The 576716-nt window shown below is 46.2% G+C and overlaps 2 protein-coding genes across 3 annotated transcripts; one reads left to right on the top strand and one right to left on the bottom strand.

Moving 5' to 3' along the window:
• The first annotated feature begins 223978 nt into the window (after window positions 1-223978).
• On the top strand, window positions 223979-499193 carry SEMA3C (semaphorin 3C). Of its 2 annotated transcripts, none has more exons than XM_069627800.1 (18): window positions 223979-224247; window positions 226168-226294; window positions 347710-347870; window positions 358548-358610; window positions 361585-361704; window positions 369493-369583; window positions 373401-373520; window positions 374032-374174; window positions 376205-376319; window positions 377950-378019; window positions 407062-407206; window positions 409516-409738; window positions 415639-415727; window positions 419436-419477; window positions 421675-421832; window positions 427988-428055; window positions 439323-439453; window positions 493818-499193. In XM_069627800.1, exons 2-18 carry the CDS (start codon window positions 226192-226194, stop codon window positions 494226-494228), a joined length of 2253 nt encoding a protein of 750 aa, XP_069483901.1. In that variant the 5' UTR covers window positions 223979-224247; window positions 226168-226191; the 3' UTR covers window positions 494229-499193. The 2 variants fall into 2 exon arrangements, with proteins under 2 accessions (XP_069483901.1, XP_069483900.1); XM_069627799.1 differs by lacking the exon at window positions 223979-224247 and adding an exon at window positions 225708-225819.
• Window positions 499194-523252: 24059 nt separating this feature from the next.
• On the bottom strand, window positions 523253-576412 carry CD36 (CD36 molecule (CD36 blood group)). Its single transcript, XM_069627683.1, has 12 exons — window positions 576343-576412; window positions 570252-570396; window positions 566954-567133; window positions 556863-556954; window positions 554210-554259; window positions 552244-552313; window positions 534770-534957; window positions 532824-532942; window positions 530759-530832; window positions 527467-527521; window positions 524871-525032; window positions 523253-524120 (listed from the first exon to the last, which is right to left on the bottom strand). The coding sequence occupies exons 2-12, from the start codon at window positions 570321-570323 to the stop codon at window positions 524112-524114; spliced, it is 1071 nt and encodes a 356-aa protein (XP_069483784.1). The 5' UTR covers window positions 570324-570396; window positions 576343-576412; the 3' UTR covers window positions 523253-524111.
• Window positions 576413-576716: the final 304 nt, after the last annotated feature.

Genomic DNA, 576716 nt, shown 5'->3' with positions numbered 1-576716 from the left:
ACTGTACTGGAACAGAAAAACATCATTTGCCTTTGCACTCCACCTCTATCCATGTTGGCTTCTATCCATACCTGTGTGGCCCCACATCCTGATCATTTGTCTGAATGGGACCCTATGTATCAGGACGGTCTACCCTTTGTGCAGAACAGACTAGTTTTACCCACCACTGACACCCGTAACCTTGCATTAGAATGGTCCCATGATACCACCATCAATGGACATCCCAGTTAGAGACGGACACTGGCTCTGTTGAAGCGCTGGTGCTGGTGGCCATCTATGAATCAGGACGTCGACTGTTATGCAAACACTTGTTAAGTGTGTGCCCAATGCAAAAACCGTAGTGGACGACCTGCAGGCCTACTGCAACCCCTACCCGTACCCCCAAGACCATGACACACTCTTACCATGGACTTTGTGACTGACCTACCCCCAGTACAAGGATTTCAGACAATATGGGTAGTGGTAGACTCATTCACAAAAATGCCACGTTTCATTCCATGCTCAGTTATTCCTTTCGCTCCTGTATTAGCTGGGTTGTTTTTCAAGTCAATTTTTTGTTTGTTTGGGTTACCCACCGTGTTAGTTTCTGATAGAGGATGCCAGTTAATTTCCCGTTTCTGGCAGGCTTTGACTAAACTGCTAGGTGTAGACGCACGTTGCTCCTCAGCCTACCATCCAGAAACAGATGGACAAACTGAGCGAGTGAACCGGACTATGGAGCAATACCTGTGTTGTTTAACGTTGCAACATCTGCATTCCTGGGTCTGCATATTACACCTCGCTTAATTCACCTAGAATAACGCCTTGCACTCCTCCACAGGTTTTTCTCCATTCTATGCCCTTCACGGTCAGCACCCACGCACCTTGCCTTTCCCTGATCTCTCCCTTTCTGGCAATCCTGCTGCTGCTGCTGCCTGTGTCTGTGAGCTATCCATTGTTCATTCCCAGACCATCTCCCACCTGTGGCCTCAAGGATCAAATAGGGAGAGATAATGACTCTGTGGTACTTGGGGACGGAGGCCCCTCTAATCTTGTTGAGACTTGATTTTCGTAATCTGCCAACAGCAATCCTCTGTTCAGATGCCCCAATAAATTCTTTATGGCAGGGGTCAATGTAAATGAGTTTCCCATACCGGTGGGGACAAGAGCCATGTCTCCTGAAGGGCAATAATATCATAACCAACTAGTTCACCAGTTGATTAATTTGTAAAATGCCTATGGACTCTTGAAACACAAGAGACAAAACTGATGTTTTTGCTACCTATCGGTTGTTATGAATTCATCACCTGTCTTTGATGATGTATTTCACAAATTGTTTGAGGTAGTGATTCTTTACTCTTAGGAATGAAGGGATATACATCAAGAAATATCAGCTGGTCACTTGAAGCTGAATCTTGTCATAATATAAAACCCATATCAAATAGTGCCATCCTAGCTTGACCGAATGTATTTGTTACTAGGGCAGAAAGAATGTACATTTGCACTTCTGAAAGATCGTTGTAGCTAATGATTTCAACTCAATCAATGTCCACTATAGTGATTTTTGCAAAGTCAGCGATCTCTGTACATATATTCATGATGCTTTTTCTATTCAAGTCTTAAATCAGTATTGAATGATTTTGAAATGTAGAGAGCTCCCATATCACAGTTATGTTTTTATCTTCTTTGATGTGAGATTATTTTTACGCGACTTGATGCCACGTCCTTCTTGTTGGATCCCATTGTGCCTCTTTACTATTCACGTGAACGGGGTCATTTTTATTGGTGTCTAGAAAGGGAGGTTTAGTTTGCAATAAAGCAGATGGGCCCTTTAATAGAACATTGAGTGACGAATATCGGCAGCGATTGGTGAGAATGTTTCCTGCAACCAGGCTTTTAGGAATGTTCTGTGCCAAATTAAGTCATCAATTGATAATTTCATTTCTTCACACAACTCCTGCATAGAAGGCCCCACTGTTGTAATAGATTCACTTGGGTTGTGTACTGCTGATGGAATCAACGGAATCTCATGATTGTCTTTAGGTGGAAATTTCGGATCTTGAGTCTCCCCTAATTGGTTCAATGGTAATGACAAGTTGATTGTACAAATTAACATACATATTGTCAAGTGGAGTTTGTAAATATGTACTGTTTTCTTCGTTCAGACATAAGTTTGACAGCATGGCTTGATTTTGTTTAAAGTCCAAGTCTATATCGAAGCCTATCTTAATTTCTTCCCGTATGTAATGCATTGTGGGGACCACACTCGTTTGGGGCTCAGGTTCACCTTTTGTAGCCGGCCTAATACTACTATTGGTATTATCTGGTTTCCCTTCAATGAAGCCATAATTCATTAGCTTTGGCACAGTTATTTCTATTATCAATGATGGGCCATCACTCACAACCAGTTTGTGTGTCAAGGTTACCAGGTCATCCAATGGTTTATATATTGGATGACCAGAATGGCTTGGTTTTGATGGATTTACTTCTTGACAACCTTGGGAGTTAATACCATGTAGCAAAAAATGGTAAGTATTTTCATAAATGTCCTTGATTTATTTTTGTTAATCTAGTTTTTTGTTTCATCCCATTTAGAATTACTTTTGATACTATTTTCGCAAATTTGTGTTTGCATTATTGAATAGTCCCAAAAATAGAAGGCACTGATTTTTTTACACCAGAGACTTGGTTGTAATAGTGCATTTTAGTTTTTTCTTCAGCCAAGGAGGAGGATTTGTCTCTTTCAGGGGAGTCGTGCATTTAACTGAGAAGAGTAGGCTGAAGGGAAGGGGTGAGGGGTGAAGCATCAATACAGAGAGCAGGGGAAAGCACCCTGACAATGTGACATCTGGAGGAGGTGTAGCCAATGATACTTGCAGAGGATGCAACTATTGGAAGAGTCCTAAGCAGCAGAGAGAAGTGCTGGATGCCTGGTGTTTCCCAGTGGAAGGGACCCAAAGAGAAAGGGATCCTTATTCCGGTGGTGGCATGACCACAAGCACTTTTTGTTGGTTTGTGGTGCGCCATGCGCCTGCAAATCACCCAGCTGGTAAGGTCATGAGACACCCTATAACTTGCATCCAGACCCAGTGGCAACGAGAGAGAGAGAGAGAGCGCTATTGGCAAGTCACCCCCAACAAGGGAAATCACAAAATCCAGAGCAGAGTGAGAGAACTCAAGGTAACTGGGAGGAAGGGAGGCCGCCAGCACAGCGTCATGTGCACAAACACCCTGGAAAAATTGTGAAGTTTATAAATATGAATGGGAAGTGAAGTCAACTGAACTGAGAGTAATTTCCTCCTCTCTTGGGGTTCTTGCATTAGTGTCAGTTGTAAGAATTTAAGCAGTTGTCCACTTCATATCACTGACCCCACACAGATTGTGTTTTTATCAGTATTTGACATTTTATTAACAACAGGGTTTCTTTGCATTTTCTAACTGCAAAGTAGACTACTCTACCAGGGAGTTCCCTACCTAGGCTGAATGTGTATACTAGGGGATTTTACAATCTGGCCATCACACTAAACAACAAAACATCCCGAGTAAATCATCATAATCCATGTTGTTTATCTTCCCTTGTGGTCTACCTAGGACAGGTGAACTTTTAACAGTTCTTTATCCGTCTGTTGAAAGGTTTGTTTCAAATTTTAATTTCTGCTAACAAAACAGCCCCAATGGTAATCCTCGATATTCTCCTTCCAGGATGGACTTCAAGGACAAAAGTACCACTTCTGCTTCAACTGTGTGAACAACTTTCAATATGTCTGTAACTTCTGTAGCGTCTTTAGTATGACTTGTCAGGATGCTTCTTCTTAGCATGTTGAATTCCTTTCAATAATCCCTTTCTGCTACTGTCACTGTGGGGGCAGGCTCCTTTGCTCCGCAGTGTACTACTGCTTCAACTACCTTCAATCCAACATTCTCTTGCAATATGATGGTAATTAAAACCAAGAATTGTTAAGTTGAGGCAGACCTAAATTGCTTAACAAGTCATGTTTTTAAATACCAAGTCTCTTCTGCCACCACAGGTAGGCAAGCCACTCTTCTTTCCTATGTTATCAGTAAAAAGCAGCCTCTTTGCTTCTTCAGTCTATATCTTAATGCTACCAATAATCTACCTTTGCTTCCAGACTATTGAAGGGTAGAGAGAAGCAGTCTCAGCATTACACATTGTTGATTGGATCTTGTTACAAGCACCCAGCTCCCTCCCTCAGCTTGTTGCATGCCTCTGTGGTTCCAGCAGCTATCCCAAAGCTGTGCTGCCACTCTTCCAGGCCTGAATAACATTGTCACCCTTGTTCCAGTGCCCGCTTATACTTTAACATCTAATCAAATACATCTTGACGTTGTTAAATCCTTTCTACAGTGAAACCAGCCCCATTGTCTATGGGCTTGGGCAATGCTTGCTCTTATAGGTTACACAAGAGAATCAGCAACTTCTGCATCTTGTAAATAAAAATAATTACAGAAACGGATTTCGGTGCCCCAACCACTGTTTGTATGAATGAAAGTGAAAGCAAGACCTTATAGTTCTTTGATGGATTTGTTTGACTTCAAAGTGATACATCAAAGAGCTGTCACATATGGGACATTGGTCTTCCCGACAAAAATACAAGTAATTGTTCATGTAGCAATTTGTGAATTCAACTACAACCTTCTATAAGGGAGGCATGGTATCACAAATATGACATTGAAGTTTCACTAAGTCATGCTCCTGGGTGATCTCAATCTTAATGGCCTCAATGATGCCAACACCACCGCCTTGCAAAAAGCTTTATCCACCCAATGATTTACCCTAGCCATCTCTAATGCCTTGTTCACCCGGGAGCTCCTGGAGTTTCATTCCAAAAAAAGGCCAGCACTCTCTACCTGCAAAAACAACCTTAATGACGCCTCTAAAGCAGCCTTCAAAGCTGTCTCAAAAGATTATTAAAGTGCCATCATTTGTGGTGAAGCCGATTCCTTCATCCCAGATGTGGCATTTTCAATCCTGGTGTTGAATGAAACCTTTGCCATCTTTAGAGAGTTGGAGACTCCTTCCCCCTCCCCCCCCACTGCCTACTGTCTTGAAGGACGAGACCTGGTGCAATATAATATCAAACATGGCAGATTGAATGTTGGACACCCTGCACACTAAACTCTTAGGCCACCAAAAGGCTCTCTTCAACCTATTTGCCAACAGTCACGCTACCACGTCCCCAGTAACCTACTCCAGCCAATCCCCTGTGTTTGAGTTTAAGGATATGAGTAAACCTGAATTCATTGCCCTCCTCATAGCCATCAAACCATCTAATTGTAAAGGGGGTGGCTGCCCAACTCAGGTCATCAAAGACTGTGTCACATCCTTGCCCCGTTTATCACTGCCTTCATTAATTCCTCCTTCCAATCTGGCCATGTCCCAACTGGACCGAAGGAAGTGTGGATCCAACCGCTTCTAAAAAAAAACCTCTCTTGACCCATCCGTCCCAAGGAGCTACAGGCCTATTACCACTGTCCCCTTTCTGCTAAAAATCCTGGGTAAAAGAGCCTGCCTGCAAGTCCAAAAATTCCTTGAACATAGCCATCTTCTTGGTCTACGGCAGTCTGGGTTCCCGCCACGACATGGCACTAAAACAGACATGCTTGACCTAAAAAATCAATGGACCACCTCAGAGATGCATACAAATCTGTGCCCCTTCTCCTGGACCTTTCTGCTGTCTTTGATCTGGTGGATCACAAGACCCTTTGCCATCACCTCTCCACCGCAGCTAACTTCTCCCCGAGGATCTGTGTCTGGATAACTTTGTTCCTATATGAAAAAGCAGTGACGGTTTTCTCTGAATCATCATGTGCCAACCCTAGTCTCATCAAATGTGGGGTCCCACACGGTTCATGCATAGCTCCCACCCTCTACAATATTTTCACGAGGCCTCTGCTCAGAATCCTGTACTCCCTGGGCATCTCATAAACGCACTGTGCAGATGACACCCAGGTGCTCATCCCTCTCTCAGGAGATTATTTGTTTGACCTGAACACCCTGAACTCCATTTACTCAACAATCCAATCGTGGATGGCAGACAACTGGTTATGCCTCAACAGTGAGACGACGATACTTGTGTTAATTGTATCCCAGTCCACCCTGGGTGAATTGGACAAGCAATACAGCTCCTTAACCATTGATAACTGCTTGGGAGACAGCGATGGGGATGTTAAGACCTTAGGTTAGGTTCCAGATATACACCTGACTATGCATAGGCAGGTTAATACCATAGCATCTTCCTCTGCTTACCACTCCAAACTGCTTAATGTGGCTAGATCTTTCCTATCCCAACAGAACTGCCTCACCATTGCTAGGGCAATAATTGGGTCAAGGCTGGACTACTGTAATGCCCTCTTTGTGGGGACATCACGTAAGAATCTTGCCAAACTGCAACTAGCACAAAACAACACTCTCCAGGCTGCGACAGGGATTTCACGAAGAGACCACATTTCTCAGGTCAGGAGACAGGTCCACTGGCTTCCCGTCAAGGAAAGGATTTTTTTCAAAACCCTTGCCCTGACACACAAGTGTCTCCATGACTTGGCTCCCCATACCTAGCTCAAAGGATTTCCAGACACACTCCATCCACACCATCCAGAGCGGTACGTGCGGCCGGTACCAGCTTCCCAACTATGGCCCCCACTTTTTGGAACACCCTCTCTTCTTTGAGAGTCAATCAACCTGATCTTTCAGCCTTCCGGAGAGCCATAAAAACCAGGCTCTTTGTATGCTACTGCAGCTGTAGTACCTGTAAGTATCTTGGCACAGGTTGCTTAGTTACATATACGTAATGATTCCTGTTGGGCCGCATTCTTATAACCCTGAACCAAGCCTTCTTGCGCTCCTTCACAGCACCTTGATGCTTGTGGACTGTAGTGCACTCTTTACAAATTATAAATCCTAAAATAACAAGGTACAACCTTTTTTTAGTAATTTGTTTGTGTCCGTGTAGTTGGGGAAACTCCTTCTTTGCCCTACAGCTAAGATGGGAGTGTTCTTGACCATCGAGTAAAATAGTAATGGCCATTTGGATTTAACGGACTCAACTTGAACAGTTTTATAACAAATCCTAATGGCTTCCCTACATCTTGTACTACAAATGTGACTTTATATTTGTACTCCATATAAAGGAATGCATAAATGTGGCTGAGTCGGCTCTCCTCCTCCTCACCACTGCGATTCTGACCATACGCGCAGCTGGGAAATGGCTCATTGTCCAGATGGGAACTAAATCTCTTTGGGGTCTTTATTTACCCGGTCCATCTCCTGCATGGTTGACGAAAAGGATGGGGAAAACTGCTGTAACTTGTGTTTAGTAGCTCCTTCATTGGGCAAACCACTTTTTACAAAATGAATCTCCAGCGTGTGACTGTGTAAGCAGTGTCTCTCCAGATGTTTAGAACTACCACTTCCATAATCCCTCACTTTCATGTATGCTGGACAGAGGTAGTGCAAATCACATGGAGAACTCTGTTTGCCGAGCATTGATGTGCCGTTACTACATGTATTTAATGGTACTGCGGATGTGTCCTTAACAAGAATACACACACACACACACACAAACACACAAGTTATCTGCAGTGTTGGGGAGTCTCAAAGCGAATAGTGCGTGAGTTGTGTTTCTGATTCTTCGCTGTGAAGCCCGACCAGGAGAATTCTGCTCAGACCACTGGCGTTGGTGTAATCCCACTGCACGTGTCATGCACGAGCAGCGTCATTGATGATGTTGGGCGACAGTAATTGGGGTACCTTAGAAAAGATGGACATATTGGGACTGCACATGTCGTCTCTTCTCCCTCTCCGAGGAAATGGATCCACACACAGTGCAGATGCTGAGTGGCGCAGAATCACAGTCTAGCGCCTGCATCTCTTAGTCTGGCCTTCTAGCATAAGCCCCTGGCAAAGAAGTTACAAGAAGTCATGCCTCAAAAGGGGGCTTGGGGTCCACTCTCATGTGCAGTTTATCACTATCACAGTGATTTAAGGTTGAATCTAGGAGACTTTCAAGCATGCATGTATGTATTTTCTTCTGTTTATATGTATGTATTAATGGTAGGTCTGTAGAATGTGGAACGTAGATTTTACACAGGTATAAATACTCCTATGTTGAAAACATGGTTATACATGAGGCCTGGACCCCCTTAAGTATTTTATCCTATAACATATATAATACTTATTTCCGACAGATGACTGCAGTACAGTGACGCGCGCCCCTCCATGGCAGCTCGTGTTCCATCCCGTAGCCACCTACCACTACTGGCCTCCTTTGCGGGAAGTCTGACGCCCCCCATGGTGCCTGTGAACGGAGACCTTGCTGTCGAGCTGGAGACCTAGAGACCTTGCTGTCGAGCTGGACACATCCGAGCCTGTGGTCCATGCGTTGAGAGTCAGGGGTCGCCCACTTGTTCTGCAGAGCAATGTTTAGAGGTATGTCCGGGTGCCACATACATGTTCTAATCCTTAGCAGCCTGAGACCCCCAGCGGAGGCTTCTGGGAAGCCCGTGTTTATTGCCTTTCCCCGCCTGCAGTCCCAGGACCCGCTGCCAGGCGCCCGTTGCAGGTAATTGTAGATTCATTAAACAGGAGCAGGAAACCGCGCTTCCCTCCCCGTTCCTCGTGGGATAAATGGGCCTTTTGTGCAGGGAGGTGGAATTGAATTAATGTCCAGATCCTGCCCGTGTCATGCCGAGTGACACGCTAATTGGATTGGCGCGGAGTGTGACTGATTGCCGCTTCCGCGCCGCGCAAGCCCGCCCGCCCATTGGGTCAGGGTTACGATTACCAATGATCATCCTTTCAACGTCCATCTCCATCAGACATGTTGAAATGAGCAAAGATCGGGGCGTAATTGAGACCGGAACTGGGGTGAGGTAGCACTCACAAGGGCCGCCATGCAAAGCTCGGGCAATGAGCTGTGACACGATCACCTGCTCCAAGACACCTGGCAGCACTGGAGCAGACGCAACAAATGCATAGTGCATTTGGGAAATCATGCCACGTCCACTGAAAAGCACATGTTTGTTTGTTTGCATAAAGGTTTCAATTTGTTAATACCATGTTTATTTATTTATTGAGTGTCGAACGAGCAAAGCGCCCACGGGGCATAGAGGGTGGGGAATATTATTGTGTAGTAAGGGAAGAGGGGGAGGGACGAACCTACTAGACCGTGTGGGTTTTCAGAATGTGCAAGTGCAGAAAGGAATAGGGAGGTGGGGGTCAGTGCTGGGGAGTCCGGGCTCGTGGGTGAGCCACTGATGAAGTGCTAGGAGTGCTGAGTGCTACACGGCCTGGGCCGCGGGACGTGTAGGTGCGAGTGTCCAGGTCGGAGGGTGTGCAGATGCAAAGTGCTGTGGATAGACAGGAGCGGGGGAGAATTGGGTATGTGAGGTCAGGGCCCCGAGGATGCATAAGGGCCCAGGACACCAATCACAGCAACTGTGGGATTACAGGGCAGAGAAGAAGGGAAGATGGAGGTAAAGAGGAAAGTCTTGAGGAGCTTCCGGAATTAGAGAAGATCCCGCTCAAGGCACATGGGTAGGGCGAGGCTATTCCAGAAGAGGGGGCCCACAGAGGAATCAGGGCTACCCCTGGCCTCTTGTGTGTAGAGGCAGGGCCGCTCTTTGCACCTAAACCTGCCTGGGATGCCGTAGGTGCAAACGTATACGGGGACGCCAACAACAGGGTGACAAAGTTAATCAAGTCCAGTGTTCTCTGTAAAATGGACAACTGGGCGCCCTCACACTTTGTTTTCTAAGGCTGCGCAAGAAGTGTAAATTACAGCAACCAGTAGGTTTCTTCCCGGCCTGTTACTCGTGTAGCCATTCGCAAGCTGTACAATTTAAAATCATGCTTTCACTCAGATTGGCTGCAGCAGGGCGTAGCTGCACGTGCTGCGTTGATGTAACCGATGACACACAGCCCCTTCAGTGCTACATGCGGGGTATTATTGACTTTGGTGTGAAAGGATTTGCGACTGCTGCAGCTTTGCTCTTCTCCCTCTGACTGTGCCAGCCTGTCATTTTTAGGCCCATACATTTGCCAGATTACCAGTGTTCCAGGAACTATTTCTGAGATCAAACATTGCATTTTGTACCGATCATGGCCGCCTCTTCACAACGTGAGTTGACACCTTCTATTATGCAGTGGTCGAAGTGTACGGAAAAAAGTAGTGGAGCTATGTCCCCTGCCGGACTGCCCCACTCTCCGCAAACCCCATCGCTTTGCCCCTCCCACACACAGTCCAAACCCCCAAACAAACATACCTATCATTTAAGGGAATGTTCAGTGCACTGCACTGAAGGGCAAGCTTCAACTTCTTCCTACACTTTTTTATTTTAAAAAGAAAGTATAGGAACAGTGAAACATTTAAAAATAAAAGTGTAGGAGCAGCGCTCCCGCCACTTCCATCTCTGCTATTAAGTTGAACACACATCAGACAGCAACAGAATTGCAGCGTGTGCAGATTTGGAAAGACAAATGGTTAATCACCGGATTGAATGGTGATTCTTACACATTTCAGCCTATGTGGCACCAATGGGGTTTCCTGCTAACCAGCATTTACCTCTGACTAATGAACCCAACACATGGTAAGTTTTGCTTTCATTTTAGATGCAAAAAAGATACATCAAGCAATGTAAGGTGGTTGCTGAACTTTTGCCATGGAGCGACATTGTGATCTTGGAGGCCTGATCTGGTAGATTTGAAATGTGGGCCCCGAGTACATTTTTTGTTTTTAGTGACGGATTGCGTTTGACATGAGCCTTCTTTTTGTGCCCTGCACATGTGCACTGGCCCCTTTCTTAGCTTTGTGGGCACAGGTAATGTGGAGCAGTGCTCATGAAGGTCTATGGTAGTATATGGCTGCACACACTGTGCATGGCATTAGACCTCTGACTCCATAGTGGAGGACAGGCCACTGGAGCACTGGAGCTCACCAGCTGTCCTGCTCCATTCACATCAGATTGTCCCCCTTTCTCACCCGATGTGGTAGGACCTGGAATTTGCTACAATTCTTAACATCTAGTGGGTCAGCAGTTGCTGTGCTTGTTAACAAAATATTTGCACGAGGAATGTAACATTTCACATGTACGGGCTAAGCAAGAAAGTCTTAGTGCACAAGCAAAAAAGTCTGGTAGTGTCCAACATCCCATAGTCACAGGCACAGAACACAGTATCTACTACGGTCATGCCAGGATGCTACATCCGACGTATTACTTGTAGGCAGACATGTGAGATTATTTCAGTAAATATGAGCTTTAGTAAAGTATGGTGTCTGGTAAATAGTAGGCCCACCTCTGTAATGCAGAAAGGTCATGATACAAAATTCCTTAAGTGCTAATAAACTGTTCCTAACAAACAATTTAAGGTCATGACCTATGCTTCCATTTAAAGGGGCCTGATACACAAGATTTTGCTAATGGAAGGCGGCGGCCTTTTTCATACTCCAGACAGCACTAGATGATACCAGATTCCTGTCATGATGCCTACCTGCAAGGTGCCAGACAAGACCCAGCTACCCCAGAGGCAGGCATCATGTCTTCAAGGGAAGTCACAACAGCCTCAAGTAGGGGCTTTTTGGACTCAGTCCTGGTGCCTTTGGCGCCAGGCTCATATCGGGCCACAGTCCTGGCGCCATAGGCGCCAGGCTCATAAAAGGGGACTTTGTGTTAAAGGTGCTTAGTGTTAACTTACCTGAGGCCTGAATGGGACTACTTTATCTTTGCAACTACTTAACCACACGGGTGTGGTCAGGGGAGGAATACATACCTGAGAGGAAGGATACATACCTGGAACTACTTTGAAGGCTATTTAAGCCACGCCCAAGCAGCAACTCACGCTTCGCGTTGTTCTGCATCTAGCAGCTGGACGCTCACCGTGTTTGCTCCTGCATTCTGTCTTCTGCCACTCCTGCAAGCATCCTGGAACACCTGCAAAGAGAGAAGAGAAGAGAGAATGGTAAAGAAGAGTCCTTACCTGTCAAATCCGCATTCCGGAGACATATCGCCGACGGTCCTGAAAAGGAAGACATCCATTTAAAAGCACATCGCATCAATCGCTGCAGCGCCGCATCTCACTCAGCTGTACAAGGTACCACCACGTTCTACGGCGACATCTGGACTCACAGCCACATCACCGCGCCTAGGTAGAAAAAGACAAGAATAAAGGTGAGAGGGGAAAGAAACCAAGGAAACCTTAATTTCCATTACAAAGCTTACCTGTTGGGTTATTCCAACTTCATTTCGGGTCGGTGCCGCATCCTGGAATTTCTGGACCCCGGCCCCTAAGGGGAAAAAGAGACATCAGCGTTAGTGGGCGCATGAAAAGACGTTACCCAAACGCCCATTAAAGACTTACCTGATTTCTTCTGGATTGATCTTTGTTTCGGGTCGGTGCCGCATCCAGGCATTTCCGGACCCCGGCCCCTATGGGGAAAAAAGACATCAGCGTTAGTGAGCGCATTGATACAAGGACACTGAGAGAACTCTCATCAAGCTCACCAGAGTCTCATTCTTCGGTTCCACAGCTCTTCTCAGAATAGTTTCCGCACCTGAAAAAGAGACAACGAACAATTATTATTGCGGAATCATACTCATTAACAGAATCCTTACGGTACTATACCGGGAAAACAAAACTTGAACCCTCTACAATCAAAATCCCAGTGAAGTAACTGGATACTACGCGCCCCTGCATGAGAAGCAGGATGGAGAGCTCAACCTTTCAAACCTAAGGTGAGACTTCACGTGGGGGGTCGCAGGAGGGTTTCATAGAGGGGTGAGAAGGGAGCAGGAGGCTTATACTTTCTCCCGCAGATTGTTAATACTCCCTTTTCACATACAGAAAGATATTCCTGCAAGCCAGACAAGCCAGATTCGAAGGTCCGGTCCAGTCCATCTTCTGGGTCCTGCGCTTCACCATAGAAGAAGCAACAACACTCCAAACCAGACCTGCGCCTCTGTAGGAGTCAGGTGAGCGTAACAATTCCCTCTCATTTGGACTTGGCAGTACTCTGTCATCCCCTCCCTGTTAACAGCGATCTGGCGATCCAGCTGTCAGAGGCAGGTTTTACAGAACAGCCATTGTGACCTTGCCACTTAGATGAAGTTGTTTTGATAGAAAGTAATCAGTAAAGTATTTGCAATTAATGGATGGTGGATGGCTCTGGGCTGGTGTCCCCTTTGCAGTAAAGGACTAACACATCCAGGATCAGAAGAGGTACTGTACATTGAATTTCTGAAAAGAATTTTAACACCTTTCCCATTTCCAAACTGTATATCATTGCATTTTATGAAAGGAAGCCAGTGCACTTGTAAGATCCACTGCAGTTCTCACCTTTTGAGAGTGGATTGGATAATTGGATAGCACAGGGGCAACGCGCGAGTGTTGGAAGCAGGCCCACGGAGAGCAACAGGGGTTTGAATCCCGGATCTGGACTTGGAAACCAAACTCAGGTACGGTATTAGGTGCATTATAAAAAAGCAATTAAATTCAAATAATGTGTCAGTGTTAAGAGAGTAGAGCTTAGAAATGCAATGCAGGATGCTTTGGAATGACACTTGGTGAAACACTGAAGTGAAAATATGTCCTGTAAAGTATTCATTGCACATTATTCTAAGGAGCAGGGGAGTTGCTAGGTCTGGAAAAGACCCGGGGCTACGCTGATGTCAGAACTGTTGGGACTGGGGGCTAGCGAGTCTTTTGGCTGTAGCTCCTGAGATTCTATCCGGGGCTACAACCAAAAGATCAGTGGCTATAGCCCCCCACCCCACCCCCGGCAACGCCACTGCTGAGGGTAATGAAGTATTGCGTGAGCACCACAGACGTGGGCCTGCTCTGGCCTTTGTGACGCCATAACACAATACATAGCCATGTGACGCCATAACACAATACATAGCCATGTGACGCCATAACACAATACATAGCCATGTGACGCCATAACACAATACATAGCCATGTGACGCCATAACACAATACATAGCCATATCATGGATCTTAATGTTTCATGACCATACACACTGGCCCCTCAGATCCTACTGCCCAGACCTGCCATAAACGTGTCCCTTTCTCTAGCTTTTTGAAAAATACAGATCTATATTAGTGTCTTTCTATGTTGGTTGCAGCACCATACAGCCAAACTGTGGCTATGCTTAGAGGTGTGGTATCCCAGTAGGGTAATGCACATGCTGCAGCCTACATTACTTTGTGCGGCCAGCTGGTCACACATGCAGGTCCTTACAGGAATAGTGGGGCCAGAGGTCACACATGCAGGTCCTTACAGGAATAGTGGATCTTCCATGTTTTTCTATTTTTAAACAGTGTACCAACAAGTTGTATAACTCTTCCATTCTGCTAGGATCATTAATATAAGTAGATTAATTATCCAACACAGATTGACTTGCATTTATCCACATTTCGAACTGAGAAGTGAGATTCTACTTGCATGATGCTTGGGGTAAATCTTCCAAGCTTCCTCCAAAGGTCCGCGGAATTACCATTCAGGAATTCAGCCAAAAAGGAACAACTCCATAAATAGGGCCTAACAGTGCCCTACCACCACTTGGTCCCGTGGGTTCACCACAGGGATAACAAGTGGTGGTTATGGTAACACATTTTGGCGGTATTTTGGTAGATTTACTGGTGGTGAAATACCACTAACCTCTGAATGAGGCCCACTGTGTGGCAAGAGGTATTATATTTACCCATATACCAACTGTGTAGTACAGCTATCTGGCCGCCCTGACCCATTATCTATTCCCATTCCAGACTAAAACTAGGAAGACAGGTTTAAACAGACTTGCAGCCTGGACAGACTGATGACATCACATACCAGTACCTTGTGGAGATGCTTTACTGATGACTTGCAGCCTGGACAGACTGATGACATCACATGCCAGTACCTTGTGGAGATGCTTTACTGATGACTTGCAGCCTGGACAGACTGATGACATCACATGCCAGTACCTTGTGGAGATGCTTTACTGATGACTTGCAGCCTGGACAGACTGATGACATCACATGCCAGTACCTTGTGGAGATGCTTTACTGATGACTTGCAGCCTGGACAGACTGATGACATCACATGCCAGTACCTTGTGGAGATGCTTTACTGATGACTTGCAGCCTGGACAGACTGATGACATCACATGCCAGTACCTTGTGGAGATGCTTTACTGATGACTTGCAGCCTGGACAGACTGATGACATCACATGCCAGTACCTTGTGGAGATGCTTTACTGATGACTTGCAGCCTGGACAGACTGATGACATCACATGCCAGTACCTTGTGGAGATGCTTTACTGATTTATTTATGTTGTGTGCACAGATGAAATGTCTTATTTGATACATTCTGCTTTATGTGCCTTATGACTGTATATAATAAACCAGTTGGAGACAAATGAGACTCCTACTATATACATGTAATAACCGAGAATCCACAAAAGTAACAGAGAAAAAGAAGCGAAACGACATTTCCCTTCTTTGAATAAAAACAATGGTAAACAATAACCCACTCCTGGACATTACGTTTGGTAAAAGCTGAAGTGAGTATGCTTTTTGTTCTGCTAAGTTGTAAATGAACAGCCACTACCCGGCTTCCTTAAAAACTAATGCACATCCCGTGCACAAGTAATTAGTCTATTAGAATGCACCCCTTTCATTGTAGAGCATTTTGGAGACCTGTCAGCAGGGGGGGCGCCAAGGATGCTTCCTGCCTGGGGTGCAGTCTGATCTCACTAAATACTCTCCCTCTAAACAGGGCCGGTCTTAAAACAAAGTCTTCATTGGCTCTCCATTGCTGCACGGATTACATTCAAATCCCTCTGCATCATCCACCAGGCAGTGTGGATCCCTGGCCCAGACAATCTTCAACTTTAAGTGCAGGAGAGATGAGGCCAAGGATACGTCTTGCTGTCCTATTCTGGATTAGCTGACGGGGTCGCAGAGTGGAAGAAGGGAGATTCAGGAGGAGGCTATTGCAATCGTCAAGTCTAGAGAAAACCAGGGCTAGGGCAACACTGAGCTTCTGGGAGCAGGTGAAGAAACGTATCATTCCTTTGAGAAAGAAGAGTTCATAGTTTGACTTCTTGGCAATGTCCTGAGTGTGAAGGAAGAGGGAGAGAAAGAGGAGGGAGGGAGGGAGGGAGGAAGGGAGGAAGAGAGGAGTCGAAGATGACTGCAAGGTTTCTGGCTTCAGGTCAAGGTGTAGGGTGAGAGCCGAATGAGTAAGGCCAGAGTGAAGGGAATGAGGAGGGAGCAGGGGTCCCAATGGGAAGGATCTCTATTTTACAGGCGTTGAGGCAGAGATCATTAGAGGGGCCCCAGGACTGGATGGCAGACAGGCAGTCAGGGATGATGGAGGGTGCAAGAGGATCAGCATGGAGTCTGAAGAAGAGCTGTGTGTCGTCTGCGACACGCTGGAAGTGGAGGATAAAGAAGATGAGGCGTACAAGGTAGATGTTAAAGAGCCAGAGGGAGAGTATAGAGCCCCGAGGGACACCACAGGTGGAGAAGGAAGTAGGAGAGGAGAAGGGGCCAAGGATCACTTGTGTAGAACGGTTAGTGAGGAAAGACTACAGCCAAGCCAGTGCCCGTTCAGAGATACCAAGTGTATCATGAACAAATAAATAAAATCCTCATAGAAAAGCTTATATTTATGAAGCACACAACAGCCCTCAGGCATCGCAGCGCTGTTACTGAACGCTTACTTATGTATGTTTACATGTTGCCTGTTTTTTCAAGCACTTATAACTGTTTGTCTAAACCCAGTTTGCCGGGCGGCAGTGGCATGCAAATGCAAATGCATAAAGTGAGTATAGGTGGTCTATCGGGCTATGTCTCAGCTTGCTCTATTAGCCGTGTTGGACCAGGCATAGTGTGGTAAGACAGATTGGTAGTGCGTCTCTCCTTTCAATATGTCTGTTCAATCATTGCCAGTGCGCCATTGCAATTGGCGTACTTTGATGCAGTATGACCTGGTGCTGCATGTGCCCCATATCCGTTTGCAACAGTTGTGGATTGGTCACTTGTTAGCCATACAACCACTTCCAACATTAGGAAGTTGTCTTTGTGACCCCCTCGCCTCACAACCTCCACCACTATTACAAACAATGAATAATGACATTTTGCTTGGCATTGGAGGGGCTCCATGATATATAGCCGTTCAGTTGTGCGTCGTCATGTGGTCATTGCTGGTTTGGGTCGTTTGCAGGCCCCTGTGTAGCAAAGAGAGCTTGTCTACATTAGGTTCAGCCTGAGCTTGATTATGTAGGCAGTGAGCAGGTTCAACTTGTTGCATGCAGGATCTTGTTTCAGCGTACCCATATGTGCTGGGAGGTCCAGTGGTGCTTTTGCAGTTCCACCTAGGCCTGGCCGCAAAGTGTTAACTACTGGACTATTGCAGGGTGAAGGAGAACAATGTCCTGCGGCTTCAGTGCTTGCCGCTATGCTTCTAGCGTGAACCGCTCTCAGAATGTAACTACTACGTTACTGCGCCTAGCACGGTCTTGGCAAGGCACAGAGTCTCTGTTGATAAGCTCCTTCCTCGTTTCACGTATCATGAGTCCATGATGTTTATTCCTTCTGCCACCCTTTCCAGAGTTCTTGCTTTGTTTTCTTATATTGGGCCAGTAATTATGGCCCGCTAGGTTACCTGCAGAGAGGTAAGGGAGAATGGTTGGATATAATGGCTGTTTGCATTTGATACATTCAGAGGAGAGATCGAGAAGGGTAAGGACAGCTCGGGAATTGGAATACAGAAATGCAAGCAATTCTTCACAGGTGTTCAGAAGAGCAGTTTCCCTGCCTCTGGATGCTCAGAATCCAGATTGATGGTTGTGGAGACCATTAACAAGTCCAGTGTACTTTTTAGAAGTTGTCCAAAAGGACACATTTCTCAGACTTCACTTTAGCGAGATGAACGTAACATCTCTCTAAGGATTTGTTAGCGCATCTGTTGGCTTGTCCATATTTGGATTTGTTGCAATCAAAAACCTTTGTGGTAGTTGCTTCATTTTTCCTCAGACTGCTTGAAGATCAAAAGTAACCCATTGGTTTCTCAATGAACAGAAATCCTGCAAAAGGCAAGAGGGGTCCGAGCCCGACCAAGAGGGACCCAGGGCTGAACCCATCACCCAGCAAACATTAACACATGAAAGGGACTTTGTTTTGTTGAAAGTTATTTTACAATCATGTTCAAAGTCTCATGCCTTCGAGAACCTGACATGTAAAATGAGACTTGGCCATCAACGGCCCTAATAACTGAAAGCTTGAGAGTTAAAAGGTGAACTATCATCTCGTGCAGGAAAAGCTCAAGAGTGTGTCCTGATGTTAGAACTGATATAATATTGTTTCGTCCTCATTGTATGTTGGCCTATGACCAGTCGCTTTGCGAGGAAATCCGTATTGCAAGGTCGTGACCTTAAGTGAATCAAGCCTCCATTTTAGGTTAAAGCCGCCATTTTAGTTTATCGTACAAAGTCACCCTGTGGCCTAAAATGGCCATCTTGTGTTCTCTTGTTCTTGCTTTAACCTCTTCAACCTCTGTAGGAGAGTTAATGTCCAACCTGCTTTCAGGCTACATGTTAGGGTCATGTAGACCTTGTCCTTTGTTGACCTTGGGATCAGGGGATTACTTGAATCGGCGATGTTAACCTACAAGTATACAAGAACAATAACGCTATCTAAACACGATATGTGAAACATCTGTATGATCTGTATTAAAGCAAAGTGTAAAGAGTGTAAAGTTAAACCTAGAGAATAATAGTGTTTTTAATACATTCACTAACAAAGTAAACCACATGCACAAGAGATGTAAATTAGGAATGAACCTGGTGCGACCCTAGCCCAGTACATGATTAACTTGTAAGAGGCTGGACATCATTATAAGGAAACTGTATAAATACACTGATGTCAGCTAGTAAATTCTGTTTCACTGCCCACATTGAACCCTACTGGTGGTCTCTGTGATGTATTGACGGCCAAATAGCTATTTGAAAACTGTACAGAATTGCAATAAAGTACACAAACAAAGATTCTGGGAATCTCTACAAGCCTGTGTCGGTGTATTTCTCTTTGCATGGTGTAAAAGCCTTAATATTGTATTCTCTGATTCCACACTGAGAGCTGCCATTATGACTGTCGTCTCATGCTGGAGAAGCCTGAGACTGTGTGCCGTGAGCATTTAACGGACCCAAATGTGAGTCCCTTTAAAATCTTGCTATTTATGTGAAACACTGAAACCAAAACGGCCTGGCCTTTGTTTTTGTTTTTTTAAGTACAATTGAAGAGGCATGTGGTAAGGGGCCTACTTGTCATTACCAATGTAAAAGCAGCATTTTAATTTACAAAAGAACGACGAATCAAAGATCCCTGTCACATGGAAAACAGGATTTTTAAACACTGAAAACAAAAACGGCCTGCACATGATGTGCAAATAAAAACTGTTTTACCTTTTCAAAAAGTGAACAATATATCACTGCTCACAGAAAAATGTTAGCAAGGTATATTGTTTTCCTTTGTGTCAACCCACACATCATGTTTTATGTTTCACCCACAAAGCTACAGTGACATTTGGGGAGCCACTTTATCTTCATGAAAACATGTCAGCCCAATGCAGGCCCTTTTGCTGCCTGTGGACAAAACTTCACAAGGGAAAATTCCCACTTCCAGCCTGGATGTTACATCTCACCAACTAATGACCAACCGCAATAGAAATGTCCTGCTAAAGATGTCGAAATTCAGTGTTATCCAGACCTGCTGGCTCTGAAAGCATGCACTTCAAGAAAAGTCACTCTTGGCTGGAGCATGACTAACATGTGTGAAAATGGTGGCACCCACTTCAAAGAGCAAGCTTCCAGCACAAAGGTGACTGATAAAGGCAGAGGCGGATCCAAGGAAAACAAATGGCTGGAAGGCAGGAGGAAGGACCATTTGTGCCACATGAAGATTCACAATTATCGTTTAGGCAATTTCCTTAGCCATTATAAGGCAGATGGATGTCATCTATGTACCATTTTGGTATGTAATGTGCAGGCGATTTTGGGGATATGCAATTCATCTTCCTGTGACTCTGGGTACTTTAATGGTTAGTTAAACTAGGTTTTTAGTTGATCTGAACCTAGTCTGAATCTGAACCTAGAAATGTGAGAGTTGGTGAGCGGGTGGGCAATGAAATTAGGGAAATGCTTCATAACGTACATATTCACAACTGTTGGGCTTTTAATGGAAAAGGCAGAAAGGTGCCACCTGGCCATACTACATGATACAGATTTGGTGGGCAACTTATCTAATTCTTCAAGAGAACATATTTCTGTTTCAGCTTTAGTATGGAAGGTGCTATTAAAATTATTAAGTTGTGAGACATAATCAGTAGTGGGCAAAAAGTCAAAAGGAGAACAAAGGGGTGATTAGAGGACTGGAGTAACATCCCTTTAGTAAACTAATCTGGACTTGGCGGCTCTGTCTGGGAGGAGAGAGAAGGGTAGCTGTCCAATCCTAGTGGCAGGTATTATTGCAGTGTATGTCCCCAAGTTTGTGTCTTTTGTGTGTCTCCCTGTATTTCTCCTTTTTTCTCTCTGTAAAATTGGTGATGTTATCACTGCTACATAAAGAACAGACAGACAAGAGACAGACCACCAGCAAGGCTGTAAGGAGACACCAGAGGAGATGGCTTTGAGGCTTTCCTAGTAATAAACGGCTGCACCCAGATGTCCTCTCAGGAAACTGGCTCCTACGATGGAGGGTGGGAGGCCATCTTTTAAGAGTGGAAAGATAGGGCAGGGGTCTGGGCACCCCAGAGTGTCCTGAGATGCAGCTGGCTTTCCTGAATCTTAAACAGGGCCTTTCTATGTCAGTAGAACTGAGCCCCGGGAAACCAACAGGTGGGGGAGTCTGCTTGCATTGGTCCCCTTCCCTTTATAGTGGGCAGGGGTGCAAAACGGTGTAGATCCTTAGCCTATATAACCATAAAGCCAAATGTAATTAATTCCCCATTTGCCAGAACGCTACAGGGTGAATTTTGATAACATTGGGAAGTGAGATTTGTTAATGTCCAATGTGTGCTGAAAACTGTAGCCTATAAATTAACTGGGTAATCTTTGTTGTCCAGCTGACCCTGACTTCTTAATGAAGAGGGGTGTCTTTGTCCTTTAATCCGGTCAAACCTTTTCATCCAGTTTCCCCAACACAGGACTTTCAGTAAGGGTGGTCTGAATTCCAAAATTTTCCAAAGCATGTCAATGTTTCTGTCTGACTTCCCAACATAGACCAAAATGTAGTGCAAAAAGACCCCCCTTCCTTTTTTCTACAAAAATTTAAACCAAAGTGAAAAATCACCCTGTCTTAATCATCATTACCAATCTTGAAATGCTACTGCTAGCTTTTTAAACCACCTGGAAAATCAAAATCACACAACATTACATAAGAGCCTTAGTTATTCTCTTTCTGTATATTTCACTTCACCAAAAAATGACATTTTAACTCACTTTTGTGATCAATAAAACAGTTGCAATTATTGATTTGTTTCTCTTTTTTCAATTTAAATAAATTGCAATATGTCAAAAACACCACTTTATGATAATAGTGAGCCCATAACCAGGCTGATGTACAGGAAATACTTTATTGTGCTAATTTCTGTTAGCTCAGGAGAGAGAGATGCAAGGGGCATGATATGCATTTTAGCCCTATCTCAAAGAAAATCTGTTAAACTGGTTGTTGCATAACCAAAATGAGTGGGGAGGGAAGGAACTCCCTGTGTTGAAGGTGCTTTATCAATGTAGCACAGTACATGTAAACGTTTAAGTTCCCATCTCACCCGTACATGTAAACGTTTAAGTTCCCATCTCACCCTGTGTCCAAAATGTGGGAAAGGGAGACCCAGGTTACTGCATCGTGACATAGTATTTGAGAACACGCCTTTCGTTTCTTGAGAACTATCCCACACCCCCTTTTGTATTTGTTGTGAGGTTTGGCAATAGTTTTCTTAGTATAGGCCCTTTTTGTTTTGGCACAACACCACTAGGAGTACCTTATATTCATTTGATGGTTGGCACTTGCTGCCATCTTGTATGCAGGTTTGTTTTTCAAACGCCTGATCTAGACCTGAATCTACCGTTTTGTTCTTCAAGGTTGAAGGGTGTTTATTGATCACGTTTATCTATCGTAATGGCGTGATAAACTCCTGGTGACAAGTCATGTGTGGTGGGAAAGCAGAGCTGATTCCAGCGAGTCACATGCAAATGACAATATGTGTTACAATGTAAATAGAGCATATTCAAGAATGGTTTAATAGAGATATAAAGCTCGCCTTCCCTCTTTAATAAGCAGGAGTGCAGAAAGCAGAACCACAACACGTGCCTCTGCATAGCCGATTGGTTAAATAAAAGTGCAAGTTTCAAAAAACTGTACTGGACAGAAGGGTGAACATCTGGGTTGGGGGGTCAGCAAAACATGTGTGTCATCTTTCCATTTTCTATTCCTAATCCTATTTAGTGGTTTTCCATGATAGCCCTTTCCTTTATCGTGTGTGTGATACACAAATTCCCGGGTATTGTTATAACTTCCATGCGGGGATCCCTTTTCCATGAGGTCCGGTCCATCACTATGTGGTATGGTTTAGTAGAAGACATTCCTAAAAGGACTGAAACAAGGAAGAGGGATTGTGGGATGTATTTACCCATGCATCCGAGCCGTACCTCAAAACTGTGCAGTACTGACATGGAAAACATCATGATGGCCAGAGCTTCCCAGAAAATGCACAGGGAAATGCATGAAGAATAGGCTGCCACCCATTTTTGCCGATGTTATGGGCACAGAAGGACACTGCCTAAAACCACCATTGGACTACCCACACAGTAGTCTGAAACCATTGGGAATGGCAATGCTAATGGCCAAAAGCAAACCCATAACTGTTGGGAATTCATTTTCTTAAATCCCAAAAAGGGGTGCAGTACCAGTACTCACCACTATCCAAAAGCCGGCAATTTAAAACAACACCAGATTTTACTTTTTGCAAAACTGAATAAATGAACCCAAAACAGGCCAAAGAAAGACTTACTGAGAGGTGGATCCAATGTAAAGTTATATTCTGAAGTGACTTGAAGGTTTATAACAAGACTGGCTGCGCTGTGGATTTCAGCAGTTTAAGTAAATTTGGACTGAAAGACACTAAAAAAAATCTAAATGTTTAAATTGACTGAGTGACCTACTTTTGAGTGTCACATAGGTTGCAATTGTTTAATTGTCATAGTTTTAAACTTAGAATCAGCCTTCTAGCTGCATATGTGAAAATGTTTAGTTTTATTTGAATGCAGAAACTGGGGAACAGAAATGACAGCTTAAAGAGATTCCAATTTGCCTGGCAACTACCCCCATCAGGAGTGAAACTTGAGTCACAGCTGTGTTCCCAGGCCTAGCTGCCCTTTTGCTGCTCACACTAAGGATATGCCATCTATCTGATAATTGAATTACCTGTGCTCTGCAGGAAAGTGAACAAAGCCCTGTCCTGGCTCAGGCAAAGGTTTTATTGGCAGGAGTCGTAAATGGTCGTAAAATGTAGCTTCCTCCTGAGGAAAGGGGAGGAGCACTGCCTGTGAGAGCAAGCTGGCTTGGCAGAACTGGAAAAACCAGAAATTCAACCTTGTGCTGAGGGTAAACCACACCCCTTTGGAGCCAGAACATAACTTTAAAAAGATGAATAACTCATAGAGCGGACATGTGAAAATTTTATAAATGACACCATAATTCTTGTGATTTTTCTGCCCACATTTTAAGAGGTTTTTTCGACCCGGTGGCGTGTTCAGGGGGGTTTTAGCGGAAAAGTGGGGATAACTCTAAATGTATGCATGTTAAAAATCTGAAACTTCATCAGTGAATGTCCGTACTCCCTGCGCACATGTATGTAAAGTTGGGTCAATGTCAGAAATTGCAAAATCAGTTAAAAAGTGAAATATGTGCCATTTCTGAATGCAAGCTCCCAGGAAGAGCAGAGTTTGAACATGGGATACCTCCTGTAATGCATGATGGGTGCATATGATTTTAAAACAATATGTACCTCTGCAAACATGTATTTGTTTCAAATCTAGATTTGTGTGTAAGTTGACAGGAGGAGTGGACTTTCTGCAGGCTGTAAAATGACATCCCTCTGACTCACAGTTCATTCCCCAATCAAATGATAAATGGAAGTTTGACCAATTAGAAGCTGAGAGAGAGGTAGGGTCAGTGATGCTAGAACACACCCACATTCTAAACACATAAAAGCAGACAGACAGGACAGATAGGGACCTTCAATTCCATTTGCTGCAACGCGCTCTGCCGGACCATACAACATCCAGAGATCCAGACTTTACCTCCATCAAACCTCCAGAGAGCCAAACTAGAGACTTCAATCTATCCAGAACTAGAGACCAGACCAGAGAGAGAAAGCAGTGCTGTACCCAGAGAGAAAGCAGTGCTGTGCCCAGAGAGAGACCCGAGCCCAGTCCAAAACCCTGACCAGATCCATGGCGAGGCCCATTTCACTCAAGAATATAGTGTGAGTACCTAGAAAACTGTGCAGAACCAATCTCTTAGTTAAAATAATATAATTCAATCTATTTAATCTAAGTAGAACTGCCTCCTAACTGTCACCTGTCATTTGTAAAGCTGTCACTTGTCATTTTCTAGTCGCAAGCTGCACTTGTCTTTTTGAACTTTAAAATTTCAAATCTGAAAAACGACCTTCACAAAATCGCTCATATCTCCGCAACCGTTTGTGCTAGAGACTTGCAGTAACTTTTATTTGGAAGCTGAGATCCTAGGCTTGCCTAGGACCCCAAAACGATAGAGATAGTCCTTGTGGTTCCTCTGTAATAGCGCTCGGCGCATCCGCGAATTTTACCGCGATTTGCAAATTTCTTCACATGTAAAAACTGCTGCTGCTTGCCTTCCATTTGCCAGAAATTCGTTTAACCTGCTAACTATCCCTGAATCATTGCTGAATCATTGCTAGTGTGAGCCTGGACTAATATTAACTAGATACCACTCACCCTGAACCTCTGAAAGGGAATTAAAAGCTTTCCAGCATAATTCTCATCCATTGCTAGCACATATCAAAGCATTTGGGCCTGTGTTTTAAACTGTGTTCATCATATCAGATTAAGTGTGATATTCAATTATTAATTTATTATAAAGTGTCGTATATATATCTATTGTTTAAATTATCAAATAAACCCTTTTAACTTGCAAAACAGAACTACTTCTTGGCTCAGTGGGGTCAGGGGGATTCCCAGAGAGGGGTGTTATATAGGGGTAGTCATCCAGAACGCATGAACTGGACCTAAAGATATATCAATAAGGGTTTTCATTCAGTATTCTAGACTAGGCGTTAACTTAGCTGTAGTGCTGAATTGAATCCTCTTACAGGATACTCACCCAAACCTGAATAAAAATATCACTGCAACAAGGAAGATGAAGCAAGAAAGCAAAAGCACACTGTGCAACCAACACATGCAGTACAACTGCCTCAAGGCAGGATGAATGATAAAAAGAGAAGAAGGACTAACTAGGTGGTCATCATCATGGTTGAACAGCGTGCTCTGAAGGAGATGGGAAGGAGACGTTGATTCCGTAAAAAAAGAGCTTGAGAAGTGAATACAAGGATGCAGACTGCCACTGATCAGGTCTGCCTCGTCTACACCTCTCAGGCACCTGTGGCCAGACGAGCGGAGCATGACCAGGAACAGGGATGCAGACGGCTGAAGGAGAGAGAGAGAGAGAGAGAGAGAGAGAGAGAGAGAGAGAGAGAGAGAGAGAGAGAGAGAGAGACTGACTGCAGCTTTGGAGCTGTAGTGGGAAGAACGTTGAGCACACCAGGAGGAAAGATGGTTGGAGACAGGTTCTTGGGGCATTAGCGTGAGAGTTGAAAAAAGTAGCGAAAGGGTCTGACTGGTCAGGGGGGGAATGAAATCCCAAAGTTCACAAGGGAGTGAGAAAGAGAACTTGCAATGTAGATCAAGCTGTGTGAAGCAGAGAAAGACGTCCCAAAGGACTCAAGAGAATGGAAATACGCCTATCGTTTTGTTTTACGTTTGCTTGGTTTCTAAAGTCGAAGTGGGACAGTAGGTGGCAGGGGAGTACACAATGTTCAGGTGGACACCAGATAAGGAAAGGACAAGGATCCCACTAAGGCAAAAGAACAGGGTTTGGAACCCAGATGGAAGTGGTCAAAGCCCAACAGAAGAGTACATAAGGGTCAAGGACGCACACCCACAATTTTCACTTTCCTTGATATAACCAGTGGGCTGGAGCCCAAAACACACATCGTTTTTGTGCTGTTCAAGTCTGGTTCATGTGTCTGCCAGACTTGACTTCAAGTGAGGACACCCTCGGGTTCCACACAGGTATCCTTTGCCCCTGCATCCTCTGCTCAGATGGCTAGTGAAAGGACACTGCATCTCCACCCTCAGGATCAGGATACAAAAGCAAAGAAGTACCCTCTTGTGGGAGTGACCTTGTGGAGTGGGGAGAGATCCTGAACCAGAGTGTCGGAGAAACACTGGGGCCAATGCTGGCGTTGAGAGGCTCGAGAAGCCTGCTGTCCTCCCTGCCCAGTGTCCCCAACAGCAGCCGGGGGACACAGAAGCCTCCCTTTAACCGCAGGCTGCTAGTAGCTTCAGTTGAGAGAGCGAATATATGCACTGGAGGACAGGATGGCGAGCGCAGATCACTGGAGCTCTTGCGAGGGAAAGGCGGCGCAAGATGAAGCTGCAAAGCAGAGCCGAGATGGGTGGAGGAGGGGCAGCCAACCGTAGAGTGTAAAGAAGGGAACACACCTACCGCAGTGCTCCGGGGGCTGCAACTGGGCAGGCTAAAATGCTGAACAAATTGCAACTTGTTTATCATTTAAAAACCCTTGCTTTGATCTTCCATAGCAATTGTGATCATTTTCAAAGAGTTGCACTGTTATTCATAAGTGCGTTTGATAGCGCACATCTTTCAATTAGTTTGGTATTCAGTATATTGTTATTGTGCTCATCATGGTATGTCACTGGCTTGTAAGTGCACGCAGGGGGCATAAAAGGGTGAACACCACGGACTGAAGAGTTGTGTGAGATACACATTGTGGCAAAGCCAAGAGACTGCCAAGAAGGATCTGAAATAAGTGCTGGACAAGAACACAGGTTCAGAGCAAGAGAAAAACTATTATGCTTCTGTATTCTTCTGGCTTTTGTCAAAACAAATGGCCTAGGGTTATCGGACTCCACAATCCACCCATTACACGTCACGTAGCCAACAACTGTGCCTAGACTCCTTGGCTCCCTCCAAGCAAGGGTCAAGTAAAGCAAATGGAAAAGTTACAAGCTGCTTTACATGGTTCCCTGAGTGAATGATGAATGCAGATAGTTGACAGAGGTTACTTTCTATTGAAATACTGAATGGTGAAGGAGTTGCACTGGAAATGTTTGGGAGCCAGGAGATTTGAGTTGATTGTGAGCTCAGAAATTATAGAGAAGAATCTTTCAGGAAGGGAATCGTGCTGGCTTTTTTCAGCTTCTACTTCCCAAGTTCTGAACAGTTCAAAATAGGTTCCGAGCTCCTGGCCTTGTTTCTTTTGCTGCTATTATGAGCACTAACAGCTGCACACCGTGTCTATATATATTTAGTTGTGAGGGCAAGCAGACCTTTGAGCTTCAAACTAGGGATAGTCTTTGTCAGTAAGTTCTTAAGGTAGGGAAACCCCACCTTAGCATGGCACAAGTTAGAATATCAGGATGGAGTGTTTACTGTTGAAAAGGTTGAATTTGTGGTCTAAAAATGTAAGGGCTGCGTCGCACTGCATGATGCCTTCAAATACACAATTGGAAAAGTCTACGATGAGGTCTTGCAGGTCAGTGAAGCAGGCATGACAAGAGACTGGGGAATTCCTCTCACCTCAGTTTTTAGCACAAAAAATGATCCTTCCTAGAGGATCTTTCCACAACCTTTGTTTGCAAAAACAACTTTCTTGAATCCGAAAAAATACAATATTACCGCTGTTACACCAAGCAAAGGAAAATACACAGACACGGGTTTGTGAAGATTCCCAGAATCTTTGTGTGCTTTATTACAAAACTGAACAGTATTGCACAAATAGCTATTTGGCTGTCAATACATCACAGAGACCACCAGCAGGGTTCAATGTGAGCAGTGAACAGGATTTGCTAGCTGGACATCGACGCATTTATACAATTTGTAAAATTGATGTCCAGCCTCTTACAGGTTAATCATCCACTGGGCTAGGGTCGCGCCAGGTTCACTTTCCTAATTTACATATCTCGTGCATGCAGTTTACTTTTGAATACATTTACTAACACACTCTTGTATCGTTTTAATACAGATTAATTTAACGTTAAACTACAAGACCAGTAATGCTATCCAAATACGATACGCGAAACAAGAGTGTAACATTTGCTAATTCAAGTAATCCCCTGATCCCGAGGTCAACAAAGGAAAAGGTCTACATGACCCGAACATGTTGCCTGAAGGCAGGTTGGACATTAACCCTCCTACAGAGGTTGAAGAGGTTAAGGCGAGAACAAGAGCATACGAGACGGCCATCTTAGACTACAGGGTGACTTTTACGCAGCAAGAGAATCTAAAATGGCGGTTTGATTCAAGATGGCGGCTTTCATCAATTTCTAAGGTCAAGACCTTGCCGTAGAGAGTTATTCGCGTACAGTTTTAAGCAACTTGGCGTAGGCCAATATACTTACAATCGTTAAATTATACCTCCTATTGTAATATCCAGTTTGACAAGGAAACCCCGATCCCCCTGTTTCCTGGGGGAATGTCTCCCTGGGGTATTAAGTTAGGTCCTTTGTACTAATAGTGAACATTGACATTACTTTGGACATTTACAAACAGGACAGTGGCGATTTCTATCTTATTTCCGTCACTTTCTCTTTAAGGACATCCTGACCTGGTCCACAGTCTTTTGTAGAGGAAGGGCAACCCCTCTTAAAGGTTAGGGAAAGTCTGTCGTTTCCCAAACCCCCTTTTAGTGTTGAGAAAAATCTTCTGAAGTAAAGAAATTCCACCTGTGTTGGGTTGCTTCTTCTGTGCCCTTACATCAAACTAACCCTCCCTTCCTGTCTTTTAGTCGCCTTTTTTCATGTCTCACAGAACTCTCTCCATATGTCTGCGTAATTCTGTGAAATTGTGTGTGCGCAGTGCTCGGTGCTCTGTCAAGTCTGTTTCTTTTTGTCTAGTGCGAGGCCTTCCTCAGCTGAAGGGTGTGTTCATTGCCAGGCGATGGTCTGCCAAGAGAAGGGTGTGCCGTGCCTGATGTTAGGGTTGGTACCGGATGATCAGAGAGCAAACAGGAGTTACTGGAGGTGAGTAGGGTGGGGGATGCGGCGGGGGGAGTCATTGTGGAAACGTCGTTCAATCCTGCTTGTTCTGCTGCAACGGCTGGTTTGCCACTGCCAGAAAAAGATGGATGTGGCAGAATGGTTGAAAGGGTGAGCTTTAGGGAGTCCTTGCACCAGCGATGGTGGTGGTAGTGGCGGCCGAGTCATCTGGAGACACCCTAGCAAAGGGTGGCATTGTGGGTGGGGATGGGCTGCAGCACTTTCTGGGCCAGGCCTTCAGTGACCTGTGAAGCTGGAGCAGAGGTCATGAAGAGGTCTTGCTCATGTGGCTCGGAACTGGGGGGGAAGTGCCAGTGACTGCCCCTGGATGGCGCAGTGCCACGTGCCACTTTGCACAGGGCTTGTTTTCACCACCTGAGTGGACCCAATGAAAGTGTGCACCAGGGCACGAGAAGATGCTAAAGTCCCGCCTCTAATCAGAGGGCTAGACAGTCACACAGCGCACCAATCAGAAGAGCGTGTTGCTGCTTACTTCTTCCGGTTCACAGCAGAGCGCTTTATTGGAGACAGTTAGGTTTAAAGAGAGGTTCACGGTGCAATGAACATTGGGTGTCAATGTCCGTGTTTCGGATGCACGTGTCTCCTCCTCCAGGGAAAGGCAAAGCGTGACCTGTGAGCGCACGCTGCTTTCATGTTAAAGCGCCCCGGCAGACTTTCCCGCCCTCCCGCTCCACACTCGGATCTCAGCACATCAGTGACACCCCCAGAAACCGATGACCGTATGCGGCGAGTGCTCCGGCGGCCCTTTGATTGCAGTGCGCACATGCCTGACCTGCTATGTTATGTGCAGCTGTGCACGGGGCGTTAGCTGCAGTCCGCCCTTTCTTGGCACCGGCTGCGCCGCAGCTGCACGTGCCTCTGAGCCCGCACTCTCACCCCCATTTATCAGACCAGTCAAAAGACCTTGCACGTCCTCCTGCGCCCCGTCTGAATAAAATGTAATTTCCTGGTCCCCATTCGCACATTTAGCACAGGTGGCAGGCAGTCTGTCGGAGGTAGCGCCAAGACTCGTAATCACGCTATCGGTAGTGGGTCTGCAAGCTGTGGAATCACACGTGTGTGTGTCGGGCCTTTTGATGTTTCGGAAATTGCACAGCCTGTGCAAAGAGTAAAGAGAATATTGTGAAAGTCAATGGGTGCACATAATAAGGCATTTTTCAATGGGATTGCACCATTGTGAAACCCTTCTGTAAACGGGGCTCGGGAAGGCTAGTCACCCGTGAACTCTCGCCCTTTCCTTCACTGTTCCGCTGTATGAAACACTTTTGAATGGGTGCGTTATAAATGTCATGTCATGTGTGCATGTCATCACACTGGCGCATAGTGAGTGTGCAGTGGAGGCAGGCAGGGATGTTCCCTAATGTCATGAGCACGTGAGTGGGCGGAGCCTTCTCCCCACTGTATAGAATAGAAATCAGATGTGATGGGAGGCAGGGAGCTTCTTGCAATGGGGTGACTGTGAGTGACATCTGAGCAGGGCGTGGAGGGGAGTAAATGGAACAGTCAACAGGGACTCATCCTAAATGGACCTACATGGATCTTGGTTGGCCTTCATCTCTCCTCTTCAAGTGTGGTACGGCCAGCTGTGCTCGGGTCATGACGGGTGAAGTGCTAGAGTGGAGGCAGAGGAAGTGAGGCACAGAGGCAGGTGGAAAACCAGGGTAAATGTTAGCCAGCGGGCAGATGGGAGGTAGGAGAAGAGTGGAAGACGGAAGTGCCAGCTCTTCAGATGGCATAAACGTGCCTGTGGCCGAATGCATCTAGCTGCAGAACTCCTTCAATGATGCCTCTGTGCAAATTTACATGTGCATTCTTCATGCAATCTAATCTATTTTATTAATATGATCAAGAATGGCTGCACAGGTCCTGGGTAGCACAGCTTTGCCCCAAAAGCTAATCTCTTATATCAGCGTTATATACATGTCTCAGCATTTCAATCTTTCGCGGTTACACATTGTGTGATTGGTGTAACCTTAGGGATCACAATGTCTTCACGCTCCACAGAGGCACTCTGCCTTTTTTCTCCATCTTCGCTGCATGCATGTCATCAGATCAGAGCAAATGTTCAGACAGAAACATTCTATAAAGATAGAGCATGGACTTTGGCCAGTAAGGCCAGTCAAATAAACACCCACAATGAGCACCGTCTGCAGGCAAACCTGAGAGCTTGCGGCTGGTGGTTGGCTGAGACGCTGCAGGAATCGGTGTCTGTCGCCTTACAGTCACAGAGGGAGTGATCCCCAAACATGGTGTTGGGGTACTGGGCATGCTTCAAGTCTCGGCCCCACGTAAATAGGAGTGCATGCGTTATTGGCAAGAGACTGCTGCCAAAAGGCCTTTCAGACTGTTTTTTCACCTGTGCAACAGAAGGCGGTGTCATAGACTGCCATTAGGTGTCTGAGGCATAATGAGTCAGACTTGACACAGGCGTAAACCGACGCACAGTAACCATGAAACATAATAGCATAACGCAAGATTAGAATGTTTTATGCAATTCCTTTTATAACGTGTTAACACGACTAAAGCCAGGCAAGGAGTCCAGCAAGAATGCAGCCTAGCCAAAAATAATAACGCAGAATTATAAAGAGCAAAGCTGAGGTGAAAAGGAATTTCTTGAATGCCTTCTTAAAGGGTGCAAGAGGGGACTCAGACTGTACGTGGGAAGGCAAACTATTCCAGAGGTCTGGAGCAATGAATGTAAATGCACTTGAATGTCCCTGCTCTCTCTAGTTCAAATCATCGGCTCAGAGAGCTGATGGCTGTGCCTTCATGTGAAAAGCCTGGTGTGGTGGGTGTTTGACGCGCACTCTCTGCTTCAGGGTTCAGAGTAACCTAAACATTAGCCTCTCCCTCACAGGCAGCCAATGCAGGGTTCTTCTGGCCATGGTAAGGGGATCTCGGTGCTATAAGCAAGCCACCGTCCTCACTGCGTTGTTCTGCACCAATTCTAGCTTTGTGAGACTCTTCTAGGAGTTTGTTACGAGCACAATAGTCCAATCTTGCACTCACAATTGCATCAGCAACAATGGCTGTGTTACATATCAGAAACTAAGGTCAAATCCGGCCCTACAACCTCAAATAATATGTCGAGGAAAGTCGCTTGATCTTAGGTGGACAATGTAGAGTCGCTATAGACTCCCACTTTTTCAACCTTAGGGAGCACATCTATTGGACAAGTAGCTATAGGAAAGCCCGTCTAAGGCGTGGCGAGTTTGTCCTTTCTTTGCCATGTACCGAGCAGAGGTAGCTCAGTCTTAGTCAGTTTCGGATGACGAATAATGGGCTGGCACTCATTCAGACTGAGATGAAAGGCAATGTTGCAGAAACACATCTGAAATGTAATCGCTAGACTATTCTGACAGCACCTGTGCATCGCCAGCATAAGTTGTGTAGAGGGCATCTGCCTCATGGACCCTCACAAACAGCAGATTCCTACAAAGTGTGGGAGGGACGGGCACAAACCCTGCAGACCACCACACAGGCCACCAGCTGCCCTTGCTGCCACTTCAGCATCAGGACCATCAGGAACTCTTGCTCTTGGAAGGTCCCTGCGATCAGGAGGAGGATAGGCCCACCCCATGGGACTGAAGGAGAACCCTACAACAAGATGGGCACTACAGACCTCGGACAGGGAAAGAAACGGTACAAGTTGGCACTGTGGCCGTCACCAAGAACACATATGTCCAGGGGAGTTGCTGGGCCTGGAAAAGACCCGGGGCTAAGCTGATGTCGGAACTGTTGGGACTGGGGGCTAGCTAGTCTTTTGGCTGTAGCTCCTGAGATTCTATCCGGGGCTACAACCAAAAGATCAGGGGCTATAGCCCTCTTAGCCCCCCCCTAGCAACGCCCCTGCATATGTCCTGTACCCAGCAGGAAGGCTGAATTCTATTCTGGAGAATAGCAGGTTTGCCAGATGGATGGATGCTGGTCTGAGGGAGCTTAGGGACCTGAGATGCTTTGTATCACACAAGACGTTTGAAGAATCTGCAATGGAATTTGGGCTCGTCGAGGGAGGTCTATTTACTTAATCATTGAGCAAGTGCTCCTGCTTTAAGCTTCTGATTAAGGAAGGGGCAAATAGGGTACTAACGGGGTGAGAGTGGCCAATCACAGACAGAGTGCGCAAATAAGCCCTTTGTTGTTCACACTCTTGACTCTTAAGCAGGGCGGTAGAACAGGGCCCACTGCAAATAAGGGGCAAATGCAAAGTGGATGCTGGCAGACAATTCTCTCATGGGTACTAAAGGAGTATTTTGGCTGTTCACATTGGCACTAAATCAGGAAGTGCACTATATACCATGCACAGATGGCACTATACACCGCAGAAGCGGAACAGAATGAGGGGCTCCAACCCCCAGTTATGCTGGAGAGATTGTGGAGAGGAGGACAGGGAAACCTGTTTGGTGGGGTTGCCCACAGCTGAAGATCATTTGGCAGGAGTTAAAATTGAGGGTTGGAGTCGTTGTCGGGGTAGGATTCACCTTTGACCTAGCCTCAGTACTCCAGAACATACATGGGATGCTGTGATTAGGGGGAGGAGCTCTGTGCTAAGATGATGCTAGGATCTAAGAGACGTGTCGCAAGGATGTGGCGACAGAAGGAGTCGGCCTCCACTGGTCAATGGTACTATGTCATCTCGAGTTGGGCGGTACCGCCGGCGCTAATAGCTCAGAGACGGGGAGAAATCCGCTAAAACACTGATTTGGCAGACCCTTAAATCCAGCGGAAACAGCGCTACTGCCAGATTTAAGGGTTACCGCCAAACTCGTGATGAGGCCCTTAGTATGGAGAGCATGGCGGACCATATACCTGATGACATCGCACGGTTTGGGAAATCTTGGGCTCGCTTTATAGAATATACTTTGAAAGATGCAAACGGACGGTATATCCTTGCGAGAATGCCTATATCGGACATGTTACAGCAAAAAGAAGAAGAGTTCTGTAGTGACCGAGGGCCGATGGGAAATGTAAATGACTGTACTATACCTTGACCTGAAAGGGGGGGTGGTTAGGGGAAGGGGGGGATTATATCAACTTAAAGAGGGGAAGACGAACATCCATATTTTTTTAAGGATAAAGCTGAGATGCACAATTAATGTGCATTGTTGTTACTGTTCTATCCAGTTGCAGTGCTCACAGTAACATATCAGTAGTTCTTTATTGGCAAGCGTTCATTAGAGTTAAAGATCTGCTTGAAAAGGAAGACAAAAAACTTTTGGTTTTGCAGCAACAGATCTTGAACAAAATGCCGCACACTTTATTTGCTTGAATAAAATGTTAGCTATTTCTGCGGCTTTTGATTGGGTGGATTCTCATAATAAGGGCATAGAAACCTGTCCCTGATCCACGTCAAGGGAAGGGCTGGATTTCAGATCCAAGAGAGCCAATTCTGTACTGTGATTGGCCAAGAAGTCCTTGCTCCTCCAGGTGACCCAGGATGTGTAAATACCCATCACAAATGAGCAGTTGCTTTTATATATTCTAGACAGAGCCGTGTCTCTTATTTGGTCCCATATTCGGACCCAATGGGTGATCCAGGTTTGCTTAGTGACAGTCTGAACATAATTAATGCTTCTTTTCAATTAAGTCTGAAAGTGCCTGAGCAAGATATAATACACACTTTGATATGTATGGTCACGGTAGCAGGTTTCACATTGAATACAGGATAATTATGCATTATGCAATTGGACGTGGAAGTATCTTAATTATGTTGCTGTTTTTAATATGGAAGTAGGGCAACCATTCCAGCTGTCTGCTGATGCCAAGAGTTCTTTTGTAAAGTCATCTCCAGCCTCGTGACTTTGTCAAACAGGAATGGTGTATTGTGACTCAACTGGCTCTGATTGTTAGGCCAAGTATCGTATCGGCAATACAAGTGCTTATCTAAATATTTAAATATTTGGAGCAAATCTTTGTTCATCAATGCAATGTGTGCTCCAAGACTACATGTTTACTCTTTTCTTTCTTAATGAAAAAGGAAAAAATGATGAAAAAGGAAAAAATGATGAAAAAGGAAAAAATGAATGATATTTTGATGGGTTTTGTTTAAATAGATTTCACAAATACACTAAGCAACCAATGTATCCAAACCAGGTGCATGACGCCACCAGGCTCTGGGTTCATATGATTGTAGCATCAAGGGCTTGCACTGCTAAACGTAACGTCTCCTGCGAGCTGTAGGTTGCAGCAGCAGAATGTCTGGCCATTGAACCTGCCCTATTGCCGCTGAAGGACAGATGCTGCGAGACCCGGGAGACAGAGACCTTGGTAATGAGAGGGCACTTGTGTGACTTACTGAGATTTCCATTAATGGTGCATTTCTTAAGCATGCACCAGGCCGTCCCAACCACACAGATGGTCGGTTGCTAGACTCTTGAATGTCAGTGTGAAATGAAGGCCATCTGAACCCTTCCCGTACACATGGGGCACTGTACACTCCAGGGGTGTGGGGTAGGGCCACATCACTGTTAATGTGTACATACTCCATGTGGGCTTAGCTAATATTGAGTAAAGACCAAATCAATAAATGATTGGGATGCAACCTTTTGAACGTGTTGTGCTGCATAGCAGCAGTAGACATGCTGGAAACTGCAACAGAATCAATGAATCTACATTGTAGAGATATGTGGTTCTCCTATGCCTCAATGAACCTCAGTGTTGAATCAAGTGACTGGGTACGGTGCCCCAGCTGGCCCTTACTCGTCCATATGTGCCCCTTTCACTTGAACCCAGAGGATCGCCTATGTGGTAACACTTCACATGAAGTTCCCAATATGAGAGCCAGTCCAAAAAAAGGGTACACTTTCATCAAAACGGGGGATGAAAGACAACACGTTCTTACACTATAGCCTTAGTAGCGAGAGTATGGAGTAGACATTTGTTACTCAGATGGAAGTACTTACAATCGCTGTTTAGTGGCTTTCCACCCATGTGCTGACAAAAAAACAGAAACATGTTTCTGTCTGTCTTTTCGCTAAGCTTTAGCAGTGGGTAGCAATTGTGAAATTCACTCTTTTAAATACACATTGAAGGGAAAGCACGGAAGGTGTCAGTTTAACGCGTGCAAATAGCAGCATGAACTACGCTCTTTCATCCATGAGTATATGTTGGCTTCATATAAAAGTCAAGGGCTGACATTCCAGTTTGGCACCTGTCTTGTACTCTTTTGAGTTACTCCTTTTGAATTTCCAAAGAATCTTTTCCAAAATACTTTTGAGCTGTTACTCTCAAATACACCCACACAGAACAACAATGCGCAATTATTCACTCTGCTAGAAATCTACTAAATCAATGGTCATTGCTTTAGTAGAAGACATTGGACCTTATAATTGACATTTATGAAGAGTGTTCTGTGGCTGAAATGGATATGGCTGAGAAGGAGCTTCTACAAATGTGTCCATTTATGACATTGCCAAGCAAAGTAGGAGGTAAGAGGTAAGAACGGAAGCTTCAATTGTAATGATGCAATCAATGTCTCATTAAAGGATGTGGGACACATTATTAGTGTATTTTTGTGGAGCTTGGATTTATACTAGCAAGAATATTGCAAAATGTTGTAAATGAAAAATCCAAAAATGATGTCCTGATTACTTTGGCCATTTGAAAGTACAGTCAATGTTGTAATCAGTAAGACCATCTGGTGCACAGAACTAGCAAAGTAAAAAACAACACAAAAATTCACAAACTGTAAACAGTGTCAAAGAACTGTGTCCATTCTTTGGAGGAGAATAGAGGACATCTACTTCTTATGAAGAGTCCCTCTCACAAGGCCAAGCAACACGTGTTACTGAGGAACGTGTACTGCCTGTGGGCATTCCACATGTTGAGGCATCATTACTCAAGAACCCAAGCACTACAGGGCAATGATGACAAACAGGAACACAACTGGACCATAACACGTAATAAATGCAGATATGCGTTCCATTAAATGTGCACACACATTTAATAGGGTTGTGGGGAATGGGCTGAGCTCCTAAGGAGAGACAAACATGAACACATTGACTCTGGACATTCGAACATAAGCTGAAAAGAAATATAACAATATGTCGATTTCTTAAATGATACAATGAAATAGTTATCATCATGAGTTGCAGACTCCATGGATTATTAAAAGACATTTAATTATTTATTCATGAATAATTAAATGAATTTAACACCATGCTATAATACAACAGTTGAATTGTTCAATATGGGTTTTTTGCTTTGTTGAAATTGTTGATTAAGAAATCATCTATGTGCATGACCACACACTCAGGTAGACATAAGAGTAATTTGAGTAACACAAATGAATGGTTGTAGGTGTGGACCCTTGGTCTCAGGTCAGCTTCTTTGCATGTATGAAAAAGTATGTGAACTAGAATAAAAAAGGCCAACTAGATGCCCCTCAGGTGCACAAGCTCCACTTATTCTTAATGGCCTCCAGTTCTTGATGGTCCAACAGGCGACAATTCCATGCACAAGTTGCTTGTTTTGACTAACAGTCTTCTTCGGGGCTGTTTCACAATGCAATTAAGGTACAATTCTCAGACACATAGATTTCTAATTTGAGGAACTTCTAATGTTAGATGTTCATCCCAACAATGTGGAACACTAATCATGATGCTGTTGGTGCCTTGGAAGTTTCCAAGTAAGATAATCTCCCATATGATGAGAGTTGAAGGAAGGTTGCAAATAACTATCTGTTCACTGCTTCAAAACGCTGAGGCAGCCCCATGCAACTCCCAGAGGTACTGTCAACCGGACAAAGAAAGGTTGGAAGAGTGTTGAATGCCATCAAGTTTGTACAACTCTCTCAGTCCTTGGCAGTGTTGGCTTCAGTGCTTTGAGGCAGACACTGGCCTCCTCCACTGTGTGTGTGTAATTTTAGTTTAAATTCACATACATGGCACTGGCTTTTCCATTTGGCCTCCACTAAAGGATTTAGTAAAAGAAGAAAAATGAGAAATCTTTGTATGCTTTTGTAATCTTATGGCCTAGTTATTTCAGCTATCTACTGCTGTAACATTGCAAATGTTTTAATTATCATGCTAGTATGATTTTGGGAGGATGCGATTGTGAGCAAACAGGAACAAGCCACTTAAAGAAATATGTATGAAAATATGTGTTTATGCCACCTTATAATTATTAATGATGCAGTTGGAATGGTCATATCTGGGCATTGAATTAGGCCATAGTCTGTGTCACTCCCAAAGGATAATCAAAAAGACAATTTCCTTCATGTAGGTTCAAGGTATTACAAACAGTAGACTATTACAGCCATAGCCAGGACACATTTTTTTTGTTTGGTACGTTCAAAGTATTCTGTTTTGACTAATTTTATTTCTCAACGGTATAAGCTTAATTATATGAAGCCACATAGGCAGATGGTTTGTTCAAATTGGTATTTTCCCTGTGTCTTAAGATGATGATGGATCAGATAGTCTGCTTTTCCTCCCAAGTTGCAGGATTAACCTCTCAGACTCAATTATCTCACAGAGAGATGCTGCTAAAGACCATTTCATGTGTCATTCCCTGTTGCTTATCAGTGTGAGTCAAGGTTTCCACACATGGTTTTAGAAGTGTACACCATTTTGTGCTTGAGGTATCCATTTTGAAATATCTCTGTGTGCCTACTGTATTTAATCCATCCTTCAGGGAGCCATTATTTATTTAGTCAAGCATTGCTCAGCTTGTATCCTATATTCTTAATATCTCTTAATCCTTATGACATGTGTGTGATTTTTAAAGCACACTTCACGTCCTGGGTCATTTTAATCCAGGTATGCACAGGCCATGTGCACTTGGTTCCATTATTACGGAAATCAGGATTATAAAAAAAGGTACAATTGATCTGCCTATCATATTATCTGTGCTCAGTTGAGGGGGCTAAGGGTTCGACACCCCTATGCATTTAAAAAATTGCAAATCCACTAAATATTTCTGTTAATTGTTTAGTTTGCCTGATATTTTGGATAGTACTACAAATGTCTGCCACAATTCTGATATTTTTGCCTGTTATGAACACTATGGGCCTCATTACGACCCTGGCACTGACGGAATGAAGAGGGACGGTACAGGACCGGCCCCCTTCATTCCATCAGGGCTGATTGATCCGGGTTACACAAAGGGAACCTTGTAGACATCTGGTAAAACCAGATGTCTTTTCCGGGTCCCGCGAGGGGAAGAGGGAGGTAACAACGGGACACTTGTAATATGCCCATTGTTACCTCCCACCACATTCCCATTGAGCCCTATGGGGGCTCAAATGGGAATGGGGAATGGTTCCTGCAAGGAGGATTTACCGGTCCTCCTATGTCGGAATGACCTAGTAAGTCCCCATTGCAGGAACCCAGTAATGGAGCCCAGCTTGGAGGCAGCCATGGTGGTAATAGCACCATGGCTACCTCCATACTTGTAATGAGGCCCTATGGATGAAATGTTCACTCACATTGTGCATGGCCCGACATATGACACATTTATTGAAGAACCGGCAAACCTTCTTTATTCTGAAGTGTTAGGTTGTGGTCTCCATAAGGACAACTGGCAAGATCAGGAGTATGATAATAGTGCAAACATGAACACAGGAGTCCAAAAGCAAGTTCATGAGGTATTGCTCAAGAATTATTGAACCCATGCGGTTGCCACAGTTTACATTTGATAATTTGGTCATGCTTCCAATTAGTAAAATCTGTTCCATATTTTGATGTACCTAATAGTTCAGAGACTTTAGTTCATGCTCTAAACTCTTCATTGGAAAATGTTTGCAGCAATGTTTTGCACATGTGCACAGAGAATGTCAATTCCAAATCTGTTTCACAGACAAGCTTGTATTTGATATCTGTGTGAATTTGTTGAGAGGCACACAGCTTTATTACATGCTCATATGTCAATGATCCTGCATTATCTTCGGAAGCAAAAATCCCTGCTTAAAACTGACATTTTGCAAGTTTAATTTGTATTATAGTTGTGTGGTTGGACCTTCTGTTTTAGGTAGGCCTTGCCGAGATTTGATTGCAGGCTGGCAAATTACTGCATAAAACAAATCAAAATCTTCTTCAGAACTGCTTTACCACTGTCAAGCATTGAGGTTTTCTCTTTCACTGTTATCAAAGTGGTGATTGTGGGACTGCTGCTGCTTAATGAAAGTTAATGTGTGTGTAATACTTCCTGTACATTTGGAGTCTACATGAAGACCACACTCATTGTGTACTCATGTTCATGTTCACATTTAATTGTGATTTAAGGATGGTGCAGTAATTCCTTTACAAAGGAATGTAATAAACCCAGCTTGTTAAAGTAGTGATTTAATGTCATGGGACCCTCCCCCCACCAATGCAATTAAGGAAGTAGTTTGGGAGTTACTTGCCATGTGCATGCATGGGAGTGGCATGGGGGGTGGGGGGCATTCTAATGATTCACCCTGGGCACCAAACGATTAGATATATATATGCTATCAGAGTACTTTCTAAAGATCAGATACCAGAATACCTACATTCACAAGAGAATAAATGTGTACAAATTATATGTATGACAAGGTGTTCATACTAAATGCAAATGGGTTTACGTTCTTACACATGATTTGGGTCCTTCTATGATATGATGTATTCCTTGTGCAAACCAATAATTGAACGTTTGGTTGATAGGTCAACTGGACATCAATGGACGATGATCAAAGGAAAACGTCCTCACACCAAACTATTTCAAATCGAATGTATTTTCAAACACTTGTTCACGTACTGCATCAAACATTTTTATTTCTATATAGACATGTTGAAGTTTAACAAAAACTTTCAAGTTTAAACTACGTATTTGCATCAATTTCCATTGAACCATGCAGCATGGCAGACTCCATAGCAACCTCATTCCAGGTGAGATGAGGTGTTGTATTGATGCATAAAATCAAATTTGGTGGTATTTGCAACATCACATTTTCTATGTTTGCCCAAGTCTCCGCCGTCTGTGTCTTGATTCGTCAGATGGATGCCAATTGGCTGCATTAGCTTGCCTTTCCTTTTGAATGCAGGTACAAGGTGAAATGGAGAATGGTGAAAATAGTCACTAGCTTTCCATTAGTAATCCATTGCATTGGATGACGATGTTGGGAAGCAGTGCTACTTGCTACAGGAGCAGGCACAGAGCAAGCATCCAATAAAAATGGCTGCTCTGACGGTGAACAGCAGTGCGTATTTGCCCTATAGCACATACATCAACAGGAATCATCAACACCTAATTGGATTAATGTATTTTAACTACAAACACTGTGTAGTTCTGAGGACCTATTCACTGACTCCCAGCTGGGCGCTAATAGCAGCAGGTAGATCCTTACTAGCCACAGGCACCACAGTGTGTTGTTATACGTGTATGGATGAGGTTGGTGGTCATTGGAATTATACTTTTTGACTTCACCTACAGACCTCAGATTTTACTGATCTCTTGCAAGAGAAGCACTGCTTGGATCCAATGCTACACTGGCAGCACCCAGACCCTCTAAAACTGTATTGTGCTTCACGTTTGAAATGCTCCCACCATCCTCCGGTTACCCAACACCAAACACATTGCTTTTCTATCAATATCTCCTGCGTGACTCATTGCACGTGTTACACATCGCTGCAAGTGGTCTTTATGGGCACGGACCTGCTTGTGCGGCGCTCTGATTCCTAACATTTCTAAGATGGAAGCTGGTGATTCTCCCCGTCCGGCTGGCAGCGGTCTAGTAGTTGCACGCTCCCTTGACGTGCGGACAACCGATCACGTGATCCTTTATCCGGAAACGAAGCGGCCAGTGCTTCGCGTCGCTTCTGCCTTTGACGCTCCGTGCGTTCGCTTCTGAATCCTCTCTCTCCATGCTCTCATTTCCCTCTGTGTTTGCGGTTCCTACTTACCCTGTGTTACTTTCTCTCTTCAGATCCTTCCCTCAGCTTTCGCTGGTTTCGTTCTCGGTCGGCTTCACAAATCAATCTTATTTGTCTCCCATTCCGGCCAGTTCCCCATCTGAGTAAGTTACCTTTCTCTAGGATTCCCTTGAGTATTGTTGCCTGGTCCTCATCTCCTGTTATCCTTCCAGACACTCCCGACTCTCCCGAAGCTTTCCTACTCAGCCAGGTTCCAGATCCGAACTTTCGTCTCTTTCCCTCAGTCCTTTTCGGGTGAGAGGATTTCCATTGATCTCTCCTTTCCTTTCCCTTCTTTGGGCCCTCCTCTAACCTGCTCCCTATTTCTTCCCTTCTCATTCCTGCAGACAAAGTGTCTTGTGTGATTCCCGGGGGTTCCTGTCGGAGACGTCCAACCTTCCACCATTAGCCTGATCTGCACGAGCTGGGATTTCGTCCAGGGTTTTCTTCCCATTGAGGGTTTCCCTGGGAGTCCTGCCCGCTCTCCTGGGTCACATTACCCTGGGCTGAGTGGCCAGGGCTGTCACTGGGAAATCTTCACAGCTGCCTTAATTCTGCCAGTTGGACTCATCGATTGCCAAGGTGAGCTGTTTGTAAGTTATTACTTAAATTAGTACTACAACAGCTTATATTACTCATAATTATACAGTGCATTAACAACACGTGTGTCTTCTCTTCCACTAACAGTACTGCACTCCTGTCCAAATCTAACATGCTCCCGGCTGGACTTCCACACATTTTGAAGTGATCTACCACTGTCAAACTTGATTCTGTTCATACATGTTAAATGGAACGAATCATCAATGGATAAAGAATGATATTGTTTATTTAAAGAAGTGTGTGTACCTTTAAGTCTTCTTTATGTTGGTGTTTGGCTTGTTATAAATGATTTAATGCTTATCGTGAGGTATGTGAGGAGTGAAAGGTTTGTAATTATACAACGATAAAGTAAATGTGGATGAATTTGAACTTATTATATTCAAATACAATTATACTTGAAAGGGATCATTTATAAATATATACATTATTTAATAGGTAGTATAACTGATATAAATTTGAATAGGACACAAATGGTCAGTCGAGTGAGAACGTTGTACATTTCAATATCACGTGATAGATCTTAATTAAATTCAGCTTCAAGACATGCATTACAGACCTTCTACAAATTGGACCTGTGGTATATATCTATAACCAACAGCATTCTTTTACCGCACAGAAAAATACTGCACTACTCTTAAGCTGTTAAACTATTGGATTCAGGAAGAAAACATCCCTAAATATCGTGTTCTGAACTCCTTTCTCATTTGCACAGGTTGGACAACGTACTGTAGTGTCCAATTTTTTCAGAATTTTGGCCAAAATAATCATGCCAAGTACTTTATATCCTACTAAGGAAATGTTATTTATTCATCCCACCATGTTTCCTGGAAGATAAGTTTATTCAGGAGCCTTGAAATGTCCACTTTAATTAAAAAAATGTTTTCTATTGGACAGTACGATGCCCTGACAAAATATTAATGTAGTTCCTACAGTCAAAATAAGCATGATAACTTCGACTGTTGCATTTGTTCCTGTGTTTCACTGCAATCTTTCCAGAATAATTATACTTTGACTGCCTCTGGGTTTGTTAATAATGTCTCATTGGTCTTGTCCAAGTTTGCAAAAATTCTCCAACAAACACATTTCCATGTGTCCAGGATCCCCTCGTTATGATTATTTAGTGAACCCTTTATTGGCCAAAATGGGGCACCTTTAGCTATACTTTTACAGTAGAGTGGCTAGCTGTCCACATTTCCATATGCACTCTGGTGGTAAGTCCAAGTTTCTGTGGAATCATCTGAACTGGGACTCCTTTACTGCAAGAGAGTTCTTTCATTGCCTAGACACTCCAAACCCCCCACGCCCCAGCAACAGCCATAGTTTGAATGACAGGAGAAAAGGCTTCATCACGGTATGTGAATACAGACACAAGTGTCAGTTGACAATAATTCACAACTGAAAGTAGTGTATAGCCGCCATATCCCCTCAGTAATGCACAGCCTTCAGGTGGCAAATCCTTTTGCTTTTGCTCTCAGCCTCTTTTCTCTTGGTGATTCACTCAGAACAATTTTCAAGCACACGCCCAAGTACATGAAGCTTGCTACCTTCTCCAGGGTCTTTTCATTGTGTTCAGCTACGAACAGGCAAAGGAAGGTCACAGAATGGTGTTTCAATGTCAGGACTCGCAACTTTGCCACATTTATCTTGAGTCCATTCCATTTAACACACAACTGCAATGGGTGGAGTTGGTACTGCAAGCCGATCAGAGTCCGCTTACAAAAGGATCAGATTGTGCGTGCACGGCAACCGACCCAACACCCTGCCGTTGAGTCTAGGTTCTACTAGAGTCTTGTACATTTTAGAGATTAATAGATTGAACAAGGCTGGAGTCAAGGAGCACCCCTGTGCCAGGCCCTAGGCTATTTGTATTAATATATATAAGCAACCAGCTGAGTCCAATCTCACCCTGGATGAAGTGTCAGAGTCTAAAACCCTGATTAATAATGGAAAATGATAATATTTTCCTGCCTGCAATAAATTGGCAGGACATCCCCAATCCGCTAGTTGTGTGCAGAAAAGATGTCTATACATGTTGTCGGATGCTTAGGCTCAAAAACAACTGAAGGCGTTTGTTGATTTACCCTAAGGGCCTCATTCCGAGTATGGCGGTAAGGGATACCGGTCACCGTTAACGAGACCGGTGCGGTAATCCCTTACCGCCACATTCCGAGTTCCCTTTGTGCCCTCGTCCTTAACTCCTGCTTTTAGCAGGCATTAGGGACGAGGGCGCAAAGGGGCTTTTTAGCCAATAACGGTGACCGTAAAGTACGGTCACCGTTATTTGCAATTTCCCCATTCCCATTGAGTCCTATGGGGGCTCATTTGGTAATGGGGAAGGGCCCTGGGGAATGGGAAATTACCGCCCAGGTCATCTCAGAATAGGGTAGTAATTTCCCATTCCACCAGGGCGGTGCCGGTACGGGTCCGGTGCCGACCAAGGCGCTACTACCGCCATTGGTTAGCGCCAGACTCGGAATGAGGCCCTATGACTTTTAATATCTTTTACTGTGTTTGATAGGAATATCTTGTACTCTTTGAATGCCTTTGTAAAAGGGGTAGGATCTAAGTGGGTGGTGTCATCTGGCCACTATGATAATTCCTCCAAGATTAGCATGGCCAACATTTGACCTGCCATGTCCCGAGGCGCAATAGTGCTTATCCAATGACCTAAGTTAAAGGCTAAGTTAGTCTCTTAACTTGCCCAAACAGCAGCATCCAGAAGTCAGCCTAAGGTCTGGTTCCTGTTTAAACATGGCGTTCATAAGCCCATCTAGGCCCGATGCTTGCCATTTCGTGGCTTCCTTTATGAGGGCCGCAATAGCTTTCAATTCAAAATGAATTCACCATTTAAACCGTGTGGCTACAATCCCCCAAAAAAATGCTACACCGGACACAAATTGAAAGTGATCCACCCACATTTCTGGGTGTCCTCATGCACATAATGGGATTATAATAATAAATGAACTAAGACTCAAACAACTGTACAGGCTCAATTACAAATATGGCAAAATACTACTTTGTCAGCTTTTATTAACAGTGTGTGGGCTACAATTAGTTGTTTAAACCTGCCAAACAAAATGTAACCATTTGCCAAGTCGGGTGATGCCATAGATATGTTCCCCTAACCAGTCACTCTGCCAGGAGATAAGTAGATGTTATGTTAAAGGGGGGGTTCAATGCATGCCTGCCAATCAGAATTTGTGTTGGTGTTGAGTACTTATAATACAGATTATAGCAGAATCACAACAGCAGATAGGCTCCTGTAGCAATGTATGCTCGGCATTGCACGGCAGGCCCTCTAGATCGGTTGGCATTCTCTGCCAACCTTGGACATTGGGCAAGTGGGCAGAAGTGCTTGCACCTGGGTTTAGTTTTGCTTATCCAATGCTAACAAGCCCAATTAGTCTAGCATCTCTCATGGTCACAGCCTTCAGCCAAGCCCTCTCCGTTGTTATCCTCATATGAAGGTTAAGTCACTTTGACCTTGCGTGATGTTCTCTTTTCTGAAACATTAAGTACAATGTACCCTATGAAAAGGCCTTGTCTTATGGACTTGCACCACAAGTGAAGAGGCCATGATTTTGTTCATTTTGCCTTTCTATATAGTGCGGTTTGATTTAATTATGTCTGGTATAATTACCCTCTTTGGCCTCTGGATACTTGGTTGCTCCGTCTTACACATACTTCCTGCACCTTTCATTGAGTAAACATTTCAGAATGCCTAGTATTGAACAATAACTTATTTCTCTTAAATTATGTCCTGGGTACATGGCTTATACTCGCTCACTCCCTTTGTGCCCGGCTATTGCTTCTTGCTGTGGCATCATTGATCTCTAGGTAACAACGATACTGAAATATGGATTTGCACACCAACAAAGTATCTGTCAGCTCTGCAGCACTGGTTTGTCTCCTTCCAACTTCTCACTTTTATTCTGAGCCAACGTCCATCTTTTCAGCATGGCCGCTTCACCTGTGTTATGTTTTGTACTGCAGCAAACGTCTTTGCCATTCAACTACCTTGTGTTTCTGCATCATCTGGTTACTCATGTACAAGTGAGAATATGTTTACTTTGTTTCTCCAGTTGCACCTTCACCCCATGAGCATTCTTACATTGTTGTTTCTATGTGTCATTGTGTCTTCACCTTCTAACATCACTTTGCACCTGTCAGATTCCCTTTACAGCTCTTTGATGTTCAGTGGTGGCTGCAAATCTCCTGCTGCCATTTCAGTTTGAGGGTACATTCCATACGATTGTATGACACGTCTGTCACATGCCCGATGCGGCATTGGAATGATACTGGTTGAAGAACAAGTAAGCAATGTGCATGACACCATGTATGTCTGAGCTGAGAGGGTGGGTTCTATTAATAATGAGCACTCTATTGATCAAGAACATGTAGAGAAGCAGATGTGTACATGTCAGAAGGTTCGTTTACCTCCCTTGCATCAATTATTTTCAAAAATTAGTTGAAGAGAGATTTTCTGACCACATAGTAGATTGGAGAGTACTCTTGCTAACACTGCAAAAGGTAATACATAACTATAAATATAAGGGACTAAAGTAGTTTTCCTGCTCAAATGATTTCTACCCTGTAGGAGTTCTGTTTGTCCGGCATAATATACATAATCGGATATCCTCAGTACTCCCCGGGTCATTTTCTAAATATTGCTGTCACTACAGGAAGATGTAAGAATCTCAAATGTGGAGACCCTGGGGAGTGAACTGCCTGGCAGAAACATGCAGTCCTGGATGCCCACCTGGGTGTCTCTCTTCCATGTTTGTCATCCTGGGATATCTCCTTGGACCTACCCAATAAGAAGACAGTATTAAGCCTTTATTTACTTGCGTATGACAAATCAAGTGAATTCCAATATGGGTTTCACCTTCTGTTCTCATGGCTACACATGACGGGAGTCAATCTGGAATTGTTCAAATGATTTCTAAAGTTGTGAATGGAAACACCAAGATTAAAAGTGCCTTTAGTTTCTCCCATGCATTTAAACATTGTCAAGGCCTTATTCTCTCTTCTCCTGGTTGTCAATTTTATGTATGACTTGGAAAATCAATTGCAGACAGTTCTTTGTATTCTGGAGTTTCTCTTTTGTCTCAATGTGCTCACTGTGACGAGGGTGGTTACTCGTGAGGAACTCTTGTACTTTGTGACTTTTTATCTTCCTTGGAGGTGATCTCCCTGAGCGTTGTGTGGAGACTTGACTCTTGGGATTCTGGGTATCACTGTTGCGATGAGCTATTTCACTTCTGAAGAATACGAATATTGATTTTTTTGAGGACCCCAAAGAATCAAGCATTCCTTTTGGAGTGATCTCCCACATAACACTATTGATACACAGACTCCACCCGGCTTTCCTGCAACTTCAATCACCTGTAGTTTCATGGGAGAGTGCTTCCAGTTTTTCCCAAGGCCTAAGAGGCATCAGACTTCCCCCACGTGCGATGCGTACACTGAGTTCTCGGAAGGAGAAGAATGTTTCTCACAGAGTCCAACTGTGCTGATGAGGTGGATTCCGGGGTGTATTGCAGTAACTAATCTGTGCAATGACAGGAGTCCACAAGATTATCACAGACTAGTTACTGATGCCCACAGTGTAGTGAATTCCTTGACAGAATAGGAATACTTGCCCCCAAGAGGGCAGTCTCTCCCTGTGAGGTCCTGCTTACCTACACCCCTAGGGCGAATGTTGTGTAGCAGGCTCATTCCCCTAGCCTCACAGGGAAGGGCTCTCCCTTGGAGAGAAGTGACGAGATACCGTGAATTGTATACATCTTAGGATAGTGCATAAAGATTCACGAGGACAGTATCTGTGGATGCAAACTTACTTGAGCCAATGCAAACAAGTTTTGCACGTAAATGACATAAAGACATGTGTTAAAGCAAGTGGGATCTGCATAGGTAAGGCTAGCTAACATTGTGAATGTGTTAAAGCAAGTGGGATCTGCATAGGTAAGGCTAGCTAACATTGTGAATGTGTTAAAGCAAGTGGGATCTGCATAGGTAAGGCCTAGCTAACATTGTGAATGTGTTAAAGCAAGTGGGATCTGCATAGGTTGGGAATGTACATGTTATGCCTGCCTTCCATGAATTCTGGTGAGTTGCTGCGGTAATATTATTTATACTCAAATATGTCAATTTCTCCAGCACCTACTTGCCCTGATATCAGGTGAAATGAAACACTCTGAAAAGTCTGTCATGTTCATAGAGAAGGCTACGCTATGATCTAATTGTTTCAGAGTAGCATGTCAGTATGTTTAGCCTTTCTGGGTATATAGTACATATCTGTGGAGATTGTTGTGATTGAAAGTGGATGCCTTTGTGGACTTATCACACTAGTGAGGTATTTCACATGGGCAGGTACAATTTAATGTGCGTTTAAACTTTCGGGATTCAATAATTGTTTTATATACCTGCCATTTTGTAGTGTGTTCCAGTGCAAAGCTGGAGGACCAGTTGTCTAAAAAGATTATTTGCTCTGAATTGTGCGGCGGGATACTACTGATTTGGACTTCACTCTTACGTAACACGACAATCTAACACCCACATGCTTCCAGAACACACTACAAAATAGAAGTAGAAATAGTAATTTGCAACGCAACTTTGGTGAAAAGAGTACATGGATTGATGTATGTACACAAGAGCGTGCGCTTGTTTTTGAGAAGTGGCTGTGAAATGTTGACCCAGAAATCTATGCAACAGGAGCCGCGAGGAGAACTGTCTGCAGAATAATGAGCAGAACAATGAGCAGAACCCCAAAACAAGTAGATTGCGTCTGCTGTGTGGATTAGAAACCCCAAACCTCACAATAATATAGAAAGTCTGAAGTGTGAAAGAATTCAGATGAGATCACCGTGTTGGAGCAGATTCAAGTAAGCGGCCCGTTCTGCGGGATCAGTCTTAGGTTTCTGCAAGTACCATCCGCTTAGCACGCGGCAGGCATGGAGTGGAGCGATATCACATCTGTTATGTCCAGCTTCTTTCGTTGTATATGAGTGTGTGAATCAAATCAACATACTGATTTAGGAAATTAAACACAGGAAAGATACGAGTTACTTTTTACTGATTATGTAACTTAACTTTCACAGCCAAGCAATAGTACAATATTCCCGAGAGTCTGCATTTCAGATGTGGCTCATGAATTTGGAACTTGTGTGGCACACCTAGTGGCGCGCCGCCTGTGGAGACGGTGGACGGCCCTCCTGGATGGCACGTGCATGTGTAGTCGAGTTACATTGCTCTACATTCATGTGAGCTGTTGGAGAAGTTTAGGTGAACTATAGATTTTGGGCCGCAGAGGTGTTGCTATTGGTTGGAGTGGAAGAGCACGTCATCAAATGACACTCAACGTAGAACGGAAATTACATCCACACAAAGAACCCGATACATAAACATAACAGAGCGTGTGCAAATTCACGTCCCACTGACACAAGAAAGGAAATGAGCTTGGAATTAAGGAAGGGTGCGTCAGTTCTGCTTTCTGAAAAACATAACAATCCTTGAAAAAAGGTTCTACTCACCCCCTCCCCCAACACTCCATGTTAAGGGCAAGTTGTGTCCATATCCAAAGAGGGCAAAATGGCGACTCCTTTAAGTGTGAACCAGGACACCAGGAGGAAATGTGTACACCTGAAGGAGGTTGTTGCACACCAGGAGGAAATGTGTACACCTGAAGGCGGTTGTTGCACACCAGGAGGAAATGTGTACACCTGAAGGTGGTTGTTGCACACCAGGAGGAAATGTGTACACCTGAAGGAGGTTGTTGCACACCAGGAGGAAATGTGTACACCTGAAGGAGGTTGTTGCACACCAGGGGGAAATGTGTACACCTGAAGGAGGTTGTTGCACACCAGGAGGAAATGTGTACACCTGAAGGAGGTGTTGCACACCAGGAGGAAATGTGTACACCTGAAGGAGGTTGTTGCACACCAGGGGGAAATGTGTACACCTGAAGGAGGTTGTTGCACACCAGGGGGAAATGTGTACACCTGAAGGAGGTTGTTGCACACCAGGAGGAAATGTGTACACCTGAAGGAGGTTGTTGCACACCAGGAGGAAATGTGTACACCTGAAGGAGGTTGTTGCACACCAGGGGGAAATGTGTACACCTGAAGGAGGTGTTGCACACATGATTTTGATTTGGCAACTTCCTATCTCCTCTCATTGGCACCTTTACAAAGCTTTGTTCCAGCAGGGTGTCACCCCGCCAGGTCACACACTTACTTTTATTCATCATAAGAAGGGGGCCATTATTTCTGAGAACATCACATGGGTTGGTCATGTAATCATGTGAGCAGGACACTCCCAGGGAATTTTGCAGGGCTGCCGCTGACATGTTTCACTTGAGACATGCAAGGCACACGTGTCGGAATGTGAAATGCAACAATGCAGCCGTCTTCCGAAAGAACACTTAGAAATCCAAACATGGAGACACCTCAGCATTCCTAGATATCTAGTTGGCTTGCATCCGTTGCAGGAACCCCCAGTGCTCCACAGTCAGGTGGTCAAGTGTGAGACTTGCATCCTTTCTTATGAACTTCAGCTCATGCCACTTTTGAAAAAGTGAATGTAGAGGAGCAGTTAGACGCTATCTTGCCAGTTTCTAGCCCCTCACTGCTGTTATATTGGACCAGTCAGAGAAGAGCAATGTCTCGGATTCACATATTGCATCGAGTGTATGGGAGATGCTGTGCACTCAGACAGCCATACAGAATGTACCCTTGCACTGAAAGTGTGGAAGGATGCCGCCTGCCAAGATGTCAGAATGCATCAATGAATATTCTGGACGGCTCTTAAATTGAAATGTCACGAAAACAAAATGAAGTTAGGAAAATACTTTGCTTTAGATTCATATCGTTTCACCATTGGTCCATATCTCTTCACTACTTGGTGCTTCAGTGACATCATGTTCTTTAAGAACCATAATTACTTGCAAGAATAAAACAAAGCAGTAACTCACTGACCAATGACTGAAATACACATTAACATGAAAGTAGGAAGAGAATGTATAGAAGCTTTCCATAGAGGAATGTATAACGTAGCAAGGATGGCTATAGTGGAAAAATGGACACTGCCTCACGTTGAACTGAACCAAGCTACCTCACAGACAGTCCAAGGCTGTAAGAAACAGGAGACGCAGAAGACCAGCTTTGAGCCAACCTTGATTTATCGTCGTCTCTGTACACAGAGTAACTATGCTATTTTTAAAGGATAACACAGAGCAGAAAGGGAGTACATGGATAAACTCAAATGTGGGACATTCTTCATAGATGGATGTAGACAAAAACATTTTTGAGAGTTTATGTGTTGGTTAATCAAAAGTATGCAAAATGCATGTGAGATACAGTGAGTAAGCCTCTAGAAATGTAATTATGCAGGCTTGCGCTGCTCATGTTCATCAAACACCAGTAAAGAAGAGACTGAAATGGACACATTTGTGGTTTCTTCACATGTGACTCAAAACTCGAAAATAAGCCACGATAGTGGTGTGCTCGCACTCCCTTGAGTGCTCCAGGACAGTGAGCAGGTACAGGGTCAACTACAACCAGAAAAATGTGGCTTCCAGCCTACCTTTGAGATATGATGGAATACAGGCTACTCCCCATTTTCCTGATCAGTTCATCAGACAGATACAAGTAAAACAAAATGTGTCTCTTTATGAGCACATAAGTCCAAGGTTGGGATAGTATGCCAACCCATCAGTGGGGTTGCCTGACACCCTAATGAGCAATGTAGCAAACACCATTACCCTGTTATGTCTGCTATAATAAGTATTGTACGTATTTAGAGGTAGTTCAAAGCATACCCTACAGATAAGTGATTCATAATCTACCCTTTATGAGTAAAATGTAACCTTCACCAAACCATCATACCTTGCCACTTAGAATGACATCATAGATGATGCATACTGGGCTATAAGACCTCCGTGCAATCAAACTTGGGTGTGAGTTGTGTGAACATCAGTCCCAAGTCTGCCATATTTTTTATCAGTTGAATAAAGCCGGGTCTACTGGCAAAGTAAGACTTTATCGAATCTGTCCGATTGTTTACTCTGAGATCATGATTGTAATTCCAGCACAAAAGGCACTTAAGGGTGCAAGGGCACATTCTTTAGCTCGTGGTTACACCGAGGAGTCAGTCAGCTTTACTCTGGGCAACATCTCCGTACACCAGCCCTGACTAACACCTTGCCCCCTGACTTAGCAACTCACACACAGTGTTACATTTGGTTTCTTCTCATCCCATCTCGATAACCTGTATTTTGTAATCGTACTCCCGCAAATAGCGCCTGCTATTCATTCAGCGCAGCCCTAGGCTGTCCAAGTGGGGGGTGCAAGCGGCAAGAAAGAAAGGAGCTTGCAAGCTATGAGACCAGTGCCCCCTTCTCCCTTTACTCACTGGAAGCAGGTGCGTGTAAGGCACACGAGACGGTTACATGACTCCCGCATGTGGGGCCGGGTCTGGCTATTCCAGGTCAAACAATGTGTCCTTTTTCCAGCTCAGTGTTTCCAAACATTCCTCCTGTGCCCCCCACAGTTTTACAATAGTTCACCTCTTCCTGCAGATGAAAGCTCTCAAGTCCCCGGTGTTGAAAAGAATTCACAAAGACACCGAGGGAAGGCGATCTGCAGTTAATAGGATGACGACCCGGACAGGTCTGTTACCCCCGGGCGAGGCTGAAGGGATCGGGTTCTGTTCGTTTAAATAACATAATTGTGGCGGGCTTCCTGGGTTTCTACGAAAGTGCTTTCAATTGCATTAGTTACAAGTTTCTGTTCAGAGACATGAGGAGAGGTAGAAGGAGAAAGAGAGAGAGAGAGAGGGTCGGGACCTTACACACATTCTGCTGGAATAATAATCATCAGTGGCCACAGAGTTGCTAATCCAAACGATACACCTTTGCGTAGTGACGTACAAGACCCGTTGTGATCATGGCAGGAAAGTTCAAGTGAACCAGGTGTGCAGTAATTTGTCTCGTGGCTAGGTTTGTGCTATGACTCCATTGGTGTAATCACAATGATGAAATGATGAGTCGCCCTGCTGGCTGCTAGACATGAGCACTTGGCCTGTCCGCTATCCACCTAGCTGGGAATATAGACCAGCGGGCCCCTGTGTGGACACAGGGTGGGAAGCGGGTCCAGAGAGCTCCAAGTGTTTTGGGGTCTGCCCTTGTTCCCTGAAGTGAAGGAGGACGGGAGCCACTGGTTTTACTGTTGAATGAACACCAAATAGAATAGGAAAATGCCGTGTATACACCATTAACATGACAAGAGCAGTCGCGTGTACAGCACGGGTGCAACACATTACGCTTGCCTGAAATATTCACCTACAACTCCCATCAGACGAAGCCGGCATCCTCAATGGTGGGGGACGGTGGTAGTTGTAGTCCCTGTGTGAATTAATGTACGCATGCAAGGTGCAGAGCTGGCTAGGAAGCAAACGGGCACTGTGCGAAGAATTCAGACAAACCAAGAAAAGTGGAAATATGTCCAAAAGGCAGGAATTGGCTGCATGATCTGTGCTAACTTTATTTCCTGGGGAAAAAGCGGGGTGCAAGAATCAGGAAAAGAAAACTGTGCTGTGAAAACAAACCGACCAGATGCAGGGTGGGCCAATGGGCGAGGACCCGAAACCTGAGCTGCAACTGTGTCTTCACCAAACTCATTCCAGTGAGTACTTTCCCAGCCCTGCCCGAGGATTGGGAGCGCGTCTCATTACACGGAGTCGGATCAATTTCCTCCACCATCTGCCCTCATTGATTCAAATTGGCCTCAGGCGCTCAAGTGGGGCAGGGACCTCAGGGTTCCCTTGTGGGACTCAATGGGAAAGCCCTCGCATTAAACCAGGGAGGGGAGGGGCTATTCCTGCTCGCAAAATCTACACCACAACCACCTCCATGTGCCCGCTACGTAGGTACGTCACGCTGGCCCGCTATGTATTGTTTTTACGGAACTTCTTCTTTTTAATATAAATGCCTTATATTGTGCTATATTCAATATGAGCACTGAGGTTTGGTGCTATTGTCTCATGTATTTTACCTCAGTGAAGCAGAGCCTGTGGCTGGCTTCTGAGGGAGGGAACTCCTGAGGCTACGGAGAGCGCGAGGGGAGGGCTCCTATTAGCAGAGAAGGCTTTCATGTAACGGTTGTGTGATTTAATGTGGGAGGGTCCATGAGTTCCTGGAGAAACTGGCCATCTCCCAGCTTAACCTCCATGCTGAATCTGTTGGTAATCTTCATGACCATCAATCCGGCTTCAGAGCGGCCAGAAGCACGGAAACTGCTCTCCTGAACATCCGTGAGGACCTGCTCCTGAACCTCGATTCCAACACTCCCTGTGTTCTCATTCTGCTCGATCTCTCCTCTGCCTTTGACACTGTCAACCATGCCATCCTGCTCAACCGTCTCCGTGATAACCTGGGTATCACTGGTCAGGCTCTGGCATGGCTGACCTCTTTCCTCTCCGGTCGACCCTCCCAGGTCCAAATGGGCTCCTTCCTCTCTGACATCTTTTTCTCCACCTGTGGTGTCCCCCAGGGATCCAACCTCTCTCCCTGGCTTTTCAACCAGTATCTGGCACTCCTTGCCCACCGCATCGCCGCCCTCTGCCCCCACTTCCAGTGCTATGCGGACGATACCCAGCTCATTTTCAGGCTACCCTCAGCCTCCTCCTCTTCTTCCCTCATCTCCGACTGTCTGTCTGCTATCCAGGAATGGTGTGCCGCCAATGACCTCTGCCTTAACGCCAGTAAGACTGAGATTCTACTCATCGGCGCACCCACTCCCTCCTTCCCTGCAGCTCTCTGGCCGGCCTCCCTTGGCCCCCTTCCTGCCCCTACCTGCAAGGCTAAAAACCTCGGGGTCATCTTCGACTCCACACTCTCCTTCTCTCCTCATATATCTGACGTCTCTAAGAAATCACACTACCAGCTGCACCTCCTCAGAGGTATTCTTCCCTTCCTCTCCTTCCCCCAGAAGCTCACTGTCTCCCGAGCCCTGGTTCTCTCTAGGCTGGACTACTGTAACAGCCTCTATCTTAATCTGCCTGCCTCCACTCTCCGCCCTCTGCAACTTATCCAGAACAGAACTGCGAGACTTGTCCTTGGCCTCAAGCCCAGGGACCGTATCTCTCCAGGACTGAAATCTCTTCACTGGCTCCCATTAAGTTCAAAACCCTCTGCATTGTCCACAAGGCCTTCTGGGGCCTGGGGCCTAAATACCTTCAACTCTCTCTTCCTAAATATCTTCCTTCACAAGCCCTTCGCTCATCCATCTCTAACTCCCTCATGGTCAGCCGCTTCTCGAAGCAACGTGCTGGGGGTAGATCTCTCTCCGCAGCAGGGGCCTCCCTCTGGAACAGCCTGCCTGCCTCCCTGAAACTTGAGGAGAACCATCTCCGGTTCCGGAAGCACCTCAAAACCTTCCTCTTCGCTTCTGCCTTCTCTCTCCCTCTCCCCTGCTAAACCTGCTTACTCCCCACTAAATTCTACACTTAACCTGCATCTGGGCCACTCTCAGCAACCTCGGTCCAGGGCCCAGCCACTCTCCACTTGCACTGCCCCCCTGGCTCCCCCTGCACTGTGGGACTGTCACTGTATCCCTACAGCCCCCTACCCAGCACTTGCTCTGCACTTACCTCGCACTTGCCACCAGCTGGCCCTTTTTATTTATTATCATTTATTATTTTATTACGCCACTTACCTTGTACTGCACTTTTCCCCCCACCTCCTCCCCCTGCACTTTCTCCTTTTCCCCTTACCTCTGCACTTGCACGATCTGAATGACACCTGGCCTAGTAGGATCGTTTGTCCGTCTTCCCCTTGTTTCCCTCCCTCCCTGCCTCGTCGCGCCTTGAAACACTTGTGTATAGGCGCGTTACAAATACCATATCATATCATATCATATCAAATATTCCATTGATACATGGACAGTCACATGACCTGTGCAAGTCTGTGGTGCATTGCTGTCCTGAACCTAGGATATCTGCCTGCACACTCCGCAAGCACCCATTAACATCCGTTGACATTATGGAAATTATCAAAGAATACACCGATTTGGACAGTTTTGGGATTTAGATGTGAGCTTCCTGGGTCCCAGGTAAGATTTCTTCCCGCAGGCAGAATTTTAACCGGGTTTCAGAGTGCATGTGGATGGCACTGATTTAATTTTTCCTAAAGCATACATACCCTATTATCCTGTATATAATTCAATTATCCTCACATTTTCAACTCATTGATATGCATGCCTTAGAATAACAGCTCTTTGTAAAGGTCCAGAAGGGTATTGCCATCTGCTGAAGTAAGGTTCTAGGGCAAAGGCTACGCGTGGCAGCCAGGGTGATGAATCGTGTAAGCATCCCATGGGCATGGCTGAGATGGCACCATGGCACGTGGAGTGACACATGCAGAGTGTGCCTCTGAGAAAGCACCTGAGCAGGAGTGTTCCTTGCACCCCAAAGGTTGATGGGAAAGCAAAGACCCAGCCATGTTTCGGAGGCTGGCCCCTGGCAGGGCAGACTTAGCAACTGGGATCCATTGAGCCTCACTTGGAGTGTATAATATGATGTGATATGCATAGGCGCGTTAAGTGTTTCGAGGCGTGACGAAGCAAGGGAGAGGGAACAGGGGAAGGACAGACAACGATCCTACTAGGTCAAATGACATTCAGATCGCACAAGTGCATGGGAAGGGGAAGGAGGAGAAGTGTGAGCGAGAAAGGGGAGAGGTAGTGCAGTACATGGGGTAGAAAAAAACAAAATTAAACAATAAGTAAAAATACAGCCAGCAGGTGGCAAGTGCAAGGATTAGTGCTGACACCAGGTGTCAAGTGCTGGTAGTGGGATTGTAGGGATACAGAAACAGTCCCCAAGTGCAGGAGTTGTCAGGAGGGCAGTGCAGGAGTGCAACTGACAGTGGAGGGGACCTAGCCCCAAGATCAGAGGATGACCAGGTAACCAATGCAGTCTCAGTATCAGCCAGGAGTTCAGGAGAGGAAACAGAAGCAAAGAGGAAGGTTTTGAGATAATTCCATAACCAGAGATGATTTTCCTCAAGTTTCAGGGAGGCAGGGAGGCTGTTCGAGAGGCAGGTCCCAGCTGAAGAAAGAGATCTACCACCAACTCACTGCTTGGAGAAGCGACTGACCCTGTGGGAGTTGGAGGTGGATGAGCAAAGAGCTCGAGAAGGCAGGTATTTAGGAAGAGAGAGTTGAAGGTATTGAGGTCCCAGGCCCCTGAAGGCCTTCTGAATGATGCAGAGGGTTTTGAAATTAATCCTCGCAGCCACTGGGAGCCAGTGAAGAGATTTCAGTCCTGGAGAGATACGATCCTTGGGCTTCAGGCCAACGACAAGTCTTGCAGTCCTGTTCTGGATGAGTTGCAGAGGACGGAGAGTAGAAGCAGGCAGATTTAGAAAGAGCCTATTGCAATACTCCAGCCTATAGAGAACCAGGGCTCTAGGGACAGTGAGCTTCTGGGGGAAGGAGAGGAAAGGAAGAATACCTCTGATGTTGCTAAGAAGTCACACTACCAGCTGCACCTCTTCAGAGATCTGTGCTACCAAGGTCTGGTGGACAATATGAAAGCCTGACCATTCTGGATAAATAGCCACAACCTGTGATGACGTTGCACTCATTGTGAATTGGCAGCGTGAAGCAGTGCACACTTAGTGACCACAGAACTTGAGAGCTACGTGCCAATCACCTTGACCATGCAGGTCTACTCTGCTCAGAATTGTCTGAAGAATGAAAAACCAAACACGCCCACCCCGAGGAGGCACTTTGTGGTGCTGTTGAAGGCTGCACACTATGTGCACTGACATCACTGTGCTGGCAAGGGTGCATCGGCCAACATCTTTGGCATGTACTGGGAGTCTTGTGAATCCACCAATTGTTCACATGGAGTCTGCCATCAACATAGAGCTCCCAGCAGGTGCTGCCGAGCCTTACACCATTGGGACGTTTCACACCCTTCAGCACTTTTTCAAGGCCAACAACAAACTGCATTCAATTTTGTAGTGTGATCATTGGAATCGTCTGTCGTTTAAGTTTTGTGGTGGCTGATTTTGCCTTTGTACATATTATACTAAGCCACTTTATAATAGCCAAGATGAATTGTTTTGATCTTTATTCCAACTCCAGAAACTGGTGGTAACTGGTTGTAAGCACATTATTTTCTCCTTCTACTGTATAGTAGCTTGAGAGGAGGGTGTAAATATTTGCACCTGCCCTTAATATCAATTGCTTTAAGAGCAATTGGCTATCAATTATAATGTCCACTTCTTTTGCGTGCTTCCCCAAGGATGCCCCCGAGCTCTTGATATCTTCTTCCTGCTGTCTATTTGCACAGCAAATATTCCATACCATAGGTAAGGATTAAAGTGTTTACAATGTTCAGTCACTGTTGACTCGACATTTTCTATACATGCTAGCTATCAAACATCAGAATGACCAAAGGTGGGGAGATTCTGCAGAGTGACACATGGAATGATTTCTTGCAAAATGTAATTTCCAGAAAGTGTCTTATCCACGACGGGGCTGTGGAGAAGAAGAGGGCCGAAAGGATGTAGCTTTCCAGGTTAGCTGAGCAGGCCTAATGGCTCTTGGGTAGGTCAGGCAATTAATCACAAGGGGGGAGCAGAAGAAAGAGCTGGAAGGTCCACAGTAGCAGAAGCAGAAGCAGAAGCAGTAGAGCACTTCACAAGAGCAAAAGGTGTCTCCCTGACTAGTCCCCATGGATCTGTCATCCAGGTGGCCGGGACACAGCCATTGCTATTGGACCCAGTCCCTGGATGGGGAAAGATCCCCTGGGTGAGGGATCTTTGTCTGACCCAAACTTTCCAGTCAATGGTCAGATGTAGCATTTCCCCCTTTTTTGCTCATCTACCCCATCCTATTTTGTAGGATTTTCCAAGGTACATTCTTGCCCCCCCTTTTTTTTACACAAACACTGGGCCAAAGAATAGGGTGACTGAAAGTAGCCAGACTAACTTTCCCACATCATACTGCACATGTCCCATTAATCGGGTCAGGCAAAGTCAGGCACTTTGTGTGAGAAGAGAACTGGTAACACCTAAATTGAAGTTATCAGGTGTATGCACTCAGTGTGAAGGAATACTCTGAGCAAAGCAGAACATGAGTAGCGGTCAAACTTCTGGGACGAAGGCACACCTACTGGAGTAGAGGAACCGACCAAGGGACAAGAACAGCAGGCTAAAAACCCTAAGGGTTCCCTACTGGAAGTGGTTGCATCCAACAGACCTCAAAAGGTACATGGAGAAGGCCAGATCCCACAAGTGAAGATTGCATTGTGTTTCAAGTACGCTAGCCTTTATGATCACTTAATCTACTTGCGTTACAGCATCTGTACAGTTATAGGATGGCTTGCATTTTCTGAGGTGCTCTTCACACCTGCAATCTTCATTCCACATTTAAGAGTGTTTTTGGTTTTTCATTTTATTTTTTATAAGGTCTAAGCATCTTTTTCTTTGACCGTTCTTCTCAGTGTGTGAAGCTCACTTCCTGTGACGTCACCAGCCTACTTTCTACTCATCTTAATCTCCTTGAGGAGGTCCCCAAAGGAATATGGTCATCTCTGCAAGGGTCCATCCCATAGGGTATTCTCAACAGATACCTTATCTCAAAGGGTCATGGTGCCTATTCCACAATCACTGGCATTGGGCATGTCGTAATATCCGGCTTCCAACATGTAGGCTCCTCTACAGATCCTTTGTTCCTTGGAAGAAATTAACTTTGGGATATTCATGAGGGGGTAGGATGTGCCCGGGATCACTGGAAGTTATCCAAGACACTGCGTGTTTGCTAACCTTTTATTTCTGTTCTTATTAGAATCGGTAGCGAGTCCCCTGGTAGAGTAGGTCCTGTCAGGGTATATTTACTTACATCTTGCAGAATTTTGGAAATAATACATTTGATATTTGGAGATGTTGCAAGGCCTCAGTAGAGTACGACCGATGGGGTATTTTAAAAGTAAGTGTCTGCTCATCATTGGGCCACTCATGCTGTAGATCTTTTTCAGACGAACCCCCTGACTGGTAGCAGTGAGACATGATGGAGGCATGTACTAGACGTCTGTTTCTAGATGTGTGAGCCATTGTTCGTCTTTAGATGCCTGCATCTAGTCTGTGACAACTCGTATAAACAGATTGTAAGCATACTGCTGTAATGGGGTGACAAAAGACTCGAGTGTAAGTGGAAAAGAGAGGGCCAGGAATCTGCACCCAAAAACGAAAATAAAGCAGCCAATGTCAATGAGAAAGTCTATTAAGAACCCATGCTTTCCATGGAATGCAATGAGCACTCATTTCTCAGTTAAAAGATGGTGTTTTATATTGGATAGACGGAGCACCGCTTGGACATAGGTTTTTGCAACTAAGATTGTAATCAGATATGAGGTTGAGGGATTTGTTAGGGGAATTGTCTAACCCATATACAAGCAATGAAAAGACAACATATATTCAGAAGTATCTGACGACCCCACCTTTGGCTATCCCAAAATAGATTATAACTCAGAATGATGCATTAGCCAATTACCTGTTGCTAAAATGCTGTCTTTATTAGAATTCTGATTGGGTTGTCATTGCTGTTACCAACTTTGGACACTTGACCCGTCATCAACACATGAGCAAAAAGTGTAGTGTGAGGATGAACGGCAATGAACTACTTCTTCCAATTAAATTAGAGATCCTCCCTTCTTTCCTGGGCTGTAAGTAAGTGTCTTGTATCTTTGTTGCAAAGGGAACAGGAATGAAGGTATCTGCCTGCCCATGTCTGCCTCTTCTGCAGGTGGCACCAAATGCCTAATCATGTCACGTGTGTGGAGACTGCATTTTCCAATCATTCTGCTCAGTATTTATGAGGATTTTATCTCTTTTAATGTAAATGTCATTTGCTCCCTTGCCCTCTAGAGACTCTTTCAAGCTCATTTCCCCTCAATGTCTGGTCTAAGTTGGTGGGAGGTCAGATTCCCACCAACATTTGCTTCTTTGCTTCCTCTGAGAGGACTATGTCACATGGCTGGAAGCTGTTTACCCTCTACAAATGAGTAAACAAACCAATACAATACATAGCACACCTGGCCCGTGGGTATCTGGGCGCATTACAGGTTTCGTAGTTACAAAAAACAAATGCAGGTTATGTGATTTGAACTTGATTCTGTCATTTATAGATGGCCAGTTGGTAGAGCGCCTCACATGGGAGATATGGCAAGATTTAGAGATGCCTAGGCATTGTTTCGGAGTGTCTGGAGTTTATTGGCATTGTGTTTACTGGTGCACGAGTATAGGGCATTGCAGTAATCCAACTAGGAGAGGATTAGTGCCCTCGCAATCATAATGCAGCTATCCACCGCCAGGAAAGGCTTGCAAGCATGAATTAGTTTGCACGTGTAACCAGTAGCAGAGGCTGTGGCGTTCATTTCTTTATGGAGGTTGTGTGCAGTATCCAGGTAGAAGCCTAAGGTCTTTACTTCCTTAGAGATTTTGCCAAAACTCTCTCCACAATATAACTCCATCATCAGTGATGGAATTAAGATCAATCTGTTAGGGTACCCAATGTTGAAGAGCTCTGTCTTTTTGTCATTGAGGCATAAGCCATGGGTGGTAACACATTTATATGTTATTAATCATGGATACATCTATGCCATAATTATACACTCAGTCTCCTTGGATGGGGATGAGATTCTGGGTGTCGTAGGCTTAGTTGGTATATTTGACACCCAGATTGTCATGTATGTCGAATACAATACTTGTAATACACTCGTACCTTTTCAGGTGCTAATCCAAACCTTTCCTTCCATGATAGCAAGTGCACATATTTTGACAAGGTTGTCAGAGTTGTTCAGGGTTGGCTTTCCTGCCGGCTCAGCGAGACCAGTTCCCTCTGCAGTCTTGAGCCTTCTCAATATATATCATTCACCTAAATGTGGCTGCATCCTCCATCTTGAGGCCACCACTCATAGGTTTGATAAATGCAGACGGCAACTAAAATGTGTATTCTCGTGTGTCTTGCATATCAACATAGAAAAGGGAGCATGTGTTTTGTGACCTAGTGGACGCAAGCATGTTCTTCGTATAGAAATGTAATTGAACCTATTAATTGTGTATCTTTGTGCTGGATGTATGTGCGCTTTGTGTCTAATGCAGCTACAGGTGTTTGCTTCAGCCACAACGTAATTTGACTTCTTCATGAGTACAGCTCATTCCGTTGTTCCATCTTCTTCAGGTGTGTCGACTCTGTGACATCATCAGGGCAGGGTCTATAGGGTTGCCACAGGGAGTAGCGTCTTTGACATTGGCGGTATGATAGTGGCGAGGAGGTAGATTCCAGTGTTTGATCTTCATGAATCTGTCGACCTGCTCAATTAGCTGAAATAATTTCCCTACAGCATCGAGCCTTCCCATTCATTCTAACATGAAAGGTGAAGCCATGTTATTCAAGATGGCCACTCATAGTTCTCGAAACATCGGAAAACAATAGCAATATCTGTTTATCGTTGGCACTGGGTTGCAGCATATACATTGATTAAACTACGTTCTTCATATCTGTATGGTGCCAGTGACCTCATGCATGCATGCCTGAATGCACGTTTGACCTAGTGTTCATGTTTCTTCTTGGTGCATGCCTCTCTGCTTCATGTCTATTGTACTCCTGTTTGGCAGTGATGTCACTTGCTCTCGTCCTATTCAGTTACAGCATATTCATTTCTTCTTCTTGTTTGCAGGTCACTTGCGTCTTCTGTTGTTGCAGGATGAGGTCGTCATGGCGGCCTCAGTGCATAGTGTCTCTCATACTTGCAGTATAAAGGTGGGGAGGGGTCAACGCCATGAATGACGTACTCATCTGCCTCTCAACACTGAACTTTTCCAAGCAGCAGACTATTTTGGGTTCTGGCGTGGTATTGCTTATGATCCCAGCTCTCTTGGGAGCTAATTAACATCAGATGAAAACTTGGCCCTTTACAGGTTATTGAAGCTGGCACTCTATGGTATTGTGGGATGTGTTGTAGTGATTTACTATGAATCATTTAATAAGCAGATTTTCAATTATGCCACCATTGGTGACTTTGTGAACTCATGAAAAGAGACTGAGAAATAGATATCTAGTTAATACAAGTCACTTCTGCAATCGGGTGGGTGGAGGTTCAGATGGTTGCTATCATCTTAAACTCCAGCACATGGCTCTTTTCCTGCCCATCCCCTCTGCATTCCAGAAGGATTGGGTGTTGATTCCAACATGCCAATGCAGGGCATGTGTTGGCGCAAACTGCACCAGTTAAACACAGTTCTGGTGCCCAGAGACCAGGAGCTCTGCTAGTGTCCTTGCTAATTGGCTAACAAGAGGAACACTATCCGTACGGCATTCAGGCTGAGGGTGCTATTGAAAGGTCAACCCACATGGAGCACATTGCACCGGTTGGTTTGGTCTGGCCTCTGTAAAATGAGGTGTCTGTGGTGATGCTTTGGATTAGTGCTTTTTGGAAGACATTGGGCTCCCGTTCTTATATCTGCTCATGAACGGGGCAGCGATGCTGTGTTGAAGACACATTGGGACATGTTTTCTCAGGGAATCCTGCCAGCCTGCATGCGTGCGTGTGCTCATTCCTAAAGATTGTGACACCCTTGGCAGGCTCGGTGTACATACTTCGTAGATTATTGAGGAGGCCCTCATTGATGCTATAACCCGTGCTCTTCATTTCATGAAGTAAATCAGGTTTATAAACACAAGTTAGTATGTAGTGCTACCTGCTAACATCTTAGCTCATAGAAACCAAGGTTCCTGTGCTCCCCTCAATTCTATGTCATTATTCCTATTTTTGATGGCTGCCTAAAATTGCGCCAAATAATCAGGCTTTTGGTGAGGCGAAGTACAAAAATCAAAATAATGAAATATCGTTACCTCTCTCTGCCTCCCCCCACCTCTCTTCCCAGTCTAACTGAGAATCGGGAGGGGAGGGAGGCGATGGGGGATTTCCCTCATTCCCCAAGACCCCCCCTCCTAAAACGCATACAAACACACACATGAATGTACCTGTTCTGCCTCATGACTGCTTCCGGGTCCTGGAATGCCTGTCAGCTCCTGTGCACACTCGTGTACGTTGCATGGGCTGATGGTCTGATTTAGAAAGAGCGCTGCGTGCGGTCACACAAAAACATTGAACAAAGACCGTTTATTTTTCGTTTGTTTGAAAAAGGTCTATTGACCTAATACCAAAGAACATGCTATAATGACAGGTGTTGGCATTACCGAATGGTAAATTGTATACAATCAACTTTGGGGAACGAATGGGGTGTGCAGGTTCACATCCTGCAGCTAGCCCAGCAAATGTCACGGATCACTCATGAGCTCTGTCATGGGCCAGCTGCAAAGCTTAAATGGTTTAGGGTGATTGCTTTTGCACGCGATTTAAATATGCCCAATTTAGTGACATCAAAAAGCTTTCAGCTCATGTCCCTTGCAACGTGCAACACCAGAATAATTGTGTGTACAAATAACCAGACAAACTGAAGAAGATTACAAGTTTGTTTTTACCTCCAAAATACTAATATGGCTCACTGAGTTTTATTAGCAATTGATGTAGCCATACCATTTTTAGCAGCATGGCTACCTGAAAACCAGATACTGGGTCCAGGTTCCAGAAATAAGGAATTACTGGGCCATTCCGACTTTGGCAGGCCCGATAATTCACATTCTTGGGACCCGGATCCCGTACATCCCCATTCCATTGAGCCCCCACAGGGCTCAGTGGGAATGGGGAGGACGCTAACAATAGGCCTGTTAATGATGGGCCTGTTGTTAGCATCCTGGTCTGCTAGCAGGTCCCACTAAAGACGTCTTGTCTGGCCAGACATCCTTAGTGGCACTCGTGAGCAGACCACATAATGGCACAGGTAGAGCTGCTGGTGCTGTTATCACTCTACCGCCTCATTATCACTCTAAAACAATGGGCCGCATTACAACGAGTGCAGTACACAAACACGGACAGACGCTCATCCTCAGCGATTTCCACCTGAAATCCAATTCTATACTTTGCATGTCAAAATGACGTCATGCTACGTGGCAATAGTGAAAAACCGATCAAGGGTTGGGATTGGTTAAGGTACACATCTAGATATGAAATCATAAAGCAGCTAGGTTTAATATTGGTTGTCAAATATCAGGTGGACAATTTACAGATCACTATCTATTCATGTCATTTACGAAGAATCAGTAACACAGTGTTTTATTGGTTCCTCAAGCTATAATGTCCTTTGTCCCAGACATGGCACAAGCGTGTCAACCAACTGTATCAGTTCATCTAACATTCATTCCAATTAGCAGCACGTAAGCTAGGACCCAGGTGCATGTAGATTGGCTAATTGGGTGGTAGGACATGAAGCTACCCTAACAGCTCTCATCACCCATGCCTTCTACCATGAAACTCTCTTTGTACTTGGCCTTGCAGAGTATTCTTGAACTTGGAGCTCCAGACACGATAGTGAGTGCCCTCACTCACTTTGAAAATAGGGCTTGTCCTAAGAATTTAATCTTGACTCAGGATGCCAAGTCTTAATTGAATTAACATGTGAAATGTGACCATGATTCTATGTGTTTTGTCTTGCACCTTAATTCAGCAAGCCTTGTAATGTTTTAACATGAGAGGATCCATCCTCCACACACATGTTCTTCTTCAGCTTAGAGAGCTGACCTCGACTTCTCAGTTCTTGACTTGTGGCCAGATAGCCTCCCGACACAGCTCCAAAAACCTCCGATTCTACTGTGACACAGCCTTTAAGAAAGAATGGTTGCTTTTCTGCTTTATTATTTCATGATACCAATGTCTAGTTTCTGTACAATGGCGGCTCTTCCTGCATTCTTTTCACTACTTGTAGCTAGGCTATACGATGACTTGATCTATTTTGCGTTTCAGCGTATGTACATCCATTATACTTCTGATTTCTGGAGTACTTTTGTGGGATGTCTCAACATACTAGTCCAAGCCCTGCAACATTACTGTACATTGCTTACAGGAGAAACATCATAATGGCCGCCGGAAAGCATGCTGCTCGCTAAAAATCACCAGAAAGTGTGCAGTAAAAATCTGAAAAATGGCAAAAGTGGATGGCGGCCTATGTCAGTGGGAACACAGGAGACCAGTGCCAAAACTCATTATTTGGTTGCCCACAGAGCAAAATCATTTTTACAACAGCTCTGTATTTCAATTTTGACAGCCAGGGGAAAAAAACAGATTCTACTCCAAGAATCCACATGAATACAATGTCCACAGAAGTACACTTATCAGAGTAAAATCCACATTGAAGATTTCTTTCAGCAAGCAATCTGTCGAAAATAGGTTTTAAATCGCTGGCTTCTGACAGAGGTGAGTAACGGTACTACACCCACCATGTGTAAAGTTGAACATGGAAATGTCTTCTTTGGCATAGTTTGAGTTCAATCAAAATGCCATATAAGAGTGCCACACATTGATTTTCATGTTGAAAAAGGACTGGAAGTAAAGATGGGCTTGCTTATTTTAAATTTATAAATGTAACATTGGTTATCTTCTGGTCAATTGTATTTTTTTTTCACAAGAAACTGATTCAGTTAAAACTTCCAAGCGGCCTTCTTCCCCTGAGAAACTCACACCTTATCCTCCTTTTGGTGGGAATGAACATCACATTGGCATGATAATCAGGAGGGGATGAGATTTCCTCTCCTGCCCAGAGAAAGAAACAATGGTTTCCTTCAGCTGAATGGAAAATGCTAAATCGGGTGTAACTGACAAACAACTGCTCTGGCAGGAAGGCAAGCCATGTGACCCTCTGACTCAGACTGAAAATGTGGATTGAAGTTGGAGTAAATGTATGTTTTAGAAAAATGCTTATAGCAAAGTGTACTGAACTGACAGAAATTGTTAAACTGTAAAAATGAAAAATTCACTCAGTTTCATATTTTTAAGACTAAGCTGGAACCTGTGTGATTTTCTGAGACTGAACCCCAGAAATTATTCATATTGTAGCCATTGTGTTTATGTTAGGAACATGAAAAATTACAGAAATGTGCCCAGATGGGATGTGCATGCATGTATAAAAATTGTGCCGAACTAACATTGAGAAACCCACCAAAAGCGTGAAAAAGTTGTCATTTCTGAACCAAAGCATGTAGGAACATGGGACTTGAACAGAGACGTGTCTTAATTAATCTGTGATGTGTATATGTAATATCAACAAGTTGTGCATCTTGTAAATATGTTTTGTGGGTAAAATAGATTTCCTAAGTAAAAGCAAAGGGGAGGGATTTCCTTTGGGCCATAAACACGGTGTCACTCTGACACATAGGTCAGCAAATCTCCCCTCTCCTGATTTGAGACAGGAGCAGTGTGTCTTATCAGATCCTTAGAGGGTTGGGCATAGTTAATCAGCCTCTCCACCCACTTCGGAAATGGATAAATAGGGACTGCTGAGGACAGACAGGACACACACACACTTTCCACTCATCAACTGATTCCTTGGCAAAGCACCCTGCATGAAGATCCAGGCTCCAGACTTTGGATTCTGGGTCTGGTTCTAGACTCTAGAACTTTGAAGCAGGAAGGCCCAATCCAAAAAGCTGAACTCTTCTCAGCTGGCCTTCAGAATCTTAAGCAACCTGATTCTAACCCCTAAACTTCCAAGGGACACCACAAAATCTAACAGCCTGGCTGAGCTGTTTTTCTTCTAGCTAAGAACCCTGTACTAGAACCAAGATCCAGATCCATAGATCAGAGCTCTAACCAACCTGTCAGATCCAGTCCAAGAGGCCGCTCAGACCAGAGTGCCATTCTGAGAGCAGAACCCAATGCCTGAGACCTGTCCGGTGGCAAGCAAATCCCAGCCAAACCCTTGACCAGATCTGTGACGGGCTCATTCCATTCCAAAGCCATAGTTCTTAGGATTACTTTATAGACAGTTCTACACTACTCACCTCTTGGATTGAATAGTATTTAAACTATTTCAACCTATCCAGAACTGCATTATAGAATCTTGTGTCCATCCTGAATTCTTCTCATCATATAGTCTGTAATAATTGTAGCGATAATCATCTGTGCACTGATTTTTTCTGAAGAAAGTCAAGTGTCCTGGTGCACAACAATCAGAGTGGAAGGCGCCCTGTTCTGGCGGCTGTCCTGTTGGGTATCTTATACTAAGGAGCTATGAAAGTACAAGTCCATATTGGTTCCTAAATCCTTAGAGTCAAGATTTCAAAATGAAAGATGCGCTTTGTTTCTGAAAAATCAACCTTCACAAACACCTCTAACTTTTGAACCGCACGTCCTAGAAACGAAATGTCATTTTGAAGCTAACATCTTCAGCTTTCCAACGAAACCAAAACTTCTGAATTTCGTTTTCCATTTGCTAATGATTCTACAATCATTGCTAGTGTTGACCTGAACCAATCCAAAGCCACTCTCACTAGTTCTGAATCTCCTTTAGCGAATTACAATAATTTTAGCATTTTCCCATTTATTGCAAATCACATTCAAAAGCATTTTGACCTGTTTTTAAAGCATTCCTATTCTCTCTAAGCTTGCTGGGGGGGAGTGGGATTGAAACTGCAATTGTGGATTGCTATTCCCGATACCTGTGTGCCCTCATTCTATATCTCCATATTGCATAGTGGGGGGGGGAGTGAGTAATAGCAAGAGGAAAGAGTGATCTCATTTGATATGACTTCAATCAAAGACAGTTTTATTTCTGTGTTGCATTCCTTCCTATCATTGGCATTTCTTGACCTCATACAAAGTATTCTCTGATATATTATTTTTCCTATTCCTACTCCTAACTGATTAAAGAGATTGTTGATATTACAATAAGTGTGATATGAATATGAACAATGATAAGCAATGGGTAATATGAATAATATTTATATATATTGCTCATTTCTTCAAATACTTTTTTTAATTTGCAAAACAAACCTACTTCTTGGCTCAGTGAGGTCGGGGGATTCAAAGAGAGGGGTGTTATATAAGGGTACATCATCCAGAATTAAATGAACTTTTGACATTAAAATATATAAGGGTTTCCATTGGGCAACCTATACTAGGCATTGACTTAGAAAGTGTAAGTCATTTGAATCCAGCACTACAACTAATGTGTAAATTCTTTTAGACTTTTAAGGTTCACTTGATTCTTTACTTTGACATTTCTCCTGTAGGATTCATACATCGGACTGATGACATCATAAGAAAGTCCTAATATACTGAATGAAGAGAAAGAGCTAAGAAAATGTGCACTCCATCTCATATTCCTTCAGGGAGCTCCTCCTGTCGGCTGTCCTCAATTCGAGGGTACATTCGATATGGCTGGCTTAATGGATACTGTCTTCAAAATACTTGTTGTGGTATTGGTACAATAGCTGTTGTTAGACAAGGCACGGTCTTGTGTCTCCAATAGAAAGGAGGTAGGGATGTATGTGAGAAACCTAAAGGTGTCTCCCTGACTAGTCCCCAGGGATCTGTCATCCAGGTGGCAAGGACACTGCCATTGCTTTTGGATTCAGTTCCTGGGGGTGGACCAGTGAGGCAGTATACTCGGGCAGTGGGACACCGGCGGCTGAGACACAGTGCCCCCCTTGCCTTAACACCTTTTACCCATCCTTTCCTGTAGGACATTCCAAACCACCCCCCCCCCACCCCTGTTTTGCAACACAAACATCTTAGTTTGTTGTCCTTTGTGTTGTGCTAACACCAGAGCCATTTGCCTGACCCTTGTATTGGGTGGGACATGTCAGGTAAAGTCAGGCATTTGATCAGAATCACAAACAACTGATGACCTGTTCCCTTACCCACAGAGATAAAAGGTGGAGCAGAAGAGCACAGTACGAGCAAAATGAGCATGGTAGACAGCAGGACGACACAGCTACGCAAATGCTGCAGTTCAAGAGAAGGAGAAAGGTGGCAGGAATTGAGAGGGTGGCGAGGAGACAAGTGACCTTGCTGTTTGTGTCTGAGACGCAACCTTCATGGAAGAGGGCCTAAGACTTTGAACAACAGCATGATTGTCCTGCAGCAGATGTCAACGGTACACAGAGCAAGCCTACACCAATAAGCAGGCACAAGGGAAGTTCACACACCTGTGGTACCAGCCTTAATTCCAGGAAAACCAAAAGACAAGTGGTTCATCACAGCCCGGTCCCTATCGGTTTTCCCCTGGACTCACTGGCTGTGTTGAGTTAGAGAGTAGCAAAGTGGCAAGTTTGAATGAACTGTAACTGTTTCTTGAACTTGGTTCAAAGTGTAATGGGGAGAGCAGATGCAAAGGGAAACTTACACCACGTGGGTGCTAATTCAAGAGACTCTGGTCAATCCCCATCTGAGTGAAATTACAATTACCAGAAGGCCGTAGAAAGGACAGTGAAAAAGGTGGAAGTAGTCATACAGAGGGTCGAGCAAAACCCCTGTACAATCGAAAGGCTTTGATGTATGAGCACTGTGAAAGCAAGGGAAGTGAATCCCAGAACACTTGGTGAAGTCAAGAAGTGTTTTCACCCCTAGGGTCCCACTCTTCTGGGAGTTCTCATTACCCAGGGAATACTGGACCCACTACACAGTCTACATCAGCACCCCCCCCCACCTCTTCCCTCCCAGGCTCCTACCAGCACTGATACTTTGTCCTGCCGTCCCCATCCCTTGCACTTCTGCTCCCTGCACTTGCATGTTCGAATGTCACAAGAACCCGGAATTCTATATTTACTGTTTCTGCCTTTGTTATTCACCCCCTTGCAAGATTGATGTGATCGGTTTCCTGGTTCCAGTGAGCCTTGTGTGTGCACACATGGAGTTTGGAATGCATGTAACATTATTTCATCTTGGCGTTCAGGGGGCGAATGTTGTTTACTATTCTACCCAGAGGGTTCTAAAGTTTGACAATAGAAATGGCTCAGAGTAAAATGGGCCTGAGTCTGGCTAAGTGAATGATTTACCAAAATGTGCACCAGCACCACTGTGAACATGCAGCACCACTGTGAACATGCAGCAGCACTGTGAACATGCAGCAGCACTGTGAACATGTCGCAATTTGCTGAGTCCCATTGAATGGTTCCAATGTACACTCCAAGCACCATTTCTAATTCCACCTGATGGGTGATTGTCAAACCCTGCATATGATACAGCAAACATGGCTATCCTTTGTGAACAATATATGTACGTACCTTTGTCAATGGAACACAGATGACATGACCTTCAATGTCATGTATGTACATGGCTTCTTAAATTCTTCAGAAAGAAGAGACAGAAGCAACACACATGCTAGCGCAGCGCCCTCGCAATGTATGTACCATTCTGTCTACAATACGCCTATTCCAGCCGCCAGATGTGATGATGCGCTCTCAATGTTACCTGGAACCGGTGCAGAGGGCAAAAGGTGCCACGTTCTCAGAGAGAGGGGGAGAGAGACACGCGCGCGCCAACCTGTTCTGCATTGGACACATGAGCTGGGGGTTAGGAGGAGGGAGGAGCGGGGGGGGGGGGGAGGGCACCCCTGCACATGAACTGCCCATATTTCTACTGACCCGCGACCGATGCAAGGCCCTCAGGGCTGTTATTTATCCAGGTCCTCGTGCAGCCGGACAAGGCTGTTGAGTTTCCACATGGAGCCTGGAACTGCTTCCTTATTTCAATGGGTGGCAACTCACACGTAGTGCTGGCATTGCCCTGCCTCCAGTCCCTACACGCCTTGCTGCTCTGTGTGTTATTTGAATGCAATAAAGTTTGCGTTTCAATTTGCACTAGTACATTGTTTGCCCTATCGAGACAGTAGAGTGACATCAAAGAAAGTGTATCATTGCACTAGTGCAACATGCTTTGCCCTGAGCAGGGGGGGAAGTCCCATGTACAAACAATATGGTTTACAGCAACATTTGTGCAAGAGTCCTTTATTTCATGAAGGTTAGAAGGAGAACTCCCACTAAGCACCCGCTTCATAGAATTTCTTTGATGGGACTGTGCAAAGTCCCTTTGAACCGTGCAATCTGGGTTTGTGACGGCTGTGCAAAGAAATTCCATTAAGTGGTCCCTGAGCAAATTGACAAAGTGCAGTCAGTTAACATATGAATATGCAGGAGAGGAAACCGCCACTATATTTGATTACTTGCCCCACCACTGTGCGCGCACTCTCTCTCTCTCTCTCTCTCTCTCCCCCTCTCTCCCTCTCTTTCTCCCCTCTCTCTCTCTCTCTCTCTCTCTCTCCCCCTCTCCCTCTCTCTTTCTCCCCCTCTCTCTCCCCTCTCTCTTTCTCTCTCTCTCTCTCTCTCCCCCTCTCTCTTCCCCCTCTCTCTCTCTCTCTCTCTCTCCCCATCTCCCTCTCTCTCTCTCCCCCTCTCCCTCTCTCTCTCTCCCCCTCTCCATCTCCCCTCTCTCTCTCTCTCTCTCTCTCTCTCTCTCTCTCTCTCTCTCTCCCTCTCTCTCTCTCTCTCTCTCTCTTCAGCCTTAATCTTCCATGGCTCATTTTATTCGGTAAACCCAATCTGCTGAAGTGGTAAATGAATTGCCTTTCGTTAGTCATAACAGCTAGTATTTGCCTAACTGGAAATGGATTGTGTTTGTCTAAGTATGAAGGGAAAGTTTAAATAAGGATTGATGGCACTTCCCAATATATACCTACCGAAGATGTAAACAAGATTTACACCTCATTCACTTGGCTTGAATATTGGTTTGTATTGCGAAAAAGTGTGGGCTAGCCTTCCCAGTGGGGTAGGGCTGAGAATTGAAACGCTACCCTCATAGCATCGGCTCACCTCTTTCATGGATTCAAAGACAAACCTGCAAGGATTTTGACAGAGGATCTGGTTGATGTATGGAGGAGTTGGTGTAGAAGAGCCTGGGTGCTCCTAGGAGCGGCAGCACACGTTATCCAGCGTTGCTCCTCGGACCCGTGACCACTCCAATGGGAGCCAAAAATGCTGCAACGACACGTGCACAGAAGTGTGGGGGACTGTGCCTGGAAATACACCCACTGAAAACCAAAACACAGATCTTCAGAGGCAGGTCGTCCAGGAGATGTACCATCAACATTGAAGTCAACGGGCACGAGGTGGAGCCGGTCTCTGCCTGCGGATAACTGGGCCTCTGGTTGGTTGAGAATGCTCTTTGGATGGTGCACGTGCAACAGGGGGACCTGAAACTGGAAAAATACAAATGGGGTAGAAGCAAGTTCTCATAGTTACATGTGGGGGGGTGCATTGTCCACAGCTCTGCATCTATACAAGTGGCAACATACGCAGCAGAAATTGAACCTCCTTAAGAGTTTTGGAAAAGAACATTTATAAACCTATCCAAAGGGTGCTCCTGATATAAGGCGTTGGGGTCAATGACTGTGTAGTTTTATTAAGTTATCAAGAATGAGTTTGAGGAGTCTTGTCACTTGCCAAGCCATAAACTCACCATGATGCCATGAATTGCGCCTGTAACTACTTGTCAGTTATGGGCCAGTAACCATTCCTATATGGGACCATAGAGACTGTGTGTCATGGTAGTGGATGCTTATATCTGGCATACAACACATAATAAAATGTGTGTTGGGTGTGAGCTCTGTATTGCAGGGTCTTGTTGAATAATGACCTGTGGGGTAAGTATAGTTCGTATTCATGTATTGACTTTGCAAATCAAGTTGCCACTGGTGTGGGAGGTATAGGCATGGATTCCAGTGGAGAGCCATGTTGCCACATGTAAATTTGGAATGATCCGTGGGATCGGGTGGGGTGATCACGTCCTCATTACAAAGCGTTCCAGGTTGTGCAAGAAACATCACAACGAAGCCTGTTTATTCGAGAAAAAAAAAGCATGGGGCGAAAGCTATACATGAGAGAGTATGTGTCGGTGCCAGTTTGCAGTGTAGTGGCACTTGGATGTGGTAAATCTCGTGTGCCAAAGCGGGTGATGGGGGAACCCAGGTGCTGCTACAGCCCCTGCTATAGGTATAATTGCAAGAACTCAGTAATATGGGGTGTGCGCTTGACCCGTGTTTGCCTGGAGTTACCTTTTATGGAGTATATAGGGAATCGCTGTTTACATTATTGTCTGTAGCAAAGCCCCAAGAAGTTACACTATGCAGAGCCTATATACCTGCCACAGCCTTGATAAAGACCCATGTGGGTTGAAACACCCATCGGCTGGATGGTGTAATAAGCTCACCACGATGCGAAGTGACAAGACTCCTAAAAAATTACATTTCATGAGAACTTGCGCAGAGTGAATAAGGATTTTAACTGTATAGTCTTCTCTTGTATGATTTTGGTTATTATACAGACCTACTCTAACCTTTCCGAGATGCTGCCCTTCAATCTACCAAGAACCCCTGACCGGCAGCGGGCTCCACTATATCTACCCATGACCTGCATATTCTAGTGCTTCAGCAAACTTCCTGCCTACGCATAATCCTGCGTCTAGAACGGGCCCTTTGTCCAATTGCAGACGCAGGATTATATCTCTTAAGCCATTATTGTTCTGATATGCACATGGACGTCTCCAGCTTTACCAGAGCACAGAGAAATGTTCACATATTTCATATCCTTGGAAGGCAGTGGGCCCATCCCGTGGCTGAAATTCTGGCTCCATAAATGTAATCTGCTTAATCTATGGAACGGCCGGCCATCTGTCATGGGGAAGGAATGCTTGGACCTGGTCAAGAAAGCAAGTGTACAAGAGTGTAGAGAAGCCGAGCCAGGAAGCTAACACCAACTCTCCTGCAGTCGTCAGTATCTCATTCGTAAGGAGGATTTTGGATTTGAAATTGATCTTGATTCCATTGGACCACCCAATGCACTGTCACTTTTCTGAAATGTGATTGATGGCAGCGTTCTTTGGGGACCACTTAATTGAAAGTAGTGGCTGTTTATAAGTGCCAACTGCTTCATCTGTTGGGCCCCAAATGATAAATCAAAAAGTGGGAGACTGTGTCACACCCAGGGCACCGGAGCACAGTGCAGCTATTTACTACCCATGTTCAGACAAAACAATGTTTGCTGGGTAGCAGACGCTTCATGTCTGTTGTTATCCAAAAATGAGCCATCTATAGAGTAGGAGCCAAAAGACTCTGCCGGAAGTCATGCCCCTAAATTGCCTATATGGTGAGAACCGGAAATAGTGATGAGCACGACACCTGTAACGATGCCAATAACACAAGCAGCCTTTGAGGCAAAGTAGCCACTGAAAATAACTTTCTTTATGGACCCACGAAGAACTGACAGCCTCTTGGGTAAGATCCCTGGAGAGCACGTGAAGAGGGATGTAAAGAAAGTCTTCATGTGACGTCACCAAAGTGGCACACCTCAGAAGAGATGACCAGAGAAAAGAAGAAGAATTTGTCATCAGATTCTTTACAGTTTAATAACCAAGTACACGTGAACGTGTACAATGAAGATCACACATGGAAAGAAGCACGGAAGAAAATGACAATGTACAGATGCAGTAATGCAAGTACATGAAGAAATCATGAGGCTGTCAATATGTATTGAATAGATTGCGGCGATGCACCCAGGTGTATATATGAATAGGAATCTGGACGTTTCACATTGTATTTGAGCAAACTGGACCCCATGAATAGAAGTCCTGGAAAGGTGTAGCGCAGCAAGATATACTCACCAAGCAGGCATCGTGACGTTCCTTCTATTCTCAGCTAAGTGTCAAGGGGTGAAGCAGCAAAGAAACTAGTCAAATATAATGGAATGATACAATTTATGAGAAGCCGAGAAGCCAAGTTCCTGTTAAGGTGCAGAGGAAGGATGGCAAGAAGGCTCAAACATTTTCTGAAGTCACATGATCAGATGCCACCACTTCCTTTTATTCCCAGGAGCAGTGCTGTTTTACAAGGCAGACAGACCATCATGCATCTTCACTCAAGTTAATTGGAAATACACAATGACATGCACTAGGGGTGGGCAGAGTTGTCCACCTGACAGTAGATATCCAATCACAACACCAGCCTTCATAGAAAATATACATAGATGTTTCCTGTTACCCAACCACAACCCTCCATAGGTTTTTTAGTTTGCCACGTAGGATGTCTTCATTGATGAGCATATAATAAATATTTGATTTTCACAAAAAACATGACAAACAAAACCTTACTGCCGGACATTGGATGATGTCTGTTGTACTCCCTATTTTAGATACTTATTTTGTCTGTGCTAATATCAAGTGCTTGCCAACTTCCTCAGTTGGCAAGTACTTGATATTCATTTAGTTGTATATATTTTCTGTGGTCTGTGGTATTGACTGGTTGATTTTGAATGATATGCAGAACGGGGGCTTGGCGTTCCAGGTGCTTGCTTGTATTATGGTTATATTTCTATAAACATTTTTCAATACCTTTCAAATGTCAATAGCATGATCAGTATGTATGGCTGTTCAAATCGCTAAACTAACATTAAGCCTAGACTGTTATACAACTTGTGTCCCTTTGTATAATGTCGGGAGAATGTCTGGTTATTTGGTTACAAGATCATTATTGGTAATTCAATCTAGTGCATGAGACGCTTGAAGCTGCTAGATCACAAGCCTGTGATCGGGAGAAAAGTGACTCAAATGAGAATTGCAAAGTACTACTTTATTACATGCTCATAATAAAGTATGGCAACCTGCAAAATAACAGGTTGTATAATCACAGTGGTGTGTGTGTGTGTGAATTACTAAGTGTTCATACCTCAATATGTGCCATCAATGACGTCATCCTATGTGGAAAACTAAAACGTATTGAAGGGAAGGATTGGTTAAGGGAACACATGTACCTATGATGTAGTTGTTAATTTCATTGGTTGTCCATTTTCTGGTGGATAAGCCTTGAACCACCTCTAAATCCATATAATACTGATTATACGGGGAACATAGCAGCGGCCTGGTCTTTGCAAAACTGTATTGCATGTTTCTACATCGACCCTCTGATTGGTTGGCCTGCTTTCCCAACCTTGCACCTTCGACTTCTTGCTTGCAGCACCTGAATGTTGTTTTTGCTTACATGCTGCTAATATCGCACTAATTGTGAAAGTGCGGAGTAGTCCATCATCTCACATCGGTCAGGCCCCAACCCAAGGCATCTCCTTTAAAGTTGACCTTGAAGCCTGCTCTCTGCTCTGGGACATTTCTCAACTTCTGAATCACGTGTGAAGATACCACAAATGTGTCCATCTCGAGCTTCTATTTAGTGCTATTAGAGTCAATCATTCTAGGTGTCATTACACTTCTCTGCCACTGGGGACTTGCTCACTGCAGCTTCCATGGGTTTTCTGTATCATTACATGTCCAATACTTGTTTTCCCCTTTACTTAATCTAAGAGATAAATCTGCAAGAACCATGTTTTACGTACATGGCATATCCTTCTAACTCCCCTTGTGCCTTGCAAATATTCCCTGAAGTGATTTCTTTGAAGAGGAGTCTATTGGTGTAAAATCATTCCTCACACAAAGGTGTTTTTCCAGCGTCTCATGACTCTGCAGCCCAGGTCTGTGGCTGAGGTGGCTTGATTGGTTTCAATATGAGTCAAATGTCCATCTTTCCATCATGGCCAATGAAGCCACGTTATGTTTTCCTGTGCAGCAAGCTTCTTTATGTGTCGTCTACATTCCATTTTTGCATATATGCATTTAATAATCAGCAGGTTACTTGATCCTCTTAACAGATACAGTTTATTTGTATTTGATTACATATATGCACAGTTACTTCAGTTGAATCCCTTCTCTTTGAATGTATGGTAGATGGAATGCATATATGCACAGTTACTTCAGTTGAATCCCTTTTCTTTGAATGTATGGTAGATGGAATGCATATATGCACAGTTACTTCAGTTGAATCCCTTCTCTTTGAATGTATGGTAGATGGAATGCATATATGCACAGTTACTTCAGTTGAATCCCTTCTCTTTGAATGTATGGTAGATGGAATGCATATATGCACAGTTACTTCAGTTGAATCCCTTTTCTTTGAATGTATGGTAGATGGAATGCATATATGCACAGTTACTTCAGTTGAATCCCTTCTCTTTGAATGTATGGTAGATGGAATGCATATATGCACAGTTACTTCAGTTGAATCCCTTCTCTTTGAATGTATGGTAGATGGAATGCATATATGCACAGTTACTTCAGTTGAATCCCTTCTCTTTGAATGTATGGTAGATGGAATGCATATATGCACAGTTACTTCAGTTGAATCCCTTCTCTTTGAATGTATGGTAGATGGAATGCATATATGCACAGTTACTTCAGTTGAATCCCTTTTCTTTGAATGTATGGTAGATGGAATGCATATATGCACAGTTACTTCAGTTGAATCCCTTCTCTTTGAATGTATGGTCGATGGAATGCATATATGCACAGTTACTTCAGTTGAATCCCTTCTCTTTGAATGTATGGTAGATGGAATGCATATATGCACAGTTACTTCAGTTGAATCCCTTCTCTTTGAATGTATGGTAGATGGAATGCATATATGCACAGTTACTTCAGTTGAATCCCTTTTCTTTGAATGTATGGTAGATGGAATGCATATAGTAAATGTGGTATTGGGACACAAGCCGTGCAGCTTTAGCATTGCAGGTGCCACTGTGGATGCGCGCATCCAACCACAGAGCGATGATTCCCAGCGCAGAACCCGTTGATGTAGAGGATACTGGCCCATGGCAGCACTCTTGGCTCCCTAAGAATCAAAGAGACATTCAGTCTACACCTTGTAGAGTCACCCATGTCCTTAAAGTGTGGAGGGGTCAAGTGTGACTCTAGTGCCCCCTGCATGATTCTCGACACACAAACAGTGAAACCATAGATGTGCCTCGCTCTTAGACCCATCACCGCAATCATCGATCTATTGCAGGTGTGAAAAGCAGCATTGCCTTAGACATCAGCTCCATGTCATTCAGACGGTACTCAATGGGTGATTTGGATGATAGTTGACCTGATCGCTAGACAGACTCGGGAACCAGAAACCAATGACATCATCACTGTCATCAGGACGTAGCTGCCCTTATACATGCAGCACATAATCATCCATTCATGAAGCTACACAGACGTGCACTAGTTTATTGCATACAGGCACGAAGCACATGTGTATGACCCGCTTAGGAAGAGGACGATCACGCATATGAATATGGAGATATGTATCTTTCGTTAAAGTAGAAACCACCAGAGGGAGATCCTGACTGGTGAGATGAGCTGACACGATTGCTGCAGCTCGAGGCGAGCAGAAACAGGACAGTCAGCCATGGGCAGAGTGGAAGCAGGGAAATGTCAGCTATTGAGACAGTGAGTCACCTGCGGGAATTGAGGCTAAAATCTTCATGTCAAGACCACGAAATTAAGCCCTCTTGTCTGGTTCTCTACACACAGGGCCTCATTACGACCCAGGCGGTAAGTTACCGCCTGGGTCAAACCCTTACCACTATGGTGTAAACTACGTTTACACCATGGTGGATGGCGGATTTACCGCCCCATTCCAAGGTGAGTGGGGCGGTAAATCCCCATTTCCCATTTTACCCTTCCCCATTCCCATTTTTGCCCCATAGGGCATAATGGGAGTGGGGAAGGCACTAATTACGCCACCATAAATTACAGTGGCGTAATTAGCACCATGGTCCCTTAGCACCATGGATTTTAACGCCTGCAGAAAGCGCCATGGTGATTTTAATGCCTGCTAACGGACCTTATAATCAGGCGTTAAGGGTCGGCGCCATTTACGGCGCCGTTAACCCCTTAACGCCTGATTTGTAATGAGGCCCACAGTCTTCTTCGTCTGGGTCACTTTGTAATTACAGAGTGAAGGCAATATAGGTGTTGCCCATGTTTCATTAACTGACTGAACTGTCGCAGGCTTAGGTGATCAGAGAATAGCAACATTAGGGGACGCTGCACACCTCCATCTTTATTCTCATTACCTTGAAGAGGTACAATCAGTCTGAGTACTGTCTAGGGTCCCTGGGCTGGGGGGACAAGTTCGAGCCAATCTAAATTCACCTTTCACATGGGGGGGTGTAATTTCTTGCAAGGGCCAATGGTCTTTGGCAACCCAGCAACATTGTAGATGGGTGATATCAGAGCTGGCCTGAGGAACCCCTGGATATGGCTGGCCAATTATAAAACTAACCTATACATTCTTAGGTAAGTTTAACGTAGGTCACTATAAGTCTCATGGGTGACCGGAGGGGGACCTGGATATGGCTGGCCAATTATAAAACTAACCTATACATTCTTAGGTAAGTTGAACGTAGGTCACTATAAGCCTCATGGGTGACCGGGGGGGGACCTGGATATGGCTGGCCAATTATAAAAGTAACCTATACATTCTTAGGTAAGTTGAACGTAGGTCACTATAAGTCTCATGGGTAACCGGAGGGGGACCTGGATATGGCTGGCCAATTATAAAACTAACCTATCCATTCTTAGGTAAGTTGAACGTAGGTCACTATAAGTCTCATGGGTGACCGGAAGGGGACCTGGATATGGCTGGCCAATTATAAAACTAACCTATCCATTCTTAGGTAAGTTGAACGTAGGTCACTATAAGTCTCATGGGTGACCGGAGGGGGACCTGGATATGGCTGGCCAATTATAAAACTAACCTATACATTCTTAGGTAAATTGAACGTAGGTCACTATAAGTCTCATTGGTGACCGGAGGGGGACCTGGATATGGCTGGCCAATTATAAAACTAACCTATCCATTCTTAGGTAAGTTGAACGTAGGTCACTATAAGTCTCATGGGTGACTGGAGGGGGACCTGGATATGGCTGGCCAATTATAAAACTAACCTATACATTCTTAGGTAAGTTGAACGTAGGTCACTATAAGTCTCATGGGTGACCGGAGGGGGACCTGGATATGGCTGGCCAATTATAAAACTAACCTATACATTCTTAGGTAAGTTGAACGTAGGTCACTATAAGTCTCATTGGTGACCGGAGGGGGACCTGGATATGGCTGGCCAATTATAAAACTAACCTATCCATTCTTAGGTAAGTTGAACGTAGGTCACTATAAGTCTCATGGGTGACCGGAGGGGGACCTGGATATGGCTGGCCAATTATAAAACTAACCTTTACATTCTTAGGTAAGTTGAACGTAGGTCACTATAAGCCTCATGGGTGACCGGAGGGGGACCTGGATATGGCTGGCCAATTATAAAACTAACCTATACATTCTTAGGTAAGTTGAACGTAGGTCACTATAAGTCTCATGGGTGACCGCAGGGGGACCTGGATATGGCTGGCCAATTATAAAACTAACCTATACATTCTTAGGTAAGTTGAACGTAGGTCACTATAAGTCTCATGGTTGACCGGAGGGGGACCTGGATATGGCTGGCCAATTATAAAACTAACCTATACATTCTTAGGTAAGTTTAACGTAGGTAACTATAAGTCTCATGGGTTACCGGAGGGGGAGCTGGATCTATGGCAGCACAGTGGCAAAGAGCGAGCCAAGTACCCCCACCTCAAGCATGGCACCCATGTTGCCTATATGCGGGGAACCAGAATGTGAAACACGTGCAGTGCCAGTGCAGATACCAATACCCATTGAAAAAAACATACCTGCATACATGACAGTATGATGGCCATTTCATTGAAATACCAGAAGAAGTGTGAAAAGTGAGCAAAAGATAGATTTGCTTCATGTGACGTCACCAGACTGACGCACCCAGAAGAGATGCAGAGACAAGAGAACATATCTTCCATACTTTCTTGATGCCTCTGGAATATATGAGTAATATCTCGGGAACAAGATGAAGATGTTTATGTTACAAAAATAATGTAGATATCAAGTCATTTTACATGTGTACAGATGCAAAGAAACACATGCAGCCAAAGTATTCCTGGCTAACCATGAGTAATGGATATATATGTGGTGCATGCCACAATCGAAGGGAGTGAACTATGGACAAATCCAATACGATTTTTAGCAGAGCTGGTCTAGGAAAAGGAAGGCTTTACCAGTGTGTCACTGATTGCTTCTATACTAATTACAGAAGTGAATTAAAGAAGGGCGAGGCTGGATCAGTGCCAAGAAGCCAAGGCCGCTCTGGGCCAGAATGATCAGACAGTAGCTATAAACATGTGTAAGAACAAACTCCACTGCAGAAGATAGGCACGAAAACAATGAAGACATCAAAGGTTCATTAAATAATGGTTTTCAACTCTGGTGTATTTAAAGTGCCAGGGTTTTCAGTCACATGCTCTGTCTCCTTGCGTAGATGTAGTTTATCATGATTGTTAGACTCCCTTGTATTCTCCCAAGCAAGGAACATTTCCAAGGCCAACTTCAAAGCCTTGATTGACATGCAGACCGCAAGAGATGACCATAGATGAGAGGCTATTTGGTGGTAAGCTATCATCAAGACCAACCCACCAGCACCTGGAAGCCAGCCTGCATGCTGCTGGCATAGGTGGAAAGGTACTGGCGGATGTAAGGGTGCCAACTAAAGAGGAAAAATGGGACGGTCCCTTCCCCCGACCCAGATACAAACTATGGCCGACGACGGCACAACCCAAGTAGCCTCTGCAGCATGAGTTAGCACCTCTGTCCGCCACCTTGGATGTCAATATACATTGTGGCCATGCCCCACCTCGATAACCTGGCTGTATCCCATCCAGAGCACAAGGTGGGAAACAAGATGGAGCTGAGACCGGAAACATGGACCAGCTTGACCAAACGTCACAAACCTATGCTGCTATTGTTATCTCATTTCTAACGACATAGTTAGTGGATATGCATGCAGGCGCTTCATGCTACTAACCCCTGAAGTTAAGACCCTATAGATGGACCGATATACAAAGAACCAGACTGCACCCTCACACCCCTTGCTTTATGGACCTTATGCCACCACATATAACCAGGCTGAAGTAGGCCGCAAACCCAAATTCACAGACTTGGAGCACTTCATACAGAGCTACAAGATACTGATCATGCAGCCCAGCCCTGACTAGAGCCCCACAGCCAAGGTCGCGGCGTTGCAATTAACATGCTGCGCTCTCCAAGGCCAGGGTATACCTGCCACTGCTACGACTCCCCAGAGCAGACATACAAATCAAATCCCCATCATTTTGTCTCAGCCACGGTCCCTCAACACGTGACCAGGCCGAACTGATATGATGCCAAGCTCCAAGGACTGAACGGCACTGGGGTCCCACATCTGGGACCCAGCCTGCAACAAAGAAGTACCAACTTAGAACACTGGCAGCGATGGGAAAGGAACACTCTAACGGCAAGTAGCAGGACCTGTCCATTGTCCTCCACTGACACCTAGTGACATTGTTGCCAACACCAGGTACATCGCAAGCTGCGAAGAACGATGGTTCCAGGCTTCGGGGCTCACAGATGGAGTAAAGAGCTCTTATTTGAACCTTGTTCTTCTGTTGTGAGTCCTGTTATATTTATTAAGCACTGCAACTTTGCCCCATGGCTTAGTCCTCCATCATTGCATCTGGGAGGTCTGGGAGGTTTGGAGACACCCAAGTGTCCTCTGCTAATGATCAGGTTGACTCGGAGTGGACCGTGTCTTGACACCGCCCACTTTCACAGCACCACAGACATCACGATGCCCGATGCCATCGAGAGAGTCTTTGGTCATCATGGCCCCTTGGGGATCACATGTGGATGTCTGAGCATGTTAATGAAAGTGCACCCTGTGCAGATGCAAACAGAACCCGCAGACGTGTGCTGGGCACACGCAGTGCAGCAGCGTCAAGTGTTTTGGACTCCAAATGTCACAGACATTGGCGGGGTTCATGGGGGTCACGTCTGAAAACCACAGATTCTTGACCCCTCTCACGGTGACTAGTAAGACCCCTGGGCCCGTGGATGTATCTGAATGTGTGGGAAGGGTGCCTCGCTAGCCGTGCTTGGCATGAGCAAAGCCCCCGCGAGCGGGGCCGCATCAGGCACCAGCTGGTGCAATGTGGGAACTCGGCCTCCAGCAAAGCTGTGCCCTGCTGCAGCGGCAGGGAGGCACTGAGCAGGTGTGTGGTTTAATTACAATGATGCCATTCGGGAAACATTTGCTTTGCCTCCTTCGCTGCCCTCTGAGCTTCTGCCAGGGCAGTAATCCACAGTAGAATGCAAGGACCAGGGAGGCGTGTGACAGGTGGCCAAAGGCACGAACGCGCAGATACGCAGTGTGTGGGTGCCTTTGCCTGCACGGCCGCTGAGAAAGGCGTGCCAGCTTCGACCGGAGGTACCTGTAAAATGCAGGCACAAGTTGCTCTAAGCAGCAATAGTGCAATTATTGCCTGGAGCATACTGCAGTGCAGTGACCGCGCCGTGTACACACACCCCGCCCTGTAGTACACATCTCTTCCAGCAAAGATTAGCTGATTACCTGACAGGTGTGACATGTATGCTGGCGCTTGTTCTTCTTCTTGCTGATGGACAAAAATGTATCCGCTGTGATTTTTGGATACCGAGGCTTGAGCCTCGTTACTCCATCTTCTCGGGTTGAGTGTGTAGTCGTGGGTTTGGACTCTTCTTGGTCTGTGTGGTCTTGTCACAGTAGGGCTGGTTTCACAGGGTCTTCGCAGGGATGGGATGTATGCCTCAGGAGTCTTCTCTATTCATTGTGCAAATACTCACCGATGGAGGTGATCACGTGATGTCTGACATTGGAGTCATTTCAGGGGCCTGGCTGGTGGGGGGGCACTAGTGCAATGAATGCTGCGCCGTGCCCTGTGACCCAGGCCCCGGCCGTATGAAATGCGGGACGATGGAGGGTCTGGGAGTTTAGGCGCAGGGTGGGGGAAAACAGTGCGAAAGTGTAGAGAGGGGTGTCCGAACGGCGCCACAAGAAACAAAAGCCCAGAAACGGCAGGAAACAGCACCTGGGAAGGTGCGAAATGTAACAGCAAGGGGTCGGGGGGGTAACCCGGCCGCCCCCAGGAAGGAACAAAGGGCCAGGGGGGTATAAGTAAGCCTGGAAAAGGAGAGGCGGCACAAACCAGGTAAAAGCTCACCTCTCTTGGGTAGGCTCTTAGTGCCTGGAGAAGGGGAAGGAAAAACGTTTGCCACCCAACCCACCCTACAATAATAACGGAAGAAGAGGGGTGCAGGCAGGAGCCGAAACGCTGAGTACTCTTTTGGTACACGGTCCAAGACACGTCGTAGGCGGCATGTGCCCAGGAACGAAGGCCCAGGGGTGACAAGGACTCAGGAGGAGCCCTGGCCAACTTCAGGACTGGACACAAGGTGCCCAAAAGCATATGGCAGTGTATTGATTTTGTTGTGTTGTATTTTCTGTAAGAAAATAAAATGCATACGGCCTACAACTTTTCCATACACATAAGTTGTCTGTGATGTATTACTGAGGCTGAGTAGTGTGGGCTCGCTTTGCTCCTCTTACCAGATCTCTACCTATGCCCCACGTGCAGCGCATGGGCTGACATTTGCGGTCGTCCCTACTGTGGCGGCCTCTCGCACACACGGCCTGGCCTTACCTGGACACCAGTGCACCCAGTGTAACAGGCTGCGTCCAGGCCTGGAGAGTGGGGGACGCTCTGAGCCCACCCCCGAGGCCCCGCATCTCATCTGGCGGGCCAGGAGCTCAGAGCATGGCATGTGTGCCTGGCCAGGCGCTCTCCGGCCAAGCGCTCCCCGCTGAGGCCCAGCTGCTGGCAGCCTTAATGAAGATGAGGAGCGCCGGGCCCCTCCCTCTCCCGGGAAGATTCACTGCACCCCCCTGCATTGGGGCTCTCGCCATCCGTCACGCCGATGTTCCTGGAATAAAAACGGCTGGCAACTCTGACCCGGGTAACAAGGAGCCAGCCGGGAGCCCTGGCGCCAAAGTCACCTGCAAAGCAAAGGCCAAGGCCTCGTGCGCACTCCTCCGCGCTGGGGCGGCCTCGCACTCAGCAGAGGCAGGGACACTGCACGGAGACCACCACCTGCCTGTGCACTGCACCGACCACTGCGTGCACGACTGATCGCCACATCTGCACCCCCGCAATGCAGCACCAGAAACCACCTTGCAGTGGCAAATGGGGGCACCCCTTTCACCCGGCGTTCATTTGCCCATCCCAAGCTGCGCTCCTGCAGATGCCTGGGCAGGTACTGTCGGATTCCTGCCTGGTGCAGTGGTGCCAGCATCGGCCAAATGATTGCAGGGTACCACCAAGGGCTGCCACGGCAGAGAGCTGCTGGGGCAAATGGGGACGTGGCTTGTGTCAGTGGTGTATGGAAGAGGAGTGGCGTGGGGCAATGCAGAGAGCAATCGGCCAAGGCAAAGTGCAGTTCTGAGGGGCACGCTAGATGGCACCTTGAGAATGGGTTTCATGGGGCAACACTGGCAAGAGGATGGCAGCTGCCACCCCATCTTCGGTGTATGTGTATTGACGTAACCAACTAGGGATGTCAATTTCAGACCTCACCAGGAACAGGCGTGCACATGGCACTCATGCCACCCGTGGCACGGTCTGTGTAACGTGATAGTACGATGGGGGTGGCGGGGGGAGAGGTACCCCCAGCCTGGACTGGGTGAGAGAAGGAAGCTGAGTGTGCAGGCCCCTAACTGGGACTGCAGTCCTGGCAGTGCAACAGAGAACCCATTCTGTGTTTTGCGGGCAGGACTCGGTGTCCCAGGTTCCTTATAAGACCTTTCATTTGTTAGTGTTTGTGTCCCAACTAACATGCACAAACACGGGTTGCGTTTATTCTCTGATGCTGGTGTGTGTTTTGACCACCCACTCACAAATGTCCTCAAGACTGTGGACCCCAGTCCTGAGGAGGCTTCTCTGCCACGCTCACACGCGGGATCTCGGGCATAGTAAATTGGGCGCAGACAAGTATCGGGGCACGTTTTACTTTAGCCGCGTGCACACAAGAACGGACCCCCTTTGCACGCCGTCTCACTAACCCCAACGCCACTTCCCCTGGGGGTGGCCGCAATGGCAGCTATCCCACCTAACGATGTGCAGTGGCTGCCTGCGGTGTTTTACGGCACACCCTGGCAAAGGCCAGGGTCGGCCTGTGGCATACATTATTCTGGGGCCCCAATGAAAGAGTTGCCCACAACTTACATAATGGTCAAAACTACTAGTGGCCTGTTGAAGAAACTAAACAAACTGGGCCACGTTGGCCCAAAAGGTGGCCCACTTCTACCTGCAAAACTAGCCCCCATTGGCATTTGCCGTTTTTGGTTCGGCCGTTGCTCTAATACCCGGAAGCCCAGACCGAGCCTCCTCGCAATGCCACATGTGCCCGATGTGGCGTGGCAGTGTGTATTCACCCTGCATTCCAAGCCTGCACTCCCACATTCCTGCAGGAGGAACAGCTTTCCTACACGTGCAGCGCATCTGGCAATTTGGGTCACATTTTTCATTTTGCCAATTTGTCACACTTTGTGCTTTGAACTCTTGTTGAATGTGCAGGAGAACACGTGCATGTTGGCAATTGATTCCAAGCAATCCCAGTAGAATTGTGGTACTTCTTTCTATATCATGTTTATTTAACTTTTGATCTTCAATGGCACAATATGGCAATAAGTCAGTTGGAATGTCACGCATGATAGTGACCTGTGGCGTTTCTAAAAATGTAGCCATTGTGAGGTGACTGTTGGCAGAGGAAATGTATTACTAAGAGGTTAAGCCACACGAGGCGAATGTTGTTTTGGTGCTCCACACACATACATCACTTCTAAACATAGGTATCCTTCAGTGGCATTTGCAGTTTAGGACATTGGTGCGACAATCAACGTGACCAAATATGGAACGCCACACAGCACACCCCGCCTTGTTAGGGCACAGAATACGTGTCCTATGTCGCTTAAGGATTCTCCAGCACTCATATGTGTACTCAGTTCACATTTTCTTTCTATCTTTAAAGGTCACCTGTACCTTACAAACTGAGAGTAATCTGGAAGGCTGGTGTGTAAAACGGCTGTATACGTTAAATGTAAAAAATGCACTTTTCTGTGTTCGAAAGTGCTGTTTTATGGAATGCCTTTTAGATTTATATCCAATAAAGCAGTCTTATAGCAGTTGCACACACACAAAGAATATTAAAAATCTCCTTGGCAGCCAAATCCAACAGCAGCAGCCAATGAGACCTGATGGAGATGAGGAATTTCTCTTGGCAATTTGGATTCCTCGTCAAACCAGCTTTTAGATGTCAACACCGTTGCGTCCCTAGGGTGAATGGGGTGCTGAAAGAATAAAGGGCGTACAGCGTGTACTCGTTATTCAAATTCTTGCATTTCATCAAACATCAGGTCCCCCGCCCTGTGAATCTCGACCCTCAATTGTTTTTCAGCTGCAATGAGTGATGTCTGCACATGGCCTGATTTATGGCACACACTGTTTCATGACTGCACACTAACTTCCAGTGTGTTATAGTCACTTCCAGGGTGCTCTGTGACATTGGACCTTAATGAAAAGCATCAATGAGGGTTGCTGGCCAGACAAGAGTCAATGGAGGTGGCTGCACGTGTTGCCCTGGATGGAGGTTTATCTGGATTATGGCCTGCAATGGGCACATTTCGGACACTATGGTCTCTCTCTGCATAGCGGTGTCAGCCCCCATTGCCTCCCCCAAAACCTGAGCAGTCAGTGAAAGATAATCCGACAACAGTTTACATTTTTGGAAACACAGATCACAGTTTATGGGAGCATACATACAAAGGGGGCTGTCCCAGCCCTAAAGCACCATGGTTCCTGACCATCTATACCACAAAAACGGCTAGCCCCCAAAAAAGTGGGGCAAAACTTCTGACTGTTCCGGTGTCCTCTTGCCGCCTCCATGCATGTCGCAAGGCACCGTACATACGCTCCTGATTGCACAAAGTGCTTCTCCCTCGGGCCACTGCACATGAAGTTGAGGAGTCTCCAGTGCCCATAGGGATCCAATGCCCGTCGCCCAATTTTGGCTCGAGTACGGCCATCGGGAAACCGGCCACAGTTCAAGCCGTGGCGAACTCCTCCCCAGCTTGGACTGCCCCTAACTCCACCACGCTTTGGGGGTGGGCCCCCCGCTACCTCTAATGCCCCCATGCTCCAACCACTTACCATCACGCTCATATACACCCGGCCTTCATGAGGGTCACTAAGATGGCCATAAGGAACACGTTGTAACCCTTCTCCAATAGATGCATGCCGTCAGCAGTATAGTGGGAAGGTAGTGAGTTTGGCTTTGTGAGGCACACATTGCTAAAGCCATTTGCTAGCGTAAACCTTTCAATGCCTTCATTGAGCCTGCGCCTAGATTTTTCCATGGCCCTGTGTGATTCACCTCGTGCCATTGCAGCCTTGGCACCAACTCAGACCATATCACTTCTGTCCCTGGTAACTCCTGAGTGAGTGCACGTAAACCCACTTGGATCTGTGCCCATAATCATCCCCTTCCCACGGTTGGGTGGTCATTGCCACCCAAATGGACCACTAGCACCCTAGGAGCGGGCCTCGATTATAAATGCCTTTGGATGGCCGGCAAAAGCGAGTGCCATCGCATCCCCAATATCCCTAACCACACTATTTTATTCTGATCCATTCCTAGGTTGGAACCCAAGTGCCAGTGCCGGGCTGCAACCTCAGCCCGTGTTACAAAGGAATGTCCCACAATCCATTGTGGGATGTTTTATCCATACAACCGAGCCCTACCACAAAAACTGTGCATTACTGGCATTGAAAACATCATGATGGCCAGAACTCCCCAGAAAATGCACAGGGAAAACATGAAGAATAGGCTGCCACCCATTTTTGCCTGTGTTGTGAGCACAGGAGGGCACTGCCTAAAACCACCATTGGGCTTCACACACAGTAGCCTGAAACCATTGGTAATGACAAGGCTGATTGCCAAAAGCAACCCAGAGCTGTTGGGAATTCATTTTCTTGATGTCAAAAAGTTGCTAAAATCATGGGGGTGCAGTACCAGCTTTGTCCACAAACCGGCGCTAGCGGTCTAAACTCGGACAGTAGAACTTTATTTCAGGAGTTGCCAACCTCCTGAGACAGCTGGAAACTTTAAATTCTTAATTAACCAAAAAGGCTTTGAACACCTGCTGTTCCCTGAGGACAGGCTGATTCAATTAACATTGCAAGAGGCTGGCAAACCTTCTCACCTCAGAACTACAAACAAGAAGCCAGGAGATCACATGGACATGCTAACCAAATGCAGAGTGCCCCCCTGGCCTGCTGACCTCAGCCGACACAATAGACTCTTGCAATTGAATGGGGTATGTTAATTTGGGCATGGACTGTAAACAGAGCCCTGCCTGGAAAGAGAGACATGTGTTTCCTGACATACCCAGTTTCTGGGGGTGGGCTCAGACACTTTTGTGAAATCATATTGCAGCAAATATATGTTTAAGTTAAATGCTTCTAAAATATTAGATTAAGGATCTCCAAATTGCATATTTTTGTAAGCTTAATACAAGAAATGTACCCACAATTCAAGACTTGATTCAACTTTGTACCATGTTCTGAGGCAAAACCCCGCTATTTATTGATATTACAGACACAGGGTTTATGCTAGAGACCTAGTAAATTAATGGAATATGGTTAGAAAGGCGGTGTACATGTGTGCCATTTTTGGTAAACGTCCGATATTGGTAAATCAACTAAAAATGTAAATAAGTTGTCATTTTTGAATGCAAGCCCCCAGGAAGATCAGAGTTGGGCCAGAATGTACCTTAAGTAATCTGTAATATGTACATGTAATGTCAAACAACTGTGTATCTGGGAAATATGTGTAGTTATGAAAAATGATTTCTAAGATAAAAGCAAAGGGGCGTTTCTTCAATAGATAGTAAATGGCTGACCTCACTCTGCCACACTATCCTTTCTCAAATCAGGGACCAAAGAATCCTTTGGCCTATCAAATCTTGAGAGGGTTGGGCATGCAGAATTAGCCGACCCACCCACTTTCTAAACACATAAAAAGAGCCACTGGAAGCCAGGTAGGACTTTGTCAAAATGCGCCGCAGAAAGTGAAAAAGCAGACAACTCCACATCCAGACTTCAAATCCATCAATTTCCAGAGACCAGAAATTAACTCCAGAATTTGTAGCAGAGAGGCCTGAATCCACAAGCTGAATCCGTTTTCAGCAGGCCTCCAAATCATTTGCAAACTATTCAACAGCCGGGCGAGCTGTTTGAATTTTTGCCAAGAACTTTTGCCAGAACCAGAAACACCCAGAAAGCAGAGCTGTACCCGGAACCAGAGACCAGACCGCTGTGCAGTGCCGCTAGCAGAGCTGACCCAGAGCGCTGTAACCAGAGACCGTCCGTGGCGAGGGAACCGGAGTCCAATTCTGACCCGATCTGTGGCAAAGTCGCATTCCTGTCCAAAATATAGTGTGAGTACCGCCAGAACTGTTCAAAACCAATCTCTTAGTTTAAAATAATCTAATCTAAACTATTTTAACCTATTAGAACTGCCTCCTAGAATCGTGTCATTCTGTCATCTTTAAACCTGAAAACTGTCATCTGTCATTCTGAGCTTGACTTTTCTTTTGGGAATCTAGCTTCACGAAATCGTCCGTATCTCCGGAACCGTTTGTCCTAGGAACGAAATTTCTATTCATTATACTTTTTCCATAATCGCGCTCGACGCACTCGGAAAATTTGCCGCAATTTGACATTTTGCCTCACTTTAGCCACGTGTAAAAATATTTGTCTTTTCTTGCATCCCTGAAATCCGTTTCCAACCTAATAATCCCTCATTAATCATTGTAGCGCGGTCCTGAACTCATTCCAAGTATCTATCACCTACCCTGAACCTCCTATAGGGAATTAATAGCAATTTTAGCACATTTCTCACTTCATTGTCATCACATTCAAAGCATTTTGGGCCTGTGTTTAAAACTTCTACCTATTTTCCTCTAAGCTAGCTAGGGGGGTACTGAATTATATTTGATTGCATTCCTGAGAACTGTGTGCTTTCCTCCCATCTCTTTACATTGCATAAAGGGGGGGGAATTGCTACCAGGGGGAAAAGTGATTACATTGAAATGCAGTACAGAAAATAAACTTGATATGGCTTCAAAGACAATGCAATGATGAATGTTTTGGTTGAAATCATATTAGCATTCTCAGCTACTTTATCCATTGTTGATCATGTTATAGTGGTACACTCTTTTTAATGGCTTAGAAGTTGATATAGAGAGGATAAACATCATATTCTCAAGTGTGATATCAAATATTAATTTATTATAAAAGTGTGATATACATATATTGTTTAATTTTCAAATAAACCTTTTAATTTGCAAAACAAACCTACTTCTTGGCTCAGTGGGGTCAGGGGGATTCTAAGAGAGGGGTGTTATATAAAGGTTGTCATCCAGAGTAAACGAACTGGACATAAAAATATATCGATAAGGGTTTCCCTCAGCATCCCAGACTAGGCATTGACTTAGCTGTAGTGTTGAATTGAATCTGCTTACACCATACTGTGTCATCTGTGGGTAAAAAGTTTCAATGAGTTAAGAAAAAGGTTTTTGAAGCAAAACATAAATCAGTGTATCATGCAGGAATCAGGCCCTCTCTTGGCTGCGGCAAACCTTACATCCCCGCTGCTGGGTGTCCCGCAGCCCCCTGAGGTCTTAAACAGGTTTCAGCTTTACATGACTGGCCAATCCTCATGATATCGGGTGCTGGAATGCCCTGTCAAAAAGCCATTGTGGCCGCCCCTATGCGAAAGCTGTGGGATGACCAGCCCTGCTCCCTCATACCTAGAGGCCCCAAAGTTGCTGACAGGATCATTCTAAACTGGTGGTTAGGCAGTGGTGAACTGCTTTGGTGCACCAGTAGCGTACCCGGCTGTTGGGGCCTCATGGTCAGGTACCGCTTTAACAAACGCACTGGACAACTGCTGTTAAGGTTGCATTGGTGGAGTACCACTGTCTTCCCCTTCCCCGCCTGGTCCGTCTTACTTTTGCATATTCCAATCCTTAGCTTAACCCCGTCCGCCTCTGGACTGAATTGCACATCCCCCACTGCTATTGCCCTGCCCGAAAAATCAGCTTTACCTGCTGCCACCAGCTCACTGATCCTAAAGGCCCCAAAAAATGCCAGTGAAAATGTGGCCCTGAAGAGTGCTGCCTTAAATCCATCAAAGCATATTCCCGCCAATGCCTCAATAAGTTTATTCAACAAATTGAATTCGATTGGCTTCTTGCTGTCACGCTTAGGCCCCTCAGCCCGGCCCATCCATTCAAAGCCATGCAAACCCTACACCCCACCATTGGGTTTCCCAATCCTTTCAGTTTGCAGTGGAATGCAATGGCAGCCAATTGGGCAGCTGCCCAGCTCCTGCTTTTACCGTTACCATGTGCCCGTACCACAAATGCCTGTACCTGTTCCTCCAGAGAACCGCCCCTGATGTCCTTGTTCTCAGTCATGTGGATGACTTACCATAGCTCTGCAAGTACCGGGATCTGACGCCTGGTGTGAGCAATCGCTCCCCCAATTTCCAGAGCATCTGGTCCACGTCACCAGCTGCCACCACTCGACCCTGAAAGCCATCCCCTCCGTATTTGCCTTTGGATGTGCCGCCCAGAACTTCTGCCACTGGAAACGAGAAAGAGAGTCAGCTGCAATATTTACCACACCCTGTACATTTCTGGCCATGAATTCAATGTTTCTTCTCAAGCACACCTCCACCAGCCTTGTGTGTAAGCTCAAAACCGCCAGACAAGAGGCTGACTGCAAGTTGATTGCTTGAACCACTGCTTTGTTGTCACACCAGAATCGCACCCTTTTGTTGTCCCACTCGCCAGGCCAAAGCATGAGTGCCAGCACAATAGGGACTAGCTCTAAAGCCACAATGTTCTTAGTCTTCCCGTGCTTATGCCACTGGCCTGGCTATTTCTGGGCACACCACTCCCATCCCAGAATCACCCCAAAGCCCTCACTCCCTGAAGCATCGGAGTATAACTGCAGTTCCTCAATGGACTGCCAAGGACCCCTCCATAAAGTGACCCCTTTGAAATCTTTGAGAAATGCCCGCCACATGCCCAGATCTTCTTTCAGCCCTGCCCCTAAGTGAATGTGATGGTGTGCCATCGTCACCCCCGCTGTTGCCCAGGCTAGCCTGTGTGCAAATACCCTCCAAGCCGGGATGACCTTTGCTGCAAAATTAAGTTTCCCCAGTTGTTGCTGGACCCTCTCCAAAGTTGTCCTGTCTTTTTTCAAAGTGGCCCAAATTTCCTCAATCAATTCTTTCACTTTTTCTCAGGGACGTCTGCAGGTGCCCTCAATTGTGTCTATGTCAATGCCCAAGAAAGTCAACACCTCGGTGGGCCCCTGTGTCTTTTCCGGCGCCAACGGAACACCCATTCTAGCCATAAACACTTGAAATGAGGAAAAAGCCTGCATACAATCCCCAGAACCCTCCTGCCCTACAAACAGGAAATCATCTAGATAATGGATCATGTCGCCACTCCCCTCCACCCTGCGGGCAATCCATCTGAGAAATGTACCAAAAGCCTCGAAGTCAGAACAAGATACTGAACAACCCATTGCCATTCACTTATCCACGTAAAACAGGCCCTCCCAATGAAAACCCAGTAGATGAGACTTCTCTGGGTGTACAGGGAGGAGTCTAAATGCGGATTTGATGTCTACTTTTGCCAAGAGAGCCCTCCAGCCTGTGGTGGCAACCATCAACATGGCCTGATCAAATGATGCATAGTGCACTGAGCATTTGCCCTGGCCCAACCAGTCGTTCACTGAATCCCCCTTGGGATAGGACAGGTGGTGCATTAGTCTGAACATGCCCTTCTCTTTTTTAGGCACAATACCTAGTGGGGAGATAATGCAGTTTGGAAGTGGGTTTTGGGGGGTGGAAAAAGGGCCTGCCACCCTACCCAGTTGCACCTCTTTTGCAATTTTTTTGGTGACCACCTGTGGATGTACTAGTGCCTAGGGGAGATTTTTTGCAATGCGCCCCGTGAAGGGACCTTCATAAGGAATGCTGAATCCCTCAGAGAACCCCTTCCACAGCAAATCCCTATCCACGGCTCTTGGGTACTCCTGCAGGAATTCGAGGAGCACCCCTCTGTCCACCAGGGATGGGCCCATTGCCCAAACCTCTTCATTGACCCCCCTTTTGTCCTCCCCCCGACCTGGGTCCCCCCTCTATTTTGAAGCATGAAATGGCTGGGTGGATACCTCTGCACTTTGTAGGTCATTCAATAAAGGTCTTGCACATGGTGAAGCAAGTGCCATTTATCTCATCAATGTTCATTCTTTCCCATCCCTGAATCCTCTGTTTCTTTGGTCCCTCCTGTCCTGTCTCTGTTTTCCTTCCATGGCTTCTCCGTTGGCCTGTTCCCCCCTCCCTGCTTTGGAGGGGGTGCTTGAAATGGCTGCCACTCCTTCTTCGATTCCCACGTATTCACTCATGGCCACCCCGCTCCCTTGATCCCCCCATCATTGGGTAAACTGGTCCTTTCCTTGCCTCCCATAAACTGCATCCATGCGTCCACATCCTTGTGATCCCACCTCATTTCCAGTTCCTGGGCCATCCTTCTTGTAAAGGCCCTATCATAGTCTGTCCATCGCGTGGTCCCATATGTTCTAGTCTCAGTCTCAGGGAATACCCTTTCTATATGTCATCAAAGCCTGACCATCGTTTGATCTGTTGGCAGCAGAGTCTGGTTGGAGAAATACAGAATTGGGAGTTGGCATTTGGGTATGTTCTCCTCTGGTCTAAACCTCTTCAGCCTTTTCCTGTCCTCTTCTCCAGAATGCACAGTATGTCACATTGCCCCTTTGCCCATGTTCTTTCTTTAAAATCCTTAGGCACGTGCCAAGCCACTCCAAGAGTGGAAGTTAGTCAGTGGGTTGCAAACACACCCTTAATGACCGGCCCTACAGCCTCAATGGCCGGTGTGACGGTTGTGGCCACACTGTCTGTTACCCCTGGTTGCTGGGCTGTCACCTGTGTGGGTGTGGTAGTTGTGGGTGCTGGGACCATTGCTGCTAACACTGGTGTCGTGATACTTGCCATGCTACCCTCCGTACCTACCTGCAATTGTCCGCAACCTCAGACCCTGGTGAGAGATTGCTTTTTCCCGCCAGGACTTGAAGGCCAGTACCCCCAAATACTGCCTTGCTCTGTAGAGGCTGAGGTCCTGGTTGCGTGCTTCCCCCCCCCCACAATACCCACAGTTGCTAACTGTGGTGGGGCTCCCACGCTTCCCTTAACCCATTAATAGGTGTAACGGCCGGTGCAAAAATGGGTCCCCGCAATAATTTGCACATTTCCCCCAGTGTTTCATTCCATTTAGCGCTCATCCCTGCCATCGCTCCTGGTAATGAACTCAATATATCATTAACTGGGGCAGGTGGGATAGGCTCACCCAGACGTAAAGCACTAGTTGGCGACTGCCCTCCCATGGAGGCCAGCTGCTCCTCTGGTGTTTGTGGAGGGCAGATCAATGGCTGTGTTGCCCTGCTTTTCCTAGCCAGCCGTTTATTTGGGGTCCGTGTAACCGGAACCCCCAAACCTGCTCCCGCCAGCTCTATTACAGGTACCGCCAATTGCCCCTTAACTTGCCTGGTGCTTAGTGCCCTCTTAGGAGCCTGGACACTTGCCAGCCCTGGTTCCATGAGCGGGGGGGGGGGGAGAGGTGTGACTTCTGCTTGCTCCGTGCCCTCATGAGGAAGTGGCCCTTGTCCTTTGCTCAGCATTTTCTCTGCTCAGTTCATTCCTCTCGCCCGCATTTGTTCCTGGAATCGTGCAAATAACCTGGCTTCCTCCTCAAAATCATTGGCCAATGTGTCCAAAACCATCTCTACCTCCGAGAACGGGTCCGGTGGCCCTATCTGAGACATGTCTACACAAACCTGGAGCTCGGTGGAAAATTAAGAACAAATTAAGATGCTTGAAGTGGGGAAGGAAATGTATGGTAATTAAAGCAATAAGGGGCAGTAAACAATCAGGTTAATTAGATGCTTGCAGTAGCAACCAACCAGGTATTAAGATATTATTTGCAACTTAAACCTCCCAACATCCTGGTTCTGAACCCCCACTTCCCCTTTTGATACTCCCCTATCCTCTCCTTGATGCAAACCTTTCTTGACGCTGATTTCAACAGGAGTGTATTTCAATCTCAAAAACACTTTACTGATGTGTACGCGTTGGCCACTGTACTTCCTGCACAGTAACAAATGGTCCTTTCCAGCTGGCCTATAAACCTTTTTTTGGTACAAAATTAAAAATCATTATTCCCATATGTTGGAAAAATCACTTTGTCCAGGTATAGCCCCGGTGACGGCCCATAGTTAAACCATTAAATGGCATTGACCTGTACTTGCTGGCTTGCTTCTTGCCAGGCCACTGAAACACTTGTGCATAGGCTTGTTATTAATACTGCTGGCTTGAGCTTTGCCCCGAACCCATGAAACAATGGCGCGTGTGTAACATGCCCTGTCACCTCAAACACACCCTAATCCCTTGAAGGAACCTACCCGATGCATTCACCTTTCCGTCCCGTGGCAAAGGGTTTCTACCCCTTCACAAAGCACACGCTGCATTCAACTTCCGAAATTGCACTGCGGTTCCCAACTAAAGGCTTCACCCTGCACATGCTAAAAGAAATCTGTCCACCCTCTGCTAAACCATGCAACCCAGGCCCGCGCTAAGCAAGCCCCCTTGCTGCACGAGAGAGTGCACGCTTGCCCCCTTAACCCCACATATGTGAAAGGGCCGGAGGTGTGAGTGTCATGTGCGGGTGCAACCGACACCACAATCAAGACCCCACATAATCTGTTTCCCAGAGGGTACACATGCTGCATTCGATTTTTACTTCGAACACATTCACTGGCCCCAACCGTGGTTTGCCCCCATTCCAAAAGCCTCAACTGATGCATTGAACTGTGGACTAGAAACCTTAGCCCCCACTTTGGCTTCCAACCATTGAGAGCACTTTGCTTGGTCTTGTGCCAGTTGCAATCAATCCTAACGTCTTGCCAGTCCCCTTCTAGATACGTGGCGCTCTATCGCGCGCCGCGGAACACAGTAACGCGTGTAGACAGTGTATGTAGAACAGGTTCTGCCCCTGTACATGCCTTCACTGACCCCCAGGCGCGTATGCTTTCTGTAAACCCACAACATCACGTGAAAAGGCCCCCGACCTGTATAATCGCTTTGTAATAGCAAAGCCTTCCATACGTACCATATTACCCCCTTACCAATAAATTCATTTGGCCTCCCAACATTGCACCGGTCAAAAGAAACACGAGTTCATGTGTATCACATACACGAAGCATTCAACAATTCCGCACCACCCAGTTTTTGAAACCTTACAACACCACATACTGCATTTAGATTATGAAATAGAAAGCCCACACATGCTACGCCTCAGAGTATCAGATTAGGGTGGAAATACCGACACAGTACTCCCTAATACCGACACAGTGCTCCCTAATACCGACACAGTACTCCCTAATACCGACACAGTACTCCTAATACCGACACAGTACTCCTAATACCGACACAGTACTCCCTAATACCGACACAGTACTCCTTAATACCGACACAGTACTCCCTAATACCGACACAGTACTCCCTAATACCGACACAGTACTCCTAATACCGACACAGTACTCCTAATACCGAAACAGTACTCCTAATACCGACACAGTACTCCCTAATACCGACACAGTACTCCTTAATACCGACACAGTACTCCCTAATACCGACACAGTACTCCCTAATACCGACACAGTACTCCCTAATACCGGCACAGTACTCCCTAATACCGACACAGTACTCCTAATACCGACACAGTACTCCCTAATACCGACACAGTACTCCCTAATACCGACACAGTACTCCTAATACCGACACAGTACTCCTAATACCGACACAGTACTCCCTAATACCGACACAGTACTCCCTAATACCGACACAGTACTCCAAATACCGACAGAGTACTCCTAATACCGACACAGTACTCCTAATACCGACACAGTACTCCCTAATACCAACACAGTACTCCTAATACCGACACAGTACTCCTAATACCGACACAGTACTCCTAATACCGACACAGTACTCCCTAATACCGACACAGTACTCCCTAATACCGACACAGTACTCCTAATACCAACACAGTACTCCCTAATACCGACACAGTACTCCTAATACCGACACAGTACTCCTAATACCGACACAGTACTCTCTAATACCGGCACAGTACTCCCTAATACCGACACAGTACTCCCTAATACCGACACAGTACTCTCTAATACCGACACAGTACTCCCTAATACCGACACAGTACTCCCTAATACCGACACAGAACTCCTAATACCGACACAGTACTCCTAATACCGACACAGTACTCCCTAATACCGACACAGTACTCCCTAATACCGACAGAGTACTCCAAATACCGACAGAGTACTCCTAATACCGACACAGTACTCCTAATACCGACACAGTACTCCCTAATACCGACACAGTACTCCTAATACCGACACAGTACTCCTAATACCGACACAGTACTCCCTAATACCGACACAGTACTCCCTAATACCGACACAGTACTCCAAATACCGACAGAGTACTCCTAATACCGACACAGTACTCCTAATACCGACACAGTACTCCCTAATACCGACACAGTACTCCTAATACCGACACAGTACTCCTAATACCGACACAGTACTCCTAATACCGACACAGTACTCCTAATACCGACACAGTACTCCCTAATACCGACACAGTACTCCTAATACCGACACAGTACTCCCTAATACCGACACAGTACTCCCTAATACCGACACAGTACTCCTAATACCAACACAGTACTCCTAATACCAACACAGTACTCCTAATACCGACACAGTACTCCTAATACCGACACAGTACTCCTAATACCGACACAGTACTCTCTAATACCGGCACAGTACTCCCTAATACCGACACAGTACTCCCTAATACCGACACAGTACTCCTAATACCGACACAGTACTCCCTAATACCGACACAGTACTCCCTAATACCGACACAGTACTCCCTAATACCGACACAGTACTCCTAATACCGACACAGTACTCCCTAATACCGACACAGTACTCCCTAATACCGACACAGTACTCCCTAATACCGACACAGTACTCCAAATACCGACAGAGTACTCCTAATACCGACAGAGTACTCCTAATACCAACACAGTACTCCCTAATACCGACACAGTACTCCCTAATACCGACACAGTACTCTCTAATACCGACACAGTACTCCCTAATACCGACACAGTACTCCCTAATACCGACAGAGTACTCCTAATACCAACACAGTACTCCTAATACCGACACAGTACTCCCTAATACCGACACAGTACTCCTAATACCGACACAGTACTCCTAATACCGACACAGTACTCCCTAATACCGACACAGTACTCCCTAATACATCATAATCCATTGAGAAGAACGCATTCATTGGACAATCAGCCGTACCAAACGCACCGCGGTTACCCATGCCACGTAATGAGCAAAATGGCCTCCCGTGGTGCTCTAGCAGGACCTCTTTGGTGCCCCACCATGTTGCCCTTCCTTACGAGTTCCCACCCGATGGGTTTCTATTACTAATCCAATGGTTGAAATACAAGGCAGAAAAGTGGGAACAATAAACAATGCCAACTACCATGAAACGTGCCGAGTTCATGCCACCACAACCGCACTGTAGAAAGTAGCCCCCCAATGTAAGAATTGTGCGCACTTCGTATCTGCACCGGACGTGTGATTAAAAAGAACCGCGTGGTAATACAATCCTTCACAGCAAATCTGCGCCTTGGAACACGTGTGTATCGGCGCGTTATCAATTCCATATGTCAGACTGTGTCCTAATCCCGCCCTTCTATGAAAATCCCAAGGTGGAGGACTCGTTTCCCTTCTTGCACAACAGCACGCTGGACAAAGGGTACAATATTTCATTGCAATACAGCAACCCCTCCCGTGGCCTGCATTGTGAGCCAAAGCGCACCGCGGTGTAAATATTCAAGAAAAAGGTACATGATAAACACAATGTGGTGACGTCACATCACCAATAGAAACCCACCCCCCACACTGTGTTTTTACCTTTCAACGATACCAACCCGATGCATTCGCAGAACAATATGGAAACGGCGGCCTGTACCATAGACACGCACCGGCATCACGATCAGTACAGCTCGCCGCATCGCCACGCGCTTCAGTACATTTAAAGGCCACCCGTGCCTTTGATTTGCAAATTGTAATACAATAAAATAGGGCATTGTGCGCTCCCAACAAGGCACTTTAAATTAAATAAGCAAGCAGGGGAGTTGCTAGGTCTGGAAAAGACCCGGGGCTATGCTGATGTCGGAACTGTTGGGACTGGGGGCTAGCTGGCCTTTTGGCTGTAGCTCCTGAGATTCTATCCAGGGCTACAACCAAAAGATCAGGGGCTATAGCCCCCTTATCCCCCCCCTAGCAACGCCCGTGTAAGCAAGCAACCCAATACCACCCCCCTCTCCGTAATGCACCGTGGTATTAGACCCTGCCCCTAGCACACATGATGCCATAAGAAAGCTGGGGCGACCGTGTGCTCAAAACACACCGTTTATATCCAAACTGCCAAGAAGCCCCAACCCCAGGGCTTTTTCACCCAACGAAAGACACAAAGCAGCCCGATCCAGCCTGTAAATCAACCTCCTTCATGAACCTCGCAAAGCATTAGTAGTTAGTGCTTCGAAGAGAGATGCTGTGCAACGAATCACTAGATGAACCTCCGACACTTGTGTGCCGAGACACAGCAGCATTTCCCTTTGCTGTGCACCTCCCTCCACAGGCTCCAAAACGCTCACCTTCAAACCACAAACGGCATCTGCTGGCCCAGCCAATCCTTGCGCAATGTTGCATGGATGGACATGGCTTGCATGCTTGAAACAACGGCACCCACCCACATTTTTCAAACCACAACTCACTCGCGTGAGGTAATCCCAATGAGTGTCTTCACCTTGTAAAATACTGTAGTGCAGCTCACCGAAGCTATACATAAAGTGAGGCCCACGCTAGTAGTGCCTACAAAATGCCCCCTGTTAGGAGGCAAATGTTTCCCTGATTGTTCACAGGAGGGTCCTGGGCAGTCAGCAAACCCTGCTGGGATGGTGGGGGAAGGGGATCACCCATTGCAGAATCGGAAGGTCTTTCTAATGCAACTCTGCTGTTTTCCTGTGATATTGCATTGCTGTCGCCCCAAGGGTATGCCCGGTACCATACGGTTAACGCTTCTGATCTCTGTAGAAGAGCAGGTGGGTGCCATTTCGTTTTTTACGTACTTCTCCTTGTGGTGGCTCAGGGAACTGAGGCCTTCTGGGCTTGTCTTTCAATCACGGTGGTGCATGCGGGTTCCTGTGGTGTGGCAGACAATGTGGGCTCACTGCTGTGAAAGAGACGACTGGCCCTCCTCCCCCGACTCTGCACCAAGGTGCTCTTAAGGTCACTAAGCTTTGCTCCCTTCTCTCCCTGGAGAACCACTAGGAATGATTCTGCTCTCCCCGCAGACACTCAGCAGATGTATGTCCTCCATTAGCCATTGTCCTACTCTTCCCATCTGTGCAAGTAGAAGCCTGTCTGAAAGAAAGGCAACCCCCTCTACCATAACCCTAAACTTCCTTTGGAATTTTCTGTTGTAATGACTTAGCTATAAGAATTCTTTAAAACGTGTTCTACAACACAATAATCGATCAGAATTGAATTCGACTTTAACAAACACAGATAACTTGTATATTGTTTCAACATTTTCACCAACATATTTGACTTAAAGCATATGGTTGTTTCAAAAATGTCGAGTTTCGTTATATATATCATTGTTAGGATGTCCAACATAAGATCACAAATAAAATTTATATCATGTTACATAATTATGACTTAAACACTGTTGTAGACAAACAGTTATAGGTGGTAGGGGTCGAGATTTTCTGCAGAAGCATGTATGTTGGAAACTGAGATTGTACCATGCATGACACCAGCTGTTATAAAAATCCCACCGCAAATATATTCAAAAGAAGGTACCCACTGAGAAAACCTTATCAAATGTATTCCTGAAGAGACGATAATTAGAGGGAGGAACTCCCTAAAGGATTATAAGAAAGAGTTGGAGGAGCCAGTGACCTCACAAGACATGAGCGTGACACCCTGAAAATGCTGACCAAAGGGAATGCATGGATCTTATGCAATCTTCTCTTTAATATACAAAGTTCATTTGATTCTTCGTTTCCTCATCAGTTTGTATGTGTGTGACGGACAGCAGAAAAAGCAAGACGTTTATACACTATATATAGCCAGCTTCTACATCTACAGCATCAGTACAAGAAGACTGTTATTAGACTGCAGGTGAAGTCACCATTGTAGAGAAATTGGACATCAGTGTCATTCATGATTTCGGCCTTTACTTTCCATGCCCCTGGCCTCACTGAAAACTGTGCAGCGGCAAGAATTAGCCTCGGCATTCATTTCCAGAATGTCAGCTGTCTGGTCTGGTGTCAAAGCTGAAGCAAACCAAGGTCTGTTATCTATTCTTGAAGTTAGTGAACATGAGAAGCTGAATTATCCCATGTAACAGTGCAAAGAAAGAAATGAATACAACTTGATGTGAAGACATGTAAATGCTGCAAAATTGACCAAATTGTGGTCTCCCGTCACATAAGCCAAGGATGGAAATAGAGTTGAGCGTGGAGTCCTAGAACAACGATAGTGAGTGCCCGCACTCCCATATGTTCCCACGGACAAGGATACTCTGCAAGGCCAAGTTCAAAGACAATCTGCATGGCAGAAGGCATGGGCGATGAGAGATAATAGGTTAATTGGGTGGGGAGGTAAAATGAAGTCCACCCTCTGGCACCTGTATCTGAGCTTATGTGCTGCTACGTGAACCGAATGTTCCAGACATGTCACACGCGTGAAAACCAATATTAGTGGTTCATATAACAAAGGACATTATAGTTACAGTTTCTTATTGTTTTTCAAAAGATTCTGAAGATGACATGTTTTAGAGGTAGGCACCTGTTGTCCACCTGACAGTGGGCAGCTAATTACAATCCCAGTTCCTTTATAATGTTCCCCTTAAGTACTCATCTAAGCCTATAATGTTTCTTTTCTATTATTTGCCATGTAGTGTGACGTCACCTCAGATGTATTTTAGGTATACAATTGTTTTTGTGAAATGATCGTTGAGAGAAATCGAGCATCTGTCTGTTAATGCTCGTTGTAACTCCCTGTTTGAGTCCAAATAACCAATTATTATCTAAAAGTACCGTTTTTAGAAAGCAACTCAGAAAGATGGCAGTTATTGTGTGAACCCATCCATTGCATGCATGTTACTAAAGGGCCCTCATAGGTCCATCACATTGATTGTCAGTAACCTCAATTCCGGTGGCATGTCTTATTTTATGCCTTACAGCTTAACTTCTTTTACATTTTTTTGAAGTGCACTTAGCAAGATCCATATGGAGTCTTATATATCCATTTTATTTACAGGAGGATACAATTAATCCTCATGGTAAACATTTTCTTTTACATTTTGAGTCTGAACGTGTCTATTCACACTCTCTTGTCTCCGTTAGTCCAGTAAGAATGATTAGAACCACGCTTATGATTAGTCGTAAAGCGCACCGTAGTTCTTCCAATCATAAGCGTGGTTCTAAACACATTTGCCACTGTTTTTTATCAAACCTTCCTCTGCATGGTTTCATGTTGATTGAAACTTATGGGACCGCTCAACTGCTGTTAGAACAGCTTTCAATGCAGTTACTCTAAAATGGACCCAAAACGGATTGCATGCTTATGGCTTGAATACAAACACTAAAGCTTTATTTTCATGTCTTCCTTTACCCAGCAGTACAATGTCTCCTCTGCTCCTCTTTCAAAAGTCTCACGGCGTCTAGTGAGTCTGCTCAACAGAGCCGACGTCACTTGTATATTTCACCGTATACAGTCTGAGCAATGTGTACACGAGGTTAGACTGACTCATGTCTATTTTTGGGCGCCATTTTGAATGAGGAACCAGCATCCTGCCATGGACCATCACTTAGCCATACACCATCTCGTAATATTGGTGGTATACATTGATATACTGCAACCATTGCACACTAGAGTACTAACAGCTATTATCGATAACAATGGCTACTTTGAAGACAGTGCCAGGGTCCTAAACTAAGTGTTTAACGGCGCCGCAACCTTTTACAGCGTTGTTAAACACTTAGCGCCTAATTAAGAGGTCCCTTTGCAGGACCCGACCTTAACGGCTGGTCTACACCAGCCGTTAAAGTAGGGACCCGCAAAGGGACCTCGCAGGCAATTACGGTACTGCAATTTGCGGTACCATAATTGCCGCCTTCCCCATTCCCATTGAGCCCTATGGGGCAAAATGGGAATGGGGAAGGGCCATGGGGAAATGGGGAACTACTGCCCCGCCAACCTTGGAATGGGGTGGTATTTCCCCATTTCACCATGGCGGACTCGTTACAACACCGGCGCTAAACCATGGTGGTAATAGCGCCATGTATTAGCGCCGGTGGTGTAATGAGGGTCCGTGTTATTTTGGCGATATCATTTTTAAAGATGTCACACATAATATTTCAGTAGTCAGCAATGCGCTGGAGTAATAAATAGCACTACTGATTAATAAATCAACTATTGTTAAATGCTGTGTGCCAGATAATTAGTTCTCTCACAACAGCAAGAGAATGAGGAAGGAGGGCGTTGCTATGTTATTTGCGCGAGCAATTGATTTTGTGCCCATTACTATTTTAGTCCTGTCTAGGAAGGGGCCCTTTTGTTTATTTCGTTTCTTCATACGTGCGTACCAACGAATCTTCTAGATTACGCCGTCTTTTGTAGGTGAATCAGGCCTTTCCTGGTTGAAAGTCCAGCGTCTGGCCAAATTGCCAATGTTTTAAATTGAGTTGTGTGACCATTTTCAGCCCAATAAATAGTGGCCTCATACAAATGATTTTGTCAAGTTGCGTTTTAGCTTGTGGCGTGAGACATACCCCTTGTGCAGTCACACCTGGAGTGTTCCAAATGCCAGATAGAATTTACCAATAAAAAATCTGAGAGCCAAATAAGTGGACAGATTCAATATAGTAGTATTTTGCAATAAGATTTTATCAGCTCAAATGAAGTAGAGGAACTTGGTGAACAGATTATACCCCAACCTACAGAATCTAAAGGCTTTCTGTAATCTTTACAGCAAACTCGCTCTCATCATTGTATGTGAGCTATGACGTCATCCTACATGGCAAACAGTAAAACCACAGTGAAATGAGGGATTGGTTGAGGGAACGTCTATATCTATACCTTATTTAGGTGTTGGTAACATAATTGGCTGCTCCCTGTCTGATAGAGGTAGTTGAAGGTGTGCCTAACTACGTATAATACAGATTAATAGCAGAATAACAGCAGCGGGTTGGCTTCTGCTATTAATGTATGGTACACTGCTGCATAGGCCCTCATGATTAAGGTGGGTCGAGAATCCCAACCAAACATTGGACTCATTTGCTTGTTAACTGCTAAACAAAACCCAGGTGCAGGGAACCATGTCAGACCACTGCCCACTTGGTCAAGTAGCCCACCATCTCTCACCAGCTAAGCCCCAAGCCGAGAGTTCTTCTAAGTAGGTGAACTTGCTGCCAGTTCTCTTCTCTGGAACATTTAAGGCAGCGTAGGTAAGTCTCTATCTTCAGTAAATAAATAGGCCTTGTGGTGCAGGACTTCAAGCTTGAAAACGTGTGAGGAGACCACGATTGTGTCTGAATCAAATGACGCTAATTTAAGGTTGAAATAATGAAATTGGGTGATATCACTCTCCTCAGCCTCTGGAAACTTAGATGCAGAAAACATTTTTCAAGAAGAAGCAACATTGATTGAGAGCATATTTGCAAGTGCCAAGTATTGAACATGTGCTTGTTTTTCCTAGTTGATGTGCATATGTAGCTTATCCCCTTCGACTCCACCACAACATAAAGAAGTAACTGCAACGTACGAGGGAAGAGGCAGTCAGAGTCCCGAGAGCACCCCTCTGCACACTCAAGTCCATGACCTGGCAAAAAGCCAGAAATGCCAGCAGCCACCCATCGTATTTCGGACGAATCCCAAGTGTACAAATGATAGAGAGGCATTCTCTCAGCCAGTCAGACACATGTAAAGATTTGCATTGCATTTTATATCTATGTGTGAGGGCGAGGAGCCTATGATCTAAGACACAGACTCCTATAGTCTCAGCTGTTCATAAACACAGCAAAGCCACGGCGCTGACATCATTAGTGACACCACAACATAGCAACGTTGTACATGAAGCACACGCAGTCCTGTAATGCATCACACAAACACTCGTATACATGTAGAACATGCGTGTATCGTTACGTAAAAGCATTGACAGAGGACCGATATATATTTAGCATGTATATTATTTTAAACTTGTGCATTGTCATTCTGCATTACTGGATTTTGCTCTGGAACTCTGGCCAGCTGGCAGGTGTTACTGTTGAAAACCCTATGCAACTATAGGGATAAATATGGAACCTGATTGGACCAAGTGTGACTCTACATTAAAATATAACATGGACAAACAGCATTATGCTACGTTTCTCTATAATTTTTAGGGAATTTACAGCAGGCTTCAAACTACTAAGCGTGAGAGGAGAAAAGCCGATTCAAATGTCTGGACCATGAAGCAGACCCACAGCCAAGGACAGAGAAACGCAGACAAATTCCATTCTCAGACAACAAGGGGAACAGCTGCAATGTAACGTAATAAATCCTCATAAATGTGACTTGCAGAGCTCAAATGTGTGGTCTCTACACACATGATGCAGCCAATGGAGAATGGCTAGTCATCTATGGTGGGAAAGAGGACCCGATCCAGCAAGCCAGATGCAGACTGCAACAAGTGTTGCAACGTGAGTAGCGCATTTTCATAGGAAAAGGTGGTATACACAGGTTACAATAGGGACACATCACCCTGATGTGTAACTATTAAGAGTTGCACAGTGAGCTGGAAATTTAACTGAGTCCCTGGCCTGGGGGGATCTGCTCTAACCAATCACAGAATAGAAACCCAGCGGTGGATGGCAAGGGGCAAAAACCAATGGTAAAGCCACTACTCTGCATCAAGGTAATAGCTAGGTGGCTGGCCTGTCCCATCCCTAGGATAATAACATAAGAGGACCAGTAGAATACTTCTATAGGAGACACTATCGGTAATACCTCTCTCAATACCCAATCCCTCATACTCATTTGTTTTTTGGGGAAGGGCCCAAGTGATGATGCAAGAGGGACACAAAACTGGCCTCTGCACCATAGAACTCTGAGATGTACCCATAATCTTTCTGTGTTCATCCCTGGTGGTTTTAATTTGTAGTTGTCATTGACAAACTGTGGTTTATTGCAGAGTCCTCCATTAGTTTTGGGGTCAGTGTTGGGCTTTCCAAGTCTGTGGATCCCAGCATCACTCTGGCATACCTGGGAGTCCCACCCAACAGTGACCTCCTTGATCCAAACCAAACAGTTTTGTGCAAGGAACAAAGACTATCCGTTTGCCTGTGTCAGTCAGCTCTACAGTTCTGGTCTCTCTCCTTAATTGTACAAGACTGACGTCAATATTTCCATCAATATTTGCTGCTTTATTTGCGTTTGAAGCTGCTGCAGGATAATATATGTGTCTCATCTATCTTGCGTTTCTGCGTATGTACATTTGCAGATTCTCTTCTCGTTTCTTCTCTTAGTGTGTCTGATTTCTTTGTCTTTGAATACATGCTTTTCTTGTTTCTTCAGTGAAATATCCATTCTTTACGTATGTGTACATTGTTGAAGTGAATCCTAGTGTCTTCTCCTCATGATATCGCTATACTTTGGTCTATCAGTGAAATCAGACCAGAGTATCTATCGAGTGTGCCATTGCACTGATGAGCAGGAAGAATATCTGCACATCCCATTGAAAATGGAAGAGCTGAGTGAAGAATGTCTTACATATTTTCCATGCAGTTTTGCGATAATACCTGGTGTGACACACACTGCCTCCTCACCCCTGTCACACTGGAAGGTCAAGAAAGCAATCAGTAGAGATAACGGGCCCATCTGCCTCTCTACAGAACAATGACCAAGGTAAATCATCAGCTGATGTCCATATGAACTGACTGAAAATACAAAAATGTCAGAAAAGGGTTGTGAGTGTACAATACTCTTCTATTAATGGTTGAACCGGTTGGTTTGGTCCAACAATGGAGCCCGAGGGTCCTTGCCCCTTCTGTCTTCCCAAACAGCCTCAATATAGTTGTCCTTGTCTTCTGACTTCACTTTCTTTAAGACAAAGTACTTGGGGGGCTTTGGAGTGGAGGGGGAGACAAAAGAGAGACACAAGATGGCAAAACCTTCCTCCAAATGTAGTGATTTCCATCCAGATCCACTTACTCTACCTCCTTCTCTTCACAATAACTTCAAGGTCCCTTGCGGAAGGTGGTGGCTTGTCTCGCCGGCTTGTGAGAGGTCTTACCAGAGTACACAAAACAGAGGTCATTCAGTGTCCTGTGCTGCGAGGAGCAAGGCCAGGCTGTCTCGCCTGGATACACACACTCCTTCCCCAGCTGTGCTGCACTCACAGTGATGTCTTGTATGTCATCTCATCTTCCAAACTGCCACCGGGGGATAATGACTCTCAGAGTTCTATGTTTTGGGTTCAGGGGTGCATGTCTGAAATGCAGCACCTGTGCATGAGTGACTTGGCTGTCAGAGAGTCACCTGGGTCCCCTAAGCCTACGCTGTGCCGCTGGAGAGCAGGAGCCGCACACCGGATGTGCCCGGCTGCAAGTACACATTATGCTTTTGCAATGGAGCTCATGCAGGTGTGACCTGCTTAGCCCATCTCCCTTTCTGCGATGCAATGACCTGCATCATATTAATTCACATATAATTATTTTATTTATCTGGCACGGGGGTGGAAGTCCTTCCTCTTAATTCCTCCCAGCTGGGGAAGGGGTGTGAGGAGGTTCACAAAGCTTGCGTGTGCTGTTTGGATTTGTGTCCATTCTTTAACTACCCATGTCCCTGCTAATCACGTTGGCCCTTCCCACCCCACTTCCTGCCGTTTTACCAGGGAAAACATATCCTCATTGGATGTCTTTGATTGTAGTGCTAGATAGGGCGAGCTCAATGTTTAAGAAAAGTTAATCAACTATCAACATGTATTCATAATAGACTTGCAGGCCCGATACAAAATAAAATTGAAAGGCACGCATAAATGTACTCTCGGTGTACTCAAATGTTTCTTCGGCAACTTTCTGTTTAAGCAACATGTGTGGCCTTCCATGTGTTCTTTACACTGAGTTCCCTCTGGGAATGAGCTTTAGCTTTGGCAACACGTTCATAAAATATGCCCATGTATTTATATGCATTTCATCAATATAAGATTTCAGTGCTTCTTGTAACATGCTTCATACCAGAGATGTGTTCCTAAGCATGGGATCATGATTAGAACCTGTGTTGTCGTGGAAGCAAGACACGCGTGTTGCCCCTAAACATTAGTCCTCCCACATGGGAGGCCCAAGGGCATATGCTGGAAGGTGAGTCTGTTGTGGGTCTGGTCGGGGCAGCACCTTTTAGATGCTTGCCCCACTTTGCATGTGGGTGCAAGGGCGGTTGGCCAGGTCCTCAAAACAATGGCAACCCAGACTTCTGGGCGCCCACCAGGGAAGAGAGGTGGCAGGGACAAGTGACATCAGGTACTCCCTGCCCCTGACACCTCACATCAAAGGCCCCCCTGCCATCCTGACAGACGTGGAGACAAGGGGCCTTTGAAGTTGAAAGAGGGGCTACCTGGCCCTCAAGCCAAAATAGGCCTATAACCATGGAGGGCAGGGTAGCCCCTCTCATTCCATGGCTCTCTTCTGCCAGGCACCTTGCAGGATTCCTGATCCTGCCACCATTGGTCTTGCAGCCATCATTTTTTCCGCAGCGGAGCATCTCGAACAAAGCCGGCCAGAAGGGGGGAGAAAAATCACGAAGATATCACAGCCTGTCTTCGAGTTACCACACCTGGCTGGCAACCCGATTGGCTGACTTTCGCTGCAGTGGGACTGACAGCTCCCCAGCCCCTCCGGTACCTACAAGTATGCTGCAAGGTGTACTGCTTAACGCAGCAGTGGCAGAGCGACAATGCAGCAGACTGCGTGCTCCGTGCAGAGGAAAAATTGAGCATGTCATTATTGGAAGCAAGACAACTCAGAGCAACAACACGTGAAGTAGAAAAAGCGGCGAAGGACAATTGTGATTTAAAAGCGATCACTGCAAAGACATACCATTGTTTCGTGCATCAGCCGCCCACCAGTAAGCGAGCACACGGATCTCTGAGGCAGTTGTACCTCGCGGCGCATGCAGGGGCAAGCGAGATAATCACTGAAGTACTTGTTTTGGAAGTAGGAAAACACAGAGCAACAACAAAGGGAGAATATTGAGCAGCTACAAATGCTTAGACTGTAAAACCAGCCATTGCACGTATGTTTGGCTTCTACTACGTTTTGACGCTGCAGACAGCGAGCACGCTGCATCCTGACACTCTGAGTTCTGCAAACAAGGTCTGCTTACTGCAAGCCTGCACATGGGCTTTGGGCAAAGAAAGCAATTTACGGACAAGAAGTCCAGAGGCAAGAACCACTCAGTATCTTCAACCACGCCTCAACCCCCATTTTCACCAAGCCTACTAGCAGGAGGACACAAGGGGTGCATTAATCAGCCCCAGCTACAACCAAGGAACAAGGATGGCCGACTCACTCACACTTAAGGAGAAGCTGCTGTTGGAATGGGGCAAGGAAGCAGAAGCAGTCCAGAAGAAGATGGCGGAACTAGCAGCAGCCAGCATCAATGCAGAAGCAGATGAAGCATCCAAGGAAGTGCATGAAAACGAGGTTGAACCAACAGAGCAGGAGCAGCCGGACAGGAAGAAGTGGTGCATGGAAGTGCCCAGCATGCCAGCCACCCCGACAGCAATAGAAAAGGCAAATCAGGTAGGGTGGACGATTATTTGGGGCCAATGTTAGAACAATTTCTAAAATAGCACAGAGATGGGTGTGCTTTGGGGAAAAGGAAGAGAAGAGACAAGGAAGACTGGAGAGTGTCAGCTCTGACGCAGAGTCTGAATCAGGAAGCGAGGAAGACCAAGGCCACCTCAGGGCTGTGCTTGGACCTAGTAACAGTAGTGAGCCACCAGGCCCGCAGATGAGCAAATATGGGAGGCAAACAGAGGGCAACAATGGGAATAGGAGTGTAAAAAAGACTATTTTGCGCACAATATGACAAGCAATCAAGAAAAAGATTTGGCAAAAACGATTTATAGACATGTTCTTTCTTCTGGAATATGAGGCATTAGACTTTGTGATTCCTAAAGAAGACAAGAGAGAAAAAGAGAGAGCAAAGAGGCCTATTTTGGAAAAAAATATACAGAACTGGGAGCCAGATGGGTTTATTGGCAGAAGAACTAAGATAGTCTGAAGCACAACTTTTGTAATAACATTGTCATAATTGGAAGGCACATTGCAGGCAAACGTTGGTTTTCAACAAGGGTGCTGCATCTTGTTCTGTTGTAATTTCTCTTAACACTTTCAACACGTGTACCACTGCCATATTGTCTGACCATGTGACCACCTTTGTATTACTCAGCAGGTCCCCCCAAATGTAGAGTGCCATCCATATGGGGAATTTCTGTAAGTCCGCTGAGGCACTGTCCTGTTTTCAGTTCTCCACTTTCAGGGCGCTAAACCCACAGGCATAAGTAAAGATGACAGCTGTTCCAGAGGAGGTTTGGGCCATCTTGGAACAAATCAAGGCACACCTCACCACTCGCCCAACCAAGCCTCCCAATGAGAACCCCTGCTCCCACCCACACCCAAGGCAAAAGTAAGGGGTTGACCAAATCCCGGCACCACACATCAACAGGTGAGCCCAGAGGGATCGTAGGGGTCTTGCTCAAAAAATGGCTAAAATGTACAAGTGCCTTTTTGGCCAACAAGTGCCTGACCGATTTAGGCAACATTACAAAAATCACCAACATCAGAGACATCCAGGAGAGCCATGTCAATGACTTCATGGAATGGGCCTTGAAGCAGAACGAAAAGGAGGCATGGGCTTTCTCCAATTTGGCAGCAGTATTGTACTATATTAGATTGGCGGGGCCTACCAATCCCACTCACGGTGCATTAACTGGGCATGTGCTCAAATGGTGGTCCAAATCGGTGGGGGGGCGTATAACAGGGTGTTAAATTTAGCAACATTAAGAGGGTACCTGTTGCCTCTTTTTACCCCTTCCAAAGTGTGCAACAATGCATATGAGAGCACTTTATGTAGAGCAGCCGCCTTCATGCTCAAATACTCTGAAGCTTTCAGGATTGGCAAGATCGATCCTGTGTTTTTGGAGGCTGATGAAGGGCTGGATGTAGTAGACATCCACCTGGGGAAGGAGTCAATGGCAGTAAAACTCAACAGGTCCAAAACTGACCAACTAGGAAAAGGCAGGATTATCAACCTTTGTTTCTTCTATGCAGTAGAGTACTGCCCCATCTGCAACACTATGGCCTTTCTTGGCAAACGCCCCAGGCTTGGGGGCTAACTGCTCACAAAGAATGGGTCCATACTCAGTAGATTTCAATTGAGTACTGTGTTCAAAAAGAGTAGAATTGCAAGGATCAAACTCCACTGAATTTGGGTCCCACTCGCTGTTCCTATCCTAAACCAGCTTGGATGGGGGGTTGCAAGAAAAAGCTATCAATTGGATAGGAGGCTGGAAATCTGGAGCTTATAAGAGATAGATTAGGTCTTTCCTGATCTAACAGTGTCCTCCCTCCTCCCCTGCCCTCTTTTGTCCTTCTTTTGCTCACAGATAAAAGAATGACCCCCAATCCGTGCAGTTTTGGAATGTATGTCATCACCAGGCCCAGCAGGTGGCTGGAGGAGGCCCAGGATGGGCTGCGTTCTCTCCACCCCATGACTTACTGGTACGGCAAAGCAGGCATGCGCTGGGGGGGACTGACACTAAAACTGGCCGGCCTACTGTGGGCCTCCTACCCTCCCCCAATTTCCTCATCATCCACCTCAGGGGCAATGATTTGCACCCCACCTGGGCAGGAAGCTCCTCCTGGGGGAAATCTGCACCTCCCTCGGATCCCTGGTTCACATGCTGAGACTACGCACAGAAGTCATGATGTCCAAAATCATCCTGTGCCAGCATTAGCAGGGCGCAGCGTCGAATAAGGCCACGGAAATGTCAAGGTGCAAATCAAATAAAGCAATGGACGACTCTTGCCTATCCCCCGGTCTGAAATTCATAAAGCACAGGATCACAGCGCACAATCAGGCCCTGTTTTGCAGCGATGGGGTCCACATGTCCACAAAGGGCATGGACATCTTCACCAGAGATATCTTCTGGTCCCAGGCAGCCAGGGGCTGTTCTTAGCTTTGTCACTAATTTTGAGGGGACCAGAGGGGTCACTGGGCACCCCCTCAAGGCCAGCAGATGACGGTGCACTGGTGTGCATAACAAGCCGCAGCAGGGCACTGAAGCAATGAGTGCTTGCGGGCAGTGGCAGGCACTGATGACGCGTAGATGCCGTGTTCACTGGGTGGTCCGATCTCATCCTCGCGCTGTAGGATAGGATGTCAATGGGTTCACCCATCATTATGCAAACTGCGAGCGGCAAAGGGAGGAAAGGCCGGGCTTGGGCGTCGCAACTGTTTATTCAGACGAAAGTAAGGGGGTGTGGGGAAGGAGTTCAGCAATTATAATGTGGCACGAGTTTACCTCATTCTTTTGTTAAAGTCATGCTTTTCTGGGGTAAGTCGGAGGGCGAAATGGAGGGTTGCCAACTTTGCAATTTAATGTAGTACTTCATGACTCTGACCTGCAGTGCAAGGCTGAAGTCTCACACATTGCATTCATTACTGCACTGTCTCTTCTCGCCATCTGGATGGCCTTGAAACACTTAAACTGGCGACTGCAAGCACTTTACAGGTTGGTTTTCATTGCCACTTCATTGCTCTGCAGGACTCACCTGTGCTTTCACCCCCATTCTCTGCTGTAATGCAGAATTTCAGCCGCAAAGGGGCCGCAAAGCGACTTGCTATTACTACATACAACACGTCCAGAATCCTGAACAGGGAAAATGGTAAGGTCCCTTCCCCCGACCCATGTACAATCTATGGCCGACGACGTCAGGACCAAAGTACCCTCAGAGAGATGAGTTTGCACCTCTGTCCACGGCCTCAGCTGTGAAGATCCACCGTGACCTCACTCCACCTGTGAAACCAGGCCGCACCCCGCACAAAGCACGAGGTGGGAACCAAGACAGAGCTCAGACCTACCGCATGGACCAGTTTGACTAAAACAGTCCACAACCTAAGCCACCATCGTTAGAAACACATGTGCTATGTGGTTGTGACATCTCTGTGTGTTGCGGCTGTTACACACCTGGACCAGACACACACCAACTTACACAAAGAACACGCTCAGTGCTATGACATAGCGGACCGTGTACCCTCACAGACGTGCATCATTATCATTTTTCACATAGGGCAAAAACTGCATCGCAGAAATGCAAGACACCGGAAGAGTTCATGTATATGCTTCCCGAAGCTTCATGCTATTAACCCCGATGACAAGGCCCTATACCTGGGCAGGTGTACAATGAACCATACTGCACACCCACATATCCTGCTCTTATGGACATGGACACCACCTCATTACGACCCTGGCGCTAATGGATTAACGGCGCCGTAAAAGGCTGCACCGCTTTTAACCCATTAGCGCCTGATTACACCAGCCATTAAGGTTGGGTCCCGCAAAGGGACCTCGTAATCAGGCGCTAAAGTAGGGACCCGCAAAGGGACCTCGTAATCAGGCGGTTAAAGTAGGGACCCGGAAAGGGACCTTTATGCTAAGTACGGTACCGCAATTTGCGGTACCGTACTTGGCCCTTCCCCATTCCCATTTTTGCCCCATAGGGCTCAATGGGAATGGGGAAGGCGTTATGGAGGAAGGGGGAATTACCGCCCCGCCAACCTTGTAATAGGGTGGTAATTCCCCCTTTCTCCATGGCGGACTCGGTAATTTACCGGCATGGACCATGGTACTATTAGCACCATGGTTTTCCGCTTGGGTCGTAATGAGGCCCATGTCACGTTATACAACAAAACCAAAGTAGGGCTCAAACCAGAGTGGATAGAACCAGAGTAACTCGTATGGAGCCCAAGGTGCAGAGCATGTGCAACAGCCCCTTGCTGAAGCCCTCGCAGCCAAGGTCGTGATGTTGCACTTCGCATTCTGTGCTCTCCAAGCCATGGTGACACCTGACACTGCTGTGGCTACCTGGAGCAAAATGCCAATCAAATCCCCATAATTCTACCTCAGCCACGGTCTCGCAACACGTGACCAGGCCGACCTGATACGATACCAACTCCCAAAGACTGTTGCAAGCTGTGTCCCAGATGTGGGACACTGAGTTGTTACAAGTTCGAAGAAGCACTAGACACAGGCAGCGATGGGAAAGGACCACTCTAACAGCAAGTAGCAGGACCTGTCCATTGCCATCCACTGACACTAGCAACAATGTGTGACTAACACCAGGTACATCGCGTGCTGGGTACGACGATGGTCCCAGGCTTGGGGGCTCACAGATGGACCAATCAGGGTACGGAGGGGGCTAACCACTGACGATATTACCATACAAGCAATCACTAACTCTTTCCATGTGACCTTTTAGAAGTAACAACTTTAGGGACAAATCAAGCGTATCACCTTACTTCTACTCTACCAATAAACCCTTTCACTATATGGTACCTCCTGGCCCAGAGGTACCTCTTTCTCTACGATTGACTACCTCTTTGCCTCAACTCTCAAAGATATTTCTTGAGGCAGTTTGGTTGTGGAGGATGGTAACAATGATGATCATGCTATCCTGAAGGTGGCAATGAGCTGTGATTGTGATGTAGTGGCTCCGCACTATGGTCAAGAGCTCTCTACTAATATTACAGGTAATGCTATTAGAAACCTTTCCCCCATTGGCAAACTATTAAAGAAGACGTCTGGACAGATAGATAACTCACCCTGTCTATCAGTTATCTGAGTCCTGTACTCCTGGGGTCTTCTTGCACTTTTTGTCTGACTTGGTGCCGTTGGAGCACTTCTCACAGAAATCCCACAAGATTCACAAAGATCATTCTTTTGGGCTATAAACATTTGAATTGAGGCGCCAGAGTTCTAAACTAAAGAGATCTGGCTTAGGCGCTAAATCCTCTGGGGATGGAATAATAAAACTAAAAAACAACTATAGGAATTGGCTTCCTGCCCAGAGGCATTTGGTGCTCCAGCAGGATGCTGAGAGAATGCTCTATGCTCTATCTCTTAGGAATTCTCAAAACCTCTGATCATTGGTGGGAATGAACGAGATAACTCATCACCAGAAACAGGATTCTGTTATCCTGGAGTAGGTGTTGATCGACCACTTTGCTAAGGCCTATGACTCTGAGGTTTCATTGTGCCCGGTTGTGGAAATAATGTCCAGCTGGTCTCTTGAATTCAGTGTTTTAGACCTTGAACTGTTAATTAAGAAATCTTCAGCATCAAGAGCGTCTGGCCCAAACGGTTTGAGCAATTCAATTCTGAAATAGGATCCATTGACCAGGGCAAAGGTCTTATAACTATGGATTGTTTCCAAGAGTCTGACATACTATTTTTTGACAACATCATTACCAAGAAGGTTTTACCCATCTACAAGAAAGGTGACAGTTTGGAGCCAATAACCTATTGCCCAATTTCCCTGCTAGATGCCGATAGTAAGATTTTTTCGGGCACAATTTTAGGTGAATTGGAAGCCTGGATAAAAACCACGGGAATAATCCCATAGCAGCAATCAGGCTTTAGAAAGGGCCTATCTCTTTCATTGAATGGCCCTGTTCTGAGCTGTCTTGCTCCAAAGTCATTTACTAAGGGAGGCCCTGTCCTTTTTGGAGTCTGGATTGACCAATCCCAGGCGTTTGACACGGTTGATAGGAACTTACTGTGGGAAAAACTTGATGCCTGGGGAATCCCCCCTGGTTTACTTTCCATTCAGAGAGAATTGCACTCCAGTGCGGGTTAGACTTGGTAGCTCGGGCTTGCTCTCAAACCCAATAAGGATAGCTAGAGGGGTACGACAAGGCTGTTTATTAGCCCCTCTGCTGTTCATTTCATGGCGGATCTGGGTAATTTGCTGCTGGATATTTGTTTACATTTGCATTGCCAATAGATGGAGATATTAAATCGGTTAGCCTATGCAGATGACGTATTAGTCCTGGATTACTCGCAAGTGGGGCTGCAACGTCTGTTGTCCACATTAGAATGTTATGCTAGGATCAATAACTTCACGTTTTTATTTTGTCTCTTGAATAATAGGATCTTGGATTTTGTGGGGTTAATGGTTAAGAACTTTACTAATGAATGATCCAAGTTCGAAGCAGAGGTTGCCTCAGAATTAACTTAATGTGGAGCCCAGATAGGAACCTATTCTTTGTTGGAAATAATCTTGGCATCTATTGATCTAAAGCTAGTGAAATTAGGTGCACAGATGAAAAAGATGATTTTCAGGTTTGGCAAAATTTCTATCCTTCCCCTCCTAAGATTCTACATAGGAAAGGTAGTTCCCATAATCTTATATAGTTTGGACTACAACCGTGTAGCTATGGAGACATAATGAGACATAATAGAGGCAAGGATATGGAAACGTACCCTGGCACTGCCAGACTGAGTTCATATCGCAGGCAAGCAATAGGAGCAGAGTCTTTCATCACTTAGATCATGGCTGGAATGGAAGTGGTTGGCTCTTTACAGATTAATTTTAGATCCTCCAATGAAGTCCCTCCTTGAGGAACCAGCTACAGAGCTGCAATTGGGGAACAATGGTTTTCTGTATACATTTTTGCAAAAATGTTTGGAAATATTGTCTGGCTGTGACTGTGATGTTTATTGGGCTCTGAAGAAGCAATTCAAGGTGAAAGAAAAACTGAAATTGAGTGACTGTCATGCCACGTTGGAGACCGGGGTCCGCCGCGCCCGCTCTCCCCGTCACCTCCTGGCGAGTCTACCCGTGCTTCCGCGCTTGGGGGCTCGCCAGAGGGAGAGCGTTGGGTGTCGGGGCCGGAGGGCCACGGCGCCTGTGCGGGAGACCTCTGTCTCGGTTCCGCGCATGCGCCGTGGACTGGGCTCAAGTCCTAGGAAGGGCTTGCCTTCCAGGACTCGCTTTGAGTACGCCGGCGCCCGGAGGTGAAGCGGCTTGTGTTTCAAGCCTCACGGGCGCCGGCGACCCATTAAAAGGGAGCCGCAGATCAAGGCAAGCTGCGTCTCAACGCGGTTTGCTTCGTTCTGTGAGCATTCCTACCTGGGCTGCCTGCTACTTACCTGAGCCCACCCTGGGCTGCCTGCAACTTACCTGAGTCCACTCTGGGCTGCCTGCTACTCATCTGAGTTCCTCCCTGGGCCTGCCAGCATACCTTACCTGGGATCTCTCTGGGCCTGCCAGCATCCCTTACCTGGGATCTCCCTAAGCCTGCCAGCATACCTTACCTGGGATCTCCCTGGGCCTGCCAGCATACCTTACCTGGGTTCTCCCTGGGCCTGCCAGCATACCTTACCTGGGTTCTCCCTGGGCCTGCCAGCATACCTTACCTGGGTTCTCCCTGGGCCTGCCAGCATACTCTACCTGGGTTCCCCTGGCTCTGCCAGCAACTTACCAGACTCAACTCAGGGCCTGCCGACACACTTTTACCTGGACCTCCCTGGGTCTGCCAGCATACACTGACCAAGGTACCCAGCAATTGCTGCCCTAGAGTACCTTTCGGGCTCCTTCAGTTTGGTCACCTGCTCAGCTTGGTTCCTTCCATTCCTGTCCGGCCTTACCCTCTACATCCGTTCCTGTGGACTAAGAATATATCTGCCACACCGGAATCATTGACCTCCGCTTCAGTTCACGTGCTTTTGGACTTGATTCCATCGGACTCCATCCTTGCCCGTGATCGGCAACAAGACTGTAGCCTTTCCTGCCTGTGCTTGCACAGTCCCTTCGTCACGTTAATCAGGAGAGTGCCTTCCGTGACATTGGGAATCGGCCCATCCTCCACCCAGTATCAGTTTTGGGTGGCGGAGAGGCTGGTCTCTCGTGCCACAAGCTCGTCTTTCGACTGGATACAGACTGGCGACCCCGGCAAGATCAAAGACCAAGAAACCAGGTACGCAGCCCTCTCGTGCTTCCCAACTTGACAGTGACTGGATAGGCACGACTGATAATATGCAAAAGCTCAAAGACCAGCCTCTCTGACAGTGGTGGATAAACGACTATCATTTGTACGTAAAGAGGTCTCCTGACACTTGGTTCGGATCTTCTTTTTTGAGATTTTGCTGAAACGTACTTCCTAGCCTAGAAATACCAGCTACTAGAGAGAAGGAACAGGGGACTCTAATAGTCTGGACTTCTTTGCTAAGGCACCGGTTGCAGATTGGTAGACATCTATTATCTGCTAGTCTTAAAGTGTCTGGCCCTGATACTCCAAGTCCCAAGACAATTAGATATGTTCACGGTGAGTCTAATGCCGATGATGTTTACCAGAGGGTAATCTCGGCCAATGAGATGGCTCTTTCAATTGAGGTGGGAAGAGTTCTAAAGGAATTCGAGTTAACCCTAACAATTTAGTCTGTTATTGATTTGAATTTCTCTTTTTTTTCTTCTTCCTCTTTTTTTTTTCTTCTTCCTTTTTTGATTTCCAATGATGTATGTTTTGTTTATAGTGATATTCAGAGTATGGATAGTTTTTGATGAATTTTATCCGTTTTATTTTTGTGTACTGTTTTAGCACATTTAAACAAAAGTCCATTTTTGGCTACCACACAATAAATAAAATTGAAAAAATGTGGTCCTATAATGGACCCACTACTCCGGTTGGTTCCCTGAGTGGCGGTGGGCTTGGGGATGGCTTTTGCAGATGACGCATATTATTACATCACTCAGGTAGAAAATGGGCCTGCGAGCCAGATTGCGCTGAGAAGTTGTTTGGAACTGTACCTGTCCCTGTCTGTTTTCTTGCAATAAACAGCAGTAACTATTGCTCTTGTGTGGGCCTTCTATTTCTTTGGGGCACAGAAGGAGTTTGGGTACGGTTTGCTGACCACCAGAAATTACCCTGTGTCCGCGGACCACCAGCTCTCGGAAGGCCCTAACTATCCCTTTATCAACAAAGAAGATTTAATTTGAAGTGTAGGCCTCGGGGAGGTTTCTTAAATCAGCTAATAATCAATGGGCGCAATCAATTGTACTTTGCATAGCCTTCCACCATGCATTTCAGTTGCCCTGTGAATACCCATTGGGATCTAAATGCAATTTCCATAATAAGCTAGTGTTGTAACAATTTAGAGATGAGTCAGGATGTGCTGATAGAAGCCTCTCAGATTCTCATGAACTGGATCATTTCACAAATGCAGGAGATAATGCCTTTTCTAACTTCTTCTACAATCTGTATTGAAAACATTGTTTCTTCAGTGGGAATCAATCCCCCCGCCCAGGGAGTTTACCTTAAAAATCACCCCCAGACTACCATTCAGAGAAACTAGGTCCCAGTGTTTGTAAGGTTGACTAACTTGGCGCCACTCTAGCCAGTGTTCATGAAGGGATTCAGGAAGGCATGGTCAGTGTGAGGGGTCAGAAATATGAGGCGGACAACTTGTGAAAATAAAATGGCTACTCGGATAATGCTTAAGTCAAAAAAGTGTGATAAATGTCTCAAAACCCCTAACCTAAAGGGGATTACCCTACCTATCAAATCAGAACTAAAAGACAAGACTCTAAGCGTGAGGGACAGATTCATTTTGGTTATACCTAAAATGAAAAGTTTGTAAAAGGAATTTACAAATCTTCTCATACTCAATATGAACCAGATACCAATGTACCTTTGTAGATTAGAGATCATGCTTTGAACCTGGGAAAGGGGATCTGACTCAAAGAAAAGAATGAAGATCCTTTTTATGTAGCCACGTTCTATTTATAAAGATCTTCTTACTCCAGAAAGTCTTTCCCAAGTGCTGAGTGATCGTTTTGTTTCATTATGTGGGAACTGTTGTACGTACGTCATGATTATCTTCCCAACCTATACAAATTTCTTGCTTGTTCACTGACCTGCTGGGACTGCTACTAACAATCCATTTCCTGGAATACTCACCTGCCTGGCCAAAACTCCTAACACTATAGCATGTACTCTAGGGTAAGACTTTCTTCATACTTTGGGAATGTTGATGTTGTTGAAAGTCAAGAATTATTCTAAATGTCTTCTTTGAGGATATAGTACACATTGGTGCTGTTTATTCAACTGCACAGGGAAAATAAGGCAAAGTAGGTTATATTCCTCTCCTCCTTGACACTCCTTAAATCTTCCTTTTTATGTCCTGCCACTCTTCATTTGTCAACTCTACAGCAACCAATTGTGAGAGAGATATTGTCCACAATGGCCTTTTCTTGTCTTAAGCCTCGTACCAGCAAGCGTTGCTTAACTTTAGCCTCCTCCTCCAAGAAAAATGGTTACAATTTGTCTGCAATATTGTTCTCAGGATATTAACAGCTCTTTACTTTGGGAATGCTAGTTATTGACTTTCATTGAAATTGTCTCCTCTTTGCTTTCTCCTGTTTCAATATTAACCCCTCGTAAACTTAGCAATAGCAACATTTTTTACGTTCTTCCTTTCTTTCAAAGTGATTACATTGCCCATCTAACTTGCTTGCATTAGTTCAGTATTCCAAACATTATTCAGCACTACAGAGCATCCCGGGTTTCCTGTCAGAGGCAAACTTCCTGTCTGCTTCACACACGCCCACACAAACCGCTGCCACTGCTTCTTCTGTGTTCTCCTGAAGTGCCTAATGTTGTGATTGAATTGAATGAAGTTGAAGGTTACAATAATTGGTTTTGCTTTATTTTCAGCAGACAGTGTGTTAAGGATGAATTACATTTAATATTCTCGTTTCTGTGGGGGGAGGGGGAAACAGACGACAAAAACAAATGATCCAGAAGAGATAGGCGTCCAACAGGTTTCTATCACAATCGATTCCTTTTTCATCCTAGCAGTAAGATATGACGGGACATCTCCCCACAGGCATTTGTACACAATGGACAAACCGTTATGCTGCAACCAATGTTGAACAGGCAGCCAGTGCAGGCTGCGCCTGGCCTCACAAACACGTGCAATATGCATGAGACCAAGCACAGAATGCACATGCACTATTCTGGGCCACCTGCAACGTTTTAAAATTAGCCTAGGATGTACCACGTAAGAGGCTGTTACAATAATCCAGTTTGCAGTCCACAAATGTACATTCAGCTTCTTTGGCAGATACTGGCTTATCTGTCAAAAGAAAATCTTGCTTTGATTGCAGCTACAAGTGGCAGGTAGATTTGAGGTAGTTGGTCTGCCGGTTAAAGAACATTTGAGGGTCAGAAGAAAACCCCAAGGGTTCTTCCAGTTTTTGAGATTTGGATGTAAGAAATTAGAACTTCAATAACATGTTGGCCAATCACAACAATGCAAAGGCGCTGCTGAGTGCCTCAAACAACCAACTCGTTTTTGGCATCATTAAGAGCCAGAGAACTCCTAGCCATCCAGTTCTGGATGTCTGAAAAAATGTGGTTGATATGTCTTTGTCATCAAAATCACTGGCGAGAATCATAATCTGCATATCGTTATATTTTGGCAATTATTCTATGCCCATAGCCAACAGAAAAGCACAGAGAAGACATGAATAAATGTTACAAAGGAAGGTCGAAAGGCATTGTCCTTAGTTGCACTCATATTCTGTGGGCCCGGAAATGATTTAAACCAGGCCATTGTCTCTTTGGTGCATTTACCAACCGAGATTAATCTCTCTGCAAGAAGTTGATGATCAACGGGGTCAAATGCGGCAGACAGTTCCAAAAGCAATAACAATGCTGTGTTACCCTCATCAACAATGCCTGCAATATATGATTTTAAATCTAACAGTGCGGTCTCAGTCTCAAGATGATTAGTTTAGTGAAGGAGAGCCCCACTCTGACAACAAGCCATCTTATTTTCTGGTATCATGGAAATCTCTTCCTCTGAGGACGATAGAATAAATACCACATCTAACAGAGCCTCCCGATTCCTTTGGGGTCCTTCTCCTCCCAGATGATCCTCCCACTGTACACCACCTCTAGGTTTAGGAACAGGTGGTGGCTGCCTTCCCTTGGCCACCAGGGAAGAGACTCGACCTAGGGTTTCTGTGAGGACTCTGAATGAATCCTGCAGAGTTGTGTCTCAGTGCTACTGGCTGGCACTCCAATTTCTTCACTAAATCTCTGAACTCTGAAACTCTACTGCAAACCATTATTCAAAGTACATCATTTGGTACTCTTTGCTGTTACTGCAGCTGTACAGGCTATAAAGTGAGAAAAACATATGAACATTAGATGGCTGAAGAAAAGGGGCCTGCAGGATTAGACTGGCCTCATTTTAATTTCAAAAGAAGGAACACAGTTCTCAACCCTCTTGTTCAATATGAATACTGTCAGGCTATTGAGAGCTGAGGATAAATGCTGCAGTCCATACTACGAAAATCATGTATAGATTAATTTCCTAAAGCACTTGAGCTTGAAAATGAGAAATCACAATTGCAGGAATATTCCATCATCTTTGACAATTTGGCAATTTATTTTGCACAGTTACAATCCCAACACATATACGGGCCTCATTACACGGTAGGCGGTAAGGGTTTACCGGTACCGGTAAATCCTTACCGCCTTACTATGAGGTCCCTTTGCGGGTTGGGGAATTTAACACCTGCTTTTTGCAGGCGTTAAAATCCAACCCGCAAAGGGACCAGTGGAGCTAATTACGGTACCGCAATTTGCGGTACGGTAATTAGCGCCTTCCCCATTCCCATAGAGCCCTATGGGCCAAAAATGGGAATGGCGAAGGGCAATGGTGGAAGGGGGAATTACCACCCCGCCAACCTTGGATTGGGGCGTTAATTCCCCTTTCCACCAAGGCGGTGCCGGTATTTTACCGGCATGAACCATGGCGCTAATAGCACCATGGTTCACCGCCTTCCGTGTAATGAGGCCTTCTAGGGAATATGTACCCCTGTGAAGGTAGTGTGTAACTTTGATTGTATGGACATTGATCAGATATTTCATAGGTCAAGGTAGTCAAAGGCCACTGGCCCCAATGGGCTTTGGATTTTAGATTCCCATTAGAATATTAGTTTTTGAGCCTCAATTCTATTCAGAATATTGAAATACTTGCCTTTCCGAGCCCTCTGCAGCCTTGCTCCAACTGTACCTGGAGCTGATATCGGGTACCATTGATTATTTGTCTACTGACCTTTCACTAACTATCGACAGGATTGCTCAGAACAGCCTGTGGGGAAAGCTTAGACGGGTTACCCCATGGCACCATCTGTTGGCTATTCAGAAAGATTTGATATTAAACTCTTAAGTTATTGTTGGAATGCAGTCAGCAAGCTAATACTATTCAACCCTTTCGGATATCAAAGTTGCCAGGACACAACCGTGCCACAACCCGTTTGGCTCAGAGGCAAACCTGCTATTTGTCAGCCAAGTTATTTACATCCATACATAGAAGGAGAAATACAGGGGGATTTCCCTCTCTGCAGGGGTCCATAATCAAGGTGTGGTGCGTTAGAGATGCTTTTGGTCTTAAGGGTCAGTCCATTCTTAACAGGATAAAGTATTTAGACCTTGCCAGGAAAAGGCTGGATGAAACTGTGTTTTAAAGCTCTTTTTCTTTAATCATCAAATCATATAAGTTGAGTATTTAGCTCCAAATATTTAAATATTTGATGATTAAATATTTCTGAGTGGAATTGTATGGGGGTTGGTATAAATGTCCATAAAAATCACTGAATCAAGAATCCTTTTGTTCAGTTTTGTGGGACACCACTGGAAAAACATTGTATCAGTGAGAAGGATGCGGAGAGCAACAACTTACTAGTTAAGAAACGCCTGTCATGAAATGGCTGGCCTGAAACCAGTGAGGAAATCCAGTCTTATTAAAGTATGGAAGGGCCTTCCCAGAAGCGATTGTAACCCTGGCTGCAGCACTTCATTTTTATGTATGTCCCCTCCTTCACTAGAACTATTCTCTGGTTCCATCTCAATCTTCTTCCAATCATGGAAGACAGTTTCTCATGGAAGAAGGATTGATTTGGGACATTGGGGTCCACCTTTGGCTACTGTTCTCAATCACTGACACATCTAGTAGTTGAATGCCCCGACTATGAGCACATGATCCATGGACCAAGACAGTGGTTTGTAAGTCAACCAAGATTTAATCCTTGGGAATTGTTATGGGAGGGATTGCATGCGGATAACTGTTCTAGATTTCTGTTAGGACCAAATTTATTCTATAGTATTTAGGCAACATAGAGGATTTTCAGTACAGCTTAGTATATATGTGGTGCTAAAAATAAGACATCTTAATTTACAACTCTCTAGAAGGAAGGGTTGTCCTTCCATATTCATTTACCCAGCAGTGCCTCTTCCCTTAATTGGTCATTTCTCAGGAGACCCGACAGACTGGTCATAAAGACTCAACAGAGCAGTGAAGCCATAGTATTGATTGCAATGTTTACTACCTGTCCTGCCCTGTGTCCAGGAAGCTGGATTGAGAACCTAACTGACAATATTGAGCGTTTAGTTCCTGTTAGTCAATAGCTATTGATGTGCAGAAGATTTATCACTTATCCGTTAAAGTGCCAGGAACGCGTGGAATAATGGCTGCAAGAGGAATCGCTTCTCTTTCAGACCACCCTTAGGGATTCTCCTGGCTGTTGTCTTCAATAAAGTGTGGGGATGCCCTGGGGAGACCCTTCCCTGGCGTTGAATCATCTTGTATGAATTTGAGCATTCAAAAATAGAGCATTAGAGGCAATGGTGATCCTGCCAGTTCCACACCCTACGCTAAACTCCCATTTCATAGTATATCCCCTTTAAACAGCAGGAAGGGAAAGTTGGACATATCAACTCATTTATGCATCAGCACAGCTATTGTGCTGCGCGTTACACACCCATCTATGGAGAAGCCATTCTCTTACTAATGACAAGATAGCGGCAAATATCACATGCCTCTCCAAACACGTACATTCTATTATGTTCGTGATATGGATTGGTTGAAATACTCTTCCATAGGGATTATTTCGTAACTGAATGAAGCAAACATTGTGTTTTGTAGGTTGGCCAAACTGATCTTTGTTCAACTAATGTAGGATTGCATATGTTCCTCTATTTGGCAAAACATTGCCAGGTGGATGGCTTGTTTTTCTATTTCTCTTGCCCAAACTCTGGTCTTTGTTACAAATTGTCTTAAGAGGCTTACATAGGCTTAAAAAGTTCATAACTGGCACCTTCATTACACGATTAAGTGCCAGACAGGGCGCACCCACCAATTGAGGCAATGTTATGGATGGTTTGGGACACCCCCAATGGGGGAAAAAAGAGGACTGTAGAGCTGTTGTCATTCCCTTTCAGGTCTAATTTGAAGACTAAGGGAACAGGGACAGCTTGTATACAATATCGGCACAGGGAATGTATGTGGACAAGTGACAGAAAGGGCAAACCATAGGTAACCCACTGAATGAGGAAGCCACATGTTGTGTTTCGCCTTGAAGGGCCATTTCAAACATATGCCATGTGCACCACAATCGAGGGAGGGGGGGAAGCTGAACTCAAGCTGGTTCAGTATACCAGAGGACCGGGATTCACACTACACAATCACTGTTCAGCACAACCAGGGCCTAATGCTATGTTATGTTACATAAAATGCCATGTAAATGCCAAGTAACATTGGCATGATCTCAAAGCGCTGGTAGGTTGAACGCCCTCGGGAACCATAGTTCAATTCCGTAGAGAGAGAAAGAGTCATAAGGTGCACACACGCACCTTATACGTGTGCAGCCAGTGTGGTAGTTGCATGATAGCTGCTTCTTAGCGATAGGTGTAGCGGGTGGGAGGTCAGCTGTATGTGTTCATTCTGGCGGCATGACACCCAGATTGGTTTATGGCTGCATTAGACCTGAGGAGGCGCTTAAGCTAGCGCTGTGCTTATCTGATGTTTAATTAGGATGATGAGGCGTATGTGGCGGGTGTTACTATGACACATTCGGTATCGCTCTTCTCATACTATCGCTGTGTTCTAGTTGCGTGCTGGTGTATAGGAGAGAGTAAGCGTGGTGTGTAATATGGTGGTTATCAGTCCCCTCCACTCCATCCACTGCATCCGTTCCAGTTGTTCCATCCAGTTCATCCATTCTACTAGGTTTATCTATTGGAAAAGTAAATTGGCCAATGTAATTGAGTTTGTTAGATTGGTCTCTATGCTGGATTGTTATTTTTGATTCAACAACCTTGGTTTCTGCTTATTGTGGTTCTTTGTTCTGTTTGTGTAAAGAGTCAATTTTAAGGGAAGAGTCACGTTTTCAGTAATTTACAGAAAGACATGAGATCTTCGGTGAGTCGAATGTGGGGTGGAAGTGAGTTCCACATAGTGGGTGCCAAGGGTAAGAATGATGATCCACCTAGCTTGACTGAGTTGGTGTTTGCCCGCCTCCTGGTCATACCAGAGCTTGATTATAGTGTGCGTGATGGATGGTAGGGTTTTAGGTTGTCCTGAAGGTATTGATGTCTGGTTTTGTGCATTGCTCGGTGCGAGATGCATAGGGTTTTGAAGGTCACCTTTCGTCCTACCGGGAGCCAGTGGAGAGTTTTGAGAGCTGGGGAGGTGTGATTTCTTGGGCCAAGTGGTAGTAGGAATTTGGCTGCAGCATTTTGTGTTCTTTGTAGTTTAGTCTGGTGGTATGCTTGGACTCCGAGGTAGAGGGAGTTACCGCTGTCCAATCAATTGTAATGTCAAGAATGGACTATGCTAAGTCTCTTGGGAAAGAAGAGGTATGGAAAAATGTACCTAAGAATTTTGAGGTGGTAGTGGCAGGACTCAGAGATGTTGTTGACTTGGTGCGAGAGGGTTAGGTCTGAGTCGAGAGTGCATCCAAGGTTTTTTACTGAAGTTGAGGTTGTCGGGGGATTGCCCATGACAGATGTCCAGGGTATCGGATGCAGAAGAAGTTGTGTTGCCACACACCATGATTTCAGTTTTGGACGGGTTTAGCAAGAGGTGGTTTGTGGTCATCCAGTGATCTATGTCGAGGAGGCAGGAAGCGAGGCTGGGCTGGCAGTTTGGTTTTGAGTTAATGAGTTTTAGGATTATTTGGGTGTCGTCGTTGTAGTTGTAGCACAGGATATTGTGCGAGCAGATTATTCATGGGAGGGTGGACATGTAGAGGTTGAAAAGGAGGGCTGATAGTGGTGTTCCACAAGGAGCGTGCCTATTGACTGGTCAGGCGTGGGACGCATAGGTGGGGAGTAGGGATATGTGGTTCCTATTCTTAAGGAAGGATGCTATCCACTTGAGAGGGTTTCCACAGATTCCTAGGGAGTGAAGGCAGTCGAAGAGGATTGAGTGGTTGATTGTGTCAAAGGCGGCGGATAGGTCAAGAAGGATTAGTGCAGCGCATCCCGCAGAGTCTGCAGTGTTTTTAAGGTCATCCCAGATTGAGGTCAGGGTGGTTTTGGTTCTGTGTCGGGGTCTGAACCCTGATTGAGCTGGGTCTAGGAGATTGTTGGCTTCAACAAAGGCATTTAGTTGGGAGTAAGCGGTTCGATCGATAAGTTTAGAAAGGAACCTGGTGTTTGAGATGGGGCTGTAGTTTTTGGGGTCGAGGCATGTTTTTTTTAGGAGGGGTTTGACGTGAGCAGTTTTGAAAGCGTCGGGAACAATTCCAGAGGAGAGAGAGACTCATTTATGATGGTTTTTGCGTATTCTCCTGCGCAGGTCGATGAAAATATTTATTTGAGGGTTGAGGCTGGGCAGGGGTCTAGTGGGGAGCCGGATGGTGTGAACGAGTTGAAAGTCGGGTGGGTTGTAGTTGCAGGCAGAGGGTTGGCAGGCAAGGTGGGTGGATTGTGGAGGGCCAGTTATTGATAAGGGAGTTTGTTCTTTTGAGAGCAGTGGTGTAGAAGTGGAGAGAGAGTGAGTCGAAGAGTGATTGAGAGGGGATTGAACATGTTGTTTTGGTGAATCCAGAGATGATTTTGTGGAGTTCTTTGCTGGGGTTCCACAGATGAGGATTCGAGAGTTGTAATGGGCTTTTTTAGCTTTCCAGATTTCAGCTTTGTAGTGCCGGTGGTGCCGGGCCAGGGTGGATCTGCTCAGGGTGGTTTGACTTTCCACCATTTGCAAAATAACTATATAAATCCCTTGAACGCAGTCTTCAGTTCTGGTATAAACCATTTTGGAAACGGTCCATGGTGAGCGGATGATTGGCAAGTGAGCTTGAGTAGGATTAGTGAGGTATTGAGCCATGTGTCAAAGGCGTCAGGGGTTAAGCACACATTGCCTGCCTGCGGAGGTGTGGGGGGGGGAGACTGAAAGAGCGCATCGGCTCGGTCGGGAAGGATTTTTAGTTTCTTCCAGCATTTGCGTAGTTTTGGAGGTTCTTGTTTGGGTACGGGGAGGGGGGTGGGTGAGCGAATGCTGAAAGGGACGATGAAGTGATCAGCCCAGATGATAGGGGTGGGGGGGGTTTAGATGAATCTGGTCGTGGGAGCTGAAGATGGCATCAAGGGTGTGTAGTTTACAGTGACTTGGCCCGTTTATGTGGGTACGGATGTTAATCGTGTCTAGGCAGTCGACCAGAGAGTGGGTCATAGGGTTGGTCAGGATGTCGAGCCAGATTAATGAAATCTCCTAGAAGAGTGAGGGTGGGATGGTTTAATTGGATGGTGGCTATCGAATCACAGAGTTTGCTTGAGAATTGTCTGTCATAGCCAGGAGGTCTGTAGATGATTAGGAAGCTGTGGGAGAATGTTGGGGGGAGGGATAGTTTGACGAGAAGCAATTCACAGGAAGGGATGGTTGGCTGGCTGTTGGTGATTGAGGCGGGGGATTGTGACTTGAAGGCGATTGCTACTCCTCCTCCTCTACAGGGTCAGTTAAGTGGGATGAGGGAGAAGTCTGCCCCTATCGCCAATGAAGCCTTCCTCCAAAGTTGTTTATCACAGAAACCTGATTCTCAAAGACTAGGTCTGGTTTGTCTGAGGTGAGAAGGTCAAAGATGCTGTGTTTGTTTCTTGTTATAGATCGGGCATTAAAAAGGATGCATCTTACTTCGGTACAGGAGGATGATGTGGAGGTTGCAGAGGTGGAGCTTAGGAGGGGTGGTGTACTGGGCTAGAGGGGTGGTGGGGGGGTGAGTGGAGGAGGGTGAGGGGAGCGAGTTGAAACTGGGGGTTGAAAGAGGGGGATGGTCGGTGGTCGATGGAAAGAGTAGGCGGACAGTCGAGGTGGTGGTTGTGGGGGGGTTGGGTTGGACAGGTGTGTGAGGTTGGTTGGAAGTGGGTCAAGGGATTCGAAAGTGGGGTGTATGGGGTTGGGAGTTCCAGTTGTGTTTGGTGAGAATTCAAGGGAGAGGGGTTTAAGGCAGGGTGAGGAAGGGGGGGTGGTGATCGAGAATGGGAGATTGAGGATGTGGGTCGAGACAGGAGTGGCAAGGAGTAATGAGATATTGAGGGAGACCAGGTGTGTTTCCTTTTCTGGGTTTTTGTTGCAGTTGGAGTGTGAGAGAGGGTAGGGGGGTCCGAGGGTGAAAGGGATGCAGCTACTGTTCTTCCCCTCTCTAAAAACCACACGTCTCACCCTACCAAGGAGTGGGGTCGGGGGAGGATGTTTAGGGGAGTTGATGAGAGGAAGCGGGAGGGGGTGGTGGCGGGAATGAGAGGAGCAGGGATCTTAGGATGGTCGGTTCGCCATCGGGCTCCTCTGGCTTGGTGTTTGGATAGGGGTTGGGTTGGGAGTACGGTCGACAGCGAGTGGGCTGAGAATGTGGTGGCAGGTTGGCTGGTTTGGGATGGCTTGGTTCTTCTGTCTTGGGAGTTTGATTGGGAGTGGGCTGGGGATGTGGTGGAGGGTGGTGTGGTTTGGGGAGGGGGAAGGGAGGCAGGCGTGAATGTCTTTGTTTCAGCAGTCCATGGTGTCCCGGGTGGACTCATGGTGTGGCTAGGATTGCACTATGCTATGGTTGGCGTAGGATGCTTTGTTCACTGTTTCAAGTTCAACTGTAGGACAGGGTCAGATTGTTCACACTTTCCACAGTCATGCTATTCGGCACATTTTCTATATTGAACTGAACCACAGAAATGAACCCTCCCCCCGGTATACAGACGGAGGGCTCAGGCAAGGGAAAGTTAGAACTGTCCTTTATTTTCCATAGCACAGAGGGATCACACAGGAAAAAGGAAAATCTCCAGCAATCACATCTCCTTAGCCTGTGTAGAGCCTTTTGCTGGTGTGTGGTGTCACAAATTGTGACTCTTTGCCAAACACCTAAGAGTGTGCACTTTTGGTTGGCTAGGGTGGTAGTCCCTATAGATGGCACCTGTAGAGGTTAGCTGACTGGCCATTGCATGTCATTTTGTGGGGAAGTCTCAGGCAAAGCCACCTATCTGTTACATTGTTGCAGGGTCCCAGGATTGCCATTAGCCTTTGCCCTTTTTCATCCACCCCAGTATTTGTGTTCCCTGATTGGTTGGAGCTGATCTCCTCAGGCCTGGGACACAGCTTTGTTCTCAGCTCTCAGTCTTTCTCATCACCTTGAGAAGGTGCCCTTGTGTACCCACTGTACCCATCAGTGCTACCCCTTTTGCCTGTGAGAGTTCCAAATAATAGTATCACTGAGGGCACTGTGTCACCTATGCAAGAAGACGTGCCAAAGCACGGTGGCTGGGATTACCATTGGTGCTATTTGGTGGCAGTGGAAAGTGGATATTGCACCAAGGAGAAAAGATTGGTTAACAAGGAAGCAATGAGAGCGAAACTGCTACTGTCAATTTCAAATCAGTTCTTGATGTTTCAGACCATTCTTTCTTTGGTTGAATATTGGCAGAGCTGGCCTGGAAACCTGGCCAAAGGAATGCACCCAGGACATTGGCAGGTTCTCCAGAAGTTGCGCATGTTGTACATGTCGTGTTTGAGTGCCATATATTTTCTTTGTCTGTTTGTTGTTTAGTGTGAGGGACATTTGCACTATTTTATAGTGTTTCCCTTGAGCTTTGGTTCTGCAGAGACATGCTAAGCAGAGAAGGGATGGTGAGGGCTTGATGCTTTAACAAAAGGAACATTGCTCATTGCATTTTTCATAAGAAATATGAGCAGTTGTCCACCTCACATTTCTGACCCCTGAGACAAGCCATTACAGGACGGGAAAGACCATATGCAAATCAGGTTTGCTCCCACTCCCGAAGAGGCAGTCCAGCCTGAACTGCTAGATCACATCTCTTCTGTACGAGACCACAAGCATCCCCAGACATGTTTCAGCCTTGTTGGGCCTCTTCAGTGAGGAGTAGCTTGGGTCTCTAGGTCCAGTAGACTCGGAACCCACGTCTGGGCATATCCGCCCCACTCAGGGTGACTTTATGCCTAACCTTCCAGCAATCGCCTTCTAGTTTTGCTAGATCACGCTTGTGGTCTCGTGCAGACGGGATGCAACACAGCAGTTCGGGCTGGACTGCTCCTTTTGGGGTGGGACCAAGCCTGATTTGCATTTGATCTTTCCCTCTTCTAATGGCTCGGCAGGGGAAGGGGATGGTCTGGAGGGTTGCCCAGAGCAATGCCAGAGGTTAAGATTCATTCTAAACCTTCCAGCCATGACACATTTTGTTTTGCCATAACATACATGTCCATTTCACATGTATCACTGCAGTAGATCTGTACATCTTTGTGAAGCCTTTCTCTGTCTGGGTACTTTACACTGCAAGTGTCGCGTGATTATCTGCAGTGTGGGGGAGTACTCTCAGGTCTGGCAGAAGTGAGGTAAGGGATACTGTGGGTCTAATGGCATCTTAAAGATACTACCCTGGAAATTCTACCCATGTGAGGGCAGAAACCTGTGAAGCTACAGACCCAGTCCAGGTGAAACGCAAGCAGAGCCAGGAGCCACCCAGATGGCAGAAGGTTCACAATATTGCTAAGCCTGTGCCACCTTATCCCTGCACCGATTGCAACGTTGCAGTCACTTTCAATGGAATATTTTAACCCTGTATTGTGGACCGTGGATAGTTTCATGGGAATTAAAGTGTTCTGACCCCACTAAACGAAACCCCGTAGACACACACACTGGTTAGGCATCTCCCCATATGAGCCCCCCTGTCATGTGCCCTCGCGTTCAGGAAGCAATCTCGGGCAAGTGAAAGGCGCTGGATATCGACTGGCTAATAAACATTGAGTGCTTCCCTTGCCGGTCTCCTAAATGTGTCAAGCCACGACCCTCATGATTGACGGCAAAGGTCCTTGCGAGGTCGGGCTAGCAGAGGTCCTGCTGGGTGGAGCCTTCACTGTGCTGGACTGGCTTCCGGCAGTGACCCCTGCCTCTTCCATGAGAGAGAAAAGCACTCCCACGTGCATTACACTGAGGAGCCGCACTCTCCCCATGTCAGAGCAAGTGCTTGTGTAAAACCAATCTCCCTCTTAGGCCTTGCACCCTGCACTGCCTTTGCATGTTTAGTTGTACTCCGACCACCCTTTCTCATGAAGGATTCTTACATCCGTCCATGTAGGAGCGATGGTTTAAGGCAAGTGCAGATGTGTGAGTTGCAATGTTTTGATATTGACTGACACCTCCTCTCGATCTGCCAACTGCGAGATCCACGCGGGAAGCAAAAAGACTCACACTCCACCCAATCTACATGTGTGTCATTCTCCAGAGTTCAATGCCAACTAGCAATATGTGGACTACACCTCCCATGATGCATCACCCTGGTCTATACTGGCTGGTGCTTCTGTGGGAGATGAGATTGAATTCTCCTCCAGAACAGCTGGAGAGCCAAATGTCGCAGGCTTCAGATATTGGACTCACTCATATTTTCCACTTTATCTGTAACTTTGAGGTCATCAATATTGAAGTAGTAATTGAACTTGAACGGCACAGCGTTTCCTTCAACCTTGAGTCAAAACACACGCATTCACAGTAATTAATCATGAGGGCGATTCCAGAGCCGACAGCACCTCGAGACTCCTGCCCCTCTTCCTCTATTTTCCACTGTGATTTGACGCAGTCGCTGTCCAGGACACCTTTGTTTGTGTATTTCTAACTACACAAACCTTGGATGGGCGTGTGGTTTATTTGAGTGTGGCCGGATCAGCAACTTGCTCGATATCAACTTGTGTGCAATTCATTTGCTGCACAGCACTCCACCAAAGTGTGATTGAAGAATGTCATTGGGTGTTCCCAAGTTGGGTATAGCCATTAGCCCACCCTCATCATAGGTACGTGTTCCAGAATCTTCCTGTAAGAGCCGGTATTGTGACATTGGAAATATGGAGAACTGGTGTGCAATGGAAAGAGCCAGCAATGTATTTATCCAGGGCTGGGATAACCCAATCATTGACAATGATTGGTGGAATTGATGGATGGTGGAAACTTGCCCTTGGTTCACTGGCTGCATGTTCTTTGAGTTGAACATTTTAGAGGGCTGTACACCAACCCCCGCACCGAGATCTCTCGCCGCATCTGGAGACGGAGCCATGGCCATGAGCACTGGTGTGGGGTCTGCTGTCCATTCTCCTGGCATGCAGTAGTGCCGGTCAGTGCAGCCGGCACCTTGGCATTGCCTTCACCTCTGGCTTGGGTGGCCATAGATGAGGCGCTATCATTGCAGCCGACCAAGTGCTTTTCAGAATCTATCTCCCAATCTGTGCGTGTGCATCTTTGCAGAATAAGGAGGTGTGCTGTCCTGAGTGTATGAGTCGTGGCTTTCTGCGGTTAGCAGCAACTTCATATTTGAGAAGAATCTCTAGAAACTGCATTGAGTGGCAGCACTTTATGGACAGACCAGAATAATGTTTACTATTGGCGAAGTAGCTGGTGGCACGGCCTTTTTTACTATCTCGTTATATACATTGCTCATGTACTATGCAGAGCTGATGACAAACTCCTTACAGTCTGTCAGCACCGGGTGACTTGCCTTTAAGCACACCTGTGATTTAGTACGCTTCGGCGGGGTGAAACCACCAACACACCCATTGTGTCTATGGAGAGACTATGTTGGTTGAAGTCTGTTCTTCATTTCACTTGCGCGCGCGCACACACACACACACACTTAATTAGAGTAGATTGCCAAACAAGGCACCTATACCAGCGTGCCCCGGTTCCAGTCTATACCAGGTTATATTTGGGGTCCAGCCAACCCCTGCAGAAACAATTCACGTGTGAAAGGCACATTTGTGTTCCTCTTACACTTGTCAATGTAACATTCACACACACAAAAAAGGTATATGTGCAGAGTGCAACACTCAGAAAGTGCACTTTGCAAATGTACACTTGTGCTGTGTTTGGACTTGTACTTCCCTAATGCGTGTGGCTCTTGTGCATCTTGGGGTGCCACACTTAGTGAAGTCGCACTTGTGTTTCCCCGATGAACGCCATGCACAGGCTTGCCAGCACTTGGCTTCTATTCACAAAATAAATATTTGTAAGCATAAATGAAAAGTAGCTTGAGCCATCACACCACTGTTTAGTCATAGACAGAGTTTGAGAGAAGAAGGTGTGCAGGTGGATTGGTGGACTTGTGCAGAGTTGCAGGCCTACTCGCCACTATTGGAATGCGGGTACATATAATGTATTCTAGTGGTAAAAGAGGAACCGCAACCTGCAGGCATCTGCTTTGGTGAACCCGCCTGGTATTGGGTTCCACATTGTCCCTGCTCATGCCAGCACCCAGGGCAGGCCACCATACACAGAGCTTTCATTTCGTGTTTCTCACACGGGACTGATTTCTGTAAAGTTGTAATGTCGCTTACCACAAAACGACCCATCACAATGGTCCCCTTCCTCTTGGATAGAGCAGCCTATATCCAAATCCAGAAATACTTGCAGTCCAATCACATCCTAGGAAGTAACACGGTGCAGACTCAGCCCGACCTGACGTCAAGAATCAGTTAGAGATGTTTCCCCTACATCCCTATTTTTGTCTCTTATTACTCCTCGATCTCTTGGCAGCGTGCGCACAGGTGTTGACAGTGGAGCACTATGAACTCTGACCTCTGCTACCAACTTCTCACCAGAGGCATTTAGTTTCATCAGTTGCCTCATTGCTGAAATACAGGCCAAGGGGGGAGGGGTGCTTGCTTTATCAGCAAAAACTCTGTTCCCTCTCCTGTGGCGCCCCCAAAGCTTGTGCATCTCTCCAACAATCTATAACATTTTTGCAAAACCACTCTTTTCGACCTCTTAGACTCTACAGGTATCTCCTACACCAACTCCCCTAACGATACCCTGATTCACCTTCCCCTCCCTGGCAGACTCAGTTATTATGTATCCAAATTTGGATTGCATGATTGATGCCTCCCTCTCCCTTACACACAAACTGTATCCCACACCCTCAAACTCATGAATGCCTGCAGACCTTTCCTGTCTGCCAACAGCTGCCTTGCCCTTGCCCATGCTGCCGTAGGCACAGTACTCTAGTATTGTAACACTTATTCTTGGTAGTGCCAGTAAGCAAATAATCTGGATCCCTTTCAGATTGTGGATAATTCTCTGCGATAGGCGCTGAACTTTCCCAAACAAGATCATATCACTATTGCTAGAAGGCTCGCGGACTCCCTATAGAAGAAGGAACCAAGCACCCGCAGGTGCCTCTAAGAGTGAGCTTCCTCAACAAGACTGGGAAGCTCACTCCACCTGCTCTGGCCAGTCTGTAATTAGGCAGGATGGGTGCAGGCCCTTCTGGTCAATCATCACAGTCAAACAGGAGGAGTGAATTCCACAAACACTGAGAGCCGAACAATGACACTGGATCCACTGCACATTACTGAAGACTTGGCTGGTCATGTAGAGCACTTGAAACCTTCACTTCCACCATTGAACTGTGTCCTTCCCTGCAACACTGTCTTGTTACTTTTATCAGATTATAAATCACACAATACACACACTAAACCCATGGTCATCAAGGTGCAAACCGGAAATGTCTTCTTATTTTCCGTTGGAATTAATCATTGGCTTTTTCCTCACAAATGCCACCCAAACTCCTCGATTGTGCTGCATGCAATCCACCCAAACATTAAGAATCCGTGTCACCTTTGAACTCTATTTTTACATATGGCTTTCCATATGACCTGCAAGTATTGGTCGAAGTCTTTGGGTAAGAGAACCCAGGTCGGTTTTCAAGCGACTCTGGAAAATCCTGCTTTTCTCCATTGATAATGAATTGCCTGATATTCTGGAGTTTTTTTTTTTAGGGAACGACAGTTTTTGGCTTCTTTTCTCTGCCTGCCACAAACTAAGTACAAAAACCTGTACACGTCAGCATTCCTCCACAGTCCATGGGATTGGCAATATCGCTTGCTTCTGTCAACGTAGTTCAAGGACAACAAGGAAGAGGTTATTTGGAAAGTCACATCCAGTGAGAATAAGGTATGGAATGTGTCACCTATTTTACATGTATTCTGGTAATGAGACGGCACAAAGACCACTATCTAAATGGAAATCACGTTTTGGATAACTTTCATGATATAAGTAGATTCTAGGCCTTTTGAAGTTAAGTCTTTTGATCTTGGGAAGTCCAATAACATCGACTCTCAGAGCTTGTTTACCAAGATTTCTTCTGCTGATTCTGCTGATGGCATAATCAGTGTGACCACACTCACATGGTTAAAACTTTCCACTATTTGTATTATTAATGTCATGCACACGCACACCTTATATTCAGCAAAATGGAGGCTGATTTGCTCCTGTTTACTGCACGCGGGAAAGTTTTTTAATGTAAGCTGAGCTTATGACCCTTTGGGTGGCGTGTTGTGCAATTGATGCGATGCAGAGAAACTCTTGCACCAAATAATCAAAGCATTCAGGAGGATGGCAAAGTGTGTTTACTGTTTTGTGATCATTTGTCTAACACAGGGAGTTGTAACAGATATCACATGGCATTATCGCTCTAAGCATTTCATAATAAAATGAACTTTTATGGCAAAGTCTAATCATTTGTGATGTCAAATAAGCCAACCACATTCCTGTTGCTCTTACACAATAATCTATTAGGGTTCGGGTTGTGGTTGGATGTCTACTGTTAGGTGGATAACTCATGCCCACCCCTAGTGCAAGTCATCTTCAACAGTTATTTGGAACACAGCTCATTATTGGCTGTCAAATTATAAGGGCCTTCGTTACATGGCCTTCGACAGTTGGTTGTCAGCTTGTGCCGTCCTGGAACATTTGGTACACTAGCAGTACATCAGCTCATACACTAGGTGTCAGGAGGTGTACTTGAACATGTCTCGACATCTCTTATCACCCTTTCCTTCTGCCATGCAAATTGAACTTGGCCTTCAAAGACAAAGTATCCTTGTTCCTGAGAATATATGGCAGTGTGAGTACGCACTCCCTTGGTTCTGGATTGCATGCCAGACTTTTAATTCCATCTTTGTGTCACGTGATGGGAGACCGCAATTTGTCCCCTTTTCTAGCATTTTATCACATGAAATAAATGCACTTTGGGGTTCTTTCTTTGAGCGTGAGTTACTGACTCATCCTTTGTTAAGGCGCACTGGTCTTCAAGGATAGATAACCAGTTCTTGGCTGCTTCAGTCTCGACACCAGGCCAGGCAGTTCCTCCTGGCCTTTCTACGATCTCAGCTACTTGTTTGCTGCGACACAGCTTCTGCCTGCCTGCCTGCCTGCCATGGGTTTGGATTTACTAAATAGTTACACCGATGTCCAGCTTCTATATAATGGCAGATTCGCCTGCAGTCTATTGGCTACGTATAGGCAGCTTCTATGATCACTTTGTGCAAATGCAGTAGACCGTTATTGAATGTTTTGCATTTTCTGTAGTGTTCTTCAAACATTCATGTACAAGATAAGTATTGTAAATTGAGTTGGTTCTTTATCTGAAGAAGAGGACGTATGGACCATATAGAAACTGATGACAAAGTAGTCTTATCTCTGCCTCACCAATTTCTCTTTCTTGCTTTTTCATACTGCTTCGGGGATCTACTCCAAGAAGTTGTCATCTGTACAGGGATACATTCAATATGGTTTTCTCAATGGATACCTTTTCTCAAAGACTCTCTGTGGACTAGTCCTAACCACTGGTGTTGTGCATGGCAATATTTCTGGCTTCCAGCATTTAGTTAGGAGGGGGGTGGGGTCTTACTGCTGAGGCCTTCGGCTGCTCCTCTACAAAACTGTGTACGATTCACTTGTATAGGCACTGCAAATGAAAAGCTTTGCACATTGGCTGTTTCCTTTCCCCTCATCTGTTGTGTATTCTATATTTATCACTCCCTTGTGCCCTACCTTTGCTCTGTGGGTGCTTTGAAACAGTATGTACTTGCTGTATAATTTATTTATTTAAAGTCTGTGTGGGATGTCTTCAAAACATGCACATTCTCTGAAGGTGGAATTTAGGTAAAGGCCCTGCCTACACATCCAATGCTTCAGATGGGATGTCATTTGACTACTAATAATTGCTGTTTATTGACCAGTCTATGTTGGCAAATACTTCTTAGCACTTTGCTCCCCTATCCCTATGACTTGTTAAGCACCCCTTTCTTTTCTTTAAGCATCTCCTTTTATTGGTCCTTATTATTTGAGATGAAAAGGGGAGGGGAGAGGCTGAGGAGTGATTTGGCAGCAGAGTGTCTATAAATAACCAGGGGAGAGAACAACGGATAGCAGAGAACCCATTCTTACATTCTATGAGGTGTGGGGCAGTCTGCGGTCCTAGAGGGTAGCGAGAAGGCACTCCTTTAAGAGAAGAGCCTGGAGCTCCTTCCTTTCATGTGAAGCGAGCGCGTAAATCTGTGGTTAGTTGGGCAGTGGTTCCAGAGTCTTGGAGCGTACATAGAGAAGGCCTGTATTCTGGTTCTTTCTTTCCGACACTGGCGGAGTTCAAGGCTGCAGATGTCCTTACTCCTGATGGGTCCTAGGACTCTGAGAGACTCAGCATCTTCAATGTGGTGATTGGCGGCTTGTAGATGGTGCTGCAGGATTTGAAGATAAGTACTTGCAGCGCGAGCCAGCCCAGTTCAATGATTGCTGGGGTAGTACAGTTCAATTTGCAGGGTCCTTATATGTCCTGTATGCTGCAGCATGACTCAGTTAGGGGTGAGGAGGGTGTTCAAAGGAAGGCCTTCCAGCTCAGCATAGCCACTGCTCAGGTGGGAGAGGATGGAGGCTTGGACAGACAATCCGAGGTTATTCCCCACAGGAGGGAAAGTTGCACCAGGCAGTTTGTTAGCTGAAGGAACAGTGTTTGTCAAATAGCCTATGAAACTCAATGTAGAACTCGGGGGACCCGGTGCAGGCGGTGAGCTGGGGCTGTGAATCCTTTTAGGTTCATAGAGAACCACGTCTGGATGCCCCGCAGTTTGGAGACTGGAACTCTGGTATTTTTTTTCCTGTCCAGAGGAGGATTCAGTCTGCGCACCTTCTCTTTGAGGCTCCCGACTTCTCTGAGTACCCATGAGTGCGTAGATGGCATACCTGATCAGCTGTTTTAAGCAAAGTATCCAACATGTGCATAAGGCACTATTAACTTGACACGCAGTTCATTGAAGGTGGCATGACAGCGCCCAGTGCACGAGTTGCTTTGTAGGAGCAGAGTCAGGTCGTTTTGATATGGAACTCATATAGATGGGACCTCATGCTTGACTCTGATTCACTCACTCTTCAGGGACTGGGAGATGGTGTAGATGTCATTACATGTAGGTCTGTTAATTACAGCCTGCGGTGCGGTGCCAACACAGCTGATTAATCAATGCCTCGTCCTGTCGATGACATGTATGGTGATGTTCCAGCTGTGGGCACGTCCGCAAGTTCCCCGATCACCTTCTCCCGCCCCTCCCCCGCCCCCCACGACCCCCTACCCCGTGTGCAAATGCGACCATTTGCATCTTCAGAAATATATAGTGCTTGGATATTCTCTCCCTCGCCCTAGGGGTCCTGAAAGAGTGAATTTCTTTCAAATGCGAACCCTTAGCTGCAGGCCTCCTCCACGTGATATGTGATCCAAAGCCAACATAAAGGTCCATTATTACTGTTGATATGCACACTTAGACATCGTCTAGTGGTCGCCCCCATTGTATGGTGTGGAGGGAAAGATGCGGGGTGCAGTTTCTAGCCTGGGTACATTTGAAAACGCCTTACTTTGTTCACATTTGAATGCAGTTTTAAACAAGGGAGTAGATTTGGGAAATGTTCCTATTCAGCGATATTATATGTAAGGGTAAATAAAGGCGACCGTAAGAAAGGGAAGTTTCTGCTGCTCTGAACGCGCAACGCACCCAGAGCAGCCCTGCGCCTGGAAGTGGACTGCTCCAGGCGCTGCAGGCAGTGGAATTGGGCCAACCCTCCAAATGAGCCTGGCTTAACGCAAGGCAGAGCCTCGGAGTCTGTTATGTCTGAAGTCATCCCACCCTGTTTGTGTGTTTCGCTTCTTGTCTTCGGCAGGGCCTGGGATGGCTTATTTTATTGGTGTTTATTTATTGTAGCTTAATTGCAATATAACCCAGAGCTCGCAGCTGTCAGCAGTTTCCTAAACAGGGCGCGAAAAGGGCACGAGGCCTGCGCTGGGCGCTCACGGTGGCATAACCTCCTAAACGGGGCGCGAAAAGGGCACGAGGCCTGCGCTGGGCGCTCACGGTGGCATAACCTGCGTGGAGGAGGGGTGGGGGGCGAGGGGAGGGGTGTAGTATAATGCTTTCAATAAAGACAGGAGCCTCTGATCTTGTGACGTTGTATTTATTCACTCACAAGATGTATGCAGTATGCACACAACGTGCGTGCCTTCAAGATAAGGGCCAACGGGCCTAAGGTGGCTGGGAGGATGTGGCACTGGAGTCTCTGTCCAAGATATGTAAGGAGCGGCCCCCGTCGTAGAAGGGCTAAGCAGGACGCACCTTATCTCGTCCTCCGCTCGTCCCGTAATCCGCGCGGAGCGCGCGGGGGCGGAGCTTGCTCCTGCAGCGAGATCTCGCGAGAGCGCGGGCTCTCGCGATGTCTCTACACATCTCCCTTTTTCAACGCACACCGAAATCATTGTAAAACATAGTCATTGTATCTCACCGGTCTTCTGTGTTTCCTTCTGGGACGATCATCAGTTCGGGTGCAATTCTCTTGTTGCTCCTGATCGGGATCTGCACCCAGTGCTTCCGGTTCAACCTCGGTTTCAACCCTCTCTCTGTCGTCTCTTTCTGGTTCTCTTTCTTCGCCTGCTCCATAGTCTCTTTCGGTTTCCGTTTGTGATCTCTCCGGGGACTTCGCTCTTCCTCGATTCTTCTGGTATAGTGCCACTCTTTCAAGATTCCACGCTCGCCCGTCTTCCGTGCGAACATGATTTGCTCCTTTGTGAATCACTTTGATGGGTCGGCTAAACCGAGACCCTGTGCTTTGATCTTTCTTCGGTAACTGGATTTTAACCAAGTCTCCTTCTCCTATGTCATACGTCTGCTTGGTTCTTCTTCTCCGATCACTCCATGATTTCATGCGTGCCTTATCGCTTTCGATTCTCCAGACTACTTCTGCCATGTCCACCGCTTCATCTTCTCGTATTTTCGACACTGAGTTCCAGGTAATCTGGCGCTCTCAAGTCCATGATGGATGCAACTATGCATTCTCCATGGAGGAACGTGGTGGCTTTATCCTTACCCTCCGGCAGTCTCGACATGCAGTCAGCTTGTGAATTTTTCCAGCCTGAGATATGCTGGATCTCAAACGTGTACTCTTGCAGCTTGGCTGCGATGCGTGCCAATCTGGGCATGGATACTTTTGTGCCTCCCGGGCTGAGCATATGGATCAGGGGCTTATGATCAGTCACCAACTTGAATTTGGTGCCCCATACATAGGTCCTGAAGTGTTCCACCGCCCATGCGCAGGCCAACATTTCTTTTTCAATGGTGGAATAGTTCTGTTCCGCCTCCGATAATGCTTTCGATGCAAAGGCCACAACGTGTTCAGTGTCACCTTTCTTTTGTGTTAGCACTGCTCTCAGTCCATAGGCACTGGCGTCAGTGGTGACAACCGTTTCCCACGCGGGATTAAACGGTTGAAGGCATGGTGCATCTATGATATGCTGTTTTATCTTCACCATAGCTGTCTTTTGGGGTTCTTGCCATACAAATTCCGAGCCCTTTTTGAGTACATCGCGAAGGGGTGCCGTGGTCTCGGAAAACTTCGGTATGAACTTCGCATAGTACTCAGCCAACCCCAGAAATGACCTTACTTCCTCTTTGCTGATTGGTTCCGGTGCTTTAATGATTGCTTGCATGAGAATCTGTTTGGGACTGATCCCTTTTTCTGAAATCTTATATCCTAAGTATTCAACTTCTTTCACTCTTAACTGGCATTTCCCATAGCGTAACAGCACCCCTGCTTCTTGTAGCTTGTTTAGGACAATTCTTAACGTGGCGTCATGCGTTTGTTCATCCTCCGCATACACGAGGATGTCATCCTGGAAGTATACTACGTTTTTAACTTTCTTTAGCAAGACATCCATCATGCGTTGGAACACCGACGCTGCTGATGACAACCCGAATGGCATTTTGGTGAATTGGTATGTGCCAAATGGAGTGATGAATGCCGTGAGGGGTTTCGACTCGTCATGTAGCTGTATTTGGTGATATGCATTCCTCATGTCCAGTTTTGAAAATATCCTGGCTTCTTTCATTAACAGAATGAGTTAATTTATGCTTGGAAGAGGGTGATTATCTGTGATGACTTCCAAGTTTAAGCTGCGTAGGTCTATGCATACCCTGAGTTCCTGTGATTGGGGTTTCTTTATGAGCACGACAGGGCTCAGCCATTCAGATGCTTCGATTTCTTCTATGACGCCCTCCATTTTCATCTTTTCCAACTGACTTCTAAGGATGTCCCTTGCCGTGGCTGGTACCGGTCTCACTCGGTGCTTTACAGGGACCGCATTCCTTTTGAGTATTATTTTGTGCAGAAAACCCTTGATGTGCCCCGGCTCCTCGGAGAAAAGTGTTGGGTAGTCGCTTTTGACAACAGGTCCGCTCGTCACCCTGACCGACAGGACTTGTTCTTCGGTGCTGGGATCCAGTCTGATTTTCAGCTTGTCTTGGTCGTCCCACCCTAGCACTGCTGGGCCTTCGTGACTGAAATAGACCCTTGAAGTGGGAGAATGGAAGACCAGGCTCCCGTTCTTCACCTCTCGCGCTTGGCCTAAAGGGTCACGACCCAGACACCCGCCACGAGAAGAGTTTGCCCATCTACCAGACGACCAAATACCCTGGTACAGGAACATACGGATGTGTCCATCTGCCTGCCCAGCAGCCCGCACTGGCCATGCCGACACCTGCGGCACGGACCAACTAGACTAAAACCTACACGTCGTTAGAGATGCCATGACGACCTAGCCAACGGTCAGCACACCTGTACAAATATACACACTGGACACTCCCGCACCAATCTACACGAAGAATATACTCAGTGCTATGACGTAGGCGACAGACATACTCACGGACGTGCATCTTTATTATTTTCCACATAGGCTTTCAAAATGCAGAAACGCAAGACGCATCATGAACTCATCTAAAAGAGCTTGCTCACGCTTCTCCTAAAACCAGTTGCCACAATGACAAAATTTAATGAAGACACGATACTGGTCATAAGACAATATGGTACTGTAACCTAAAGCGCCTGTGCACCAAACGGTTCCAGCTATACACCAGGCCTAAGTAGGCCGCAAGCAAGAGCTTCCATGGACGCTAAAAGAACAAGAGTCAGGTTGCTGATCCTGCAGAATGAGCCCGGCGAAGCAACCAGCCAAGGTCGCAATGTTGCCAACCCACATTCCGAGAGCAAACCATCAAAGGCACGATGTTACAACCTCGCACGCCGCACACCAACGTTAAAGTCACACCTGCAAATTAAACCAGGCACACAGTGGAAAAACAATATTAATTGTGCAGAATTATGCCTCAAACGCGGTCCCACCTCACGTGACCAAGCCGAACCTGACAGGATGCCAAGCCCAGGAGGAAGAAAGCGTCTGGATCCCTCGTTACAAGACATAGGCAGATACAATTAAAAGGCTCAATGGACATCTGCGACAGTGGGAGTAGTCGGCCTTCCAGCTATGAATAAGTCCTCACATTGTCTGCACGTACCCATAGTGAAACATTGTTGCAAATGACAGGTACACCGAGAGCTGGGAACAGCGATGGTCCCAGGCTGGGAAGCTCGCGGGCGCACCAATCAGAACATGGGGCTCCTATCACTGACGCCATTAACTTTAACCAATCATCAGGGGTCTTCATGTCACAATTCTCATGTATCTAATTGTAGGGACAACCCAGATATATCACCTGACTAACCCTTGTCCACTAATATTGTTCTCTATACGTGTGCTATACTAACCCTACCACTCGAGCAACCAATTAAGAGTGGCGATAGGTTTTTTGCTAACTTTCCAAGGTGACGCAAGTAGCGCGTCATAATAAGGTAAAAAGGGCCTGCGAGCCCTACGATGGTGTGTGTGTCAGGACGGACGCGTACGCTCCTTGACCCATCCCTGCCGTTTTGTCTAATAAACAGCAGAGTCACCTTGCTTCTTGCGTGTGTCTCATACTCTGTCTCATCTGGGATATACGGGAGGAGTTGGGGCCTCCCTGCCCAGAGGTCTGCGGACGGCCCGGCCGACCCCGGCAGAATTTCCCCCCGACAAGTTGGAGGCACTGCTGAGATCTGTTTAAGATCCGCCTTTTTATTTTTACTTTTTCCAGGCACTCCCGCTGCGAGTAGGCCCGGCAGCGCGGCCCCCTCTGCCGTTGCCCCCTTCTGAGGACTACAGGACCATCGCGGAGCTGCGAGAAGACCGGACAGCGCAATCCGGATATAGGCCCTCGGGAGCCGGTTGAGAAGTATCCAGCCCGCGGTTGGCGAGTGTCCAGACGTGGTCCAGACGAGGGGAGGTGACGAGCCGCTTGGAGGGGTGCATGCAGTCGAGCGGCCCCGCATCAAGAGAACTTGGTGAGCATGACACGCACAACAAGCAATGCGAAATTGTGAGGGAGGGGGGAGGAATTAAATAAGGGAGGAGGGAGGTGTTGCACAGGTGCGCGGCGAAGGTTTGACAATATAGTGTTGGCAATGGAATGAATGGGAGTGAAACGAGTGCGAGAGCAGTCGGCTACGTCACGCGAAAGAGGGGGGCGGAGCACGAAAACATCATGTGCGGCCGCTCGTAGACACTGATTGGCCTAGGTCGCGACTACGTGTAAGGGTGGGTGTGTGTGGTTTCCTACGATTTGGCATTTATTGATCAATGAGTAGATGAGGATCCCTATTGATCGAGCAAGAAACTCGATAGGTAGATGACGTTTCCCTGTAGGCGGTAGCTAGTTAGTTGCCCAATACGGAGGATAATTGGCTGGTTAAGCCCTCCTGTTGAGGGGCGTATCACACGCGAGGCGACGCAGCGTGCGCAGTCCGATTATATTATTGATTTGATTACCTTGTTCCAGGAGTGACAGGAAGACAGCTGTAGGGTTAACGGGGGTAGATTGCAAGTGTATTTTGAACTTAAATAACATATGAAGAACTTACCAGTAGCTCGAAGAGATCAGTGACGTCACCAGTAGGGCTTTCATAGGATATCGCGAGCACAAGGCATCTTCGTTTTAAGAGTGGTGGGGAAGAGAAATATGGTAAGGGAGTGGAAACGGAGATAAAAGGTAAATGAGTTGATCGGGGAAAGGAGAAAGGGGGGGCGTGGCTGCGCACGGAGAACGCCGGCCACGGCAAGTGTAAAAGGGGGAGGAGCACGTGAAAATATGACGACTGTATAAGAGCGTCATAAGGGGTACGCAGTCGCAGGGGGCTACGTGCGCCTCGGCCGCAGGGGGCCGTAAGGGTGTTGTATAAAGAAAGAAAGACAGAAGGAAATATAAAAATGTAAAATACCATATTTTTTATAATTTTCATTAGCGGATTGTCGTAAGTCCCCAAACTTACAGGGCCAGGTAAACAATATAAGGTTGTATATTGTAAACTGCTAGTGAGATAAACTGCTACCAGATAGGGGAAGGGTAATAAGTGGAGTGCTACTATGTCATACGGGACAGGGTTGGGAGGGTGGGGGAACACCCTCACTACCCCACTACAACACATATGCACAACACTGCCACCCCATAGGGAGAAACTAATTAAGTACAGCATAGAATGGACCCAGGGGATGGATAACAAAATGCTAACACCGTGGCCGCCTAATGGTAGCTTCGATCCATATGCCCAACATTCACTGCTAAACCATCTGCACAATACATACAAGGGGAAGAAGTTGGCAAACCATGTGGAGGTGTTTAACTTATGGAGGATGTTCCAGGGGTCCCGACCAGGACCAAATGGAATGTTCACTATGGGAGAAAAACCGTAAGAAAAAGAGATTAAGGAGGAAGGAGAGGATGGGAAAAAGGGGAGTGAAAGCAGAAAGAACACGGGGAACGGAGGAGGAGGAGGAGAAAAGAATAATAAATTAGATGACATAAAAAAGGAACCGAGCAACGACATACCCATAACACAGGAAGTGAAAACAGAGGGAGGGGGGCTGTACCCTTTAAGAGAATTAAGAGAAATAGAAAGAGGACAGTTAAGGGCGGCTGAGGGATACTCGAACCCGGCATACAGCCCTCCACCATATGTGGCTCATAGGAAGATGCCAGTGGGGGAGGGGAGGACTGGAGAAGAGCAGACTGTGGAGATAGGAGATGATGAGTGGGTAGCTGCACAGATACTATTAAAATTACGAGGTTCACTAACTGGAGAAGAGAAGGAGGTAGTAAAGAAAACAGACGAGGATAGTGCCAGGGAGAGTGAAGTGAGGGGGGAAGAGCTATTACGGCAAAAGGAAGAGATTTTGGAGGAACGACTAGCGAAGCTAAGGGATGAGCAGAATGAATTGACCAAACAGCTCGAGAGGGAGGAGAGAGAGAGAGCGAGGAAAAGGAAAGAAGGTAAGAACGAATTGGAAAAAATAAGGGAACGGAATGAGGAGCAAAGGAGAGAAGCTGAAAGGGTAAAAGAAGCAGCAGAAAGGGTATCAAGAGTAGTGCTGTGAGAGAAGAAGAGGGAAGAAGAAGAAAAAGAAAAAGAAATGTCAATGTGGAAGAGGAGGTTACTATCAGAAACAACTAAGAAATATGAAGAAGGGAAGGTAATAGAGAGTATAGTAGAAAGAGAAAGGGTGAAATGGGAAAGGAAGAAAGAGGATGAAAGAATATTGGAACAGATGAGCAGTGAAGTGATGGAGGAATTAAAAAGGAAAAGGGAGGAAAATAGTAGGGAGATGGAGGAGAGAAGTGAAGGAGAAAGAGAAGATAGGAGTAGGGAGAGTGAAAGATGGGGGGATGTATATAGAAGCACAGAAGTAGCGACAACATCAGCACAAGGGGGAGCAGTTGGTAAAGGAGAAAAAGGAGAATTGGACCTAATAGACTTACAAACAGTAACAATAAAAGGGAAAAAGACCGAGTGGGGGGTGCCGTTTATGACTGACTTTTGTAGTGAGGAAGAAGAAGGAGTGGAGAGGGAAGGAAGAAAAAGTGAAAGGGAAAGCTTAGACAAACTATACCTCACCCGAACCAACATAGACTCGCCATGGATCAGTAGGAGAAAGGATGAGCTGGAGAGAAGTGAGGAGGGAGAGCAAGGACTAGCGGAAAGACAGACACATGAAGCCACACCATCCCCATCCCCATCACGCCCTCCCCCATCGCACCCTACATGCTCAACCACCTCACGCTTGTTGCGCAAAATAAAACTCGCGCCCTTCACAGACGAACTGACACCCTATGCATGTCGGCTTAGAGACCTCCCTAGTCGCAGGCAGGACAGACGAATACACATACCCACATTAAATACAGGAAATGATGGAAGGAGGGGAAAAGATGGAGAAGAAAGAGTTACGAGCAGGGGTAATAAGGACGAAATTGAAGATGTAGAAGAAAGGGAAGAGGAGGAAGGGTGTGAGGACTCGATATTATGGAACATAAAGGGTGAAATGAGACACAACTTAATGCCACTTTTGGAGAGAGGGGAAGTTAGACCACAGTATGTCCCTTGGAAGCATACAGATAAAGAAAATATAAAGTGCAGGCTTCCATCATTAAGTGGAGGTGCGGGTAAGTGGATATATGAAATGGAAAAACACACCGCAGGACAGAAACTGGCAGTAGGAGATGTAAAGGGCCTTTTAATATCAATATTAGGGGATAGAGCGGATGACATTTGGAAGAGAGCAGGATTCCATGGGGTAACAATAACAAACACATCGCATGATGGGGCACCATTCGCAAACTGCAGACATGCACTATGGCAGGCACTGAGGGTACAGTACCCAGACACATCAGACATAGGAGCAATTACCTCCCGTAAGATGCGTGAGAATGAAGATCCTGTTGATTATATCCAGGAGATCCAAGAGAAGTGGCGCATGGAAACTAGAGAGCAATGGGATAAAACACCAGCAATATTCTATCATTTACTAGTACAAGGGCTCCCAGAAGGAGTTCAGAAACAACTAAAGAAAGTAGTGGGAATGGAAGCAAAACCATGGCCAGAAATACAACTGACGATAGTGCATCACTGCAGGACATGGCAAGGAAAAATGAAACAAAAGGAAGAGGACAGGAAAACGGAAGAGGCTAAACTAGTACAGAAAAAACTTACTAAATACACAATGGAAGGGGCACTAATAACTACGCCCACAACAATGGCCCAAAGCCCCACACAAGTAGTGGCTGCACAAGATTCCGCCCAAATACCACCTTCACAGAATATAACACAACAGGCGCCGCCACTGCAACCATACACAACCAACATGGGAGGAGGGTACCCAATGCAAGGAGCTAGGTATTATAATTATAACAGGGGGAGAGGAGGATTAATGAGAGGGAGAGGATACGGATATAACACCCAACAGCAGGTGGGAGGACTTAGAAATCCCTACCCCACAGGGCAACCAGTATACCAGGACAACACAGGGAGCTTCCCATGGCAGAGTAGGGAACCACCAGTGTGTTGGAGTTGTGGATTATTAGGACACATGTCACGCACGTGTAGAGTTAGGCCAGGAACACGATCATGGAGTGAACAGGGACAACCAAGGCCCTCACAAGAACAGCAGGGCCTACAACAACAGCAGACGTTGCAACAGGGAAATGAACAACAACAACAAATAACACAACAACAGCCACAGACATATCCACTGCCACAACAACAGGTAGCGACGACACAACAACCCCAAACACAACAAACACAATTGGGTAGGGTGACGGTCTTGGGACACAACCCTTACACAGGAAATGGCCAATCATTGTACCCTCAATAGGACAGCCCACAGACGGCCTTGGTGTGTCCCATCCTGTCAGTAACACCTAATAGTGCGGAGGAGCCACGCATAGAGGTAACGATAGGTGACAAAAAATTATCATTCCTTGTTGACACCGGGGCGACCCGGTCTTGCATAAGGGAAGGTAAATTTAAGATGTCAGGCGAAGCCATGAACACCCAAGGATTCTCTGGGGCTAGAGGGTTGGTTCCCTTTACTGATAACATTCCCTTATCTATTGGAGATTATGATCTGTCAGTTCCACTTTTATATTATAGTGCCTCACCAGTAAATATACTGGGGAGAGACATAATGAACAGGTTGAATATTACGATCTCCTTTACAGAGGACGGCATAATTTGCTCTACTCCAGGGATTAACATGCTCACAGCACGACAGATTATGCAAGCATACTGCGGACAGACCGCGATTAGGGCGGAGCCAGTAGATGGCGAACTATTCCAGTATGGAACAGATATGGCATTTGCATGGATGCCAGGGATAGAAGGGAAAATATGGAGGAGGCCAGCAGCCTATCTGTTCAGACCAGAAACACCTGTTAATGAACCAGAAGGAAAGGTGGTTCTAATGGACATTGAGAGCATTATTGCAACAGCTGGTTATATTGCTGTGCATGCCCAAGACAAAGAAGGAAGAGCATGGAGGGCAGTGATAGCACTAGCAGAAGGATGTAGGCTAACCCAGGTGTCAGATGAGGAGCTCTTCTCAGAAGAAAAGGAGGAAGGTGAAATGGTGTTCATGATGAGTGTAGAAATATGGCTAAGAGTGGCTCACAAACAAGTAGCACAGAAAATTGCGATGGCACTTGAGGCACCCGCATGCACCCCAGTCCCCTTCTTTAAGGAGGATATGTCAAAGGTACCCAAATCATTGTGGACTACTAGCCCTTATGACGTGGGGTGCATAAAAAGCATAGGGGGAGTAAGGATAAAATTGAAAAAAGGTGCAATACTCCCCAGAGTGAAACAGTACCCACTATCAAAAGAGGCAGATGAGGGCATATATGAAACCATAACGGCCCTTATAAACAATGGCATATTGGTCCCCTCAGAATCACCATGCAACACGGCTGTGTACCCAGTGCGCAAGGCTAAAGGGGGGTCTTGGCGCTTCATACAGGATCTCAGGCCCTTGAACAACATAGTAGAAGCAGAATATCCCGTAGCAGCAAACCCGGCCACAATATTGTGTGGCATTCCAGCAGAAGCATCACGATTTACAGTGATCGACCTTAAAAATGCTTTTTTCTCAATACCATTGCACCCAGACTCACAAGATCTGACAAGCTTCACTTACCGAAATACAAAGTGGAAACATACCAGATTGCCACAGGGGTATTGCGAATCACCCTCAATTTTCAATAGAGTAATACAGATGGATTTGGGTAACATTGAAGTGGAAAGCACAGTGTTGCAGTATGTGGATGACATAATAATTTGCAGTACAAACGAAAGTAAATGCAGAGAGGACTCCTTAAAGATGTTGACAATATTGGCTGAAAAAGGGTACAAGGTAGACATGGAAAAGATACAATACTGTCAAGAACAGGTACTTTACACTGGTCAACTTATATCCCAACATGGAAGAAAGATTGCACCACAAAGAGCACAGGCCATTTCAAGCACTCCAATGCCACAAACAGTGAGGGAACTGCAGCAATTCCTGGGGCTGTGCAACTACTGTAGAGCATGGGTATTTGATTACAGCTCGTACATAGGACCCCTGCTTGAGGCTTTAAGGGAAGCTAATAAAGGGGAGAAAAAGTTGGGGTGGACTATGGAAATGAAAGAGGCTTTTGATGAATTGAAAGATGTGATATCAACTGCTCCAGTACTGGCATCCCCAGACTATGAGCGACAATTTTTTATATTTTCACATTGCGACTCAGCAGTAATGAAAGCAGTGTTGGCTCAAAAAACAAGCATGGGCTACAAACCAGTAGCATTTTACAGCGGTCACTTGGATCCTGTGATGTTAGGTCACTTCCCTTGCGAACAAAGTCTCGCTGCAGCTGCTTTTGCAGTGGAAAAAGCATCAGCAATAACCATGGGGTGCCCAACTACACTGTTTGTGGAACATGCACTATTTGCAATATTGAATAAACCTAAGTCCACCCTAACCACGCAGAGGGCATCAGGTTATGAGATCATTCTATCTAGAGCTGAACTATCAATTGTTAGATGTAGCACGGTTAACCCTGCAAGGTTCCTAGCAGAAGTAATTGAGGAGGGAGATTATGCCCATGACTGTACGCAAATAACTGAAATGTACTCATGTACTAGAAAGGTTGAAGAAAACGCACTAGAGGGAGGTGAGCTTTTGTTTATTGATGGGTCATCAACTATTGATCAAAGAGATGGGATAAGGAGAACTGGGGCAGCAGTGGTAAAAATGATGGAGGTACCGGTGTGTGTGGCTATGAAATGTGTACAATTACCACAACATTACTCCGCTCAAGCAGCGGAACTGGTTGCACTAATATTGGCGTTGAAGGAGAGCTTTGACAAACGAGTAACCATATACTCCGACAGTGCATATGTTACATCCACTGTCCACTCAGAGCTGTCGAAATGGAGAAGAAGAGGGTTTAGGAGAGCTGATGGCACTCCAGTGCAACATGCCCTCTTTTTGGCTGAACTAATTGAAGTAATAAATGACCCCCAAGAATTAGCCCTAGTAAAATGCACTGCACACACCAATGGTGAAGACCACATCTCAAAGGGGAATGCAGCAGCAGACGCACATGCGAAGTATGCTGCATACTTTGTTGAGATATGGAACCCCCCAGAGTCACAGAGAGGGAGTGGGAGGGGAATGGCTAAGGAGATGTTGATAAGAGAAGGGTACACCCATCTCCCAGCCACGCAGATTATGGAGCTACAAGCGGCTGCACCAATGGCCGAAAAAGAAATATGGGTAAAACGAGGATGCACAATGTCACCAACCGACGCACTATGGCGCCAGGGTGGCACTGGAAAGGTTGTAATACCATTGGCACTTTTGAACACCGCCCTGAGCCAATTACATCATCCAGCCCACACAGGCAAGGAAGTAATTGCAGCATGAATTAGAGAATATTGGTTCTGCCCCGAGTTAAATTCTCATGTGTCCAATTTTATCAGCAATTGTCTCACATGTCAACAGTTTACGGCCGGCCATACCCTAAAAGTAATAAGAGGTACTATACCCCGGCCAGAGGGACCTTTTCGGCATCTCCATATTGACTATGTTGATATGATCAACATATGTCAAGGTAATAGGTATATGATTGTAGTAGTATGCCCATTCTCTAGGTGGATTGAAGCAGGGCCCTGTTCACACCCAGATGCATTTAGAGCAGCTAAATTCCTAGTGAGGGAGGTCTTCCCCAGGTGGGGAGTGTGCGAGGTGTTAAGGTCAGACAATGGCCCACATTTCGCAAACGAAATGTTCCAGCATATCACATCATTGCTGAACATAAAACATAAATTTGCATGTGCCTACCACCCACAGGCCAACGGTGTATGTGAACGCCTGAATGGCCTATTAAAAGAGGCAATTGCAAAGATACAGCAAACAACAAAGAAAAGCTGGTTATATTGCCTTCCATTAGCCCCATTTGAACTAAGGAATAGACCAGGGTCCGACCACCACCTCAGCCCACACGAGGTGGTTACCGGACGTCAAATGCGCCTTCCCCTAACGCCAACATCAAGAGCATTTACCGACCACGAAAGCACAGCGAGTGTTCTTGGTGATGAAATGTACCAATATGTGTCTTCTTTGATTACTAGTGTAGTGTTTGTGTCTCAACAGCTCGAGCGCACACGGGCGGGTCTAACAGCAATCAACAAGAAGACGCGGATAAAGAATCGGAAAAGGAAAACCTGTGTAAAATTGCTAAAGGTGACCACGTGCTACTTCGCAATTTCAACAGGAAGTGGAATAATGCACGATTTACTGGCCCCCATCTGGTAGAGGAAGTATCAGCAAGGGCAGTAAAGCTACAAGACAAGCGTGCCTGGAACCACCTACATGATGTAAAGATCTACAAACTGCAGACCCGCCACAGCGCCACCGACAGGTCCATTGGGAGAACAACAACAACATCACCAACGGAGGAAGAGAGTTCTACCACAGCCAACGACCCAATTGTTCCCATACCCTGTCACTCCCCAGATTCCCCGGAGACAATAACTGAAGAAGAAAGGGGTGATCCCCATACTGCCCACCCCATGGTCACACGCTCAAAGAGTAAAAATACTTCCGCCAGCTGAGCCCAAACCCCCTGCCCATTGACCCCTACCCCCAATACAGTAATAACCGAACTGAAGGACATTGCCTTGCACACGTACACATGTAAACACGTGAATGCTCTCTTTTCTCTTCTCTCGCACATGCAGGAACTGCGTATTATTGTATTGCTAAGAAAATAGATAACTAACAAATTCACTGCCCAGGAGTAGATGGTACCCCCAGACGATAACTACCCGGAAGAATTGTCACACCAATTTGTATATGAAATAAAAAGGCCAACGTACCTGAAAAGGAGAAGGGTACGTGTCTACTACACAGCATTCCTCTTGGCCATAGAATATTCAATGCCCCACCTCCACCCATACTTGCCTGTCCTAAGAGATAGATCACTTAGAGTAGCGTGGGAACAGCTCTTCGCCTGGGCACTGAATGACTATTTGATAGGGAGAGCTTGAAGAAAAACAACAACTAACATCTAATAACCAGCATTTTGAGAATTTTCAGGCGGGCAACTTTAAGGTCGCAAGAATACGCTGCCAGGACTGCAGCAAGGTAAGAGCAAAATGCCGGTGAAATTAGCATATGTAATAAAACTAATAGGGATTTTGATGATCACCGGGTTCTTGGCTGCCTCTGTATGGCAGTACAGCTATGCTATTCATCTTATTGCTGCACCCAAACCTAATACACCCCCATCCCCTGCTGCAACAGGTGTTACGTCAGGTGATACTAGTAAAATTGCACACAAGCAAAATAGAGTTAAACGCAGCACATACTCAGATAATAAAGGTATTGATAATTATATACAAGATTCAGCACACGTCTCAAACAACATATGGTACCAACACATGACCCGCATTGGTAAGCAGACAACAGAGGACAGCTGCTACGTTTGCTCATTAATACCATACGCCATGAGCGCTTCTCGAACATTTGTTGCCACAGAAATAGATGAAAAGACAGCACGATGCATAATATACTTGGCACTGTTCCAAACGAAGGGAAGATTCCAAGGGACAGTGGTGCATATGGTGTGGAAAATACGAGACTCATACCCATATGAAAACAACTTCCTCAAGACTTATTTGAGTTACCACAAGAGCAGTCTACATGCTGAAGCATTCAAATACATAACAAGTGGTCCTGCAAAAGGGGAAACAAAGAAAGTAACACTGCAGTATCTACCATGTGATTGGTACGCCACTGAAGTTCCTGGTAAACCAGGATGTTGGGAAAGGCCACTGGTGACGATAACAGGGAAGGTGTACCTGGACAACAATTGGGAGATAGGAGTGGTTGGCAGCAACATGGTAACAAAAGAAACTATCTCAACTATCGAGGCACACAACCACAGATGTTGGACGACGTGGATCAAGTACGTACCCATGCTCACGTGGGTGGAGTCGGATGAAGACCCAATAACAATACTGCCGCTGACTGCGCCCAAGGTATGCTACCAACATAAAGGTGAGGTGGACATAGGATACAACACCAACTGTGCAAGCGTGATGGAGTTACCTGAGGGGGGAGCAGGAACAGCAGTAATAATGGACCATTATTGGGCTTGTGGAGAAAAGGCATACCATACACTGCCTCCCCTGTGGAATGGTGTGTGCACAATGGTGCACGTCAATGTACCATCACTAGTGGTACCCCAGAAGCATGTGAATGTGGCGAACTTTCCCAAAATGGATGAAGGGGACAAAAGAAGGAAGAGATCTGCACCACCTCAGGAGGAGCAAGGGAATAGGACCAACAGCAATGATACTGTCCTAAACAGAAGGAAAAGACAAGGAGAACCTCTGACAGGAAATTACCTGTGGGGAAGGTCGGAAACGGCACTCACTTCAATCCCGCCAGAACACAGACTATTCAGCAGAGCAGCAATGTTTTTCTCCTCAATCATACATCCGGGACTGCAGGCCTACGCAAACGCAAAATGGCTCCAAATAACTAGATGGGAACTAATGATGACCATCAATTCTACACTAAATGGATTCAACGCAATAAAAGAGGAGCTGCGAGCTATAAGGATGGTAGCACTCCAGAACAGATATGTATTGGACCTCCTCACAGCCATGGAAGGAGGAGTTTGTGCAAAGATAGGACAATCATGCTGCACGTTCATTCCTGCCAACGATGCTGACAATGGTACACTGACAGAAGCAGTTTCACAATTGGCCCAGATGCACTCCAAAATGATGGATGAAAGTAACGGTGTAAACAAGGATAAGAGCTGGTTTTCACTAATATGGTCATGGATGCCATCTTGGTTGTCAGATGGATTGAAAATTATAGTTGGTTGTACTAGTTTGGCTGGAGCTACACTGATCATAATAAGATTTTGGAAGGCCCGGAAGGCACGCACCACTGACGAGTTGCTTGAAATGGTCGGTATGCACCCCTTGATGCCAGCAGATGACGTCCAACACACAGGCATAATAATACAAGAGAGGGAGAAGTTGCGCAACCAGATCATCACCAACCATCTGGACCCACCATCGGTGAAGATCGAGAACCCAAGAAACCCCAGGAGCTACATAGGGAAATGGGTATACTGTACTCCTGGAGGAACCTGTGAATATATGTATTGGTCATTTGAAGATCATGTGAACCACTATGGACATTTAGGAGGAATAACTAAGATATGGAGAGTAAGAGGAGACAACGAAAAGGATATGTTTGTGGTCGACAAGTCGACCAGAGGGGGGACTGAAGTGGGAGAATGGAAGACCAGGCTCCCGTCCTTCACCTCTCGCGCTTGGCCTAAAGGGTCATGACCCAGACACCCGCCACAAGAAGAGTTTGCCCATCTACCAGACGACCAAATACCCTGGTACAGGAACACACGGATGTGTCCATCTGCCTGCCCAGCAGCCCGCACTGGCCATGCCGACACCTGCGGCACGGACCAACTAGACTAAAACCTACACGTCGTTAGAGATGCCATGACGACCTAGCCAATGGTCAGCACACCTGTACAAATATACACACTGGACACTCCCGCACCAATCTACACGAAGAATATACTCAGTGCTATGACGTAAGCGACAGACATACTCACGGACGTGCATCTTTATTATTTTCCACATAGGCTTTCAAAATGCAGAAACGCAAGACGCATCATGAACTCATCTAAAAGAGCTTGCTCACGCTTCTCCTAAAACCAGTTGCCACAATGAGAAATATAATGAAGACACGATACTGGTCAAAAGACAATATGGTACTGTAACCTAAAGCGCCTGTGCACCAAACGGCTCCACTTATACACCAGGCCTAAGTAGGTGACAAGCAAGAGCTTCCATGGACGCTAAAAGAACAAGAGTCAGGTTGCTGATCCTGCAGAATGAGCCCGGCGAAGCAACCAGCCAAGGTCGCAATGTTGCCAACCCACATTCCGAGAGCAAACCATCAAAGGCACGATGTTACAACCTCGCACGCCGCACACCAACGTTAAAGTCACACCTGCAAATTAAACCAGGCACACAGTGGAAAAACAATATTAATTGTGCAGAATTATGCCTCAAACACGGTCCCACCTCACGTGACCAAGCCGAACCTGACAGGATGCCAAGCCCAGGAGGAAGAAAGCGTCTGGATCCCTCATTACAAGACATAGGCAGATACAATTAAAAGGCTCAATGGACATCTGCGACAGTGGGAGTAGTCGGCCTTCCAGCTATAAATAAGTCCTCACATTGTCTGCACGTACCCATAGTGAAACATTGTTGCAAATGACAGGTACACCGAGAGCTGGGAACAGCGATGGTCCCAGGCTGGGAAGCTCGCGGGCGTACCAATCAGAACATGGGGCTCCTATCACTGACGCCATTAACTTTAACCAATCATCAGGGGTCTTCATGTCACAATTCTCATGTATCTAATTGTAGGGACAACCCAGATATATCACCTGACTAACCCTTGTCCACTAATATTGTTCTCTATACGTGTGCTATACTAACCCTACCACTCGAGCAACCAATTAAGAGTGGCGATAGGTTTTTTGCTAACTTTCCAAGGTGACGCAAGTAGCGCGTCATAATAAGGTAAAAAGGGCCTGCGAGCCCTACGATGGTGTGTGTGTCAGGACGGACGCGTACGCTCCTTGACCCATCCCTGCCGTTTTGTCTAATAAACAGCAGAGTCACCTTGCTTCTTGCGTGTGTCTCATACTCTGTCTCATCTGGGATATACGGGAGGAGTTGGGGCCTCCCTGCCCGGAGGTCTGCGGACGGCCCGGCCGACCCCGGCAGAATTTCCCCCCGACACCCTGGTCGTGGTTTCTCTTCCTTTGAATTCAACTTTGGCTTTGATATATCCTAACAGTTCGACTGACGCCCCTCCAAACACCGTGGGTTTGTGCTCCGTTATTAGCACTTGCACCTTTTCCTTCCCCACCATGTCCTTATACGTGCGAAGGGGAATGATCGTTAGATCGGACCCTGAATCTGCCATGACCCTAGTTTCCATGCCATCAATCTTGATCATGCAGTGAGGCTTCTCTCTCCTCGCTCTTGTGCTGTTAACCATGATGACAGTGGGTCTACCTTCATCTTCTGAGGATGACTCTTTCTCCGTATTGCGATCTGCATTGAGGCTGGAGACTTTTTTGTTCCTCCACCGACACACAATGGAGAAATGGCCAATACGTTTGCAAATGGAGCACTCCTTGTCTCTGGCTGGGCACTCCCTGTCAAACGCCAGGTGTTTCGTGCTGGTGCACCTGTGACCCTTTAGGGGTTCTTTTCTGTTCCCTCTCCCTTCTTTCGTGTCAGCTGCCGGCCTCTCTTTTCTTGCATGGAAACCCACTGCTTGTATTTCTGCAGAACTCTGGGGCCCAGTAAGCTCCTTTCGTCTTCCCGCCGTTTCCTCGACTGCCCTGGTGATTTCAATCGCTTTCTCCAACTGCAGTTCCTTTTCGACAATAAACTTATCTTGGACTTTCCGGCTGTTAGTGTGGACGACCAACATGTCACATATGAGACTCTCCGCATTGTTGCCAAAATTACAGAGCGCCGCTAATTCCCTCAGCTTGGAGACGTAATCGTCAACTGGTTCAGATATTTCTTGTCTTCGCGTGTAAAACCGTATCCGGTGGAGCACGGTGTTCTCTTTACTGGCAAACCTTTTTATGATTCTCCTGACAGCCTCCTTGAAAACATCGTCATTGTCGCCATCCACCGGTATCGGGGTGAGACTCTCGAATATACTCTGTCCTTCCACTCCCAGGGCATTTAGTAGCATGGCCCTGCGCCTCGCCGCTGAAAACCCCGCCCCACCTAGGGCCTCCACATATGTCGTGAATAGGGGTTGCCATTGTGGCCATGGAATGGCAGGCCTACCTGGAGTTTGGAGAAATGGTGGCGGTGGCGTTGCTCCTTGCATGTTCCTCTGTGGGTTCTGGTGGTGATCCTCGTCGCCAATTTATGTAGTATAATGCTTTCAATAAAGACAGGAGCCTCTGATCTTGTGACGTTGTATTTATTCACTCACAAGATTTATGCAGTATGCACACAACGTGCGTGCCTTCAAGATAAGGGCCAACGGGCCTAAGGTGGCTGGGAGGATGTCGCACTGGAGTCTCTGTCCAAGATATGTAAGGAGCGGGCCCCGTCGTAGAAGGGCTAAGCAGGACGCACCTTATCTCGTCCTCCGCTCGTCCCGTAATCCGCGCGGAGCGCGCGGGGGCGGAGCTTGCTCCTGCAGCGAGATCTCGCGAGAGCGCGGGCTCTCGCGATGTCTCTACAGGGGGACAGACTGAATCGTCATCATATGTTACACATTACACCAATAATGGTGGTATGGTAGACTGGTTCACCTTTAGGGTCATGGATCTACCGTGCACGTGCTGGGATGGGAAAGGCACACGTTCTGTATGGTGGCCGAGACGGCTGGATGCCGCTTGCTGGTTATCTTTCAGAAATGGAACCAGCTGGGAGGAATTGATGGCGATGTCCCTGCGGTGTGTAATAGTGGCGCAGTCAAGCACCAGACCCCGTGGAGGAGACAGTCCCGCCCGCGTCCTCCAATCACTGCCTGTGGTGGCCCGTGGAGGACACGCCCAGGCACGAAAGCCAATTTGTTATACTCGAAGACCCTGTGTATACTGAGTGCCATCCGTGGAACAGTGTGGGTGGTCTGTTCCCCATCATCACTGCCACTACCCACAGCTGCACCCCACAGTGTGGACACATTAGGGTTCGACTCCAGCTCAGAGCTGCTTGTTGCGATTGATTAAGACTCATTACTTCATAATCAATCGATGATAGCCCAAACATCCATCAAAGTGCTGGGTCTCAGAAATGAGTGCCGCGGCTCAGCCCCACCAAACACTCCTACGAATTGAGCACTGCTAAAACCTAAGCTGTGTTCTGAAGTGTATCTAGTTATCTACTGTGAACATAAGGGGGGTTTGTGTAGGCTTAAAGACCACCCGTTTAATCACCAGCATGTGCACATGAGGATTTCCACTGACCAACTCTCCACAGACAACAGTAGCCTCTTGCCAGGATGCCATCTCAGTCTACGATGACCTCAGAGCGGTCAGATTCTCAATGGGCCATTAATAGCGCACAGCTGCAGCTGTGAAGTGTGAGACGGGCATGCTCCCAAGAGGTAGACACCAACAACCCGACTGCAGGGTTTAAAAACCCTTCATTTAGTCATTGGGATGGTCGAACTCCTAACTAGCCCTAACTCTAGGGTGGAAATCCCGACCTCAATAATAAGGGCCCTCCAGGCGGTGTCGGTATAAACAAAATGTCGCCTGCGTATAAACCTAGCCTTGCCCTCACATCTCTAGAATAAAGGGACGCAGGGAATATGCGGAAAAAAAAAGAAAGACTGATATTAGTTTGTTAAACCTGTCACGGGAGCTTCTCCATGGCTGCCTTCCCCAAGATTCACAATACTTTGCTGCTTCAGAAAAGTTGCATAGATTGCCAGCCTGGGTGACAGAAGGCTGGCAAAGACAGCAGATTCATCAAACTTTTGATTGGGAACTTTTCGAAGTTCCTCAGGGTTCCAAGAGTTTTCAAGGTACTCAAACAATCCAGCTCACAATAAGTTCACTACAAACCTTAGGGTTCCCTCGCCAAGGCTCACAACTTCCCTGAAATTCCTCCATAGTGTTCTACGGCCTAGGTTCCATATGACAAATACAGGGAAGGGAACACTGAGAAGATTCTTTTGAAGTTGTTTCCTCTTCTTCTTGTCCACTTAAAGAAAACTTTGGACTAAAAGACAGGCTGTTAAGCTTGCTCCACTTGAACACACCTCCTTGAGGCTTATAACACGTACAGGCTGTATGAAGGAGAGAATGTGTGTATGTTTCGATTGTTAACTGTAAAAAGCATTGCCATGGCAGGTGAGCTGAGGGAAAACAAAGTAGGAGCAACAAAGACTCTTGAATGCATCTACTTCTATATGACACCAGTCTGTGACATTGTGGCGGGATCCAATAGCGATGGCCCTTCCCTGGATCTGAGGTGGGAACATGTGCAGACACCCTCAGGATTCCCACAGAGGCAAGCCAGTGCTCTATAGAAAGTACTGAACCTGGGTGTTTGCGGGCCTGTTTGAGGCTAGCACGGGAGGGAGGGAGTTCCGGAGTAGGAGAAGTAGGCTTGAGGAGAGCAATTGACGAGGTGTTTCTTCCAATCATTTTTGAAGCATAGGATGTGGCGCTGCCGTCTGATCCACGGTGCTAATTTGATCCTGAGTCTCAGTGTGTGGGGTCCATCCTTATGGGGAAGGCTGAGGAGGAAACATGGAGGAATGACCAGTAGGAATAGGGTTGAACTCAACTCCATGTGTTAGGTGGAATGGTCTTCCCAAACACGATGATATTGTGCAGACGGGCCTGATAAGCAACGAGGCAAAGGGCGGAGACCATGGCAAGGGTCTTAGGACAAGATCAATGAATTATGAAAAGGGCAATGTATAAATGATGCAGCAGCAGGTCCTGGAGGCGCGTCAAAGCGCACACCACAGTAAATGTAGATAGTGCAAAGTTGTGGGCCTGCTAGCCCTGGCACGCCTCTGACAATTGCAATGAAACCTTCAAGTTGACCACAATCTCTTAACGGGACATGGATCATAATACTGCACTTTCACTCCAAAACTGTAGCCTTTAGGGGGTGCTGCCCTATGCACCCTATACAAGAAGTCCTGAATTAACTGTAAGTGGTTCACACTGTATTCCAGCTCAATACAGTGTAACCATATGAGCCTCCACTTTAGGGTTAGTTCCAGGCTTGGGGATTGATTTGACTTGAGTTTGCACACAAGTTTTGTTTTACTAAGTCCATCGTGTAATTGGCGGAGACACTGTCCGTAATGACTATATGTCTGAGTCATGGGTAGGAGGGTATCACACCTCCCGCCTCATCTAACGTGTAACTACGAAGAGTTTGTCGTGTCCGTGATACTCTTTGCGACCTGACACTTGGATTTTATTGGAAGTGACCTATGCATACAATGAGTAGCTATGAACCAATGAGACAATCATCACTTGAAGGTCGATTTGGTATTTCACTAAATGCAAGATATGCTCGTTGGTGCACCCCCAACCTGCACACATTCATTAAAATTCCCCAGTAATTACCTTGATGGTCGTACACTAGTTTGCACAACTTTTCTTCATGATCCGTTAGGTACCTGTATTTTCAATCACCAGACAGTTATCTGATGCGAAGACACAAAGATCACTACGCCGCCACATTGCAGGATGGGCCAGATGTCTCTGCAAGAACACATACCTACCACCTTGGTGATATCTGGTATGAATACTAAAGATTGAGTCTAAAACATATGGCTTGTCCACAATGTTTACCGTGTGAGGAATTCGACCATCCAGATGGTAGTTGTGTGCTTGACTGGGCTTTTTGGAATTATTTTAAAAAATGGCATGGTGGTACTTACCTTAGGCCATTTCTATGCGGCTACCAGGGTGGACAAAGCCTACAGGATCAGTCTGAATGTGACAGAGGCAAACTATGACGGACGAGGAGGCCAGAATGTCATTATAAGGAATGGGGAGGCCAAACCTCCCCCCTGCCATGGTCATCCAGATTATCATAAGAAAAGAGTGGGAGAGTTCCATGGAGGCTTTGTCTGTTAACCTCTACTGGTAGACCCCACAGCTGGTGGCAGCAATTATTCCCAACATGTAACTAACCTGCCTGTACACATGGCACTTGGGGGCCTAAGTGCTTCTAGGCGGAACAAGACAAGGGAGGAAGACCGAGGAAGGACAAGACAAACGATCTTACACGATCTGAATGACACAAGGCCTAGTAAGAGCAAGAAAAAGAAGTTCAAGGGTGACTAATTAAGAAATAGCCTGGTACCCTGTGAGACTCTGCTGTACCGACTGGTTGCTTGGCTACCCTCAGACAGGTTGGTCAGCAGGGGAGGGGCAGAGAGAGCAGAGGAGAAGAGTAGAGTCTTGAGCTGCTTCCGGAACTTCAGGTAGTCTGTCTCAAGTTAGTGAGGGGAAGGGAGGACATTCCAGAAGGACGCACCTGTAGAGGAGAGAGATCTACCCCCACTCTCTGCTCAGCCACCTCAAACTCTCTAAGGGTGAGACGCTTCTCCAGGCAAAGGGCTGCAGAAAGAAGGTGTTTTGGAAGAGGGATTTGGATGTAGTGAGGGTCCCAGCCCCAGAATGCCTTGTGGGCATTGCAAAGGATCTTGAACTTGATCCTTGCAGCCTGGGAACCAGTGGAGAAATGTCAGGGCTGGTGAAAAGTTGTTTGGTTCCTTGTGTCAATCTGAAGCCAGCACCTGCCTCTAAGTCCACTGTCATTGGGTCTATTGTAGCTTTAGTCCACCCCACTAGGGGGACCCTATTCATGAGGTCTGACAAATGTGGTTTGCATAAGCCGGAGCGTCTGGTCTTGCCAAATCTTCAATGGAGAGCAGCCACTTCAAACAGTCTCTCTAATGAGGAACCACAGTGAGATCCATTTACTAATCACAGTAGACAAGTGAATAGGTCCCACCCATCTTCAACAGAAAGTGCTCTGGGCTGACTCCCTTATGATGGGTGATTTCAGCCATCTGAGTTCTGGACACCCCTGGTTCCTGCTTCACCCCTTTGCTTTTTCATGTTGCAAAGCACTCGGTTGGTAAGGACCCCAGGCTTTGATGTTGGCTAAACCTACCTTATTGAACAATCTTCAGTAGGCCTGAGGTCATAACCAATCACGGTGGCCCACTTAGCTTTAAAAGAGGTCTGGAGCCCCTCTCTTAGTTCTTGTGAAGCATAAAAGAAAAACTACTCCTTGGAACCGGGCTGAAGGTACAGTCTGCCTTACATCATTTGCCATTGAAGAAAGGCCTGGAAATCTAAAGAGGGAAGCAAGAACCCCCCACCCCCCTGAACATCTACCAAACAGAGGGAGAATCGGAATCCAGAGGACCCTCCGAGCAGCTCCAGAGCCGGTACCCAGTCAGCACAGAGCATGCCCTGCTAGGCTCTGCAGCAAGCTTCCCGAATAAGGAGTGGCTGGAGTCTGTGAACCCAAAACGAGGACAGAGCAATTGCCTCCAACAAGCCATCCACCTTCAATGGGCTTGCAGCAGACTTTCAGGTGCTGTGAGAAGTACAATGACAAGCATCTACCACCATCTGCCTTAAAAGACATGTTCAAGCCAGTACACAGCTGACTGCAATGCTTTCCACTGTCCAGCCACAGCTGCTGAAAAACACGAGACATCTTGACCAGTGTTTGAGCACCAATCAGCCCTGAGTTAACAATTCCTAACCCTGAGTCGCCATGCAGGTCAGCCTGTAGCTGTTCATCCAGCCTTGCTTGCCGAATCATCTTGCTGTCTGATACCCGCCGCTGACTCCCATCTGGAACTCTGTGACAGAAGCCTGGAAAGCACACTGAAGGAAACTCGATGCTGTTGAGCTCAAAGAACCTCTACAGCAAACGATGCAATGTGTTTCTGTCCCTCTGTCCCTTGTGGGAAGGCTCCATAAGACATTGTAAGATACCTTTCTCCCTTCTGCTGAAGCCAAGAAGTCTTAGGAGGGCAGTCGGTGTGGTTAACCACAACAGTTTCTTATTGTCAGTTTCAAAGAATGAAAAGGGATGCACTCTGGATACCGTCCTATGTATTCCTTTATAGGGTGTGTTGTATTTCGTAGTGTTGTTTGACTAAATATTGACTTGATTAATCACAACGAAGAGTCTAAGTTGTATTATAGACACTCCTTTTATCACTGGGTAATAATGGTTAAATGTGACACGGTGAAAATATGAACGGTCCACAACTTATAGAGGAGATAAACCTGGTGTTGCATCTACATTGGACAAGGAGGTTGGGAATGAACAAGCATGCAAATAAATGCATAGCTATTGCAATCTGTTAGGATCCCTCCTGCTGTACTAGATGTGTGAGGTGATTGATGGTTTACCAACCGATGTAGATGTTGGACAAATCAATTCTGGGGTAACAGTGGTCCAAGGGTGAACATGTCTTGAGAGCTGGAAACGAGCATCTGTCTTCTCCACACTGCTTCCTAAGGAACGGAATTCCATAGTACAGGGCCCAAAGACTTGGCTATTTTCTGGCTATTTAGGAAGGCGCTAGTAAGGAGGAGGGCGCTGAGATTACCTACCTGGTTCTTCTGTGTCAGCGCCATGAGGTCTCAGGTGGAAGTGTCTGCTATGATAGCTAATAAATCAAAACTGCAGCTACAACAAAGGCTGCTTTTCCTTTTTGGGGATGGAATAGACACCCTTATATGGGTCAGTGCCCCAGGCTGCTCACTGATACCGGATAGCTGTATTTTTATAAGAGGCTTTCTAGCAAAAGTGCTACTTAAGCTCCTAAATCATGGTTTGCTTTGCTTTGCTTTGCCTGGGACAGTGATACTTTTTATGAAACTCTGGATGTCAACTTCAGGACCCATATTTCTTCAGTAAGTGCTTTTATAGGTTTCGTCAGATTAGTAACAGATTGTAGCGGCTGCGACCAGCCAACGCGCCCTTCCTCTTTTGTAGACGGATTTTCCGGTAGGCGCTACTAACCGCAGAGGCACTGATGTTCCTTAAAGCCCTTCTGGCTGCTGTTACGCAGAAGTCGGGAGTAAAAGTCCAACTACCATGTGTGCCGTCATATGGTCTACATTATTTGCTTATTCCAGATGTTTGCTCTGGGTCCGTTCAGGCAGTTATTGAAAGGGGAAACGCCTCAAATGGAACATTGTTTAACGCCATCTTGCATTTCCTGACCTAACCCCCCCCCCACACTGTCTTTCATTTTCCTATTAATGAGGCCTGGTTAATACTGAACCATCAATGGGAACCCGTGGGCATGCCCTCTTGTTGTATGTCTTGATAGATGCTATTATATGTGTGCCCGTACGCGTGATTTGCAATCAGACGAGTTGTACATTTCTTTGCAAACAGGAAGTCATTTTTTACCATGAGTCCATGAAATTGTACGCCAGGAGAGCTGCCAGCACCTGACTTGCAGAGCGACAAACTCATTTTAAACAATGAAATGGCAGATTTGCATTTTACAAACCTTGCCCAGCCCCCCTCCCTCCCTCTGCCCAATCCCTTGGCACAACATCATGGCTATGTCAATTGCGCGTTCTGGCAGGTGGGAACCAAGTAACTTTCCAACGCGAAAGGTCGGAAATGTGAGGCAGAGACCTTGCTCCAAGTTTTTCAAAAGTAGCCATTTTATTAATTCCAAAGGTTTGTATAAATGCCTCAGTATCCCCAACCTTCAGGGATTCCCTACCTATCAAGACTAAATAAAGGAAACACTCTAGCAAAAGGAATCTGTCCATCACACTTATTGTTGGATATATGAGAATTCATATACAAATTCCAAATTCCCTGCATGCGTTATGTGTTGGACTAATGATATGGATATAACTGTTTCTGAATTAAAATCAAAGATTCAACTGGAGAAGTCGTTGGTTATATCTCCACTTGTAAAGAATTCAACACAACTTTTTGGTAATCAAAAACAAAAAGAATAGCACTTCCACAATGCACAAGGATGATTCCTCACTGTGTCTACAATACTAGCTTTGTTAGGCTGATTTCACAGCCGTTACTTGTCACTACTTCATCTTCTTCACAGTCTCTAAGTACTGTTGTGTTGTTAAACAACTTCTTCCTGGTTCACTCACCTGCCAGGACTACAGCGCTCCTAACATCAGTAAGCTGGTGGAACTACAACTGCTTCTGTGGTACAGCTTACTTCAGTCTTTTGACTTTCATTAATATCAGTATTGATGATTTCTTCTACAGAGAGAGGATAGCTGACCATAGCTCTCAAGCACACGTGCGCTTCTTTGTTCTAGGCAATGCTTGTTTGACTCTTTTCCAACTATGGCCTCTTTCTCAATTTAGTTCGCTTCGAAGGTTATAAAGGGCATTAATCGTGCCCTTTCCTGGTTTTGGTAATAACATTGGCTTTCAGGATAGCAATCGCGCTTTCCTTCCTTGTCTCTTCAAAATGTTCTTAGGGCAGCACTTCAACTTCTTTGCTATTCAAAATAAGCACTATTGGACAGAAGGCAAACTAATGTAATTACAGAGCATACCAGGGTTATTTAATAGTGATAAACTCACTGGTTGCTGCACACGCAACCACTCGCTCTGCAGCCACAGTGCCTTCTGCTTCCTCTGCCAACTCCTGCATGGCAAACTCCTCTGGTCACTTTACATGACTCGTGCTGACTGGGGAAGGAGTGTTCCGTGCTCTAAGAGCAGTGCAGTGCTTGTCTGCCACCGGAGCACACTTCTTTAGGAGGGAAAGCTTCTCAATACAACACTTCCCACCACACAACCTCTGTATACAAGGTCATCAAAGGTAGAGACCCTCTCAGGATCGACATCCGCTCTGTATCCAGCGTCAGATCCAGCGTCTCTGCAGCGGCAACAGAAGAAGGTAAGCAAAGTGGAGTCGCAACCAACACTCCCCCTCCTGCTTATCCTTCTACTACTAATCGGCTCCACCTGAGGCCGCTGTATATACTCATAAGGATCACTCGGGTGTGGGTCATTCAGAGGTACTAGACTGCAATGTGCAGTCTACTGATTTGAATCCCTCTTCCTGGTCCCAGTGCTTTTAAATAATTGATTTGAGCATTGTAGGACTAGAATTTCCAAATGTTTACTCAATTCAGTCTTATCGGGCAAAGAGGGACATTTCAGGGACCCTTCCTTCATAATAAGCATGACAGCCCCAAGACCCAGAAATGCAAGATGCCAGTCGCTGTTTGGCCAGCCCCCAGGAGCGCAGTGACTTTGTAGAGGAGAAGTTACATGTCTCTGCATGAAATCCCGTCCCCTACCTCTGATAGGTATGTCAGAATCTCAGGCTTCCTACATAACACCAGCAGTTATGACTATACCACGGTGAGTATCCGAAAGGGGTGTTCTCAGTAGTTTCCTTCTATCAAATGTATCTCCCAAGAGTCGATAATCTGAGGTGGGAACTCCCTGAAGGAGTATGAAAAGGAGCGAAAAGAGGAGCTGGTGACGTCACAAGAGGCGAGCGCGACGCCCTGAGGATACGGGCTGAAGAGAATGCATGGATCCTATAGAAACTGATGATGAAGTTAAGATTGCATTTGAAAGTTTACTTGATTCTTCTTTTCGCATGTGTGTGAAGTGCTGCAGAAAATGCAAGATATTCAATAACTGTACAGATGCTGTAACGCAAGTAGATTAAGAGATCATAGAAGCTGGCTATATGTAGTGAATAAACTGCAGGCAAAGCCGCCATTATAGAGAAGCTGGACATCGGTGTCAAGATTTGAATAAGCCCATGGAGAGAAATAGCGAGAACTGTGTTGCAGCAACACAGAAGAAAAGAGAATTTAATAACTCATGGCAAAGCTGTCTGGGCCAGTATCGATGCTGAGGCAGCCAAGGTCGGTTATCTATTCTTGAAGTCAGTGAATGTGAGAAGCTGATTCATCCCTTGTTTTGGTGCAAAGAAAGAACACCAAGCGTGTCAAGTGTTATTCATTTAAATGTTTTAAATGCTGCAAAATGGCCCAAATCGTGGTCTCATGTTACGTGAGTCAATGATGGAAATCGAATTGAGCTTGTAGTCCTAGAACAACGATATATGGGAATGAGTGCTCGCACTCCCATATATCAACAGAAACAAGAAAACTTTGTCTTTGCACAACCATGGTCAATCTTCATGGCAGAAGGCATTGGTGTTGAGAGATGTTGGGCTAATTGGGTAGTGAGTTGAAGTCAAGTTAATCTCTTGGCACCTGGGTCTGAGCTTACGTGCTACTAATTAAACCATATGTTCCAGACATGGCACGAGCGTACCAACCAATTGTATAAGGCCATTTAAGGAAGGGTCTTATCTTCAACACTATTATCATTGATCTTCAAAATATTTTTCAGTACACAGTTTTAGAGCAAAGCATGTCATAAGTTGTCATCCTGATAGTGGGCAGCCAATCACAAGCGCAGCCCTTATCGAAAGTCTACCTAGATGTTCCACAAACACAGCACTCTTTGCCTTCTGCTCTCAGACACATTTCTGATGCATTATATCAAACCGAAGTTTGTATTTTATGTTTCAGTTTCATGAACCCTTCTTGAAGGACTACCAAATCAGGGTGATCTGTGAATGTGTGATTATTCGACCTGGCTTACAATACGTGCAGCGTTTTCCACACTGTCTCTCCAAACGTTTGCCGCTGCTCTGCTGCATGGCCTCCATCATGCAGTTCTTTTTAGGCTCTATATCTTTATGGAGGCCTTGTGAGCAGTGCATGCATAAGGCATGCATTGTCTTTTGGGGCTGCTTCTGCCTAGCCTGAAGGACCCACCTTTCTGTTGAGAAATCGGCAGATGCTTTGGCTTGCCTGCACACGGGACACTCAAGGTGACCTGAAGCTTGGGGAAAACATTCATCTGCAGCTTTAGAATGCCACCTCTGCTGCACACTCCAGTGATCAGGGATTATAACAGGTTGTTCTGATGCCGGCTGCGGTGCCGTGTACTGGGGGTGTACTGGAGCTACTGGGCTACTTAGAGCAAACATCCAGGCATATCTGTCCTGCCTCACTTCCCAGATTGCTGGGAACCTCATCTGCAAATCTGAGCAGGGATGAGAAAGCTGGCCCAGTCAAAGATGAAAACCTGTTTTACACTTTACACGCTGCACCATTCCAATTGTCTACTCTCCCTGTTTCCTAAGTGCAGTACCTCGGCTATTCTTGCAATACTTCCAAGATGTCATGCATAGGCTAACCCTCACCGTGCTGTCCCATGTATTGGCTACCATGAAAGGTAGGTTATCCTAAAAGTAATATATGGGATAACATTTCTTTACACGTTGGCTAGCTACACAAACTGGCTAAGTGCAACCCAGTGACTGGGACTGCATAATGGGTTTTGCTGCAGGAAGCAAAGCGATGGAAAGGAAGCCCTGGTGCGGGGCTTTCACACTTGCAGTTGTTCTCACTGGCTGCTTCCTCCGTCGTCTTATCTGCCGCCGCTTTCTCACAGGCCTTGCCAACAACAGCCTGGCATTGCCTTTGATAACACCGCCCCCAGTCAAGGACAGAAGGGAGTGCTAACCACAAGGTATTCAATGGGGCAAGCGGTGCCAAGAATCCCAGAGCCCCTGTTACGCACAGCTACAGTCTATTGATCTCATGTAGCTTAGAAAGATAGGGATGCCTACCAGTGGCACGTAAGGGCAAGGCTCTCCAGAACAACAAGGGAACATCTCTACACACGCCATTAACAGCTGACCTGTCGCATCCTTCAAAGGTGAGACTGTATATGGGGTGTGTGTGTCTCATGGATACCCCCAACACATAACTGAAACATTCCAGTAAGCGTGCTCGCTTCGTCCCCAGGGAACGACTTCTTGAGCCAAAAGAAACGGTTCCTAAGACTCAATTTGCCATTTCAGATAGTAATTTCCACAGTCCAATGGTTCCAAATGGGCCTCTTACAGGTGGCAGGCCCTGGCGCAGGCGCACTGCATGCAGCAAGGCAGACAATACAAGCACACACTGGCATGCGTAATATGTTGGCACGGCCCTGTATTAAGGGCCACTTCAGGTGTGGGGCGTGTTCTGTTTCTCAACGTGCTCAACAAAGCTGCACATTTGCGCTGCAAGTAACAGAACGTACACGCAACTACATAGAAAATATTTAGCAATTGTTAAACAGTCAACATAGTTTCTGTTATATATATATAACTATGCGCCCTGCACATCTGCATACGTGACTTGTGTTCATTACTGCACAGAACACTGGTGACAGCTCCAATGGTGACAGCTCCAATGGTGACACACTTTACTGATGAATCGCATTGTAGTCCATTTTCATTGGCTACTTTTGGATAACGCTGTGGCAGAGAGAACCGGTGCGTTTGGCGAGATTGGAACAGAAATTGGCCAATCTTCCTCATGTACATATTGATGGACTCAACGAGTGGCTGGATTGGTGGCTTTAGCATGCAGTATATGTAACAGAGCGCCTGGGGACCACTTCCATTGGTGACGGTGCGCGGTACAAATACCTTTAAACAAAAACGGTGACTGCGGTGTTATGTTATGTTATGTTAGTCTGCAGGTTTACTCGTGTCCCTGGATTTGTGATGGTGTGGCTATAATGTCTGCATAAAAGCAGCACTGCCGCTGAGTTCCCCTTGCTTTCACTTTTCCGTTTAGTTGAGGATGGGAAAGGGTCGTTTTTCAGACATGTCCATTTCAGCCGGATAATGTAATGGAAAAAAAGGCATTTCATACCTGATGTTGTTTTGTGTTTGATTTACCGTACATAGGAGACATGACATTATTTCAGTATTCCAACAGTACACATTTGTGTGGATGGTAATCTTTGGTTTGTGCAAGAAGTCTAGTTTGGTTTACAAGAAGGGTTGTCCTTTGTCTATGTTCATGCTGCCAACGTTGCACTTCACCCGTGAAGGGCAGCGTTGGTGCCACCATTGCAGCTCTGGTGAAGCCATCTGACGACAGAGCAAGCCCAGCGCTGACTGGCACACCGACCCGGGTAGGTTGGGTTGTGCTTATTGTGAGGGCTCAGAAATGAAAGCTGGACAAATGTTATGTCCAATCTTTTATATTTATCATGATGACGAATGCACATATATGTAACATGCATGTGGAGGGGGGGGTAAAGGGTTACATCTTATGGGGCAACAGTCGGGGTGGGCTTTTAGGGGTGTGGAACAGGGGCTGGTGGTGGACTCCCCAAATTTTGAAGATAAGTTTCGTTATAACAAAATGCATTCTTCTGGAAATGTTTTGTTCCTTGACCCTAGTGCAGTCTTTCTTCTACACACAGAGCATGTTTTTTCGGTGCTTGTCTACACTGCAGCCCGGGTCTGTCTCTGGGGAACTGTGGTCCTTCTCGTTACACTATTGAAGGCGCCATGTTGGGAATCGCAATGGCGGACTCGTATTATTTCTTCTGCCATAAGCTTCTGTATATCTCAAGTGCGTTGGGTTTCTGCATATGTACATGCATTGGGTCTTTTCTCACTTGTCTCTTTGTTGAACATGATCTGACATGCAATCAAATACAGAATAAAGAGAAACACGTTATTACTTCATACACAGTATTAAGACATTGTTTCAGTGCACCTTTGTGTCTTCTCTTTATGACGTCAATCTACCCTGGTTTGATTTCAATTACAGCTATTTGATGCCCAATGGTGCCAAGGGGTGGCCAAGGGTGGTCGTGGCCCCCCTTATAAAAACGCTACCCGCCCTACCAGCCATTTAGTTATGGGGTGGCACACCAAAACAAACACACATGATTTCCAGTGTGGCCTCCCTCGTGGAAAATGTCTAGGGGCGCCACTGATGTGTGTATGCAAACATCCTTCCACCACGTCAGTATTGGAATAATACGTAGTGTCATGCATAGTGCTCTGTTGCTGCTATTACAGTATGACGCAGGTGAGGGGGTGTGTACTTGACTTGATGAAGAGGTGCAAATGTCTCAGATACCAGAGTCTCTGATTGGCCCATTCAAGACATGCAACAGCTTTCCCTCCATTTGCATGGGATGCCAGCAAACAAGTCATGGCACCCCTTGGTGTCCAGATCAACACTGTGCCCTGTTTGGGACAGCAAAGTACAGCTGCAATGTTGTATCAATCTCCCTCCCAACCCAGTTACACACTGTTTTGCATGTGGCGGCCAGACCGACACGTGTGTGGGGTTGCTTGTGCAGAAGGTGTCTGACCCAGCAGTTTGGTCAGGCTGTCACGTTTGATAGGAGCAAGCGGATTATCTTCTATGTCTGACTGTCACGTTTGATAGGAGCAAGCGGATTATCTTCTATGTCTGACTGTCACGTTTGATAGGAGCAAGCGGATTATCTTCTATGTCTGACTGTCACGTTTGATAGGAGCAAGTGGATTATCTTCTATGTCTGATATATCAATGTCCACCTCCCCTTTCTCCTCACCTGTCTCTTCCGGGACGAGTTCTCGTCTGGAGGTCTTGTTCTTGGGTCTTTTCTTATTTGTGAAGAGATACGGCCGTCCGCGGGAAGAAGCCACCCTGATTCCCTGATAACAGGGAAGCAGCCGGCTCCCGTCCCGCAGGAACCAATATGAGAGGAAAAAAGCAGCCGCTTAAAAAAACCTCCCTACGGATGTAGCTGGTACTGATGCTGTTCAGGAAGCGATGACCAATGTCGTCCGGAATTGCAGGTGAGAGCAGGATCAGCAGATATGAAGGTAAGTTTCTCGATGCCGCAGAGAACCGGAGAGTCCGGATTGCGGAGATGCTGGTACTGAGCAAGGAGCAGTGCAAAGGACTGGAAAGGAAGCAACGGCAGGAACCAGGGACGCGGTCCGAGAGAAAAGAAGGAGTGGAGAGACCCAATACGGTACGGGAACCGTAAGGATGGGAAAACAGGGAAGGGGAAGGGGGGAGGAGAAGGCTAGGAGGGAAGAATCCGCGAGAGATACAGCGGAAAAACAACAGGTACGGAGCAATGTAAGAAGTAGCACGGCAACAAGGCAAAAGGAAACAAAGTTGCAATGCACAGAGCCCAGAGAAGGGCGTGGCTAAATACGGAAACAAGAGAAAAGACTAGACCGTCAAACCAGGAAGTGAAAGGAAAAAACACGGGACAGTCTAATGGCGCCGCCAATGCCAAGCCTTCTATACCTGCCAGCGACCACCAAAAGACGGCGGCATGACACAGGCCCACTCCTGTCGGTTGAGCAAGCAGTTTGATTAGTGTTTTTTTGTTTTCATAGCTTGGTGTGGGAAGTTAATTGCACTGGTGAGGAAATGGACAATTCCATATCGTGCCTCCATGGGGCAGTGTGGATCTCAGGGGTACGTGGAAAGGTTATCTATTGGGCTGTGTGCCCATATGTGAAATGCGTATCTTTTGGACTTCCCATACTTCTACAACCTGGCCATTGGCCTGCCCTCCATCAGTAAAGATGGGTCAGTCAGTCAGTGAACAAAGTCAAGCATAGAATTATTCAAGATGTAGGACTTATTTGTCCGCTATAGCAGCCTACCTGTCACAGCTGTTGTTCTTCATTGGCTAATCCAGTCATCAAGAAATGTCATAACCCCTATGAACCTATGGCTACTACTGAACTTAAGTACCTATCCTGGAAGGTGGCTTTTTTGATTGCGGTAACATCTGCAAGACGCTTGGTGAGCTTCAGGCTCTCTGTGGAACATCCGTTCCTAACTTTCCGTAAGGATACAGTGGTGCCTCACACCCACCCTTTGTTCCTTCCGAAAGTGGTTTTGGAATTCCATTTAAACCAGTCTATATCTCTGCCGGTCTTCTTCTTCCGGAATCCGGTTTCTGATGCTGAAAGGGCTCTGCACAACTTAGATGTCAGACGGGCTCTGAAGTTCTACCTCAATAGGACTAGCAAACTCGGACGCTCTTAACTTTTCGTCACATTTGGTGATCCAAATGGGAAAACCTGCCTCAAAGGCATCCATCTCCCGCTGGGTTGCTTCATGTGTTTCCAAGGCCTACAAGGTTCAAGGCCTTAAAACACCTAAAGGCATTCATGCACATCTCATTGATGCACAAACTCATTGACCGATCCGCCTACTCCCAACTAAATGCCTTTGTCGAAGCCAACAATCTCCTAGACCCCGCACAATCAGGTTTCAGAGCCCGTCACAGAACCAAAGCCACCCTAACCTCAATCTGGGATGACCTTAAAATGACGGCAGACTCCGCGGGATGCGCTATACTAATCCTTCTTGACCTATCTGCCGCCTTTGACACAATCAATCACTCAATCCTCCTAGACTGCCTCACTCCCTAGGAATTTGAGGAATGAAGCTATCCATTTAAGAGCGGTTCCACAAAGATAGGTACCAAATAACGATACTCTCCACCTATTCCTCTCAATCCCGAACAGTCGACACAGGAGTTCCACAAGGAGCATGCCTATCTGCCCTCCTCTTCAATCTCTACCTGAACACCCTCCCCCCAAAAATTCGTTCACACAACATCCTGTGTTACAACTATGCCGACGACACTCAACTATTTCTAAAACTAATGAACTCAAATCCCAAATCCCGACCTGACCTGGCCTCCTGCCTCCTCGACATAGAATTCTGGATGACCCAAAGCCACCTCTTGCTAAACCCTCCAAAATGGAAATCAGGGCATGTGGCAACTCTGAGCTTCTTCCGCACCCACGACCCTGGCCACCCGCCATGGGCAGCTCACCGACCCCCTGCGACTCAATGAAAAATCTAGGATGCAGCCTTGACTATGACCTAACACTCTCGCGCCAAGTCAACGTCTCAAAATCCTGCCACTACCACCTTAAAACCCTTAGGAAAGGAGAGATATGGAAAGATACGCCTAACAGACTCTCCCTCCGTGGTCCAATCAATCATAGATTATATCAAGACTGGACTATACAAACCCCCTATACCTCGGAGTCCATGCGTACCAACTGAATAAACTTCAAAGGGCACAAAATGCAGCAGCCAAAATGCTACTTGCGCTTGGCCCAAGAGACCACATCTCCCCAGCCCTTAAGATGCTGCACTGGCTTCTAGTAGCCCGAAGGGTGACTTTCAAACCATATGCATCTCCCATCGAGCACTGCATAAAACAGGACCTCAATATCTTCAAGACAAACTAAAACCCTACCACCCCCCCTTGCACCCTAATATCAAGCTCAGCCGGCCTCCTAGTCATACCTAAGACAAACTCAGTCAGACTAGGCGGATCACCATTCTCAGGCTTGGCCCCCACCCTGTGGAACGCACTCCGACCCCACATCCGCCTAACTAAGGATTTAACATCTTTCCGCAAACTGCTGAAAACCTGGCTCTTCCCCTAAAACCAACCGGTACCAAACTAACAGCAACACAATGACACCGACCCAACAAACTACCTGATGTGAGAAATTGACAGCCAATAACCCCAAATATACACTAGAAAGATTAGTCCTTTAAATCTCTTTACTGCTTCCCTATGGTTTATTCTTATTATCCACTTCACTATTTTGATCTACTTAAATAGAATTAAACTGCTGAAATGCACATAATGCATGAGGAGTGAACGAAGTGAATGGCGTCAGTGAAATAGTTAGAATGGATGAAGCGTGTTGAACAGATGAATGCACTGAGTGAAAGAATGCATGAGTGAAAGAACAGATGACTATATAGATTGAATGAGTGTGTAAATCGTGAATGAGTGTGTAAATCGTGAATGATTGTGTAAATCGTGAATGAGTGTGTAAATCGTGAATGAGTGTGTAAATCGAATGAGTATGTAGATCGGATGAGGGTATAGAATGGATGAACATGTTATGCAGATGAGCTTATAGAGTGGTTGAGTGTGTAGAGCGGACGTGTGTGTATGGCGGATGAGTGCATAAATACAGAGAAGTGAATAGAACGCAGGAGCGTGTAGAACTGATGAATGCACAGAACGTATGAGCATGTAGAGCGTATGAGTATGGAAGTGCGGATGAGTGTATAGAGCAGACGAGTGTAGAGAGCAAATGAAATTATAGTACAGGATTACTGGGTATTAGCGAATGACTCTAAGGGCCTGATGAGTGCATATTTATGTTGAATGTGGGGTAAGCGCGAATGCATAGAGCGGGTGAGTGCAGGGAGCGGGTGAGTGCGGGGAACTGGTGACAGTGTAAGGTGGGTGCATGCGAAATACAGGGGCAGACGTGGAGTGCATGAGTGCGCCGAGCAGACCGGAGTGTGTAGCAGACGGGGACGTATGGAATAAATAAAAGTCCATAGAACGGACTGGAGCGCATAGAACTGCGCGACGTAAATAGTATGGTCTGGAATGCAGGGAACGTTTCAAAGAGCATTTAACCCATCATTTCACACCCCACGCTTACTCTCTTCTTTACACCACCACTCAACTAGACCACAGATATACTATGACACCATTCGGTATAACTGTTCTCATACAAACATCTCCCGCTCACTCCCCATCATTCTAAGTAAACACTGCTGGTTATACACCCCCCAGCCAGGCGTTCTCCTCAGGCACTAACGCAGCCACAGTCGGTCTGGATAAATCCTGCCAGAACGAACACATACCCCTGATCTCAACCAACACACCTGCCGCTAAGAAGCAGCTATTACACGAATACCACACCAGCTGCACACATAACTGGTGCGCACACGCGCTGTTGAATCTCCCTACTCTCTCTACTGACCTGAACTTCGGTTCCCAAGGGCTTAAACCTACCAGCGCCTTCAGACTATAGCAATGGTATGTAAGGCTCTATATAAGTGCAAAATAACATGTTATGTTATGTTATGTTATAAGTTCCACCGTGCTGACACAGCATGTGTGTATTTCCATTTATGGTGCAATGCGTCAGCAAGGGTGATATTGGAAACTCACATGCTGTCATCTTCCAAACCTCTTAATGTGTGTTTCCAATCAGTGCACGCCTTGATGTGTGGTGTGCAAAGGATTCTGGGTAACTGCTCATGGATCACTGGACACCTGTGTGCCTCCGCTCTGTCATAATGTCCAGGAGTGGGTCTGTAAGTAAGGTCATTAGGTCCACATGTTGCAGGTTCTGGTGCGGCCTTAATGTTCGGATGGGTGGCATGGACCCGGGGCGTGAACTCACGGGTAAGACTGCCCTTCCCCAGCCATGTGTTTTGTAATTTCTGGAATCTTCTCTCGTCACACACTTCAAAGAATACTGATGCATATCACATTTTCACATTTGGTGAGAAAAACAGACCTGGTGGACACTATTGACCAAGATGAATAGATGCACAGGGGTCATGAGGCAATCATTTCCTGTGCAAACTGCCCGTTCCTTGTGTACATTGATTTTCGCCTTATTTGTGCTCCCCAGGGGCGTTGCTAGGGGGGGGCTAAGGGGGCTATAGCCCCTGGTCTTTTGGTTGTAGCCCCGGATATAATCTCAGGAGCTACAGCCAAAAGACTAGCTAGCCCCCAGTCCCAACATTTCCGACATCAGCGTAGCCCCGGGTCTTTTCCAGACCTAGCAACTCCCCTGGTGCTCCCAAAATGTCAGGATGGTATTGAGAGCAAAGTATGACCTTTTCCTGTGAAGCAGACATGCAATGTACATGGACATTTCTCACCTTAAGATACAGCCAATGTATACGTATGTCAAACACAGTGGTCTATGTCAGAGCCCTCAACTGTAGACAGTTGCCCTTGTGTTCAACAGATTTTTATCAACCTTGGTTTGACACTTACAGAATAACGTCGAGTCCCAACAGACATTGCTGTCAAGTGATAGCATCGACAACTTGGCAACTCTTTGCGTGCAAATACATGAACAGACACAAACAGTATTTCCTTATTGTAATTAATGCACCTTTTATTTCATGGCTGTTTACACATTTTGCTTAAGGACCATTCCCCACCCACAGCGTTGTACCCCCAGCAATGTCAATAGGGTACGTAGTTTTATGTTACTGCAAATGGACCATATCGTCTATAGAACAAGGAAACACATGTTCATTCTAATCATGACATCATAATGTTTTCCACGTAATAATATTGAGATGGAAAGAGAGTCTGATGCTTCGCCCTGTGTGTGCTCCCGCTTTCCTATTTGGCCTCCAGAATCTCCTGGGCTCCCGCGCCTCGGGGCAGCTGAACTGGTGCTGAAGCTTTTGGGACTTGTTAAGGACGGGGCTCAGAGTTTCAGCAGCAATGCTGAATATCTTCTGGGATACACACTCTACCTCCAATCAGTGACTGTTGCAATCTCCCGCGACCTCACCTTGTAGGACAATGTCCCAGAAAGGACTTATAGGGTTGAACATTAAAGTCCTGTGTCTTTACCAAGTGGATCTGTAAATGCAGCCAGAATTGACCATGAAAGTTGGCCCGCTTGGTCAGTAGCATCACTTTCACGGGTCGGAAAAGGAATCGGGGCGCACGTACGCGGGCACACATGGGTTTCAATGTTGCCGATCAGATCAGTATAGACTTTTCAGTAGCTTTTGGATCAATCAATGTCAATGTTTTGAACATGTTACTGTGAGTATGCTAGCATGAAGCAAGAACCCTTCACACTAGTGTGTGGTACTCGCTGCTGAGCACTGTGTGGGGCCTGCAGGCTGCAGGCCGCAATTCTGACAGCTTCCATCTCCATCACTGACTTCAGAAGGAGAAAAGGCTGAACCCCTCCCTCCCCATACCCCCTTATATCGTACCTTGGCCAAAGCACTACCCTAACACTGCTGTACATACAATACTGGGACTGTAGATCTGCCATATTCAACACACAAACAGTACACAATCCAAGACACTGGCAAAGGTCCTGCATCTTTTCACACCGAGAGACGCCACAAAGATATTCTCGATGCGAGCAGAACTCGCCAGTGGTGTTTATGCTGCTAGCGCTCAAGGGCGTGGTTCTGCCTGGCGTTCAGCCAATGGGGAGAGATCGCGGAAGTTGTAGTCCACAACATCTGTGTATTGGCAGATTACTGCTATCTCCCTCGAGCCTATAATTTCAGACAGGACACACCAATTTACACACCATTTGAGAAAAGCACTTCTAAATGCAACCATGTACATCGCTCCTTCGTCTCCCTGCCACGATACAAGTCTACTCGTTTCTGTAGGTGGTGTTTGAACGGCCACATCAAAAATCCTAAGAAATACGAACATCTAACAGTAAGTGGCAGTTGAAAGAAGATACCTTTAAAGATTTGTTTCCAGCTATTTCCTGGTCCAAGCTTGCAGCCACGATGTATAGCAGCCACTTCTAATGAGTCCGGGGGCCCCCAGTAAAGTGAATCACGGGTAAGGATCGGGGCAACTGTATGGCCACAATAGATTCTGTGCAAAGACTGGTGCTGTGTAGTGTGGTACCACTGCCTTCCCTCATTAGCCTCATTTCACCAATGCATGGGATTTAGTTTCCATGCAGAGGACCTCCTTGCTGTGGAATTAGACGCAACCATTGCCTTCGGTACCTTTTCAATCACACCGTATGGTTTGCTTTCTGGCAACACAATCTGTGTGCCAATGCTCTTTCGTACAATTCCTCTTGACATGTCCTTCCCAGACAAATGGCCATCCATGGTTGTTTGCTGAACAGACAATATTGTACAAGTAACAATCGTCGTCCTCGATTCTTTCGAGAAGTTAGCATGAAGGAACCAAATGGAATTACCAGTGGCAGGGTAGTCCTTGCTCTTTATAGAAATGTAGATAACATCTTAACCATTCCTCCTCCACTGGCGTATCTTTAGGAGTTCCAAACTCCGTGGCGACCAGTGTTCAGAAAGGCTTCTTTTCTGTTTGCTCACTCTGCACAAAGTATAAAACATAATTGCGTAGATTGAAAGGAAAAGCTGTGTAAATCGTGTTTTTTTACAATGCTTAAAACCTTTGAGGTACACTGCTGTTCAACTCTGGTAATGGTTGAAATCATTTTGCACATTCTTTGTAAACATCAATTCTGTTTGCTAAAGCACTAACATGTTTTGTAATGTTTTGCATGTTTGAACTGTTGCACGTTACCACATTCAAAAACGCAATCAGGTGTGCAAAACTCTTAAATGTACTCTTTGTACAAACTGATGTAACCAGATAAAGACCCTGGGCCACATAAGTATTCTGGCACGAAATCCACCACAATAACAGCAATCAAACATACCATAACTGGCAACATAGATATGTTTGCCTTTGCGATGCAGGGAAACCATTGGAAATCTGGTTTTCATGCAGGGCGTTGGTTGGAATCCATACTTATAGGATATGCTCGTCTCGTGAGGACAAGCGTTGCAAGGGGTGCTACTGTGCGACTTGTGAGAGCCTCTGCAAGGTTCACATGGGTGCTATGGTCTAGGCAGCGCGTGCTATTGATGACTCGGTACTGCACTTAGTGCTGCAGGGCTGCTGGTCTTCACGCCTCACGGGCTCCTGCTCGTCCCCTTTCTTCTCTTGTGTCTCCAGGATGGTACTTTGCACATCTCAGGCCTGCTTCACCCTTTGGGTCCCTTCACCCAGCGAGACTCTGTGCTTGGGCTTCAGGGCGCTGCAGCACACAGTTTCGTCCTCCTTTCCTCTCATTGTTCTCGTGTGGTGCCGCTGTGCCTTCTGATTGGTCATGTCGATCCCAAGGGTTTAAAGGTAGTCACTGTCATCTCCATGTCAGGGCCACCTGGCTTAAAAATATGTACTGGCCGACTTCCATTCCACAGAGTTTCTCTATTCATGCTGCTTCCAGCCAGCAGTCCTCCTCCTTACTCGGCTGCAGTGACTCTTCAAGTTGCCTTCTTGCTCCCTGTGCTTCTCTTGATGGGAGCTTGCTCGCTGTGCTTCCCTTGATGGGAGCTTGCTCGCTGTGCTTCCCTCCCTTGATGGGAGCTTGCTCGCTGTTCTTCCCTCCTTTGATGGGAGCTTGCTCGCTGTGCTTCCCTCCCTTGATGGGAGCTTGCTCGCTGTGCTTCCCTTGATGGGAGCTTGCTCGCTGTGCTTCCCTCCCTTGATGGGAGCTTGCTCGCTGTGCTTCCCTTGATGGGAGCTTGCTCGCTGTGCTTCCCTTGATGGGAGCTTGCTCGCTGTTCTTCCCTCCTTTGATGGGAGCTTGCTCGCTGTGCTTCCCTCCCTTGATGGGAGCTTGCTCGCTGTGCTTCCCTTGATGGGAGCTTGCTCGCTGTGCTTCTCTCCCTTGATGGAAGCTTGCTCACTGTTCTTCCCTCCCTTGATGGAAGCTTGCTCACTGTTCTTCCCTCCCTTGATGGAAGCTTGCTCACTGTTCTTCCCTCCCTTGATGGGAGCTTGCTCGCTGTTCTTCCCTCCCTTGATGGGAGCTTGCTCGCTGTTCTTCCCTCCCTTGATGGGAGCTTGCTCGCTGTTCTTCCCTCCCTTGATGGGAGCTTGCTCGCTGTTCTTCCCTCTCTTGATGGGAGTTTGCTCGCTGTGCTTCCCTCCCTTGATGGGAGCTTGCTCACTGTTCTTCCCTCCTTTGATGGGAGCTTGCTCGCTGTGCTTCCCTCCCTTGGTGGGAGCTTGCTCGCTGTGCTTCCCTCCCTTGATGGGAGCTTGCTCACTGTTCTTCCCTCCCTTGATGGGAGCTTGCTTACTGACTTCTCCTTTGCTTCCTTCAGGGGGCAATGAGCGGCTGTCTTTCTGGACCGCAGTATTTGCCATGCTGTTAGATGTTCTACCCAGTGTGCATTTTATACTTTCCTAATTTAGAGCACAGGGAATTGCAGCTGAGTTCCCCCAGTCATCTAACATGCCCAATAAACTAATGCGATTGGCCAGGGTGTTTCTACCAAACTGCAGGTCTGCACTCAGCGAGACGTCACGAATAATGAGTGCGTTTGCCTGGAGGAGTCCAGGAGCGAGTTGAGGGGACAACGTGATGTGATGTGGCTTTTGCATCGTGATGTGTACAGGTGCGTTATGAGAGTTTATTTTGGCTGGTGATTTTCGCGCCTATAATCAAGGGGCGGGACCACAGCTAAGCAAGCACCTGCGAGCCTGTTCTAAAGGGTGACACTGGCAGTTTGCAATGAGGGGGGCGGCGATAGTTTAGTTACTTTAACACCTGGCGAAACGGTGTCAGAAAGCGAATTAGTGGGAAGGACTTTAATTACCATCAACCACATGGCCTGGGACCAATGTTGGGTGGACGTCTCAGGGGCAGTGCAGTGACTGCAAAGGGCTGCGTGTCTTGTGTAAACTCACCCGGAAGTAGAAGAGTTCGCTTCCGGGAGCATGCTGATTATGACCCTTTGATTGGCTTGCTTAGGGCCACTGTTGGTTGAATGGGTCAGATTGTGTGGTCATTACATTTGTTGTGGACTAATTGTACAGTTCACTGCTAGGAACGAACGGAACCAGCCGAAGAGGGTGGCAAAGGCCCGTGGCAGTTTGAAGGCAGGCAGCCAGGACAGATAGTGGAGCTAAATGCACAGAACTATTGCTCACGTTTATTTTCTGGTGCACCTACGTTTTACTTCAAGCAGACGCCCCATTGCAAAGTAAGTGGGGTGGGTACGCTTCCTCCTCCTCTGTGTTACCGGCTCAGCCCCTTTAAGGCAGACCCTTTGTGAATGAACGTAACAAGGGAAGTGACGTTCCGTTATGAGGGAAGCTGGGAGGGGGAGCCACTCTCCAGTGTGTAGCTGAATAAAGCAGACGCACGTTACCCGCTGGCTCCGTGTATTTATTTACAACCGCATCCGCGGTTAACAACTGGCGACAAGGTTCGTCCCAGCCAGCGGTCCTCCGCCAAGGCACACGGGTGATCCCACCATGTGGCCGCTGCACACGGAAGGCGATCCCGTCATGCTGCGGTCCTCCTTGTGCGCGCGGGTGATCCCACCACACAGCGCTTCCAGGCCCAGCGATCCCGCTCCCCAAGGCCTTCCTCTGCCATCCAGCAGCTCTACACACAGACAGCGCGCAACAACGTTGCAGTGATCCCACTGGCCAGCACATTCTCCGCCTCTCCGGCACCCCTGCACGTGATCTGCACTACACAATGCAGTGATCCGACTGCCCAGAGGCCCCACTTCCCGGCCTCCATACTCCCGGCACCAGAGACTGCGCAACCCGCGGCGGACCCCCACATCCTGCAAAAGGGGGCTGCCACTCCAAATCAGGAAAGGGAAAAACAAATATTCTTTTTTCTCTTTCCTGAATTGAAGAAACACACGTACTGCAAGGCCAGAGCGACACCACCCACGACTCAACTGCCAGCACCTTCAGGAGATAAAGCTACCCACAGGTGGGTCACCCAAAAAGCTACCAAAGACCACATAACCACGCGCAATCGGCGCAAAACTCACGGAAATCCAAGACGCAACCTCCTCAGAGCGCCAGGCGCACACGCAAGCCCACCATGAGCATGTCAGCCGACCAAGCAGGCCAAAGTGCGCCACCAGCAGCGCCAGTCACAAGATCAACAGCCACAGCATGGCGCATGCCGCCCCCTTTCTCAGTGACCCCCCAGGTAGACAAGGGCCAAGGTGGGTTGAGTGGCTAGAGGACTTTAATAACTTTATTGATGCAGCCGGAGAAGAAACCTCCCCGTGCAGCATGTTCATTAACACGGCAGGAAATCAGCGTTTTTACCTCATCAAAACCATTCCCCCGTCAGAGCTCATTGACTTGACAAGCCGTTTATTCAGGGCTATAATTAGACTTGCAATCGCCCCCAACAGGGATTAGGAAAGGTACATCTTTAACCAGTGTATGCAACGGATCGAAGAAACACTTGACGAATTCATCACAAGACTCAGGATAAAGTGTGCCCATTGCCAATTTGATGCGTTTTCATTGGACGAATCCATCAGGTTGAGGGTTATTGAAGGTTGTGTTTCACCAGCATTGAAGAAACAGCTACTAAAAAAACCCATCACCATTGAGGAGGTGAGTGAGATGGCAAGGATAGTCGAGAGAGTAGACAAACGGACATGTGCGTTGCCTAACACAGCGGCCACCAAACAAGACAAGAGTGACCTCATCGCAGCAATCCATGCAGCCAAAGGCAAAAGCTGAGATAGGAACAGTGGGACAAGCACCACCGCAACCCCGAGAATGCAGAGACAATGCTACAGATGCAGAATGTCATTCCCACATGCGGGCTCATGCCCTGCCCTCACACAAAAATGCAGAAATTGTGGCAGAGAAGGACATTTCCAAATCGTGTGCAGAGAGGGCAAACCGTTTCCAACACCCTGAATGTCCACAGCGTCCCACGACAAACCAACCATACCAAACTGTCATGATGCCTACCTCCAAGGAGCCAGGTCCGACCCAGCAACCCCAGAGGCATGCATCATTTCCCCCAGGGAAGCGCCAGCGGGCCCAAGCTGGGGCCCTTTGGACACAGTCCTGGCGCCTTGGGCGCCAGGCTCATGATGGACCCCTGTCCTGGCGCCTTAGGCGCCAGGCTCATAAAGCTAGACATGTGTTCAAGTGTTTTATGGTGCACTTACCTGATGCAGACCATGCTGCCACATCCAGGCCCTCTTGAGGCCTGAATGGAACTACTTTACCTGTGGGACTACTTTCCACCCGGGTGTGGTCGGGGAAGGATACATACCTGATCGGAGGAAGGATACATACTTGGGACTTCTTCCAGAGCTATTTAAACCACACCCGATCAGCAACTCACGCTTCGCGTTGTTCTGCTCCTCGCAGCTGGACGCTCACCGTGTCAGCTCCTGCATCTGGACTTCAGCCACGCCTGTCAGCATCCTGGGTCACCTGCTAAGAGAGAATTGGAGAGAAAGAAGACCTTACCTGCTAAAGCTGCATCACGGAGACATCACACAGACGATCCTGAAAGGGAAGACATCATTTTAAAAGCATTTCGCTTCGATCGCTGCAGCGCTGCATTTCACTCATGGGCACCTCCATCTTCAGCAGCGATCATCCAGATCCGCAGCCACTTCCCAGAGCCTAGAGAGAAAGACAAGAATAAGAGGTGAGAGATGGAAGGGAATAGGAAAAGCTCAGTTTCCTTCTAAGACTTACCTGTTGGGTCATTCCCATTTCATTTCGGGTCCTGCCGCTTCCTGGTATTCCGGACCCCGGCTCCTATGGGGAAAAAAGACAGAGACATTGAATGAGCGAATGCAAAGACATTACCCGAACGCTCATCCAGAACTTACCTGTCATTTACTGGAACTGCACGTTTCACTTCGGGTCGGCGCCATATCTCCGGCATTCCGAACCCCGGCCCCTAAGGGGAAAAAGACATAAGCATTAGCGCTTGCTGCAAAAAGACAATGAACATTATTATAAGGCTTGAACTTTTGAACTTGCAACAGAACTCTTACAGCGCCTTACCTGAATAGTCAAGCTTAAATTGAACTCCCATCAAACCTCAGTCCAGTGAAGTAACTGGGTTTCAACGCGCCCCTGCATCAGAAGCAAGATGGAGAGCTCATCCTTCCAAACCCTAAGGTGAGACTTCACGGGGAATCGTGGAAGGGTATCGTGGAGGGTTGGAAGGGAGTGGGAGGCTTGAGCATTATTCCGTCAGTAGGTAATACTCCCTTTTCACGCACAGGGGAATATTCCTGCAAGCCAGTGAGTCCATCTTCAGAGTCCTGCGCTTCACCACAGAAGAAGCATCCGCACTCGAAGCCAGACCTGCGCCTCCGTGGGAATCAGGTGAGCGTGACACAAACCCGCCCATATCAGCAGGGACCAAGAAGATACGTGAGAGTGGTGGAGGAAGTGTATCCGGAAAAAGACTATCTGCAGTATGAAACCCTGGAATCTGACCCACAGTTGCACGATGAATACGATGGTCCACCAACGCCCAGGCAAGTCTCATACACAGTCTCGCAAGGATACCCAGAATATGATGAAAGCCATTATGACCCGCACACCCACGATGATTTTGTATATCTATGTGTCCCAGTGTTGTGATAAAGTACAGCCTGGCTGGGAAGTTTGTCCTCTACAGAATGTGGAAACTTTGTCTCCACAGAGCACGGTGGTCCACACCTTGCACAGATGTGTCTGGGCCTGGACACAGGAAGCAAAGAATACTCCCTCCCCCTAGCTGCTGTCTCTCCTCCCTCGTCTTATTTGTAGGCCTCTCTTACAAGCCTTGCCAACAGCCTGGCTTTGCCTTTGGTAACACAGTCCTCAGTCAAGGACAAAAGGGAGTGCTGACCGGGGCCCATGTAATCTATATATATATATATATATATATGGATGTAGGTTGCTCATCTTATCTGGTCCACTCTCAATTTTTTTGTAAAGTTTGGTGAGGTTTGGCAAGGGGGGCAAAGTTATAGGGGGGGTTCCAAAACATATTTTCTCCATTCCATCTATAGGAAAAAATATTTTTGTCGCGCCTACAGCCCAAACCGCCAGACAGATTTTCAGCAGATGTGCGGTAGGAGTGGCAGTTTGGTCCTGAAAGCGTGCTTTTGTAAATTGTGGTTCCGTTAGGTTTTCTTTTTTTTTTAAACAATCAAAAAGTAGTTATCAAAAAATTGATGTCCTGTTTGCGGAGCAGACATAGACATCACTAATTGGCTAATCTGCTTGCGCCATGTCCGTGGACATGCAACGTATTCTCTGATTGGCTGGGATGAAGTATGAGGTGCGTCACATTTTTCCCAACGCCCACCATCTTGGATTTGCAGACAGAAGCCGGTGTCCGCAGACATCCTGGTTAAAAGATATCAAGTGCAATGTTGTCTTTTTTGTACAACTTATCAAATAATCTCTGAGGAGGTGAGGGGTAATGAGGATGGGATGGAAGATGGCTGCTGAGGAGGTGAGGGGTAATGAGGATGGGATGGAAGATGGCTGCTGAGGAGGTGAGGGGTAATGAGGATGGGATGGAAGATGGCTGCAAGTAGCAAAAAAGTGTGTGTTTTTCACCACGAAAGTCTGTGAACAAATTGCCAACTTCACTGGACTGTTTGGATGTTCGCAGACACCTCTGCATTACAGGGTTGGTGAAAAGCAGTTCTTGGATGACTTTTACCTTTGGCGCCACTTCATGAAACTGCATGATATTCTGCAATTATATTCCTGACCGTATCCCGAATGTGTTTGCTAAGTTTGGTGGGATTTTGTGAAGAGGGGGCAATATTAGAGGGGAGCGTGGGGGGGCATTTGAGAAATCTATAATCTTTTTGCAAACCTTTGTGTAGATCTAGATACAAATGTTTTTGTAAAGTTTGAATGGATTTTCTCAAGTGGGGGCTAGGTTATACGATGATTGTCAAATGTAAGCACATACACAAGTTTGCTGGAAATTCCCAAATATTTTGAAATAATGAAGTTGCAAGGCGCATTGAGAAGGACCTGAAAGCATGGTTTTGCAAATGGGCCTGTGTTTTATTTTTTGACACGTGTCATATCACTAATTTTTGTACCTACATTATATCTTTGGTGACTGAGGAGTATCGTGTGGCCATGGGCAGTGGCCAAATTGTGCAGGTCATGGAATAAGGTGATGATCCAGACAATGTGTCTACTGGCCTTGACTACGAGGGACAAAACATGGGGTTAAATTGGCCATGTGCACCTGGGCCTGGGTTTGTGGTAAAGTTAATCTATCCCGATTTCGAATAAGGAAGAAAAATGTGATTATAACCATATTAACACAGACTTTTCCATGGCAGCCTGCAGAAGGCAAAAAGAGGAGGGTCCTTGTATGGAACCCTCCCATCCCTTTCCATGCTGGCCATCTTGGAAAAGGATTTTTCTTCCTACATTGGGACGCCAGAGGCATCTTGGTGTAGGTGGAGAAATCCTTTTTTTATTTTTAACACCCTAGATTCCCGCTTTGGCAACCTAGGATGCTAAAGGCCTTCATCGCCCATTACAGGGACTGACATCGGGGGGAATAATGGTCCGGACACTTCATTATCCACCCTCGCTTCGCTTGGGCTGATAATGTGGCCGGCGAGCCGGTATCCACTATTCCAGTCCCTGGAATAAAGGAAGAATGCCACAATATTCTCATTAGCATAACACAAAATGCATATGGACATGTTGTAAAATCTTTAAAAAAATAACAGACTCATAAAATAGATGGAGTATATGGTTTTCAGTAAAGTAGATATATTTTTTTAGTTTTAGTTTTAGTTTCCTTTAGGAACCACCTCACGGTTAATGTTTTGATTGTATCTTTTTTTTTGGGCAGGAGAGCTAAGAACGAAAGTCGGGGAGGGAACTGAGGGAAGAGGCACCAAACACTAATATGGAGGGGCAGGTGGACAGGGGAAAATGTTGCGCGTGTGTTATTTCTAAGTTAGGGGGCACTGTGTCTCATGCTCCTTGATTACAGCAGTGGTGGTGGCTCTTGCAGAGGAAGGATGGTATTAGCAGATGCCATTTCAAGATAAATAGCAGTTTTGCCGAAAGTATGTACTGTGTACTAAATTGTTAATGGATAATGAGTAGGAATGGGTGTTGGAGCTGTGCAATGGAAATTCTTAAGTTGAAAATTCCTAGATCAGTACAAAATGCAGTTCGGAACTGCCCGCGAAGCACGGATCTTATTGTTTGTTTGTTTGTTTTATTATTTATAATGCGCTAATGAACCCGGGGGTATCAGGGCGCAGCATTTAAGAAATTTCAAAGCGTGGTTCCAATACACCGAGAATATACATGATACAAAAGTAGGTACATAAAGTTATATACAAATCAAATCAAATCAGCAGTCATATTATAGGACCGTAATGTACAAGTGAGCAGGAAGGCACACGTGGTTACAGTGTGTGCAGGTAGCGCTGGGCATTTCATACCCTAGTGGGACCCTAATTTCAGCCAGGAAACAACCTTGGATCGGAGGTTCTAATAGGGTAGGTCTGCTCTAAGGTTTGGGGGCAACGAGTTCCAGAGCTTGGCAGCTCTTACCGGGAAACTGTTACCCCCTGTGGTGGCCTGTTTGTAGTGGGGAACAGATAAACAATCCTCCTTAAGACCTGTTAGAACTATCTATAAAGATTGTCTGTGGAATCTATTGATCAGGTAGATAGGGGCAGCATTATTGAGGGACTTGTGGGTGAGAGATGCCGTTGTTTTTAAGAGAATTTTCTCTCTAGTGGAGAGCCAGTTGTTCTGTTGGCTGAATCCTGTGATGTGCTCTCTTCTGGAGATGCCCATTGCTGCTCTGAGAGCGTTGTTCTGGAGGGTTTGCAATTTACTGGTGGTGGCCTTGGTGGACCCCAAATACATGGCATTGCAATAGTCGAGGCGAGACAGTATGAGGGCTCTGCCAAGTGTCAGGCAGCTGGAGTTAGATAGGAAAGGTCTGGTTGTGCGGAATAATTTACACGTATAAGCTGTGGCGGATGCAAGAGAACTCACTTGTCTTTTGAGGGAAAGAGAAGAGTCTAGGTAGAACCCCAGAGTTTTGACCTCCTGTCCGACTTTGATGTTGTTCCCATCAACAATGAAGGAATTATAGTCAGGTACCACATTCAGTATTAAAAAACTTGGCCCTAAGATGATGAGCTCAGTTTTATCATCGTTCAGGCATAGTCCATGAGTGGCCATCCATGCCTGGATGATGATGTACACCCTATTTAGCAAGGCCAAATCCGTTCCATAATCTCCTGAAAGCAGAAGGAGGATATGGGTATCATCTGCATAGTTAGTGTAGGTGATACCAAGATGATCCAAATTTTCGAAAAGGGGCTTGGTAAATCTGTTGTACAATGTGGGAGAGACACAGGAGCCCTGAGGAACACCGCAGTTGATGGGTATAGGGTCAGCTGCTGCTGTGGGAGAAAAGACCCTCATGGTTCTACCATTAAGGAAGGATGTAATCCAGGTGATGGCTTCAGTGGAAAAGTGAGATGAGGTGTGGAGGTGTGAGCATAGGATAGAGTGATCGACCAAATCAAAAGCTGCAGATAGGTCAAGGAGGAGGAGTAGAGCCGCTTGTCCATTGTCTCTGAGCAGATCGATCTGTGCTTTCAGGTCAATGAGGGCCGTTTCGGTCCCATGTTGGGGACGGAATCCAGATTGTCTAGATCCTAGGAGGTTGTGTTCTTCCAAGTGCTTCTGTATTTGAACGTAGGCAATCTTGTCCAGAATTTTTAGTAAGAAGGGAACAGTTGTTATAGGACGGTAGTTTGTGGATATGGCTGGGTCAAGTGTAGGTTTTTTCAGTAGTGGGAGTACCCAGGATTGTATTAGGTTAGTAGGGATGGAGCCAGTAGCGAAGGAGGCATTTATTAATTTAGTGATGAAAGGGGAGAGATCACGGGCAGCATCTTTAATGAGCTGTGCGGGGCACAGATCTCCCTGGCAGTTGTCCTTGAAACTGTTTAAAGTCAAAATACTGGAAGTCGAAAAAATTATCTTAGAGAATTGGAAGCAGGTGGAGTCTCTGGGCATGGGCTTATCTGGAAATTTTGAGTTGAGGGTGTCATTTAGGGTAGCTCTTTTGCTGGCGATTTTACTTTGAAGAGTCACGATCTTATTCGCTAGGGCATTTTGTATTTCTGAGCACCAGTTTTTGTCTTTGATGCACGTGTCAAGGGGTGCTATGGGGTTTTCTATTTCTTTAAGGATGGAAAAAAGTTCTTTTGTGTTGGATTTAGCTTGAGATATGAGAGAGTCAAAGGACGCTCGTTTGGCCAGGTACATTTCTTTTTTGTAGAGTGCAGCTAGTTTTGAGAATTTGGTTTTGTTAGAGATTGACAGGCAGCAAAAAAGAAACTGCGAGGCCATTTGGAAAAAATCCCTAAGATTTTTAAGGAACGGTGTGAACCATTTGTTGAGGTGCGTTTTTGGTTTGCTAGATTTAAGTTTAAGGGGGGCGATGCGATCCAGCGAGGTGGCCATGATCTTGTTTTATGCTTTGACCAGGGACTCGGGATCCAGGTTGTCCGGAAGTGTGTTAAGTGAGGGAAGTAAGTTAGGGATAAGTCTTTCTACTGTCATGTTCTTCTTGTTTCTGGTGAAAGTGGGTGGGGCCTTGGTGATGGTTGTGGGTGGAGGTCTGTCAGTGGAGAGCATGAATGATACCAGGTGGTGGTCTGTCCAGGCTAAGGGTGAAGTATTTATGAGATTCACTAGACAGTTGTAGTCAGCCACCCAGTCGAGGGTTCTGCCTTTTACATGCATAGGTGTTAGGCATCTTTGCACAAAGCCTAGTTCAGTAAGCGTGTTGGTTGTGGCGCTGAGATGGTTTATTTGGGTCGTTGTAGCCCAGGTTGAAGTCCCCTAATGTGAGAACTTGAGTAAAGCTTTTGAGGTTATTCGATAGTATAGCGTTAAGATCTTACTCAAAGGTGCCAATATGGCCTGGTGGGCGGTCGGTAAGGTAGATGTTGAGAGTTTGGGTGTTAGTGAGTTGTAGTTTAACTGCTAGTGTTTCACACGAGAGTGCATCAGTAAAGGTAGCTAGTCTCATTGCGAGACTGCACTTATGGATGATGGCGACACCACCTCCTCTGGAATTGGGGCGGTCCTGTCTTAGGATAGAGTAATTGTCTGGGACTGCCAGCATGAGCATAGGACCTGCTGCTTGGTGTAACCAGGTCTCAGTGATGGCCAGGAAGTCAAGGTCTTCAGTAAGGATTAAGTCTGCAATTTTTATAGCATGAGCTACTAGCAATCTTGCATTGATTAAGGCTCCCTTAATTTTAGGGCAGGCTGAGTTTTTCAGAGTAGTGACTGAATATTTTGAAATGGTGGAATGGCGTTTGTCCTGTGTAGGTTCAGGAGTGCTCTGGGTGGAGGAGTTATGGATAGGTGAGGAGTGGAGGTTTTGTAATGGGTTACTAATTTGTGTGGGGGGATTGAGTTTGAGAGATGAAGTTCTAGAATTTTGTGTGAAGGGCAATGAGTGGGCAAGCGGCTCATGGATTTTTGCTAGTCTGGCTCTGAGTCCTAGGTTCCTTTCTAAGGTGGTGCGTGGGTGATTGGATAGAAACAGTGGCTGAGGGTCGTTTTGGTCTAGGTATGGTACTTGGGTGATAGGCCTGGTAGAGGCTGGCAAGATGGGTAAGTATGGAGCCATCTTGGTTGGTAATGCAAGATTGAGGCTAATCAGGCGGTAGACAACCACATTAGTGATGAATAGACACATGCTAGATGGTGAGGTCAGTATACATTGAGTTAGTGCTTAAATGAGGCCGGGGGGATTGGGCGCAGTACCTGGGAAAACAACTAACTTTGCTTCTGGGTGAACTGCCACACTTCAAAGGTAGAATAGCTATGTTCAGAATTCCGTGATTTGGCTAAAATACATGAGCAAGGCGCTAAGTTCAATATGGGGCAGTAAGGCAGAAAGTGAACAGCTACGGGTGCGGACGGGTTCTCGGACACGTCATCATGCCGCGCGCAAGCATATGGTTATGCGACACTGTCTGGAAGGTCTGCAATGAAGTCAGGTGTTTGTAGACATCTACGGATGCAAAACTAGTTGAAATAGTTGCAAAAAGTGTATAAAAGTCTTAAAATTCTGCCATTTCTCACCTTCTACAATCATCTTTAAGGCGACACTTACTAACACCATACCTTGTAAAGTGGAGACAAACATTGCTATATTGGGTAAATCGTAGGAAAATAGCATGCTCTGCTAAAAACCCATGAAATTCACTGAAAAAAACATTGCTAGTTATGGTTGCTTGGCTTACCAGAACGTCCCTGTAACAAATTGCTTGGGGTTTTCGGTTTTACTTGTAACTATAACTCGTGCCACCACCATGCACTGCTAAGACTAACACCCAGAACATCACATGTGAAATACATTTTGATGAAATCTTTGATGTCAAGTCCCTACAAGGAGTTGTGTTTAAGTAGTTCATGATTGGGAGACCTATCACCCTGACATCTTTTTATCAACAATGTGATCTATTAACAGACTTTCTCTCTGCTATACCAAATGAAATCATTATTACAACTGATACTCGTAGATTGTTTAAGAATGTTGTAATTGGACTAACCCGGTCAGACAGCGCAGTGACTTTAGATTGCAGATGTAGGAGATTTCCCTGTTAATCCTAACTCCCCCCGTCCAGTTGGAACCTTACAGACTGAGGGAAAGCAGTGTTCCCAGGGAAACTCTCTGGGGAAGAAAACCCTGGGTTGACGGAGGATCTTGAGGACTTTGGAACCTGGATTACGTGAAATGCTGATGCTGTCCTTCAAGATCTGGATGATGAGCTGCGATGTCACCGGGATCGTTCCAGCGAATGTGCTTCACTGAGAAGATAAGGCAACAGGTAAGTGAGTGATAGGTAACAGGTTGGCTGAAGAATGAGGTGCAACCGGAAGTGAAACCTACCAAGAACTATAATAGGTAAGCTCTATGATAAGTTGATAAGAACAGGGAGGCTCCTAGTAAACAAAGGGATACGTTAATGTAGAGCAAGAAAGAAGAAATGGGAATGTGGAAAACTGATCTCCTGTTTCCAAGTGGGGCTTGTAAGTATTTTAGAAGAATGAGATATATGGCCTTGGACCAACTGAATGATACAAGGTATTGAGATTTGTGGATTGGCAGTCAAATGAAAGGTACTGGTAGATGGTGGGGAGGTCTGTCCTTACGTACGAGAGGAAGGAAGTCGTCAGATGTGGGCCCGTCGCGAGGGAATCAGGATAGACACCGAAGATAGATATGTGCAACCCTGTCTCCAGCATTTAGCCAATTGGCCATAACACAGAGAGAGAGGATTAGAAATGAAAAAATATATAGAGAAATTATATTCTACACCTAGAATTAGTAACTTACGAAGTGTCTTTGCTAAGAGTAGCGACGCACTGACTTGCGGAAATGCAATCGTTGTGTGCTGATCATGTGACGGGATATGACGTCAGAAACATACGTGGAGAAACTGCACAATCCATCAAAGAGAGCCTGGGCAAATCGTCGGCCATCTTGGGAGGAGACACCAACAACGAAGGACAAAGTCGGCCACGATGCCACAGGGACCAGCGCCGATAAGAAGATGTAACCAATACAATGATTGTAGATGAGTACATTTGAGTGTTGTTGTTATTATTGAAACCTAATCATGTATAAACATAGGCAATGGCTGCAGCATGCACCATAGGAGTACACTATTTACAAGATTACAATTTTGGATAGTACAATTGTAGAGGAGGTCTCAAACATGCCTGCACTCCAGCCACCCATTCTGAAGTACCTGAAACGTTCACACCGAGATATGTGTCGTACAATTAGCATATAAACCAGCAGAGAGACGCAGTGGGGCTCTGTCCAGTGCCAATCACAAGAGCAATACCTATTGAAGTGCCAGTAACCAGACAACCATGGGCAGTAAGGTATCCATAGAGACAACCATACCAGAAAACAATCTTCATTTTGTGTTGTTTAAACATTGTCCCAGAAGAAACTCAAAAGGCCTTAATGGAAGGGGAATGATGACGTAACAAGGGCCCGGACAGACATACAGATGAAGAACGACAACCAAAAGATGACACACAAAGACGAAACACCATGGATAAGGATATCACAGACACACACATAGAAGAAAAGACGATGTTGAAATATAAAGAAACTTAGCTGGTTAAATACTTTCATCGTGCTTTGCAGTTAGGCTTGTAAAGCAAGAAGCTATGTGCAGGCATTAAGAAAACAGTGCAAGGCTTGCTATGCTTATTCGAAGAATAGAACAGCAAGCGCAAACTATACATATATATGTATATATATATACATATACCACAACAAAGCACATTATATATCTACCACATGTGCAGTCCACTTTAGTAACCTGGGTTAGTTCTGCTTTTGTATAAAGGTCATAACAGGCCAGGATTCTTATTCCAGCTAAAACAAGTGGAGAAACAGCTGAGTCAAAACTCGGCAAGGAGCAGGCCGTGCCTGGGAAGTCAAGTTTTGATTCTCCAAAGTTACTGTCCGCCTCCCTATCTTGGTTTCACCTTAAGAGCAGAGCAGCCGGCCCCGTGAAGGACGAAATACGGGTGCCCAGGCAGGTGGCAGCTGAAAGTAAGAATTAAATGCACAAATTGAAGGGAAACAAAGCAGAATCACGGTGTCCTAGCACGTGACTAGCCAAGCGAGAAGAGGTACCAACGTCTGATGTCACCCAAAGCAGGAGATACCATAACCTTTCCTGACAAGAAGCTACCGTTTCGAGGCCAACCGCAGCCAACTAATTGACACATAGCCCTAAAGTACTGATTGATGGCAGGGAGGCAGGGTGAATCTTGGGGCATCCACATCTGGGTGACCATTCTGCATGCTGCTAATTAAAGTGGAGATTTATGCTTTGGGTAGTAGGAAGCCCAATCACAGTGGGCCAATTAATCTAAGGTCCTATAGATAGTAGAACCAATGAGACGTCGTACTTCCCTCTACTCTTGTAGACATCACTAATGTTAAAGGGCGTAGACGTCCCCCTGATGAGAGTTAACCAATCCTCACACTCCATTACCGTATACAGATATAGCACCTATACATAGGTTACCTTTTCCATAAAAATAAATTTGTCATGCAATTCTAGAGTGTTAGACGTCAATGATGATGAATTTTGACTATAACTATTGCTGTTGAATGAAGATTGTTGGGAGTTCAAGCGAGATGGACCATCGTATCATTGCTGATTTCCATGTTTCCCCGTTTCTTGTACTTGCCATTAAACTGACTCCCTTTGCCAAACCATTGAGTTGTCCTTATTGATTGGTGTTGGAGTAATAAACCTGCACCCCCATCCATCTCAAGGGTGCAGCTATCTTGTTAAAGTACTCGAGAGCGAGCTCTGACTCTATGGGCCGGTGAGGGGTCATTCACCCTCGTTTACACAATAATAACTTCTACCTTATGAGAGTTTTGAGGAATTGTTAGCTACTTAGTACAAACACAACACTTGTGGTTATACATATTTAATGTAAGACCTGTGAATTAGTACAATGGATACAAATCAGAGGCACATACAGGGAAACTAATGTCATTATCATTTTCTAATGTTGTTTCTTTCTTCCTTACTTTGAAGTTTATCTTCATGTATACAAATGCATTTTGTGTTTGAGGCCTGTTCATTTGCCCACGTATGTACACCATGAGCTGAGACCAAACCCTAAGGAAAGTACTTAAGTGCTATGTATCCAGACGTTAACCTTGTTGTATGTTCTTTATTTCAGTTTTAATATTCAGACTGTCATTGAACAAAACCACCTGTCCGATATGTCAGTAAACAAAAGCAACAAAAGCAAGTGGGCCAGATATGTGATGTCATTGATGACACTTGTGGCGTCATCTTTGATGTCCTGGGTGTTAGTCTTAGCAGTGCACGGTGGTGGCACAAGTTATGCTTGTTTAGCTCAGCATAACTAGCAAATTTCTGGTGTGTTTTGGTTTTACTTGAAAACATAATAGTTCAATGTCATTTCACCATGGGATTTATTTAGCGGGGTTTTTGACTGCGATTTGTTTTACAAAAAAACCCATAGAATTTTTTGTAAATTATTTTGGGGGGGTTCCCGCTTCAACACACTCTAATTTGGGAATTTATAAAAATGGGGTTTGGGTGTTTTTTTCTTTGTATTATTTACTACCCCCCCCCTGAAAAATGTAATGTGTTTATTTGGAAAAAAAATTGCTTTTAAAATCCCAGCGAAAAAACATCCTGCAATGAAAGGGCGTTGTACCACCATAACGTCCCTTTATATATATATATATATATATATATATATATATATATATATATATAATATATATATATATATATAAAGTCACTGAAAAAGCTTTGTTTGTTTGTGGTTACTCCATATACATATATATAACAGCCTTCTGGGCTGACAGGGTTGAATACAAGTGAAAATACTCTTGTACTGGGGTATCAAGTTTTGGGTATCAAGTTTTGCTCCTCAAAACACTTATAATGGCCATTGACCTATATTTTCAGCAAAGGTTTGTGTAATCCTGGTCTTAGGTTAGCACTGTGTTCTCGAGCAGTGATGTGCTTTGGCACACAAGACACTGGGGGCCATTACTAGGTTGGAGGTAACCATGCTGCAATTTGCAGCATGGTTACCACCTTACCGGGTCTGGGTTCCTTAAATGAGGAATTACCGGGCCAATCCAATCTTAGAGGACACAGTAATTCTTCATTCGAGGAACCCGGACCCGGTACATCCCCATTCCCATTAGGCTCAATGGAAATGGGGTGGGAGCTAACAGGCCCGTTAATAACGGGCCTGTTGTTAGCTCCCTAGTCTGCTCGCAGGACCCACAAAGGGCGCCTGTAAAACCAGGTTCCCTTAGCGGGTCCCGCTAGCAGACTCATAATGGGGCGGTAAGGGGTTGAAGGCTCTGGCATCATTAGCAGCGCCGTTAACCTCTCACTGTCCACCTCAGAACGAGGCCCACTGTGAACACGAATTATACCCTTGCTAACAGCTGGCCTGACACACTCTGATAACCTGACACGTCCCTTCTAATGTTTTTGCATTTGCTTCAAAACCTGAGTGTAGTTACTTCCAGGATTGCTTTTCAATGTGTTCATACATGGTTGTGCCATTCTCACGGTAACACATGTATAGTGACCTAGCACTCTTCTGAGCCCTCACCATTAACTTGCACCACAACGTCCATCCACTGCAGGCGGCATAAACATCTGGACAGGTGAAGGTTGCGGACCCCTCTGCTAATCTGCTAATCTGCTTGCTGGTTACTTGGGTCAAACGCCCATTAAGGTATATCGGTCCAAAGTTGGGGGACCTGAAACAAACCGGTGTTTTTACTGTTCACAAAAGTGAATCATCAGGAAAAGAAGGCATTTTGGGCAAGGAGTGAGGGAGGGAGTGTGTCATTTGATTTTGTTTTACATACTTAAGTCATCTGATCATTCTGCACAGCGGCCTGCTGCTGGACTTACCACGTCGATCCCTCTCCTTTAGCAGGAGGTATGACATTGTTCATAGACAGGCCCGCATTGCTGTTTTGTGAATTGATATATTGGTGTGTCCTGGGTGATTTGTGGGGTGGGGTGGGGGCGGGGGGGGGCTAGGGAAGGAATTCCTTGCATTCATTGTTGGCCCCAGTATATCTCACACTTTCTAGTGTTGCCAAAGCACCGGATTCTGCTGGAATGAGCGATATCCCAAATCACTCCCTGTGCAGTCAACAATGTTCCCAAATAAAGATGGCTGCATTGGTATTTCGGAATGTGCTCGAAATTAATTATTGATTTCATGAAATTCCTGGAGGTCCCTCCACTTCAGGTAATGAATGTCATGAATTCCATAGTCCCCATCAAGTGCCAGAAGATCCATTGGGCGGACGCAGATCCGATATCTTTAGATAAAGGGTTCAGCTGTGACTAATAGCCCGGGCAACACGCCATCAATCGTGGCCGCGGATTCATTGCCCCGTTGCGGGCGATTGTTCCTGACAGCATAAGAGGCTTGACTGTAATTACTGCACACTGTTATTTAGTTATGTATGCCTGTGCTTGGCTGATGGCCAAAGTCAGGTCATTAAATTATGTGTTCAGCCACTCTGCTTGGAAGCATTGCACTATAATGGTGCAAGTAGGCTAAGGCCTGCACTCAACAGAAAGACAAGGGTAATGTCACTCAGATGGTCCTCTGCTGCTGGCATGTACCACAGTCTTGCAGGGCAAAGGGGGTAGTTAAGGAATGGAAATATTCCTGACACTGCGTCAGATTTCAACATTCTTTTTAGGCAATGGAGGTGGATGGGCCCAGGAACCTCAACATCCGGAAGAGGAGAGATGTAGGGAAGTGATGCATTCAGTACCAGAAAGTGTTGGGCCCTCATTACGACCCTTGCGGAATACGAAAAACGATGGCGGAAATGTAATACCGCCATCGAATACCGCCCGTTGCGATCATGACCCGTCACCGTAAAGTACGATGCCATTAGCGACACCGTAGTGAACGCCAACGCTAACTGCACCAAGTACGCGCACGCGCGCCGTGCAAAACCGCAAAATCCGCCATGGCGCAACTGTACGCGAATGCTGACCCCAGCGGACATTCACTTAACGCCATCAAGCATGGCGGAAAGTACCATTCCGCCATGGCGAGAACTACGGCATCGCGAACCAACCGTAAATGGCCCTACTGAGTGCCTGTACTCCACTCCCTGGCCACATTGCACAACTCCTCGTAGGCGCAATGTAGTCACACCATGCAACCAGTGAAATGTACAAGTCACCCATGCATGCCAACGAACAAATGCATGCAGGGGCCCCAAGTGCCCTGTGAGTGGCCATCCACATTTGGCAACACACCATTGCCGTACTGATGCAGCACAGGCATCTGAAGGTGCAAGTACACCAAAATGAACTGAAAATCCCATGAGACAAAACAACAACAGTCCCCCATCGCTTGCCACCAGTGTAAATCAACATTCAAAGCAGTAACCTGAGGGAGACTGCACCAGCCCTGTACACTTGCCAGTAGTCAAACCAACCATCAGCACAAGCACGTACCACACAACTGTACCCAGAAGCCGGAACCCAATGCAGATCACCTCACAATACATCGCGCCACAAATCGGAATATGCCACATTACTAGCAAAGAATAACGCTACACAGTTAAAATCTGAAGATATATTTTATGCACATCAAAATCACCAAGCCCATACAGCCATTTGAACATAAACTCCCAAATGATCATCATTACTGTGGGCTGCATCCGCAATAAATGACCAGCTTCCCCTTGTGTGACGCCCTGTACCTTCATGGTACACAGGGGCTACATCAACGTCCAAAAAGGCAACATGGAAGCGCCTAGGACCGCAGGGCCGTCCCATGAAGTAGGCACTAGTCCAGCTGGAAGCTGGGTATGCTGCACCTAGCCACTAGTACTGCGTAAGGGCATGTGGGCCATTGGCGATCGTCCCATAAGATCGTAATGGTGCTCCACTGATTAACTCGAAGCTGCAGGTGTCGACTGTAGAAGCCATCTGCAGGAGTGGCGTACAGATGGCAGCGGCAGAAGGGGAGGAGATACCTGTCACCCAAATGAAAAAAATAACAGCATGGGCATCCGAACTTCATATGTATTACTCACTTCATTCAACACACCAAACCTACAACCACATGCATGTTAGGCCACTCATAAGGATCAATTGCACCCAAAAATCACTTGCGAATCATAACGACACAAATCGAGGTGAATACACTATCACAAACGAGTGTCTGTGTGCATGCGCCTGTCAGAACAGGATCCATCAGATGGGATCATCAACGTGCATAGACACAAGTGATTGAAGGCGCGTCGAGACAGGGTGGGTTCAACAAGAGCAGACAGATGATGGTCCCACTATGGCAGCCTTGCATCACATAGCGCAGGGGAAGGGGATAGATTCCAAATAGCCATGTACATGGCAGACTCCCAATTAAATCATCTTCCCATGCATCCATTCATCATTCCCTCATCCCGTAATGAAAACGCCTGAATATTCACTCACATAACATTCGAAATTTCCATTGAGTCTGTGCGTAATGCAGCCTTCAAAATCCACTGTGCTCCTGCCCGGATTCCTTGTGTAGTGAAGTCACATGTATTTGGGAATGTTCTGCCTCATCGTCCACTACGCTATGGCGCATCCCATTCAAATCATATCAATCATTGCATTCCCGTCATGGGCCCTGTCCCAAGGACATTCAACAATAGAACGTTACATTTCCAGTCAGACCTGTGGGCGTCTCCACGCCGCTAGTTGGAAACCGAAAGCGCTGTCCTTCGAATTCCTCATTTGCAACATCACGTCGAAAAGGCATCTGTGAACGCTTGTATTCACAAATACATCTATGTAGTGCGGCTGTGTGTGAAAATGGTAACTGGCCTCAATCACTGATGGGACTCCCCGCCCGTCGGTGAACGTCGGTACAGTGCTGCATGAGGGTCCACCGTTGATCGAGCACTACAGTCCACTGACCCTTCACAAGTCTGCTCGCGAATGCAAATATATATGTGCAACAATGGGACCATAGCAGAATTAACATATAAACCAATATTTCACTGCCATCGGGATCAAGAACATGAATGCAAATGCAAGATGCCATGCGTCGAATTGCAGCGCCGTGTGCGGGACGTGTTCGCACGAAAGGCATTGCAGCTGACACAGGTGGAATGAATCACCACAGGTGAAGGCTATACAGCCTGGAAACACATAAATTGCACACCCAACCCCCTCCCCCAACCACACCCACTCCAGAATGCTACCGGCAGGACTAGCGATGTTGGGCCTGGGGGACCTGATTGCACTGCAAGTACTCCAACTTCAAGAAGAAGACGAACGCCAACTACTACAACAACCGGCCGCACAGAGGAGACGCAGGAGGAGGAGGAGGAGGGCAAGGCATGGCCAGCAAGCCCCACCAGCACAGCCACTACCACCACGCAGGCAGCCCGCAATCCCACGCCTCCGAGCTAATCCGTTCAACCTCACTGCTGAGCAGATCCACACCCTCTACCGTTTGGACCGGGACACCATAACCGCCATTGTCGACATGACACACGCTGACCTTGTCAGCATGATAGATAGCCCAACCGCCATCCCACCCCTACTGAAGGTGGTGTGTGTACTCCACTTCCTGGCCACAGGCACCTACCAGCACACAGTCGGACAGTTGCATGGCATTTCACAGCCACTATTTTCACGGACACTTTTCCAAGTGCTTGATGCCCTCCTGAAGCACTCAGACGACTACATCACTCTACCACGCTCGGAGCAGGAGATTACAAACACAAAAGTGGGATTCCATGCACTTGGCGGCATACCGGGTTGCATTGGTGCCATCGACTGCACCCATGTGGAATTGGTTGTCCCACATGCCATGGAGGTCCAGTACCGCAACCGGAAACAATATCATTCTATCAATGTACAAATGGTGTGTGACTCCAACAGGATCTTTACACATTGTTGTGCCCGATTTCCAGGATCAACCCATGATTCTATGGTCTTGCGGAACTCTAGAATACCACGCTACATGGAGCGACACGCAGGGCACCGATCCTGGCTACTCGGTGAGTCTCATTCAATGCATGAGTATGTGGGGTAGGTGATGCGTGAATGACCTGGCAGGAAGGGGGGGGATGCGTACGTAGCAATGACATTCCACAAACATCCTTTGTTGTCCACATACAGGTGATGCCAGGTATCCACTGAAGAGATGGCTCCTTACACCAATCCGGAACCCACAGGACCAGCATGAGGAGGACTACAACCATGCCCACTCACGTACCTGTGTGGTCATAGAACAGGCATTCGGCCTACTGAAGGCTCGTTTCCGCTGCCTCAGCAGGTCTGGCGGGGCACTCCTGTACCGCCATGAGAAGGTGGCAAAGATGGTCATGGCTTGTGTCATGCTACACAACATGTGCGTACGTAGGAATGTGGCCATGCCCCCCGACGCAGAACTGCAAGCACCAGAAGATGGTCATGATGAGGGTGGGGATGTGGCAGCACCTCAAGGGGTCCGCGAGGCACAGGAGGCCCGTGAATTACGTCAGAATATCATAGATGCATGCTTCTAGCACTCACGCCTGGTGGCTGTTACATGGACACGGGACTTGTAGCACTGTGTGTGTCTGGAACATGCACAATGTGGACTGTACGCCAAGTGTGGCCTCGTACACAGAGATCAATGTCCACACATCTCATTGGATGAATATGAAGAATTGTATTGCATATGTGAAATGACATTACACACCCAATCGACCCGCCACCCAATGAAGCCCAACACACCCCCTACACCCTCCTACCTCCCCCCCGAACACCAGTGTCCAAAGATGCTCATTGTCAGTGGGCAGTCGCTATTGCAAGCCCCCTCTCCGGGTATCAGGGGCACCCCTGCCTGTGGAGCGCAGGTTCCTACCAGATCTACGTTGTGGGCTGCCCTGGACGGAACTTGCAACGGATGATGTCTCTGCCTGCTCACGTCCATGCATGTCCCTAAGGGTTTGTGAGAGCTCAGTGAGCACACGGCGCACAGCGGCAAGTTCACCACATACGTCTTTGGACGTCGCATGCAGTTCCCCCCTCAGGCTCTCGGTGCTTCGCTCCATTTGTCCCCTCAGGCTCTCGGTACTTCGCTCCATTTGTCCCCTCAGGCTCTCGGTACTTCTCTCCATCTGTCCCCTCAGGCTCTCGGTACTTCGCTCCATTTCTGCCCTAAGTGTCTCAGTAGGTGTTTCAATGGCTGCCTTAGAACCCCCACATTCGGCAGCATGCTCCTTGAGGAGCGTGGCCAGTTGCTGCTGTTGCACAATCATCTGCTCGAGGGACTGTTGCCTCTGCTGGGCCATGCCCATTTGCGGTGGTGTCACAGAGGGGCTGGACGCCTCATGTTGCCTTGCCACAGGCCTTGTGGGGGTTGGCCAGTCGTCGTCTTGTGGGTGCCCCTGCGTGGTTTCCTCATGGTGTACGGGATGATACAAACAGGGGGATTGAGACAGGTCATGGATGTGTCCTACTTCGACAACACCGTTTTCTGTGTCGGAGCATGCTGGCATGAATGCAGTGTCACCTAGGGTGCTGCTGCCACCAGAAGCAGTGCCTTCTGTGGCATCCATTGGGGGGACCTGTGGTGCTGCTGTTGTGGACATGCTGGCTGCTGGGGTGCCTGTTGGAGTCCCCTCCAGTGTGCTGCCACTCGATTCGTGCTGCTGCCGTGTCTTGATCCGTGCAGCTGAGGTGGAGGGTCTTTGGCCATTGGTCGTGGCCCTCTTTGCAGGTGTGCTGGTAGGGGTGTCCTGAAGCTCGTCGTTGGAATCGGACCCTGTGGTGGAGTAAAGGAGGGCGAGCGTTATTTATGGGTCTGTGTTAATTGTAATGGCAATTGTATCGCATGCATTGGGGTTGTACCTGGGGGTGATTTGGGTCAGGGCCTTGGAGGTGGTCTCATTTTTGTGTGGATTGGGGATGCAGTTATTTTGCAGCCTGCAGTTAGGGTGTGCATGCTGCACATGTAGAGTGTGTTTTTGGGATTTTCAAATATTAATTTATTTAATCTGACTTTTAAGGGGCGCTGTCATGGCAATGTATGTGGTCGTTCTCCTGGACATGTTTCTATTGCACTATGGGGACACATGGTACTTCACATGGTTGGTAATTGTGGATTTGGCATAGTTTTATTTGGGCCACCTACCTGATTCTTCGGATGTCTGCACTCCTTTCTCCATCCCTCCGACTCCCTCTATGCTCTCCATTCCAATGGTGGAGGCACAGATTTCTTCCCAGGGGGTCAACTTGATGGGTGATTCCGATCCTCCCCCGGTAGCTGTGGCAATGTTCCGGTTGGCAGAGAGTATGCTCCGGACGCGTATCCGTAGGTCGTCCCATCGCTTTCTGCATTGCTGTGGGTTGCGGGGTGCGGTCCCCACCGCACTTACCCGCTGTGCCACCAGGGCCCATATGGCCTTCTTGTTCGCAAGTGCCGTCCTCGTCATTTGCGTCGAGAAGACGACGGCAGCATTCTCCTGGAGGGTGTCTGTGAGCACGGTGAGTTTTTCATGGGAGAAGTGGACCTGCCGCTTGCGATCGCACGCTTTTTTAGCGACTTTTCCCATATTTATTTTTTTAATTGGGGTGGCTGACGGGGTGGGATGTGTCTCAGGGTCGGATTTGTAATGGTTGTGTTGGGATTCTGATTTTATAGGTGTACGGCGTGCTGTTTCCCGTTCCGGCCCCATGTTATTACTTCCGTTTCCGTATATTTACGGTGGCCGTAATTTGCGCTGACCGCTCATTACGGTGACCGCTAAGATGGGTGGCGGAATTGCACCTAGGGCGACGTACGACGGCGGTAAGGGGCGTTTTGGGGTCATTTCAGCCATCGCGGACTTTGCACTTCCGCCATGGCGTAATGCTCGTGCCCGATGGGTCGGAATTAGCCGCACTTTACTCCATCGTGCAGTGGCGGAAACGCTATTTACGCTATGGCGGTCATGTCAGTTACTTTCCGCAAGGGTCGTAATGAGGGCCTTGGAGTTTTGGGGGACCATGCGGACTGCATGCCCCATCCTTTGCCATCAGCGTCTTCCTAACCCCTACCCCCCTAGCATGTGTCTGGTGGTCGGAGGGAGGGAAGAGCCGGAACTGGCAGGAGGAACGGCTTTCATGGGAAGTGCTGTGGTGAGAGGATCTGGAGCGGCACAGAGAACGAGGGCTGGAACGGTCTCTGAATCCAGGGATTGGCTCACATTGGCAGGGCAAACGTGTCTTACTGGGCACCACCAAACTAAACACGAAATGCAAGAGAGTTCAACAAGCGGCCAGCACCTTCTTTATTGGGTTAACCTGAGACGAGAAGATCCGGGCCACTCCGTCACTAAAACTGTGGTGGTCAAAGATCCTAGTGTGCTTAGGGGAGGCATTAACCTACACACTCCTTTCCAACCATCCCGCATGCTGAACTCACTCCCATCCTATGTGGTAACTGTGGCACAGGATGGGCTGGAAGCACAGTTACACCACAAAGCATGACTTCATTTCTGAATAATGTAACCACTCACCAACCCGGGAGTCCAAATGAACTCATACTGCACAGCCTGAGGGAATAGAAATACAATGATAGGGTGGCAACAGACATTGTATAGAGTGATGGATGTTTATAGGGACTGCAAACAACACTCCCCGTCGGCTGACACCCAACTCATTCCCTGTAGAGGATCCTGAGTACCATGGCGGGAGTCGATAGTTGGCGTTGAGCCACTGCTTCCAGTCAATTCCTGTGAGATTTCTGACTCTGAAAGGTTAGAAATGTGAGCCCCGGTATGTTCTCGAACTGCGCGTACCTTCACTCCTTCTTATGCCTTCAGCTTTAAGGTAAACTAAAGATTTGGACTCACTCAAGCAAGCAGGGGAGTGAATTTGATTATTACACTTAACCATTGTGTGGACAGACACATACTTCAACCCAGGATTTGGAAACTACATTGGAAACAGCACATTCTGTGTATGATTTTCCTCCGCCTGAAAACAATGGCATTAAGGTGTGCTCCATCCAAAGCAAAGCCGGCTGCGTGAGATCGTTCGAGTACTCACCTCCACAAAAAGGATTCTGTGCTTGCAGAGAGTTCCAGAGAGCTGGACTACGTTGACAATAAGACGTGCATTAAAAATGGCCTCCTCCCAGGATCCCTGCATGCACACTCTGCTAACAACCATAGGTCCCTTTCACAAGAACAGCAGGATCTCAAACACGGGGGGAAAAAACTAAGGCCATGCTGTTTTTGTTTCAAAGTATAATTGGACAGCCATGTGGAAAAGGGGCAAAACTGTCGAAGACATAGGAAAAGTAGTATTGTCATTCATAAAAGAAAGATCCCTTCCACCTGGAAATACGGATGTTTAAGCAGTGACACAAAAACGCCCTGCAGATGTGTGTGCAAATAAAAGCAGTTTCACCTTTAAATTGTATCACTACCCACAGAAAAATGTCAGGGAAAACACATGATGTGCGGGTTGACAAAAAACAAGGTGTATTATGTTTCATATACAAAACATCAGTGACATTTTAAAAGCTACTTATTTTTCCACGAAAACAGTCTGCCAAGACATCCCCTTGTTTGCTGGCTGTGGGAAACTTCACAAGGAAATTTCACACTCCCAGTCACGATGTTACATCCCCCATCCAATTTCCAAATGCAATAAAGTGTCCTGCTAAAGGCATCGAAAGCCAGTGTTCCCCAGACTGGTTAGCTCTGAAGGCAAGGACTGCAGGAGAAGTTCCCCTGGGCTGAAGAAGGACCGATGTGTGGAAATGGGGGCACCCACTTCAAGGAGCAAGCTTCCAACACAAGGAGACTGGTAAAAGAAACTCTGGGTGCAAGCAGACCCAGTGCAAACAAATGTCTGGAATGTAGGAGGAGGCCATTAGTACCACATGAAGTTTCACAAATAATAGTCTTTGTCTATTATCATTTAGGGCGTTTTCTCTGCCTTAACAATTGTCCATAGATGAAGAACATCCACCCTATGTATGCAATGTCCATGTGATTTTGGAAATATATAATTGATCCACCTGTGACACCGGGGACTGTAATGGCCAGTTAAACTAGGTTTCTGGATAATCTGAAAATGTTCCAAATGTGAGAGTTTGTGAGCAGGTGGAGAATACAGTTAGGGTAATGTATTACCCATAACTGTTAGGCTCCTTATGTAAATGGCAGGAAGGTGCCACATGGCCGCGCAAAATGGTACGGACCTCGTGGTCGGCTTATCAAATTTCCCATGATTAGCTGAATCAGACAATATGTATCACAACTTCATAATTATGGTAGCGACTGCCATAATATACATAGGCTTTTGGTAAAAACTAGTAAACAAATGGCAATTACAAATGGGAATTGTTACAAATGATGACCCAATTAAATTATAGGCTATCCTTTTTAGCCAAAGACCACTGCTTTTTTAAGCAGGAGGGGTGGCTTTGTCCTTAAATCAGTCCAACCTTTTTATGCATCCTCCACAACAAAGGCCTTTCAGTAAAGGGGGGTCTAAATTCCCACATTTACCAAATCATTTAATTTGTTCTGTCCAAATTACCCAACACAGACCAAAGTAGGGTGGTGTGAAAAACCACTAAATCACCCTGTGTTTGATACAAACACATAACAATCATAATTGATAAGTGTGGGTGCAATCTTGATATCCTACTGCTAGCCTTTTTAAGCCCGCAGGAAATCCAAATGGCTCAACAATATCACAAATCTGTTCAAGAAATAATCATGTAATTGCTTTCGTTACTAATCTCAAATTTTTGTTTATGCTGCGAGAAGTTGATGTGCCACGGAGAAAGTGGTGTTGGACATTTTCATGCTAAATACCATTACTTTAAATTTAACTAATTTCTAATATCATTCTCATACCCTGGCCCGGTTCTTGGCTCATTGCTAGGCCAGGGAGAGGGATCCAAGGGGCATGATATGCGTCTGAAGTAGGACTGAAGAAATGTTGTGTCTGATTAATGGTTTATTGAGAAGACTGTTTCAGTCACCCTCAACACAGGGATTGCCTATCTTACACACAAGACCCGACAGGATTTTAAGTGGGGGTTTGTCAGTCAGTGCAGTGTTGGGCCAGCCCTGGCTTTTGTGCCTGAGATCCAAGGGAGTCTTATAATTCAATACATGATGGGCTGTTCTGGACGGAAAGACCCGACCACAGAAGGTTCCACTCTGTCTATTCGTGACAGACTCTCCCAGGCTCATTTTCCAAGAGTCATAGTCAGAAAGATCTTTTTGCCGGGAATATAACTAACCTTCGCACACAAGATTAGGGAATCTCTGTAATTTATGTTGCTCAAAGTAGAGTTGAGAGCGAGCAGCTAAGAGGTCTATGGGGCATTGGGACCTAAGCAGTGTAGTGAAAAGGGAAGTATTAGTGTCACATAATTATTGATATTAATATCAGGCAATAATTCTAAAATATGCAACATTTCTGGAATCCATAATACCAAACCAATGGCCTATTGCAAAGTCTGCCCAAGTCACCCAAGGCTCACTCCTATTATCAAGCTAAGATTAGGACCCTGACAAACCTCAACACTCTTGTCCACATTTTATATAGCCTTCTGTTTGGTTTACTAACACATTCATGTGGACAATGATACGTTGAAATACATTTTCAGCATCCTCAAGTAAGGGTGAGTACTTAATATAATATAGCTTTCATAATGCGCCTATACACAAGTGTTTCAAGGCGCAACAAGGCAAGGTAGGGGGAACAGAGGGAAGACAGACAAATGATCCTACTAGGCCAGGTGTCATTCAGATCACGCAAGTGCGTGGGAAAGGGAAGGGGGAGAGTGCGGGGGGAAAGGGGTAATAGTGCGGTACATGTTATTTTATTCTTTTATCACAATAGTAGAAGTGCAGCCAGCAAGTAGCAAGGGTAAGTGCAGCCAGCAAGTAGCAAGGGTAAGTGCAGCCAGCAAGTAGCAAGGGTAAGTGCAGCCAGCAAGTAGCAAGGGTAAGTGCAGCCAGCAAGTAGCAAGGGTAAGTGCAGACAACATGTATCAAGTGCTGGAAGTGGGACTGAGGGGATACATAAACAGTCAACAAGTTGCCAGGAAGGCAGTGCAGGTGTGCGACTGGCTGCCAAGGGTACCTGGGCCCAAGATCAGAGGGTGGCCAGGTGACCAGTGCTGGCTAGGTTTCAACCAGTAAGTTAGCAGGGGAGAGGAGTAGAGAAAGCAGAAGCAAAGAGAAAGGTTTTCAGGTCCTTCCGGAACCGGAGATGGTTCTCCTCAAGTTTCAGGGAGGCCATTCCAGAGGGAGGACCCAGCCAAAGAGAGAGATCTACCAGCAACTACTTGCTCATCCACTTCCAACACTTTCAGGGTCAGTTATTTCTTCAAGCAAAGAGCTTGAGAAGGAAGATATTTAGGAAGAGAGAGTTGAAGGTATTGTGGCTCCAGGCCCAAGAAGCCCTTGTGGAAAACGCAGAGGGTTTTCTACTTAATCCTTGCAGCCACAGGGAGTCAGTGCAGAGAGTTCAGTTCAGGAGAGATGGTGTTGACAAGGAGAGGAAATTACTGCTGGGCCCATTGGTCAGTACTCACCCTCGAAAACTAGTAATACAAGGTAGCTGCACCATGCAAGGACAGAGTGTGGAATTCACATACTCCAGCAAAGTGCCAATTTACTGAGTCCTGATTAATGAAAAGGGAAGTGTGTTTAATGATACATACATCAGCATATGGAGATCAGCAGCATCACAAACACCTGCCTCACCCGACTTCCCCTAACTTCGGTACAACAGCCTCTTTTATGGGCAAACTTCGTCATCATTGATGTCTACTTCCATAAAAAATCATCATGCAGCATAATTGGTTAGGAAAGGTAACTTATCTGTATAAGTATAGGTGTTATATGGAAATGATGCAATTGAATTGCTTTAACTCTTATCGGGTGGGCGTCTACGCCCTTCCCTCTACACCACACGTGATTGACGTCACTACAAGTATGACATCTCATTGGTTACAGTGTCTATAGGACCCTAGATTACATGGTCCCTTGTGATTGGGCAAGTTACACCCCTAGACATAAATCTCCATTTTAATTAGCAACATGCAGAATAGACACCCAGGTGCCTAGTGTCCCAAGATTCACCCTGCCTCCCTTCCATCAATCAGTGTTTTAGGGCTGTGTGTCAATTAGTTGGCTGGGTATGGCCTCGGATCTGTAGTCTCTTATCAGGAAAAGTTATGGCATCCTCGGGTTCTGGATGACATCAGGAGGTGGTACATCTTCGCGCCTAGCTGGTCACGTGTTAGTTCACCGTGAATCTGCTTTAGTTTTCCATCTTTTCGTGTATTTAATTCTGTGTTCATTTGGCCACCTGCATGGGCCTCTCTTATCTTGACTTTCACAGGCGTGCTGGCGTGCTCTGAAGCTGGAGTCTCGTGAGCTCATGCTGACCTCCCTTCTCTGGTTGACCTGCATTTCCCCAGCGTGAGCCTCTCTTTGCTAAGTTTCGATCCTGTTTCTTCCCTGGCCTCTGTTAGGTTTCGAAACTTGGCCTGTTAGGACTCTAGCTGCCTGGGTACACTTCTGCTTTCACAAAATGGAGTCGCACGTGTACTTTGTGCTTTATTGAGGTAGGCACATGGTTGGCGCTTGCCGCTCTATTCTTCTACTAAGCATTGCAGGCAGAATCGATTACTTAGCATCTTGCGTTTCAAGCTTATTTACACACATTCAATAGGGCCGTTGCTTCCATCTTGTCTCATGGCAACGTTTAACTTTATCTCTCCTCTCTGACTGCTAGAATAAATGTAATGGACACTGGTACGGGCATGCTAACTTTCAGAAGCCACTTCTGGTTGTTCTCGGGGCTGCCTAGGCCCTTAGTCTATTTCCATTGGCCTTCCATTAAGGCCTTCAGGGTTTCCTCGTGGACAGTCTGTAAATACTCATCGTTTCGTAACAATGGCAGGTACAGTTGTCTGATTAGGTACCGTGCAGCCCAGGGCTGTCTGGTTATGGGCACTTCAACAGGTACTGATCTTCTAATGTACACAGGACAGAGGACCTCTACAGCTCTCTGTTGGTTCAGCTGCTCCTCGTACGTCACATATCTTTGCGAGTACTTTGCTGGCATCTCGAAATGTGGAGCAGGGGTGCAGGCCATGTCTGGGACCTCCTCTACAATATGATCCCTGGCCTTGATGCCAAGGACAAGTCTTGATCTCCTGTTTTGGATGAGTTGCAGAGAGCGGAGAGTAGAAGCAGGAAGATTTGCAACAGCCTTTTTCTAATAGTCCAGCCAAGAGAGAACCAGAGCTCTGGAGACAGTGAGCTTCTGGGGGAAGGAGAGGAAAGGAAGAATACCTCTGAGGAGGTGCAGCTGATAGTGTGACTTCTTAGAGATGTCAGAGATGTGAGGAGAGAAGAAGAGTGTGGAGTCAAAGATGACCCCGAGGTTTTTACACTCACAGGTGTGAGCAGTGGGAGGGCCAAGAGAGGCCGGCCAGGGAGTGACAGGAAAGTAGGGAGTCGGAGTGGCGATGAGGAGAATCTCAATCTTGCTGGCATTAAAGCAGAGGTCATTGGCAGCACACCACTCCTGGATGGCGGACAGGCAGTCAGAAATGAGAGAGGGAGAAGACGTGGCTGCGGGTAGCCGGAAAATGAGCTGAGTGTCATCCACATAGCACTGGAAGTTGTGGCAGAGCACGGCAATGCCGTGGGCAAGAAGTGCCAGGTATTGTTTGAAAAGCCAGGGAGAGAGGTTATACCCCTTGGGAACACCACAGGTAAAGATAGAGGAGATTTGGGACCGAAGATGAACCTGGGAGGGTCAATCAAAGAGGAAAGAGGTCAGCCATGCCAGGGCCTGGCCGGTGATAACGAGGTTATCACGGAGACGGTTGAGCAGGATGGTGTGGTTAACGTGTCGAAGGCCGAGGAGAGATCAAGTAAGAGGAGGACAAAGGGGGTGTTGGAATCAAGTTTAGAGAGCAGGTCTTCACGGATTTTCAAGAGAGCAGTTTCCGTGCTTCTTGCGGCTCTGAAGCCAGACTGATGATCATGGAGACAACCAACAGATTCAGTGTGAGGATTAAGCTGGGTGATGGCCAGCTTTTCCAAGAGTTCACCCAGGAAAGGTGTGATAGAGATTGGGCGATAGTTAGCAGGGCAGGAAGGGTCGGCAGGGTTTTTTTTTAAAAAGAGGGTGCACAAGGGAGTGCTTAAGGGGTGAGGGGAAAACTCCAGTGGTGAAGGAGTGGCTGCAGAAGTCTGCCAGGGCAGGTGCCAGGGAGTGAATGTGGTCTGTGATGGTTTTGGAGGAACAGGGATGAGCCTGTTGTGACAAGACTTTCATAGATCTCCCCAGACGAGGTTTCTGGACAAGTCCGAACAGGAGAAAGGAAGAGGAAGAGGAAGGGGAGGAATGCTTACATGTAACACAGTTTATTCCTGCCCAGGTCAGGCAATACTTTGGGAGCCTGGATTTCTAGGGGCACAGAAGCCTTCAGAATGCAGAGCACCTTTCTTACTCTTCTCTGACTGAAATCTTTACACCGTGGGTAACGCACTAAACACCTTTTTTGCTGGAGGTGTCACCATCCCACAGAGGGTAAACCATTCCTGAAAGTACTGTGGGCAGTGCCCCCTCTCAACCCACAGATGTGAATCTCATAGACCCACGCTAGGGATATTTGTCAACCCTTTGAGAGGGGGCACAGCTGAAAAAACTGCTCTTTGTAGAGCCCCCAGTATGGGTCTCATCCTCTGTCCAGTTTAGTTCAGAAATACACATATACATTTCATTTTGAACCCACCACTAAAGCCGTCCAACACCAAAGTCCAGTCATTCTCAATGAGGTGTGGCTGTGGTGCTGTGTCCCTCTGGGCACAGGGAGCAAGGAATCCATATCTAGATTGCGAAGACTGGTGTGCTGTCGCACCTTGAAGTGCTTCATGTGCTGGATGAAATTACCGATAATGATCTCAGAACAAAATAACAGGACAGACTGAAAGAGAAAGGCATTAAATCATACCCTGATACCCACTGTGATTATGTCATAGATGACGTGTATAATCAGGCCATAATAGGCAAAGTACTACTTTGCCTAAAGTATTTGCCTTATTTTGAACCCTATTTATTTTTCTGCTAATGACAGTTTGCCATGCAAGAGAGGGATTGGGTAAGGGAGCATCCTATTCAATGCCCGATCCGTAGCAAAAAACAGACACTGCATCTTTGACCTCCTCGCCTCTGACAAACCAGACCTGGTTTTCATCACCGAAATCTGGTTCTCTGATGACTTCGCCCCATTTGCCAATGAAGCCTTCCCCCCTGACTACTCCCTCATCCCACTGAACCGACCCTCTAGAGGAGGGGGAGTAGCATTCGTCTTCAAGTCTCATTTCCACGCCTCAGTCATCGACAAACAACCTTCCATTCCTTCCTGCAAATCACTCCTCGTCAAACTATCCCTCTCCCTGTTGTTATCACACAATTTCCTAATAATCTACAGACCCCCAGGCTCCGATAGACAATTCTCAAACAACCTCTGCGACTCTATTGCCACCATTCAACTAAACCATCCCAACCTCACCCTTCTTGGAGACTTCAACATATGGCTCGACATCGCCACCAACCCTATGACTCACTCTCTGGGTGACAGTCTAGAGGCGATTAACCTCCAACTACACATAAACCGCCCAAATCACTATAAAGGACACACTCTTGATGCCATCTTTAGCTCTCACAACCAGATAAATCCAAACCCCCCCAACCCCCATCATCTGGTAGGATCACTTCGTTGTCTCTTTCACCATTTGCTCACCCAAACCGCTCCCCTTACCCGAACCTGAACCTACAAAGCTACGCAAATGCATGAAAAGACTAATAATCATCCCTGACCTAGCCGACGCACTCCTCCAGTCCCCACCACCTACCTGCCAACCCAATAAACAACTAACCCCCGACGCCTTTGACTCATGGCTCAACTCCGTGCTAATGCGGCTCACACCCTATTGCAAACCATCGGACCACCGTGGCCTGTTCCCTAGATGGTTCACACCTGAGCTAAAGACCTCTAAACAACTATATAAATACCTAGAACGCAAATGGCAGAAAGACAAAACCCAGGAGAGCAGAGCCCCCCTGACCCAACACCTTCACCAGTACAAGGCTGAAATCTGAAAAGCAAAAAAAGCCCACTACAACTCCCGAATCCTAAACTGCAAAAACCCCAGCAAAGAACTCCACAAAATCGTCACAGAATTCACCAAACCGGCATGCACTACCACCGTCCCAACCCCCTCACAATCACTGTGCGACTCGCTCTCTCTCCACTTTTACGCCACAGCTCTCGAAAGAACAAATGCGCTAACCACCAAACTGGCTCTCTTACATTCACCAGGCAACCCTCTCCTCATACCGGCAAATCCACCGCCTGCAAACACTACCCAACCAACGTTCAACTCCTTTAGTCCAATATCACCCGACCAATTTCTCAAGCTTCTCTCTGCCCGCAAACCATCCGGCTCTCCACTAGACCCTTGCCCAGCCACAACCCTCAAAGAAATGTTCACTTCTACCCACGCAGGAGAACACACAAGATCCATCATAAATGACTCCCTTTCCTCTGGTATTTTTCCCGATGCATTCAAAATGGTTAATGTCAAACCTCTAATAAAAAAACCTTCCCTCGACCTTCTAGAGCCCAAAAACTATCGCCCCATCTCAAACACCAGGTTCCTTGACAAACTCATTGACCGAACTGTCTACACCCAACTAAATACCTTTGTCGAAGCCAACAATCTCCTTGACCCCGCACAATCAGGTTTCAGGGTCCGGCACAGAACTGAAACCACCCTAACCTCAATCTGGGATGACCTTAAAATCACGGCAGACTCTGTGGGATGCACCGCATTAATCCTTCTCGACCTATCCGCCGCCTTCGATACAATGAATCACTCAATCCTCCTTGACCGCCTCCACTCCCTAGGAATTCATGGAACCACTCTCAAATGGATAGCCTCATTCCTCAAAGATGGGTCCCAAATAACGATACTCTCCACCTATTCCTCTCAATCCCGAACAGTCGACACAGGAGTTCCACAAGGAGCATGCCTATCTGCCCTCCTGTCCAATCTCTACTTGATCACCCTCCCACCAATAATTCGCTCACACAACATCCTGTGTTACAACTACGCTGATGACACTCAACTGATTCTAAAATTCCTGAACTCAAAACCCAACCACCGACCGGACCTCCCCTCCTGCCTCCTCGACATTGGCTTTGGGTCATCCAGAGCTCCAAAACCGAAATCATGGTATGTGGCAACTCCGAACTTCTTCCACACCCGCTACCCTGGCCATCTGTCCTGGGCAACTCACGACTCCCTCTAACTCAGTAAAAAAACCTTGGATGCACCCTTGACTCCGACCTAACACTCTCGCGTCAAGTCAACCACGTCTCAGAGTCCTGCCGCTACCACCTTAAAACTCTTAGGCGCATCTTTCCATATCTATCCTTTCCCAACAGACTCTCCATAGTCCAATCAATTGTTATATCAAGACAGGACTACACAAACCCGCTCTACCTCTGAAGGTTATTCAGTTGGTAAGCTTGAACTCAAAGAGCACAAAATGCTGCAGCCAAAACTGCTACTTGCGCTTGGCCCGAGAGACTACATCTCCCCATCCCTTAAAACTCTGCACTGGCTTCCAGTGGCCCGAAGGGTGACTTTCAAAACCTTATGCATTTCCCATCGAGCAGTGCATAAAACCGGACCTCAATATCTTCAAGACAAAATTAAACCCTATCACCCTGCACATACTCTTAGATCAAGCTCAGCCGGCCTCCTAGTCATACCTAAAACAAACTCGGTCAGACTAGGCGGATCATCATTCTCAGCCTTCGCCCCCACGCTGTGGAACGCACTCCCACCCACATCCGCCTAACTAAAGATCTAATGTCTTTCCGCAAACTACTGAAAACTTGGCTCTTCCCCTAAAACTAACCCGTACGCAATCTAACCCAAACTGAACAACGGCATGCGAGAAAGTGACAACTAATAACCGCTAATGTAAACTAAAAGCACAAACAGAATAGAACAAGTGAAGTTGATCAAAGCCGTGAAGTGAATAAAAAAAGAATAAACCTCATTACTGTTTTTGTACGATTTAAATTATTGAAATGGGTGTAACAAGTACAAAATGAACAAAATGGCTGAAATGAATAAAGAGAAGAGGATGGAAGAATGACTACAAGAGACTAATGAGTACTCAGACTTATGACTCGTCTATTCTGTATTTTCCATTTATGCCATGCATTTATACAGTCTGTGTCAAGTACATGAGACAAGTGTGGTGCATGAAAAGGATATACGCACTGGATCTGTACCGTACGCTCTGACGAGTGACATGGCCTAAAATCGATAATGCACGGACGAATTAATCAAAGTGAATGGAGCGGATGAAATCATTAGAATAAATGAAGCGCGTGGAAGAGATGAGTGTGCTGTGCAGATGAATCTGTTGAGCAGATGAGTGTGTTGACCAGATGAGAGTGTAGAATGCATGAGTATGTTGAGTGTGCTGATCGCGTAGGGTGTAGAACACATGAATGCGTAGAGCGGGTGAGTATGCAGAGTGGGTGAATACGTGGAGCGGATGACTACTTAGGGCCGTTGAATGACGGACGGAACGGATGAAGTTTGTGGAAGAAATGGTGACATATGTAGACAGAACAAGTGATGTAAGTTGATGGAACGAGTAATGTATGCGGGTGTAACGGGTGAAATATGTGGATGAAGGGTGAAATATGTGTATCGAAGGGTGAAATATGTGTATCGAAGGGTGAAATATGTGTATAGAACAAATTAAGTTTGTGGAAGATACTGGTGTAAAATGTGAAAGGTACCGGGTGTATGTGGATGGTACAGGTAGAATATGCACTCGATCCTTATATAACAATTGGAGTGCAGCAGACGGGAGTGCATGGAGTGGACTTGATGGCATGGAGCGAACCAGAGTGCATAGAATTGTGCTACTTACATGTGATATAGTGGGTTACATGCTCATCAGACATTCCATGCATTCCAAACCATTCCATCTCCATGCTTACTCTCCTCTTTACACCACCACTCAACTAGAACACAAAGATACTATGACACCATTCGGTATAACTGTTCTCATACCAGCATCTGCCGCATACTCCCCATCACTCTAACTAAACACTGCTGGTTACGCCCCCCCCCAGCCAGGCGTTCTCCTCAGGCCTAACACAGCCACAATCGGTCTGGATAAATCCTGCCAGAACGAGCACATACTCTTGACCTCTCAACCACCACACCTACCGCTTAGAAGCAGCTATTACACGAATACCGCACCAGCTGCACACATCTCCAGTGCTCACAAGCACCTTTGACTCTCTCTACTCTCTCCACTGACTTGAACTTCGGTTCCTAAGCGCGTTCAACCTACCAGCGACTTCAGAACATAGCAATGGTATATAAGGCGCTATGGAAATGCAAAGTAACATGTTACTTGTTATAACATATGCATACTAAAGGTACAGCCAATGAAGTTTCTATACGTGTGACTGTTTAAGGCGTTCCCACCGGATTCAAGAGGTGAGTTGATACATATTATTGTTGAAAAAATCAGTATTGACAACGGGTTGGTGTTTCCAACATTGTATAGCAGGTTGCTACATGACCCTCTGGGAAAGTGGGAAGTATGACAACCAATCAATTAGTCCATCGTTTCTCATTGGTCCAGCGCTAAGCCAAGGTTTCTCCTTTGTAGTTGAACTCCAAGTCTGTCCTGGGACATTATGCACCTACACTCCCTTCAATTATGTTTGTTTGGGCTCAATGAATAGCCCTTGTTTTTGACTCCTGAATCACGTCTAAGGACACCACAAATGTATCCATCTGAAGCTTCTATTTACTGCTATTTGTTTCAATTGAGCTGGGTGTCATTAAACTTCTCAGCCTGTGGAGACCTGCTCAGTCCACCTGGCATAGGTTTTCTGCATCTTTAACTGTCCAATACTTGGCTCTTGAAAATGTTTTCCTCTTGGCTTATTTCTCTTCCAAGGATATGTTTTACGTACGTTGCTTATTCTGACTCCCCTTGTGCCTTGCGATTATTCCTAATTAATTTGGAGGCAGATCCATGGTGCCTTCGATATTTTGTGTACTTCGGCTTGTGGCAGCAAATACTGTTGAGAGTGACAGGCTTGGTCACAGGACAGACAACAGGAAGACGGGGCTAACACATCTTTGATATGTAATGTATCAACTTGAAGCTACTTTCCACCCGCTGTATGTAGAACAATGAATAGTGTGTCTGAGTCCACTAGTAGCGTCGACAACCGCTGCAGAGCAGACCCCGTTCAGGAAGGGCGAAGTATGTGATTTAAGGGAGGCAGGAGTCTGCTCTTGTCACAAACTCTAAGGGAGACCTGCAATTTCATCAAGAGCCACAGGGGGCTCAGTTAAGTCCCACCCATCTTCATGTCTGTCATTGATGGAAGTGTCTCTCTGGTTAAGCAGTGACAGGAGTACATGTTATCTTTCCTGTTGCAAAGCACTCATGCATGAGGTCAGGACAAAACAGAAGATTGTGGGTGGGGACACTGGTTTGGTTCTTTGGTGTTGGCTAAGCCTACCTTAATCAGTGGGGCCCATTTGACTGAAAGTGAGGGGCACAGTACTCTTTTGAAAAGACATCGACTGATCTGCATCATTTGGACTGGGGCTGACGGTACACGCTACCTTAAGTCTTCCGCCAGTGAAGAAAGGCCAGGAATTCCACGAGGGAAGCAAAATCCCTCCCCTAAAATCTCGCAGAGAACAGAGGGAGATTGTGCTGGCTGGGTACCGGTTCGAGGGCTGCTGGATGGGTCCTCCAAGTGCACTGTGTGTCCTGCTAGATTCTGCCAGCAAGCTTCCTAGGTGGGAAGTGCCAGAGAGTCTCTGATTGCAGGCAATGGACTTGTCCTTTCTGCACTCTCCTGAGCTTTGGCCCATCCACCTTGAAAGGACACGAGTCCTACAAAGAAGCAGGAGGAGTGCCACACAATCATCATCCAGCATCCATCTTTTAAGGACATTTTCAAGGCAGGCGAGCCCTCAAACCATGACCAGCTGCACCACTGATTGCTGGACGGCTTGCGTGACTGCAGCGTAACAAGACGCCTCGACCAGCATTCCAGATCTGCCAACTAGCACAGAGACCACGATTATTGACCCAAAGCCACCGTGTAGGCCAGCCTGCAGCCGCCTGTCCAGCCACATTGCCAAACTGCCTGCCGCCTGATACCCGCAGCTGTCTCCTGTCTTGAACTCTGTTGCTGGAGCTGCAAAGTGTCCTGGAACCGACTGATCCTGTCCAGCATCCAGATCATCTCAAGCACCAGGGACATTGGAAAAGGACTAGGGAGACAGAACCACAAAGCCCACTAGTGGTATTGAGAACCCATTGCTGCCTTGGTGCTGAAACCAAATAACCTTGAAGAGTTTGGATACTGACAGGAGGGTAGTTGGTAAAGCAATCGATCCTGAGTGCATCCCTTTGCTTTGGGAAACTGTCTGCCCTCTGTGTCCCTTTACAGTGTGGGTCGTATTTTGTAGTGTGCTAGAACTGTCTATTTTTGTATACAACAAATTGGGTAATATTACCACAAGCTTGACAATGTTACCCAATGATAAAAGGGACTGTTCAATTTTCTCTGCTTTGCAACTAACCACCAATCCACGACCCTGCAGAGAAGCCTGCCATTCCGTCCACGTTACCAAAATTGGTCAAGAAAGTTTCTATTTTACTTTTGTTTCCAATCTGTTCGGATCCCTGCTGGTGCACTAGAGGTGTGGGCCTCATTGATGGTTTACAAAACGATATTCATTCCTGGACCACTGGTGCCCCGGAGGCTGAACCGTCACATAGCTAGCAGATGAGAGGTAAGAGGGGAACTTAAAGATGAAGCTTGCCTTGGCAAATACTTAGCAAGCGGAACTGCAAATGTTGCTCCAGAATGCCATTTATTTTACCTCTGCAAGTACGTTTAGGTGAAGTCAGGAATCCATTGAGGGTGGCAGGGTGTCTTTCCACTGGCGCGTATGCCCGTGCGCGCTCTCCTGCGCCAGCGCAAGTGCCTGCGGGGTGGGGAAAGTGCGCATCCCATGTGGTGAGCAGGGTAATAATCGGGCGCTGCTTTTCACTGGAGAACAGGCGCCGGTTTCGCTTCCATAAAAGGCTGAGCTCATATTTTCCGTCCTGGTTGAGGGGTGGGAGTGCGTTTCTAGGCGGCGCATCGTGCAAGCCCTTGGCCATGGTGCCCTGTAAGGCGCCCAGTCCCCGGGCGAGGTGGCACTCTGGCCGGTGCGTGCACTGTGGCGCCTGCCTGCCTGCATGCACGGGCGGCGGTGGTGGGCGGGGCTCGTGCACATGCTGCACCCCCACCGCCCCTGGAAGGCGGTGCTGCGGCGGTGGGTGGGTGGGTGGGGGGCGGGCGGTGTCTGTAACCCGAGACCCGGGCTCCGCTGTCAAGCCTCGGCCACTTTCCCTGCGCGCTCCCTGGCACTTGATACCGAACCCGGGAAGAGGGGGGCAGAGCTGCCGGCGCCCAAGGAACCCAGGAATAAAGGGGGTTCTAGGAGTTCCCGGCTGGACACAGAGGGGGGAGTTCATGGCCGTCCGCGGACCCGGGATTTAGGCGATGGGATTCTGGCTGATGTGACTTGGTACCGACTGGAGCCTCCGGGGGAATACTCGCTTCTGCCTAAATTGGGTAAGTGAGCTCTGGCTAAAGCTAAAGGTGGGGTTCGTTTAGACACCCCCGGTTCAAGTATTGGGGTGGGTTGGGGCGGGGTGGAGAGGCACCGACTTTGAGAGAGTAAAACGCGTGCCTGGTAACGTTAGGAGGGAGGGCACGCCGTGACCTGGCAGCAGGTGCCATGTCTGAGGCAGGGGCACCTGGGGGCAGCAGGGGACACTGCAAAGTGGGGGTGTGGCTCCGGTGCTACAGCCCCCCAAACAGTGTCTTCCACGTGGTGTGGCGGGAAGTCGTAGCATAGTTTCTGTGCTAGAGTTTATGCAGGAGCTGTCCCGCTTCTAACCGTTGTAAAGTGACCTCTTAAAATGACCCTAGTGGGATGTGGCCAAGCTAGTGCTTCCAGTTTCATACAGCACTCCTGGGGGCTTCTGGGGGCTGCCTCTAGTTTCATACAGCACTCCTGGGGTCTCTCCTAGTTTCATACAGCACTCCTGGGGGCTCTCCTAGTTTCATACAGCACTCCTGGGGGCTGCTTTTAGTTTCATACAGCACTCCTGGGGGCTGCTTCTAGTTTCATACAGCACCCCTGGGGGCTGCTCCTAGTTTCATACAGCACCCCTGGGGGCTGCTTCTAGTTTCATACAGCACTCCTGGGGGCTTCTGGGGGCTGCCTCTAGTTTCATACAGCACTCCTGGGGGCTCTCCTAGTTTCATACAGAACTCCTGGGGGCTGCTTCTAGTTTCATACAGCACCCCTGGGGGCTGCTTCTAGTTTCATACAGCACTCCTGGGGGCTGCTTCTAGTTTCATACAGCACTCCTGGGGGCTTCTGGGGGCTGCTCGCCTTGGGAATGTGAAAGGCATGTCTGCAAACTCTTGCGCTTTCTAGGGTGACTAAGTAGCCGATGAAACGGGTACAACAGAGTGGGGGCTCCAATCGGACACATGCATAATTCACAGACTAATGCCCCCCGGCTCGGGCTATAGATTCTTCTGAGCGCTGTGTTAGTCACGCAGCACTAGAATAAGGAAAAGGTTAAGAAGCAACGGGGTTATTGAATGTCTGGAAAAAGCACGCACTCGTATGATTATTTCACGAGTGTACACCCTGCGCATGGTGGCACGGGTGAAAGGCGCCCCCCTTCCCCGGGGGGGGCACCTGTGCCCCGCAGTTGCCAGTGCCGCGGCAATCTGTTGGCATCACATGTCGCCTCGCTCGGCCCATGTGTTGTCGCTGCAGAAAGCAATCTGTTCTCTGCGCGCCTCCACTTTCTGCTTCGGGAGCGGATTATGCGGGGTGGGGGGGGGGTTTAAGGGGGGCACCCCATGTGCTAGTAGCAGCAGCTTCCACCCTAAGTCTCGGATCTGCATAATCGGTGCCAGGGCTGGCCAAGAGTGCCAAGCGAAGCAGAGCGAGATGCCCCCCACCCCCCTCCCCAGACCCCAATATATGCATGCATGCTGCCCGCCCTTCCTTTCATCCAGTGATCCTGGCCGGGTACTCTGTGCTGCACACTGTCACGCGACATCGGGCCATCACGTTGTGGCATGTTGAAAGGCGGAGGCATGCATACCAAAACAGAACAGGTGCGCCGGTGGATCCCCCCCCCCTCCCTGCGCTGCCCCCGCTCATCTCTAAGCCATTGTCATGTCTGCAAACACAAGTCTACACCCAAGTGTGCTGTGCCGCACGCACCTCTCTCGTGCATCCAGCTGTGAGGAGTGTCACGCATCATGCGTGACCTTAGGAGTGAATTTAACCCCGGCTTTTTTAGCTTTCTTCTAGAGCACACAGGATACACCAAGTCCCGAGCTAAGGCACGTGTTAGCCCCCCCCCCCCCCCTGTATATGATTGATAGTCGTGTGGGGACCGCCTATCAGTGCAGTCAGTGGCTGGAGTTAACCCGAGTCCCCTTTCCTTCGTATTGTTTTAGGCCTGGCCTCTGGATCCCGAAGCGATGGCGGCTTCATGGATGCGCCCCCTGCTCTGGGCCCTCATGTGCACACCCTGTGTGCATGGAAGAACGCACTCGCAGCCACGGGTGTATCTGACGTTTGCGGGTAAGGACATGTTTCCTCCTTTCTACATGTTACATTCCAATGTTATCGGTGTGTTTGATGCGAACTCCACATGTTGCTATGATTTCAGCGCAACGTTTCCAGTGTGCACTGATCATGCGTAGCCTGGGGGGGGGGGGGGCTGGGGGGCCGTGTGTAGTGCTGAGGTGTGTCAGAGGGCGCTGGTTTCTAACGCAGGTTCAGATTGAAGGCAAAGGGCCCTGTTGGCAGCAGCTGACAAGGGGCACAAGGTGGGTGGGTCATGGAGGCGGAGTACATTGCGGTCATGAGTGCACAATGGCCAACTTTAGGGGCAAAAGCAATGGATGAAGTTGTCTTTACAGTTACTCACTCCCCTAGTCCCCTAGGCACAGGTAACTGGAATAAACAGCGGGGGTCCTCGCCATTGATAGCACAGCCTGCTGTGCTAATATTGCAGAATGAAGCTGGTAGGTATCAGTACTTTAGCAATATTGTCTGCTTCCCACAGGAGGGGGAGGGGGGTGCACTTTGCTAAAGAGCTGCCTTGCCAAGCACAACTCACAAAGAGGAGTTGATGTGCAGGACTTTGGTGGCGATTTTGACCCGTAATAATGTGATTCTAACAGGGAACCCACACATTAGATCCCCTTCGGGGATGGGGTGAATAGGCCCAAGGGAAGTCACCATTGCACTCCGAGGACCTAGGCTTACCCCCCACCCTCTTTGGCCTGTGATTCAGCAGCGGGCAGCAAGCGTGTCCACGTTAGCTCTGCTGGAATATAGACTTTACAGTGCGATTTAAGGATTACATTAATACATTGAATTCAGGAGCATCCAGGAGCGGGTTGAGTGCGGACATATGATGCAGTCCATACCATACACATATGTTTATGCTATGGATTGCAAGATCTTGCAATGCACATCATGTATCTTTTCTGACACACACCAATACCACTGAAAGAAGCAGAAGTATATTTTATGGAGACTGTGATGCATTTTTTTTTAAAGTGACTTATTTTCAGGTTATTTTGCCTGTTTTGCCATCACAAAATGCGTAGCAGTGTGCATTATTGACAGTGTTTAGAGTGCTCTGAGTCTTTTATCTGGCGCTGTGGTGTGTTAACTTAACACACCCGCATAGCAAATAGAAGCTGCAATGTCCATTGCAGCTCCTGACCTAGCAACGTCAAAGCCCCAGTCAGAATTTGTAGGGCGGTGGCGCGGCGCGTGCACAGATTTATCTGGAAATAAGAAGCAGTGTGAGCAAAGGTTTCTAAGATCAAAGGTTTTCCGTTCCACGTGCGCTGCCTCAGGTTTCCTGGTTATTAAACCCCAGGGGTAAACCTATTACCTACCTGCTGGAGTCATTCTAACGGGACTCATGTGTTGGCCCCTGAATGTTGGAAAACCGACGTTTACTAAAGAATCGTATGGGAAATGAAATACATACAACTCCGGCACCGTCTGTGGCACACACGTTGCTGCGCGAGTGCAGTGCCTCCGCCCACCGCTCCTGTCCTCCAGGCACTAAATGAAAGGCCAGTCACGCCACCATCTTCACACTACATACAGACAAGTGCTTCTTGGAGTGCAACTGTCTGGACTGGAAGGAACATTCTGGAAATGGCGCTGGGAGGCGTGCCGTGAAATAATATTTGCCTGTGCCACCTGCTGCTCTATCACCCATGGACCGCCAGCTGCCCCCCCTATCCATGCTGAGTAAAGTTTCAGCTTGCTAAATGTGACGTGCGTGCACCGGTGCAACTGCACAAAGTGTTGCTGCCTGCAGGCAGCCAGGTAAAATAGGCCTGAGGCCTGCCGTCGGCCACCAATTGAGCAACGGTTGCCATTCAGTATTTCTACTCCGGCCACATGCCACCTGAATCAGTGAGTACTCCTGCAGTGCAATGCCACCTGCACTGCCAGTGCCACTTTCGACTCGAAGTTGAACACTGGCATGGCCCATGCTGGGGCCCCTTGAGCACCGCAGTGGGGGCCGGGCTAAGACAGTGCAGTCACAGCACAGCACATGCTGGCTGCTGTGCACATCAAGTGACAGGAAGGGGGCGGGGCCAGGACCAGGCACATGGGGCCCACTCGCCATTTGTCTCACTGACGACCGTTAAATCCGCCCCTATTTCCAAGCACTATTGCAATGGCTGTGATTGTTTCCAAATGTAATGATATGGAATGCAGCGCTGAGACGCTCTGCCATTAGATGTATACTTGCAAACTAGCTGCATATCAGAGGTGAGCACTTCATACCCACGCTATCAAGATGAAGGCGAAAGTACCCCCCTACACCCCCCCGCCTTCCGCTCCCCCATTAGTTTGCTGCAACCATGTGCAACCCCGTTGGTTGTGCAGGGAAGCTGTCCTGGCTGGACCTTGAATGCAGTGTTACAGGGCTGCCTGTTGTCCGTGTTGCGTGATTACACGTGAGTGATCCGCATCAGATCACGGTTAATAGTGCAGGCGGCCGCACTTGGCTGCTGCTCCTCGGTGCCCAGGACTGTGCAGGCAGCCCGGGGTGCTTCCTGGCACAGTGGCAGCTATGCTGGGAAATTCAGACCTGCCGGCCACACTGGACTCACGCGATGCCATGTTCAGCAATTTAGCTACACGTGAATGTTTTTATTGCTGATCTAGGCATGTGTTCTTAAATAAGGACGGCACCATGTTCTGTGCAGGTGGATAACTGCAGGTGCTGCCGATGGGGTCTCCGGTCCTTGTGAACAGGCACGTGTGTGGTGTGGTGTGTGGGGGGGGGGGGTGTAAACACAGATGGAAAGGGTGAAGAAGGCCATACTGCTTTGGGGACCTGCTCCCTTCCTCAGTGCCACGCCGTGCTTTGAGACATCTGGCCGTGCAGGGGGGCCTACGCTGGGGCCGGGTGTTTGCAAGATGTGCACCGGCCAGCTACTGCACGCTGGCCGGTGCACATCTTGCAATCTCTCCCGCCCTAGCCTTGGCCATGCTGTGCCATGCGGTGGTGTGTGGTGTCACCGAGGCCCTGCAGGACTGATCCCCACTGGCTGCCCGCAAGAGTACGCGGAAAGGTCACCGGGCCATGCAGCTCAGTTGCTGATCCTCTGATCTTGGGCTTTCTGTGGCCCGCAGCTGGACTCCTCGGCACGTGTAAATTCTGCGGCCACGCAGGCCACGGATGCCCTGCCCGGATCCTGCACCACCCGCTTTGCACGCCAGAGAAAGGGTGTGAGGGGCTCCAGCAAACGGGGGCTCCTGGGAGTGCAGTGCTGCGGGGGTTCAAGGTGTGTGCAAGCATTTCAAGTCTCAAAGTCATGAAATCATGGCCGGCAATCTACGGGTCGCTTAATTGTTCCCAACGTGGTTCCCCACCAAAAGTCAACCTGTTCGGGTCCTTCTGGGATTATCTGTTCCTCAGACAGAAAGACCTCACGAGGGTCTCAAAGGAGGATACCCCTTCTTAGTAAATGAAGCTGTAATGTAGAGATGGGCGCTGGCACGTCCCGGCAGTAACTGGGACTAATACTGGAAGAGCGGTGTCCGGTCAAATGTTCGAATGCATTTGATCGAATGACAAAATGCTCGGGTCAATTTGACTGAAAACAAAAACATATAGTAGAGCAGAAAAAAATATATACTTTTAACACCCAAAATACCTTTTTGACATTTAAAAAAAAAAATTATAACAGGGTTTGGGCTCCCCCGCCCCAAAAAAAAATAAATGCGACCCTTTTTTTTGCTCAAATTGACTCGAGCATATTGTCATTTGATGAAATGCATTCTAGCATTTGCCCTATAACCATTCAGAACAGGGGCCAGACAGCGCGTTCACTTGTAGAATTCCATAATCCCACATGTAACAGTGTGAGAGCCCCCCCTCGAAGCAGACATTTTCTTCCCTGCCCAAGCGAAGAGTCCCACAAGAGTTCCTGGCTCTGCGGTTTCTCTGATTCGCAGCTATTGGCTCTGTTATAAGATGTCTTCCCCAGTAAATGTGCTGTAGGAAAAATGGTAACTAAATGTCGAGGCACTTCCAAAATTCTGACCTGGGAGCAACAAATACGATGGCGTAAGCGTATTGGAATTCCTATAGGAATTTCAGTATTGATGCTAATGTAGCTGCTTGTAGTGATCGTATGGGAAGTAAGTCTCCTGCTACACCAGCTGGGAATTCATTAAAATGGGCACTATCGAACAGCCAGTCATTGGTGTGGCACGCAGCTGAAATGGCAAACTTTGCCAAAACATCAAGATTGTACTCCAAGATGATTACCGAGACCTGGCTCCATGGAGCTGCTTCTCGTGCCGTGCAATTGGAGACTCCTGATGCATACTGGCTGCTTCACACGGACCGTGTAGGGATTAGACGGGGCGGCGGTGCGAGTAGCTGTGATTGAAGATCTTGCTTTTAAATTTCCCTAATCTTGATCAGTATTTATTAACATGAATTCTATATTTCAGCTTCAGCCTGAAGTTACTACAAAAGTAATACTTCCGTTTTAATAACACTATAGACTCCCTACAACAGCTCCACTGTTGCTGGATTTTGGATCCAAACATCAAAGGCCAATAATTGTTCTTCAATTGGCTCTTTTGGTGTTGGGTGACTACCCCGTGGCCTAATCATTTGGTGGGTTACAATGCTGATCAGACTGAAGGGTCTGCAATCGTGATGCTGCATGTCGAAGCCAACACACCTTTAATCCAGGGTCCTAGAACCCTTATGGATTGGAGTTTAATTAATCAAAGAATCAGAAGGTGTCTTTAAGTGGAGGATTGTATTTGGTCTGACCATGAGTCTCTTCTTTTTGAGGTACCTCTCCCTCCCTTTTCACATTGAAATGTTCACTTGGGTAAGCTAGCGGCTCCTACTAGGAACTAACCGTCAGGAGGTTACACATGACAATTTGTGATCGTTATTGCATTCCTTGGATGATGACTAAGGAGTCCAGTCCGCAAGAGGGATATCATTGCATCATTTTAGATCAGCAACTGATCAGACTGTTGACACACTTGTAGCTTTGCTTCTGGAGCACAGGTCTCAATCGCTTACATCGAATCATTGGTTCACTCCAGATGTCTTATGTGCTAGGGTAGTGAAAGGCGAGGCAGAGTGCAAGTGCTGAAAACACCAATACAATATTACTCTTGAAGCTGAAAAAGTCCAGGTACATGATTACTTAGCTTTGAATACTGCTAACTTCTGGCATAGAAATGTTTGCATAATAGTAATGACGAAATAAAGACCAAAAGAATTGCTTGCACTTGTAAAGGAGCTAAAGGGGACTGCGATAGAATCTTCCATTGGTATTATCAATCATTGCTACCAATGCATCCATAATGGTTTCATTCAGGAAACATCACAACGCTAGCAATGTATTTTAGATCAAATAAAGTCGGCTCAGAGTACAGATGAGATAGGATAAATTAAACCACTGGAGGGACCCCCTGTGTGCCCACTATTTGATTCTAAAGAGGCATCGGAAAGGGAAATCACAGATAGTGCCTGTCAGATGAAACCCACATCATATAAGGAGGACATTTTTCCCGCTTCTTTCTTTCACGATTTTCTCAGGATCCTCGTTCCATGGGTCACCAGATTTATTAACTGCTCCTTTCAGGAAGCTTTTGTCCCAGATAAGCTTCAAGGGAGGCGTGGTCCAAGCTTCTTTAGTGATGTGCCTGACATAACACAAATCAGCTGCATCACGTTTCTTCTTATTAATGTACCCTTTGTGCCTAAAAGAGCAAACATGTGTCCTGGATTTCTTATTGCTCTACAGTCTGGGTCATTGGAGTAAGGCCGTACTCCTGTATTTATAATCCAACAGTGCTGGAATAATGGATGGAGGTAGCATGAACTAATTCTGTGCCTGGTCCTTTCTGCTGCTTTTGATCTGGTTGATCACGCTGTCTTTGCAGACATGGCCACCTTGATCAGTCTGTGTGCTGCCAGTGCAGCTCATTGGTTCAAATCATTTCTTGGACCTCGAACTACAAAGGTGGTGAAAGGTAGGGCTCCCTCTGCAAGGACTTCATTACCTCTGGCGTCACGCAGGGCTTTCGTCTGTTGCTGGTTTTTCTCAATATGCACTCGAAGGCTTTGTGTGACCGTCTTGATGCTTTAGGGGGTACAGTTCACAAAAGATGCAGGTGATACCCAGATTGTGATCAAGCTGCCAGGGCTCCGTAATAATGAAGTTTAAGTCACTAACTCTTTCTTTCAAGCCATATAATGATGGATGGTTGCAAGTTCTCTGTCCCTGAACAACATCAAAACAGAGTTTCTCATTCTTGGTTGAGTTTTTGCTGCTGTGGTTGGGTGCCTACAGTACAACAGCTTCTTAATTGTTGGATGACATTACCAAGTTTCTCAATCTGTTAAAACATTTTGAGTTTTTTTTAATCCATATTTATCCGTCAGGAGGCATGTGCCTTACCTTAAGTGCTCCCACTCTTATTGCGTACACCTTCTATCATAGATCGGCCCATATTTCTCACAGCATTACTTGCCTCTACTTGCCGCAGGTATTGTTCACACAAAACTAGATTATTGTAATAGTAGGTACTTCTCAAACTAATGGGCTCATATAAGAAAATTGCAGCTGACACAAAATGGAGCAGTACAAGCTGTCTTTGGACTGGGCCACCAATCTCCTGTGTCTGAAGCACTCAGGAAATTGCATTGACTGCCGGTCAATCAGAAAATTCAGTTTAAGGACTCTTACACCATCACAAAGTGCCTCTTTGGTGAAGCACCGGTATATATTTTTCCAATAGTCAAGAACACTATGTTCGAATCACAGAGATTTTGCCTACACGATGTTAGACTTCTTCATCCTCAAGTCCTTCTGCGGGGATTAAAGCTTGTGGCACCAATTGTTTTGTCACCTGGTGCTTGGAATTGCCTTCCGTCGAGAAGTCAAGTACCCCCAACAAAGGTTCGGCCCCCATGTTGCATATATGTTGGGAACCGGAAATTGCGACACGTGCAGTACCAGTGAGGATGCCTGTAGTAACACAGAGAATCGTTCAAACAAGGTATCCACTGAGAAAACCCTATATACATTTACAAAGATATTACAGTACTTTCTCCATAAACCCATCATAAGTGTGAGAGTGAGTGAAAAAGAAGACTGGTGAGGCCTTGCGGAGTAAAACGGATGCTCCTCTTCGACGCCTCCTCTTCCAATGTTATAGAATCTTTATATTCTTCTGCCTCATGTGCCCGTCTGGGGGCAACATTTTGCCCTCGAGGTGAAGATGCTTATGTTACGGAAATGCTGAAGAAAATGCACTTTGTATAGAACCTAGATCAGTTTACGCTTGAATCTCTGTATCTGTACAAGTAGACAGTCTTATGTATTATACATTGCGGCTATGCACCAAACTATTCACTATGTAGCCGGCCTCAAGATCAAGATCTTCTACAGTGCCTTTGAAGCAAGGCTTGAAACCCTGTGGTTGGAAAGGGTTTTCAGTGTGGCGCAGTTGGAAAACAGCTAATGGCAAAGGAGAAATTCAAGAAAGGCTTAGCTGGCCCAGCACCAAGAATCGAGGCCACCGTGAGCCTGGTTGTCCATCCATTAGTTACATGAACGTGGGAAAGAAACAAAGTTTTGCTTGAGGTGGGATGGAAAAACATTGAAGGTGTCAAGGTCATCATTTCATACTATTAAATGCAGCAAAGAGCTGAAACACGGTCTCCCATCACATGGTCAGATCAAAATAGACATTGAGAATAAAACGGAGTATCTTCTTGATTTCGGTGTAGCTCGACCCAGACACAGAGAACTTCTGCAAGACCAATTTCAAAGCCTTACTTGACTGGCAGACTGCAAGAGTGATCATATATGTTGGGCTAATTGGGAGGCGAAGCATTGAATACGCCAACCCTCCCTGCACCTGGAGTGGTAGCCTTTATACTGCTAGGCTATGGAATATTCCAGAAGGGTACAAGGGTGCCAAACCAATTGTACAGGGCCACATATCAAAGAGCCCTATAGTTTGGGTAAACAGTGGATTGTGTTATATTTTGTGACGATGAAGTTGACTTGCACTGGAAGGGGTCTTATTTGTCCACCTGATGATGGAGACCCAATCACTTCCCCCATCAGTATGGAACATATACTTACATGTTCCCTTTACGCCTATCACATCCCCAAGTATGTTTTAGTAGTTTTTTCTTATGTGACATCACACTACATGCCAGTATTATGTCAACGCACTCTATAACCAACACAACTTTCATAGTCAAATCGAGCAAACATCTGTTGATGTCCGTTGTAACTCCCTGTTTTAGAGTACTGTTTTATTGACACTAATGTGTTATGCCAACTTCCTGAGTCAGTTTACATATTGATGATTGAGTAAATTCTGGATCGCCATCCATCTCTAAGTATTGCTACCTCATCTTAAAGGGCCCTAGGTCTGTGGGTTCACTTCCTCTGGATTCTCGAGGTGGAGTATCAACATGTTTATTAAGCAGGACATCCTTCTTTGGGTAACTCACTGCTGATTCCTTGTTACTTTCTTCAATTAAACAGTGAAGACTTTCCAAATTGTTCAGTTCAGGAGAAGCGTATCATCCTCTGGAAACTGAGTTTCTGTTGACAAACTATCTATGGTTTATTAGTTATTTGATAATGCGCTCCAAACCCTGGGGTAGCCGGGCGCAGCAGTAACAAGAATACTTAGGCTTGGTTACATACAGTAAATGCATACATGTTAGTCTAAGTTTCAGGAGAGTACAACAGCTTGTATATTTGCACTGTAAATACTGTAATATCTCTTTCCCCCCATGTGATGTGATGTTCCATGTTACAAGTTTCAGGGTATTTACAAGCATAGATCCAGGGTCTAGAGCCGGGGACCAATTTAGTGGGTGTCATTGGTCCAAAGTCAACTTTTCACTTTAGGGCTGATCATCTCTTAGTACACTCTAAATTCAGATGTAGATGGAAGTGCATTCCAGGCATGGGCAGCTCTAACAGGGAAGCTCGCACCGCCCGATTTCGTAAGTCTAAATCTAGGTGTTTCAAGTAGAAGATGGTTGGAAGCTCTGGTGTGGTGTCCGGGGGTTTTTCTGGTCAGTCTAGCCGAGATATATAGTGGCGCGGTTTTGTTGAGACCTTTGTAGGTGATGGATAGCGTCTTGAGGAGAATTCTGTCGCTAATTTTTAACCACTGGTGGTCTTTCCTAATATTGGAAATATGCTCTCTGCGGGGTATGTCCAAGGCTGCTCTGTTAGCGTTGTTCTGCAGTATTTGCATTTTATTTGATAGTTTTATTGGCACCTGTATATAGGGTGCTGCAGTAGTCTAGTTTGGACATTATTAAGGCATTGCCTAGTGTGATGCAGTTGGTTTTGGGGAGGTAGGGTCTGCAGGCCTTGATTAATTTGCAGGTGTAGGCTGTAGATGAGGCCAGGGAGTTCACTTGTTTCTTGAGAGATAATGTGGAATCGAGGTAGAAACCTAGTGTTTTTACCTCTGTTGCCACTTTGATTCTATTGCCCTCTATATTGAAGGCACTGTAGTTAGGGCTGAATTTTTTGAGGTTAGAGTCGGAACCCAGGATCAGTATCTCTGTTTTGTTGTCATTCAGGCAGAGGCCGATTTGCAAATGTGTACATTTGCTGGATTTACATATTTGTCTGCTTAGTAGAATGTTTCTGGTTTAGTTGTGGTGTTCATCTTTAGTGGCGGGTCAGATACCTAGTTTTGATTTCAGAGTTGGATGACAAGACACTGTATCTAAAAGGTATGAGTTTGCTTGAGACACTTTCATTAGAACAGGTACAGGAAGGGCTTTGCATTAAAGTTTTAATAAAAAGGCATTTGGATAATGTTGAAGTGTACCTCATTTCAGACTCCTCACACAATGTATGAAAAGACACAAACGGGAGGGATCTTGCTTTGCGCTTTGGATATTGCGGCCCTTTCTTCAATGGTGGAAGCTGTAAGGGAGACTGTACCTTCAACTAGGTTACAAGGATGAGTTCTTCTTCTTCCTACTCCTTGCACAGTCTTCAGATTATCTGCCAAAAGTGGGGCTCAACCCTCTTTTGAAGCCAAATGGAACCCATTTATTGTTGGTGAGGCCCCACGATTGATTAATTAAGGTAAGGTAGGCTTAGGCCACACCAAGCCCCTGTATGCTTGGTGTGGCCTAAGCCTACCTTACCTTAAGTCACACTACCAGCTGCACCTCCTCAGAGGTATTCTTCCCTTTCTCTCCTTCCCCCAGAAGCTCACTGTCTCCCGAGCCCTGGTTCTCTCAAGGCTGGACTACTGTAACAGCCTCTATCTTAATCTGCCTGCCTCCACTCTCCGCCCTCTGCAACTTATCCAGAACAGAACTGCGAGACTTGTCCTTGGCCTCAAGCCCAGGGACCGTATCTCTCCAGGACTGAAATCCCTTCACTGGCTCCCAGTGGCTGCGAGGATTAAGTTCAAAACCCTCTGCATTGTCCACAAGGCCTTCTGGGGCCAGGGACCTAAATACCTTCAACTCTCTCTTCCTAAATATCTTCCTTCACGAGCCCTTCGCTCATCCGTCTCCAACTCCCTCATGGTCAGCCGCTTCTCGAAGCAACGAGCTGGGGGTAGATCTCTCTCCGCAGCAGGGGCCTCCCTCTGGAACAGCCTTCCTGCCTCCCTGAAACTTGAGGAGAACCATCTCCGGTTCCGGAAGCACCTCAAAACCTTCCTCTTCGCTTCTGCCTTCTCTCTCCCTCTCCCCTGCTAAACCTGCTTAACCCCCCACTGAATTCAGCACTAAACCTGCATCTGGGCCACTCTCAGCAACCTCGGTCCAGGGCCCAGCCACTCTCCACTTGCACTGCCTCCCTGGCTCCCCGTGCACTGTGGGACTGTCACTGTACCCTACAGCCCCCTTCCCAGCACTTGCTCTGCACTTACCTCGCACTTGCCACCAGCTGGCCCTTTTTATTTATTATTTATTAATTATTATTTCTTACGCTACTTACCTTGTACTGCACTTTCCCCCCCACCTCCTCCCCCTGCACTTCCTCCTTTTCCCCTTACCTCTGCACTTGCGCGATCTGAATGACACCTGGCCTAGTAGGATCGTTTGTCTGTCTTCCCCTTGTTTCCCTCCCTCCCTGTCTCGTCGCGCCTTGAAACACTTGTGTATAGGTGCGTTACAAATACCATATCATATCATATCATATGCGTGAGGTCATAACTAGAGGGCTTTACATTTCCTGTTGCAATGGGGGTGAATACATGTGATAATAAGTCCCACTCGTCTTCCTGTTTGTTGTGGATCAAACGGTCTCTCTGGTCAATGGAGCTCTCTGTGGTTCCTGATTAAAGGGGCAGGTCTCCCTTGAAGCTGCAGCGAGACCAGACTTTTGGTTGCTGCAAAACCATATACTCTTACATTCTGAATGAAGTCCCCCTGTGGGGTTGACCACTCTAGACGGGTGTCCCAGACATGACATTTTACTGCCTTTGATAGGAAGAGGTGGGAACTGGCTTCAGGTTGACACAGATGAATGTGAAAGGTGCTGTGGTCTTCAGTCTTTTGTTAGCCTTGCTACCAGGCCTCTTGTGGGGCTGCTTGAATGAACTGTCATCAGTATGCATAGCTCCCACCATCCGGGTCAATGAACGACAAGGCGGATACATGGCGCCTTTGTCATTTAATAAGACTGGCCATGGTGTGAGGAAGGTTTTGCCCTCCTCCTTTTGAGATGCCTTGATGTACTCCTAGCTGTCACATTCCAACTGAATGGGACTGGGTGGACACAGCCTACAGGTATCACCTTCCCACTCTTGAGTGCACAGGTCTATGTGTTTGGGGCTAATCCGTTCACATTTTTATATGCCAAATGCACAACAAACATTTTCTGAGTTTGAGTTATCATCATTCAATTTCAAAATGTACCCTCATTTCCTTTATATTATATTTGGAGATTGGCAGAGGGTGCGTCTTTAAGATCGTGCCCAGCCTCTGCTGGAGAGACTGGGGGCTAGCAGCACCTCCCAGTGGGCAATGTTTCAGGGTGTGCTCTAAGAAGGTGCCTCGGCATCAGTGAGGAGCCGTAGGGAAAGAGGCCAGGTGTGAAGGTGTGCAGGTGTGCCTCGCAAGCCGGCATATTACCTGGAGCTGTGCATGGTATAGGTTGCTTTCGGGCACCAGTACCCTGAGATGGCAGCCGGTGACAATCTTTGAAGTTTGCTCTAGTGCAATAAACCTTCTGCTTGCCCTGTAAGGATACAGTGTAACCCCTTATGCTAATGTCGACCACCTCGTGTCAAGTTTTGTAATGCCACCTTTACAGTGTTGTGTCTTGTGCTGGCAAAGAAGCAAGAAAGAGGCCGAAGTCTCCCTCCTTGGCAGGGCTATAGTGTGTGCCAGACAGGGAGGGATGTGTCCCTCACCCCTAAACAGCTTGTATGAGAGCATCGCACAGACTCTTCTGCTGCAGCAAAGCCCACCGCCGGCATCGCATACATCGCTGGCAGCCCTGGCGCGCGCAGCTTTGGATTTGGGTTGGGTGATGGGCAGTATTACAAATGAGTAGAGGGAGCTGAGCCCCTGTTCTTCTTATTCCATCTGATGCGCCACCAGGGGAGCGCCGAACCGCAGAACTCCTGCTCACACCTCCAGAAGGAGAGAAGGGCAAGCGCCTGAAGGTCGGGTCCTCACGGCAGATCTGAGGGAGAGGGTTCCCGGGGAGTGCAGCTGTGTGCGCGCCGCTGCTCGGCTCTGCTGGGCCTGGACTTTGCATCACAGAGGGATTAGAGCCGGTGTTTGGTCCACGGGCTTCAGAAGGGCCACTCATGAATAAATGCATGGACTCAGGGCGTGTGAGGAATACTCAAGGAGGCCGGCGAGTGTGTGTGTGTGCGCATGGGGAGGAGGCCGGCCAACCCTAGCACTCATGCACAGCGGTCAACGTGCACGAAACGTGCATGGCATTCCGGATGAGGCCTGAATAGGCAGCTGCGAGACGTGCAAACGGTCGCAAACTTTCATCGTCTTCAGCCCCCACCACGTGATAGGTAAATCATCTGTTATAACTTTACACATGTATATAAGCTAAATGAATTGACACCATGTGATGTCTCTAACTTGCTCTCGCACAGTAGGTACAAGTGTGTGCGCGGTGAGCCATGGCTCGGACTGACAGTCAGGGAAGGACTTAGGATCGTGCAGTGATTTTGGGGAGCTGGGTGAAGCCAGGTGAAGGGCCTGGACTGCACCTGGGAACGTTGTAAGGCCATGGCCCTCCCTCTCTGTGATGGAAAAGATGATTCCTGTCCCATTTACCGACTGAAACCAAAGGGACCCAAGGACTTCCCAGTTTGCATGGAAGGGGCTACGTTGGGGGAAAGGCTCCCTGAGAGGTGGACAGGGTGAGTCCTCCGCTGGCCGTCTAGAATGTAGTCCATGCACAACATGGGGGTGAGCAATCTCTGGATCGCCAGCTGTCTTGCACTAAAATCCCCAAGCTTGCAGAGTAGACCACTGTGAGTTGTGTAAAGAACAGTTCTGAATCCAAGCTATTGTTGAAAATATTTTGTCAGGATTTTGATAGACCAAGAAGAAAAAGCATTGATCTGAATTGGTGCGTTCCATCATAGAAATGTTGGGTTATCCAGCCAGGTGAGTGGCCTTCATAGCACAGCTCCCTGCCCAGGTGAGTGGCGACAGCAGGTGCAGTGCAATGCCCTACAAAGACTATCTGAGCGGAAGCCGAGGCTTCCTTTGAGCTGTGGACGCCTCGGCCAGCTGCGCCTGTTTGAACCACCAAGTGCAGCCTGGACAGGCTCCCCCCCTGGAAGACCCCCTACCTCAGGAACAGGTCTAGGCACGCAGTGGGAGCTGCTTGCTCGCCACGCCGCATGAGCATGTGGTCCGCGCTATCCCAAAATGGGAAGGGGGCAACTCTAGCAAGGGGATGGTGCTTGCACCAAAGCCTGGCCGGCCACAGCATGGACAGTCAGAGACCACAAGGCCAAGCCCTGACATTCTGGAACGTTCATCAGGTTGCTGCAATCCAGCTCTTTAGTAGGCCCCTCTCGTCAAATGATGCTGGAGGAATAAAGCTACTTTTACACCCGACATTCTGAATGCACGCAGCTGGATTCATTAGGGCGTCCACATTCCAGCGCCGCTCCATGAGATTAAATGCCTTTTTATAGTTTGTTGCTTGGCCTATAGCGGTGGAACACATAAATCAAGCCACAATATGTTCAGTTAAATGGAGTACTAATGATGTGCCTTAGCAGACATGATGGGCGGTGAAGTATGTCGTTTTAGAGCCTATGAATGTCATATAAGGCGCACTATTGCCATGTACCCAATCTCATACCAAGGTAATGTATACAGGCAGAAGGTTCCAGAACATCTACTCAAAATCCCCAACAAAACTACACATTCAAAATATGAACTCTGTGGGCCCGATTCTAGAAATTATTTGCGTGAAAAGTTGGGGACTTACACCTGCATTCGACAATTCAGGGAACCGACTGTGCGGCACTTTCTTGGGACTTGTGTGGAGTTCGTGCAGGCCTGGAATGTCTGGGCAAGCCGACAAGCGCCTTTCACGAGATACCACAGTGGGCGTGGCTTGCGTAGAGGGCTGGCAAAGGGGCAGGATTCATGTTCTTCAACATTTTATGTCAAAAAGTAGCCATTTTGAGGGACGGCCCACATTTTCACCAAACACGTATTAACGGAATCATCCGTGCAGCCTCTCGGCATCGGAATGGTCATGCAAACACCTCGATCACTAAGCCACCTGAAGGCAGGCGTAAGTACACTTGCGCATAGTATTCGCAGCACACAGGTGAGTTTGCATGTTGGATTTAGGGGTGCATGTACAGAACCAGGTTTAGATCTAAGTTAAGGTTGCATCTAAGCAGTATATAAGGGTGCAGGCACTGTTTACAGGGGTTCGCATGCAGGTTTTCTGAATTAAGACTGACTTACGATTTTTGATAGGCATGTTGTACAGATGCAGGCATGTAAGAGGATTCAATTCAACACTACAGCTAAGTCAATGCCTAGTCTGGGATACTGAATGGAAACCCTTATTGATATATCTTTACGTCCAGTTCATGCGTTCTGGATGACTACCCCTATATAACACCCCTCTCTTGGAATCCCCCTGACCCCACTGAGCCACGAAGTAGTTCTGTTTTGCAAGTTTAAACGGTTTATTTGATAATTTAAACAATATGTATATATATCACACTTTATAATAAATTAATAATTGAATATCACACTTAATCTGAGCAGTAATCAATAAAGGATAGTCCGGCACTAGCACACTTCTTTATAATCAATGATGAGTGGTTATAGGATGGATAAGATAGCAACAATACTTTTATGGTTTCAATGGATGCAATGTGGAATGAAATGCAGTACAGAAAATAACTTGATAGGATTTCAGCAAAAGACAATGTAATCACTTTCTTGGACAATTCACCCCCCCTCTTATGCACTGTAAGGAGATGAAGATAACACAGTTCTTAGGAATGCAATCAAATAGAATTCAGTTCAATTCCCCCCCAGCAGCTTATACAACAGATAGGAGTTTTGAAACACAGGCAAAATGCTGACAATGCAGTGAGAAATATGCTGAAAATGGTTTTAATTCCCTTTAGGAGGTTCAGGGTGAGTGAAATATACTTGGGATGAGTTCAGGCTCACTTTAGCAAGGATCTAGGAGTAACTAGCAGGTTAAACAAATTTTTGGCAAAGGAAAGCAATGAAGCTGCTGTTTTCACACGTGGCTGGATTTTTAACCAAATTGCAAATTGCGGTAAAATTCGCGAGTGCGAGAATCGTGATTACGGCAAAAGTATGAGGAGTAGGAAGTTGGTTCTAGGCTTACTGAAAAGCTGAGATTCTAAGCTTTCAGAGGAAAGTTAAACCAAGTTCCTAGCCCAAACGTTTCCAGAGATACGGACGATTAAATAAAGGTAGTTTTTCGGATTTGAAATTTTAAAAGTTCAAAGTGACAGGTTACAGCTTGCAGCTAGAAAATGACAAGTGACAGCTTTGCAAATGACAGGTGACAGTTAGGAGGCAGTTCTGGTTAGATTAAAATAGATTGAATTATATTATTTTAACTAAGAGATTGGTTCTGCACAGTTCTGCTAGGTACTCACAATATATTTTTAAAAGGAATGGGCCTCGCCACGGATCTGGTCAACAGGTTTTCTTCACTCGCCACGGACGGTTTCTGCGCACAGCGTCTGGGTCAGCTCTACTCTGCTGGTCTGGTCTGGGTCTCTGGTTCTGATCAGGTCTGTGGGTCCGGATACAGCGGTCTCCGGTTCAGCTGGTCTCTCTCTGGATACAACACTGCTCTCTGGCAAATGGCAAGAGTTCTTGCAAAGAATTCAAACAGCTCGCCTGGCTGTGAATAGTGGCAATGATTTGAGGCCTGCTAAAGAGGGATTTAGCTTGTAGTTGACCTCTCTGCTACAAATTCTGAAGTAAAGTCTTGGTCTCTGAAGGTGGATAGATTGAAGTCTCTATGTTGGCTCTCTGGAGGTGGATGGAGGTAAAGTATGGATTTCCCGGCAGAGCGTCCCGCAGCAGGTGGAATAGAATCCCCTCTCTAGCTTCCAGTGGCTCTTTTTATGTCTTTTGAAAGTGGGTGTGTGTGCAGCATCACTAGCCAGCCCCTCTCTCAACTGCCCATTGGTCAAGCTTTCCTTTCTCTCTTGATTGGGGAAAAGAAGTGGAGTGTCAGAGCGATGTCATTTAATGGCTTGCAGAAAGGACACTCCCCTGTCAAATTACACACAATCTATATTTGACCTAAAGACATATTTCATAGATACAGTGGTTTGAAATTACATGCACCCATCACATATCACATGAGGTATACCCTGTTCAAACTCTGCTCTTCCTGGGGGCTTGGGTTAAAAAATGGCAACATATTTCACTTTTTGGTCGGGTTACCAATATTGGATTTGTCCCCGCATTTACACAAATGTTCGCAAAGCATGTGGGCATTAGGTGGTAGAGTGTCAGATTTTAACATACATACATTTAGAGTAATATTCTCTTTTCCGCTAAAAACCCCCCTGAACATACCACCGGGTCCTAACACGTCTTCAAATGTGCACAGAAAAATCACCAGAATAATGATATCACTTATAAAATTTTCACAAGTCCGCTCTATGAATGATCCATCTTTTTAGATTTATGTTCTGGCCCCAAAGGGGTGTGGTTTCCCATGTCACATGGTGTAGAAACCAGTTTATCCAGTTTCTGCCAAGCTCAGAGACCCTGCCCCTCCCAGCTTCTGCCCAGAGGAAGCTATTTTACGGTCCCCCTAATAAACCATCTGCCTGGGCCCAGGACAGGCCTTTGTTCAACTCCCTTTAGCTGCTCCACCCCTAATCTAATCAGAGAGGTGACAACTCCTTTTGGCAAGGGGAAGAGTGGCTGAGCAGGTTTTAACTCCTGTGGGGGTAGATGTCAGGCAGAATTCAGTTCCTTAAGCCAGGCCCCAGCTAATGTCACTTCTAGTTACCCAGTTTTCTGCATTCAAATAAACTAACAATTTTTACACATGCAGCTAGAATGCTGATTCTAAGTTTAAAACTATGACATTTAAACAATTGAAACCTATGTGACACTCAAAAGTAGGTCACTCATTTCTTTTAAACATTTAGATTTTTAGTGTCTTTCAGTCCAAATTTACTTAAACTGCTGAAATCCACAGCTCAGCCAGTTTTGCTATGAACATTATTTTAGGCTCATCCTCTTTCCAGATTTTGTATGCCCACAAGACTTTATTCTGTCAAATGTCTGCTGGTGTTCAGTGATTGTTGGATATTCTGCAATGTATGAAATGGGCATTCTGAGCTTGCCTTCAGAGAAACAAAGGGTGATTTTTAAAGTGCTTTCTAGCGAACAGGCACTGCTGTTTTTCTCTTTGGCACCCCATTTCACTCATGGCTCTTCTGACCCAGCACACCCGCACCGGGGGGTGGCAAGTCAGGGGACCATTTTGGTGTGCGCACAAACTGCGCGGTTTTCATAGATTCTGGCGCACATGTGGGCTTTTTCGGCCATCTTGGATTTCCTAAGCCCACAGCACCAAATGTTGTAGCATAATAGTCCAAACGTGGGTCAGAACACCCAACAGGCATGTGTTGGCATGTTGGGGCATTCCAGGCGTGACTTGGGAGGGTTAAACTCTCCTCCTCCCACTTTGGCATAGCAACCATCACTCTGTTTTCTCACCTCGGAGAGCAGTATATTAAAAGTACTCAGCTTACTCACTGAAGTGAGTAGAGGCAGAGGACAAAAGCCTGCCCTGGGCATATTAGTGTACCCCCACCCCTTTTGCAGCTAAAGGCTTAACTGCTTCTTCGATGTTACATGGATCATGCTCTAGAAAATGATTACACTTATTTTTAGGCCGTCTTTGTGTGTATGCAGGGATTGTATGCATGCATGAATGCATGCAGTGTGTATGGTGTACATGGGAGGGACTGCGTGTGTTAATGAGAGTGCCGTGTAAGTGTTGTGGGGGCTCGTCTGAATGACAAAGCAGCTGTGTGGGTGCGTAACTGGTGGGTGAATGTGTCTATGTGTGTGTGTGTGTGTGCAAGCAAGCAAGCTGGGCCCAGGAAGGGGCATTGGAGCATGGCATGTTTTTCTGCCGTTTTGTGGGCAAAGGAAAGCCAACTTCAGCGTGTTTATGTGATGGTGGGGTTGCAGTGGGGGATGGGTGTAATATAGTGGGGCTGGCCCTTCTGGGTCTTGCTTTGCCCTTCACAAGAGTACAACATTCCATGCCACAGTAATATGCCAAGAGTTCTTATCTTGTAACTGGCTTCACAAATCTCCCACTGCCCAGATGTTTTCTTACTGTGGCATTGCTTTTCTTGACGTTGCCTATGCATGGCAGTACCCTCATGTGATAACATACTCCTGTTGGCTGGCATTAAGGCAGAGCCACATGATTTGATATATATGCCAGTATTCCCACATTGCCCAAATCAAACATAGGTGCACCAGAATGGATATGGCAAGTGTAAAAAAGCATGTTGATATCGAATGCAGAGTAATGGCATATAGTGCCCAAAGGCATCATGAAAGTGCATTTTTAAATGCAGCTGTGCATTGTTGGTCGCTTGGAGGCTAATGGGCTTTTAATGTCTTACCCTACAAAACCGATTGTAAACCGTGTACTTTTTAACCTAATTTATCACAGAATGTGTACTGTAAAATGCACCATTTTAACCAATTATTTAAAACCTTTTCTCGAGGGGACAACCCCCCCTTGATTGGTTCACCCTCCCTCACTACTCCCTGTCGCTCCTGTGCATTCGGCTGGGGGGCAGAAGCAGTGCCCTTCCTTCTGCGGGCTCTGCTTGGTCTGGGCTCTGCTGCATAAGCCCCCAGGACCCACTTGTTACAGAATGGTTACTGCAGCACCGAGGAACGGCTCAGGATCCGTCGGAACGAGTGCGGGCAGATCCCAGACAGGACCACAACCTCGGGGACATGCCTTATAAACAAGGAACGGCTCCACAACAACTATTAATAGCTGCCAAGGAACCGCGTCACCATGTCCAAGCCCTTCCACTGGAGATTATTCTTGCTTCATTGCTGGGGCTGAAATCAAGCAGATCCTGTGTGAGAAGGAAAGAGTTGAAGACGAAAAACCTGCTTTCCATCAGCAGCCTGAGCAGAATCCCACGCGGGGAATGTTAACCCATTAGCGGCCGCGAGGGGGAGTAACAGCCATTCATGTCTGGCCGAGCCGCTAGGGCGCAGAGGTCAAAGGTCCTTTGCAATCCATGGGTGTAGGTGATGAACACCATCGACTGTTCCTGTGCACATGTAGAAGTGGCCATCTGTGAATGACGCTTATTGGGCCTCCTCTGCAGCTGGGGTCATGGAGAGCACAAAACTCCATAGGATTAGGATTAATTGATCCTGTTGGAGGGTGGTGAGGGGGCTCAGGCGGTCTCTTGCCTCAATATTTCATAACCAGTTCGTACACCAATGGCGCTAATCTTCTGTGAGGGTTCACTTGCCCAACACAACGTCAGGATTGTGTTATTGTGCTGTTTCAAAGAACGTAATCGAGTGTGAAGCCCCCGCAGTCCCAGCTGTGGGGGATTCTCTTCATTTAGACCACGGACGCACGAGTAAGAAAGACTGCATTACTGCTCAGCCAGATGGAGATCCATACCCATGGGCACACTGTGCCCTCAAACTCACATGCACACTTGAGGCAGCCTACCACCTGGCTAAGGTTCCATAATGTGTCATTCAGCAAAGCATTGTCATGTCATTCCCAGACCCCTCTCACTGCCCTGGTGAGTTCATTGACACACGCGTGTGCACCGTGATTGGTGCCTTTTGCGGGTCTGAGCAAAGCCTAAGGTGATGTGACCAAGTGTGCACAGCCGCACTTCCAGGAAGAAGCAAGCACGCACCCCATCTGGATGTTCTCCTTAAATTCCCACCCTCCGAGTTCCCAGTTCCTCCAGGCATAGGCTGAGTACACACTGCCAGAAAACACTGGCACCAGGAGACCATTCCGGAGGTAACTGGTGCACTGTTCATAATTCTCTGTTCATTTATGTCCACGCACGTGATATGTAGTGTGTCACTCTGGTGGTGAAGGCGTATGCTGTCATCACCACTAATCGGAGACATTGTCTGATGGAACTAAGAGAGAAGCTCTCATTTTGGGCACGAAACTACGACCCAGAAATATGGATCAGTGGTGGGCATCGTTCCATGACCACCTGGAAAATGTGCTAAAGCCCTTCCTCGTCTTTACATCTCAACAGGACAGAGGGTGTGGCTGAGTAATACAAGCAAAGCAGGTGTGGACATTAAACCAAAATGTGTACAATGACAGTATGAGGGATTACAAGGAACACTAATGGGACCACCACACCTTTGTAAATATGTAACCAAAGACTGGACAGGGTCAGATAATGGTCCTGAATCCAGAAACTCTAGGAAGACATATCTTTAGCTCACCTGAGCATGTCCATAACATTTCGGTTCTCGATTGCAGTTGGTGGTGGAAGTCTTGTTGGTAGATTCAGATTAATATGCAATTCGTCTCTAAACAACACGTGTCTGCATTGTTGGACATCATTGATTTGCAGCCAAAACTAAACTGTGTCTCTGAATGACAGTAAGTGTAGTCCGGGATTGTGGCCTCCCCTGTAGAGAAGCAGTCGTGCTTATCTGTCCTGTCATTTAATAAGATCATGTCACAGGACTCGAGTACATGAGGACACATCCAGCGGCCACCCTCTCCCTAAGCCAGACTCTCACCACCTGTCACCTAGAGATCACTCGGCCTTCACTGCTGCAGTGTTCTCTGCTCACAAGTGATTGCCAAGACAATATGCAGGTTTTAAAAACTCCTAAACACCCTTGAATTGTAATCTGTTTGGTTTAGTATAGGCCCATTTACTGTGATTGGTTGTAAGGAATTGTCAAAGAGTGTGGTATTTCTATTAAGAAGGAAATGTTCACAAATAAGTCAGGATTCGATTGTTAGGGGCCTCTCTTCCCCACGATTTAAGCACAGGAGAAGGTGGCTCTCCTGAGCGCAGCGCACACTCGAGCTTTCCCAGCACGATCCAATCATTCAAACCATTCATTTCCAGCTATAAGGGTCTTCGTTTGTAATAACTCCTTTGTTGAAGTTACTAGGCCCCTAAAAAAATCTGTTTCACATATGGCTTTGGGTGACAGCCTCACCTCTGGCTCCCACTTTTCCGTGTTCAAACCCCTCTCAAGTTGTGCTCAACAAATCAATTAAACAGTTCCTTTCTCCATAAACCTTGGGTGGGAATTTTCCACCACCAAATCTCTTTCCTTTGGGCTTGGACCCCTTCTGATTCGTCAGCCTCCCTCTTTTGTGTTCACAATGGCATTTCTTGTATTCACAAATCACAATCTCCTTTTACACATACCACTGTGGACATCCTTCAGGCGTGAACCTGGCGGTCAATCTTTACAACGCACTGTTTGTGTACTACTTTCACCATGCAGGATTTGTTGTAGGTAAAACAAATTCTACTGTACGGAGGATTTGTCATGGCTCCCGTATGACCACTTTGACCCTCACTCTTGCCTTTTCCTAAGGCCTTCTGAGTACGGTTGTCTCTACAGACCTAAAGTTCCTACTTGAGCACCCTCGTGGTGATAGTTTGTTGAATGAAAGTCTTTTATGTCTATTGCTGGTTTTCCCCCTTTTCATCAACTGAGAAGTCTAATTTGATTGGTAAACACTGTTGGGTGTCTTTATCGGTTCTCCCCTCGACTCCCTGGCTGTGATGAATTCCTTAGTTTTTTTGTCTATAGAGTCCAGGCTGGTACCATTGGGACACGCTTTTTTCCCCAGCTTTGCTGTTGGAGGAAGCGGCGCCTGGGTACCGTCGACATCTGCTGCAACACACGCGGACCACTGTTCACTGTCTTTTGATTCCTTCTCTGGAGGCTTCACGGGTCTCTGTCAATAGGATACCAAGGGGAGACGCGACCTTGCTCTTCTCGACTCGGCCCATCCTTCCCCTTCTTTTGAACTGCTGGGCTGAGTTAGCAGACTGTGAGCACAGCAGACCGCACAATGTGAAAGCTTGTTCCACCTTTTATCCATGAGGGGAGAAGAATGGGCCATCAGGTGTGTGTGATATGGGTTGATTGCCTGACCCTCGGGTTGCTTTATGTCAGGCAGAGTCAGGCAAACAGGTTTGACAATGGTCTGGTTTTTATCACAGTGTAAAAAAGTGTTCGTACTGGAAAAAGAGGGGGTTACAGTTTCTGAGTATCCTACGGAGTAGGATGGAGAAAAAGTGTCATAAGACGTAAGGCAACTCAGAAAGGTAGGATTTGTAAGGTTATGAAACAAACTAGAATGACAGGGATTGTTATGGAAAAATAAACAGGTGGCATTTTGGGAATGGTAGTTTTTGGTCAAAGAGGATTGAGAGTTCAGAAAATGATGATTAAATGGAAGAGAAGAAGAGTGACCAGGAACATTCAGATGGTAATCAGGAACACATGGTTTCTAGGAGTTGTGGCTCTTGGCAAGTTTACCAGATGTGAATGGGTTGAGGGAGACCCAATGGGTGGAACAGATGATGACCATGAATAGCTTATAGAAGGTTCCGGGACGTCGTTTCCCTCACCACCATGTCTGTGATGGTACAGCATGCCACCTGGGGTATTTCACCCAGCATAACCCCGGGCTCCCCTATCCAGGTGATCCTCAGCCACTGGTCCACCCCAGGAACTGGATCCAACAGCGATGGCCATGCCCTGGCCAACTGAATAAAGGATTCCTGGCCTCTACCTGGGGAAGTACTCTTAGGTGTCTGACAACGCTCACACTGCATTCTACTCCCAGGCCCTCATGGTCTCACAGCCATACTTAGCAGAGTGGATAGGAATAAGGTAAGGTATGACAGCCCCTTTGCTTAGCTGTTGAACATTTGCAATGCCAGGCATTTCACGATGTAGGAGAGACTCTACGGAGCTCGGCGAAGGCTACTGAGCCTGGTCTCGTAGAATGCATGCATTCTGCAGTTGACCAGTACAGCGAATATAGAAGACACTCCACTCCTAGGGGGATGAATCGGGTTATCTCACGTACAAGAAACCACCCATTATGCAAATCAGATGAAAGCTGAAGTGACCCCGGGTATGCACCATTTTTGGGGGGGTTGGTGCTCACCACATGAACTGGGAGCTTTGCAAATCTGAATTCTCTGCTTTGATCTTGGCTCACATGTGAGACTTAACTGAACATGCGACTTCTATGCGCAAATTGTTGTAACAGGCTCTGACATCCACTGTTGTGATGTGCAGACATGTAAGGAACTGCTGAGCGGGCTCCTCTTGTGCCAGTGTTTTCACTTTTCATGCCTTGCATTTGTATAGACCTTAACGATCACGTATCGGAATATATCCTCGTGGACATATATGCTCTCATTACAGCTGCATGACAGGATCCAGGGGCCAATTCTTATGCCTGGTTGTGACGTCATTCTCTGCTGTGTGGCAAGGGCAGAATCTGAAAAGCTAGCCACCTGGAATGAGGCCGCCAGCGGCTCCAATGTCTGTCAATTTGCCGCCATTCATTGCTCTGCTATGACCCTTCTTCATAGTGGTACCCCTGTGCATTATGGTTTTCATTATAATCCCAAGACACTCCGCATTTCATGCAGGGCTGTACTGCACTCCCACTTCTGTATCTTCGTCCTCCTGAAGGGGATTGCAAGGCGCTTACCAGTTCCGTGATCTTAAGGAACGTAGCAGAGGCTTAGTTCTTACGTAACATAAGCAAGCCTAGTTTGTAAGGTACAGTGTGCCTAAACCCATATGCAGCTTATGCAGAGAACCCCTCCTGAAGGCAGACAAGCGGGGTGCTGAAGCATAAGTCATAGGTGGTCATTACGAGTATGCCGGTCCGGTAATAAGGTGCCAGTGGCAACGTGTACTGGCACCTTATCCCTACTGTGGTAGGGACAGTGAAGTACTGGCAGCCCGGTCCTGCCGGTGGTTCCAGCCCCTACTGGCAGATAGCGGTGCCGGTGCATCAATGGTTTCCTTTCCCGGGGAGTCCCATGACACTCCACGGGAAGGGGATGTACCCGTTACTCTGACGCATGCAATATCCCAGTAATACTGGGATATCGGGCGGCAGACGTGGTAAACTGAGGTTGCCTGTAAGCACCGGTACTACTGGCGGCTTACCAGCAACCTTGGGATAATGGGGTTATGTTGAGTGCAAGATGGATGGAAGGCTCCTGAAAGCACAGTGATACATTTATGACTGGGTGAGTGCTTCTTTCCTGAGTAGCACACTTTTCATAGAGGCAGTGCTCTCCATTGTCTGTCTGGCCGGTATTTCGTGAGTAGTGCAGGGGGGAGTCCCTCTGAATGCTTGCTGTAGTCCATGTCATCGTAACACAGCCGGGGGGGGGGGGGTGGTTCTCTTTCCTTATGACCCCTCATTCTTGGCCCTTGTGAGTGTCTAGCCGGATGTGGAGACATGTCGGGCAAGACATGCAATGGTTGCCTGCAGCCTCTTGTATGTGCTTGCAGCGAGGCCCGCGCCAGTGTCCTCTACACAACCAGCTAATAATGACTTGAAGAGTTTTTACGCCGTCTCACGCCCCCCCCCCCCCCGGCCCCAACCCCTCCCCTGTAAAGTCCTCTTCATGCTCCAGGGGCGCCTCGTGACCTCAGGTCAAGGGCTTCCTGCTTTTTATGTCGAGTTATCCCCACACCAGGATGCTTTGTGTCCCCCTCAATGGACTCAGTAGTGAGTGCTGAGTGGGCGTTCGCCTCATAAATCCTGCCATTGTCCCCAGTGCCATCTGCAGAGGGTCTGGAGACACTCCAGCCGAGGCCCATGAAGTGGGCATTTACACATAAGAAAACCCCCTCCAGTAAATGTTTCCCAGGGTTGCCATGGTGATAGCAAAGTTTCATAGATGTGAAGGTTCGTAAGAGAAAGGCGCGCGTGTTTGCACGGAAGAAGCGGAATATGGCAAGTGTTGTGATGGACAACTGAAACCTTTGAAATAGCAAAATATTATGTCTAATGGGCGCGGGGTGTACACACAGGCCAACCACGCATTGAGGAAGGCGTGACCTGTGTTTCTACACACAGCCACTAGTCCTCATGAAGAGCTGGTGTGGACAGGGCTTCTTGAGGAAGGAACTTGGAGGTGCCCGCAATGGACCCCTCCAGGTTCCCCAAAACCAGCAGCTTCTATCACCATTGCACAGTGCACCCTCTGAGAGTACACTGCCGGACTCTGGGACTGCGGTATTTACAGATAAAATCCGGAGCAGTGAGTGGAACTTTCCAATATGGCAAGTTATCCTAAAGAGAGCGTCCTAGTGCCATCACATGTACAATGACGTTACTTAGGAAATATGTAACATTGTTTAGCACTGAACCGAAGGTGTCCACAGCACCACGCTGCACCAATGCCAGGGTCGGATTGGCCCCTCGGCCGCTCGGGCTTTCGGCCCGTGGCCGGCCTGAAATTATTCCTGGGGGGTTGGGGCCGGCCATGCCTGGGCCAGTTTGGAAGAAAAAAAATAAACATATTTTTCACACAATTTTTTCTTTGTTTTTCCTTTTTTTCAAAAAGCCTTTCATCCGTTTTAGGTCGATAAATGAGTACCAACACAGGTTGGGTGATTTTTATAGAACAAAAATTCATACAATAAGAGCATAAGCGCAAGTGCTATATAATACCATATTATCATTTGGCCTTGGACGTCTGCTTGGATTCACAGTAATTTAGTGGACTTGGGAACAATGCTATTTGATGCCACTTCCTGTTTTGTCATAGGGTGAAAGGTCGTGTTTCATCGCTTCCCGGGATGTTACTTTGGGGTGGGGTCAAATGACATCACTTCCGGTGATGTCATCAGAGGTCAAGGGTCGTGAGGCGAGGGGTGGGGCCTATTTCTTGTCCTAGTCCGACCCTGACCGAGAGTGGGTAGAGCCCATCATTAATTGCATTAGTACAATGCCCCGAGGCCTACACGCATACAGCGCTGCATGAGCAATAAATAAATAAATAACTAACCCTGACTCCTCGATGTGCACCCTGGGTAATCTTTCCACACCTTCGATGCCGTGGACCATAGCTTCGCACACTAGTGGATCTCCAGGCGGGGTGCGCCGCAGCCTTTTCCTACTCTCATAGACCCTCCTCAGTGTTCAGCAAGCTCGACCCTATCCCTCCTCCACCTTTCCGAATGTCCCCGGCCACCTCGTTTCTCTCCTTTTACGCCCCTCGCCCTCTTCTCCTGACTGCTGAGAGGCACCTACCTCACCATCGCTGTAGCTATCCTTCCCCCCTCAACATTGTCTGACATTTGAACCATGGACACTGCCTTGGAATGAACCTGGGAACGGAGAAAAGTTCCAGAAGCTGACCCTTTCTTAGATCCACCAAATCCTGTGAAGTCTAAGGATTAATGTGGCCAGACCCCACTTGCTCCTAGAGTATTCCCTGCCACTCTGGTAATCTCCTCCAAGGCATCCTTCCTGCTGGTACCTGCCCAGTGGCTGGAAGTATATTGCATGGGACCTCAACTGAAGTGGGAGTAGGAGGAGAAGAGACTTCCCATCACCTTGAAGGGAGGCCAGCATCTCCCTAAAGTTCTTCAGGCCTTCCATGAAAAACACAGTCTCTATTAATTCCACAGACATCCCCCTGCTCAGTAGCAAGACAAAGCACTGGGCTTTCTTAAGTGGGCCAGGGCCTGCCGGGGTTGGGCCTGGGCAGTCTCCAAATAGGGGGGCTAAACCGAGGCCCTGCCGGGGCCCCCGGTCCCACCGCAACATTGGCGGGATGCATTATCCTGCTGCGGCCGCAGCCGCGACGGGAGATGTGGCTGCCATGAAGTCAGGCGAGCTGACAGAAGTGACAGCCAACCACAGCGATGCTGTGCCTGGCTGCCACGTCTGTCAGTCATAGTTACTGCCTGTGGTGACCCCTCACGTCACCACAGGCAGTTACTGTCCCTTTGTTTCCCAGGTCGCCGAGGTGTCTTTAACCCTCAGAGAACCTGGGGATTCCTCGACATTTTTCGAGGTTTATAAAAGATGGCTTTGAAAGTACACAATACAAGCCATCTTTTATAAACCTGAAATGTTTAAAAAGATGGCCTGAAAAGTGTGTGCATACCTTACGGTTTGCCTAAATACACAGATAGTAAGGTACTCATACTTTGTATATGGTTTGTGTACTTTCTATGTTTGCAAGCATCTTTTCTAAACATGTAAGGTATGGATACAAATATGTGTGCATATTTATAACATTTATATATACCATACGATTTGCGTACTTTTTAGGCCACGCCCCCCACAAGCCACGCCCCCAAATGAGGGCCCCCCTCGATTTCTTACCCCACTTAAAGCCCTGAGAAAGCCCTCCACAGTTTCTCACTGCCACAGTCAATAAAAGGCACAGCAATGCATTGAGGCCCAGTATTGTTCATTTACCATCTTGTGAGCTAACAGAAAACTCCTGGTTGTAAATGGGTTTGGAAGGTGGACGCAATGACGTGCAAGGGCTTGTGTACTGTTTAGAGTAAAGGCGGTTTCTTTACTGGCGCATCTTGAAGAAGCTTGCTGCGTTCCTTGGAGGGGGAGGAGTGCAGCTCTGCTAAACGGGTTCAGTTCAGACTAAATGAAATTTCATTTAAAATATAACTTGTGAATGCCCTCTTCTGACCCATGTGCACATACCTGACCTCCTATGTGTTTTCTGACCCATGTGCACATACCTGAACTCCTATGTGTTTATACATGTCCTACCATAGGGAGAACAAAGAGACAGATCAAGAGACAGATATTTTTCCTTTTGTATAGCAAATTTTGAAATGTAACAGCAATATAACCTTGTTTTTTGTATCTATCAATGTTGTCATCTGGAACACACCATCTAACAGGGGCTGAAATGATTGTCAATGCTCAATTTTTTGTGTATGAAATCGTTCAGCCAACAACAAATTACAGTTTTTCAGTAGGATGTGTTTGTGTCATTCTTTTGTTAAGTTACTCCATAATGTATGTTAAGTCTTTGAAATGTGCAAATTATGAGCTGCATTCAATGTCTAGGGATGTCTGAACACTGATCATTTTTGATGCTAAGTAGAGTTCAGAGCCCCTTCTAGCTCCATGGCTTGTATGCAGCGCCCCTTCACCAAGTTCAAAGTAGTTCATGAAATACAGTTTTCAAAGCTGTAAGATTGTAATTGTAGGGGAAGGTAACCTTATAAGACTTGAAATCCTTGGCGAACAGAACTTACACAACCATTTCCCTCCTGCCAGCCCCCATCTCATGGCCTGCCACTGGCCACCAGTTTTTCTTTGTGGCCTTGCTTCCTGCTGCATACGCTCTGCACTTCCATACATGTCTTAGACCTCTCCAGTACGGCAGGAGAAGCGCGTGTCTGCTCCCAGCAGTTCATGGACATTCTCCCACAGCTGACTTCAAGAGCGAAGGTGGTTAAAAATCGAGATGGGAGCTTCTTTATGACCTCCTCCTTGTCACAGTACTTATTTTGTGAAATGGGACAATTTTCAACCGTAGATGAGGATGTGGCGTTCTGGATAGACTCTTATTTGTCCTAGTAGCATATTAGGGTATTTTGGGGAATGTTTGCGGAGGGAGCACAAGGAAAGTGCTGCCAGAAGCCCCTAAAGGCTTCAGGGATGGAGGGTTTGTGGTGAAAGGTGAGACATGGCATCCCCCATTTCCCTAAGAATGTCCTCTCCCGCCTCCCCAAGTCTCCACTACACAGGCGATCCTCCCTTGCAACTCCACCCCAAGGGCTGGGATGGAAAAGCGATGTTCTTTGCCTGGGCATCTGGGAAGAGGATCCTGGGGGGAAAAAAGTGAGGAGACCCTCAGTGCCTTTTTTCCAGTGCGTTTGGTTTATTTGCCTTGAGTCACCTATCACCACATTTCATACACAGTTACTATGTTCTATGCCACTGGGCGCACTGCAGTGTCCTAGCCTCATGCCAGGCCAATCCTCATCATCCTGTCTATTGCACACATGCATCAGAACATCCTACTTTTCTGAGTGTCCGCACACTTCCAGATCGGCGTGAGTCAATATTAGGTTGATGTTGTTTGTGGCGACTTGGTTTACGTGCACGTGAGTGTAACTGGTGCTCTTCAAAGTCACCATTGGATGTGCTTTGAGGCCCAAACAATGAAAACCTGAACCCGAGCACAATCAGGAAGTATTTAGTTAAGAGTTTTACCCAATTCACCTTTTTCTGATATTGAATGCATTCAATACAGATCCAGAGATCAGCCAAAATCATTCGTCCTAGAAAGGACGGATTCTTCTAAGGGGGAATGTTGTGTGCATTATACGTGATGGCTGTCCAGGATGATACATAATTGTAACTTGTTGTATGGGGTCAACATCCTGGTCACAGCAGGTGCCACGCGGGTATAACGCAGACACTCAGTATGTGTAATGTGAGGCTTTCCAGTTACACATGGCCTCTATGGGAACACACACACACATAACATGTCAAATCATAGCAAGAGGGGTTCTAAGGGATGACATGGAGCTCTAGCAGCATGAAACATATGTGGAATTACCAATAAAATATGTCAGACCAAATAACCGGACAGACTCAAACAAGATGTAAAGCAGGGTGAATAAACACCCATCACGTGGGTTCATGCAGGATCACAGCGTCTTCTTGATTATATAATGCTAGATGTGTCATCTATGATGTCATCCTATGTGGCAAGCTGCATAGACCTAATTATAAACTATTGAGGAGTAGGATTGGATTAGGGGATCATGTCTACCTATAGAAAATGAGCATGGTAGTCCTGCATTGGTGGTCTCTTTTCTGTGTGACACGCCCTGAGCCACGTCTATACATGTGGTGTAAGGCACTCGAGTTGTTTGGCAATCCAAATCCAACCTTGGACATTCAGCTTGCAAGCAGCACATATGTAGAAAGGAGACCCCGGTGCTTGGAGATCTGTCACCTTTCCCCTTCTTTCCTTATTAGGCCACACCCTCTCATTGGTAGGCCTCATGCCAACGTATTCTCTTTGGAGGCTGACCTTGCCAGTTTGCACTGTCACAGGACTTTTGAGGAAGTGCAGGCACATCACCATTTTAGCATCGCAATCCTTGTTTGCAAGCTCTTCGTCACATGTTACAAGACCATGGACAATATCGACGGTGCATTGAACAACATTTGATTCAATTATGCCGGGTGCAGTTGCTCCTCTTGGCCTTTACAGATATCTCCTTCAGAACATACCACAATGAATTATAAATAGGGAAGCCACCAATGCGTTACACCAAATTTTGTGGCATTTTGTTATCAGTGTAACGCTCCGCTCAGCATATACTAAGACCTGTTCTTCATCCCTGGATCCTTCAAAATAGTAGCTACTATTTTGATTACACGTATTTTTCTTTTCAGCAACATGAGTACTGTCACATATATTTACGATACTGAGCTATGCTATAGCAGCCAAATCACAGAACCTCTTCCATTAGGAGCAATGTATTGGAGACACATAAGTCACATGCGTCTAAACTTACTATGAAAACCAAAAGTTCACTTCAGATTTTACCACCTGTGGTAAAATAGGGCTATTCACTGTAAGCTCCCAACCTCGGTGTCAGTGAGTGCATTCATGTACAGGAAAGTCAACTCAATTGGTTTTCGATTTGTGATATTGGATATAAAAGTGACACTTGTATCTGAATAGCAGACCATTTCATGCGGTGTAACACTAGTCATATGATTTAGATGTTTTCTTTTGTATACATTTGATGAGGGCAAGCTGTGAAAATGCTATTTCAGTATTATTTTACCACTGTCCTTGATGATGAAGGAAGTTGGCAGCATATGCAACTTGAGAGAAAGGAAGAAAAATAACAGCTAATCAAACCCTTTGTTATGAAGTTGCAAAGTTGTGTTTATTTCACCTTAATGAACATTATGCATGAAAGAAACCTGCTGGCCCTGGCTAGCTATAAAATAAAATGCATCCAAACCTCACTTATTACCCATATTCACCTCAGGAGTTGGCGAGGTTCCTACACTGCTAGCTCTGGAAAACCACCCTTCCTGAGCTTGCTACTGATATCACGACCTCAGCACACCCGGGCAGCCCACAAGCAAAGTTCTGCTGTATTTTACAAGGGAAAAACACCTGCTCCATCTTGTTTTTATTTTGAGATCCCGGGCTATTATTTTGAGGTAGTTGGGTTGATTGACAGAAGCCGTTCTCCATCAACTTCTAATGGTCGCCTTAAACGTTGAATACACACCACCCATAAGAAAGCTTCTACGTATTTACAATAAAAAAGAAACCCAAGGGAGAAACATCTGTTGACCAGTGAGTCACTTCATTTATTTCCCTTAGTGCTCCAGTTACATCGTCATTCTTAAGTTCAAGCAATATAAGTCTTCTCATATAAGCCTATCTTCTTTGGGACGTTATTTTGCTGCCATTAGACTTTGTTTAACGTACATCCATGCCGCGCATCATTTTATCCATGGCTGCTTTTTTGCAACTCAGCCAGTGACATCTTTCTTGGTAGCATTCTGTCACAGTTTCAACGTGAGGGTGCGTTCTGTATGGTTGTCTAAGTGCACATTGTATTTCATATACTCTGCGAGGCATAGGGATATTGCAGGGGTTCTTAGACAAAGAGCCACAATTGTACATTTGTGTGTCATTCAACTAGGACGGAGGTTACGAGTGGTGCTTGGGGAGAATGCATCCACCTGCTCCTCTACAAAACTATAGTTAAGGATCCTGAAGCCTTACAAGTGAACGCAGCCGCCTTCTTCACACACACACATCCCTCTACAACAACAGGTTCCAATCGATTTTTCTCTGGCACTTTCACCTCACTTTACAGTAAATGATAGTTTTCTTGAGGAGGAGGCCTTGCCTCGCATAACGCTGGGCGACCCTCTTCAATGGGTGCTGTTCGTTCTACGGTTAGACGGTCATGCACAAGGTTGTATATCGATGTTGCAATGTTTCCATGGGCGAAGCTTGAAATGGGTGTGTCCCTGATTATAGGGTACCTGCCAGTGCTTCCGATTCTACTCTAATAATGTGAATTCTCTAATGAATGTTGACACCTGGAGTTCATAGCGTCCAATCACCACGAGGGCCATGCTTGTGGATGATCTCTGATCCACCGTGATCTTCTCACAAGCTTTCCTACAATTACATCTGATAACCTCTGCTGGCGTGGGAATGCCACTTACACGAGTGGCGAGCAACTGGCCTTGCAGCTGCTGATCTCTGAGTTCACAGGCTGTGCCCAGGAACAGCAGGGCACCCTGCCATGGAAAGGTCCCTTTGAAGCGCTCCTGCGTTCTCTGCACTTTTCGGATGAGACTGATGTGACACAGGCATAGGCTGCATTCATGGGCATATATGTCTTCCAAAACATAGATTGTCTTTCTGTAAGATACCACATCAAATTCGGAGGTAAACGGGGTGGAGTTTATTTTGTGTAATTCATTCTCCCAAATCCAGGCGGGGACCCCACGTGACCTTCACATGAGGCATAATCGGTTACCATGACCTTGACCCAAGCAGCCCTGTGGACACGCCACCTGACACTTTGTCCTAGTAGTTCTCTAAGCTGTGCCCGGGTAACTTGTAGAAAACATTCGCCAGCTAGACAGTCCAACGTCCAAGCCTGGACTACTTTTTCACCCAATGTGCAAACCGAGGGGCACCCCTACTGTCCTCGCTGGCTGTGCCTATCGGACACAAGTGAACACCTCAACCCACAACCCGGTAGCAAAATCCTATTTAATGTGAGCTCATCATTTTGGTCATGGTTTGGATTATAAAAAATATCTTTGTGTAAGTCCCGGTCAAAAGCACTAACCAAATGCAACAGTTGAATAAACTCACAGTATAATCACACACTCTGAGCTCCATTTGTATTTGTATATTTGTATTTGTATTTTGTTTATTTATAGTGCGCACCTTGCCCCGGGGCATCTGGGCGCATGTTTAAAGAGGCGGTTACGAGTTACAGCAAATAGATACACGATACATTTTTACACATATTTACATAGAGTTCAGAGCATCACAAAGAGGAGAGGAGCGAATCTAAGAATACAGTATAAAACAGTCTGTACAATGAGCAGTCGGCAATGAGATTGACAGATGTAAGGCTTATAAAGAGGAAGCTAGGGCATCCCGTTCATGTAACCACTGTTTAGTTTTCGCTTTGAAGGCATAGATGTGAGGAACGTTTCTGAGAGCATTGGGAAGAGTGTTCCAGAGCTTAGCCGCGAGGATAGGGAAGCTCGAGCCTCCGGCTGTCTGTAGCTTGAAGCTGGGAATAGTCAGCGTATGAGCCTGAGATGATCTTAGTGGTCTAGTTGCTCTGTGTTGTATGAAGCGCGAGGAAAGGTAAGCCGGGGCTGCGCTGTTCTGGGCCTTGTGTGTTAGAACAAGTGCTTTGAGGGATATGCGGTGAGTAATGGGTAGCCAGTGCAAGTTGCGTCTCGTGTTAGATATGTGGGAACGCCTAGGAACGTTGAGAGCTGCCCTTATGGCGTTGTTCTGCATGACCTGGAGTTTATCAATGTTTCTTTGACTAGTCCCTAGGTAGAGGGCGTTGCAGTAATCGATTTTGGACATGATGAGGGTTCTGGCGAGAATCAGACAGTTCTCCGTAGTCAAGAAGGGGCGACATGCTGTAATCAATTTGCAAGTATAGGATGATGCTGAGACAACTGCGTTGGTTTGTCGATTGAGGGATAGAGTCGAGTTGAGATATATTCCAAGTGTTTTAGTGATGTTGGAGACTTTAATATCGTTCCCGTCAATAATGAAGGAATTGAACTTGGATCAAGTTTAGTGAGTTTGTATTGAGATCCAAGAATGATTAATTCCGTCTTTCCATCATTAAGGCAAAGCCCATGATGAGCCATCCAGGCTTGAATGACAGTGTAGACTGTATTGAGAGCTTTGGCATCTGTTACATAATCGCCAGTGATAGGGATGAGTATCTGGGTGTCATCCACATAATTAGTGTAGGAGACGCCCAGATAGTCAAGTATATCAAAGAGCGGTTTAGTAAACACGTTGTAAAGTGTGGGAGATACACAAGATCCTTGTGGAACTCCGCACGGGACGTGGGCTGGATCAGCTGCGGCTATGGGAGAGAAAACCCTCATGGTTCTGTTTGCCAGAAAAGAGCTAATCCAAGATGTGGCTGCGTCGGAGAAGTGGGCCGCAATTTTGAGGTGGTGGCTGAGGATTTGGTGATCGACCAAATCAAAGGCAGCTGAAAGATCAAGGAGGAGCAGGAGTGCCAGTTTGCCCTCGTCTTTCAGCTCCTCAATTTGGGTTTTCAAGTCGATTAAGGCTGTCTCAGTACCGTGTCTGGGACGGAAGCCAGATTGACTAAGCCCTAGAAGATTGTTGGTTTCAAGATAGTCTTGGATTTGGAGATAGGCTGCACGGTCCAGAATTTTGAGAAGGTAAGGCACCGTGGTGATGGGCCTGTAGTTAGAGGGAATACTGGGATCAAGATTAGGTTTTTTGATTAATGGGATGACCCAAGCATCCTTAAGGTTGTCAGGTACAATGCCCGATTTGAAGGAGGCATTAATGAAAGAGGTAATGAAAGGGGCGAGATCATGTGCAGCTTCCTTTATGGCCGGTGCAGGGCAGGCGTCACCTTGGCAATTGGACGGCTTAAGCTTTGTTATTATATTTTCGACTTCCTTAATGGTGAGGGGTGAGAAGCTGAAAGGTTGGACGGAGTGTTTGGGAGAAAGAGCTTTGTATGATGGAGGGTTACCCGTTGAGTCGGCGAGGTGGCTTTTTTTAGTGTTAATCTTGTCTTGGAGCAAGGCAATTTTATCAAGCAGTGCCTTTTGAATATTGGAGCACCATTCAGTGTCTGGGGTGCATGTATCAAGCGGGGCAACAGGGGACTCCAATTCCTTAAGGATCTTGAAGAGTTCCTTGGTATTTGATTGGGCTTGAGTGATCCTTTTGTTATACTTCCTTTTTAGCAGCTAGGATGGCTTCTTTGTAGGTAAGGGAGGCGGCTGTAAGGGTGTTTTTATTGACTAGAGAAGGTGAGCTTTTCCAATGGGCCTCAGCTTTTCTTTTTTCTTTGCGCAGGTCGCGTAAGTGCGGGGTAAACCAGGAATTGAGGTGGAGCCGCGGTTTTTGTTTGCGCAGTTTGAGGGGGTCAATGGTATTGAGGGCTTTTAGCATGACGCGGTTGTAGGTGTCTACTAGCACTGTGGGGTCCGAGCACGTGGTGGACGCTGAGTTCAAAAGAGGAAGGATAAGTGGGAGTAATTTCTCAACCGTAATATCCGTTTTGTTGCGTGTGGAAGTGGGAGGGGCAAGGTTGGGTTTATCTGTGGGTGGAGTGGAATTAATGGAGAATGATGTTTTGTGGTGATCAGACCAAGCACATGGCGAAACAGAGGTGACGTTAAGCGCACAGTTCAAGTCAGAGACCCAGTCAAGAGTGCCACCGTTGATGTGGGTGGGCTCATTGACATGATGGGTGAGACCGAAGTCGGCCAGGACTCTTTCTAGGTCAAAGGCTTTGGTGTCATTCGTATCTTGGTAGCCTATATTGAAGTCTCCCAATATAATGATTTGCGAGTTGGGCTTAGTACTGGTAGCTAGGATAGATGAAATGTCCTCTGCGAATGAAGAGGTCGGGCCAGGGGGCCCTTATTAAACTGCTGATCTCTCCTAATCACACGGCCACTATACATCTCATTTAGACAGTAATTCTGCTGATGGCAGCTGCAGGGTGTTGACAGCTCTAAGGGGGGTGGACTAGCCTTCATATTTAAGAGTTCGCTTAACCTCAGTTTGATTGGTGTCCCTGTCACACCTGATAATGGAATAGTTGTCTGGGATGGCCAGGGTCAGAGAAGGACCGGATGCTGCACACAGCCAAGTTTCCGTGATTGCGAGAAAGTCGAGGTTATCTGTGACTATGAAATCTGCAATATCTAGGGCGTGTGCAGGGATGGAGCGTGCGTTAATGAGCGCGCCTTTGAGTTTAGGGGCAGTGATGGCAATGTGAACAGGAGGAGGTGAGTCAATTTTAGGAGCCAAGTGGGCCGTGGTTTTGTTATCGCTGGAGTTTGAGATATTGACAAGCGTGGGATTGTTCAGGTGGTAGGACCAGTGGAGACATCTGGAAGCTAATCTTTGGTTTCTAACTGATGAGGCACATGGTTGACTGGAATGGTTGGGTGAGGTTGATGTGGCATGATGAGGCAATGGTGGACAGTTGGCAACAGTGTGTTCCTTTTGATAGAGAGGAACTCGCCACCGGATTGACTGTGCCTATGTCAGGCCGAGTGTGGTGTCTGGCGGATGTAACCAGGTTGTTGATGGTGGTGAGGTAGGTGGCGCAGGTGCGAGCCGAGCCTGGAATTTCTAATGATAGTGGGACATGGTTGATTAGGGGTAGGTTTGGTGGCGAAATGTAGTAGCTAGAGGGCGCGTTTAAATAGGGATTAGGACCTGTCATGATGAGAGTGAGAGGTAGTTCAGGAGATGATGTTATACTGATTGTGGAAGTGGGCGAGGCGTAGAGCTGTGTGGTGCAGGTGAGAAGGGGTGCCCAGATTAGGATCTGAAAGGTGAACAATAAGTACGTGAACAGATGTCGAGTGGAATGGGGTGCATGCTTTGGTGCATTAGCAAGCGAGGGTAAGTGGTAGTGGTGAGAGTCAAAGGTGCAATGCATTTTAAGGGCTAGATCAGGTGAAGTGAGGTAGGGGAGCAACCGAAGTTATCTACCTAGACTGGGGTCACTACCAGTTGGGCAGGAGAGCAATAAGAGGTAAGGTAGGCTGGCAGGTAGGTACAAGTGCCAGCATAAAGAGGCGGCCAGTAGATGTGCAGTTAGTAGGCTATGCAATGTGCGAATCAGATGATTCGTAGGTCACAGTGTATACAGATCAGTTTGGTTGGGCGGGCACATCTGCAACAGGCCTAGAATATTGACCGAACAGGAGTCTTGGAGACCAGGCAAAACAAGAGGCAATTCAGATATGCTAATTGACTAGCATAGGCAATATGCAGCAGGCAAGGGGATGGCAGGCGACCAATAGTGGCACAGTCAATACAGTTCAATATGGCTGGCAGGGCACAAATGTGGCATGCATAGAGTGGCATCCGGCCAAAGTAGCGCAGTGACCATGCTATTCAGTAGGCAGTTCAGGTTAACTAGCATGGGCAGCACCGTCATAGCGTAAGCATGCTATATACAAAATACAAAATGAACTGGTTATCGGTGCACATAAACACAGATAGTGCTTGCAGTTTGCATAAGCTAGTAACAAATGTGAGTTATTGTGCTTCGAGCAGTGTGATCAAGCAAATGTCAGGGCGCTGGGACCAGTGAAGCTGCGCAATGCGGTAATCTACAAAATGTCTGTCACCAGTGTGGCGAATAGGTCAGATGAAATAGTACCTGTGGTGTGCTGCAAGGCGGCGCTAGCGCTGCATAGGAGACGGGCAGGGGTCTGGGCAGACGGCTTTGCAGGTCTGGATCACAGTACAGGCAGTGCCAGTTGTATCTGCGTTAGTGTTTGAGGATGTAGGTGTCGGGCATCATGGCGCCGCCTAGCCGCAGCGTCCCGCGGCGAACATGGGAGGAACAGGGCCTTTTCCCTTGGGCCTTCTCCCGAATGGCGGCTCCCACCTACCGGTGCTGGGGATAGGGCAAAAGGAAATCAGGTTGCTTAGTGACGGTATGCAGCCTCGTTTTCAGGCCGCGCTGCGCCCGCCATTTTGGGGTCAGGCCGCGTGGTCGAGACAAGATCGTGGATCGCCACCGCAGATCAGTGCAACTGCACTGGTGGGGCTATGGTGGCCAGCAGGGCCCGGATGGTGGGCCAAGTGGAGGTGAAAGTGGGCTGTTTGGGCAGATGAACAGCTCACAACTGCTGAGGAATCCGTTGTTGCTGCATCTGGAAGGTCAGGCAGCACGAGTGAATTCAGCGGCTTGGTGCTTCTGGAATGGGCTGCTCGTGGGGACAGGGGGGAGGCTCCAGCCCTCTCACCCCTTCAGTGAGCAGATACCGCAGAATGACACAATTGTCCATGACACAATTGTACATGATCAATAACCCAGATCATAGTTATGCCTGCTGTGTTATGAGTAAGAGTTTGAGAGGGTGGGCTGTCTTCATCTGAGATGCAGGTGGCAGCGGGAAAGACGATGGTGGAGAGTTGCTCCCACTGATATATACCACGGTCCCACCGGATGCAGGTAGGAAGGTCCTCACCTGCCGCTGCTGCACTCCACCCCATTGGCCAGCCCCCAGAAGCCACAGCAGAGCAGTACAGACCTCAAAGGCCCCCGACATGGACCCTGAGGCAGACCTTAATGGCACTGTTATTGTAGGGCCATAGCGGGACATGTATTTCAGAGAGTTTACAAGACCGGGCTCTTGATGCAATGGTGTAAGCACTAGGGCAAATGTTCTCAAAATGGGGGCAAAGTAAAGAGGATGTTTTAGTCCTGGTATCCATGGTAGGGCTTTATTACCTGACTGCAAAATCCTGGCTGCGATTGCCCCCACCCCAGACTTTGCCTGGTTTACTTGGTTGCCAGGGACGTCATGTTACATGTGGAACCCCTGGCATTTGGGTGAAATCACGTGACCCTTGACCTCTGTTGACATCACAGGAAGTGATATCACTTCGGGATGGGATCAAATGACATCACAGGATGCGATGAAACAGTACGTTTCAGCCCTTGCTAAAACATGAACAATGCTTTGTGATGCCATTTCCTAAGTACAATATAGTGATATTGTAACCATATTTTCTGTAATGTGACATACATATGGTGATCTATTCTTTTATGCAATGTATAGTTATGGGCCTATACAAACTGATCTTATTACCAAATTACTGTGAATGAAAGCAGACGTCCAAGGCCAAACGATAATGATGTCTTACTGTATGGATATTTATCCTATAGAAAGCCCTATGCATGAGTGCTATATAATATCACCCAGCCTGTGTTGGTACTCATTAATTGACCTCAGAAGGACGAAAGGAAGAGTTGAGGAGTTTTAATCTGTTCATAATCAGTGACTCACTCCCTGTAGTGTGCCTGAAATAAACCTTTAAGTAGTGCTGCAATTATTGTACAGAATTCCAGGAAGACGCATTTTACGATATTCCTATTAATTTATATTTCGGGTCACTGCTGAAAGTGTCAGACCCCTGAAACCTCCGAAGCGTCCAGAACAAGGAAGACAACTACTCCAGAAGCAAAGAGCTGCACGGTGCTGGCCACAACCCAGGAGTTTGGATTAGAAAAAATCAGGTCTTCCTTGCTACCCTTAGGGTGCCCCCAACATGATGTAACCTGTTGCTTGGCCGGAAAGCGAACTGTGACCCCCGAGCCCTGGCCCCTGGGATTCCATCCCCTGCACCCCACACGCAAGCATCCAGTTCAGGGCTTCTTCCCAAGTGCTCTTGCGCAAGGGCGGCCCTCCTGCCAGCAGGGTGCGGCGCAGCCTGTATGCGAGCAATGCTGGCGTCACTGCTCGGCCGGCCAGAGACATGCTGCCCTGATGAAGAACAGCTGCTTCTCCCGCCCAAGACACCACGTGCGCGATTCCACTCCAGGGTTGCACTTTCCCGTTCTCTATGGGTGGCTGAGGAGGGACGCGGGTGAGTTCTGCACACAGGAGAGGAAGGAGGCCTTTCAGGACCAGGCCAGACTGTTCAAGCAGCCCCCAGCTCCTGCACAGGACTCGGCCCTTTGCTCCGTCTGTTGCCTTCTCTCAAGCAACCAGTTATCCATCCTTAAACCAATGCCACTGGCACTGGGTTCTTTATTGATTACTTAGGCATGTGTAAGCGCAGTACACCCACAGGCATCAATGTGACAGCATTAGAAGGCAGACGGAAAAGCAACGTCAATCTGCGACATATTGTAGTTATGTGAGTCCATGCAAACAGATCTGCAAGACAGTCAGGCCGGGAGGTGGGCTCAGAGAAGAGGAAGTCTTTCGTCATTCCCGGAAGGGCCGCAAGGGTTCTTCTGTTCTCAAGGAGAGTGGCCGAGCGTCCCAGTTTTAGCTTCTAAGACTGGGAAGCTGGTACCCCCTCCTCTAGTGCGCTTGAAGCGGGGTATGGAGAGTTGGTGAGTGTAGGTAGAGCGGGTAGGGCTTGAGGAATGAACCTGAGTGAATGTTTGAGTCCCGTATTCTGGGCCACTATTGGAGAGAGATCTGTGCGTGATGGTTAGTGGTTTCAACTTGATGCGCTCTTAGAAGAAACACCCACTGGTTACTTTTTCAGACAACCCTTAAGGCATTGTTCTGGATGATTCCAAAACACAACCGCATCTCTGCTGAAGGATGAGTTGGAGTGTGTTCAGATTGTGAGAAGCAGCGTCTCTGAAGAGGGCATTACAATAGTCTACTTTAAATCCGATGAGAGCCCTGGCGATGGTGAGGCAACTTTTGGTGTTCAATGCATGCAAACTATTCTTGATTAGTTTGCAGGTGTAGGCTGCCAATGAGGCAATCGCATTCACCTGTCACGAGAGGGATAATGTGGGATCCAGGTGGATGGCCAGAGTTTTAACGTTCTTAGAAACTTGAATGGTGATTCCGTCTATGATGAAGGACTTGTATGAGAAATCGAGCTTGTTGAGGGTGTGTTGAGAGCAGAGATTGTTGAGGGTGTGTTGAGAGCTGATCAGAGGAATCTCTCTCTTATTGTCATTAAGACAGAGGTGATGGGGGGCCATTGAAGACTGAACAGTGTGTTAGATTATTCTAAACCTCACAGGCAACTACACTTGTGACACACAAATCCTACACACAATCTGAGTATGGTCTGTGTAGTTGGTATATAGGTGATAATTTATGTGTCAAACTAGTTGAAGATGGGTTTGTGAAATATGAGACACAGGAGCCGTGCAGGACTCCACAGGTGACCGGTGGCGGGGGGGGGGGGGTGCATCGGTTGAGGGCAATACTCTCATAGGTCTTTCTGAGAGGAAGGACTTGATCAATGGGATGGCGTCGGGTGGCATGCCTTTAGATTTCTGTGTGTAATGTTAGGATGAAGCACCCCAATGTTTCCTTGTAGTCTATTCTGAACTGTTAATCCCTTGTGTGATGAAGGACTGGACATATATTGGGCCAGTTATTGTTTGGGATATTGCGTGATGGGACACTGGTTTCTTATTTGTGGCGTGGCCATGGCTTTCATGCAATAGTATCTACACCCCCCCTGAAGAAGCACATTTGACATACCATATTTACCCATATTCTTATGTAAGCTTTGTCTTTTCATTTGACCAGGACGTTGGCCGTAACTTAACATAGACCAACCCCAAAGCCTGTACCATTTTTAAGTTTTGGATAGCCATTTCAATGTGTTTCCTCCCTCTCAATGTTGGGGTAAAAGTTGCCCCTAAATAGACACATTAATTATAAGCTAGCATTGGTGGGGACGCAGTTTTCAACATTGTGACTTTTCGGCCCTTCTCCAGTGGGTGATATTAGTTCGGTTTAAGCAGTTATCAGTAGCTGCAGGAATTGAGGGGCGTGGCCAGCAGAGATTGCATCATCTGCAGATGCAATAGGGGGAGAAGCTTTTCCCCCCTTAAGGTGGGTACGGCTAGCTTCAGTTCCAGTAGCTGTCTGTAACGTTGCTTGTAAATAATGAAAATGACAGTGCAAGGACACATCCTTGTTGCACAGCAGACCTAATAGGAATAATAAGAGCGTGTATCCATTGTGGCTCTGAGGGGCTGTGCAGGAATTATTTACCTGTGTAATTGAGTTAGTAAAAGAACCGGGTCTTCTAGGCTCCTCATCTTCTCAGCTCTGCTACCCAACGTAAGGACCTCTTTCTCTGATGTTTCATGGCTACTCCTCTCCCTACTGAGGTGCAGGTCAACTGGGGCTCTTTGTGCGACACAGTGTCAGCTACACACTGGGGGTGGCAGGCAGGATATGTCGCTGCAGGACAAGTGTGGCACCACCAGATGTCTTTGCCAGTTCTGCCAGTACTTTGTACGGATCTATGTGTGAATATTGGAAATCCCAACTGTTGTATTGTCTTTTCTTTGTTGGCTTTTATGTTAGGCTTTTTCTGTGGAATGCGTTTCACACTTACTTTTGGGGTTTGCAGTAAAGGGCTTCTATTTTTTTGTTTCATCTCCTGGGCACCCATGAAAGGACATTTTTGTGTTTGTCTGTGGTAGAGAGAGGAGGACTCTCACATATTTGACTAGTAGCTTTCATAGGACCCATCTGGGAAGCCGAATGATTATCGGGCCGATGTGATGTATCAGGACGATCGTTTGGTGGCCATCATCCACGTGGTGACAACAAAAAAATATTCTGCTGTTTGTTATTGACCGAGAGGAGAAGAGACTCGTCATTGCGCAGTGTGGGTTTAAGGGATGGATATTGGGGCAAAGACCAGCAAACTGCCCGCATCATTTTTGGACAAGTTTCCAAAAGGACACTCTTAGTATTGTCCATGAGTGGATGGGATCCTGGAGTGGAATTTGTAATTGAAATGGAATGGAAGAGTGACAAGAGGTGGTTGAGTGATGGAGGACAGACCTGGGAGATCGTTACTCCTGAAAAGAGAATTACTCATTATGGCTTCTTTTAGCAACGGTACATGGGCCAGTTGGGTATACATCGGCAAGCAGACTTTCGGATAATTTTTCTGTAGGAAAAGGGCTGGCTACTCCAGTCCAAGTGAAAACCCTTCTCTAGACTAGATTTGAATTCCAGAGCGTTGGCAGAGGATATACTGAAGGTCCAATCCTTCCTTTTGCTGCAATTTATGTGGAGTGTAAGGAGAGTCTTCCGTCCACTAGCCCTATGTCTGGCCTTAATTCTCCCGATAGGAGAAGACTGATCAAGGCCAGTCTTAATTGGTTGCTGTTGGCTAATAAAAAAGACATGGCCAAACGCCTCGCCTAAAAGTCAATGTGATATGGGGCTGCATGAAGACTGGTTTTAACCCCCTTGCCCTCTTTGGTTTAAAAGTGTCGGTGTATTCTTATTCTGATTAGCCCCCTCTCTACTATCATGAGTCTGTAAGGAAGCGATGGCTTTCATTGTAACTGCATTGACAATCAGGTCAAAACGACATTTCGTAAGTATTCTACCCTTTACACAGGGTTTACTTACAGTATCTTATTACAGTGTAATTACTTTAAACATGGCTATAGAAGTAAGGTGAAATGTCAAGTCGTATGTCATTAACAAACTTCCCTAAAATAAGGAGGGTTATATTTTCTATCACAGACCCAAACACAATTAGCATTACCAAATGAGTGCCAATGTAATTGCACATGAAACACAAAGCACATTTGTTAAACGAGACATTACCAGTAGATTTAGAAACGTGCACTCAATCAAAATAGTGAACTACGTTTAATTTCACCCAGGCGGGGTTGCCAGCAAAGAGTCCTGTTTCTATCTCGCTCAACAGGGCAGAAGCCCCCTCGAAAAGGTCTTTGTAGCAAAATACATCGAGCAGATCGAGCAGGAGAGAAGTTTTAATTAAATGGCTCTTTTATGTCTCAAGAAGGTCAAGGGTCCAAGTGGATGACAGATGGCGTCCATTTTGTTTGGCTATCCGGTCTTCTGCCCGCGCAGCGGTGCACGACTCTCAAGGAGTCTCGGGTGTGTGGGTTCATTGTCCCGTCCTGGGCTCTAATATTACTTCTGAGTGGATTTTCTTTCAGCTCTCCAGCACTTCGCCCTGCTAGGACTGGCTTTTATGTTTGTAGTTTACTTGTTTTGATGATATGCAAGTATTTTTTTCCACTCCATCAGTACTGTTTTGGAACTTTCTACATTAGGCAGCGTCATCCACTAACAGGCAACTGTAATGCACTCTTCATGTTTGGGCCACAGCATGAACCCTCCTGCAGCAGGAGATTTGCAGAAACGGTTTAATTACTCTTGTAAATTCTGCCTAGAAACTGCATGACTCCTTGCTGGTAATCTCACGAGAAATGTTCAATGCAAATCTCACAGTATATCCCGCAAATAGTCCTGGGTGGATCTTCATAATGTAGAGGTTCCTTTGATTGTAGACACAGCGGCCAGAACACTTGGTCCAGGGTTCAGCTGGATGTTTCCAGCCACTGAATTCTAGATGCAGAATTAATGATATCCCAGTGCCAGTGTAGCCGCATGGCACTCCTTGTATCTGCTATATATGCCGATGTCACGGGTAGGGAGCCTTTAACTATGTACCATGGAAAGTCGCGCAATACGTACAGAAGGCTGCTTCCTTCATGATGCTTAACACACAGGTCCCTTTTTCTATAGTTGGATAATCGCGCTACCTGGGAGAAGAGCTGACATGTGCCTTCTTCAGTCTCCACCACAGGCATGCATCCCGCTTCACCTTCGCTGACATGTTTCATGACATTGAGCGCGTCACCAGACTGCACCATAATAGCCACCACAGCAATGGAGCTAAATTGCTCTGAGGGTATTTCTGGACACACAAGTCCTCGGCACAATGGGACGGAAGTGCTTTTCATTGCCTCTCTTCTCAGATGACCATGAAAATGTGTTGAGACACTCGTGAGCTATTCCCACGGCGTGCAGTGGTGCAATTAATACCAGGCTGATAATCCCCTTGGATAGCATTAAGGCGCAGAAGTGACGACGCATTGCAACAATGACTCCAAGTTATGCAACACAGGGCCTGTTTGTGCATACTCCAGTGAGCTCAAACCATTTTTAGACCACCACCCTCGCCATCCCATCTTCCTGCCGGGATGTCGGATAGCCTCTTGGCATTTGCGCATCATTTCTTACATGTGCCATCCTTTTTATAGAAAGTGGCTCCTCTCTCTAGCATTTGTTGAAGTTCTAGAAATACCCCCACTATCTCTTGCGCTCGCACGTTGCTGCACAGTCAAGGGCAACCACAAACCTAACCAGCCATTATTATGGAATTTGAAATATTCAGCACGCATGTGTTCTTAAACGGTTCACCATGCCGCAGAAAGGCACGGCCACATTGTTTGTTTAGGATGGATCAGAACTGGTAGTATGTTCTCTCTGTCCATGATGTTTTGGGAATGAGTAAACAAAAGAATATGGAAAGGGAGGACAACCTGTGACATTACCTTTGTCTCGGAGGCTCTCTGACAAGGTAATGTGCTGTGCTTCAGCCCAGTTATTCCAGAGGAGGCAAAGTGTCTGATTCGCACACACCGCGCGCAGCTTTCAACAAATTCCTCATTGAAATGTCCAGGGCAGAGTTGCGAGTTCTGTTAAAGTTGAATCCTTATTCCATCTTCGTAAACTCAAAGAACAACTATAATGCGAACATTCGTTTCTTAAATGTTTGACTGACGGTATTTCCCAATTAGAGGAACAAACAAACAGTTATGGGTGATATCATGAATTTTTCCTCTCCCTTTTTTCACACAAAATGTCTTGGGGTCGGCAATGAAAGGAGGTGGATGTTGTCGGTCAATATGAATGCTGGGGTACTGGGTATACTTCTTGATATAAGGCGCTAGGGGGCTCAATGTAGGGGGCCATGGCAGCAAAAGTGTTCTAGGGGTCTACAAGATTAAGTAGGGCACTGCAGAATAGGTGGAGCGTTGTGGGGGCGGTGCTGTTAGGTGATTGGGGGGGGGTTAGATCATGAAATTGGCAGGAGGACATGAGTGCATGAGGTGGTCCAGACTTTGTAATTTTGTTGAGGGAGAAGTGGGAGGCTGAGGAGAAGGCTTGATCTGTGGCCCAGTTCATGAAGTTCGAGGGTGTGAATGGTGGTTTTACTGGAGTGGCGGGTAGGAGAGAGCAGGGCTGTCGTTGGCAATGCCCTGGTCAGTGTTCCTCTAGCAGCGCCCTTCACTTCCTGAGCACATGCCCACATCTGCTGGTCGCTTTCTGGTGACCTCGCCAGGGTTCTGGCCGATGGTATAGACTGTTGCCCAGAGAAGCGTTGGATAACGGGACGGCTCCAGATGTGCGCGTAGGTCTGCTGGTGATGAGAAGGAAGAGAAACTGAGGAACAGCACATTTCCTAGACATTTTGTGGGCTAAATTGCAAGATGACAACTTCACATATACAGGGGTTTGTGTACTGAGGAATTAAGAATCTTGCTTCATCTGAATGAGGCTGAAGAAACCCTTCAAAGGTTTCATTTGTTTATGCAATGTCATTAGAAGCGCCGTCATGCAGTGCATCAAACCATTAATCCAATGAGTATTTATCTATACAAAGATGCAACACTTCATAGCATCTCCTTTTTCAATGAAGTATGTTTTAGTGTCGACATTTAACTGCCTTTCCTGGAAGCCTAAATCATGTTGAAATGTTGTTAAGCCTTGGACTAGTTACATTATGCAATTCCAATGTTAGTGTTGTGGTATATGTTTATTGAGGTCAGTGATCCGCCTTGCACGCCGACACCGTGCAGCATTTGGCCGGGTCTGCACTGCAGTAAACAGTGGGACGTCTCGCGCAGACACATGGGAACCAAGAGGTGTGCAAGACTTGCAGAACTGCCCTAAATACATGGAACCTCCAGTGTTGACACGTGGGGGTGCTTCCAAGAAATAGTACTTACTCATACCATTTCACTAGGATTGGATTTCCTAGATACGCGCCTGATGTTACTTGAAATCCATTGTCCCCTCTCATTTAGAGTCTAGAATGATGTCTTCTGTACTCAATGAGACAAGCCTTAATTCAGGGCTGCTGCAGTCTGTGGGGTGCTGCAGGGCACAGGCAGTGTGAGGCAGCGCCTTATCCTGTGTTCTCCCCTTCTCAATGGGCACCTTTGTGCACAGTGCCTCTATCTGTGCATTTTCACTGCTATGCTACAATACACCAACTATTTCTTGACTGCGGTGCTTCACCGATTGGTTTTTTTCTCATCTTACTAAATTAGTTCTACTTCTGCCCTTCTAAAGCCGTTCTCCATAACGTGCGGGTTGGGCGCAGATATGACTGTGTGAACTCTCTACAAAGTTACATTTCCTTCCCAGGCAGTAGCTGGTGTTGGAAGTAGAACCAAGAGGGGGTTACTTTTCACTGGATACCAGCTGCCATTTCTGGATCCCTTTTGGGGACGAAGAAAGCTCTAGAAGCCTTTGACTGCTCTCTGCCTTCTTTGAGAAACCTGAGGGCGTTATCACATCTGCTCCCCTGGATCCTCTTCTCAGGTGCTCAGGGAATGGCCATCGCTTTTGGATGCTGACCCTGGGGGAGAAAAGTGAGGAAGGATCACCTGAGTGGAAGGTCCTTGGGGATTGAAGACGAGATGTCTTCAGGTAAAACGCGGTACTCTGCATTTACCTTTCATGAAGTATCCTTTGTCCACGAAGCCATTATGTGGTTTTATTTACTGACATCCCTTTTGAATTGGTAATATTTTATTGTTCAGTGCAAAAGGCCATAAAAAGATTGATGTAGAGAGATGTTTAAGGGTTAGGTAGGTGAGACGTGGTACCCCCCCTTTCCCTATTTAAGATCAACCTAACGCTCCCGGCTTTTATAGGCTCCCGTAAATCAGCTTCCCTCATTCTTCTACATTTTACCTCTGTCTGTACTGCGTCGAGAAAGATGTCTGCAAAATACTGTGTGGGTCAAACATGTTCATTTTAATTATGGCCAGCTAAACCCAATTAATAATTCACACATGGAACCTGTTAAGTGGTTGCAGGTGTACAAAGGGAGACCAGTGAAGCAACAGGGAGGCCTGTGTGGGAGAAGCCAGTAGGGGACCCCTTCCAGAAGGACAGAGCTGTGGTGGCACCTGAGTACGAGCCAGTAGGCAGCCCAACATCCCAGAGAACCTGTGGAGCCCAAGGTGGGTTGGGACAATACGCTGACACACCTATGGCAGCCTTCATGTTGAAGAACAAGCAGCTGGGGCTGGTAGTAAGCAGGAAGAAGAGAGGACGCTGCCAGCGTCCCTGCCTGCAGTAGCAGTGGAGTTGCCGGTGTGCGCAAGTCACCATCCAGTGTGTGAGCATTTGTCACAGAGCCCGGCCCACTGGCCTGAAAAGCAGAAGGGAGGCACCATGAGGTGCAAGAGCAGAACGCCAAGGGTTTGGGAGTGTCTGGGAAAGTAGCAGTCTGCGCCTAGGTCACAAAATGCTATATGTTTGTTTTCAAGTCAAGTATATTAAATACCAAACAGATTTTTCAAACAGCCTCACAGGTGTGAGCAGGACGATATTCATTCTAAGAACCTCGGTCATCTTAAACTCCCCACTTTCCTTCTCTCCTCACATCTCGGACGTCTCTAAGAAGTGAAACTACCAGCTGCACCTCCTCAGATGTATTCTTCTTTTCCTCACTTTTCCCCAGAAGCTCACTGTCCACAGAGCTGTGGTTCTCTCCAGGGTGGAGTAATGCAACAGCCTCTTTCTAAATCTACCTGCCTCTACTGTCTGTTCTCTATAACTAATCCAGAACAGGGCTGCAAGACATGTCCTTGGCCTCAAACCCAGGGATCATATCTCTCCAGCCCTGACATCTCTGAAATGGCTCCCAGTGTCAGCGAGAATCAAGTTGAAGACACTTTTCATTGTCCACAAGACCCTCTGCTGCCTGGGACCCCAATACTTCTAACTATCTATTTGTAAATGTCTTCCTACTCTCTTTGCTCCTCCACATCCAACTCCCTCAGGGTCAGTCGCTTCTACTAGCAATGGGTTTGGGGCAGATCTTTCTTTGGCTGGGGCGTTCCTCTGGAACAGCCTCCCTGCTTCTCTGAAACTTGAGCTGATTGCAGAGCTGGAGATGGTTCTGCTCAAGTCCTTCTTCTTTGCTTCTGCCTTCTGTCTTCCTCTACAGTGTCTGATTCCCCTGTCTGATATTGCAGTTGTCACCTGGCCACCCTCTGAACTTGAGCCCAGGTCCCTTCCCATCAAGTTGCACACCTGCACTGCCTCCTAGCTTCCACTACACTGTGGTCTGTATCTGTAACCCTACCGTCCCTTTCCTGCACTTATTGACACCCGTTGGTTGCAATGCTTGTTGTATTGATTCTATGACCTGTACTTGCCCATCCTTCCTTCGTCCAGCACTTCTCCCCTCCCCACTGCACATGTGCAATCTTGCATCTTACTGGGCCTAGTGATAGATTCTTTTTTTGTCCTCCCTAAGTTGCCCCTCCCTTTGCTTGTTGCGCCTTGAAATACTTATGTTGCTTTGCAGATAACATGATGTGTATAGGTGCATTAAAATTGATTATGGCCAACATGAGGAGCTGATGAGTTTCATTCAGTTCAATAAAGTCAAAAGAGAAAATGTCCAGGTGAAAGCAACTGATGGAAAAAGTGCAAGTGTGAAAGAGGGCAATAGGAAGGCAGAGCACGAATACGATCACCATTGTTATTTGAAAAGTGCAGTTAATAAATATATAGATAACACAGCCCTCCTCTAGCTCTCCCCTCTCCCCTCATCATGTAACTACCTATGTCTAGCTGTAACCAAGAACGCTGTTTCATAACCATGCCTTCGTACATTTTTACCATGTAGCCAGAATGTATTTTATAACTAAGTTTGCGGTCTTGTAGCAGCGCCACGATGACTTTGTGCTGGTCCACGCTTTACTGTTCATTTTATCAAATAATCAATTTATTGACATGAATGCAGTGCAGCAAGGGAAAGACTATCGAGAGGTGTGCGACATGGTATGGAGAAACTCAGAGGCTCACTAGGAGAAGCCAGGAGAGGGTAAATAACCCACAAGGCCAAGAGGCTGGCAAGGAGAAGCTAAGTGAACGTGATGCAGTAACCAGTGCAGATGAACCGGTATGGACTGAAGAGCCTAGGGTTCTTGGTTGTGCAACCTGTGATGGGTGGACCATGGGGTTTGACAACTGCAGCTACACCAGGGAGTTCTAAATTGTGAAAGCCATAGACATTTTGACCTGCCCAATAATATGTTGGTGAAAAGGACTCCAAACAGATGGTGCTCTTTGCGGGAGTTCACTACACTTTGCTTCTTCTTGGTTTGTATATCATGAAACAGTTTCCTGAGGGTTCACAGTTAACTGTGAAGAACTGTAAGTGAACTGGCAATGTCCTCCAGGAGGAGGGTCAGGTTGACGTAGCGTTGTGTTGAGCTGAGGAAGACCTCAACATAGCATCTCACATTTGTTTCAGTCTTGGGGAAGGGAACTCTGAGACCTGATGAAATGCTATTGGTGTCTTGAGGGCGGAACCACAAGTCCCTTTTCTTTTGAACTGTGGTACATTGACCTTCGGGAAGGGAACCCCGAGGATTGAGTGGAGTTGCGTTGCCTTGAACCCGAGAAAGGCCCTCTTGAGACAGTTCTGAGCAAGTTCAGGAAAGTGCCATGAACAATGTGTAGGGATGTCAGTAATGATGTCAGTAATAAAAAGAATGAGTCAAACAACATACAATATGTTGATCATCAGAGAGTTCAACTTGTCTAAGTCTGTGTCAAAAACCTATCCTTGCCCTCACAAGTAAGACTTCATGTAGCTTTGTCTGGGTAGTGAAATCCCAGCTTAAGGCTTCTACCACCCGAACTTGCCGAATGCTAACATTTGCTTTTATAACAGATTCAAAGTTTAAAAGCAATGCGTTGGTCTGTGTCTTGCTTCCTGATGCATCGACACTTCACCTCCTCCTGAAAATACCAACAAACACTTCACCTTCTTATAAATAAATGACATACCTCTGGATGTAGCCACTTTCCCCACATTTCTGCGAGGGGCTTTTAGACAATGCACAGCCTGCACATTTACAAAAGGTGTGGGGACACAAAAGCTGCCATGGGTGGGAATTCACCGTAACCCAGTGGACAGGAGCAAAGTATCTCATGCTGTCAGTTGATCAATTCCATGAATCTTCCAGAGAAAGGGGAGGATGGACTGATTCTGGACAATCTGAGGATTAACCCTATGTACTTTAAATATGGAGCCCAATTGCGCGAGTAGGGCCGGCTACATTCCAGATGCTTGGGTGTTTGGTCTATGAAGTTGCTGTCCACGTGATTCATAAGAATACTTGTTTGAAGGTGTCCAGCACTTAATTGTTGGCTCCTCGTATGCTCATGTTTAAGTTATAAACTTACGGAGGGGTCAATACTACATAAGGTTTTGAACATCAGCTTGAAATCATAGACCGGTGTGCAATGTATAGAGTTTCTAATCTTTATTCGTTAACGTAGGTGTATATTCAAGACTGCAACGTAAGCATTTGGATTGGATGAGGCGAGAGCTATCATGGAACCCATGCCCTATGGCATGCTTAGATAACAGTGTATACTATTTCCTGGCAGTATGGAAATGAATCGTATGCCGTTATAAGAAGTTAGACTAACGAGAATGACTCAAAACAAACAAACTTCACTTTTTTTATACCATTGCAGGTAGGCAGAACAGGACACACTTTTGATATATGTCAACACTGATATTAATACACTGCCCCCCCCTTTTGTTGGACATCCTCCAAGTGGGGTGACTTTAACACCTGGAATATGGGTCCCCTCCTGCATGGCCCTAAAACAGCATATTGATGGGCCCTGACAGAACATGTTTCATGCAACGTCTGATTTTTCTGCTCGGCTCTCCTGGGGAAACCTCTTTAGTCTAATGCCTTGAAGATTAGTTCCAATCTTGTGAATAAAGGGATGAATTGGATACTAATGGGGGACAACAGCAGGTGACCCTCGCATCGAATCTTGCTATCTTGGACACTCTCATTTTTAAACCCACCTTGGCATGTATAGTGTTGCCCTCTTCTGTCCCGAATCCTTCATTTGTACAAAACCACTTTGTGACCTATCAGATCATGATGTCCCTCCTTCTCTAAGGATAGTTCAAGGGATTGTGACATCACTTTGACTCAACAGCCCATGACGGCTGAGGGCTAATGCCCAGGCTCTCGGTGGCGCTTGCAGAGAATCGATCACTCCCAATAATCACCTAAGGGATGTGCTGCCTCTCTGCAGATTTGGGTTCTCGAGGCGGGGGTTGGGGGGGCAGAATCAGGAAATCTGTTCAGAGTCTTCAATATCTTAGGAATTCTGCCGCTGGCATTGCTACACCCCTTGCAAAGCTCGTGCGTATCGCTCCTATCCTTAAAGAGTAACTGTCAGGGGTGTTGGCATCTCTGTGAAAGATCTGGGGCCTAAGCTAAGGTCGGGACTGGCGGGACTCGGGGCTTGGTAGCATTTTGCTTGTAGCTCCTAAGCTTCTATCCGGGGCTACAACCAAAAGACCTGGGGCTATAGCCCCCGCAGCCCACCCCCAGCAACGCCTCTGGTAACTGTCGCTGATAACCAGTACCAACTTTAGGGTTAAGACACTGATCCTGGACTGAGACTCGGAACTATATTGGTCCGAGCTGCGACCCACCTGTGTAATCTGATCACATGGTATATACCACAGCTTGGAATCTTTGGACCTACTTCTTGGTCTCCAGACCTCTGTGAATTCCACAATCATTATTTCTGAGTTTGTGTTTCTTGTTTTGAAATATACTTTGACTGGATATGGGGTGTATTTGAGGGACCCTCTCTTCAAAGTATGACAGCCTGAAGAGTAAGAAATGAGAGATGCCAGTCACTGTTTGGCCAGCCCCCAGGAAGGCCGGTCATTTCCAGATCTTCAGCTAAGCTTTGATGGATTGCCCGACGTCTCCGTGGATACAGGCGCCTCAACACTGGACCTGGTTGACTAATGATAAAGCCTTTCTTATTTTCTTTCATAAGCCAATTGCAGAAGCGCAAGACATCAACAAATGCAGAGCAAGCTTGCACCCGCTTATACGACCCTGTAGGTCCATGTGGATAGTTGCAATATGAAACCTGGAAGACCCAAGTACCACTAACCCACATGGAAAATATGCTAGGATTTCTATATAATTAGTATGAGGCCTGCCTATACTGTACTGTACTGTACTGTCATTTCATTTCACTCCACTGAAAAGGATGAAGGGTGATGAGATCCGCTCCAGCTAATCGGGGATCACAAATACAGGGGCGGAGGGCAACGGGCAAGGGCCAATGGTAGTCCTATGACCCTGCAACAATGTAATAGATTGTTTTCAAAGACGTCTGAAGCGAGACCACCTGACATAGAAGTTAGCTAATCGGTCCTTGCATAAGTGCTGCCTGTAGGCTCTACCACACCAGCTACCCAACAGTGTGAGCTCTGAGAGCTTTTCTCCAAAAACCGTAGTCATGGTGACCTTTTCTTACAAAAACTCCTGAGACGGGCTCAGGAGCTGTGATTGATGTAGATTTTCTGTGTTTCCTGTATGATCCCTGTCTGTTACGGAAAATAAGGACAGTTGTAGCTTGGTCTTGACAAGGGACTCAGCCATTTACCGGGGGAGGGTTTGTTGAGCCCTGTGTGCTCTGCGGAACAGTGATTGTGTTGTATGAATATTCAGCCCCTGGCACCATAGTGTACACCTTCCTCCTGAAACCCAAATTACTCGTCCCATTTCCCTGTCGGTGATCTTTAGCTGCCTATGTTTGCTCCGTCGACTAAACTTGTGTTTAATGTTGTATGTGGGACATAACTAGAGCCACTTCCCAGCGAGTGGCCAAGAGAACGTCTGTACTATGAAATGGTGTTTACATTAACATGAGAATGCATGGCCCAAGTTCTGAGTGGCTATTAGCCCAGGAAGTATAGAAGGCTAACCAGTCTGCTATACTGGCATACGCACTTACGCATCCATCATTTATGCCCATTTGACTTTTCTTTTCAATCTCATGAAAGAGTGGGGGGGAGAGGGTTATATTACCTTTAAAGATCCGTCCCCCAACCCCTGCCAGCTGTATTTGGCCTAGAATCCTAATGTAATACCCTGGCTGTTCTCTGACTTCCTGACTCATAACTACTGGCAGGGCCGTAGGACTGAGTCTATGAAGCTTAAATGAAAAGATGGAATGTTGGGGGGCAATTATCACCAATGGGATAGCAGTGGGCCTTAACCATTATTACAAAGCCTAATGTTTCTCACCAACATTTCGCCTCAATAAACATTTAGACATTCACAATCAGAACCTTTTTTTTAAATGTTGGTTAAGGTAAACAATCTGGTGGTTGTAGTGCTTAGGATTGCACTAAGTTTGTCCTGTTTGAAAGTGCTTGTTAAGCACTTGACTTTGCGTCTGTTTCACTGAAGTCCTGTTAAAAACTGCATGTTAAAAACAAAAATATGAAATTTGCCAGGCACTGCTATTAGGTGCCCAGGTACTCAGACCATTGTGTGCCTTCTTCTATCCATGGGCATTAATAGGTCCATGGCAGTGCCTGGCAAGTACATGTTGTGTACCTGCACAACCTCCTAACTTGTCATCAGCAATGCTTGCTCTAGTGTCACCTGGACATCCATTAGCTGCTGACACACACAGGTTCGGAGCAATGCTATATGTTACCCATGTTCATATCGCTATCATGCCGACACTTTGTCTGCATTACCATGAGTTTGCAGTCATGTTGCATGTCTTCTGTGATTGGACCTTATGAAGTGCTCTGGAGATACTTCCCACTGTTCAGATAACATTGCAGGTGTCTGGTTGGCGCCTCAGCCAGCCACTCTCTGTGCCGCTCCGCTGCAAGCGGTTCATTGTGCCTCCTCCTCGTCAGGGCCACAGGAGTGCCTCCCTGCAAGCAGCAAAGAAGGACCCAGTCTCCCCTAAAATGGCTGCCTGTGTTATTCCAGTATCCACGACAACAAGTAATCGCAGGCGCGGATTGGCCGCGTTGTGAGAAACCAATGAAATCACTCCACAGTAGCCGGCAGTTACCCCCTAACTAGAGCCCCCCCACCCCCTCGATTTTCAATTCCACTTAGGCTCAAACATCAATGGAGACTGGCCGCCCCTTTCTATAAAACCCTCACAGAAATATTTGCAATCGTTCTTGCAGGACTTGTGTCTGGGGTAGGCTATCGGGGGTGTTCACTATAGCGCTTCCGGTTGATTCGGAGGCACATGCGCAGGGGAGCACCTATCCGTGCGGTTCCACTCATCAGATGGGGCCGGACTCTCCATGCACAAGAGGCACCGATTCCAGTGCTCCTCGCGGCGTGCATGCGGCTGCTTTTGGGGGTTTTCCCCGGTGTCGCCATGAACTCCCAAGAACTTGATGTGCTCTCTGGGTCATGGAAATGTCTGGACATGGACATGGATCTGGCAGGACAGACCATTCCGGGGGGCGGGGGGAGGGGGGAGGGGGAGAGGGGCACAGGTCATGGTGTTGCGTTGGCATGCGCGCCACAGGCAACAATGGCGGGGCTTGTGTTCGTCTCCCTCACACCCACCCCTCGCTGCTGCTCAGAGTTCAGAAGCCGCGCTTGCCTTGGACACATCGTTCCCATTAAGCACCGCACCTTGAAGATCTACAAAACAGGCCTTCCCTCTCTCTCATGAGTGACTTTCCCTTCGTCCCACCGCCTCCTCATGCCACGTGTTACTCACAACGTATTCATTTGAGTGGATGAAATCAGTGGTGCACGAGAATGTGGACATGTCACGACACATGTCACTAGACTTTAGAATGAGTGACATGGACGCAATAGGCTTAATTCGCTTCCATCATGGCCTGCATCACTGGAGTAGAGCAGAGTGGCTTTCGGTTTAATTGCAGTGTTTCACTAGGTGGGTGCCAACCTTGCACGTTCATGGTTGCGACTTTTACTGAATAAGGCCGCTTTGTGCCTGTCTACTGCTGTCTGAAGTGTCGATCTTGCTGGAACCACAAAAGCACATCGTGCTCCCAATGTGCAAGTGCGCGACCACAAAGTATGCATGTGTGCTTGCTATGGTAGTGCAATCATGCAAAGGGCTAATGGCTATTCTCAAACTGTGACAGAACTACTTCCGGGCAAGCAATGGTCCAGCGATGATTATCGGTTTCTAAACCATCTATCAGTCCTACACCTCTAGTACAACAGAAGGGATCCGAAAAGATGATAATTAACTTGCCTTTCCAAACTCCTTGTCCAGTTTTGGTAACGTGGATGGAACAGCAGGCTCATCTCCTCAAGGTTGTGGATCGTTGTATTTTGCTCTGTTGCAAATAACCAATTATTACCCAATGGGAAAAGCGACTGTCCAGTCAAGGTTATAGACACATGTCACCACAACAAAGTTGATAATAGTTCCACAGTCTGACAGTTCTAGCACACTGCAAAATACAATCCACCCTGGAAAAAAACGAACTCGGAGGACAAAGGACAGGGATGCACTCTGTATACTCACAGGAGGGTATTGAGTAAAGCAATCAGTCTTAACTGTTCAAGGTTATTTCGTTTCAGCACCAAGTGAGCTAGGGGCCTTCGGAGAAGGGCCAGGGGGACTGAATCACAATGTACCGGGTGCTTGACATGATCTTGATGCTCGACAGCGTTGAGTCGGCTCCAGGACACTTTGCAGCTCCTGCAACAGACTTCAAGATGGAAGACAGCTGTAGGCATCGGTTGGCAGGCAGTTCGGCAAGCGAGGCTGGACAGACGGCTGCAGGCTTTGGGTCAAGAATTGCTGTCTCTGGGATGGTTGGCAAATTTGGAACGCTGGAACAGGTGTCTCAGACAGCTTGAGTAATTGCAGTGTGACAACAGTTAGTGGTGCAGCCAGGCGCAGTTCAAGATCTTGACTCTCCTTAAAAGATGGACGCTGGTTGATGTTTGTTGTGGCGCTCCGTCTAGCTACTTTGCAGGGCTTGTGTCATCCTTTAAGGTGGATGGAGAGTGTTTGCAAGCAACAGCCTTGTTCTTTCTTCAGAGACTCTCTGGCATTTCCCACCTAGGAAACTTGCTGGTAGAACCTAGCAGGGCCCGCTGTGTGCTGTCTGGTTACTGGGTTTTGAGCTGCTGGACAGGTCGTAAGAAACCAGTATCTCCCTTTGTTGATGTTTAGGGGAGGGGTCTTGCTTCCCTCTTGGAAATGCTGGCCTTCGTTTACTGGTGGAAGCTGTAAGGCAGACTGAAAGGAGTAAGAAGAACGACTGTACCTTCAGGCAGAGTCCAAACTAAAGTCATCGGATGATCTGCTAAGTGGGGATCTGCCGTCTTTTAAAGCCAAATGGGCTCATGTGATTGTTGGTAGGGATTGGTTCATTGGTGTAGGCTAAGCCTACCTTAATCATCTGTCATGCGTAAGGCAAAGCACTGTGGTTACCCCTTACTTTTCCTGTAGTCATAGAAGTACATTTGGTTAAGTCCTACCCATCTTCAGGTCTGTTGCGGGTCAAAGTGTCTCTCTGATTGGTTAATTGAGTTATCTGTGACTCCTAAAATGCAGGCATCTCTTGAAGTTTGTAGGGAAAACAGACTTTCAGAGTGAAAAAGTATATGATATGATGAAGACAGAAAGGGGGTTCGCTGCAGGGGCCCACTATAAACAGTTGTCCCAGATATGCCATTCACTGCCCGTTATACAGAGGGGTGGGAGCTAGCTTCAAGCTGACACATTGCTTATCAAAGGGGTGTTGGTGTTTCCCGTCCCTTTGTGTTAAATGAAAACAGGCCTGCCCAGAGGCCAGGTCACACAATTATCTCATCAGTATGGGGCTGCCACCACACAGAACATTGACAATAGAATAGGGTGGATCCATGGAGCCTTCGATATTTGAATTAGTCTGGCAATGGCCAGAGGAAGGTGTTGCCTTCCCACTTCCAAGATGTTCTGATGTACCCGTGGCTGTCACATTTCAGCTATATGTGACAGGGAGGAATGTGCCTGTAAACTGTGTCCCCCCCACAGTACAGTTGCTATGTATTTGTTGTGTGGCAAGCATAGGAAAATGTAAGGGATTAATCTGCACACATTTACTGAGGTTGATCTCTCATCATTCTTCTTAATAACAAACAAAACTTCAAAAACGCCCAGATGAGTGCACGCCCCTTGTGTGGATGGTCAAATTCTTCACACAAACGCTGTGAAGAGTGCAGTCATGGAAATGACGCAGTGCAAATGAAATGCATTTGCATTGGTGACACAGCGTGGGGTCTTGTACTTGATCTATGTCTGTGTTGTTGGTGACTGCAGAATAAAGTGATATGCAAATTGTGGCCCTTTAGTTATTTGATAACCTCCTGCACGAGGAGCCAATTGGCCCAAACTGTAGCTGGGAGAATTTGGGTGCCACTGGAGCTTGGAAGTTTCTCATTGGCCGAGTGCAGTCAACACTGCACGGGTTAGAATGTCTCCGTTGCACAATCCAGTGGTGCCGAAGCAATGCATAATTATCACAACAAAGGTCCGCACATTTATGTTGGATGCATAAAATCGAGCCTGGTGCCGGGATGTTGCATAATTGAACATCACACAAACAAGCTGTTTTAATCCTCACACCGTAAAAATGCATAGGGCACAGGTTTCAAAGCAATGAGTAAGCGCGACCACTAATGTTCATTTGCTTGGCGGTCAGTGACTCACTTTGCCTTTGCACATATATATATATATGCACACAAGGACCATGTGCATATATATTACATAATCAGGGTTTGAAATTCAGGGCAGCTGAGGGGTAAATAGTTCATGTTTGTAGTCTGAAAGAGCCTGGTGAGCGTGACAGCAACAGCTCCCAGGAGCTACTTTTGGCACCCCAGGCACTCTGATGCTGAACACACACATCTACGTGAATTGAAGTCATTGAATGCATAAGAGGATGTAAATCATTTACATTTGCAGAACTCTAACTTCCACTAGGTTTGCATCTTATTAATTCTGTGTACCAGTTCCTAGTTGCCTAGTGGCAGCTCCTGGTCACTGGGTAATGCTGGACACCCAGCAGCTGCTTTTAGCTCCTGCTTACCCAGTCTTAATGACAGGGTCTGCATAGGGATGAGCCGGGGTCACTCCTATCAGGGGCGCTCTCGATAGTGTTGACTGGATTTCCCGTCGGTGAGAGGCTTGCTCAGATCTCAAGGGTGAGGGGTCACATGGCAGGGACACAGTTCTCCCACCTCTGTGCCACTGCATATATCTAGACGTGGCCGTGCAGCGTTTAACCCCTGCAGAGTTTTCTCTGGGCAGATGCACACAATATTTGAACCAAACAAATCTGCATTTGTTAGTCACTAGTGGTTTATTGCAATGATTTAGCCTGTACTGAAAGTGCTGTTGGCACTTTGCAAATGGAGTGAGCTTTTTTGTACACTCCTGGTGTGAGGTTGCAGAGGTGTGTGGGTCTCGGCGCATGCGTCTGCCTCTGTCCTTATCATTCCAGTGTTTTGTGAACAGTTAGTTTTTGCAACTGAATATTTGTCCCAAACTCCGCCCATACGGCAATCCATGCACACACGGCCTACACTTGGCATGTGCATGCATGTTTAGGACGTGCTTGTGATTCATTGCACGCGGCTTCTTTTCCATGGCTTCCGTGGCACCCCATCTCCCCTCTCCCCTTTTTTACCCCCTGGCTTTCCTTTGGGGCTCTGCTTCTCATCTTATGTTAGCTTTCATCCGCCCCTCACCCTCTTCATCGCCCACTCTCACTTCCACTCATTCTCGCTCTTGGTCCCCAAAGACTGCAATGCTCTCCGTCCTGACGCTCCTGTCCCCCTCCCCCTTGCAAGGATGCTTTCTCTAATTGGCTCCTTTTTTTCCTCTCCTGCCTACCCTAATCAAGGATGGTGTCCTTATCACTCCTCTTCATTACGTGGAATGGAAACACCCCAACAGCATGTGTGTGATACATGTTGATTAACCGCTCAGACACGGTGCAGACTTGTGATATGTGAGATGTGTAAATTGGCTTCGATCACAAAGCAATTCTAGCTCCTGCCCATTGATTGGCTGTGTGCCCTATTACCAACATGTATGTCCTCACATGTGAAATTGAGAATAAATGTCTCAAAGGCATCAGTTGTTTCAGAGATTGTGTCCATAGCGACCGTGGTATCCGAGGAGCAAGAACCACTAGCACGCTGTCCCGAGACTGACTGGCCTTGGTGAAGATTAAATGTTCAGGCACCGCGCCTTTCTCTAGGAGCACTGAGGAGCAAAGGAGACCTTGCTTGGCCGGCACTGTTTACTGAGGTTGGTCTATGGAATCTGCCTCAGACTAGCTGCTGCGTGCAGGCAGGTGGACTCTGTAGGAATCCATTGGCTTTCCACCTCTATGAGAAGCTGCTTCCTGCCTGTCTGTTTTTGGCATTGAGTGGGCATGTCTCATTTGCATCCAGCTCTGCCTTTGAGTGCCAGCCTGATTGCTTCCTGCCCTAAGGGGGTTGCAGCCGGGGCTGCTGCATGAATGGGGGGCCTAAGGTGAGCCTGCAGTTCTTTCCCCTAAACCTGATCCACACTTTTGGGGAGCTGATCTGGTGATGCCTATACATCGGTGCAGGTAGTGCCCTGAGAATTCACTTCTGGTGGCACGTTCACTGATTGTTTTCCTGACAGGTGTGGCCCCGTACATTTCACCACTGTGGTCTGCGGTAAATCGTCATACCTTAGGTTGACTGATGTACTGTAAAAAGGCAAAGGTATCTTGACACTGTGGAAAGGTGAGTTATTGATAAAGATATTGTGGCTTAATACAGTTAAATGCCATTCTTTAAGGGATCCAAGAGGAACATTTACAGGTGTTAGGCTGTTGAAGGGAGTCAATGACAAATCTTGGCTGCTTGGACCAAAAAAAGGAACATTTGATGTGGGATTTGGAACTAAAATATGGAAGCAGTCATAGCCTTTGGGGATGTAACGTTTTAATTTACATGATGTAAGTGATAATCAATTGATGTGACCGGGGACAGGCATTTGGCAAGTTTCACCCTTTGATGAGCAGCTTATCTTTTCATGTATTTCTAACCCTTTCATGCCCTGCAAACAGTGCTTACTGTGTTTGGCACAGGAAGAGGGCCTGGTTCCAAAAGTGCTATGCCATGAGGTTCCTTGTCCTGTTCTTTGGCCATCTTGCCCTTTCACCTTCCCTAGGTTCAGCCGACCTGGGTCTGTCCTTATATGGACATGCATTCTCCCGCAAAACGCCAAGCTTTCACAGGCATCTGCATGCTTTGTGTGTGTGCCTCCGGGATATGGGCTGGAGTGCCAAGTTCCAAGTGAAAAATTATTCAGTTTCTATGGAGAGCAAAGAAGAGAATAGATATTCTTAAAAACCCACAGGTTCTTGGTAGATGCCACAATGTTCATACCATAGACCGATGGTGTACATGAGTGGGCAGAGTTAGAAAGATGAATGGACTGGAGTAATTTGTTAAATTCCCCTATATCCTAGTACGTGGAACAGTTAGCACCTTTCTAAACTCCAGTTGCACGTTGATCAAATATCATAGTCCTGTCTTTCTTGGTTTTTGAGAGGATGAGTCTTTAATTCCTTAGTCCATCTTTGCCAAGGCACAGGGTAAAAGCAAGCCAACCTGTTTCAGTGGTATTGGGAAAATAGTAGCCCTGAAAAGACAGCTGATCATTCAATGCTAGTCTTAGACCACTTTCATCAAACTTTAATTCAGCATAATGTAGCTCTTTTCAGGAGGATCTGCCCTCATAAAATGGTGTTCCCCCTTGTCTGGTGGTCCTTCATCCAAGAAGCATGACTTCAGTCTTCCTAGAGAGGCTATTCTTGATAAGCCGTATGCCGAGCAATCGGCTTGGGGTGTGTGCAGGATGCTGCTGTGGTTAGGCAAAGTGTCGGTCTTGAACAAGTACCGAGATCGTCGCAATGTGCAGACAGCAGTCTTCATATGGTATAAAGTCAACAGAAACATAAACCAAATATTGGCCTTCAAAAAAACGACTAATAATCATAATATTCGCACATTCTGATTCAGGTGATTTAAGGGAAGATTCGATTGTTAGATTACCCTTTAGGTCCAACACGTGGACACCGTGCCTAGTTCCAATACACATGCTGGGTGCCAGAGAGTTTGGTGTGCTGTAAATGATTGGATCCACCGTGCTCTGTAATTGGTCGACATCTGGTGTACCTGTATGTGAGCAGATCTCTTTGCCAGAATCTCTTTCACACCAAAACGAAGAAGACCTAATGGGAGAAGGTTCCAAACACCCATACCAGATTGATCCTTTCCTTCGTTCAGTGAACTACAGCGATCAAAGTTTCCTCAAACCAAGAAGCGGACTCGAGGAACTGCTGGTGACCCGCTGGAAGGTTTGGCACTCTGAGCCCACTATTGTCCCGCTGGACCCCTCTGCATCTGATTGAACTAGAAGGTCTGCAAAGATGCTTCGACCCTTTAGAATGGTGGGACCAACTTTTCTCGGCGTCTTTATCAAACCCTGGAAGTAAGCCTTCTCGGAAGTGTCCCTGGGACAACCAGTGGTCTGACCACCTTAAGCAGGACCTTTCTGCTGACACCGCCACCGTTTTGAGGAGGCCCTTGAAACTTGGTACATCACAAGCTCTGTGTTCCTGGCACTCACACCGAATTTTGTAAGCTTGGCATTCCCAGGTCTGAAGTAAAGAGAGAGCGCCCGAACCAGAGTACAAATGGTTACTGTGTCACCCAGCCGTGGAAAGGAACTTTGTAGGTGCCTTTCTGCTGTGCCCCTCTGTGCCCAGAAGTCTGTTACAGTGAAATTGGCCTCATCCATCCACCACGAGTGGCAAACTTAGTACTGTTCTGTTTGGGAATAAACACTAACGTCGTTGTTGAAAGCCACAGATCCGCACAACTGCTGCATTTGAATCTGCAACCAAAGTGGTGTCGACTACTGAAGTCGAAGTTTGGTCTGGAGTGCGCTGGGGGTCAATGAGTACTTGCATCCCTTACCAGTGGGCCCCTAGTGCATGCACTCATTTTTACACATGAGTGTCCCCTGAGGGCCTCTCTCCTTTACACATATATCCTGAGCTATCAAACCATTCTCAATTCCTGGAGACTTTTCCGCCCTGTTGGGGGAAACCCTCCACGAATAGTGGGAACTTATTCTGCATCAACTCACCCACCTTCCTGAGCTGCTACAGAACAAACAAGAGAGCCCGGCTTCGCCCTTCTGCACTATTGTGCGCACCAGCACCTGAAAGTACATTTGAGCTCTAGGCCCCTTCTCCTTGGGTGTTTTGCAGCTTATACTCCTTGGCTGTGATATGCTTTCTTGATAGTCAAACAAAAGTCCAAAAGGAAGTAGATTAGGGATTGTTTCCCAGAAACCCCTTTTGTCTCTGACTCTTTTCCTCAATAAATATAAGAAAGAGGGGAGAAACCCCACAGAGTATTCAATAGAGTAAGTTCTTGTTTACCTACTGAGGTTGACAGGAGTCTAATTTCAAATACACAAAGAAGTAAGTTGAAACCAAGAACAAAATCCGGAGAGAAAACACAATCCGGCAAAGGGAGACATTTTCTTGACCTAATTTGTTTGGAATCTTCTTAGTGTCAGGTAGGATTAGTGTTTGGAAAATGGACCTTTTTTGTGTTTTATGCCTTACTGATGACAGCCGAACACCGGAGTTATTTTTACAGGCAGGGAATACCCACTTAGCTTGTCAATTAAATGAAAACAGAAATGCCAAGAAAGGGCGTAACTTTCCCTATTGATAACACTAATTCTGTGTCCTTCCTCGGACCCTCATCCACAGTAGCCAATGAAATATACATAGGAATTTCATAAAGATCAGACTTCTGATATCTCCCAGGGCCTGTGTTGTGTGGGCTCTCTGCAGGCTTTATCTCAGGTTTCCAGTGATGCTGTTCTCATAGTGCAGACGTAGATGATGGTAATGACCTACTTCATATGACCTGATGGGGAAAAGGTAAATGATGCTGAATTCTTCAACCATCTCTTGAGATGCTTTCTTTACATTAGTAAAAGAAATGATATGATATTTGATTTTTCAGGGATAGAAGTTGGTGAAATGGGATACCGACATATCCTAGTTCTCCTTGTAGTTTGGACCAGATGGCACTGGGCACTCAACAAAAGAAGGACTTCCCCAGTAAAAGGTTCATGTTTACTATTCAGACCTCAGGTTGCCTGGGTTGATTTTGAAAGAGATACCGTCTGTCTAGAATTTCCAATAAAACCCACTTTTACTGAATTAGTCCAAGAATCATTGGTTTGTTCCTGATCAGGAAAGATCTGTGTATCACCTGTACAGTGTGGGGTGTAAAATCAGCCCCGCAGTGACAGAGATCGAGGCCCTATTGTGAGGAGTGAAACTGTGAGGATTTTCAGACATGTGAAACAGATGCGTCTAGATTAATGTTATTTGAATTGCAAGACATTAAAGTGGCCCATAATAGGAGAGCTGTGCATCGCAATGAGCTCATCCAGGACTTGTGGAGGGGTTTGGGGCAGAAAGAGAGTTGTCCAATCCATAATATGGGAATATTCATAATAGTGTATGGGGCTGATGACACTTGCATATCAGTTTTCAATCTAAAGGGTGACAGACGGCCAAAAAGAGGAGAGTAGACTGACAACACCAGAGAGCTGACAAAAAGGAAGGCTGACACCCAGGAGAGCAGATAGGGCTCCGGACTTCCAGACACAAATCCCCAGCTAGTGTTCCAGGTTATATTGCAGCAAGCTTCTATATGTCTCCTCTACCTTGCAATCCCGCATATATACATTTACTTCGCCTCTTCTCACTTGTTTCTTTGATACTCATTACTTATTCAGAATTGTTGCTTCAATTCCATCTTGTAATCAAGAGAAACATGTATTCTTTTGAATAGTCATAGATCATTTCAGTGCGTTCTTGTGTGTTTAGTTCTTCAATATTCATTGCGGTATGTCAACATCCAACAGCTGCAGAGTGACGTTTTGAACTAAGACAACCATATCGAATGTACCCGTGTACTGGGACAAAAAGAATCTATCTTCTGAGTGCCCAATGTCTCTCATACACTTGATGCAGCACCTGGACAATGCTTGGTGGCATACATAGGACACTTTCAATGTCATTCCAACATGACGTAGCTGAGGGAGCGGACCTTAACCGTGACACATGTGTGTGCTCCATCTCTGCATCTTGTGCTAAGTGACTGCATTTGGAAATGAGTTCCCTTTTATGGCCTGAGTGTCTCACTCCTACTAATGTGTGCGTGTGTGTCGTGTTTATCTTTGCCACTGGGGATACTCTTGGGGTATTCTTCATGGAGTGACTTGACTCACAGCTTTTGACAGTCAGGGGCAGTAAAGCAGGATGTGCATTTATGAAACCTGAACTCATGTGGGAAAATGCTGCTCGCGTCTTAGGAACCATTATCTTGTGCCTTCGTTCCATTGTCCCAATTCCCCCCCCCCCATGAGCATATAACATTGGAATGTGTTACCGGCTGCAGCCGGTGCTCTGCACACATAAGTGTATCAGTTGAATCCGTCTTAGGAGTCTCCTGATGACTTGAGGACTGGACTCAACCTGGGACATACTGCAGCTTCCATCTTTGGCAAGATGGCTGTGTACACTGGTGCTTACACGTTAGCGACCTATATCCATGTGTTCTTCATGTCTAATATGCATTTAAAGTGAGCGCAACATGAAGAACATTATACATGGTCATGTTAGGTGACCTGGATGCTATTTTGGTATTCTCCATGTCTAATTGGACTTGTAGTTCATGTGGAGTGCATGTTTTCTTCATGTATAAGTGCATTCAATCAATAAGAAGTACATGTTGCAGGTGTGTAGCCATCTAGTTATTCTCAATCTGTAAGTAGAAGCGTGTATATATGAACGTCTACCTGACACTCTGCTGGTCACACTATCTATTCTATTCAAAGCGAGAACGTCCTGATCTTTCACCCCAGGATGCGTCAGCTGGTATTGTTTCTCACCTGGACAATACCGGCGAGCAGTAGCTCTATGAGGTGGGGCTTGCATTCCTATCAGAGATGGGGCAGTGGGTATTACCCAAGCATTCACCTGCCCCATTGCTTATTGGTGATGGAGTTCATCCCTGTGTGACCCGACAGCTCAAGCAGCATCTTCTGGATGGAAATGACTTGAGGCAAGTTTGGTGTGTCTGCTGCAAGGGACTCGCATGTTTACACAGCCATTGTCCTATTTTCTGTAGATCAGCCCTGTCGTGGCTCTTCCCACCTGCAAAACCTGTCAGCAAGTGTCATCATGTGACTGGGTCTTACCACAATCATGCCCCTGCCCATCGGGCTTCTGGACGCACAGTGCCGGTTCTCTATGTCCAGCTGCCTACTGCCCACGGCCCACGGCCATGTTCTATATTCGCTGAAAGACACTCATTTAGAAGATACTAATAGATTGTGATTTGATTTGTTGACTCGGCCATTAGTGTCTCCTGCCATATAAGGTTGTAGACAGTAGTAATGGCAAAGATTGTAACACAGTGAACGAATGAAACATAAGGTTTGGGAATTGGCAGTTCAGGTCATAAGGTTTCAATCAGATGTTGTTTGGAATATCTCAAGCATTGTGTCGTGATTGGAGGATTTGCAATAGTTCCGCTGATTGGGACGGGTTTAAACCCAGGCATCACCCATGGACTCAAATGGGGTGCTGTACAGACAAAACTAGAGAAGGCAGATGTCTCCAGAATGATACACACGCGTCAGTACTCTGATCATATCCACGCCCTTTGCAGCACCGTGCATACATTGATGGCCACATGACACATGCATGTATGATCCCACTGCTAACAGTTTTTGTAAAGATTAAGGTCTATATACAATTAAAGTGGTGGGGTTTTCAAATATGTATATCTTGCTCCCTGTCCCCCTGTTGAGCTCCCTTCCCCTCCCCACTCTCTAGGGGTCATACTCAGCTTCCAGGTCCTACCCCCCCTATTTTCCTGCTTACACCCTGGGCATTGGGGGCGCGGGGGGACTTGGGAGTGGCAGCATTTCCAGTCTTTTGACCGTACCCAGCGCTTGCAACCAGCAAGAGGCGTCCATTGCGTAATGTGTGACGTCCACCACGTTGAATGTCTAGTGTGTGGCCGCAGCCTCTTCACGTGTGGGCAAACAGGCCAACAAGGACGTGTTTCTTCTCTGCAGTGAAATGGAGCCATTTCTGATGATTGACAGATGCAACAGTGTCGCTTTCTCTTGCACGCCTTGTGTCCAATTTATGGAAGGCGCTATAGGCGGATGAGATGGTGACTTTACACATGCTTATAGATAGAGCAGAAAAAGTACCCTTTTAATTTGACATTTATGGTATAGTGGCAGACATGTAACAACACTCCAAGAGAGTGGCGAACAGCAACTGCTTGTCAGGTGGAGATGCCAGAAGCATTGCAAGTGGGCGCCTTCTGCCGCCCCCTGACAGCCCGGGCAATGCTTACGCAATGGCTATAGAAAGAACCGGACCTGCTGGCTTGGACAGTGCTTGTTTCTCTCGTGCCCCGCGGTGTCTTCTCAGTTTGTGTTCCCTTCACGGCCCATCGCCTATCAGCGCATGTCGTCTTCTTCTCCTGACGACTTCCGCCGTGGGGCTCCCGCGAGACCCCAGCACATCACAACACGCGTCATCTCAGCAATGAGAGCTTGACCCCGGATGGCAGGTGCAGGTCTCTTTTCTGACAGATGGCAGCCGGCCTCGCCTCTGCAGCTGCCCGGACATGGCAGGCAGGGTGGCAGCGCTGCCGGGCTCCGATCCTGGCCTGCCCGGGAAATGCCCGAGGGTGGCTCTCTGCTGCTGGTGGCACGCTGTGCAGGCAGGGAGGACAGCACTCGGGCGTGTGTGCGTGCGTGCGTGCGTGTGTGTGCTCTTCTTTTCAATGACTGTCCTGCTGAGCGAGGATGGGGTTTCCCAGCACAGCTCCACTCGGTGTTTTCATCTGATTCTGGAGGCCTGCAGGAGACTGTACCATATGAGTGGGTGTTATGATCTGCTTAACATATTAGAAACAACCTGAGGTTTCTAAGTGCGGACGGGGACGGACCTGTGTTACTCCGTGTTGTCTTACTTCCAAAGCGAGCACATTGCCCGTGAGCTATCCTCAAGAGACCCGATTGCGTTTACCTCTGCAGGCGTTGGTCTGCTTTACTGTGAATAAAGAGTCACACCACAGTACTAATCGAATCCCACATGTAAAGTAATCCTAAACGGATGGCACTTTATGAAGAGAACGTGCATATATGTTTGGAGGAGAGTGTGCTCGACCACCATGTGCTAGATGGAATGACTAATGGAGACGCTTCAAGAGATCGCAGACCGAATAACCAGATAGACAATAAGTACTTTGAGAATGAAGATTATGGCAAAGTACTTATTGTCTGTGTGTTCGTCAATTTAATAAAGCAGGGCAAACAAACTTGATCACATAGAGGTCTTGTACCTCACTATGCGTAATCTATGACAACATCCTATGTTGTAAACTGTTCCACCAATAGGTTTAAGGGATTGATTAGGGGAACATCTCTACATTGAGTATTATATGTGTTTAGAAGTATTGCAAGTAGATAACAAGATGGCAGCGGATTGGTCCATGGACCATTCCAAAGGACTTACTGATTGGTTGGCATTCCCACCCAACTTTGGAGTTTCGGCTCGGCTAGCAGCACGTAAAGAAACTGAAAGCCAGGTGCTTGAGTGGCACCAGATTACTCCCCACTTTCCCAATTAGTCCATCATGTCTCATCAGTCCAGATATGAGCCAAGGTTTTTCGTCTGTAGTTGACCTTGCAGTCTTACCTCTGTTCTGGGACATTCATGGACGTGAAAGCACATCACTATCTTAAGCCCCTTGTTTTCGACTTCTGCATCGCGTGTGAGGAAATGGCAATTTTGTCCGTTTGAACCTTGTGATTCCTGATATTTGATTCTGTTGTACCAGGTGTTATTGCTCTTTTCTCCTCTAGAGACTTGCTTGCTCCATCTTGCATGAGCCCTATTCACTGTTAAGCGTCGGCCAGTACTCAGTACTCCCTTCTTTTCCAAGTATTGGACAATTATCACAGTTCTGGCATGCATGACCAACTCCTATTTTCATGCTTAGTCCATGTGATGGGCCTAATAGGAGAATGCTATTTTCCAGCAGATAATTGTCTTGAATTAATAAACTTGGCACTCATGGGGACCTTTCTTTTGCTCATAACAAGGAGCGATTCAGGGTCTCACGGTTTCTGTTCTTCAAGGATATATAACCGGCATTGTCTTGCTCCCTCGTTGGCGTGGTATCAAACAGCTTCACCCTTCAAGTCCGCAATCTCCAGCTGTTTCTTTGCTGCGACATACTGCTCTTGATCCTTCTTTCTATGTGGGTTTGAACTTACTAAAATGTGAGACACCGATGTCCAGACACTATATAATGGCAGCTTTGCCTGCAGTCTATTCACTACGTATAGCCAGCTTCTATGATCACTTAATCTACTTGCATTGCTGCATCTGTACAGTCATAGAACGGCTTCTATTTCCTGCTATGTGTTACACACATATGCAATCTTCTTTTCCACATGGGAACATTCACTCGATTCCTTGTTTCGTCATTGGTTTCTATAAGGTCCATACTTCTTATTCTTCCTCTCATCTTGTTAGTGTGTGACTCTCACTTTTTGTGATGTGACCAGCTACTCTTTCGCTTGTTGTCTCCCATATAGACCCAGAGAATCCTTTATTGTGGTGACCAGGGGAGGGCCATCGCTTTTGGATCCCAACTCTAGGAGTGATGAAGCGAGGGAGGATCATCTTGGTAGGGGAGACCAGGGCTAGCCGCAGGAGAATACCTTTGGAATACTGTGTCTTGCCTAAGGAACAATAGGGAGAGAAATCCCAGAAGCCTTTTAGGGATAATGCATAACCCACACTGAAAGACGTTGGAACGGAGGTTCTGGTTTTGTCACTTTCTTGTCTTTTCCCCATTGAGATCATGGGAGGGGCTATACAGGCGCGTATTTGCACATCCGGCCATGTAAAATGGGTGAATCCTTTTGGTAAACATCAGGGAACACGGTAATACAAATCAGGGCAAAAGGGTATTTCCTTATTATTTACTCATCAAGCCTGTCAATGTCAAAATCCATCGCACGCCAACTCCACATTTCCATTTCCAGGAAATACTGAGATGAGGAAGAGGCAAATCAGCAAAGATCTTAATTACCCATAGGAAAAACAATGGGGAATGTAAGGGCAACCTACTGTAGAAAGAACCCATGCTGTCACACTAATAGAGTCAGGCAGGGTCAGGCATTAACTAGTTACTAGTTAGACAACACCTTTTTATAGCAAACTGACCAGTCAAGTGGGGCCAGGTATTTCACAAATGGAAGGGCAAGTATGAGAGCAATCAGAAGAGCAAATTGTAGGAGATCTGAGATGCCAGAGCTGCCCAGGACCAGAGGCCGGGATGCTGAGACGCTGTGAAGCTGCAGTTCACAAGAGCAGAAGCCTGACTATGTAGCTATGCCTCTAGGGAGCCCAGAAGAGTCCACGTATGGAAGCCGTGGGGCATGCGGGTCTCCTGCAGAAACTGGGGATGCAAGTGCTTGCTCCCCTGGGGAGTGTTAGACAGCTCAGGAGTGTCCGAGGGGCAGGCAGTGAGATACTGACCTCAGGATTAAGAACCTTTGGGAAACCGAAGCACAGAAGTCGGCTCAGTGAGTCAGAATGTTGTGAAGAGTGCAATAGAAAGTGGCATTTCAAACACATATGGAAGAAGACCACATTTTTTTAAAGCATTTCAGTGAAGTTAAACGGAAAACTAACCCTTTGCACTGTTACTTTCACAAGTGCACAATGAGGGCGACGCGTGTGTGTGAAGTAATAAACAAAATAAAGACAGACATTGAGAGGGAAAAGGGGCAAGAAACCCATGGAAAAGGTGCAAGAAGCGACAAAGAGGAGGATTAGAGGACAGTGCAAGTGTGCACATCAAGAAGGAAATGGTGCAGGAAGCACTGGGAGATGTTTTGCTGTTTAATGAACTGGTCAGGATATACCTTTGAAACTAAAAAAAACCCACATATAAAGTTGAGGATCTTAAGCTTGAGGAGAGTAGCCCTGTGAAACCCAATGAAAGTGCAATATATGCTGTTGTGTTTTGAAAACTGGAAGAGGCCTGATCTTGGAGAACGGAACCTTGAGAGCCCTATTGAGAAAAGTAGTGAAGAAGCAGACATTTGGGGAAGGAACCCAAGAACATTACAGTAATTGAAGGTATTTGAAAAGGCTTTGTGGGGAATGTCTTACAAACAGCCCTGTTGAGTGAAAGCAGTTTGTGACATTGACCAAATTAAACCTGGTCAGAAGCCCACATGAAACCAAGTATGAATTTTGGCTTTTTAAAAGGAAAAATGATGGTACACAAATGGGATAGGAACTCTCTTTTTTTTATCGTGTGGGAGCAAGCATAGGTTTACCTTAGAGTCAAATACTTTACGTGTCTAAAGCCTGCGGGTCCATGGTATGCACAATACAAAAAGAAACGAAACGGATAAGAAGAAAAGTTACTGGAATGGTGACCTGTCCTAGCTAGTACATGAACATTCAGGCAAACAGTAGAGGTTTTAATTGTTTCTTAAAAAGATTTGTGAGTTTAAGGGATCAAATGAATTACCATTGGTAGTTTGGTGCCTAAGGAGCTGCATTATGAAAGTCTCCCTTTAAGGCCTTCATAGTCCTAGACCTGGGAATCGTCAACTGCTACTGATTGTTGGATCTAAGCGTTGTCCTGTGATTTTGTTCTTATAGACGATCCTGGATGTAGGCCGGCATTTTGCCCTGTTTGCACTTATGTGCGATAGTCAGAAGGCAAAACCGTGTTCTTGACTCAACAAGGGGCCAGTGCAGAGGCCGTCTAGCCATAGAAACATGTCCTCTCCGGGCGAGTCCCATAACCACACGCACTGCCTCATTGTGGATGACCTGAGGCCGATTGCAATCAGATTATTGCTCTAGCCTGTTTGCGGGTATTAACAAATCTAACTTGGCCCCCTAAATAATTCTTGCAATGGTCTCTGCATTCGTTTTCATGTTGAAAGGTCAGAGGTGAGAGGGGAGTTTAATAAGAAGGCTCATGTTGGGAGCCTGGTATTGGCCTCTGCTTATTATATCAAGATCTTGCTCAAGTATGACGCCTAACATTTTGACCTTCTTTTGGGTAACTGTTTTAGAGTCCCCATTATGAAATCTTTCATAGGTGGGACCAAGTTTCTGAATCATATTTGGAGATCCCACGATCAACAGCTCTGTTTTATCTCAAGACCAAATTCTTTTGCACCATTCAATTCTCTGTAAGGGCATCAATCCCATTGAGCTGTGCTTCAGCACAAACAGACTTTTACTTTGGACTATTAGACAACGACAGTCATTAGAAACATCAGTTAAGGGAAGAAACCATTTTGAGTTAGGGACAGTCAGGAATTCCACCAACCCAGATACCTTAGTTAATAATATTGTGAGGCTCTTAAAATGAATGCATTTGTCTTTAAGTCGGTGTCTCATGCATGGTATTAAAACCTTTAATTTACTACTTGAAATGGGTTTACAAGGTGTTACAAGCAGTGCAAGCAATTCCAGTGAGATTCAATCAAAAATCAAAATAGCTACCAACCCTACATAGGGTGAGGCTGCAAGGGACGGAGTAAAGCTGACTCAAGTGATGTTGGCAAAAATAGCCAATCAGATCCTGCTCAGCTCCAAATCACACAGGTGCAGATCTTTTAATGACCAGAGGACATAGTCAAGCAAGCTCATCCTACGGTGCTTGGGTTCTTTACCCAAATCTCTTTTGCATGCTATGACATACTTTTTTAGTACATACGGGGTGGAACGGGGAAGGAGAGGATATTGAATTTCCCCATCGTGGCTTGTTGCATCCAAGTGCACCGTTAATACGTCCATTTCTGCAAATAATGGCCACTGCAGCATCTATGGAACAATGTGTTCATGATTTGCAAAGCATTTCATCGCTTCCATTCATGAAATGATGTCTTTATAAATTAAGCAACAAAAGCCAGCGCGCAACAGGGCGCTGATAACGTTTCCTGATGGGATGGGACGGTTAGGTCCATAGAGTCTGTTGAATTTAAACACATTTCTTTTGGTTTCGTTGCACAAATCCTTCCCCTCACCTATGCAATTATTAGTACTCTTACTGTACACTTTGAATGCAAATTGTTTGATCTTTGGTGTAGGATTGAAGACTATGCAGGTCAGGCATCGCACGTTCTTTCACTTTTGGTGTAGGATTGAAGACTATGCAGGTCAGGCATCGCACATTCTTTCACTTTTGGTGTAGGATTGAAGACTATGCAGGTCAGGCATCGCACATTCTTTCACTTTTGGTGTAGGATTGAAGACTATGCAGGTCAGGCATCGCACATTCTTTCACTTTTGGTGTAGGATTGAAGACTATGCAGGTCAGGTATCGCACGTTCTTTCACTTTTGGTGTAGGATTGAAGACTATGCAGGTCAGGCATCGCACATTCTTTCACTTTTGGTGTAGGATTGAAGACTATGCAGGTCAGGCATCGCACATTCTTTCACTTTTGGTGTAGGATTGAAGACTATGCAGGTCAGGCATCGCACGTTCTTTCACTTTTGGTGTAGGATTGAAGACTATGCAGGTCAGGCATCGCACATTCTTTCACTTTTGGTGTAGGATTGAAGACTATGCAGGTCAGGCATCGCACATTCTTTCACTTTTGGTGTAGGATTGAAGACTATGCAGGTCAGGCATCGCACGTTCTTTCACTTTTGGTGTAGGATTGAAGACTATGCAGGTCAGGCATCGCACGTTCTTTCACTGTTAAGCCTCTTGTGCTCTACAGTCTATCATCGCTGAAGACCTCTGTCTCGGCTCCGTGGAAATGTGCTTTTTTGCTGGATACTATTTTGTGAAGCTGGTCAGATGCAGTGCAGCGAGGACCACCAGCAAGCATGATGAGGGTATGGCATGACATTTCATGGTCAGCTATATATATATATATATATATGCCTATATAACATCTTGCCTGTATTATATGAAGGCCGTGTATATACTCGGCTGATGTTTAGTGGGAGCCCAATCACTTATTATTTCCTCCCGTTTCAGACTGGTGCTGGTGGATATACACAAGCCAGGACTATTGGCAGTGCCTGGCAAACGCCTATGTTTAATAGGCATGTAGTGAAGGACACGCGTAGTGCAGATGAATCGAGTACTGCAGTTTAAATATCTCAGCCAGGTCTGCCTTCAGCCACAAGTGTTACATGAGTGATTACTGAGAGTTAAATTCCAATTAAGACTGCTTTGAAAAAACACAGGCAGGCACATTGAGTTCGCTTTTATTTCCCATGAGGGGGTGTTTTTTTGTTTAGGTTCTTGGCCGGGGAGGAGCAAGCACTACATTAACCACATTTTTGGGCATCATTTCTCCGTCCTTTGGACTACCTGTGGGAGTGAGCCCGCATCCAGCACCACCGGTAGGAGCAGGACCCTCTTAGAGGCTGCTTACCCAGCCTGGCTCCCTCACTAGGCATTTACACCATCAGTCAGCTTCTCCCTCTTCCTTCTCCTTCCTCCCTTCCCCTTCACCCGTCTCATCCCACCTCTTGACCTACCCCATCCTAACTGGTTAAAGCTTCCAGGACGGAGAGACCCAGGACAGCCTTGCAAAGGCAGCCGGCTAAGGGCCTAGAAAAAAGGCATTCGAGCTGCCTAAGCGGGTGCCCGTTTGCTTGTTTGCCCTGGGCACCCTGCCAAGCCTTCCCATTTCTACAGCAACAATTGTGTAAGGTGTTGAAATTCCAGAAATCCAGCATTAGCGGTGCTTCCAACTCTTGACACTATCTTCATATTCTTGGCGCATTATTTCCACTGTGCCCTGTGAAGACAGCCTCTGCTTCTAAATCCTGCTGCTCTCAACCTACAAACCACCCCCTGCTCCTCCCCAACATACCACACACGCCCAACGGGTCAGCCACATTACACAGAAAAACACACAAGCTACACATCTGCCACAAGAACAAACAACCCAGAAACAGGACGTTTTCTCTCTGGACACAACAAGCCCAGTGCACACTATCAAAGCACAGACAGCTGACACGCACAGATCTAAGTTTCTCCTGGTTCTGCAAACATCAGTAGAAGAGCACAACTACTGTCCTATCCCTCTTTCCCTTCTTTGCCTACTTTCCTACCTCAACCACTTTCTTAAAGAGCCACGTGAGTACCTGGGACACATTTTATGTTGGTTTATGCCGTGCCCCACTACCATTTGCAAGGTCTTCACATAACACAATGTGTTATTTATTTTCTGGTCTGGGACAGGTTTTGTCTGGGACTCCCATAGCAATCCTATCAATTGATGTTAATGTTATGTGTCATGTATTCCCTTTATGCCGATATATGGTAAGGTCACATGGTTGCCAGACATTTTCGATTCCAAGCAGATGCTGTGAAGTGGCTTCAGGAAGAACTTCAAACCAATGTTGGCAGGAAAGCTCTACATTTTGTTCCAGGATATGAATCTTTAAAAAGTGGCTTTGGAAATCCTGCCATGATGTTCTGGGTTTCCCCAGAGGAGAAGGGAAAAAGCACAGGAAGGATTCTGCCCTGCTGGATGCATTCAACACACTGAAGAGCAAGGAATACAATTTCCTTTTTTCAAGATGACAAGACTTTACTATCTGGTTCTGCCAGAGCAAAGTTATTCCTGAAATGGCCGCCCTTACATGCTTGGCAGGGATATTTCCACATTAGCATGTGATGTCCTTGGCAAATGCCGCAATGCTCAGTGTCTGCCTAAAAGATGTTTCTTGGAAGATTAGGGTGTTGGATGTGCCCCACCACATGCAATCCAATATACACCCCAAAGTACAAATTTAGTGTCTTTACATGTTCTGATGTCCACTATTATTCCATCATTGCATGTTTCAGTTTTACAGTGTAGGAATTGAAACACACATTTATAAAATGAGCGTCTCTAAGTGACAAGTTTGTTTGTTCATTCTGAAACAAGCAAGATATATTGCCATTGTTCTTTAGCTTAAATTTCAAATTATTTTCAATAGTCACACTTGGCTTCGACTGTATTAGCTGTGTTTATCGGGGGTGCGAGTATATCCCCCATTTACATCTCTCCAATTCTCTAAGTGTAGAAGCATTGATCCTTCTTGGATAGCTATGGTTTTCTCGTCAGATGCCATCCACTCGACAGCTTGTCGGCCATCTTGCAAAATGTGAGGTCATGCCTGTAGCTGTAGGGCAAATGCTGGGGGCCACTGCTGAGTGCCAATGTCATTGAGTTGATTTTTGAGTTATTGGGGACTTCCCACAGTGGTTTTAATTTTTCATCCACATTGTTTCAGTGGTTGTGGCTTGGAATCAATCTACCTTTGGGTGATTATGACAATAATGGATGGGGATTGGATGCCCAGCCAAAGGGGGGAATGCTCGGCAATCCCCCATTTTCGCAGTAAAACATGGAGTGGGACAGGAGGAGTGTGAAGTCTGCAGGAGTCCACGGGAGGGACGTGAGAAGATAGCAGGAAACCAGTACAGAGGCTGGCAGTGACCCAGATGGAAAGCTTAGCATATTTAATATGTTATATGTTAATCAGCCATGCTAAGTATGAGCTGTGAGGTATATCTGCCCCTGGGGGTTGTCCCTCCACAAGAAATAACCCAGACTGTGCCCAACTGGAAGTAGGAGAGGATGCTGTTTTTGTGGTGTAAGCAAAGGAGCGAATAGAGGTTATTGTTGTAACCAGCTGCCTAAATATTTCTTCGCGAGAGAGAGAGATGCAGCAACTCCCTGAGCCACATTCCCTGCGTTTGGTTGGGTTGCATCCTCCCCTAGAATCTCCAATTGAAGGACCGACATAGCATAATTTGGTTCTAATGCATCAGGAGTGTTGCCTAACTTCCCGTTCCATTGCATCGTTAAATGGATACCAATGTAGTCCTAGGCTCCTTTATGAGAATCACAACATAGATTCCAAACACTGACCCTAACTCTGAGGCCAAGTAAAGATTTGCTTAGAGACAGTGAAGGGCACTATAAAAAATGGGAGTGAACCATTATGGTCCTTTTATTCTGCATCCTGTCCATTGCACAATGTGCAACCTTAATTAACTCTTACACCAATAATAATTGAGAATAAAACAGACATGTTGCCAACTTCCTGAGTCTGTTTTATCTAAAACAGTGAGTTACAAGGGACATCAACGGACGTCTCATGGCATAGTCTCAAAGCATTACATAAAAAACATGACTTCATAGCAAAAGCTCATCATACATTAAGACATACTACGTGGCAAACTAAGAAAATCAACAAGGGCTTGTGATACGCTCAAGGGGAACATCTAGGTATACTTTCTATAAGGGTTCAGGCTGTGATTGGGTCTCGACTGTCAGGTGGACTCGCCTAGTGCACGTCATCTAGATACACGGTGCATCATTGGCTCTCAAGCTGTAAGGACCTTTGTTACATGGCATTGTACAATTGGGTGCCACGCTTGTACCCTTCTGTACCCCAGGTGCTGGTGGGTGGGCTTGACCGTACCTCCCAACCCAATAAGATCTCCATTTCTCATCACCCATGCCTTCTGCTTTTCAGATTGTCTTTGAACTTGGCCTTGTAGTAGCTTTTCCGCAATGAGACTATAAGGGAGTGTGAGCATGTTCTTATAAGTGGGCATGCAGACCTGAACCTTGATAAGTGTTCCCAGGATGGAAGTAACAGGAGACTGTGAGTCGGCACTGTTATAGCATTTAAGTGACTTGAATAAATAAACTTGGCACTCGTGGTGTTCTCTCTTTGCACTTGAAGAACAGTGAATATGAGATGACAAGAGATGCCTCAGTAAGATGCAGTTTTGGCTGCCTTAGCCTTTGACACCAGGCCAAGCAGTCTTCCGTTGGTCCATCTTCGAGCCTTGGCTTATTTCTTAGCTATGTGTGTATCGCAGCAATCAATCCTGCTTTCTCCACAGGTTGATGTTAATGAAATTGCAGGCAGTGCCACCATTATTTTGAATCTGGATATTCACTGCCTATACATAGCGAATAAACTCTGAGAGCCTTTGCAATTGCTTAGTCTAATTGCATTGCGACATCTGTACAGTTATGAAACGGCTTGCATTTTCTGCAGTGCTTCTTCACACGTGCACTCCTCATTCCAGACATGAAAGTCTTCTCGATTCTTTACTTCACCATCAGATTCCATGAGGTCTATGCCTTCTCTTCTTGGGTCACCCTTCTCCGTGCGTCGTGCTCATCTTTTCTGATGTCAGTACCTTCTCCTTTTCACATCTTCACACTTCTTCTGAGATCTCCCTCAGGAGACCATCATGTCTTCGGGGATGTATCATATCGGGTTTTCTCAATGGATCCCATGTCTCAAAGGCTGTTTGTGGGTTAGGGACCATTGCTGGTGTTGTGCATGTGGCCATTTCCAGTTTCCAACATACAGGCAGAATAGGGCCAGGACATTTAGTTGCTCCTCTACAGGAATATGAAAAACGAGTGGGAATGGGCTTGCTATTGGCCATGAAGCTTCAGAGTCAGGATAGGTGGAGACGACTGGAACAAATCAAGTGCCACCTCAAGGGAAATTACAAGCAATAGAAGATGTTGCAACCATTATGCCTTTTTTTCCTTTTGAATAAATGTAAGCATGGGTGTGAGTAAACAATTTCCAGGCCACCAGTGGTGTAATGGTGAATGATGGTTTAGAAACTAATATACCAGAAGTGATGTGGGGTGATTATCAGAGATCTGAATAGATTGGTTATTATTGGAAACCTCCTTGTCCAATTTTGGTAACGTGGGTGGAACGGCAGGCTTTTGTCCGACAGATCGTGGATTGTTGGTTCATTAATAATTGTATTTTCTCTGTGTTGCAACTAATGATAAAAGGGACTGTCCATTCCCTGTAGCATAGTTCTAGTATTTTTCTGTTTATTAACACTATGAAATATAACCAACCCTTTTTTAGAGGAGTGACCGAATGTCTCTGCAGGAAGTCCTGGCCCCCTCCCACCTATATGTTGGAGGCCTGAGATTGTGCCATGCTTAACACCAGCTGTTGTGACCATTCCACGGTGAAGAATCGAGAAAAGGTATTGACTAGGAAAACCCTATCAGATGTATCCCGGCAGAGATGAAATTCCTTCATGAGATTGTGAAAAAGAGCAAGAAAATGAGTGACGTCTGATGAAGGACGTCTCAAAAAGCAAGCGTGATGCACAGAAAAGACTAAATCTTTATTTCGTCATTATTTTCTCTAAGGGTTGTACATCTTCATCAGTTAAATCAGCTTTCATATACAAAAAGAAGATTGCACTTGTGACGAGCACTGCAGAAAATGTGAGGTGTGTAATAATTGTATACTTGATCAATTTACGTTGCTACATCTAATCTTAGAAGTTGGCTATGAGTAGTGAATAGACTGCAGGCAAAGCTGCCATTGTGTAGAAAACTGGACATTGGTGTCATGAATTAGTAAGCTCAGACTCACGGAGAAGGAAGGATCAAGAGCTGTGTCGTAGCAAATAATTAGGCGTGATCGTGAAAATGAATGGCAATGCTGCTTGGTCTGGTGTCAAGGCTGAATCAGACAAGACTGGTTATCTATTCCTGAAGGTGGCAAATGTGCGAAGTTGTATAATTCCTTGTTATGGTGCAAAAAATGAAAACCATCTATGCCAATTTTTATTCATTTAAGGCAATTAAATGCAGCAGAGTAGTCCAAATCGTGGTCTGTAGTCACGTGAGGCAAGGATGGAAATAGAGTTGGGCAAGGATTTCTAGAACAAGCAATAGTGCGTGCCCACACTCCCTTATATTCCCAGAGAGAAGAATACTCTTTCATGGCAGAAGGCATGAGTGATGAGAGATGTTGGGCTAAGGACAATGACATTTCAAGGCTAATTGGGTGGTGAGGTAGCTTCATGTCCTAAACCATCTGCCATGAAATTGCAAGGCCAAGTACAATGACAGTGTTCTCATCCTGGAAATGCACAGGAGTGAGGGCTCTTGCTATCGTGTCTGGAACTTCAAGTTCAGGCCTTGTTTCCATCCTTGGCTCACGTGACAAGAGACCACAATGTGGTCCATTCTGCAGCTATTAAATGCTTTAATTGAATGAAGACTTGGCATCCTTTGTGCTACCTCTTGCACCTTAACGCAAGAGGCTTCCTCCTCCTGTTATACCTTCCATGAGTTAGGAGTTCGCAGACACAAACAACCCACCCTGCTTGCCTGGGAGTTCTCCCTAACTCCTTTCCCTTTCCCATAAGGAACGCAAGGCCAGACGGGTAGCAAGTTTAACTGTGGTTTATCCACATGCAAATCTCTGATGTTTGTTGGCTGGAATAAACGTCCATGCACACTCTCAATGAACACTGGCTCAAAGGCCAGATTTTAGGTAAATGTTGGTCACAATGACATTGCTGGAAGAGGGTCCAGGGCGCAAACATGATGCCACTCGGGATTGGGTGTTGAGTGGTAGTTCCCTATAGCGGTCCCTATAGAGATAAGGAGAGCCAGTATGCTAATCAGGAGTCTGGCTTGGATCAGCCCCGAAAAGTGTTACTTCTAAATTGTTTCAATATGCAGACCCAATGATTGGTTGGTGGCCCCTGTTACCCACCCCTGGGGACATGCATTGTGATGGATCCCAGGCCTGTGGGTGAGGGGTTCGAACAAAGTTGGTTCTCAGCTTGCAGTGTACCTGTTCAAGGTAACATGTGCAAGTATGTGTCTGCGTTATACCTGCATGTGCACCACCAAGACTGAGTGCTCCTTTACTATCGTGTAACTTCGGCTCCAGTTGTAGCATCCTTGTTGCCAGCCACTGTCTGGCTTGTGAGACCTCTGCTCTTCTCAGCTTCCAATTCTTGGCTTCTCGTCAGATCTGCCAGACCACACGTCCAGAGACCATGTTTGGGAGCCTTTGGAGCTCTGAATTAGTATGAATTTTGGAAAAGTATTTGGGTCTGCCGCGCTGGTGTTACTTCAGGTCAGGAGGAAGACTGTCATCTGTAACAATGCAACCTTGGCAAGGGTCCTGCTCCACACATGGCATTTCTCTGGTTCGTGCTGTGTTCTGCTCAGCTTTAGCTTTTTGAGATCGCTGTGTACTACTGTGACTTCCGGAGCCATAGTGTCGTTTCTTCTTTGTGCTTTTCCATAGTATCAATAGGTTAGTTGACCCGAGTGTTACTTTGTCCCTTCAGTGTGACTGTGTAAATGCTTGCAGATGCTTACATGCAAATAACCCTACAGAGCACAATCTATTCTTAGCTTCTTGCGGTTTCTGTGTGGCTGCGACAACTAATGACAAAATGATAAACATGCAGGCAGTATGTACATGTTGCTTTCCTCTAGCACATATAACTGTGCACTTGTGTTCTTCGTGTATTTGGGTGTGTGATGGTGTCCCGATGTGCAGATGGCACGTCTGCTTCATGTCTGACGCTACTATGTCATGTTGTCTGTAACGAATAAATGCATGGCCTCTTGGCGCTTTTAGTCGAGACTGTCAATGGAGTTGTCTTTGGTTTTGTCCTACAGGTTTTCATGCGCCTTGTATAATGGTTGCACTGTCTCGTGTTGTAAGGTTGACTGTGATGGTATCTTTCATTGTACTTGTCCATCGGAGGTGCAGTGGGGGGTCAATGTGAACTTGCACGTAATGCGGCCATATTGTGTTTGGCTTTTCTTCCAGTTTGAGTGTTTGGCGGGTGGGGGAGGAGGGCCTGATTTTGACTTTCCTCTTCACTCCACACACTCGTTCTTTTCAGAGTTGATGGCTGACCTCAATTTCTAGGATCTTGACTTAAGGCCAGATAGCCTCACCATGCAGCTCAGCAGCCTGTTATTCCTCTGCGACACAGATTATCATTCGCCATTTATGGTTTCTGTCTTATTTGACCAATGTCCAGTTTCTATACAGTGGCAGTTTTGCCTGCATTCTATTCGGTAAGACATCTTTTCATTGCGGGATGTTTTTTGCGGGTTTTTTACTGCGGCGGATTTAAAAAAAAATTAGAATTTTTGGGGGGGGTTAAATTTTTTTTTTATATATTCCCATACACCCACACCCAATTTATATACATTTATAAAGGGGATGGGGGGTTTGGGAGGTAACCCCCCCAAAAATTTCAAAAATTTCAAAAATACAAAAATTCGATGAGTTTTTTTGAAAAAATCCACAGTAAAAAACCCTGCAAAAAAACATCCCGCTAAGGAATGAAATGGAACCTTCTATTCATTACTCATAGCTTTGCCTATACAATGACTTGATCTACCTTGTGTTTCATTGTATGTACATTCATTGAACTGTTGTTTTCCTCAGCACTAGTCTTGATAAACAAATATAAAACTGGTGAAAGTATTTATTTTTAACTTTTCAAAAATTAAATCTACATCAAAATAAAAGTTATTTCACTTTTCAGTTACCACATTCATATGAATAACAAGATTTAATTTTGTTTAAAAACATTAAGTTAAATTGCCTTGTAATATTTTGTTCATTAATATGCACTGTAAAATTTCTCCATTCCTGCATTTAGCTTCTAACATTTTCCAATTGAGCTCTGTCGTTACAGCTTAATTTCACTAGGTGAATAACTTCTAGAAATTGCAGTAACGCTTTTATCACAGAGAATTTCATATTAGAAAATAATTTTGTTAAATTTGAACGATGAACTAGATGAAAAACAGATTTAGAGTAGTTTGTGAAAAATGTAGCCTGTTGTTCATTCAACTTGCCACAAGATATCACCAGATGTTGAAGCGTCTCTTTTTCAAGGAGCAATCTCACAATAAGGTCAATAATTCATATCAGGTGCAAGCACTTCCCTAGTTAGCCATAAGTTCAACCTGAGGCGTAAGAATTTGTTCCGTATGGTCGGGGAAGGACATTTCAATAGATACCCTGCCATTTGGCCTAGTTTCTTATTTGCAAAATTGCTATTGCTGAAGTCTTTATATTTTAGACAGGATTCTCTGTTTTTTATCCAGTCCCAGTGGTAAAACTTTGTCTTAGCTCGCAAAGGATTTTCAATTAGGAGCGTTACCGTTATGTATTGAATATCATGGCTGAAGCCGACATATCTTTCCACTCACATGGCGTAAATATGATTTGATGAAGACAAATAATGTGCCACAGTTCTCAAGATGTTACTGTTTTCCAGACCCAGCAAACACTTTCGGAAGAATGCACCCCTCCGCCACTTTACTCTACAAGCCAATGAGTTCAGGCCCAATTCAGATCGCAAAATTGGCACAGGCGTGCAGCTCGGCAGATGTAATACCTTTTTCCAGAAACCGACCTCCAGTTTATTCCACATTTTATCATTGGTATATAGTTTTGATTCAACGCCGTGAAAGTAACAAAACCACCTCTTCAAGTATTTCAGGGAACAGATTTCAATAAAGATCTGGAGCATGACTTGCACTTCATTTTCATATGTTCATTTCCATTCTTAATTCCTGCACATTTCCTCTCTAAGGCCTAAGGTAAAATACATCAGAACAAATAACCAGACAGACTCAAAGGAGATGGTCAAATGAAGCAGGGCAACTCATCTCAAGGAAATACTGCTTTAAACACTCAAATCATTTTGTGCAGGATCACAATGTCTTTTTCGTACATACTTGGGTTTTTGCAACTTGCAAAGTAGGATGACGTCTAGTTGAGACATCTAGCAGTTTAAGAACTATGGAGGGTTGGGAATCAATTAGGGGAACATGTCTACATATAGAATATATACGTGCTAGTCCTTCATTGGCGGTCTCTTATGTGTAACTCACCCTGAGCTACTTATACCATGTGTATATCTGAAACTTTTCATACATGAGAATGTGGCAGTGGAATAATAATTTGCAACATTGTATGTTAAAGTGCATGGCAGGCTATTCTAATTGGTTGGCAACCCAACTTCCACCTTGGACATTTTGTTTTTATGTACATGCTGATAACAAGCTAATCACAAGTGCCTGGCGAAATGTCAGTTTTCCCCTGTTAGTCTACCATGGGTGTAAGACATGGGGGGCACAGGGGGGACAAATCCCCCCCACAATTTTAAGTGGGGGGATACAATGGCATTTATCCCCCAGTTTCCCCCAGTTTGTGTCGATCTGCAGCCTGTTCAGTGATGCGTGCAACAAACTTCAGACAGCTGCAGCGGGTAAAGAAGTTACTTCCTTCCTTCTTCCCCTCCACCTCCTCTCCCTTTCTCCCTCCCTTCCTTACTTCCTTGCTTTTCCCTCCTTTTCCTTCCTACCTTCCTTCCTCCCTTCCTTCCTTCCTTCCTTTCTTCCTTCCTTCCTTCCTTCCTTCCTTTTCTTTCCTTTTTTATTCCCTCCTTTTCTTTCCTTCCTTTCTTCTTTCCTTTTTTCTTCCCTCCTTTTCTTTCCTTTTCCTTCCTTCCTTTCCCTTCCTTCATTCTGTCCTTTTCCTTCCCCTTCCTTTCCCTTCCTTCATTCTGTCATTTTTTCCTTCCCTTTTTCTTCCCTCCTTTTCCTTCCTTCCCATTCCTTCCTTCATTCCTTCCCTTTCCTTTTCCTTCCCTTTCCTTCCTTTTCCTTCCTTCATTCCTCATGTCAGATGCACATTAAAGTGTGCGTTATTTTTTTAAACAGCCATTGGTACATCTTTTCGTTCACCATACCAAAAAATACCCTAACCCCTATGGGCTGCTAATTATGGTGACGAGAGTGGTATTTGCATCGTTCCTACCCAAAGAGAAACTCGACAGCGCCAGAAAGGCGATGACCAACATCCCTTTCATGTTTCCCCGCTCTCCTCGTAGTCATTGGGTGCCCTGATACCCCTCGATGGGGTGTCCTTAGGCCTCCCCTCCTTTAAAGAAAATGGCAGTGGTTGGCAAGTAGAACCCTGAATATATTCTCTGGCACAGCTGTGGACGGGATGAGTCTCGAGCTCCAAACTGGGCATTGAAACAGGCCCATGCCCCGGTGGGTTCTGCCCGGGGCCAGGGTTTGGGTGAACCCTGCCCCACCAGTGCTTGCCTTCCCCCCCCCCGCAGGACAAGCCCTGTGACCCCCAGAACACTGAATGCTGAAGGCTGGCTGGACTGTCACCCAAGCTTGGCTGTGAGCCACTGCCAGGCCTCGCACTTGGGCTGGGAGAGGAGAGTTTATGGGAGGAAGACATTCACCCACCCACAATGCAATGTCCTCTGCTTAGGAGCAACCCTTGGCAAAACAATCTCCCATTGCATGAGTCCTGATGTTCTGTTCTATATGATAGAAAGTCCCCCCGCCCCCCTTTACTTAGGGCACTGCACACAGTGTAGTCATGGTTTTTCAATCTGCTACTGGCTGGCGACGAAGCAAAATGCGATTGCTTACATTCTGACACATGCAAACGTCATGGCATGACTGATCATGTACAGGTCGTCATGAGGTGGGTGCCAGACGGCAAACTGCCCCAGACCTTGCAGGGCACAGGGGCCTTGAACACTGTGGTAGATGCCTTCCTACTGCTCTGACTGCAGTCACACATGTGCAATGGAGCACACGTATGTGTTTTGCAGCATGCACCTTATGGGGGGAAGAGGAAGTAGGGTGATAGCTGACTACAAAAGGGGTGTTCCCAATGTGACCCCTCCTCTTCATTCAGGACACTGAACTCGTGCAAGCCATAAGTTTATTGGACTGAATACACAGAGATGTGCCCCCCCAACCTGGTAGAGGCCCCCTCACCTGGCTGTCACATCCAAAGATGTGATCAAACTTTTTTTTACAAGACTTGCACAAGTCATGGAGATGAATCATGCGCTGATGAGTCGATGGCAACTAAGTTGAAGGGAATTCATTGAGTGTGTATGCACTGCATGGCCACTGCATTGCACCCCGTGTGTCCACTCACTACAGCGTGCAGTGCACTATTTATACTCAAATCTGTGTAAGCGAGAAATACATTGTGAACTTTCATCAAAAAGCTTTCTGTTCAAGTTGTACAGTTCAAACCCATTAAGCAGACGTCGCACCGCGCACCAACAAACCTGGGCTACCACAACCAACATCAACACAATGCTGTGTGTTTTCAAATCTTTTCAAGATGTAACTCTGCTAAAAGGGGCAATTCTCCTGACAGGTTTAGGACTAGATGGAGCAGCGCATACCACAATGAAAGACCAGCATCAGCCAGAGTTTTACATTAAGCATTCTCCTCTCGATTTTTCTGTTTACTGTTTCCACTGGCTATTTATTTGCCTGCACATACAGGAAAATCTATCGCACTAGGAGAAGGCCTAACATTGTGCTCTGTCATTCCATCAGTGTATCATGTTTCTAAAGTTTGTTACTAGTTCTGCTCAGTTAATGGCCATAATCGGAAACGCTGAGTCATGCCTCAGAGTAAGGAGTTAGTGTATGGTGTCCTCGCCAGAAGTGGTTGCCTCTTATTGTGCGATATGTTACATAGTAATATGCGTCTCTTAGATACTGCTTTGATGCTTTCAAAACTTTGTATGTATTGAAACCAGGAGTGTTTCCTGATTGGTGATCACCTACCATTATGAAGTCTTCGATACTCCCAGTCCTTAGCAAATCCGGCCCATCTCAACTCAACAGAAGCCAAGCGCACACAGAGTCTATATTCCAATCAGAATGTACACAGGTTCTGGTTCTTTTATCTAATTGCAGCAATGTCAGGCAAACAGTCATTGAGAATGCTGCTGCGCGAGTGCAGCTTTTTAAGTATCAACAGGAGACTTTGTTTGCTTCACTCCCATGGTTGATGATTCCAATAAGGATTTGGAGACATTAAATATGTATTTTAAAGCTTAAACATTGGTGCCTCCAGTGGAGCTTGTAGAGAGGTCCCCATCCTAGTGTGTGAGCATGGAGTAGTAGGTGAGTGCAGAGTTATTGTAAGATGCGACTGAGACCAATAAACAAGTTGCTTGTTCAGGTATTTGCAGGAAGACGGGCGCTACAGGGAAGGAATCCTGGCCTCTTAAACTGTTCCATGAATTGAGAAACTTGAGGGGCGTACCCTCGTTTCATATCATGAATCATGATAACAGGAATAGACAGTGGCTGTGGCTGAGGGGGGGTGTGTGCATTACCTTTAGCTGTAAACCACTGTAGGCCCATTGGAGGCAGATGTGTTCCTGCGACCACTAATACATGTTGAAAGCAACCTGCCCTTTTCAAACGTCTCCTACAGTTTTTTTGTGCAATGTTCACCCGCGCTTTTTAATTCCATACAAGAATTCAAGTCGTTTTACTGTCGTCACCAGATGTAAGTAACTTACCAAGAAAGTAAAGTAAGGGGATCCGTGCAAGTCACATTTGGCAGGGTGGCTACTCCCACCGTGGCAGATGTGGTAGCTGACAGTCTCTCCAGTCCTGTGGCTGCCCCCCTCATGGCGCATAATTCGATGGTTTCCCTCTAGTTTGCACCCCAGTGAAGGGAGCCTGAGAGCAGGTGTTTTTGGGGCAGACATAAAAGATCTATCGATCATGTCGTCCACAGGTTTGATTGCGAGTGGGATAGAATTGCTGCTTTATTCCTGAGGTTGCCGAAATGAATGCCATTGTGTTATGTTATAATAACCCATGCTGTTTAAACACCTTGAAACTATTGTGTTTGTGTTGATAAAAAAATGATGAATACGACCATAACATTGAAAAAAGTAAACGTAGTGTTAAGAGGGACGACAGAATTAAAGGATTTTATATTCTGAACTGCTTTTCTTTTTCTCAATTTTCTTCTGTTTTCATTCTTCTTTTCTCTTGTTTTATACAGTGATGATATATGTGATTTAATACCTACTGCTATTTTAATTTTGTGAAAAGTCGAGTTCTTTAAATAAAATACAATAAATAAATAAATAAATAAATAAAGCAAAGTACCACGGTGTCCCCTGTCCCCCCCAGATTTTATGGGTCTCCTACGCCCCTGTAGTTTACCCTCTGTCATCGACAGGCCTCATGCCAGTGTCTTCGCTTAGATGGCTGACCTTGGCAGTATGCACTGTCTGGGGACATTTGAGGGAGTGTAGCTACATTAGTATCTTAGGTGCAGACTTAATGAATAGCCCTTGTTTGCAAGCTCATTGTTACATGTTATAAGAACCTGACGACGGTGCATTTCACACCATTTGATTCGATTCTGCTGGGTGCAGTTGCTCCTCTTGGCCTTTAGAGACTTGCTCACTCCTATATTAATCGTATGGCCTTTTAATTGTCCAATATTTGGCATCAATAAATGTTCCTCCTTATCTTTGGGGAATGAGAATGTGTCCTTGCCCAGGGTCTGCTCGTAGGCTCCATCTCTTGAAATAGCATCTTTGGTTACAACCCAATGAACTCCTTTATTTCGCTAGGGAAAGCAGAGTCTTTAACACGAAAAATGATCAACCCAGCTACCTCCAAATACGAGCCCAGCATCTTGGCATAAGCCGTTGTTCATCTTCTTCTAATGGTCATCTTAAATGTTTAATATTGACCTCTCATAAGCATGTTTCTATGTATTTGTTCTACCTAGTGTTTCAGCTTATTTATAGTTATTGACCAGTGAGTCACGCCATTCATTTTGTGTTCATAGGTACTGGATCATGGAGCACACATGTTTCATAGGAATAATGATGTAACTGTGTACTATCATTTTGATATAGAATCATATACTTCTTTAGGACATGTCTTTGCTGTCATTAGACTTTATTTAACATACATCCACATCATGCACCCTTTTATTCATGGCTGTATTCCAGCAACTCAGCAGAGGACATCCATCTTGATAGCGGAAGAAAAGTGTCTCAATGTGAAGGTATCTTCTGAATGGCTTCCTAAGTGCTTATCGTCTTACTCATAATAGATCTGCACTAAGGCCAAGAGCCTGCCCCAGCCTGTCCACGCCTTCCCAGCCATCTGCCAGAAACTCTGCACGACAGTCCTGGCCCCCTCCCACCTATATGTTGGAGGCCTGAGATTGTGCCATGCTTAACACCAGCTGTTGTGACCATTCCACGGTGAAGAATCGAGAAAAGGTATTGACTAGGAAAACCCTATCAGATGTATCCCGGCAGAGATGAAATTCCTTCATGAGATTGTGAAAAAGAGCAAGAAAATGAGTGACGTCTGATGAAGGACGTCTCAAAAAGCAAGCGTGATGCACAGAAAAGACTAAATCTTTATTTCGTCATTATTTTCTCTAAGGGTTGTACATCTTCATCAGTTAAATCAGCTTTCATATACAAAAAGAAGATTGCACTTGTGACGAGCACTGCAGAAAATGTGAGGTGTGTAATAATTGTATACTTGATCAATTTACGTTGCTACATCTAATCTTAGAAGTTGGCTATGAGTAGTGAATAGACTGCAGGCAAAGCTGCCATTGTGTAGAAAACTGGACATTGGTGTCATGAATTAGTAAGCTCAGACTCACGGAGAAGGAAGGATCAAGAGCTGTGTCGTAGCAAATAATTAGGCGTGATCGTGAAAATGAATGGCAATGCTGCTTGGTCTGGTGTCAAGGCTGAATCAGACAAGACTGGTTATCTATTCCTGAAGGTGGCAAATGTGCGAAGTTGTATAATTCCTTGTTATGGTGCAAAAAATGAAAACCATCTATGCCAATTTTTATTCATTTAAGGCAATTAAATGCAGCAGAGTAGTCCAAATCGTGGTCTGTAGTCACGTGAGGCAAGGATGGAAATAGAGTTGGGCAAGGATTTCTAGAACAAGCAATAGTGCGTGCCCACACTCCCTTATATTCCCAGAGAGAAGAATACTCTTTCATGGCAGAAGGCATGAGTGATGAGAGATGTTGGGCTAAGGACAATGACATTTCAAGGCTAATTGGGTGGTGAGGTAGCTTCATGTCCTAAACCATCTGCCATGAAATTGCAAGGCCAAGTACAATGACAGTGTTCTCATCCTGGAAATGCACAGGAGTGAGGGCTCTTGCTATCGTGTCTGGAACTTCAAGTTCAGGCCTTGTTTCCATCCTTGGCTCACGTGACAAGAGACCACAATGTGGTCCATTCTGCAGCTATTAAATGCTTTAATTGAATGAAGACTTGGCATCCTTTGTGCTACCTCTTGCACCTTAACGCAAGAGGCTTCCTCCTCCTGTTATGCCTTCCATGAGTTAGGAGTTCGCAGACACAAACAACCCACCCTGCTTGCCTGGGAGTTCTCCCTAACTCCTTTCCCTTTCCCATAAGGAACGCAAGGCCAGACGGGTAGCAAGTTTAACTGTGGTTTATCCACATGCAAATCTCTGATGTTTGTTGGCTGGAATAAACGTCCATGCACACTCTCAATGAACACTGGCTCAAAGGCCAGATTTTAGGTAAATGTTGGTCACAATGACATTGCTGGAAGAGGGTCCAGGGCGCAAACATGATGCCACTCGGGATTGGGTGTTGAGTGGTAGTTCCCTATAGCGGTCCCTATAGAGATAAGGAGAGCCAGTATGCTAATCAGGAGTCTGGCTTGGATCAGCCCCGAAAAGTGTTACTTCTAAATTGTTTCAATATGCAGACCCAATGATTGGTTGGTGGCCCCTGTTACCCACCCCTGGGGACATGCATTGTGATGGATCCCAGGCCTGTGGGTGAGGGGTTCGAACAAAGTTGGTTCTCAGCTTGCAGTGTACCTGTTCAAGGTAACATGTGCAAGTATGTGTCTGCGTTATACCTGCATGTGCACCACCAAGACTGAGTGCTCCTTTACTATCGTGTAACTTCGGCTCCAGTTGTAGCATCCTTGTTGCCAGCCACTGTCTGGCTTGTGAGACCTCTGCTCTTCTCAGCTTCCAATTCTTGGCTTCTCGTCAGATCTGCCAGACCACACGTCCAGAGACCATGTTTGGGAGCCTTTGGAGCTCTGAATTAGTATGAATTTTGGAAAAGTATTTGGGTCTGCCGCGCTGGTGTTACTTCAGGTCAGGAGGAAGACTGTCATCTGTAACAATGCAACCTTGGCAAGGGTCCTGCTCCACACATGGCATTTCTCTGGTTCGTGCTGTGTTCTGCTCAGCTTTAGCTTTTTGAGATCGCTGTGTACTACTGTGACTTCCGGAGCCATAGTGTCGTTTCTTCTTTGTGCTTTTCCATAGTATCAATAGGTTAGTTGACCCGAGTGTTACTTTGTCCCTTCAGTGTGACTGTGTAAATGCTTGCAGATGCTTACATGCAAATAACCCTACAGAGCACAATCTATTCTTAGCTTCTTGCGGTTTCTGTGTGGCTGCGACAACTAATGACAAAATGATAAACATGCAGGCAGTATGTACATGTTGCTTTCCTCTAGCACATATAACTGTGCACTTGTGTTCTTCGTGTATTTGGGTGTGTGATGGTGTCCCGATGTGCAGATGGCACGTCTGCTTCATGTCTGACGCTACTATGTCATGTTGTCTGTAACGAATAAATGCATGGCCTCTTGGCGCTTTTAGTCGAGACTGTCAATGGAGTTGTCTTTGGTTTTGTCCTACAGGTTTTCATGCGCCTTGTATAATGGTTGCACTGTCTCGTGTTGTAAGGTTGACTGTGATGGTATCTTTCATTGTACTTGTCCATCGGAGGTGCAGTGGGGGGTCAATGTGAACTTGCACGTAATGCGGCCATATTGTGTTTGGCTTTTCTTCCAGTTTGAGTGTTTGGCGGGTGGGGGAGGAGGGCCTGATTTTGACTTTCCTCTTCACTCCACACACTCGTTCTTTTCAGAGTTGATGGCTGACCTCAATTTCTAGGATCTTGACTTAAGGCCAGATAGCCTCACCATGCAGCTCAGCAGCCTGTTATTCCTCTGCGACACAGATTATCATTCGCCATTTATGGTTTCTGTCTTATTTGACCAATGTCCAGTTTCTATACAGTGGCAGTTTTGCCTGCATTCTATTCGGTAAGACATCTTTTCATTGCGGGATGTTTTTTGCGGGTTTTTTACTGCGGCGGATTTAAAAAAAAATTAGAATTTTTGGGGGGGGTTAAATTTTTTTTTTATATATTCCCATACACCCACACCCAATTTATATACATTTATAAAGGGGATGGGGGGTTTGGGAGGTAACCCCCCCAAAAATTTCAAAAATTTCAAAAATACAAAAATTCGATGAGTTTTTTTGAAAAAATCCACAGCAAAAAACCCTGCAAAAAAACATCCCGCTAAGGAATGAAATGGAACCTTCTATTCATTACTCATAGCTTTGCCTATACAATGACTTGATCTACCTTGTGTTTCATTGTATGTACATTCATTGAACTGTTGTTTTCCTCAGCACTAGTCTTGATAAACAAATATAAAACTGGTGAAAGTATTTATTTTTAACTTTTCAAAAATTAAATCTACATCAAAATAAAAGTTATTTCACTTTTCAGTTACCACATTCATATGAATAACAAGATTTAATTTTGTTTAAAAACATTAAGTTAAATTGCCTTGTAATATTTTGTTCATTAATATGCACTGTAAAATTTCTCCATTCCTGCATTTAGCTTCTAACATTTTCCAATTGAGCTCTGTCGTTACAGCTTAATTTCACTAGGTGAATAACTTCTAGAAATTGCAGTAACGCTTTTATCACAGAGAATTTCATATTAGAAAATAATTTTGTTAAATTTGAACGATGAACTAGATGAAAAACAGATTTAGAGTAGTTTGTGAAAAATGTAGCCTGTTGTTCATTCAACTTGCCACAAGATATCACCAGATGTTGAAGCGTCTCTTTTTCAAGGAGCAATCTCACAATAAGGTCAATAATTCATATCAGGTGCAAGCACTTCCCTAGTTAGCCATAAGTTCAACCTGAGGCGTAAGAATTTGTTCCGTATGGTCGGGGAAGGACATTTCAATAGATACCCTGCCATTTGGCCTAGTTTCTTATTTGCAAAATTGCTATTGCTGAAGTCTTTATATTTTAGACAGGATTCTCTGTTTTTTATCCAGTCCCAGTGGTAAAACTTTGTCTTAGCTCGCAAAGGATTTTCAATTAGGAGCGTTACCGTTATGTATTGAATATCATGGCTGAAGCCGACATATCTTTCCACTCACATGGCGTAAATATGATTTGATGAAGACAAATAATGTGCCACAGTTCTCAAGATGTTACTGTTTTCCAGACCCAGCAAACACTTTCGGAAGAATGCACACATCCGCCACTTTACTCTACAAGCCAATGAGTTCAGGCCCAATTCAGATCGCAAAATTGGCACAGGCGTGCAGCTCGGCAGATGTAATACCTTTTTCCAGAAACCGACCTCCAGTTTATTCCACATTTTATCATTGGTATATAGTTTTGATTCAACGCCGTGAAAGTAACAAAACCACCTCTTCAAGTATTTCAGGGAACAGATTTCAATAAAGATCTGGAGCATGACTTGCACTTCATTTTCATATGTTCATTTCCATTCTTAATTCCTGCACATTTCCTCTCTAAGGCCTAAGGTAAAATACATCAGAACAAATAACCAGACAGACTCAAAGGAGATGGTCAAATGAAGCAGGGCAACTCATCTCAAGGAAATACTGCTTTAAACACTCAAATCATTTTGTGCAGGATCACAATGTCTTTTTCGTACATACTTGGGTTTTTGCAACTTGCAAAGTAGGATGACGTCTAGTTGAGACATCTAGCAGTTTAAGAACTATGGAGGGTTGGGAATCAATTAGGGGAACATGTCTACATATAGAATATATACGTGCTAGTCCTTCATTGGCGGTCTCTTATGTGTAACTCACCCTGAGCTACTTATACCATGTGTATATCTGAAACTTTTCATACATGAGAATGTGGCAGTGGAATAATAATTTGCAACATTGTATGTTAAAGTGCATGGCAGGCTATTCTAATTGGTTGGCAACCCAACTTCCACCTTGGACATTTTGTTTTTATGTACATGCTGATAACAAGCTAATCACAAGTGCCTGGCGAAATGTCAGTTTTCCCCTGTTAGTCTACCATGGGTGTAAGACATGGGGGGCACAGGGGGGACAAATCCCCCCCACAATTTTAAGTGGGGGGATACAATGGCATTTATCCCCCAGTTTCCCCCAGTTTGTGTCGATCTGCAGCCTGTTCAGTGATGCGTGCAACAAACTTCAGACAGCTGCAGCGGGTAAAGAAGTTACTTCCTTCCTTCTTCCCCTCCACCTCCTCTCCCTTTCTCCCTCCCTTCCTTACTTCCTTGCTTTTCCCTCCTTTTCCTTCCTACCTTCCTCCCTTCCTTCCTTCCTTCCTTTCTTCCTTCCTTCCTTCCTTCCTTCCTTCCTTCCTTTTCTTTCCTTTTTTATTCCCTCCTTTTCTTTCCTTCCTTTCTTCTTTCCTTTTTTCTTCCCTCCTTTTCTTTCCTTTTCCTTCCTTCCTTTCCCTTCCTTCATTCTGTCCTTTTCCTTCCCCTTCCTTTCCCTTCCTTCATTCTGTCATTTTTTCCTTCCCTTTTTCTTCCCTCCTTTTCCTTCCTTCCCATTCCTTCCTTCATTCCTTCCCTTTCCTTTTCCTTCCCTTTCCTTCCTTTTCCTTCCTTCATTCCTCATGTCAGATGCACATTAAAGTGTGCGTTATTTTTTTAAACAGCCATTGGTACATCTTTTCGTTCACCATACCAAAAAATACCCTAACCCCTATGGGCTGCTAATTATGGTGACGAGAGTGGTATTTGCATCGTTCCTACCCAAAGAGAAACTCGACAGCGCCAGAAAGGCGATGACCAACATCCCTTTCATGTTTCCCCGCTCTCCTCGTAGTCATTGGGTGCCCTGATACCCCTCGATGGGGTGTCCTTAGGCCTCCCCTCCTTTAAAGAAAATGGCAGTGGTTGGCAAGTAGAACCCTGAATATATTCTCTGGCACAGCTGTGGACGGGATGAGTCTCGAGCTCCAAACTGGGCATTGAAACAGGCCCATGCCCCGGTGGGTTCTGCCCGGGGCCAGGGTTTGGGTGAACCCTGCCCCGCCAGTGCTTGCCTTCCCCCCCCCGCAGGACAAGCCCTGTGACCCCCAGAACACTGAATGCTGAAGGCTGGCTGGACTGTCACCCAAGCTTGGCTGTGAGCCACTGCCAGGCCTCGCACTTGGGCTGGGAGAGGAGAGTTTATGGGAGGAAGACATTCACCCACCCACAATGCAATGTCCTCTGCTTAGGAGCAACCCTTGGCAAAACAATCTCCCATTGCATGAGTCCTGATGTTCTGTTCTATATGATAGAAAGTCCCCCCGCCCCCCTTTACTTAGGGCACTGCACACAGTGTAGTCATGGTTTTTCAATCTGCTACTGGCTGGCGACGAAGCAAAATGCGATTGCTTACATTCTGACACATGCAAACGTCATGGCATGACTGATCATGTACAGGTCGTCATGAGGTGGGTGCCAGACGGCAAACTGCCCCAGACCTTGCAGGGCACAGGGGCCTTGAACACTGTGGTAGATGCCTTCCTACTGCTCTGACTGCAGTCACACATGTGCAATGGAGCACACGTATGTGTTTTGCAGCATGCACCTTATGGGGGGAAGAGGAAGTAGGGTGATAGCTGACTACAAAAGGGGTGTTCCCAATGTGACCCCTCCTCTTCATTCAGGACACTGAACTCGTGCAAGCCATAAGTTTATTGGACTGAATACACAGAGATGTGCCCCCCCAACCTGGTAGAGGCCCCCTCACCTGGCTGTCACATCCAAAGATGTGATCAAACTTTTTTTTACAAGACTTGCACAAGTCATGGAGATGAATCATGCGCTGATGAGTCGATGGCAACTAAGTTGAAGGGAATTCATTGAGTGTGTATGCACTGCATGGCCACTGCATTGCACCCCGTGTGTCCACTCACTACAGCGTGCAGTGCACTATTTATACTCAAATCTGTGTAAGCGAGAAATACATTGTGAACTTTCATCAAAAAGCTTTCTGTTCAAGTTGTACAGTTCAAACCCATTAAGCAGACGTCGCACCGCGCACCAACAAACCTGGGCTACCACAACCAACATCAACACAATGCTGTGTGTTTTCAAATCTTTTCAAGATGTAACTCTGCTAAAAGGGGCAATTCTCCTGACAGGTTTAGGACTAGATGGAGCAGCGCATACCACAATGAAAGACCAGCATCAGCCAGAGTTTTACATTAAGCATTCTCCTCTCGATTTTTCTGTTTACTGTTTCCACTGGCTATTTATTTGCCTGCACATACAGGAAAATCTATCGCACTAGGAGAAGGCCTAACATTGTGCTCTGTCATTCCATCAGTGTATCATGTTTCTAAAGTTTGTTACTAGTTCTGCTCAGTTAATGGCCATAATCGGAAACGCTGAGTCATGCCTCAGAGTAAGGAGTTAGTGTATGGTGTCCTCGCCAGAAGTGGTTGCCTCTTATTGTGCGATATGTTACATAGTAATATGCGTCTCTTAGATACTGCTTTGATGCTTTCAAAACTTTGTATGTATTGAAACCAGGAGTGTTTCCTGATTGGTGATCACCTACCATTATGAAGTCTTCGATACTCCCAGTCCTTAGCAAATCCGGCCCATCTCAACTCAACAGAAGCCAAGCGCACACAGAGTCTATATTCCAATCAGAATGTACACAGGTTCTGGTTCTTTTATCTAATTGCAGCAATGTCAGGCAAACAGTCATTGAGAATGCTGCTGCGCGAGTGCAGCTTTTTAAGTATCAACAGGAGACTTTGTTTGCTTCACTCCCATGGTTGATGATTCCAATAAGGATTTGGAGACATTAAATATGTATTTTAAAGCTTAAACATTGGTGCCTCCAGTGGAGCTTGTAGAGAGGTCCCCATCCTAGTGTGTGAGCATGGAGTAGTAGGTGAGTGCAGAGTTATTGTAAGATGCGACTGAGACCAATAAACAAGTTGCTTGTTCAGGTATTTGCAGGAAGACGGGCGCTACAGGGAAGGAATCCTGGCCTCTTAAACTGTTCCATGAATTGAGAAACTTGAGGGGCGTACCCTCGTTTCATATCATGAATCATGATAACAGGAATAGACAGTGGCTGTGGCTGAGGGGGGGTGTGTGCATTACCTTTAGCTGCAAACCACTGTAGGCCCATTGGAGGCAGATGTGTTCCCGCGACCACTAATACATGTTGAAAGCAACCTGCCCTTTTCAAACGTCTCCTACAGTTTTTTTGTGCAATGTTCACCCGCGCTTTTTAATTCCATACAAGAATTCAAGTCGTTTTACTGTCGTCACCATATGTAAGTAACTTACCAAGAAAGTAAAGTAAGGGGATCCGTGCAAGTCACATTTGGCAGGGTGGCTACTCCCACCGTGGCAGATGTGGTAGCTGACAGTCTCTCCAGTCCTGTGGCTGCCCCCCTCATGGCGCATAATTCGATGGTTTCCCTCTAGTTTGCACCCCAGTGAAGGGAGCCTGAGAGCAGGTGTTTTTGGGGCAGACATAAAAGATCTATCGATCATGTCGTCCACAGGTTTGATTGCGAGTGGGATAGAATTGCTGCTTTATTCCTGAGGTTGCCGAAATGAATGCCATTGTGTTATGTTATAATAACCCATGCTGTTTAAACACCTTGAAACTATTGTGTTTGTGTTGATAAAAAAATGATGAATACGACCATAACATTGAAAAAAGTAAACGTAGTGTTAAGAGGGACGACAGAATTAAAGGATTTTATATTCTGAACTGCTTTTCTTTTTCTCAATTTTCTTCTGTTTTCATTCTTCTTTTCTCTTGTTTTATACAGTGATGATATATGTGATTTAATACCTACTGCTATTTTAATTTTGTGAAAAGTCGAGTTCTTTAAATAAAATACAATAAATAAATAAATAAATAAATAAAGCAAAGTACCACGGTGTCCCCTGTCCCCCCCAGATTTTATGGGTCTCCTACGCCCCTGTAGTTTACCCTCTGTCATCGACAGGCCTCATGCCAGTGTCTTCGCTTAGATGGCTGACCTTGGCAGTATGCACTGTCTGGGGACATTTGAGGGAGTGTAGCTACATTAGTATCTTAGGTGCAGACTTAATGAATAGCCCTTGTTTGCAAGCTCATTGTTACATGTTATAAGAACCTGACGACGGTGCATTTCACACCATTTGATTCGATTCTGCTGGGTGCAGTTGCTCCTCTTGGCCTTTAGAGACTTGCTCACTCCTATATTAATCGTATGGCCTTTTAATTGTCCAATATTTGGCATCAATAAATGTTCCTCCTTATCTTTGGGGAATGAGAATGTGTCCTTGCCCAGGGTCTGCTCGTAGGCTCCATCTCTTGAAATAGCATCTTTGGTTACAACCCAATGAACTCCTTTATTTCGCTAGGGAAAGCAGAGTCTTTAACATGGAAAAATGATCAACCCAGCTACCTCCAAATACGAGCCCAGCATCTTGGCATAAGCCGTTGTTCATCTTCTTCTAATGGTCATCTTAAATGTTTAATATTGACCTCTCATAAGCATGTTTCTATGTATTTGTTCTACCTAGTGTTTCAGCTTATTTATAGTTATTGACCAGTGAGTCACGCCATTCATTTTTGTGTTCATAGGTACTGGATCATGGAGCACACATGTTTCATAGGAATAATGATGTAACTGTGTACTATCATTTTGATATAGAATCATATACTTCTTTAGGACATGTCTTTGCTGTCATTAGACTTTATTTAACATACATCCACATCATGCACCCTTTTATTCATGGCTGTATTCCAGCAACTCAGCAGAGGACATCCATCTTGATAGCGGAAGAAAAGTGTCTCAATGTGAAGGTATCTTCTGAATGGCTTCCTAAGTGCTTATCGTCTTACTCATAATAGATCTGCACTAAGGCCAAGAGCCTGCCCCAGCCTGTCCACGCCTTCCCAGCCATCTGCCAGAAACTCTGCACGACAGTCCACACACGAGAATTCTCACAAGGTACTTTTTCAATCCCACTTAGCCAAGCCACTAAGGCAGCATGCCCATCAGTGCCCTTCAAGTCTGGTGACTATATTGGTACTTACTGCCACCTCACCAACGTGGCCTGCGCACTGCCTATCTCATGCTGCCACTATGCTGGTCACTCATCTGGTCATATGTTACCTGGCCCCCCCCCAACCGCATAGCCAAGCGCACTACTGTCTTCTACTGCATTGTCCTGCTGCGCCTGGACCCCTGCCATTTCCATGTTCTCTCACTACGGCTTGCCATCGTACCCGAGGCGCCTTGACCCTTACTATCCTCTGCCTGGCCCATACTGAATGATATTCCCTTGGCGATATTTCAATCTGCAATATATCCTATGCTATCATATTTGAAACATGTGCACTGCATGATGTACTTGATATTCACACGTGCATTGTTAACCTTTGTTAAGCACACCCCCTACCGCTGGCAACTGTGTGCACTTATAGTGTTGTACTTGTCTAAGGAGCTGGCCGATATAGCACCCACACTGAAACTACCACGCTGGTACTATTACTTGAAATGTGCCTATACTATGGAAATTGATGAATTGCAACTTGCTGATTGTGCAGTCACTTATAAGGTATAGCATGTAACAGTAGGAGGCAAAAAGTAATTTTGTCTTTATGGCAGAAATTGAAAGTAGGTATAGCACAAAAGTGATTTCCACCCTCTACTGCTGGACATGCATCTAGCCACAGCACATTAGTCTTCCAACGCGACTAATTAACCTGTCTAACATGAGTAATACTCAAAAGATCCAGACCATTTTACCCACACTTGGTCTCCTCACCATCATGGCCCTTGCTACTATCTGAACATGCCCTCCCAAGTACAGAAACATGACTTACATACGGGGCAGTCTTGACCTATGAACGAAAACGAAACATCATAACCAGGTCTACCAGACACATCACTACCCAACCTGATGTTCTTGTGACAAAGTGAGCCCAGCCAACCAAATTAAACACCCTAAAGTCAGCTCACACTTGGACTAACAGGGAGAATCACATGAGCCAAAATATCCCTACAACTAAACCTCTCCCTATGCCCAAACCTAATAGCACCTTGACGCTATCCCCAAACCTAATAGCATCTTGACGCTATCCCCAAACCTAATAGCACATTGACGCTATCCGGTGCACTTATCAACGCCAGATCAATGGTCGCCCACGCTACCGAAATAGCGGACATCCTAAATAATGAAAATCTGGACCTGCTTGCCATAACTGAGACCTGGCTCCACGGGGCAGCAGGACCAACCCTTATGTTAACAGTCCCTGATGGCCTATCTGCTCTGAGTATCTGATGGCCAATTGCCAGAGGCGGTGGCCTAGCCATCATCTCCAAAACCGCTCTTCCTATTAGACTTGCCACCTCACTATCCTGCTCATCCTGTGAAATACTCACAGCTAAACTGCTGTTATCTAATAACCGCACACTAACTATCCTCCTGGTATACAGGGCTCCGGGAACACTAGGAACCTTTGACGGTGACCTAACCAATCTCATGGCTAATAATACAAGAGAAAACTCACAAACCTTGCTGATGGGTGACTTTAATCTCAGCTTAAATGATACTGACAACAAACACACCCAATCAATTGCAGCCTTACCAAAAGATCAGACTCATCCAAAAAGTCTTCTCTCCTACCCACATTAAAGGAAGAACTCTCGATTGGGTATCTGATCTAAACTGCAATATTGCCATTACTGATATTGTCCCGCAACCCTGGACGGATCACTACTTAATCACCACTTGCTACACTTGATCTGCACAGCCCAAAAACTATTAGCATGGCACCTCAACTCCCAACTAGAAGCATCAAGGATATTACTGTGGAAAAACAAATCCTCTACCTCCTCTCCTCCATTAACAGACTGGAAAGTAATGACGATCCTGACACACTATTAAATGCCTTCAATAATGCCATGACTAAGGCCTTGGATACTATTGCACCTGTAAAACTGTGAAAAGGCAGGCAGAAACCGCATCTAAATGCCTGGTTCACTCCCCAACTCAAAGATCTAAGATTACAAAAAAGAAAGCTCCAATCTATCTGGCTCTGCTCTCCTACTGACGCTAATAAAGCCAAATTAACTGACCTTTCCAAACTCTATTTCTTTTTTATAATCAATACTAAAAAATACGTATTCAACGACAGAATCGCAAATGCCAAATCCAACACGAAGGAACTGTTCTCCTTCCCTCGTGAAATGGAATCCGCAATCCAACCGATAGAGCATTTTGTATGTTGGCGCACCATATTTTGTTCTTTGTCTATCTAATAAAATGTCCCAATCTCCCTCTCCAACTCAAAATTGCAAATAAAAAGGCCACACTGCCCCCCTCTGATCAGCAACTACCACAACTTACCGAGACCAGAACAACACCGCCTTTCAGTTCAAGATTATCTCCATCATTGATACAGAAAAAGTAATCCCTCAAACCCTCAAACTGCAAGGTAGACTGTTGCCCGGCACGAATAATAAAGGATGCAGCTAGGGACCTAGCCCCCTATATCTCAAAGCTCATAAACTTCTCCTTTGAAACAAATACAGTACCCACCAACCTTAAAGAATCCTGGGTCCTCCCACTGCTTAAAAAACAAACCTTAGGTCTATAGTTGGTTGGGATGGTGGGGTCTATCATTACTGTGCCTTTCCTACTCAAAATTATTGACCAAGTTGCCTATCTACAAATTCAGGATTATCTGGAAGTCAATCACCTGCTAGGCTCACGGCAATCTGGCTTCCGCCCCCTTCATGGTACCGAAACAGCCCTGCTAGATTTCAAGACACAAATTGAGGAGCTGAAGGATAACGGAAAAACAGCTATGCTTCTCTCACTGCACTTATCGGCAGACTTTGACCTGGTGGATCATGCAGCCTTATGCAACCACCTCAGGATTGCTGCCCATTTCTCGAGGGAGGCCATAGCCTCGGTCCAATCCTTTCCAGCTAACCATACCATGAGAGTCTTCTCCCCATCAGCGTCATCTGATCCTATCCAAATATCCTGTGGTGTCCCACAGGGGTCCTGTGTCTCACCCACTATGTTTAACATTTTTTACCAAGCTCTTGTTCGACAAGTTGGACAGACTGGGTGTCACCTACACTAACTATGCAGATGACACCCCGATCCTCATACCCATTTCTGGCAACTTTGAAGCAGACTCGGCCCTTGTAGACAAGATATACATCCTCATTCAGGCATGGATGGCATCCCACGGCTCTGCCTGAATGACGATAAAACTGAGATGCTTTTCCTAGGTTCTGAAGCCAATCTTAAAAAACTAAGGACAAACTATGCATCCTTCAACATTGACAGCAATATGATGCCTGTGGTTAAAACCTTAGGTTTTTACTTGACTTGCTTCTTAAGGGTGAGAGACGAGTCCAACTCTCTTGCCTCTTCAATGGCCTATACGTGCAAACTTATTTGAGCCTGTAGACCGTTTCTCTCTAGTACTAGCTGTATTACCCTGGCCTATGCTCTCATAATGTCCAGACTCGATTACTGGATCGCCCTGTACTCTTGCAGTCTTTGGATTTTATCTGTGACATATTTGTTAGCTCCTAACAATGCCTTGAGAGCAGTGCTGAATATCCCATACAGAGAGAGAGCACACTTCCAAATTTAGAAAAGAGGCCCACTGGTGAAGTATAAAGGACAGAATATTCCTCAAAACAGTCTTTCTCACTTCCAAATGTCTGAACAATCTAGCACCTCCTTACCTGTCAGAAAGAATCACTAGGAGAACAACCATGTGCCCCATGAGATCTATCAATACCTCCATGCTTGAGATTCCCAGATTCTAACGCTCTACAGCTGGGGGAACCAGTTTCCCAGTTAAAGCTGCACAATCTTGGAACATGCTCCCACTTGACCTCAGACTGGAAGAACCCTACCCCAAATTCAGACACAATGTACTCAAATGGCTCCATACCAACGACTCATAACTGGACCCTCCTCATTCCGACTGCTACTGTCCACTCCTACTGACACGTATACCACACCTATTTTATCTGCCTATGCATTACCTAATATGTAAGCACTTGCCGCCACTATACTGTAACCAGTGGCGTCAGTACTATATATTCCCTGTATGTATGTATGTATGTATGTATGTATGTATGTATGCACATGTAATCCTATGTAAATGTTATGCACTGTATTGTATGTATGTATCTACTTGTATTCCTACGGCCAGCTACCCAAGGGTTTGGTGCACATTGTTTGCTTGTTTACCAAATTAATAAACAAACAAACAAATCTGGTATGGACATGTTGCATGAACTTGTGCACAGGTTTGTATTTGTAACTCCTTGTCTCTCGTTCCAATAGGACGAGGCGGTGAGTAGGGAGAATGTATCTACTTGCTCCTATACAGAATCTTTCGAAATAGTTTAACATCAGCCATGTTTCGAGTGGCTTCTCCTCCGTGCTTGTGTGTGTCCTCTTACCTTCCGTCTCTTCTTTCCTCTTCCTACTTCCATACATCCATCCAGGCATATACCTGCCCGTCACCACCTCTACCCCTCATTCTTTGGATAGAAGTGAATTTGGGGAAATCCAGCTTGAAAGCCGAAATTTGCTGCTATAAAAACTAAGCAGGCAATACGGAATGAGAAAGGGGGTGGGAGTTTGACGGATAAGGTGGGGACAAGTGCTGTGTGCAAGGTCATGGGCAGCCAAATGTTCGGGAAGTAACTACATTCCTACCTCTTCAACGAAGTGCAGGAGAGCTGGGACCAATGTGATGTGTGTTGGACTGTTATTGGAGATCCTGGGAGAATCTACTGTGATTTTGCTCTCCTCCTTTCCTTGTCTCCCTCATGCACACATGGCCTTTTTTTCCTTACTTAAATGAAACCATAGGCGCAAAAAGAAGACTACTGAAGAGCCTGGGAAGAGCTTTCTGCCTTTCCTTGTGAGGGCAGAATTTGGTGGAAGTAATAATCCTTGAAAGGTCATCCATGAAGGGACTATTAGTATTTTCTGTTGTTGGAAAGTATGAGGAATTGTTATCAGTTCTTGGTTATCCTGTATGTGGTTTTGGTTTCCCGTTCTGAATGGGACAAAATCCAAGTGAATGATTGCAGACCTTGGATGTTAGGAATACGTCTCAGCTGTAATTCAGTCACTCCAAAATGTGGCAGCCAGCCTCATTCTGGGCTTTCAGTGTGTGACTTAGGGCTGTAGAAAAGGAGCTAAGCACCCCCACCTCAATCACCTCGCCTATATTGCCTATATGTTGGGAGCTGGAGCTAGAGACACGTACAGAGCCATTGAAACTATAGGTACCAAGGAGAATCCTGGAAGCAAGGTTCCCATTGCGAAAACCATACCTGCATAATGAGACAGGATGGTTGAATGACGAACAGCCATCCTACTGTTTTCTTCCAGGATTTCATTCGAAGAAGAATGATGACGTCACACAGAGCCGGTCTGACATACATAGAAGACATGTAGAGACTAGAGATTGCAGGCGACTCTGATACATTTTTGATGCCTTATAAAGATAAGTTTGACATCTCGGGTGCAAGATGAGGAGTTATGTTATGAAAATGATGAAGATATGAAGCTCTCCTACACATGTAAACATGTAAAGAAACACAAGCAGACAAAGTGTTCTTGGGGATAGCTTATAGTGAACATATTGCGGCATGCCCCAACATGTACACATATGCCAATGTATATATATATATATTATTTGCATAATTGTAGGGGGGGACGGAGGTGTTTGTCCCCCCCAATTTTCATAGCACATTATTTTGTCCCCATTCATTTGAATGTGGCACCTTTTCTTCAGAGGTCATGTCCCCCCCAACATTTTCAGCAAAGTTTCTCCACTGTATATATTTTTATATATATTAGTACAGAATGGGTGTTCCCACTACGAACAATTGCTCAGCTCTGCTAAAGAAGGAAGGCCACTTTTCCAGTATGTCACAGTTATGAAAGAAATGAATTACAGGCAAATCTGGAAAAGGCGAGGCTGAGTGAGGCAAGGCCATGTACAGCTCGGGGTGAGATGACATTGGATACAAACTGTGTGAAAGAATGAAGTTCCTGTTCAGGAGGAATGGACAAAAACAAAAATACGTCAGGGGTCTATTAGAAGACATATATTAAAATACTGAGAAGCTCAATTTGGTGGTCTTCATTCATGTGGGGACAAGAAGTTGGACGAGCATGATGGTCACACCTATGCATGAGGGCAGAGCGCGTCTTCGCTCCCCTGAATTTTCCAGTGCAAAGAACACTTCAAAGGCTGAGTTCAAAGGTCTAATTGACAGCAGACCACTGAGGTGAAGATAGCATATTCATCTAATTGGTGGGAAGCTATGGTGAAGATGAGCCACCAGCACCTGGACGCTCACTCGGCACGCTCACTCTGCACGCTCACTCTGCACGCTCACTCTGCACGCTGCTAGACGTAGGTGGGAAGGTACTGATGGAGGTTAGAAACTAACCAATAATAGAGGACCGCATGATCAAGGGCCCTATAGTTGTGCAGCCAATAAAATGTATATATAGTGATGTACATAGTCACATACTTTGGGGGGGGGCTTATTTGAGGCAGTGGAATGAAGTGATTTGCTTCTTACCATCAGGTGAGGCACCTAAGTGTGGATTCTATACCTGGATGACCCTCTTGCACCCTATCAGACTCACCATTAGGTTTTTGAAGGTTGCCACGTAGGATGACGTTAGTAATACGCAGGTGAAGGTACTCACTGACAAATACACGTTTATAGCATCTAATTCCTTTATGTAATACTCGAGAGAGTCATTAGGCTGAGCCGTCTGCTGATGTCTGTTTTAATACATGTTTTAGAAAATTGACATTAAAACAGCTATCCTTTTGCAACTACTCGAGTTGTTTGGATTATTGATGTTTGAATAATTTCTGCATCCCACCCATCTCAAGGGTATTGCTACCTCATTTAAAAGGGCTGGAAGCTCCAGCCCAGGGCCCCTCCCTGATGGCATCCATTGGGGTGCTGCAGGGGAGGCTAGATTTTTGGAAAAGTAAACATTTAACACTCCAACCTTCTCAATGGTCTCAATGGTCTAAAGAGTGAAGTCTGATCCAATGTGGATACCCAAGTGATGAACATTTCATACTGGGGTGAGGAAATGAGCCAGCAATTGTACTCACATTCTTAGGAACCAGATTAGTGAACTGAATTAATACCACTGACATCCAGAATTCTCTTTTAAATGTACATCTGTTTTCATTTGTCCATTCCAAGACATATATCTGTCATATAATTGGCTAATTCAATCTCTTGGGGGACGACTATAATGAAAGTGGCATAGAGGCCGGGTATTAATGAAAGAAGGTTGTCTGACACTGTATCCTACTTAATACATAGATACTGCTTATTAGTGTATGTCTGGGAGATATTCAATCAGACCACCGTACCGAATGCCCCCCCCCCCCACTGAGAGGGTGGAAGGATGTCTGCACACACCATTGGACATCGTAGGGGTCTATAGGAGCACAGACCTCATGAATAATGTACACACACCAAGCACAATAGTATACCATGGTCTCTTGTCAATTAGCGAATCTTTGTGAATCTCATTATTAAATCTCATTATTTGACTATTTCTGTATGAACGACCTCATCATTGTAATTGGACATGACAGGCCACACTAATATGCAGGATAACAGGTTGCACTCCTTCCGGTAGCTCTCTTATGCTTCACTCTATATCTGCGCCAGAACATAGTATATTTGGCTGGAGCGTATACCTCCATCCACGGAAAAAGTAAGACCAGTGCGGACAACCTTTGAATAAGAGCAAGGGACAATGTAGTGGGCAGACTTATCTGCCTTCCCCTCCTCCAGGTCACACAGACTGGGGGACATATACACGCACCATTGTGAACTCATGAGACGATGTTTCATTTGGAATTCATGAGCTCGTAGATGACCCAAAGCTTGGCTGTTTAGTTAAGACAATGGGTGAAGTCCTCTGATTTCTTGAAACCGAAGGCGGAATCGGTTGAAAAGTGAAGAATATGAACAAATTCATTCAAGACATTGATTTCTATGATGTTATCACTGTTTTTTCTGCATCACGGGACTACTTCAGACACGGTAGTGATTTGCGTGAGTGTATAATTAAATGATTTCTGAATGTAAAGATGTTGTCTGTCTTGTTCTGTAATCATGTGACAGTTTGAATGGCTCTTCTTCACTCGTGTCCCGAGTATGTCACAAACAACACTGCATTTGCAAATACTTTCGGCCATATCACAAAGCTTCTTCTTGAATTGTGTACATTGGGGTTTATTATTTCAACAGATAATGGCTTTTGTTATGCACCTGACCCAGTAGAGGAGGTGATGGCAGGCAGCTTTGGAAATAATCTTCACCTCTGGCATCGCTCTGGGCAACTGTCCACGCCATCGACCTTCGCGTGCCAAGCCATTGCAGAAGGGGAAAGACTCTGTGCAAATCAGAGTCAGGCTGGGCTAGTTACAGAGTTTAGCCAAGAAGAGTGTTCCACGTGCCAGCGATGGGTGGGGGTGGGGGTGGGGGGCAAGGTGGTGCGGGACGGGGAGCAATTATCTGCTGTCTATGGGGAAATGGTGGCCACTGCACGTACATGCTATCCCCATAGATAACATGCATGTTGTAAGCTCCCTGATTGGCTGGGCGACCGACTTCCCCCCGCCCTTGGTGTTAACAGGTAATGGATTTGAATGAATGCCCTCACCAGTAGCAGGATGGATTCTCTGGCACAGAACTGCAGATTAGAATTAACACTTTCTGAAGCATGCATTTGGGAGTTTACTTCCTCAGACAGAGTGAACTCCAATCCACCTTTACGTCCAAGTTCTAGTGCATTGTATTTATTTAATGACTCTTTGGATGGAGGTACTTTAACTGAATTTCTGGATTTCTGCATGTAACACAATACTTGTCTCCTTCGAGATATCCCGGGCTTCTGGCAATATTGAAAGAACAAAGACAGCCTTCTGTTTCGCTAAGTGCTACCACAAAGTCTGAATTATGAGCAGCGAGCAAGACGCAGTTCTGTTGTAATCGACAGCGCCATGTGGTGCTCCGGCTCATTCCAGAGTGCTCTTGATATGAGCCACGCAGGTAATGTTACCACTGGGAGCCATTCACATACCTGTTGGTTCCAACGTCAACATCTGGTTTGAGGCACTACGCAGCTCTTCCAAAGTGCTATCACTTCTTCTCAAATGAAGTGGAATCCTATACTTCCAGAGGCCAATAACTGGGTGCAAAGGGAATAGAAGGATCGCTAGTAACGGCGACGACTCACCGCAGGAATCATCGTCCAATGGGAATGAGTTACTACCAGGAGTTCATGTCTTCACTGCGCCCTCATTGCGGTGACGCTTTTGCAATCTTTTTCATGCTATGCGTGGGGCTGATTTAATTCCTTAATATAACACTGAGTACATTGAGTGCTTCTGTGTTCTATAGCACACTTCCCGCGTGCCACAAGGGTCCTCCCAGAAATACTTGCAGTTCTTGGGCTCTACATACTAACCGGGCACACAGTGGGGTGCTTTAGGAATTCTTCATGCAATGATCCTCTAGAAATCTATTTTACGCTTCTTAATCGAGGCACCTTGACAGAGGACACTGCACTCAGCCAGGAGTTATTCAGGATAAGGTGCCAGATGTGCTCTGGAACTGCCTTATCCTTAATATGTCTCATATGGTGATCGTCTGGTGCTCGTCTGCATTTCATCTGGTGCTAGCCTGCATTACGAAATTTTAAATGTATCAGGACCGGTGACCCACAAACTCTTGTGGGTCACCGGTCCCGATACATTTAAAATTGCATGGAGTCAATGCATGGAGTCGACATGAAACAATTGTTTTATGTCAAGTGTCCACTTTGCGATTCTGCACTTCAATCTTCAAATGATTGGCCAGTAGGGGATGGCCAATCAGATGGGCTTCCAGAGTGGATTGGCTGCGTTTTGCGTAACACGCTCATAGAAACACCTTTCAAAGTTCAATAGTGCTAGGGATGGTATCAGTTTAAAAGACCCTACTCCCATTTCAGGTCAGACAGCCCACGTGCACTCATTTGTTATACCCTTTAACCACATTCCTAAGAAATGTGGGAGTTCAGCCCCTCCTGGGAATGATTGCAGTAAGCCTAACCCATTGTATGGCTGTGCGAACCCATGAGGTCTCAGTCACATTTGGGGGCATGGCTGATTACCAGGTGAGGAATTCTATTTGCATATCCGTCTGTGCCCACCCACAAGGTCAGCAAAAGCTGCACTGCCTGGCAGCCCTCCTCTGGAGTCACTGTTGCTATCGTTGCCCAGGCACGTGTTTTGGCCTTGTTGGGCCTCCTCAGTGAGGTGAAGGTGTGTCTCTCTCACACTGAGAGCAAGGGGTCCACGTCTAGATTACCATTAGGATTCAGGGCGATATTGAAAGCCGTTCCTTGTCATTACATCGAAATAATTTACTTCATCGAAATTTACTTCATGAAATAAATTAATTGGAAACAACGGGATAACGTCGAGGCTTCCTAATCATGCCTGGTGTCCGCTGTAGACTTCTTCTCCTTGCATGTTGAGGCCAGATATAAAGTCCAGCATCTTTTCACTTCTAGGTCCTCCCAACCTGATCTCCTAGCTCTGTCATGTTCAGCTAGTGAAATAGAGCCAAAAATGGAATCCCCCCTCCCTCGTTGATTTCCACTGCCTGTGTTTAGGGGCCTACCCTCCATTGACCTTGGGACAGGGGATATGTCCGTGTTTTGGATCTCTCGACGTGTAGCATTCGCTCTGGTTAGACCTTTGCTTTCTTCTGAGGAGTGGCAGGAATTGGAGACCTCGATTTCAGGGAAGCTTTGCTCAGCTGGCAGAATTTCTCATGCAGCAAAGGGGGCGTACCTCTGCATGTCATTTATGGGCTGCGTTTCATATGCGTTTGCACGGGAATCAGTCACGGTCAGACTATGGGCCTCATTACACGGATGCTATTAGCACCTTGGTCCATGCCGGTAAAATACCGGCACCGCCTTGGTGGAAAGGGGAATTACCGCCCTATTCCAAGGTTGGCGGGGCGGTAATTACCCTTTCCCCCATTGCCCTTCCCCATTCCCATTTTTGCCCCATAGGGCTCTATGGGAATGGGGAAGGTGCTAATTAGGGTGCCGCAAATTGCGGTACCGTAATTAGCTCCCTGGTCCCTTTGCGGGATGGTGAATTTAACGCCTGCTTCTTGCAGGCGTTAAAAACCAACCCGCAAAGGGACCTGCAAAGGGACCTCCTAGTAAGGCGGTAAGGATTTACCGGTACCGGTAAAATACCGGTAAACCCTTACCGCCTACCGTGTAATGAGGCCCTATATGTGTTAACCTTTTTCCGATTGTTGTCTGGCAATATCATCGCTTTGAAGATGATGAAACAGGCTAGTCCTGAGGTGGGCTTGTAATCCCCGATAGCTCGCAACACTGAAGTCTACATGTCAATGGAAGTGGGATGGCAGAAGGGAGATATAATGGCGATAACCAAAGCGGGAACTGAAGGGCACTTGACAGTAGACCCGGAAGATTGAGCGACCAATCAGGGACTCTGTGCTACATGTCCCTGTAGCACAGGGATGGCGGTCCTGCATTCTGGGGCAATGGCTTTCATTGGTAAATGAATACTTCTGGAAAATCAAACGCCCTTTACTTGCAAATAATTGCTAATGCTTTCATTGCGCGCGCAATTGTCCGCCAGCCAAGCGCATCCATGGCCAATATTCAGCCAACACAGGAAGTGAGTTTGAACGCATATTTTTTTGCACACAATGAAACGCATTGACCTCTCTATGACAGAATGCATCGATTGTGATTTTGGTCCTAGTCATATGTCATCTTGTAACGAAAACATTTCTATTTTATAGCGCCCACATCTCAACCATACAAAGGGGGGAGTACAATAAAATGTATTTACATGAGCATGGAATCCATAAAGAGAGGATGCATGAAGATAGCCACACTCTACACACACGCTGGCACTTTAAGCTATGCCAGCACATGTGCAAGGACAGTGGATGAAATGAAACCAATTGGATTGCGCATGCGCCATTTTCACGTGCGCAAACCTGCCATCGTTGCATGACCGAAGCGCCAGCAGAATTGGCGCCGAGTGGCAAAGAGAGCGAGCGCTGGACGCGAAACACGAGAGTGCACCGTCTGCACCCCTCTCGCGCACACTCCTGGGACTCAGTCCCGGGAGGGCGCACGAGGTGTGCACACGCACACACGCGCGCCTATAATTAGACGCCCTGACATACTTTGTGTGTGACGCCCCGGGAGACGGCGCTCTATTCATAGCGACCTGCAACATGGATGAAAATCCTGCTGACGGGGGTCTTTCGGTCGCGCGCCCGCTGGGCCTGGTGTCTCTTCTGCTTTACGTCGAAGTAAAACACAACAAGGTGTGTACGAATGCGAGCACTGATACTGTGAGCGCCTGGAATCAAATCACTCCATCTACTGCTCTGCCCGTGTGAAATGTGCAGGGTTGTGATCTATTTGTGTATTGGGTTTTTACATTATGTATTTGTATTAGAAGAGTTTCCTTCTATCGGCACACTCATTGAGACAGCCTAGCAGCTACTGTACATGTCTATACAAGTACTCATGAAGAAAACGATCTATTTTATTATTTTATTATTTATTTTGAAAAGGGCTTAGCTTAAGGATATGGTTACAGGTTAGTTTGCTGTGGTCATGGGGTTACAGACATACCACAGGTCTTGTTTGTTGGTCACATACAGGCTGTCATAACATGTATGCAGGTACATTGCTAGATTACATACCGCCTTCTTAGGGGAACAGCCATCTTTTCAGGCTTTTGTCGCATGACCAGAGCAGTAAGTCCACTCCGAGAGCTGGTGGCAGAGAATTCCACGGTTTGGCCGCGATTACTGGGAAGCTGGAGCCTCCAGCTTTTTGCAGTTTGAATCTGGGGATAGTGAGAAGGTGTGAGTAGGCAGCTAGGGTGGGTCTGTCAGTCTTATCGTTTCCGACTTAGTGCCCCAACCTACCTTGCCAACCATTGGACAAGCATTTGTGTGTTAGTCTCAGGACTTCAAATTTGATGCAATCTGGTACCGATAACCAATGGAGTTGGTTGTGGAAATGTAGTCCTTTTCGGAGATGTTGAGGGAAGCTCAGATTGCAGCCTCAATATCCCAAAACATTACTAAGCTGCAAATAAGTCACAATAACGCAAAGAAGGAGTTGCAGTAGTCAATTTTCGAGAGGACGAGTGCTCTGGGTAATGTGACGCAATTGTCATCAAGAAGGATCTGCTAGTAGTGATCAATTTTGTAGTGTAGTGTGCTGATGAGGCAATGGCATTGACTTGTCTGGACAGAGACAGTGATGTGTGCAAGTAGAATCCTAGAGTTTTAACATCTTTGCCCACTGTGATGATGTGACCATCAATGTTGAAGGCTTTGCAAGCTTGCGGTAGTACAATTATTCATCATCATCAAACCCCCTAGATTATAAAAAAAAATTGTTGTTCAAAGATCATGTTGTGCCACTCAGGCTTGACTTGTGAGGTCAATATTGTTCAGAGCTCTAGTGTCACTGTCAAAGTTGCCTGTGATAGGTAGGAGTATTCGGGTGTCGTCAGCCTAGTTGGGCATCACATACACCAATTTGTCAAGGAAGTCAATGAGCAGCTTAGCAAACACATTGTAGAGAGTGGGGGAGACACAATATCCTTGTGGTACTCCGCATGTTGCGTCATGCTGCTGCGGTGGAGGAGAAGATTCTCATGGTATAGTCTGCCAGGAAGGATTTGATCCATGTTATGGTGCTAGTTGAGGAATGGGCTGCAAGTTCCAAGTGTTGACAGAGGATATTGTGGTTGACTGCCAAATCGAATGCAGCGTACAGGTCTAGCAGAAGGAGGATTGATAAATCACCTTTGTCATTGATTTGATCCATTTGGATTTTGAGGTCCAGTAGGGCAGTTTCTGTCCCATGGCCTGGACGGAAGCCTGATTGGCAGAGTCCTAAAAGGTTCTACGATTGTTAGTAAGCAACCTTGTTGAGGATTTACAAGAGGAATGGTGGCACTGTAGTGATTGGTTGTTAATTAGTTGGGATCCAGTGTGTTTTCTTTTAGCAAAGGGAGCTATTAGCGCCATGGTTGACGCCAGAATCCGCCAGGGTGAATGGTGGAATTACCGCCCCCATAACAAGGTTGGCGGGGCGGTAATTCCCCATTCACCATTTGCCCTTTCCCCTTCCCCATTCCCATTTTTGCAACATAGGGCTCAATGGGAATGCGGAAGGTGGTAATTATGGTACCGCAAATTGCGGTACCGTAATTGCCTCCAAGGTCCCTTTGCGGGCCCGTTCCTTACCGGCTGCTAACACCAGCCGTTAAGGTAAGGACCCGCAAAGGGACCTCGTAATTAGGCAGTAAGGGGTTAACGGCGCCGCCACCTTTTACGGCGCCGTTAACCCCTTACCGCCTGGGTCGTAATGAGGCACATAGTTTTTGAAATAATTGGAACCGCTTCTATCCCATGACTGGTCGAATCCTTGTTCCAAACCATGGGTGAGCGCTCAGCAGGGGACATGCCACATACCATTATGGCAAGAACCGGATGGAACTCCATGGATAAGGACTGATGCAATATGGCTGCCACCAGCCAAGACTCTAGACAAGGAGTGGCCAATGGTTCGGGGCCGTTTCTTAACCCGGTCATCAGATTGGCACTGGCACATATGGGGTTTGCTCCAGGAGCTACTGTCACAGAGGATTTCCTTATCGACAAGAAAAGCAACCCCTGTGAACTTTGAGCCCCAACTTGCCAGACGCTAGACGCCCAGATACAAATGAGCACAAACCAGTTTGACGTTATAGCCAGCACATTTCAATGAGTCAGGGCAGGTGGTATTGGGAACTGTAGTTCCATTCCGATCAAGGTGCTTATATCGGAAGTCGCAAAAGGCAGACCTTGTTAAGGCTTATTCTATTAGACTAGTAGCAGGTTCACAGCTCCGATGAGGTGATTAACTGCCAGAAGACTGCCAGTGTCTTTACAAAGCAATCACTTTGCTCACAACGAGTTCTCCCCATAAGTCTGGCCTTGCTTTAATCAAAAGTTTGATGCTGTTTTGGTTAGTGAGGGACACGAACTGGGTGGGCAAATAACAATGACTCCAAGCTGTGTGCCCCTTTTCATATGTCATTTCTCCCAAGCTGTGCTTAACGGAATCCATTATATTAAATAGTTTTAGCTAGCACAAGTGCCACTATATAGCCTAAACTATGAGCAACTGCTCATGGCTGCCCCAGAGAAAGGGAAATGTCAAGGCTGCTTACCCCTTCTCAGGGGGCAGTGGCGTTGGTGCTCCAGAAGCAGCGCCTGGGGATGAGATGTGTGTTCCAGGCAGCAGTGTGGGGCAACTAGGAAGGCACACAGGGGGTGTGCAACCAGTGCCAGTAGTGCTAGGGAAAGCCCCCCTTCTGAGCCTTCTGATTGGCTTCACTGAACCTCCTGCATGCTGATAGGTTGCAAACCACTTCCGCTTTACAAAACTAGAAATGGCGCGGGAATATGGACGTCTGCAACCATTAAGGTTGCAAATGGGAAATGCTCCTCTAAACCTGCATCTGAAACGCAAGACGTGGTGATGGTTTAAGTTATGCTTTGTGAATACATGTGCACGTGTAGAGGAAGTGTACACACAGCGTGTGGGCCAGGAGTAGACTGTGAATGGTGTCATTACAGATCATTGTAAGGAAAGTCCAAAGTAATTCCTTCGGTGACTTGTAAATCGACCAACTATGAGTTTGCTCATGGAATCTAACTTGCAACGAGTTACTAAGTATGATACATGAGGGTGGCGGGGAGGGGGGGTAATCCTACGCCCTCCACCCTATGGAGCTGTGTATGCATACACGTAGAATCCTTCGTCCTGCAAGGTGGTCTATTCCCACCACGCTGTCGCGGTGGCCATTTTGTAATTCCCAGAAGGCTCTGCTCAGGGCCGCACTTCTCTCTCTGCCTGGTCTGCCCAGGCTCCGACTGCTTCTATGTTTGGCATTTCCCGGAGTGTGGAATTCTGGAGCCCGGCGTTACTCGAGAAGTTCGAAATTTAAACATGTGTCTTATCTGAGCATTTTCCATTTATGTTCTCAATCTTGAGTGGAAGCAAAAGCTTTGGCGGTTCCCTTTGGGTGTATCCGTCGAGATGAGCAGATAACGGCTGCGTCACATGTACTTTAAACATTCCCTGCATAACTGTGGACGGCCTGTTTATGCTGGGACCACCCCGATCACTGGTGAAATCCAGCACATCACCAAGAAATCTGCTTTTCCAGCAAATGATGGTTAAACGGTCTGGGTGGGCTCTTCAGGTTTGCAGTTAGTAGCATATGTGTGGCACGTGTCAGTGGTTTGGAGACATTGGTCCTGCAACTCAATCATCTTTGGGGATTGTCTGAATTTCAGGCCCTGTCAGGAAGCGCTTCATAGGGTTTCCACCTCCCAATAGTTATAGGAAACCAGGAAGCATTGGAGAGATGTGGCGGCGGCTTTAGTGTATAATTCCATGGGCTTTCTGGAGCCTGGATCTGGCCCCAGGGGCGTCGGAACTCTTGGATCGTAGTACAGGTAACCATAATATAATCCTGGGTCACAGTTTCCTCGAATATTACTTTGATACAGGGAGGACGAGGGCCAGTGCCATGTTCACTTTAAAGATTACACACAGAGTTGTAAAGAGCATATCTGCAATATTAGGCAGCAATACTGTGGAAGGCTCTGCAACCCAAACAAGGTTTGTGTTGCACAGAGTATGGAAAAAAAAATCATCTGGGAGACGACTTAGTTACATTTATTAGATTCTCAATTGCGAGACCCTCCCCAACGTGGGGAGTTCCTTCCTCGCCACTTAAATAGTTTACATAGTTCATTGCATCCACCTTTGCAGATTCTTTTCTTCAGCCCCATCTCAGATGCAAATCATGGCCTTGGGATTTCGTTTGTTTGTTTGTTTTATTAACATTTACATAGTTACATAATGTCTCTGGACTGATGTGAACTAAGCTTGTACTGTAACAAGTGTCACAGTCATGAGCAAGATATATACAAGATACAATAGTCATTACATTTGTGTTTATATTACAAGGTACATGTCGTGGTAGGAGAGGCAGTCATGGTACTAACTGAGGAGTGTGGACTTGAGGTTGTTGTGGAAGGCCAGCCTGGATGTTTCTCCTGTCCACCCTTAGAGCTGAGAGTTCCAGAGATGTGGTGCAATGTAGGAGAAGCCCATGCCTCCAGCAGGGGCTGTCTTGATGCGAGGAGTGTGTAGCTGGGTACTGCGATCTAGTAGGTCGGGTGGGAGTGGTTCTAGATATTGCTTCAGATAGATAAGTGGGAGCATTGTTGTTGATGCATCTGTGTGTGATGGTGAGGATTTTCAGCATGATTCGATCTTTGACCTGAAGCCACCGTGCTGTGCGTCTGGCATGAGATATATGGTCCCTTCTGGGGATGCTCAAAGCGGCTCTGAGGGCGTTATTTTGTGTGACTTGTAGTCTGTGGATGATTTTGGCAGAGGTGCCTGCTAGGAGAGCATTACAGTAATCGAGTTTAGCGCCTTGCTATAGCCACTCGGTTGGGGGCGGATAGGTAGGGTTTGATGGCATTGATGAGTTTGGTGCTGAAAGCTGATGCAGAGACTATGGCACTGACTTGTTTGTTCATCGATAGGTGTTCACATTGACGCTAACCTAAGGTCTTGACGGATGGTGATACTAATATGGTCGAGTTGTCTATGTTGAAATTGTTGAAGTTGGCGTATTGTGGGCTTAACTTTGTTATAGTGTTTTTTAGCCCAAGAATGAGAATTTCCATCTTGTCTCAATGGAGACAGAGTCCGTTAATTGCCACCACCCTAAACAATATGCTACAATCTAAACATGGATGGCGTCTTTGAGGTAGAATCCATTTAGGGGTATGAGTACTTGACTCCATCAGTGTGGCATACACTAACTACGCAAACGACAATCAAGTAAGTCGGAAAGGGGTTTAGTGAAGAGGTTATAGAGGGAGGGTGCTGTCCAAGATCCTTGGGGGACACCGCAGTTTATAGTAGTAGGGTCTGCATTTGCTGTGTCGGAGTAGACCTTCATGGCCCTTCCTTCAAGGAAGGAGGTGATCCAAGATGCTGCTTGTTTGACTTTGTTGATCAACCAACACCTCACTCATGCAGCCCATTTCTCCAAACACTTACCAAACACTGCTGACAGATCGAGAAAGAGGAGCAGGGCCGGTTTGCCTTTGTCCATGATTTGTGTGATTTGGTTTTTTAGGTCTAATGAGGCGGATTCTGATCCATGGCCGGTCCGGAAGCCAGATTGCCTTTTGCCTAGTATGGAGTTAGCTTCCATGTATGATTGGATCTGGTTGTGAGCTGCTTTGTCTAGAATTTTCAGGAGGAATGGGACTGTCGTTATCGGTCTGTAGCTGTTGGGTTGTGCTGGGCCAAGTGTGGCTTTTTTTAGAAGTGGCCGCACTGAGGCTTCCTTGAGATTATTTGGGACAGTTCCTGTCTTGAATGATGCGTTAATGAAGGCAGTAATCAGGGGAGCTATGTCATTAGCGCATTCCTTGATGATTTGAGGAGGGCAGATGTCTGCTTTGCATAGAGATGGTTTGAGCTTTTTGATGAGGTCCTTACCCTCATGTTCAGCGACGTTTCTGAATGTGAATTGCTCGTGGATAAAGTTGTTACACTTGTCTTTTGTCGGGTGGTTGGTTTTTAGGTCAGGGAGGCCCGTGCAGTGGTTTTGTATTTTTTTCTGGAGGAGTTTTATTTTGTTGAGCATGGCGGTCTGAATGCTGGCGCCCCAGTTTTTGTCTTTAGTTAACTCGTTAGTGGTGGCCGGGGGTATGACTAAATCTTCAATGAACTATTCTCAATCTTTTGCTTGGGAATTGGCCTTAGTGATCCTATCATTGAAGGAGTTAGATTTGCTGTAAGGATGGCTTTGTTTGTATTGGAGGGATAGCTGTTTGAATAAGCTCTTATTAAGATCACATTGATCTGTTTGCCAGTTTTTCAGAACCTGGCGCTTTTGTGCTCGGAGGGTTTGGAGTTCGTCCAAGAACCAGGAGTTGCAGTGAAATGATTTTTTTGATTTCTTGCTTTGAAGTGGGGCTATGGAGTCTATGACATTTGTGAGGGTGTCATACTCTCAGCCATCTTTAATATTAGGGTCCGTGGAGAAGGGAGGTGCTAGGAAGGGGTTTTTGAGGTAGGGTCATAGGTTTTCTGCATTGAGTTTTTTTGAACTTCTTGTTATGGCGGGCGGAGCATAGGTTAGTGTTTTAGGTTTGGGGTTGCTGGGGATGTGGACATCAATGCAGGTGTGGTCCGTCAAAGGCACGGCGGAGTTGGAGATAAAGTTAGAGGTGCAATTGTGATCCATGACCCATTCCAAGTTCATCCTTTGGAGTGAGTGGGGGTGAGGACTCTTGCCAAAGAACTCACAGACTTAGGATTCTCCCAAAGAGTTTTGGTGGGTTTTTCCTGTGGATCATTGAAACCTAAGTTAAGGTCTCTTAGTAGAAGGATTTTGGAAGATTTTTGAATGTTGTTAGTGAGCCGGTGGGAGAGGTGTTCTTGGAAGTCAGCTGGGAGTCCCGGAGGTGTGTACAGGATGTGGATGTTGATAAGATTATTGGGGGCGAGTGAGAGCTTGGCTGATAGGATATCAGCATTTCCACTCCATGTGCGGTGGTCTGCTAGTCTAATGGACAGTGCTCTTTGTGGATAAGGGCGACTCCCCCTCCCGCCTTATCAGACCTGTCCTGCCTGAGGATGGTGTGGCCTGGGGGTAGGGCAAGTGCCATGGCTAGGCAGGAGGCATCATTGAGCCATGTTTCGGTTATGCATAGTAGGTCCAGATTCTGTGTAGCTAGTAGATCATTTATCTCTAGTGCGCATGCTGCTAGGTAGCGTACGTTCAATAGTGCACATTTGAGTGGAGGGTATTGTGTGCCTTTGATGTTTTGGTTTATGCTAGTATGAGGAGGGGTGGCTTGTTGTGGTGTGTGGGAGTGAGGGTCCTGGAGTGAGGTAGTGTAGAGGCATGTTGGGGTGGCGGAGAGAAAGGGGCAGTGCATTTGTTGACATTAGAGTGGAGTAGTGGAGTAGTGCGGGTGCCTAGTCTGGTATTTCTGATCGTGATAGGTGTGGGAGAGCAGAGAAAGTGCTTAGGACCTGAGCGATGTCTGAGGTGACAAAGTCTGGTGTCAAGGCTGGGTGGCGGAGAATTTGTGATGTTATAGTCTAATACTAAGGCTGGTGAGTTGGGTGCCTGGCATTGAGAGATGAGTGATGAGGGTGTGTGGGGAGGCATAGGGCTCATTATAGTGAGAGCTATGAAGGGGGCTGCATCTTTAAGCGAAGAAGGAGTCTCTAGAGGCCGAGAAGGGTAATGACACCCAGAACAATTGAATGCAATCGCAGTAAATAGAAGGTTGATAAGGGAACATTTGTGGTCTCCTCACACTGGATTTAGATGTTGAAAATAATGATTTGGCCTCTAAGCCCAAAAAAAGGTAATGGCGTGCCTACACTCCCTTGAAGCCTGTTCTGTGTTCTGGAACTTTCAAGGTCAACTACCAAGGAGAAGCCGTGTCTTGGGGCATGACCGATGAGACCAGATGAACTTATTGTGAAAGTGGGGTGCAGTGTGATGTTACTGTCTGCACCAGAGTTTCATTTTGCTGTTGTACTGCTAACGAGGCTAAAGTCCAAGGTTGGGTAAGCGTGCCAATCAATTAGAGGGTCTATGTAGCTACATGCTATACAATGTTGCAAAGATCAACCCGCTGCCATGTGTCCACTATAATCAGTATTACATGTATGATGGTTCAAGGTGTGCTCAACACATAAGGGCAGCCAATCCAATTATGTACCTATGGTATGTATAGGTGTCAATATGCTTCCTTAACCAATCCCTCCCTTCAACAGGGTTCTAGTTAGCCACGTAGGATGACGTCATAGATTATGCAAATGTTTTATACAAGTATATGCATCGTCACACTTGAGTAACAAGCAGTAATTCACGCACTCATACCCAACAGATTGCCCTACTTTGTATGCTAAGTACTAAATAACGTAGTACTTTAATAAAGAATGATCTCAGGCTGGGAATAACCACACAGACTCAAGGAACATGGCAATTCCATCTAGCACATAGGAGGCTTCAAGGTGCTAAAGCACAATTTCCTTGGCATTGTTGCTGAGAAATGGTGCTTAATATTTCTGCCTCTGTTTCATGCGAAACACCCGCATGCTGGAAGCAAATGGTTTTTCAAGGGACGGACATCGGCCTCCTTCTGGATGGCTATTGTGATCAGCTGCTCTGTGCTGCAGGAAGTGTGCAACGTGAGGAAAGCACTATTACAGTGGCAGTCATTTTGTCAAATGTATCTCTCCCCTACTCGAACAATTCGACTTCTTTTAAGAATGCTGACAACGAATCGGATTGCAATGTAGTTATGTGCAAGAGACAGCACTAATCTGTGACAAGTGCCATGGAAGCAAACATTGTGTTTTGGAATGGATGACGTAATGGCACCACATTTATATCACCACTGCCCATACCAACAAAGACGGGGGCATCACAAATGTTTATTACACAGGCCTCCCAATCTTCGTTTTACTTGGCATATCCGCCTTTAAGGGTTTGTAGCATTGTACATAATCGTCTTGCCATCTTTTCATTTTCATTCTTCTGTGGATCCTACACAGACGAAACACTGAAATTCCAAGCATCAGCCAAGAAAAATAGATTTGAACGTAGACGGAGAGCTCTGGCCAGATGTGTTCACATTTTTATGGAAACTATTTTATTGCTTTGGGAGGTTTGGGTCCAGTTAATTGTCGAGCGTGCACAGTTTCTGATGTGGAGAGTGGTTTATTTCCTGCCTCGTGCACAGTTTCTGATGTGGAGAGTGGTTTATTTCCTGCCTCGTGCAGAGTTTCCCATTGACACCTGTTGTCATCTTAGTTGCAGTGATTATATTTGCTCGATCTTAGTCGTTATGGGCTCATCTTTTCTTCCTGTGTTTTCCCCTGCAGAGCTCCAGGACACGCAGACTTCCGAGCACTACAGCATTTCCCAGAATCCTTTGGACTACAGGATCTTGCTGATGGATGAGGACCAGGACCGCATCTATGTGGGTGCCAAGGACCACATCCTGTCTCTGAGTATTAATAACATCAGCCAGGACCCTCTCAGCGTAAGTTCAGCTCTGGCGGTACTTGCATAGGAGAACGCTTCACGGCCAGTCTGCGATCTTTCAGGAGATGCGAGGTCCACTCTTGTAGATGCAGGCTGCACTTGATCCCCACGCCTCGGTGTCCAATCCAAGTGGAGGGAACCACGCATGCTGTAGTCTTCTATTCCTTGGTTTCCTAAACCCAATCCATGATAACTCAATTGTAAGCACTCTACTCGGGATGCATACATCATAGGGGGAGTGCACAGCACTGGTAGCCAATTACAAGGGATCGACACAAGGGAGCAGGGGGCCGATCAATGTGGCCGTAGGGAGAGGAGGGCCCTGTACCTCTTCCTGGACTCTACAGTTAGAGGCAGAACTTTGATATGGTGGGAATTACATCCAACTTATCTTTACCTGCCAGAGGTTAGCGTGGACTCTTCCCTGCGTGGACCCTTCCCTACATTCAGGTAATTGCCGTTCTCACGTTGAGGCAATAGAGGGAAGTTACTAAGAAGGATATCTTGTGAATGGCTGCCTGAGTGCATATCATCTTTTGTACAATCGACGCAGTGTAGATATGTCACATAAACTCATGCATGGATTCCCAATGGTAGCCCTTCGTCTGATACTCCCATCGGATGGTGTGAAGGTGTGGGGACTAGAGTAGAGGCCCCCACCTGCTCCCCTACATTGTTGGGTACTTCTAACTTTCAAGCAGCATTTAAGATACCACTTGGGTATGGCTGTCCTCCATGCCACTGTTTAGAGCACCCACCTCCTGCCCTTGTTGTTTTTGTCTGGTGAAAGTTGTTTTGGGGCATGTGAACATGAAACTTTTAAGGGAGATAATGTTGCTCATGGACGCAAATCAACATTTTCCTACCTGTTCCATGGTTGTTGATTACATGTTTTCAGGGGTCACTGGATTTGCATGAAGGAGGGGGTATTTTTGGATCTCAGAATCTCAGTACTGTTCTTTTGTACACAAAACACTTTGCCTCCATATTGGCAGGCGCATACTCACTCTATGGTGGAGCAGGTTCACGAGGCAAAGTTCCCAGTGCTGATCACTTGTCAGATCCTGGTTGTATGAAGACGTTCTTTGCTTGAAGAAAGGCATGCCTAATGTCTTTAGTATGTAACCCATGGCATGCAACGTGGGAGAACACACGGTACTGTGTACATGTCAACTGTGAAGTGTCCCTGCATTAAATTATCAATGATATTTCCAGCGTGTGAAAACGTGGATGCAGAAGCAAGTCACAACATTCAAATTGGCACCTAGAAAACTCTGGCAACAATACTTTCCTGACTCGCGAATGTGTCGATAAATGTGCTATTGACTTGCGCCGTTGACCGCAGCGCTAGCCTTACACACAGGAATATAACGGTCTGAGGCCTATGTGGAGAGCTTGCTATAGTCATACCTTGACTTCCAGCTGATGGGCAAACTATGGATTGGATGTCCATGATGAGAATCTTAATGCTCTGCTCTCAAACCAGTGCAAAGGTCTGTGCAGTAGAGGTCTGAAAGCCCTTCATCCCTTCATTCTTTTTTCTTAATGGTACTTCTAGGCTTCGGGAGGGGTTGAACCGATGGTATTTTTAAATCCTTTTCCAGAGCCTCCTCTAATTTTTGTTGTGATGGATAGAGACCGTGGTGGCAGAAGTGAAGTGGCCAAATATTTGAGCGCATTAAACAGGGGCATCTTTTGCGTTGATCTGGCTGCGGTGGAGGTGTCCGATGCCTAAATCCACAAGTGCATTAGCTCGTCAATGAGACGTGTGTTGCAGCCAGGCGGATGTATATCCATGCTGCATCCTGTGTGGCTGCATGCTGTGTGGCTGCATGCTGTGTGGCTGCATGCTGTGTGGCTGCATCCTGTGTGGCTGCATGCTGTGTGGCTGCATGCTGTGTGGCTGCATGCTGTGTGGCTGCATCCTGTGTGGCTGCATGCTGTGTGGCTGCATGCTGTGTGGTGGTTGGATGATGGAGAAAACATTGGAAAGAGAAATCATGCCCCCTTCATTTATGGATCCAACAGTTTATAAGTCGGCTCATTGCCATTGTCTGTGCCCAGAAGGCGTTGGTACTATGTTGCCACACAGCGCAAATAGCTTGCATGCAAATGTGTGCATGACCCAACTTCACCGGGTAGAGGCGCCACTGCAAGCAGGGGCCTGGAGCTATGTCTGCAGCTGTTCCGGAACAGCACACGCCCGCTTCTGATTCAGAGGGCGGGGAACCGACGCAAGAGTTGCGCACAGTAAGAACCTACTTGCACCCTAATATAGGAACTGTAAGGACGCCACATACTTTTATTTGCTGGTATATGCATTGCGACTTTCAGACACATTCCCAATCAGTGCGGAGCCCCTTAATCATCGGGGGTATCTCAGGCTTACTGTGTTTGGAAGCAAAGTCAATAGGACGTGGGGTGTGGGGTCTGGGGTCTCTCCGTGTTCCAGCTTTGATACACGGAGGCGGGAAGGGGGGGGCGGTAAGAGGTGGGGGCCGGTCTACATGTATACATCGCTGGGAACTGCAATGCATAAACACAGAAATGGTCTCTTAATACTACCCAAAATTCTTCAGAACTGCTGCACAGCTGTGGAATGTTGCCATGAACCTGATTCACAGAACGTTTCACTGTGGCCGTGTGCCATTATAAAACAGTTCCATGAATCAGGCCTTTATCCTGTCCTTACTTTAATTGCGTGAAATGGAAATGTACATAGACACATAAACTGGTTTAGGGGGCACATGGATCCATGTCTGGAGAGTGACACTGGTTACTACAGGTCCATGCTGATGACACTGGTCAACACATAGCATAGGGGAGAGCGCCCCAGAGCATGATAAAATGCATGCCCCCTGCCCCTCACTGAGGTGGTGGAGGAAGACATGTGGAGTCATAGATGGTAGTAAGTGCATTGAGCAGAATCCCTTAGTAAGTGCATTGAGCAGAATCACTTAGTAAGTGCATTGAGCAGAATCACTTATTTCCACTTTGCTTGTGTTTATCGTATATTTATTTATTTATTTTATTTATTCGCATTTGTTAAGCGCACAGAATCAGCCCTGAGGCATCGTGGCGCTGGTTACAGAATAGCGCTGGTTACAGGGAAAGCGCGTCTTAGTTACAGCATACAGAGGCATACATGCATACAGTTTGGGCAGTAGCAATAGTTAGCAGTGTGTGCCTGAATGGCAGTAGGTAGAGGAATTTTAGTTAAAGAGAGAGGTTTTGAGTTTCTTTCTAAACGCTGTGAGGGAGCCTTCTGCTCTTAGAGCGTGGGGGAGATTATTCCAAAGTTTTGGTGCTATGTAGGGGAAACCCAGCCCCCCGGCTGTAATCTTGTGGATGCGTGGTACAGTGAGTTGGTTAGTGTAGCAGAGTCTGGTAGGTCTGGATGAGGTCTGTCTGAGAATGGTGTCTGAGAGATATGATGGTGCAGTGTGGTGGATACATTTGTGGGTAGTAGTCAGTACCTTGAAGGTGATGCGTTCTTTGACAGGGAGCCAGTGAACTGATTGCCTTGCCAGTGAGATGTGGTCCCTTTTGGAGATGTTTAATGCTGCTCTTAGAGCGTTATTTTGGGTGACCTGGAGTTTGTTTAGGTTTTTTTCAGAGGTGCCGGCTAGAAGTGCATTGCAATAGTCAAGTTTAGCGCCTATGGTAGCTCTTGCTATTGAAAGGCAGTTTTCTTTGGAAAGGAATGGTTTAATGGCGTTGATGAGTTTAGTGCTTAGTGCAGATGCGGAGACAATGGCACTAACTTGTTTGTCCATGGACAGGGTTGCATCAATGTAGACCCCTAGCGTTTTCACAGAGGATAGGACTGGGATAGTGCAGTTGTCGATGTTGAAATTGGCATAGCAGCTGTCTAGCCTGGCCAGTGTGGATTTTTGGCCGAGGATAAGGATTTCAGTCTTATCCCCGTTAAGACATAGGCCGTTAGTGGCCATCCAGGCTTGAATGGTGGCATATATGAGTTTTAGAGCTAGGGCGTCTTTGTGGTATGAGCCTGATAGAGGGAGGAGCACTTGGGTGTCGTCGGCGTAGTTGGTGTAGGCAATCCCAAGTGCATCAAGTTTCTCTAATAGGGGCTTAGTGAATAGATTGTAAAGCGTAGGTGCTGTACAGGAGCCTTGAGGGACACCGCAGTGTATTATGGATGGTGTTGCGCTCGAAATGTTTGAAAAGACTTTCATGGCCCTCCCTTCAAGAAATGAGGTTATCCAGGAGGTGGCTTGGTCAGAGAAATGTGCGGAGTGGGAGAGGTGTGAGGTGAGGGTCTTGTGGTCCACTAGGTCGAATGCCGCAGAGAGGTCGAGGAGAAGTAAAAGGGCGGGTTTACCTTTGTCCAATATCTTGGTTATTTGGTTTTTTAGGTCCAGCAAAGCAGTCTCTGTTCCATGACCTTTGCGGAAGCCTGACTGTCTGGTGCCTAGGATGGAGTTAGATTCGAGGTATAGTTGGATTTGGCTGTGTGCCACTTTATCTAGAATCTTGAGAAGGAAGGGGACAGTTGTTATAGGTCTGTAATTGTTAGGCATCGTGGGGTCGAGAGTGGGCTTTTTTAGAAGTGGGCGCACCCAGGCTTCTTTAAGACTGTCTGGGACAGAGCAGGACTTGAATGAGGCATTAATGAATGCGGTAATGATTGGGGCAAGTGGTTCAGCGCAGTCCTTGATTAATTTAGGGGGGCATGTATCGGCTTTGCAAGTCGATGGTTTCAGATGTTTCAGTATGTCCAGGACTTCTAGTTCTGAAACTTCTTTAAAGGCAAATTTGGGAATGTTAGTGGTTTTGCTATGGGATTGGGAATCTAAGTGTCGACTCTGTTTTGGCAAGGTATTGTAGTGGTCGCGGATTTTGTTTTGTAAGAGGTCTATTTTGTTGAGCATGGCGGCTTGGATACTGTTGCACCAGCCTTCATCCTTGATGATCTCGTCAGAGGAAGTGGGAGGCACTGTGAGCTCTTTAAAGATAGAGAAGAGTTCTCTTGAGTGGCACTTTGAGTCTAGTATTCGACGGTTGTATGATTCAGATTTGGCATTGAAGATGGCGGTTTTGTATTTTTTTGCAGTGACTTTGAATAAGTCTTTGGTGATGTCGCATGGGTTGGCCTGCCAGTTTTTAAGTGCTTGGCGCTTTTTGTCACGCAGAGCTTGGAGGTCCTCTGTGAACCATGCGTTTGAGTGGAAAGATTTTTTTTCTTTTTTCTCTTCTAGAGGAGCGATGGAGTTTATAGCATTGGTGAGCGTATCCTTGAGTATGTCTGCTAGGATGTTAGGATCTTGAGGGAAAGGAGGGGCGAGGCATGGGGTGTTGAGAAGGGGGAGTAGATTGTCTGCAGTTAACTTTTTGGAGCTTCTGGCTAGGGTGGCGGATTTATGTACTGGTGTTTTTCTGGTAGGTAACGTAGGGATAGAGAATTGTATGCAGCTGTGATCTGTCCAAGGGAGGAATGTGTTGGATGTGATAGAGGAGTTACAGTTATGGTCGGCCAGCCAGTCAAGAGTTCTGCCTTTGGAGTGGGTGGGTGACAGGATTTTTTGTGTGAAGTCTAGGTTGGAGAGGTCCTTGAGGAAGGAGGTTGCTGTTTTGTCCTTTGGGTCATTATAGCCTAGGTTAAGATCACCTAGGAGTAAGGTTTTGGTGGATTTTTTTAGGTTTTCGCTGAGAATATGCGTGATTTGCCCTTGAAAATCGGTTGGGAGTCCTGGAGGCCGGTAGATGACGTGAATGTTAATGGTGTTGTTGTGAGAGAGGGATAGTTTGGCCGATAGTATGTCTGCATTCCCTTCCCATGTGTGGGGTGTGGGCCTGATATGGTGGATGTCTTTATAGATTATGGCAACCCCTCCCCCTGATTTTGTAGGTCTGTCTTGTCTAAGGATGGAGTAGCCTACTGGTACAGCTAGGGTAATGGCGGGGCCTGAGGCTTCATGCAGCCAAGTCTCTGTGATGGCTAGCAGATCTAGGTCGAAGCTGGAGATGAGCTCGTTGATTTCTAAGGCATGGGCAGTGAGCGATCGAGTGTTAAGTAATGCGCATTTGAGTGTAGGTGCTACCTGACTTCTGTTGGGAGGCCGCTGTTTCGTTTGTTTTTTCAGCTTGAAGTTGGGTGGGGTGGATGGTATAGTGGTGGGTGTGAGGTTGGAACACGGTGTGGGGATGTGGGGAATCCTACCCACAAGGTTGTGAGAGACAGATGTGCGAGAACCTAATCTATAGTTTCTGAGTGATGCTGGGATGTGTTGCGATGAGAAGGACCTAGGTAGTGTGCGTGTCCTCAGTCTGCACAGTCTGGTGCAGCTATTAGGTGTAGAGGTGTGAGGATGCGCGGTGTTGGGGCTGGGGTGAGGTGTCGAATTTGTGTTGGACTGCATCATGATGCTGGGGCTAGGTAAGCACGAGTGTAGATAGTGTCGTTCATATATTGCATTGGCGAGGAGTGCGCCTATGAGTAGTAGTGTGCTAATCTGGTGGTGCAGCCCTGGTAGCATGCTGGAATACTCTGTAGTGCACGTGGAGGGAGGCGAGACTGAGCAGCGATGGTTCTAGTAGTGCAAGGCGCTAGTTGCCTAGAGGATGTCAGAATATAGTGGTCTCTGGGCGACCATAAGGCACTACACAATACTACAATGGTCTCTGGGCGACCATAAGGCACTACGCAATAATACAGTGGTCTCTGGGCGACCATAAGGCACTACGCAATAATACAGTGGTCTCTGGGCGACCATAAGGCACTACGCAATAATACAGTGGTCTCTGGGCGACCATAAGGCACTACACAATACTACAGTGGTCTCTGGGCGACCATAAGGCACTACGCAATAATACAGTGGTCTATGGGCGACCATAAGGCACTACGCAATAATACAGTGGTCTCTGGGCGACCATAAGGCACTACGCAATAATACAGTGGTCTCTGGGCGACCATAAGGCACTACACAATACTACAGTGGTCTCTGGGCGACCATAAGGCACTACGCAATAATACAGTGGTCTATGGGCGACCATAAGGCACTACGCAATAATACAGTGGTCTCTGGGCGACCATAAGGCACTACACAATACTACAATACTCCTCACTTGCTACCCACCTTCCCAACGCACTGTCAGAGAGGTGAGGGTTCGTGTCAGTCATTATTATGTACATTTAACTGCATGAAGCACATGGTCAAAAATGACCATTAGCAAAAGAACAGATATTTGAAAATGTATTAAAAACTACGTTCATCTGTCAAACTCATATAACAATGATCTTGCTAAAAAACACAACACAGATACAAAAATAATGGTAAATCAGCATTCTCTCAACATTTTAGAAAATTTTGGTCAAGATCTCAGTCTTGTACATTTTTCTACGGTGTACTACAAACACCTAATTGGAGGAGTCAGACTCTGATATTGTCTATTCTGGCAATTGTGATGTTAGTATCAGGGTGATTTATAGAAAACATGACATCCTTTCTAATATCATGACACGTCAACAGTCATAGATGGTGTTGGCTAGTACAAGCTGAATAAATGCAGTGGACACACTTTAGGGACCGTGGCAGAACTCGGAGTCCCAGCACAGCTAGTGGAGGTGCAGCCGTGCTGGGAAGCAGCAGTCTCCGGTCCAGGCCACAGAGGTGAACTGTCGAGTGGTTGTGGAGCTGCAGAAAATGTTGCCATTATATGGGAAGTTGATCTGGTGAAGAGGCTTGGTTGCAAAGGCACGCCAAGAGTTGGAAATGTTGTGAACACCCAGTGAGTCTGGCCAAGGTCGTTGGGCACCCCGGTCATACCAACATGGGTGCAAACCGATGACTGGTATACTGTGTGATAGTTACAAGGTTGCGAATACAAAGTGGTCCAATACAGATAAAGTCCATTCTTAAATCAAATATCCATCCAGCAGAATATTTGAATGCTGGTGAGACAAGATGCAAAAAAGAAACCATGAGCAAGTTTAGGTGTATGAAATGCCAACCTGGTGGAAAACTGAAGCAAGCATTGGCATATTTCATGAGGTGGCATATTTGCCTATGGTAGTGTCGAGAGTCAGAATAATAATTCCCGTGTAGTATAGGTGGGGGAGGGGGCAACACTATAGATGACACATTCTTCTAGGAACATTGTCCCCTCACCACAATCATATCCCCAACATGAGAGATGGTATTCACTGAGACGGCCACATCGACCGTACTCAGGAGTGGTGCCAGAAGAGGTGAACGTCCTGGAGGAGATCTAATGACAGCTCCATATATGTATACTGCTTACAAGTTCATGCATGTACAATAGATGTTCTTCATGTCTAAATCTTCATGAGTGCAGTTTGCTTCACATGTTCACTTACCTAAAATATCACACAATCCACCACCTACAGTAATATAACACAAAAAAATGCATGTAAGCAAACTTATTCAACAGACATGGGAAGCCATCATGGATCAAGGTGGCTGACAAAGTTGCCCAACACAGAATGAGAAAGTCTGAAGCTGCAGGAAACACGGTGGGCGCAATTTGTTTATTAGTTTCCTCAGCACGGATCTGCTTATTTAAAGCGTTGATGATGACGATGAGGTGCTAAGGCTCTGCCATGGAGATGCAACCAGCAAAGAAAGCACATGGATCGATGAAGTCACTAATGGTCAGAGGAGCTAATGGCACTCATCATTGCTGTGATGTATATTAGTTGAGAACACCTCAAAATGATGTATCACGTGGGTAGAGACCAAACTGGGGTGTTTGCTTCTGGAATAATAGACAACGTACAGAGGCGACTCCCTTACACTTTCAGGAACACAGGATATCTCGTGGCTCACAGGCAAGGAGATATGGGGGCAGGACTTCCTGTAGAGGCAATTGGCTCCTCCTCTACATTGCCATCCCATGTTACATATTTATTTGGAACCCCAAGTTGTGACATGCACGACACCAGTGACTGTGACTATTCTGAGGAGAGTCTTCCGGACAGGGTATCTTATTTGATGTCTCCTCGGATGACACATGGGGAAGGTTGGTCAAAAGGAAAGAATGTGATATAGAATGTGGATATTCAATGTTGCAATTTGAGTTTACTAAAACCCATGGAGAAAGGAGGATGGATAGCTATGTGTGTGTCGCAGCAGAGATGTAAGCTGATAGCCTTCCTTGTTCCACTTTCAAATTGTTTGGCCTGGTGTCAAAGGTTGAGGCAGCCACAAAGGGTTATCAGTCCTTAAAGAACAGTCAATGTGAAATGCAGAGGCATCCCTTGTTATGGTGTTCTCTCTTGGCACTCAAGTTGCCAACTGTCTTTAGTCAAGGCAATTAAATGCTACAAAAAGGGCTGATTCCCGGTCTCCTGTTACGTGAGTCCAGGAGGGAAGCATGCAGACCTGAACCTTTATAAGAACATGCACAGACCCCCTTATATTCCCAGAGAAAAAAGCTACTACAAGGCCAAGTTCAAAGACAGTCTGAATGGCAGACGGCACAAGTGAAGAAAGATATGGGGCTAATTGGGTTGGGAGACAAGGTGAAGTCCACCCACTGACATCTGGGGACCACCTAACGAGCTGCTAGTGATTTCAATGTTCTGGAATGGTACAAGCATAGCAACCTTTTCTAGAAGACCATATAACGAAATGCCTTGTAGTGTGAGAACAAATGATTGACAGTTATTAGATACACAATACAAGATGAATTGTAGTAGGTGGGGGTAGAAGTTGTCTACCCAACTGTGCAGACCCTATCACAATCCCACCCACTATAGAAAGTATACTTTGATGTTTCCCATAAGCCAACCACAATTCCACATATGTTTTTCTTAATTTACTTCTATAGCAAACACTCACTCATTATAATGTCATGTATGTCAATGTTTTTTTATGAAATGCATTGAGATCATACTGTGCGATGTCCGTTGATGCCTATTTGAACTCCCTGATATAGACTATTAAAAATGAAACGGGTGAGAGGTACATTTACACCAAAAATAAGACTGCCTACTTACACAGTCTGAGTTATTCTGCATCCCATCCGTCGTACAAGATGGTAGTAAACCTTAATTAAAAGGACTATTGAGGTAACATTTATAATTATGTGAAGCAACACCTGGTCCTCTCTCACCATACTTCAATAACAGCACATGCATTTTTGACATGGAATTGGTCTTACTGACCTTGGATAGCTACCAACCAATAATTTCGGTTGCCTAGTGTCCTGTGTATTCCTACCATGAGTGGAAACTGGACGGTTTCTGAGTTCTCTCATTGCACAAGCAGTCCTTCTCATGCTGCACTCTAATCCTCTGGAACTCCATCCTGGTGAATGATCCGAGTGTATGGTTCCTTCCAAACCTAAAGAAGAGCTGGCTTTTCCCACGGCACCTTAGGGTGGCATAGAGTACACCTGAGTGACCGGTATTGCAGCACAGCATAGGAGGCTCAGATGGCGCGAGGACTATGAGCAACTGTCTGCGGGCTAGATGGACGCGCCAATACATATCTATCATTAAATCGGGACCATTTCTGCACTGTTATGACTAGTCCTCAGCTGGTCTCTGGTCCATCTGTATTGCTTCTATCTGCTGGAGCAATGTTTCACTTTAGTTCTCTTGTCAACAGATTGGCATCTGGACCCAGGCAGGGGGCTCCTGCGTGCCCACGTTGCATATGAAATGTGACGTGTTATTATTTTCCAACAGGTTTTCTGGCCGGCATCAAACAGCAAAGTTGAAGAGTGCAAGATGGCTGGCAAGGATCCGACAGTGAGTACAAAAACTAAATAACATTGTGCATGTTTGGCCAGTGAGTCAGAGCACTTCGAGGGCAGCCAAAGGAAAGAGTGGAGGGGCGCAGGGTTTGCAAACGCCTTATTGGTGCAGGGACGGGATGGAATTTCAACAACAGCTTCCAGCCCTTACACAGAATTCAACATCCGAAAAAAGTCCCCTTGTACATGGGCAGATATGCGGATGGGGGGGTCTCCAGCAGAGAAGTGTCAAGGCAGGGACTTGACAAGGTCATGCTTCGTGTATTTTGCATTAATACTTCGAGACGGTGCCCTACCCTGTCCTCAGCCCCTAGGCTGCCCAGGAGGTGCACACCCTGCCCCCCCCCTCCCACATGTTATCAATATCAAAGGCATTGAGACCGGCCTTACCTTATCCCACGCTGGCACAGTGGGTGATGGGGCAGGAAAAGAGGCGGGGCATGCAAGCTCTTCCTACACCTAACCCATGTCACATCCCCTAAAGGCAGGGAAGTGCGTTGCTGAGGTAAGTTGGCCAGTCCTGTGAGGGGGTGCGGTGTGTAAGGAGGTGTTTGTGAATGCTTGGGGGTGGGTTGGTTGAGTGAGGACAGGAGGTGGAGGCTATCAGAAGGAGAGGGGTCTGTGGAGTGTCAGTGTGTGTGTAAGGGGGGAGAGTACTAGCGGCTGGGAGCAGAGATAGTCGGTAGTGGGAGCAGTCGAGTAGCAAGTGAGTGGGATAGGCCGTGGAGAAGGAGTTGGGAGTAGATGGAGCTGGCGAGGGTCAGTGACTAGAAGAAGCAGCAGACCCCTATCTCCCAGGAAATGAAAGGAGAGTGATAATAATGGAACATGTACAGTTGTAGTGAGTGAGTCGGAAGAGTGATGGGGAGAGAGTGAGAAGAAGCACATCACAGCAAATGGATACATTGCAATTACCCTCTGCACCCTTCTCTTCCCTCCATCCCTTCACTTCTCCGTATTTTCAGGTAAGAAGGATAGTAAGTAAGGGAGAGGAGGAAAGGAGAGGAGTAGTACACGGGAGCACGAGGGTGGGGAAGGGTCCGGTAAAGCCCTCTCTGAAAGCTGAGCGAGGGATGCCAGGTGCTAGAAGTCAGCAAGTCTAATGACGGGTTCTTTCCTGAACTATGTCTCGATATCCTTGAAAAGGCAATCTTCAAAGAAAGCGTTATTCATTCGCCATGCCTGTATATTGCGCTCACGAAAACCTCCATTGTTCCTGAAATTAAACATGAGCAGCTTGATAGCAAATAAAAGGCGCTAAATACCTGTCTGATATTTGCACTGGCGATCTGCCCGTCATTTGTAATGTCACACTTAGTGAAGAAATGTGTTACTTACAAATAAAAACACTCACTAACGTTCTTCTGATCTGTGCTCAGCTAATTAGTGAGTAAACCAGTGTGCTCTTTTAGTTTTATGGTAATTTTAAGGCCTTGTCCCCTTTCCTTTTAACAGACAGTCATCAGGTGGGACCACACGAAGGCACCGTTTGGCTTCAGTGTCTAATGGTGAAAGACTTGTGACCGTGTACTATGTGCACGTGAGTGGCAAGGGTTGTACTTTAAAAATGAGCACGGTATTTGAGTCACAGATTTGAGTGTACACACTATTTCGAATTCTTCGGACAGGAAGACAGAATAATCCCATTTTTGAAGCGGATATCTGTCCACATAGTCCAAACACTCCTGAAAGTGCAAACGGGAAGAAATGCCGGGTGCCCGCTGATTTTTCTCACTTGAGTGCAGCCTAACGAAGGCCCCCCTGCTATGTCCAAACATTGCCCCCCTCGGGTGTCATCGGAAGGATGGATGAAGTGCTATTTCGGCATCAGACACTGATGGGGGCAGATAAGGGCGAGGCTGGAAAAGAAACACCTGCCCGCGAGGACCCGCGTGAGTGATGCCCAGCAGGAGCTCTGGCTGGCAGGAGTGTGATGCAGGCGCGCATGCGCGGCACACTGTGCTGCTGAGAGAAGGAGCCAGACGCTCTCTTAGTGATTGGGTGTCTTGATTGGTTCTTGATGAGACTGAGTCTGACCAATGTATGGAAGACATGATGTGTGAGAGTCGTGCATTCACTTAGCTCTGCGTTTCACAAACAGACATCATTCAAATGAATACGTTTTAATTTAAAAATGTCTACCCTGACTGCAAGCCCCTGCTGCACACATGACTCCTAAACTGAGCACAAAAGGTAAGTTAGTGCTCTTAGTTGAAGACATTTTGACACACGTGTGTTTAATAAGCAGGAGCCCCGGTGCATGTGGGGGTGAAGCGTCATTCCTCTGGTGCACGGGTCCACATTTTACAATAACCTCTTCCGATAGTGAAGGTATAAATCAGGCAACAGTAATGTATTGGCCTTTTTTAAATAGCCAAGAATACATCGTTATTTGAGACGAGACAAATGGGTCACCCAAAACGGCCATATAAGACAGATTGTTGTTCTAAGAGGGCTATCGGGGTTTGCGTAGAAAATGGCCGGTCAAATTCCAAAATATCTTCTCGGTGGTAAATAGGAAAATGCCAACTGATATCTGATATCCTTATTTGAAATATCTAGGGTGTATTTCAAACATTTGCAACGAGTACAGAATCTGTATTTGCAGGTGGCCACCTGAATGGTCTTACAATTGAGGGTGAGCAACTGAGCAGTCAATGAAAGTACTCCCTTCCGTGTACTCAAGCTACCCAGCACCCACGCATCTCTTCCGGAGACCCACAATGCACAGCATCTGCCCATGACAGCTCGTAGTGACTCGGTCAGGATACGTGTAGCTAGGATTTGGGTGGCCACCTGTGGGAGTGAAACCATTATTGGAACGTGCAGTGGTGTGTGTCTACCAACGCTGCACAATAATGCCTGTCACCGTGGGGGGTTTTGGCTCGGGAAAATGTTACCCAACTGTGTTCTGTTTGTGGTAGTGTTATTGTTACATACAAACATGGTGTTGTTTTGTCCCCTTGAAGCATGGCTGTGGGAACTTTGTGCGTGTCATTCAGAGCTACAACCGAACACACCTGTACATTTGCGGTAGTGGGGCTTTTAGCCCGGTGTGCACCTATGTGAACAGAGGTCGCAGGTCGGAGGTAAGTTTCGCAATGTTTACTATTTGTGATAATTGTGTCATGAGGATTACTTTTGGTTCAATACAAAGCTTTCCATGTAATACTTTGACTGGCCGTCTAGACATCAATGTGTCACACATGACCTAAACAAGCAACACATATGTATTGGCACCCATATTGGGCGGTTATGTTTGCAGGGCACACTAGACTATGCATTAATAGTGATCTATAATGAAATGGTGTGCACTTTGTGGATCAGTCACAATGGGTACAGGAGGTGCCCTCCCCCACACAATGGACTATCAGAAGCAGAGTGGCCCTTGAGGCTGAGGCTGAGGCCTCAGGATGTTGCAGCTCTGGTTTATCCCACTACTGCATCAAGGATACTGGTGGCCCCTCCCAACCTTTCCATGACCCTTTTTGGATCCACACCTATGAGGCTCGTTACATTTTGAAGACAGTTTCCTGGTCTCTTATTGGCAACATAGCCTCTGGGACGCTCAAGTGGTTCGCACCTTACTCTCTGTCACGCACTTGTACTTCAATTCCCCTTCATCGTGCATAACAGCGGCAGAGCAAGCGGTGTGCTGACATGTTTGCAGCCCATGGATGTTGTATGTGCTGGACCGCTCTGGCGATTGCTTCAGTTTAAAGTATGGCACCAGAAGCCAAAGTACTAAGGTACTCTCCTTCTAGAACCCTCCGCTCACCTCTAAATCTCTCTGGGTGAGCCGCTTTCACAAACAGAGATTTGGGGGTAGATCTTAATCCACTGGAGGTGCCTCCCTCTGGAAGAGCCTCCCTGCCTCTCTCCGCCTTAAGGAGTTTCCAGAACTTGCTGAAGGTCTTGAGCCGTAGCTCCTTTTCCGTTATTCTTTCTCTCCCTACCCCTTGTTACCCTTCTCTTTATTCTCGTCTACTTCCCTCCCCCTCTCTCCCTAACTCCGCTCCATTTGCTGATTGGTCACCTGATGAACCACCAGAGCCACACAGGTCTCAAGCTCCCACACCAGTCCTCCCACTTGCCCCCTGGCCTCCACACTCTGCTCACCACTACTGCACTTCTTGATTTTGCTCCATGAGAAGGATAACCTCTTTGCACTTAATCCAGGACCCTGGTGCACTGGCGGACTTGTTCCCTTCCCCCTCCCTTTCACTTCCTGTCTGCACACTTACAGAAACAAAAATCCACCACACTAGGCCTGGTCCACCAAGCCAAGTGCATTTTAGGTGATGTATGTCCTTCCCCTTCTCCCCCCCCATCACCTTTCTCTCTGTCACGCACTTGTACTATCTGAAACGTTGTTGGCCTAGTACGGTATTTTCCTCTCCCCCGTCTCCCCTTTTCTTCCCTACCGTCTTCTCTTGCATTTCCACTAGTAGTGAGGCCGTCAGGCCTAGTTTCCAAGCCATTTTTGCAAGATCATTCAGAAACTCGATGGCCTAAGAATGACACTGTATTCCCACGCTTTGCAAAGCTCTTATACAGAAGTGAAGTTCATTAATTACAAGGATTCCTACGGGATTTGGTGAAATCTGGTTGTAATTGTTTATTTGTAAAGATCATCTGACCATTTCCAGGCGCTACATTAAGACTTACTTGGCCCATCGCACCAAGAGATACAGAAGAGAGCTGTGTTGCTTTTAAGCCTAGGCCCTAATCAGCTATGAACCAAGCACGGGTCCTCCTTATTAACATTTCAATGAAGCGGTCCGCCGTGTTTTTGCATCTTCACATCGTCCCATATTAGGTTGTAAGCCCTTCTCTCGGCCATGACACACTTTATGTTTGCAGGGACTGTGAGGATGTTTGATACTTTCATTTAGGTTAATGGCTTCCCCACAATGCTATGTGAGTCATTGTTCTACTTCCTTTTCCTCCCAACACACTGATTCTCAAACATTGCTCATTCATTAAATGTGGTTTGAAAGATGTATATGTTGCCCATAGTGCGTGCCCCTCCCCCAATCCATTACCTGACAGGTGAGAAGCGATACTCACTCAGACAATCATACCGCCCTTATCAGAGGCAGGTACAACAAGACCTGGTTTGACTACTTTTGCCATCTTCAGCTCCAATTAATTGACATTGTAACATTGTGTCAAATGTAGGCGTCTGAGAGAAAGTACTTAGTCAATGTATATGTTTGTGGTGCACTCAATTTATGTACTCCACATGAAGAATACAAACAACACATACGTATATCTCACTAGCATAGAAGCCAGAGTGCAATAGGGCATCCATTTTGTTCAAAATAGACACCACGCAGGGCATTTGTCCGTTCAAAAGCATGAAGGTTTTTAGAGAAATAAAAAGTGTGAATCTACAGAAATATAGAGCTGTGTAGAACTGAAGCAGTGGTTGGCAGTCATTTCCAACCTGTCTCCTTCTGACCTTGGCACTGGCAGATCAAAGGCACGAGATATTGCTTCCCACGACAGAGGCAGGATACTCCCCAATTAATTCAAGCTTATAAGAGCACATCCAACACTTGTCAGTTGAAGGCCATATCACAGTGAGCCAAATGGACCCCTTGAAGAATAACTCAAGAGTGTCCCCAGAGGCACAAGTAACCACGACACACCTATTAATCAGTAGGCGGTAATACCTTACCTATTATTAAGTCCACTTCATACATAATCCTCTAGCACGTGACTTGTAGTTGGCAGACACTGGCTATTCATTTGGTCCCAGCAGAAGATGTGATACTTGCTAGAAGCAGACACATAATGAATGGGGACTCTTTATGTACTTGACCTTGCCCAAGGTATTTACCATTACTCATTCCTTAGAGAGAGGCCAATGAACAGTCTTTCATTTATTACGGTCTTTCCCCGAGCTCATGTTCTCCCTACTACCCATCTGGCACATATCTTATTGACCTGTCACAAATGTCCAAGGTTGGTTGGCAAGATGCCAACCAATCAATTCCTTTAGTGTCATGCCACCCACCATGTAGTACGCCAGCCAATTGGTTGTACTGTTACAGTGATGAATACTGGGACGGTCTTAGGTATGGACCCCAGATATAGACTGTGCATGGGTTAAAACATTTGATCGGCTACTGGGAGTGACTGGATAGAGTTGCCCTATCGCCCATTCCCCTTCAGGTTTTGTAAATATCATGTTGAAGTTCATCGTGAATGACATCATGACACGTATGACATCCATTGCTTATATCCAGAGAGTGCAGAGGCTCGGGATGTGGTGTGTGCACGCTGTCCCTGCTGGCTTAGGAAGATAATACAACAATGCGGTAGACAAAGATCACCTGTATTAAGTGCAAGAGAGTTTGGCTTGGATTATTTCAGTACCTCTGGCACACCTGGCACTTTTGGGTCCACTCAATGAGCGTTTTTCCAATTCCAGAGAGGGCACTAGCATCCATGTGTGATTGTGTTTTGTTACTAGGCTTTACATCCGTATGGAAATTCCAATAGGGGGCAGTTTAATGGAATGGAATGGAATTTGCCACGCTTTATCAACGCCTGGTGGCATCAAGACATTAAGTAACCCGCGAGGTTAAGGAGGCAGCTGACATTTAACCATATTTTGTAAACAGCACAAAACACTGCTGTTCTAAAACATGGATGGCCCGTAAGTGGTACAGGAGACCATTCCACAAGGAAGGAGCCAGCACAGACAAGGATCTGGCCCCTGCACAAGCACATTGAGAAGCGGGGGACAGACAACAGAAACTGATTACTACACTAAGAGATCTCTTCACTCAGCTAGAGAGAACGTTTCCATTGAAGAAATTCAGCCCCAGCAGAACGAAAAGCACAGTGAGCAATACACAACATCTTAGAAGCCAGTTGAATTTTAACAGGCAGCCAGTGAAGGCGCTGAAGACGATCACAGGAGTGAAACATTCTGGCAGCATTAAGGGCGAGCCGGGCCGCTGCATCCTGCAGAATCTGAAGGCACTGGACCAGCGCCACTGGCTGACCATCATGGGGTCAATAGACGACTGCAACGGTTACAAATCTAGCTCTGGCTTCGCTGGGAAGAAAGGGAAGCAGCTGCTTCCCAACGTTCAGTTTGGTAAGGCCAGTTTGACCCACTGAAGATATCTGCACCTCTCTAGAGCCGCAGGACATTGCTTAGACTCTTCAGCACAGCAGAGGGTTTAGGACAGCGGGCAAAAGTGGAGTATTGGCCGGCATGTCTTATGAGATCCAGCAGGGGCCCACAGAAGCCTGGCCAATACCTCGGTCTTCTGTCCCTTTCACTTTAGCCAGTTGTTTGCCTCTCAGCAGTAGGGGCCTATCTCTCAGTAGTTGGGGAGGATTTTTATTAGGGGTGTCTAGATGGAAGGGAATCAGGGTATCGTCGGCGTATGTGAAAAAGTGCACACCAAAACTGGCTAAACTTATTTCTAGTGTGACTATATGTAAATTAAAAAGCAATGGAGAGAAAGAGAGAGAGACGAACCCTGTGGGGTTCCACAGTCAATCGTAATAACAGAGGAAGTGAACAGAGGAGTAGACAGCAGCTGTGTGCGATCCGAGAGAGAAGAAGAGAACCATTTCAAAGGGACACCCGGAACTCCAGTATCAGAAAGGCACTTCTATCAAATACTCTTGACCTCTCCACAGCCTATGACACCATCGACTAACAAAATAAGAATAGTAATCTCTCCGCTGTCATGTAACATTGTGATATTGCTTTGAAGTGCAACCATCATGGAGTCAGTGCCCATCCCTGGGTGAACACCCCCTACAGGTTGGCTGAAAATGTGATTGCTCTCAAGATAGGCCAACAACTGGGAGGGTAACAATATTTTCCAATTGTTTCACCACAGCAGGAAGAAGAAGAAACCCTACCTTGATCAGGCAATGGCAGAAACCTATTGTCCCATCTCTCAACAACAGGGAGATCATGGCATGCTCAAGAGGCTCAGGGATACACCCAATGGTGCAAGAGTATCCAAGAGCATTGGTGAGAAGGGGAGCCAAGCCCCCAGAGAGATCCGGAAGAGTAGAGAGTGCAATGGGAGCAGCTGGAGAGGCAGATTTCCGATTAGATGGAAAGCACGGTTAGTGCTGCTCTGAGACTGTGTTCAGACACTGTACAGTCAGACAGAACAGCGGCTCCATGCTACTAAGGGAGGTAGATATTTCGGCACATATCTTTCCCCGTATAACACACATTTTTTGCGGAAGGAAGGCAGCAATGTGGTCGCAATGGATTTGGGTACAAATAACTGTAGAATGAGACTGACCCAGAGTGCATAATTCTTTGGCTATGTGAAAGAGCTCTTTTGATGCATAAGAGGCATTGAGAATGGGATTAGCATAGTACTGAGCCTTGGCAGCTTTTGTAGCACTGTGATAGTTGTTCCGTGCTGGCGTATAGGGCAGCCTTGTGGACGGGTTAGCCAGCAGGTGCCATGTTTGTTCGAAACGGCGAGATTGTTACTCTTTGGTGTCGAGACGGCTGAACTACCAGGGAGCCGAAGGCACGGTGCGAGTGGGGAGCAGCTGAGCGGGGGCAGAAGTATCAGCCGTCTGCTCAAACAGTGGTCTAGCCTCTGGCTGCTCAAGAATGGCACTTTCCCAGAGAATATGTGTCTAGGCAGCGAGCTGCCGCAGGCCTGGGGTGTGCCGGGAAGGCCGCACTGTGTTTGCAATGGCGCCATTGCAGCGTCTGTGACTCTTTCCGGCCCGCTGCTGGGCTCTGCTGTATAGTTTGTTTGGTCTGAATTGCGAGAGGCCATCTTGGCGGTTGCTTTTGAAGTTCTCTCTCAGATCTCGCGAGGAATGGATTGATGGATGAATACCGTTCCAGGGAGCCCACTTGGCGCGCCTGTGACTCATCCCAAGACGCGAGACGCCTGAGCTGTGCAAACATAAGGCGCTCTTAAATACTGACTCCTTGGCAAGCAGAGACGTAACGGGCAAGGCAGCCCAGCGGGAAGCCCGTATTTGGGGCGAAAGGACCCCTGCCACCTGCTTCTTGCAGCAGGCTTTGCTTCACTTTGGCTGGATCTGCGGTCAAGTGTGCACTTTGCACTGTGCGTCCCTGGTGGCATCAGGACGACACTTGTGAGCACATGCCAGCTGTGGCGTGTTTCATGTGATTGCGTTTAATAGCCCCCTCCCCTGCCCTTGGCATGGTGTGGTTGCCCTCAGGTGGATTTGAAAAGCAAGGAAGGCGGTTAGTGTTGAGGAAGTGAGCTTTGCTGTTGTATTCATGCAATGCAGCTGTGAGTGCTGTGCCAGAGTTCCTGGGAAGAGCTCTGGGGGGTTCTGCGTGTGTGCCTGCCGTGCACATGTGCATTGACTGCATCTTTCATAGCCATAGAAAACTACAAACCTCCAACTAGCTTCTGATAGCATAACATGCCTTTGCAGGGCACATGACAGTGCCATGAGTCAAAAGCATAAGTGGGAATTACTTGTAATTGCCACGGGGTACACAGCAAATACTACAAATGACTCCAGCTGTTACCGGCATGTTAACATACTACACGATGTCCTCTCAGCAGTCATTTGTCTTTGTCACAATGTCACATTACTTTGGTTGTGGAGTGAGGGGCTTATGAATTGCAGGGCAGACCCCCGTCCTGAAGCAGCACGCGCAAAAGAGCGTTCTATGCGGGTCATGGCATAGTGCTTTCTTCTACAGACTGGAAATGTGGACTGAACAGGGCCAGACAGGCAAGTGGGAGAGGTGGAAGAACCAGGGGGTGAGCTGAGACCGCCATTCAGCGAGAAATTAGTGTCGGAGGGGGGTGTGGGGTTGCCCGATACGGTATTGAGAAAGGGAGGGTGGATAAAGAAAGAGCAGCACTGTGGGGCAAGTAACCCACAAAATATCACTCTTTAAGAGGCGACATGAAGGCCACTTTCATCATCAGGACCCAGATCTGGAAGTGCTTTGCAGAGAAGATGTACTTGACCTGATTCCCATGCTCTTATAGGGGAGCATCATTTCTGTGACATTCCTATTGTGCGACACTGATATGATGATACCGAGTGGCTAACTTATAGGAACCTCTAAAGGTTCCTATATCTATTGCATCAACTCTAGAATGCACCTAGGAGGCCATGGTTCCAGAGTGGGGTCATATCTGAAAATTTAAACGTGTGGGGAGCTTAGAAAAATGAAACCCCAGAAGCCGCTTCCACAATGTTGCGGGTTGGAAGAGCGGGAATGTGGCGGTGGGTGGAGCACTGAGATCGTAAAGTCTGCGGCTCCTTGTGGTTCCACGTTAACGGGGGTGTGAGATGTCTGGCAGAGGGCATCCTGGAAGGCGCACCTTTGGCCTGCATCATTTCCAGAGTGGAAAGAGTCCCAGCCTGTTCCAGGGAGTTGCTCGCTCCACTATCCTCATTTCATACACACACACACTGCATGTTAATGCTAAACGGTGCAGGTGAGGAGCTGGAGCAGACTGGGCTATGGCAATACTGGGGGTTCAGTGCCACTTGTCTACTATCACCCTCAATAGGTCTCTGTCTTTGCTTACAATTCTATTACATTTGGTAACCAGGATCTAATTACATGTAACATGCCTCCACTAACACTTAATTATCTTCTATCGCATGTGAATTCTGCCTGCCCAGAATAAGGTTCTTGTTCCTGAAAGATACATGGACCGAAATAATGCTTTTCATTTCCTCTTTACAAGAGATCACTTCAGAACTCAAGGTGCACGTATCAGAGGTACACTCCCGTTGGTTGCATATCTACACTGTGTCATTGTGATGTTTCTGCAACCGAATGTGAAGCCAGTTTGAGATGACACTTTGTGTGATCTGTTATTTTGTCTGTAACTCGAGATATGCTTTGTATGTTGCAGGACCACGTTTTCTTGATCGACTTTAAAAACGAGTCAGGGAAAGGCCGCTGCTCTTTCAACCCCAAGGTGAACACTGTTTCTGTGATGATCAGTAAGTAACGCTGGCAAGAGACTCAGGCACTGTATGTATCATTGTAGACATGCAGTATTGTGATGGTTTGCCATCTGGCTAAAGTGTACAAGCCCTGCTTTGTATTATTTCATACATGTATTATCAAACTGACATATCCTCTTTATTTGTGTCAGCTGTGGAAGGGTTATGTGTATTCTCCTACTGCCTGGCTCTGTCGGCTTGCACGGCAAGAGACTGAATGGCAGAGCCTTTGATCCTTTGTGAGGTCTGGTAACATCTCTCTCTAACAGGACAGCCTGCCAACAGGAGGTATCCTGGGAAATAGGAACAAATGAACACACCCATTCAAAGGGCACTATCCTCTCACCAGGGTTTTGCATACCAAAAGGTCTTTTGATGTATGTCATTAAGAAGGGAAGGGGGTGGATGTCATGTAGATAGCAACTGTATGGTGGAGGGACCTCAGCATAGTTGGTGGACGATATTTTGACTCTAGGCAATGTGCAATTCAAGACAGCTCTGTTAACATTTCTGCACGTCCCAATGTCTATCTGAAAAACAACACATTCTGTGTCCTATTCCATATGTTCAATATGCTGCCATATGTGCATTACGCTGAAACCAGGAGACAGGGTTCAATACATAACGAGCAGCCTTGATTCCTGCTCTATTGTTCTAGATGCCAAAGGAGTTTAGGCAAGAAGTAGATTTTGCTGCAAGACACTCCTATCCTTTATTGTTTTGTTGATGATCACTGACACAACATTGGCAAGACACACAATTTTATCTTTGGTCTAGGCACTTTTCAGCCATTATCATCTTATCAGGTTATACTTATATCATTATGGCAGTAAGTGGTGCATGTGTATTTCGTGATGACTGCGCAGGATTTATCACCGCTAGACCCCAGCCTGAGATCCCCTCCCATGTGGCCAGGGGAAGGCAGCCGCCAGCTGATCCCGATCCTGACCCTGGAGGGTGCCATTATGAGAGTGCATCACATGGTAGATTTGGCTGTTAGCGCAATGTGGTGACTCATTTGGGAGGGATGTGGTATTCATTGTATGTGGATGAGATCCCCAAATATTTAGTGGCATGCTGCCATTGTACCCCTTCTCTGAAAATATCAATAGAACATGTTATGAAAGGTCTTCCACTCATGAGGTGAATGCAACATCCTCAAATTGTTATGAGGTTTCAAACAGCTTATTCTGCACACTTAAAGTATAAAGAGGTTCAAAAACCAATGTTGAAACACAAGCCTTTCATAGTAATTTCCCTAACTCTGCTTTGGTAATAGTTGTGGGGTTCTGATTATAAAATACATTTCATAATGTAAACCCCACGACTATGAGGGATTTCCGGATCCATAATGCTCTTGATATTGGGACAGAAAATAGGAGTCCAGGGTTAGTAAGGATCAAGAATGTCCTTAACGTGAATGTGAGGTCTAGTTGTCCTGGTCCGTGACACCTGAGCAGTACATTTGAACTCTGGAATGAATTGCAGCAGAAAGGAAGAGGATAGGAGGACAGGAGGACAGGAGGACAGGAGGACACCGAAGGAGCAGATGAGGCAGAGAAAGGCCTGAATGCTGGGTCAGTCGCAGAAGCAGACAGAAGATGGTGACAAGAGATGTGAAGGCCAGTGGTGTGGCAGAGAAGGCGCTGTGGAAAAAGTGGTATTGGAATGAAAAGCCCAGCCGAGAGGGATACGTGCTACCAGCCCAAGGAGCAGCACTAGAGTGTGCAGGAGGAACGCTGGAGCTGTCACAGCTCTGAGAAGAAGCTGTCTAGAGGGCAGTAGTTGGAAAGCAGAAAGATTGAAGATGTAGTGGTACACTTCTTCGGCCTCTCATTTTCATCGGAAGACTGTTGAGTTATCTTAAAGCTCAAGATAGCTCTGGGCCGCTCCAAAATGAACCTTTTACAGAAACCACTACCCTTGAATTCCGAATAGATGAAGCAATACAAGGGTGCATTTCTCCTTATATGGGACACCAGTTGTGGCTAATCTGTAACCTGCATTGACAACAGCCAAGAGGCTGTGAAAGAGCAGAAGAAAGGCAACCAGGATGAATACCCTTTTTGGAGATACCAACAGGAAGAGACCTGTAACCCCCATTACCAAGACACTGTGGTGAGGGTTCAGTAATGTCTGCCTCTTTTAATAATGAGTACTGGTGTGGAGAATCTTGGAACACATATTGAAACCAAGAATAATTGTAGTTGTAGGAGTATACATCCTGGCAGGCGAGTACTATTGGTACCTTTCCTGGTTTACATAGTGCTGGCAGGCGAGTGCATCGGAAAAAAGATGTGTTTGGGCCAAAGCGCTTTAAAGAAAATTACTTGTTCATCCAAGGAAATACTGTAATCAAGTGTGGCATTACCAGAAGTAGTAGTTCTTGAATGAAATTTACTTCAAAGTGAAAACATCCTGTCACTTTCATAAATATGTGTGCTATCTGTTTTCTTTTCAGTTCATCCAACCTTTCCCTTGTGTTGAATCTGAACTTTCCCAGTTGATTTGTATTTACCAAGGGTATTCCTGCATTAATCCAGGGGAGGGAATCAAACCCTGGTCACAAGAACTACTTTGTTCAAACCTATAGTTTTTTTTTATTTTTTCTATTGTGTACAATTGAAAACAGCCAAATCCATGTGTTCTTGTGTTGTATGTATTAGTGTGAGGGATAGAGACTTTGTGGCACTAGGTCATATTTCTTTATCCCACCCTTTATGGGGAAAGAAGGTGTTTATTAAATAATACTCACGAGAATGTTCCTACCTAGAACCCTAAACAAATGGCACACCTTGAGGAAATGGTGCCAATTTTGAGGGATCAGAAATGCCAGGCAAACACCAATGTAGAGCTAACATTTGGGCCTGTTTACAAGTGTGACCTTTCTTCAAACAAGTACCCATTTTCAACAGGATTCCAGTGCATGACACTACACAAGTAGTTAATTTAGAACTGCACTTGAAACAAGGCAAACTTGTCTTTTTAAAAACAGTTTTTTAAATTACCATGAACTCTCCGGAAACTTCCATGAATACAGCTAAATGTTTGATGTTAAGTGCCTGCCAGTGTCACTGCATGGGTGAGCAAGCTGAAAGAGATGCCAGGGGGCATAGAGGGAAAGGTCAACGATGGCATGTGAAGGCATTAGGATTTTACAAAGAAACTGCACCACAGTAGCGGTCACCGACCAGGGACGATCTTACATTTGCGAAACAATTTCACCCCTCCCCCACACACCCACAAGGAGAATGAGGGGTCGTGAGGGGAGTCTGGATAGATTGGGTGACTTGCTTTCTTCATCTTGAGAAGTCCCTTGATCACTGCAGGAGATGGGATGGGAAATGAGGCCTAATGCACTGAGATCTATTTTCAGTCCTGAGCTATCGCATGCAAAATCGGGAGACCTCCATACCAAATTTAATTAAGATGTTGCGCCTTCAAAATATCCTAGTCATTGATATTGACATACTGTCAAAGTGCACAGTTCTAGATCTAAGTTCTCAGAAAAACAGTCATTATCAATGGTAAAAACAAGGGGGGTTCTGGGACTCTATCTACTACCGGCCTATATCCCGGGTTAGATCTCAACCAGAGTCTTTAGCTCACCATCCTTTCCCAGAAGAGAATGTCCACTACATATCAGTCTTTGTCCGCCCCAAGGAAAGTCCAGCACCGAAATGCCTGGCAAATCTCTTCTGAATTATAAATAGTATACACTGCATATCCAATGTATTCTCTACTCTAAAGTTCTCTTCTGTGTTATATGGCCTTTGCATAATGTGCTTTTTTCATTAATATGTTCATGTTTTAGATGAAGAGCTGTTTTCCGGGATGTTTATCGATTTCATGGGAACCGATGCCGCCATTTTCCGAAGTGTAACCAAACGGAATGCAGTGAGAACGGACCAGCACAATTCCAAGTGGTTAAGTGGTAAGTGAGGGCGGCCCTTCAAAATATGCTTTCCAATACATTCACCAGAGGTCAACAGTGAAAAGGGGGTGGCACTATGCAAAAGCATCCTGGTGTTGGGGTACAATAGGTGAGCTAATTGTGGGGTAAGGTGTCCACCCAAAGACAGCACCAGTGTTTGCAGCAGGATGGAAGTGTCCCAAACTCTGCAACCCCACATTGCCACCTTTGAGACGCTGGGCGAGTAAGACTGCTACAGAGTAACTATTGCGTGGTGCATGCAGATTGCACCCTCTTCTGGGAGGGCTCTGTGCCCCGGAGCTCTAGTCCCCGGTACTACATTGCATATAGAGTGACTTGTTGTGGGAGCTTTTCACCTTTGCCCATAATACTCGTCCAAGTTCTCTTTGTCAATAATATATTTTCATGATTTTCTTGAATATTTGTTGGTTTGGAGAACAAATATCAATGATTTTTTAAGATTTTATCAACATTTTTTTCATCCAATTAACTGGCAGCGCTTTCCTTTCAGAGCCAATTTTTGTGGATGCGAAACTCCTCCCGGATGGTTCCGATCCCAACGATGCCAAAGTCTACTTCTTCTTCAAAGAGCGAATGACGGACAACAGCGGAACGACGAAGCAAATCCACTCAATGATTGCCAGAATTTGCCCGGTCAGTATGTGTCCCTGTGCTATTTCCAGTAGCTTTAATGAGCATAACAAGGTAATGAGAAGACAAACATTGCATTAGAGTAATCAGAATACATTTCCTGTTGGCCGGCCAGGATCCGCTCGACGTATTTGAGAGCATGAGCAGAGGGCGTGTATGCCTGATATCTGACTAATGCAGCCCTCCGTCTGCGTTCTTAAGATGCAGCAACGCACAGATAACCAGGTTTATAGGCTCTAATGATTTCCCTCATTGTAATAAACACTGGATCTTTGGCTTCTTCATGTAATCAATGGATTCAAACTTCATCTCAGTTTTATAAATCATGGGTTTCTGCAAATCAATGTGCAGGATATCAACATGCATGCATTCCCTTGTGTGTGAAGTGGGAGATGAGTACACATAGAAAGGCTGTTTTGAACGATAGAATCTGAATTGGCACTCAGTGACATGAGAAGGTGGAGAGAGGAGGGAGGAAAGCCCCTCTGTTCCTGCCATTGGGAAGTGGGGTTGGGGGGGCCTGTGAGTCACAAACATAGCTGGGGTTATGTTGAGGGGGTTTGGATCAAAAGTCAGTAAGTCGTTGGTGAACCTTTGGGGACTTTAATCTTCCCTCTCCCCTGGGAACGTTGGACTATGCAAAAGTGGTGTGAACCAACTAACGTTCAATGCTGTCTTGGGCTTATGATAGACTCTTTGAGATCCTGGAGAATCGGGAGAAGGCTGGGCTGTCATTTAGAAAGGGGACATTTGCTCGTTCTAGATATACATACCTGCAGGAGTGGGCGCAGCCTACACAGATTCCTTAAGTGAATCTGTGATGCTCTTGTTCACTTAAGATCTTCGGTAGAAGCTTGACCTGGTAACGCCACCACTGGGCACCACTGGCTAAGCTGTGGCCAGTGGTGCCCAGTGGTGGCGTTACCAGGTCAAGCTTCTACCGAACTCTGAATAAAACAGTAGGAGGCAAAGACCGTATTTAAGAGCCTGTTTCCAGGGACATAGTTTCGGTGTTTCTGGGGGACTGGCTTCTTGTCAGGGGTTCAACACATGTTTGTACTATTCTGTGCATGCGTATGTCTGATGTAGGTTACTGCCCATCGGAGCAAAGGGTTTGCAAGCCAATTTTCTTTTTTTTTTGGTGCAGAGTCATCTGGGTGATCTGGTCTCTGGGTATTTCAGACTTTAGTTTGTTTTGTTTATTTTTTTGTTATACCTACGGGTCTGGGGCGCATAAGGGCGTAGCAGTATGACGATACAAAGCTTGCATAGTTACAAATATGCACCAGGTACAGAAATCACATAAATACAGAGTATACAGAATGTGCAAATATATACAGAAGTAAGATGGCCTTTATAGTTACAAGAATAAGCCATGAATAGTGTGCAGAAATACGAGCAGAAGTGCATAGTCCTACCCTCCGTGTGTCATCAGGCTCGCAGGTAAGCTGGAATAACGGGCATAACTCAATAGATTCTATTGAAATTCCAACAGTAAGTTATATACCAAGATAAACCTATTAGGAGTGCCAGATAAGGCCTGTTTTAGTGATCTACGCTGGGAAGCACTATTCACTATTCCTAACATTACACCTGATGCAGATATTTAATGTTGCACATGTAATATCAACGCTGGCCTCGTATTGCCTACATGGCCTGCAAGACCCCTTTGACTGGTGGCCATATTTTGCTCTGATCAATGCCAGGGTACAGCCTGGCTCCAGAGCATTTGTGCCAGAAGCGATAGCTAGCTTACTTGTCGGCATCGGTCAAGTGAAATCATGGAGGCAGCAGAAGTGTCATCACTTTCACTTTGTCCCAGTGACATCATTGCAAGTGATGACCTCTGACCTTGGTCTGAGCGGTGCTGAGATTGCAGTAGCTGCAAAGTTATCCACAGAGATTTCTGGCGGCAAATGACCGGTGCTTATGGAGGAGGGTCTTCTCTTCTAAGGGGCGCCCTGGTTCGTCTTAGTAGGCGTGACTTGTGACGAGTACCGCCTGGTGTATCACCACATTATCCCTCTTTCTAGAATGACATTGGTGGGCAGCGCAGTCTCGTCAACAAATGGACCACCTTCTTGAAGGCGCAGCTGGTCTGCTCGGTGATGGAGGAGGATGGGACGGAGACACACTTCGATGAATTGGGTAACGTTGATCAATTTCCGGAACCATGGCATTGTCTGAAAAAATGCTAATATTGCGCAATATTAGCAACAGAAGTGTGCAGCTGTCCTCAATGAAAATACATTGAAATACATTCAGTGCATGGAATTCCACAATGTTTTAATGAAGAATGCAATGTTGACCACTTCTTCATTGGTCATATTAATTGCATGGATCTATTAGATAATGTGATTTTAGTTGATTTTAGTAGAAGTGTGATTTTAAATTTCACTAGGTTATATTAAATAAACCATATTTTAAATACATAAATAATAATCAGTATTAAAACTTTTACAAATATGTCCCATGATGTGTGTCAGCAGTAACTCCTATGTACAAAAATGTAGTGAACTGTTAACATATGCAATGTTCTACACAGTGTTTATGGCATTTGTACTCCACATTGTCTACATGTGGAAGGGCGGGTCTGTGCAGGACCATTATCCTATGCAGACATCCTGGTTCATATACATACATATTCAGTCACCCAAGCAATCAATAGCAGACATGTTCCTGGATTGCAGTTTGCAATCACACTGTGATGTGGTTTCCAAGAGGCTCCAAAGGCTTCTACACTCCACATTGCAAAGGAACCACCCGCCATGCCAACACCACAACACGAAATGGACAACAGGATTTCCAAACATACATGATTGAGACATTGAATGAGACACAAAGGCACATAGTGAGAGAACGGACAATTGTCTGGTGTGAAAGGCCTGCATTTGGGCTAATTTGGGTACCCAGGATGCCTTTCTGTAGTGCCTGGGAACTAGAGGGGAACTGCCACTGATGGTTACTGGCCGCTGCATCTTCTGACATGTGGCACTTGGTGCCAAGGAAGGGTTTGACTTCCTGAAAGGGTGAGGAGGACACATTGGGTGACCTACGTTTTTAAAGGTCTCCTCATATCCTTGTGTAAGCTACTCAAGTTGTACAACATCCTGACTGGATTTCATTTGGTGGGTTATCAACTCTAGCTGGGGTGAGGGTTGCTCCAAGGCTGCCATCGTTCTACCCAATTAGAGATTGTGCCATGTATGTAGTGTTATTTGCCTATTTAGAGACTTCGAGGAGCATGGATCTTTATGGGCGAGTTGCCTATTAATCCGAATTAAAGCGTTGGGAGTAGAAAGCACCACAGCACAAAGCATGGTTTCACTGAGAGAGAAGCAGCAAGAATTGAGGGTAAAGGTGGCAAAGGAAACGCGGAGACCTCCTCCACTCGGCCGGATCACAGTTCCTAGAAGTGCACAGGTTCACTGCATACATACACAAATGCTGTATTGATCAAGAAGTATGTGATGAGCACGGTCGTGCTGCCCTCCTTGTGAAAGGTGAGGCCACCTTAAGAACTCATTCAGACCCTCATTCCAAACATTATCAGTGCCCCGACCTCCCAAAGAGTTGACGGCTGTGGGGTGTAAGCCAAACCTACATATACCTAATTCGTATACTTGCCTAGCACTAATTCATATCAATACACTTTGCCCCTTCATTATAATATTTAATAGCAGCAGCTGAAAGCCCGGGTGGATGTTGTGTGTTGAGGCAGCATCACGTGAAGGTTACAGGACACGCGCTGACCATTTACTGTCCTTTTTTCCATCAGAGGACGTCTTTCTCTTAGAAACGGAGAACCCCAGGACTACTCTGGTGTATGGAGTCTTCACAACGTCAAGGTAGGTTTCATGTCGCTTTCTGACACAGGAGTTGGCATATACATGTATATTCAGAACTGGGCTCTGGGCTTCACACCTTTGCTTTAGCCACTGGAGTAGGACTTCAAGCGGCGCTCACGTGGATAGAGAGGGTCATCCGTCGTGTGGTGTTATCAGTAGTAGCGTAGCTTGTGCAAGATGGAGGGGCTCGCAGTCTAGACACTGACGCTAGACCTGCTGACTGGCCCACCTGGATGGCATGCCTTCTCCTGCTCTGCCCACTAACACAATGCCCTACAATTAATTACCACCCTACTTGTGATAGCCCTTACTTCCATCTAGCATTTAGCAGTAAGGCCCTCGCTTGCTGCTCACCACTGGCAGATGTTAATGAGGGTGAAGGGGACATGCACACAGGATATGGAATTGGGGGACAGAGTTTTGGGTATTTCACTCTAACGGTTTGTTGAGAAGCCACCCTCAACACAAGGAGTTCCTTCCCTCCCCACTGAAGTGGTTATGCAACAAATTGTTTAACAGATCCCTATTTTAGCCTCTTCTCAGACACATGTCATGGCCCTTGGATTCCTTTGCCCAGAGCTAACAATAAGCCAAGAACCAGACCAGCGTATGGGAAAACACCCTTCATCCATGGCACCACACAGTCAACTTCTCTCAGCATAAATTAATAACAAAAGTGAACACAATTCTTCACTTTCTGCAAATTTCACTTCACGAAATAAATGCCATCACATTGATCACTGTAATTATGCAATGCTGTGCAATTAGGAATGTCCTACAGCCTTGGACCTACTGCGAGCCTTTTAAGATTGCCATAAATAATTTCTATGGCAATCATGATTTCGTCCACACTTTTTATCGTAAACCAACACAGGGTGATTTAGCGCTTTGTTTTTCAACCCCCACAACCCTTACTTGGGTCTATGTTGGGAAGTCAGACTGAACATTTGAAATGCTTTGGGGAATTTTGAATTTCAGACCCACACTGGGAAGTGGGCTTTGTAAAATATAGTGGTGGGAGGAGGGGGGCAAAACTGTGTTAATTTCAAATTGTAACAATAAAGGGAAGGGATTCAAAGAATGCAGACTCCGCCCACCTTTTGGTTTCCCAGGGCTCAGTTCCAATGACTTAGCAAGCCTCTGTTTATGAATCAGGAAAGCCAGCTGCATCTCAGGAAACTCTGAAAAGATTGACAGAGGGCAGTGGTCTGGTCATTCCAAAGATGGCCTCCCACTCTCCACCATAGGACTCTATCGCTATGAAGGCCTCAAGGCTGACAGACAGCAATCTCCTCTGCTGTTTCCTTTCAGCTGTCAGATGGTGAGAGTGCATCTGGGTGGAGCTAAGTTTCAGCAGCCCTCTCTGGCTCATGTCTGTTTGTCCGGTCTCTCTCTTTCCTAGTCCTAGTGCTGTCCCCCTTATACAGCTGTGATGACACCACAAATTTCACAATCTTGGTGACCTACCCTGCAATAATCCCTCCCACTAGGATTGCACAGTTACCCTTCTCTCTCCTCCCAAATCCTGCCTTCAGGTCAGGATTGGTTTAGGGGTGTGGAGCGACATATAGCAATTCCCATTTGTCACCATCCTTTTTTCTCCTTTCAACTTTTTTGCAAAAACTATTTCTATATATCACAAATTCCCTATTCTACTAGCGACTGACATACTAAACATATACTGTTTCAGCTAATCATGGGGAATTAGATAAGCCGACCACCAAATCAGTATCATGTAGCATGACCATGTGGCACCTTTCTGCTGTTTCCATAAAAAGCACAATAGTTGTGCTTTGTAACGTACATATTCCTATCTCTAGTTTAACTTTCCACCTGCTCACCAACTCTCACATTTTGAACATGTCCAGATCAGCCTGAAACCTAGTTTAACTGGACCTTACAGTTCCTGAAGTCAAAGGAAGAGAACATTTCCAGGCAGCTTAGATTATTTTAATATCCTCAGTGTACCATTTCTTATCATTTAGCCTTTTTCCCGCCATCATAAGGCGGATTGATTAGTCCTTTTAAATTATTTATTCATTGTGAATCTGCATGTGAGAAAATGGAAATCCTTCTATCTTCCAGTCATTTGATTTTTATCAGTGTTCTTTATGTTGGAAGCCTGCTCTTTGAAGTGGGTGCCCCTATTTTAACACACATTGTTCATGCCAAGAGTCACTTTTCTTGAAGTCAATGCTTTAAGAGCCAGCATGCCAAGGGTCACTTTTCTTGAAGTCAATGCTTTAAGAGCCAGCATGCCAAGGGTCACTTTTCTTGAAGTCATTGCTTTAAGAGCCAGCATGTCTGTAGAACAATGATTTGTGACACCTTTACCAGGCCATTTTATTGCAATAGATAATTGGGAGATTGAAATCTAGGCCGCGAGTGGGCAATTTCCTTGAAAAAGGGTTTGTCTGGGGCTGACAACATTCACAATGACTTCATGTAAAGTCACTTTGTCACTGGAGTTTTGTAGATGAAACATACATTACTTTTTATATTGTCAACCCATGCATCATGTTTTGTTTTCCTGGCATTTTTCAGAGAGCAGTGATACTTTTTCACTTTGCAAATCTTCTTTTATTTGCACACACCTGTGTAGGCCATTTGCAAAGTCTTCAGATAATTTGGTCAGTGAGAGGCTCAGCCCGTTTTTAAAGCTAAACGGGGCCCAGGGATTGGTGTAGGCCAAGCCTAAATTAAGTGAGCGACTCTTGGGGCTCCACTAACAATCTTCAGTGAAGCTTCATGTCAGAACCAGAGCACTTGGCAACAGACAGGGTAAGGATGACAACATAAACTTCCAAGTCCCAACCATCTTCCTGTCTGCTGTACATCAAAGTGTTTCCCTAATTAACTGAGCCCTATGCAGTGCTTGATCACAACATGGGCCTCCTTGGAAGTAGGGAGTTGAAGGCAGATGTTTGTTTCCTACAAATCACATACCCTTCCTTGGTATGAAAGGGCAGTGAATGTCCTGTCTGGATCCACTCCTTTCATAGCAGGGAAGTATTAGTACCAGGTCGACAGATTGAAGACCAAACGCCAATACCTCTTTGAAATGCAGTGTCACTTCCTGCACCCAGGCCTTCCCTGAGGCCTGCTAATTAACATTCTTCAGTATTCGCCACCACCAGCAAGGTTTGACAATGGAGAAGCAAGTTCATGGGGCCTTGACATTCTTATCGGGCTGCCCACGGCCAAAGGCTTTAGATGTACCCACGGCTTGTCAGCTGCACATGACAGGAGAGGGTGGCGCTGGTTAGCTGTGTCCTCCCAGAGTACAAGACTATCTTTCTGCTGTGCAGTGAGTGAGAAAAGTACGTGTGGCAATGGGACCACATATATTTGGAGGCTGATCTCCCACCATTCATTCTTTAAAACAAACAAAAAAAGGCCAGCCGAGCTCACTCTTCCCGTGCAGATGGTGGAATCCCTCACAGTTTTCAATGTTTAATAATCCTGTTGTCCATGTGACAGGGATCTTTGATTCCTCCTTCTTTAGTAAACTACCAATGGATGAGCAGCATTTTAATGACAGATAGGGCCCGTTCCACATGACTAAAGGGCAGGCCCTTTTTTCAGTGTTTACAATCCTGCTATTCATGTTTGGGGCCTTTAAATGCACCCCACATTACATTGATCTGGGGAAGCCGGGAAGGAGGGGATACAGAAGGTGGTAGTTTGGTGCTGCATTGGGGAATTTATGGGGGAGGGGAGTTGGATAATGTAGAAAGTGATATCGAAGTATCCACAATTATACAGTGAATCCATGAGAATATGTGCAACCCAGTGCCATGCAATACAGTTCTCTAACAGCCAATGTCAATACGAGTTCTTAAAAGCAATGCAACACCCTGTGTGCACATTGGTGTGTATGGTGCTTTTCACCCTTATATTATGCCAGCCCTCTTTTCTTCACACTCTCCTAACCCCCCCCCATGCACCCTCATTCATATCCTTTTTTTCCTCCTTCATCCACATCTCTCTGTCTCGGTGTAGCTGCTGTCTCACTCTTGCACACATACTATTCTGTGCACACTCTTTCCACGCTAAGATCTTTTTAGCGTTGTTAATAGATGTGTTGGGTCATAGAATGACTTCTGTTTTATTTAATATTTGCCACTGCAGAAACAGTTCTTACTTTGGAGCTTAGTCTTTCATGTCTATAGTGGCAGACACTGGAAAACAGTATGATGGTGTCTGTCTTCTATCAATTTTGGGTGTGTTTTTGTTCACCTACATTGCTATCTGCTAGCCCAGTGACCACTTCATACCTCTGATCTTGTATATTTCTCCTACTGCCTCCTCTCTCTACCTGCCCATGGCATTATCTGTTTCTCCTATCTATTCCAACTGTTTCTCTATCAACTTTTCTTCCCTTCTCACTAAGTCTGGTAAGAAGAAATTCAAAAAGGATATCTTGGTTTCTAACCCTAGTCTCCCCATCGCTGATACCTATTCCAGCGCCTCTGCCAGACAAACCCTCTTTGACATCCTCTTTTTCGTTCCCTCACAAGATCTCTGGACTCCTCATATGATCTATGTGCTCTGTCCTGTCTCCTCCTCTCCCATTAATTGTGCCACCCGCTGGGAAGCACGTATGGATCTCTGTCTTCTCTAGAGTCTTTATTAACATCTATCTAAATGGTACTGTCATGGTGCAAGGCCTTCAGGCTAACCTTCTGCTCTTTGATAGGCAGTTCCCTCACCTCATCAACTTCCTCTCATCTCCAGCTGTCCCCTACTCTCTTCCTCTGGCTACCTTGCCCTCCTCCACCTCCTCTTTTGCCCAATCTCAAACTCCTTCCACACCTCTGCAGGGCCTACCTAGGATCTGTACCCCTACTCGGAAGGTCTTTAAGTCTGGCAACCTTCTCCATCTTGCCACTCTAACGGGCGAGTGGGAATTTAAACACTTGTCAAACATCTGTCACCTCCTAGGAGAACTCGACCTTGATGTACTCGGTCTCACTGAGACGTGGCTCACAGGCAGCTCTACCACAAGTTTTGACACTCTCCTCCCCGACAGCTACAAGATCCTCTCAGCTCCCAGATCCAATCGTCCTGAAGGGGGTGTATCCCTTATTCTCCCCGAGTGGATCCCTGCCTCTCTCATTCCCACTCAAGCTTACTCCTCATTTGAATGCCTAGTCTGCAGGCTCTCACTCTCTCCTAGCCACTCTCTTACTGTTGCTACTCTCTACCGGCCCACTGGTCAAATCACTTATTTTCTCTCTGAGTGGGCTGACCTCTCCTCTTCCCTCTTGGCCTCCACCACTCAACTTCTCCTCCTTGGTGACCTCAACTTTCAACTTGATTCTACCTGTCCCTCATCTTCACTCTTTCGTGACCTCTGCGATTCACTCTCCCTCTCCATCCTTCGTTCCGGCCCGACTCAGTTGGCTGGCCACACACTTGATGTCTTGATCTCATCCGGCCTTCCCCTCTCTCCCCCCCCTTACCACTCCTCTCTCCTGGAGTGATCACTGCCTCTTCTCCTCTCATCTGTCCATCTCCTCCCGCCAAGTCCACTCCTAGATTGCCACCCACCTTCTCAGATATCCGGCCCATGAAGCGTGTGTCAGTCGAGGCCTTTGATGCAACCTTCTGCCCCCTCCCGCACCCCAGGCAGACTCACACTCTGACACAGCCCTCTCTCTTCTCTACTCCGCTATTTCTGCTACTCTTGATGCACTTGGCTTTGGATGTCAAATGGATCCTCCTGCCCCCGTCATGAGGAACCATTTGAAGTCCAAAGCCAAGTGCAATTCTTGGTATGACTCTGATCTAGCTACACTGAAACGGAAGTGTAGGGCGGCGGAAACTAAATGGAGGTCTTCTTGCTCATCCTCTGACAAACTGGCCTGCCGCCTGCTCCAAAGGCAATACCGTCTTGCTGTCAACACTAAGAAGAGAGTCCACATACAAGCCCGTCTCTCTGCAGCATCTAACAACTTTACTGAACTTTTCAAAATCTGCAAGGAGCTGGCCAACCCTGCTGCAGTCTCCACCCCTCCTCTCTCCTCCCAGGATCTTTGCAATGCCTTGCCTCTCACTTTATCTCTAAAACCACCCAGGACATCCTGTCCACCTCTCCATCTCAGCCTGCTGACCCTCCCTCAGCTACCCCTCATCCCCCTTTCTCCTCCTTTCCTCTTTTCTCCCCTGATGATATATCTAGACAAGTCTGATGTATGAAAACCTCATCAAAACAAGTCCATCCCTGTTCCTCTAAAACCATTAGAGACCACATTGACACCCTTGGGCCGGCTGTTGCTGATTTCTGCAACCTCTCCTTTGCCTCTGGCTCTTTCCCCACCCCTCTTAAACACTCCCTTGTGCATCCTCTCATCAAGAAATCCACCACTGATACGTCATGTCCAGCAAACCTCCGCCCAATTTCCATTACTCCCTTTTTGGGAAAGCTCCTGGAAAAGTTGGCTATCTCTCAGCTTATTCTCCATTCTGACTCTGTAGGCTGTCTCCATGACCACCAATCTGGCTTCAGAGCTGCCAGAAGTACAGAAACTGCTCTCCTGAACATCCGTGAAAACCTGCTCTTCAACCTCGATTCTAACATTCCCTCTGTACTCATCCTACTTGACCTCTCCTATGTGTTTGACACGGTCAACCATGCCACCCTGCTCAATCGTCCTCGTGACAATCTGGGTATCACTGATCAGGCTCTGGCCTGGCTGACCTCTTTTCTCTCTGATCGGCCCTCCCAGGTACAACTTGGGTCCTTCCTATCTTCCATCTCCCTCTCCACATGTGGTGTTCCCCACGGGTCTATCCTCTCGCCCTGTCTTTTCAACCAATACCTGGCAACTCTCGTTTACTGCATCTCAATGTTCTGCTCCACTTTCCAGTTCTATGCTGACGGCACCCAACTCATTTTCAGGCTTCCTTCAACTGCCTCTTCTCCTTCCCTCATCTACGATTGTCTAATCACCATTCAAAGTTGGTGTGCCACCAATGATCTATGTCTAAATGCCAACAAGACTGAGATCCTCCTTATTGGTACACCATCTCCATCCTTTCCTCTCACTCTCTGGCCGGGCTTCCTTGGCCCTCCTCCCACCCCCACTTGCGTGGCTAAGAACCCTGGGGTTATCTTTTACTCTACACTTTCCTTCTCTGCACACATCTCTGCTGTCTCCAAAAAATCTAACTTTTTATTTCACCTTCTTCGAGGTACTCTACCTTTCCTCTCCTTTGCTCAAAAGCTCACTGTCTCTCAAGCTCTGGTTCTCTCTAGGTTGGGCTACTGTAACAGCCTCTTCCTAAATCTACCTGCCTCCACTCTCCGCCCTCTACAACTAATCCAGAATAGGGCTGCGAGGCATGTCCTTGGCCTCGAGCCCTGGTATCGTATTTCTCCAGCCTTGAAATGCCTTCATTGGCTCCCAGTGGATGCAAGGATTAAATGTAAAACCCTCTGCATTGTCCACAAGGCTTTCTGGGGCCTGGGTCCAAAATACCTTCAACTATCCCTCAGTAAATACCTCCCCTCTCGAGCCCTTTGCTCCTCTACTTCTAACTCCCTCAGGGTTAGTCTTTTTGCAAAAAACGAGCTGGGGGTAGATCCCTGTCTTGAGCTGGTGCCTCCCTTTAGAACAGTTCCCGGCCACCTTGAAACTTGAGAAGTATCCGGAACCAAAGATGATTTTCCTCAAGATCTTCCTGTTTGCCATGAGAAGAAACAGATCAACAGGGGAGAAGTGGGGCAAAGGCAGAGGCATTGTGCACCAGGCCACCATTTGCACTAGGCTTCTGTATCTGTACCCATACAGTCCCCCTCCCACGTTTCTTCTGCACTTATCAGATATACCTCTCTGACTAACTTTCACCTGTCACTTGCTGGCTGCACTACCATGGTTTAAATCCCTTATATTTAGATATTAACATTTTTCATTTATTCTATTTTTTCTTTCCTCTGCTTCGCACTTTCCACCCCCCCCCATTCCTTGCACTTTTCCCACATTTTCCTTGCCCACGCACTTGCGCTTTCTTAAATGTCACTGGGCCTAGTAAGATGGCTGTTTTTTACTCTCCTTGTTCTCCTCCCTTTTTGCCCGGTTGCGCTCTGAAACACTTGTGTACGAGTGCGATAAAATATAAATTAAATTATATCAGTGCCCAGAAAAGAGAAGGGGTTCTCATGTTTCTTTTCTTTGATCCCATCGTCACCTTATTTGATACCCCCCTTTCCAGAACCATATCTCATGCATACAGACAATAAGGGAGAGAATGGGAAGTCGGGAGGCGCCCATCATTAAACGACACCTACTGGAATAAAAACAGCAGAGCCAATAACTGGCACCTATAAACCACGTGAAACAATCCTAACTTTCACCTTCTAGGAAAGAGGAAGGACTCGACCTCTTTGGGGAAAACTCATGGCTCTCACAGTAAGAAGCACGTTGGCAAAGTGTCTGCCTGTAAAGCTTGGATAGGAGCGGTAGCACTCGCCGAGTCCCCTCTCCACGTACTCACATATCTCCTTACCCCGGCTACAGGAGGAGACATCTAGACCCTGGGCCAGCAGGGTACAGGGAGAGCCGCTTCTACCCCGCGTTCCTTGACTTCACAGCAGTTCCAGCTGAAAGCGGCAAACAGGAGTGTGGGCACAGATGGGAATCAGTTTGCCCGCTTTGTGTGGGCACCTTGTACCTGATGGCAGCCCAAGCAAAGTGCAAAGCTCGCAGCAGTGAAGCCTTCCCAGTGTCTTCTAACTGGCACTTTAGCAGGGATAGGTGTGGACCTTGGAATCGGGTGGCAGTGCTGGGTATTAGACGGAAGCCCTGGGTTTGTAAGAAGCTGGATCTGGTCATGTGATAATGTGTCTCTGGGCAATATTCAGTAAATAGGAGCAGGGTCCTGTGTCTGTCGGGCTACATCTAGCTCAGGGGCATATACCTGGTGGCAGACACATATGCCCAAAACCATATATAATGGCTGTGATTGGGCCCACGAGGCTTCACGTTATGCAAGTTGTTCATTAATGGCCATTTGAGGCGGCAAACGGTATCTGCATAAATAATGCAAGCACCGCGACATACGAATTCGGATAAATATTTCCAGGATATCGCATGCATACGTGCCGGCATCTTGTACCATCTCTGTCTGGAACACATGTAGGGTTATTTCCGGGCACGCAAGGCTACATGGTAGTGTGGCAATGAGCTTGGACTTGCCCATAGAATAGGTTTAGCTTTTTTAATGAAGCTGAACCTGCCATAACATGTGAGTACGTGTGCATGTGAGGCCATTCTAGTCATAGTGTTCAACATGGCATGGGATGGCAGTACAGACAGGCTTTAGGGTGTGTTTCAGTGAGTAAAACTGTGTACCTGGTGTGTGGTGCCAGTACCAGGGCAGTTGCTTTGGCAGTCAAGTTAAATCGTCATGCACCTGTACAATCGGCCTATAGAATCAGCTTGGTCTAATCTCAGACGCCGAGGCACTATGTGAGGATGGGCCTAGCTACATGTCACGTATTCCAGTTCCATCCAGATATGATTAGCTGCCACTAGATGTTGGCCTGTGCATAGCATATGATCTTGTACAGAGGAGCGGGGTTTTACTGACGGGCCCATAGATCAGCGCACACCCTCTAGTACCTGTAAGGCAAGATAGCTGCACCATGTGAGGACAGGGGGTGCAGGATTCACTTACTCCAACACGGCTCAATAACGAGGACTCAGTAGTTTGGCAAAGGGAAGTCTGTTTAATGACAAGTACAACAAACAGTGAAACAAATGGAAATCAGCAGCATTGTGATCACTTGTCTCGCTCCGACTTCCTCGAACTTCAGTCGAACAGCAATAGTTATAGGCAAAACTCAACATGCAATACAATCGGTTAGGAAAGGTAACTTAAGTATAGGTGCTATATCTGTATATGATAATAGGGCATGCAGCTTGGATAACTCTTATCGGGTGGGCGTCTATGCCCATCCCTCTACACCACGCATGATTGACGTCACTACAAGTACGACGTCTCATTGGTTCTACTACCTATAGGACTCCAGATAACTTGGTCCATTGTGATGGGGATGTATGTCTAGGGGTGTAACCGGCCCAATTTTAATTAGCAGGATGCAGAATGGAAACCCATGTGCTTGGTGTCCCAAGTTTCACCGTGCCTCCCTTCCATCAATCAGTATCTTAGGGCTATGTGTCAGTTAGTTGGCTGGGTATGGCCCCAAAATGTAGCCTTATCGGGAAAAGTTATGCCATCCTTGGGTCCTGGATGACATCAGGCGGTGGTACTTCTTCGTGCCTGGCTGGTCATGTGTTAGTTCACCATGAATCTGCTTCAGTTTACAGCTTTTAGTGTATTTAATTCTGTTTCGGCCTCGCCAACTGCATGGGCCCCCATTATCCTGACCTTCATGAGGCAGGCTGGTATGCTCTGAAGTTCACGTCTTGTTAGCTGACGCTCTCCTCCCTTCCTCTGGATAACCTCGATTTCCTAGACATGAGCCGCTCTTTGTTGAGTTTAGATTCTGCTCCTTCTCCTGCCTCTGGCTGGGTTACGAAACTTGGCCTGTCAGGCCTCTGGCAGCCTGGGTACATTTCTGCTTTTACAAAATGGAGTCACACTTGCATAATGTGTCTTATATAGTTGTCGCTTGCCGATCTAATCTACTTCAATATCTTCTACTAAGCATTGCAAGCAGCATAGTTTCTTTAGCCTCTTGCGTTCCAAGCCTATTTACACACGTTTAACTGGTCGGTTGCTTCCATCTTGTCTCGTAGCAACGTTTCCTTATGTTTTAACATTGTAATGGACACAGAGAAGAGACATTTATTTTCGTAGTTACTCGCACTGGCGTGCTTGTCTTCGATAGCCACTTTTGTCCATTCACGGATCTGTTCAGGCCCTTGTGTCATTTCCACTGGCCTTCCATAAGGGCTCTTTGGGTCTCTTCATAGACGTCTGTAGGTACACTTTGTTTCGTATCAGCGGCTGGTACGGCTGTACGATAGGGTACCGTGCTGCCCTGGGTTGTCTGGTTATGGGCTCTTCAACAGGTATGGATCTTCTGATGTATACTGGGCAGAGCCCCAGTGCAGATCTTTGTAGGTTCATTTGCTCCTCATACGTCACATACCTTGGCGAGCACACTCCTGGTACCTTGAACTGAGGGCATGGGGTGCAGGGCATGTCTGGGACCTCCTCTACAATCTAAGCAGATTGTACAAGCCTCATAAGGGTTACATCACTCACCATAATTGTATTTCTGACACTTGTATCCGTTTAGGATTCAAGTCTAATGTGAATCTAAAGGGACTGAGGTTCTTGCTACTGATGTGAAATGTAAAGCGACCATGCTAGGAGTAACACGCACCGCATTGCAGCAATGGAGGAGTCACGCATTGCAATCATTCAATGTAGTGGCTGCCGTGGTGAGTGCCAAGCCTCCCAGGTAGGTTCCAAGGCGGTTAACTGAGGCCACGCTGCTCTTCATTACATCTGAACGTGGGAGGCAAAGCTGGTACAAAGAGCCCCCTTTGCACCAGTGCCTGCCGACATGTAATCGAGATACAACTGCCACACAGATAAAGAAACATTGTAGCCGCTGGAACACACAATATTGCATACAATAATCAAGATCTATTTGGAAAGTCAAATAGAAGATAAGATGCTGGGACATTGGACTCGCCCGGTGTGCTGTGGTGCCAGGGGAGTAGACACCTCGTTGGCGACAGGCATCGCTCCACCGGCACATCAGCCTTCATATAATGTGGGAAGTTACTTGTTGGTTTGCTTGTTGTAACTTGCTTGAATGGAGTGTCTTGCCAGTGAATAGGCATCCGATTCACACAGATACCCCCCCCCCCGGATTACCTTTGTTACGTTCTCCTTTTCCACCTTTGCCAGTGCGTGTTTTCTTTTCAATGCAATGCACTTGTGCATTGTGCCCTGGCAGGATGCGCGCCTGGGCTTCAGTCAGCTGCTGTTTATGGGTGGATGGAAGGCAGACAGGATCCGAGGCGGGGTGTGTGTTGAGCGCAGCTCGTTTTCGGGAATCTTTGAGTTTCACCCGATTGCTGGTGAGGTGAGATGTTTGGCTTGGATAAAAGTGAGGCAGCAGTTCCATGTAGAGAGTGATGCTCATTCAGGAGAGGGTTGAGTCTTGTGTGACCGGACCATGTCTGGCCTTGAGCGGGGAGAGTGAAGTATGACATCACAGGGCCAGGATCTGCCACGTCAGCCTTTCAGGAGCACACAGCACTAGTCTCCTCCTTTGGGCTCATGTAGGGTGACCAAATAAAAATCTAAAAAATAAACACCGAGACCGGCCAGAGACAAAAATGCATTCTTACTTCTGTTTGTATTTATGGTAGTCCTACTTCTATGTGGTTGGCCTTTTGCAGGGTTGGGGAGGGGTTTTACTCAAAGGCACACTCCTCTCATTGGAGGAGAGCACCGGGGAGTACAAGGGAAAGGAACGGGGGCGTGAAAAGCTTTTCACGGCCACATTCCCGCAGCCAGAGGTGCGCCGTGACTCGACTTCTTGATTTCGAAATTGGGTCCTTGCAAAAACTGGGACTGTAGCTACCCACCCTTGAAAACCCCAGACAGGGTTTTTAAAATTAAAAAACTCCACGCACCCAGGGACGCAGGGCAATTTCCCCAGACTGTCCCAGGAATACTGGAACGTCTGGTCACCCTAGGCCAGAGGTCTTCAAACTGTGGGGCGCGACCCCCCACGGGGGCGTGGCCGCATCAAGGGGGGGCGCCAGAGGCCAGCATGAAATTAAAAAAAAATGTAATTTGATTGTTTTTTTTTTTTTACATTTTTTAGAGGAAATGGGAAGGGCCAGGTCACATGGTCAGACTGGGCCATAAAACGGTCTTAGGCACCAATCAAAAAATGGCCAGCAGTTGCAAATGGATATTCAGTGTTTAGTCACAGACTGTTTAAATATCACCATTTGTTTATATTTGAACAAAAAACAACCTCTTGGGTACTGTTCAAAGAATATTTATTCAGCAACAATGGTCAAAACTACTAGCTGCATAGTGAAGTAACTCCTCAAACTGGCCCACATTGGCCAAAAAAGTGGTCCATTTTTACTGGCCTACACTAGCATTTTGCAATTTCGGTACGTTCATCGCCCTATTGCCCTACAGGCCAGTCCAAGCCTGTCGGCTCATCCATCCACCCACTGGCCACCTCACCCATTATGGAGGACCCAGCCCAGTGAAACACTGAGCAGTCCCTCAGCTGCTTTTTCCAGCTGAGGGAGTGCTCCTGGGCTGGCTGAACTGTGAAAGGGAAACACTGTTTGCCTTTGACAGTTCATTTCCCCAGCCGCACATGATCACTGAGCCATGCAACGCTGGGGGTGTTTTGCTTCGCCAGCCTTGCATAGCTCATTGGAAATGCTGGCTGGGGCACTGCATGTATGTATGTATGTCCGAGGGGGTGCTGCTGCGCCTCCTCGCACATACGGGCAGAGCAACCTGGAGTGGGGAATTTTAGCAACCAAGCGAGGTACGTTTATGGCGATTTATTTTTTATTTACATGTGTATGGATGTGTGTATGCTTGTGTTATGGGACTGCGGTGGGAGCAGGATGGACGGCAGCACTGGGATAGGGGTGGGAGTAGGGTGGGGAGACGGCGCGCAAAAGTTCATAGCGATTTCTACATACTGTCCATCTGGCACTTTTGGGGGGGCCCGGCCTGCCCATACTTTGCTTAGGGGGGGCCCAGGCCAAAAAAGTTTGAAGACCACTGCCCTAGGCTCATGTCACCCGAATGTGACCCTCCTCATCATTACAGTTTAAAAAATGACCAAAAACGAAACCGCAGAAGCATGAGGAGTAAAGGTCCCTCGCATCAGGAAAGCTTGTTATGTAGGTTCACAGATGTAGGAGGAGAAGAACCAAGTGGAAGGAAGCGGTGCTTATCATTTAATGTTCTCAACATGGAATGGGGGTGTACCAGAAGGCGGGGACCCTGACATCTACCTCTCACGGAGCACCTCCCTTCCGCTAACTTCAGCCGTGTGAAATAATGATTAGGAGCAGGTGATGTCGTCACACAGGCATATGAGGAAACTGGAGTGCGCCTTTCAATAAGGATTAAGTGACCGCAAGACGCATTTCACCGGAATAATTCACAGCAACTAACGGTTTTCTGTTGCCGAAAATGTCTCCACTTTATATCAAATTCCCCGGCACTCCCACCACTGTACTCTACCACACCGCGGGGTACCCTTGCATTGCATGCTCTGGAGCCCAAAATCAAGCCCTGTCAGCTGCGGGCAGGGCACAGAAAGGAAAGGTTAGAAGATTTCAAGAAAGGGCAACCTATCACCCGCACAATCTCTCATGCATTATAGTAAGAGATGTGTGAGGTTTCCTGGGCGCTGTCTAAAACGTCCAGCCCCCCCTCTTCCCCCCACCCTGTAGTTATTGCCACTGCTGATTCCTGCACCCCTTGCACTGTTATAAATGCCATGCATTGCAAATCCCCTTCCTGACCCAATTTCCCCTCTGGTGCGCTCTCTAAATTCTCATTTGAAATGGGAGAGATTAGGTTGTGAATTCTGCCTTCCACCGCACGGCCTGCGTACTCCTCAGTGTGAGTGTGCTTGGCCTGCGAAGGCGAGGAGGTCCAGAGTGATGCGTGCGTTCGCCGTGGGTGGCGGCGGCCGGGCCACTGCCAGCGGAGTGCACCAGTTTCCCAACTCTGAGGCCTAGTTGGCTGGAGCGCCGCCGTGCATTCCAAGGACAGCTGGAATTCAGTGCTTGGCGGTGGTTTGGAGTGCAGTAGGAACATCACATTGCATGGGAGTAGCAAGCGAGTGCAGTGTGGCTGGGCGCGCGCAACTAGTGCTGTGTGGCTGGGCGCGCGCGCGCCACTCACCCCTCAATCTCTTCTGGAGACCGCTGTCGTCTTTGTATTTGCGAATTGGCTCAAGTTTGTTTTGATTTCTGCTTTGAACAGTTTGGAAATACTAATCTCCATCTGGGGGACCACTTTGTGGGGGAAACCTGTGGGGAAGGGTTAATGGGACGGCCAGTAGATAATATCCGACGTCACTGGCCCACATTGGTCTGTCAGGGCAACCCTACAGACATTAGAAGTCTAACCAAAATATTCCCTTTGGCCCAAATGGAGACGGCTTAAATAGTTGGTAGGGAGAGTGCAAAGATGCAGACGCCCTCCCCCAGACGGCATGCATAGTGCTAAGTAACACACTGCAAGTGACTCCAGCATGATGGCGCCACTGTTCTCGAACTTGCTAAATCCGTGTGTCACACAGCTCGTGGCAGCTTCTAAGTCCATAGTTTATCTTCCCAGCCATCGCAATCTTATCAAACCGCTTTTATGAAACTTAGTTAAGTCCTCAACTGATATCAGCGCGCAACCAGCATCAACGCACCAAATCTTAGCTGGTTAGGCAGGTCATTAGTCCTTCTTCTTTTTCCCTTTCTGCAGTCGGAGGGCAGTAATGGGATTTCCCTGCCCTATTGGACGATGGAGGCGAAGTGTGCGTCATGTGGCGGCCTTCCACAGATACTCTTTACACCGCTCAATGAGAAACATCAGAGAGTGAGTACCATGAATTCGGGTGATGCCAGCGCTTTGTAACGTAGCGCTTAGTGCCTGTACGCCAGATTCCTTCTGCTTCTCTCTGATTCTGATTCGGAGCTCATTCAGAGAGAGTATGGGGAGGTTTAGAGGGGGGTGCACAAGAGATTCAGACAAACCCCAACATAAGACTGATGGGAGGTTACGTGCTTCAATCGGTTGTTGGTTTTCTTGTTGTGTCCTCGCCTAGTGCCACCCTGTCACTGCCCTGGACCCTTTTGGTAACCTTGGAAATATTCCGAGTTTCAACACTAGAGAAACAGTCTTATTGACAAAGGCGTTAACCACTAGCAGGCTCAGTTCCTAAATACACTTGGAAGAGCTACCTCTCCCATTCACTTTCTATCTTAGCATGTACTCGTTCATGCATGTACATCTTACGCACACATGTGCGCAATCAATGGCAATTCATCCCGGTTAATGTTCACCGCACCTCAGTGTTTCATGCCAGGGTTGGACCCTGGCTGGCCGTCATGATGCAAGGAATGTATTCTTAATGAGTCATCCCAACACTAGACGCAATGTGGCATTCTGTGCCAGCCAGAGCGAGTGGTGCCGTGAAGCAAGGAGCCAGCCAAGCCTTGATAGCCATTGTTTGCACAGCTCAATCTGAAATGAGACGTGCAGAGAGTTGCATTGTGCGAAATTAATTGTGGACAATTGTTCTCTGGAGCTTACACGGAATTCTGAAGGTGGGTGTGGGGGGGGGGGAGGTGCAGTAATCTCAAGACCAGTCACAATATGTCCAACCTATGATGAAAATCATTGCCCTTTGCTTTCACTGGTCTCTGACTTCCATTGAAGGAGGAACGTTGGGCTACATTGGGAGCGGTTGTTTGGCGGGTGGGATGTCACCAGAGGCCGTGGCCAAGAGGCTGGTGCAGGTGTAATGTCACGGCCATCACTGCTAGGAATACACCAAAGAAGCCCTCCACAGTACTTGGGGAAAGCTCTGCCCCTGCGGCCACCTGACCCCCTATAGCATCTCCAACCCAATGATAAGGGCAGAGACTGGCCGCATGGTGCCATCTCGGGAAGGAATGCGTCATCCCATGGAAATGGAATCACCCCTTTCATTGGCAGATAACGTGACATTAAATGTGTCAATGGCACATTTTATCGGTACCTACCATTCAACCGTGCTAGAGATCAGTGTGACATGATAGGCGCCCAGGTAATGCGACTGTATGGTGAGCTGGTCGTCCTTCATACCTTTCTCGCTGAGCTGTAACCCCTCCTTACCTGCATAAGTATCGAGAACGTTCTCGTTCTCAACCACATTATCACCAATTCACTTGCCAATTGAACATGGTCTTGTGTACCACACAGACGAGCAGCGATTCCACCACACTAGAATAATATCGCAGATTGCACCGCGTTCATCTCCGATGCCATGCTGCACACAACGGCCCATTGCCTAACTCACCTGTTTGGAGAAGCCGCCTTTTTAAGCTCATCTATAATATCAGTCATAAGCCATTCAATTGTTGACATCACCACTTGGAATGTGAAATCCTTGGTCACTTTGACATCGGGCTCTGGATTGAAAAGCCGCAACCATCACGGCTATGTGAGATTCCGCTCCCTCGTGGCATTATGATGATGATGATGGCATGCGCAGGGTTCCTGCTTCTCAATGGAAAGTGTGTGGGCGTCCTGAACTTGCACCCCTCACACACGTTCATCCTGGCGCGAGCAACTCTCGGGTGCACGTGGCAGACCTATGCAACCCCAAGGGCAGGGTCATGGATACACTAGCTGACACAATGTGTGTTCTCCTGTGAACATAATATCTTCACATGTGCATATGTGATGACAGAGATCATGCAATCATCATGCACCCTCGTCCCCACCATTATTATTGATGTTATATCCTAACCAACCACATGGTCCTCACCCACCGTGCCCTCGGGGAGGTCATTATTACAAAGTGTTGCGCATCAGAGGAGCTGGATGTGTTGCGCCTTGAAGCACTTTCATTGCTTTCTTTAGCTGGCTAACCTATTGATTCATTCACAAAATGGAAAAAAGTAAAGGTCCTTCACGACCTTGAGGCGTTTCACGAGATTTCTGTAGCCAATTGCAGGGAGTTTCAAGGTCCTGTCCGAAACTCGCATTGGTGCGCTCCAGTTTTTGCAAGAAATCAGAATGACACTTTGATTGTTCGATGCTAACAACGCCCTCCGGAAAATAGCTGTTTCCCAAATGATTCTCCGTTTTGTACCCTATGTGCCGTGCAACCAACCACTATTATCACTAGTTTCATGTGTACTTGACAGTTAAACCCTTATTTGTTACGAAGGCTGCTGTCCCCGAACTAAAGCATTTAATTTATCAACAAAACACAGCTTTTCCTGGTACCAGAAAATATCATTAGAATGGGTGGAGCGGCCATTGGCTACATTAGGCATCTCTCTTTGGTGGCACCTGTTGTGCCTGGCTGTCACATTACCCCTGCGTCATAGGGCCCTGCAAGGCCACCACCCTGCTGGTATATGAACATGAAAAGGGGGAAAGACACGTTCTCCACAACAGACCATAACCAATGGGCGTGTCCTGCAGTAGCACACACTGCAAATGTGGCAATTCTGCTCCACTGAAAGTTGGTGTGTGTCTGGTGGAGACCCCAGATGCTGTATGAAGGGGCACTGTAGAGAACTAAATGCTCCCAGATGTCTTCAGTGCGTTTTTGTGCGCTCGAGTGGGCGCGCGCAGGAGAGGAAGAGGAGCCGCAGGAGGCCAGTGGAGATGAATGGGCCTGCTGGAGATATTTTACCCGGCAGCTTACACCAAAGGCACGAAATCCACTTTAACTACACTTTCTCACAACTGGACAATGGACAAAGGCTAATGATTAACTGAGAGCAAACTGCGAAGGCGGCCGCGCGCAGGAGGAAGTCAACACAAAGGAAACCGCAGGAACTTGGAGGGATAGAGAGAGCTGCATACTACTCTTTGTGTAACTGGACAACGATGAGCGTTCCACAAGGAGGCCATGAGCCTGGCACCGGATTTATGAGGAGCTGCTCCCATAGCAACGCATTTCATGGATCAATGGAAAACTTGGTGATCTGAGACACGCCACGTCGCCATCACTCAACAAGGTACATTTTCAGGAGCCAGAACGCCAGGATTTATATAAATTCGCCACATTGGTAGTCTAGTGAAATGGGTGAGGAGGATAAGGGGGTCGGGCTCTGGCGATAGTAGGGGTTACTGCGCCCTTGAACTAATCAGTCATCACTCCTCCTCTGTCCCTTCAGCTCAAGTTCTCTTCTCTGTCCATTTTTACTCACTTTGCTCTGCTTTGCCCTGACCCCTCCCCCTGCTCCTTTTCCACGTCACTTCCTAGCTTGCTGTACCCCTTCCTCTCCTCTGTTTTCTTATGCTCGTGTTTACCCTCCATTTTACCATTTCTCACGTACTTTTTCTTTCTTCCCCATTGGAAAAAAGCCAAGATACAGGCGCCTCAGCTTTCATTTTTTTGTGTGACTTTGAATCTCTGTTTTCCTGCTTGCTCCATGTATCTCTTTGTCCACTCCCAAATGTGGCCTTCAGTTGCTTTCCTGCTTCTGTATCCATGAGACTTTCTCACATAATTTCAAGATGGCTGCCTTCTGTGTATCACTTTTCTGTCATATGAGTTCTGTTTTCTTGTGAATTGCGTGGTAGTGAAATCATGCATCGAAGTGCGCAGAGACAAGTTTCATCGACTCAGCCTTCAATATTTAAATGTCAGTTTGCTGCCTTGTTGTGTAAAACAAAATCACCTTTTTCAATTCCTAATGTTCGAATTACGATGAGTCTATCAAATGAAGGGAGCGACTAATACAATTGATTATTAATCTTTCAAAATTAAAAAATAACACAGTGCTATGCCTGGCAGACTTTAAGCGGTCAGAAATGCAAGACAGACGACTTGTTTTAACTTACACCATTTTCATTAAATCAGACAACATAACAAGTTAAATGAACGCCTCAGTGTCCCTACCCTACCCTGGATTTCCCTGCCTATAGCAAAGTAAAAGGGAACACTCTAACCAAGGGATCTTAAAATGTATACAACACATGAAAGGGGAATTTGCACGAGGGGTTGCTTGCACTGTGAATTACATTGTGCACTAATTAATTAATACGACGGTCTGTTGCTATCCAAGACGTGAAGGAGTTCCCATTTCCCGGGGTGTGAGAGCCTCTGCTTTTGGTCAGTTACTTCATTGAGACAGTAACTGGTGTGGTCAGAATAGTCTGTGTCAAACTTGAAGCAGACTAGACAGTTTGGCCATAATGGCTTAATCCAAAAATATATATTGCTTTCCAACAGTACCACTCTTTAGCAGCTGCTCCTTCAGCTACCAGGCGCTACCCTTGAACAGGTCTCTTCTGGCCAATCACCTACAGGTGTACGCGCCTGCCGTTCTACCAAGACAGACAGGTTCTAAAATGGCGACTTTCTCATCAGAATTATGACAACTTCAACGGGCTTCATCGACATAAGCAGGTTGACAGTTTCCAGGGGATAGAACGTTCACATTCTTTCTGCATTAATACCAAACACAATGCCTTCTCCTGCTTCTATTTTGGGTGCAGCAACGTGAAAGTACTCCAACCACAATGCAGATAGGTATCTGCAAACTTGAATGGCAGCCTTTACTCTTTTGGGGTTCCACACTATTCCCCTCTTGTGTTTGTCAACCTTTATTGGACTGATATTTCCAGCCTATAAAGGTCTCTTGGTTTGGGCACTGGTTGTGTATTTGGATTTCTAATACAGCCTCTCCACCAGGTTGTTGATATTTGCCCAAACTCACACTTTCACTCCTGGACCTTGTTTGGTTTAAGAGCAGCTCTTACACAAATCCCATGAATAACCAATTAGATTTTGAACAGGGCAATGGTTTGATATTCGCAAGCATGGTTAGTTGGCCTCTGTAACTTTGGGATTAATGTACAAACACAGAGCAGTTACAGTTAGGCAAAGAGAAGCTAACAAGCAGTACAGACTAAGCAACGCTACCAATACTGGTCATTCACTCATGAGTGAACCCACCTGTACTAGAGTGTCTCGGAGTCCCTCACGTGGCTTAGATTCACCCGGTAAGTTGTTTCCTGGTGCCCCACTCCACACTCATTAGACTGTTGCACTTGTGGCTCCCTCTGACCAAGCATACCTTCTCCCTTCGGTTGTCGATACCTCTGGCACATTACCTGGGAGTCGTTCAGAGTCCAGAGAATCTCCAGTGCAACCCTGCCACTTGAGACCTCTCGACTGCTTACACTATGTCATGAAGAGCTGTCACAGGGGAAGGCAGGCATAGTCTTCTGGAGTGAGCGTTTCTTCCATAAGCTTCCCACTGCACAACCTCTGCCAGTTAGGATGATAGAGACGCAGGTCCTCTAATGACTCACAGCAATCCTGGTCTCTTCCAGCTTCTCTACTCTCTCCTGCAGCATACACAGCCAGCGTTTCTTTTGAAACGGAGTCTCTTTTTTCTCTTTCTCTTATACCTGCGCCTGAGGGGGCCGTTTATGTCTCACATGTCTATCCCTCAGGTATGCGTCATTCCTATCAATTAGCCGGACACTTGAATATCTTTGTTCCTGTGTATTCCTCTTCAGCATCTCAGTACTGATGGAATTATGGGACTTGAAGTCCCGAAGGAAAGAGCTTAGTAAAGGAAACAATAAGCCATCATTATACTAGGATCCCGAGGAAAGTTAGGTCGAGAGGAACAGTAAATCTTTTATTTGTTTCCTCCCTCATGTGATCCTCCAGCAGAACACTAGCCCTAGGGTTGGTATCAGTAAGTCTTTGCCCTTGGTCCTTCCTCCTATGGCTAGAGAAAGGCGAAGACTTGTGATGCATCCGTAGGGATTCCCCGCAAGACACATAAGTAATGGAATCCTGCCATCCTCTAGATGCCATATTTTACAAAAAAAGGGGGGTGCCCCCTGCATGTTCAGTGGGAGTTCGGGGCAAAGTACAAAGGAAACACAAGGTTTTAACTCTCACTATTAGTTGACCAAGCAATTATGGTCTCGGTTCAGGTTCACTTTTCCCAACCAATAAATGTTCTGCTTCGTAAGAAGTCAGAAAGAAAATAGGAAAATGCCAAGGAGAACAAGTAGGGCAAACACGGAAAATATATTCAGTCATACATTTTATTAATTGATATAACCAGTAAGAAAAACATTGAATAACATTATTCATTTTAACATTGTTCTGAGTAAAGACATTTTATACAGTGATACTTATGGGCAATACCAAATAGAATTTGCCCATAAAATGTTCAGAGAAATTTAGTCACAAAAAGCAAAAACCGATCTCTTAAATGGTTAACATTTATAAAATAGAATGATTCAAGAATAAATACAAAAAAGGGAAAAAAAGGAGAAAAGCAAATATTTTCACATTGAAGCAAACAAAGTACACAGTTAGATTAAGATGTCTTGCATTGTTGAATCAAACTTTTTGTTGAGCAAAGGTAACTATCCTTTGTGTATACTCATGATCAGAGTCTGATCATGCTGGGTGAAGCTGCCTACGTGCCAGTTTTTAACCTGTAAATAATTGTTATGAGCACAGATCATCAGTAAATTACTGTTTAGAACTTTAGAGCTGTGTTAACGGCACGTTTCGGCTTTAGAGCCATTAGTCTTGACCTTGATTGAAGAGCCTTCCTCAGGGCGAATAGATCTATAAGGGATCTAAAAAAACAAAAGGAAAAATAATAAAGAAAAGCGGTTTGGAGGGAAGGCAGATGTGTAATTAAACAAATTCCAAAACATGCACTAAATGCTGTTGGCCCCAGTTTGTAAACTGGATTTTCCATTTTCATAAAACATGATGGGAACATGATACTGCTAAGGAGTTTAAACATCAAGGTGAAAAGCTACTGCACTCAACTCACCCTGTATGTGGCACAGGGTAGTGCAGAGGTTATCAGCCTATGGGATTTGTCGGTTGTGGGTGCCTCAAAAACCTGGGTCTGCAAGGGTTGGGTCCTCGAGTAGCTACCCAATATCCAGTATAATTTAGGATGAACTCACTCTTTTTTCTTTACAGAGTGGGATGGAGAAGGAAAGCTCCATTTATTGCAGATTGATGTTGTGAAAAGATAAAAAACTTAGCGATGCAACTAAGAAATGCAAATGGAATAGAGATGCATCGGGATATGGAGAAGACCCCAAAATGGAATACTCAGAGGGAAGGTAGTGCTCAAAAAGATAGACCCAGTGGCAGCACCCATTACTACCATGACTAGGCAGCCATGTAGGAGTTTGTGATAAGGAGAAGGAAAGAGGAGGGCAACAGAATTACCCTGAAGTAAAAAAGGCAACAGAATTACAAAACTACCTTAAAGTAGAAATCATGGAACCCATAACGTGCTGAAGTCCAGGGATGTTCATGCGATGCAATTGTCGCAGGGTAAATCTGCCCTTACGGTGAGGGCCATCTCGGAGCTGGCAGAATCCTGTGTCACACGTAGTGGCAAGATGTCTGGAGACATAGAGAGGACACGCATGTTAAAAGCGTGAAAAGTTACAAACGTAACTATCAGAGGATATAGAAGAAGCGCGTGGACTTAGCACCCGGAAAAACAGGTTATCGGGTACTTACGATCGATCAGTCAATACAGAAAACAAAGAAGTGCGCGAGGCATCAAGGGGTGAGCGGTTGTTTCGCGCCCGTGTAGGTAAACGAGTGCGAGGCGTCTCGTAGTTATGGAGACCCTGGGTTGAGTGCGGACCCATGATGCCGTGCGAGTGGAAGATACCAACTTGCTAGTTTACTAGCGGTAGAGTGCTCTCTCTGTCTTACATGTTCATAGACGTGTGTGTTTTGCACGTTTATGAGAAAATGGCATGAACAGAGAAAGAGGAGAAAAGTCAAGAATATAGCATGGAGTGGGCCCAGCCTATGATGAATGTGTTATTCTGCGATATGGAGAGAGTCCACTAAGGCTGAATGGAATGCACCTCGCGTTGGGAGTCAACATGTGTCAAGGCTAGGTTGCTAGGATACCGGACTCGAGGAAGCTAGTAGATGTGAAGGGAGTTGTCAGCAGGCGACTGTAGAACGCAGCAATAAATTGCCGGGTAGGAGAAAGTGAATGTCTCTATAGCGCACTGGATGTGGATGCGTACTCCATGTGGAGAGGATGATGGTCATGTACTGCAGTGAGGAAAGTGTATTACCAGAATGAAGAGAATTCATATGTTTGTTGTGTGCCAAGTCGGAAGCCTGGGCAGCACCCCTTATGGCATACTGATCAAGAAGTCATTAAAAAAGGGGCAATTGTGTTGCCGCAATGTACAAGTGCTAATATACATGTGGCATGTGGGTCAAGTAACAATCATCACGGCACAGAGAGCAGCAGGCCGTGCCGACCAAGTAGGACAAATATATTCCTCGTTGAGGCCATGATGGAAGGAATCACTTCTATATATCCACTCGGCCTCTTTCTGTAGCAGACTCATTTTGAGATTTGTGGAGGAAATGATGGTGTCTACCACCCACCACAAAATGTCGTCTGCTGTGTGTTTGTTTTCCAAGTAGTGTTTAACCAAGGGGGCACTTTCGTATTTGCGAACAGCGCTCCCGAATTAGGTGCAAGAACGAATGTGGACTGGTCTTTCTGTTTGTCCAACATATCTCAAACCGCACGGACATTCTATAATGTAAATGGCGTTTTTAGTTTTGCAATTTGTCATGCTTTTCAAATTCCATAGTCTGTCGTTGATCTTAAAAACTTTGATCTTTTTGGTGAATTTGCATGAAGTGCAGTTACCACAAGGAAAATGTCCCACCGGTGATCTCAGATCCCATAGACCCAGTCTAGGAGCGGGGTTGGTGAATTTGGAATGCACCAGCTGGTCTCGGAGATTTTTGCCCCGCGTGTATGCGAAGCGTGGTGTGGGTTCCTTCGGGAGACACAATTTGGCCACAGTCCAATGCTTAGTTATGGACTTGCGAATAAGTGGTGTATGGGCGCCATGTGTGATGACACAAGTCGTTCTTGGTTCCTCGTTGCTAGTAGTATTTTTATTTAGCAGGAGTGTGTCCCTGTTGGAGAATCTCGCTCTTTTTCTTGATCTAGATATTACATGATGTGGATACCCTCTCTCCGTCAGCCTGTGATCGAGATCATTGGCATGGAAATAGAAGTCCTCTAGTACCGTACAGTTCCTTCTAATGCGAAGGTATTGTCCAAAGGGTAAATTTTCCCTAATGTGCCTAGGGTGGTCGCTTTTGAAATGCAAAAGTGTATTTCTATCGCTTGGTTTGCGAAAAAGATTGCATTTCAGGGAACCATTATTTATTTGGATTTTAAGATCAAGAAAACTGATTTCCGAATTGTTGCATTCCATGGTGAATTGGATGTTTTGGTCAACTTTGTTAAGCCAATCAACAAAATGTAAATCCAATTTAGAGCCTGCCCAGATGCAGAGAATATCATCTATGTACCTTTTCCAAATTTTGATGTGGTTTTTGAAAGGATTTTTCTCGGATAGAATATTAGTCTTCTCAAAGTCTGCCATAAACAATATAGCTAGACTTGGCGCAAAACTTGCCCCCATAGCTGTCCCTTTACATTGGAAATTGAGTTTGATGGGCAATTCTAAGTAGTTTTTGGATAGGGCAAGTGTGAGAAGTTCTACAATAAAGTTTGCTGGAACCCTTGTTTGGGCATCAGAATTGGTCAGATATCTATGAATGCACTCTATAGCCAGTTCCTGTGGAATACTGGTATATAATGAGCAAATGTCTAGGGTCACTAGGAGTTGAGAGCTACTGTCAAAATCATTACCCTCAAAAATGTGGATGGTTTGGGTTGTGTCCCTTAAGTATGTCTCTGTGTTAGTACTCAGTGGTTTGAGAAAAACATCTATACATTTACAGATGGGTTCTAGCACTGAACCACATCCTGAGATGATAGGTCGTCCAGGTGGGTTTTGCAGATTTTTGTGAATTTTGGGTAGGGCGTAAATGGATGGTATGCGTCCCTGGTTGGTCGTCAGGTAATCAAATTCTTTAGAAGTGATCCAACTGCGATCTCTTGCATATGTGACCATTTCTGTAATTTCAGCCAGAATGTTTTTACTCGGATCCTGTTTGATTTTCTTGTAACTTTGATTGTCAGATAGGAGAGTTTGTACCTCTAGATGCCAATCATAATGCAAAGGGCGTACGTCATACTCTCTTTAAAAAACATTCTGTTTGTTAAATCCCACACAGAATTCAATGGATTTTGTAAATGTTGAATTCTTTTCCATGGGAACTTTCTAAGACAAGGGCCATGCATTGGAAACCATTGGTCCACTCTTGAAGCACAAGGGGAGGATGAAATCCTCCAACAAATGTTGGCAGATATGCTCTTAAGTGTACAGGAACAGCCACATGCCTCTGCAGGAAGTCCCACCCCCATACTGCCTATATGCTGGGTGCCTGAAATCGTGCTATGCATGACATCAGCAGGTGTGACCATTCTGCAGCGAATATTCAATAAAGGTACCCGTTAAGGAAGCCATGTGAAATGTATTTCCGAAGAGAAGACAAACTAATGGAGGAGTTCCCTGAATGGAATATGAAAATGAGTGAAAGAGGAGCTAGTGACGTCACAAGAGATGAGCGTGGCACACTGAGGAGACTGGCTGAGGTAAATGTATGGACCGTACAGAACCTGGTAATGAATTAAAGAATTGAGTAAACCTTCTTTTCGCATAGGAATGTTTGCATATTCTGCAGTGCTCTTCGAGCCATTCAATAACGGTACAGATTCAGCAGCGCCTGTAGATTAAGTGAACATTGAAGCTGACTGTATGTAGTGAACAGACTTATTCCACCCTCTCCATGGGTTGGAACTTACGCCATTGTATAGAAACTGTAGGCGGATACTGTTTGTGACACTGATGTCCAAAGCTGTGTTGCAGCAAACAATTAGCTGGGAACGTGGCCATTTTGAGAAGGACTGTCTGGCCTGGTGGCAAAGCTGAAGCAGTGAATACTGGTTATCTATTCTTGAAGGCAGTGACCATGAGATGTTGAATCATCCCTTGTTAAGGTACAAAGAAAAAACACTATGAATGAAACTTGACACTCATTCAAGACAATTAAATGCTGGAAAAATGGCTCAAATCGTGGTCTCCTGTCGTATGAGCCAAGGATGGAAATAGTTGAAGAACTGTATGTTCAGCTCTATGATAGCGTGTGCTCACACTCCATTATAGTCCCCTACACGAGAATAAACCAAGTTCAGAGAAAATCTTCATAGCAGAAGGCATGGGTGATGAGAGACGTTGGGCCAATTGGGTGGGGAGGTACAGTGAAGGTCACCTCCCTGACACCTGTGTATGAGCTTACCTGCTGCTAGTGAGGTGAATGTTCCAGACTGGCATGTACGTGCCAACCAATTGTAGAGGGCCATATAATAAAGGGCCTTACAGTTTGAGAGTCAATAAAATACTGTGTACTTAATAGTGATGAAGATGACTTGCAGGAGGGGTGGGCATGAGATGTCCAACTGACTGTAGAGACACAATCACAACCCAACCCCTTATAGACAGTATACTTAGATGTTCCCCATGAACATCTTACAACCCCTCTTAGGCTTTTCTTAGTTTGCTACGTAGTAGGACATCACATATGACGATTTCTTGATATAAAAGTATAATTTTGTATGAAATGCTTCAATAACGCTTGTGCAACGTCCGTTGTAACTCCCTGTTTTCGACACCAAATAATCTAACCAACTCAGGAAGATGGCAAAGTGTATTCTGTTATATGATTTGGTGTTAGTTATTGTGCATCCCATCGATTGCACGCGTGCTACCAAGAGGGCTCAAATGCGTGTGGTAACTGTTCTTTGTACAAGGGAACCCGAAATGATGACCAACAAAGGACTTTAGGGCACAGAGACACTACATTGATACTTATATTTTGGGGATGTGCGCTCTGAGAATTGTAGCGACTAAGAAGTGTTGATGTTGAGATGGACCGCTGATCAATGTTCAACCAGGTCTTGAGGTTTCCTTACCAAGTACTTCTTGGGCTTTCTCTTGCAGGCTCAAAGCACTTCCAATAGCTAAGCCTTTACTTTGGAACACTATTTATTTTAAGGAAGAAACCCCACACACTGTTTATTTCTAGATGTGAGGGCAAGCATAGGTTTGGACTCAGAAGGAAATCAAGCTAACACCAAATCCAAAGTCTGTCTAATACTAGTCATGGGGCATCCTGGCAGAGTCAGTGAAATGATAAGAAAGTACATGCCAGTCTAGCAACAGGGTGTTAATGTTGCTAAACCTTTGGGTCTTGGTTGACTTTTTTATGAATGGAGAAACAGTCGAGAGTTTCAGCTCAGGACAAACTGTTCCTTGAAGTAATGAGAGATTGACAAACGTAGACATAAAAGGAGTATGTCAAGTGTGCAAGGAGCTTAAAGAGATGGGGATGAAAGGATGTTGGACTAAAATTGGAGGTCAGAGAAGAGCCAAGTGAAGGTTTTTGCAATACACCATTAATGTCCTTTTCCTTAAACAAAGAAGTTAAGGATGACGATGAGAGAGATGTAGACGTTCAGCTCCAACTCCTTTTTCAATTACAACAACTGCTGCAGTGATGCAGCAAAGTAAGGAACCTCCCCCCTCCAGTCAGTTTTTGAACTTGAAGGATAGGTAGGTACAGATACATTTCTTACGGTAATGTATGTAGATAACATTTTGAAACCATACTTACAGAGCACTTGCTTGCAATTAATCAGGAGTTCCAGTGCTGCAACATTGTCTTGTGTACATGTGGTCCTTAGAAATCGATCCTGGGTGAGCCATTCAGGGGTCTTCTGAATGCTGCACCCGGGATCTTTACCACACGCTCGATCATTAGACAGAGCCAGGACCTCCAATGATCTTATTAAGGCAACTCATTCACAATCACAGAGACAGATGTACACATTGAAATATGCAGCTAGACGAGAACCATGTGACTTCCATGAATGGTATGTCAAAACAAAAAGGCAGTGTCTAAAGGCAAGGACCCCATGTATATCCCACTTGCACCCCGTCATGCACACGTATAGTTGAGCCCAGATTTACCTGTTCAAGAGAGAATTAGAAACAGTCTTGTCCTTGAATAATTCTTCTCTCATGTGTCTTTGCGGTTACACTCTGGTGTCAGTATCTGGTGTGGATTACAGTCTATCCAGCCCCCAAATCGAAGACATGACCTGCTGAATGTGAAACCTGTCAGGAGAGACATGCTTTCACTTAAGGAATATGTTCTGAATTGAAATGTCCGACAAGACTTATGGCTGTTTGCCAATACTTTTGATAACCTTTGTGAGACTTCGGAATCAATTGAACTGTTGCCAACGCACTATTTTGGATCAGGTTGTGTTAGTAATGCGTCCCTTGCTTTCCAGCTCAGTGTTTAAAGGCTCTGCGGTGTGCGTCTACCACATGTCCGACATTCAGACTGTCTTCAATGGGCCGTTTGCGCACAGGGATGGCCCGAACCACCAGATGATCCCATATCAGGGCCGGATTCCATACCCCAGGCCAGGGACGGTAAGTCACAGAACATGTGGGCTACTCAATGGTGAGTGAACCAGCATGGCAGGCCTCATACCCAGCAACATACATGTCACAGTAGTAGGTAGATGTAGTCATCATGTAATCATTTGTTGTTATCCATGTACTATTGTCAGATCTCTCTACCCCTCCCCCACATTTCCTAGTACACCAACTCACACCTCCACATTATATACATATGTATATATGTAGACACATATATGCAGCGAAATATGGCATTTGAAAATTCAGATGTTCATTATCAGAAAATTCTTGTTCAGTACTGTGGTATGATATCAAATTGTTAACAGCTGACATTTGACCCCTTTGGTACTGTGACTGTGCCTGGTTTAAGAGGGCCCAAAGCCGAGCTTGGTTGAGCGATTTACAGCAAAGATGCAGGCAATAAGTTCCAAATTATGAGCATGTCTGTGTGACTAATAAACTTCCGGGCCACCAGTCGTCCAGGGATGACTAATGGTTTCCAAACCATCAATGAGCCCCACACATCTAGTAAACCAGAAGGGATCCAAACAGATTTATAATTGACTTGTATTTTCAACCTCCTTCTCCAATTTTGGTAACGTGAATGAACGGCAGGCTTATCTCAGCAAGGTTGTAGATTGTTCTATAGAACAATCGTGACTGGACAGTCCCCTTTATCATTGGATACTTGTATTTTCGCTGTGTTGCAACTAACCATCTACTTCATTATTCAGAATGTCTTCAGCACTCCTTTATAGGGTGGATTGTATATGGTAGTGTGCTAGAACTGACAGTTTCTCAAAAGAACGGGATCCACACTAGATACTCACAGGAGCGTAGTGGGTATATTAATTGCAATTATTCAAGGATACTTGCTCCCTTTTTACTGACATCAATGGGTTGAAAATTGTTACTAGGTACCTTTGGAGAAGGCCCAGGGGGACAAAGCCACATTGCAGCTCGTGGGGGTCCCCATCACCCATAATCCATTACAAAGGTACAGGGTGTTTGGCATAGCTGATAAAATGTAGAACAGCATGCCCTGACAAAACTGGTGACAACGCAGAAAGAAGCCTTTGGAGCATCCCTATCATGGAGGGGGGGGGGGTGGGGTGGATGTGGCTGAAATTATGTCCAGCGGCAGTGACATCCCCATGGCAACCCAGGCCCATAGAAACCCCTGGTTGAGACCACTCTGGCAGGAAGGAACAGGCAGAGGGACAGGAGAAGACCGTTCAGGCTGCAGAGTCCTTTGCTACCATCCTCATTTGTAAGATTAAAAGGCAATCATGTAAGTAAAACAAGTTTAGCCTTATTTCCCAAGAGGGGTGTATTCATTCTGGTGTGAGCATAAATAGGGACACCCTTACAAAGGTGCTAGTTGTCGTACGCGTTACAGTTCTCGCTTCATAACCGCCTCACGGCGAGTGGGAAAAGGGTGGCCACTGTCATGTGACTGCCTAGGTTAGGAGGCAGGTTTCTAAAGGTTTCCAGAAGGCCCAGTACTGCTTGGCTCTCGGGGCTGGTGACAGTCCATCTCAGAGATGTGCTGCAATTACCGGGGTCGTTCCTTGCACAGTTACTTGGAGTGCTAGGAAAAAACGAAATCTCAAACTAGCCTCTATGTCTGCCGCAGTCTTTTGTGGGGGACTTTAGGCTGCAAGGGGCATATGATGGCAGCACTGGGACATGCAAGCATGTGGCTGAAGTATCATGTCTACATCCGGCTCATGTGATGGAAGCACTGGAGCTGCACATTGGGACCATACGTGACCTACATCCTTGCATGTGCCGGTGCTACAGTACTACAGAATGCAAGACATCTGAGGCAGTTATGCGTGCCGCCCAAATGCACAAGTGTTGCCTTTTCATTCCAGTAAGGAATGAACACACCTGTGCAAATGTTGCCATGACACTCCATTTCATGACTGGAGCTGCCATGAGAGGCAGTGCTAATTAAGGGGAGGGGTTGCTGGGCAAAGTAGGGTAAGAGCTGAAAATGTGGACTCCATTTAGCATGAGAGGATAATGGCACCTGCTCTAAGTAGATGCTCCAGGCATGGGACCACAGACTCCTAGAGAGAGTGTTCTTCAAGGAGTGTTTTCCACTGATATCAAGTATAAGTCACATGACATGATCAGGGTCCTGATGAGGTTCACAAACTTCTGATTGAAAGCGCCAGACCAAGAGGGCAAAGTAGAATGTTAACACGCAGCAACTTAAAGCCATTTGCTTGCATTTCATTGTCATGTTCTGTAATTCTGCTGCATTTCAATGCACTGACCCACAGCACTAATCCTGACATATTGTTTTCCAAAAGTGCCCAGGGGGGGCATTTACCCCCAACCTGAGGACCACTAAGGAGTTCCCAGATGATGTTGTGACCTTCATCCGAAATCACCCCTTGATGTTCAACTCCATCTACCCTATGGGCAAAAAACCTTTGATCATCAGAATTGGCACCGACTACAAGTACACCAAGATAGCCGTGGACCGGGTGAACGCCGCCGACGGGCGCTACCATGTCTTGTTTCTTGGGACAGGTATGTGGGAGTCCCATGTACAGCCTATTGGTATACTGCTCTTAGATTTCTCCTATCTAACACTGACATGCTGATGGGAACGAATAATACTGCGTACATTGAGTGTGCTTGCAGCAAGGGCGCCAGGACATTATTGACCAATAATTGCTAATGTGGTTCTTCACCTTTCTCTGGTTTTAGCTCTTGTGTTTACCGTTTTGGTAAGTGCACATGAAATCTATAATAAAATGAATACAGATTATTCCTAAAAACACAACATAACTCGCTTGGTTTGGAAACAACAGTGGTGGTAAACCCGCCCCACTGTTGTTTCCAAACCAAGCGAGTTATGTTGTGTTTTTAGGAATAAACAGTGGCGGCGGGTTTACCGCCACTGTTGTTTCCATGCCAGGTGATCCCGAGTCCTGCAGGTGGGAGGTGATGTTCCCGCCAGGTCTGACCTGGCGGGTTTAACACCGACCGCCTGCAGGCGGACGAGGAAACACCGGCACCATCACGAGCCAGTGCCGGTGTTTCCACTTCCCCATTCCCATTGAGTCCTATGGAACTCCATGGGAATGGGGATTTACCAAATTCCGCCTCCGGAATTCCCGTGACACTGGGGTGGTAATGCCCCGGTAATTCCGAGAGTCATGGAAGCGTAATGGTAATACGAGTCCCGCAGTAACCAGGCAGTTTTACCGCCTTGGTTACCCCCGCACTCGTAATGAGGTCCATCTCTGGTGGCAACAGCAGGAAATGCTACAGAACGTGTAACAAAACGCACAGGTGCATCTCCCTCCTTACGTCCACTACTCGGGGGTGATCTCAACAGTTTCTGTATGTTAGGAAGTAGTGGTGGTAAGTAACCTCTTTATGGGAAACACGGGGTGAATGCCAAAAGGTGTGGTGGGCATGGGTGAATTTCTGTGGGAAGGTGGGATAGCCTTCATGACATAAGGACCACGACGAGGAAAACTAAGACTAGGAGTAATGAAGATTACCAATTTACAGGATCGGGCAACATTTCTTGTTATCCTGAAAGTGAACCGATTAGAGAAACACTTTTCTTCCCAAAGTGCAAAGCGAGCTGTGTAGCGGCTCAGGGCTATTCCTAGTGGGCGCCTAAGTGGCTTGATGTTGAAGGTGATTGGGTGCTGGATTTCCACGTGTCACAATCCCCAGGCACATGACACATCATCGTATTTTTACTGGAGAGCCAGTGCCGGGGCCATCATCATAGAAGTCCTTGCTCAGTGTGACGCAGCCAGGGACTGGGGTGGACTGGCCTATAGGGAACTCTGGAGACTTCCTGGTAGACCTCTCCACCCTGTGCCTATTTTGTGTGGTATTTCCAAATGTTCCCATAGGAAAAAGGTTGCTTGCTAAAAGTGTGCTTTTGGGGCCACTTTGTAAAATTATTTGCAGGGCCTCTTTTGGTTCCTAGTCCACCCTTGGTCAGAGATATCCCCTCCACTCTGGCTCTTTACTGAACTCGCCTGGGTCCATTTAAAACGCTCCCCGTCCGGACTGATTCTGGGGGGCTCCTTGCGGGCACCGCAGGAATGTGTTCGAGGTAGGCCCAGCGAGCCAGGTGGCTGAGCTACCGAGGAGTGGTAGGGTGGCGCCAGCACCTGGCAACACTTCTCATAATCCTCTGAGATGAGTCAGGGCTGTGGGCCAGAGGTGCGGGCCAGTGGGGCGAGGGCTGTCCCTGACCCGTCTGCCACACCCCCGGCCTCCTCAATGCACCGCCAGAGATGGGGCGAGGAGGTGGGGGGCGGGCGCCACGAGCACATTCCGCCGCCCCTTTCATTTGGTTTTAATTAAGGACAATATGCAGCTCGGGTTGAGATGGGAGCACGTGCGGACTTCCCTAAACCTGCTCCGCTCCTGTACCACGAGAGGTCCAGGAAAGGCATTTTACTTCAAAGTCTTGCATTATGGATGTGTTCTGTGCTACAGGGCCAGGGAATTAATGAATGATTCCCTTTCTTCTACTGCCAGTTGTGGAAAGTGTTGGCACACATTTATCCTGACCCAAAGGTCGCATCCTCAGATGTAGCCTTCCTCCAGGGGGAGAAGCCCTGCAGCCGTTCAGGAAAAGGGATGTGTCACAGTGCTGGGTCTGACTGCCAGACTCCTCTCTGCATTCCTGTGGGGTGCCTCATGGCTATTCAGACTCCAGATGCCGACACCCAGGGAACTGTCATGTGGTGGCCAAGTCATTTCAATGGACTTATACCCCATTCCCTCTTTTGTGACGAGTGCAAGGCCGCTTTAAGGAGCAGCCCGACTGAGCAGCTGCCCAGGGCGCAGAGTAAGAAGTGACACTGATTGGTGGAAGTTGGCTCTGCCAATCATTCCTAGGGCTGATGTTTATACACAAAAACCTTCTAAGATCACCTGATGCAAGAGGGCCATAGTCTCGGTTATGGACAAACCCAAATATCAACAATGACTTTCTGCCGATGTACGTTAAGTGGAGTGGGGTCTTGCAAGGGCCAGGTGTGGGCAGTATTACCCACATTCTCCAGACTTCGCCTCTCTCTCTCTCTGACAGAAAGAACTACATTGCAATTGGTGATAAAGTGATGACATGTCCGAATCTCACAGATAAGATAGTCCTTCCAGTTATTGATTTCTAAATGCCTTTATTCATGCTATTCGTAATTTACAGTCTCTGGTGTCAGAAGGTGACCACTTGCGCAAATGAAGTTTTTTTAAACTTCCCCAGAACAAATGAGAGTTAAATTGGAGGTGCCACCAACTAGAGGTCTGATTGCATCATAGACAGTCATGGTATTTCTGATTGACTATCAGTCTCCTACCAAGACCACGGAGAATGCGGTTAATGAGATGAGACGAATATCTAGTTTAGTGTTCAAATAATGGGATCTGATCAAGATCAATTGGACTCCAATACCTGACAGCTTCTTATGATGTACGTACTATTTTACAGAAAAAAAGGCATTACATTTGATAAGGTCTATTATGGGTAGTAGCTTTCGACAATATCATACCTCAGCTTCCATCAGACTGGTTCGATACGGCTTATCACATGAAGGTGCAGATCCTGGATATAGCCTGCAAAAGTGATTTGACTGTTTTACGGCCACATCATTTTATTATGCTGGATATACCAAAACAAACTGCTTTAATCTTGTGTTATGGGGCTTGGTGTCAGCTTCGCTGTTCGTTGTTTTCAACCTATAGTCACAGCTGGACCAGTCACGGTTACAATGACTGCCACTAGATTTTCAACATCCATGTGTGCCAACCTTCAGCATGTTCAGGCACATTCCTAGAATGTTTTGCTTCAAACTCCAAGAGAAAAAGTTTTTTTAAAAGTCCTTAATGTCTAAGTCAGCCATTCTGAGATGTTCGATCCCGACCTTAGGAAGTGGGTCAGTGATCATAGGAACCTTGTCAATTTTTTTGATACATGTTGACTAATCAAAAAAATGGATAAATGTAATGAACATTCATATTTTTCTATGTATTGTGATTAGTCATGTCAAAGAAACATTTACTGAACGTTTACACAACCAAATGAATTGATGAAAGATCTTAGAATCGATTGTTTGGATCTGAATGCTTCCATTTTAGCTACAAAAGCTTAAAACTTCAAAAGTTAAATAGGTTTCCCTTCCAGCTGATAGAGTAATTCGGAAATCAACTTAGTGTAACCTTTCAACGTTTCAAACAAAGTGAGAAAAGTACTGAATCCTTTCCTGACATTTATCACGTGCAGGCATAAGTATATGTTTCACATTTTGCAGAATTACTGAGATCACACAGACCATCTACTAGATTCCCTTCATTGCTAAATCTCTGTACATCACGAGTATCATATAAATCCATGCAAAACCTTAGGAAATCGGCACCCCAATTAGCATCCAGCAATCCCTTGGATACGGTCACAGAGCGCCTAGAGATGTATCCATAGTAACCTCCCTGTAATGGAGTTTTATATCAACAAACAATGCCCTTGAACGGATTCTAACTCCCTTAGAGCTTCAGCAGGTTATCAATCAAATCTTTTTACAAGTGACATTGCAGTAATAATGCTACTGCATCCCGCTGTAACCCCATAAGGCAGGCATTTGTATGTAGATATGGGCGGTCTGATGGAGAAATGCACTGAGAGTTCTTCTGGGGGTTTATGATAGTTCAATGCTGAATGAAAAAGGATTATGCTTTATAGATCTGTAAGGATTCGAGTCCTACAGCAAATTGCAGCCTAGCCATAGATAGTGGGCCTGGCAAGTTGAGAACCTTTTTCCAGATCAATTGAGTAGGAATTGAGGTTTTGATCTTTTGGCTCCTAATGTATGGAATCGAAATAGTGAAAAGGGTCCTAATCACCTTGCCCTTACCATTAATGGAATTCCATAATAGGGTGGATCTACAATGAGCATGGAGGAGTTTTTTCATTGGCTGTATAAGTTGATTCTACTTTTTCCCAATACCTGCCTCTAAGGAAAAGGGTCATGGCTAATGTGAATAGACCAGGGAGCTATGAAACCAGAGAACCCCTGAGAGAAAAGGTATTGTTCTGGTTGTGGAGTAGAGTGGGCCCAGAATGTGTCCATGCTAAAGATTTGAGGCTTTTGCATAGCGTGCAAGTGTAAGAATGCTGTCATGCAGCTAACAAAGATTGTGTAGGTTTGCAGTCTCAGAAAGCAAGGACAAATATTCTGACTACAGCCAATAATTAGACAAACGGTATACTGTTACTCCTAGTGAAACAGTACCCCATTACATCAGAAAATGCATTCAATTCCAGGGTGGCATGCAAGCAAATAGAACTGTACATCACTTGATTCATCAATTTCTAGATGTGTATTATTGGGCAAAAAACAAGTGATTTATATACTTGAGATGTATGCATTCATTAATGCCAATAAAATAAGGAAAGCCCACAAGAAACAGCAAAGACACCGTGTGTGGGGGCACCTCTGCATTTTACTGTGTCCTTGTAGCATCATGGAAAGGACATCAATTATTTCCCCTCTGGAGACCCCACCATGTTTAGATCTTACCATGTGTTAACGCGGCAGGTTAGCAGTATACAGTCAGGTAGCCAAATGATTGGCCTAGCCAAGTAGTGCACGTGAACTATTCAAAATGCCTGCTCTTGTGTTTGTGATTGGTAAGAAAGCCAGAATTCCTACTGTATGTTTAATTGGTCTTAACAAAATAGTTTGTGTCGTATACATGTTTTACATGACACGTGCCTGCATAATGTGATACACGTGTCATACACATGATGTCAGATGACTTTATATGTCTATTAACAAAATGTCTATGATACATATTACATTTATTGATAGGCGTAAGCCAATGTAGCTTTTTTCATGTAAAAGGAAAAATGCTGTCTTTGTGAAATTTCTACTTGTTACCTCCAAATGCACAGTTTTGAATTTTGGTTAAATCGGAGATTAGACATTGTTTTGGCCAATTTCAAAATGTGAGGGGGCTTCAAACTCTCTGCCACAACCAGACTCACATACTTTATCCATTGCTCCCTTGCTACTAGGCAAGTGCCACTGTCCACTTCTTTAAACACGTCATATTTGCTTAAGACTGATTAGGAGTTTGGAGGTAGCCAGGCCGTTCTTACACTTTTAAGAGACTAATGAGGCCCATTGACTCAAGTTAGTCCTACCGCCGGTTCCTGTTAGGGAATGTCCAAGGCTCATGCTGAACTGCGGGTGTTTAGCTAATATTAAGTGGACATTTGAGGGACGCTTGTTGGGAGCTTCTTTGTAGATTAGTTGGTCTTGTATAGTTAGAAGTGACAAAAACGGTTGGTGCCTGTTTTACGGAAGCTGCTTGCGATGTATTGAGGGGGCGTCCTTATTTCGAGACTAAGAGTGTGTGGAAGGGAACTCTACCTTCTGGGTTTTGTCTTTCAGACCTGGGCACGGTGCAGAAGGTGGTGGTGCTGCCCAGCAACACCTCCAAGAAGGGCGAGCTCATCCTGGAGGAGCTGCAGGTCTTCAAGGTCAGTTCCTGTCTGTCCATTCATGAGGGAGGAGGAGGAGGAGGGGGTGGAGGCGGAGAGGAGCGGGGGGGGGTCTGTGGGTGGGTGTGTGTGTGTGTGTGTGTTTTCGTGTGTGTGTGTGTGTTTTCGTGTGTGTGTTTTCGTGTGTGTTTTCGCTCGCAAGCTCCTCCCAGGAGCTCAAATACATACCCTCTGGCCCTGCAACATTGCCGCCAGTCTGAGGCGTGTTTACCTTCCATGCACAGGGCAGGCCGGCTTATTGCTTTAAGGGGACGCAGTTTGGTGTAATTGTTGAGGCTCCGTCAGCAGTGCTGAGATGGGCCCCGTACTTTGTACCAATACAGAGCAGGTTTGATCTTGGCCAAAAATAACTGATGTTTGCCAGTGTGAAAATAACATGTAGCCAGCGCCTCTGGTGGCCATAATTGGCAACGCTTGAGGTCTCAGTTCCGTTCGCTTTCGCACTCACAAGCATCTCAACCTGATTTTTGTGAATCCATCATTTCATTGTCTGTGTTGTTTATCAAGCGACCATCACACCGAGAGCTGTACATCGCCGCCTCACTCTTTCTATACGAGATGGGGCATCGCCCACTTCAAACACTGACCTCTTTCCACAGTGTGGCCCTTTAGATGTGTGGCGCCCCCGCAGGACAGAGGCAGGCCCCCACTTCTGAGAGTCAGTCCTCGTGGCTCACACATTACATCTCAAGTAGAGCCACGTTATTCCACCAATGTTATACACGTTTCGCAAATGTGGTGCACAAGGGACAATGCTGCAGACAGGTGCAGGGTGTTCACACTCCTGTGCATTGTGCAACGCCACGGACAAAAGCAAAAGAGGCATAAGTCAGTGGTCGAAGTGTACGAAATGAAGTCTCGTGTTTTCCCATCAGTTACACACCATGTCCACCGTTTAGCAAATATTTTGTGAGAGCCCCTCCACTGAGAGGGTACCGGGCTGCTTGCGGCATTTCTAGAATACCACGTGCACAGGCTGTGCTCAATGCCCAGTGGCTAGAAGGCCGTGTGATCTGAGGCCGCCGCCTCACCTTGCTACATGTGCTTACCTCCTTCATACATGGGGAGCATGCTAGGAAACACACAGGAGCACTGCACGGAGTACACAAATCCGTGGTGCCCAACCTCCTTTCAAGCACCTCTCCATTAAGCAATCCTCAGGTGGGGTTGTGATCTGCTTTCATGCTATATCCCTCACTCTGGCATGTTGTCTGTAATGAACACCATCATGTGTGCATATGTTCTGTTCTTTGCCGATATGTTATGTCTACTATACTATACTACACATGAAAACAAGCGCAACTCGAAAGAAATGTGTCTTCCCCGGTGGGGATACTCGGGCGTGGGGGGGAAGTGTTGGAAGCCCTTCAGAGCAAATGCAAAATACATGTATGTATGTTCAGTCTGTGTCAAAGGAGCACTGAGGAAGTGCCCCATTCGTGTCCGTGTCTTCTTTCTCACCAGCCACCTAATGCACCACTGATCCCCTAGAGACCTTCTGGGGACTTGGCCAGGCCTGGGTGCCAGGTCTAGGTGCCATGCCCGCGTGCCATGGAGAGGCTTCCCATCTGTTGGGAGTTCTTCTCCTGGAATGAAGGATCCTAGGTCTCCACTCGCATGTTGGCCATTCCAGCGTGGAAGCGATGATTATGCCACAGGTTACATCTTGGGAGCCGAGCGGCCCAGGAGGCCACGAGACCAGCAGTTTAAGGAAAGCTAGAATAGGACTGAACGCGCAACATCACTCTGGGAATCACAGGTCAGGCACTGGTGTGGTTAACCTCCTTCCTTTCCAACCACCCATCCCAGGTGGAGCTTGAGTCCTTTCTCTCTACTATCACTCTTTCAACTTGTGGTGTTCCCCAGGGATCTAACCTATCACCCTGGTTCTTCAATGTCTACATAGCTGACCTGACACGTGTGATTGCCACTTACATGCCTAACTTCCAGTGTTATCCGGATGACACGCAAATCTCCTTCAGGCTAACTTCAGCCACCTCCTCTACCTAGCTCATATCTCTCTCCCTCTACTCTTCTAACCTCTCTCTCTGCTCTATCCTTCTCTCACTCCTTTTTTGCACAGCTTGCCGACTGGCCACTGGGTGTACCTCAAAGACTCACAGGCTCCTGGCACCCTTGCCAGTCCTCTCGCAGTTGCCTCTAGGCCTGCACTTGCCTCATCGCTAGTACACTTGGTCAATGACCCATTAGAATGGTATCTCTCAGCACTTACCCAGTTTCTGACTGACTGGGCACACTGAATTTCCCCCTGCACTTATCCTCCCACCTCCTCTCCCCTCTCCTGTACCGCCTGTGCACTTGCACAATCTCAACATAGGGAAGATACAATGTGTTGAAGATAGGTCTGACACGAAATCTGCAGTTTTTCCTAGTGCATTTAAGCGCCACCATGCAAGGAGGAGAGAACGACTTTTCCTGTTATCTACACTGTTCATTGTATTATATGCATTTACTCTGCTGTGCAGACTTGTATCCTTCAGAAAGTCAAGGGCTCTGAAGGACTGTTGTTCTTTTCCCTTGTTCCCTCCCTCCGCATGCGCTTTGACACCATTGTCTTATGGCACACCACTTGCCTTGTGCATAGGCACTTTTCAGACACATGGGGCCTCATTACGACCCAGGCGGTAAGTTACCGCCTGGGTCGTTCCTTTAACACCATGGCGTAAACTACGTTTACGCCATGGTGGTTGGTGGATTTACTGCCCCATTCTGAGTTTGGCGGGACGGTAAGTCCCCAATCCCCATTTACCTTTCCCCATTCCCATTTTTGCCCCATAGGGCATAATGGGAGTGGGGAAGGCGTTAATTACGCCACCGTAAATTACGGTGGCGTAATTAACATCAAGGTCCCTTAGCGCCATGGATTTTAACACCTGCTAAAAGCAGGTGTTAAAACCTCCATGGCGCTAAGGGACCTCGGAATCAGGCGGTAAGGATGGGCGCTGTTTACGCCGCCGTAAACCCCTTACCGCCTGAGTCGTAATGAGGCCCATGGTATGGTATGGTCATGTGTATTTGTAAAGCTCTATTCTAGCAAATGGCATAGCCCCTGTGGACCCCCTGCACGCAGTCCCTACACTGCTAACTTTCCACAGGAGTGCCCAACTCTCAATAGAAGCGTTTCCCGACAGGCTTCCTTCACAAAATGGCCGTTTGTTAGGGAACCATACATACACTCACAGTGCGTTCATTGACAGATCAGGAAGTGGAGGGCAGTTAGGTAAGGAGGGGGATGGAAGAAAGTGGCAGTGTATGTGTAAGGTGTGTGGGGAGGGGGCAGCTTGGTGGTACAGAGGTGGCACACTGTGACTCAGATTGGTACAGTGGCAGGTAAGGGGGCACACGGTGCCCAATATGTTTCTCCTCAGCGTCAGGGAAGTGGCCTTCAATGAAATGAGCTACAGGGAAACGTTGTGCTGCATCAATGTTACCTTCAAGGAACTTGAGAATCCCTGAAGCTGTGTTTATTCCTTTCCACTCAAGGCTGTTATGTACCCCTTCAAGGCCTCCCCTCATCAGATATGGGGGGATCACAAATAATTGTGGTGATCGACTGGTGGCATGAAATGTGGTGTTGCTCCCTTGCATGTGTGCAGCACATACTAGGTCTGCATGAGTGTAACCTTTCTCTTCCTTGCAAATTCATTCTTGTGTTTGTGTTTTTAGAATCACGCCCCTATCACGACGATGAAGATTTCATCTAAAAAGGTGACCTTGCATTTATATCATAAATGTTATTTTTCACAAGCGTGTGGCTAAATGATAACAGTACAAGTGGCCAGTAGCAAACACTGTGCAAATATCATAGAAGCCAGTGGCCCGGAGAGGGTGAACGAATACTGCAAGACAACAAATTACTTGGTATCGCACATTGTGTAAGCCAATTGTGTATTGTGATTTATTCTGCTATATTACAGTGTCATGGATACTCTTTCACATGATCGCCAGGATAAATGATCGCCAGGATGAATGATCGCCAGGATAAATGATCGCTAGGATGAATGATCGCCAGGATAAATGATCGCTAGGATGAATGATCGCCAGGATGAATGATCGCTAGGATGAATGATTGCTAGGAAACAATGAGAATTGCAAGGCACGCCTTCAAAACCCAATCTAAGGCGTTTAGGGACCACTAAGAGAGTGGACACTGTGGAGCACAGGCCCATTGTGCAGGCAAGCCAGAGCTAGTCCTTGCTACTTTCAGCAATGTTCCATGCCCAGTACACACGCTGTTGCCACCATAATTGGGAGGCGACTCTGCATGTTATGCCTGGAAGCGTATCTTCAGGGGCTGGGGGAATTAAAGTGGCTACACCCTGAGTGGCACACATCACCCTCAGCGGCACACATCACCCTCAGCGGCACACATCACCCTCAGCGGCACACATCTAATAGCTGCCCGTGCAAGCAACACAAAAGTGTGGGACGAGAGCAGCTCTTTGGCTGGAGAGCAAGTGCCTGTGAATGAGTTTGGTGCCCCAAAGGCAGGGGCGTTGCTAGGGGGGGGCTAAGGGGGCTATATCCCCTGATCTTTTGGTTGTAGCCTCGGATAGAATCTCAGGAGCTACAGCCAAAAGACTAGCTAGCCCCAGTCCCAACAGTTCCGACATCAGCTTAGCCCCGGGTCTTTTCCAGACCTAGCAACTCCCCTGCCCAAAGGTCACAAACGTCAATATTAATTGTGCACAGATTTTCACGACTCTGGTTCTCATTTCGCTACCAGCTGCTCCTTGGAATTCAACTTTGATAGAAGTGGGCCACGGCTTTATTTACCGGCTCTGCCCACAGGCTCAATGCCAGTGATGAGGAGTGTGAAGCGGGCATCCTGCCAAACGCTGTACACCCATGCCACTTGACCATGGCGTAGGTATTTACATGGGGCATACTCCATTATTACTACATATATGTACTCAGTGAGCGCTCACGATCCCATGTGAAAAGGTGGAGTGCACTCTGTTTGCTTTGCAACTTGAATCACAGTGCCTAGGTTTGTGTGACCCGAGCAGCACTAAAGTAACTTGGGGCACGGGGCTGCAGATCCATGGATCAACCCAACATTGGATAGTGATGAGTGAGGTCACATAATTAAGAGAATGCAGGATGTTCCTCTAAGAGATGTCCGCTGGGCAGAGGTTGAGCCAATGCAGTCCTTGGGTGTGTTTAGAAAATCTATGGAAAACATTTAGAACCTTAGATCCAGGGAGCAGAAGTAGGGGTGCAATAATGACCCTAATACAGGTCATCCCCTCAAGATCGCAGTTTCATTGGCCAGCCCACACTCTGGCACACCAACACCTCAGTTCAGGCTTTTCGTGTGGACCAGTAGGCCAGTCTGAACCTAGAGATGAAGCACACCGCAAGAACAACTAGGCCAGATTAAGCCTTTGACACTTAAATCCTAATTTAAGGAGCAGACTTCTACCCAACCCAAGATGGCTTCATGTCATGCTCCCAAAATCTGAGAACCTTTTAAATGAATTCCTTGATTTCATTTTGGTCTTCCAGTCTGATGACTTCCAGGCCCAATCGTGCCAAAATGCACCCTCAGTCTAGACCACAGACACCTTCTGTTACTTTCGCACACAAGCGCTACCTTTGTTCAAATTCACACATGCTCAAATATCCCAATGTGGCCAAAAACTACAGTGAGCCACCCATTGCCTGCTTGCATTAACATGTTTGCACATGATTTTTGAATATTTGTAAGAGGAAGCAGGTAATTCTGTAGTGGTTATGTTTCTGTTGGCAGTGTAGGGCTTGTTCAGTGGTGAACCACTTGGCACTGCACTTCAAACATCCTCCTGTAACCCAACCTCCAAAGCGGAGGCGTGCTTTGCCCCATAAGATGTCATCGCCTTCCTTCCACATCAGAAGTCTCAACTAATTATTTCATCCTTTGCAGCAACAACTCTACGTCAGCTCGGAGGAGGGCGTGGCTCAGGTATCGCTGCACCGATGTCACGTCTACGGCACCGCCTGCGCGGACTGCTGCCTGGCCAGAGATCCCTACTGCGCTTGGGACGGCAAATCCTGCTCCAAGTATTATCCCACAGGAAAAAGGTGAGCAAGTCATCATCCATCAAACATGGCCACTGCAGTGTCTCTGCTCCTCGTGGATCTTTTGCAGATCAATGCCTTTAGAAATTGGATTCAGAAATGGTTTGCAGGGTCGACCTCGGCATACACAACACCACACATCAGGGCATACAGTTGTGAAGTTTGCCACAGTAGGCACAGAGCCATGTCTGCGTATGACACACTTCCAAGAAGCAGACAAAAGCCATTTACTTATCAGCCTGGAGCATGTAATGTTGGCTGTGCAATATCCTGAGCTAATCCTTTTTTTTAATTAAGGCTGAAATGCTTCAGGGTTTTACAGAGACTTTTCCAAAGCTTGAAAATGTGCATTTATGGATCATTGCAAAATATGGGAAGAGCCGTCTTCCCATTGGTCCTGACCTGTGTGTCACGCTGCAGATATTTTATACTCCTAGTTCTAAAACATTTAAAAATCAAAATGTTGAAAATTACGTGAAACATGTAATCTCAGCCCTGACTGATTCTGGCAAAAGAATTGATATTCCTGTGGAACTTTTCGGATCCATCTGTGAAAGCAGCCCGAGACACTGGCATGCATTTTGATGGAAGCGTGTTTTCACAGTGCACACATGTTCAGGAAGGACACCACAGGACAAGAAAATAGTGCAGTGGGATGTATTACTGTTGGACACGAGACCTAGCAATTCACGGCGCTCCTGAAAGGAAATTTGTTACCGTAGAAATTCCCTGTGGCTTCTGTGGACGCGTGCGCGCGGCGTTCCGTGCCGCAGTAAGCCATGGAAACACAGCATTAACAGAAACTCAAGCAACGAGTGAAGGGCAGGAGGTGGGGGGGGGGGGGGGTCTGGGCGAGTGCACAACGAGATTGGTGGTCCAGTCTGAAGCACAGTGGACCATGAAAGGAAGTCTTCTTATTTCCTATTCGCCACTGCTTCTTCTTGCCTGCACCGGTGTTGGAGTAGCACTCAGGAGACTAGAATACAGGCCTACAAACATAGTGTGGCACTCGATAGAATAGAATAATAGAAAGAGTCAAACAATACTCCTACGGAAGAGTGTGGACCACACCTGAAATAAAGCAGCCATTTGTTGTATGTTCCTAGAAGACCACTTCAATGGCAACATCATTTTCTTATGTTATCAACATCCAGATATCCAATCAGAAGGCAGCTTAAGGCACCACAGAGCAACTGAGAAGATAATATGAAGATGTTGGCCTGTAGGTCACCAGTAGAGACACAAACACTTGCGTCATGACCTATCATCCCCTCACCGAAACCCAATAGCCTCATTCCAGTATTACAATTCATACGTTGTGCAGACCAGCAACCCTCTGAGGAGTAAGGCACCTCTTCACATATGCACATAGGAGGCGCGCTGCATATATGCAGAGCGTGCCGTACTCCTCAGGGGTTTGCTGGTATGCACGGAGGAGGCGTGCTGCATATATGCAGAGTGTGCCTTACTCCTCAGGGGTTCGCTGGTATGCACAATCATTAACAGGAATGTAGACTTAGGGGTGTAATGGCAGTCACCTTGAAACTGGGAGGACCCTGATCTAATGATGTGCCGTGATGTTTGGAAGGTGCCTTCTCTGATCTTACTCAATTGACTCTGACTGGTGGGCAGGTTACGGTGCAAAACATCAGGCAAGCCAAAGGTTGCAGACCCCAGTATCGGGGCAATGGCTGTGGAGTAAACAACTTGTCTCTCACTTTAAGGTGCTGGCAGGGCTGGGGAATATTCCAGTCCAGACACGGAGCGTGGTACGCATTGCGCAGAACTTGCTAATCAATTTTCATGGGGCGGTTCTGCTCCCATTATTCAGTTTGAAGCCTGTGAGACATCCTGGGGCCCTGTTAGGAGTAATTTCTTGTTCACTAGGATGCAATATCTGCGGCCTGGGGCGCATGTCTTTTTGGACATATACTAGCCTCACTCCCCCAGTTCTAGTCAGGTGGTGCTGGATAGCATGATGGCCCAATTATAGGCCAAGGGCTCCATCTCCACTGCATACAACCATACATCACCACCGAAGCACAACACATGACCTGCCCTATGACTGCATGACCCCTCAGCAGTAAATGCACCGTTGCCCGCTTTCCAGACTCAATCTGTCACTCAAACCACACTGGCCAAATGCAAAATGTCCCAAAACGACCTTCTAAAATTGGATGTCGGGTGTCAAATAGACTGGTTTAATGGACCATACACTCCTGCATCGCCTTGGTCTGTTCAGATCAGCCCTTCAGTCACATTTCAGAAAGCCTTCTCTACTAATCCTAAGTAACCATCCCCTCCCAACTTGGCTCATTCAGCGCACTTTCCAACTCATCTCCCAGTTCCTCCCACACATCAACACTGTGGTTCTTTATTTATGCTCCCCCCACGCACATCAAGCAGCTCGATCTTGAACCAGGACTTGGTGTAAAATAATCAATAGCCAAGTGTGAGAGCCATTAATTCACCCACAAAAACATTCCTGGAACGGCCACAAAGTTCTGGAGGACAAAGTGCAGTCTGACACACATAGGAGTTCGTTACACTCATTTTGCACTCACTTTCCTAAATCTCCACAGAATGCTGCACCTTAACTGTAAGACACCTGCTCTAGTCAACAGCTGCTCGTGCTTCATGTGGTTGTGCTTTGCACAGCGGTTGGTCACATATCATAGCCTCAGAAATGGTCCAGTGAAGACTCCATGGATGTTCCATCAGAGCGCACCTGGAGGTGGACCAGGAATTGGGAATGACCATAGTTGAAATCTAGGAACATAAACCGTGGTAGTGGCCAATTGTGCATAATTCTAATGTTGGCACGGGTGGTTGAGGGGCATCCTTCTATGCCTACGGCATCCTTTGTGACAGCATGTTCTTGGACTGCAGTAATGGGAGCACGTGAATTTCTGTTCAACATGTATTGAACAGACAACAAACTTTCTGATTTTTCCCATGGGAATTCTACCATCCAAACAGTGGGTGTGTGCTCGTCTGGCTTTTTTGAACTTTTCAAGGAAATGGAATGAAGGTAGATCAACCTCTAGAAAATGTGTGGGGCTAATCTGCACACATTTTCCTACGCTCACCACACACCACATGCATAGACATGTGTACTCTGGGTGGACACAATCTGCATGCACCACCCCCGTCATATTCCTACTAAATATGACAGCCAAGAGTACATCACGACATCTCAGAAGAGGGAGGCCAAAACCTTCCTCTTGCCATGGCCAGCCTAATTAACTATCAAAGGCTCCAAGGATCCATTCTGTCCTTTTGTTGAACCATGCAGGATGGTGGAATCAGTTGCACATAATTAGTTGTATGCTAAACGGGCCCACATGGGTTGCCTGGCTGCAGAGTTTAACAAAAGAGACAGGAAAACCCAACAACCTTTGATATGCATCTGTGTCAACCAGAAGCCAGCTCCTGCCTCTCAGTATCAAGGGTGGTGACCTGTCATGCGTGGGACTATGTAGTCACAGTACTTATCCCCATGTGGGGATCCTATTCCGAGGCTACCAGTATGTGTTTTGGCAGAGTCAGAGAGTCTGGTCTTGCAACAGCTTCAAGGGGGACCTGCTGCTTTAATCAGTAACCACAGAGAGCTCCATTAACCCTAGGTCGCACCCATCTACCTGTCTGTTGTGGATTAAAGGGTCTCTTTGATCACATGTTTTCACCCCTTTACCTTTTCTGCTGCAAAGCACCCTGCTGTAGGCTAAACCTACCTTTATGAACAAAACCTGTGTCCCCACCAACAATCTCCTGTATACATGAGGTCATAACCAATCACTGTGGCCCATTTGGCTTTAAAAGGGGGCGGGGCCCCTAGCTGAAGGTACAGTCTACCTTACATCTTCCACCAGTGAGGGAAGGCCAGGATTTCCAAGAGGGAAGCAAGATTCCTCCCCTAAACTTTTCCCAGTGAACAGAGGGATATACTGAATCCGGAGGACCCCCCAGCAGCTCCAGAACCAGTAACCAGTCAGCACAAAGCGTGACATGCTTGGCTCTGCAGCAAGCTTCCTAGATGGGAAGTGTCAGAGCGTCTGAACCAAACCAAGGACAAGGCAGCCGTCTGCAACACTGCACTGGGCTTGTGTCGTCCTTTAAGACAGACGGCGCAAAGTTCAGTAAAGAAGCTAGGAAGAGTGCATTGACAAGCATCCAGCGACATTCGCCTTAAAGGACATTTTTGAGCCCCTCAAGTTGCAATCGACTGCTCCACTGACTGTTGTCACGCCGCAGTCACTAACTTCGTGCAAGACGCCTCAACCAGTGCATTAGACCCGCCGACCAGCACTAAGACAGCGATTCCTGATCCTGAGATGCTGTGTAGGCCAGCCTGCAGCTGTCTGTCATCTTCTTGATTGCTGAACTGCCCGCTGCAGCTTCTGTGACAGAGTTGAAGATGACAAAGTGCCTTAAAACCGACTCTATACTATCCAGAATCAAGAACCTCTGTGAGCCCAAGTTACAATGGGCGGACAGAATCACAAAGGCCCCTAGTAACATTTTATGACCCATTGCTCCCTTTAATTGCAATAGTTCAAGGATACTTGGTTTCAGCATAATTACTTTACTGACTACCCTCCTCTCAGTATCCAGAGTGCATCCCTGTTCCTTCTTTAAAACTGTGTGCCCTCTGTTTTCCTTTACAGGGTGGGTTGTATTTTGTAGTGTGCTAGGACTGTCTGGATAATAATAGATATTACCAATTGAACATCAGTCAAGGTTTTTTGTATAGAAATGGTCAATTTCAACACAGCGAAAATACAACTAACGATGCACACCTTGTGGAGATAAGCCTGCTGTTCCGTCCACGTTACCAAAATTGGAAAAGAACGTTTGGAATAACAAACTAATCAACCCCACACTTCTAGTACCCCAGAGGGATCCTAACAGATTATGATTAATGTTGCCCTGGGAGGGGATTTGTCCCACTAGTAATAAAATGTTTGTTATATTTCTCTTTGAATGTTGACACAGATGTGAAGTGCAATACACGTTTGCTGTTTTTTTTCGTGTCTGTCCTATTGTGGGCTTGCAAGTCTCTACGATAGGTTGTATGCAGCGCCCCTCTGTAGGGAAAAGGTTTTATCAGGTGTGGGGGGTAACGCAGGGGAGTGTGATAGCATTTGAGTCCACGCTGCACCGCATCAGGGAAGGGTGGCAATCTGTCCTCTCCTTGTGCTGGGAGCATCTTTGTTGCGGAGGTGCCCCGCGCATGACCTGCAGCTTCTTCGAGGTGACGTCATGAGGATGAAACATCTGTCGGAGCCAAAGGCTTTTCTGGAGTCTAGACAGTGGTGTTCCCCGCCTCCCTCCTCGGCGCGCCGGGGTTCCCTCTGGGTGCACCTCACATCAGATGACACCACCTGCCTTCACTTTGCACCAATAAAGCAGGCCGCATTGAGACGGTAGCCCCCCTCTGTGCCAAAAGAGTGACGCACATGTTCCCATGATGGGATGACTACATATTAATGGCCTCACAATCTCCTCTTGCAATACTTCAGCCAATGAGGCGTACTTGGAAAGCACTTGTCACATGGGATGGGCAGTCCTGCTGTGTTGCGGTCTATTTCTCCATGTGTGTGCAAGTTACAACATTGTTATAAAATCTCAGTAATTGTTGAAAAAGACAGCGTTGTGTGGAATACGTGCTTCGTGTCCACACTCCCTGCTGCACATGAAAGAAGAGAAGCTGTGACGTCATGAATGTTTAAAAAAAAATAAACACAAAGGGCACATCACAAAAATGGGCACAATAGTGGCGATCACGCAAACCAGTCACACTCGAGGATAAGAGCCCTTGACAGACTCCTTCTCCTTTGTTTGTGTGTGGGGGGGCAGGAGTCTGTGTGGGGGGGCAGGAGTCTGTGAGGGGGGGGCAGAAGGCTGTGGGGGGTTGGGGGGCAGGAGTCTGTGCTAGCCGTAGGGGGTGGGCCTGTTATTCACTCATCTTGGGGTATCATTTGGACTCGTCCCCTCTGGGGCCGTCATTTGATTATGGCCCCAGCGTATTAAGACCACGTGCCTTCTAAAGCAGTATTTGAACTGCTCCCATCAGAAGCCTTGCAATGTGTATGTTGCGTGATTTCGACACACACCTGCGTGACTCACACTCTCTTTGTTGTTGGTACGTGTTTCAGGCGCAGTCGCAGACAAGACGTGAGGCACGGGAACCCCATGACGCAGTGCCGGGGGTTCAACCTGAAAGGTAATCGGGGGACCCCCCAAATTACAAAGATTCAGACAAGATGCATGACTCGCGTGAGTAGTGCACGTGCGCCTGCGTCATGCATGTGCGCACGTGTCTGTATGACAGCAGGTGCCTCTGTAGATGTGTACTCTTCCAAACATACATGTCTAGGATTTCCAAAGTACATAGACACATACAGGACAGAGGGGGTGCGCGGGGGGGGGGCAGCTCTGTCATGGGGGAGTCACCTGGCCAGCAAGTGTCTCCTGCACATCCAGGGGGAGGAGGAGGGGGTCTTTGGGGGCAATGTAATTCTCTAATAGGCTGCAAGACGGGTCACGGGAGGGCTTTAAGAATGGGTTAATGTCTGGTAGTGGCACAAGGCCAGGATCACGCATGAAAGCACTGACAGAATGAACGTGTTCTCTGGTCCCATTGGGCACTTGCTACATGTCAGGAGGATTTGAGCAAACACCACAGGTTACACACACCTTCTCCGTCGGGTGCCTCACGTACCCAAGGCGTTTGCAGGCCTTTCTGCATCCATTTGACACTCCAGGCGGCGTGGAATCACCCTTAGCAATGTGTACACAAATCCATTGGGCAGTGCAAACCTTTCGCCGCGGTGTGAGTCACGCTGAAAAAGAAGAACAGAGTTCTCCCCTCCCCACAGGCCCAGTAGAAGAGGGCTGCATTACAAGCTGTCAGAAACCGGTGGGGTTGTGTTATTTTTTGGCAACATGCGTTCCATGTTGGAGACACCCTGCCTGCCCTTTGCAGAGAGACACTATAGACGCATATAGACCGCGGGGGTGACAGGAGGAAGGCAAGGAACCTCCAGAAAAAGTGGGGCCGGCACAACTAGAAGAGTGTCCTCGAGTCTCTTAGGGCATTTCGTTTTTCATTTATTCCGGAATAGTTCTGTCTGGAATAACATTAAAGAACTAAAAATACATTCTGATGTCAAAACTAATGGGTCAATGCGGATTCCGATGAACCCCTCCCCCCCCCACTGCGGCAGTACATGTGCGAGCAGCGGTTTGCGATTTGTAAATGTAGTAAGGTAGCCCAAGGGGCTAATGTTCTCACTGCAGTGACATGTATGTAACCTGCATACAAAGTGGAAACCTGTGCCTGCGTTCGTGTTCTATTTTACTCTCGTTTCTCCAAGGTACTGGGCCAAAGCATTCATAAATCTACCCTCCAGATTGTTGCTCACCAAAAACAGTTTTTCCTGCTTGCAAGGGAACCTTTGTTGTGGTAGACGTTAAGAACACACCAATGTATCAAATGTACTACTTCAGTGTTTCGACATCTCCGGCCTTTGCTTCTCCAGGGCTTAGCTCGGGGGAGCAGCAGCTCTGCAGAGGTGGGGACTCTGCCCATGGCCAGGTCATATCTGGAACCCTGCAAGGAGCCCGCTTCAAGGGGCTACACGCTTTTATGCGTGTGTACCTAATGTATTTCCAATGTGTATTGACAGATTTCAGTATTTGCTGATCAATTTCCTATGAAATCAGTATCTTGTATTTGAGGCACCAAAGATTGAATTCTAATCGATGAGACTCACCGTCTTGATGGAATTTGCCCATGTGTGTAATGAATAAGGTTTTGCACTCACGGATATTGAGGTCATGAGATTGGCAATCAGCCAACAGCTGATGTAGAATGTGTGTGTCCTGTTGTCACAGTCTGCACCTCCCCTCATGCATGAAAACCACTAGCCATGTCAAGATTCTGGCACCGGGACATGCAATGACTGAAACCCAGGGAGAGCAAACAATGCACGCCCTCCCTCTCTCCCTCACGCAAAGGGGCTTCATATTTCACAATGGAAATCAGGAGGCACCCAGTTTCCTGTAAGGGGGGAGGGGGCTATACAGTGCTGAGCAAGCTCAATATCCCCAAATAAGGCCTTTTCACACCCCGAAGACGGGTCGGTATTGGTGGAATCGTGGGTGGAGCCCTACAGAAGATGTAGGACCTGTTCCTTCTCCTCCTATAAAGAGTGACATTGCATTGTGTTGTCATTGCAATTGGTGACGCACCTTTCAGCATTGCTACAGGAGAAGGAACATATTTCTATATGTGCGACATTCGTCAATCATGCAAGTTTCCTTCTAGTAAAAGGCTCACCAGCCAGGCCTGTGTGTCGAACACTGAAACTCTAAGAGAAATCCGGCTAAACCACGGCTCTAGGCCATTTGGATCCTAGAAGAAGTTGGCTGGACTCTTTGGTTTGCACACTCTCACCTTCCTGGCTTAATTATCCAGCCCACATGTTACAACTGATGACTTTCTCTCTTAGCTGCAAAACTCTTCCCCTTTAATTCACAGTGATTTCCGAGCCAATGCCTTCAGCGCATGACTGACGGCTGTGTGTAGTTCACACACCTGGTCCGGCTCCTTTCAAGCCACACTAGACATCAGCACTCTGTGAACAAAAGCACTTCAGAATAAAACATTGACTCGTGCACAAGTTTCCTGCCCGACGGGTTGCGGGACAGCATCAGGGCACTCCATCCAAGAACCACCAACACCTTGAGGCCTGATTTCAATGGATGCAGAGAAGAGCCAGCAGTACAGAAGTGAGCAGAGAAATCGCAATACAGAAATGATTCCTTGATTAACGTAATGGCCCAGGATGGTGTCAGTGAATTACATTACATAGCGTCTACAGAAGGATGCAGTCAGCTTGGCTAGCTTGCCAGTTTGCGCCCCCTCACCGCTGTCATATTGGACCAGTTGGAGAAAAACAATTAAGGGGACCTCCTGCCTGGTTCACATATTGCATCGAATGTATGGGAGATGCTGTACACTCAGACAGCCAGACAGAATATACCCTTGCACTGAAAAGTGTGGAAGGATGTCGCCTGGCAAGATGTTAGAATGAATCAATGAATCGCATGGATGGACATTAGAGAAAGATGTAACGAGGACAAATTGATTTCATATAAAAGATATCGTTTGTAGCATAGGTTCATATATGAAAATACTTAGCCTGAGGTTCACGTTACTCTTTGGCTACCTCATTTCTTCTAAGCCGTAAAGTAATCATGGATCTAAAAAAGAGGAATTAACTCACTAACCAATACCTGTAAATTCACTTTATTCAAAAAACCCAGGACATCCTGTCCACCCTCTCCACCCACACTCCTCCTCTTCCCTCTCCATCTGTGCTTGCTGACCCTCCTTTAGCCACCCTCCCAACATCCTTCTCGTCCTTTCCTCTTTTCTCCACTGACAAGTTCACCAGACAAGTCCGATCTATGAAAGCCTCTTCAAAACAGGTTCATCCCTGTTCCTCTAAAACCATCAAGGACCACATTGACACCCTCGCTCCGACCCTTGTTGATTTTTGCAACCACTCCTTTGCCTCTGGATCCTTCCCCTCCCCTCTGAAGCACCCCTTTGTGCACCCTCTTCTCAAGAAACCCACAGCTGATCCTTCTTGTCCAGCTAATTATCACCCAATTTCCATTACTCCCTTTCCTGGCAAACTCCTGGAAAAGTTGGCCCTCTCTCAGCTTAACCTTCATTCCAATTCTGTTGGCTGTCTCCATGACCACCAGTCTGGCTTCAAAGCTGCCAGAAGCACGGAAACTGCTCTCCTGAACATCTGTGAAGATCTACTCACCAACCTTGACTCTAACATTCCCTCTGTCCTCATCCTCCTCGAACTCTCTTCTGCCTTCGACACGGTCAACCATACCATCCTGCTAAACCGTCTCCATGAAAACTTGGGTATCACTGATCAGGCTCTGGCCTGGCTGACCGCTTTCCTCTCAGATCGACTCTCCCGGATCCAACTTGGGTCCTTCCTTTCATCGATCTTCCTCTCTACCTGTGGTGTTCCCCAGGGATCTAACCTCTCGCCCTGGCTTTTCAACCAATACCTGGCAACTCTCGCCCACTGCATTGCCATTTTCTGCTCAAATTTCCAGTGCTACGCTGACGACTCTCAACTCATTTTCAGGCTGCCCTCTGCCACCTCCTCTCCCTCTCTCATCTCTGATTGCCTAACTGCCATTCAAGATTGGTGTGCCGCCAACGATCTTTGTCTGAATGCCAGCAAGACGGAGATCCTCCTCATCGGCACACCTTCACCATCCTTTCCCCTCACTCTCTGGCCGGCCTCCCTTGGCCCTCCTCCTACCCCCACCTGCGAGGCTAAGAACCTCGTGGTCATCTTTGACTCCACCCTTTCCTTCTCCGCCCACATCTGAGGTCTCTAAAAAGTCAAATTCCTGACTGCAGTTCCTCAGAGTTACTCGCCTTTCCACTCCTTCCCCCAGAAGCTCACGGTATCCCAAGCTCTGGTTTAGCTTGGACTATTGTAACAGCCTGTTTCTAAATCTACCTGCTTCTACTCTCTGCCCTCTGCAACTAATCCAAAACAGAACTGCAAGACTTGTCCTTGGCCTCAAGCCCTGGGATCGTATCTCTCCAGCTCTGAAATCTCTCCACTGGCTCCCAGTGGATGCACGGATTAAATTCAAAACCCTCTGCTATGTCCACAAGGCTTTCTGGAGCTTGGGTCCAAAATACCTTCAGCTATCCCTCCGCAAATACCCCCCCTCTCGAGCTCTTCGCTCCTCTACCTCCAACTCACTCAGAGATCTACCCCTAGCTCGTTTCTTAGAAAAACGACTGACTCTGTCTTCGGCAGGGGCCTCCCTCTGGAACAGCCTCCCTGCCACTTTAAAACTTGAGGAGAACCATCTCCAGTTCCAGAAGTACCTCAAGACCTTCCTCTTTTCTTCTGCCTTCGCTCCCCATCTCCCCTGCTGATCTGTTCTATCTTGGCACTGTGCACCTGGCCACCCTCTGTCCTATCGGGCCCAGGTACCTGCTCACCCTGCCATCCTCCCGCACTGCCTCCGGGCCACCCCTTTCACTGGGGTCTGTATCTGTACCCATAGAGCGCCCCACTTTGTTTCCTGCACTGTCTGCTGCCTAATTGCTGGCTGCACTAAAACTGCTTGGTGCATTTATTATTTATTTATTGTTATTTATCTGTTTCTCCTCTGCTTCGCACTTTACACTTCTCCCCACTTCCATGCACTTTTCCCCTCCCCCTTTCCCATGCACTTGCACGTTCTCAATGTCACTGGGCCTAGTAAGATCGCTGTTTTGTTCTCCCCTGTTCCCCTCCCTTGCCTTTTCGCGCTCTGAAACACTTGTGTACGAGCATGATCGATATTTTATTTCTATCAATCAATCAATCAATACGCAGAAACGTAAGGTTGAAAGACAACGTATATTCTTCTATAGCAAGCTTCTAGATCACGTGGCAAGGACGGCCATAGTAGGACCCTGGCTGATGCTAAATTTAACCAAGCTTGCTCAGAAACAGGACAAAGCTGTACAATCAGAAAAACATTGCTCCGTGTACAGAGCAGGCAGAGTCAAGGTTGGCCCAGAGTAAAGAATACGTTTTACCTTTAAAAATAGCAAAGGGGGTGTAAAGATGAATGTTTGCTAAAGCTTGTCATAGAGGAAGGAAGAAAAAAACCTCTGTGAGACCAATCTGCAGGTCAATTAAAAGTGTATGAAGTTCATATGAGAGAGTGAGCAGGTCTCTAGAGGCCAGAAGGTGCAAGAGCACCCTGCATAATTGAATCAAATCGCAGTGAATAAAAGGTCGAAATGGACACATGTGCGGTCTCTTTCCATATGACTCTGGGTTTGACTTCATAGCTTAAGGCTCTAATGAATAGCCTAAGATAGTGTCGTGTGCACACGCCCTTGAATGTTGCAGGACAGTGAGCAGCAACAAGGTCAACTGCAAAAGGAAGAGAGATGGACCTATTATGCAAGTGGGTAGTAGTGCGACGGTGTTCTCTACACCTGGGTTTTCTTTTGCTCACATGCTGCTAACAAGCTGAAAGATCAAAGTTGGCATTCTCCACCAACTAATCATAGGGTTCTATGTATCAACATACTATACAATGTTGCACAGGCCAATGGGCTGTTGTTATTGTGCTATAATCGATATTTTGCCACATAGGATATCATAGGTGATGTACATTGAGGTTTAAACACTTAATTTCATCAATTTTGATTTCATAGTTAAATGGAGGTGTGGATTACAACTTGTTGTTTGGCAGATTGCCCTACTTTGGCATATTTCTTAAAGTACTACTCCACTAAGCTGATAATAGTCTGCCCGGTTACTTGGGACTGAGATCATTTTTGGTAATTCCACACGAGACGCTTCAAGGTCCTATTGGAAGAAGTCAGTTCAAGGGAGTCTTGTTTCCTGATTGGCAGAAATAAGAGGCATGTCAGAATTCCTACTCAGATGATCTATTTACTCAGTGTTGAGTGGGGGAGGCAGGCGAGAGGCGCATGTTCAATCTGTAGGCGACCCCACATGCACAGCACAACTCAAGACTGAGGACGACTCGCCCACTCGGCCTCATGAAAGTACTGTTAATGATACAGATCAGCCAACACAGTGGCTCCACACCTATTCCTTATTTCTTGAAAAGTCAAGATGACCATTAAACCTGAATTTATGTTTTCTATTTTACATTACCTCTATGAGGGGTGTAGTGTGTTCGTTTTTGTTTCATCCCATCCTAGACATTCATGGAACTCTGCTGGGGCAGTCCAGTGACCACAGTGGTCACTGTCTTGCATCTCAATGTGATGTATATATTTTTGTGAGGATTAATAAAGAGCGGTAAACAGGCACCTGCTTCAACAGGGGGCGTCTTCTTATTTCTTTCAATCCGATGGTCGTGTTACAGTTACACCAGGAGTACCAAAAACCGAAAGAATTGGCCCAATCAGAAAGTCCACACTTACCCAGATCCTTTTGGATGGCCTCCCCCGGTAACCCCTGCTCTTCTCTTCGATCTGGTTGGTCATTAGCTCGCTGCTTTTTCACAGAGTTTCACAGGGCTGCGAAAAACAGGCAACTTGCTAAATGCAACCCACAAGAGGAAAGTGAGTCACAGTGAGTCACAGTGAGTCACAGTAAGCTATACTTGTCCCTTAAAGCAAATGTGCTCACTGTTCCCCTTGTTTGGTTAGGTTTTCATTAATAACTCTTTCTTATTAACAGTGTCACTGTTTCCATATTCTCATCGTTTATTCTTTAGATTTCAATAGTCGGTTTTCAAGGACCACTTTAGGAACAGTTCATTAGCAATACAAGCTGGTTCATAGTCCTGCACTATGTAGGTTTCCTTTCTCTTCTCAAGTGTCCTCAAGGAAGGAGCCATGACAGGGATACCTCATGTTCTCGGCTTCAGACCACGGGGCCTGTCGCCTCCACTCAACTCTGTAGTAAATCTGCAGGGCACTGCGGTTTCTACTGTTTATGGAAATTCTGACTCTTATTCAGGCCCTCGAAAAGCACTCTTCTATGCAAGTGTGTGCTGGCTCCTCACCGCAGCGTGTCGTGAGTTATCGCTTGTAGACAGCAAGTGGAAATTTGCAGCCAACTGTTAAATTAAGCAGCATGACTTCATCCTAAAAAATCAGAATCTTTCCGCATACATGGATTCAGAAGACTGGATATCGGGTGTCGCGTATGAACCTCAAAACACCATGTTTTTCCACAAATTGTGCATCTGGTTCCTACGTTGCGATGTCTTGTCTACTTTCCTATTTTCAACATAGATCATAAACTTTACACTATTATAACAAAGTCTCACTATTGCAGACCGTCTAAATCATAAAAGTGTGTACTTGTGCCTCCATTTTGTCCTAACAAACGTACTAGTATGCAGGCAAAAGTCATGTTGATGTTTGAGCTAGCCATCTCCTAAGAGTGACAGCCCATCTTTTATCATTTGTAATCCCTCAAAGGCGCAGCAATGAAAAAAGTCCCCATCAGTTCATAGTCTGTTTTCTATGTTGTCTACTGGAGGTAATGCAACCATTGCAAGGAGATAAGGATTTAATATCAAGTGATCCACAGTGATTGCTTGCCTCTGTTGTTCCACCAACAATGACTGAACTCTGACCTGAAAATGGCATCCAAAGGAAGTGACCTTTTACCAATAAGAACCATTGGATGAAAGGCGCCGCTTCCTGGCAAAAGTTCTTACCTTTTAGTCGAATATCCACTAACTAGACATTTTTCCCAGAAATAATGTGTTTTGCAAATCCACAGAAAAAGGTTTCAATGCATACTTAGTTGAGTGTATGTTTATTCGGATTGAATAATGTTGCATGCGTAATCCAAAGGATATTTTATTTTATTCAAACAAGTTTCCAGTTATTTTAACGTTTTTTATTTTATGTTTTTTTTTTTAAGTATTACCCTGGCATGGTTTGTCATTACAGACCTCATTTTGAGCTTGTTGGTAACAGTAAAAAAAAAAGTAGGGGTAAGGTGAGTGTCCCCCAGAATCCTGCCCCAGATGCCCCTCAACTACCTTAAACGCTGTAAACAGTGTTTAAAAACAGCATTTTCTCCTGCGCCCTCGGCGCTCCAGTCCCCTTCCTCCTCCCCCTCCTTCCCCCTCCTTTCCTCGGCCTTCCCCGGCCCAATCCGGCCTCCCAACCCGCCCCCCGCCCCCTGATTGGTCCACGGGCCAAATGGAAACAACCACGAGGAGCCTGGCGTCCTCGCCGGCACCTTCACTGTGCAGGAGCTGGGCAAGGTGAGTGTCCCCCAGAATCCTGCCCCAGATGCCCCTCAACTACCTTAAACGCTGTAAACGGTGTTTAAAAACAGCATTTTCTCCTGCGCCCTCGGCGCTCCAGTCCCCTTCCTCCTCCCCCTCCTTCCCCCTCCTTTCCTCGGCCTTCCCCGGCCCAATCCGGCCTCCCAACCCGCCCCCCCGCCCCCTGATTGGTCCACGGGCCAAATGGAAACAACCACGAGGAGCCTGGCGTCCTCGCCGGCACCTTCACTGTGCAGGAGCTGGGCAAGGTGAGTGTCCCCCAGAATCCTGCCCCAGATACCCCTCAACTACCTTAAACGCTGTAAACAGTGTTTAAAAACAGCATTTTCTCCTGCGCCCTCGGCGCTCCAGTCCCCTTCCTCCTCCACCTCCTTCCCCCTCCTTTCCTCGGCCTTCCCCGGCCCAATCCCGCCTTCCAACCCGCCCCTCGCCCCCTGATTGGTCCACGGGCCACATATCACAAACCCTCCCAGGGCAGCCCTCTGCCCGGCAGCCCCCTGCGGCGAAGGGCCACCAAGGCCAAGAGCGGCTCCTACAATGGCGGCTCCAGAGAGTGTCTGCAGGTGTCAGCAGGGGAAGCCAATGAAGCCACCAGACACCGACAAAACTGTAAGTGCTGACATGGGTGGGAGTAGAGCAATTACTCCACTCCAGAAAGCTCCTGCCACTGTAATTTACCTTTCAATGGCCTGCAGTATAATGTTAACCAGTACCACACCCCGAGAGAACCACAAAGATTAGCCTGCAACAAATCTAACACTGCACTTAGATGGAATTCTCAACCTTAGCCCGCATCGCATCTAGGCAGAAATAATGACTGTTAGCATATGCCACACTTAGATGAATCTCAAGTTTAGTCTGCACCAAATCTAGACAGAAATGTAATTGTCAGCAAAAACCGCACCTAGATGGCATTTCAGAAATGTGATTGTTAGCATATGTGATTCCTAGCATGCACCACAATTAGAATTATGAACCCTAGCTTGCGCAGCATCTAGATAGAAATGTGACTCTAAGAAAAGCTGCTTTGAGAAGTGTGCCCAATAGCCCATGTGTATTTAGAAGTTGCGCCCAATAGCCTCTATGTATTTAGAAGTTGTGCCCAATAGCCCCTCCGAGGAAAGTTGCATTAAGAAGTGTACCCAATAGCCAATGTGTATTTAGAAGTTGTGCCAAATAGCCTCTCTGAGAAAAGCTGCATTTAGAAGTTATACCCAATAGCCTCTCTGAGAAAAGCTACATTTAGAAGTTGTGCCCAATAGCCTCTCTGAGAAAAGCTACATTTAGAAGTTGTGCCAAATAGCCTCTCTGAGAAATGTTGCATTTAGAAGTGTACCCAATAGCCTATGCATATTTAGAAGTTGCGCCCAATAGCCTCTATGTATTTAGAAGTTGTGCCCATGGCCTCTCTGAGAAAGTTGCATTTAGAAGTTGTGCCCAATAGCCTCTCTGAGAAAAGTTGCATTAAGAAGTGTACCCAATACCCTATGTGTACTTAGAAGTTGTGCCAATAGCCTCTCTGGGGAAAGTTGCATTAAGAAGTGTACCCAATAGCCTATGTGTATTTAGAAGTTGTGCCCATTAGCCTTTCTGAGAAAAGCTGCATTTAGAAGTTGTGCCCAATAGCCTCGCTGAGAAAAGTTGCATTTAGAAATGTACCAAACAGCCTATGTGTATTTAGAAGTGTAGCTGGTTCCAGTATGGTCTGGAATGCAGGGAACGTTTGGAAGAACATGTAAACCCACCATATCACACCCCACGCTTACTCTCTCCTCTACATCACCACTCAAATAGAACACAGAGATACTATGACACCATTCGGTATAACTGTTCTCATACCAATACTTCTCGCTCACTCCCCATCACTCTAAGTAAACACTGCTGGTTACACACCCCCCAGCCAGGCGTTCTCCTCATGCCTAACGCAGCCACATTCGGTCTGGATAAATCCTGCCAGAACGAACACATACCCCTGATATCAACCACCACACCTACCACTAAGAAGCAGCTATTTCACGAATAACACACCAGCTGCACACATACCCGGTGCACACACGCGCCGTTTGGCCCTCCCCACTCTCTCTACTGACTTGAACTTCGGTTCCCAAGGGCGTTCAACCTACCAGCGCCTTCAGACCATACCAATGGTATATAAGGCGCTATATAAGTGCAAAGTAACAATAACAATAACAATAGTTCCAAATACCTTCGCAAGATAGGGGAGTGCATATTCTTTTGACTGAAAGGGGTACTTGGTAAGTATGGCTTGTGGTAAATATGTGGTATATATGCCTTGTTTTCATCTTCCAGCACTTTTGGGTGCATTCTGAAAATAACCTTGTGATGCAAACTTACATCGGTTTGGTAGTAATGGAAAAAGCATGTGGTATGTGGCTGTTAATAATACTGCATAGTGAGAGCCAGCATGGCATTATTGGGGAACAATGCAGACGCTGTTCGTCGAATTCCTAACCACATTGGCAGCCATTTTGTTTTGAGAGAATTCATTAGACACATGGCCAGTCCCATAATTGCATGTGGTCTCCATTCCTTTAGTGGTTTCAGTTTTACCAGTAGGCACCGATTTCATGAAACAGAACCCCTGTGCTTCGGTGATGAAAAGCCTTCTTTTTTTTCCAGCCTATAGAAACACAGAAGAGAGCGCCCAATTTGGAGTCAAAAATAATACGACCTTCCTGGAGTGCAGTGCCAAGTCTCCCCAGGCATCCGTCAAGTGGCTGTTGCAGAAAGAGAAGGATCGCCGGAAGGAGGTAACGTGCCCCGGGAGGGTGGAGTGGATGCGTCCGAGCGTGAGGGCGTGCGGGCATGAGTGCCACGCCATAGGTTTCTCATTTCTTCTGCCTTAATCTCATGTTGTATATCATCCTGTGAGTCCTGCTTGAGAATAAACAACAGACACAGCTTAGATGGGATTCAAAGTGCAGTTTATGACAATTCCTGCCCCGTGAAGGTGCCACAGAGGACATTTTGGATATAATCTTTAAGGCCTTAAATACTTCCAGCTCTGCCGGCTGGGAAACCTTTGCTTGCTAGACCACCTCGCTGCGAGTGAAAGTGCATGCACAGAAGTGCCTCTGTCACTGGGAAAGAGCTGTGTTGTGAGGCAATTGCCATGGGAAATTTGTCACATTTTCAAGATGGAGAGTTGAGCTTTAATGCGCTCCTTGAAGTTTGTCTACCCTGGTTTACAGTTTGAATTCCTTTCGCTGCCTGGACTTAAATGTTAAGCAATAGCGTACTTACTTCTAGTAGGGCCCACCTCGTGCTCATGTAGGCTCGTCCAGGCTCCAGAGGTTCTTGTGATTCACCCCCCCACATTCTTGGAAGGCCAAGTAACAGGCAAACATTTGCATATTTCCAGACTCTTATACTGGTGAGGACGTATATGCATTCAAAGGATATATTTACAGACATTTGCTGGTCATTTGATGATGAGGGGCTTAACACCAGTTACAGCCCCTCTCCTGCTCTGCAATGGCATTATATTATGTGATATGACAAGGCTAAGAACACAGTTGGAGAAGTTGCTCAAGGCCTTGCAGTGAGCGCTGTCCTGCAATGTTGTGTAAGAGGAACATAACGTTGTGAAGAGGTATGCTGGGAAATGTGCTGTGCAATTGGTAGCTTTAAAATATTGTCGAGCTATTGTAAACCTGGCCAACGGATTGTAACTGCAAGGGGGCTAAACAGGTGAAAGGTGCAGGGGGAGAGGGGCACACAGCACTCAGGCTACTCAAAATGCAGATGTATGAGAGGAGGAGCAACCTTTTCATTCCACTGGACACCAGACAACACGAGGTAATTGATTGAATGAAACACATTGATTGACCGATCATTTATTTGTATAGCGCCTATACACAATCAAAGGGCTTTGTTGAAGTTGCTGTGATATCCATTGCTGTCTCTGTTTGGTAATTCTCACTAATCTCTCGACTCGTTTCACGCTTGTTGACAGCTTACAAGGAAAGGTGACATAACTATTACTTGTGATATTTCCGAAGATCTAAAGTGGATGGGGATTGGTTAAGGAATTTATGGATTCTTGAGCGGGTTAGTAAGCCAATTGGTCAAGCTTTATCTAGCAACTCTGTGTCTTTTTGTAGGTGGTCTTAGACAATGTTCCCCGATGTCGATTCGACGAACGTTAGTGTTGCAGCCATTTCTCACATGGGGAAACAAAGCTGGAGAGGGATTGGTCAATGGTGGCTCTCTCAGCCTTGGCACCCTGGATGGAAACAAAGGTCTCTGTCTTCCCCTCTATGGACCTTATTAATCGGCATTATCTTCCAGCTGCAGGTCACGTGTGCAGAGACAGCATTTTCCAATCATTCTGCTCAATATTTTCTGAGGATTTCAGCCCTTTTACTGCGAGTGTCATTACCTCACTTGGCCTCTAGGGAGGCGCCCAGGCTACCTTCTCCTTGATGTCTGGTCTGAGTTGGTGGGAATCTGACCTTCCAGCAACATTTGTTTCTTTGCCTCCTCTGAGAGGATTGTGTCTCATGCCTGAGATCAGCTTAACATCTGCACCTTTCGGGTGCGTAACCCAAACCTTTCTTTCCCTGATAGCAAGCGCACACATGTTTCCAAGGTTGTCTGAGCTGTTCAGGCTTGGCTTTTCTGCCAGCTCTGGGACAGGGTGCCCCTGCAGTCTCAAGGCTTCTCGATTTCTCAAATTCACCTGAATGCGGCTGCGCCATCCATCTTGGTTCAAATGGCCACTCATTTTTAGTTGCACTGTGCATTAGTCAAGCTTTCATGTGTATTCCTGTGTGACTTGTGTTTCAGCATAGAAAAAGAAGTATATGTTATCTAACCAGGTGGATAAATGCTTGTTCATGTTAAAGTGCAGTTTAACCTACTGTTTTTGTATCTTCATGACGGATATATGTGTGATTCATGTCTGATGCACCCATGTGCTTTGGAACAACTAAGAGCTGTAATCATGAAGAAGGCAAATTATATCAGGGCTGAAGCTAGTGTCTGCACGTTCATCACCGCTGTGACGTCGTCAGGGCAGAGTCTATAGGGTTGCCTCATGGAGGAGCGACTTTCACATCAGCGGTACGATGGTGGTTAGGGGGTAGATGCCAGGGACAATGTGCACCTTTCGTTAATGTAGCATCAAAATGGGGGGAGGTCCGACACAATGATGAAAACGCTCATTTGCCTCGCTGCACTGTGAAGAAGGGAGGACAGTAATGAATAATCTGGGCGATACTCATCACACACGATTACATTTGCATTTTACATCTACCAAAGGGGGGCGTGTACCAGATGGGAAGATTCTTCATCACAGAAAAGAAGTTGTCTCAATCAAGTGTCTCATATTCGAACCCACTCAAGAGTGAGCCAAAAGATGGGGTGCATGGCCAGCTACGGAACGATGTGGACGTGAGCCTTTGAGCTCCCGGGCCCGCTACATACATCCTGCTTAAATCACCTGCCATCCGTGTCGAACAACAATTATTAATCAGACCCTCGGCGAGGGGGACCGCTGCTGCAAATTTTCGGGAGGAAACCGTAGTGAAAAGTGCAACAGCGAGGCGACCGAAGGACAGAGATCTCCCCAAAGTGTCCAGAGGAGGCGTTTCCAAGATGGCGCCGATGTAAACCTGCCTACGCAGCAAAGATACGAGATTGTGAACGGACGCCGGCTAAAGGGGACGAGAGGTGCGGGGAGCAGGCCTGGGACATCCCCTGGTGCGGGCCAGATGCAGGTGGACAGTAACATACAGCGAAGCACGGAGTGGGGCTGCGCGGGGCTTGTCCGGGAGAGGAGGGCCTCCTCGCCTCCGTCCTGACATCCGTCCCGCTGAGAGGAGTGGCATGCTTCCCACTCATCCACCAGACGATCCGGGGGAGAGAAAGTGTCACGCCTGAAGAGGACGCATACGAGGACAGTCCCAGTTGAAGGGGCAAAGATCATGGACGAAACTCCCTCGAACGCCTTGCACGCGGCACACGGCTGCACCACCGCATGAGAGTAAGTGAGGAGCCTGAACAAGGAAGGGCTGGAGGCGCCTCAAACCAAGACTTATCCCTGTGCCAAGCCCTATCTGGCCCCCAGCACACAGCCGCCCAAATCGAAGGTGTTTATCGGACGCCAGACACATTGGCAGCACATGTTACGCAGAAACTCCTGTGTAAAGACCTCTGACATGGGAAAAGAAAAATCCAGAAAAACCAGTACTCAAAGCAAAATTGACCAATTCAGCACTGCCGCAGCAAATGCACCGGTGGAGCAAGACTGCTCCTCTTTCCTCCTCCATTGTTTCGCTGCAATCTCTCTGAAGGACATTATGGCGGCGATCGCCGATTCCCGTGCCTCCATGAAACAGAAAATCGATGGAATAAGCGTGGATGTCTCGCTACTACGTTACGACCTTCAAAACTTGACGTCCCGCACCAGTGAGGATGAGCAGCGCATATCTGGGAAAGAGGACGTACTGAGGAACCTGGAGCAGCAACTGCATAGAACCACGGCCCGCCTGAAGGTACTGGAAGCGAGAGTAGACGAAGGAGAGGGCAGATTGTTCCATCTCAATGTACGCATTCTAGGCTTGCCTGAGAAGGCCGAAGGTGACTGCATCGAACTGTTCCTGGAGCAATGGCTCATTGATCTGTTCAATAAAAAGAGTTTCTCCAAATTCTTCTCAATAGAACGAGCTCACCAAGTGCCCACTGGACGTCCCCCGCCTGGGTCCCCACCGCCCACGGTGGTGGCAAGGTTCCTAAATTACAGGGACCGGGACGCATTGCTGCAAATGGCATGCACGTGGGGCTCGATAACCCACAATGGCTCCAGAATTGCTTTATTTCCGGACTATACAAGAGAAGTGCAAAAGGCGAGGCAATCATTTGAGCAAATCAAAAAACAGCTGCGCTCTCTGAATGTCAAAGATGGCCTAATCTTTCCAGCCCAACTGAAAATTTTCCATAAAGGGACGACGGTCCACTTCACTGACCCTAAAGGCATGGAGGTGGGAAGAACTACACATAGATGGCGACTGGAGACCGAATCGAAGAAACAGGCCCGCGCACCCTGGCAATCCTCCGGCCAGAGACCCCCCTGGACCATCCACCGAACCGTGATGACATTATGCCACCACTTGAGGGGGAGGGCTGAGAGGGGACACAAGGCAGCAGCGATCACCCAAGTGGCGGTTCCCACGACGGGGGATGGGCATCCAATGGAAACAACGCAGCAAGGTATTTGACACGGATGAGGAAACATATAGCGGCCGTTTAGGGGTGTGTGTGCGTCCAAGTTACTTGGGAACAGTTGTAGAAGTTGTAGGGGTTGTTAATTGTTGTCTGAGCAAACCGTTGGCGAGCTCGGACTGATATTCGGGCGACAGATACTTCATGTTGGGGCGGAGTATGGGGAGGGGGTAGGGGAGTTTGAAGCTGCATCAGAAGTTGTTTGTTTATTTCTTTGTTTTAAAATGGCCCGTGGCTCCACTCAGGCACAGAAGTTACAGCACACTTTCTGTGGTGGGAGCCAGATCCCGACCTAGACAAGGTTCACTACCACAGGACACACACAGCACAACCCGTCACACCCAATGCCTATCTGATATTCCTGTTGTTGGATTCCATCATAACACCAAGTCCATTAAGATTATGACCTGGAATGTGAACGGGCTGGGCAGTAGCATTAAGAGGCGCCTTGTTTTACAACTAAATCGGCATGCGCCAGACACAGCTTTCCTAATGGAAACCCACTTAGCGGGCACGAACTGCAACCTCTTAAAGCGAACAAACTACTGCATAGCATTGCACTCAGGCTTTTCCATGGGGGCCCGAGGAGTTCTGATCCTAATACACAAGCGATTGCCCTTCAAACTCTTAACCGTTGCACAGGACACGGGAGGCAGATATGTACATATAACCGGGACTCTCTGGGAGCACACCATATCCATGCTAGCCATTTACGCACCACCAACCTTATTTACCTCCCTATTGACGACTTAACACCTGTAATTACTGCAGATGCCTCGAATTTGGTGATGGTGGGGGGAGACTTCAATGAGGTAATGAACCTAGCGCTAGATCGCACACACGTCCGCACGAGAAACCCCTCCATGCGTACCAAATTAGCCACATTTACGGACGCCATGGGACTGAAAGATGTGTGGAGGCACCTACACCCTGGCACGAGGGAATACTTGTTCCTATCTGGGGCACATGCCTCATTATCAAAGCTTGACTATTTCTTTCTGCCAACATCCGAAATACACCTAAGTGCAGCGCAGTTCCTACCCAGAGGCATATCAGACCACTCCCCACTCATGATAGAAATTAACACCGATAGACCGACCCCCCCCCCACCTACCTGGCGGCTGAACGGTTACTACCTGGGTTTCCCAGAGCTGTTGGAGCAGGTACAAAAAACTACAGAATCGTACTTTGAAGTGAATGAACACTCTGTAGGCAGCCCAATAACCGTATGGGAAGCATATAAGCCGGTATTAAGGGGGGAACTTATCTCCTGGATCGCGGCCCATAAGAAAAGACAGGCTGAATCAATCCAGGAAGCGGAATTGTGAGTGCAGAGGCAGCTCATATATCCCAAGGCCAACCAGAATCTCTCCGGGCATTGCAACTAGCACAAAATCAACTACAGAACGTCGCCCTAGATAACGCCAAACAGGCACACACAGCATGCGTGCCAGAGTGTACGAAACTGGGGATAAAGCGGGCAAAATGCTGGCATGGATGGAGAAGCGAGATGAAGGGCTCAGACATGTCAGAGCGATTAGGACACAAGGGGACACACTGTTTACAGTGGACCGGGACATCGCGGAGGGGTTCGCCTCCTATTATAGGGAGCTCTACAAAGCACCGACCTCCCCCATTGATACCACAATCCTAACAGGAGTTACCCTTCTCTCTCTAACACCCGAGCAAACTTCCCTCCTAGACACTAACATCACAGAGGACGAGCTGTCCGCAGCCATGGCGGACCTCCAACCCAGGAAAACCCCGGGACCCAACGGCTTCCCGGTAGAGGCGTGGAAAAAAATAGGCACAAACATAATTACACCACATTTACTGAAAATGTATGAAACTTCCCACAGTGAGGGATTCCTCCCACGAGACCTGAGACAAGCCACTATAGTGGTAATACCCAAAGCAGACAAACCCCCGGATAGATGCAGTTCATATAGACCGATTTCCCTAGGATTTTGTTTTCGGTGTTGATGAGAGAAAACACTAGCTAACCGACTCCAGCCAATTATATCCTCCTTGATTCACCTGGATCAATGTGGATTCATGCCACAAAGATCCACGCGCATGAACATGCATCGTTTACATACGGCGATGGAAAATGCGCCCACCATTCAGGGCCCATTAGCCCTGTTGGCGGTAGATTTCGAAAATGCATAACCTCCCAGATCGCTTCCCAGTTCACCGAATCGAATGCCAAGAATGGGATTCAGGCCCCAATTCATGAGCTGGATCAAACTACTGTATAAAGCACTAATAGCAGTTAACCATTTACCTTTGTATGTATCAAACCCCTTTGAAATAGGAAAAGGAACCAGACAAGGATGCCCACTGTCAGCCATGACATTCGGGATAGCAATCGAGCCACTCGCGATAATACTGAGAAGTAATGAGACATGGAAGGGCTTCCGCTGGTCAGAAAGCTGAGAAGACAAAGACTCCTTATATGCAGATGACTTGCTTGTATACCTTCACGATCCAGTAAGATCCTGTCCCATAGTGACCGGATTGCTACCAAAATACGGCGCCTTCAGCAGCCTGCAGGTTAACTGGGCTAAATCCATCCTGTTCCCGCTGGGGCAGGTAGAACAAGCGATATCCCCACAATGCCCCTATCAGGTTGAAATGGAGCAGTTCAAGTACTTTGGTATACTCGTCACAAATAATCTTAATGATTATGTCCCCAGAAACTTACACCCAGTGATGACAAGACTCGCGGAAGACTCCCAACACTGGGCATCCCTCCCCCTGACGCTACTAGGCAGAGCAGCGCTCTTTAAAATGATGTCCCTGCCCCGACTCCTATACAGATTACAAAATGCCCCACTTCACGCCCCCCCAAACGTATTCGGGAAAATAGATCAATCAATCCGGAAGTTGCTGTGGAATGATGGCCCCCCACCCCCGCATAGCACTTGCCACGCTCCAAAGATCCATTTGGGAGGGCGGAATAGGGCTTCCCCGAATACAGACACACTATTGGGCCAGCCAATTGACAATTGTGAATGACCAATTGCACGGGGACAAATCCGCGCCGCATAACCGTTCATTAGAAGCTGGCACTCCTGAAATCCCTGTCATGCAATATCTTTATAGGAAAAGGGCCTGACCAAACACCTCCAATATGCGGACACATATAACCCAAATCTGGACGGACACACACAAATTTGTGGGATGGGGCAATAAGCTGTCACTAGCCCAACCACTGTGGAATAACAGAAATCTCCCGGGTGTATATAATCTCCCCAAATGGCCGCTCTGGTCCCAACATGGAAAATTATTGGGTGATGTCGTGAGAGAGGGCACCGTAATTCCATTCACGGAGCTGGCGCTCAGCTTCGCACTTCCCCAAACCGAACAATACCATTACACACAGTTGCAACATGCACTACAGGGCAATCTCCCTGACATGACCGCATTGCCGGAATTCACCCCAATAGAAAGGAACCTTTTCCCGGAGCGAATCACTCAAAAAGTGACGTCGGTCCTATATAGTGCCATAAACTCCTTTGGCACGACAGAATTGCGAGCACTACAGACCAAATGGGAGACTGATGTGGGTGCAATACTACCGGAAGAATGGGTCATGGCTCTGATGTTTCCTAGGTAGATAGCCATATCGTCAAGGCTCAGGCTGATTCAGTTAAAGATACTACATAGAGTATACTATCCTAGAGTGGCTCTCTACAAATGGGGAAGGATAAATGATCCAACCTGCCTGCGATGCAAAACAGAGGAAGGCATTTTCTTTCACATACTGTGGACATGCACACACATTCAGCAGTTCTGGGGCGCATGTTGTAACACATTTTCTAGAGTCCTAGGCAAAGAGATTCCCAGAGATCCTAAGCTGCTACTGCTGGGAATAGACGATGAAGTTGACCTGACAAGATATGAAAAACTGTTTGTGTTCACCACTACCGGACTTATCAAAAGAAACATTGCTCAAAAATGGGGGTCGGAGACGACTCTGAGTTATGGACAATGGACGACAGACGTAGACATCTGTGTTGCAATGGAGCACAGGGTATACACGGCCAGAGGATGTCCGGCCAAGGCACATAAAGTATGGCAAAAGTGGGAAGACGCCCATTGAAAGGTGACTTTGTATAAGCGGACAAGAAGAGAAAATGTGGCGCCTCGACATCCAGGGTACCAACAAAGCGGGGGAATCGAATGTGGCTCCTGCAAAGGGGCAGTGAACTCAGATTTAAAATGTTGTCTGAAATAATGGTGGGAAACAATCAATGACCTGTATCGACAGTGTGCTTATGTTGTTTGTTTTTTTTTTTTTTTGATAATGCATTTTATTGATTTTGAGACAGAGTGAGCCAAAACACACAATGCTAATGTCTTTCTTAGAACTGCTGCATCGGCACTCCCTTAGTAACCTGGTGCCTGAAAGTGATTGAGAGAGAGCGCACTGATTGCAGTCAGTGAACAAGTGTTTCAGTGCAACACCAGACCCTATCATTGGAGTGTTCCACTTTACAACATATGAACTGAAAAGGAGACTGATTTCGATATTACATTAAACAGAGGCTGCAACCACGCCTAAAACAAATGCTTTAATGTCGAAATACAGATTTCACTGGCGGTGCAAGGGAAGTAAGCAGTATTATGGAAATTATACTAAGGAAGCTCAAATATGCTTCTGTCTCTCAATTAGTGGTATTCACAAGATGGTGAAATTCACCTGCATGGAGCCCATTCAAACTTCTCTTCAAATACAACCACAACCTCCTGATCAGTTTTGGGACCTCAATTCCTTGGGTTGTGGCTGCAATCAAGGCCGACTCCAGGGACTTGCATGGACAAGTCTCATTTAAAAGAAAATCAAATACAGTATTCATCAAGGTGCGGTGAAAAGCATGGCAAACTGCAAAAGATGTACTGGTGGTTCCTGCCCGAACATAAAACAAAGTTCCATTGCAAACAATATTAGAAATACGGCGCTGTGGTGGTATACAGGAATTGGTGCTTTCTGGTTTTATACAGCTGAAACATATATACTAGAGCTTGGTGAATTCCTTTTGATTTGGCAAACACACTCTTTTTACATGTGCAAAGTTCCCACTTTCCTGTGAAATCTTCTGCATTTCTTCACATACTGATCAGGCAAAGCGTTATTCACATGTGTGTCTTTAAAGCCGGAACTCTGGCCTGTTTGCACTTTCGCATCAACCAACCAGCATTAATTCTATAACATGTAGACATTTTACATTTATAACGACACGTCAGAAACCGTAATTATTGAAATAGCCTTAAGCAGGATTGCAGTTTGATTGGAATGTGTGTGCAACAAAGTACACAGTGCATTTTACAGGGCCACTTCTTGCACCAAATGATGCCCCTGTTTGATTGTGCACCTTGTTTGCGACCATGATGAAAGGCACATCTCTCACTCTTTGTAGTGAAAGTCAGACTATTCCCCATAGCACATTTTCAAAAAGACTTTTCTGTTCAAAGTTCTCAAAAGCTGGAATAAGAGTAGGGGGGATGCGCTATACTATTCAAACAGTTCATTGCCTGTCCTCAACCCGCTCTCTACCCAAACTCCCAACTCTGCACTGCTGCATGGACTGAGGTGTGATACTCAGGTTTCAGACATATCCTTCCCTCTGTAAGTCCAGTTCCAGGCTCTTCCGGGTTCGGCTCAAAGTGAACCACTCCTGTGTTAGTGTCAGGAGCTCCGCTACTCCACCGCTTCACTGCCTGCCCTCAGCCCGCTCTCTACCCAAACTCCCAACTCTGCACTGCTGCATGGACTGAGGTGTGATACTCAGATTTCAGACCTATCCTTCCCTCTGTAAGTCCAGTTCCAGACTCTTCCGGGTTCGGCTCAAAGTGAACCACTCCTGTGTTAGTGTCAGGTGCTCCGCTACTCCACCGCTTCACTGCCTGCCCTCAGCATGCTACAACGGTGGAGTGATCCTCTTTCAGCATAACCCGGAAGAGCCTGGAACTGGACTTACAGAGGGATGGACATGTCTGAAATCTGAGCACTGCACCGCCGTCTGTGCATCAGTGCAGATGAGGATGTTCAGCCGGAGAAAGCAAGCTGATTCCAGTCGGTGAACCAGTGACTTAATGGAGTATCAGACGCTGAAATTGGAGTGGTTTATTTATTTCTGTTCTGGGTTGCTCGGGGCTCTGTTTTAAAGTGCTTACTTCTTTCTCTTTAATGACCACAGTCTGCAGGGCAGTGCAGACATTGCAGTAAGACCTGACAGTGTCAGGTACTCCACCGCTCTACTGCCTGCCTTCAGCTCACCCTGTCTAACCCCACTGCCATATCTGCACTGCAGTGTTGGCTAAAATGGGAAGATGCAGACTTGCAAGGTTTCATTCCTTTTTTCATTCCTATTCTGGGCTGTTCTGGGCTCTGTTTGGAGTGTTTCACTTTAGTCTCATTTTCAGATGCTCCACCACTGGCATAGCCTGGGCGCTGTGTAGAATCCTGCGGATCCCCACTGGAACTCTGCCCTCTACTAGCCACCTGAGTGGAGACTTTAGGCAGACGCTTCCTGATCCTAACCTTGGGGGGCGGGGGGGTGTACTGGGGGGTGTACTGCGGGGGGATCACCTGGGAGGAGACGGGGCCCAGGGTAGAGAGCAGATTCTGTGGGATGATACACTGTAAGAGTATCCTTCTCAGAGAAAGAAATACTACCTTTCCAGAAGAGGTTATGGCCTGCCGTCGTTCTAATACTTTTAGGTTTTACTACCTTGGTTTTAACTGTAGGCTGAAGAGTGAAATTTCTAAATCTGTTAATCATTTGATATACATCTTTTTCATCCAGAAACTTAAAGGTCCTCCTCAATCCCACGGGCACGCTACTAGGAGTGATGAATGTGTTGTTTTTAGAAGAGGGATTGTGGGCTTTATACTTTCTCTGATCTCTTTTCTATACCACCTGTCTCTATGTTTTTCAATGTCCTTTCTACTTTTAACAATGATTAAACTTTTTAATGTCCTTACAATGGACTACATGTCCCAGAATCCTTCAAGGAGTGTGGTGAAAAAAGAGAGCTGCAGAAGCATGCAGAGTTAAAGGACAAGCCAACAGGTCTAACAGCCTTTTCCGGGGTCAGGCAATTAACAGTAAGAGCCTGCACCTGAAGCCAATTGCCCCACCTGAGAGACATACAGGGCTGCATCAGGAAGGAGTAGAAGAAAGAAGCTGGAGCAGTAGCTGGAAGGTCAGCCACAGTAGCAGAAGAAGCAGACCACAAGACTGCCAGTTCACTAGGAAGTGTGACTACAGAAGGGGTGCCAGGACAAGACAAGAGCAGAGTCCACCTGCAGACTCTGAGTTGGCCCTGTGCTCACAAACCCTGTTTGGCTGTGGCTGCATTGGAAAAGACTGTGAGAAGTTGATGGTCTTTCCAGCTGTGCCTAATTGCTGTGAATGCACAGCTGAAGTTGTGTACCTACCAGAGGCCCGTGCGCAGAAACAAGCTGAGGGAGGCCAGAGAAAAGGAGTCTCTGCATGGTCGAAGCCAGATCTGAGAGACCCGTTCTACAGAGGGCTGTGGGTCCCAGGAGTGCCTGCAGCAGTAGAAGTCAAAGAAAAGTCGGCAAGTTGAAGCAGTCCTCAAACGCTGTGAGTTTTGGAGTACGGAGCTTCACTCACCGGTTCCAATCACAAGAAAGAAAAGCCTTGCCGATAACTGTAACCAGCTAATTTAACACCCGCGTTGAAGTGGGAGCAGGTAAAGTTATTTGTAGAAGTGGGAAGTCTCCACGATGAAGGAAATTATATCACACACTTGTTCCACACAAGTTTAAGTGCTCACATAGAAAGAAAATGGTTGTATTTACATCATTACCAATGGTAATTTAATAGGAGACACGCAACCACTCCTTTCTGAGGGAGAACGTTGTTGGTAATCATTCTAGAAGTAGCAGCTGACTTTTCCTAAGTTTTACACCTTACTTTGCTTTAACATGGATTGGGAAACACAGTATTCTGGTAAGAAATTAACATCAGACAGCTGTATTAAGTACTTGCATTCTCTTACATTCAATTTGTTTCTAGGCACCTGTGATCATTCTTTGATGTTGAACTTCAGCTCAAAGTGGAACCTGCCTCTTGTAACATTCAGAAGAAATAGTTTGTTCTGGTGATTTCAGAACTGTCTACAGCAGCAAGCATTACCCAAGCCAGTAGACAGTTGAGCATGACAGTTTCACCTTAGAAAGGATCTGACTGTGGTAGGGATGACGTGGAGATCTCTCTGCATGGGGATATGCACGCCAAAGGGAATGGAAAGATGACCACTGACTGAAGAGTACAGTACAGTACACCTCTTCCCTAATGGCGGAAGTGCTACTAGACACACCCCCTAACAGTGACCTCAACTAGTGACTGAAACATTATTGTCTCCCAATTGCAGCTCCTGTATTCCCTGTTAAGACACATCCCACTATTACCTGCTATGATGTGCTCCAGAATGCCTTTCTTCCTTGAGTTCCTGCATCCCAGCGTTGTACCCAATGATAGGAAGGGAAATTCGGTTTCTTCTTTTCGCTGCAGGAGGGTTCCCATGGTCATTTCCATAATGGTCCCATGAAGTGGCTTGCATGAGTTTTTAAAGATACCCCAGGGAGAACCACTGTCCTAATGAATCGAAACAATGACCTTCCTGGGACCTCGCTAGAAGTGGGAGTGCTAAATACCTAATAAAATACCTTCATAACATAAGAATGACTGGCAAGCCTCATAGAGGTCCCGCAGATGTTAGGCATCAGTGTTTGCATAATGGTTAAGTCTCGGAAGCTTTTGAACTTGCGCATATGCACGTGATCACACGCTTAATGTTGCGTGATGACGAATTGAGTCAGTGTTTGTGATATGATGTGGTATCCAGTCCCAAAGGGTGGCTTGGCAACATGAAACCTTCATTGTGTGCATAGCCTAGCCTTTGGGAGACTATACACATTTGGTTTTGATTGTGCCGGTTTATGTTAGGAACTGGCACAGGGAGTTTTGCGTTACTATACAAATCATCAGTGTTTAGAATTTGTTGAAGGGGTTATAAACCCAGAGTCCTCTGATATAGACTTGGACAACCTGGTCACCCTTGTAAATGTGGCAATACAACTTTGGGGTAACCACTGGAAACAAGAAAGTGTGCACACAGCTGGGGAAGGGAGCTGGGTGCTTGTTAAAAAAAAACTGATCATCAATCTGTGAAGCTGAGAGAGAGAGAAGCACTTTAGAATCCTAGATAGATTTCTGTGGTAGGTGTAAGAAAGACAGAAGAGGCAAAGAGGCTGCCCTTTCATTGTGGCATAGGAAAGAAGAGTGATCTGCCACCAGTGGAGGTCGGAGAGTCTTGTCTAAGTTGCCTGATGCATTCTGAAAGTATCCGGTTGCAGCAGAACCAGTAGAACTGTGGCGGTCTATAATTTTGTCAGAACACTTTGATTCACAGGCTATATGGAATATACTTGCAGCAGTACTAAAGGAGCCTTGCAGAAGGGAGGTGCCACAGAGAAAGCAACCCCCTTACAAGAAGCATTCTGACAAGTTTTATTAAAGGTGCTGCATAGTGCACAGAATAAGAAGTAGTGTTCAAAACAGAAATACCACTTCTGCTTTAACTTAATCAATTCCATCCTGGAAGCAGGTTATCCAGGATGACCATTGGTGCTGTCTTCTTTGTGGAACATGGAAAGGGAAGTTTGCAACAACCAAAGAAGGAAATATTACCAGTGCTTTTGTGTTTGAGTGAACTTTTGTTTCTTTGGAACTTTTCAAGAACGGATTTAAGTCCCTAAACATCACTTTCTCCATGAAGAAAAGTATAGTGAGGGCCAATTTAGAGTTTCCTTGCAGATTTTCCCTTATTTTATTCTAAACAGAAAATGCAAATAATGTCAAAGAAAATCTACTCAAACCTACTCTACCAGGGGATTCCCTACCGAGTCTATAATATGAGAGGAACTACAAGCAGTTGTCCGCCTCTCATTACTGACCTCTCACAGTGCCCACAGCACGGGCACCTCCAATCATGCCCTACTAGGCCTAATGAAGTTCAAAAATAAAGCTTTCTTTGATGACACGAGATGGAGGTGCTCCACTGCACATCGCAGGAAGCTCCTCATGCTTCCTGGCTCCTGTCTACATGGAGACAGGAACCAGAGGCCTGGCTGAAGAGGCGTCCCTCAGGGGTCATGCCACAAATTCTGAACACAGCTAAGAACAAACAAACATGCGACACCCTCACACGTGCACACACTTTACATTCTTTTTATGAAGGATGTGGAAATGCAAGAATGCATATTATGTATTACAGATTGAGTGTTTGAGTGAGTGAGTGTAAGATTTATGGGTGGCGTGGTGGATGTGTGAATGAACCAGTGAATGTATCCGAGCTTGGTTTTGTGCTTGGCTGAGCAACTGGTTTTGGAGGGTGGATGGTGGGGAGAGGGGAGAAGAGGCTTAGGAGGTGCTCTGTCATTTTTAATGGGCATCCATGATAAAGCAAGCAAGATATATTTTGCGGCTAGACTGGCATGTGTATACATACAGTCCAGCTGTTACGTATAGTGGTAGATCATTATGTGAGTAAATAAGTGGCACGCTCATTATGATGTGTGCTCTTACATGGGGAGGGTGGGGGCACTTGTGCAGTTAATGAAACATTTACCTAGCCCTCAACAGCTGTTAAACATGCAATCCAACAGTAATGTCCCCGTGAAAACAGGAACTTCATCCAAACTTTACATGGTGGTGCACGGATTGGGCAAACATTTGTGCAGCCAGCAATAACACATTTTCTTCCTCTGGCTGGAGATTTGGGCTTTGCTCTTAATGCCAGTAACAAAGAGAATGTTGGTACGTGAAAATATTGCCATCTGTTGGCTCTAGCAGTAGGAAGATAAATGATGCCATAAGATATGTGCATGGTATTACTGGCCATGCCCGTCATTGGCTGGTACATTTGGGTGCCAAGAGCCATGCAGATCCCCCTTTCTTCTATGCTCGATCAAAGATTAAAACAAACTCATCTTTCAGCTAGTGCAGTGTGTAGCATGTCCCAGCAGCTATGAAACTAGAGGTGTACCTTCACTGGATTTTGGTAACCACTAGGTATTCAAGAGAGACAAGCCATGCAGCTGCTAGGCCTGTTTTCTTGAATTACTTGTAACAACAGAAAATGTGTTGCCTAATTATAGGTAATCACGGAGTGAATCTGTCTGTGGGTATACATTATTACAGTCTCTAAACATGAAAATAATACGATGTACATAAAGAGTGTTTTACTGCTTTGTAAAGTGAGTGACTGAAGAGAGTCAGTGCAGAAAAAAATAACATATGGCTCTTCTGATTAGTTATTTATAATTAACAAAAGACAATAAACAAAATGAGTGAAGTCGATTTTTCAGCAATTACTGTAAATGAAACAATGAAACAATAGACATATACAAACAACACTTTGTGTGATAATTCAAGTTCATTATTCTGGGATGAAAGAGATTTCAGCATTTGTCCATTAATAAGTTTATATAGTGCATATGATTTTGCTAATCGATCAAATGCAACAGAGGTCCTTTCTTAAAAAGGTCCATAAGTTGTGCAGGGTCTTTTTGGACAAGATATCTGGTTGTTAGCCAACGTGATCCAAAGTTGGTAGGTAGGAATGGCTTTACAGGTAAGTTACTGTTCCCTGTAGTTGTCACGTTTCGGCGGTAGTGGTTAGGGGTTGGGTCCGCCTTCATCAGGGCTGTGAATCTGAGACCCTGTAGGGGGGACATAGATTGTGGTGAGATTGATTGTATACCCTTAATGTCCCTATTATTGGGACCGGAATTGTGGTTAAATTTGTTCTCCTAGCGACCGGGTTACAAACTTACTTGCCGGTACGCATTTTCTCAAGCGTTTGGTGTGGTCATATGTCGTGAAGAGGAGGAAGCCGTGATAACTCCGGAACAGGGATATAGTTGCTAGACTATGATTTGCTAGTTTGTCAACGTGGCTGAGTTTTCAAAAGCGGTCTCGTAGCTGTTGAAAATGAACAAGTAATGCCATCAGGTCATTTTCGATCCTGAATAATCAACGTTTTGATTGTTATTTATTTTTACATGGGTTAGGGTTTCCGGCATGCAAGAATAAAAGTTGACCTATCTTGTTTTCATTGTATTTCCCGTGATCAAGTTGGGTAAAGAATAGTGATTTAAAAGGGGTACGTGATAATTTGTGTGAAAACATTAATGGAAGGGTAGTGCACGTTAGTGCTGGTGTTGTACTGCCTGCATCTCATAATGGTGATTCGCATGTCCCAGCAGCACCACAATTGGCAGACACATTGTGCATGTGTGGCGGTCCAGGACGTCTAGGAGTGTGGCATGGCCCATGCTTAGTTAATGAGCTTGAGTGGAAGAGGGAGGGGGTCTCAGCATGTCTCACAGAGGGGCCCACACATTTTGTGTTACGCCACTGCGCTCTACTATTCAAGACTCCACTGCCTGCCCTCAGCTCGCCTCTCTACCCAAACTGCTATGCCTGGACTGCCACATGCAATGAAGTGTGGTGCTCCAATTTAAGGGGCATCCTTCCATCTGTAATTCCTGTTCCGGGCTTCCGGGTTCTGCTTAAAGTGAATCGCTCCAGTGTTAGTGCCGGGTGCTCCGCTACTCCACCGCTTCACTGCCTGCCCTCAGCTCGCTCTAACACTGGAGTGATTCACTTTAAGCAGAACCCAGAACACCCAGGAACACGAAAAACAGATGGATGGAAGCGCCTTAAATCCGAGCCACCGCACCTTAGCGTATGCGGCAGTCCAGAGGCAGTTTAGGCAGAGAGAGCAAACTGAATGCAGTCGGTGAACCAGTGGATTAGTGGAGAGATTAGAGTGCTTCTCTTTAAACAGAGCCGGGAACAAGAATAAGAAAATGATGTAAGCACTTAAATTCTCACCCTGCACAGCAGTGCACACATGGCAACAAAGGCAGACGGTGTGAAGTGCTGCGCTACTCCACCGCTTCACTGCCTGCCCTCAGCTCACTCTGTCTGCCCTCACTGCCATGTCTCCACTCCAGTGCGGGCTGAGGTGCGGCGGCGCAGGTTTAAAGTGCTTGCTTCCTTTTCTCTTTCTTGTTTTGGACAGTTCCAGGCTCTGTTTAAAAGCGAAACACTCCAATATCCGTGACTAGGATGTCTGCACCAATGTTCACTCTAATATACTAAGGCTGTGTGCAGCAATGGAGTGACGCAGAGAGCTGATGGCTGAGACCAATTGAAGTGCGCCAAGTGGGGGAGGGACTACTTCAAGCAGGATTTTTATCCCTCAAACTGGACCATAAGTCTCAATAGAATGAGTTGGGAGAAATATCCCAGGCGCTTACTCTGTACCAACATGTAGAACGAAGCAGTGCCTCCCCTCAGAAAGGAGTGCATGCGCTCTGCATTTGTGAGAAGGGCAGTTCTACTTAAGTGACAGATAGGACAGGCTTTGTTTTTCTACCCACTGGCTCACAGTCACAATATGTTAAGGTGTAAACCACTGGTGCAGCCAGTCTGACATCATTTTAATTATTTACTAGCAAAAAGTACCCATTCTCCAAACGGGGTCTGTGGACCGACATGATAACACTCATCAATTGTTGAAAATCAATGATCCTGTAGGTCGCTTTCTTGAGTCGCTTGATGTGCTTTGCACCCTGGAGTAAACTGCTGCACAGAAGTTGGGGGGGAGGCGAGAGTTGGTGTGCTGCTGCATACTGGGATCTTCTGTGCTCTCTCCCCACCTGTCGCCTCACCTTGGCATGTTGAAGTTCGTTGTGGTGCATTGCGTGTGAATATCTTTGAAACCGTGCATCCTAGGGCCTTGAAATGTGGTTTGAGGGACCTCGAGTTGAGACTGGTCCTTCTACGACCACATTGATGTTTTGCCGATTTGAGGCAACCGTCTCATGTGTGAAAGTGCTGAAATCCTGGGAAAGGGGGTTCAAATGTCACATAGTCAATAATGTCTGGAGGTTCTTAACAGGTAACTATGCAAAGTCTGGTGCAGATTGGTGAAATTGTGTGCAATTGCATAAGGAACAATGCTTCACCAAGCCACAAACTCACACATTTGCACTTTATGAAATCTATATTTATAATTTTTTATCATACACCAATTTGACCCTCAAATGGTCACATTATTCCTTTCTATGCCCTTTGTGTTCTGCCATCTCCTCTGTGTAAAGTATAGCCTCACAGGGGCTAACATCAGCATAGAAACATATGCCAAGAGCAGATCCACATGTCTCAGACATGCCATGCCATGGTAGTGAATTCTTCAGACAAGCTCAAAGGGGCCATATAAATGGGCCATACTAAAACCCACTAACTACCAGATATATGGTAATATGTTATGAATCACCATAGGTGGGGTACGGCAATGGCACCCTCCTGCCACTACAACTAGCCACCCCCCTGTGCCACAGCCCACGCTAGAAGTCAAATCTCAAGACGCCAATCTGAAATCTCTGGTCTGCAACACACGTCATTTCGGAGGCTTTTGTGCAATTGGCATATTGGTAATTTTCTGTCGATCCCACAGAGCTGGAGTGGCGCAGTTTTGCTCTAGCACCTTGAAGCATCTGTTGTGCTAGATGGAATTACCAAGAAAATACTTCAGACCCAACAGCCGGACAGACTCAAAGGAGATGGTAAAATACTCCCTTAATCTCAAGAATTAAAGCAGGGCGAATAAACACTTGTCAAGTTGACTCATGTAAGATCACAACGTCTTCATTTAGTTCCATCTTTTATAATACCAGATGCATCATCTATGACGTCATCCAACGTGGTATGGCGGTGTACCTAATGAATAGCCCTTGTTTACAAGCTCTTCATCACATGTTGCAAGACCATGAATTTGTCCATATCGACAGTGCTTTTAACCTCATTTAATTCAGCTTTTGCTGGGTGCAATTCTCCTTTTGGCCTTTAGAGACTTGCTCACTCCATTGTATATTGACTTTTGTGCCCTTTAATCATCCAATATTTAGCATCAGTGAATATTGTGTTCTTTCTAATCTTTGGGAAATATGTCCTTGCGCATGGTCTGCTCGTAGACTCCCTTTGTGCTTTTCCTCCATCGCGTGAAATAGAATCCTTGGGTCGAAGCCAATGTACTCCTTTATTTCACAAGTAAAACAGCTTCTTCATCGTCTTTCCATATTAAACTCTGGACTCGCATTTTGAGGTAGCTGGATTGATTGACATGAGGCGTCGCCCATCTTGTTCTAATGGTCCGCCTAAATGTTGAATGTATACCTCTTATAAGGAAGCTTCTACGTATTATTTCTACCTTGCGTTTCAGTGTAGTTATAGTTATTGACTAGTGAGTCACTTCATTCTTCTTTGTGTTCGCAAGTACTACACCATGGAGCACATGTTTCTTTTAGTGCTTTAGTTATATCGTCATTATTAAGTATTTCCATATAATTTCAGCATAGGGTCATATATCTTCTATCGGACATTCTCTTGCTGTTATAAGACTTTGTTTAACGTACATCCATGTCGCGCACCCTTTTCTTTATGGCTGCTTTTCGACTCGGCAAGAGACATCCTTCTTGGAAGGCTGCCTGAGTGCATATCATTTTTCATATAATCGACGTGGTGTGGGCATGAAGCATAAACTTGGACATAGGTTCCTAATTGTAGCTCCTCGTCTGTTACTCCAATAAGGGGGGGGTCAGGGGGCGTTGACTGGGGAGAATGCATCCACTTGCTCCTCTACACAGTAAATAAACAAGGTGTTAGACCTCAGGCTTTGAGATACTATGACTTGTTGGATGAGTCGGGCAGAACTGATACTAACCGAAGAAGCAGATCTTGGCCTTGAATTTCATTTGCAAAAGAGAAGTCACTCCACGTTGAGGTCACATCACATGTTGTGCCAGGGAGTGTTCAGCATCAAGCACAAGCTGCCACATTCAGCCTTTGGCAGGGTTGTATTACTTTACATCGTCCCAGAAAAGTGCTTTTCAATCGTGAATGGCTTCTGAGCCACATGTTAGTTGACTCTTGTATGTCTGCAACTGCGTCATTTGCAAAGGTCGGACTGGTACATTGTCAAGTGTTCTGTGCAGGTTCTCTCACAGTTGCCAAACAGGGGATTACGGTTCTAAATGTACAGGGAAATTGCAAAACTCTGACTGCCACGCTTGACTAGGGCCTTCTTCAGTGTCTTCTGTTAGCAATGCACGGTGCATCTGTGCACAAGTGGAATAGTGGCGTGTCCAGGGAGTGGCCTGGTGTGGCATGTGCTACCCCTGGAATCTGATTGGCCACCCCAGGTGCCACCCCATTTTCCTAAACTATGATCATTATGTGTGTGTGTTCACGCTTGTACTTCATGCGACCCCCTGTATAAGTCAGGGCCCCACTTATGCTATACCAGTCAAAAGAGTCTGCACATGCCACTCAAGGGGGTGGTGATGGTGGGAGCAAAGGAGAGAAGATATATACAGCCACACAACAGATCTCATTTGTTTAATGTTCAGGATGCATAGCTGTAGCGACGCACATCTTCCAAACACACAGTCCTTTGTATTGTGACGTTAAGCCGGCATGTGATGAAACGTACAGCAGAGATGGCTTGTTTGAAATATAGAGACACATTACTTCCGCATCGTGACAAGTTCACAATCCTACATCAGTGTGTTTGCATCCTGACATGAGCTTGGCTCCCTGTGCTCATAACAGCTGGCGACAAAGGCAGGCTCCAATTTCCACTGCGTTTTTACCAAGCAGGGGGCACCTTGCTGCCACACAAGTCAGGTGATGACACAGAGGGTCCTGCACACCATGCCATCCTCAATCCCAGATGGCTGTTCACTGGGTGGATCCAACGATTCAGATCCAATAAAGGTGCCAATGTTAATGGAAACACAGACAGTTAAGCCTACACGTGGTGACTGCAAGCAAAAACCCGCTCACCGTGTGACAAACATCAGACACCACATGACTGCCCACAAGAGGGCAACCGGAGCACACAGGACCATATATAAAGTTCAGGAAAGCCGAGTAAATGAACTCAGAACAGTAACAAAGGATGGTAAGACCTCCAATTGTTTGTCATCTCCTTGATGATGGCCTACCACAAGGCAATGGTGAACTAAATATATACCAGTAAATAACCAATTGTGATTTGGACCACTCCAAGTTCTTGGTGGTCCAGGCTTGCGGTTGTGTGAACCACGTACATGTGACCCCACGCACAAGTGTTGGCAGCTCTGCCAAAAAGGAGTACTCTGGCAACAAGTGCACATGTTTTGTGTAGAGGAGCAGTTACATGCCTCTATAGGAAATCCCGCCCACTACCTCCTATATTTTAGAAGCCTGAGATTGTGCCATGCTTAACACCAGCAGTTGTGACCATACCACAGCGAGTATTCGAAAGAAGGTATCCACTGAGAAATCCTATCAAATGTATCCCCATAGAGATGACAATCTGTGGAAGGAATTCCCTGAAGGAATGTGAAAAGGAGCAACAAGAGGAGTTGGTGACGTCACAAAAGACGAACGTGACGCCGCAAGGATACTGGCTGAAGAGAAGGCATGGATCTTATAGACACTGATGACGAAGTTAAGAATCGAGTAAACTTTAATATGCGAAAAGAAGAATTGCATGAATGTGAAGGGCTACAGAAATGATATGATATGATATAAATAAAATATCGCGCTCATACAAAAGCTGTCCAATGATTGTACAGATGCTATATAGCGCAAGTAGACCAAGTCATCGTAGAAGCTAGCTATATGTAGTGAATAGACTGCAACTAAAGCCACCATTATATAGGAGCTGGACATCAGTGTCATGAATTTAGTAAGCTCGGACACATGAAGAAGAAAGGCCAAGAACTGTGTCGCAGCAAGAATTATCTGAGATTGTGGATTTGGATGGTGAGGCTGACTGGCCTGGTGTCAAAGTCAAAGCAGCCAAGGTCGGATATCTATTCTCAAAGGCATTGAACGTGAGAAGCTGAATCATCCTTTGTTAAGGTACAAAGAAGGAACACCATGAGTGTCAACTTTTAGTCATTTAAGATATTTTAAATGCTGCAAAATGGACCAAATCATGGTGTCCTTTCACATTAGCTGAGGATGGAAATAGACTTGAGCGTGGAGTTCTAGAACAACGATAATTAAAGCATGTACTCCCATATATTCCCACAGACAAGAAGATTTTACAAGGCCAAGTTCAAAGACAATCTTCATGGCAGAAGGCTTGGGTGATGAGAGATGTTGGGCTAATTGGGTGGGGAAATAAAGTCAAGTCCACCTCCTGGCACCTGGGTCTGAGCTTACGTGCTGCTAAGTGAACCGAATGTTCCAGACATGGTACGAGTATGCCAACCAATTATAGAGGGCCGTATACCGAAGGGCCTTATAGTTTGGAGACCAATGATAAACTGTGTCCTTAATAGTGTTGAAGATGACATGTTTTAGAGGTAGACATAAGTTGTCCACCTGACAGTAGATAACCAATCACAATCCCACCCCGTACAGAAAGTATACTTGGATTGTGATATGCTCAAGGGGAAGAACTCTCATAGGTTTCTTGTATTTGCCACATAGTATGACATCACATATGATGGGTTTTTGCAATATAACTGCGATTTTTTTAAATGAAATGTATGAGAGCTCGAGCGAATGTCCGTTGATGTCTGTTGTTGCCTCTCAGTTTTGAATAATTGTCAATAAAAAAGTACCTTTGCCATCTTCCTGAGTTGGTTGGATTATTTGGACTCAGAATTACTCTGCGTTCCCATCCTTTGCATGCACGTTACTAAAGGGCCATAAGCTCATTCTTATGATAAAGAAAGCATGATGTTGGTTATTTTTGTGGCTAGACTGGTATTTTCATGGAGGCAGTCTAGCCATTTTGTTATTGTGGCATGGCATTTTTAAGTCACTTAAGGGGCAAGGGCAATATGAAATGTGCTCTTACATCCGAGGGTGAGGACACTTGTGCAGTCAGCAATTAAATGTTGAATTACTGTGGTATTGCATGTTTTAATGGCGTTGATGGCAAATTCAACATTAAAGTATTACCCTTATCTGAACTTTATGTAGTGGTGCAGGGATTTCACAAGTATATGTGCAGCCAGCAAGGACATGCTTTCTTCCTGTGGCAGGAGATTTTTAGTGGCATTAATGGCAAAGCCAAATGGAGAATGTTTGTGCATGTGGTTATTGGCATCTACTGACAGAGCCAGTATGATCATGTTTTATTACGTTATCGTTACTGTGTGTAATGTTACTGGCCATGCACAGAGTTGGCCGGCACATTTGGGTGCAAGGAACCAGACACAGCACCCTTGTTTATATGCTAGATCAAAGATTTAAGGTATGATTAAACACACTGATATTTAATCTAGTGCAGTGCACTGCTGCCCCTGTAGCACCGCAAGCTTGTTGCACAAGTGTAGTGATCCAGGCCAGCGCAGAGTGTGACAAGGCCTATGCTTTGTTTCCTAGCTTGGGGGGGAAGGAGGGTCCTTCCCTCAGCTCACTCTCTGTGCCCAGACTGCCACATGCAGTGAAGTGTGGTGCTCAGATTTAAGGTGTATCCTTCCATCTGTTATTCCTGCTCTGGACTCTTCCGGGTTCTGCTTAAAGTGAATCACCCCAGTGTTAGTGTCAGGTGCTCCGCTACTCCACCGTTTCACTGCCGGCCCTCAGCTTGCACTAACACTGGAGTGATTCACTGTAAGCAGAACCCAGAACAGCCAAGAACAAGAAAATAGATGGATGGAAGTACCTTAAATCCGAGCCACCGCACCGTAGCGTATGTGGCAGTGCAGATGTGGCAGTTTAGGCAGAGAGAGTAAACTGAATGCAATCAGTCAACCAGTGGATTAGTGCAACACCTGACACTGGAGTGTTTGACTCTAAACAGAGCCCAGAAAAACCCAGAAACGGGAAAATAAAAGGAAGCAAGCACTTCAATCTGCGCCGCCGCGACTCAGCCCGCACAGCAGTGCAGAGAGGGCAGTGAGGGCAGACAGTGTGGGGTGCTGCGCTACTCCACCGCTTCACTGCCTGCCCTCGGCCCACTCTGTCTACCCTCACTGCCATATCTCCAGTGCCATGCAGAGCTGAGGTGCGGCGGCGCAGGTTCAAAGTGCGCGCTTCCTTTTCTTTTTCCTGTTTTGGGCTGTTCCGGGCTCTGCTTAAAGTGAAAACACTGCGATATCAGGGTCGGGGCGGGTGCTGCACTATTCAAACGCTCCACTGCCTTCCCTCGGCTCACCTCGGAACTCCGCCGGCCATCTCTGCACCAATGTTCACTCCTATATACGTTGGCAATGTGCGGCAATGGAATGCTTGTGTGCACACTTTTTTCAATCCTGTGCACAGTGGAGTGATGCAATGAGCTAATGGCTAAGAGCAAATGAAGTAAGCGGATTGGAGGCGCTCCTTCAGGCAGGGGGAACAGGAATTCTGTTACCCCTTGAGCCTTTCACTTGAACAGCTCCCCACCCCCCAACAGATACAAAGCACACGCACTCCTCTAGGGGAGGCATTGCTTTGGAGTCTGCAGTGTTTCTAAATGTTAGTGACGCGGTGAGTGATATAAATCGACAGGTCAGTTCGGAGGTGTGGCCAGATGACAATCCAACATCAGTGTGTGCCCGCGTCCTGGTAAGAGTGCGTCCTCACCGGGCTCGGAAAACACTTTGGTTACAACAATCGTTAGGATCAGGGGGTAGTGGCCACTTACACATCAATGGACCCCCAAACTAGCTTCAGAGTCTCCCTATTTCTCTCTCTAAAGAATGCAGTGGCTCAAGCCATGGCCGCCCCACCTGGCATCTCAATCTTTACTCATTTAGTTTCCCTACTTCTGCGTTCTTCCCCTCCACCCCCACCTCCCCCGAGACTGATGGCAGAGGAGTAACGAAGCTTAGGGTAGCCAACCGTCCCGTTATTTGCGGGACTGTCCCTAGTTGACAGGCTCGGTCCCGCTTCCTGCAGACACCCTCTCTGGGACGGGCAAAAGTCCTACCTTTGCTTCCGGCGGCCTGATCTAAGCTTTTCAGTGCTCACACTTTAATGCGTAAATTAGAGCTCCGGGCAGCAGGGCGGCTCGACCGGGGGGTGGGAGCGGGGGGGGGGGCTGTGTCAGCAGAGCATTATAATAGCCCCCCTTCATTAGTGTTTTCTTGCTCCTATTACCAGTGCCTTAAGAAATGTAAATGGGGGTGGCAAGGAATGGGAGGGGTGCATAATATAGCATGCTGTGTGAAATAATGACTCAATTGGATTTGAAAACCATAGATTGTTTTGACTCGCATTACTTTGCACAATGCTACTACGGCTGTGAGGAATTCACCTTCCGCTTTTTGAAAATCTTTAAATCTGCCCCAGGTTTCGGTGTTATGCGGATGACACTCGGCTCTCCTTCAGGCTCCTCGCAGCCACCTCTGCTCCTTCTCTCATTCCAGACTGTCTGGCCACAATTCAGGAATGGTGTGCTGCCAATCATCTCTGACTTAATGCCAGTAAAATGAAGATCCTCCTCATTGGGACACCGGCTCCCTCCTTTCCTCTCTCCCTCTCTGGCCGCCCACTCTGTGCCCTCATCCTGTTCCTTCCTGTGAGGCTAAGAACCTTGGTGTCATCTTCGACTCCACCCTCTCCTCCTCTACTCACATCTCTGACATCTCTAAGAAGTCACACTATCAGCTGCACCTCCTCAGAGGTATTTTGGTCCTCTCTAGAGGCCTTTCTAAATCGCCCTGCCCCTACTCTTCGACCTCTACAATTTATCCAGATTAGGACTGCAGATTTATCCTTGGCCTCAAGCCCAGGGGTCACATCTCTCCAGCACTCAAATCTCTTCACTGGCTCCCGTGGCTGCAAGCATCAAGTCCAAGACCCTGTGCATTGTTCACAAGGCTTTCTGGGGTATGGGACCGCTCAACACCCAACTTTCTCTTCCAAAACATCTTCCTTCTCGAGCTCACCGCTCATCCACTTCCAACTCTCTGAGGGTCAGACAGTCCTCCAAGTAGAAAGTTGGGGTCAGATCTTTCCCCTCGGCTGGGGCCTCCCTCTGGAACAGCCTCCCTGCCTCTCTCAAACTGGAGCAGAACCACCTTCAGTTCCGGAAGCAACTCAAGACCTTCCTTTTCACTTCCACTTTCTCTCTTCCTCTCCCCTTCTGATGTACCTGACTGCTTCATGCACTGGTCACCTGATCACCCTCTAAACACGGGCCCAGGCTCCTACATGTCCTCCCTTAGTTTTGTAATACCCGCTTATATTTAAACAGCCCCCTTGTGCCTTCGCGTTCGCACGTTCGCAACAAGCCGGTTAGTGACGGTTTGTGTCCAAGATGTCAGGCTTGCGCACTGCTTCTGCACGGATTATCAAAAACAGTTCATAACCAGGGAAGATTATGTATGCTCGTGCAGGCACTACATACTCCAACTCCTCTGAGACCACCCCCACGCCATGACTCAACACAGACATGCATTTCTCCCTGCTCAACACCTGTTCTCTACTTAAACATGGTGTCGAAGTGCACGACTACCTCTCAGAGACTTCATGTGATATCATGGCCATCGAGGAATCATGGCTCATGGACTCGACCCCAAAAGATTACTGCATCCATACAGCCGACCGCCTTGATCGTAGTGGCGGAAGGGGGGGGCATTATTGCCAAAAAGAAGCTGGATATTCATGTTAATGGCCACCTCTCACCTGAAGGTTGCGAAAGTTTGATAGCGCAACTGGTCGGTCACGATTGTGGTAATTTTCTAGCCATCATCAGTTACACCCCTTTTGGAGGAACAATTCATTAACCTACTCCACAACATTACTAAAGTAAATACCCCTGTCACTGTCCTTGGAGATTTTAATCTTTGGGCCAACGGTCCCCACGGTAAATTAGCAGTATCCCTGCTCTCGACACTTAACATCATTAGCTGTATCCAAAACCTGATTACTCCAACCCACAGAGATGGCCATACAATTGATTGGGTGTTGACTCACCACATAGCTATAACGAACATCACGAGCGAGACCTGCCCATGGCCGAACCACTTTTTAGTAGATGGACTAGTCCATCTGTCTACTTATCCTTTGTTTGTGGTGGGACTCGGAGGACACTCTGTCATTGCCCGGAATTTAAAAAGGTCACCCCCTCAAGTTTAGCCTCGCAGCTTTTAGCTAAACTGGCCCCTGTTGACACTTTTGCCTGCGCTGATGACCTTGCTATTCACATTACCAACAATATTAATGACATTATTGATACCTTAGCACCCAAAAAAAAAAGAAACTTACTAAAACCAAAATTAGTAAGAGTGACTGGCTCAGGGACTCCATCACCGCTCTTTGACATGCAAAACAAAGAGATGAGAGAGTGTTGAGAGAAAAACCCTCTCATATACAAAGACTGTGTAAAAACTCTGTGATTTGGCTACAATGATAGGATCTCTTTAGCGCAATCTAACTCGGGAGAACTATTCTTGATCCTCAGAGTTTGAGGGCAACTCACCCAATGTTACAACACTTCTTAAGAACGCAGTCTGATGTCAATCCATTCATGGTGAGTTAGGATTTTGTTGTTAAACTCATCAACAGTCTATTGCGGCTCAGAGCTGAGTACTAGTTCTCCTGGCTCCTCTGATCCTGCTTCTTCTCCCCTTATTCTATATCTACCCAGGCTGTATTTCAGTTCCAGCCATGTACGGAGGCCCAGGTTTGCAAGATTGTTGCCGGCATGAAACCTACATCATGTTTAGGAGATGGTTGTCCTTCTTCTGTCTGTAAGACATGTATTGACACACTTGCACCCTGGGAAACTACATTGGTTAACCTGTCTTTGGCCGAATACATCATACCCTCCGTCCTAAAGGAGTCGTGGATCACTCCGAGTCGCAAGAAAAACAATCTGGACCCTAATATAGCTAAACACTATCGACCAATTACAAATGTTCCAGAATATTCAGAAGAAATGGATCACGTTGCATATACACAGCTCCAGGAGTTCATAGAGAACAACAACATTTTGAACCAGAGACAATCCGGTTTCAAACACATGCACGGAACAGAAACCACAATAAACGATCTTAAATCCTATTTGCGCATATTGTGGATAAAGGCAAACCTGACCTTTTCATTATTGCTTGATTTGGCTGCGGCATTTGACCTGGTTGACCATTCACGAATGGTCACCAGGCTGAGTGAACAGGCACACTGCTCTGGCATGGCGGCACAATGGATTGTATCATTCTTGGGACCCAGGAGTGTGACAGTGCTGTACAAAACACTAGTTCTAAGCCTATGCTTACCACCTGCGGGGTACCACAGGACTCTAATATCTCTTCACTTCTTTTTAATAACTATGTCATGCCACTTCTTGCCCTCCTGGATGACCTCGGTGTGCAGTACGCTAACTACGCAAACAACATTCAGAATCAGTGCTATGACAGCCCATTAACTGTAGGATGACCTAACACCATCAATCGCGTCTACAACTTCATCCAGATTTGAATGATTACAAACTCCCTTGCTCTCAATCCTGAAAAAAGTTAACTACTGATCACAAAGACTCAAAACCATGTCCTCAGAGTACAACAGTTTTCTCATACCAGGAAACCCAATTAAAGTGTCCAAAAAGATGAAAACGCTGGGCGTGGTGTAGGAGGCAGAGCTGGTCATGGAACCCCATGTCGCCTCAGTTCGGCCCGCCTGTAGGTATGTGACCAAATTATTAAAGCACGTTCACTCATTTATCTCTCTACAAAAATAGATCTATTCTAGGTACGGCCTCGATTAACTCCCGCCTCGACTATTGCAACAGTCTGCTGGTAGGAACATCAAAAGCGAATCTTCAAGCCCTGCAAGTACCTCAAAACGGACAGTCAGAGCTGTCCATGGTCTCACCCCAGAGGGGTCATGTCACAAATGCACGACGAAGCCTTCACTGGCTTCCCATTAAACAACGTGTCACGCATACGTTACTCTCATCGACTTGCAAACGCTGTCACGGCGAAGCCCCGCAATACCTGAACATTCGCCTTACCATCCTTCCACCTGGCCACTCTCTGCATGCTTATGAACCCCTTAAACGTACTCAACCTAGGTATAACCCCAGAAATGTTGGTGGCTGCACATTTGACGTTGAGGCTTCTTCACACTGGAATAAACTCCAGTGTGACATCAGGCAGTCCAATTCTATCCTTGAGTTAAAGAAAAGTCTCAAAACTCACTTGTTCAATCGCGGCCCAGCCTAGACTACCCTATTACAGATCTGTACAGACACGCTCAGATCCGACTAACATCCATAGCGCTCCCCTACGCTGCCATATGTCATGTCTGTTTTTTTTAAATATTTTGTGCGCTTTGACACCAATGGGTGAGTAGCACTTTATTTTTTTATTTATTTGTAGTTTTTATAAATGTCCAGTTGCCCTCGCACTGCCTCTGGGCTCCCCCAGCACTAATGGGTCTGTTCCTGCAACCCTGCAGTCCCTCATCTCTGCAGATATGAGCCACCTGCTGGCTGCACCCATTGATTTACATGCACTTCTCCCCCCTACCCCCGCCCCTCGGCACTTCTCTTCCCCGCACTTGCGCAATCTGAATGACATAAGGCCTAGTAAGATAGTTCTTTTGTCCTCCCTGTTTTCCCCTCCTTGTCTTGTCATGCCTAGAAACACTTGTGTACCGGAAAGTTATAAATGCCATCTTATATCATATCTGAAGACTTCACAAGAAGTAAGAAAGAATAACTCCTCCTTGGATTCTGGCTGACGGCACATTCTGCCTTACATCCTCTGCCAATGAAGGACGGACAGGAGATTCAAAGAGGGAAGCAAAATCCCTCACCTTACTTCATACAAGAACAAAGTGGGAAAATAACTCAAAGAACTCTCCAGCCGCTCCAAAACTGGTACCCAGTCTGCACACTGTGTGCCCTGCTAGGCTCTGTAGCAACCTTCCTGAATAGGGAGTGCCAGAAGGTCTCTGAACCATTAACAAAGGACAAGGCAGCTGCCTGCAACACACTACTGAGCTTTGGGGTTGTCTGCCTTAAAGGACGAAGCAAGCCCTAGAAGAAGCTGGGAGAAGTGCAACGACAAACATCTACGGTAGTCTGCCTTAAAGGACATTTTCCAGCCAGTCGAGTTCCTCGATCCACAACCGACTGCAACGCTGACCGTTGTCAAACCTCAAGCTGCAGTCGTTGAAAGAAACATGAGACGTCTCGACCAGTGCTTCAGAACTGCCAATTAGCAATGAGACAACGATCCTGGCCCTGAGTTGCCGTGTACGCTAACCTGCAACAGTTTGTTAAGCTTCGCTCACCGAACCATCATGCCGCCTGTTACCCGCATCTGACTCCTGTCTCGAACTCGGCCACAGAAGCCTACAAAACACCCTGAAGCTGACTTGACCCTGCCGATCACCAAGCACAACTACAGAAAAAGGTACATTGTGGTTCTGTTCCCCTGGCCCTTCCCAGAAGGCCACTAGAGACATTTTAAGCCACATGTTTGTCCATTCTACTGAAGCCAATAAGCCTTAACAAACTGGTGTGGTTATTGGCCATACCAACCAATCTCCTGTCAGTATCCAGAGTGCATCCATTTTTGCTTCATAGAAACTGTCTGTTCTCTGCATTTCCTTGCAAGGTGGGTTGGAGTAGTAGTGTTGTCAGACTGTATGTTGGGATAATAAAATAGATATTTGTGTACAACCTTGACTGGACAGTCCCTTTTATCACTGGGTAATAATTGTATTTTCGCTGTGTTGCAAATAACCAACAATCCACAACCATCTACATTACCAGAATTGGACAAGGAGGTTTATAATTCTAATTGTATGCTTGTTTAATCCAATCTTTTCCGATCCCTTCTGGTGTAGTAGAGGAGTGGGGCTGATCGATGGTCTAGAAACAGATGTTCACCCCAGGACCACTAGTAAACCCGGAAATGGATTGGTCAGTGACCATCCATGCAGGATAGGGAGAATGAAGCTACAGCCATACTCCTTTTGTCCAACATTTTTCTATGACAATGTATATATGGTGTAAAGTTGTTTATTATGTAATGCACTGTGGGTTCTTTTCAAGGCATTGCTATAAACTAAGTATTATTTAAGCAAATGAAACCCATACATTAATGAATAACTCTCAACTAAACCTTAGAAGAGATGTATCCGGTTTCATTATTTATCCAAAGTGTGTGATCCTGGGCTAATGATTGAATCTCACTGGGTCTTATCTGGAGGACCTGCAAGTGATTCAATTCATAGCATGATATATTAACATGCACTTTTATGAAATAACCCTCACTCGTGGTTTAATGGCTATAGAATTGCCCCATAGATACTAAAAGTGTCATTCATTAATTTCACACCACACAGTTATTCGCCACTTGGCTTAGTCAGGGAAACTTCTTTGATACCTGGAGGCCTTTCTTTTTAAAGACTTCTTGGTTTCGCTACTTCCAAGGCTTACAAGATGTATTACTATGTCCTTTCTTGAGGCCCAAGTCCAGGATTATCTGAAAGTAGCCTGGATCTCTCCCTCATTGAAAGAGCATATCTTGGATTCCACAGATCCTGGCAATTACAGGCCTATAACCAGTGTGTCTTCATAGGTAAAGATCCACGATAAAGGGGCCTGTTGTCAACATCAGGACATCATTGAGCAACACGAAATTCTCACTCCGGGCAGTTGGGATTTCACTGAAGTCACGGTACAGAAACTGCGCTACTGCACCTAGAGTCAAGCATTGAGACCGCACAGCATTGCTCATATTACCTGATCTCTCTGCTGCATTTGATTTAGTTGACCACGGTCTTCTGCAGATTTATCAAGACAGGAAAATGGCCAGCCAGAGCCGTTCATTGGCTTAGATCCTTCTTAGAGCCAAGACAAGCCAAAGTTGTTAAAGATGTCTTTTATTGTTCGTCCGTTTCTCTTGTCTGTGTTGTCCCGCAGGGCTCATGTCATCCGCCCCTGCTTTTTAATGTGTACACCAGGTCCCGACGTGATCTCTTTGGTGGTCTGGGTGTCAGGTGTTCTAATTGGATGAATCCCAGACAGAACTTGAGCTAACAGGTACATACCCCAAGGAAGCTGAGATGCTTAATGAGGTATTTGTGGCAGTTCAGTCAAGGATAGAACTAAACTCACTTGCCTTGAACGTCAAGAAGACAGAGCTGCATATCCTTGGAACAAGCATAAGGCTAAAAAAACTGGACCCTCAATATAGCAGATTCTTGATGCGGGCAACGTCATTCCTGTTCCTCAACATGCCAAAACACAGAGTCTATTTAGACTTGCAACTGGCTTTTAATAAACATATGACCAGTCTCCCGGGTCAAACCCGCCTGTACTTATCAGAAAAAAATAGGGCACTGACGGCCTCTGCCACCATACCACCAGGCTGGATTACAGCCTCCTAGTTGGTACATCCCAGGCCAACCTTAGATTATAGGTCATCCAGAATGGAGCCGTCTGTGTGGTTTGTGAGTTTGGACGGTGGTCTCATGTGTCCAAGGCTCGTTGGGTGTTACGTTGGCTCCTGGTGAAACCGAGCGTGCGACACAAGGCTACCACTTCGGTGTATAAATTCCTGTCGGGGAAAACCCCAGGCGTACCTCCGCTCATGCATTAAGAAGGCACCTGTAAGACACACTTTGCGATCTAGCGAAGATTCCTTCTTGAACTATTCTCGCTTCTCCTTTAAAAATACATTTGGAGGCACGGCCTTGATGCTCGGGGCTCCCTTGATTTGGAACGCTCTCCCTTCTCCACTTAGGACAAGCCCGTTCCTGGCTCAGTTCAAAACAATGTATGAAGACTTTCCTGTTTGACAACGGTAGAGATGAACTCCCTCGATTGCTCCTGGCATTGCTCCTGGCATCTCTCTATGTGTTTTTTGTTGTTTAGTCTTGTCAGTGTCCTGAGGCCTTCAGGTGTGAGACGCTGTACAAAAAATATATACAATGGAATACAGGCACCTTGGAAAGTGACATTACAAGACCGTTGAGGCTCCTTGCGATGCCCTTTTCTGTGAAGTCATTTCTGGCATCGTCAATACATAGGCAAATTAGAAGGGTTGTATGTATATCTTCCCTACAGGGTCTGGATAGAGCAGTAATAGGTGAGTTTGCTGCAAGTAGATCTGTCTTAGCCTTTTAATACATACACAGTAGAACAAAATAAGAAAACTATCTGCCACTAATATTGCCAAAAAGGTTGATCAGGATGTTACTGACACTGTATGGAATTGCCTGCCCTGCATGCTGCTTCTGACGTACTACCACATGTAAAGGGTCCTATGACGCCATTTTGTAAACTTGGCCACCCTAATGAACTCCCACCTACATACCTTTGCTAATCATGTATGGGGCCCCGGCCCTCCACAGGCTAGGCCCTGGCAGACTCACTGAGTCTTTGAAGTACATCATTTTCACTGGGCCTGTACTTTCAGGGGGGGGGCACGTGCAGACCGGAGCATCATACGCTGTGATGCACTTAATTCTAAATGATTGACCTACAACCAAGCAGAGCGAAGGACGCATTTTCAGGCATTTGAACGTATGGTTCTTTAGTATCGTGCATGCAATGGATGGGTTCACAGAATGACTGAGTCCAAATAATCGAGCAGGACGCATTTTCAGGCATTTGAACGTATGGTTCTTTAGTATCGTGCATGCAATGGATGGGTTCACAGAATGACTGAGTCCAAATAATCGGGCCAACTCAGGAAGATGGCAAAAGGTTGCTGTTTTATTAACAATGAACTAAAACAGGGAGGTTACAATGGATATCAATGGATGTTCACTCAGTTCGACAAATTTCTCATAAAAACGTCCTTATATGCAAAAAATACATCAGCAGTGACGTCACACTACGTGACAAATAAGAAAAACCTACGAGGGATTGTGATATAGAAAGTATACTTGGATGTTCCCCTTGAATGTAAGGACTAGGATTGTGATTGGCTGTCAACTGTCAGGTGGACAACTTATACCTACCTCTAAACCATGCCATCTTAAACACTATTAAGTATGCACTATATCATTGGCTCTCAAACTATAAGACCCTTCATAATATGGCCCTTTACAATTGGTTGGTATTCTCGTGCCATGTCTGGAACATTCGGTTCACTTAGCAGCAGGTAAGCTCATACCCAGGTGCCAAGGCGTGGACTTGACTTTACCTCCCCACCCAAATAGCCCAACATCTCTCATCACCCATGCCTTCTGCCATGAAGATTGTCTTTGAACTTGGCCTTGCAAAGTATCCTTGTCTGTGAGAATATATATGTGAGTACAGGCTTTCACCATCGTTGTTCTAGGACTCCATGCTCAATTCTAATTCCAACCTTGGCTCACGTGATGGGAGACCATGATTTGGTCCATTCTGCAGCATTTAAATGTCTTTAACTTATCAAACTTGGCACTCTTGTGGTTCTTTCTTTGCCCCTCAAGAAGGAATGATTCATCCTTCCAATGTTTATTGCTTTAGAGAATAGCATCAATTGGGTCACCTGGTAAATAAATAATTAAATGGCAACATTTGGGTCACATGGGAGCAAGTTCATTCACATTTGGTAAATAAATAATTGAATGGCATCAGTTGCCCCTTCCCCTTTTGGGTCACCATGCCATTCCTAAGATCAACCTTGTGGCTTAAGCGTAAGGGCCTCCTTTCCCTTGGTAGTGACTGGAGGTAGTACCTGAACCCCTTAACAAATGATAGTGGCAGACTGCCACCTGACACACAAAACCTACCACAATGATCACAAAACCTACCACAATGATCAAACACGTACAGACCGTTTAACTCTGTTTACTTAAACACCACTATTCCTCGTTGGATGCCATATGTAGTCCATCAGACACGTAGCATACAGTTCCCCCCCCCCCTCACAGCACACGCCTATCTAATAACCTCAGCGGTTGATAGAGAAATGGCACCCAGCCTGTCTTGCCATCATCGAGACCCTAGGGCCAAGCAACAGCCGGTCTCCAGGTTTTGTTTTCTCTGCCAAATACCCCTTCATTCCCACCACAAGCTCTCTTCCTATTACATTACATGACACTGCGCAGGCAGGGCTAGGGCCTCTACGAGATGCAGCACCCAATTTGTTTTGTTTGGCGCTGTAGTGTGAATGGGCAATGCCCAGGAAGCATTCCCCAGGAGTAGGAAAGAGCAAGCACCGGCCACAACCACACACACAAAACCAAGGGCCAACCTGGCCTCTGGAGGACACTTGGGTCAGAACCAGAGGGGAGAAACCAGCACAGGGGTCAAGGACTGCTTTCTCTCTCTCTCGCTCTTTCTTTTACTTGTTACCAGGTGGCCTTATACCAATACAGTAGCCCAAAGGGGGCACTCTATGCTGGACTGAGGTGTATTGCCTCCGTTACACTTCACCAAGGCCCTCAGCAAACAAAGGAGCCACTCTAAGTTTTAACAGGCTGACCGACGTGCCAATTCCTTTGGCAAGTTCTGTCTGTGAAAACATCCAAGGGGAAATACAACCCACACACTGTAAGATGTCACGATCCTCCCCTTTTCACTTTTCCCTTTCTACCTGGATGCCACGATCCGGCAGGGGGAGGAGACCACTAGGCCCTACTCCTCACAACAGATGCAGCAGCACGGCAAAAGGGGACGACGCTGGACTCTGCCCCTCCCAGCTGCGCCGGTACTGGGACAGCGCCAGCCTACTTATCTCCCTCAGATACGACCAGCACAACACCTCAACCCTGGGTAGGGGAGAGGGAAAGGCCAGCCTGGAGACTGGAAGGTCTCAGGGAAAGTCCCTCCAATGCGGAGCGCCTAGCTGGCCCTGCCGGATTCCCAAGATACTCTCCATTTCACGCTCTCCCTCTGCCGGGTTTATCCCCACTGGGGATCTTACACCAAGTACTTTTGTGCTGGGCAGCTTCGGCCTGTGCTAAGGTGAATTCACCTCACGGACCACCCCGCTCCCCCTACAGGTGGAGAATACCATATCCACCAGCACGTCCCTCGTGCTGCGAGCCTGCAATGCAAAGGAGAGGTTTTCCCACCAAAAATTAAACATGAACACACATGTAGCTCCTGGCCACACAGAAACCCCAAATAAATGCGGCTTTACTTATACAATAGCGGCTTCACCTGCAGTCTATTTGCTGCGTATAACCAGCTTCTATGATCACTTAAGTCTACTTGCACTTCAGCATCTGTACAATCATTGAACGGTTGCATTTCTATAGAGCTTCGCATACATGCAATCTTTTTACTTGATTCTTAACTTCGTCATCAGTTTCCGTAAGATCCATGCATTCTCTTCAGTCAGTATCCTCAGGGCGTCACGCTCGTCTTTCTTGACGTCACTGGCTTCTCTTTCACTCTTATTCATATTCCTTCACGTAGTTCCTCCCTCAGATTGTCATGTTTTTGGGGATACATTCGATAGGGTTTCTCAGAGGATACCCTTTCACAAACACTCGCTGCAGAATTGGCACAACTGCTGGTGTCAAACATGGCGCAGTCTCCAACTGCCAACATATAGGAGGCAGGGAGACGGGATTTCACGAAGAGGCACGCAGCTGCTCCTATACACACTTTATAGCCTCTTAGTGTCACAAGCACCCAAGTAGGTGCACTGTTCCGAATCATTCATGACCACAGAAACAGAAATGCACAGGTGCCTAACCACACACCTCAGAGGGAGCATTGGCCTGCACTCCCACACACACTGTGGCGTGGTGCTCAGGTTTAAGGTGTATGCTTTCATCTGTTTTTCCATTTCTGGCCTCTGCCGGGTTCTGCTTAAAATGAATCACTCCAGTGTTAGTGCAAGCTGAGGGCCGGCAGTGAAGCAGTGGAGTAGCGGAGCACCTGACACCAACACTGGAGTGATTCACTTTAAGAAGAACTCAGATGAGCCCAGAATAGAAATAACAGATGGAAGGAAGCCACTTAAATCTGCGCCAACACACCTCAGTGCAGATCTGGACACTTTTGGGCAGAGAGAGAGAAAGCCAAGGACAGGCAATGAAGCTTTTGAATAGTGCAGCACCTGATACTGAAATGGTCGTGTTTCACTTTAAACAGAGCCTGAACAGCAATAAGAGACGGAAGATAGCACTTCAAATCTGCACCGCCACACCACAGCCCGCACAACAGTGCAGACATGGCAGTGAGGGCAGACAGAGCAAGCTGAGGGCAGGCAGAGAAGCGGTGGAGTAGCGGAGCACGTGACACTGTTTGCCTTTGCTGCCATGGCACTGCTGTGCGGGCTGTGGCGTGGCGGTGCAGATTCGAAGTGCTATCTTCCGTCTCTTATTGCTGTTCAGGCTCTGTTTAAAGTGAAACACGGCCATTTCAGTATCAGGCGCTGCACTATTCAAATGCTCTCTCTGCCCAAAAATGTACTGGCAGAGTTTACAAACTTCACTTAGGAGTCTGCCCTATTTTAATGGAGTTCAAGCCCAAGGGAATAGAGGTACATCGGCTGCAGCAGGTAACTTGCCTTATTTCCATTTTGCCCCCCTGCTGCCACCAGAGGCGTAACCATAAGATGGGGGTGGAGGCATTGTTATTCAACATTTCTATGAGATGTGCCTGTACCACTTGCATATATTTCGTATGTAAACATCACCATTTGACAAGACAGGATGGAGACTTTTTTGGGGCTAATTCATGGAATTATGTGCCCCGAAAAACGGGCTTTGTGCGCCATTCTGCCCGCAAATCCCTGTTTCACAAATGGATGCAGTTATGTTGAATTAAAATTACAGACAAGTCCTGGTCTTGTGTGGTGCCTCATGTCTGGGGATATGTGTGAGGAGTGAGGCAGGTGCCATATCTGTGTTTGCTGCTAATAAATACTCAGTGTTCTTAAATTATGTCACGTGTGATAGGAGCGAGGTTGGAATTTTTTCACCCCGCATTTACTAGTATTTGACCTAATATTTATGTGAGTTTTATGGTTCCTTTTAACACTGAGGACACTCTTGGACTATTCTATGTAGAATCTTTTTTAGCCTTATGGTTTGTTCGCACATGGTTCACAATGGTTGGTTGTGCTCTTCTAGACTTTAATTAACTGGGGATTATACGTCTTGCATACTGGGAATCATTATCTCATGCCTTCTCTGTTGCGTTTGGATCCTTCCTGGTTTCTTGGTAACTGTGACTTGGGCTTTCAGCTCTGCAGGGATCTGTATTTTGTTATTTCATCATTTTGAGTTCTTGTAAACCCTTGAGGCATTTTGTTTACTTAGAAGCGGATATTGGCTTCCATTTTGGAAAAGATGGCTGCTCATTACTCTCGTGTTTCCATGTTAGTGAGCTAGATTTGCGTGTCATTCATGTTGCCTTCAGCATATACATTGCTTATGTTAGTATTCTTCATGTCTTATGGATGCTATGTTAATATTCTTCATGTATAAATGCATATATTGCCTAATGTATGCGTTCTTCATGTTGTGTGCACGTTTGCTTCATGTCTAATGCATGCACATGTATTGGTTTGTTGTCAGTTTATTCATTGTTGCCACCTTTAACTTAATTTGTGTTCATGTCTTGATGTACCTGCCTGGGATATGGGTGGTATGTTTGCCTTACTGAGTAACGTGTCTCACCTGTGCGATAATGGGCCGGGGGAGGGGCAGTAGCTATCCATGAGTTATTGATCTGTCCCTCAACATCTAGTTCAGTTGAACCAAGTACATAACAGAGAAGATGGTCAGGTATGTTAACTAGCACTGGAGACAAGAAGAACCCCTGTTTTAGCTCACAGCACACTGGAGCTGGCGGGGAAGAACAATTTTCCTCTTCAACCCTTAGGGGGGATCAGCTCTGCAGGGGAAAATCAAACCATGTCAGGGATATAGTACAAATCCCTAAAACCTCAATTGAAATCTCCATCAAGAGGCAATGGTGCATCATTTGATGCAAAAGGTAAACCAGTACAAGCCAAATGTTGTTGAACATCAACCACAACCGCCAGAACTGCCTTCTTATATCCGATCCACCATCCTCCAATCCTTCCCCTACACCCTCACAATTCTCATTAGCAGGGATGTCAAGATATCCACACAGGTAAACTCTGTTTCTTTCTTGCTTCCTTCATTTGTAACCCTCTCGATGATCCCACCTTACCGGACGGTGACCTTGGTGGAAACCCGACCATCATCCACATGTACTTATGGCAGCTCAACCCACCTTTTCTTTTACCCCGCCTACCATCAGTAGACTGCCTCCTACTGCATAACGTAAGGAGATCAGCTAACTTCCTTCCTTCACTAACCAGCCTTCAAAGGCTGTCTGTGCTCAAACCTTTCCAGTTCAAAGCCTTATGCATCATGCACAGTGCCGGGTAAAACCAAGGCTCGTCCTTAACAGATGTCAACATTACGCCACCAACAGAAGTCTTTCCTCTTCTGTCAACCTGCCATTTACTGCCTGTTCTAGGAATACTCAGCTGTCATTTGATCCTTAAGACTCTGGAACCATTTGTTTTCACAATCATGAGCATCACCAACCATCTTGCCTTCCAGACTTTAATGAAGCCCTGGCTTTTCTTTCAACCTTAGCATTTCCTTCCATTTCATCAACAATTCCCCACTTTTCTTGCTGTGCATGGCACTGGGAGCGCACGTCTTTAGCGAATATTGCATATTCAATGTTGTTCTGCTACTAATATTGATCAGCTCTTTCGCTCTGCCAAAACCTCCACAGCTATACTGCTGTGAGCATATGGTCCTTGGAAATGTGCATCTGTTATTGGATGAGATTACACCATAATAATTCTGAGTCCAAATAACCAGACAAACTCAAGAAGGTGGCAAGTTGCTGTTTTATTAGCAATTATCTAAAACAGGGAGGTTACAATGAACATCAACGGACGGACAATCATTCTCTTAGTGATTTCCAAATGGAATACAATTATATACTTGTTTGTGCAACAGAATGATGTCATACTACGTGGCAATAGTAAATAACCCATCCCAACCTAACGTTGGGATTGGTTAAGGGACACATCTAGATATACAATCGTATAGGAGCTAGGTTTGTTATTGGCTGTCAAATATTGTATGAAGAGGTAGTCATAAATTGTCCATCTGAGTCATTTAAGGAAAAATCAGTTCAGTGTTCCATTGGTTTCTCAAGTTAGAAGGTCCTTCGTTATATGGACCTAATACAATTGTTTTGGCATGCTTGTGCCATGTATGGAGAATTTGGTTCAATTAGCAACATGCAAGTCAAGACACAGGTGTGAGTAGATAGGACATGAAGCTGCCCTACCACCCAATTACCCAACATCCCTCATCACCCATGCCTTCTGCCATGAAATTCTCTTTGTACTTGGCCTTGCAGAGTATTCTTATCCTAGGAATGCAACGGAAGTGAGGGCACTCGCTATCATGTCTGGAAATTGAAGTTCAAGCCCTGTTTTCATCCTTGACTTACTTCCTGCACCTTAACGTGAAAGGATTCCTCCTCCGCACACACGTTCCTCTCCAGCGGAGAGAGCTGACCTCGACTTCTCAGATCTAGACTTCAGGCCAGACAGCCTCCCGATGCAGCTCCACTACCCTGCTGTTCTACTGCGACACAGCCTTCCATTTTCTCTCCATGGATCTTTGGTTTACTCAACTCATGATACCAATGTCCAGTTTCTGTACAATGGCGGCTCTTCCTGCATTCTATTCACTACTTGTGGCTAGTCTATGCGATGACTTGATCTATCTTGCGTTTCGGCGTCTGTACATTCTTTATACTTCTGATTTCTGCTGCACTATCTAATGTGTAATCTTCTTATATTATCTTTACTTATTCCTCCTCTAGGATTCATACATTGTCTTCATTCAGGATCTCAGAACGTCGTGCACACTTTCTTATGACGTCAATAGTCCATTTTCTTAGCTCTTTCTCATATTCCTTCAGGGATCTCCTCCTGCAGGCTGTCATCAACTCGAGGGTACAATCGATATGGTCGTCTAAAATGGATACCGTCTTCCAAATTCTTGCTGCGGTATTGGTGCAGTAGCTGGTGTTAGACAGAGCATAGTCTCATGTCTCCAATACAGGGCAAGCAGGGGGGTAGGATCTCCTGCGGATGTGTACATCTGCTTCTCTACAGCTGCATGCATGTAGGTGTGGCTGTTTTCACTTAAGGTGTATGCTTGCATCTGTTATTCCTGTTCTGGGCTGTTTTGGGTTCTGCTTAAAGTGAATCACCCCAGTGTTAAAGCGAGCTGAGGGCAGGCAGTAAAGCGGTGGAGTAGCGCAGCACCCGACACTAACACTGGAGTGTTTCACGCTAAGCAGATCCCGAAGAGGCCGGAACCGGATTAACAGTCGGAAGGATAAACTGTAAATCTGAGCATCGCGCCTCACTACGTGTGGCAGTGCAGACAGGCGAGCTGATGGCAGGCAGTGAAGTGTTTGAACAGTGGAGCACCTAACACCGACATCGGAGTGTTTCACTTTAAGTGTAGCCTCGAACAGCCCCGAAAAGGAATAAGGGAAGGAATGAAGCACTTTAAGTCTGTGCCACCGCGCCTCACCTGGGACAGCAGTGCAGACATGACAGTGAGGGCAGACCGGGCGAGCTGAGGGCAGGCAGTGAAGCGGTGGAGTAGCGGAGCACCTTACACTGTCTGCCCTCACTGCCATGTCTGCACTGCTGTGCAGGCTGAAGCGTAGCAGCGCAGATTGAAAGTGCTTTGTTCCTTCTCTTAATCCTCTTCTGGGCTTCTATGGCCTCTATTTAAAGTCAAACACCCCAGTGTCGGTGGCAGGTCCTCCACTAATCCAGTGGTTCACTGACTGCAATCAGCTCGCTCTCTAGGCCCACATTACCACATCTGCACTGCTGCATGCACTGGAGTGCAGGGGTCAAATTTAAGGTATACCCTTCCATCTGTTATTCCTGTTCTGGGCTCTTGCGGGTCCTGCTTAAAGTGAATCACTCCGCTGTTGTGGCGTGCTGAGGGCAGGCAGTGAAGTGGTGGAGTAGCGGAGCACCTGACTCCAGAAGTGGAGCGATTCCCTTTAAGCAGAACCCGGAAGAGCCCGGAACAGCAATAACAGATGGAAGGATGCCCCTTAAATGTGGGAACCACACCTGAGTGCATGCAGCAGTGCAGATGTGGAAAGTGGGCAGACGGAGCGATCTGAGAGCAAGCAGTTGAGGTGTCGTAAGGCACGCCTCATGTAGGAAGCATCTGGGGCACTTCTGGTCATGTGACCATATGGGACTTGTGGAGGAGGAGGCGCCAATAAAGTTACTTTGTACATGCCCCCTTTGAGTGTGATCATCTTTTGTGTGTTGGTCGAAACCAGTGTCAGGCCAAAATGCAGACACCACGCTGGCAACAAGGTTAATAAACCCCGCTGCAACTGTGCCGGTCGCCGAGCGCGCCGCACATGTGTCAGGTGGACGCCGGCGCTGTGACTGTGCAGCTGTGCCTGCTGCAGGCGACAGAACAGCGGTCACCAGGCCCAGCGGGACTGGGAAGACACCCGCAGGGACTTGGGGCAGCGCAGATTGCTGCACTACCCATTGAATGCTGCATTCGGCGTCACAATTTTGCTGCGTGATAAAGAAAATCACTGCACATTTAAAGAGGAAGGAAGGCCTTCCGGGTAACGCTGCCACTGCACCGTGGACACACGTAGGGAGGAGCAGGCCCGTAAGCAGGAACTCAACGCGGGGCAGTCCAGTGAGGCCCCACGGCTCCCAGCATCTGGACATCAGTGGAAAAGAAAAGACACATTGTTGATTTTATACCTGTTCTGTAGTGAACACATGCCTGGTGCTTTTCTCAAAGTGAGCAGTCAGGTGGCCCCAGGAGTACCTGGACGCACGTGTGCTTGGAATGAGCCTGTACACTCAAAGACTTCAGACGGTGTAACCGAGCAAGGGCCAGTTTGAAGAGTCGGTGGGGTGACCCCACGCAAAAGCATTGTTGCAGCGGAGCAAAATGAAAGGTCAAGGTCATGACAGGCGTACCTCTGCCCAGTGACGGGAGGGCTGGCGCAGCAACTCTCACACGTAGGGAACACACTTCCTATACCCACGCGGCTCCTGTCTGACATGACGGACACCACAAACCTGGGGCCTAGATGGTTCAGGCAGTTTGATGTATACCTGGACACCCCTGGCCCCCAATACAAGGGCCCTTCACTCTCATGGTGGGCCCCGGAGTGAGAGAACTCATCTTTGAGATGCCCAAAGACGTTGTCTACACCTATCCAGCGCTAGATAACATTTTGAATGAAATTTTGCAATACACAAACACGTGGACTATGAGAGTCACATCTTCCATACTGCCATGCAGCTGGAGGGCGAGACCATGGACAGATTGTGATAAGATTAAGATCCGAAGTCCGGTATTGTGCCCTATATGGGAGAGAGGAGAGGCGGAAACACTCAGACAAAAGACACGCTTCCCGAGAACGGCACAGCGCTAGAGTGAAGGTACTCGCGTTCACCCGAAGCACGCAGTAGAGAAAAGAAGACAATTCATCACTGACACACAACAACGCCACCAACAAGTGAGTCCGAAATGCAGTCGAGCACAGAAAGACAAAAGGGATACCTGTACGCCCTGGGCAACCCAACAGCAGTTGCTCACAGTTCGTCACTGCCGTTAACACACTGTGGCTGTATTACTGCACTTATACATTTATAGCAGTGCACAAAACCCTGAGGCATCTAGGCGCTAACTACAATATAAGTAAGTAATGATACATAGGGAGGCACACCACTTCCTCAGACTCAGGAGCGACTGTCGATGTGATGCCAGAGGACGAATTCATGAAACTAAAACAACCACCACGTCTGAATAAAGCTCAGATTGAAATATGCCCCTATGGTGTCACGGAGCCGTTGTCTTTGTAGTGGCAGGTTGTGGTGAATGTCCCCTTAAATGGCAAGTCGGATCGCATCACGAGTGGCTGCATATTGAGTTTCCAATGGGTCTTATTCACATCCTATACCGCATAATAGCTGACAAGTACATCACTTGGACGGTAAAGATGTGGCCAACTTTCCTGTACCTGTTCAAGGGTATGGGGAAGCTCAAAGGAGCACAAATAAAGCTGCACATCGACACCTCAATCAAGCCGGTTGCCCAGCACTTCAGGGGCATACCCCGGAACGTCCATCCCCAGGTGGAAAGGGAGCAAGAAGCACTTATTAGGGATGACATTATCAAACCGGGCATATTCGGCAGTGCATCGACGTGTGGGTACCCAACCAATGGATCCTACGAGAGCGGCACCAGACGCCACGCATCACAGATATGATGCACCTTCTGAATGGAGCGACCGTCTTCTCCCGGCTGGACCTAAATAAGGGATATCAACAAATGAGTGGGGAGTTCCGCTGAAATAACGACCTTCACCACTCACCGAGGGATGTACCATTATAAAAGACTACATTTCAGGATGTCCTCTTCCACCGAGATCTTTCAAGAGGAGATAAGGAGAGTGATAAGCCACATCACAAAATGCATAAAGTATAGTGACGATACACTGATATTTGGCACCTCACAGGAGGCACGTGGCGCCACAGTGCTGAGAGTATGCAGAGCACATATCTTAGGGACCAGTTCTATTCTGTTGGTCGAACACAACAAAAGCGCTCACCGAGGCTCCACGGCCCACAAATAGACCTGTGCTACATCAGCACCCCCCTCTGTGCGCTCACTAAGAAGGATCGGAAGGTCACATGGGATGAATGCGTCAAATGGTGTTTGATAGCATCAGAAGAAACATTGCAAAGCCTGCGTGCACATCTTATTTCAACCCCAACCTGGCGACTGAGATCACGGTCGATGCTAGCCCTGTAGGGCAAGGAGCCCTACTCGCACAGCATTCTGGAAGTGACCATGCACCGAGGCCGAATACATCCTACACCAGCAAGAGCCTATCTAAGATCAAACACCGCTACTGACAGGCCAAAAAAGAATGCCTTGCTGTGGTTTGGGCATGTGAACACTTGCATTTATTCATGTATGGTAAACCTTTTACTGTCATCACAGAGCACCAGTCCCTGGTTTCCCTATACAGCAAACCGTCAGCTCAAATGCCTTCTTGCATCGCCCAGTGGGAACTGAGACTGCAGGAATATAAATTTGACATAGTTAACAAGCCGGGAAAGAAGCCAAACCGGCAGACTTGCTTTCCTGTCATCCACGGCAGAGCCAGGTGTGTTTGAGTGATTGCGACGAAGGATACATCAGTTATATTGTGCACAACACCTGACCACCCACGATCACACAGGAACAAGTTGCCAAGTGGACAAGGGATTACCCAATCCTGTCCCTGCCATTGGCGTGCCGCAGAATATGCAGCGGCTTTGAGCCCAGCCATAGTCTGTGGAGAACTTTGTTCCGACTGAAAGACAAAATCTCTGTCTTTCCCCCCAAAATCATGCTGAAAGGCATATATATTGTAATACCATCCCAGCTGCACCCACAAGCCATAGACGTGGCACATGAAGGGTACATGGGCATTGTGTCTGCCAAGAGGCTACTCAGTCAAAAAGTGTAGATCCCTGGCATGGACAGTCTACTAGTAAACACCCTCAAGTCATGCCACGTCTGTATCAGCCTGCAGCCGGGCACCTTCCCAGAACTGCTACAAAATTTCCACACTACCGGAACATATGTGGGAAGAGGAGGCGGTTGTCTGCTTTGGCCCCTCCACTCTGGAACATACATCCTGGTGGGACTGGATGAACATTGGCGATACCCGGATGTCCAACTGCTGCAATCGACAGCTGCCACAGCGGTCATACCATTGTTGGACTGTATCTTCTCTACATATGGCAAACCGAAAATCGTGAAGTCAGATAATGGGCCCCTCCGTTTACCAAAAATGATTTCAGGCAGTTTACTAACTATGCGGTTCACACACAATGGAGAGTGACGCTGCTTTGCCCAAAGACCATTGGTGGTGGAGCAGTTAATGGCCAACCTGAAGCGTGCTTTGCACATTTCCAGTTCACCTCTAGAACAAACTCTTTACAGCTCCTACACGACTACAGGAACATGCTGCACAGCTTGACAGGGCCGTGTCCAGGGAAGCTAATGTTGCACATTGCAAATAACTGCACACAGGGCTACCACACACGCCATATCAGAAAGAGACAGATGACAATGAAGGGTGTGTGAGTGAAAGTGACACAAAGGCAATGGAGAGAATAGGGCATTAGACGTACTGTCATCACAGGGCTCGCCCCTCTGATATCTGTGAGGATGAGAGTCCTGGTGTGACAACCTACCACGCATAACGAAGTTCCACCGTTTGACATGCAGTCATTGATAGTGACCCAAAGAAAGGGGTCAATGGTTACAGCAGCACACCCATACATGACTGTAACGCAGAACATCTCACCCTTCAAAAAAGGTGACCCTGGATCCGGCACCCAAAGGAGTGCAAAGGCTCAGGTTACACAGGTGACGAAGATGAGTCAACTGATGAAGGTCCGGAGTAAGACGATGGACGAGAAATAGAGGTAGCCCCAGCAGCCAAGGAGAGACCCCGCAGAATCATAAGTCATTCCAAGAGGTGGATTGAAGAGATGGGGTAAGACATTATTTCATTTTTCATTTGGGGCGGGAGGGGTTGTAGTGTCTTAAGACATGCCTCACGTAGGAAGCATCATGGGCACTTGAGGTCATGTGACCATAGGGGACTTGAGGAGGAGAAGGCCATATAGTTAGTTTGCCCTTTGGCCTGAAACCGGTTTTGACCAACGCACACAAAAGATGACCACACTCAAAGGGGGCATGTACAGGCACCGCAGCAGTGAAGCAGTGGAGCACCTGACACTGTCTGCATTTGGTGCCATTTCTGCAATGCCGTGCGGGGTGAGGCGTGGAGGCGCACATTTGAAGTGCTTCGTTCCTTCTCTTATGCCTATATTGGGCTCTGTTAAAGTGATAATGAAGAGAAGGAGCCAAGTAGCCGCACCTCAAGCATCTCGCCCATATTGCCTATATGTTGGGAACCAGCGTTTGAGACATGTGCATTACCAGTGAAAATACCGATATCAAGGAGAATCCTGGAGGCATGGTTCCCATTAAGAAAGCCATACCTACATTCAAGACAGTATGATGGCCATTTGGATGAAATCCCAGAAGAAGCAGGACCAATGAATGGAAGAGAAGATTGGTGACATCAAACAAAGCCAGAGTGATGTACATAGAAGAGATGCAGAGATAAGAGAAATGAATATAGTCTATAAGCCATCAAGACAGAGTCAAGAGAAGTGAAATCTCGGGCTCGAAATGAGGAAACCTATGCTACAGAAACAATGAAGATATGAAGTCATTTTACATGTGTACAGATGCAAAGAAACGCAAGCAGACAAAGTATTCTTGATGCTAGCTATGTAGTGAATATATTGCAGTATGCACCAACGTATACATATATAGGAGTAAGTAAAGAGTGGATGTTTCCACGACGTGTTATAGCAGAGCTGGACCAGAGAAGGAAGGCCTTTTCCAGTGTGTCGCAGTTAAAAAATAACAAAATTACAGAAGTGAATCTCAGAAAGGCGAGGCTGGTCCAGCCCCAAGACGCCTAGGTCTTATGGGACTGGGATGAGCAGACATTAATTACAATCGTGTGAAAGAATGAAACTCCTGTTCAGAAGGCATGGACGAAAACAAGGAAGATTTCAGAGTTTCATTAAATACTAGTATTTTAAATGTACCAGAGCTCAAATTTGTGGTCTTCAGTCACGTGAAGGGATGAACTTGGACAAACATGACAAAACACACCTACGCATGGAGGCAGAGCGTGCCTCTACTCCCCTGTATTCTCCAGGGCAAAGAACAATTCCAAGACCAAGTTCAAAAGCTTAATTGATGTGCAGACCACTGCTAATTGGTGGGAAGCTATGGTTATGAACAGCTCACCAGCACCTGGAAGTCCAGCCTGCATGCTGCTAACATAGATGGAAAAGTACTGACGGATGTAAGAGTGCTAACCGATTGTAGGGGGCCGCATGATTAAGAGCCCTATAGTTTGCGTAACCAATAGGATGTCGTGTATTTAGTGACGTACATAGTGACTTGTTTGAAGGATGGGCTTAGTTGTCCCGCCTGATGTTGAAGAACCTATCACTTTCTAGACTAGTATTGAACGTATACTTAGGCTTAAGGGGAACATCTATCACATTTGCTACTAGGTTTTTGTAGTTTGCCACGTAGGATGACGTTAGCAAATATAGTGAAAACTCGTAATTGATGACGTTAACTTACGTAAGTATGATATTTTTTGATAAATGCATTGAGAGACCATGCTATGAGACGTCCGTTGATGTCCGTTGTACTCCCTGTTTTAAATAATTGATAATAAAACGGTCAACTTTGCCAACTTCCTGAGTAGTCTGATTATTGATGTTTGAGATGGAGGGGGTGCAGAAAATACTCAAAGTATTGCTACCTCGTCTTAAAGGGCTGGGTCGGCTCTCCCGGTTCAACATACTAAAAATGTCAGTGTCCGGTCCTCCTCTAATCCACTGCTTCATTAAACGCCCTCAGCTCGCTCTCTCTGGCCAAACTTCCTCATCTTCACTGAGGTGTGGGGCTCCGAGTTAAGATGTATCCTTTCATCTGTTATTCCTGTTCCGGGCTCCTCTGAGCTCTGCTTAAAGTGAATCACTCGAGTGTTAGTGCAAGCTGAAGGCCGGCAGTGAAACGGTGGAGTAGCGGAGCACCCGACACTAACACTGGGGTGATTCACTTTAAGCAGAACCCGGAAGAGCCAAGGAGAAGACTAACGGAGGGAAAGACACAACTTCCATTTGAGCACCACACCTCAGTGCACGCAGCGATGCAGATGTGGAAGGTTGGGCGGGGAGGCGAGCTGAGGGCAGGCAGTGAAACAGTGGAGTAGCGGAGCACCCGACACTAACACTGGGGTGATTCACTTTAAGCAGAACCCGGAAGAGCCAAGGAGAAGACTAACGGAGGGAAAGACACAACTTCCATTTGAGCACCACACCTCAGTGCAGGCAGCGATGCAGATGTGGAAGGTTGGGCGGGGAGGCGAGCTGAAGGCCGGCAGTGAAGCGGTGCAGTAGCGGAGCACCTGACACTAACACTGGGGTGATTCACTTTAAGCAGAACCCGGAAGAACCAAGGAGAAGACTAACGGAGGGAAAGACACAACTTCCATTTGAGCACCACACCTCAGTGTACGCAGCGATGCAGATGTGGAAGGTTGGGCGGGGAGGCGAGCTGAGGGCAGGCAGTGAAACGGTGGAGTAGCGGAGCACCCGACACTAACACTGGGGTGATTCACTTTAAGCAGAACCCGGAAGAGCCAAGGAGAAGACTAACGGAGGGAAAGACACAACTTCCATTTGAGCACCACACCTCAGTGCACGCAGCGATGCAGATGTGGAAGGTTGGGCGGGGAGGCGAGCTGAAGGCCGGCAGTGAAGCGGTGCAGTAGCGGAGCACCTGACACTAACACTGGGGTGATTCACTTTAAGCAGAACCCGGAAGAGCCAAGGAGAAGACTAACGGAGGGAAAGACACAACTTCCATTTGAGCACCACACCTCAGTGCACGCAGCGATGCAGATGTGGAAGGTTGGGCGGGGAGGCGAGCTGAGGGCAGGCAGTGAAGCGGTGCAGTAGCGGAGCACCTGACACTAACACTGGGGTGATTCACTTTAAGCAGAACCCGGAAGAGCCAAGGAGAAGACTAACGGAGGGGAAGACACAACTTCCATTTGAGCACCACACCTCAGTGCACGCAGCGATGCAGATGTGGAAGGTTGGGCGGGGAGGCGAGCTGAGGGCAGGCAGTGAAGCGGTGCAGTAGCGGAGCACCTGACACTAACACTGGGGTGATTCACTTTAAGCAGAACCCGGAAGAACCAAGGAGAAGACTAACGGAGGGAAAGACACAACTTCCATTTGAGCACCACACCTCAGTGCACGCAGCGATGCAGATGTGGAAGGTTGGGCGGGGAGGCGAGCTGAGGGCAGGCAGTGAAGCGGTGCAGTAGCGGAGCACCTGACACTAACACTGGGGTGATTCACTTTAAGCAGAACCCGGAAGAGCCAAGGAGAAGACTAACGGAGGGAAAGACACAACTTCCATTTGAGCACCACACCTCAGTGCACGCAGCGATGCAGATGTGGAAGGTTGGGCGGGGAGGCGAGCTGAGGGCCGGCAGTGAAGCGGTGCAGTAGCAGAGCACCTGACACTAACACTGGGGTGATTCACTTTAAGCAGAACCCGGAAGAGACAAGGAGAAGACTAACGGAGGGAAAGACACAACTTCCATTTGAGCACCACACCTCAGTGCACGCAGCGATGCAGATGTGGAAGGTTGGGCGGGGAGGCGAGCTGAAGGCCGGCAGTGAAACGGTGGAGTAGCGGAGCACCTGACACTAACACTGGGGTGATTCACTTTAAGCAGAACCCGGAAGAGCCAAGGAGAGGACTAACGGAGGGAAAGACACAACTTCCATTTGAGCACCACACCTCAGTGCACGCAGCGATGCAGATGTGGAAGGTTGGGCGGGGAGGCGAGCTGAGGGCAGGCAGTGAAGCGGTGCAGTAGCGGAGCACCTGACACTAACACTGGGGTGATTCACTTTAAGCAGAACCCGGAAGAGCCAAGGAGAGGATTAACGGAGGGAAAGACACAACTTCCATTTGAGCACCACACCTCAGTGCACGCAGCGATGCAGATGTGGAAGGTTGGGCGGGGAGGCGAGCTGAGGGCCGGCAGTGAAGCGGTGCAGTAGCGGAGCACCTGACACTAACACTGGGGTGATTCACTTTAAGCAGAACCCAGAAGAGCCAAGGAGAAGACTAACGGAGGGAAAGACACAACTTCCATTTGAGCAGCACACCTCAGTGCACGCAGCGATGCAGATGTGGAAGGTTGGGCGGGGAGGCGAGCTGAGGGCCGGCAGTGAAGCGGTGCAGTAGCGGAGCACCTGACACTAACACTGGGGTGATTCACTTTAAACAGAACCCGGAAGAGCCAAGGAGGAGACTAACGGAGGGAAAGACACAACTTCCATTTGAGCACCACACCTCAGTGCACGCAGCGATGCAGATGTGGAAGGTTGGGGCAGGGAGGCGAGTTGAGGGCAGGCAGTGAAGCGGTGCAGTAGCGGAGCACCCGACACTAACACTGGGGTGATTCACTTTAAGCAGAACCCGGAAGAGCCAAGGAGAGGACTAACGGAGGGAAAGACACAACTTCCATTTGAGCACCACACCTCAGTGCACGCAGCGATGCAGATGTGGAAGGTTGGGCAGGGAGGCGAGCTGAGGGCCGGCAGTGAAGCGGTGCAGTAGCGGAGCACCTGACACTAACACTGGGGTGATTCACTTTAAGCAGAACCCGGAAGAGCCAAGGAGAAGACTAACAGAGGGAAAGACACAACTTCCATTTGAGCACCACACCTCAGTGCACGCAGCGATGCAGATGTGGAAGGTTGGGCGGGGAGGCGAGCTGAGGGCAGGCAGTGAAGCGGTGCAGTAGCGGAGCACCTGACACTAACACTGGGGTGATTCACTTTAAGCAGAACCCGGAAGAGCCAAGGAGAGGACTAACGGAGGGAAAGACACAACTTCCATTTGAGGACCACACCTCAGTGCACGCAGCGATGCAGATGTGGAAGGTTGGGCGGGGAGGCGAGCTGAGGGCCGGCAGTGAAGCGGTGCAGTAGCGGAGCACCTGACACTAACACTGGGGTGATTCACTTTAAGCAGAACCCGGAAGAGCCAAGGAGAAGACTAACGGAGGGAAAGACACAACTTCCATTTGAGCACCACACCTCAGTGCACGCAGCGATGCAGATGTGGAAGGTTGGGCGGGGAGGCGAGCTGAGGGCCGGCAGTGAAGCGGTGCAGTAGCGGAGCACCTGACACTAACACTGGGGTGATTCACTTTAAGCAGAACCCGGAAGAGCCAAGGAGAAGACTAACGGAGGGAAAGACACAACTTCCATTTGAGCACCACACCTCAGTGCACGCAGCGATGCAGATGTGGAAGGTTGGGCGGGGAGGCGAGCTGAGGGCCGGCAGTGAAGCGGTGCAGTAGCGGAGCACCTGACACTAACACTGGGGTGATTCACTTTAAGCAGAACCCGGAAGAGCCAAGGAGAGGACTAACGGAGGGAAAGACACAACTTCCATTTGAGCACCACACCTCAGTGCACGCAGCGATGCAGATGTGGAAGGTTGGGCGGGGAGGCGAGCTGAGGGCCGGCAGTGAAGCGGTGCAGTAGCGGAGCACCTGACACTAACACTGGGGTGATTCACTTTAAGCAGAACCCGGAAGAGCCAAGGAGAGGACTAACGGAGGGAAAGACACAACTTCCATTTGAGCACCACACCTCAGTGCACGCAGCGATGCAGATGTGGAAGGTTGGGCGGGGAGGCGAGCTGAGGGCCGGCAGTGAAGCGGTGCAGTAGCGGAGCACCTGACACTAACACTGGGGTGATTCACTTTAAGCAGAACCCGGAAGAGACAAGGAGAAGACTAACGGAGGGAAAGACACAACTTCCATTTGAGCACCACACCTCAGTGCACGCAGCGATGCAGATGTGGAAGGTTGGGCGGGGAGGCGAGCTGAGGGCAGGCAGTGAAGCGGTGCAGTAGCGGAGCACCCAACACTCCTGTTTCACGTTAAGCAGAGCCCGAAGCAGCCCAGAACAGAAACAGTAAAAATGTTGAAAAGGAATGAAAAAGTGTCTCCGAAACGAAGAATGCTGCTGATCAACACATTTTTGTAGAGGGAGAAGATTAAGGAAGATGCGATGTGAGAGCGCATATTGTACGGTACATTAACAGTGTGTCTTGGTGGGAGTTACATAGAAAAATAGTCACTGAACGCCTTTGCGCCCGAGCTTTTGCAAAATGTGCTGAGGTCAGCACTTGCCAGCTCAGCAGTGTTGCCTCTGCTGGGAGAATGTGTGAGCGCTCTTGGATTGGGGAATACGTGTTGTTCTTTTTCCCACTTATCCAAGAAAGTGCACTATAAATTGGCCTGTCAGCTTCTGAAGGCGAGAGACATCCTGCACACAGACTCCTGCATGTGCACAGGATCCGAGGACCTGAGCCAGGCGGGGCAAATGTAGGATAAATGCAGGAGCGTGGCCAGGTGTGTGAGGTGCACTCAGCGTGTGTGTGGGGCAATGCTACATGCAAGGACCAAGTGCCAACCCGCCAGCCAGGCTCCTGCACAGCGGGGGTGCCACGGGGCAGACCCGTATGGCAACATGCCAGGTCCCATTGCAGTGGAGAGTTGCGCTTGCAGCCTTCAATGCCATTGCTCTGCCATTTTCTTTTTGTCAGTGGATATCTTAAGCCTCCTGTGGTTATTGCCCCATATGTACAGAAATCCTGAGCTTCGGCTGACTACATGAACCCCAAATAGACTCTTGCGCTGGTAGATGGGAATCGATCATTCTGATCAGTAATCGCACCCGCTGCTCTGTCCATTGCACACATGATCCATCATACGTTGCGCGGTCACAGATTTCACGCGGTGTACATTTGTGAAAGCCAACTGGTGAATATTTGTTGCTTTTCTTGCTGGATTGCATGTAGTCAATTTTACAGGGTTTTGTCCTAGTCGCTGGTCTTTCACAGACTAATGGTTGAACAACTCAAGAAACACTGTAACAGAGTAACATTAGGCAGAGGGTCCTGTGTCATGCATGTCTATTTGGGAAGAGGGTCCTGTATCACGTATGTCTATTTGTACTGTACTTGGAAATATATAATAATTCAAAAGATATGTTGGGTTTGCTCTTGTGAAATTGGTCTTTAATGTTTACACTGTTTGCAGTGCAGCTTCACTGAAATCTGTTGTTTCCGTTGCGCCTTTAGGTCAAGTTGAACGAACGAATCATAGCAACTGACCAGGGTCTCCTGATCCGCTCAGTTCAGGAAGCTGACCAGGGACTCTACCACTGCATTGCCACAGAGAACAGCTTCAAGCAGACCCTCGCCAAGATCAACCTGAAGGTCCTGAACCCGGAGCTGGTGGCTTACATGACCGACAAGAGCCACTGGTCCTGGGCAAGTTCTCTTAGCGGGCTACAGTTCCACCCAAAGGACGTCATCGGGGCCTTCAGCCACTCTGAGATTCAAATGATCAACCAGTACTGCAAAGAAAGCCGGCAACGGCCTCGCCATGAAGCCGACATCCAGAAAGCCAAAGTGGACTATGGCAAGCTGAAGGCCCTCATCGCCAGCAGAAAAAGCCGGAATCGAAGGAATCAGTTTGCCGGATCCTAAGCTTTCAGCCCTGAACATCCAACACTTTTTGCTCCCCCTAACAAACAGTTAATTTGTCTTCTGAGAGCTTGTTTGGGAAAAGACTAATGACCTTCGCTCAAAGAACATTAAGGAACTACCATTTGAGTGGCAACACAACAGCGTTGTGTATTTGCTGAAAGAACCACAGATGAGAAACACAAAACCAAGATCTCCTCTCAGGACGTGCATCAAGAGATGCCTTCATACATAGCAACGAGGTGAACTGTTCTGGTTGGTAGAGTGTGGCAGGGCAGGGGGTTCTGTACGCCCCACTGGAACGAGTAAAATGATGGGCTTCATAAGGACTGAGTGGTCCTTTCACTCGGAAGTATGGACGAGTCCGTCTACTGTGAGTATGGAGTTGAAAGAGGTTAATGGAAGGAGGGAGACCTTGTTTATAAACTGAGAAAACACCAGAGACTTTGTGAAGTTTGAAGGTAATGACTTGGTTGAAGTGAGTTAAGCAGAGACACTGGCTGAGAAGGTCAAGCCATGATTGTGCCCACGAGGTCTAGAAGATGGAATGGGGAAGTTGTTGCTCCCACTGGTTACTCAGAAGATGAATATTTAATGACTTGGGGGATATTCTTAAAACAGACAAACTTATTTAAATTAGACAAAGGTTTTCATGTTTACTTTGAAGACAGTGTTTTTCTGCTGTATCTGCTAGGCTAGAACTGAAGGCCCGGGTGTTTTATTTATGGGCGGGAACCGTTTTTTAGGCTATTCTCTCTCCAATGCCAAAAGACCCATGACAGCCACAGAGTGGTTCTTCTTAGACGTGCTTGGGAGAGACTGCAAACAGCGCGTCTTATAGACCTCCCGTTTCCACTTTAAGACGCTCCACTGCCACGCGTTTCGGCAAAACGAACAATATTTATTTATACAAATCCAGGGAATTAAGTTATATTTGGGAGCTGGTGGCTTTTGCTTTAGCATGGATATTCACACCGGCCATTGCAACTGTACAGTTTGTATCTGTAAAAATAGTATGCTCTGGCGCCCCCTGTAGGCCGGATTCCTGCTATACATATTTGCATAAGTAAAACGTATGTGTTTAACAGCCCCAACTTAACAGTGACAAGGGGCTCCAGAAAGTCTCAACAATCTTAAACTTCCAAGTCGGGAAGGTGAGAAAAACAGAAATGCGTGCAAATGTTCACACTTATCACCCACTCGCACCTTTAGAGAGGACAATTTTCCAGTACAAGGGAAATGAAACAGCAGGTGTGCTGGTCTTGCTTAGCTGACGCTGTACAGTGATGTATTAAATATCTTTTATGCTACTGTTAAAGGTTCAAGTAGGGTCACAATGCTGTATCGTGCCTTTTTCGCCCAATCGTCTTTGCCTGAAACAAATATCAGTGTTCATGCTGTGAAACCTTCTTAAGTTCCTGCATCCACTCTGGCCTCAATTACTGCCAAACTACAGAGCGGCCACTGTTTTAAAAAGCTTTTTCAAAGGTCGGCGTGTGATTTGCGTTGCTCCTCCCCTGATTCTCTAAGGGCAATTTTTCACATGCAACTAACTTTGCGCGTCTGCACGCGCCACACGAGCGAAGCACGCGCATGTGTGCATGCATGAGCAGAGACAGGCTGGATGTCACTCCCATACCTAAGAGTGTCTCTTATCCACAAAGAGAGGTGCTTCTATATGCACCCCTTCTCATCACCTCCCCCCTCCCAGCAGCCTTTGTTTCCTGCGCACCTGTGCATCTAATGCGCAGCCAGGGTGATTTCTAAACTCTGTGTTCAATGCTAAGACCGCCAGCAGCAGCAGCGTACACCTACTGCAAGGGTGCTCCTGTGCATGTCTTCTGGGGTGCAGGCATGGCACTGTGGGCCAGTGCCCAAGGCCAGACCCATGCGATGGGTAGAGATCTGCACAGCTCACACTGGGGGCTTGTGCCCGGAGCCTCAGCACCTTGACCAGGTGTGTTTATAAGGGAATCTGTTTTGCACCCCCTCCCTTCCTTCCTCTCCTGCAGAGCTAAGATGTGAAAACTTGAGTAAGGCCTAGAGAGGAAAAGGTCAAGTCCTTTTTAAGGCAGTGCAGATTTGGAGTGTGGTTCTTCATGTGCTCAAACCTGGTCTTTAACTTGTGGGACCACACATGGTGTTCCTAAGAGTTAAGACGGGGTCAGTAAGCTGCAGTATTCATTAGAGAAAGTTGCCCAAAATGCTGCTATTTCATGTAAACTACAAAGGGGTCTCGAGCAGGTTTGCCTCTTCGTGCTTTCCATCTTCACATGGGGTTGCAGCTCTGCAAACCATCAAGGCAGTCATTCGGATCTGTGGCCACGTTGGACAGCTCTAGTGAATGTTTCGCTCTAGTGCTCCTTCAAGGCACGGCTACGCCATGTATACCATGGCCGCTTCCTCTCTGCTGTGTCTTGTAGGTGCCACTTTTTCTTTTACTAATGTTCACATGGCCACAGACGAACCATTCATTCCAGGAGCACTTTAACACGGAGGGGCGAAGCACAAAGTTAATGAGTGATTTCCCCAGGTTGGTGGGTGGCAAGGAAGAGGGAGTGTTGCCAGTGATCCCCGTCTGCTGGCTGGCATGGTCAAGATGGGCGGAAGGGCCCATTTTACCACAGCACTAGCTCTCTACGGCCTAAAGGCCCCCTGCCAGTGCAGCGGTCTTACTTATATTGCCAGTGCTGGCATAATGGGGAAGGTGGCCTGGGGCATACAGCCCACCCAGCTGAGGCACACATCGCCCACACAGCCATGCTTCTTATCAGTGTCAGAGAAACATTTAGAAGGCAATACTCACTAAAGAGGTGATCTCCCAGTGCCATGCACAGGAAGAAAAAGAGGGGCAGAGTTGCTGATGGTTGGTGATGTTCCGGATTGTCGGAACTAATGTAGGGCGATCGGTCGGGTTGGGTGGGGTCATCCAAAGGGATAGAAATGAAGCAAGCCGTTCACTCGTGCGGATGTCGTGAGATCAGGCCTGAGGGATACACCAGGGTTTTGTAAGTGGGTCAGGGTTCAGGGTTTAGGGGAAGGACAAGAGGACGGTGGATTGGATGGAACAAGGCAGCACTGGAGGTTGTGGTTGATGAGCGCCGTTAGATCGGCACTGATTTCGCTTTAGCCAAAGAGTAAGCATCAGATGACGGATCATGGCCTCTTGTTGGAGAATTCAATTGAGGTTTGAAGAATCTTTGATATTCCTTTGCCAGGGTGTGAATTATTCCTGCAGATCCCATCCCTAAGGATTCTAGAGAGGAACACTCCCCCCTCCCCCTCCCCCTCCCCCGCCCCCAGCCCCAGCCCCAGTCTCACGCGAGGTCCTGCGTGGTAAACGGGTCTCCAGTACTATTTAGCACACATGTGCATCTGCTATGTGGGCTGGCATAGGCTTCCACGCAGCATGCATGAAACACGCAGACCTGGGGTTATCATGAGGCAGGAACAAGCGAAGGAGGGCAGAGGCCCTCACAAGCATTACCACTCCAAACATGTTCCTGCACTTATATTTCTTTACTCATCTGCAAGACTTTCAGGATGTGTAGACTGTTTCATAAATCAGAGACATGCAAGGAAACAAAAACACATACAAATACACAAGTGTGGGTGCTGGAGGGAAGCTCGATATTGTTGACTGGAACTACCAGGATCATCTTAGTGATAAGAACACAAAATAAGACAGAATTAGCAGATTAAAAGACTGGAAAGACACTGCCAAATACTGAAGGTTATGAACCTATTGGGGCAGCCAGATTCCATGTTTACAGGACCCCCCATGCATGGTCTTAGATGTGGTGTATTTTGCCTCATTTCCCAGTTTAGTAAAACAGCCGCTGATGTATCCGCAAGGCTGTAGCTAATTTGTAGGTGATAACGCTGCAGCTGGCGCCCATTGGGTGCATCTGGTTGCTGTAAAGTTGGACCTACTTACTGTATCTTAGTTTCCAGTTTCCTACTTGGGTATCTCTTGGTTAGGTCTGTAGCTGCTGAACTCTCTTAGATTCAATTACTCCTTAAAGAATTATACTGGGTGACCTTACACTATCCTGCGCGAAAATGTACTAGCTCTTAATTAGAAAGCATATCTCAACAAATTGATGTTAAAATGTTCAGTATATTCAGGCTTCTCTGGGCATGGGGTGGAGCTACAGAGAAGTATTTATTGGAGATGTTCAAGGAGGTCTTCCTATAGTCTTACGCGTTCGCTGTCGGCTTACGTTGTTGTGTGATATGAATGTAATTGTAATATTGTTAATGCTATTTAACGGTTCCATGTCATTTCATCGTTGGATGAAATTTCGTGTTTTTTTCCGAGTATACTTCGTAAAAAAATCAATTTCAATGAGTTTTTTGTTAAACATTTTTATGGGGGGTGAATCCCCCAATCCCCCGTCCCTATTTTGTACCTATTCCCGACCACCTCCACCACATATATATATATATATATATACTTATCTAACCACCCCTAAAAATTTCGATGAGTTTTTTCATTAAAGTATCCTCTGAAAAAACAAAACACCAAATTTCATCCAACGGTGAAAGAACGCTATACCTATTTAACATCTTCCTTCCTGGAGGGTTTTTGAATTATTTGTATATATTTTTTTATTTTTTGTTTTTTTTAAGAAAACTCCAACTAGACTTAGGCCTGTGAAATGTAAAATATGTTTTATTGTTCAGTTCGGGACTTCTACTTAATTTGCATCCGTTTAGTGTCGATACCTTGTAGTTTTGTAAAGTTTTGTTTTCAGAATGTGTTTCTTGCAGCCATGTTGTACATACGTTTAGTTTAGAGGTAGAGTTAGTTTTAGAGCTTGTAGCGCGATGAAGCTGTCCTCACAGTGAATATTCATTGAAATCTGTTTACAGTAAACCCAAATGTAGGTAAAGGTACGAGCTATTTCATTGCGGACTTGAGCGATTGTTGCTTTGATCAAATAAAGGAACCCAGAAGACGTCCAACATTTGGAGCATTGGTTTTTTCTTTATCTGGAGATGGTGTCAATCGTTTTCTGTGTGCGGCTTCTCAAGTTCATATAACACTGTTTACACCGCATTCTGGTGCTTATGTAAAATGTATGCATTTAAAATATCCTGATAGTAATCGCATTACAGTAAGACATGTTATCAACCAGTTACTTTCAGGTAACTTGAATAATTGACTGAAAAATGTGAATCGTGATCGAATCGTCAGGGCGACCGACTGCACTAAACTCGGTTCTTCCCGCGGCATTGTGCGCACGTTCAGCAGTAGGCGACCAGTCAAGTCGCAGAATATATCTTAACATTTTTATATTTTTGATTTCCTCTGCCCGGTCGTGATTTACGTGTGTTCACCTCCATGGAGCCACTCTGAGGTCACAGGAGGACCTGCCACATCTTCGGGCCTGTCCAATATCTTCTCCTCCAGACCAGGACCCAAGAAGGGTTTACATAGGTCTTATATTTCCAGCGTAAGAGTGCTCAAAATAGAAGAAATGTAGACAGGCCGCAATGCCTTGCAGCGGCCTTCCAAACTCCAGAGGGGCATTGGAGCATGCAATAGGGCTTTATGGGGGATGGCAGAAGACCACCCTTCCAAAAGGGCCCAGAATCTTTACCCATGGATGACCTCAAACTTCTGCAGACCAATCTCTGAAAAAAGTACGAAAAGTTGACAGAACTCATTTGGGTGCTTAGGTTTTTCCTGGACTAGTTCACCCAAGTCTAAGAGCCGCGTTATGAATGGCAACACATTGGGCTTTGTAGGACCAACCAGCTGATTCAGTCAAAGGCAGAAACCCTCTAAATCCTCTTACTGATTTGTGCCCAGCAAAAATATTGTAGTCACTGTGTTCTTTGGTTTGATCGGAACTCTAGCGTGCATTGCCCTCGTCCTTGCAGGCTCAGATAGTTCCAGTGCAACTAAATGCACCAGTGCTTAGACCTTTGCTTACAAAACAGTTCTAAACAGCATCACGCGCTCCAATCTCCTGCCCTTGCTTGAGCTGTAATGGCATCAGCGTCTACGCTCAAGAGATTTGAGAGCAACTCTACGCTCACTTAGAAATAAAAGATTCTGTGAAGATCTATAACTGCTGTTATTCACTGGCCACCGTGCTTAATTGGGCCACCTGAACAGAAATTGCCCCCAGAAATGTGTGTATTTATCGATACTGTATAAGATCGATAAGACCTCCGAGGGTTCCCCCTTGCTGTATTAATGAAGGTTATGTCTTATAGATGGAACATTGTAATTGTAATGGGTTATTTATAACGCTCTTAATACCCAGAGCTTTCTAAGAGCGGACCGGGTTTGAACCTGTGGTGCTCCGGGTCGTTTTGCTTCCAAGACGAGTGCATTGCTCCTGAACTATTCTCCCGGCCGTTCAGTCCCTCTCACAAATAGTGCTATCATTTAGTTGGCACTAGGACAACAGCCTAATTCTTGAACTGTGGTCGAATTGTGCCTTCAACTGGGGAATAGTCCGACCGGACAAGGTGTTGAGGCAGACAAATATTCGAGGTATCAGTGGTTGAACCAATGCTTATGTAATTGAGTGGCTACTGTGACTCATCTGCAGCGCTGTTAGATTGACGCTCAGACCACAAATTCGGATTACCTGCAGTCAGAAGATTCCATCCAACAAGTTTCAATATAATGTAAACGGCTGATTAGCAGAGAAGCTAAAATGAGTGCATCGCACTTCCCCTACAGTTGCTCCTGGAGAAAGCTTTTCACTTCACAAAGGAGTTCCCAGGACTATGTTGCTAGGAGTACATGTTATGCAGCCATGACCTACATGATGCAAGTCGGACATAGTCTCTTAGGCAGCAAATAGCCCTCCCCATTAGTCACTCAGAAGGAGGCATTTTTCAATTGTCCCATTGACTGCATTTGGTGGTAACTCCCTATATCAACAAACCTAGCACTGTATTATCCTTGAGCACAAGTCTGTCCAAATGTGGATCCGCAGAGTCCTGTTGCAAGCCGTCCAACTCCGCGAGCGTGCGATTATCTGCAGAGATCGCAGCCTCTACCTCCTTGTGACAAAGGATGGGTAAAGAATGTTACATTCCACCAAAACCAAATATGAAGAGAGGATTACGCTGGACTCCTACAAGAGCCACGTGTCATTTACACGGACGCTCCAGCCAAGACTGAAATGGTTTGATCATAAAGGAAATGGCCGTTTCACACCACTGATCGGGCCTTCTTCAGGGCCGCAGAATGAAATAAATGCTCATGACAAAAGGAGGTTTTGCAGTCCAGGCCTGTGAGCGATTATGCTTCTTCCTGCAGATTACAGGCGAGTCTATTGTCCCATTAGGTGAGAGCCCTGTCCCAAATGGCCGCTCCCTACTACTTCTCTACTGGCAATTTGATCTTACAGTTTGCCATTCCCCCCAATCCATGAAGAATGGGCATTGACTTCCCTCCGGATTGCCTTCTGTTTACTCGCTGCATTATCTTTTTACACTGACCACCGGGATTGGCCGAATAACTAATGAGCGCTTCACGTAGAGAGGGGACAAGGATTATCCCTGGGAGAGAGTTCAAAGTTGTATGGGAAATGTGTGACGATTTACATAATCCCCTTCTTGGGAACGGGTAGATGAAAGTCTAGTTGCTAGCTACAGGCGCAAAGGCGGTATTAAGAAACAGAACCACCGTACTATCAGGACAGACTCAGAACTGTTTCAAGGACTGGTATAAGAGTACTGGCACTACAATCAACTAAGACACTGCCAGACCTCACACTGTCCTTCAGAATGATGGACCGTATGGCTCCCAAGCATTGCCATCATTTAACTATTATCATACCATTGGTTCATGTTGGTGAGAGTTTAACACTTTCATTGTATAATATCTGTCATACAATTTAAATCTCACAAGAATTGTTCCCGCCTACAAACGGGCACGTTATAAATGACTTATCATAACAATACAACATTGAGGAAATGGTAATTTCACAAATGTATCGGCACACAAACATATGAACAACATTTTATCCAGCATTGTAATCGCATGTGGACAAATCGGTAATGTTATTTCGCTCAGCAGGTGATATGCCAGGAACCGGTTGAGAACAAACATCCTGTTTCAAGGCTCAGTTAACTAATTCTCTTTGCTAGCAAGCCCCTCCCCCTTGTCGAACGGCAAGTTATATTTCAAAGGAGTCTCTGCACCAGAAGAAAACCTTCAGATTGAATTTGGAACAGTCTATTCGGCAACCCCAAGGTACCAGGAGGTCAACGAAACGCTGTTTGATGTCCAAATAGACACTTTGCCAATGAGCTCTATATGAGGCTATGCCTTTTAACTATAACTTGCCATTCTCAAGGTGGCTGAGTGCTCTCTGCACTCTGTCCTTGGACTGACCTGGGTCACCTTTTCCCCTGATTTCTGCTATTCGTCGCTGGCTGCTTACTCCCCAGTCCTGGATTTGCATCTCCAACTCTCTCACCGACAGTCCCGCGTTTGCCAAATCCTCTTCCCTCAAAGCGTCTCTTTATTATGTGCTCCCAGATGGTCCAGAAAAAATCCAAACGCCTAAAATCAGACACTCAGATCCCAGCAACGGCAGCTGGAGGGACACAACTCAGCCTCCCCAAATGCCAGAACTCCCACTCTCTTCCCTTTCCTCTTTTCATCCTCTCTACACCTCCATTTGAACCCTTTTTCCTTTCTCCGCCCACATGTAGATATTTTTGGTCTTACTTCAAACCATTTGGTTCTAACTATATCACTTGCTAATTCTGGTAAATTTCCGTCTCCTCCTCGCTCCAGGCTGACTTTTCTAATACAATTCCATTTTGCAACAACCTCTCTAGGCCCAAGAAACTCTTATATAGGTTTCCCCCGTTTCCCCCTTACGCTCTCTGTTCGTGCAAACAAATCATACTATCCTGGTATGGAAACCGCGTGCTCCTTTCAAGGTTTACTTTGCGCAGACGTTTTCTTACTCACCCCCCAACACGCCGTGTCATCTCCATCCGCGAAGCCTTGTCATTTTGCCTCCCTGCTTCTGCTCACGTTTGTAACTTGAATTTGTACAAAGCTGGTTATGTTTATGCATCTACGGCCATATTAATATTTCATAAGTCACAAAACTCAGCTCAGATAACAACTGTGGGGTATTGTAAAAACGACATTGATATGATATAAATAACCATTCATATCATAACGCGCTTAATACCCAGAGGTTTCTAAGCGCAGAACCGGGGATCGAACCTGTGGTGTTCCATGTCGCCTTGCTTCCAAGGCGAGCGCGTTGCCCCTCAGCTATCCTCCCGAGAAAAAGGCTTTGAGGCTCATCATTACTAAACGTCCAGTCTTGCAACCACCAAGGCAACAAATGTTTTTACATTTTGTATGCGAAAGTGATCGCCTTAACAAGGATTAATTCTGAAAAATAATGTTTAGTGGAAGAAATATGTCTTATAATTGTGACAATAAAATTTTAAAGTATGTTGAAATGAATTGATGATTTTTAGAAACATTAGAAATGTTTAATAGTGTTGCTTTGTACTGGTTTATACAAACTGTAGAATTGTTAAAATAAATTACAATTATAAAAAAAACAAAGCTTGTATAAACCAAATAAGCAATGCAAAGTGTGGTGGATGTAAACCTAACTCTTGGACTCATTTTCATCTTACACTAATCTCAAACTTACGCACCTGGGGAAAGTCTCCAACAGTGGGAGGGTAGCAATGCCAGGATGGATCGGCCTTACTCAAGGCTAAGACCTCTAAGCCCAGATTGACATGCATGGCCTTTGGGATTCCTTTCACATGTTCATATCCACAGGGCCAGTGTGTGTTATGCGGCAAGAGTCTGGATCGGTCACGACCGTGCCACTGGAACACCAATTGTCATCTTTGAAATTCCTCACCCTCATCGTCCTCATTAGCAGCACCTGGAGCACACCTGCCTCCTCCCTCTCTAGACCTGGGAAAGTGAAAGGAGCACTGGTCTCTAAGGCTTCTGGGGATTGTAGTTCCAAGACTGCTTCATAGGAATAGGCAGGTAATGCCAACTGCATTGTGGAAAATGTGGTTTGAGAACCGAAAAGTGGACTTACAAACAGGAAGCAGTCTTGGAACTGCAATCCCCAGAAGCCTTGGAGACCAGTGCTCCTTTCGCTTTCCCAGGTCTAGAGGGGGAGGAGGCAGGTGTGCTGCTCCAGGTGATGCTAGTGAGCCTGCCTCAGCACGGGGTGGGTCGGTATTTAAGGAGCTGCCTGCAGGAGCCCAGGGCGCTTGCTTTGAGTTTGCTGCCAGCCGTTCATGCTTTGATCCCTGGATTTTTGCTTTTTGCAGAACCTGTTCCTGTTCCAGTGCCCTGTGCTTCCTGCCATGCACCCCTGTAACCCTGTCTGCAGTCCTCCAGCCCTGTGCTCTGTACCACCAGCTCTCTTATTCCCTGATTGTACCCCTAACATTATTACCTACCTGTAGCTTCCCTGATTCCAATCCCGAGTTTCTGTTTTCAGTTCCGTCTCCTGTCCAGAGTTCCAGTTCCTAGTATTCCTTGTTTCCCGTCGCAATTCAGTCCTAGTTTTTCTAGTCCAGAGTTTACTTGTTCCTTTTCTGCAGTTCATGTCTCAATATTTTGAGTCCAGTCCTTACATTCCAGTTTGCCTTTCCAGTTCAAACTACCTTGGTGTTTAGTTGCCAGTCTTCTTGCTTGCTGTTACTTCCTGTTCTCTGTCCTGAACCTTAATCACTTTCACTTCCTGTCCTTTCCCTGTATATTTCTGTTACTAGTCTTGTCCCCACTATTGCTTGTATAATTCCTTTGTTCAGAGTTTGGCTGCTGGCTTTTCCAGCAGCCAATATCCATCTCTTTCCTTTGTCGCTTCTGTGTCTTGCCCATTGTGCCATATTTGTAAACAGTGTGCTGGTTCTCACTTCAGGGGGCAGTCACTGTCCCGTTCCTGCTGGACCTGCACAAGCTTCAGTCTTGTCAGTACTGTTTCCTTGTTCGTGCATTAGCATCCAGGGGCAGCCACCCCCTGCTGCTGCTCCTTTCTAGGAGCATTCAGAGTGGGGTCCTGTAACAGTAACAAGCTCAGAAGGCTAGCTTTCCTCCTGACACTGTGGGAAACTCTTCCCCCATTTTGTGTACACCTCAATTGGGAACCTAACATGTTTGCCTTACTTGTACTCCCCGCCCCTTCCTGTTGACTGCCTTTGTTGCCTGTCTGTAGTGCTAGCCTTTCCTTTCTTGTCGGCAGGATTCCTTACACTCCTGTCTCTGGTGAACCTTTGTCCCCTCGGCTTTGGGGCTCGTCTCTGCCCTCAAGCCCCTGACACAATTCCCCTTACCACTTTCTGTTTACCTGCAGGAAAGCGCTAAAGCTCTGGGACCTGACACACGTCGGACTGATATTTCGAAACTGGGTGCAGTTTTTTAAGAGTATTTATGGTGCTGTTTTTGATTAAGGAACTGTTTGGGATTCCTAGAGGGTTGTGGGGGGAATCCCAATTTACAAAAAAGGAGGCAAAACCATCCTTCAGTTATATCTTGATTGTTGTCCTTAGATTTTGCCTGAACTATCTTCGGCGCGGTCGCTTTGTGCCACTTCTAGGAGAGCCTTGATGCCCATTCCTTCCGGAAATGGCAAGGGGGCTTTAGGCTGGGGTTGGAAATTGGCGTCTCAGTTTTAAACTTACCTCCATGATGTCAGAGTCTGTCCGTCTACGAGGAGAACCTCCTCCCTTACCTGACCTTTCAAAAAATTCACAAGCAATTTGGAATCGGATATCAAACTCTTTTCTTTTCTTTCAGTTTGGCTTCCAAGTCTGTTAAAATGAACAGCTCAATGTAGTCCCTTTACTAGAAGCTGGCAACCATAGAGGAGCTCAATTCAGTCTCGAAGGATAAGCGGGACAGCGTTTACTCCGTATGATATAAGCGGGACAGCGTTTACTCCGTATGATATAAGCGGGACAGCGTTTACTCCATATGATGCATCTTACTACGTGATTGGAAACCGGTTAGAAATGCTGTGAAACGCAAAGTCTCTGTGTTTTGCTAATAGAAATGTCAGAGAATCACATTAGGTTTGAATAAAACATTGTCAGCGATTACTTTCCGCTTAAGTGATCTTCGATTTAGTGAACTTTTGGTTCAGCAAGCAGAAAGATCAGCGTGCAACCCTCAAAACGTAAGTCCGTGCGACACCAATTTAGCGCACAAATGGTCGGTCCCATAAATGCAATACCCGTTAAAGAGAGGACCACGTCTTATTAATTCAAGTCAATTCCTAGAAGGGAAACAAACTGGGCCAACAGAGTCCTGCCGAGGTGCATTGCGAGCGAGGATTAGGCTGCAGGGTCTTACATATAAATGAATGAGTGGGTTTGGCTCCCTCCACTGAGCTACAGGTCGTAGTAGTCCAGGAGCCGGCGTCCTGTGACACTCCAGATGTTTTGTACTACAACTCCCAACAGCCCACGTTAATTGAAGAGTCATGGGTGTTAAACCCCTCGACTAAAGTATTCCAAAAGTACTTAGCACGGAAACAATATAGTCATGTAGTTCACTGAAAACCACCCTGTAATTAATTTAAAAGGAACTCCATGACAGGCAGAATCCTACAGAACCCTCTTGAGCTGATTATGGAAGTCCTGCCAACAGTACAGCCACTGGCACTAAATTGCAGAGTGTGGCAGGCACCCCAGCAAAGGATTGGCCCAGAGTGTTGTTATTTCTAAGCTTGGGTGTGTTAAGCATCAGGAAAGACACACGGAGTGTCTCTGAGACAGCCAAAGAAATGCAGTGTCTCTGCCAGGCTACATGCCACACCCAACGGATTCCTTTACAGATATCCCGAACTGGAAAAAAGAGCCCTCAAGGGCAACCACTGCAGAGATTTAAGCGGAATTGTTCGACCATCATTTAGGAGTTCTGAAGACTTACCAACAAACAAAATGAACAAAGTATTCACTCCAAGACACGGGATAGATATCCAATATAGCTTCTGTCCGGGTGCCACGTTGCGCGTGTCCCTTTCAAGCAGCTGCGCAACATACACAAATATCGGGCATTGAACTAATCTGAGCCACAGGAGCTTGCATTGCAGAGAAGTTGCTGCCATCTGTGTTGCTATTCCAGAGCGCTGTAAACAACTGCTTACCCTATTTAACAGAGTTCAAGGCATCGCCCTCAAAGGTGTGCAAAGATGAGACAACTCTGATCCTACATCACGCAGTCTGCGCTTAACCCACTGAGCTTTTCTATCAGCATCGCTGAACAAGAGGCCAACCAAGCATTCACCTTGACTCCTACGTCGGGGCCCCCGCAGATGTAGGGGTTCAGCTCATCCAAGCTCCTTGAATCCAGTAGTTTTGGATCCAACTCTTTGCTCTGTCTCTCAAGGTGCCACGTGGTCCGTAGCATGAGTTTTAATTGGCTGCATGTTGTCCTATCGGGGAGATACATGTAGTCCCCTGGGACCTGCTGCTCTCCAGACCATGTTCTATGTAGGACCCCCAAGAACCATCTGCCATTACATCCCAGAAAAGATCCGCTGGGAGGCATCCATTTGTAACGGCGATCGTTCAATGAAGCTGGGCCGAAACTATATTCTCCCGGAAAGTATTAAACTTTCTCAGAGTTAAGACACAAGAAGAGTTATCCACAGCAACAGCGCGGGTGGGATGTTTCATAGCCTTTGAGATCAATTCTTGTATCGATTCATGCTGATCGGTTCAGACCCCTATTATGGTCCGGGAGGGCATTCCTTTCATGGTAGATTTCTATCAACTATCATTTCAACACAAAGTTCCTAAAAACGTGAAGATCAGATTTTTTCCTTTTAAAGCTGAAGCTAGAGTTTCAGAAGCCAGGCCTTTGATATTTTTTTTAAGAGAAAAGAACAGCTTGTGTGCGATGTATTGTGTTGGGTGTGATTCATATCTGTTGTGAGAGGTTTGTGGTTCACACATTAGGTCAGGATATCCTTTTCCCTGTTCAGCCTAAACTCCGGGCTTAGCGATCATGCAGTAGAACCCTTGGCGGCGGCGCGGGGACACAGATCAGTTCAGCGGCTCTCCGCAAGCCGCCTTCAGCCGGGCCAGCCATTTGCACGGTACACGCAGATTACATTAATTACTGGAGAATTAATGATGGCATCACAGCTGAACAGTCTGGGAAGGATCGACCTCCAGCTGCTGAAATTTGATAAAGCGCGTGGAATGGATGCTGGCTCTGGACACTAGTTTGCACCGAAGGAATGGGTTGAACATCAAACAATAGGCCCCATGGGGGCTATCCCTTAGCAAGGGTTTTTTAAGCACATATGCAGATAAATTGAATATAAAAACGAACAATAGATCGTTATTGCTACAATAAATGCTACTTGTTTTAATAAGAAATGCATTTGTGTGCAATTAACAGCAGTTCACATCCTGAAGCCATTGGGGAATAACTTCTAACGCCTGACTTCACTCAAAGGGTCATGAACTCACAATATCATGTGTGTCTACGCATGTTTTTACACCATTCTTTCAGAACTCTGCATCTTTGTGTAATGGGTGGGATCAGGTAAGATTTAATTCATTTTTACGTCAACGGTAAGGAATTGAGGATTCCTGGAATTTTTTTGCCAGCTGATTTTACAAACTTTTTATTTTTTACTGCAAACAAAGGGAGGGGATCCCTGCTGCAAACGCTCTTCTGCACACACCCCCCGCCCCCACCTACCCTACATACAAAACCCAAACTTCATCTATAGTTTTGCAGAATAACAAGAGGTTTTGTCCGCCGTTTCTCCACCACCCCCCGCCCCTCCCCCCACTTTTCTGACTTCAGTTCGGAAGTCTGCAGAAACCCCTCATACTGACCAGGTAAAGGACTCCTCCCTGAACTCACTGTACCGAGCACTGTCTCTTGCCCGCGTGCATGCCACGCCTCCTGTAATCCGTGCATTGCCATGTACTGTAGGTCTCTGAAAAGGGCCCTTTACAGGAAAACGTCCCAGCCACCCCCACCCCCTTACACCGGTTTCCTAAACACCCATAGCCCTCCTTCAACATATCCAGGGGCCACTCTCATCGTGTGCACACGTGGGATGTTCATCACGCATTTTAAAGGTCATGTCGTCACATGCCCTACATTTACTGGAGCCCACTTTCCGCTGCTTTTTCGTGCTTGCCTCTGTATTGCATTCGTTGCACTCTTCTTTATGCGTCCTTTTAACCCCCACCCCACCCCCCCCCCCCCCCCAGCAGGAGTTGTGAGAAGAGCATGAGAGAAACCATGCATTTCTTGCATCCGTGCCCCCTGATTCTCTGCTACAGGGGGGCGGCGGCTGTTGTTGATGTTTTACTGCCATCTGGCGAAAATATATGTGTATTGCCGCGAACACAACAGCTGGGTTTCGAGAAAAACAAGGAGTCAAGCAGCGGTGCAGGTGAGGGGAGCATTGCGAGCCAGATGTGACGTCTACATGCCCCAGAAAAGCAGAACGCACTGGATTCACACACGCGCTTTACAATGGTGCAATCCCATCGAAAAACAATTTGCAAAACAAGCCCAACATCTCTAAAATGACTTGCAAACATTTAAGAAGTTATAAGAAAACAACATGTTTTTGCGCAAATACATAGGTAAGATAACGTTGAATTTAAAATGTTGATTTATTTCAGTTGGGTATTATGTTATTCTGGGATTGTAATTAGGTTTTTCATTAAAACTAATTATTAATACCTGTAGTTTCACAATGGCATGCTGCTACCTGGAGCGGAGCAGAGACCACGCCCTGCTCTGACGCAGATAGCCAGCCAGTTATTTATTTTGAACAAGTATATGTATTTAAGAAAATGTACTGTAGGAAGAGGCAGATTCTAGTCCCTCTGTTGCGGTAGAAATAGTCTGGGAAGAAGAGAAAAAAGATATATAAATAAAAGAACCGTAGTGTGGGACACTTTTGCTTAAATTTTGTGCAAAGACTGCAGTGGCGTCGCTGAGGGCGGTCCGGGGTGGGGTCCAGGCCCCTCCTCTGAATTCCTGCCACCCCGCGTGCCCGCCCTACCCCAGCTGGGCTGCTCTCTCTACACTGCTAGGTCCACCCACGGCAAACAGAGGGCTGCAATCACTGCTCAACCAGGAAGAGCGGTTAAGTTCCCCCTGCAGCCCCTCCAATCAGAATGTAGGGCACTAAACAGTCAATGATGGGTCAGTAGGGACTTAATGGCATCGTGCCTACATTCTGATGGGAGGGGAGGTGCAGTGGGGTGTGGTAGTGTGCATTGTAGGCAGGTAAGCTTCTCTGCAGGAGTGCTTGTGACGTCTTGGCCATGAGACTTCACACTCTGATTGTAAAACAGTAACAGGCGCCAATTTACCAAGCATAAACATTAGAAGGCCAAAATGCCAGCACGGTAGCCAGCACTGCACCACGTGCCTTTCGTCAGCCGGCCTCAAGTAATCCTGCTTCTCTTTCCCCGCTTCAAGGTAAGTCATTTCTAGTGCCATGAGACCCGAGGTCTGGGTGCATCTCACCCTGGGAAGACCACTTGGGATATGCGTCTTGGTGAGTGGCCTGGGCACTGTCTCTTCCCAGCGTGGTGAGTAAACAGTTAAACCTGTGCCCTTTCCTATCCCTGACTGGAGGCAATGGGAAGGTGCGCGTGCGTGGGGCCTTCCCTGACTTGTGCTATGCACTTAATTTCCAATGAATGTCTTTGTCGCCTTCTACGGTAGCTCGGTGGGCTCATGAGATTTTTAATGTTCTTGCTTATGTTATGTAAAGTGCTCTTGTGTGTGAGGTGCCATTTGGTGGGGGCAGGGGGGCAGCACCTCTTAATGGGATAGCAGGAGCGGCAGATGCAATACCCGTTGTTTTGATGGCAGTACAAGTGTCCACAAGCATTTGTGTGTAATGTGAAGATTACAGGCTCCGATCCTTTGGGTCTGACTTGGCCACTCATCCTTTCAACATCTGAATCTTTGGATGAAAATTGATCATTTTTTAGTTACAATGCAGCAGACTGGAGGTGATTAAAGTTGTAAAGCACTTTTTTGAAAGACAAACATTAAATTTGCAAGAAAGTGCCAACGTGTATTACAGGGAGCGTATTTTGTGTCAACTTTAATTTCTTTGTGCACAACACATCTACGTGTTAATGTATCCATGCAGCTGGCGCATTCTACTGTATGCACTAGCAGGTTCGGTAAGTTTGGAAGGGCTCTTGTGTAAAGGTGCATTCTTTCAGACCAATGGGAAGAGACAAAGGAGATTTCTGAGTTTAGACCGGCAGGGTCTCCTTCTCACATGCTGGAAAACAAACATTGCAAAGGTACAGAAAAAAGGAACTGCAGCTGAGAACCATCTAAAAGGATAATACAAGGATGGTGATGAGCGGTGAGGCCATGGCAACGGTACCCAGCTCTGTTACATCACATCTAATTTCCCCACTCGCCCACTTATCAAGAGCATATCCATGCCAGATCCTCTATGTGAAACATGTGTCCCTCTTCAAACGTCTAAAACACCCCACTAACCCCACCCTTATTCCTGGCCCAAACTATCTGTCACTGCTCCGCTCCCTGTAAACTCCATTCTTACACCCTCCATTAACAGTGAGAGAAATAACACATTAATGTTACTGTTACTAATACAATCTGCAGAGCACAGCACTTAATTGATTACATTCAAGTGAATTAATAAATCGTAGCGCCCTGAGGAAGTGCTGGAGCCTAAGTGCGTTGAACTTGATAGAAAATGCCAGGACCATTGAAGTTATAACACATTCATTCAGTTTCATAAATCATTGGATATCTTGTGCTCTTTTTTGGTTTTATATAGAACATCCACTGCCATATTCCTGGTCTCTTGGTGTGCCCAGTCCGCATTGCCCGCAGCCTAAGTGACACTGGGGCATAAAATTGCCTCGGGCACCAATTAAAAAGTGGCCCACCGTTGCAAATGGCGTTTTTTTCCTTTTGTGACAAACTGTTTGAGCAGTATCAGGGGGGCAGCTGATGAAATGCAATGCGAATTCTGCATTTTAAAGAATATTTATTCAGTAACACTGATCAAAACTACTGTCCATATGCTGAAGTAACTTATCCAACTAACCACGCTTGCTACATATTTTTAGAGATCTGTTAAGTGATTTAAACGACAACATTAATTACACGCCTGAGTAAAGCAAGCAGATCATTTTAGAATGAATTGCCCAATTGCAAAGTGTTTGTTCCTTACCCCAGATGTATGTAATGTTTAAAGACTGGCTTGCATGCTCATCGTCCTAGAGCTATACATGGAAATGCATTTAAGGAGGGAGGCAAGTGTGGGAGGTGGTTTGTCATCCTGGCTTTAAAATGTGATCACCGGTGAGTGAGCCCCACATGCTGGCTACCTGAACAAATAAAACATCTCTTTATTGATTTTACTTGATAGTGAGAGAACCTCCCAGAAATGGATATCCAGTCCCATTATTCCCGTGCGACAGTGAAGCATCAAACGGATAATGATGGGAAGGAGCAGCAGCAACACAAGAGGGAGCTGAATTAGTCTTCTGAGGAGGAGGATCAAGTGTTTGAAAGGGGAGAATGTGTAATGTAGTAGTAACCCTATGGGTGCTGAGTGGAAAATAGTAACCCTATGAGTGCTGAGTGTAATACAGTAACCCTATGAGTGCTGAGTGTAATACAGTAACCCTATGGGTGCTGAGTGTGATACAGTAACCCTATGGGTGCTGAGTGGAATACAGTAACCCTATGAGTGCTGAGTGTAATACAGTAACCCTATGAGTGCTGAGTGTAATACAGTAACCCTATGGGTGCTGAGTGGGATACAGTAACCCTATGGGTGCTGAGTGGAAAATAGTAACCCTATGAGTGCTGAGGGTAATACAGTAACCCTATGAGTGCTGAGTGTAATACAGTAACCCTATGGGTGCTGAGTGTGATACAGTAACCCTATGGGTGCTGAGTGGGATACAGTAACCCTATGGGTGCTGAGTGGAAAACAGTAACCCTATGGGTGCTGAGTGGAAAAAAGTAACCCTATGAGTGCTGAGTGGAATACAGTAACCCTATGAGTGCTGAGTGGGATACAGTAACCCTATGAGTGCTGAGTGTAATACAGTAACCCTATGGGTGCTGAGTGGAAAACAGTAACCCTATGAGTGCTGAGTGGAATACAGTAACCCTATGAGTGCTGAGTGGGATACAGTAACCCTATGGGTGCTGAGTGGAATACAGTAACCCTATGGGTGCTGAGTGGAAAACAGTAACCCTATGAGTGCTGAGTGTAATACAGTAACCCTATGAGTGCTGAGTGTAATACAGTAACCCTATGGGTGCTGAGTGGAAAACAGTAACCCTATGAGTGCTGAGTGGAATACAGTAACCCTATGAGTGCTGAGTGGGATACAGTAACCCTATGGGTGCTGAGTGGAATACAGTAACCCTATGGGTGCTGAGTGGAAAACAGTAACCCTATGAGTGCTGAGTGGAATACAGTAACCCTATGGGTGCTGAGTGGAAAACAGTAACCCTATGAGTGCTGAGTGGGATACAGTAACCCTATGGGTGCTGAGTGGAATACAGTAACCCTATGGGTGCTGAGTGGAAAACAGTAACCCTATGAGTGCTGAGTGGGATACAGTAACCCTATGAGTGCTGAGTGTAATACAGTAACCCTATGAGTGCTGAGTGGGACACAGTAACCCTATGGGTGCTGAGTGGAATACAGTAACCCTATGGGTGCTGAGTGGGATACAGTAACCCTATGGGTGCTGAGTGGAATACAGTAACCCTATGGGTGCTGAGTGGGATACAGTAACCCTATGAGTGCTGAGTGTAATACAGTAACCCTATGGGTGCTGAGTGGAAAACAGTAACCCTATGAGTGCTGAGTGGAATACAGTAACCCTATGAGTGCTGAGTGGGATACAGTAACCCTATGGGTGCTGAGTGGAATACAGTAACCCTATGGGTGCTGAGTGGAATACAGTAACCCTATGGGTGCTGAGTGGAAAACAGTAACCCTATGAGTGCTGAGTGGGATACAGTAACCCTATGGGTGCTGAGTGGAATACAGTAACCCTATGAGTGCTGAGTGGGATACAGTAACCCTATGGGTGCTGAGTGGAATACAGTAACCCTATGGGTGCTGAGTGGAATACAGTAACCCTATGGGTGCTGAGTGGAATACAGTAACCCTATGAGTGCTGAGTGGGATACAGTAACCCTATGAGTGCTGAGTGTAATACAGTAACCCTATGGGTGCTGAGTGGAAAACAGTAACCCTATGAGTGCTGAGTGGAATACAGTAACCCTATGAGTGCTGAGTGGGATACAGTAACCCTATGGGTGCTGAGTGGAATACAGTAACCCTATGGGTGCTGAGTGGAAAACAGTAACCCTATGAGTGCTGAGTGGGATACAGTAACCCTATGGGTGCTGAGTGGAATACAGTAACCCTATGAGTGCTGAGTGGGATACAGTAACCCTATGGGTGCTGAGTGGAATACAGTAACCCTATGAGTGCTGAGTGGAATACAGTAACCCTATGGGTGCTGAGTGGAATACAGTAACCCTATGAGTGCTGAGTGGGATACAGTAACCCTATGGGTGCTGAGTGGAATACAGTAACCCTATGAGTGCTGAGTGGGATACAGTAACCCTATGGGTGCTGAGTGGAATACAGTAACCCTATGGGTGCTGAGTGGAATACAGTAACCCTATGGGTGCTGAGTGGGATACAGTAACCCTATGGGTGCTGAGTGGAATACAGTAACCCTATGGGTGCTGAGTGTAATACAGTAACCCTATGAGTGCTGAGTGGAATACAGTAACCCTATGAGTGCTGAGTGTAATACAGTAACCCTATGAGTGCTGAGTGGAATACAGTAACCCTATGAGTGCTGAGTGTAATACAGTAACCCTATGAGTGCTGAGTGGAATACAGTAACCCTATGAGTGCTGAGTGTAATACAGTAACCCTATGAGTGCTGAGTGGAATACAGTAACCCTATGAGTGCTGAGTGGGATACAGTAACCCTATGGGTGCTGAGTGGAATACAGTAACCCTATGGGTGCTGAGTGGAAAACAGTAGCCCTATGAGCGCTGAGTGGAATACAGTAACCCTATGAGTGCTGAGTGTAATACAGTAACCCTATGGGTGCTGAGTGGAATACAGTAACCCTATGAGCGCTGAGTGTAATACAGTAACCCTATGAGCGCTGAGTGGAATACAGTAACCCTATGAGCGCTGAGTGGAATACAGTAACCCTATGAGCGCTGAGTGGAATACAGTAACCCTATGGGCGCTGAGTGGAATACAGTAACCCTATGAGCGCTGAGTGGAATACAGTAACCCTATGGGCGCTGAGTGGAATACAGTAACCCTATGGGCGCTGAGTGGAATACAGTAACCCTATGGGCGCTGAGTGGAATACAGTAACCCTATGGGCGCTGAGTGTACAGTAACCCTATGAGCGCTGAGTGGAATACAGTAACCCTATGGGCGCTGAGTGGAATACAGTAACCCTATGAGCGCTGAGTGTACAGTAACCCTATGAGCGCTGAGTGGAATACAGTAACCCTATGAGCGCTGAGTGGAATACAGTAACCCTATGGGCGCTGAGTGGAATACAGTAACCCTATGAGCGCTGAGTGGAATACAGTAACCCTATGGGCGCTGAGTGGAATACAGTAACCCTATGGGCGCTGAGTGGAATACAGTAACCCTATGAGCGCTGAGTGTAATACAGTAACCCTATGGGCGCTGAGTGGAATACAGTAACCCTATGGGCGCTGAGTGGAATACAGTAACCCTATGAGCGCTGAGTGTAATACAGTAACCCTATGAGCGCTGAGTGGAATACAGTAACCCTATGAGTGCTGAGTGTAATACAGTAACCCTATGAGCGCTGAGTGGAATACAGTAACCCTATGAGCGCTGAGTGTAATACAGTAACCCTATGGGCGCTGAATGGAATACAGTAACCCTATGGGTGCTGAGTGGGATACAGTAACCCTATGAGTGCTGAGTGGAATATAGTAACCCTATGGGTGCTGAGTGGAATACAGTAACCCTATGAGTGCTGAGTGGAATATAGTAACCCTATGGGTGCTGAGTGGAATACAGTAACCCTATGGGTGCTGAGTGGAATACAGTAACCCTATGGGTGCTGAGTGGAATACAGTAACCCTATGAGTGCTGAGTGGAATATAGTAACCCTATGGGCACTGATGTTTTTTAGAAGGTGTTGGACCCTCTGCATACATTTCCACAAGCAGTGTATTGGTTGGTGGATGGAGGCACTATGCTTGAACCAGGACTCTGATGACGTGACTTTGATAGAACTGAAGTGAAAGGCACCACCAGGTCCTGGTGATAGTAGTCATCTGCTAGTGAAGGGCCTTGACAGCCTGTCTTAAAAACATATTCTCATACAAAACAGGGATCGCGCCTTGGATCGTTCTGTCTGCATTGGTTTCAGGGATAGATACGGCTAGGACACACCATGTCCCAGGAGCCAGCATACTGTTTTCCATGCCGATTCTTTTCTAGGTCCAAATCTCTTCATGGAGAACTTAAAAAAATAACTTTTATCAGTGTAGGCTTCACCAACTGGAAAAATGCATTGGCAAATGGCAAAGGAATATTGCAGCATAAGAAGTCTGCTTTCCATGAGGAAGGGTGTGTGAGTTAGGAGGATTTCAAAAGAAATATCAAAGATGATCCATCAATCGTGAAAGGGCTCAGTGATGCTGATTTCCAGTCACCGCTCTGGTATATGCATCACCTTAAAACAATTGCTCAAATTTTACTGTTAACTGGCAAACTATAATTGCCCAAAGGGAACATCGCTGCAACTCTGATGACATCAATCACGGAAACGTGAGAGAAATATTGTATTTACTTGCTGAAAGAGACAGTATTGTAAAAAAAACGTAATGGGCCCAGAAATGCACGCTATTTACATCCGTCCATTCAAAATTAACTTCCCTCAGTTATGGCTGCTCTCGTTAGAGAGGGCATTTCTGAAAGCCTTCAAGGAAGCTCATTTTCTATTCCTGCTGATGAGGCGAGAGATCTCAGCAAAACCGAACAGCTGCCTGTCGTTGTGACATACTTCCATGATAAGTCTGTCCATGAAAGATTCCTGAAATTCTACAAAGCAGATAGCCTTGATGCAGAATCTCTAACATGCTATATATTTAATGTCCTGTCATCATTGGGCATTGATCAAAATAAATGTGTTGGGCAAGGGTATGATGGGGCCTCAGTGATGAGTGGTTAGATTAATGTGGTGCAAGCACGGGTTCAAAATGCTTTATGTTCAATGTATGAATCACCGGCTTAATTTAGTCACTGTTCACATGGTTAAACACGTATATGCAGCAACTGAGTTTTTTGTGAAATTGGAAAAGCTTTATGTGTTTTGCAGAACATCTGTTGTTCACTCTGTGTTTGTAAGCGTTCAAACAGAAATGTCAAAACAGGTCTTACAGTTAAAGCACTTAAGTGATGCAAGGTGGACATGCCAATATTCTGCCTGTAAAGCTGTCCTCCAAACCCTTGAGCCTCTTCTGGAAACCCTCAATGTTTAGAAGGGAGACATACAGAGAGCGTAATAGAGGCAAATGGCATTCTGCTGTTCATTGACTTCAGCTTCATTCTAGCACGCCTGCTGTTTGAAAACATATTAAAAAGGACTGAGACACTATCAAATATATTACAGCAGCAAATCTTGACTTGGTCTCAGGTATCGTCCTTGTACACACTGTCATAGAAGAAATTGAGGAAGTGTGTCATCAAGACATGGATGCAAGTATACAAAATCTCTGGGACAAAGTAGTGCAGCTGAGCAGTAAGTGTGGTACAGCAGCACCTACACATGGTGAGGCTGAATCGCCTAGCAAAAAGCGTGATTGTCGCCTGCCTTTCCACTTAAGAAATAGTGCCATAATGGAGGCTGTGGGACAGCGGCCAAGACTGCGCACAAAAGAGGATTTCACTAAACATTTTGTGTATGTAGTTCTTGACCGAATAATCTCAGAACTGAAATCACACCTTTCGAAAGATTCTTTGCTGATCATGGAAGGTATAAAGGCACTAAATCCCAGATCTGATTCTTTTCTCAGTTTTCAGAAATTGGCACCCATGGCCACGTTCTACTCCTGTGAACTGGAGAACTTGCAAACAGAACTAAAGCAGGCACTGGTAACACTGGCAAGGAAAAAGGCATCTGATGCCATTAAGATGAACACAATTCTGGAGTTCACAAACTTTCTGGAGCCTTATGCTGTTCCATTCCTCGAACTGTACCGACTGTGTAAAATTGCTTGTGTTTTACCCGTGAGTAGCGCTTCATGTGAAAGAAGCTTTTCTGCACTATCTGCACGCAACAATGGCTGGACTCCATTGCCAGTGAGGCAAGATGTGACAGACTTTCCTCAGACTTGCTGGCCAAATGAGCATGATCATTGTAATTGACAGGTTTGCATCGATCCACAGAAATTCACGTTTGAACCTTTATTAATGTAAACATTTTTCTGCAATTCGAGACCACAAACACGCATGTTCAGTTTCAGTCCTATCTTTAAGATTTTTGGCTTTCAAGTTAAGTGAAATGTTGCATTTGAGGTAGGAAAAACATTTGACAAAATATAGATTTGTAAAAAAAAAATCTAGTCTTGTAAATCCGGCCAGTTCTGCGTTTGTCTGTCCTCAGAGGAAGTAATTTCTGCAGTGATGCTGAAGCTTACACGTTGGGTATTTAGCAGCTCTATGAAGGCACTGCTGGCAGGGGTGTTGCTAGGTCTGGAAAAGACCCGGGACTAAGCTGATGTCGGAACTGTTGGGACTGGGAGCTAGCTAGGCTTTTGGCTGTAGCTCCTGAGATTCTATCCGGGGCTACAACCAAAAGACCAGGGGCTATAGCCCTCTTAGCCCCCCTCTAGCAACGCCTCTGACTGCTGGAGGGGATTTTAGACACTACGTTGTATATGAAGCATATGCTGCAAGGTTACACCTCATACCTGGTGACTTACCACATATGTTTTCATATTCTGGAACATCAGAACCCAATGCTGTGCACTGCATGTACTCCTGGGCCAATATTACAACTAGTGTCATTTCTGCTGACCTATGACACATGGCATGCTGCTTACAGTTGATGCCCTGGCTTCAGAAGTATTACAATTTTGAATGTGCTTCCAAAAACATTTCTTGCTGTATAAATGCACAATTTCTACCTCCCCTGGACCACTTTGGATCAATGTCAATTTGACAAAAGCATATACATTGGGCTTTTATAGGTGCCTCCCAATGCTTTTGTCTGTGGCTCCCTCTGTGCCCCCTCCCTAAATGTGATTCCTTGAGACGCCACTGTATTGCGAGCAGTCGCAGGGGCTCTGTTATTTTACAGTGGGCCCCTCTTTGCTCATTTGGAGCAAGAACATTTTGTTGGCTTGGCCCTCGAAAGCATCATTCTCCTCCGTCACAATGGCTCCTAAGAATGGCCTAGCTTCAACTTTACCAATTGAAGTGTTACATATACAGTCACTCCACCACTGACAGTCTGTGCCCATCTCTTTGAATCTGAAAGACTTTAATATGCTTGTATTTCTTTAATTTTGTCAGTATGTTGGAAGGGTGGGGCTTGAACAGAAGGAAATGGGCCACATGTGTGTATTTTACTGAAAGATGCCATGTTTCTCACCCTGCAGCTGTTATGGAGCAAACATTAGCTGCCACTCTTGCTTAGGGTGTGCAGGAAGGGTAAGGCATGCAATGGAGATGCTGAGCCACGGAAGTCTGTGGAACAAGAGATGGAGTAGGTACTTCTCAGAGAGCATGGTGCAGTCATCACATTTTTCATGTCTGATGAATTTGCTCATTCAGACTGTGCTTTTGCTTTGCATTGTGGGACTTGTAGTGCGTTTTTATGGTAGTTACATGATAGGAACAGATGCAGGAATGTGTGGGATGCCCACACTTGATGTGGGGCACATTGAGAGCTCTACATTGGTCAAATACAGCCATATTGATTTTTCTAAAAAGATATTATAGAGAAGGAGCCAAGCACCCCCATCTCAATCGACTCACCTCTTTAATCTGTATGCTGGAAACCAGAGTATGTGACTTATACAGAACAGATGAATCGACAAAGAGCAGAATATGGACTCAGGTACTGGCCCTTTCACTGGCACTGGACTAAGAGAATCTTGGAGCCAATGTACCCATTGAGAAAACCTTATCTGCATACAAAGAATTATGATGGCCATCTGAATGAAATCCCTGAAGAAGCAGAACCAATACGTGGCAAGGGTGAATGGTAATAGTACTAGCCATTGCCAAGTATATGTTACATGGAGCTGAAGATGAAGTAGTTAACAAGATGCAGTGACCAGAGAGTGTGGATATTCTATAAGGCTTCAAGAAAGCAACAAGGATAAGTGACATCTTGGGCTCAAGGTGAAGAAGTTTATGCCACAGAAACAGATGAAGATATTAAATCATCTTACACGAAGAAACGCAAGCAGCAAATTAATTGTGAAGCTAGCACTACACTTATGGTAAAATAGATTGAGGCAAGCGCCAACGTATACATACATAGGAATGAGAGCATTATGGATGTTTCCACTAAACGTATTAAAGCAGGTTGGACATTAGCAAAAAGGCCTCTGTTCAGTGTGTCACAGTCAAAAAGCAGACATTGAATTACAGAAGCGGAGCTCAGAAAGGTGAGGTTGGGTGAGCCCCAAGAAGTCAAGGTCTTATCAAACTGGAGTAAACTGACTTTGGATGCAAAATCGTGTGAAAGAACAAACCTCTTGTCCAGAAGGCGTGAACATAACAAGGAAGATGTCAGAGGACTATTGGAATAAAATATTAAATACACAAAAAGGCTTGATTTTATGGTCTCTAGTCACATGGAAGCATGAAGTTGGATGAACGAGATGATCACACCTACGCATGAAAGCAGACTGTGCTTCTCACTCCCTAATTTTCTCAGAGCTACGAACACTCTCAAGGACGAAGTTCAAAGGCCTAATTGACAGTAGACCACTGAGGTGATGATAGATGATATGCTAATTGGTGGGAAGCTAAAGTTAAGGCGACCTCACCAGCACCTGGCAGGCCAGCTGCAGGCTGCTAACGTAGGTGGAAAAGTACTGAAGATGGATATAGTGCCAACCAATTGTAGAGGACCTGATATTTCAGGGGTTCTCTGGTGTGTAAACCAATGGGATGTTGTGTATTTAGTGACGTTCATAGTAGTCATTTTTTAGAGGAGGGCTTAGTTGCCCACCTGATGTTACGTAACAAATCACATAGTTACACTTTTTTAGACTAGTATGGATCATATACTTATATGTTCTCTCAAAACCAACAGCCCATGAACATAAGTTTTTGTAGTTTGCAACGTAGGATGACGTTAGTACACATGCGATTTAGACGTCATTGATGGCACATTTTGCTTATAAAAGTGCTGTTTTTTCTTAAATGCTTTGAGTTTGAAGATCGAACGATTGCGTGGATGTTCGTTAAAACAGTCTTACTTAGGTCAACTTCCCGAGTCGGCTCTATTATTGATGTACGAGTAAGATCTGCATCCCCATCCATCTCAAGGGCAATTGCTGCTCATCAAAGGAGCTGGACAGTGCAGTTCAATGTATGCCACATAGCACCTTTATCAGGTTTGAAGAAGAGTTTCATTAAAGCTTCATTTTATGTCATTGCTTATAGGTGGACCTCGCTCAAGTGCAGCGGCGTGCTGCACACCAGGAGTGTTCCACAATTGGGCTTGGTATTGTATACAGTAGCGCAGAACTCTTGGTGGAGGGAGGGATTTTGTATTCCTCCGGCCACTATGGTTTCATTACAGTCCATGGGGATTTTTCGGATTAAATACTTCTCGTGCTGGTACCACCATTGATATTTCAAAAAGTCTGTCCCCTTTCTGAAATACCAGCAGCCCATTGCTAATGGGAATAGCTTGTAGAGAATACCTCCAGCGGTATTGCTGAAATAGCTCGTTTGCAACATGATGGTCGAAATGGATAGAAAATAGTGCAGCAAATCAATGCACCAAATATGCGTGACATGTGAGGGTGACATCTTTGTGTCACATGTGAGGGTGACATTTTTATGCTGTGAATGTGAATTCATATACAGTGCATGCGACATCATGAAAGTGTTTCACATGGCAATGCTGGTGTGTGTTACGGCCAGAGCAAGGTCGGATTGGCCCCTCGGCCTTTTGGCCCGTGGCCGGGCCGAAATCGTCGCAGGGGAGTGGGGGCCGGTTTCTGGCCATGCCTGGGCTGGTTGGAAGAAAAAAAATGAAGAAAAAGATATCTTTTTTTTCATTTTGTTTTTCTTAGGTCGATAAATGAGTACCAACACAGGTTCGGTGCTATTGTCTGCATATTTGTTCTATAAAAAGGAGCTTAAGCGTAAGTGCTATACAATAACATAATATCATTTAGCCTTGGACGTCTGCTTGGATTCACAATAATTTAATGTACTTAGGTAGTGGCATCAAATAGGAACAATGCTGTTTTGTCAAGGGGTGAAAGGTTGTGTTTCATCACTTCCTGGGATGTCACTTTGGGGTGGGGTCAAATGACATCACTTCCAGTGATATCATCAGAGGTCAAGGGTCGTGAGGCATGGGGTGGGCCACTTGTCTGAGGCGAGGGGTGGGCCACTTTTTTTTGGGTGACCGGCCCTATTTCTTGTCCCAGTTTGACTCTGGGCCAGAGGCACCATACAAATTGTTGTTGGTGAACTGGCGTCAATTTCATTTGTTCTTATGTAACCCCACTGAACCTTTGTAAACTGTACGAGTTTTCACCCAAAATTTCTCAAAAATGTATCTGTAAAATGCACCATTTCAAATTATTTTTAAAAATCTTGGGGGTTTAGGAGTATCCCCGGGTCGCCCCTACATTGCTTGTTCGCCTGATGAACCGCGCACACTCACTGCTCAAACCTGAACCCCCGTAAATAAACACATCACTTGTTTTCGAGGTGCAACAGACTTTCAATTCTTGTTTTTATTAGAATTAGACATCTTTCCAAATAAGCATCTGTTTGGCTCAAAACACACATTCTTATGGTCATTTTCAGGAAGGTTTATTTGCTGTACATGGAATGTAAGGTTCCTAGTTGCTTCAGAGCACTTGGCAGCAGAACCGACTGCTGCATTACACGTGAACTGCCACGCAGCTCACTTGCCATCTCAATTCATCTGGTGCAGAGCAGGTGTAGGAACAAAGATAGCAAAGCAATGCCACATATTATATAGAGTATCGTGGGCAGTTTTAATTCCTGTGTGTTACTCAGGCCCGTCCCAGGACGGTCCCGAGAAAGTGTGAAAATGCCAACAGCTGCCAGGCCCCTCTGCTCGGATGCAGGCGCAAGTGTTGGGCGCTGCTAAAATGCATGTTTGAAGGGGGTTATTTAACAATACCTAAAGAAACAGTCCTTGGTTCCAAAATCGGGACTGTCCCTCCTGGTGTCGTGCAGTCTGGGGGTTCAGTTGTCAACATTAAGAATGCAAAACTGCACTTCCACAAACACTTTTTCAAAAGAAGTGCAGCAAAGTCTCTTAAACTAGCAGAACTCCCATGCTGCACTCTTTGTTTGCTTTGCTCTCTGGAGCCCTTTTCTCTCCTTGATGCTTAATCAGCGCTATTCAATGGTCATTTTGGTAGCATTTCAAGCAAGCACTTCACTGCCGCAAAGTGCAATGCATGTCTCTTGGAGGCGCAAATTAGGCCACAATCTTCCAATGGAGTAGCAGGACCTGGCAAAACCTCCCATTTTCATGTATTTAAGTCCTTGTTCTTTTCATGCCTGGGGTTGTGTGAAGAAAGTGCCGCTTGCAAACTCAGTTCAGCAGACATCTGTTTAGTGCACCTGCAAGCGGGGGACAAGCAGATGTGAAACAATCAAAACCTGGCACTTTAAACAAGATAAACATAAATACACTTCATTCCTTGCAGCTGTCATGTTCATAGATTATAGATTATTGGGGGGTACCGGCATTCATGGCAGTGCGGTAGGCCGCATACCTCTTGCTGGTTATGTGCAACAGAGATAAGGCAGGTAAGATAGCTCAGCAGGTTAACACCTCCAATATGTGTTTGCAACATGCAAAACACAGATGTAATCCCCCAGCAGGTCTGACTCAGCCCTTCATCCTACCAACGTCCACATATTGAACGAGCGAGGATACAGGATACAGCCTACTTGAGTGGTGTTCGGACGGCCTGGGGGAAAGCGAATCACTGAGAAGCCTACAAATCAGGATGCATATTGGTGAAAAGTGGGTAGCCGCTGGCCAATCATTTGCCTACACAGCTGAAAAAATACCCAAGCTGGATGCACCCCTACTCAGCGGGCAAAGGAGCATAATATGGAAAGGACGTACCAGTGCAAAATAGGATAAGGCAAAGCAGATCGTATGAAGTAGCAGGGAATGGTGAGGAAAGAGGAACCTTTCCTGCTAAGCAGAGCAATTGTTTTACAGTCTTAGCACACATTTTCTATAGACCCCCATCTCCCTATGGATTCATGTACAAGGCTTCTCAAGTTGAGAATTCTGCCGAACCACTGCCTACTACAGTTCTAAGTACTACATGATATGTCGAGTGATCCCGTACTCACCCGTTTAGATTTCGTTGAGCGCACGCAAAGGGCGATGGAGCAGGCGAGGAACAGGACGATTCCCACAGTCAGCAAAGTGATCTGTATTATCTTCAGAGCGTTCATCGGGGTAGTGACGGTGTCTCTGAAGAAATCTGCTTTGGCATCGTTAATTGTGGCCGTCTGCAACACAAGTACAATGTGGTCTGATTACCGAGCTGGTGACGGAAGACTACGAATGTTACCAACATCCACAAAATAGATAAGTTCACAACAGTAACCTTTTCAGAGAACTATATTGAGTAACAGGCACTTTATCAATTCTGACTCTTGGGCACAAGTATATAGTGGGTAATTTAAAACAAAGCTGACAACCGAATTTTGGGCAGGGATTTGTGCTCCTGTCATGTTGATGAGGACGCTGTTTAAAATAGAAAAACAGCGTACCAAATGATAAATTCTGCCAGCACTTGCGTAATGTGTACTATTGTGCACAGTTCTCTGTTGTGCTGTGCAAGAAGGGATGGAACCGGCCTTCACAACACATCAAGCAAAGAATTGGCAAAACCAATAAGTCTGCCTCTATACACTTAGACGATAACATTGATTTAAAAAGAAAGTCTTGCCTGCACATTTGCACATCCAGACCCTACATGAGATTGTTATTGTTGATTTTTTAGTGGAGAGAATTCATGGTACTTCTCCCTTTTTACTATTTCACATATTGATCAGCTTTTGGGTTTCCTCTGAAGTCTTTGCATTTTTATTCCTACAGGCAGTGTTAAGGGGTAAACACATAGTTACTGCCCATCCCCCTGTTAATGGACAGATGAACATGTCACTCAGAGCTCTTGCCCCTCCTCAGTCCAATGTTGTAAATAGGAGAAGCGTTATCCACGTATCATCAATATGCTAAGCAGGGGCAGTAATGATAAATCCAGCGTGAACTAAAAATAGTGAGAATGACCACATAGAAACATGCATGCATCCATGAGCCATTTAGTACATATAAACACACCATGAAGACACACAGACATTAGGTCAAATCTGCATTTATATGTGAAGAACCTCTGTGCAATTGTACATGTAAAAGAAACAACCTAAGTCATGCCCGGGCTGAAGCGTAGCACAAGCAATATATGCTTGTAGTTGGCCAAAGAAACTCAATAATACCGGGCAGTCATGTCCTCCAAAATGGTTGCCACAGAGTGGTTCAGAACTAGCCGGCACTTCCAGGCCTTACAAAAGCTTAGCAAGGCCGAATTCACACAATCACAGGCACATTAGAAAGGCTTGCTCAGCACATAAGATAATTTAATACTGAACCTCAAGGTTGGAGTACGAGGAAGAGAATGGCCTCATCGGAGGGGGATTTTGCTCAGAAAGCCAGGTGCCAACTTTGCCATTAATATAATATCAAATAAGAATTACATAGGGAATATAGATTTTGCAGTGCCCTCGCAAAGGTTTTTTTGTTAACTAAAACTTGGCACAAAGCAGGGAACGGATAGGGAAAACAGGACAGCCAATCAGAGTGAGATGAGACAAAGGTTTACTGTAAATGGAGCTTGGTACTGGGCATCACCTCCTTTTGTTCTCCAGGCAAACAATATTTGATTGGAACCAGTATTCCTCCCAAGCTAATTTTCCAGGTCAGCACATTGTGATGTAAGTAAGGAGGAGGGTGTTCCCAAAGGATGTTGCTAGAAAATGGGCGGTTTGTGTGTTCAATGGGGACGACCTGACCAACCTTTGTCTTAACATGTCTAAATCATTGGTAATGTATTCATGTCTATAAAAGTTTCCTTTTGTAAAGGCAGAGCTGGGAAGTCTCTGTTAGCCCAAGTGCAGGACTGTTTCCGCAACTGTGTCTCCCCAGCTGTTGGGAGAGTTTTTTTTCTAATAACCCCCTTTGTTTCCTGCACAGATGCCCATTCACCTGGAATTGTTTTATGTATTTTGGGGGAGGTCTGAAAATGGGAGCCTCTCTACGTCGTATAATCAGCCAGGACTCTTTGCCAGCACATGTGATGCTATTGTTTGCTGTGGGCAATGCTGCTTTCTTTCTGTGAATATTATATATTTTACAGATGATGAATTGCAAAGGGTAGAGTAGAGACAGCTATAATACATGTGCAGGCCTCAAACCCTCCTGCACGCAGCAGCTTTGGAAAACATAATATAAACAATTACACGTTCATTCAAAAATACTTATCTGTAAGAAAGCATATGATAGCAAATTAAAGGGATTAACTGACTATAATGCCACAACTCAAAGCTGTCACGCAACTAAAATGCAGAATGCAACACATATTTCGCAACACCAGATTACAGGAATGCATTCACTGCAATGAAGTGTTGCATACCGCTGCACAACTTACTTAGGCACACGTGAAATGTATACTGAACAGAAAATGTAATGAAGCGCGATGTAAGAAGCAATTTTATTTGGGGGGGGATTCAAAATCACTTTGGAAAGAAATAATCACCAGCCCCCATCGACCAGATGCTCTGTACTAACACCAAGGATGAAGGACGAAGTCGACAACTCAAATGGCTTGGAGCGACTCTTATTGGGGGTGAAATGCGCCCCATTGGCAGGAAACACATGGCTTACCTCATTCAGCCACAGGACAGGGAAGAGAAAGGGGTTGGCAAGTTTTGAGAAGACCCTAAAAGAGGGAAAATAGCAACACATTTACAAATGAGTTATGAAAGCAGAGCACCAATGCTATGTTCAAGCCATATTCCTTTTAAACTTTAAAGAGCAGGGTCACAAGCAACATCTACAGTAAAAGTCCTCCGCTATTAAGGGTCTGCAAACTTTGCGTTGCCAGATCTTTTGAACTACAACTCCCATCAGTCCTAGCCGGCTTAGCCAGTGTTGAAAGACCATGGGATTGCTAGTCCAAAACATCTGGCTAGCCATAGTGTTGCGGTGGCATTTTTTTGGTCCACATTAAAATGTCTATGGGCTGTAGTTCGGTTTGTTTTAATTTGATTGGTTAAGCACAAACCTGTCCCACTGAGGGCGTGAGCCAGGCCAGGCCTAAGCACTCAATGGTCAAGCAAAGGTACGCGGCTCATGTCCTTGAGATCATGTTGGAAAGAGGATGGTTCTTGGGAATCTCATGAAATCCAGATGTTGGTTTTACCTCTGAGATCATATGGTGAGGCAATCTAAAATCAAGTCGCCTGTGCTGGGAGTGAACTAGCACCCCACCCACCCTCATTTAAAAAATAATTCTGGAGGGACAGGCAGCTTGGAACTCTCCGATGGAGGTAAGTACACAAATCAAACTATTCTTTTGATTTACAGAATACCAATACGCATCATTAAACCTTTGGTTGATTTAGAAATCAATTGCTAGATTCTACTCTGCCCATAATTAAAGGGTTCACCACTTTTAACAAAAGTGGTAAGAAGTACTTTGACAGTTTCATTTTATATTAGGTTTCAAACAGTAAGTGTCCCTTAGACACATTGAAAAAGCAAAAGGCTGAATTGAAAGTGGAGACGAGATGTTGACTGTAGGCCACCAGTTCAATCCCAATAAGCTATTCCCAATAGTTCACGTGCATGGTGACCCCGGAAGAGGTGCTGGCTTAGATTGTAGAAGGATACGGTTCTCCCATTCCCTCCATAGTCCACGTTGTAAAAGTAGCACAACTTATTATGGAAAGGATCCAGCCACCAAACATCTGTCTGATATATACGTATAGTGCAAGGAATACTGTACAGTTTGGTCTTGTGTCCCTTACCTATGCTTCAATATATATTTTAGTCCACCCAAACAATTGCTCAATATCCAATTTTGCATTTTGAAGTGCATTTTGCATTGGGGCCTATGTATGCCGATAAGTCGTACATGAATCGCTTGCTCTTAGCCATGTTCGTCACTGAGTCAATATTGGCATATATGGCTAGAAGGTGTTTCCTCGCCTTTCTGGGTCATGCAGAAATGCAGCCATCATAAAACATGGTGGGACAGAGCAGAGCAGGAGACGTGGTGCTCTGCAAACATGTAGCCAGGTCTGCCCCGTGAGGAAGGCAAAGAACATGGCAGGCTACGCGTTCAAATGGAGAGTCACCTACTCATGTGAGGAGAAAAGGGGTGAACGTTGAGCAGTGGAAAAGAATACAGGGAGAAGGGGCCCTTCCGGTGCAAGCAAAGATGCGATAATAGGTGTGGACCGTACAGAAATAGAATAGGTTGCTGCCCACCTTTCCCTGGGCTACACCTGAGGAAAAAAAACAGAAAAAGGGGGTGCACATGCGTCTGGCAAAATGATGGTGTGTGCACTAAATGGCCTATTGGGTAGGCCAATGACTATGGAAAAAGGCATACGTTGTGGTCAAGAGAGGGGGCTGTGTAGGGGGGTAGCTGGTGTAATGAGTGTGTAAAGGTGGCCGAGCCTGGGGCGGGAGTAGGCTGGCTCTACGAGATCAGTTCATGGTACTTGGATGGATTGTCAGAGATAAAGCAAACCCCCGTTGCCTCGGACCCTCTCGCAGGTCCACCAGTATGCAGCATATATGGGCGATGCTGCAGAAAGCCGTGAGCTTTTAGTAGTTTGACGTCACTAGGCAACAAGAGAGACATAAGTCCCCAATGTCAGTCTAACTTTCAGAGAGTGAAAACCGTTGTGCAATGCCAGACTCACACATGCAGAAATCTCGGGCAGAATTGGTACTTTATCCGGATAAAGTTCTCTGTGGGCCAACGTAGAGGCTCCGCCCATCTCCACAGTCCATCCATTTGCATATGTTCACACACTGCATACACCCATTAAAGGGAAACAGGGAGATCATGGACTCTTCTTACCCAATGATGCCAAAATAACAAAAGCTCGCGCCTTTCTGCAGCGTTGTCCATCTATGCTGGATATTGGAGGAACTGCGAGAGGGTCCGAGGCAACAGTGATTTGCTTTAACTCTGACAATCCATCTAAGCACCATTAACCCATCTCGTAGAGCCAGCCTACTCCCACCCCAGGCTCTGCTACCTTTAAACACTCATAACGCCAAGTACCTCCATCCAGCCCCCACCACAGATCACACCGTTTGCCTTTTTCCATGTTCATTGTCCTATCCAATCTTATTTAGCCCACATCTTTCATCTTTTTTGCCAGACTCATTCTTTCATCCACTTTTTTCTGTTATTTTCTTGCTCTATTTCTCCCTCATGTCTTTGTACAACCCTTTCCCTGGGCTAACACCTATTTTTCTTTTTATTTTGGTACTGTCCACCTTATTCTATGATTACATCGGAAGGGCACCTTACGACCGCATTCCTTTCCACTGCTCATTGTTCACCACTTTTCTCCTCACAGCCTTAGGTGACTCCCCATTTTAACCGTGTGGCTTAGATATGTGTTCTTTCCCTTTCCCCATGATTTGGAATTGGCTACAGTTTTGCAGAAAGCATCCTTCCCCATTCCGCTCTCTTTCCCACCTCATTTTGTGATGGCTGCATTCCCAGGCTCTTTTAATGCTCACACTGGCATCAGGGGACAGGGGCATCTGATGCCCACCCACCCTCATGCCAGGTGACCTCTCTGCCATTCCACATGCAAGTTAGATTTTGCTCTTTCATGTCACTGCAGCTCAACACGGAGGCAAAACATTTTCTGCAAGCTTCGCTCCATAACCTCCCCGTTTCTTTTTGATGGGTGTATGTAGCGTGTGAACCTATGCGAGCGGCTGGACTACGGAGGTGGGCGGGGCCTCTACGGTGGCCCACATAGAGCCTCATCTGGGCGAAGCACCATTTCTGCCATAGATTTCTGTCCAGTTCTATAACATGGCATTTGCACCCGCGTTCTAATGGCCTTGGAGAACCTGGGGCATCTATTCTAGCATAATACAACACACCTCGGAACGGATCTGTAATGTAAATAATACTTACTCAATTTTCTCTGTAGGCCTGAACATTAAATTGACTTGCAGTCTTTTGGCATATTGTAAAGTAAACCCTGTTGTCTGAAATAACAAAAAATACACGCTTAATATTCAATATATATATAAAAAGATACTGATTTAACAATTTACAAAATGTGTTAGTGTGTGGGTGCGCTACGACTGTGCAAACACAAGACCGCTGAGAAATCTTGAAAGAAACTCTTTCGTTGTTTCGAGCATGTTGGTGACATGTTAAGCTGGTCTGCAATGCAAAGCTGTTATTGTGTGTAGTGCTGTAACTTGGCCCCGGTAAGTCACTGGTCTGAACACATTTACAGGAAGCCCCCCTCCCCCTCATTCAGGTCCTCAATGTGACAAATCCAGGGAATTCGTCTCTACAAGGGGGAGCCACCCCCTTAGGACTAGGGAGGCGAGTCCACTACGCAAGTGGGATCCCACTGGGTGAGACCCCTCACCCTCTCTGGTAGGATTCCATCCCACCTCCCTTTACTTCTACATCATGAAGGTTTGATTTTCCGGTTCAGCCGCCATGTCCAGCAAACACAGGACCCCTTTAAAGTGAATGTCTTGGTTTCTGACCTAGACTCGTTACTGTCTTCATGTGATGAACGCGATCAACGGCATCTCCCCTGCCTTCCAGGGAGAAACTTAAATGCACCTGGATGCCAGCAACAAGCGAGAAGCAGCCGAAGAGGGAGAAACACCAGCCAGGTACGACTGTGCAGAAAAGGGATTCCCCCCTCACAGGAAGCAGTGGTGGGTAGAGCAGCTGTGAAGTACGGGGAATTCTGCTGCTTGGTGGAAGGCAGAGGATCCGGAGAGCCCGATCCCGCCAAAGTTGAAGGAAGATGGACGAAGCTCGGAGCAGCGGGTCAGCATCCCGACAATGTGACGTCCAGAGCTCGTCCGTCCCGAAGGGGAGAAACCACTGAATTAAGCACAGCTGCGCAGACCAAAGCCAGGTACAAGATAAGAAACCGTGCTAGCCAGAAACACCAATGAAGCACCACCGCTGGAATGGAGGTGCGCGACCACACATCAGGAGCAGTCTGCATTGGTCGGAGTATTGGTACATTCTCAACTTGGCACTTTTTGGCTGAGATACGAGGCTATTGCAGTAGTCAACGGCTACAAAGAGCACAGAAGGCAGCAGTGAGATTGGTGATGGTGGTGAATCAATCGGGTCATATCTCTGGCTATCTGTGAGGGACAGAAATTACTTTAAAGTTCTCGGTCTTAAATTGCCTAAGCAAATTGGCCCACTCTATTTGGCAGACAAAATCTACAATTACTGCCTAACCCGCTCCCTCCGGTCTGTGGACAAATAGTTGCTAAGTATCCCATCATCCTCTTGTGTGTTCAGCGGTCATTGAAGTTTTGCAGTCTGTGGTCCTAGCGTTTGGCACATACAACCCCTAGAGGTTAGGGCAGTGAAATCACTCGGTCTCTTTCGAAAAGCGGTAAAGACTCATCTATTTTAATGAATCCTTGCACTAGTTAGGGGTGTTCCATTTCACTGGACCCTACTTATTGCCCATTGGTTGACTTCTGGTGCTCCTGTTTTTTTCCATCACTATTTGATGTGCCAGCTGCGCCCAAATGCGAATAAGTTTGTCAAGTATGCGCGATATAAATAAATCAGATCATTGAGGGCCGATGTCCTCTGGTCAATCTCGTGTTGTCGCACCTTGAAACACTTGTGTATAGGTGCGTTATAAATATCATATATCATGTCCCACTTACCACAACTGTCACATGCATTATTGAGAGCTAGGAAGTGAATGAATTGATGAATGTGACGCAGATTAAGTTACGCGCATCGGCATGAATTGAAGGTTTTGATTTTTACTGATTTTTACTGATGCACTCCTTTTGTTTTTTATTAGGATTCCATTGGTTAATCTAGGGCCATGTCCATATTTGCGGGCAGCAGCGTCCAAGGGAAAGGTGACATGGAATCATGTATCTTAGTACATTCGGAACTACCTTACAGGTTTAACCCTCTACGGGTTACTTCAATAATTCATCAAATTAAGCCTTTAGTTGCTCACCGGCTCAACATCCAAGAAGGTCTCATGTTCCTCCTTATTAGGCTTCAATCCCTCCAAGACATCCAAAATGAACTCGCTGGCGTACAGGAAGTGGGGGAGGGATAGGTACACCGGTTTCTCTAAAGAGAAATAAAAGGAAAGGATAAAACAATCAGAAGAAAAACGCTATCAAAAGAAGCATCACAAAGTTACGGAAGGCTCTTTGTAAAGGATACTTAATGCAATTCCTATATTATCACCAGTTGGTTTCAGTATCACAATAACATTGGTAAAGTCATCAAGGCCATCATCCAATCAGATTCAATACACACTGCAAATCTAGAAACATCTGGAGGATAATACAGAAAGCAGATTCTGGAGCCAGATGCAAAGGGCCAGATGCAAAGGGCCAGATGCAAAGGGCACGTCTTCTGGAAGAAAGTCTATGGGTTCGACCAATGGACCTCACATGGAGCAGGAGCGACTTGACAATGTTACAAGGTGAGATCAGGTGTGCAAGGGTTACACGCATGCTCGACACCCACCTGACCGCGGTCACCCTTGAGGGCCCCTGTGTTTGGCTCAACTCTGTTGGTTGCTGTATGCACAGCGGCAGTGACAGGCCTTGACTGGCCCGTCACGGTCAATTCCTCTTCTGTGCCTCAAGCCCTCTTTAGAGTGTAAATGTAAAGCAAGGCAAATATCAACTGTCATTTTATGAAACAAGGTTTCCACGTTTGGCTCACTGGACATTTGGACTACAACTCCCATCAGTCCTATGCAACATAGTCAATGATGGGGGATCCTGGAAGTTGTGGTCCAAAAGATCTGGAGAGCCACAGATTGAAATGTACATCGATAATACGGGGGTTTTCAGAGGGGTCTGTTACGACGCTTGACCGCATTGTTTTTTTCTGTTCCTACCACAACCACAATTCACTCCAACTAACTTGTACCTCCAAAAAGCGACAAAATCCATCAGATGTTGGGTGTTTTCTGCCACCTGAACTTTGACCTTATAATTCCATGCTTATTATATCTAAATCCAGCTTTGCATTAAAACAGATGATGGCTTTCTAAAGTTGGCAGCCAAACTCTAAACAGGAGGAGTCTGCGTTTTAGTGGAACCGAGGGTTGCGCTACAAAATTCCACTTTTTGGCACCTTCGAAGACATGAACTCAAAGTTTGAATCAATTAACATGGACCCACGTGTACCTTCCTTGTATTTGCATTAGGTTCCTTGTTGCAAATAAAGTCTTGGGTGCCTTTGGGTGAATCAAGTTTAGATGGCAGAGAAGTTCTTAAATAGCAAATACTCATGTGCTAGAGTGATCATCTTTTGTACTTAGACCAGTGCAGCCATGAGCGCCTGTAGCAACCACTCGCCCTTCTTGGGGAACTTGAGCGCCTCTGGAAATAAAGCCTGGGACCTGGGAATGTGCTCTCAAAGTCTGCAATTCCTGCAGCTGTCATGTATGAACAGGTTGACAAAGTGTGCCCATGATCGCTTCTATGGAGAGACATGTAGTGAGCATGTCATGACTCAACTCAAGAATTGACTCTTGCACGGCTTGATCATCGGCGTGATACAGAAGGCAATATCCAGTTTGAACGCACACACAACACCGTACATGCATTGCCCTTTGCTCCTGGTAGCGTAGAAGCTACAGGGCATAGCCGACACAACTGTTCAGTGTGTGTCTGCTAGGTCATCACATCAAACACATGTGTGCATCTCAGGGATGTTAATGGCCTGGGAGTGGGGTTTCCTGAATGGACCATGCTGGCACAAATAAGGAGACCCTCTGTGACAGGAAGTTCAGACATTTCCCCCCTTTTCCTATTATTGCTTCTAGACTGGAGGACCAGATGTGTTGCCTTCATACATCCTGGTTATAAAATGTACACACCCAGTTATTGGAAATCATCGGAGACTTTTTAAAGCATTGGGTAAGTAGAAACCTACTGTCTTGGCATCGGCTTATGTCCAGCACGCCCTCTGCCGTGCAGTTCTTGGAAAGCTCTTTTTCGGTGCAGTAACATTCATTGTCCGGGTTTTTCTCAGGAGAGGCAAATGCTGATCGAGGAAGCGTAAAGTGGTCAACTGGAATCCCCTTCAGGTCCAGAGAAGACTCGTACTCAGCATAAATTGACCTGCATTTCAAGAGAACACACGAAACAGGCTATCACCTCGTCCATTGAGCATTGACTGTGATCACACTACACCGCCACGGCATCGATCCCTTAGAAAGATGCATTAGAGGTGTGTACACTTCTATACTCAACAATACGTCACTCAGAATGTATAAGAGAGTATCAAAAAACAAACAAATACGACCGGGTGCAACAACATCCAGAAAGTAAAGTCCATACAGGTCTTATCAATATCCACAAGGATTTTGCAAACGGTGAATTCGCTGATCATGCATTTCAGAAGAAATCATTTGCACATTTGCTGCTCATTCTGAACCCAACTGGACACAACTCTTCCATAGATGGCACCTCGCAGCCGTCTAAGGGGGTCCGTCCTTCACCATACCAATCTGGAAACCTCACTAAATCTTTCTAAATCCTCCTTTGAAGAACTTGTTGAACATAAAACAGGTATTTACAGATGCTGCAGTCTGACCTTCTCGGACAAATGAATGTGGTGTGGACACCTTGAGATGTGTGGACCGCGTCGTGCTCGGCCAGAGAGTCACTAGTGATATTGTCATCGACTCTCAGTAGCGATAGACGCATGGATGAGGTTTATAAAGTGGAAACCCAGCTGGGAAGCATGGGAGCGGTGTACAAAGGAGGGGGGAGGGACACCCCAGGGTCACAAGTGGGATGCAGCGGTCGCATATGAGCCGGGTAGAAGAAATGAGAGTTACAAAGGGAACCCTATGGGGCAGGCACTAATACTTCTTGAGATAAAACTATCAGTGATTATCAAATTAGGGGTTCCCCATACGTGGCCAATCAAAAACCAAATCGAGAAGTATTTCCCTAATCCCACTTTCACGTTAAAGGGCAGCCACCATCATCAGAAGGCGGTTCCGTGTAATAATGTCCCTGCAAAAAATGGCAATTTTTTGCCAACTTTTTTCCCAGACAATATTTTTGCAGGGCCATTATTACACGCAACCGCCTTCTGATGATGGGGGCTGCCCTTTAACGTGAAAGTGGGATTAGGGAAATACTTAAATACTTCTCGATTTGGTTTTTGATGGACCGTGTAATAATGTCCCAGCAAAAATATCGTCTGGGAAAAAAGTTGGCCAAAAATTGCCATTTGTTGCAGGGACATTATTAAATGGAACATGTGGGGAACACCCCTGCAACCCCCAAAACCTTTCTTTTTCAGGGGATGTAGGGAACACCCCGGTAACCTCTGCTCCCCTTGACCCCTATATATATATATATATCTATATATATATATATGTATATATATATATATAGATATATATATATATAATCACCATATAAAATGTCGCCACAACCTTTTCCCAGTGACATTATGTATGGCGACCATATATATGGGGAACATATTACCAGATACCAAGAAGAGTCTCCTATGGTGAAAAACTGCCCATCTAGCTAATGACTGCTATAACCTCCTCGCAGTTTTCTAAAACTAACTCTCCTCCCTTACGGGAAGCGTAATTAATATACACATTTAGCTAACAGATTTGCAGACCCTGTTCCTTCTCCAGAATCTCACGTAAAAATAAAACAGTGATTAATTTGGGTTGCAAAATAACCCAGCTTGGGGTTGTACCAATCCAAATGCCACTCTTCTGCTTGCAACCGTACCAGTGGCCACAGAATGAGAAGATTGATATCCCCCGATATCTCCCGGCTGCTGACTAAATCTCCTGGAGAAAGATGATATCATGAGGAATGATAACATCCTCATTCCACCTTCCCATTTTTTGTACGATCCTGAAGGAATTTCAAGATAAAATTGTTAGAGCATCTACTTTAATAGAAACTTAACAATTCACTCTACTAATATCTATTACTTATGCATTTTTCTTACTTTTCTAGAGGAATGATATTTACAATATCCTCATTTATTATACTCTGCCCAAACGGCTCGTGTATATTCTCACAAGTTCTTTCTCCAATGTTGTGTCCCGCAGGTGAATCGTCTTTAGTCCCATTTCCCATATTAGCCACAGTTTCATGCTTTGATGGTACAGGTCTTCGGAGTCATGGTTCTTTACGTCTGTAAGTACGTAAATTCAGACGCGCCTTCACTATGAAAGATCCCTCTCTGGCACTGCGCTCACTCCCTGGAATTCCCTTCCGGGTGATAGGTGTGAAACACCAGCTTACTCGGAATTCAGGAAAGATTTAAAAACATGGCTCTGGAAGTCTGCTTTAGAAAAAAGTGGTTTATCTTTCTTTAAGTTAAGTGTTGTTTTCTGCGGCATGTTGTTATTGTTTTCTGCTTATTGTACATTTTTCTAAAGCAGGAGCATCAGCGTTCTGTACAGGATTAATAAACAATTGCACAAAAAAATAAATTAACAATCTATTCGGTGCGGAATCTACCAGGAAAGTCCTAAAAGGGCAAAACGCGGGATGTTTCTGTATATTCACCAATTTGTCGTGTGGGTTCAATGGCTAATGGTGGTTAACACGAATGCCTCTTAGTACGTCACTGCTTTGAAGACAGGAGAAAACATGACCTTGGTTTATTAGTGTAGGACTTCCTTAGGGGATAGAAAGAACCCAAGACCAAAGGAACTGGGGTTTTCATATCAATGAACTTTTGGGAAAAAACAGAGTGCAATCAGGTGCAAATTTCTTGTGGCAATATGCTCTCGCTAAAATTAATCACAATACAGTGACAACTGCCAGGTTGCCAACCACCCAACTCCCCTTTATTCCATCATAGGCACTGAAGTCGCACATCCAAGTGTTTTTACAAGGGATAAAAGGATTGATTAGTTATTGATAAACTTCTGTAGGGTCTGTTGAGTACTTGGGTTAGGGGCACCACATCGGTTATGTCATTTGAGGAATCTGAGGGTATCCTCACTTCTTTCCCCAATATATCCTCCTCCCAGGTGGCCAGGGAAAGGCCATCGCTTCCGGATACTGACCCTGGGGGTGGATATGCAAAGGAGGATCACCTGGGTATAGTAGACTTGGGGAGTGGTGCTGAGGCACACATGGGTGAGACACAGTATCCCCCATGTTCCTTTTCTAATGAGTCTAATGCCCCCCAGGCCTTTGCAGGGTATTACCAGTCCCTTCCCTATCTTTCCAGTAAATCATCTCCCAGTAAACACCAGTCAGGTACTGGGAGGAGGAAGAGACACACCAGAGCCATACATCCTCTCTTTATTGACTCTAACACACACAGACATCACTTTGATTCTGGGATAAGGACTAGGCTTCAAACATTGATGAAAGACTGTATATTTGCCAAGGAGCAGTCTAGTCTTTCTAAACATCTAAATTGATGCCTGGAACTTTCAAAAGGAGGTGTGGTGGCAAGAAGACTACTTCTTCCTCTCCAGACCACAGCGGGACATGGGATGAGATGCAGAGACCCGGAGAAGCTGCATTAGCAGAGGAGCGGGAACTGGAGAGAAGTCAGGTAAAGACTTGCGAGTAAGCCTGGTGAAGTGAAACCTGCATTGTGGAACGCTGCAGAAAACACCAGAAACAGCGAAAAGCTTCCCAGGTGTTCGCAGCTGCAGACCAGCGAGAACTGTGCTTACCGGTGCTCCAGCAAAGGCAGCGGGGCAAAGCAAAGTCCTTCAGAAGGGAACCAGAGGTCGTGGAAAGGTGGCGCGAAGCAGAAAGAAGTCAAGCAGGTTTCCCATCGCGGTACCGAAGCCAACAGACACACAACTGGAAACCAGTGGGACTGGCAAGAAGGCAGGGAGACCAGGGGCATGTTGATAGCACAAAGGAAGCTAAGAAAAGTTTAATGCATTAAAGGTCTTACAGAAGGAGACAAAGAACTGTTGAAGAGGCAAATAGTCAACTCTTTCTTTGTTAAACGGGAAATCCTATTGTGCCTCCTTCTAATATATATTGGCCTAAGCCCAGTCGCTCTGCAAAGAAAACCGTGTTGCAAAGTTCCGATTTTAGATCGACTTTGCCACCATTTTGGGATCATCGCCATTTTGATTTCTGTTCATATGTAATTCTGTGTTCTAAAATGATGGACTGTGTTTCCAACTTGCAACCGAGCCTTCCCGACCTTGGCACCTAGTTAATGGTTAGACTGTCCGCTGGCCGAATATTTAGACTCGGTAATGTGACCTTTTGCCCTACATGACTTGTGGTCTAAGGACTGTCTGCGCTAACAAGCCTCATCCACGAACATATATCGAAGACAATGTAAAGCAAATATTGAGCGTGGACAGTGGCTGTAACGCATTGTGAAGGGACACGTGCTCAGGCTTACTGCTAAATCCTGGAATACACTTTGGTTTACATTTCAGACAAGTTACAATGGCAAAGTAATCCGTGTGCATATTGTTGTATAAGCCATAAGTGAACTCGGCACGAACTCTAGACCACAGATTATTAACTTGCAGAGGGGCTGGACATATTACTAAATTGTATAAATAAGCGAATGTCCAGATGTCCAGTACCTCTCACTCCTCACATTGAAGGGCTGGTACTCACTGTGAGGTACTGAGGGCCAGATAACTATCTGAATTAGTTTCTTTGTAACAGCGCAGTAATAGAATAAAGATCTGTGAATCTTTATAGCCCGTGTTTGGTGTATTTCCTTTTTTTGGTACTCAGCCTCGATATTTCATTTTGCTTTTACATCTTCATTTAATTAAATGACTTCTTTATAAGTATTGTCCAAAGCTTAATGAACATTGTTAAAGGGCAGAAGAGCATTGCCAAGAGTCAAGCAAGTATTATGAAGTATTACTGACAGAAATGAATTGTTGTGAAAAGAATACCTGAATGCAAGAGTAAAGTACAATAAAACCTGGCACAGGACGAAAGACGCTTTTGTCAAGAGAATTGAAACAGTGAATGAGTTTCCTCGCAGGACTGTACTGGGAAGCATATGTTGGTCTTTGCAAGAAAAGATACTAAACAAGTGAATGATGGCAAAACAAGCAGTGATAAAGCCTCAAGAGGATATGTAATGCAAATAAGTCTAGCACCAGAGTAGCGCTGAACTATGGAGAAGAAGCAAGTAAGGTGTGTCGGTTGCGTTACCTGTAATGGGTGGGCCGTGTGGTCTGACAACTGCGCCTATGTGGAGCACACCCATCTAAGGAAAAGCCCCTTAACTGACCCACAAGCTTGCGACTGAATATAAAGGAACACCTGTGGGATCTGAAATTAAGGAACTGAACCCCATGAAATTTGTGGAAGGTGACCAAGCCAGCAGAGTGGGGAAGTAGCCCAAGGAATTGTGTTGTTTTGGAAAGATGAGAGACCCCTCCTTTTGGTAAAGTGAACTATCTTAAACCATGGGGAAGGGAAACACCCTTTTCCAACCGGGAGCTGAAAGAAGCTCTAAACTTTTATTTGAACACTTCTCATTTTGATGCTGACATCCCTCCACATTGTATACAAACAGGTGTGAGGGCAAGTGTTGGTTTTGGACAGAGACGGTTATTTTCTGTGGACCTCCTGACACAGACCATCCTTAGTTTCCTTGCGGTAGGGAAATCCGACCTTAGAATAGGGCAACTTAGGCCATTTTCGAACCATCCTTTTAATTTAATTAAAGTTTGTATCCCAAACCTTTTCAGTTGTCTGCATCTACTTCATGATGCCTTCACAGTCCCCTCGCATAACGCCCCTAGGAGGCCAGCCAGCCACTCTGCCTGCAGTGTGTTCGTATTCATAGTGCAGGGTGGTGGGGGCTGCATGGGGTGGTTTACATCCTATTTGGAATGCGATTGTCCAATTAATTATTATGAATTTACTTACGTAAAGTGAAACACTTGGTCTCGAGAGTGTGGCTTGAACTCTCCTTTGTGTGTCCCTGGATGTGCTGAGCTGACTATTGGACGGCAGCTGGCAATCCTGCACTTTTAATCTATGCAAGACTTTTGTGGTGCAAATTGTGAGAAACTAGGCGTCTCACCCACTAGTCCCCGAAGATAGGGCACGGCCATCGCCTTTGGATCCAGGCCCTGGGGGAAGACCAGTGTGGATACCTGGGGACTGTAACTACTCCCCCTTTCCTTACATGAACACTTTCACACTTTCACAAAGACAGCCCACTCTTTGAGAAAACAGACTCATACCCGAGCATTGTACCCGACATTTCCCACTTCTATGGATCAGGCAAAGTCAGGCAATTACTGTTAACTCACACCTAACTTCCATTAAGCTTCCTCACACGGATAAAAGGTGGAGCAAGAGAGAACACTCTGAGCTCGGCAAAGCACATGAAGGAACAGTGTTTTCCAGACACCAGCTGAACGAGGGGAGAAAGGTGGCAAACCGATAAGGGAGAGCAAGGAGAGAAGCTCAATTGCGGATGGATGTTTGTACCTTAATAGGAAAAAGAGATGGTACGAGACAAAGTAACAGAGTGAAATGACACCGTGGGTGTGCTCAATCGAAGGTCTCTGTGTGATGTACCCAGCCAAGAAGTGGCAGAAACAAAAGAAATAAAGTCAAACTTATAGATGAAGTGAGTCGAGTGGCCCTGCGGTGGTTTAGGAAAAATCCATCTCACAGTTGAAAGTCTTTGAATTTTGATAACAAAAAGAAAGCAAAGAAAGTGAAATTATTTGCTCCGACCCTGACAGAGTGAGACCCGTAGTGAACAATAAACCAGAGAACTTGTGAATGTGAAATTCCTAATGAGAAAGCAACTTTGGTACTTGGTTGCCATGGCAGGCACTCTGCAATAGGAGACTTACATTGGGAAAAGGCCCAGATACCTATGTTTAAACTCCACCCTCGTGGCAGAGAAGCCAGAGTGTGTGTGAAGCTCGAGTGTGCCACCTTGTCCCGTGCTGAAAACGCAGGGAAGGGAAGCCAACTGCGCAACTATCAACATATCATTTCTTGAACACATTTCTTGTTTCATAACATTGTTTCCCACACTATGTATGTGTATTTAGAAGGATAGGCAGTATGTTTATTAGTATTGGCCCTTTTATTTTGACAGAGATTCCACTAGGACAGCGTTATTATGTGATGGTCGTAGCTCCCATCCTTAGATTTATGATTAGATAGGCATTTTACCAACCCGTTGAGGTTCAATAAACACCCTTGAAATGCGATCACTTTTGTCTATCTTCACTGTCTGATACTATGCCTTCCTTACAAAAACAATAGGGTTTGCTGACCTCAGTGCATTTATTAAATCTTTGCTGGTATTTTGAGTGGCTTAACTTTCTCTTTCAATTTCTCAGCATTCTTCGACAAAGAGTCCAGCACTTTACGGATAGATTCACTCCCCCCCTTTCTATTATGCTTCTTCTAGCCATCTGTATTTACCAATGTGGTAATGAGCAAAGTCATTTCTCGATTCAATGCTCTTCTTTTGGAAACATGTTGGCATTTCAGGGCCAAGTTGTAATGATATGATATATGACAGGTTATTTATAATACACTTAATACCCAGAGATTTCTAAGCGCGGACCTGGGGATCGAACCTGTGTTGCTCTGTGTCGTCTTGCTTCCAAGCCGAGCATATTGCCGCTGAGCTATCCCCCCCCAGACTAGGGATGAGATGGGGCCATTCACGCACAAGCACAGTTTATTTCACAGGGAATCCAGCAAAGGCTCAGAAATCATGTGTTATGGGACATGAGTCAGGGAATATGAGGACGATGTCAGGGGTGTACTGCTTCTCTGCTAATCTTGCATCCCGTGTGATGTCCTACTTGACCTCCTAACCCCTTGATTTCCCTGCTGGGTGCCACCATCTTCCCCTCCAGCCCGATGGCTGCCTAATCCAGGAAGCATTTAATGGAGTAAAGCTGGGGGGCGTCCGTTTTTCTTTATGCTCGAATACAAACCCCAAGCACAGCATTTGATGATATTTTGTAGCTCGCATCGAATGCTATTGTGATCTCTTAATCAGTTTATACTCTCCAGACATTCGAACCTTCAGTCCACCAAAACTGCCCCAACTATCGTCACCCTTGTCCGGGAGGTTCACCATGTGCTTGGCAAGTGGAACGTTTTTGAAATCCGTGCCAAACGACAATCCTCTAGGTCCCAAAGCCCTCTCATTAGTATCAGGCCCTTATTTTAATGAAATAACCTATTTTATGATCTCTTCGTAAAAGCACAAGGAATGGGAGAGGTTAGATATAGAAACGATGATGTGGGACTCGGTAATTATGTTGGAGCAGGTATCTGCTGAGAGAAAGCTGAATATAAGGACTGACCTAAAGCAGCACACCTTCCTCACGCCATAATCCCTACACTGAGTTACCTATTTAACATTGAGTCCCTTAAATCCACTTGATCTTCCTTGGACGAAATAAAATGTCTTTTATTTATAGCTGACTTGAACCACGGTTCCCGAGGGCGTTCAACCTACCAGTGCCTTGAGATCATACCAATGCTCCAACCATTAAATTAGCCTTTTATGCAAATCTTTTACAACGTATATTGAAACAAAATAGCAGATGTCCAAAACAAATATTTCTTCCTACAAGGAACGCAAGTCATAATATGCTGGATTTCATAAAGACTCTTGACACTGATTTACTAAATAAATATCTTGAGTAAGACAAAATGTACTAAGCTCACAAAAAAGTGCAGTAGAAGAAATGACTTATGCACTTATTAAGGCTCTTTTTTAAGCTTTGTAGATCACCTCCTTGGTGTCATGCTTTCAGACTCACCCAATCACGACCGGGTGATATGCAGGCGGCAGAGAGAAACATGGATCCCTCCCGCGATCACCTCTACTCGATCGTTAGTGAGACGCTGCACTCTGAGGCATCCCTGGCGTCGATTTCCACGCCTGCAGTGGGGATTGCCTTGGAGACTGCAGGCGCGGAGGAGATCCCCACTCCATACTGCGGTCCTGCGCTCGACGCGGATTGTCACGAAGAAGGGGTCATGTGACATGGCTTCCAGGAAACAGGCACCAAATGAACCAGTGGATCACGTGACCAAGTGAAAGATCACGTGACCAGGAAATCGTCCCCGATTGGCCAACGAATCAGGAAACTGCAATAAAAGGGGCTTGGCCTTTGCACACATTGCTTCTCAGCTGATCTCTCGGCGTTTAGCGATTTCCTGCGTTTTGAACTTCATGCTTATCGAATTTCTTGGATTTTGGACTTCGTTTTTCTTCTGGATTGCCCTCAAATTTTGGCGCTTGGATTTCTTCTGACCTGTATAACTGGATTATCTGAACTTTTAACTGTTTTCTTGGATTGTTTATGGATTGACCTTTGGATTTGGCGCTTGATAAACCTTCAGCTACCTTTCGTTTGAACTCTTGGAACTTTGTCAAGAACTGTGCCCCTACAATCAACACCTCTCCTCTCCCTTCAGATCCTGTGATCCCATTCTCCTCTTTGCACTACTCATCTGACCCTTGGGGGAAAACTCATTTAGGTTCTTTTTTTTTTTTTATTGTTGTATTATTAGTTTGCATAAAACCTTATACAACATATAGCACAAAAGAAAAACACATTTATACCTTTCATACAACCAATACATAAGCATATAAGAATGCACTGATATATAAGATGGAGACAAACTCATTTTGGTTCAAGGCACTCATCATTCACCTCAAGGGTAGGTCTTTCTTATTATTTGTTTATGCTTGCTGTGAATACCGTGCAGCCATTAGCTAACCTGGTATTTTCTTTGCAGCCAACTGGGACCTGGAGTTTCCTGTTTACCCCCCACCTGTGGCTCCAATAACCGGTCAGCGAGTACTTTGCCCCTCTCTGACTGGTGCTTGGGGACGGAGGTATACTAATCCACGTGGCCCTCAGGATTTGACACTTGGTCCTTAGAATAGCCTGGGTGCTTTGTGTGTGCTTTGTGTGTGCTTTGTGTGTGCTGATCTGTTTTTTGATAGGGACGTGATATTTATTTTATTATCATTATTATACAGTAAAAAAGGCAACTTTTAATACCATAGAGAAATAAAAAAATAATAGTGATAAAAAAAACACAGAACAATCCAAAAAAGTACAATTATTTCAAAAACGATAAGAAATTGACATTATCGCTCAAGTACATCTCATCAAACTAAAATATCAACGATAATTGCAATTCTTTTCCATAGGAAGGCAAAATGAATGATGTACGTTTCTTGACAGCCGTTCATGAAAAGATCCCAAAGTACCCAGGCGGGCCAGTTCTCCTCCAGACCTGCTACTCTAAGGGCCTTAAGCACGAGCAACCTTAATGATGGGCAGTCAATAGATGTTTAGCCGTCTTTAATAGCATATCACCACATAAGTGGCAAAATCTATCATTTCACGGAATATTAAACCAAGCACCTGTTCTCTCAAGAGACTTCACCGTATTACATTTCAGTCTAATGTAGTCCCAAACCAAAGAATGACCCAAAAAATGATGGATGTAACTTGGGAAGACTTCCCGATCAACGATGTACATTTTGTGGCCAGGTTCACTATCAATGGCTCCCTGGTCTGTTGGACTATGACAGCCTTCATTGGGTGACATTGACAGTGCATTTTTTTTCCGGGGATAACTCAAAACGCCTGTCAGCACTCAACCTGATTTTTCCAATAAAGTCCAGAAAAACCCGATGTCTGCTAGTTTTAACACCCGAAGTGTCAATTCGCTCAAAGAGTTTTCCGGGGCATTAACAAGCTTCCAGTATAACATCAGAAAACATAGGTGAAATTTTGCATACATCGGTTATATGTCGAATTCCAAATATCTCATTTCAATTGGGGTGTAAGAAGGCATTCTCAAAAGTCTTTTCACAATGCCAGTCTCAATATCAATCAACCCCTTCAAGTTCCCAAAAACCCAAATCTCGGCCCCATACAAACGGATAGGTAAGATTTTAGTTTGGCATAAGTTTATGAAAACAACGAGTGAGTAACCCTGGCCCCTGTTAGTAAAAAAGCCAATAGTGCCAACTATCTGATGTCTTGATGTTAACCTGTTCCAAGTGGGTAGCTCCACGCAGTTTAGAATCCAGGTTAACTCCCAAATAGTTACAAGCTTACACAACCTTGATTGCCTCCCCAGCCATAGGCCAAGTCAACCCTTTCATCTTCCTATGCGTGGGACTCATTATCATAATTTTGGTTTTAGTGTTGTTCACTTTGAGAGAATTTAGGGCAGCATAACTTTTCAGTAGACTCAGAGTCTCCAGTCCACCGGGAGTTAAGCCGAGGATCGCAACATCGTCTGCATAGCCCATCCAATGCATTGAACCATGCCCCAATTTCAGGGGGATAGAACATGGATTAGAAATGGCTGAGAAGTCAGGTAGAGAATGAACAGCATAGGGGCAAGAATGTACTGGTGCTTAAGCCTCAACACTCAACCCGAAACCTGTGCCATTTTAAGCACTACCGAGTGAGCAAGACCTCAAAGTTATTTGAGGACTACTCTTTTTCTACGCTTGATGTGTATGTCAAAAGCGTGCTAATGCAATCTTTTGGGACCTCCACCCAGTCTAGAGTGAGTGGCTAACTGAACAAAAGGGGCGGACTTGATGTTATCTATGCAAATTACATATGTAGGCATGGCCGGTAGGGCAGCCTCCATTGACAGGAGAGAAACCATATACAGGCTATCCAAGGGCAGCCTGGGCCAAAGGAGAGGCTGTCTCAATCTTGCCATCAGTCCAAGAAATACGATTTAATGCAGAGTTCACTTGCAATGGCCCAAAAGAGATGGAACTCAATTGATGATGCTGCAGATTAAGACTAACAACAAGTGGGTAGTGGTCATTTTCCTGGCGTTGGAACACGCACATATCCATAGTTAGTGATGGGGCATTTGCAACAAAGAAATGATCTAAAATGCTGCAGCTGTTCTGCCCAATCCTAGTGCACAGAGGTGGGGAGTCGGAAAGATATGCGCCATTGACCATGCTAACCCCTAACAAACATAACAGGTTTGCCCAGTTGTTCCCACGATGACAGGTCTTAACCACTCTACCTCCCAAAACAGGAGAGGACGTACCAACTGTAACCACCTGCCGCCGGTTTAACATCACGCGGGATCTTAGAATTGAAATCCCCACAGGTAAGGATAGGTATCGTGGCAACCACCCTGCCTAGCGAAGTGGCCGAAAATTGACCGTTTATTCAGATTTGGCCAGCACGAATATTACAAAATGACAGAATGTTGAAAAGGGGGAGCAGGGGGAGCAGGGATGTCCTCCGCTCCACTTGTTTGACATTGTGGGTTCGGGGTAGCGGGGGTGTTACCCGCTTCCATTGCATGGAAAGCGGGTAACAATAAATGAAATAAAACAATTTAAAAAAAGAAAGTGACCTTGCGGCTTCAGTTCCCAACCCCTAATTGGGAGAAGGAACTGACATTGCAGGGAGACTCCCGACGGGGTGAGGCGAAGACAGGTAAGTGCGTGTATTTTGGGGTAATTTTAAGGGCTTAAAGGGGTGGTGGGCAGAGGGGATAAGGCATTCAACATTTTCGCAGTTAAACGGGGCTGAAATGTTCTTTTTGCATCACAGTAAAACCCGCCACGATGATATCACGCAGATACGCTGCGTAGCAATACTTTCACATTCATAATCACTGCAGCGTGACATGCCGTGCATGGGGGGTGGTCATAGATAAAGTGGTCCGCCCATCAATTGTAAGTGGTTCCGTTAGCCAGGTCTCCTGGAATGCAGTCACATTAAAATTGGCAATGTGTTCCAGAAGACCATCGTCCCCAAAAAGGTGCAAAATAGATAGCAAAGGAGGACTAGGAATTAAGCTTCCTGTGCTTTTCCACCATATTGGCCAGACACTCCCAGTGACACTCCTCCCCTTTACCCCCTTGCCCAAGCACCAGTCCACCTAGGTTATGAAGCTCCTCACCGCCTAAATGATGAGGGTCTAGGGTGAGCATCTGAGTGTGGTTATCCGTTGAGCAAGATCTCCTGGGTCTGTTGGATCTAGGCGATTTATGCCGGTGCTGAGCTGCAGCACCACAAGGCTTAGTCTCAGCCAACCCCAACCCCCCAATTTCAAACAGAACAGTGATCCATAACATTAGCAAGGGTTCTGTCCATCTTAAAGTAACATATATGATGTTATCGCAGGAGTCCACAATTCTAATATCATCGCCGCTGATAAATCAAAGAATAACAGAGTGAAACAACTCCAGTATTAAAGAGCGAAATAAATAAAAACGTTTTCCATCACAGATAAGACTGCGGATTTGTAGAACGTTGGTCTTGTCAGGACAAGTGAAGGCCTCAGACGTGGGTTGCACTTGTGATGCTAATGCGCTTGAATCTGTTTGAAGCGTGACGCTTGTTACTGGCCGCTTCAGAGATTGTAGCAACAACCGCTTAAGATTAATATTGGTGCTTCCCCATGGCTGACCAATTAATTAGTTTGATTTCACAGAGAAAAGTTCAATTTACTTTGTTTCCAATTACCCTTACCAGCCGGTGGAGCACTACCTTGCGGGGTGGTACAAGTCGGCCGGGTTGAACAGCTTCAGTGGCAGTAGGTGGTGGAGAGTCGTTCACATTTACAATCACATTCTCTAACTCCACTGTGAATGATACATCCACCACACATTTTACTCAAAGTGGACCCCCTTGTACGTTGACCCTTGCGTTTAGAAGGAATATTAGCAGTACATTTGTGCGTGGCAAAGCATGGCTCGGAGATACAATCATTAGCAATCGTTGATCAAAACCAAGTCTTTGGGTGGGTCCGATGGCGAAGATAAGTGCTTGAATGCCATAACTATTTTGTATCTCTTATTTTTTTTTAAACAATTTGTAAATCGACAGTGCATGTCATAGTGCGTCAAGCATCATATGCAGTATCATAGAACTTCCACTGTCTCCCCGTTCCATCCCCCCCTAAACTTGAGCCTACTCCACTTCCCCCTTCTGCCGTTGTTCCTTCTAGGGGTTCTTCCCCCTCTGTATTCTGGGAGCAGTCTTGTTGGCTTAGGCTGTTCTGGATGGGCACAGACAATGTGGCCACTAGGTGTCTCCAGGCCATCAGAGTTCCCGCTTCCCCCCCCCTTTATTGGCTGCCTTGTTCCATACCACCGTTTCCGCCTCTGCCCATTTCTAAAGATCGTGCCAACAGACCTCTACCCTTGGCCTGTTGCTTGCTTTCCAACCCATAACAATTCTGCGCTTGGCAAGTATGTAGGCCAAGTCCTTGAATTTACTCACGTGTTGCAGTTTACGCAGTCTAGAAAAGCCTCCCAACATACATGCCCACCGGATTCCACATCTAGCAGGATCCCCTTCTCAGTTAAGCAGTGGGCTACTTCTCCCCAGAATTTCCCGATTTCCGGGCATGCCCAGAACATATGCATCATTCCTGCGTTCACTTACCCACATTTAGTACATGTTTGTATTCCTGCGTGCTTGAATCAAGCAATCCTCTGGGGGGGGTCATGTATGCTCTGTGGGTAATATATAGCTGCATCTGTTGCAACCTCGCATTCCTGGACACTTTTTTATATCGCACCCTTTCCCACAACCTGTCATTCATGGGTTCCCCGGCTTCCTCTTCCCAATCCTGTCTCAGCTGGTTCACTTGTTTTCCCACCCTGGACATCAGCAGTTCATAGATTCGGGAGACCTTGTGCCCAGCCCCCCGCCCCCGCTCTGAGATATCATAGATTGTTTCTATGGCCGTGTCGGGTTGGTCTTCCAGCACTATTTCGGACCATGTCTCTTTGACCCGTATTGCCCTGAGTGTAGACCCATTTTTTCTACCACTACGTTAAATTCCATTACCTTCCCTTTCTGCCATACATCTCCCAGTGTCGCAATGCCCACCCGTTCCCAATGCATGAGAATCGTCTTCCTCAGTTGCTCGTACCCTCCGGTCAATGCCACCAGCGGCACTTGCGGAGAACACGGGGTCAGGTTCTCCATGGCCTGGCAAGCCTTATGCCACATCTTCCATCCCAGTTCTAACATCCTTGTGCACCCTTTTAAATCTGGTTTTGGCAGCCATATGCATTCTTTCAAAAAGAATGGCGCACATTCAGTCCTAAACAATCTGGACTCCAATGTTGAGTCTTCCGTTAACCACTTAGCCACGTATTGTAATTGGCTAGCCAGATAATAAGCCTCAAAGTTGGGCAATTTTATGCCCCCTTTGTCATACATATTTTGCAGTTTCCACAGGGCTATTCTATTCCTGGTGTTGTGCCATATAAACCCTCTACATATGCTCTGAAGTTGAACAAAGAATCGCTTGGGTATCATGTATGGTATATTCCCCAAAAAATGTAACAATCTTGGCAATACTACCATCTTCAACAGTGCCACCCTCCCTACCATGGCCAGAGGGAGCTTAGTCCAGAATCTCATGCTGTTCTCAATGTTTACCACTGCCGTCACTGTGTTATGGTTATGTTCAGCCTCCTCTGTATGATATACATCAATCTCCAGATATCTAAAGGTTCTGGCCTTCCAAGGTATTTGTAATGCTGGTAAGTTGTCCAGTGCTATCCCTCTATATCTCACCAAGGGGAATATACACAACTTTTTCAGGTTGACTGTAATGCCCGAGAGCCACGCATATCGCTCCAATACTTCTAAGATACATTGTAGGTTTTCCTCCGGATATCTCAAGTATAATAGCATGTCGTCGGCGAACATTGATATTAAGTGTGACCCCCCTTTCGTGTATATTCCCACCTCCCCGTATTGTTGCCTCAGATATATCGCCAAGGGTTCTAATGCGAGGATAAACAGCATCGGAGACCAAGGACAGCCCTGTCTGGTGCCCCTACTGAGTTGCCACCTCTCTGAGATGATTGCTCCTATCTTAACCCTGGCTAGTGGCGTCCTGTACAGTAGTTTCACCCACTTCAAATATCCGGGTCCTATTCCATATTCTTTTAGGGCTGCCATCAGCCAAGGCCATTTGACCGAGTCGAAGGCCTTTACCCCATCCAATGATAAAATTGCCATTTCATGCGAGTCCCCTTCTGTTTGCTCTGTGACGTGGTTGAGCCTCCTGAGATTATCAGATATGTTTCTATGCAGAACATATCCGGTCTGGTCAGGGTGTATAAGTTTGTTAATAACCTGTCTCAGTCTACTTGCCAACACAGCCGTGAGTATCTTGCTGTCCTGGTTTAGCTTGGACAGTGATCTGTATGACCCGCAGTCCATGCTTGGTTTGTTAGGTTTGAGGAGTGGGACAATAGTTGCCTCTCTCAGGGATTCTGGCAGTGTCCCTGTCTCGAACGCTTCATTCAACATTGCCAGTAGCAGGGGGTGAACCTCCATCCTATACATTTTGTAGAACTCACTGGGGAGTCTGTCCGCTCCCTGGGACTTGCTAGTAGGTAATAGCTTAATTACTGCCTCTAGTTCCTCCGCTGTGATTGGGGGCTCTAGGTTCTCTCTCTCTCTCTTCAGCACTCAGTTTAGGTAAGCCAATATCCTCTCATTTTTCCATCATCTCGCTCCATTCACCCCCTTCAAAGTGTCCATACAGTTGTTGGTAAAACTCAAGGAACCTCCTGTTCACACCCTCATGAGTATCAAGTATCTGTCCAGTTTCCCCCTTTATTGCTCTAATCGTTGATCTGGGTGTCTCATTTTTATATAGCCATGCCAGCAACCTCCCCGGCTTGTCCCCGCCAGCGTGCTGCCTCTCTATATATTTCTTATAATTTAAATTGCATAATCTCTCCCAGTGACCTCCACACACCTGCTGCAATGGACTTCCCCTCTCTGCATAATTGCCTCTGTTTTCGCCTCTGCCCTTTGCAACTCTTGTGTTATGACTCCTTGCAACCATTTCGATTTGGATATAGCCGCTCCCCTCACCACCTTAAATGCCTCCCACAGAGTGCCAGCAGAATCAACGCTGCCAGTGTTATTTTCAACTATTTTGTATCTCTTATCTGCTGATTTTTGGGGAAAGGATTCTGGGCATTTTCTGTTTGTGGCAGTGAATCCCTCGGGACCCTGCTGCGCTGTCTGTTTTATAGCTTGTATTTTCTAGTATTTAGCTCATTGATAGTGGGTCACTGTGGAAATCACTGTAAGGGCAGGATTGTGGAGTCTATTGTGGGCTCAGCTCTGATCTAGTGTGGGTTACTTCAAGGCCTCAGAGATTGAGTCAGTCTAGCTCTATTTTAATCTTCTGGTAATCACGGTTATGGAGACATTACTTACCAGTAAAATGCATGTTTAAAGTCAGCAGCAGATGGGTGCATTAGTCCCAAGTAGCGAGAACAAAACTCAAAATGCTCCAACCGGAGATATTCATCCGATATAAAAGACTGATGCCTCCCTTTTATCGCTAGCGAGAAACAGAACGAGATGTGGCGTCGACTCCTGTACGTACCTGCAAATCTCTGGGGAAAAGAAGCGCAGGATCTTGCTCTTATCCACAAACGCAGGAAATGACGCAGCATCTAATTCAAGAAAGGGAACAAGAATAAGCAACTTTATGATCAAAGCACAATCTACTTCATCCGTGGGTAGCCATGCTGCAGGTGGTCTGCTGGATATCCCCACGGAGCTCCGTTTGGAACTCATGTTAGATATTGACTAGAAAGAGAACTAGGGTGAGAAGAGGGGACACCCATGCGATATCCCAGTGCCAACCCCTTTCAATCCCTACACCAAAAATGAAGTATTTCCCAAGGATGTCCCTTTAATGGGTAATAGGAAGCTTCCAGTTCTTAGCTAAGTGGACAATGTTGTCTTTCTTGCAAGGATCCCACTGTGCTTCAAAAACAGGTAAAATCCTATGCTACATGTATAGCAGAGAGGATATCAAATTACACGGCATATCAAATTGCTCAACTGCATGTAGGCCCGTGCCCAGCAAAAGAAGATCTTCTATAGGTTGGATTACCTGGGAATCGGAGCTAACAGGCTGTCCTGGAGAAATCACATTCACAAGTAGGATAGGAAAATAAATTAAGTGAATGGGGAAACATCCAGGATTTCTAGGGATATTGACCATCATCCTGTTAAGAATTTGATTTCCAGACATCAGGGAGGATCTCTACGCTGCTTCCTTATGGATTGATGTAGATTCCGTCCAATCGCAGACAGCACAAACCCATCCCCGTTATGGATTAGAGAGAACCTCATCTACTCTCATGCTGAACTGGGATTCATTGACCCGTCCAATCGAGCTTTGTGCATTGTTATTTTGATGCAAATTGAGGAGTTACAACTAATTCGATAAAGTTTATGAAAAGGTCTGAGGGTTCATTTCAGCTGGCAGTATTCTGTGGTCAAGATGTGGGGAAAGCAATCTCGTTTGGCTGGGGTTAAAGCTTTGTTTTCATTAGCGGGACCCAAGGGCCACATCAAGGAATTGTGTTTCCATCATAGAGAGAATCCAGAGGCCCATAAAAAATACTGGTCATGTCTTATTTGCCAATTGCTCGGTCAATGGGAACAGTTGAGTACCTGGATTTGGTGCCACACGACAGACAGTTTTACTAACACGTTTTAGAGGTTTTTTTTAAATGATGAAGGCCCTGCAAACAACTTGGGAAAATCCTGCTACAGACTTCAAATCGCTGTGTGATTGTGAATCTACAACAGCTATGCATCCTAATTTTGTATCAATATAAAACAAATGATTTATACATTCTGTCATAGAAAGGGAATATTTAATCCAACATCATCCAATGATAGTATGGATTGCTCTTGGAGCCCCTTGTATATTGTGTTCTTCACAACGTATTGACCATCAGGAAAAGCACTCTGCAAGCTCTAGCTAAACGGTGATGTAATTCTAGTCTTTGGTTTGGTCTTAAGTCAATAATATGTGCAACATAGCAGTGGAAGGAAGCCAGTCTCTAATTTATCATCAATACATGTTTAATCATTTTGGGATGTGCTTTGAGTAATCGGGAAGTTGGTGTTCTGTATTTGATAGTGGATTTGTTATTTTATGGAGAGTTAAATTCTAAAATGAAGATGTTACTTCGACGTCAGTAGACATTACAATACGGTGCTATTCTTAGAATCATGTATTTGATCTTTAAAACATTCTTACAAAATATGGCTTTATCTTTAAATGCATGTGCACACAGGACACAGAATTAACTGTTCTCCCAAAACATGATTTGCACATAATAAAAAAGGGTGCTATTGGGATAGAAATTAAATTGCCTCCCTGTTACACCGGAACTCAGCATTGCAAGAGAGAAGTCTATGCATCTACTGCAACAGTTTGCAAGACCAGTGACTGAGTTTTGAGGCCAGGGCACAGCACAGAAACTGCCCCCTTACAAGAAGCGCAGTGTTATCCCAGCCAATGCATAAGCACATGGATTGACACTTACCTGTGCCATTGATCATGTTACAATAATTGTCATTCCAATAAGGCAGTGTGCTGGAAGGAAATCAGACATCGTGTCACAAGTTAGTAATCATTTCATTTCTCAAAGTTTCAGTTTTTGTTCAGGTTGAGAAATATTCCAATCAATTAATGTGAACACTGAAAATGAAACATGCACTTGTGCATTTGCCTTCCCTGTGCTTTACAAACAGTAATTATTCATCCGCATATGCACACGCAGAAGCAAAGTAAAATGGCCCTGCAGATGTTCGAACTTCAACTCCCATGAGCCTCAGCCAGCACAGTGGAATGTGAAGGATCGTGGGAGTTGTAGTCCAAAGCGTCATGGAGGCCACCAAGAGTAAGTGTGTCAGTGCAATGCGTGTTAGGATCTATATCTGGGCGTGCCTCACGTGCTGGGGTGAACGCATCATTAGCCTCTCTGCATTCAGGGGAGCCATCCCCGGGCCCCGTTTAACCCGATATACAGCAGCCTCACTGCTTCCTGGATGACCGGTTCTGAGTGGGTGTCGGGTTAGGGTATTTGGGGGTCATACGCAGACATCAAGGAGCTAAGTAGTCGTTTTTCTATCTCAGTGCTTTACTGATGAGTGCCGCCATTTTTCAAGGGATAGGTCTGAGTTCTTAGAAGGAGTTCGAGTGCTGGGCCAGTGTATTTCACTTCAGAGGTTTGTTTCCTTCCCTTGTTCTTTCCATGGCCCTACCCGCTTTTCAGTTCACCATTTCGCGATGCATTGTTCTACTTGGATCATGGAACTGCTCGGCTACATGGGAAAAGGGTCATGTCTCCGAGCAGAGCTTTGCAAGCATGAGTATTTCAGCTAATGCTGGGACTGCCTTGATGACGGCTCCCAGCGCTCCAATGAGGCATGCTGGGAAAAATCAGCAGATCCAATCACAGCTGGCCTAACTGAAGATCCGATTCCATAGTACAAAGGGATTAGTCCCCCTGAGCACGCCTCCCAAGCGACCCACAAATATTCATGGGTCGTCAATGAACGATTGGGCAGGTAGTGGGACTGGCAATAAGGATTAGCAGGACCATGGGCTGTCAATGGGGGGTGTGACGAATCGCGGGAATATGTCACTTCTCCTCATGCGGGAGCCTTTCCCTGTGAGGCTAAGGAAGTGAGCATGCTACGCGATATGCCCCCTAGCGGTGGCAGCAAGCAGAACCTCACAGGGAGAGACTCCTTCCCCGTGGGATGAGGGACTCCTGTTCCTATGAGGAACTCCCCACCCAAATCTCTCAACAACCAAAGCCTGTGGAACTGCTGAAAGAAAACAGGACGAATCACCATACATCTGCTACTGTGATATTACACCTGAGAAGAAGTACTGTGAAGAAGAAAACCCACGAAACAATAACGAGCACTAGTCCATCACAAAAAACAGACTATAACATTACGCAGAGGAACACCCAGCGCAGCGTCATAAGTTTCAGCCAGAGATGCCAGAGAGAGAGAGAGAGAGAACCCCAGGAAGTTCAAAGTTGGCATGGCAGCAAAGTGTGAAGAGAGAAGAAGGTTGAGGCTTCCTACATGAGAAGGAAGCCATGACACTGCGGTGCACAAGTGGCCCCAGGAAGCAGCAAAGCTTTGGAGAGCAAATGGAGGTCTCTAGAAAGAGACACCCAGACCGGGGGAGCAAGGGAAAATTACTGGGAAACCTTTTGCAGACCAACAAGCACCGTACGAAGTGACACTGTGGAGGGTATGAGAGAGTGAGATGTAGATCACTCAAGTTGCCGTCCTGACCCACAGAGAAGAATCCAAGAGGCAAACTATCGAGCCGGTGACAGTCCCTGCACCAGGAAGACAACGGGAAGAGCAGGAGAGCCGAGGAGGTTAGCAAAATTTAACCAATACTATACTCATACTCTTCTCAGTAAAACCCAAAGTGACCAGAAGAGTGAGGATTATCAATCATACTCGTCCCAGTGAGAAATCAAGTGATAAGAGGACTGATAACTCTGAGAAGCAAAAGATTCCTCAGTCCTCAAGGTGAAAATCTCTTTTCATCCGACATCCAACCTGTAAGTGTGTATGATAAAAACAGAGTGAAAGAAACTTGAAGCCAAAGAACACCTGTCAAGAGGATTGTTGAAAGACAAACAAAGAAAGACCAAGTGAAATGGAAGAATTCCAAAAGGGAGTTAAACGAACAGATACAAGCGATCGCCAAGAACGATCAGAAGATTCTATATTGACAGAGACTTGCTGAGAAAGCACGCCATGAGAAGGGAGTCATTCTCCTGGACTTTAGTTGTTTAGTATTAGTGGAGGGGTCAGAGTAGCTAAGGTTTGGTCGGAGGACAGACTATTACTTTAAAACTTCACAATTGACAGACAAGCACCCAGTTAGTTTTGTTAGGTAGGGAAACCCATAGTTTAGGGAAAGGGAGGCAATTTTCATATTTTTTAAATAAATCAACTTCGGAATAGAAATCTTGTCTGCCTCCTTCTTCTGACCCCCCATAATGGGTAAATATCTAACCAACTCCCACAAACTTGTGGGTCCCTCCTCACATCCCATCCCCCCACCCCTATCCTTGCTCCGATGCAATCATTTTGCCTTATATGTGGTGCTTGATCGCCACCTAATAGGCACACATAAAAGGACTGTGTCAGGCTTACCTCTTCCCCTGGTATTCCTTGATAATTGCTGTTTTCTTGATGGAATCCTTTCCATTGTGCACCGTATAGGGACCTTCAAATGTGCCGTTATACTGCAAATAAAATACAACGAGCAACAACATGGGAAAGTATTGTGATAAAAAGGGGACCAGCAAAGAATGCATCCTGAACGATAAGAATTCCAAATAAGTGAAGAATAGTATTGTCTTTTTGGTAAATGGTTTCAAATGATTAGATTGGAAACAGGACACATTAAGGGTTTGGCGACAGCAGTAAAACCTCCAGTACTTCCGAATAGAGAATCTTTTTTTATATATTGACAAATTCTGGGTTTCAGAACAGAACTGCCATTCTTTCAACCACCTGCTTTTGTTGGGCCTAAATTTCATCCACACAAACCCCTTCCTATATGTGACCTGGCAACATGCCATTTCCCTACGAAGTCCTATCGGACTCCAAAATGGTGAAATAGCTGAAGCCTCTGCATGGACTATGAACAATAAAGGCCCTCCCTTATATGGCCTGCGGCAACAGGATTTAGTTGGTCGGATTCCCCAAAACAAATACCGTCAAGCGTATGTAGAAAACCTTAGTCAGCAGCCAATCGGATGCCACCCACATGCTTTTTCCACTCAGTCGCATACATTGGAGAATGGCAGTGCCCAATAATTCTTTCAAACCCTTTACTCTTGCTTTTGATTTTTGTTTATCTCCTCACTCGTTTTGTTCAAGTCGGTGACAATAGTCAAGTTGGTTCGTTTGGTCGTCTTAATTGGTTTAAGGACACTCATTTGCATATTGCTGGTCCCCTACTGCAATGGTGTAGAAGGGCTACAAAACTATGGAATGGAAAGTTTACCGTTTACTATTCACCATTTATTAATACAAAATCTGAGGCAGAATTGGTACTTCTTCAGGATGTGGGCCTCTGTGGACCAACGTATAGGCTCCGCCCATCTCCACAGTCCACCTGTCCGCATATTTTCCCACACTACATACAATCATTAAAAAGAAACGGGGAGATTATGAAGGACAGAGTGCAGAACATTTCTCACTTAAGTGTTGAGATTGGTTTCATGAATTGTCAAAGTTAATGTAATGAAAAGTGGTCTCATATAACGCCCGTCTGCTTATAATGGTGGCCTCGCTCTGCACGGCTCTGTTAGAAAGGAGAGCACAGTGTGTTAGTCGGATAGCGGGAAGGCAGACGCAGAAACCTTTGGTGTTGATGGATGCAGGTCGGAAGTAACAGTTACCTGTGTGCTGATACAAAAGTCTCTGTTATTTGTGGTTGTTACAGACCAGGCAGATAAGCTGTACAGGTTGCCCCCAGATTGTGAAGTGCCTGAATCGACGAAATGGTGGTTGATAGAAGACGGCAAAGTAAATCATTGTTCCTTCCCTCACGCTCCCACTAATATGCAACACGCGTGCGATGTAGCTGCGCTGTGAGCGTTTAGTAGTTTGACGTCACTAGGTAAAAAGAGAGACATAAGTCCCTAATATCAGTCTCACTTTCACAGAATAAAAACCGTTGTGCAATGCCAGACTCTCACATGCAGAAATCTAGGGCAGAATTAGTACTTTATCCGAATAAAGGTCTCTGTGGGCCAACGTAGAGACTCCACCCATCTCCACAGTCCAGCCATTCGCATGTATCCACACACTGCATACACCCATTAAAGGGAAACGGGGAGATTATGGACTCTTTTTACCTAGTGACGCCAAACTTAGCTCACGGCGAAGCTATACCCCATGCATGTTGCATATTGGTGGCGCCGTGAGAGGGTCGGTGGCAAAACCGATTTGCTTTTTCCCCCCCATCTTCTATCAACAACCATTCTGTCAATGTTTGCACTTCACAATCCGAGGACTACCCATACAGGGAACCTACCAATTACACACCAACCACAAACAGATGTTCACATCAGCACACAGGTAATGGGTGCTGCTGACCTGCCTCCATCAACACGAAAGGTTTCTGCATCTGCCTTCCCGGTATCCGACTGACACACCCTGTGCTCCTTTCTAACAGAGCCATGCACAGCAAGACCACCATTACAGAGTGCTATATAAGACCACATTTAATTAACTTTGGCAATTCACTTAAAGACCATTAAGCAATCTCGTAGAGCCAGTCAAGTTGCAAGCGGCCTTGGCTTTCTATAGGCACTCGTAGCACCAGCTGCCCCCAATGCCCTCCCCTAAATCAGGCCTTTTGCCCTTTTCCCCTTCCTCATTTTGCCATCCAATCATTTCGCCGAGAACATTCATCCTTTTGCCAGACTCATCCTTTCATGCACTTTCTTTCTCATGTTTTTGTATGACCCTCCCCCCGTGGCTACACATTATATTTAATGCTATCTACCATATCCATCCTTTCACGATTACACCCAAAGGGCACCTTCCCACTGCATGCCTTTGCACTGCTCAATGTTCACCCCTTTTCACAGCCTTGGGTGACTCTCCCCATTTTAACGTGTGATCAAGCATTTTCTCTTTCACTTCTCCATGATGTTTTTTTCTTCTCTCTCTCATATCATGGCTGCTTTCCTGGGCTCCTTTAATGCTCACTCCAGCAACAGGAGGCAGGGCCCTCTGCTCTTATCTGACCCTGGCCCCCATGGCAGGAAGCATCTTAACCATTCCCCGTGCCGCTCAACACGGAGGTGCGACGTGTTCTGCTCACGGCCCTCCATAATCTCCTGGTTTCCTGCCTAATGGCTGCATGCACTGTGTGAACAGATGCAAATGGCCGGACTCTGGAGAGGAGCAGAGCTTCTACGGTGGCCCACAGAGAACCCCATCTGGATGCAGGCACGCAGATGAAATCTGAGGAGGGAGCGGATTCTCATTGGGAGCCAATCAACACGCCGTCAGTGACCGGAGGGGGGACACAGCGGGCAAACTATAGAGAGCGTGCGTGCGTGGCAAATTGGAGTACTTTGTTCAGCAGAAGAAAAGTAAAGAGGGAGGCCAAGGAGGAGGCTGGCACAAAAGTCCAGGCAGCTAAGAGCCAAGATTTGAACAAGAACGTTAGTCAAGTTGAAAGTAAGGAGCAGATTTGAAACGACTGAGGAGGTTCATCTTGCCCACTGCCGCAGTGTGGCTAATAAAGTGATGAAAAAGGGCCCCAAAAGGTTGTGGACCTTAGGAGAAGGGAACAGTAAAAAAAGGTTGAAAAGAGATTGGTGAATAAAGGAGGGCAGGGGCATTAGGGGCAGGAAGGGTGATAACTCTCTGTCTAGGAGGATTTAAACATAAGACAGCAAAATGCCATTCAGGGAAGGATATCACTCAGCCAATCAGATATGTGTGTGAAGGGGTGCGGTATATCTCAGGGAAGGATTATAATCTGTGAAGACGTGGTACTAGAACGCAAAGGAGGTGATACATTTCACAGGGGCAGCAGTGCAGAGGGAGAATAAGCAAGGGCCATGGACAGAGACCTAGGGGCTTCCGAGAGGGTACGGGTTGGCGGTATCCAAATTCCAAGTGGTAAGGAAGGTTCAGCATGAGAAGGTTGAGGCTAGTCATTTGCATGCCGTGCGCAGTATGCATGCTCCTCAGGGGCCGAAGGGTAGAATAGTGTTGTACTGTGTCAGAGACATCGCAGTGGTCGAGGAGGAGTAGGATAGCAAGAGTTTTAAGGGGTGAGCAGAACCTAGGAGGTTAGACACATGACTGCGGGTAGTTTCGGTGGAACCCCAGGTATGACAGCAAGATTGTAAGGGGTCCGTGAAGTCTTTGAGTCTATGTATGATGCATTTTATTGAAAACAAGATGTTTGAGGACTTTCGCGTAAGGAGGGAGAAGAGATAGTGACTGGATCGTCTGGGTCAGCCGGTGGCTTTGAGGATTGGAATGACTGTTGCAACTTTGAAGCAAGAGGGAATAATTCAGAGGGAGAGAGGAGTTGAAGAGGGAGGAGAGATGGAACAAATGAGAGGTAGAAAATCGTACATTATCTGAGGGGACAATGGATCTCTGGGGGCACAGGGGGATTTGGTAATTAGGTGAATGGTGGCAAGATCAAGAGGAAAGGTTGAGTGGAACGAGTGCAGGGAAAATGAGGAGGAGAGAGGCAGAGATTGAGGGAAGCAGGAGGGAGTAGCTAAAGGGGCATGGTAAAGCACGAGAGAGGCAATGCAGAGGTTACGACTATTTTTATTCATTTTAAATCCTGTCAAAGTTTTTGCATTAATTGTATGCCTGTATGGGAGAGAGATGTTATGCCAAGTCATGGGGACCTTGCGATGTACCTGCAGGATGACAAGCAACAAAGCCAACATATGTCTTGGATTGGTTGCATTCCTTGCAGGTAAGACACGGTCTAGCAGTTTGTCCTGCCACCAATAGGAATGGTCTGACCCGACAACTCTGGTATGGTGTATTACCCAGAACACCACCAGGGTTTGTGAGTAATTCAAAACACAGTGACACCATCTCTTTTGGTTTAGACTGCATTCATATTCCCTAAACGCCTTGATGGGGCTTGCTGCCTCAGCACACACCAGACCAGTCAATAGACAGCGGGCTCTTTTGTATATGAAGGGTGGTCCATTTTGCATTTGAAGCACTAACTGTACATGCTTCATGCATATCCGCACTGAAGATTGACTGGTCTACACCAGTATAGGTCCACACCCTGACCAATGACACTGTTCCTACAGAAATGTGGACAACCACCAAGGACAAAATGTTAGATAATAAAGACTTTCTTGATTTCCATACACATTTTATTCTACATCTTTTGAAAGAATTAATTGATTCATGAAGTAGGTGGAATCTGAAAATTCTCAGACGCTGCCACGTTAAACCTTCCTATTGCGATGAATCCTGCGGAGTCCTCACAGAATCCTAGCCTAAAGTCTCCTCCCAGGTGGACCGTGGAACGCAGCCGCTACCTGATCCTGCCCCTGGGTGGTATTAGCCAGGAGTATCACCTGGGAGGAGAAGGGCCCAGGGGGACAGGAGGACTCCATTGGGTGAGACGTGGTATTTGTCTTTCTCAGAGGAAGAAGTGTCAGTGATGCCAGAATATGGAATGGCCTGTTGTCGGAGAGAGACGTTCTTTCCCAGAGCTAATAATTCAGACGGTTCTGAAAGTTGTCATAAACATTTATTAAGAGTAAACTGCCTCACCCCCGCCCCTGTTGGATATATTTTGGGGTTATAGCTATCACTTCATGGTATTTTTTTTGTCATGGTAATATTTTTTATAGTGATAGTATATTGTAGTAACTCGTGGGGTATTTTTATAGTGGTGAGACTAATTTTAGAATATTGCCTAATAATCGTTTTTACCAGGGTCACTAACACCGAACAAAATACTGACCTGGTACACTCTGGATGAATGATTAATGCTTCCTTATGTACATTGCCACACTACGCCCTTTTGGCCAGGTTTCAAGAATTTTAAGGCAGACAATTTGAAATACTGCACATTCATTCAATCTCACTAGCTAACAGTTCACAACAGTTACATCACTTTAAGATGTTTCTTATTGCGCACCCATCTCTTTGTGCAGATCAAATAAAATGGTTGACCTGCAGCAAAAATGCACTAAGACTACAAGTTACTTTAAAATGTGTTATTTTTATCGTAACATACTCTGTGTAAATTGCATATGTATAACAGCTATGCCCACCTTGTGTTTCACAGTGCGAATATATTTCAATAATGTTCCCGTATTAACTGTGCTGAGTCTTACCAACTGTCCTTGGTAAGAGAAATAAGCTTTGAGAAAAAGGAAAAAAAAACAGCAACGGTATTCAACATAAATGCAGGATTACATGCACAGTAAAAATAGATAACACCTAATATGAATTGATCTTCTTAGCCTTGACTATGACCTCATTCAACACAGCAGATCCTCACTTAACTTATATTTACCTATAACCTGTCGATGTTTCCGAATCGGTTTAGCATGGAAATTCTCATCCGCCTTTCTACTTGTCTCACCAAGGGTTGCTCAGATAAAAACGGCTCCAGGCTCAGACGGCCTCCAGCACCGAATTCCGTCTGCCTGGTCAGCCTCCTTCACCTGGTCTCCCGGTGGCCAAAGATGTCTAACACTACTCCCTCATTCAAAACCCTTTTTATTAGATCTCCCTATCACTCAAGGGAGATAGCTCCCTCATTCTCGAAACAGATCATTCCACTGAAAATGGCACATGATTTCATTGGCGGAGAGCAAAAGATACATCTCTCCTTGCATCCTGCTTCATACAATGGCCTGTTTTCAGTGAACGGATCTTCACTTTTGTTTATCACCCAGCACAAATTCAGCTTGCACGTTTAATTTCCCATTTACAGAGCATCATGCATTTTCCAAATCTGCCTCCAAGCTATTTCCAAATAGACTAATTTGCACTGAATGTTATTACGGGATTCAGTTACATGTTACTGGGGTTGGGTTAGTGTGTTAATTTATATTAGTTTTATATTCAGTGCAACCCAGTCCACTGGAACATCATCCTAAAACAATAAACAATTTCAAGCATGTGCTCTGTGCATTGGCATTTATTTAATTCTGCCTGAGACTCACAGTCTTGAATCCAGAAATGAGTTTCAGCCCCTATTGCAGTTCAAACCCACGCTAACATGTGCATGCTGAAATGATGAAGCTGAAATGTACAGTCTCATCGCTAAAATTCAGAGCTCCTACAGCTACTGTGTGAAGATCTGTTCCCTGAAAACAGGCCATTGTATGAAGCAGGATGCAAGGAGAGATGTAGCTTTTGCTCTCTGGCAATGAAATCACGTGCCATATGCAGTGGAAGGATCTGTTTGAGGTGAGGTAACTCCCTTGAGTGATAGGGAGATCTAATAAGGGTTTTGAATGAGGAAGTAGTCTGACATCTTCGGCCACCCGGAGACCAGGTGAAGGAGGCTGACCAGGTAGACGGAATTCAGTGTTGGAGGCCGTCTGAGGCTGGAGCAGTTCTTATCTGAGCAACCCTGGGTGAGACAGGCAGAACGGCTGATGAGAATTTCCAAGCTAAACCGAATCAGAAACTTTGCCACATTCTAGGTAAATATAAGTTAAGTGAGGATCTGCTATGTTGAATGGGGTCATAGTCAAGGCTAAGAAGAACAATTCATATTAGGTGTTGTCTATTTTTAATGTGCATCTAAGCCTGCATTTATGTTGCTGTGTTTTTTTCCTTTTTCTCAAAGTGTATTTCTCTTGCCAAATTCCATGTTACCAAGGACAGTTGGTAAGACTGAGCACAGTTAATCAGGGAAAGTTATTGCAATATGTTCACACTGTGAAACACAATGTGGGCATAGCTGTTATTCTACATTTATATTTTACGGTAAACACATTTTAAAGTAACTTGTAGTATTAGTGCATTTTTGCTGCAGGTCAGCCATTTCATTTGATCTGCACAAAGAGACGGGTGCACGATAAGAAACATCTTAACGTGAAATAACTGCTATGAACTGTTAGCTAGTGAGATTGAATGAATGTGAGGTATTTCAATTTGTCTGCTTTACAATTGTTGAAACCTGGCCAAAAGGGCGTAGTGTGGCATCGTACATAAGATACCACGACGAAGCATGAATCTTTCATCCAGAGTGTACCAGGTCCAGTATTTTGTTTGAGGTTAGTGACCTTGGTAAAAATGATTATTAGGCAATATTCTAAAATGAGTCTCACCACTATGAAAATACCCTAATGATTTACTACACTATGCTACCACCATAAGAAAATACCACCAAATTCCACCAATACAAACAAAATACCACAAAGTGATGGATATATTTTGGGGTTATAGCTAACACCCACCAGCTCTCCCCCTGTATCATGGTGAAAGCTGCTTTGATCCACAGGGATGTTAAATGTGAATCTCAAAACATTAAAATCTTGGATTCTGAAAATTCTAAATCTCCATTAAAGCAGAACCACTAATTAAGTCCTTAAACTCCTTCTTTAGAAAATGTAATTAAAGATATAAATTAAGTTGGTACACTTAGAAATGACATTTACATTGAAAGGAGTCATTTGAACATTGGGGACTTCAAGTCCCACAGTGCCTAAAGTACTGGGACGAAGAAGAGGGATGCAGAGGCACTGGACTGCAAGGTGCAGCCTAATAGTGCTAATGACCAACACCTAAGGGAGACAGGAGGTATAAAAGGCCCCCTCAGTTGCAGGCCAAAGAGAGCCGTAGTGGGGGGTTGAGTGATTGCAGTTGCAGCAGCAGTTGAAAGAGAGCAGAGATGCTGAGCTACCATTGTTTGTCGAGCGGATGCTGGTTCTGAAAGAGTCTCTACCTTCAACAACCGGGAATACAGAGGTAGCGCGATGGGAAGAGTAAAGTTGCAAAGCTTCCCCCATTCGAAGTTGGACTCCTGTACTAGGCAAGCATCGGAGTGTCCTGGGAATGAGGAGTGGTCCTTTTCCGACCAGCATGGGCCATGCAAAGCAGGACAAAGCAGTTTACCCGACCAAGCGAAGCAAAGGAAGCAGAAGACCAGGAGGCAGCGGACATGTGTGAGGCATCCAGTGTGTTCAGTGGTGTTGTGTGACCCCGGAACACTCCGTGATCACCCACTGACCTGGTTTAATCCTTTTGAATACTGAACTGATGTAATACCAAACTGATGTAAAGCACGTGAAGTGGCAGATTTATAATCACTTTGAATAACATACTGATAATAAGAAGCTACGGTGGCAGAATAATACCATCTTTGGGGACAGACAAGAATGATATCATTGTACTTATCAAGGTGAAAATAATTGCCAAAGTTAAGAGAGGGCAATATGAACCAACATTGCAAAGCCAAGAGAGGGCAATTAAGAAGCAGGTTGTTTATAAACCCTATTGCCAGAGTGCGAAAGAAGCAATAGTTGGAACGGACATATGCAAGCATAGTCTAAACCAAGGAAGAGCAAGTGTGAGAAGCAAGTCATTATCAGCACTTGGTTAAATTCAGAGTGGGAAGACATGAGTGGCGGGAAAGCTGCGCTTCTGGTAGAAGGTATTCAGGAAGAGAGGAGCATAACCTGCATGGCACGGGCCAATCACAAGTGTGGGACAAACAGCACCAATGTCTTTCATGTCTTCCCAGAAGAAGTAGCCTATACTGAAGCTGTGGAAAGTCATGAGACTTTGCCAAGTTATTTGAAATAAAACTTTAACACAGTTAGTTTTCATGACTCCTGGCAGGCGTGTCATCGAGGGCAATGGACTTTGCAGTAGTAGACCTGGCAGGTTAGTGGACCAGGTAGAAGTCATTAAAGTTCTGTGTTGTGGTTAAAGATTGGGAAGAAGTGGCGAGACCAATGGAGTGTGTTGTGAACTGTTGTGAAATCATCCTGACAAGAGAACTTTTGTTCATACAGACAAACAGTAAGTCCCTAAGTGCCTGAATGAAGAATGGTCATGAAACACTTTTATATAAAAATGGAGCACTAGGGGAATGTGCGATTAATGAAAAAGAAATAGAAAAGTCACATGCAAGAGATTGTTAGCTGCATTTTTATCAAGAGTTGATTTACTTACAATCTCTTTTACGTGTATTCCTCGGTAGTGACCGGTCCACTCCTGTCCAATTCAGGGTTAGTCCAGACAATGGATGGTGCGCCCTAGTTGGGTGCTTTCACCAGTGGAACTTCATATTGGGTCCTGGGGACTAACAGCATCAGCCCGATACTCACTGGGAACCCCTTAGTCGTGACCAGTGGCCCCTAAGGGTCCTCTGTCACAGCCACAGCAGAAAATAAACTTAACATAGCCACATAAAAAAAGATTTGGGTTTCATTAAGGTTACCTATGTCGCAGAGTTGAACATTATACATTACAAAGAAGTTGTCAATATTGTAGAAAAACAATTCAGTAGATGCAACATCACCAGAAATGATATCTATTATCCTTAGTACCTCCCTGTACCTGTTTGTACCCCTGTGCCCATCCCCTGCCATCTATACAAATTCTCTTTGCTCTGTTGTTTGGGGGTCTAAAAGGTAACACCGCGACCAGTGTATTTGCTGCAGGGATTCAAAGGGAAGTAAAATGACCTTCTACTGTCAAGGCATCCACTGACTATATAATACACAAAAAAACTACTTGATACTTACAGGATAAAATACTCCAATTGTCTTATCTGGCAATATGATTGGTGGTACTTCTACCAAAAAGGGATCACGGTAACCCCAGAGTAGTTCCTTCACAGATCTTCTTTGGAATAACGAGGAGTTCGATTTTTTTATCCAACCATTTATAAGACCTAAAAAGCTAGGAAACATAGAAGGCGCAGCCTAGAAATAAATGAACACATGTTAATAAAATAAGAGGTCAATGCACTGAAAACATGTTGCTTAAAGAACACACATACATACATGTTGTATTCTAATATTACACTTAGTGAACATCAAACTATGTGACTAATGCAGTGAAATGGAGCATTGGGAAGTGAAGAACAGTGATACTGTTCCCCCATATCAGAGGCGAGGGACCAGAAGGCGGGCATAAGGGTTTCCAGGGGTGACCCCTCACTCCCCGATGACAGCGGTAGAGAAAGTGGTGAGACGCGGCTCACAAAATATCTACTTCAGAATCTTGATCCCTGGATGAATTTCACAATCATCTGCACAAAAAGGTGCAGTGCAGGAAAATGGGGATGAGCTTGTACATTCACGGTGGCCGACTAAGTGATCCTGTGAGTGGTGGCTACTAGGATGCACATTTTCAATCAGTTGCCAAACTGCACACCTTCAGCCTATTCTAGAGGGGCATATAGTGTGTTCCCTGGCCCTGGGGAAGGCAAGGGCATGCCCCGGGACAGTGGAACAGGCCCTTTAAATAATCAAGTCAAATGTGGCCACTTAGTTCAGGAACATAAGATCTGGGCGCACTAACCTTAGCACATGGATGCACACCCTACAGACTCAGTGACATTAGGCTATAGGAATGTTACTTGCAGGAGGCATATAACTGACCGCCACAGAAAGAATGGAACGAAACTTCCTTAAAGAAACACGAAGACCCATGTGAACACTAGTGAAATGTTTGGCATTCATAGATATAGGTTTGGCAAAGTAGGAGTGGGCGTCTCCAATTCAATTCCGATTGGAAAGTTTGCAGAGGGTGTCGCCTGAAACGGCTTGATGGAGTGACAGCGAACTTGGGCAAGACGTCGGTAGGCAAGGCCATGATGCCGGAGGTATAGGGATTAGCCAGGTCCTGTGGGCACTGTTTGTTCGTTTAGTATTACCGTGGCACAGTGACCAGAGGGTAAGGCGACCAGATGCCACTGCACAAAGCGTTACTGGCATGGTCATACGATGTATGTGTTATGTTCCCTCCCTTAGATTATTGGACCTCTACAAAGTACCCCTATATATATAAGACTATAATTGCTTTTAAAACTGCTATACCTTTTGAATTAAACCTTCCCAGCAATGATATCATATTAAATTTGTTCTGTAGTTAATTTTACGTAAACATTCGTTGAAATGTTAATTTCCAGAAGCAAGAAGCGTAGAACCTAAACATAGTGAACTGGTGAATTAGCGTTACTTTTCTCCAAGCATGAGAATTACTATGCATAATTCAAACGCACAACTCAAATGTGGAACACTGCATATACATCTGCCCAGTAGGTGACATTCTTGGCTCACGGCTGAAATGAGCACCTACGAACAAGTCAATAAAGCATGTCTTTTAACCACCAGACGCGCTATAGACAAAGATGAACCTGCCCAGTACGGCAAGTGCAATAAACTGCAAATCTATTATTTGCGCAGAACGTGGAGCTTCACTACTCTATGGTCTCTCTGCGCTTCGAGCAGCAGAGCAGCCGATGCTTGATCAGATGCAGCCTATATGCAGAGTCCAGCGGTCTTCAGAGCTCCCCAAAATAAAGCTTAATTCTGCAGAGAACTGAGGTCTGGTGGCAGTGCTTTGCACAATTTGGGTACTTCAACCAAGAGTGAGCAGCCTCCATATTTGTTTATCTTAGATCCAGGAATGTCACTATACAAAGGGTTCTGTAACTTCCTTGGGGTTAATAGTGTAGACTTGTAGCCTGAAGGGGTCCGCTGTTAAAGCCCAGTGGTCTGTGTTAAGGGTCTGGGCAGTTAATAGGAGTGTGTGGCTGGAACATGCCAGTATAACCTGCAAAATCTGGGTTATAAAGACCAGACTGAACTTTGGAAACCCAAACATTGGGTTGGCAACACAAGCGAAGCTTCAGGACCGTTCTCAATATCTGGAATCTTCTTATGGTCCATAACAGAGGGCATATTGACTGATTTAGTTGAATGTCAGTGTACTATTTGCCAATCGCTTGAGGCTCATTGGATAATAAATATTCTGAGGCAGACATTTGGGGTCCAACATATCATCCAATTAAGTGTTAGTAAGCTCACTAATGAGCTCCAACATAGCGGACATCTTTAAACATTGACATGTCAGGGCCCCATTGCACCATCCACAAAGCAGCGCACGCTGTGGACAATGTCAAAGTGGTTTCCCGCACGCAATGAGGCACTCTTACTTTTAATTTTGGTGATCGCTTGAATTCAGTGCCTTCAACTTGCAGCCACCAAAATCTACTAAATCAGTTTCAAGCTCAAATATCAACTCTTCAAACCTCTGTAATCCACGCAGAGACGCAAGTCAAAAGATTTTCTTGGCACAATAAATAACAGCAAGGAAAGAAAATATTTCAGAAGGTTCTTGTGAAAAGAGCTTAAGTGGTTTGCTTTCACTTGCAGATTGAATATATATATCCAAGCAAAGGAAACTACCACATCATGCGTTAAGCTTATATCACAGTTATAATCCATTTTGTCGAAATCCATCAATTGCAATACCTAAAAGGACACTAAAAACACTGCCCATCACATCCTGACTCACATTTTACATGGGAGGCTCTACAAGAAACCGCCTTACACATTTGGAGTCCACGTTCCATTTCTAATGTAACAATTCCCTTCACAAACGGTGGACCGTTTTGAGCCCAGTGAGGTTCAGAGAGATGCCTCGCATGGGCATCAGGAAGGGGTGGTCTTGTACGAGGATTACGTCCTGGATGGGGATGCTATTCTGGGCAGGGATGGGCCTCGGTGAGGGAGGTTTACTGGGTACGGTTGGGCTTCAGGGAGTGCAGGAGAGGGCTCTGGGAGATACTAGGCAAGGAGTGAGACTGGTAGTGGCATGCCTCTAAAGAACAAATGTTTGGCAAGGTTAGCTCTGGCAATGGAGAGAGTTAACAGTTTTGTATCCAAGATGTTGAGGTAGACTAGCTGAGTATGCTATGTCGTTGCTAGCTGTTGTGCACCCGCTTTGGTTTACAATCCACCCCGCTTTGTGTTTTTATCATCATCTTGCGTCTCTTTGCCCACAGCATCTTGCGTGTCTTTGCCCACTTACAGCAACTGCAATATTGAGGACTGTGAGCTTATCGTCTTCTGAACCCACAGACATTTCCGGTACAAAATACATGGAGTTTGGCAGCACATAGGACACTGTGAAGTTCTCGTTTTGTGTTATGTTTTCCTTGGGCAGGTAACGTGCTCTGAAATAAAGAACAAACAGTTACAGGCTAGAGTTAAGGTTCAGCTCAAGCAAGGTGTGATGGAAAACATGGCAGTTTATAAATGGAGGATGTGTGGTGGAGAATGCACGGGCTGCCTCGAAACCAAGACAGCATATTTAATGAATGAAAGGCCTGCAAGCCTGCTCATGCAGTGGCATGCACAGGGAGAGGAAGCAAAGTGGCACTACCAGCAGGCAGTGCTGGACCTGCCCAGAGTTCTACTACCGTCACATTACATTGCTAAGTTTCTAGCATCTAGATTGAAACCACACTGGCCTAAATATCCCTGCGAACATCACTAGGCTATGGTGATGTCACAATACTGAGACACTAGCCTGTGCAGGACGAGGAGTGGTATAGCATGATTTTACAGCAGGTCAGTAGGTGGCACAGAAACTGAGGTAGGACATAAAAGGTAAAATAGTACTGGGGAGCCCCGGCGTGGCATGGCAGCTTGGTCATGTGATGCGTGAGACGGGGAACGCCATGTTGGGTAACTGAGGACGTGTGGAGAAGCTAGCACGTGCCTTTTGCTGAAGTGCTCGTGGTCCCCGGAGGGGGGAAGGGGGTTATGGAAAAGGAAAAGCATAATTTAGGGGTGAGTCATTGATAAGCTAAATGAAGCATGACTGTGTAAAAATGTGGCTTATGTTATTAGAAACAGCAGACAAGCAGAACACAAGATATTCAAATAAGACTTTATATTTTTAGACATTTCTGAAATCTATAATGTTTTATAGCTTACAATGTGCACCCCCACTGCACTCCCATGAAATCACCCATTGATAGTTATGTGGGCCATGCAGCGAGTGGCTACAATTACAATACACACCAGCTCCGGATTGGAAGGAGTCATGTCAGAGTGTGAAAAGAAAAGGCACCGATGGTCCCTGGGAGAGGCAAGGTTCATGGTTTTGGGGCAGGCCAAGAGTCCCAGGTTCGGAGTTGCTCCTCTTGCTTTGGAGGCATGGAAGATTGCATTGACAGCTCCCATTAGGTGCTTTGCGGTTGAGTGAACCTGGCAGATTAAGAACCCAAAGCCCTCCAGGAGGGTAGACAAGATACGGGATCCAACTCCAATCTCCTGGGGTGTGGGGAATTGGTCCCCAGGAGCCTCGCAGTGACAAATGCTAGTGGTCTCTTCCATGGCCTTGAGTACACACCTGCCTCGCTGTGCAGGTTGGCAATTGTTCAATGTGTGGGCCCTCAAGGGACAATGAAGTCAAGGAGCAAAACCAGAAAACAACAGATTTGTAAACGTTGACTTTTGTTAGAGGTGGTAACTCGGCACAGAAAGGCTCAATTCCTCAAACCAACTCTCCGCAAAGGAACCTGGCACTGCTGGGCTAACGTGGCTTTATTGAATTTGGCCAATCCATGTTTCTAACGGGTCATAATGAAGTCGCAAAGTGCTGTGCAAAGTAGGCATAATGGAAGCGTCCCTTGCTGGTCCCAATGCAATCCAGCATCCACTAGTCTAACTGGGCATAATGGAATTGAACATCCACGAGACGATCTGGCCATAATGGAATCTAGCAATTCTGTGCTACTTGGGCTACTTTGGAACCCAGAGGTGCCATACTAACTGGGCATAATGGAATTTAGCAATTCTGTGCTACTTCGGCTACTTTGGTACCCAGAGGTGCCATACTAACTGGGCATAATGGAATTTAGCAATTCTGTGCTACTTCGGCTACTTTGGTACCCAGAGGTGCCATACTAACTGGGCATAATGGAAACTGGCAATTCTGTGCTACTTGGGCTACTTTGGAACCCAGAGGTGCCATACTAACTGGGCATAATGGAATTTAGCAATTCTGTGCTACTTCGGCTACTTTGGAACCCAGAGGTGCCATACTAACTGGGCATAATGGAAACTGGCAATACTGTGTGATACTTTGGAACCCAGAGGTGCCATACTAACTGGCCATAATGGAATCTAGCAATTCTGTGCTACTTCGGCTACTTTGGTACCCAGAGGTGCCATGCTAACTGGGCATAATGGAAACTGGCAATACTGTGTGATACTTTGGAACCCAGAGGTGCCATGCTAACTGGGCATAATGGAACCCTGCCCATGCATGCAATCATCCTTGGCAAGGGTGTGGGATTGGATGGTGATTGTGTGAGTAGATTTCTATCAAAAGTATAGGTACTGACAGCGGTGTCGGGCATTGTAAAGTCTGTAACGGTTGCGATTATCTGAGATTTTGATGGTGATACCCATTATATATACTCATCCCTACCATATAAAACCCTTATAACAGAGCGCGCCATTGAAAAGGATGGTTACGGACAGAGTACTTGATGCCGTCTGCACATGGCCATGTCATGTCAATGCCACACAGATGCCGATAAATTAGCCAATTGGCTTGGTCAGGGCTAGCATTGCAAACCAATGCTTTGAGCTGGAACTCCCCCTCTATTTTGCCAGTTGGAAATGGCGGGCGAGGAACTGCCAAGGCCTTTCAAGAAGACCTCCTCCCTGGCAGCACATGCACAGCCCATTCGCCCAAAATAATGCCTCGAGGGCAAAAAAGAACGTAACAGTCTAGTTTCTAATTGCGTTTAAATGACAGTATCGGAATGGCATGAACTGCCTGCTCAAACATATTATTGGAAATTGGCAATTTTAGAAGGCACTGGTCAATATTAAATGAAAGGCAGTCCTCCAATTCTGAATATCTGAAGAACCCAAGAAGTGCATGTAGGTGGAAGGGCGGGCGCAACTGTTCATCTCAGGGTGGTCTCAGGGGGTTCCCTCTTGGTCTACTTAAGCATTAGAAGTTGTTGTCTCGCCGCTCCATGCAATTTATCTTCACACGTCAGAGTCCGGCATAGAATAGATCGTCCACTCTCGTCCTCCTGGCACAAAAACTCCCATTCTTTAGAAAAATGTTGGAGATGCTTTTGGCCAACAAAAGAATCCTCCCTGGTATGAGGGTGGGGGATTTAGTTTCTATGTTCCCCTCAGTTGAATTTATACACACATGTAACCAATATATTTGGAATATCAGGTACCTACATGTACCTATTTATGAAGAAATTAGCTCGGTAGAAAAAATCTGGTATCCCACGCAAGCTCTATCTCTTGTCACACCATTCTCGGCAAAATAGCCTTTTCTTGACCTTTTCAATACTCTGAGCTCTAGCAATTGCACGACCTTGCCCGCTCTCGCTCTCTGCCGTCCACTCGCCCCTCTTGGCTCTTCGTATCTCTTCCCCCTCTCTCCTGTATAAGGTATGTTTGCGGATGGTTCCATGAACACATTTTTCACATCGCCAATGTCATTCCTTTGAATTTTGCAGATTACACGCAAAGTTAACATCACTCCCACAAAGAATTGATCCTAGTGAAGTGCGTGCAGAATATTAGCCTGCAAGAGTAGGATCTGGCCGTCCTCTTCTAGAAATCCCTGTTGGCTTAAATGCCTTTTTCCCTCAAATTAGGTAGAGGTTTCCTCTAGATGTTGAGAAGAGCGGCCATACAGATGCCCCGAAGAAGGTCAGAAGTCACTGCTTCAGACTCATTGAACTATGAAAACTCCCTAGAAAAGAGGCAGCCCAGTTAGTCGCATTCTGGACCTGCTGCTCCCTCGGCCACATGCAGTAGGGCATGGTCGAGGGCATGGAAGGTCCAAGTATGAGTATCCCCTGACATACCTCACAGTAAGGTTTCTTTAACATCCATGAGGGCGATGTCAGTTCCTCCGTATGGGCAGAAACCTGACTGCAAGGCGCACAATACACGATGCCCGCCCACATACATCTCAAGCAGTTTAGCAACATATTTGTCTAGGATTTTCAATAGAAGTTCCATGTTGGTAATCGTTCTATAATTTGTGCGAACCTCATGGTATAATGAGAGTTTGATGATTGAGATAACCCAAGAATGTTCGATTGCAGGTGGCACCAGAATTTCCCTAAAGGACGCAATAACCAGCTTGGTGATTGTGTTGCACAACGCAACCGTCAACCACACCAGAGAGACAGTGACTGCTTGGTCAATTGCTGGGATTTAGACTTCCCACATTGGCGCGCGCCTCCACTACTGGTATAGATTTATATTCACAGAGACCAACGGGCAAACCTTCTACATCTCCGTATTAGGTGGTCACACTGATGGAATGCTCATCTACATCGCTTGCCGGACTCCAGTTGCTAATAGTCTCTTCATTTTCTGGAAAGTAGGTTAGGATTTTACTGCACCCCGATGACGAGGGCCGAACCCGCAGATATCAAATATAGTGTTTTCCTAAGTTGCGAAACAGAACTCTATAAACACATAGAAATAGAAATAAAGCGCCAAAGCCCTTGTCTGTCCTCTAGGTAGCACATGGATACCCAACAGGACAAAAACAAAATCACAAAACAGATGAGGAGGATTCGATCCAAGCAAACAGCCTAGTCTTCAGGAGTTTCCTGTATTTCTATAGAAGACTCTGAGAGAAACGACCGCAACCTCAATTTGTTGGGCACAGACAGATGTTTTGGCTTCGATAACAGGAGGTTTATAGCCACTACAAGCTCGGCTAAGATCACTGCAGCCAAAACCTTCTTGCCTGTCCTCAATTTTCTTTCTCCTCTTCTGAAGGCAACATTTTTAAGATCATTGGTATAGCCTCCGGTCATTGGAAATGATCAAGTTAGATCCAAGTGGGAGACTTTGATCCAAGTGGGAGACTTTGATCCAAGTGGGAGACTTTGATCCAAGTGGGAGACTTGGTTTATAGTTTTACAATGTGATCTGGGGAGTCTGCAATTTCTAATAGCATCCCAAAATTATTAAAGCAGGGATGAAGGCATTGACCTGTGAGTTTCCAGTCATCTCTAAAAGAAATGGGTACTTTTTTTTAGAAGCTTAGAGGAAAGTAACAGTAGATGAAAAGGTTTTACATAAGATAAACCCTCGGACCAATGCAGGGGTGAACGAGGGCGATCTTCCAATAGATGACCCTGTCTAGTGTAGGACCCTTGGGAGGAGGGAGGTCAGGAGCCAGGAGATACACACTCAACACCTCATGTGCAGTTCCTAAAAGGGGAGCTAAGAAGTTATGGTCATGCAATTAGAAAGCCTCAGCAGCGGACCTAGGGTGTTCAGAAAGTGGGCGTTAAATCTGAATCGCGGTTGGTGGCTGTAAAATAACAAGGAACTAAACAGGAGAACCATGCAGGGTGAGCTTAGTGCCCAGGAGCTCCTAAGAGGGAACCACAACTTTGCAGATTGTTCTCGGATGTGAGCGGGAAGTACTTTTGTAAATGCGACTCCGGCCCCAAACCCCTCTTCCCCCACCATCTTCCAAGCTCAGAGACAACCCCCAGATACCTTGTGCACCCTTATTTTGCTTTCTACACTACACATTCTTAGAAAGCACCCGCTGCTTTATGCCATGCTCCGCACCCTTCCTCGTGCCTCCCAAAACAAATCAAATCTCGGCCTTCAGTCCTGCCAGCCTTCTGGATTGCTGTAGAACTGGGACTCCACAGGTGGGTTATGCAGGATGCCCGCATGTCTGTGGGTAACACGCTAGTCTGCCGCCCCCAGACCCTGCACAGAGGGGGTGTTACACTGTTGAAGGGGACATTGTGGAATAAGAACACTCATTCATTGCCATGAGGGTCTTTGGTGGCAGCCCAATATTAGGCAACTGTTGTGTACCATTCAGGAGCACTGCAAAGCTGAGGCTTGCCTGCAATCCACATTTTGTGACAACCAAATGCATCTTTCCATGATGAAAATCATGGACCGCGAAGTCACAAATGTAATTAGCAAAAGGATGTGCAGGGAAGTCTTAATTAAACAATTCAAAGAAATCAAACGACAGGGTGTTAAGTGCAGAAAATGGCCCCATTTCATGTCACTGTACAGAAAATGTTTCACATACCATATAATTAACCAAAGAATCAATATATTAAATGGTATACCGATATGTGTAAGGTCCCTTTTGCACAAGAAAGGGCTTGGCTTCTCCGTTGAGAACTTCGTGTGAATTCTGAACATCAAATACCCAAAACTGGCGGTAAACGGGGCTCCCGGGCGTTATCCAGTTGTCAAAGGCCGTAGTCCCATTTTCAATGACTGTGTCCTGCAAAATATACAATCACATCTTTTCACATGAGAAAAACAATCAAATCGATTCAATTTTCGATCTACATTTTAAACCTCTTACTAGCACTAACTAAACAGCTGGCTCCTTTGCTTGTCTGCTCCTGCGGGTGGAAGCATTGCTGAAGCGGCCTCCAGGCGGCATTTCACACTGTACGACACAACTGTATCAAAGAACCTACGGAGAGTTGGC

The sequence above is a fragment of the Ambystoma mexicanum genome, chromosome 12 (assembly GCF_040938575.1).
Source record: "Ambystoma mexicanum isolate Mex_15411 chromosome 12, UKY_AmexF1_1, whole genome shotgun sequence".
NCBI lineage: Eukaryota > Metazoa > Chordata > Amphibia > Caudata > Ambystomatidae > Ambystoma > Ambystoma mexicanum.
The sequence above is the reverse complement of the archived record's forward strand: the minus strand, read 5'-3'. Positions and strand labels throughout refer to the sequence as shown.

Excerpts from the sequence above, each read along its gene's own strand:
- SEMA3C (XM_069627799.1), top strand. The coding sequence starts at position 225,781 with ATGTTGAAAGGCGGAGGCATGCATACCAAAACAGAACAG. Across the intron at positions 376,320-377,949 it reads GACACACTTCGATGAATTGG|AGGACGTCTTTCTCTTAGAA; the intron begins GTAACGTTGATC and ends TTTTTCCATCAG. Across the intron at positions 409,739-415,638 it reads TGTCTTGTTTCTTGGGACAG|ACCTGGGCACGGTGCAGAAG; the intron begins GTATGTGGGAGT and ends TTTGTCTTTCAG.
- CD36 (XM_069627683.1), bottom strand. The coding sequence starts at position 570,323 with ATGTATTTTGTACCGGAAATGTCTGTGGGTTCAGAAGACGATAAGCTC. Across the intron at positions 552,314-554,209 it reads TAACATGATCAATGGCACAG|ATGCTGCGTCATTTCCTGCG; the intron begins GTAAGTGTCAAT and ends TTCTTGAATTAG. Across the intron at positions 530,833-532,823 it reads CCTTCTTGGATGTTGAGCCG|ACAACAGGGTTTACTTTACA; the intron begins GTGAGCAACTAA and ends TTGTTATTTCAG.